This window comes from Brassica rapa, chromosome A07 (genome assembly GCF_000309985.2).
Source record: "Brassica rapa cultivar Chiifu-401-42 chromosome A07, CAAS_Brap_v3.01, whole genome shotgun sequence".
Classification (NCBI taxonomy): Eukaryota; Viridiplantae; Streptophyta; class Magnoliopsida; order Brassicales; family Brassicaceae; genus Brassica; species Brassica rapa.
In genome coordinates, this window is record NC_024801.2 from 18132187 (window position 1) to 18619735 (window position 487549).

At 34.7% G+C, this 487549-nt stretch overlaps 79 protein-coding genes, 7 long non-coding RNA genes, 6 other non-coding genes and 3 pseudogenes across 141 annotated transcripts; 45 read left to right on the forward strand and 50 right to left on the reverse strand.

Annotated features, from left to right (window-relative positions):
- Positions 1 to 397: 397 nt before the first annotated feature.
- Positions 398 to 12148, reverse strand: LOC103831385 (annotated as a pseudogene).
- A 4325-nt stretch (positions 12149 to 16473) lies between these two features.
- Positions 16474 to 18732, reverse strand: LOC103830065 (sigma factor binding protein 1, chloroplastic). Of its 2 annotated transcripts, none has more exons than XM_009105769.3 (2): positions 18026 to 18732; positions 16474 to 16608 (listed from the first exon to the last, which is right to left on the reverse strand). In XM_009105769.3, the coding sequence occupies exons 1-2, from the start codon at positions 18481 to 18483 to the stop codon at positions 16557 to 16559; spliced, it is 510 nt and encodes a 169-aa protein (XP_009104017.1). In that variant the 5' UTR covers positions 18484 to 18732; the 3' UTR covers positions 16474 to 16556. The 2 variants fall into 2 exon arrangements, with proteins under 2 accessions (XP_009104017.1, XP_009104019.1); XM_009105771.3 differs by having other exon boundaries at positions 16474 to 16602; positions 18020 to 18732.
- On the forward strand, positions 18506 to 19151 carry LOC117126770. Its single transcript, XR_004449581.1, has 2 exons — positions 18506 to 18629; positions 18684 to 19151. It is a non-coding gene; the product is annotated as an uncharacterized LOC117126770 (long non-coding RNA).
- Positions 19152 to 23137: 3986 nt separating this feature from the next.
- Positions 23138 to 25212, reverse strand: LOC103830066. Its single transcript, XM_009105772.3, has 6 exons — positions 24636 to 25212; positions 24466 to 24558; positions 24163 to 24393; positions 23976 to 24078; positions 23679 to 23908; positions 23138 to 23591 (listed from the first exon to the last, which is right to left on the reverse strand). Exons 1-6 carry the CDS (start codon positions 24956 to 24958, stop codon positions 23360 to 23362), a joined length of 1212 nt encoding a protein of 403 aa, XP_009104020.1. The 5' UTR covers positions 24959 to 25212; the 3' UTR covers positions 23138 to 23359.
- A 243-nt stretch (positions 25213 to 25455) lies between these two features.
- On the reverse strand, positions 25456 to 26872 carry LOC103830067 (calmodulin-2). The gene is made up of 2 exons (XM_009105773.3): positions 26605 to 26872; positions 25456 to 26122 (listed from the first exon to the last, which is right to left on the reverse strand). The coding sequence occupies exons 1-2, from the start codon at positions 26678 to 26680 to the stop codon at positions 25749 to 25751; spliced, it is 450 nt and encodes a 149-aa protein (XP_009104021.1). The 5' UTR covers positions 26681 to 26872; the 3' UTR covers positions 25456 to 25748.
- A 376-nt stretch (positions 26873 to 27248) lies between these two features.
- On the reverse strand, positions 27249 to 37623 carry LOC103830070 (ABSCISIC ACID-INSENSITIVE 5-like protein 2). 3 transcript variants are annotated; one of them, XM_009105775.3, is made up of 4 exons: positions 36139 to 37623; positions 35987 to 36058; positions 30560 to 35697; positions 29178 to 29808 (listed from the first exon to the last, which is right to left on the reverse strand). In XM_009105775.3, the coding sequence occupies exons 1-3, from the start codon at positions 36781 to 36783 to the stop codon at positions 35617 to 35619; spliced, it is 798 nt and encodes a 265-aa protein (XP_009104023.2). In that variant the 5' UTR covers positions 36784 to 37623; the 3' UTR covers positions 29178 to 29808; positions 30560 to 35616. The 3 variants fall into 3 exon arrangements, with proteins under 3 accessions (XP_033131720.1, XP_033131719.1, XP_009104023.2); XM_033275829.1 differs by lacking the exons at positions 35987 to 36058; positions 36139 to 37623 and having other exon boundaries at positions 27249 to 29808; positions 30560 to 32553; positions 33243 to 35621; XM_033275828.1 differs by lacking the exons at positions 35987 to 36058; positions 36139 to 37623 and having other exon boundaries at positions 27249 to 29808; positions 30560 to 35621.
- LOC117127054 lies at positions 33778 to 33973 on the reverse strand. The gene has a single exon (XR_004449812.1). It is a non-coding gene; the product is annotated as a U2 spliceosomal RNA (small nuclear RNA).
- A 248-nt stretch (positions 37624 to 37871) lies between the features above and the next one.
- On the reverse strand, positions 37872 to 39027 carry LOC103830071 (50S ribosomal protein 5, chloroplastic). 3 transcript variants are annotated; one of them, XM_033275831.1, is made up of 3 exons: positions 38754 to 39027; positions 38168 to 38508; positions 37872 to 37990 (listed from the first exon to the last, which is right to left on the reverse strand). In XM_033275831.1, exons 1-2 carry the CDS (start codon positions 38845 to 38847, stop codon positions 38171 to 38173), a joined length of 432 nt encoding a protein of 143 aa, XP_033131722.1. In that variant the 5' UTR covers positions 38848 to 39027; the 3' UTR covers positions 37872 to 37990; positions 38168 to 38170. The 3 variants fall into 3 exon arrangements, with proteins under 3 accessions (XP_033131722.1, XP_033131721.1, XP_009104024.1); XM_033275830.1 differs by having other exon boundaries at positions 37872 to 37981; positions 38159 to 38508; XM_009105776.3 differs by having other exon boundaries at positions 37904 to 38508.
- Positions 39028 to 40055: 1028 nt separating this feature from the next.
- Positions 40056 to 50068, forward strand: LOC103830074 (probable protein S-acyltransferase 4). Of its 4 annotated transcripts, none has more exons than XM_033275827.1 (6): positions 40056 to 40229; positions 40474 to 40532; positions 40679 to 40867; positions 40952 to 41260; positions 41336 to 41569; positions 41650 to 42288. In XM_033275827.1, exons 2-6 carry the CDS (start codon positions 40476 to 40478, stop codon positions 42286 to 42288), a joined length of 1428 nt encoding a protein of 475 aa, XP_033131718.1. In that variant the 5' UTR covers positions 40056 to 40229; positions 40474 to 40475. The 4 variants fall into 4 exon arrangements, with proteins under 4 accessions (XP_033131718.1, XP_018508748.1, XP_009104028.1 ...); XM_018653232.2 differs by lacking the exon at positions 40056 to 40229 and adding an exon at positions 49829 to 50068 and having other exon boundaries at positions 40476 to 40532; positions 41650 to 42073; XM_009105780.3 differs by lacking the exon at positions 40056 to 40229 and adding an exon at positions 42392 to 42637 and having other exon boundaries at positions 40476 to 40532; positions 41650 to 42290.
- LOC103830073 (fatty acyl-CoA reductase 6, chloroplastic) lies at positions 42432 to 46007 on the reverse strand. Of its 3 annotated transcripts, none has more exons than XM_033275826.1 (8): positions 45683 to 46007; positions 45223 to 45616; positions 45021 to 45121; positions 44642 to 44813; positions 44397 to 44558; positions 43843 to 44307; positions 43626 to 43765; positions 42432 to 43093 (listed from the first exon to the last, which is right to left on the reverse strand). In XM_033275826.1, the coding sequence occupies exons 1-8, from the start codon at positions 45957 to 45959 to the stop codon at positions 43086 to 43088; spliced, it is 1719 nt and encodes a 572-aa protein (XP_033131717.1). In that variant the 5' UTR covers positions 45960 to 46007; the 3' UTR covers positions 42432 to 43085. The 3 variants fall into 3 exon arrangements, with proteins under 3 accessions (XP_033131717.1, XP_009104026.2, XP_033131716.1); XM_009105778.3 differs by lacking the exon at positions 42432 to 43093 and having other exon boundaries at positions 43467 to 43765; positions 45223 to 45422; positions 45513 to 45616; positions 45683 to 46005; XM_033275825.1 differs by lacking the exon at positions 42432 to 43093 and having other exon boundaries at positions 43467 to 43765.
- Positions 50069 to 50584: 516 nt separating the features above from the next.
- Positions 50585 to 52554, forward strand: LOC103830076 (magnesium-protoporphyrin IX monomethyl ester [oxidative] cyclase, chloroplastic). Its single transcript, XM_009105784.3, has 5 exons — positions 50585 to 51111; positions 51455 to 51519; positions 51596 to 51923; positions 52010 to 52108; positions 52187 to 52554. The coding sequence occupies exons 1-5, from the start codon at positions 50638 to 50640 to the stop codon at positions 52448 to 52450; spliced, it is 1230 nt and encodes a 409-aa protein (XP_009104032.1). The 5' UTR covers positions 50585 to 50637; the 3' UTR covers positions 52451 to 52554.
- A 17-nt stretch (positions 52555 to 52571) lies between these two features.
- On the reverse strand, positions 52572 to 54253 carry LOC103830075 (probable aquaporin SIP2-1). Its single transcript, XM_009105783.3, has 3 exons — positions 53707 to 54253; positions 52950 to 53210; positions 52572 to 52871 (listed from the first exon to the last, which is right to left on the reverse strand). Exons 1-3 carry the CDS (start codon positions 53992 to 53994, stop codon positions 52704 to 52706), a joined length of 717 nt encoding a protein of 238 aa, XP_009104031.1. The 5' UTR covers positions 53995 to 54253; the 3' UTR covers positions 52572 to 52703.
- A 3064-nt stretch (positions 54254 to 57317) lies between these two features.
- On the forward strand, positions 57318 to 60594 carry LOC117126850 (phosphatidylinositol 4-phosphate 5-kinase 4-like). The gene is made up of 4 exons (XM_033276009.1): positions 57318 to 58516; positions 58881 to 59048; positions 59140 to 59305; positions 59382 to 60594. The coding sequence occupies exons 1-4, from the start codon at positions 57318 to 57320 to the stop codon at positions 59496 to 59498; spliced, it is 1650 nt and encodes a 549-aa protein (XP_033131900.1). The 3' UTR covers positions 59499 to 60594.
- Positions 60595 to 62108: 1514 nt separating this feature from the next.
- On the forward strand, positions 62109 to 68346 carry LOC103830078 (phosphatidylinositol 4-phosphate 5-kinase 4). Its single transcript, XM_033275536.1, has 6 exons — positions 62109 to 62130; positions 62201 to 62394; positions 64177 to 64307; positions 64387 to 64459; positions 64537 to 66629; positions 66717 to 68346. Exons 2-5 carry the CDS (start codon positions 62216 to 62218, stop codon positions 64817 to 64819), a joined length of 666 nt encoding a protein of 221 aa, XP_033131427.1. The 5' UTR covers positions 62109 to 62130; positions 62201 to 62215; the 3' UTR covers positions 64820 to 66629; positions 66717 to 68346.
- A 1386-nt stretch (positions 68347 to 69732) lies between these two features.
- LOC103830080 (transcription factor ORG3) lies at positions 69733 to 77667 on the reverse strand. Its single transcript, XM_009105786.3, has 2 exons — positions 75172 to 77667; positions 69733 to 75067 (listed from the first exon to the last, which is right to left on the reverse strand). The coding sequence occupies exons 1-2, from the start codon at positions 75466 to 75468 to the stop codon at positions 74615 to 74617; spliced, it is 750 nt and encodes a 249-aa protein (XP_009104034.1). The 5' UTR covers positions 75469 to 77667; the 3' UTR covers positions 69733 to 74614.
- Positions 77668 to 78075: 408 nt separating this feature from the next.
- LOC103831386 (transcription factor ORG2) lies at positions 78076 to 82046 on the reverse strand. Its single transcript, XM_033276011.1, has 3 exons — positions 82037 to 82046; positions 81352 to 81641; positions 78076 to 81200 (listed from the first exon to the last, which is right to left on the reverse strand). Exons 1-3 carry the CDS (start codon positions 82044 to 82046, stop codon positions 80751 to 80753), a joined length of 750 nt encoding a protein of 249 aa, XP_033131902.1. The 3' UTR covers positions 78076 to 80750.
- Positions 82047 to 85823: 3777 nt separating this feature from the next.
- LOC103830081 (nucleolar protein 10) lies at positions 85824 to 90173 on the reverse strand. Its single transcript, XM_009105788.3, has 16 exons — positions 89493 to 90173; positions 89271 to 89369; positions 89110 to 89201; positions 88942 to 89042; positions 88777 to 88867; positions 88640 to 88698; positions 88443 to 88563; positions 88295 to 88363; positions 88165 to 88217; positions 87974 to 88082; positions 87702 to 87890; positions 87459 to 87617; positions 87268 to 87360; positions 86984 to 87169; positions 86712 to 86902; positions 85824 to 86595 (listed from the first exon to the last, which is right to left on the reverse strand). The coding sequence occupies exons 1-16, from the start codon at positions 89620 to 89622 to the stop codon at positions 86211 to 86213; spliced, it is 2127 nt and encodes a 708-aa protein (XP_009104036.1). The 5' UTR covers positions 89623 to 90173; the 3' UTR covers positions 85824 to 86210.
- Positions 90174 to 90459: 286 nt separating this feature from the next.
- On the reverse strand, positions 90460 to 92572 carry LOC103830082 (protein STRICTOSIDINE SYNTHASE-LIKE 9). The gene is made up of 3 exons (XM_009105789.3): positions 92212 to 92572; positions 91484 to 91738; positions 90460 to 91141 (listed from the first exon to the last, which is right to left on the reverse strand). The coding sequence occupies exons 1-3, from the start codon at positions 92493 to 92495 to the stop codon at positions 90568 to 90570; spliced, it is 1113 nt and encodes a 370-aa protein (XP_009104037.1). The 5' UTR covers positions 92496 to 92572; the 3' UTR covers positions 90460 to 90567.
- A 2615-nt stretch (positions 92573 to 95187) lies between these two features.
- Positions 95188 to 97675, forward strand: LOC103830083 (two-component response regulator ARR9). The gene is made up of 5 exons (XM_009105791.3): positions 95188 to 96275; positions 96349 to 96455; positions 96603 to 96680; positions 96865 to 96935; positions 97029 to 97675. Exons 1-5 carry the CDS (start codon positions 96173 to 96175, stop codon positions 97390 to 97392), a joined length of 723 nt encoding a protein of 240 aa, XP_009104039.1. The 5' UTR covers positions 95188 to 96172; the 3' UTR covers positions 97393 to 97675.
- On the reverse strand, positions 97381 to 100387 carry LOC117126413. Its single transcript, XR_004448961.1, has 2 exons — positions 100186 to 100387; positions 97381 to 99972 (listed from the first exon to the last, which is right to left on the reverse strand). It is a non-coding gene; the product is annotated as an uncharacterized LOC117126413 (long non-coding RNA).
- On the forward strand, positions 98785 to 102423 carry LOC103830085 (origin of replication complex subunit 5). Of its 2 annotated transcripts, none has more exons than XM_033274214.1 (5): positions 98785 to 99911; positions 100230 to 101034; positions 101128 to 101541; positions 101687 to 102011; positions 102121 to 102423. In XM_033274214.1, the coding sequence occupies exons 2-5, from the start codon at positions 100238 to 100240 to the stop codon at positions 102169 to 102171; spliced, it is 1587 nt and encodes a 528-aa protein (XP_033130105.1). In that variant the 5' UTR covers positions 98785 to 99911; positions 100230 to 100237; the 3' UTR covers positions 102172 to 102423. The 2 variants fall into 2 exon arrangements, with proteins under 2 accessions (XP_033130105.1, XP_033130104.1); XM_033274213.1 differs by having other exon boundaries at positions 98788 to 99909; positions 100227 to 101034.
- Positions 102424 to 102752: 329 nt separating this feature from the next.
- On the forward strand, positions 102753 to 104901 carry LOC103830084 (annotated as a pseudogene).
- Positions 104902 to 114806: 9905 nt separating this feature from the next.
- Positions 114807 to 116252, forward strand: LOC103831387. Its single transcript, XM_009107286.2, has one exon. The coding sequence runs from the start codon at positions 114807 to 114809 to the stop codon at positions 116250 to 116252; it is 1446 nt and encodes a 481-aa protein (XP_009105534.2).
- Positions 116253 to 117893, forward strand: LOC117126851. The gene has a single exon (XM_033276012.1). It carries the CDS (start codon positions 116253 to 116255, stop codon positions 117891 to 117893), a length of 1641 nt encoding a protein of 546 aa, XP_033131903.1.
- A 7557-nt stretch (positions 117894 to 125450) lies between these two features.
- LOC103830086 (regulatory protein NPR6) lies at positions 125451 to 128762 on the forward strand. The gene is made up of 2 exons (XM_009105794.3): positions 125451 to 126672; positions 127472 to 128762. The coding sequence occupies exons 1-2, from the start codon at positions 126223 to 126225 to the stop codon at positions 128408 to 128410; spliced, it is 1389 nt and encodes a 462-aa protein (XP_009104042.1). The 5' UTR covers positions 125451 to 126222; the 3' UTR covers positions 128411 to 128762.
- Positions 128763 to 129111: 349 nt separating this feature from the next.
- Positions 129112 to 132922, reverse strand: LOC103830087 (triacylglycerol lipase SDP1L). The gene is made up of 3 exons (XM_009105797.3): positions 130976 to 132922; positions 130746 to 130889; positions 129112 to 130094 (listed from the first exon to the last, which is right to left on the reverse strand). Exons 1-3 carry the CDS (start codon positions 132386 to 132388, stop codon positions 129288 to 129290), a joined length of 2364 nt encoding a protein of 787 aa, XP_009104045.1. The 5' UTR covers positions 132389 to 132922; the 3' UTR covers positions 129112 to 129287.
- A 246-nt stretch (positions 132923 to 133168) lies between these two features.
- Positions 133169 to 135104, reverse strand: LOC103830088 (H/ACA ribonucleoprotein complex subunit 4). The gene has a single exon (XM_009105798.3). The coding sequence runs from the start codon at positions 135039 to 135041 to the stop codon at positions 133398 to 133400; it is 1644 nt and encodes a 547-aa protein (XP_009104046.1). The 5' UTR covers positions 135042 to 135104; the 3' UTR covers positions 133169 to 133397.
- A 7139-nt stretch (positions 135105 to 142243) lies between these two features.
- LOC103830089 lies at positions 142244 to 150055 on the reverse strand. The gene is made up of 4 exons (XR_625670.3): positions 146774 to 150055; positions 146481 to 146604; positions 142540 to 146128; positions 142244 to 142407 (listed from the first exon to the last, which is right to left on the reverse strand). It is a non-coding gene; the product is annotated as an uncharacterized LOC103830089 (long non-coding RNA).
- A 195-nt stretch (positions 150056 to 150250) lies between these two features.
- On the reverse strand, positions 150251 to 151719 carry LOC103830091 (probable glucan endo-1,3-beta-glucosidase BG3). The gene is made up of 2 exons (XM_009105799.3): positions 151460 to 151719; positions 150251 to 151365 (listed from the first exon to the last, which is right to left on the reverse strand). The coding sequence occupies exons 1-2, from the start codon at positions 151554 to 151556 to the stop codon at positions 150437 to 150439; spliced, it is 1026 nt and encodes a 341-aa protein (XP_009104047.1). The 5' UTR covers positions 151557 to 151719; the 3' UTR covers positions 150251 to 150436.
- A 693-nt stretch (positions 151720 to 152412) lies between these two features.
- LOC108868968 lies at positions 152413 to 154127 on the forward strand. The gene is made up of 2 exons (XM_033275354.1): positions 152413 to 153335; positions 153637 to 154127. Exons 1-2 carry the CDS (start codon positions 152600 to 152602, stop codon positions 153702 to 153704), a joined length of 804 nt encoding a protein of 267 aa, XP_033131245.1. The 5' UTR covers positions 152413 to 152599; the 3' UTR covers positions 153705 to 154127.
- Positions 154128 to 159129: 5002 nt separating this feature from the next.
- On the forward strand, positions 159130 to 162112 carry LOC103830092 (protein FATTY ACID EXPORT 1, chloroplastic). Of its 3 annotated transcripts, none has more exons than XM_033274744.1 (6): positions 160137 to 160861; positions 160992 to 161212; positions 161302 to 161469; positions 161581 to 161627; positions 161710 to 161750; positions 161848 to 162112. In XM_033274744.1, exons 1-6 carry the CDS (start codon positions 160698 to 160700, stop codon positions 161939 to 161941), a joined length of 735 nt encoding a protein of 244 aa, XP_033130635.1. In that variant the 5' UTR covers positions 160137 to 160697; the 3' UTR covers positions 161942 to 162112. The 3 variants fall into 3 exon arrangements, with proteins under 3 accessions (XP_033130637.1, XP_033130635.1, XP_009104048.1); XM_009105800.3 differs by having other exon boundaries at positions 160257 to 160861; positions 161005 to 161212; XM_033274746.1 differs by lacking the exons at positions 161581 to 161627; positions 161710 to 161750; positions 161848 to 162112 and adding an exon at positions 161508 to 161574 and having other exon boundaries at positions 159130 to 160861.
- A 422-nt stretch (positions 162113 to 162534) lies between these two features.
- LOC103830093 lies at positions 162535 to 163592 on the forward strand. Its single transcript, XM_009105803.3, has 4 exons — positions 162535 to 162766; positions 162914 to 162959; positions 163052 to 163143; positions 163224 to 163592. Exons 1-4 carry the CDS (start codon positions 162701 to 162703, stop codon positions 163326 to 163328), a joined length of 309 nt encoding a protein of 102 aa, XP_009104051.1. The 5' UTR covers positions 162535 to 162700; the 3' UTR covers positions 163329 to 163592.
- A 361-nt stretch (positions 163593 to 163953) lies between these two features.
- Positions 163954 to 169320, reverse strand: LOC103830094 (putative calcium-transporting ATPase 11, plasma membrane-type). Its single transcript, XM_009105804.3, has 6 exons — positions 169150 to 169320; positions 167333 to 167387; positions 165156 to 167236; positions 164902 to 165073; positions 164528 to 164826; positions 163954 to 164469 (listed from the first exon to the last, which is right to left on the reverse strand). Exons 1-6 carry the CDS (start codon positions 169318 to 169320, stop codon positions 164170 to 164172), a joined length of 3078 nt encoding a protein of 1025 aa, XP_009104052.1. The 3' UTR covers positions 163954 to 164169.
- A 5765-nt stretch (positions 169321 to 175085) lies between these two features.
- Positions 175086 to 177509, forward strand: LOC103830095 (agamous-like MADS-box protein AGL18). Of its 2 annotated transcripts, XM_018653006.2 has the most exons (9): positions 175086 to 175104; positions 175317 to 175526; positions 175784 to 175895; positions 175982 to 176037; positions 176124 to 176223; positions 176311 to 176352; positions 176448 to 176489; positions 176572 to 176723; positions 176811 to 177509. In XM_018653006.2, the coding sequence occupies exons 2-9, from the start codon at positions 175345 to 175347 to the stop codon at positions 176899 to 176901; spliced, it is 777 nt and encodes a 258-aa protein (XP_018508522.1). In that variant the 5' UTR covers positions 175086 to 175104; positions 175317 to 175344; the 3' UTR covers positions 176902 to 177509. The 2 variants fall into 2 exon arrangements, with proteins under 2 accessions (XP_018508522.1, XP_009104054.1); XM_009105806.3 differs by lacking the exon at positions 175086 to 175104 and having other exon boundaries at positions 175153 to 175526.
- Positions 177510 to 178982: 1473 nt separating this feature from the next.
- On the forward strand, positions 178983 to 182529 carry LOC103830097. Its single transcript, XM_033275503.1, has one exon. It carries the CDS (start codon positions 181129 to 181131, stop codon positions 182458 to 182460), a length of 1332 nt encoding a protein of 443 aa, XP_033131394.1. The 5' UTR covers positions 178983 to 181128; the 3' UTR covers positions 182461 to 182529.
- Positions 182530 to 186720: 4191 nt separating this feature from the next.
- On the reverse strand, positions 186721 to 193680 carry LOC103830098. 6 transcript variants are annotated; one of them, XR_004449428.1, is made up of 7 exons: positions 190470 to 193675; positions 189951 to 190105; positions 189817 to 189864; positions 189615 to 189727; positions 189325 to 189485; positions 188837 to 189012; positions 186721 to 188734 (listed from the first exon to the last, which is right to left on the reverse strand). It is a non-coding gene; the product is annotated as an uncharacterized LOC103830098 (long non-coding RNA). The 6 variants fall into 6 exon arrangements; XR_004449425.1 differs by having other exon boundaries at positions 189557 to 189727; positions 190470 to 193674; XR_004449424.1 differs by having other exon boundaries at positions 188821 to 189012; positions 189325 to 189727; positions 190470 to 193680.
- Positions 193681 to 193862: 182 nt separating this feature from the next.
- Positions 193863 to 198473, forward strand: LOC103830100 (glucan endo-1,3-beta-glucosidase 12). The gene is made up of 2 exons (XM_009105809.3): positions 193863 to 198174; positions 198258 to 198473. Exons 1-2 carry the CDS (start codon positions 196997 to 196999, stop codon positions 198304 to 198306), a joined length of 1227 nt encoding a protein of 408 aa, XP_009104057.1. The 5' UTR covers positions 193863 to 196996; the 3' UTR covers positions 198307 to 198473.
- Positions 198216 to 208947, reverse strand: LOC103830101 (protein CPR-5). Of its 2 annotated transcripts, XM_009105810.3 has the most exons (5): positions 204527 to 205042; positions 200076 to 204115; positions 199802 to 199858; positions 199690 to 199725; positions 198216 to 199566 (listed from the first exon to the last, which is right to left on the reverse strand). In XM_009105810.3, exons 2-5 carry the CDS (start codon positions 200238 to 200240, stop codon positions 198787 to 198789), a joined length of 1038 nt encoding a protein of 345 aa, XP_009104058.3. In that variant the 5' UTR covers positions 200241 to 204115; positions 204527 to 205042; the 3' UTR covers positions 198216 to 198786. The 2 variants fall into 2 exon arrangements, 1 of the variants encoding a protein (XP_009104058.3); XR_004449381.1 differs by lacking the exons at positions 198216 to 199566; positions 199690 to 199725; positions 199802 to 199858 and adding an exon at positions 208114 to 208947 and having other exon boundaries at positions 203709 to 204115; positions 204527 to 207942.
- On the forward strand, positions 205865 to 206428 carry LOC103830103. Its single transcript, XM_009105812.3, has one exon. The coding sequence runs from the start codon at positions 205922 to 205924 to the stop codon at positions 206201 to 206203; it is 282 nt and encodes a 93-aa protein (XP_009104060.1). The 5' UTR covers positions 205865 to 205921; the 3' UTR covers positions 206204 to 206428.
- A 1033-nt stretch (positions 208948 to 209980) lies between the features above and the next one.
- Positions 209981 to 212400, forward strand: LOC103830106. The gene has a single exon (XM_033275765.1). It carries the CDS (start codon positions 211849 to 211851, stop codon positions 212236 to 212238), a length of 390 nt encoding a protein of 129 aa, XP_033131656.1. The 5' UTR covers positions 209981 to 211848; the 3' UTR covers positions 212239 to 212400.
- Positions 212401 to 212553: 153 nt separating this feature from the next.
- On the reverse strand, positions 212554 to 215667 carry LOC103830105 (polygalacturonase ADPG1). Its single transcript, XM_009105814.2, has 9 exons — positions 214839 to 215667; positions 214571 to 214702; positions 214296 to 214469; positions 214153 to 214173; positions 213833 to 214040; positions 213635 to 213716; positions 213387 to 213495; positions 213093 to 213206; positions 212554 to 212978 (listed from the first exon to the last, which is right to left on the reverse strand). The coding sequence occupies exons 1-9, from the start codon at positions 215094 to 215096 to the stop codon at positions 212775 to 212777; spliced, it is 1302 nt and encodes a 433-aa protein (XP_009104062.1). The 5' UTR covers positions 215097 to 215667; the 3' UTR covers positions 212554 to 212774.
- Positions 215668 to 221116: 5449 nt separating this feature from the next.
- LOC103830107 (calcium-dependent protein kinase 32) lies at positions 221117 to 224338 on the reverse strand. Its single transcript, XM_009105816.3, has 8 exons — positions 223519 to 224338; positions 223164 to 223287; positions 222946 to 223089; positions 222695 to 222847; positions 222485 to 222600; positions 221971 to 222138; positions 221656 to 221883; positions 221117 to 221575 (listed from the first exon to the last, which is right to left on the reverse strand). Exons 1-8 carry the CDS (start codon positions 224044 to 224046, stop codon positions 221420 to 221422), a joined length of 1617 nt encoding a protein of 538 aa, XP_009104064.1. The 5' UTR covers positions 224047 to 224338; the 3' UTR covers positions 221117 to 221419.
- Positions 224339 to 230186: 5848 nt separating this feature from the next.
- LOC103830108 (guanylate kinase 2) lies at positions 230187 to 232925 on the forward strand. Its single transcript, XM_009105817.3, has 11 exons — positions 230187 to 230487; positions 230730 to 230774; positions 230861 to 230980; positions 231060 to 231136; positions 231219 to 231348; positions 231422 to 231784; positions 231857 to 231978; positions 232060 to 232195; positions 232273 to 232318; positions 232407 to 232500; positions 232591 to 232925. The coding sequence occupies exons 2-11, from the start codon at positions 230772 to 230774 to the stop codon at positions 232673 to 232675; spliced, it is 1176 nt and encodes a 391-aa protein (XP_009104065.1). The 5' UTR covers positions 230187 to 230487; positions 230730 to 230771; the 3' UTR covers positions 232676 to 232925.
- Positions 232926 to 235513: 2588 nt separating this feature from the next.
- LOC103830110 lies at positions 235514 to 236194 on the forward strand. The gene is made up of 2 exons (XR_625689.3): positions 235514 to 235630; positions 235852 to 236194. It is a non-coding gene; the product is annotated as an uncharacterized LOC103830110 (long non-coding RNA).
- Positions 236195 to 240237: 4043 nt separating this feature from the next.
- On the reverse strand, positions 240238 to 253339 carry LOC103830112 (adenylosuccinate synthetase, chloroplastic). The gene is made up of 4 exons (XM_033274422.1): positions 253124 to 253339; positions 241851 to 241988; positions 240773 to 241777; positions 240238 to 240685 (listed from the first exon to the last, which is right to left on the reverse strand). The coding sequence occupies exons 1-4, from the start codon at positions 253223 to 253225 to the stop codon at positions 240515 to 240517; spliced, it is 1416 nt and encodes a 471-aa protein (XP_033130313.1). The 5' UTR covers positions 253226 to 253339; the 3' UTR covers positions 240238 to 240514.
- Positions 253340 to 253571: 232 nt separating this feature from the next.
- LOC117126466 lies at positions 253572 to 255336 on the forward strand. The gene is made up of 2 exons (XR_004449047.1): positions 253572 to 254818; positions 255070 to 255336. It is a non-coding gene; the product is annotated as an uncharacterized LOC117126466 (long non-coding RNA).
- Positions 255337 to 255508: 172 nt separating this feature from the next.
- LOC103831388 lies at positions 255509 to 268260 on the reverse strand. Of its 3 annotated transcripts, XM_033274423.1 has the most exons (8): positions 266267 to 268251; positions 265779 to 265853; positions 265555 to 265641; positions 265264 to 265437; positions 262321 to 262494; positions 262156 to 262209; positions 261343 to 261489; positions 260244 to 261246 (listed from the first exon to the last, which is right to left on the reverse strand). In XM_033274423.1, exons 1-8 carry the CDS (start codon positions 266270 to 266272, stop codon positions 260803 to 260805), a joined length of 1161 nt encoding a protein of 386 aa, XP_033130314.1. In that variant the 5' UTR covers positions 266273 to 268251; the 3' UTR covers positions 260244 to 260802. The 3 variants fall into 3 exon arrangements, with proteins under 3 accessions (XP_033130316.1, XP_033130315.1, XP_033130314.1); XM_033274425.1 differs by lacking the exons at positions 260244 to 261246; positions 261343 to 261489 and adding an exon at positions 255509 to 255757 and having other exon boundaries at positions 266267 to 268049; XM_033274424.1 differs by lacking the exons at positions 262156 to 262209; positions 262321 to 262494 and having other exon boundaries at positions 260234 to 261246; positions 266267 to 268260.
- On the forward strand, positions 256160 to 258028 carry LOC103830113. Its single transcript, XR_625691.2, has 2 exons — positions 256160 to 257586; positions 257825 to 258028. It is a non-coding gene; the product is annotated as an uncharacterized LOC103830113 (long non-coding RNA).
- Positions 268261 to 270827: 2567 nt separating the features above from the next.
- LOC103830115 (1-acyl-sn-glycerol-3-phosphate acyltransferase 2) lies at positions 270828 to 274063 on the forward strand. Its single transcript, XM_009105820.2, has 11 exons — positions 270828 to 271083; positions 271302 to 271424; positions 271548 to 271587; positions 271663 to 271736; positions 272040 to 272099; positions 272269 to 272346; positions 272465 to 272623; positions 272799 to 272924; positions 273157 to 273249; positions 273363 to 273449; positions 273519 to 274063. Exons 1-11 carry the CDS (start codon positions 271006 to 271008, stop codon positions 273771 to 273773), a joined length of 1173 nt encoding a protein of 390 aa, XP_009104068.1. The 5' UTR covers positions 270828 to 271005; the 3' UTR covers positions 273774 to 274063.
- Positions 274064 to 274339: 276 nt separating this feature from the next.
- LOC103830116 (early nodulin-20-like) lies at positions 274340 to 276012 on the reverse strand. Its single transcript, XM_009105821.3, has one exon. It carries the CDS (start codon positions 275951 to 275953, stop codon positions 275108 to 275110), a length of 846 nt encoding a protein of 281 aa, XP_009104069.1. The 5' UTR covers positions 275954 to 276012; the 3' UTR covers positions 274340 to 275107.
- A 724-nt stretch (positions 276013 to 276736) lies between these two features.
- LOC103830117 (DNA-directed RNA polymerase I subunit 1) lies at positions 276737 to 285474 on the forward strand. Its single transcript, XM_033275410.1, has 20 exons — positions 276737 to 276995; positions 277096 to 277252; positions 277718 to 277975; positions 278437 to 278655; positions 278756 to 278923; positions 279009 to 279171; positions 279309 to 279499; positions 279621 to 279884; positions 280022 to 280110; positions 280181 to 280328; positions 280427 to 280645; positions 280725 to 281030; positions 281130 to 281274; positions 281384 to 281592; positions 281664 to 281866; positions 282047 to 282245; positions 282329 to 282597; positions 282703 to 282843; positions 282939 to 283857; positions 283948 to 285474. Exons 1-20 carry the CDS (start codon positions 276799 to 276801, stop codon positions 284542 to 284544), a joined length of 5061 nt encoding a protein of 1686 aa, XP_033131301.1. The 5' UTR covers positions 276737 to 276798; the 3' UTR covers positions 284545 to 285474.
- A 1890-nt stretch (positions 285475 to 287364) lies between these two features.
- On the forward strand, positions 287365 to 304742 carry LOC103830118 (zinc finger protein WIP2). Of its 2 annotated transcripts, XM_009105824.3 has the most exons (3): positions 287365 to 291936; positions 292832 to 293239; positions 293589 to 304742. In XM_009105824.3, exons 1-3 carry the CDS (start codon positions 291265 to 291267, stop codon positions 293763 to 293765), a joined length of 1257 nt encoding a protein of 418 aa, XP_009104072.1. In that variant the 5' UTR covers positions 287365 to 291264; the 3' UTR covers positions 293766 to 304742. The 2 variants fall into 2 exon arrangements, with proteins under 2 accessions (XP_009104072.1, XP_009104073.1); XM_009105825.3 differs by lacking the exon at positions 293589 to 304742 and having other exon boundaries at positions 287375 to 291936; positions 292832 to 293565.
- On the forward strand, positions 304370 to 304761 carry LOC117126610 (arabinogalactan protein 23). The gene has a single exon (XM_033275093.1). It carries the CDS (start codon positions 304452 to 304454, stop codon positions 304635 to 304637), a length of 186 nt encoding a protein of 61 aa, XP_033130984.1. The 5' UTR covers positions 304370 to 304451; the 3' UTR covers positions 304638 to 304761.
- A 230-nt stretch (positions 304762 to 304991) lies between these two features.
- On the forward strand, positions 304992 to 307447 carry LOC103830119 (non-functional pseudokinase ZED1). Its single transcript, XM_009105826.3, has one exon. The coding sequence runs from the start codon at positions 306245 to 306247 to the stop codon at positions 307262 to 307264; it is 1020 nt and encodes a 339-aa protein (XP_009104074.1). The 5' UTR covers positions 304992 to 306244; the 3' UTR covers positions 307265 to 307447.
- Positions 307448 to 308143: 696 nt separating this feature from the next.
- LOC103830120 (non-functional pseudokinase ZED1) lies at positions 308144 to 310576 on the forward strand. The gene is made up of 3 exons (XM_009105827.3): positions 308144 to 308155; positions 308311 to 308854; positions 309047 to 310576. Exon 3 carries the CDS (start codon positions 309103 to 309105, stop codon positions 310210 to 310212), a length of 1110 nt encoding a protein of 369 aa, XP_009104075.1. The 5' UTR covers positions 308144 to 308155; positions 308311 to 308854; positions 309047 to 309102; the 3' UTR covers positions 310213 to 310576.
- A 179-nt stretch (positions 310577 to 310755) lies between these two features.
- LOC117126959 lies at positions 310756 to 310943 on the reverse strand. The gene has a single exon (XR_004449720.1). It is a non-coding gene; the product is annotated as a U2 spliceosomal RNA (small nuclear RNA).
- A 1524-nt stretch (positions 310944 to 312467) lies between these two features.
- On the reverse strand, positions 312468 to 316741 carry LOC103830121 (transcription factor bHLH60). The gene is made up of 6 exons (XM_009105828.3): positions 315215 to 316741; positions 315009 to 315128; positions 314862 to 314927; positions 313855 to 313923; positions 313645 to 313716; positions 312468 to 312914 (listed from the first exon to the last, which is right to left on the reverse strand). The coding sequence occupies exons 1-6, from the start codon at positions 315671 to 315673 to the stop codon at positions 312732 to 312734; spliced, it is 969 nt and encodes a 322-aa protein (XP_009104076.3). The 5' UTR covers positions 315674 to 316741; the 3' UTR covers positions 312468 to 312731.
- A 3015-nt stretch (positions 316742 to 319756) lies between these two features.
- Positions 319757 to 321757, reverse strand: LOC103830122 (SUMO-conjugating enzyme SCE1). Its single transcript, XM_009105829.3, has 5 exons — positions 321498 to 321757; positions 321325 to 321408; positions 320359 to 320511; positions 320157 to 320270; positions 319757 to 320073 (listed from the first exon to the last, which is right to left on the reverse strand). The coding sequence occupies exons 1-5, from the start codon at positions 321564 to 321566 to the stop codon at positions 320011 to 320013; spliced, it is 483 nt and encodes a 160-aa protein (XP_009104077.1). The 5' UTR covers positions 321567 to 321757; the 3' UTR covers positions 319757 to 320010.
- A 1310-nt stretch (positions 321758 to 323067) lies between these two features.
- Positions 323068 to 326520, reverse strand: LOC103830123 (FT-interacting protein 3). Of its 2 annotated transcripts, XM_009105830.3 has the most exons (3): positions 326265 to 326520; positions 325700 to 325751; positions 323068 to 325629 (listed from the first exon to the last, which is right to left on the reverse strand). In XM_009105830.3, exon 3 carries the CDS (start codon positions 325610 to 325612, stop codon positions 323288 to 323290), a length of 2325 nt encoding a protein of 774 aa, XP_009104078.2. In that variant the 5' UTR covers positions 325613 to 325629; positions 325700 to 325751; positions 326265 to 326520; the 3' UTR covers positions 323068 to 323287. The 2 variants fall into 2 exon arrangements, with proteins under 2 accessions (XP_009104078.2, XP_009104079.2); XM_009105831.3 differs by lacking the exon at positions 325700 to 325751.
- A 5049-nt stretch (positions 326521 to 331569) lies between these two features.
- Positions 331570 to 335480, forward strand: LOC103830124 (TBCC domain-containing protein 1). Its single transcript, XM_009105833.2, has 9 exons — positions 331570 to 332110; positions 332986 to 333126; positions 333318 to 333689; positions 333782 to 333886; positions 334006 to 334146; positions 334503 to 334706; positions 334806 to 334898; positions 334980 to 335091; positions 335180 to 335480. The coding sequence occupies exons 1-9, from the start codon at positions 331628 to 331630 to the stop codon at positions 335221 to 335223; spliced, it is 1695 nt and encodes a 564-aa protein (XP_009104081.2). The 5' UTR covers positions 331570 to 331627; the 3' UTR covers positions 335224 to 335480.
- Positions 335481 to 335757: 277 nt separating this feature from the next.
- LOC103830126 (G patch domain-containing protein 11) lies at positions 335758 to 337391 on the forward strand. The gene is made up of 4 exons (XM_009105835.3): positions 335758 to 336129; positions 336261 to 336812; positions 336894 to 336959; positions 337054 to 337391. The coding sequence occupies exons 1-4, from the start codon at positions 335989 to 335991 to the stop codon at positions 337111 to 337113; spliced, it is 819 nt and encodes a 272-aa protein (XP_009104083.1). The 5' UTR covers positions 335758 to 335988; the 3' UTR covers positions 337114 to 337391.
- A 76-nt stretch (positions 337392 to 337467) lies between these two features.
- LOC103830125 (squamosa promoter-binding protein-like 15) lies at positions 337468 to 339979 on the reverse strand. The gene is made up of 3 exons (XM_009105834.3): positions 338570 to 339979; positions 338248 to 338381; positions 337468 to 338160 (listed from the first exon to the last, which is right to left on the reverse strand). Exons 1-3 carry the CDS (start codon positions 338881 to 338883, stop codon positions 337637 to 337639), a joined length of 972 nt encoding a protein of 323 aa, XP_009104082.1. The 5' UTR covers positions 338884 to 339979; the 3' UTR covers positions 337468 to 337636.
- Positions 339980 to 340232: 253 nt separating this feature from the next.
- LOC103830127 (cilia- and flagella-associated protein 251) lies at positions 340233 to 341720 on the reverse strand. Of its 3 annotated transcripts, none has more exons than XM_009105838.3 (3): positions 341613 to 341720; positions 341323 to 341429; positions 340233 to 340989 (listed from the first exon to the last, which is right to left on the reverse strand). In XM_009105838.3, the coding sequence occupies exon 3, from the start codon at positions 340885 to 340887 to the stop codon at positions 340480 to 340482; it is 408 nt and encodes a 135-aa protein (XP_009104086.1). In that variant the 5' UTR covers positions 340888 to 340989; positions 341323 to 341429; positions 341613 to 341720; the 3' UTR covers positions 340233 to 340479. The 3 variants fall into 3 exon arrangements, with proteins under 3 accessions (XP_009104086.1, XP_009104085.1, XP_009104084.1); XM_009105837.3 differs by having other exon boundaries at positions 341510 to 341683; XM_009105836.3 differs by having other exon boundaries at positions 341323 to 341668.
- Positions 341721 to 341941: 221 nt separating this feature from the next.
- Positions 341942 to 348581, forward strand: LOC103830128 (protein EMSY-LIKE 1). 2 transcript variants are annotated; one of them, XM_009105841.3, is made up of 7 exons: positions 341942 to 343152; positions 343309 to 343454; positions 343531 to 343640; positions 343706 to 343754; positions 343826 to 343984; positions 344068 to 344145; positions 344234 to 348581. In XM_009105841.3, exons 1-7 carry the CDS (start codon positions 343116 to 343118, stop codon positions 344318 to 344320), a joined length of 666 nt encoding a protein of 221 aa, XP_009104089.1. In that variant the 5' UTR covers positions 341942 to 343115; the 3' UTR covers positions 344321 to 348581. The 2 variants fall into 2 exon arrangements, with proteins under 2 accessions (XP_009104089.1, XP_033132100.1); XM_033276209.1 differs by having other exon boundaries at positions 341942 to 343454.
- Positions 348582 to 349641: 1060 nt separating this feature from the next.
- On the reverse strand, positions 349642 to 351331 carry LOC117126878 (F-box/LRR-repeat/kelch-repeat protein At1g09650). The gene is made up of 2 exons (XM_033276095.1): positions 350524 to 351331; positions 349642 to 350426 (listed from the first exon to the last, which is right to left on the reverse strand). Exons 1-2 carry the CDS (start codon positions 350972 to 350974, stop codon positions 349744 to 349746), a joined length of 1134 nt encoding a protein of 377 aa, XP_033131986.1. The 5' UTR covers positions 350975 to 351331; the 3' UTR covers positions 349642 to 349743.
- Positions 351332 to 355362: 4031 nt separating this feature from the next.
- LOC103830131 (axial regulator YABBY 1) lies at positions 355363 to 372140 on the forward strand. Of its 2 annotated transcripts, none has more exons than XM_033275088.1 (7): positions 355363 to 365098; positions 365262 to 365423; positions 365519 to 365651; positions 366276 to 366324; positions 366445 to 366520; positions 367040 to 367117; positions 371524 to 372140. In XM_033275088.1, the coding sequence occupies exons 1-7, from the start codon at positions 364985 to 364987 to the stop codon at positions 371587 to 371589; spliced, it is 678 nt and encodes a 225-aa protein (XP_033130979.1). In that variant the 5' UTR covers positions 355363 to 364984; the 3' UTR covers positions 371590 to 372140. The 2 variants fall into 2 exon arrangements, with proteins under 2 accessions (XP_033130979.1, XP_009104094.1); XM_009105846.3 differs by having other exon boundaries at positions 355366 to 365098; positions 371753 to 372070.
- Positions 372141 to 372898: 758 nt separating this feature from the next.
- LOC103830129 (autophagy-related protein 8e) lies at positions 372899 to 374388 on the reverse strand. 2 transcript variants are annotated; one of them, XM_009105843.2, is made up of 5 exons: positions 374230 to 374357; positions 374099 to 374146; positions 373959 to 374014; positions 373412 to 373464; positions 372899 to 373323 (listed from the first exon to the last, which is right to left on the reverse strand). In XM_009105843.2, exons 2-5 carry the CDS (start codon positions 374136 to 374138, stop codon positions 373104 to 373106), a joined length of 369 nt encoding a protein of 122 aa, XP_009104091.1. In that variant the 5' UTR covers positions 374139 to 374146; positions 374230 to 374357; the 3' UTR covers positions 372899 to 373103. The 2 variants fall into 2 exon arrangements, with proteins under 2 accessions (XP_009104091.1, XP_009104092.1); XM_009105844.2 differs by having other exon boundaries at positions 374099 to 374388.
- A 1636-nt stretch (positions 374389 to 376024) lies between these two features.
- On the forward strand, positions 376025 to 380273 carry LOC103830132 (scarecrow-like protein 27). Its single transcript, XM_009105848.3, has one exon. It carries the CDS (start codon positions 378302 to 378304, stop codon positions 380114 to 380116), a length of 1815 nt encoding a protein of 604 aa, XP_009104096.2. The 5' UTR covers positions 376025 to 378301; the 3' UTR covers positions 380117 to 380273.
- A 6771-nt stretch (positions 380274 to 387044) lies between these two features.
- Positions 387045 to 389625, reverse strand: LOC103830133 (vesicle-associated protein 1-2). Its single transcript, XM_009105850.3, has 8 exons — positions 389413 to 389625; positions 389225 to 389295; positions 389068 to 389149; positions 388860 to 388975; positions 388608 to 388766; positions 388439 to 388489; positions 387890 to 387967; positions 387045 to 387455 (listed from the first exon to the last, which is right to left on the reverse strand). Exons 1-8 carry the CDS (start codon positions 389459 to 389461, stop codon positions 387339 to 387341), a joined length of 723 nt encoding a protein of 240 aa, XP_009104098.1. The 5' UTR covers positions 389462 to 389625; the 3' UTR covers positions 387045 to 387338.
- Positions 389626 to 391663: 2038 nt separating this feature from the next.
- LOC103830134 lies at positions 391664 to 394388 on the forward strand. Of its 3 annotated transcripts, none has more exons than XM_009105851.3 (2): positions 391664 to 392035; positions 392782 to 394388. In XM_009105851.3, the coding sequence occupies exon 2, from the start codon at positions 392857 to 392859 to the stop codon at positions 394168 to 394170; it is 1314 nt and encodes a 437-aa protein (XP_009104099.1). In that variant the 5' UTR covers positions 391664 to 392035; positions 392782 to 392856; the 3' UTR covers positions 394171 to 394388. The 3 variants fall into 3 exon arrangements, with proteins under 3 accessions (XP_009104099.1, XP_009104100.1, XP_033131118.1); XM_009105852.2 differs by lacking the exon at positions 391664 to 392035 and adding an exon at positions 392130 to 392154; XM_033275227.1 differs by lacking the exon at positions 391664 to 392035 and adding an exon at positions 392163 to 392323.
- A 270-nt stretch (positions 394389 to 394658) lies between these two features.
- On the forward strand, positions 394659 to 394740 carry TRNAS-GCU. The gene has a single exon. It is a non-coding gene; the product is annotated as a tRNA-Ser (tRNA).
- Positions 394741 to 396222: 1482 nt separating this feature from the next.
- On the forward strand, positions 396223 to 399132 carry LOC103830135 (E3 ubiquitin-protein ligase SINAT2). 2 transcript variants are annotated; one of them, XM_033275233.1, is made up of 4 exons: positions 396223 to 396374; positions 397633 to 397937; positions 398008 to 398394; positions 398469 to 399132. In XM_033275233.1, exons 2-4 carry the CDS (start codon positions 397719 to 397721, stop codon positions 398787 to 398789), a joined length of 927 nt encoding a protein of 308 aa, XP_033131124.1. In that variant the 5' UTR covers positions 396223 to 396374; positions 397633 to 397718; the 3' UTR covers positions 398790 to 399132. The 2 variants fall into 2 exon arrangements, with proteins under 2 accessions (XP_033131124.1, XP_009104101.2); XM_009105853.3 differs by having other exon boundaries at positions 396240 to 396487.
- A 1322-nt stretch (positions 399133 to 400454) lies between these two features.
- On the reverse strand, positions 400455 to 402635 carry LOC103830136 (putative metal tolerance protein C3). 2 transcript variants are annotated; one of them, XM_009105854.2, is made up of 8 exons: positions 402556 to 402635; positions 402261 to 402461; positions 401962 to 402152; positions 401681 to 401879; positions 401420 to 401598; positions 401193 to 401343; positions 400931 to 401067; positions 400455 to 400776 (listed from the first exon to the last, which is right to left on the reverse strand). In XM_009105854.2, the coding sequence occupies exons 2-8, from the start codon at positions 402457 to 402459 to the stop codon at positions 400600 to 400602; spliced, it is 1233 nt and encodes a 410-aa protein (XP_009104102.1). In that variant the 5' UTR covers positions 402460 to 402461; positions 402556 to 402635; the 3' UTR covers positions 400455 to 400599. The 2 variants fall into 2 exon arrangements, with proteins under 2 accessions (XP_009104102.1, XP_033131119.1); XM_033275228.1 differs by having other exon boundaries at positions 402261 to 402560.
- LOC103830137 (zinc finger protein GIS-like) lies at positions 400485 to 408176 on the reverse strand. Its single transcript, XM_033275236.1, has 2 exons — positions 405241 to 408176; positions 400485 to 404578 (listed from the first exon to the last, which is right to left on the reverse strand). The coding sequence occupies exon 1, from the start codon at positions 408146 to 408148 to the stop codon at positions 407399 to 407401; it is 750 nt and encodes a 249-aa protein (XP_033131127.1). The 5' UTR covers positions 408149 to 408176; the 3' UTR covers positions 400485 to 404578; positions 405241 to 407398.
- A 3749-nt stretch (positions 408177 to 411925) lies between these two features.
- On the reverse strand, positions 411926 to 413203 carry LOC103830138 (PLASMODESMATA CALLOSE-BINDING PROTEIN 5). Its single transcript, XM_009105858.3, has 3 exons — positions 412674 to 413203; positions 412542 to 412569; positions 411926 to 412312 (listed from the first exon to the last, which is right to left on the reverse strand). The coding sequence occupies exons 1-3, from the start codon at positions 413011 to 413013 to the stop codon at positions 412168 to 412170; spliced, it is 513 nt and encodes a 170-aa protein (XP_009104106.1). The 5' UTR covers positions 413014 to 413203; the 3' UTR covers positions 411926 to 412167.
- Positions 413204 to 414201: 998 nt separating this feature from the next.
- On the forward strand, positions 414202 to 416960 carry LOC103830139. Its single transcript, XM_009105859.3, has 2 exons — positions 414202 to 416677; positions 416741 to 416960. Exon 1 carries the CDS (start codon positions 414320 to 414322, stop codon positions 416663 to 416665), a length of 2346 nt encoding a protein of 781 aa, XP_009104107.2. The 5' UTR covers positions 414202 to 414319; the 3' UTR covers positions 416666 to 416677; positions 416741 to 416960.
- Positions 416961 to 418508: 1548 nt separating this feature from the next.
- Positions 418509 to 420852, reverse strand: LOC103830140 (basic leucine zipper 61). Its single transcript, XM_009105860.3, has 4 exons — positions 420004 to 420852; positions 419737 to 419827; positions 419511 to 419637; positions 418509 to 418942 (listed from the first exon to the last, which is right to left on the reverse strand). Exons 1-4 carry the CDS (start codon positions 420579 to 420581, stop codon positions 418794 to 418796), a joined length of 945 nt encoding a protein of 314 aa, XP_009104108.1. The 5' UTR covers positions 420582 to 420852; the 3' UTR covers positions 418509 to 418793.
- A 521-nt stretch (positions 420853 to 421373) lies between these two features.
- LOC103830144 (probable N-acetylglucosaminyl-phosphatidylinositol de-N-acetylase) lies at positions 421374 to 430618 on the forward strand. Of its 4 annotated transcripts, none has more exons than XM_009105872.3 (11): positions 421374 to 423091; positions 423126 to 428569; positions 428800 to 428911; positions 428990 to 429041; positions 429153 to 429223; positions 429415 to 429479; positions 429581 to 429625; positions 429718 to 429798; positions 429877 to 429944; positions 430021 to 430224; positions 430324 to 430618. In XM_009105872.3, the coding sequence occupies exons 3-11, from the start codon at positions 428803 to 428805 to the stop codon at positions 430391 to 430393; spliced, it is 765 nt and encodes a 254-aa protein (XP_009104120.1). In that variant the 5' UTR covers positions 421374 to 423091; positions 423126 to 428569; positions 428800 to 428802; the 3' UTR covers positions 430394 to 430618. The 4 variants fall into 4 exon arrangements, with proteins under 4 accessions (XP_009104120.1, XP_009104118.1, XP_033131126.1 ...); XM_009105870.3 differs by having other exon boundaries at positions 428803 to 428911; XM_033275235.1 differs by having other exon boundaries at positions 423126 to 428564; positions 428803 to 428911.
- LOC103830143 (phenylalanine--tRNA ligase, chloroplastic/mitochondrial) lies at positions 430557 to 437617 on the reverse strand. Of its 2 annotated transcripts, none has more exons than XM_009105868.3 (10): positions 437357 to 437617; positions 432801 to 432994; positions 432346 to 432552; positions 432140 to 432257; positions 431877 to 431953; positions 431542 to 431721; positions 431394 to 431438; positions 431198 to 431302; positions 430963 to 431076; positions 430557 to 430790 (listed from the first exon to the last, which is right to left on the reverse strand). In XM_009105868.3, exons 1-10 carry the CDS (start codon positions 437556 to 437558, stop codon positions 430740 to 430742), a joined length of 1293 nt encoding a protein of 430 aa, XP_009104116.1. In that variant the 5' UTR covers positions 437559 to 437617; the 3' UTR covers positions 430557 to 430739. The 2 variants fall into 2 exon arrangements, with proteins under 2 accessions (XP_009104116.1, XP_009104117.1); XM_009105869.3 differs by lacking the exon at positions 437357 to 437617 and adding an exon at positions 433079 to 433443.
- Positions 433498 to 437596, reverse strand: LOC103830141 (probable cyclic nucleotide-gated ion channel 12). Of its 4 annotated transcripts, none has more exons than XM_033275223.1 (12): positions 437357 to 437596; positions 437214 to 437285; positions 436953 to 437102; positions 436430 to 436525; positions 436254 to 436321; positions 435753 to 436158; positions 435455 to 435664; positions 435074 to 435372; positions 434873 to 434984; positions 434584 to 434802; positions 434104 to 434510; positions 433498 to 433999 (listed from the first exon to the last, which is right to left on the reverse strand). In XM_033275223.1, exons 4-12 carry the CDS (start codon positions 436433 to 436435, stop codon positions 433720 to 433722), a joined length of 2007 nt encoding a protein of 668 aa, XP_033131114.1. In that variant the 5' UTR covers positions 436436 to 436525; positions 436953 to 437102; positions 437214 to 437285; positions 437357 to 437596; the 3' UTR covers positions 433498 to 433719. The 4 variants fall into 4 exon arrangements, with proteins under 4 accessions (XP_033131114.1, XP_009104112.1, XP_033131116.1 ...); XM_009105864.3 differs by having other exon boundaries at positions 436953 to 437143; XM_033275225.1 differs by lacking the exons at positions 436953 to 437102; positions 437214 to 437285; positions 437357 to 437596 and adding an exon at positions 436724 to 436946.
- A 50-nt stretch (positions 437618 to 437667) lies between the features above and the next one.
- On the forward strand, positions 437668 to 445657 carry LOC103830145 (myosin-16). Of its 7 annotated transcripts, none has more exons than XR_004449316.1 (26): positions 437668 to 438191; positions 438323 to 438463; positions 438999 to 439142; positions 439250 to 439395; positions 439485 to 439641; positions 439934 to 439992; positions 440109 to 440268; positions 440342 to 440491; positions 440573 to 440709; positions 440786 to 440932; positions 441029 to 441130; positions 441403 to 441460; positions 441541 to 441642; positions 442034 to 442071; positions 442167 to 442293; positions 442386 to 442553; positions 442696 to 442827; positions 442908 to 443017; positions 443124 to 443184; positions 443336 to 443513; positions 443623 to 443828; positions 443929 to 444048; positions 444152 to 444535; positions 444627 to 444766; positions 444901 to 445149; positions 445382 to 445657. XR_004449316.1 is itself a non-coding variant. In XM_009105873.3 (26 exons), the coding sequence occupies exons 2-26, from the start codon at positions 438338 to 438340 to the stop codon at positions 445423 to 445425; spliced, it is 3435 nt and encodes a 1144-aa protein (XP_009104121.1). In that variant the 5' UTR covers positions 437675 to 438191; positions 438323 to 438337; the 3' UTR covers positions 445426 to 445605. The 7 variants fall into 7 exon arrangements, 5 of the variants coding, with proteins under 5 accessions (XP_033131110.1, XP_009104121.1, XP_033131111.1 ...); XM_009105873.3 differs by having other exon boundaries at positions 437675 to 438191; positions 444911 to 445149; positions 445382 to 445605; XM_033275219.1 differs by having other exon boundaries at positions 437670 to 438191; positions 440342 to 440709; positions 444911 to 445149; positions 445382 to 445636.
- A 90-nt stretch (positions 445658 to 445747) lies between these two features.
- TRNAG-GCC lies at positions 445748 to 445818 on the forward strand. The gene has a single exon. It is a non-coding gene; the product is annotated as a tRNA-Gly (tRNA).
- Positions 445819 to 445915: 97 nt separating this feature from the next.
- Positions 445916 to 447175, reverse strand: LOC103830146 (bet1-like SNARE 1-1). Its single transcript, XM_009105878.3, has 5 exons — positions 446977 to 447175; positions 446744 to 446891; positions 446377 to 446433; positions 446231 to 446290; positions 445916 to 446158 (listed from the first exon to the last, which is right to left on the reverse strand). Exons 1-5 carry the CDS (start codon positions 446988 to 446990, stop codon positions 446069 to 446071), a joined length of 369 nt encoding a protein of 122 aa, XP_009104126.1. The 5' UTR covers positions 446991 to 447175; the 3' UTR covers positions 445916 to 446068.
- A 70-nt stretch (positions 447176 to 447245) lies between these two features.
- On the forward strand, positions 447246 to 449230 carry LOC103830147 (deoxyhypusine hydroxylase). Its single transcript, XM_033275230.1, has 7 exons — positions 447246 to 447508; positions 447654 to 447787; positions 447873 to 448096; positions 448175 to 448313; positions 448469 to 448595; positions 448675 to 448793; positions 448884 to 449230. The coding sequence occupies exons 1-7, from the start codon at positions 447334 to 447336 to the stop codon at positions 448914 to 448916; spliced, it is 951 nt and encodes a 316-aa protein (XP_033131121.1). The 5' UTR covers positions 447246 to 447333; the 3' UTR covers positions 448917 to 449230.
- Positions 449231 to 449584: 354 nt separating this feature from the next.
- On the forward strand, positions 449585 to 449673 carry LOC117127010. Its single transcript, XR_004449770.1, has one exon. It is a non-coding gene; the product is annotated as a small nucleolar RNA Z102/R77 (small nucleolar RNA).
- Positions 449674 to 449722: 49 nt separating this feature from the next.
- Positions 449723 to 449816, forward strand: LOC117127011. Its single transcript, XR_004449771.1, has one exon. It is a non-coding gene; the product is annotated as a small nucleolar RNA Z102/R77 (small nucleolar RNA).
- A 973-nt stretch (positions 449817 to 450789) lies between these two features.
- Positions 450790 to 451382, reverse strand: LOC103830148 (MATH domain and coiled-coil domain-containing protein At3g58210). The gene is made up of 2 exons (XM_009105880.2): positions 451318 to 451382; positions 450790 to 451242 (listed from the first exon to the last, which is right to left on the reverse strand). Exons 1-2 carry the CDS (start codon positions 451372 to 451374, stop codon positions 450838 to 450840), a joined length of 462 nt encoding a protein of 153 aa, XP_009104128.1. The 5' UTR covers positions 451375 to 451382; the 3' UTR covers positions 450790 to 450837.
- Positions 451383 to 451615: 233 nt separating this feature from the next.
- Positions 451616 to 455563, reverse strand: LOC103830149 (MATH domain and coiled-coil domain-containing protein At3g58270). The gene is given in 6 exon segments (XM_033275238.1): positions 451616 to 452172; positions 454292 to 454427; positions 454429 to 454579; positions 454832 to 454989; positions 455087 to 455211; positions 455481 to 455563. Coding segments are annotated over 5 exon segments (957 nt in total). The 5' UTR covers positions 455194 to 455211; positions 455481 to 455563; the 3' UTR covers positions 451616 to 451767.
- An 801-nt stretch (positions 455564 to 456364) lies between these two features.
- Positions 456365 to 460862, reverse strand: LOC103830151 (protein RESTRICTED TEV MOVEMENT 3). Its single transcript, XM_009105883.3, has 5 exons — positions 460620 to 460862; positions 458220 to 460487; positions 457871 to 458028; positions 457033 to 457259; positions 456365 to 456932 (listed from the first exon to the last, which is right to left on the reverse strand). Exons 2-5 carry the CDS (start codon positions 458324 to 458326, stop codon positions 456528 to 456530), a joined length of 897 nt encoding a protein of 298 aa, XP_009104131.1. The 5' UTR covers positions 458327 to 460487; positions 460620 to 460862; the 3' UTR covers positions 456365 to 456527.
- Positions 460863 to 461095: 233 nt separating this feature from the next.
- Positions 461096 to 462950, reverse strand: LOC103831390 (annotated as a pseudogene).
- Positions 461470 to 467637, reverse strand: LOC103830150 (MATH domain and coiled-coil domain-containing protein At3g58360-like). Its single transcript, XM_009105882.3, has 5 exons — positions 466807 to 467637; positions 466578 to 466738; positions 466210 to 466397; positions 462475 to 466069; positions 461470 to 462010 (listed from the first exon to the last, which is right to left on the reverse strand). Exons 1-4 carry the CDS (start codon positions 466911 to 466913, stop codon positions 465671 to 465673), a joined length of 855 nt encoding a protein of 284 aa, XP_009104130.1. The 5' UTR covers positions 466914 to 467637; the 3' UTR covers positions 461470 to 462010; positions 462475 to 465670.
- Positions 463780 to 464283, reverse strand: LOC103831391 (MATH domain and coiled-coil domain-containing protein At3g44790-like). The gene is made up of 2 exons (XM_009107288.3): positions 464146 to 464283; positions 463780 to 464034 (listed from the first exon to the last, which is right to left on the reverse strand). The coding sequence occupies exons 1-2, from the start codon at positions 464281 to 464283 to the stop codon at positions 463780 to 463782; spliced, it is 393 nt and encodes a 130-aa protein (XP_009105536.1).
- Positions 467638 to 467962: 325 nt separating the features above from the next.
- Positions 467963 to 470759, reverse strand: LOC103830152 (MATH domain and coiled-coil domain-containing protein At3g58270). Of its 2 annotated transcripts, XM_033275226.1 has the most exons (4): positions 469424 to 470759; positions 469043 to 469335; positions 468530 to 469006; positions 467963 to 468446 (listed from the first exon to the last, which is right to left on the reverse strand). In XM_033275226.1, the coding sequence occupies exons 1-4, from the start codon at positions 469695 to 469697 to the stop codon at positions 468039 to 468041; spliced, it is 1452 nt and encodes a 483-aa protein (XP_033131117.1). In that variant the 5' UTR covers positions 469698 to 470759; the 3' UTR covers positions 467963 to 468038. The 2 variants fall into 2 exon arrangements, with proteins under 2 accessions (XP_033131117.1, XP_009104132.1); XM_009105884.3 differs by having other exon boundaries at positions 468530 to 469335.
- Positions 470760 to 470988: 229 nt separating this feature from the next.
- On the reverse strand, positions 470989 to 479869 carry LOC103830153 (probable LRR receptor-like serine/threonine-protein kinase At1g56140). Its single transcript, XM_009105885.3, has 23 exons — positions 476453 to 479869; positions 476061 to 476247; positions 475903 to 475974; positions 475724 to 475795; positions 475581 to 475652; positions 475423 to 475494; positions 475241 to 475312; positions 475068 to 475139; positions 474857 to 474928; positions 474690 to 474761; positions 474521 to 474592; positions 474351 to 474422; positions 474201 to 474266; positions 474057 to 474122; positions 473928 to 473972; positions 473775 to 473836; positions 473296 to 473672; positions 472772 to 472970; positions 472540 to 472698; positions 472336 to 472454; positions 472052 to 472262; positions 471732 to 471963; positions 470989 to 471628 (listed from the first exon to the last, which is right to left on the reverse strand). Exons 1-23 carry the CDS (start codon positions 476559 to 476561, stop codon positions 471166 to 471168), a joined length of 3015 nt encoding a protein of 1004 aa, XP_009104133.1. The 5' UTR covers positions 476562 to 479869; the 3' UTR covers positions 470989 to 471165.
- Positions 479870 to 481150: 1281 nt separating this feature from the next.
- Positions 481151 to 482394, forward strand: LOC103830155 (nuclear transcription factor Y subunit C-2). 3 transcript variants are annotated; one of them, XM_009105887.3, is made up of 2 exons: positions 481151 to 481338; positions 481633 to 482394. In XM_009105887.3, exon 2 carries the CDS (start codon positions 481678 to 481680, stop codon positions 482230 to 482232), a length of 555 nt encoding a protein of 184 aa, XP_009104135.1. In that variant the 5' UTR covers positions 481151 to 481338; positions 481633 to 481677; the 3' UTR covers positions 482233 to 482394. The 3 variants fall into 3 exon arrangements, with proteins under 3 accessions (XP_009104135.1, XP_018508660.1, XP_033131128.1); XM_018653144.2 differs by having other exon boundaries at positions 481220 to 481408; XM_033275237.1 differs by lacking the exon at positions 481151 to 481338 and adding an exon at positions 481422 to 481560.
- Positions 482395 to 487549: the final 5155 nt, after the last annotated feature.

Below are 487549 nucleotides of genomic sequence, written 5' to 3' on the forward strand. Positions count from 1 at the left end.
CAAGTCTATAAAGTAGACTTCGTAGGAAGTCTATATATATGTAGACTTCTTTTATTACGTGTAGACTTCCAAAGGATAGAAACGTAAAATACATTTATGTTTTTTGTTTGGTCATAAGGGTGAAATAGTACTTTCACTACTCCTTTAGGTTGGTTTTGCATTTGACTGAAAGTGGGGTACACTTTTACATTTGACTTGAATATTTGGGTTGGTTTTAGCAAATGTCCCATAAAATATATACTGGATTAAAAAATCAGGACCGCTAGATCCAGAGTGAACCTTAACGCGGTGGCATTGTTCGCCCTGGCTTCTAAACTAGCCTTGAACATGTGTTCACTAAACTTTATTTGAAATTTATGTTCACTAAACGTAGTTTAACTTATTGATTCAATCTTTATTATATGATATTCCACGACTCTTTCTACAATTGCAGTATGCATATTTTGAATATCCGGCTAAGAATACCATCACTGCAAAGAGACATATATATGAAACACTTTGGTAATCTTATGTCACTTTGGATTAGATTATCTTTGGGTGTTAACCTCCTTTGTTCAAGCTTTTTTTTTTGGCCTTGGTAGAGGTGACTTTAGATTTAGCTTTTGTAAAATTTAATTTTCATTACTATGAATCAAAAAGAGATAATAACAATAACCGGCTAAGTTGTTCTTTTTTTCTTAATTTTTACAAATCGTCGCTTTATAAGTTCTATCAAAATTTAACATTTTTTCTAAAGAAAATTTGATTTGAAAATGCTATTTATCATTTGTCAAAGCTACTTTTCACACTTTCATCATCTATATATGCTTTGCTATAATCGTAATTCTTATAGTTTCCATGATCTTTTTATTTATAATACTACATTTTTTAATATCACACCACAAAGATTGAACGTTCTGATCGATACTAATTAAAATCGTGAAAAGGAGAAATATTTCGGTAATGATTTGTGTGTCTCTTAGAAGAAGATTATATAAATATTACATATGTATACAACATGAAGCATATCTATATACTTAAGTACAAAATATTGTCTAGAATAATTATCACTGATTTTAGGGAAGCAAATTGATGTGAATCCCTAAACATATGGTCACTCATGACTCAACTTACGGAAACTAATTGATTTAAATTTTTTATTAGAAAAAATATGATATTCCAACACATAAACTCAATGAAAATGGTTGGCTCACATGTGAGACAGAAAAGATATGATCTTTGAAATTTCCCTTTTGGCACTCAATCTAATAAAAAAATAGTAACCATTACAGAAACTGGTAGCTCCAAAAAAGCCGTTATTTTCTCTGCCTACCATTCACATCTCACATGATCTCTGTCGAATTTGGCTAGTCTGAAAATAGATAACATCATTCATGCAGTTCATGGAAACAAATATAGTATCTTTTTTTAGGGCTAGAATTCAATATTAGGTTATTCACATGTTGATAAGTCTTTGATTTGTAAACTATAAAACTCACTGCTTATTAGTGAACGCAGTACCCATAAATCATTGGAAGTTGAACATAAAATCGGTAGGTGATAGAAAAACTATTGAAAGTTGACAATGTAATGCTCCGAGTTGATGCCTCTGCCATCGAACCCAAACATCTTTATTGTGCTACTCAACCAATATTCCCGTTGAATATGAAAGAGTATCATGGGTAACAACTGAAACGGACAGTGCAAAACAGAGTGGGTATGAAGAGAAGACATTGGGCCAGGGATAACGTTTATATAAAGAAACCAAAGATATGTGCCAACGCTAAAACAAAGGCCCAAAATGGAAACTGCAGACGACATATGTTTTCTCTCGAATTTCAGATGCTAAGTCCATTGTATGATGGAGTTTCAGAATTTGCAGTGTCAATTTGGTGCGAACAGCTCAAGAACTGGATAAAATGGCTGAAAAAGAAAACTACTGTGGAACGATCTTAATTGATCTTTTAAAGGCCCTACTAAGCCTTGGCAAAAAAAACGGGGACCAAAGACCCGAACCGGAACGGAACAGAATATTCAAAACCAGAACCGAAGACCCGAACAGGAACCGAATCGAAACTTTCGAATACCTGAATGGTTTTTATATTTCTATATCTGGAATAACATGCTCCTGAAAGAACCGAACGGATACCCGAATATATTAAAATATTAATTATATATATATAAAACATAACTATATATATTTATAGTTTAAAAATCTTTTAAAAGTATCAGAAAATATTTGAGAAAAAACTAAATTATTATAAAGTATCGGAATTACTAGAAAGTATCCAAAAGTATGCGTATGCGGATATTTTTATCCGAAATCGTCCAAAGTAATCCGAAATATCCAAGATTTTTATCTAAACATCTTAATTACTCGATATTTTACCCAAATTACTCGAACTACTTGAAATAACAAAACAAATTGGAATCGATAAGAACTAATTTTTTTCCAGTTCCTAGTTTTACTATCTGAACTGAATCAAACTCGAAAGTACCCAAACCGAACCCGAACCGAAAATATGTTATGTAGTAAATGAATCCTCTAGCCTCCTACCCAAACTACCCAGCACCCAAACCAAACCGAATCGAACCAATATCCGAAATGCTCAGGCCTAGGCTCTTCTTCCTTCTTTAAACTGTAAGTCTTTACTGTTTTAATTGTATTTAGGAAATATGATTTCGGTTATGAAATTTTAAATGTAACATCCAACATATCTTCATTTTTTGTTCGAATAAAAATTATTTATAGGTGATTCACAAGAATCACAACCTCAAGTACAATGTCGATAAATCTTTGATTGATAGACAATAAAATTCATAAAGATATATAGGTGAAGTGATACATTTATTTATGAATACAAACCTCTTAAATAATTGAAAGTTGAGAGGTGAAAAGGAAATATAGACAAGTAATGTTATTGAAAGTTGTCTTTTAAATAATTTTCTTAAGCTGGATCTCCTCCAAAGACTACCTTTTTGATACCTTGAGGATGAAAGATGACAATGTAACTCTCCCAATCGGTGCCTTATTTTTTGTCAGCTCCCAATCAATGCCTCTCACATTAATCCAAACATCTTTCTCTATTCCATTGACAATTTCTGAAGCAGACTCCTTGTATAGGTGTCGTCAAACCTTGTATAAACTATTTTACTCGGTAATATGATTCTTATTTAACTTAATTAAAGGAACAAGTATAAGTAATGTTATTTACCGAGCTTGAAAGAACAAGGCTGATATCTTTTAGCTAGGGACTCAAAAATTATTTAGCTTCCTCTTGCCATTAATGCATAATGGGGAGTGTGTCTCCGCTTCTCCTCCTCCATTTTTTGGTCTCTCTTTCTTGTTTCGCTATAGTGTTGGATACATAGGAGGTGAAACTTTCTATGGAACCATGGAATTTTATTACGATCTAAGTCTTTCGTTGTTTCTCTCAATATTGCTGAGAGAAGAAGTCCATCAACTTGCCAAGTCGCAGGGGGTTTGGATTAGATTATGAAGTGACATTGTAAATTTTGAGTTCTGGTACATTAACACGACCGTGCTTTAACATGGCTGCTATAGTTGCGTTCACAACCAAATCAACAGGTATCAAGTCAAAGTAAGATTGATAATCTCCCGGCAAGTGAGGGATATGGTCTTTTGCATAGGCCAAGATTAAAGGAGCACTCATTATAATTTTCAGTAAAATTAAACCATTAATAAGCCTATAAACTCAATTAATTTTCTTAAGATTTTAAATTATTATTATTAAATAATAAAAAACTTTATATAAACACCATACAAATCTAGCTTTGTGAAACATGTTTTTCCCAAAACATTTTTTTCCCAAAATATATTTTTCCCAAAAACATTTATTTTCCCAAAACATGTTTTTCCCAAAAACATTTATCTTTGTGATTCAGAGGTAATAATATTATATAGGTTTTGACTGGTTAGCATTTTTAGAGTTAACAGAAGAGGTAAAAAAAATATTACTCTCACTTATTCTATAAAATTATCGATCAAAAAGAATTATATTTTTCCTTAGGTACTTTAAGTTACTGTTTAAATAGAAAAAAATGCATTAATTATTACTCTAGTCTCTAACTGTGACGAGGATAACACTTTCTCTTTTTCCCATTTTTTTTTCTTCTCATTTTCACTCTTTATATTCTCTCTTTTACTTTATAATAAAGTCATTTTCATTCTTTATATTCTCTCTTTTACTTTATAATAAAGTCATTTTCACTCTTTATATTCTATATTTTACTCAATAAATTACGAGTCACAGACATGTCTACCAGTCTTGGGAAAGGAAAATCACTAACCTTATTCTTGGAGCAACTAGCAAGCCAGGGAAAGGCTCTTTGTATGAACTTTCGGTAATACTAGGCCTTAGACTGGAGTTTCAAAGCAAAAATATATACTAAAACAATGACAAAGGAGTAAAAAACGGATCAGTTTCAGTTTTCAAAATAGAATCTTCAAGAAACCCATTTGTTACTGTTTTACCCTTTGTCTACTCTTAAATGGTTTACTTTTCTAAAAAAAAAAAATGTATAAAACTGTATATAATTAAAATATTATTATTATTAAGATCAGAACCTACCTACTTTTGAGATATTAACCGTTGCGGTTGCACTAATGATCACTACAGGACGATCTCCTCTTTGGTTGTGAATTATACTCACCCATGGCTTTTCCGAATGTGTAAGTGTTTTCCCAGCCGTAGGCCCGTAGTGTTGAGCTCTGATTTCTGATAAGATAAATTTCAGATATTGTACGTAAGAATGTATAGAAAGAAATTAATTGTTTCTAACTGATGATTCTTACCTTTCCATACCAAGTTCTTTCAACTTTTAATTTTCTTCACTGCCATGGAACATTCTTACAGCTTCTGAAGCTAGTTTCAGTTCAAGTTCGATGTTCAAGTCGAAGTTATGTTTTCTCCAATTGGGAGAGTAGTCTCACGTACTTTTCCTTCTTTCTTACCAGTCACGTAAGCTATATAAAAAAAAAACAGGTTCTGAAACTTCTCTTAACAAAAACCATTTTTGTTTGCCAAAATATAAACTCATACCAGTTGAATAACTGAGAAAAAAGTTAGTTTTCTTGCACTCCTTGGCAAAGCTCAAGATCCGACCAGGTCCAATTTCGTTGACACTTAAAGCTGAATCGTGTATCTGTTTGCGTTTGCTTGGATTAGAAGCAAGTGTTTGTTTGCAAGAAAAAACAAGAACAGACCAATAGAAAGAGTGTAAGTACGTGTCTTCAAATGTGGTGCTACCTCCACAGCTTATAGTGACATCAATCTCATCACTAATCTTGGCTGCTTTTTCAGAGACGAACCCTAGATTTTCTTGTGCAATATCTCCAATTACTAGAATTTACTGACCAATCCGATTTAGAAAGGTGGTGTAGTGAAGAACTTGGTTTGTGGGTTCAGATGTTGTTGTTGCTTGACAAAAACAATTTGATGTAATTTGTTTGTTTATTTGAACCTGTTAAGTGTAACCATTTGCAAAAACAAATTCATCAAACTGGAAACCGAACGTATGATGGAGTTTTCTGACGAGTTTCAGATGCTAAGTCCAGTGTATGATGGAGTTTCAGAATCTGTAGCATCGAGGGTGTTAATTTGGTATGAACAGCTCAAGAGAAAACATCTTATTATGTTGGGTGTTTCCTTGCGTAGGCACACGGAACTACAAGTCTTTACTGTTCTAATCGTATTAAAGAAATATAATTCAGCTGGTCCCTCTACATTATTTATCATATGTCATCGTTACAATGATTCTATCGTTTTAAATGATAACATGGCTTGAAACTAATTGTGACATGAATATTTACATTTAATACTGATTTATATTATTGGTAAGTTTCTTAAAATATAGTAATAATTCATAAATCGTCATTAATATAATAATAAATAATATAATAATAGAAATAAAAATAATAATAATAATTTATAATTCTCAAAACAATATTTAATTTTAGGGATATTTCAAATATGACATAAAATTTCAAGTCAAACACAAAAATAACTCATGTTTTTTCAAAAACTTTATTTTTTTCCTATTCATCTTACTCTTACAAGTTCGAGTTATTCACAAAAAATTTACTACTTTTTTTCTTTCTTTTTTGAAAATGAGTCATTTACCTTATCGTCCTCATCTTCACCAAGTACATTTATTGTCATTGCCATCAATACACTAGTTACCATGAACAACCAATTTGAAACTCTTAATGCACCAGAATTTTGATTTTTACTCTTATATTTCATTATTTATGCACACAAATTACATCTCTTTCACTTTCTCTTTAAATTCATCCAAAAAACCAATATTTTAATTCCAAGCTTTGTAAGGTTCATAGAGAATTTGTGGTCATTAACGACTTGAGAGCTTTTATTGTGAAGTTTTGGGTGCTTGGAAAAGCTAAGCAAGTCATCTCACAGGTTTAAAGTATGAAATCGAAAATCGTATTTTTCTCAGATCTGTTTGCAAAAGACTTTCCGAAGAGTTTGCTAGATGTGTTCTCCATCAAAAAGACTTCTAGGAAAGTCTTCAAACTTTCCTTTATTAAGAAAAAACCAAAAAATCCCAGAGAAGACTTCTCGAAAAATCTTCTCGGATAAACAAGTTAGTTTTGTAATTGACCGAAGTTTGTCAGAAAATTTAACTTTGTATAGAAGACTTCTCGGGAAAACTTCTATAGAAGTCTTCTGAAAGTTTTTCCGAAGTCTTCTCACGGTCACAGAAGTCTGTGTGGGTTACTTCCACACCCTAACCTAATCAAATAACTAACTAATAGCATAAAACAATTCATTAAATTTAAAATCAACTTATTAAAAATTTAATATACACAAAACTAAACATATGTAAGTTAATTTTTTTAAAGTTAAGATTCCAAAATCTAACTCTAAATACAAACAATATTATAACATATGTTACCAAACCCTAAAACAAACTCTTATGGAGTCTTCCAGAACCTATAATCAAATAACTAAGCAAAAAACACTTCCTTAAACTTTAAAGAAACTTAGAAAACGTTTAAATCAAATTATTAGATAGCTACTAAACACATATAGGTCAAATTAAAAAAAAGAAATTCAAAAGATAATATTTCAAAATCTAACCATAAAAACACCAACAATAAATAACATATGTTACTAAGCCCTAAGCAAAGGCTATCATGACTCGATCTACATCCACTCATCTATGTTAAAAATAATTCAATTTAGTAAAATTAGATTTTGATCATTTAAAAATGTTTATTAATACATGATTTTGATTTTTTCCCTTTCAAAATATTTTTGATAAAATTTATTTTTTACATTTAAGATCTAATACATAAGAAGACTCCATCTAGAAGACTTCCGCTATAAAACTTCTGGAAGACTTCGATTTAGGCAGGAAACTTAAATTATTCTAAAATTTAGGTGGTATATGTCAGAAGACTTCTTAGATAGTGTTTTGTGAGTCTTCCAGATCATATAATCAAATAACAAACCAAAAAACATTTTCTTAAACTTAAAAGATACTTAGAAAGTGTTAAAATCCAGTTATTAGATAGTCACTAAACACATATCGGTCAAATTAAAAAAAAAAAATAAGATTTCAAAATCTAACCCTAAAAATACGAACAATGCTACTATGTATGTTTCCAAACCCTAAACCAATGACTATCATGACTCAACATTCACTCATCTATGATGAAAATAATTCAGTTTTAGTAAAACTAAATTTACATCATTTAAAAATATTTATTATTACATGATTTTAATTTTTTCTCCATCAAAATATTTTTTATAAGAAATTTAAATTATATTTAAAATCTACCGAACGAGAGAACTTACAAAGAACTCTTCTCGAGAAAACTTTTTTGTCATAAGAAAGTTGTTGTAATTTCACTAGTTTTTTGGGTTACTGTTGCATTTAATTGAATTTGGGGTAGCTTTTTCTATTCAAAATCAAGTTTTGAATCATTTTTGGAAATTTTCCCTTAATTCTATTTCTTAATCATATAATTTTTACTACTAAAAAATTCTTCAAAATTTTATACATTTTTTTTAAATTGTAATTTTATAACTTCAATATCATTAGTTTCTTATAATATCTAAAAAAATAGAGATATTATTTGTTTTACTTTTGATAGTTATTTACCTAACAAATTTTTCTCTTAATTTTACAGAATTTTATTTAATATATTTTAACTAAAATAAATAGATTAAAACATCTTTCCAAGAATATAATTCTAAATATATACAGATATATTATTAAATTTAAATTTAAATAAAAAATATTTATTTTATCTTAATTTTACATATAATTAAATTTAAATTTAAAATTAAGCATTGTAAGCAAATAATAAAATATAAAAGTTAACAAAATTTCATTTTTAAAATATAATTTTTATTTTAAATTTTTATTTCTGCACATGGTTCAGGAAAATAACTAGTGAACTTTTAAATGTGACATCAATCTTTTTGGTACAAATGGATTATATATAGTGATTCACATCCAAAGTGTCGATAAATCTTTGATTGATACAGTTATTTATGAATACAACAGCCGTATTAGATTATTGAAAGTTGAAAAGGAAATATGGACATAATGTTATTGAAAGTTGTCTTTTAAATCATTTTCTTTAGCTGGATCTTCCACCAAAGACAACCCTTTTGATACCTTGAAGATGAACTTTGATAATGTAACTCTCCCAATCAATGTCTCTCACATCGAACCCAAACATTTTTCTCTCTTCCATTGACATCTCCTGAAGCAGACTCCTTGTATTTCTGTCGTCAAACCTGGTATAACTATTTTGGTGAGTAATATGATTCTTATCTAGCTTAATTAAACGAACAAGTAAAAGTAATGTTATTTACCGAGTTTGAAAGAACATGTAAGGCTGATATATTTTTGCTAGGGACTCAAAATACTTCAGCTTCCTCTTGCCCTTCATGCTCAATGGGGTATGTGACTCTGCTTCTCCTTCACCATTATTCGTCTCTCTTTCTTGTTTTACTATAGTGTTGAATACAGAGGAGGTGAAACTTTCTATGGAACTGTGGAATTTTATACGATCTAACTCTTTCGTTGTTTCTCTCAATGGAGAATCAAGCAAATGTTGTTGAGAGAAGTCCATTAACTCGCCAAGTGTCAAGGGGTTTGGATGAGATGTTGAGGTGACATTGTAAAGTTTGAGTTCTGGTACATTACCACAACCGTGCTTTGACATGGCTGCTATAGTTGCGTTCACAACCATATCAACAGGTATTATATCAAAGTAAGATTGATAATCTCCCAACAAGTGAGGGATGTGATCTTTTCCATAGGCCAAGATTAGAGGAGCACTCATCCTGTTGTATATTACAAAAACAAATTGTTGAAACAAAAACCTACTTAGTTCCACTAAAATAATGTTTTCATATTTTCACCCATATTGAAAATATGATTATTATAGATGTGCATCCTTTTATATGATTTTCGTTTGCAGTAGAGCTATACAGAAAAAAATCCAATTAACTGATTTTTTTTCAAAAAAAAACTTACTACATATTATTAAATAATAGAATTTACATAAAAAATTATTTTTGTGAAATATTTTTTAAGCATTTATTTTGTAGAAAATAAGTAAAATTATAAATATACTTTGACGAGTTGGCATTTTTAGAGTAAACAAAAAGGCGAAAATGATTTCTCTCACTTATCCTGTAAAATTGCTAATCAAGCATAATTATATTTATTTTTTAGTAAAAAAAAATATATTTTCTTAGTTACTTTAGTTATTGTTTAAATAGAAAAAAATACATACACTTAATCTATATTTGATAAGGGTTACATTATTTCTTTCTTTTTTTTCTCTTTCTCGTTTAATTTTTTCCGCTTTTCACTTCTTAGCCATAGTCTCTATTTGTCTTGGGAAAAGAAAATCATTAACCTTATTCCTTGGAGCCAGCTAGGGAAAGGCTCTTTGTATGAACTTTCGATAATACTAGGCCTTATGATCACTACAGGGAGATCTCCTCTTTGGTTGTGAATTATAGACTCACCCATGGCTTTTGTGAATGTGTAAGTATTTTCCCAGCCATAGTGTTGAGCTCTGTTTTCTCATCATAAGATAAAATTACAGATGTTTATGTAAGAATGTGTAGAAAGAAATAAATGTTTCTCATTGATCCTCACCTTTCCATACCAAGTTCTTTCAATTTTTTATTTTCTTCACTGCCATGGAACATTCGTACAGCTTCTGAAGCTAGTTTCAGTTCAAGTTCGATGTTCAAGTCAGAAGTTATGTTTTCTCCAATTGAGAGAGTAGTCTCTGGTACTTTCCCTTCTTTCTTACCAGTCACGAAAGCTATATAACAAAAAAAACAGGTTTTGAAACTTCTCTTAACAAAAACCTATTTTTTCCAAAATATAATTTTTTACCAGTTGAATAATGGAGAAAAAGTTTCAGTTTCTTGCAGTCCTTGGCAAAGCTCAAGAGCCGACCAGGTCCAAGTGCGTTGACACTTAATGCTGAGTCGTATCTGTTTTCATTTACTTGGGTTAGAACTTAGAAAGAAGTGTTTGTAAACACAAAAATAGAGCAAAAGAAAGAATGGCATGCAATACCTGTCATCAAATGTCGTTCGACCTCCACAGCTTATAATGACATCAATCTCATCACTAATATTGGCTGCTATTTCAGAGTCGAACCCTAGATTTTCTTGTGCAATATCTCCCAGTACTGGGATCAACTTGCTCTTCATGAAGTCTTCATAAGAGCTACCGTGGATTTGCTTCAGAAGCTTGAATAGATCCGAGCTTATGATCTGTGTGGAACAGTTGGATAGAGAATTAAAGAAGCAAAAAGAGTTTGAGTAAATCGACATGATGATATTGAAGGTTGGTCCTCGATAAAGCTTTGATGAAACATTCGTCTTGACCACAAAATTTTAAATGCTATAATATTTATCGAACCATCATTCCCAAATTGTATGTTAAGATTTCTATTAAAATAATTATGACCCCTAAATCTTAAGGCCGACCCATGATATTGAAAACAAAACCTCATCATAGAGTCTCTTGTTGGCTGATTCTTGATCGTTTGCTTTTATCAAAAGAAAGATCTTCCCAATCTCAGGACTTGCCCTCAACAATTTCTAAATCAGAACTGCAAGCAAACAAACGAAAATCAGTTTACTTGGACGAGAAAAAAAAAGGCAGTTTTAGGGTTTCTCTTACCTTTAGCAAGAAACCCTGTTGCACCGGTTACTAGATAGCTTTTCCCTTTTAGGAAACGGACGATTCCAACTCCATCACTGACACTAATTGTTTCTGTCTCATGCATCGTAACATGCGTCATAGGTTTCAACGATGTCTCACCGTAACAACAAGTTTGGACTCTACGATTCGCCAGTGGCAAACGACGAGCCAATAAGTGGTTAGGCTTGCCAGGGAAAGAGGAGAAGAAGCTGGCACCATCCACTCTGATGGCATTGCTGGTAGCTAACTGATTAGTGATAGTCATTTTTAGTAACAAATGGAATGCTTTTAATTTAGTTTTCTTTGGTGCTTTGGAGGGTTCTTGTGTGAGAATATATATAGAAAGTGGAAAACCGAGACGATGGATTTGAATATTGGATCATATTTTGTATAATTTATTGATATTTTACATATATTTCATGATGTCGCCTTGTGGAAAACAAGCTCTAGAAATATTAAACTATGTCTCTATTATTCAAATTTCAATGTATTAACAAAGAATTTCTAATATAGTCATTTTTTTATGAAGTCTTTGATCCAATCAGTTTTAGAAAAGATCATCTAGAAACCTATCAGTAATTATGCGGAAGCTAATGAATGGAATATAATATAAACATGTGGAGTGCCTGCTTAGTACTATAAATAGTTGACAAAAAATATGGACCCTCTAATTAGTTAATTTAGAAAATATTATTAGAAAATAAATTAAATGGGAAACATTTTAAACACACAAATTAATTTTACTTTATTCCCTAAAATCCCTTTTAAAAAGACCGTAATTTATAATTATAGTATCTTACAGTATATTTTATATACTTTACAATTCAAATAACCAGCTTGGTTTAAGAAAATGTTAAATATTTTAAATACTACGTTCGTCCTCACTTCTAAACCGACAGTGAGCATGTGTTCCCAATAACCACCCCCCCCCCCCCCCCCCCCCCGCCCCCCCCCCTCCTTAGAGTTATTCTCTCCACCTCTATATGTTCGTCCACCTCTATATGTTCTTAATCGTATCAGCTGGTCTCCACATTCTCTTTCTACAGGAGTTTTGAACTCTTTGAAGACTCTAAGTGCCTTTGGTTTGTTAGACAAGAAGAAAGTCCAACATTTGCGACTAAAAATCATCAAAAAATAGTAATGTATATCTTACCACTTTCAGAAATAGGTGAAATTGGCCCAAAAATGCCACTGTGTTCCAGCTCTAGTCATTTGCTTGATCTCCATACACTTTATTCTGAATGTTTTCTTTAATATGTTTTCCCTTCACGTACACTTCACACACTGTTCCATCCTTGTTGATCTTGGCAAGCCTCTCACCATTTTTTCTCAGACAAAGTTAACAGGTTGTTGTGCGAGAGATGACTAAGCCTCTTTTGCCAGGTTTCACCAACCACTTTTAGAGGACTCTACATTTGATTAGCTTGTAACTCTTATCTAGGTCCTTTAACACCAGCTGTGACCACGAACATTCTTTTTGAAGTCATCGTTGAGAGCATGATCAGTCTTCTTTGTTGCTTATGGAAAATCTCACAAGCATTATCCTCAACTATGATCCTCGATCTCTTATGTTGCAATTGTCCCACACTCAGCAGGTTGTTCTTCAGGCTAGGCACAAAATATACTGTTGAGATCACCTGAGTTGTGTCGTTGATTAAGTCTGATGTTACCTCTTCCTTCAACATGCATTCGCCTGTTATCTCCTAGCTTGACTTGCTGACGAAACTTGTCATCAAACTTAATAAACCACTCCGTGGTTCCACACATGTGGTTGCTGCAACCTGAGTTAAGGTACCAGACATACATTTCTTCTACTTCTACATGAGCCATGAGGAATACATCTTCCTCCAGTTTTTCATAGTTAGTTGTCCTCTTCTAACTTGGACATTCATTCTTAAAATGATTCAACTTGTGACATTTGTAGCATTCTATATTTCTCATGTCAAAGCTTGGACCTCCCTTGTCATGACCTCCTATGTATCCTCCTCTTCTTCGGTAATGAGAGTAACCACCTCTTGATTGTATTCAGGATAGCCATCTCAACCTCTTCCTCGTTCCATCCTCAAAACATGCTCTTCACCACCAGCTTTGTAGAGATTTTGTTTGTGTATTGGTAAAGAACTTTGTAGTTCATCCACGAACAGCTCCTTGATTTCCTTTAATTCTTTAATTTCACATACGACGTATGTGAACCTTTAAACTAGAGTTCTCGGATTTTTTCGACTATCTTATCATCCGTTTTATATGCACCCGTCAGTATCACATTCCTCTCTGATCGTGGAACTCCAACTTCAATGCTCCCACCATTCTTTTGATCGTAAAAGTTTCTCCATGAGCATTGTCCAATGCTCATAATCTCCCTTGAATTTTGGTACACTCAACAACGACTCATTATCACTCATTTCACATTTTTCCTCGACCACTTGTAGAATAAGGAACAAAGAATGACTGAATGCTTTTGTTTTTTCTTGTTAGTCGTAGAAAGCAACACATAGTTCTTAAATAGAGCTAAGATAACAATTACTCCTAAAAACTAGCTAACGACTAAAAGTCACTTTCTATAACAGAGGAAGACTCATTGGCCCAAGCCAATGAAGTCTATGCTTCTAGCTGTTTTATGTATTAAGAAATTTTCGCCACAAAATTTATAAAACATTGGCTTAGTCTAATGGTGTAAGCTCATGAAAATGGTCTTAGGTGCACATATTCTTGTTTTTTTTTAAAGAAAAAAGTGGCCACTTTTCTCTTATTGCTTCTAACCTCCTAAAACATAGGATCGGTTCTAGGAAGATTTATTCAAAAATGGAAATTGCAAACAACTTGAACTAACTACCTAACTGCAAACAACTTGAACTAACTAGCTAAAGACTCTATAACCTTTTATTCTTCAAGACATTAGAAAATTAGATTAAAAGAAATTAAAATAATCTACAAAGAAAATATTTTATGTAAAAAATCCATAAATCGTGTGCCTAAGTATAAAGTTGTGACAAGGAGAATATTCCTGTAATGATTTTCGTGGCTCTTATAAAAAGATTACACATGTAACTGAAGCATATCTAAATACTTAAATACAAAAAGTCGTCTAGAATATTTTTTAATGATAATACGGAAGCTAAATGATGTGAATCCCTAAACATATGCTCACTAAACTTACGAAGACTAATTGATTTGGTCTTTTATTATATGCATCCCAACACATAAACTCAATAAAAATGGTTGGAATTCACATGTGAGAAAAGAGAAGTCATGAGCTTCCAAATATGCCTTTTGGTACTCAATTATCATTAAAAAAACCATTATTTCTGACTACCGCTCATATCTCCCATAGTCCCATGATGTCTGTAGAATGTAGCAAAGCTTCAAAATATAAAGTTATTTTTTCTTTTGGACAACATCTTATTTTATTAAATTGTAAACGGGGAATACAGTAATCAATCAACCAACATGGTGGAATAACAAAAACAGAAGATAGATAATTCGATTCATAACTTTTCTTTGATAAAATATCTGCAAATGATCATAAATGGGGTTTAGTTGTATTAACTTTGGTTTGGGTCATTAACCAACCAAAGCCTTTTTGTTTGACGGAATTAGCCCTAGCCCAAATATATGTAAGGTTTTTTTAAGCTGCAACCGATAAAGTAAGTTATCAAAATTTCTGTGCCTAGGTCATATATTACATTCGACGTTATATGATCGTGCAATAAAGCTCCTAACCTTTTCCTAAACACTATTTAGTGTTCTATCATACGGTTGCCAACTTGTAGATGGAAATATATAATTCAGGTCAGGAATTTGAAATGTTGTTCACTTTTTGATTGGAATAGATTTTAGGTGGTTAATGTTGATAAATCTTGAAATTTTAGAAGGAGCTGATATACACAGTGAAAACAAGCGCAACAAAATTATTGAAAGTTGTAAACCTAAGTGGAGTATTTTGTTATTCTTTCATATCATTAAAATCACTATTTTCCCTGAAACAAAAATATTTGGAAATAAATTGATATTTTTCTAATTCATACACGTCGAAGTTGTGATAAAAGACAACAAACATATCAAAAGAAACTAATAAAAATATAACTGATCGAAATATCCATTAAAAAACTTTTCACAAAATGAGTTAAATCATGGAAAATTGCACTAGATAGTAAAGTTATGGGTGGTAATTGGGTATCTGGTAAAGATACTGTGCAAACTGTGGTAATACCAAAATTGTCCTCATATCCACAACAAAAAACTACACAACGACGACTGACACGTCAAAAGTGAAAGATTGACGCGACTGTTTAAACCTTATCGGAAGAACCAATAATGCAAACAACCTCGAAACTTCTGAAAATGCTAAAAACCAAAGAGGTCTGCCAATTCTCTTAATTCCAATATATTGTCTCTTCCGCCTAAACAATTATTTGTTAGTTCAGTCTGCCAAATCTCTTACATCCCTTTACGTAATGGTGTCTACAAGACTAGTAGATTTTCCAGAAGACATAAGAGATTCAACAGAGGTCGAGTTACCTCGGATGATGTTCGCGGATGGAGAAGAACCAGTCGGCGTGAGGGTCCTGACGTACCAGTCGTCCAGATCAATCAGCAACATCGTCCAATTAGTGTAGGTTTTTACGGTTGCAAAGAACGTCAAGATCCAAAAAAATTAGCACTTTACGTAGCAACACCGGGTGAACAGAACGGAAGACCCAGAACCAGATTAACGATGTAGATGAAATGGGAGGTCCGGGCAAATCATTGTGAATCCGAGATGGCAAAATAGTGTTCACGGAGAACTGTTTAGATTTTTATGGCCAATAAACTCTGCACCTTTAGCATCCGTCCTACCAATTTGATAAATTTAATTATCAAAATTCTCCTTTCTTTATTTTTGACATCTACATCCGGATGCAATATATAATATCATAGTTTTAAAAGAATGTATCCGGTTTCTCCAAGTATTATGCGTTTTCTGTATAACTTGAATTATTTGGGAGCAACCCGGGTAGCAGGTAACCACGATTGTGGGGCTGAAGGAGAGAATTGGGAACTCATATCTAAATTGTCATGGTTCGCCAATTATTTAAAATATTTGCACACTTCTGCAATTACCACCCAAAATTTTGATTTCTAGCTAAATAGACCTTAAATCATATAGGTCGTTACATAAACCCTTAGTAGTTAATATATGCAACTTTTTTTTTTTTTAATGCAACTCTGATGGACGGCGTCTTGGCCGGTGAGTTCTTTTTTTTATGCAACTCTGTTGAATTTCATATACCTATTTCATAATTTTTATATATATATATATATATACATGTACTTGATGAAACCCCTGAGAACTCGGAAGATTTTTACACAGAATCGATTCTTCTAAGGTCATTAACATTGTAAAAGCCATTAGAGCAACATTATTGCTGGGACAAAATTTTGAGTTCTTAGTTTTTTTTATTATTTTTTTTATACTAAGAGACAATGTTAAGAGACAATAGCAAAAGTGTAGATTATTGGTAGAACTTTATGTTGTCTCTTAGTAAATATTTTTCTTGATCTAAAATGCAGAGAAGTTTAGATGGCAAAAGCTCAAAGACAATGGAAGCCATGAAACAACCTAGCAAAGAAACTTTGAAAAAGATCAGAGACATTTCTGCAATTGAAGAGTTTGGTTCCCTCAAACTAGTCTTACACTTTCCAGACAACACATAAAAACTCGAAATGCATAAATCTTTCTGGATAATTCATTCTATACTAGTGAATGATAAGGCTTGAGGTATTTTGAGCTTTTGTCTTTCTGATTCACCGTAGTGGATGGCGTCTGTCAAGACCCAGAGAACTCCAAGACCATGAATCCATAGCATAGTTGTCGAAACATCACCAATTGGAGTCCATGCTCCTCCTGCATTTGCTGCTATCACCACAACAGCTCCTAGAAGTCTGCCATTGGTTATTTAACATTAAAACTAACGTCAATGTGATATAAAATACTGAAACACAAATTAAAACAGATTATCTCAGCAACGGGTAAAACATGTTTCTTTCAGAATCTTAAGGTGTATATATACAGAGCTAAAACGTTTCTCAATGTGAACAACATAACAAAGAAACTAACTAATATGAGCATAAGGAAAAAAAGTTTTTCATACTTGCGGTATTCTGATTGAGGAACCAGTTTCCTGAGTAAAGAAACCATGACAATTCGCTTCAAAGTAGCTCGAGCTAGGTTCATCAACTGAACAAATAGGGTCACATGATCCGTCCAGAAAATCCTGTGGAATCATACGTAAAGGAATAAACTTCCGATCACTTTGATTATTAGTCTCGACCCAACCTCTGAAAGCTATGTTATCTATAGTACGGTCAACAGCAACGCCACCCATCCCGGCTTTCCTCCCTGCGGCGGCGATTCTCCTTCTTTCAGATGAAGCACTCCTACACTCAAATCAAACAAAAAGCATCATCCTTTATACAAAAGGAGAAGAACCCAGATGGTAAAGTTCGGATCTTTAAGCATACCGATGGGGTGAACAGGCAGAGAAGTACGGTTCGAGAAGGTGGTGTGACGGCTGAGTAAGATGACTTCGTCAACAGCTTTTCCTGTGGCTTCTTGCCACCGTGAATCCAGATCGTCTTCCGTCGAGAGAGAAAGATATGAAGAGAAAAAAGCTAAACTCCCTTCAATGAGAGACACGTGTCTCTAAGAGACGTCTTTTTTTTGTCCTTAACTAAGAAACGTTTTTTCTAATAACATCTATTTTTGATTTATTTTTAATCCTAATTACATTAAGAACCCTAGCTAAGGACAGCGATAATCATGCTCTTAGAGAACAACCCGGAGAAACCTGCCGACATATGAGGCAAAAACATATCTTCCCCATCCAACGGCTCATAGTAGTCAGTCAACTGATCATCGAACGGCTCCTGCTGAAGAACACGTGAATCAAGATTCTCCGGCGGTGGCGGAGAAGGGCTGTGGTCGGAGACAGAGGGGGAAAACATGGGCTCCGGTTGAAGATCGACGGCGTTTTGGCCGGTGAGTTCTTGTACGAGCTCTCTGAACTTGGAAGCACAAGTTTTGACTCTCATGGGATTTGATATGTAACGCACTTTGATGTGTTTGTCGGTTGAACTCGTCTTCTTCTTTTGCTTTAGTGGTTTTCTTGAAACCGGAGATAGGTTTCTCTGATCTAAGCTTGTGGTGGTGAGAAACGTTGATGAGGATGATGACTCCATGTTGTTGAGAGAATCCAGATGAGTTTGTGTCTTTAGCTTCATATATAACATTTTTTTTTTCACTTATAAATAAAAAACATTTTTTGTTTTTTTTTTCTTTTGCTTAAATAATGAAAATGTGAAATGAAACAAGAGGGGTTGTGGAGGAAAGGAACCAAAGAATTGAATGACGGCGCGTATAGCTCACTTGCATTCTGGTAGGTTGAATGACTCGAAATATCTTCACTTGGGTATTGAATCGTGTATCACAGGCGCTTGAATGGTCGCGTGGGGAGGCGAGCAAGGAGGCGGCTCAGGGAGCTATCGTTGAAGCTCCTCCACGTAAATATCGATTCCAAATAAAAGATGACGTCTTTTCTGACATCACAGTATATCATACGAGATGACGTCATGCGACCAGTCATTGAACGGAACTTTGACAATTGTTGGTAAAAAGCACCGCGTACGTGATTGAAGCAAAAATCATTTTTGTACAGATTCGTTTGCTCTTTAGTAATCAAACAGATTCGAGAACACGAGACGAGACACCATTAGTTTTCCCCAGAGCGCTACCTCCTCTATATCATAATACAAATTATTTTAGTTAAAACACACAAAAATTAAAAATGTTATTACTCTTATTGGTTCGGTAAAAAATATAAAATTGTATAAAATGAAAATAACTTATAATTTAAAACAAATAATTCTATTAAAGCAAATTGTATTATAAAACATAAAGAGTATATAGTAAGTTTTATGTAGGTGGTAATGGGCTATAGTTGTACCTTTCGTTCTGGGTTTAAAGATGGTAAACAAGTTGTATGTCCTGTCCCGATCTGTTCCGGACCGCGAGCGGATCACGTAGGATCAAGTCCGCTCAGACAGTGGTCTCCTAAATAGCTGCCCAAACCCACCCCGTAATATGTAAAAACTTTTGTGAGTCGGCCAGCGGTACAAGTGATAGATAATACACACATCAAGACACTTCAGGTTATAATCCATATCGCTTCAGCTGCTTCAGGACGTTTCAGGACATTATTCAGGTCGTTTCAGCTGCTTCAAGACACTTCAGTACGTTTCAGGACACTCCATGACATGATTCAAGTTTGGAATTGAACTCGGCATGATTCATCAGTCATTTTTTGCGTATTTGTTGTTCATAACACTTGTTTTAGTTAGTTTTTTCACACTCCGAACATATTAACATATGTAAGTTCATAACCAATAAACCATTGCATTTTAGTTTGCTTACTCCAAAAATTATAACTCATAAGTTTATAGCCAATGCGTTAGTTTGATGGATCCAAAATTAAATAAAACCAAACAACAAATCAAAGATGTCAATCCCAAAAGTTAATAAAAAAACACCAAATTAAAACAACAAATCACACTTCTTTTTTTCAACTTGATCACTAACAATCGATTCAATGATGGGAGTGTCTCTTCTTCACCATCAACTCCATCTTCTGCAAGTAAGAATAATTGAACTTAGTTAAAGGTATATTGAAACATAAAACTTCAAAATATATGATAATGTGAACAAATTACCATTTTCATAAGCTTCATGTCCTTTTAGCTAATTCCTAATGCATATCAGAGCTTGCACATTCTTTGGAAATAGATGGTTCCTATATTTATTAAGAACTCTCAATCCAATACTAAAGGAGGACTCTGAAGCCACTGTTGTTATAGGAATACTAAGCAAATCACAAGCCATTGCAGCCAAATCACCATACCGATGAGCATTGTCTTTCCTCAATTGGAGAATGTCTAAGTTCCGTAAATTAGTAATGTCCAAAGCTGGTTCATCAAGATAAGCTTATAAACTTGTCTTTCCATTCTCAACGCCACTGAATTTGCAAAATGCAAAGAAATTTTATAAAGAATTTTAGAAAAAAAATAAGAAACACTTTAAAAAAAAGAGATGAAGTAAGAAACAATTTTATTTAAAAAACAAAATGTTACTCAAGAAACAGTCACATCGTAGTTCTGAAATGTTCCGATTGATCCTTCAGCACAAACGTTTTGTGGAACCGTCTCACGTGGCTTTGTAGAAGGTAAACTAGTCTTGGATTTTTTTGTCGTAAGACTCAAACAGAGTACTTCTTATGGTGCAAGTTCCTCAACTTTGCATCATGTGTACACATGTCAAGCTTTCTTAAATAATATCTGACAATTAGAAGCTTAAAATGTAGATCAAAGACTGCTGCTATTGCAAAAACACCACTAACTTCATCTCAATACCTATCAAACTTCTCTTTCATCGGTGGCACCATATCTTTGAAAATCCCATATTCGCTTTCCTCATTCATTTGAAATAAATCATGGATCTTCTAAACCTGATAAAAATACAAGTTCGAAGTCGGATAATTAGAACCATACATCAAACGTGAGATCTCAGCAAAAAGCCCCAAAAACAGCATATATCTTCTCAGCTTGTTCAAATGTCTCCAATTTAACAAACGCTTTACGGTACTTGATATTTCTTTCAAGCATATAGTAAGTCGAATTTCATCTTGTCTGCACATCTAATATCAGATCCGCTTTAACTTTTAAACTCGCAGCAACCGCACATTTTTTGACTCATCTAATATAATATTACATTTATCTTCAATTTATATTCTTCCCAATCAGTTTATTACAGATTTCAGACTCAGTAATAGTATTATATATTATTTTCAGAATTCAAATTGTGAGAAATAAAAAGTACATTTTCGTGTGTGAATAAAAGTGGTAATAAATGCATATTACCTACGCGGTGGACTCTGGGAGGGTAAGTGAGCACGTGTGTTGACTTCCAAGTAAACGGTTCCAAACGACTTTTGTGTTCCTTGTGGAAATAAATTGGTGTTAGCTTTCTCTCCTCAAGGTGTGTATTGTGTAAGTTGGATTATATCATAGGTTACACAACATAAATATTAATAATGTTCACATTCGACGTACAAAAAAATCTAAAAGTTGTAGAAACTGATAGAACAAAGTTGAATTTCTAAAAATCAACACCGTACTATATTAGTATTATAATTCTTTTTTTTGTCAACATATTAGTATTAGAATTCTAATCACGAAATACGCAAAAGTTATGACGAACAAATTATCTACTAAAAAAACATGTTAGCAAAAGTAAAATTTATCCACTTTATATTAAAAACATATTGACTTATTATGATTTTCAAAAGAAAAGATTGCATAACTCTTTTAAGATTCCGAAGGATAACATGCAGGACAAATGCAGATCAAATACATAGATTTATAAAAGATTTTTTTTACTATTCACGGTGGTGCGGCGCGGTGCGGCGCGGTCTTCATTTGAAGTCTTAAATTTGTTTATAATAAGAATAACATGGGCCAAAAAGAAATTCAGTTCGCAGTTGTGACTGTTGGCTCATACTTCTTTGGCAATGAGTGGACAAATGTTAATGTAGATGACATTTCATTGGTGAAAGAGTTATCATGTCCGCGGCCAATGCAATGCAAGCATGCCGAGTATTACAATGTACGAGCTTATGGGGGTTAAGGTAACGGCTACTTGGTTGCGTGATTTAGTATATAAAGATTTTTCTATATTAAAATGAATGTACGAAATTTAAAGAGGAAGGAATGTTCGTGTGGTGATGAAAAGAAGAATTTGAGGCATTCATAAAAGCGTCGGTTTTGGATTTGAATTTTGCAAAGAACTAAATTGCTACCGCTTGATCAGATGAACATAAAATCATATTTTAGACTTTATTAAAAAAAAAAATGAGAATGAGTTGAGTTTTCACCCAAATACTTTAAATCGATTTAGAAAAAAAATGAAAAGAAGCTCTCTTAGCAATTTAATCAGCACTAAGGTTTAGCTTATCCCTCCCTTCAAGTCGAAAAGATGTCTTCTATGATGATTTCTATAGATATCTTACCCATAACGTTTATAGTCTTAAGCTGAAAATGTGAAAAGAAGATTTCCTTTACAATTTCTTTATTTGATTAAGCAAAAAAAAAGAAAATATCATTATTTCATAACAATGCACTTACGTCTCAAGAAGTCTTCACGGCACTTAGCGTAGTGCATCATTGTAGGTGGGTGTGAAAGCCAACTAGTCAGGTGTAGTAAGCCAAAACATATGTTTAGATTATGTGTTTTCATGGGTGTTTTGTTTTATGCGCTTCTGCTTTGGATATTTTATACATTTTGTAAAACTTAACTTGACCATACTGGACCATACGGCCTGATATTTGCTTCATTCTTTTCCCGGCTTTCTTTGCCTACCTTCAGTAGCTCTTCTCCTCCAACACCAAGGAGCAACATCGTTGGGACTACTATATCACCCACCACAGGTCACCGAGCAGAGGCAAGAGTCCTTTCTTTTCTCAGTAACATCTGTTCTGTTAGCTAAACTCTTACTGTCATCTGAAACTGAGCCATCTGAAGAAGCCATATCTACATTGGTATCAATGGGTTTTGACAGAAACGCAGCAAGACAGGCGCTCATGCACTTTAGAAAATGATGCCAACGCAGCCACAAACATCATTCTTGAAGCACAATCTCACTAATTCAAAAAAAAAGGGGCTTGTTCCAGATCCCAAAACAACACACTAGGAGAATGTCTCTGCTGTCATTGGACCAACCTTGGAGCCAACACTGTCTCACCATACATGATCGATCTAACGACCTTGCCAACTTTCTCTGTTTCCATTTTCTAGTTTAGGATGAGTTGCTTAGGTTATGTAGCACAGATTTACAGGTTAAGAGAAACACTGAGAAGGTTCCTAATTTGAAACTTCAAAAACATTACAGATCTTATTACATCTCTTCTTGTAGGAAGAACACATTTATACAAGAACCACCTAGAAACCAAAAATACCTCAATAACTATGACTCTTTTTTTTGTATACATAACTCTAATCCAGCATTTGACTCCAAGATAGTGGGAAGTAATAAGACCTAACCTTGTGAAGGCACAAACTTTAGCTTACTGATTCTTTTCTTTCATCCTCCATGGTATACACTGGTATCTCCCAGTTCTTGTTCTTCTTGGGATCATCAGTTAAGGTCAGATCCGTTTCATACTCTTTAAATGTTTTGAAGAATGTTTTGGCTCCCATCATAACCAGTCTCTCCACCATGAATAACTGGTAATTATTCTTGATTATAGGATCCAGAATCTCGCTAAAATTCGATGAGTAAGCCAGTTTGTACCTGCATTGATTATAAGCAAATCCAAAATCATTTCACAAACGACTCTATGTATCAGTACAAGCTTGATCTGATTAAAATGTAGTTTACCTGACGGCTAGAGGAGAGAAGAATCCAGGCGTTCTCTCATTAGAACCAATGAAAAGTGTTCTCCCACGTGGGATCTTATTCTCTATCCTGCGAAGGATAAACTCTGGTCTTGTATCTCTGTCCAGATGAGGAAACTGAATTCTCTCAACACCGAACCTGTCTTTTCTTGTTTTCAGTTTGTCCCCTCGGCGAACGTGGATAGCATCATAATCACCAAGTTGTGCTTTTATCTGTACCAAAAACAAAACTTGTTCAGGCTTAAAGGCTTCACCTCAACAAGCAGAGTAAACAAACAACCTTTTCTGCGGCGTTTCTCAAACTTGGAGCTGCCATATTAGGGAGAAATGAGTAAGGAAGCATGACGTTGCTGCGGTTGCCTCTATCTTTGCACTCAACGAACCTAAACCCAAATCATCAACAATGTCAAGTAAGCTAAAACGGGACTCTAAAACAGCTTAAGAGGAGAAGCCTAAAGTGTTTTTACCATGCAAGAGGACTTGCGGTTCGGTTAATGATCAAGAGATTAGAGTAGTGACTCTCTGTTAGCCTATGACGACTGACTCCATAAACATGCGCAATCCCTCTCCCTCCCAACTTCATACTTGTTGATAGAACAAGATGCCATGTCTTGGAGTCGTCCAGTATCACAGGTATCTTCTCAGATATGAGGTCAACGTCATACAAAGAGTCCATTGCACAAGAGCTCCCTACCCAACTAAGAATAGTCCAAAAGAGACTAAAGATATCTTCCTAGAAAAACAAACAAGTATCACAGAAGAGAACTCACCCTTCCTCAGTAGCTTTGTCATCAGACCGATCAAGTATACCTTTCTTATTATGCGTTGGATTGATGCACATTCCAGAAGGCATTACAAAGGTCCTGCAACCATGAAAAGCTTCAGCCTTTTACACAGACAGTTACAAAGTCTAGAACTTTGGAGCTAAAAATCAAGTTACCTGTTGAGGAACAAGGCTTCTTCAAGTGCACACCTTAGGCTAGATTCTTGATGACCCAAGCCAGCACAAGTCTCGCAGTTCTTCCCAGGACAATCGATTCTGTTTCCCCAGTACAAGTACTTGTCCGAGAGAGTGTGTTGTCTCTTGCCGCGAGGAGATGTCGCGAAGTAATCGATTAGGGTCTGTTGATACGGTAAGCTTAATTTTCCGGTAGAGATCACGGAGGAGAGGAGGAGGATGAATGCGAAGACGGTGAGTAGCAGAACAAGACGGTGGGATCCAGGAGAGGGTTTGATCCTCTGAGATTTGCTCATTGTCGCCATTGAAGTGTGAAGAGAGGGGAGAAAGAAGAATACTGATACTCGTAAGATCGGAGCCTAAAACGGTGCCGTAGAGAGTCTACGATTCACCGGAAGCAGAAAGAGGTGACGTGGCGGATCCCAACATCCGTTGAGCTGGCTCAGAGTCTACTAGACCAATGGTTCTCCGCTTTGCCGCACAATAACGCCTGAGCTAACCGGTTAATCAAACCAAACCGGACCGAGCTAGTGTAAGAACAATTCGGTTTTCGGCATAAACTCGGTTCAGCTGATAAATCAAGATCTATCGTTTCATCATCAATAGAAGAAAATTAAAAATAGTTCCAAAATGATCCAAAAATTAAATATTTCCAAATTTCTGATAAGTCATGGAAAAATGTAATCAATGGTAAACGTAAACATTATAAAGTTAAATAAAAATTTGTGAAACATGTGTGTGTACATTGATACTTTTGTTTGAGATAAGAAATGAGTTTGTGTTTTCTTAATGGGGAGAAAGGTAACACTTTAAAGAAGAACCGCATTTAACAAAACCATGATACAATGCTTTACTAGAGAGAGACCATTAATAAGAAACCACGAAACTAGACCAAGTTACAACTTACAAAGAGCAATAAGAACACAAAGCAAGACTTCAAATGTAGAGCATAAAAGAAAACAGACCAGAGAGAGTCCCATGAATAAGAATTTAAAAACATAACAGTAATATAAGAATCACATAAAGAGTATTAGTAACAGAGAGGCAAGCAAACCAAGTTTGGGACTTTTCTTTTTGGGTCCAAAACCTTTACTATCACTTAGCCATCATGACCTTGACAAACTCCTCATAGTTAATCTGGCCATCGCCATCAACATCAGCTTCCTTGATCATCTCATCGACCTCTTCGTCAGTGAGCTTCTCACCTAAGTTTGTCATCACATGACGGAGCTCAGCGGCTGAGATGAAACCGTTCTGGTCCTTGTCAAACACCCGGAATGCCTCCTTGAGCTCTTCCTCGGAGTCGGTGTCCTTCATCTTACGGGCCATGAGGTTCAAGAACTCGGGGAAATCAATGGTGCCGTTACCATCAGCGTCAACTTCATTGATCATGTCTTGGAGCTCTGCTTCGGTTGGGTTCTGTCCTAGAGAACGCATCACAGTTCCCAGCTCCTTGGTGGTAATGCAACCTACAAAGGAATCAAAATCACGAATTGTTCATTATTCCCTTCTCCAGAAAATCAACAATTACAAAACTCAACAACAAGTTTCTCTCTTTTATCTTTTTTTTTTTCACACAAAACTCAAAGCAGAAAACAAGTTTCTCTCTTTATTATTTTTTCAGACAAAGCAGACAACAAGTTTCTCTCTTTGTCCTTTTCAGACAAAACTCAAAGCAGAAAACAAACTCAAAGCAAAACTCCGTAGAGAAGCAGACATCTTTAGTAGATCCAAATTCAAAGTTTGTCTCTTTATCTTTTTCATATCGACAGCGTTTTTGGGCAATCGAAAAGGAAACTAAAGGACAAATCTAGACTAGAGATCAGGAAACTCAGATCCGTACGATATAGAGAAATAACCAAAGAGTCAAACCAGAGTTCGAATCCAGACAAAATTACATGCATACACAAACGTGTGTGTCAACATGTGGAGGTTGAAGAAGAGAACGTACCGTCACCATCCTTGTCGAATAAGCTGAAGGCTTCCTTGAACTCAGAGATCTGATCGTCGGTGAGTTGATCCGCCATTGTTTTCTTTTTCTTCTTCTCGTTTAGACTCCTCGATTTTTTTTTTGTTTTCTCTCAAATCGAGAGGAAGGAGATGAAGAGAGAGATTAGAGAAGTGTCAGCGAGGAAACGAGAGAAACACCGTCTTTATCGGATCCTGTTAACGACTTTTACTCTGACCCGGATCCAGATCCAACCCGGACACGGATACTAGTTAGTTAATGCTATTAATAATGGTTTTCTTCAAACTCGCCAGAGTGGACGACAATGATCGCATCACACGTTTACGCGGTCTGTACGCGGAGCATTGACTCTCATGTCAGCATAACCTCCATATGTCTATTTATGATTGGCTAACTTCGTGTTTTTGTCCTTTTTGATCATTGTCAATTTTATTTTTTTGTTTACTTCACTATCACTAGTAAAATGTTTTCAATTCCTCATATTCAATTTCTTTTAAAAAATTGTTTTTCATATAACCATATATATTTGATTCATCTAATCAGTATATATCATATATATACATAACTTTGACATTCCAATAGACTTACTAATTAATGGTAGTGCATATGCAAATGTTATTTTTTTTGTTCAACTGCAAATGTTATCTATGTTCTCAAATTATATTTAGTTTTGGTTGTTTATTAGAAAAAGTCATAATTAAATATGGTTAAACGGTAATAGTGAATGATGGGTGTGTGAGATATGGAATAAAGTTACAAATTGAAAGTTGGACGAATGAATGTCTTATATATAAAGAGATATCTAATTCTAATTAGTACGAAGTATTCCGGGAAAGAAACCAAAAATAAAATTATGCGGGTTTGCCTAAAATTCAAAATAGACAATATCGTACTAATTAGACAATATAGAGCTGAACACGAAATTTCACAATCCCAACATTGTGATACATTAGAAATTGATTCACAATATGTGTGAATGAAACCAAATCATGAAAAATATATATGCTTAGTAAATAAATTTTATAAACTTTCCAAAGATTAACACATCTCCATTAATAGATTTACGGGCTGAATGAACGGGTGTAGAGATCCACTAGCGAAGACGGTGAAATCTCACGACTGAAAAAATCAATACTATTAAAACAGCAACATGACCAATTGATAAAAGGTTATGTCCAATTTATTATTTTCCTATGCAGCATATATAAAAATTAAACTATATATTTTATAACTGCTTACCTTTATTCCTATATTCTAGGATCCATAACTACCATGTTTACAAGAGTGTACAATAAATAATTGATATACGTTTGATTCAAATCTGCATAATAACTACATCACTTTTTTTTAAAACATCTACACATTTTGTTACAGACAATATATTTTATAACCACAAATAATACTTTACTTATACATTATACATTAGTTTATCCAGTGAATTAATATCTACCTTTATTCTTACTATTATGACTACTAATATTTTAAATCTAAGTTTATGCTTTATATTTACTAAATCTGCCCTTTTAATAAAATAGATAATATATTAGTATAATATTATCTACCATTGAAATAGTTAATATAAAAAGTATTTTTTATTTACGAAATATAATTAGAATTTTATTTCATTTTCATGAAATGCAAATTATTTGACTAATTTATCTATAAAATTAGGATTTCGCCTTTAAATAAACAAATTATAATTATCATGAAATTAAATTAAGTTTAAATTAAAAAAATAAAAGATCATTAGATTTATCTACGTTTTTTTCGGGTTGGGCTTTTAACCGGATTTTATGTAGTTTTAAATAGAAATTTTATAATTTAATCCAAAATCTGAGCTGGATTATATGTAGATACTCGATTTACCATTTTTATCGTCGATTCAGATCAAATATGAAAATATCGCGAAAAGATCTAAAATTATATTATAAATTAAATTTAGCAAAATTTAGCAAAATTTAGATAAATACAATAAATTAATATTTTTGAGTATATAGGTCGGATTGAATTGGATTCAAGACTCATACTTACAGGTAAATTCAACATTGGTTTTCCGAGTATGAATATTAATATTATATTAATAATTCAAAATGCTAAAAATTTCAAAATATCATGATTTTATTAAAACCTAATTACATATTTCGTCATCAAAATTATTTCTGTTAAAATGTCAAAAATATTATAATCTGCACAATTATAATACTTTCTTTGTAACATTTAAATGTAAATGATAATAAATATATAAATTTATATCAAATAAATTTGATTTGTTTTGGAAATAAATCCGCCCTTTGAAAGTGCACGGGCATACGAGCATATGATTACAAAGAAACGGACATACATGCATATGATTACAAAGAACCGAGTATATGTCGGGTCAATTTTTTAAATTGCTATTATTTTATAAAATAGTCTTTGATTAAGATTTATACACAAATATGATTATAAAGAAAAACAAAAATATGATTTAAAAAACATAAATATGAAATTAAATTTTTAAAAATATATATATATATACCCGCCCTTTTGAGGGCGGGTCAGAATCTAGTATATGATTAAACTTAACCATTTGCACCCTTGTGAAATGTTCGTCTTTGATTATTAATACAAAAAGGTTATAATAAAAGAGCTACAACATGCGTCATAGGTGAAAACTGTCGCGACTATGTTATGATCAACCACATCAAAACACTAATCTTCTTCGACATGCGTCGAGCGGGAGTGAGTTGGTACTACCACGTCGGATGTGTCGGCGTCCACTTCCTTTGTCATGACCATCAGCAGAATCAACCGCTGGTTTATGACACTTGTTGTTGTCGTAGTGGGAGAAGCAGAGCTCGCCAACGATCTCTGTGATTAAATCCCGACAGATGTGGTCATGAAGGGCCAAACCGATCTTACCAACCTCTCTTCGTTGACCAGATACCAAGTCATCACAAACCTGGTTCACGCTGTCCATCAAGCTCCGTGATCTCATCTTCCGCACCACAAGTGGCAATGTGCAACGTGTATCTATCGTTCTCTTGGAAATGACGTCATTATGATCGGGTTTAGTGACTAGATTAATGTTGTTGCCTTTGTACTCGTGATCGTTCATCATCGTCGAGAACATTGTTGTGTTCGTGTCTGTTTCGTGTATTGTCGTCTTCGTGTTATTATTTGTTTGCATCCCCACGACGACATCTCCTGCCACCATTAAGCAAATAAAATAAATTATACAACTTAAAAGTGATATTCTTGATTTGGTACCAAAAGTAAAAGTGGGCTTCATGAATAAAGGAATAAAGGCCCCTTAAAAGCTGTTTCTACTTCATCATTTGTCTAACATGCTTCTTTCTCCTCACTCTTTCTACACTTTAATTAGACATAAATGATGTTACATTAGACTAAGACTATACCTAACTATTAATTAATCCCCTACCTTTTTGACTTAATACCATTTTGAACATTATTTGCCAACAACTTTGAAGTGAACTCAAGTAATAACAAACGTCACCTCGCATCAAATAACACATTTCATGCATGCATGAAATGGTTAGAGCAATTACATTTGTTTATCTCTATTTATTATTAAATTTAAAAAAAAATGATGAGACTGTCCTCCACTAGTGGACATACTCATGGTTTCATCACCATCAAAGAGACAAAACTCTTTGCCCTTCCCAATCTATCTTCATTAATTTTCATTCTTTGTTGCTGCTTTAATATTCTACACACTGTTCTCCTAGTTTTAGTGCTTCTTCTGAACGTTAATGAATCCAATGGTTGATCCATAAAACGTGGATATTGATGACAACTAAACCACCATGACCCAGAACTATACTAAGTAACTAATAGGTTAAGTGTATATCCCACATTAGACATGTTGAGTTGTGTTTTGTGATTAATATTTAATAAATGGACCATGACTTGTTTATATGGGTTTAGAGAAACTCACCGGTACGCGCCTTTGGTGGTGAAACCTCAAGTTTCTTGTGAAGAAGGTAAGTGGTTTTGATGACGTTGATGGTTCTCCGGAGCTCCTCTAAGTCCCGGTCACATTTCTCTAACGCTCCGACAAGACTCACCCTCGCTGCATCTTCCTCCACTCCTTCGTTGCGTGGAAGCGGCGGCTCGACCTTCCCTCTACCGTCTCCATTTGTTGTGTCTTCCGGAGGAGAAGCGTAGACGACTGTTCTATGTTCTTGTTTCTTTGAGCCTAAAGTGATGGATTTGCGGCGGTTGGAGGAGAAGTTGAAGGTTGATAGAAAGAGATTGAAGAATCCCGGGAGGCAGCCAGAGGAAACGACAGAGGAGTTTGAGTTTCTCCGAGGAGGATTATGGTTTTCCCGCCATGAAGATGAAGGAGAAAGCAAGTTCTCTAGTTTATTCTTCTTCGCAGTCATTGTTTGTGTTTATGTGTTTCTTGAGCTCTTTCTTTTCTCACTATCTAAAACCTTAAAACCACTTACTCGATATTGTTATTTTATTCACACCAACGGCAATTAAAACACTAGACCTTTTTCGTGTTTTAAGTTTTGCTTTTCTTTATATTTTTTTCTTTTCCCTTTTATTTTGTGATTTTTACTTTCGTGTTTTAGCTTTTAGGTTTTGCTTTTCTTTATTTTTTTTTTCCTTTCCTTTTTATTTTGTGATTTTTACTTCAGGGTTGGTCCATTGGCACATGTCAAACACTGGGAATACTAATGCTTTTACAATTGCGATTTATCATTAGCTATAGACATCATAATGTCTTTTGCCGTTTTTATCTAAGTTTTTGTTGTTGTTACCATCTACGAATTTTTTTTTCTAACAACTCTGAATTAAACATAACCAAGACTTTGAAATGTGACACACTGATATCATATAGTAGTAGCCTATATATATATATATATATATATATATAAGCTTCTAAATTCAGACTTTTTTACTTCCATTTTAATTTTACAATATTTCTGCAATATCAAACTATTCAATGAAAATATAAATCATTTTGGAACAGTGAAAGCAATTACTTTGGATTCAGATGATAAAAATGATCCATAAATAAAATTTAGAACCCTAATCAAGAATAGACATAAGGAGTTTAGCACAACGCTCAATGAGAAACAAAAGGACATGTGATTATGAGTGTTCTTTAAGATTCATGTCCTTGTGCATGCTGGACAGAGAACACTTTTAACCTTTTTTTCCTATCTATAGGAATTAAATCTTTTTTTTTATATGGCTAAGTTATTAATTATATGGCGCACTATAGTTTGAGTGGACCATATGCCAAAGGCATATATAAAATAATCAAATATACCTCAAATGAACATTTCTCGCAAACTTCAAAAACTAACATAATCACATTTATAATTGTAGTTTCTATACCCTTTTTTGGTTAATCATAGCTTCTATATATCTTTAAAATAGAAACTACACTAAACTTTTGGTCAGAGATCGTTAAAAAAGACACTGACTATTTTCCAGAAGTACTTGCAGTGTGAATTAGACTTTGAAGAAAGAACCAACTGTCCACAAACTGATCTGCACATCTGTAAATCAAAACTGCAAGTGATGTGGTGTCATGGTGCATAGCAATGAACCATAAACATTTGAAGTTTCAAGTAACAATATGACTGACAAAAGAAACAAAATATATTAGCCCCAGACGAAGAAACCAGAGAAGCTGATTACATATGAATAAGCGAATAGGAAAGGCCAATGAAGAGGAGAAAACTAAACTAAACAACTTAAGATTATAGATCTTTCCATATTTTTGTAGTCGCTATAGCGGAGCTGTTCTGCATATATACTACTGTCTTGGCAGCCAATGAAGAAAGTAGAACGCACAGGATCAACATTCACTAGGGCATGCGCCATGCCACTAGAATTTAACCAATACTGTTGTTTCATCCTCTCCAATATCAATACCTGGGCATAACCTTTTTCGACCTTGTGGTTCTCCAGCTTCACACATTTTCATATTGATACAACCATAACATTGTCATTTGTCAGATGGATGATTTTGGTTCATTTTGACCACAGATCAGTAGAAAATGGAAAGCCTAGATGCAATCGTGACAGACAAAGACTTAGACTATGTAAGACGAGCTCACCACATCACTAAACATCTACAAATAGTAATTCGTCTTTTTCTATCTAAGATGATGATTAGTAGTTTCAGTGATCACTGAGCAATTGACTGATGATATAAGTCCAATAGCCACAACATATTCATGATAGATTCAGAAGTGATTATCTCCTTGTTTTCTAAAAAGTAAACAGTCATAGTACAAAATTAAAGACCAAGTAAGCGAACCAAAATCAAAGAAACTCTACTCTGAGGTTTCTTCTAGAGACTCTAAACACTTCCGAAACCTCAAATCAACCAGCCTGCCTTTGCATCTGATCAATTCTCTACTTTTTTGTTACAATAATTCTCTACTTATACTCATCAAAAGACCAATGTTATGTGACACACAGTTAGATACACCGGTTATGGCATGATGCAACTTCTAAACTGTCTATCTTCTTTAGCCAGACATATTTGCATACATGGATAAACAGAAATATCAGATATTCATTCCTACTAGAGGTCTCAGCAGGCAATAATTCTCCCAATATGCTCTATCAATGAGATGGATGATGATTCTTACCCTGAATTTTGTCTTGGCTCCCCATATGACCAACGTCTCATTACAGCTATGGGTGTATGTGGTTTCACCAAGCTGGTGATCACCAACATGAATGGAAAAACACTACACAATAATCTAACTTCAAGATTAGTCAGTCACTCCTAAGATCATCATTGACAAGTGAGTTTCCATAAAAAAATTTCATAACAACATATAGTAGATTGGTTCCATACTTCTTATCCATTCCTTTGTATAAACTCTCCAGTCACTTGAGGGTGAAAGCTAAAACCAACCTACATCCAAACTCGGATGAGAACTGAGAAGAGTGAGATGACAATCTCTGGTCCTCGATGGTTCGTTCGCCATGTTCGAATCTTCCTCCGTACTTCTATATCCAGTTCACTTCTGGTCAGTGATGATTAGCTTGTACAACAATCCTGTTTTAATCTAAATCTTTTATTACTTCTGGTTAGTAATTAGCTTGTAGACAACTTTGGGGGTTAATCTAAACGATGTCAGATTATTTGACTTAATAGAAAATTGAACTAAAAATTTGGTGGGTTGAGCCAGGTCCATGCAGTAGTGCAACGCTTGGACAACTCGCGAAAGCCCAGATAGCAAGCTATCTTATTGGGCTTTCACCCTTGAAAAATAGAGTTAATATCGTGTGGTCCGATGGACCACATATCAGATATTAAACTGATAAGAACAGATACTACACTTGATCTTAGCCAAAAGGCCGAGAAAGGTATGATTTGTATGGATGGACTCGGCTTCATTATATAGTGCAAGCTTATGACCACTGCCTCTCTATCTTACCGATGTGGGAAGTTTATAACAAAATCTCTTTGCTTAACTATAAGAAACGCAAGCAATACAACGCCGGTTGAGTCTCCATTGTCTTTTTTTTCGGTTTAGCCTGAAGGGTTGATTTCATCGGTTTGGTTATCCAGTTCTGGTCACAGATTTTGAAGATGATCCCAAATGCTCTGCAGTGAAGCAATAGTTTTTCAAGTCAAGATCAAATAGAAGGCTATACAGACAAGACTCGAGCACTGTTTCGGTCGTGTTGTTGCTTCCAAGGTCTGAGCTAAAACCTGTAAGGCAGCCAAGGGTTTGCATCCATTGGAATCATCACGAAAGCTTAAAGATTTGCGCAATACTGTTTGCAAAACTGATGATGATATAGCACAGCTATGGGAATGTGGTTTGCTACTAGATGAAAGTGTTTTTCTAGAGTAGTTTTACAATTTTAATCCTTTCAAACAATAACACAACTATTGTACAAAAGTGTTTTTTGTCTTGAATAAATTTAACATTCATTCAAAAAACAAAAAAACTGATGATGATTTTTTTTTTTTTAATTTATAGTTGAATGAGTCTAGGAACAGTTCAAGGGAGACTTCCAATAGTTAAACATGTTGAGTAATGGAATGCATTAAGGCTCCTATGTATTCAACTACAATTACAGCCAATGCAGCAGACAGAACGTCCCAGAGTCTCCTGTTTCTCTTATAAACGTAGAAAATGCAGCTGCAGAGTAGAATCTCACGAAGAGAAAGAGCAGTTTCATGGGTGGGGAGATCTTTCTGTTTCTCCCGACTTTTCACCAGAAGCTTATTAGTCCTGAGCGCTTGTATTAGTCTTGTACGTATGGAACTTTCATTACTTTAAGAGCAGGATGGTGAGAATCTAATCTGCACCCACAACCAAGCTTCGGCTTGTTGTCCACGACATTCTCCTGAAGAATGCAAAAGACACACTTGATTGGATAATGGAAAGATGGATTCAGCATAAAATTTTCTTAAAAGTGTGCTAAAGGGAATGCTTCCATAAGAATCTGATGCAAGGGATGGGTATAAGGACCGTACAACTACTTAGTTCACTATGGCATTTTGGTTTTTGTTGTGAAAGCATTTGTGTTCCCAAGCCTCTACTTATTTGTTAAAGTGAGAAGACTAATGAAGTTCCTGGTCTTGTGAATCTCTTTGGCACCGCATGGTTTAAAGTCAAGCTTGGCTGTTGCAGAACATATAGCAAACAGATTCTTAAGATTAAATTTAAGATAATGTTCTACATTTGAGAACAAAGCTGGCACATAAGTGTAAAGCTTGGCAAATTCAAACAGTTTCCCTTTCTGACTGATCCATTTACAGACATACTTATAAAGTATTGTTGTATTCAAAATCTACAAACTCAAGTTTTCTTCCTCTGTTCCACAACCAAATTTGATATCAAAGAAAAAGATTGATGCTGCTACTAAAACAAGAAACTTAATAGCATTGCTCCAAGCCAAGAACAGAAACTCTACGGAATGTACAAAGAAACAAAGATGTTTTCCTCTCTCTTTTTTTTTATATACGCAAACCGACAAAAGTGTAAAAAAGTTTTGAGATCAGAAAGGAGCTGAGCTTGTTCGTCTGAGCTGCCGCTTGGGATCAGGCGGTGGTGAACTTGGGAGTATCTTCTCTACCTCCTGCAAAGTAAAAAAAAAGAGTAAAATAATGTTTGTTATGTTGTGTCTTATGAGCCAAACGACTCAAACAAGAATCAAAAAAACAACACAGACATAACCTTGCAGAGGTTGTGTCTAACATTATATATCATTTCTTTTGTTCATGGTTTCATTCCTTAATCGTCTATTGTCTACCATGCTTGTCCCCAGTCCCATACCCATTCCCTCTAATTCAAATCCATAACTTTATACAAGTTCAATTTTAATACCAATCACAATCAAAAAGGGCCAAGGGTGCAAAACATTTTACCTTTTGCCTCCTGAGTCTTTCGTTTTCCTCTTCTAACCGTGAAACTTTGATCTCTAGCTCATGAGTGTAAGCCTGATCATCAACACACCCAGTGTTAGACAACCAAGACTAATAACAACACCACATTTTCAACTACAGAAAGTAGCCGTCACCTGTTTCCTAGCTCGAGAACGAGCTGCAGACTCTCTGTTCTTAATCATTCTCTTCTGCTTCCTCTCAACAATCTTCTCCACAACTTCTCCTGACGCCACCCTCTTCCTTCCTGGAGTTTGCGTATCTGACAAACCACCCATCAAAGAAGCCTGAGACACCATCACTTGCATGTCTGCAACCAGATATGGCAAGAATGACCGAGGCTGTGTCATTGACGGAAGCTGATGATACTGAACCCATGGAGCTAAACCAGCAGCACCACCAGGATCGTCATGGTTCGAACCAGGGATAGTCTCAGCCACAACACCTGCTTTCAACAACAAGTCCTCAAGCGTCATCTCCCCAAGCGCACCCTGCTTGTCTCTCCTCTCGTGAGCACTCCCACCATTCTTATTATCCTGCTGAATGTCTTTCCAGACCTCATCAACAGTCTTCTTGCTGAGATCACGCGGCAAAGCCAAACTCCCCTGACGAGAGAGACCCTCGTTGAGAAGCTCGTCAAGATTCATGCTTCCAAGTGATTTACCAGAACTACCCAAGTGGGTTTGGACCTCGTCGAGTGTTAAGGTATAGAGAGAGGAGCCTTGCTGCCTATTCAAGAACTGAGATTTAGGGTCTTCAACAATAACCCTCTGAGAATCCATTAAGCTTAGTAGCAGCAGCTAACAATCAAAAAGGAACAATCTTTTTACAGCACGCGGCAGAGAGACAATGAAACCCAATGAGAAGAAGTAGCAATCTGAAAGGGTCTTGGGAACTGCATGCAGCATCGAATGCAGTTACTAAACTTGGGAATCGCAAGAATATTGTTTTTCTTTTCTTTTCTAGCGAAGATACAGAAACGCTAGCGAGGAAGAGTAATAACAAAAAGAAAAGGAACAATCTTTTGGAAAAGGGTAAGTAAACGAATTGGAGCTTGAAAAGGATTAGATCTGTACAAGGGAGTCTTTCTCGAAGTGGTGTAGTTGTAAACCTTTTGATTCAGAAAGTGACACTCCCAAGCCTACTGTGCAACTTTTCAATCCGTCCCTTTATTTTTTTGAAGAGAATTTTGTTTTTAATAATTGTGATTACTGATTAGTGATTACTTTATAATGAAGGTGGGTATCGTGGTTTCAAACTTCTCCATGGCTTTTGAATTATCTCTTGTGAAGCTTTGTAGGCTTTGGCTGTGGTTGATAGGATCTTTTACAGCCCTGCATCAACACCTTGGTAATGGTATCACTCCCAAGCCAGACCCATACAAGAGCAGCAGCTTCAGCTCCCCAAAACTGGATAGGTTAATCAAAATGTTCAAAACTGATAGTACTGCAGGCAGAAAAATGAATAAAATTCATGAAACCGTTAGGCAGAGAGATGGAATAAAACTATTTATAAAATTCGGAAAACTTGGAATTCCATAGGCCAGGAGCCAAGGAGCATTGTGTTTTAGCTTTACAAATGAAAGTTCTAAGGGAGATGTTTCAGAAAACTGAAAGATAGAACAATGTTTTTAGGAATATCATAAAGAGAGAGTGGTTGGTGAAAACAAGATGGAAATTAAAACTCCTTGCACAATGAACTTTAAGAATAAGAACAGTTTTTCTTTGGCAATGCAAGACATGACCTTCAAATGTTTTGTGTGGCTCCTCTAAAGAAACATAGATTCTGCGTATGCTCATATTTTCTTCCTCGATAACCAAATGGTTCAATGCAAGTTCCTAACTTTTGTTCTATCTAATAGACTGGTCACTCTCTCTAACGATCTTTTTCAACAGCTTGAGATTTAATCCAAAAACAATGCTCATACAAACAACATTACAAAAATAAAGTTAAATAAAAAAAAAAGAGAGCAAAGAGTCATGATAATCAGGCCCGGCTCTGGCCCAGTGCTAGAAGTGCATTTGCACAGGGCCCATTTCTTTTTTTTTGACTTTTTCAGCTTAGCTTAGAGCCCTTTCAAAAAAAAAAAAAAATTTATATGAAGAAATGGGCCTCAAAATTTGTGTAGCACAGGGCCCATTTTTTGTTTGAGACGATTGATAATCATCTCTAAACATTCTTGAGCTTCTTCATCTTGGAAGGTGGCCATCGACCCTTCTTCCTCAACTTACGCTTACGAACTAGACGTTTCCTGTGTAGCCTAATCTTCTTGGCCAGCTTCATCTTCATCCTCTGTTCCAGCAGTTGCTTCTCTTTAGCTTCTTTTGATTCCAACGGTAGTTTGTCCACTGAGACAACAGTCTTAGGTGGTTCCTCGGGCTCAGCTCCGTCCACGCCAGAAGCAACTGCCTTCACAATTGCTGCTCTTCCATGGCTATTGCTCAAGTTGTAACCACTAAGTGAGACTCTGTTCTTTGACTCGATGATGTTGGGTTTAAGGATGAAAACTGAAACCCACATGAGGAAACCAAAAAAGATCAGAGCTTTCACACCAATTAAAAAGTCTGAGAAACATCAAAAAAGTGTTCGATGAAATGTCTCAGTGAAGAACTAATCCTATCTCTTAAGCGTAAAAAAAAAAAAGAAACTAAGAAACTGAAGTAGCCAGGAACTGGAGTTTGGTTTCTTGGGTCTGTAATGAAGATTTCATAATACGATTCATATAACTAGATAAAACAAGTGCAATGCGTACCTGATGAAGCTAATGACGAAAGTTGAAGCCTTGGAGAAGATGAAGAAGAGAGAGAAGGGAGAGGAGCGAGAGAATTGAAACAAAGAAGAGCCATCTTCTTCGAATTGAAGGATCTAGCCTTCAGACATTCATTTGAAGTTTGGTTTCTGGATAAGCCTTTCCCCTTCTCTCTGTGTCTTCTTAACCAACGGATTGGATTTGATCCGGATCAATCCGGTTTGCAGTTTGGTTTGGATTCGAATTTTGCTATTTTGTAAATGTCCATGTAAAATTGACTATGGTTTGGTTCAGTCCCCGGTTATTGTTTATTTGTTTAGTTTTGATTATGAGCTTTTAGTCTTCCACTACTACCTAATCTGCACCAACTAGGCAGGATTATCTAGCTTTTATAGCCACCTTTTATTGTTGATTCAGTGGCAAGCATGATCATGACAGCCTCAACTTTCGCGTTCAGAAGCTCGAGTAAGGTAACAACAGTGACGCAACTGTCAAGAAGATAAAGTTCAGTGAAGGCGCGGCATCGATTGGCTTGGTTTACCAAGAACTATCGAACTTAAGGAAACTTTGGAATGTGAGATTCAAGATAGGGCAAAGATCAGACGAAACAGGTGTTAAGTCTCACCTCTCTCTCTTTGTCTTTACTCGTCGTAGAGACTTTGAAACCTAGAATAGAAGTTAGGAGAGTAAGTGTATATTTACAGTTTGATGTATTTCATAGTCTCCATCTTTTATTAGGGTTTATGTAATAACTAACAACTGTTTCTTGGGTCTTACGGTAACTGTGTTACTGGAAGGATTGAAAGTTTGTGAATATAACGCAGAAGTATTGTACCACTGTGACTAAAATAACTAAACAAATGGATGTAAAGAGATAAATAAGTTTCATTGAGATGTTTGTACAGTAAATTCTCTGATTTACTAAAAATCAAAATATTTTACCAACTGAGCAAAAGCTGTATAACTAATATCTCAATAATCAAACAAAAAAAAAATCTCACTAATCACTATCGTCATCTGATTTTGTGTAATAAAAAAGAGGATTGACTTCCATTTTTGGCTATAGATGTATACAGTCTTCTTAATACAATGAGCTACATTCTTACAAGTTACAACTTCTTTTGAAAGCATTGGTAGATAGATAGAACCACTAACAAATATGTGGAAGCACGTTTAGTTGAGGGGATAGATTTGACTTGCCCTTTCACAGCTCATTGTTTGCATCATTTATTTATTATTTTTAGATTTTTAGTTGGCCGACTTTAAACAATTAATTAAAATTAATCTTAAACTAAACAAGAAACTGAGATCCCTTCTTACAGACATCCTTCTCGCATAATCAGTTTTCTTAATTACATACCATGTCCGACCATTATCTCATGATCTCAAGCAAACTAAAAAAATATTTTCTTTTTCGAAAAAAATAAATAAAGAAAGAGAAGATAGAAGAGAGAAAGGGATCGCAATTTGCAAACATCTGTAATAATTTTTCTTTGTGATTTTCGAGAGGAGAGGACAGCTCCAATCTTTCTGTCTCTCTCCCTCTCAATCAAGTGTATTGAAATTGTGAATCTTTCTTCGGAGGAAACAAGAGATTTGTCCTGTTTCTGGAATTTTTTTGTCCTGATTTGATCCCATCTCTGACACCTTTGTCTATAGATGGTTTTCTGATTCTGGGTTCTTCCAAATTTTTTAACTTTGTTGTTTGTTCCTCCTCCTTTAGTTATGGCTTGGAATGAGACCAAACTCAAGAGGCTCTATCAAGTTTGGAGAGGAAGCAATGTAAGTTCTTGTGTCTAATGTCACTTTGGTGTTTGATTCATATACTCTATAGGTTCAGTGGTTGTTAGTATCTTCGAGTCTTGATTGGTTCATATATAGAAACTTCAGGTTCTTAATTTGTGATTTTGACTTTGATTTTTCTCCAGAAATTTCTTTGTGGAGGGAGGTTAATCTTTGGTCCAGATGCATCATCTCTATACCTATCGACCATCTTGATCCTCGGCCCCTCGGTGATGTTCTTTGTAAAAATGTACTTGAAAATGGCTGATCCTCTCACCAAGAATCGAAACCTCTGTGTTCCAGTTCTCTCTGTCGCTTGGATACTCACCCTTTTGGTATGTCTTCTTCTTTCCCATCTCTGTAGATGATGACGACTTTATTGTCTTAATGAAACTAAAGTTTCAATAGTTTTCTTTCAGGACATATTTTTCCTCTTCATGACATCTGGTAGAGATCCTGGGATTGTGCCTAGAAGTCTAAGGCCTCCTGAATCAGATGATGTACCTGATTCAACTACTCCTTCCATGGAATGGGTTAGCGGTAGAACCCCAAACATAAGGTTACCAAGGGTTAAAGATGTAACTGTTAATGGCCATACCGTAAAAGTCAAGTTCTGTGATACTTGTTTGCTTTACCGTCCACCTAGAGCTTCTCATTGTTCCATCTGCAACAACTGTGTACAGAGGTTCGACCATCACTGCCCTTGGGTTGGCCAGTGCATTGGAGTGGTAAGTCAGTAAACGTATTCTCGAGTACAATGTAGTAGTCTATGTGTCTTGAAATTTGTTTTTAACTCATTGCAGCGAAACTACCGGTTCTTCTTCATGTTCATATCAACATCAACCACTCTGTGCATATATGTGTTTGTGTTCTCTTGGTTGAACTTATTTCAAAGACATATGGATGAGAAGATTAGCATCTGGAAAGCAATATCTAAAGATGTTCTGTCTGATATTCTCATAGTTTACTGCTTCATTACCGTTTGGTTTGTTGGTGGGCTCACTATATTTCATTCCTACCTCATCTGCACTAACCAGGTGATTAGAAATATAACCATCCTTTGTGTTTCTCTCTTTCTCTTTTTGTGTGTTCTAATTCTGAATCTGTTTTTGTGCAGACTACTTATGAGAACTTCCGTTACCGATATGATAAGAAGGAGAATCCATACAACAAAGGAGTTTTGGGGAACATAAGGGAAATATTTCTATCTAAGATTACTCCATCCATGAACAAGTTTAGATCATTTGTGAAGGAAGAAGATTACATGATGGTTGAAACTCCTACATCAAATCTTGGTGAAAGTCTAGTGAGCTCAAAAGAGAAGATTGATATTGAAATGGGGGGAGGAGGAAGGATTGTTGATGAGGGTGGAAAAACTTACTCACTCCCTGAGATTCTCAGGAATCTAAACTATGAAGACCTTGACGATGACTGTGAGGAAGATGACTTGAAGACCAAGGATCATCACCACCACCTCCACCATCATCATCAGAATGAAGAAATCATCCCTCCTTTTGACCCTTTCTTCACCAATGACAATGGTGTTAACAAGGATGAGAAAAATGGACAAGAATCAAGAGGATCTTCAAGTGATAATGGAGATTCAGGGAAACATGTTGGAGTCTCCACTGATGATGAAGAAAAAGCTGAAGGGTATGAACAAAAATGGAGTATGGACAGTGTCATGAACATAAACGCAGGATCTGAAGATGGAGCAAGCTCTCCTCAATCTACTTCCCCAATGCTTCGTAAATAGAGGTAATGAAAATTAAGGATTACCCCTCTCTGTTCTGTGTTGCCTTGCTTTACAAGATACCATTTTTCTGAGCCCTAACACTATCTTTGTTTAAAAAATGAAGGGCTTGAAGCTCGAGAAGTGGAGAATGTTCTTTGTCATTCTTTTAACTGTGTTTCATATAATCGTGGAGAAAAAAAAAATCCAGAGAAATAAGAAACATTGTAGGTTTTGTGCGTTTGAGGTGTATTAGTTTTTTTCTTTTTCATTTTAGTTGTATTTATATTCACATATTTTTGTTATTAAAATGATTTGGACCACGAATTGTAATGTATACGATTGTACTTGAAAATTATTTTCTTTTTATTTATTTGTTGGTTGATTGATTTTCATTTTCCATGTGTTGATTTCTCTTCTAAGCATGTGCGTTCGGGTCAGGTTTCGGGTTTACAGTCAAAGGTTTCAATTTAAATTTTTTTAGAACGGGTCGATTTTGGATAATATCACTTCGCGTTTGGTTCAAAATTGTGTTGCATTGTAAAATTTATAAAGTAATCAAATATCTATCGGTTTCAAAAATTTTGGTTTGGATCGGATTATACTAAAATAAAATACAAAATTTATAAAACAGATCATGTGAAACATAATCCTTAATCTGAAATGAAAACTACTAGGCACACATCAAATCCGAAAGAACACTCCATAGTTCAATAAAACCAAAAAACAACATTTCATAGTTCAATCACAGCCGAAACAACAATATTCGATAGTCGAATCATACCTGAAAAAACACTGAATTGACTAGAGTCCATTAATTCTTATCCACCTGAAAATTTGGATTGTTGATAAAAATGAATTATGCAAATTAATGGAAAAAGCTACAAGAAGCATTCACCATTATGCAAGTATAATCATCAAGCATGAAAATCTTCAAAAGGCAGCTCATAACAGTGTAATTAGGCATGAATCCTTAGAAAACAAGTAAAATTATCGACTGTAAAATTGTATAGTTCACAATATCATAACTAACTAGCATTGAATAAATCATATAGTATACTTCAGTTTCCATAAAATAATTTTTTATATAAATAATTTCAAATTTGAGTCATTTAGGTAAATAACCATAAAAGAGTCGGTAATTAGGTAAGTTATATTTGTACTTTATTTACGATAAAAAGTTGTTTTAGTGCAATTTGAAATTATTTCTTAAGTTATATTCAAATTTTAAATTTTTAGTTATTAAGCAGATTGTCCCTTAGAATTTACATGAAAATTTAATAGTAAATAAACAATACACTTGGTGAACTCAAGCAGTTGTACCAATCAAATCACTCTCTTTCAACTTGAGTTTTCCTTACAGATTTCTCTTTTGAGACCTGGAAGATGAACGTTCACAATGTAATGCTCCCAATCAATGCTTTTGATATCGAACTCAAATATTTTTCTCTCTTCCATTGACATCTCCTGAATAAGACTCCTTGTATTGGTGTCATCAAACCTAGGATATTGATCAATAATCAGTAATCTAATAGCTTTTTTGTTTATAAAATAAAAAAGTCCAAGCTTGTTACTTACCGAGCTTGAAAAAATGTGTAAGGCTCATATGTTCTTGCTAGGGACACAAAATAGTTTAGTATCCCTCTTCCCTTGAAGCTCAATGTGGTATGTGACTCTTCTGCTTCTCCACCTTCATTCTTAGTTCCTCTTTCCTGTTTTGCTATTATGTCGAATACAGAGGAGGTGAAGCTCTCTAAGGAACTGTGGAATTTCATTCGCGCTAAGTCTATCACTGTCAATGGAAAGTCATACAGATGTTGATAACAGAGGTCCATCAACTCGCCAACTCGTAGGGGATTCGCATGAGAAGAAGTGACGTTGTAAACTTTGAGATCGGAGTTTCCACAACCATGCTTTGCCATTGCTGCTATTGTTGCGTTCACAACCATATCAACAGGTATAATGTCCGCGAAAGATTGAGAATCTCCCCAGAGGCCAGAGATCTGGCCTTTGCCATAGGCCAAGATTATTGGATCACTCATCCTGATTTTTAGAAACCATAAAAACATGAATCAAGAAATCAGAAGGCAGAGCTGATCTAATCCCTTTGTCTAACAATGAAAATCTTTAACCTTATTCCTTGGAGCCAGCCAGGGAAAGGCTCCTTGTAAGAACTTTCTATAATACTAGGCCTTATGATCACTACAGGCGCATCTTCTCGCATGGTTTGGATTAATGTCTCACCCATTGCTTTTGTGAACGTGTAAGTGTTTTCCCAGCCGTAGTGCTGAGCTCTAAGGTAAAAAAAAAAACATATTGTTTCAGATTTTATTGACATAATAATGTGCAAAGAGTATATTTTCCCCTTCATCCTCACCTTTGGATACCAAGTTCTTTCAGCTTCTTGATTTCTCCACTGCCATGCAACTTTCTCACAGCTTCTGAAGCTAATTTCAGCTCATGTTCGATGTTCAAGTCAGAAGTTATGTTTTTTCCAATGCAGAGAGGAGTCTCTAGTACTGTTCCCTCTTTCTTGCCAGTCACATAAGCTATATAACAAAAATCAAAAGAAAATTTAAAACTATATTATATTTATATAGGTTTTGAAACTTCTTTTACGGTTATGGAATAACTTCGAATGAATGTAAAATTTATTCAGTTTAGTAAATCAATTGCATCTACTTTAGAAAATGTTTGAAGAAATGAACCAATAAACCATGTGGAATAATCTTTATAGGCAAAGCATAAACTCATACCAGTTGAGATATGGAGAAAGAGTTTCAGTTTCTTGCAGTCTTTGGCAAAGCTCAAGAGCCGACCAGGTCCAAGAGCGTTGACATTTATAGCAAGGTCGTATCTGTATGAGTTTGCTTGGGTTAGCAGCAACTTGTTTGTTTGTAAGTAAACAAGTAGAACAGAAAAAAATTAGAGAGTAAGAAGTAGAAACATAGTAAACACCTGTCGTCAAATGTCGTGCGACCTGCACAGCTGATAACGACATCAATCTCGCCACTAATATTGGCTGCTACTTCAGATCCGATCCCCAGATTTTCTTCTCCAATTTCTCCAATTATTGGAATCAACTTGCTTTTCATAAATTCTTCATAAGATCTCCCATGCATTTGCTTCAAATGACTGAACAGATCCGAGCTTATGATCTGCGTGGAACAAATGGATACAAATTTAATTTGGTGAAAGGAAAAAAAGAAAGAAAATAAAAATAGTAAGGATGAGACTGGAAACAAAACCTCATCATAGAGTCTCTTGTTGGCTGATTCTTGATCTTTGGACTTTATCAGAATGAATATCTTCCCAATACCAGGACTTGCCCTCAATAATTTCTCAATCAGCACTGCAACAGAAAAAAAAGAAAAATCAGTTTAACTGGACAAAAACTCTGTTTTAGGTTTTGTCATACCTTTACCAAGAAAACCCGTTGCACCGGTAATAAGATAGGTTTTTCCTTTCAAGAAACGGATGATTCCAACTCCATCACTGACACTACTTGGTTCTGGCTCAGGCGATTTATACGATGTTTCACGATAACAACAAGAAGTTTGGACTCTACGTGTGATCGACTGTGGCAAACGGCAAGCCAAGAAGTGGTTCGGTCTGCTGAGGAAAGAGGAGAAGAAGCGGACACCATGCAACTTGACGGCCTTGCTTGTGGCCAGCAGATTTGTTGTCATTGCCATCTTTAGAAGAAGAAAAATGTGAAACTTTTAGTTTTTCCTTTTTATGGAAGGCTTTTGTGTGGGAATGAGAATATATATAGAAAAAATTACAAAGGAAGTTAATGCGGTTAGGTCTCCAGTAAGATGTCACATAGTTGAATCCATTGGTGAACCCATAAATTTATTTACTTTTTTTTGGTAAAATAAATTTATTTACTTGGGGTCCAATGTTGACTCATAGGTAAGCAGAGGAGCATGTTTTAACGTCCTTCCACCAGCAAAGGGTCATGGACTCAAAATGTTTCACATACTGTAAGAGATAATTTCCGCTCTCGTGCATGACTAAGATTGATAGTCTGCATGCCGGACAAAAAGATTGACTTATCGGTAAGGAGTATGTTGTATATATGTTACTGCGGCACCTTTTTTGTTCTTTTACCAATTGCATTCTCTAAAACTCTGACATTACTATTTTAAATTTTTTGACGTCAATTAATTAGTACTTTTCATCTGTTCAATATTGTAAAACCATAACGTAAAAGTCGTGAAAGAGATCATACATGTATGTACGAAGCATATCTGAATATTTAAATACAAAAGATCGACTAGAATCAGTATCATTGACTACTGGTAAGCTTAAGTTGAATCTCTAAACATGTACAGTGTCCGAAAATTTGGAGTCTCAAATTATTGTGTTAAAAATATTATCTTTTAAAATAGTATTAGAAAAATATAATATATATATATATAAAACAAAGCAAGCCTTTGAGTGGCATGCGTCCCACGCTCTTCTCTCAAACAAATTCCCTCGTCTTCAGATCTCGTTTAGGGTGGAGGCTCATCCGCGCCGGCATCGATGTCGGTTGGTCGCGAGCTCTCCTACCCCCCTTCTAATCGGCGTATGTGCTTAATCGACGGCGAGGCATGATTGCTGAGCAAATGAAAATATAAAATAAGAAAACCTAATCCCTTAGTCTTTAACAATGAAAATCTTTTAACCTTATTCCTTGGATCCAGCCGGGGAAAGGCTCCTTGTAAGAGCTTTCTATAATACTAGGCCTTACTACAGGCACATCTTCTCGCATAGTTTGGATTAAACTCTCACCCAATGCTTTTGTGAACGTGTAAGTGTTTTCCCAGCCATAGTGTTAAGCTCTAAGATAAAATCATATTTGTTTCAGATCGTAGTAACATAATAATGTGCAAAGAGTAGTTTTCTCCTTCATCCTCACCTTTGCATACCAAGTTCTTTCAACTTCTTGATTTCTCTACTACCTTGTAGCTTTCTTACAGCTTCTGAAGCTAGTTTCAGCTCATTTTCGATGCTTAGGTCAGAAGTTATGTTTTCTCCAAGGCAGAGAGGAGTCTCTAGTATTGATCCCTCTTTCTTACCAGTCACATAAGCTAATAACAAAATCAAATATTTTTATTAAAATAATAAATAAATAAATAAATATGTGTAATTTTTGAAACTCTGGTTATCGAAATGAGTGTAGAACTTATTCAATCAAATCATGCGGTGCATCAAGTGCATTTATTCTAGAAAATGTTTTTAAAAGAACCAATAGACCATTTGGAATAACCTTTTTGGCCAAAACATAAACTCATACCAGTTGAGAAATGGAGAAAAAGTTTCAGTTTCTTGCAGTTCTTGGCAAAGCTCAAGAGCCGACCAGGTCCAAGAGCGTTGACATTTAAAGCAAGGTCATATCTGTAACAGTTTACTTGGGTTAGAAGCAAATTGTTTGTAACTAACACATAGAACAGAGTAATAAGTAGAAACATAGTAAACACCTGTCGACAAATGTTGTGCGACCTGCACAGCTTATAACGACATCAATCTCATCACAAGAATGTCTTCGCCAATGTCTCCATGTATTGGAATCAACTTGCTTTTCATAAATTCTTCGTAAGAGCTCCCGTGTATTTGCTTCAAATGGTTGAGCAGATCAGAGCTTATTATCTGTGAGAAACAAATGGATGCAAACTTGGAGAAATGAAAAGAAAAAAAAAAAAAAAAAGAGTAGGGATGGACTCCTCACTATACGAAGGAGTGCAGTTTAGAAATAGAGTAGGGATGGACTCCTCAAATCTATTCAAATTTGAGGGAACACTTAACAACCTCATTTTTATTATTAAAATTTTTTATTACAAATTGTTCCTTTAATTTTAATATAACTTTTTATATTTAAAAATTAAATATTTGTTTCACTATACGAAGGAGTGCAGTTTATATTTTAATGAAATTATTAATACTTTCACTAATACAATTATAAGTTCATATAAATTATTGTTTATTATATTATAAACTAAATTAATGTATATAATAAAAGTTTAGTAAAATAAAATTATAATTGGATAAAATTTATAAATTTAAAACAAAGCATTATTATAATTAATAATAAGTACTAGTAATTTATATTTGGAATGGATTTTGAAATGATAATGGGAGTAATTGGAGAAAATGTCAAATTCATTTTGAGAATAAATTTCAGAGTAACAATTGGAAAAGTTCTAAAAATCATAGATTTTAATTGTTTCGCATATTTTAAGGAATAATTTTTCCTTTTTAAGTACATGGTGATCTAGACCCATAACTTCTATGGTATTACAAACTAAAAAATCAATTTATATTTAATATTTGAAAAATAGACAAACATATTTTTCATAGTTTATTTTAATTTTATTGTTGCTGATTATTGACATAAATAAAATAATTAATAATTGTGTAAAAAAATTAAAATTTATATCATAATACTCTTAAATAAATCAGTTAATGGATTTATGCATGTTATTGATAATTCATATATTTATTATAAATTTAAGTAGATACTTTACAATTATTTAATATTTTTAGATCATGAAATATTGAACATAATTTTTATTTGTTCTTACATATATATTTTAGTACATGTCAATATTTTTATTTTGTGTTTAATTAGTTTTTATATTATTCAAGTTATCTTCACATCCAAAATAAAAAGGTGCATTTTAATAAGTGTTTTCAATCAATTATGTTTAATATTTACATAATTTTATATTAAATATTCAGTCAAATATTTTTTCTTTGAATAATGATATTCAGTCAAATATAATAATACAGTAAGTTATTTTGATAAACTATATCTATTTTTAATCTTTTACAAAAATAACTATATATATGTTTATTCTGCATGCATAATATATTTAATATTCATTTCAGATACTCATATGATCTGCATTTTCATCTGCATCACCCTTCGAAATTTAATACTAGCAAACATCTCCATCAAAAAACCCACCAAAAATTGTTTCACCACTTTATCACAAAGTAGTCCCAGCATGCATACCGACAAAAAAATATTAACTCATCGGTAAGGAATATGCTGTATTTGCTACTGCAGCATGGAACTTGGTGAAAACTTTTTTTGTTCTTTTTTACTAGTTAAGTTCTCCATAATTCTGACTTTATTATTTTAATTTGCTTGACCTCAACTAATTATAATTTTTATATTTGTTTAATATATCTTTCATTCTACAAAAAAATAAAGTTTTCATTTGTTTACACACTAAAAGTATTACATTTGAATTATAAATATATCATTTTCTGTGATTATCATTTTTCAATAAAATTTATATAAAACATAAAAGATATATTTTTTTGAATTTTTTTTAAAAAATATTTCTCTGTCGAAAGGAGATAGTATATTTTGACTAATTCATTGTGTTTAGTATTTCAAACCCATAATGTACTAAATTATGAAGAGGAGAAATAAAGATTTCTGTGAAGCATAAATATCTGAATCCTTAAATACAAAAGATCGTTTGGAATTTCGCCGGTTATTGGAAGCTAACTAATGTGAATGAGGAAATCATCCCTCCTTTTGACCCTTTCTTTACCAATGACAATGGTGTTAACAAGGATGAGAAAAATGGACAAGAATCAAGAGGATCTTCATGTGATAATGGAGATTCAGGGAAACACGTTGGAGTCTCCACTGATGATGAAGAAAAAGCTGAAGGGTATGAACAAAAATGGAGTATGAACAGTGTTATGAACATAAACGCAGGATCTTAAGATGGAGCAAGCTCTCCTCAGTCTACTTGCCCAACCCTTCGAAAATAGAGGTGATAAAAATTAAGCATTACCTCTCTCTGTTTCTGTGTTGCCTTACTTTACAAGATACCCACTTTTCTCAGCCCTAACACTATCTTTGTTAAAAAGGGCTTGAAGCTGGAGAAGTGGAGAAGTGGAGATTCTTCTTTGTCATCCTTTTAACTATATATTTGTGGAGGAAAAAAAATTCAGAAACATTGTAGGGTTTGTGAGTTTGAGTTGTATCAGATTTTTTTTTTCCATTTTAGTTGTATTTATATTCACATATTTTTGTTATTTAAAAGATTTGAACCACGAATTGAAATGTATACAATTGTATTTCGATTTATTTTATTTTATTAACTTGTTGGTTGATTGATTTTCATTGTCCATGTGTTAATTTCTCATCTATCACATATTTTTGTTAAACGAACCACAAAAAAAAAGATATTATCAAAAAGACAAGGCAATCAAGATAAACCAGTAACATTTCTCCACGTGTCAGTCGCTAACAAGAAGTTCAGATTTTCACTGGATGAGATGTTTGCCTAATAAAACTCCACACAGCCTCATCTTCATCCTCTAGCTCCTTGCTCTCTCTCTACAGCTTCTGCAACTCTCTCTATGGCTGCTGAAATGGCGTTAGTGAAACCCATCTCCAAGTTTGCATCTCCAAGACTCTCCAACCCGAGCAAATACCTCTCTGGCCAACGTTTCTCCACCGTGATCAGAATGTCAGCCACCTCCTCGCCGCCTCCTCCGGCTACTGCCACCGCGAAGTCCAAGAAGGGCACGAAGAAAGAGATTCAGGAGTCTCTTCTGACTCCGAGGTTCTACACGACGGACTTCGAGGAGATGGAACAGCTTTTCAACACGGAGATCAACAAGAACCTTAACGAGGAAGAGTTCATTGCTCTGCTTCAAGAGTTCAAGACTGATTACAATCAGACACATTTCGTTAGGAACAAGGAGTTTAAAGAAGCTGCTGACAAGTTGCAGGGGCCTCTCAGACAGATCTTTGTTGAGTTTCTTGAGCGGTCTTGTACTGCTGAGTTCTCTGGGTTCCTTCTCTACAAGGAGCTTGGTAGAAGGCTCAAGGTATTTTTTCTTTCAGATTTCAATCCAAAACTTTTAACTGTTTTAAGATAGTTTCATTTCAATGGACCTCCGATATTATATTAGTCGGTTCCTAACTTTGTTATCAGAATAGAAAACCGGAATAATCTAAATATACAAAGGAATTTTATATCTCTAAAACCGAAAAACCGAACGTAAACTAGAAATGACCATGCCTATTTTGAACTAGTAAGTTCTGTGTGTCTCAAGTGTTGCTCTTGGTTTAGTGTTTCTTGTCTACATTGTGCTTGAAGGCTTGAAAGTTGTTTCATGGATCATTTTGTCACTGGTCTGATCTTAATCTTTTGATCTGTTGGTAATGCAGAAAACAAACCCTGTTGTTGCTGAGATCTTCTCTCTTATGTCCAGAGATGAAGCAAGACATGCCGGGTAAGATCTCTCAACAACAAAAAAAAACTCTCTTCTTGAGTGTTTTTTTTAATCTGATGACAAACTTTTCTTGCAGGTTCTTGAACAAGGGTTTGTCTGATTTCAACTTGGCTCTTGACTTGGGTTTCCTGACAAAGGCAAGGAAGTACACTTTCTTCAAACCCAAGTTCATCTTCTACGCCACTTACTTATCCGAGAAAATTGGGTACTGGAGATACATCACAATCTACAGACACCTCAAGCAGAACCCTGAGTTCCAGTGTTACCCTATCTTTAAGTACTTTGAGAACTGGTGCCAAGACGAGAACCGTCATGGAGATTTCTTCTCTGCTTTGATGAAAGCTCAGCCTCAGTTCCTCAATGACTGGCAAGCCAAGCTCTGGTCTCGTTTCTTCTGCCTCTCGGTTAGTAAACATTAACTCTCTCTACTTTCAAATATGTTTTAAAACATTGTCCTGACCAATAAGAGGATTGTTTTTCTTTTTTGCAGGTTTATGTGACAATGTACCTCAATGATTGTCAAAGAACTGATTTCTACGAGGGTATTGGGTTAAACACTAAGGAGTTCGATATGCACGTCATCATTGAGGTAAAGTAACTTGAAACCAGAAGATTAATAGTAGTAAGTAAGCTGTGTGTCTGAAAATGTTGGAAACTTTTGTTTCAGACAAACCGAACCACGGCAAGAATCTTTCCGGCTGTGCTGGATGTTGAGAACCCTGAGTTCAAGAGGAAACTGGATAGAATGGTTGTGATCTATGAGAAGCTGATGGCTGTAGGAAAAACAGATGATCCTTCCTTTGTCAAGAACCTCAAGAAGGTTCCTCTCATTGCTGGTTTAGTCTCTGAGATCTTGGCTGCTTATCTCATGCCTCCTGTTGAGTCTGGCTCTGTTGACTTCGCTGAGTTTGAGCCTAATCTTGTCTATTAGTAGCTGCCATTGTCAAGTTCTTGGTTTCTTGTAACTGAATGATGGAAACTTAGAAACATCTATTTTTGTTTGCTTAAAGCAAATACTTTTACTGCATCTATCAATCACATTGCACATTGGATTATCCCAAATTCACATTTTATTGAACTGGTTGATACAACTGAGTTTGCTACATAAAAAACACACAATACTCCCTGGATACAACAATCTAAACCCTTCGTGTGTGTTTGTAGAGGAGAGCTGACCTCATTACTCATTCAGATTTAGCTTTAGGTTTCTCTTGTTGTTCTTCGGTCAGAGGCTTGAACACAACATTGAAGAACCAAACAGCGAGCAAGGTAGCCTTGACAGGTCCAAGCCAATACACAAGTAAATGCTCTTGTGTTATATGTTCACCGCGTGCATAAGCCCATCCCATCACCTGCAAAGGTTTCAACACAAGACACTTAAAACATCGGTTCAAATCACAAAGAGTCTTTTTGTAATGGGAGATACATACAGCTGCTGGGTTCATGCATCCACCGGTTAAATCAGCTCCAAGAACATGGAGAGTCAACTTAGCAATACTACCAATCCAAGTCTTCATGAAGAAACTTCCTGGGATCTTTCTTGTAAGTCCCAATGAGAGCATTACTATGAAAAAGGTTAGTATCCCTTCCGTTAAAGCGCCGTGATGTATTGCTACGTTTAGTTTTGGTCCTTTTCCTATCTCAGGGAAAACGTGAATGATATGTTTAACCGCAAGGATTGATCCTAACACCTGCAATAACAAAACAATTTTATCAACTTTATTACACAACACAATGTCAAAACATAAAGCAAAAAAAATCTCCAAGATGAAGTCTTTTATGAAGCATCTTAGATCATAAATGATCTGACATTCTGAGAAGAACCCGGTAACTACTTTGACATTCTTACAGCAACACAGAAGCTCTACTCCCAACAAGTTATCAACTTTATTACACAACACAATGTGAAGACATGCACAGCAAAACAAGATCTCCAAGATGAAGTCTTTATGGAAGAACCCAATAGCTACTTTGACATTCTAACAGCAACAACAAGTTATCAACCTTATTACACAACACAAAGTGAAAACATGCAGCAAAAGATCTCCAAGATAGAGTCTTTATGAAACATTAGAACAAAGATCAACACACAAGCCCCACTTTCATCGAGGAGGATCGTTGTCACTGAGTTAAAAACAGAGACTTTATAATTCCACATCTAGAAAAAAAAAAGTCAACGAAGCAAACCTCGACGGGGATGCGAACCACGACGGAGAAGATGAAGCTGCTGAAGCCACCGGAGACACCAGAAGCCAAAGCGGTCAAAGGGTTGTAAAGTCCACCTTTGGTGAGTTTCTGAAGGAAAGCGAAGACGAACATGGAGATGACGGAGAAGAGATAACGGACGATATCTCCGGTTGTATCTTTCCGGCTGAACCCGAGTACTCCGTGGACTAAGACGTTGACTAGAACTCCTGCCCATATCCACATGAACGACAGAACAAGATCAGAAACCACTAAACTGATTCGACCCATTTTCGACGGAACTCAATTTCTCAGGAAAGGAAGCTTTTTTATGATTGGGTCTTATGAATCTAGCATATGATTGACGCTATAGACATTTTTTTTTGTGTATTGGGTGAATGTGGTGGTGACTGGTGACGTGAGTCAGCTTCCGACAATAAAGGTTTTTGTTTTGTTTATAAAAAGATTTTTTGGTATCGGAAAGACGATGACGATGTTTGGTCAATGGCCAATAGACATGAAGTTGAGAGGATAGAGAGAGATAAGTGGCTACGGTTTTACAACTTGGTAACCCGTTAGAAAAAATAATAGTACAGCGTTGGCTGTTTTACCATTTTTTTGAATTTTCAAATCGAAATTGGGTTAAGGACTTTAGCATATAAGCCGAACAATATGATTATTAGCCCATGGATTTTAACAATGGAAATTATCAAGGCAAAACTGTAGCGTTCGAAGATAAGATGATCCAAAGACTGATTGGCTTAGACCGTCAGACTGAACGGGTTGAACAATGAAAGAAAGAGCTGGCCAAAGTTGAATGAACTGACTGTAATGGAAGGAGAAATGGATCGATATCCATTAGGATCAGATCGGATGAACCCACGGTCTGAACAAAGTTAGAATCTTATCTGTTTTTGAGCCATTCTAAGCAGGGGCGGATCCAACAAATTATAAAACATGAGGTACATAATGAAAGAAAGACAAAATGTAAGGATATATAAATATTTTACATGGGGCACATAATGTAATAACCATATAAAATAAGGGCATTTATCTAAATTTTGAACAAAAATCTTTTTAAAAAAAATGTAGAGTGAGGCACGTGCCACACCTTCACCTTACCCCTGATTCTAAGCTTGGTCAGTCGATTTTACCGCTTATATTATGGCTAAGTGTTGTTGGATTTCGGAGTGTTCGGACGTCAATTCAGGCAATGCAGAATTTTTAGACAGCAATGATCGGATTCAGATTAGTGTTGTTGGATTAAGTAAACCCACTTATTTACTGGAACCTCAGTTTATCTATCTAAATCTTATTTATTATGTTTGCTTGATTTGTCTGAAATGAACTAAAGCACACAAATAACTCTAATTCTAGAAAACTTGGAAAATGGCCAAAGTATGATCGAAGAATTTGGTTCTAACTCGTTTTGATGGTACGAAAAAATGGGTCGGGTCCCTTCACAAGCAACGGCTACAAAATGCTAAAAATCAAGGCTAGTCAAAACATGCGAGGCAAAGATGACAGGACAACCTTTTATCATGTGCTGATGTGCAACGCTACAACTAAATCTCTAGCATTACAGATTTTGTTATTCTCTGCAATTTTACACCAAACTTAATAATCTCGAACTCCGTCCATTTCTAAGCTCACGACTCCATCACTGAAACGATCACACGGTAAACTAAACTACAAGTCTTTTGGTTATCGGTTCGATTCAGTTTTTTGGATATTTTCGGTTATTACTCTCTAGTACCCATATAGGAACTGAGGACAAATCGCTTCGGATCAGTACGTTTAATCTTCGGTTGAATTGATATGAATGTTTGTTTTAAGAGGCAAATGCCAAAAAGTGAAAAAATTGTATCTAATCCGGTTGGATCTTGGTTACTTTTGTATCCAAATTATCTATATCAACCGAAAAACTTAGATAAATTGCAAAAAAATATCCAAAGTACTAAAAATGATTTACAAGGATTTTTCAATTTTTTTTGAAAATATTGTTTAATTGAAAATAAAAATAATGAGATTCTTATATTTCAATTTTTGCATATATTTGGTTTAAACATTTTTTTTTGAATTTTCAGAAAATTATAATATTTTGGTTATATTTTAAATCTAAAAATAACTAATTTTTTTATTATGTATTACGTTTTGAGTAACCAATAGGTGGTGTCCAATATATTTTAAACGTGTTATCCAATTCGGTTCGAGATCGGATAATCTCGGGTTTGGTAATGGTAAGATTTTTTTTTCTTTTTTGGTCATGAGTAAATTGCATTGAATCATTCTTGGGTTCACTCCTAGGGTGAACCTCTAGGTTCACCAACCAATAGGATTTCATTATTTCAAATTCGATATCTTTTAAAAAAGGAAACAAAATATTTTCAAATTATATTATGTTTTTAAAATAAAAAAAGATAATAGTTACAGAAAAAAGAATTAAAAAAAAATATTTTTAATGTTCTCAACAAAATACTAAACCCTAAATCCTAATCCCTAAACCCTAAATCCTAAACCCTAAACCCTTGGATAAACCCTAAACCATTGGGTAAATCCTAAACCCTTGGGTAAATCCTAAACCCTTGGGTAAACTCTAAACCCTTGGGTAAACCCTAAACCCTTGGATAAATCCTAAACTCTAAATAAAAAACACTAAAACCCTAAACGCTTGAATGTTTTAGTGTATAGTGATTTTGATTTAGAGTTTTGGATTTATCCTAGAGTTTAGGGTTTATCCAAAGGTTTAGGGTTTAGGATTAAGGGTTTAGGGATTAGAATTTAGGGTTTAGGGTTTAATGTTATGCTGACGACGTAAAATATTTTTTTTTGTAATTATTACTTTTTTTTTTACTTTTTAATTTTAAAAATATAATATAATTTGACAATATTTTGTTTCCTTTTTTAAAAGATATCGAATATAAAATAAAAGAATCCTATTGGTTAGTGAACCTAGAGGTTCACCCTAGGGGGTGGACCTAAGAATAAATCAATTGCATTGCATTGGCGTGTTAGATAAGTTACTACTACTACTGTAGTTTAATTTTCAATTTAAATTTTAAGAAAATATATTTTGTTTCTTTTAAAAAAAATTGTTTCTGAGAGAAAAACTCGGAAATGCTAAGAAAAGAAAGAAATGAGTTTGTTCAAAAAAAAAAAAGAAAGAAATGAGTATTGTTTGTTTTTCTAATCTGAAGGCTTTCAGTAGTTAACGAACGGTTTCTTCTTTGGATGGCATAATTAGTTAAAAGAGGAATTGATAAGAAAAATATGAAATGTCGGAAATAAGTTCTGTTATGAATTTTATGATCTCTTTTGGCCGCTAAGTAGTTTCATCTCTCTTTCTCTCTCTCTAGTTCTTTGCTAGGTTTGGATGATCGTTCAGAAAACCATTCACTCCAAACATGTTGCGATCTCAAAGAAAAAATAAACTCTCTATCAATATGATTCAATGACAATGGCTATAGAAATTCACAAGCCTCAAGAAAAATTATATGTTTTCTTAGGGTTTCATGTGTAATGTGTACATCTGATATGATTTGTTGTTTAGACAAGAAAAAGTATATGTATTATTAGGGTTTCTTAATTAGGTTTGTTCTATGAAGAAAAATAAAATGAGCAAGGAACAAGGCTGTGTTCTAAAAGCTTGGGAGGTGACGGTGAGAAAGACCCAACAAGCCAAGAAACGAGCAAACAACATTTTTGGAACCGTATCTGTAGCTCCACAAACAGATGATGAAGCTACTGCGACCGAGGAGAATGATGATGAGACCAGCACTAACAGAAGCAGCATAGGAGAACTCTACAATGCCGAGAGAGTACTTCCTAGTGGAGACTACTACACAGGTCAATGGTACGATAGTTTCCCCCACGGACACGGTAAGTATCTATGGACAGATGGTTGTATGTACATTGGTGAATGGTACAACGGGAAGACTATGGGGAAAGGGAAGTTTGGTTGGCCTTCTGGTGCAACGTATGAAGGTGAGTTCAAAAGTGGATACATGGATGGGATTGGCACGTACACAGGTCCTAGTGGAGATACTTATAGAGGTCAATGGGTGATGAACCTGAAACATGGACATGGGATCAAGAGTTACGCAAACGGAGATGTCTATGATGGTGAATGGAGGAGAGGTTTGCAAGAATCTCAAGGGAAGTATCGTTGGAGAGATGAGAGTTATTACATTGGGGAGTGGAAGAACGGTATGATCTGTGGCAAAGGTACTTTTATTTGGACAGATGGTTGTAGATACGATGGGTTTTGGGATGATAGTTTCCCTAGTGGAAACGGGACGTTCAAGTGGGACGATGGGAGCTTCTACGTTGGTCATTGGTCTCAAGATCCTGAAGAAATGAATGGTACTTATTATCCATCGGGGAATGAAGAGAATCTTGAATGGGATCCTAAAGATGTGTTTAACAATCTGAGTGAGTACAAGATTTGTAGTGGAGAGAGAGTTCCTGTGTTGCCTTCACAGAAGAAGCTCTCTGTGTGGAACTCTTCCAAGCGTGTAGAGAAGCCGAGGAGGATCTCTGTTGATGGGAGGGTGAGTGTTGGTTTAGATAGAGCGTTTGAGAAGATGAATATGTGGGGAAGTGAAAGTGGTGAAGGCGCTGCTGATATTGATTCCACCACAAGGAGAGACTTGGATGCTGAGATAATGAGACTTGAGGCTGAAGGATTCATTCAGAGCTTGAAACCTAGCCCTGTGCCTATGAGATTGCCAAGGGCAGGGAAGAAGCAAGGGGAGACAATATCGAAAGGACACCGGAACTACGAACTTATGCTCAATCTACAGCTTGGAATCAGGTAACCATCTCACCCAAGACTGCCTAGCGCAAGTGGAACGGTCTAACATTGTTTTTAATGTTCTGCTCGATCCTAAAAAGGTTACTACATTTATAAATTACGGTCTAAAATTTTAAATTATATTTCTAAATTTAGGACATAATTTCAGTTGCTCAAAAAGGACATAATTTTAAATTAAAATTAAACATGTATAGATGTAGTTATTAACTTTTAAAACTATATTATTACTTCTATAGATATATGTTAATATTTTTTCTGAAGATATAACCTAGAAATAATTTGAAATGGCATTGATCTCACTTTACCTCCTCACCGGTTATAACAATTGAAGCTTTGTTGACGTCTAATGATTTTGGTTAAGCAGACATGCTGTTGGAAAACAAGCTGCTGTTGTGTCTCTTGATCTTAAGCATTCAGCTTTTGATCCAAAGGAGAAAGTATGGACAAGATTTCCACCAGAAGGAACCAAATACACACCTCCTCACCAGTCTAGTGAATTCAAATGGAAAGACTATTGCCCATTAGTTTTTAGGTGAGAAACCATAACACTAACCTCTCTACGTACAATAGTTCTTATTGGTCCTTATTATTACACATTTGTTACACTAATCATCTATCTCCAGGAGCTTGAGGAAGCTATTCAAAGTAGACCCAGCTGATTACATGTTATCAATATGCGGTAATGATGCACTTAGGGAGCTATCGTCCCCTGGCAAAAGTGGAAGCTTTTTCTACCTAACAAACGATGATCGTTACATGATTAAAACAATGAAGAAGTCTGAAACTAAAGTAAGTAAAGTTACAAGGTGAAGAGTGTGTGGCCTGCTACACATACTAACTCCTTTCTGGTATTAACATGATGCAGGTGCTTCTAAGAATGCTTGCAGCGTATTACAACCATGTTAGAGCATTTGAGAACACTTTGGTGATTAGATTCTACGGTCTCCACTGCGGTAATGATCCGAGAGATAATATGCCCTGATGGAAGAACGGTTTCTAATCAAGAAGAGGTAAAGAAAGAAGCAGAAAGATTCTTTAAAGAATTCCTTACGTATGAGCCGATGGACATAGAGGAAAAGTCTGTACAGGATCTTCAGAGCATTATCCCTTTCAGATGTAGCGAAGAAGAAAGAGCAAGGCTTATAAGAATTGTTACAGAGGAGGAGATAAGAGAAGTTGTATTCAGGATGCCAAGTAGTAAATCTCCAGGACCGGATGGGTATACAAGTGAGTTTTTTAAGTCAGCATGGAGCGTAATTGGAAAAGACCTCACCATTGCAGTTCAGTCTTTCTTCAGTAAGGGATTTCTACCTAAGGGTTTAAATGCAACAATACTGGCGCTGATACCTAAGAAGGACAGAGCTCAAGAAATGCGAGATTATAGACCGATCTCATGCTGCAATGTGCTATACAAAGTGATCTCCAAAATCATCGCTAACAGACTGAAAGGTACATTACCACAGTGTATATCTTACAATCAATCTGCGTTCATAAAAGATAGGCTTTTGGTTGAAAATTTGCTGTTGGCAACGGAGATAGTCAAAGATTACCACAAAGAAGATGTTTCTCCTCGCTGCGCAATAAAGATAGATATTGCAAAAGCCTTTGATTCAGTGAATTGGCAGTTTCTATTGAATACATTGGGAGCCCTGAACATGCCTGAGGAATTCATACATTGGATCAAGTTATGCGTCTGTACGGCTTCATTCTCGGTTCAGGTTAATGGAGAGCTTGCGGGATTTTTTCAGAGTAAAAGAGGGCTCAGGCAAGGGTGTGCTTTATCACCATACTTGTTTGTCATTTGCATAAATGTGCTGTCTTGTATGCTGAACAGAGCAGTGGAAAGGAAGCAGATTGGTTATCATCCTAGATGCAAAAACATCCTCCTGTCGCATCTATGCTTTGCAGATGACCTGCTGGTATTTACTGATGGAACAAAGAGATCAATAGAAGAAGTTCTCAAGGTGTTTAAGGAGTTTGAGAGTTGCTCGGGTCTGAAAATAAGCCTGGAAAAGTCCACCTTATACACTGCAGGGATAAATGAGAGTACTAAGGCGGATATTATAGCTACCTTTCCCTTCTCATCCGGAAGCCTTCCAGTCAGATATTTGGGCCTACCCCTTCTCACCAAGCGTATGCCAGTAAGTGACTATCTTCCACTGGTTGAAAAAGTGAGAAAAAGAATGAGTTCTTGGACAGGGAGACTTCTCTCACATGCAGGTCGTTTGCAGCTCATAAAATCTGTTATAACAAGTCTTGCTAACTTCTGGATGGCAGCATTCAGGCTACCAGGAAGCTGTTTAAGAGAGGTGGAAAGGTTATGCTCTGCATTTCTTTGGTCTGGCCCGGATCTCAAAACAACAAAGGCGAAGGTTAGTTGGAAGGATATCTGTTTCCCAAAAGAAGAAGGTGGTTTGGGTCTTCGGCCTTTGAAGGAGTTAAATAAAGTTTATGGTTTGAAGCTGATATGGAGACTAATGGCAGGGAAGTCGCTGTGGGTTCGCTGGGTTCAATGCTACCTGATTCGGAAAAGCTCATTCTGGTCAGTTAAAGAAAACACAAGCTCTGGATCCTGGGTCTGGAGGAAGCTACTGAAGCTTAGAGGCCTTGCAAAGCTGTTTATTCGAAAAGAAGTGAGAAACGGAGAATGCACATCTTTTTGGTATGACAGATGGTCCAGATTTGATGATCTAAAAGAAACACTTGGAGACAGAGGACCACTCGAATTAGGTGTCCCTGATTATTACTCTGTTGCAGAGGCAAAGAGAAATAGAAGAAGGAGGAATCATAGAGTAGACTTTCTGAATCAGATAGAAGATGAGATAAGTAAGCTTGGTGATGATCGTGAGGAAGATATTGTATTATGGAAACATGCTGAAGGAAAATATAGAAACACGTTTTCGACAAGCAAGACATGGGATCAGATTCGAAGCAAGAAGCCTGTTTGTGTATGGCATAAGGCTGTCTGGTTTTCGCAATCCACTCCTAAATATGCTTTCATCATGTGGTTAACTCTGAAGGAGAGATTGCAGACTACTGACAGGATGCAGCAATGGAATGGATCTATAAATACAACCTGCACTCTATGTAATGAAGCGCCGGAGTCATATGCTCACCTCTTCTTTGGATGTCGATATTCTGGGATGGTTTGGAGAAAACTGGTGGAAGGATTGATGTCTGAGGATTTTACAGCGAATTGGAGTGAACTGATAGTTATGGTTTCGAAGTCATGGCTGACACCCATTAAGACATTCATTCTTCGTTATGCTCTGCAAGCCACAATGCATACAGTTTGGTGGGAGAGGAATGCACGCAGGCATGGGGAGAAGCCTAGAGATGAGACTACATTGATAAAGATTGTGGATAAATTCATAAGACTGAAACTTCTATCACAAAAAGGAAGGGGGGATTACTTTGAGGAAGGTCTAATCACATGGTCTGGTGCACAGCCACACACATGATTTAAATAGATAGTTATACGAAATCTATTGTCTTGTAGGGAAACAAAAGTAGCACACTTGATGTAAAAAAGTTTTTTCTGAATAAAATTTAACATTTATTCAAAAAAAAAAAAAAAAAAAAAAAAGAAGTTGACTGGAACAATCCAAAAGAAGGTAAAGAAATGAAAAAAATCCCGCTTTGTCTTCTTAGTCAAGCAACTAAACTTTTTCAAAAATATTGCAGGTTCAGTTCGTTATTATGGGAAACCTATTCTGTTCTGAGTACTCTGTCCACAGACGCTTTGATCTGAAAGGATCTTCCCTTGGACGTACAACTGATAAGCCTGAATCAGAAATCATCTCAAACACAATCTTGAAAGATCTTGATCTGAACTTCATTTTCAGACTACAGAAAGCTTGGTACCAAGAGTTCATCAGGTTAGAGAATCATCAATCAATCTCTTTCCATTGATTTGTTTTACCGCTATTTTGTTATGACCAGTGTTCTAAATCAGTCTATGCAGTAACTCGGGTTAGGGAGCTAGGAACTAATTTCATGCAAGCCCTAGTTACTGCCTAAAGAATGTTTTTTTGAACATTGACTTATGACGGGAAATCGGCTAATTCCTACATCAACAAAGGCAAACGGTCCCGATCAATACATAAACATGTTACCTGTGCGAAAACATACATCAACTAGTACAAAATTTAATTTTCATATGCGAACTTTCAAAATTTGGTCTTATCATACATTGACCTAATTTCCGTTAGTCAAACGTTGAGTTGTCGTTAACCAGTAGCAGAAAATCGGCTAATTCCTACATCAACAGGGACCAATGGTCCAAATCAATACATAAACACTTCACCTGTGCAAAAACATACATCAACTAATACAAAATTTAAATTCAATACATGAACTTTCGAAATATGGTTTAAACATACACTAAAGCTTGACATGTGCGTCCGCGCGGATATTTGTTGTTAACTTTTTTTATAAATTGTTTAATGACATTCCTAAATATATAAACTTTTGTTCATTGTTATGTTCCTACACATAAAAACCAAACTCACCCGGATCTGAAAAGACCCTATTCGAATCCCACCCGAAAATTTATAATACCCAAACAAAGAATAATTTCAAAACAAAAAAAAAAATCGATATCCGAAAGAACCAATCCATACCCAACCATATACCTGATATCCATACCTTAATGAAGTAGTTAAGAAGTACAAAAAATGTAAAAAATATAAGAAAACACTTAAATATAGGTAAGTTCTCTTTTATATTTTTATAAGACATGCTGTCAAATTATTTGGAAAAAATGTAATTAATAAAGTAGTTAAGTTGAGTGAAAATAAGGAAAGAAAATATGTAATAAATATGTTGAAAATAATGTTAGTTTTATTTTGTACTTAAATTTAATAAAATAGATTTACCTAGTTTTCACTAGTCAAATAATACCGAAAATAAATTGTCTGTCACGTGTTGATTAAGTAAAGTTTTTATTGTATTATGTGATAATTAAACCATAGTACGTAGTAATTGGCAGAGAGAAAGGATAATGTTTAGCTTATCGAAGACATTCTCTTTTCTCTTTGTTCAATTTTGTCTTCTTTCGTTTTCTCGGTGTTTTTTGTTGTCGAAAAAGTTGAAGAAAAAATTAAAGAGAAAAGCTAACTAATGAATTACACGAGAAATAAATCGTTTGACCTATATGATTTATTTCTCATTCAATTACCACGTAATACAGTTTAATTACCATATTATACAACAAAAACATTATTTAATCAATACGTGACATAAAATTTAGCTTCAATATTATTTGACTAGTGGAAATTAAGTAAATGTCAAGTTTTAGCGTATGTTAAAACCAGATTTCAAAAGTTCATGTAGTGAAGTTAAATTTTGTATTAGTTGATGTATGTTTTTGCACAGGTGAAGTGTTCATGTATTGATCCGTACCATTGGTCCTTGTTGATGTATGAATTAGCCGATTTTCTATTACCGGTTAACGACAACTCAACGTTTGACTAACGGAAATTATGTCAATGTATGATAAAACCAAATTTTAAAAGTTCATGTATGAAAATTAAATTTTGTGCTAGTTGATGTATGTTTTCGCACAGGTAACATGTTTATGTACTGATCGGGACCGTTGACCCTTGTTGATGTAGGAATTGGCCGATTTCCCAACTTATGACCATTGTGTTTGTTTTCAGACAAGTCGATAAAGACTGCGAGTTTCTAGAACAGGAGAGAATCATGGACTACAGTCTTCTTGTTGGGATACATTTCAGAGAAGCATCAGTGGCTGGAGAGTTGATACCTTCTGGAGCACGCACGCCTATTGGTTTGCACGCTCTAAAACCCTAATATTATTTCTCTTCAGTAGAATGCATTAACTAAATATGTTTCTTTGAAAACTGAAGGTGAGTTTGAAGATGAATCAGCTCCTCGTCTCTCCAGAGCAGACGTGGATCAGCTTCTATCTGATCCCACAAGGTAAAACACAAACTCATACTTAGAAACTTGTTTTTTCTCAAGATTTTGGAGTTCACGAAATGGGTTTATTATTGCAGGTGGGCTAGTATCAGACTTGGAGGAAACATGCCGGCTCGAGCAGAGAGAACAATGAGAAGGAGCGACTGTGAACTAGTTGGGGAACCAACAGGAGAGTACTACGAGGTTGTCATGATCTTCGGGATCATAGATATTCTTCAAGATTACGACATCAGCAAGAAACTTGAACACGCTTACAAGAGCATCCAGTACGATCCTACCTCAATCTCAGCTGTTGATCCGAGGCTATACTCTAGACGTTTCCGTGATTTCATCTTCAAGGTCATCACTGAGGATGATTGAAACAAGTCTCTTCTGGTGCCTTGCAGCCACTACTTTTTATTTTTTTTATTACTTGCTCCGATTTAATGATGAACTATGTAACAGCAGTTAACATCTATAGTAGTGAATGTTTTTTTTCTCTTCTATTGTTTTGTTCAATGCAAATATATATAAAAAATTGATTATTTTAGAACAAATGAACATCTTTATTCTGTTTTCTTGTTCTATTTTGATTGTAGGGTCTTGTTGATCTTCTTGAGTTTAAGCCTATTCCTGCTGGGTCTGACTCTCCTCATTCAATTGTTAGATGGTTATGTCTGCAAAATCTCTAACAATGATGAAATGACATAAAAGCAGAAGACATAGTATCCGGTGTTGGCAAGTCGATTGGTGTACTAGCTGGTCCTTAAAGGTCATGAGTTCGAATGCAAGGAAGATGGGATCCGTTCTAGTGTCAAGAAGGCTATAGGCACAAATATAAGAAAGAGCCCATAACTTCTTCTTTGCTCAAGAAACAAGACAATTCTCCATTTTTTTGTGTGCTAACAAAAAGATAAGTAAGATGCAATTTGCCTTGTGTATGATTTTGGTTGTGAGTTGTGAGTTGTGACTTCTGTGTTTGTTGCAAACAATCTTTGACTTTAGTCAAGAAACCAACTTAAATGATTTGGTCAAGAATTCTATGAGTTTTAAGAGAAAAGGATACAACTAAAAAAGAAACAAGAAAATGATAAATACACTATATGAATCAATCACCTAACAAGTTTTCACATTTGTCATACAAGTACAGCGTTTTTTCACTTAACTCTTCGAAATTCAGTCTGTAATAATCATCCATATTTTCATTGGAAGATGCAAAGTGTAGAAAAAGCTTTGCCCTTAGAGACCTTGAAGATGAAATATCTACAAGAAGAAACCCATCTGCTTCTAATCCACTTAACACATTAGTATAAAAAAGTTACGAATCTCGGACAATGTAATTTGGACCATCACTTCGTTGTCTCCAAGCCTAGTCGCGGAAATGGTGGAGACATAGCTTGCGACTACCTTTGGTTGTGGCTTAACGTAATGTTCAATGTCTCTTTGACCCGATAGTCGAACCCAGAGTTCGTTTTTCTTCTGTAATAACATCTCCACTTGCTCTTTCATCTCCTTCTTCAAGACATACTTAGCTTCTTCTGCAAGAAAGTAAAGGAAAAAATGGTTCCCATCATTCTTGTTCTAAATGATATAAGATGCAATGGCAAACTTAGTTATTACGTTTAGTTTCATGGAGTTCCAACTGAAGAATAATTGATGTGGTAAACTTGTTGCATATTAAATAGAGAAAATTACTCAAACTAACTCTTATTTATTATGTAATTACTAGATTAACTTCCTTTCATCGATGCATGTTCAGAGGGTAGTATAAAGACGAAATAACCATAATAGTTGATAATTATTACTACAATGCCATTATATTAATTTTGGTATAAAATTAAAAATACCAATTAAAATCACGATAAAAACACAGTTTTTACAACAAAAAAAACTTTAGGGTTCATGGGATTCACCGGCAATTCACGACGAATTGGGAGAATCCAAGTTAGAAAGCAGCAATTCCATAGAAAATGAAAACATGACCAGGACCAGACAGAAAAATCCCCAAACTAAACCCAGAACACTGTCAATCGTTTCCCGTTGCAGCTAAGAACCAGAGAGATGCGGAGGATCAGTTCACTGGACGGTGAATTGGACTTCTTAAGAGAGCACACGAATAAACCTTCGTAGAAATTTAATACCTTCCTGGTATCTCTCTCCTTCACTACTGACGGTGGCTATGGCGATGGCAGTGAGTTTCAGCAGAATAGCTCCAGTCAAGATATCTGATCGCAGATTTTAACAAACAAAATCTGATCTATTATGATTTTTGTCTTAGATTTGAATCCGGATTGAAGCGTGACCGAGCAGCGTGGCTGTCTCACCAAGACTCCTTTGTTGACCCCGTTGCAGACCGCGTATAGGTACACTCATTGCTTTGATATATGATCGCATTAAGACAAATAGATATATATTTGCAAAAAGGCATAGGTGTAAAGTCATGTTTCTCGTCTCTAATGACCATTGGCAGTGTATATAACCAAGTTTTAATGAATTTAGATTAGCATGTTGGCTCGACAGTGACCAAAATTTGGCTCGATAGTGAAACATAGATGTAATATATATTCACAGGCTTATGCTCCATGTACAGGATTCTAGAAATCATCTATACCCACGCCTTTTGGATGCTTCTGAAACACATGCTTTGTTGGGGTATATAACTTGATTATGGCTCTTTTTTATTATGTTTGCTTCACATTTGATGAGAAAAAAATAGAAACCTTGAGTATAACCTTCACAGGGGAGTCACTAACACCATATTTTTCTGGTGCTTTAGTTGTTTGTGGAGTCCATTATTGTGTGTTTAATACTTAGGTCGTGGTGAATTTTGACAGGGATACATTTTGTCTAGGGGAAATCACAACAAGGAAATGTAGAAGACTGTCTTGCAGTTTGAGAGTAAGGTTGACAAGGAGTCTACTTTTTAAAAGTTCAGTCTATGGGGGTAGTAAAGAAAGGCGTATCTACCGACATTCCGGTTTATATGTACTTTGATGCATTTTCAACTCTGTTTTACCATAAAAATGCAGATGACGAGTTATGTAGCCGCTGAGTGTGGTTATCGTTTGTTGTGTTCTTATAACCGCCGGGTGTGGTTTTTGTGTTCTTATACAATCAAGAACTTGAAAAGCTCTGTTGAATGATAACACTGCCTTGCTTTTAATCGATGTGTTTCGGGTTTTGGTTGTTTTTCCTCCAAAGAGCTAGAAATGTATTTTCAATGATTACTCCACTCTTGATCTTGATCTATTACGTCCTCACTCAAACAGACTGAAGCTTTGAACACTTCTTTGAATTAATCGTTGCTATTTTCTTGTCTACTAAGGAAGAACGGTAAGAACAACACATCACCTGCAAATTTAAATAGATACTTATTAATAACACCATAAGAACATACGCGCATCATGCTCATCCAATGACCACAAACCATTTTTATTTGTGCCATGAGAGAAGAAGGAAGAAAATAAACGTCAATATGAACACAACCATTAACGTCGAATAAGGCAATCACGAGAGAGATTTGTAGATTAAGGCTTTTCTCTTTGTTTTGTTTAAATTAAGTTTGGTTTGGTTTAATTAAATAATTTTGGTTTACATGCTTTTGATTCAAATTATGGTTGGTTTGAAACATTTTGGTTTAAATCAAGTTAAATTACTGGTATATGAAATAATTTCAGAATTAAATGGTTTAATCTGGTTTGCAATAACTCGGTTAAGAATAATTAATAAAAATCTGTGGCCAAATCATAAATAAATTTGTGGTTTAAGTTTAAACAAATCTGTCGAACTATAACAAATTTGTGGTCAAATAATAAATAAATCTATCAAATTCTAATAAATCTGTGGTCAAAGAATAAATAAATCTATCAAATCTTAACTAAGTCTGTCAAAATTAAATAAATTTGTGGCTAAAGAATAATATATCTATCAAATCGAAACTAAATCTGTCAAAAACAAGTAAATCTGTGGTTAAAGAAAAAATAAATCTATCAAATCTTACTAAATATATTCAAATAAAGTAAATCTGTGGACAAATAAATTAAATTTGTCAATATTTAATAAATTTATGGCCAAACGTGACAGATTTGTTATAACAAGTCTGTAGAAATTTTATTAAGTCTATAGATTTTAAGTAAATCTGTTGCTAAAGAAGAATATATTTAAGTCTGTGGCTACATAAAACGTAGACAAAATAAATCTGTGGATGGTAAAATTGTAAATATTCCGAAAATTCAGTAATGGCATTTTTGTAATTATACTTTTTTGTTAACAAAGGAAATAGGGGTAAATTGGGTATGCAAAACAAGCTAGTAATTAAAATAAAATTAGAGTTAAACTAGTAATTAATTGATAAATAAGGGTTAAACTAGTTTTTTTCCCAATTAAATATCCCTTTTATATCACTTGCGGCCTTATCTCACTTCCCATGCTCCTCCATCGCACAACATAGCTAGTTTACCTTTCGCCAAGTTTTGGTTTTGGTTTTGGAATCATTTTTTTTTACTTTATTTTGGTTTTGGTTTTGGTTTTGGAATCATTTTGCATAAGCCAATCCATGAATAACATATAGCTTAATAATTTTTTTAATCGCCAAGTTTGGATTAACTGTTTTCTTAGAATATAACATACAGCTTAATAATGTCATGGGGAAATAGAAGAAAAAAAGTTATAAGGAAGACATATCTTAGAGTTCAATCTTAAGTTATTAGTCTATAAAAACGAGATTATTACTAGTTGATGACAAATTCAAGGACTCACCTTTTTGTACAGATGGTGATTCATAAAATATGCATGCATTTGAGCTTTCTAAAGATCTGTGCCAATCAAATGAATCAGCTGTTACTTCTCCACATCTTCTTTCGGACATTATTTTCTAGATCCACCAATACTCTTTACAAAGTATATAAAACCGATTAGACCAAAAAAGTATATAAAACCGAGCCTATTAATATTTTGAACTATGTGAAGCTAGTTATTTTTTCCACATTGAAGATATAGAATGTACTATAAACACTTTTGAGCATTAATCCAAAATTGTACTACCCCATATCATTTCTTTTCCTTCATTGTCTTTGCTCAGTTATACACAGAAAACTCATGAACCTAACTCTTATGGAATTTAAAACTATTGTTCCATAATGTGAAATTCTTCCTTCTGTCAATACTATTTAGTAAATGATCTATGACTTCTATCAAAAAACCAATACAACTCGTCTATCACTAACGATTTGGTCAAGAGACAAGAATGTTAAGAGTATTAATAAGAAAAGGACATAACTGAAAAGAAACAAGAAAATAGGATAACCACACAATATGAATAAATCACCTAACGAGTTTTCGGATTTTTCATATAAGTACAACATCCTTTTCACTTAACTCTTCGCTATTCATTTTGTAATAATCATCCATATTTTCCACTTGAAGATGCAAAGTGTAGAAACGCCTTTCCCCTTGAGACCTTGAAGATGAACATCCACAAGAAACCCATCTTCTTCTAGTCATTCTGTTTAGTTTCATTGGACGATGAATGTGAACCATCATTTCGTTTTCTCCGAGCCTAGTCGCGGAAACGGTGGAGACATAACGGGGACTGCCTTTGGTTGTGGCTTAACGTAATGATTTGGTCCAATACACCAAGAGTTTTTACTTCTCCTGTCATAACTTCTTCACTTGCTCATGTGCTTCAAGCTCCGTGAAACGGTCGCAGGAATACTCAACCTTTTCTGCAAGAAAGTAAAGGAAAATGATTATCAGCATTATTCGTCGACTAAATGGTAACAGCTGCAAAGACAAACTTATTTATTCTGTTTAGTTTCATGGAGTTGCCACTTCAAATTAACTGATATGGTATATCACTAACTCCCTTATATATACACGGACAGGGTAAAAGAAATAAATCTATGTTGTTAATTCTTCTTTTTTTTTTGAGCAATCCATGTTGTTACTTATTAATAAGAAACTATATGTTTCTATCATACCATAAAAAGAAATATTTAGGTCTTTACAAAGGGCATAGGTGATAGGTGACACGAGCCAGAGCCTATGTTCCACACATGAAGTAGGCCCAATCACCAATAGCTATATTGGACAAGAATCCAAACAAGGGTTTTACATGTATAACACTATAATAAGATTTTTGCTCTTGGAGAAATTGTTGGAAGCTCGTGGGAACCAGGTGGAAGATGCTTTGGGCGTCGTCTTCTCCCCTATACATAAGCAGCTTCATTATCTTAAATAAATCCTGCCTCTTTGTTTAATGCAACAAATCCATTACAATATTCATTAATTAGACCAACTTGTTGAACATATATAATTATATATATATATCTATCTATATATCTAACCTAAAATATGTTATAGTTTAGTTATTTTTCCACGAACTGGTCAAAAATATTCCCAAACTTTAAATGTGAGTCAATGAGGTTTCATATATTCTTATAGTGACCCAAATTTCCAAACAAATATAATATATATGTTGAAAACTACAATTATCATCCTGTAAATTCAGTCTTATTTGATATCAATATGTTTTAAGTTTTTAACCAAGCGAAAGAAATCCGTCTCTCTAAACCAATATATTTTCATTGTTTATTTAACAAAAACAAAACCAAATCCAATGATTTTTTTTTCATTTTTAATATGATGATGCCCTCAGTTGATGATATTTTTGGGGGGGTTTTTTTCTATTTAACTTGGAAGTATACCTAGTTTATGGAAAAAACTAGAGTAATTATAAAGGAAAAGTGTAGTTTACAAATTGACTCTTTTCCGGGTATTTAAAGTTATTAGTATGAATTCATATCCGCGTGAACACGTGTTGGAATGTATAGAGGTGTCTTTGAATCCATATTGCTTAGTAACCCAAATCTCATAAGACCACCATCAAGTGGTTATATTAGTAGTTGTAATGCAATACAACGAGTGAACACTTGTGCCACGTTTAATTTACTGCAAATAAAAAGTTTTTTTTAAAAACGTGATGGACACCATATTTGTATGATTGATCGATTGGGAAGTCCTGAAATACGAAAAGAGATTTGCAAGAATTCTTTTTAATACGAAGTGAAGTAGATCAACAAAAAGAAAAAAACCTCCAAAAGGTTTGTCATTAGTTGTAACCGGATTTTGGTACATCGCATCAAACAACTAAGATTCTGGGAGACTGAACTGAACTAGGCTAGGCATGGGTATTTCCGATAGGTTCGATTTAGGTATTTAGTAGTTTAGGTAGGGAGCTAAAGGATCCATTTTCTACTTGACTTATTTTTGGTTCGGTTCGGATAGTTTCGAGTTCGGTTCCGATAGTAAAATTAAGAACCTGAAAATACCCAAAAAATTGTTTCTCATTTGGCTCGGTTATTTCGGGTAGTTCGGTTATTTTGGGTAGTTCAGATATTTCGAGTAAAATATCGGTATTTTAGGTAAAATATCAAATAGTTAGAATGGATAAAATCTTGGATATTTTGGTATTATTTTGGATATTTCAGATAAAAAATATACAAATACTTTTTGATATTTTTGGATAGTTCGGATACTTTGTAATAATTTAGTTTTCTTCAAATATTTTCGGATACTTTTATTAAAATTTTAAATTATAAATAAATAAATATATATATATATATATTTGTTTATGTTATATGTATATATAATTAATATTATTATATATTCGGATACCCGTTTGGTTCTTGGTTCGATTCCGGTCCAGTTCAGTTATTTAGGATATAGAAATATAAGAATCATTCTGATATTTGAGGGGTTCAGTCTGTTTCCGGTTATTTTGGTTCGGTTCTTCGGTTCCAGTTTTTTTCGCACATGCCTAGACTGAACCCATCATGTGAATTTGTTTCCATAAAAATTGATAATTATGTCCAGGATTTTGTTGAGTGGTCATGTTCGATTCACCTATACGCAAAATTAAATCATATTGTTCATGGACATTAAACTTTTACTTTCAAGTTTCAGCCCATTTAAATATCTATTCACGGATGCATTTTTTTGTGAATTAGTCTAATTTTTTTTCATAGATCTGGAATATTCTAGGTTAATATAAAATTAGACAATTATGCTTTATATATGTATATCTTCTAATTTTGATATTATTAATAATATATATCATGCAAGACTTAAAATATTTTAGAGGCGGTAATAAAATACAGAACCAATAGTAATAAAGTTTTTTTACTTTTGGAAAAGTATCTATGAGAATGATACATTTTTTTACGCTGATTTATTATGATATTACACTTATAAGAAAGATTACATAGACGATTTGACAACCGACAATACTACATCTTTATGAAGATTTAAGCCTGACCAGATTTATTTACACATTGTTGAAAATCCTTTGTAAGCTTTTTTTTTTTAGTCTGCATAATTATTTAATAAATCATTTTTTTCGGTAATTGAAACCTGGACTTTATATAATATTAAATCTCCAAAAAATTGCATAACATGGAATCGAACCTTAGACATATGAGTGTAAAACTTTTTAAACCTTAACCATTATGATACGGTACTTCCACAAGAATGATACTTTTATAGTTCATTTTTTTTGTTAGTTTTGCAATCTGGCTAATTCGTATCTCTCTACTATTATCTCTGTTTTGATTTTGAAATTTAAAATTTTTGCCCACTAATTAAAGAAATATTAATTATAACTTTATCTTTGATTATTTATTTCAGTATTTTGTCAACGAACAATTTTTAGACGTTTTTAGCAAGTCAAATGTAACAACCAATGATAATTAATCATTAAATGTCATCTCGAATTAAACATATAAAAAGTCATATTTTATTATTGTTTAGTAAAGATACACGTTTTAAAATGTTGGTAAAATAATTAATAATTTAATCAAAAGAATAGTGTAATAATGTTGTGATATTTTATGAAAGAAGAAATTAATTAATTTTTTGCCGACAAAAAAAACTATTTATCATTTTGAAATTAGAACCTTTTGACCAAAACAAGTTTTGACAACACAAAAATAAAATAATAAAGTGGTGGCGACATCACTTGTCTTACACCAAATAAACCAAAAACAAATGGAGTGGCATATCTCCAAAAATCAGTGAATAGCCAATCATATGGCTTCTCATTAATCATGTATGACCTTAACTCTTTTAAATTTTTAATAAATAGCATTATCATCTATTAACTAATAAGTGCCAATTTCACCGGCTCTTCTGAACACATCATTTTGTCTTTTCTTATTATTATGATTTTTTTTTTTTTGATAAACAAATCTTCTCTTATTTAATACACCAAAACTCAACTAATGGAACATGTCTTTCGTTACAATATATATAAACAAAGAGTAGAAGACATTGGATCCGATTGGTTACTGCTCTAGCTTTGGATATTTTGCTGTAAAATATAAGCTTTAGGTTTTTGTGCTATATCTTTAATTTTTTCCTGTAGAATATAAATTGTAGGTTTTGTGTTGTAACTTTAATGTTTTGCTCTAGATTTTTTTATGTAGAATATAAACCGTAGATTTTCTGTTGTATCTTCAGATTTTTAATATACAATAAGTTATGGAGTTGTGTAGTATAATTATAGAAATTTGGTTATTGGTTTTTAAATTATAAGTAGTTGACTAAATATTAAGTTGTGATTCAAAATTAAAAAAAAAACAAATGGATAAATTAAGAAACATAAATATAACCTATTATTGTATAATTATAAATGATTTTTGTGAAAATATATAATACATATATGATATATAATCATTAAATTTGAAATAATTGTTTTTATATTTATATGTATACATAATCTTTACTTAATAATTATAATATTATAGTCATTTATATACATATATTTTATATATTTATTATATATTTAGTAGAGAGATAGAGCACAATATTTGTCAAAAGAAAGAAAAAAACATTCTCAAAGCACTTAAACTAGTGCTCTAGAAACCTTGCAGTGCAAAATCGTATATTGCAAAGTTTATTATGGCTGTAGGTTCAAAAAATAAATTACAGAAACAAGATTGTAGTGGTATTAAACTAGACAAAAACTAAATTTTATTGCTGTAATAAGAATGTAGTGGTAATTCTATTAGTAATCGACCACTACCTTCGACAAAAAAAGGAAAAAAAAAACAGAAACAAGTCTAGACCATAACGCTTGGTCAAAATGAAGAAGAAGACATGGCTTAAAGAAATAAGAACAAATTAATATCTGAAGGAGTTTCCATGTTCCTCATACAAGTACAATATCCTTTGACTTAACTCTTCGCAAATTAGCTTGTAACTATCAGTCTTGCCCACTTGAAAATGCAAAGTGTAGAAAAGTCTTTCTCCTCGAGAACTCGAAGATGAAACATCCACAACAACAAAACCATCTTCTTCTAGTCCATTCAACACGTTATATATCGAAAACTTATGAATCTTGGACGATGAGATTTGGACCATCACTTCGTTGTCTCCATGCTTAGTCGCAAAAACGGTGGAGACATAACTAGCAACCGCTTGTGGTTGCGGCTTAATGTAACGGTCAGTGTCTCTTTGACCCGATACTCTCCCCATGAGGTCTTCCTTCTTTTGGGTTAGCTTCTTCACTTGCTCTTGTAGCTCCGGTATGTACTTCACGGTCCGCAAAACCGTCTGAGGAATACTTAGCTTCTTCTGCAAGAGCAAGGACAAAAAGAAAGGGTTAATAAAATAGTCTTCTTATCATTTGGTTTTTGATATAAAACACATTAAGATGACGTATCAGATCAGCTACTTACCAGTTGATCAGAGGCTGGAAGACATGAACGAAGAGTTGAGAACAAAGAGTTGATCTTCTTGCGACGGTTACGCTCATTAGCATTGTGACAAAGCTTCTTGATCATGACCGAATTGTTGTCAATTCCATTTACCTCGGACGAAACAGAGACCCCAAAGCTGGTCTCATGATGAGCCACTCCATGCGTATTTGGTACCGGAAAATCAAGAAACGACGCGGCGTTGGTGGAGTAGCTCTCGTGCTCTCCAGTCAATTCCATCCCAAATTTTGGAAACAATGCAGGGCCCAATTCGCACATTTTAGCTTGATCAAAGACAAGTTTTCTAGATTATGTTTTCTCTTGAAGCTGTTTTGGTTGTAAATGTCCAGCGACATATATATATATATATACGTGTGTGATTGCGGATAGTAGAGCTAGCCAATTAAACAAACAAATATATCTCTGTTGTCAAATGGAAGTTAAAGAAACTTATTATAAGTGTTTTTGAAGTGTTATACGACCTAGTAAGAGAAATCATGTTCTGAGCATATACCACGAGCATATACCCAAAAAAGCCCCATCTCGTTGGATAGGGTTATGTATAGGGAATGTGATATATGGGGCAGCTACTTATGGGGTTCATTGGATTAGAGATCTGAAAGATTTTGTTTTTCCAAATGTTCTTGTATTGAATTTAGCATGTATAATAATTATGTAAAATTGATGGTGTTATTGAATTAGTTATTTATACAACTTCGTTAAAACTTATTGGAAATTAAGAATTTCATCAATAAATTTACCAAGTTAAATTTGAAAGTATTTTAAAGTTGATTTTTAACTAAAAGTTAATGAATCCAGACTGTATTCAAAGTTCTTTTCAGTAATTTTTTACCTTTTTTTGTTTCAATAGTTAAAAAAAATGAAAATCCTTAAAATGAGAATCAACATTCATCAGAAATCAAATAGTATCATTTTCCATTTCAATAGAAAATAAAGTTTGACAAAAAAAATATTACATCCAAATAATTTGTAAAATTGAAAATCAGGTGCTCAAATTTCATACATTTACATATCTAGTCAAATTTTAAAGCTAAATTATTTTTGAAAATATTATATTTGAAAATATATATAAACCAAGTAAACTTACAGAAATTAATCACTTTCTTTAATTCATCATTATTAAATCACTCAAAATATTTTGGAACTTAAAAAAAATTCATCAATTAGAAAGTAGACTTTGATTTTTATTTTGTTTTAAAATTCCACCAAATTATACGAATATCATTAAAGTCCACGTAAATCTTACCAAATCTAAAGAATTCTAAAATAATCCCTAATTTAATAAACCTTCCTTATATAAGTTTCTTGAATCATTCCCTAAACTTAGGCTTCGAATGGTGACCAAGGAACGGAGGGGAACACTGAATTCCTTATCATTCCCAAAAAAAATCACCATTCACAAGGAATAGTTTTTCCTTTTTGTTCCTCTCCATTCCCTTTTTTGTAGAGAATTATAGAACAAAAGCATTCCTTATTAAATTTGATAAGGAACCAACATTCCTTTTCATTCCTGCAATTTTATTCCTATACGTTCCTTTCCTATTCGTTTTTATTGTTCCCGAAAAAGTCACCAGTAGGAGCCTTAGTATTTTATTATTGATAGTAAAAGAGTTCATCAACGATATGCATGGAAATCAATTAGCTTAGTGTTCAGCAATTATGTGGACATCCATGAATGTTTTAAAAACCAATTAATATGTTTGAATGAAAACAGAACTACTTTACCGATTTTCCTGTAAATCAGGAAGACAAGACTTACCTACTTGATAGAATCAACCAATTAAACATACTCTCTTCTTTGCATATTAAGTTGTCATTGTAAATAATTTTTTTCGTTATAAAATAAGTGGTGTTTTTGATTTTTAATGTAAAATTTATTTATTCTATTCAGCAAATTATTTTTTTTATTGGTTGAAATATTGTTAGGTGTATAGGTAATTGTGATTTACATAGAAAATATATAAAACTATTTATTTCTTTAATCTGTATGCACGAACCTAGAACCACATTTAAAATAAAACATATGGAGTATAACTTACTAACGAAATATTTTATTCTTTGTCAAAAAGATGAAAATTCGTACCTTTTGTTACTATAATTAGGACAGATAGAGGTGTCAACTGGGCGGGCTGACCATGGGCTAGCCCAATCCAATTCATTTTGGGCGGGCTATGGACATGCCCAATTAATAAATGGTCCAACTGGACAAAAGACCAATTGGTACACGGTCCAATTGGACGAAGACCAAATGGACAATGGGTGTCCATGGGCTTCTTAAAATATAATTTTATGAGTTTAATAAAAGAAAACATAACTTTACAATTTAACCAAAAAAAAACAGTTTTATCGTTAAAATAAAAAATTAATGATTTTGACGGAAAACGTAATTCACAGTTTTGACGGAAAAATGTATTTCATAAATTTGGCGGGAAAATTTAATTTTTCGGTTTTGGCGGAAACACACACAATTTCTCAGTTTTGGCGGAAAAACGCAATTTCTCAGATTTTGGCGGAAAAACATAATTTCTCGGTTTTAGCGGGAAAATACAAATTGGCGGTTTTAGCGAGAAAACACAATTTTTTATTTTGGCGGAAAACGCAATTTCTTGGATTTTGACGGGAAAATACAATTTTCGGTTTTGGCGGAAAAATGTAATTTCTCAGATTTTGGCGGGAAAATACAATTTCTCGGTTTTGGCGGAAAAACACAATTTCTCGGTTTTGGCGGGAAAACGCAATTTCTCGGTTTTGGCGGGAAAACGCAATTTTCCGGTTTTGGCGGGAAAACGCAATTTCTTGGTTTTGGCGAAAAAACACTATTTCTCGGTTTTGGCGGAAAAAAAACACAATTTCTCGGTTTTGGCGGGAAAATGTAATTTCTCGGGTTTGGCAGGAAAACGTAATTTTTTTTGATTTTGACAGAAAAACGTAATTTCTCGGTTTTGACGGAAAAATAAAAAAATATCGGTTTTGGCAGAAAAACGCGATTTCTCGGTTTTTGCGGAAAAATGAAACTTTTTCGATTTTGAGAGGAAAACATAGTTTTACAGTTTTGATAAGAAAAAAAGTTACTTTTATAATTTTGGAAAGTAAACATAATTTCAAAATTTTAAAAATAAAATCTAAACTAATAATTAAAAAATAATTATAAATATTATTGGGTGTCCATGGGCATGCCCATTTGGACATGGTCTCTATTGGTCTTGGACATTTGTTGGACCATTGTCCAATATGAACTACCCATTACTGCCCAAAACTGAAATGGTCCAAATGGTCATGCCCAATTGGGCCATGGACGGACCATTTGACAGCTCTAAGGACAGATGTTTAAATTATTTTCATGAGAACTAAAATTTCTAAATATCAACAAACCGTGACATATTATATTATAGAAAAAGACAAAAAATCCTAAATTTACGGATTGTTATCGGGTGGAAGAAGCTCTTCGTCCCATATTATTCCATGTTATAACTTGTCAGCAGATACGTAAACCATATGTAAGCAAATACGAGTAATATATGCTTTACAAAAACACGAGTATATATTATACTATATTATATTATAATATACACACATATATATATATATATATATACATATATAATAAGGTGGTATACCGATATCTAGGGCAGTTACTTAATTACTAGTTGAAATGTGATATATATATATTTCTAGGCATAGACTTATTTGATTTTGGTCGATTTATGTTAAAATTGTTCTTTGAATTTTTTTTAAAATAGTTGACTTATATCTTGATTGATAAATTCATCACAACGTATTGTCGATTAATACGTTTATACTTATTAATCTACATGATATTCATGTTAACTGTTTTTTTTCCTTTGTCCATTTATATAATTTCGTGTTAACGTTTTAATAAAGTTACCTTTTTGGAACCGTTGGTTTATATTTTTATTCAATCAACTTAATAAAAGATGATCTACTTATATAAAACATGTTTAAAATAAACAAATCAACGAAAATAAAAATTGACAAACATATCAATCAACATCTTATTATCACTCAGGATTAGGCATTTGGGTACTAGTTCGGATTCGGATCAGGCGATTCAGATTTTTGGATTTTTGGGTAGAGAGGTACATAATCCGTTCGGGTTATTTTATACTTCGGATCGGTTTGGAATTTTAAGGTTTAGGTTCAGATTATTTCGAATATAACCGAACTGTGTAACAAATAATAAAAAAATATAGGTATCCTTGATTTGACCCTTTGAGACTATAAACAACACTGTTGAAGTTAAAATATTGAACAACTTAATATAAGATTTATGATCTTTCTGATTTTACTTATCAAAAAAGAAAAAATCTTTCTGATTTGTTATTACCTTAATGAACACGAGCCTGTTATTTTTTCTTTGTGGAATTTATATTTGTATTATTTTAAATAGAAAATAGTAAAGAATCCATTTATTCATAAATCAAAATCAAACAGAATCAAACATTGGATAATCATGATTGTTTGAGCTCATGCATGTGTAAAGAGCAAAGAAAAAACAAAATCGCAAATCTTACTTATAATCAAACATAAATCAAAATCGCAAAATATAGTGATATAGTGATTCATGCTTGTAATCGGTCATAAAATGAGTTTAAGCATGCATTGAACATATACGGAAAAGATGGAGATGACGAGAACTCACCTGCAATTGATTCCTCACATTGAAGAAGGAAAAGACGGAAAGATGAATATGAATGGAAGATAAAAGTTTAGGTTAGCTATATATATACGAGTACTTCGGGTTATTGGTTCGAATATCGGATATAACCGATCGGGTATAGATATCAGAACTGACTAAATCGATCTATGGTCAACATCAATCGTTACCTTTTTAACACGAAGTAAGCAAATTATGTTGCTGTAATTCAGACATCAGCCTAAAAACATTTCAAGAACAGGTCAGAATATTCCAAAATTGTAAATCTTAATAAAATTTTCCAAAATTCTCTTAATTGACCCACATTTTTCCCAAACTAATATAAAATATCCTCTGAGAGCAACATTTATGATTGGTGGCGGTTCCCGGGGTAGAGGAGGAAGTGGACGTGGTGGAGGGGGACGAGGCTGCCGATGAACAGTCCAGTTTCCTCCATCTCTTCCTGATAACACGATGTCAACAAAGAAGTGTTAGTAAAAATGGTCACACGACCGGAACGATAGAAACATTTTGAATCAGATTAGTATACCGTTAGGTTTTCAAAAAGAGAACACATTTGGGGGCAGGACTAAGGTCAGGTATGAAGTAAGATGATATTAGGCTAGAGTCTACAGCCAGAAACATAAGCCCGCTTCCAGGGAACACACAAATGTCGTTTATACCTTCTCCGGTCGGTTCAATGATGGACATACCTTAATTTTGCTTTCTACTTTATCTCTAGCATGAACGCAGTAGCAATTCTATTAGTAGTCGACCACTAACTTCGGCCAAAATAGAGCAACTCGACTACAACAAATCGGCCAAGAAGATTTCTGAATAATTAAAAAGGACAACATAACTAAAAGAACCAAGCTAGCACAAAATATCATCTGAACGAGTTTCCACATTCTTCATACAAGTACAATATCTTTTGACTTAACTCCTCGCAAATTATCTTGTTACTATCAGTCTTGCCTACTTGAAGATGCAAAGTGTAGAAGAGCCTTTCTCCTCGAGAACTCGAAGATGAAACATCCACAACAACAAAACCATCTTCTTCTAATCCACTCAACACATTATATATCGAAAACTTATGAATCGTGGACGATGAGATTTGGACCATCACTTCGTTGTCTCCATTCTTAGTCGCAAAAACGGTGGAGACATAACTAGCAACCGCTTGTGGATGCTGCTTAACGTAACTTTCCATGTCTCTTTGACCCAATGCTCGCACCAATAGGTCTTCCTTCTTCTGGGTTAGCTTCTTCACTTGCTCTTGCAGATCCGGTATGTACTTCACGGTCCGCAAAACCGTCTGAGGAATGCTTAACTTATTCTGCAAGATGGTAAAGAAAAAAAAAAAAAGACGGTTAACAAAATATTCTTCTTCTAAATGGTATTAAACTGAATATGCAGACTAATTATTTCTAATTGGTTTTTGATTTGAAGCACATTCACATTACATATATATCAGATCAGCTACTTACCAGTTGATAAGAAGCAGGAAGACATGAACAAAGAGTTGAGAACAAAGAGTTCATCTGCTTGCGACGGTAACGCTCATTAGCATTGTGACTAAGCTTCTTGATCATGACCGAATTGTTGTCTATTCCATTACCCTCAGACGAAGCAGAAACCCCTAAACTGGTCTGATGATGAGCCACTCCATAAGTCTTCGGTACAGGAGAATCAAGAAACGACGTGCCATCGTTGGTGGAGTAGCTCGCGCACTTTCCCGTCAACGCCCAACCAAAAGGTTCTCCTAATTTGTGTGAAACTTTGATTCATGTTTTCTCACATCTGAATTTAGTTACTAAAAATATGATTTGAAATTATTTAACAAACTAAATTATTGGAATTTATTACTGGTTATACTTTTATAAATAACTTATAAACCTTAAATTTCACATAAATGATAAAGTTAATGCCATTATAAATATTTTATGAACAATGATATATTATTTATAAACTTTTACAAGCTAACTTCATAAACTATTATAAATAACTTATAAGCCTTTATAATTTTGACATAAAATATTAATTTATTAAGTTTTGTATATTTTTATATGGTTTTAAATTCTTATAAAGGGAGTTATAAGATATGAATATATTTATAAAATTACAAAATTATTTTATAAATATTTCGTAAGCTTTATCAGTGGTTTTAGAAACCTTTATACATGATTTATATATGTTTCTTTTATTATTATTTTTCAAACCATGATAAATATTGGGAATTTTCTTACACTACCACATTTCTTGTACCATATTTAATTTTTACTTTAACCATTTTTACCATAAAAATTAAAAGAAAAAATACCATACCCCTAATTAATTAAATCTAAAACTAATCTCTTTCTCCCATGACTTTTTCAATTCATGAGGTTCACCAAATCGGACGATATCACAAATTCTCTACAACACGCTGACGTGTTCTCCGGCGAGATTTGACAAAGCTGACTGGCGAACCTAACAAACTTTACAAGCTTAGACGATCTATCTGATGAACGCTAAGAAACACTAATGAAGGTGACATGAGAATATATGGTGATTTTCGTCTCTTTAAGATCTTTAATTTTAGCTTGAGAAATGTTCTATACGTGGAAAATGAAAACTAATAAATAGAATTCACTGAGATTTCATAATTAATGATGAATGATGATCTTCTTTTACTATCATTCATGAAAATATCATCTATAATGATTTGATTGGGGTTGTTTTAGAAGATTTTGGAATTGATAACAACAAAAAATAGTGTAAATCTTAACTATATATCAACTTCAAAATTAAACTTGGTACAAAAGAGTTTCTTCCAGTATTTATTAGGAATGATCGTCAAAAAACATAATATCTGAACAAACTTCAAGAGTATAAAGGACGTCTTCATCTATGTGTAATGATATACCATGGATTTTACCGCATTTAAACCATGGTATATGTACTTTTTAGTGTCTATTATATGTGTTTGGAGTCTATTTTAGAGTATTTTCAAGTTCATGTACGTTTTGGAGAACTTTAGTGATTCTGGAGCTTTTTGAGGTACAAAACTGCATAGACGCATCATAAGTTTTGGTATGGATGGAGACCTACCCACAATGAGATTGAACCCACATTTTAACACAACATAGAGCTTTGAGTTTATTTTCCAATGCCACCGGTTTAAAGTCCATCTCGCGGTTAGATCTAAAGTTATGCTTGTTTTACTGAAAAGTGGTACGTCTGCTTCCCGAAAGGAAGCTGTTTAGGATTAGAAGGAGTGTCGATCGACAGCACAGCTTAGGTCTCGCTCGATACTGATGCCAGAGACGGTCCGATTATATTCAAGACCGACTTAGGCCTAGAAGTCACCACAATTAATCAGAATACCCTTGGCCGACTCTAGAGCTGGAAATTTTAATCATTGTTCACGGGCCCCGCTCCATTTGACCCGCCGCGGGGCGGGTGCGGGTCGAACCATTTGAAATTTTTAAATCGCGGGTGCGGGTCGAGATTATTTTGAGCGGGGCGAGTGCGGGTCAGCCGAATTTGAGTCGCGGGTACCCGCCAACCCGCAAATTAAAAAAATAGTTTTTTTTGAAAAAAAACACTTTTCGTAAAATATATAAAAATACAATAAATATTTTAAATAATTTTAATTATAAATATATTATTTTAATAGTATTTTTTAAAAATAACTATTATATAAATAAAAAATAATTTTTTTTAATTAAAATAATTATTATATAATTAGAAAATAATCATTTCTAATAAAAATAACTATTTTTAATATAATTAATATTACCCGCGGGTTTGGCGGGTTACCCGCGAGTTTTCGCGGGACGGGTGCGGATATAAAATTTTTTGGTTGCGGGTTATGCGGGTCGAGTTTTTAAATCGAAAAAATGATTCAACCCGCGGCGGGGCGGGGCGGGTTGACCCGCAAACCCAGCACTAGCCGACTCTAAACCCTATTTATGTATTTTATTCCTTTTTATAGGGTTGAAGAGATAAATTAGAACTCCTTCAGAGTTGATATGGAACTCCTTCAGAGTTGATATGGAATTCATGTGGTTTTGTCATTAATTTCTTATTCTATTATTTATTCAGACTATGTTTTGTGTTTCTTCTATTATGTATGAGTAATCATCTTGTTAGATTTAGGGATTTCATGAGCTTAATGTCAAACTGATAATCTATTAGGATTGTTAGGGTGTGAATGTTTAAAGATCTCTACACCAGAGTAGATTGTAATAATAAGATTTAGAGTAGTTGGAATAGCTCAAGAGTGTGACTGATTATTTGAACCTAGAATCATATGACAATTAATATACACGAAAGTATAATTGATTAACGGAACCCAAACCCTGAATGAATTAGATACCTAGATGCATACGAGAGTTGGTCTAGGATTTAGTTGAACATTATCGATTGACCGTTAATACTTGGTTTATACTTGATTAGGCATAAGAACATAGGAGATAACTTATAACATAACTTTTTCGATTTATAATATAAATTTAACATCTAAAGATTTATAAGCATTTATAATCCTGTTATATGTGGGAAACCTTCAGACACAACATTCTCCATAAATGACTTACAGTACTTTTATAATATAAATTACGTGTGGGATTTTAAAAAACATTAATAGTTATTACAGTGCATTATCTACTAATACATATATATTAGTTACTTTAAATCATGTAAAATATTATTTCAATTGTTTGTCAACTAATATTAATTCATTCTAAAATTATTTTTATTTTTAAACATGATTAACATAATAAAATCTATAAAACCAGCAACCAATCAAGTTATTATAATTCTTAAAAGATTTTTATGAGCTACACTTTAACACAATTACTTAGGTCATTTCTTAATATGATATTACCAAGTAGAGCATATCTTTTAACATTGCAGTAACTTAGTATAATATTACAAACTATGAGAAATACCATAGTGAAAATGTTTTATAATTTTTTTCTCCATAAATCTGCATGATTCATTTTATGGGATTCAAAATCTAAATGTATCTATGTAACTGGTTTTAGTTTATAGGAATGTGTGGAATGAGATGAATTAAGAAAAATAGAATACAAGCAAATGGAATGATAGCAGTTAAAGAAATAAGATGAATGAAATTACAAATATTTGTGTAACATAACTCGTAGTCTTATAGGGAGAATATAGTGGGATGGAAACAAATTTAATTTAAGAGTAATTAGCGTAGATGCACCCAGAAATTCATGTAATTTGTCATATAACCTTATTTATTTTTAATATTTTTAATGACTATAATATCCTTATATCTATCTCTCTCTCTTCTCCCTTTTATGTGTTTTAATCTCTTTATCTCTCCTATAAATTCTTCAAATCATCTTATAATTCAACACAAATCTTTATTTTTTTATTCTGATTCTTTTGACACACATAATGCTAATCTTATTATCTCACCCTAATTCTAATGTTTCCAATTTCGAATCACAATCAACTTTTAGATAATATATACATTAGCAGATATTTTATTATTTACCTGCTATTATTTAGATTTTAAAGGATTCTTAATCGATACATGAAGTGTTAGCTGTTACAAATAGATTTAGAGCTATTTAATAGATAAGTAATTAATTGCTAATAGTTTCATTAACTGATATATGATTTGTTAGTCGATACATTTGTTCGATACATAGATTGTTAGATGATACTGAAATTATTAGCGGATATGTTAGTTGGTATGTAGATTGTTACCTGCTATGTAAATATTTAGCTGATAGATCTAGAGTTACTTGTTTTCGACAAAGCATAAGGGTATTTTCGTCCGCACAGTGTCAAAAGGTTACTCATTTTTGAATTATCCATAATTATAGGCATTTAGCAAATTTAGATCTTAATTAGGGATATTCCACACATTGTCTCTTAGTTTAAACTTACTAGAACTTTCTAGGTAATATAAAACTGTTATTTTATTTTTTCACTTCTCCTATTCCATCCATTTACGAGACTTTTTGTTTATGAATGATTTTTAACTTCATTCCATTCCTTTTCATGTATTCTATTAGAATTGATGGAATAAAGATTTTTTTTTCATTAACTCAAATGGTAACTTTTCTGTGGAATTTTCATGAATGGTTCATTCCACATAATTTTTTTCGAAAAAATGTATATCCAGTTGCAGCCTAAAAGGGCTTCCATATATGCACTATACACAAGCAAGCAAATAATGTTAATCTGATTAAGACATCAGACTAAAATCTTTCAAGAACAGGTCAAAAACGTTCCAAAATTGCAAAATATGAATCAAAGTTTCCTTAATTGACCAACATTTTCCCGTAAAATAGTATAAAATATCCTCGGAGAGCAACATTAATCATCGGCGGCCTCTTCCTCGGGAACCACCACGTCCACGTCCACCTCCTCGTCTACCCCGGAAACCACCGCCTCCTCTACTTCTGAAACCGCCTCTAACAACATCCTGTTTCAGTCCAAGAGACTGAACTCCTCTCCTCCTGCTTCTTTGCCCGTCCCCATCCTCATCATCTCTATCTTCTTTGTATGTGGATGAGCGTCCAGCGTTGAAAGATATCTCCCGGGAACCTCCAGGACCGAACTTAACATCTTTAGAGGCTCCAAAGTTGCCACGCTGGTCCTCCATAGCCTTAACACGCTCGCCCATCGGAAGACTGTCTTCTTTAGCCAGTGATCTCCCGTTGTGGAAAGCTTCAGCATGCCGCTCGTTTTTCACTACAAACAACCTGACACCAAACCCTTCCACATTAAGAAAGAATAAAAACCCTTCCACATTAAGAAAGAATAAAAACATATAAAATATGATGTCAAAACCCTGGAATGTACTTAAAACGGCACTAACTTCGGAGTTTTCCATTTCTTGCTTGGCCTCCCATCGTCTGAACCACGTGATACATCAGAATCGCTGTTCTCATCATCACCATCTGATACAGCTTCAAAGTGTTCATCTAACAAAGAAGGTTGCTTCTTAGAAGAAGAAGCAACAGGGTGTAGGGCACGATATTCATATGATTCTGGATCGATTTGGAAGTCCTGAAACCCACAAAGAGATTGTCAAGAAATGAGAAACAAAAAAGAAACAGACAAAAGCCTCGACAAGATTGTTGTTATTACCGGATTATGGAACATGTTGTCAAACCGACCACATGAGAAATCCTCGCCACTAAGTCCAGGTTTCTTCTTCTTCGTCGACACTTTCTTTACAGCCTCCTCAACACTCTTCTTATCCTCTTCTGCACCCTCCTCGTTGTGTATGGTGTCTGCTAGATCACGGTTTACCTTTGGCAATTTTATCTTCTTCTGCAGGAACAACAACAAGACACGCAGAGATGTATGTAAGAAGCCAACGTACCAAAACGATGAATCTGCAGATCTGCTTAGGTGTAAGAAATACTAACTGTGATTCTCTGGCTACGTTCCGTTTCTAGTTTCTTTTGCTTATTGCTTTCTTTGTAATTATCATAAGCAAAACGTTCAACCTCTGCCAAAGCCTGTTAAAAAAAAAAGAAAGAAAGAAGTTAGAAGGAAGGAAGAAACATCTTGGAGACTAATCCAAAGTTACTAGTGTATGACAATGTTAAGGACTCACATCTTTGTATAGATGGTGTTTCATAAAATATCCATGCATTTGAGCTTTCAGAAGATCTGTGCCAATCAAAGGAGTCAGCTGCAACTTCTCCAGCTCTTCCTTCGTCACAAACTTGTAATTATCGTAAATAGTTGTCTGTCCAGTTTCCTCCATCTCTTCCTGAGAAAACGATTTTAAGAAACAAGTGTTAGTTATGGTCACACCAGATTAGAAAAAAACATTTGGAATCAGAGAAGTATATACCGTTAGGTTTTCAAGAGGAGAACACCATTTAGGAGCAGGACCAAGTTCAGGTATGAAGTAAGATGGGATAAGGCTAGAGTTTAAAGCAAGAAGCATAAGACCACTTCCAGGGAACACACAAATGTCGTTTATTTCTCCTCCGCTGAGAGACATATGTGTTGTCGGTTGAATGCTCGTCATCCCTTCTCCCTAAAAAAAATGAACGGTATCAAAGGCTGTACCTAACCAAACTTTGTAGAATTTCAATACCACTGTTACTGGGAGAAGCTTACCGTATTCGGATCCCATATTCTAACAATGTGCTTGTCAGTAGTAATCAGCTTAGGTTCTTGAGTGTTAAGAGTTCTTTGCCACTTAATGCTCAAAATTGGGCTCTCGTACCTGCAAGTTATAGAAAAGTCAATGAACAAAGAGGAAACAAATCTTAAAGTTATACGATGAGGTTCAAGTTAGTAATACTAACATGTGATCCTTCATTTGTATGGGAGCTGAAGTGCGCAAGTCGTATATGAATACCTGCAAGATAACAGAACAGCACAATCAACAGATGATAGCTATACATAGCCAAATTAAAATAAAATGTAGAATCAAACCTTTCCGGCACTACTCCCGACAGCTACTTGAAGACCTTCACTGTCATCAAACTCTATAGCAGTAACCTCCTAAAAGCCAATACACAAATATGTTATTGGAAGCCACAAATGTCTAATCAGTATAGGAACCATGTGTTAGAAGAATTACTGCAGCAGCATCACCACCATGTGTAACCGCATTGATTCTAGCAGCAGATGATTTCATTCTCATATCGAAACATTCGACCGCACCATCCTCGCCACCACAAGCAATTAGTCCATGTAGATTGCTGGATGACAAACAAATACAGTACTCAACATTCTCCTAGTTCAAATCATGAGGAAATTGCCAAAGGATACACAAACCTTCTAGAAACAACATTCAGCGCTGGGGATTGAGTGCTGAGAGGAGATAGAAATCTTCCCTAAGGAGACAAGGCATATCTCTCACAAATCATTAACATGGCCACACAGAGTAAAACATCTTGTTTATCAAAACGTACCTGCTCCAAGTTGATTCTGTAGAGATCTGGTGAAGAAGCAGCGCAAAGCAGATCACAGGACTGGTTATCATATGTCAAGTCCCTCCCCATCCTACATATAAAAGTGAACTTTTAGACCAATTCCACAATACAAATCTCTCACAGACAAAACAAAAGCTAAAGTACCTTGGGATTCGTAAACTGTGGTGTTTCCCGTATTTGGCGTGTAGATTAATAGAACGATCAGCACATAAGAAGGCAAGCTTTGAGTAGTCATCGTCCAATATCTGAAGAAGAGGCGCAACATACACGTCAGAAACAAAGAAAGGGATGAAGTAGTAAATGAATGTTTACCTCGAAATCAACTATTGCAGAGTCCAAATGTCTCTCAAACTTCAAGCCAAGCTGCCCTAGCTCATAAACTTTGACCTGTGATGGATATGTACCTGATTCATTCAACAACGATTAAACAGTGAAAACTCACAAGGCAAAAAAAAAAGATGAAAACTTATTACCTGAAGCAATCAGATACTCTCCATCAGGAGTAGCTTTGATTCTAGTAGTTGCATTCCCAAACTTCAAATCCTGAATCAGCTCCACTCTTTGCATATAATCTTTAACATAACATACCCACAAAACATTGATTTTTAGAAAATTTTAAACCTAAAGTTACACTATCACATCACAAGGAACAAAAAAGTGAGTAGACTTTGAGCAGAGAGTTAACGATTACTTACGTGGGTTTTTGCGGAGAGCTCGTTGCTTCTTAGGGTTAAGCCAAGTAGCAACATTGGGGGCACAAGAAACATGGTATAACTTAACTCCGTTAATGGATGTCGACTTCACTCTATCTCCATAAGTCGTCATCTTCAAAGCAAAGTCCACAGTAAGCCTCTACCCTTTGCTTCCAACCCTTGACAGCGAGTTACAGTGAAAACGCAAAGTTGAAGAGAACACGAGTGGAAGGAACCGCCACTTGTTTATATAGGTTTCTGCTCTGGTCGTGCTCCGGCAGAACTAAAGTAGACGACGCGACCTTATGTTATATAGGTTTCTGGTCTCTATTAGTTTATTAGGCCCATTGAAGCAAAATGGGCCTTTTAACAACTTTATATTCAGTAGCTGAAACTATGTGCGGGCCGTTTGGCAATGTTTTTAAAATCGGACCGAACCAAATAATTAGATCAGAACCAAATAATTAGATCAGATTCAACTACGAACCGGTTAAGTTCGTGGTTACCTAGTAAAGATGGATAATTGATTCGATTATGAATCGGTCAAGTAGCCAGACTAGTTTTGAAATGTCTAAATATGAATATTTATATATACATTTGAGAGATTTGATTAATGTAAAAACTCTATTTATGATGTTCCCACTTACTGTAAAAATTAATATTACTTTTTAAGAAAATAACATAACAGATTTGAAGGTAAATGATAAGATCATAACAAGAGTCATGGCATCGTGGGATCATCTCCACTTTTATACCATGTTCTATATTAATTTAGTGGGCAGTTATTTAGTTGACATGTTCTTGTGTATTTAAGTTACGTATGTTTTGTTTAATGGGATATGAAAAGAAAATTGAAGTAACTTGTGTTTTGTTCTATTTAGTTTGTTCTTTCACAAACTCTCTTAGCTTTGAGGAGGGGCCTTAATTGGCATCAAAGCAAACTTGTGTTCTAAGGTATCAAAGGGGTTGATTAAGTTCACTCCTAACAGTAAACTGGATGTAAATACTCTAGAAACAAACGTTGATTTAAACACAAGAGACATTTATTAATACATGACGTTACAACAAACGGAATAACTCACTTGCGATCAAGAACCCATACAGCAGGCTTGAAAACGGACGAGAGCCATAGCTTTCCGTCATCTCTCTCATAAACCTCACTTACATACTGCATAGTCTCCCCTTCTTTGTCCTCAAGGATCTCAAGTATCTCCCCTGTCTCCCCCGAGATTTTCACGGCCACACCATGCGGCTTAAAACTGTTCATTAACCCAATCAGAAACTCCAACTTCACCGTCTTTTCAACCAGCTTCCCTAACCATTGATTATTCACGATCAACCTTCCTATCAAATTTTTCTTACAATGTATGCCAAGCCAAAAATCTCCCGTCGGTGTCAGACGGATGTTGTCAGGGTAACCCGGAACCTTGGCAAAGATGTCACGGGTCCCGGCTTTAGGACCTTTAATCCAATATCGATGGACAAGGCCTGTGGAAGACTCACATGAGATTACAAAAGACCTGTCTTTGTTTAGAGCCAAACCATTATTACAACGGAGATTGTCCATGACAACTTTGGCCTCTTTTGTCTTCTTATTGTATCTGATCACTCTTCCCGACCGCTCACCGTTGAAAACCACGTAAAATACATCCCTTGCCGACAAAAACCCCGTTAGAATTAGATTTTGTTTCAAATGCTAATTTCTTAAAAACATATTTTGAATGGTATAATATGTGTTTCATTTGAAAAAAAAAACACTATAAAACACTAAACGCGCAAACAAACTGTGGACAGAGCCAAATCTGAAATTAAGAGCATAAACATCTTTATAAGTTAATTTTAATAAATAAAATACCTACAATTGAGATAATTATTTTTTAAAAATATTTGGGAATCAAAACGGATACCCAGGACCGGATCTGATTATGGAATACTTAGTTCACAAAAGGGAAACCGTAAGTGCATAATACATCAGTTTCAAGTTTGAAACATACCTGAAATGATACTTGTCACTACTGTCATTGAAGTATAAGTCATCTTCCTCTTCATCAATATCCATCTGGTTCGCAAACATTACTTTGCGACCTTCAGCCTGGTCCACTACCAACTCAGCCAAGCCTCCCTCTGGCCCGACCTTCATGACCCCAAGGTAACCATCACAGATGTACAAATCTCCTGTTTTCTTCTCGAAAGTGAGTCCTAATGGCCTTCCACAAGTAGGCACTACTCCATGGCCTGAACAGTTCCCTCTACGAACAAAAAGTAGAGAAACATGAAAAACTTCCAATACGAGATGGTAGATAGAACACACAAAGATTTAATGTTTTAGAATTTACACATAGACATTAATATACAATTTTATTTATTATTTTAATTTAGCTTTTGATTAATTTAATTTTATTTACTTATTCGATCACTCATATTTTCACACTGTAATTTATAATTTAAAATATAATAAAATAAATTAATTAAAATATTAACAATCCAAACTCTCAAATATTTGCACACTTGAATATTAGATCGATCACTAAAATATAATTATAATAAAATCCCATCTGAATTACCCTAAAAGTCGGACAACAACAGATCCAAATTCATTGAAAGAAAATAACAAATAATTAAAGAAAAAGTGTATCCCTCAAATTAGTTGATTACTTTTAGTTAAGCTTGTGTCGGTGTGTGTTCTAATAAACGTTGTAATATTACTAAGAACATTTAAAACCTGTGTGGGGATGTGTGTGCGAACTCAACCCAACCGAGATCATCGCCGCGCCACTTGAGAATACGGCCGTCCACGACCGCAGCATAAGGACCTCCTCCTTGTGGATCCCACTCAATGCTCTCTGGTCCATCAACAGGAAGTGGTATGGTCTTACCCATCGACAATACATTTTTGGCGCCCTCTAGATTGTACGGCGTAATTAGGGTCTGATACGAAATTACGGCCAAAACGGCAAAAACAGCCGGAACGGCGGCCCAAGTTGGAACTCTCTCACTAATCGGCATTATTCACTGAAAAATATGTTGGTTGAAGAGAGACGTGTGTAACACCACAATAACACTAGCTGTTGTTAGCGTAGTTGATTACTTTAACAATAATTATATAACATCAGGAATAGGCCAGAGTCTAGATATTTCTTTCTTTGCGTGGTTGCAGATATATACACGTTTTTGCCATTTCTGTTGAAGTGCCAGCTGTTTGATATAAGTATCGTGAATGAATAACATGTGTGGAATCAATGAAAGCGACGATGATGTGTTTAGGTAAGACTGACACTTCCTTTCGTCTACTAAGGTCGTAGTTGTTTAATTCAAACGTGATAGGAAAGTTGTTACATTACGTTTGCATTTTTTCGCGCAACATTTCATGTGCTATCAATTGTCACTAGAAAGGTCGAATATATTTTAACTTTTTATTGTTGTGGTAATTGATAGCACATGAAATGTTGGAGGGGCTTTAACCCGATAGTTCGAAACGTGCCTAAAAATATATATTAAAGATAAATAACCAAGTCAATAGATTCTTCTGGGTAGAGAATTTGAATTCGACAAGTAAAGATGAAATCTCAACTCATATTTGGTTTTGACAATGGAAATACATATCATGGGCGCAACTACAACTCTACAAATAATCCTCCTTATTTCGGACAGTCCATAATTCAGACTAAACAATTTGACCTAAAAACTTAAGATTGTAATTTTAGAACTTTTAGTGTAGCATTAAAATTGTAAATTTTGAGAAAACTTATTATTTTGCTGATAAAAAAATTAAAATTAAAATGTTAATGTTGCATATATTTTATTTTTTGTAGCCAACATAAGAGAAACCTTCTGTAGTTATTAGAAAATGTATTAGAACTTAGAAGAAATGGAATGATATTAAAACATGACAATAAAAACTACAACATTTCAGTCAAATCCTAAATTTTGAATAATGCACCGAGAAAAAATAATTATAATGGAGAAAATTATAAAAAGTTTAACAAAATAAAATAAAAATATTGAATCATGCATCTACCAGTAATTTATATGGATCTGTTATTCATTTTTCATATAATATATATATATATCATCTAATCATAGAATAGTGTTATTGTCTTTTTCTTTTCAACATATAAACGCCAAAAAATGAGCCATCAAAGTTATTTTATTTTCTTGAAATTTTTATACAATGTAGGTTAAGCTGGCTATCTTGGTTTTATAGTGTGCATTGGATGTTAGTGGTGGTACATGTAACAATTTAACATTTACTAAATTTTGATTTGCGCTTCGAAAGTGTTGGTTTTTTGGATTATAAATAAAATTTGATATGAATTAGTATTTTGGGACTGTTTTGCATTGTTATACAAAGTCGTATTATATCAAAATAGAGAATTTGTTTAAAATTGTTTAATTTATTAGTTAGTTTATTTGAGATTTTGTATGTAAAATCTCTCTGAGATTTTTTATAATGTAACTTTTTGAGATTTGATATGTTTAAAATTTTATAATTTATTAATTAGTTTATTTGAGATTTATATAATGTAACTCTCTCTCTCTCTCACGTTTGGGCATTTAATCCAGAACTAAAACCGACCCAAAAATACAGATTTGGTTTGGATCCGGGTCCAAGACAAAATACCTATTAGATATTTTTGGACATACAAGTCTCAGTTCGGGTCTGGATCCTACCAAAGACCCGATCGAGTACTAAAAGTACCTGAAATGTTTTGTGTATATCAGATATATTTGGGCATCTCATATATGTTTTAGGCTAATGTCATGCTTGGGTTTTCGGTTACAGTTTTGAGTTTCGGGTAAATTTTAAATTTTAAAAAATATATTTTAGAAATGTGTTTCATCCAAAGTTTTCTTCATATCCTTGTAGTTCCTGAGATTAGTCGCGTACTCTGTAAGCAAATGATTTTCTCTGTTTTCGATTCCTTCATGAAGATTTCTTTTCGGTCTGGTTCACTTTCCTCCCTCCTTATGATCTTCTTGATGATCGCTATTGAAAGTGATATCAAATTCTTTAGAATATATCTGCATCTCTAAAACATTACCTGGAACAAAATGTGCCTTGTCGTATGCAGCTTGCTTCTCTAAAACATTATCCAGTACGGAACAGGTCTCGCCAGATGCTGCTTGCTTGTCTAAAACATTATTCGGAACAAAATATGTCTTATCAGATGCAGACTGCTTCTCTAGACTCTAGAACAATTTCAAGAACAGACTCTATCTTCTCCGATTGCATATCTGAACCAGGATCAACCTTTTCAGTATATTCCAAAACATTGCTTAAAACTTTTACTTGGGATGATGATATATTCTGCAATTGTTGTGCCTCGCGAGTATGTTTAGAGCTTTCCAATCTAATCAATTTGTTCAAAAACTCATCGACTTTCTCAGCCATCTATGTAACGGTGAGCGAAGAGTTCATACCAGTCTTGAAGTGTTCTCTAATCTTCTCCTTTACAGATTCCAACTCTTCCTTCTTCGTAGACATATCTTTTATCTTATGTTCCAACTCTGCTGTTTTTCGAACTTCATCACCATCATCTTCCGCAAAGGCACTCCCTACCCTAGAAACTGGCTTGCCATAGATCATGATCTTGATCTTGACCATATCGAGTGATTTTGATGAAGTTAGAAGAGTAGAAGAGTTGGACCCAGCCATGTCATTAGCATCAGATGGAACTCTAGTGGTTGATAGGATAACATGGAGCGTTTCTGCAATATCCCACCGAGCGGGCGGTAAATTCCAGTGGCCATTACTAACTGCTTGAGAGACAGTAGCATTCAGCGGAATCCTCAGAAATCTTGGGCCAGATGAACCGAACAGTAAGAGTAGCGGACCCAGCCATGTCATATTTGTTTTGTGAAATTGATTGTAGAAAAGACATGTGTCAAAATCAGTTCGCAAATATAGTCTAGGAAATAATTAATGGTAAAACCAAAAAAATAACAAATTAATGAATAGGTTCAACAACTTTGTTTATTTAGATTTTTCAAAATAATTTCCTTTTAATAGTATAGATTTAATTTAATAGTATAGATACCCAAAAAAAATTTATGAATGTACAGTGGCCAAAAATATTATTTTATATTTTTTACAAAACCAGAAAAAAGTATTATCTTATAAATCTACCAATTAAGTTTGTTATACCATTTGATTCAAAAAACAGAATACTATTGAAATTAAAATCTTTGAAAATTATTGAACTTATTGTTTACATTCACCAATCTTCTGGATGTACGTTTTAAATTTGATGTAAAAACAAAGCAGTTTTGGTATAAGTAGTATAGAAAGCAAAGCTCACTTCATATCTAATCCTTAAAAATCACCATAAAAAGATGTTTATTCTGATTATTGTATATATTCCGTCGTTTCTTTCTTGCCTCTGAGTTGTCTCCTACAAAACAAAACATTTTTCTATCAGAACTTGCTTTCTCCACAATTCAAAACTAATTACTTTTATTCATTATTCGCTCTCTCTTTTGCATATGATTTGGTGGAAGAAGAAAGAAAAACAAACATATAATCAGATCTTGTTTTTAGCACAAACCCGTTTTTTATTTCATCTTCCTCCTCGCATCATGTATTGAGATTAAAGTAGCAGCAATCCCGGAGTGAAAGAACAAGAAAAAGTCTGAGACTTTACATCTGGGTTCAAGGTTCAAGATTAGATCTTAAAATTTCTGCAATGGTTATGGCAGCAGAACCGCAGTTTCATGTTTTAGCTGTTGATGATAGTTTATTCGACCGTAAATTTATAGAGAGATTGCTTCAAAAGGCTTCGTGTCAAGGTAAGAAATGTCTTTGTAGCTTGTAAGAATCCAAGAAAGATCTCAGCTTTTCTATGTTCTTGGTGTTTTGTAGTGACAACTGTTGATTCAGGCTATAAGGCTTTAGAGTTTCTTGGTTTAAGAGAAGGTTTTGAGATTAACGACCCAGATGCAGTTTCTACATCTCCTGTGATTCACCAGGTTCGAAAAGTTTGCTCCTTTCTTAAAAAAGAATCATTTCAATTTTAAGTTTACAAGTTTTTTTTAGCAACAAAAAAAAAAAAAGTTTACAAGTTTTTGTCTAGTGGAAGTTTGTTTTATTCTTTTTTGATTGTGACTTTTTGACAGGAAGTTGAAGTGAATCTTATAATTACAGATTATTGTATGCCAGGCATGACTGGTTATGATTTGCTCAAGAAAGTCAAGGTATACTTGTTTTGTTTGTTTTTGTATAATCAAGAAAGTGAAAATGTCAACTAGGAATATTTTTTCTCTTTTGTGATTTGTTTATTTCATATCATTTATGCTATTTGATGTGTACAGTTGATTGATAACATATTTTGGTTTATTCAGGAATTTTAATATAAACTTCTGTTTTATAATTTTGAAGGAATCATCAGCTTGTAAGAACATACCAGTAGTAATAATGTCCTCTGAGAACGTTCCTGCAAGGATCAGCAGGTAAAGAGCCAATGAATGATTGAAACTTTAAAGCTTGAGTGTGTGTACCTCTTTAGGTAGTGCTTATGTTTAGTAGTGTTAATCATGAAACAGATGTTTAGAAGAAGGAGCTGAGGAGTTTTTCTTGAAACCAGTAAGATTAGCTGATCTCAACAAGTTGAAACCTCTTATGATGAAAACAAAGTTGAAGAACCAGAAGCTGGAAGAGATTGAAGCACCTTCAAAAGACGAAAGTGGAACCGTAGCAGCAGTAGTTGAACCAGAGGTTAAAGATTTAACAGAAATCGGAATCAAAATCTTGCCTCTTCAGTCAGAAGTAGAACCGAAACAAGTACATTTGCAAGTAGTACAACAAGAGGAGCAAACAATGAGTAACAACAAGAGGAAGTCAGTGGAAGAAGGGCTCTCAACAGATAGATCACGTCCTAGATTTGAGGGTATCACAACCGCTGTCTGATTCTATCGCCATGATGCTTCTTTTTTCGGTATCTTGATTTTAGAGTTTTGTAGGAATGCTTCTGCTGGTACAATACATGATTTCAGTAGGGAATGCAGAGGGGGATTATAGATGGATGATGATTGATGTATGGGGATGATGTTTATATGTACATCAGTAAATCTTCAATGGTGAATAACCCAGTCTCAGTTTTGTTCACTCCTCTTTTTAGTTTTGCTTTAAAGAAACTCAACTTGTCTTTCTGAAAATGGTATTATGAAGGATCTGTAGATCTGTCGCTTTATTTGGAAACTTTAGTTTTCAATTCAATTTACAGTGTTGCTTTTGTCATGTATAGACAAGTACCTGTACTAGTGAACAAATAAGTACAGATCTGGTATATTCTGGTGCAGATGTGTCATGGTTTGTTCCATGTACTTGTTCTTACCTAACCTGAAACAGAATTTAAGGACAAGTTGCTCAATGGGCCCTCTCTATTCTCTCTTCACAGAACAAGCATCTTGTTGAGAGTTGTATTTTACTTTGAAGAAAGATCAGTGCTTGCATAGTAATCATGTTTCCTCTGCTTATGTTGGCTTTGAAGTCTATTACAAGCTGGAATACAGATTTAACAACGAATCCAACAATAACAAGTTTATTTGCTTGATGTGTTCTCCTCCACCACCAAACTATGTTTTATGGTTTACTTGCATAGATTTTTCAGTTCAAGAACCTATGAAAATAAACAGTGCTTCTTTCGGACCGGGTTTTAAGGCGATATCAAGATAAGAGATCGAATCATCAGATCTTCAATGCCTGCAGATATATGAACAAGATCTTCTGTCAAGCCTCTGGCCTCGCGTACAACTGCAGGTATGCTTGCATGTGACATGAAGCATGGCATGCTTATAAGTGACTTAACACTTCCTAACAAAAGAGAAGGAAGTGGATGACATCAGAATCCAAAACTATCCCAAATACTATTTACAGCTTCTTCAAAAGAATTTTGACTCACCAAAACTGACAGCTATGCTGAAATACTTGATGGTTTCTAAAAGATGCTTGGACAGCGCGACCGATCCTGTCATAAAGCTAAGAACTGATCTTGTGCCTGCATTTTTGAGAAATTTAACTATCTATTTTCTATTAGTATATCAGTTAGATGCCTTTTTAGTACCTGATAGAAGTGAAGATGGTGGCCAGCATAATACACTTTCTTTTACTCTTGGATGAGTAGACAAGTACATTACTATTTTTCGGAGCGTTTTCCTGAATATTTTTCCCATCTAATGTAAGTAGTGAAACTAGTCTTACGGTTTCGGCTACTTAGAGCATCATTAATGCAGTAGCTTAGGGGGGGGGGTGCTTAGTGATTTTGGAATTAAAAAAAAAAAGAACCTATGAAAATAAACAGTGCTTCTTTCGGACCGGGTTTTAAGGCGATATCAAGATAAGAGATCGAATCATCAGATCTTCAATGCCTGCAGATATATGAACAAGATCTTCTGTCAAGCCTCTGGCCTCGCGTACAACTGCAGGTATGCTTGCATGTGACATGAAGCATGGCATGCTTATAAGTGACTTAACACTTCCTAACAAAAGAGAAGGAAGTGGATGACATCAGAATCCAAAACTATCCCAAATACTATTTACAGCTTCTTCAAAAGAATTTTGACTCACCAAAACTGACAGCTATGCTGAAATACTTGATGGTTTCTACAAGATGCTTGGACAGCGCGACCGATCCTGTCATAAAGCTAAGAACTGATCTTGTGCCTGCATTTTTGAGAAATTTAACTATCTATTTTCTATTAGTATATCAGTTAGATGCCTTTTTAGTACCTGATAGAAGTGAAGATGGTGGCCAGCATAATACACTTTCTTTCACTCTTGGATGAGTAGACAAGTACATTACTATTTTTCGGAGCGTTTTCCTGAATATTTTTCCCATCTAATGTAAGTAGTGAAACTAGTCTTACGGTTTCGGCTACTTAGAGCATCATTAATGCAGTAGCTTAGGGGGGGGGGTGCTTAGTGATTTTGGAATTAAAAAAAAAAAGAGAAAATAGACAAAAGATAGAAGCGCCAGTGCTTAATTAAGCTGTCCAAGCTTCGGTGCTTAATCACTTTTGCAACTTAAAATTATTAAAAAAAAAAAGAATTAAGTACCCCTAATTGAGTGTATTTGGGTTAATGGTTATGGTGCTCTTAGGTTTATCTGGTCCGGTATTTTTCGGTTTCGGTTCGTTCGTTAGACCAATAAATTAATACTCTTTGATAATCTTCCTACACGACCAATTGAACTTGCAAAAATAAAGATTCCAAAAACGACGTCGTTTCCCATTTCACTGAAAGGACACGACTTGGTAGGTTTCTCACTGTTTCTTCTTCTTCTTCTTCTTCTTCTTCGCTCAAGTCGGGGGATACTTTTCTGTTTTCTCTCGAAAAGAAACCCTAAAAGCCCTCACCTTCTTCTTCTCGTCTCTTTCTCAATTCGTCTACAGAGGACACACCCACTAATCCGCTCGTTACTAAACGGTACGAATTCGAATTCAATTTTGGGCATGGACTTTCTTTTATCTTTAGTACATTGGATTTAGACTCATATATATATATGTCGTTAACAGTTCTGAAGTTGCAACCAAGGCTGCGTTTCTAGCAGCCAAACCTTCATTTTTATGAATATCAGTTTTACAAACATTTAACTCTTGCAGACAATCTCAGCTTACTTCTTCTCTTTACTTTCTTGTTCAATAAAGCTTTAATAAGCTATCTCCATTTCTGTTTAAATAAAGCTCTTTGAGCATTTTCTACATTTGTTATCAGTTTGCTCACGTTCTGTCTTTTCGACACAGGTAAAAAACACATGACGAGAGAGGAGAGTTCGAAAGTCACTCGAAGAAGCACTAGATTCTCATCTTCTGTAACCAATGACAACCCTGAACCCAACCCCTCCCACCCACCAACCGTCGCTGACCTCACGTTCGGACAAGAATCCATCACATTGGACGCCCTTCTCTCCAGTTTCCCAGGCAGACGCTCTCAGATTCTCGACCTGATCCGTCTCATTGGCCCCTTGGACTCCCCTGCTCTTCCAGTAATGGTCTACGGCGACGCTTCCACTGGCAAAACAAGTGTTGCTCTTCAGGTGTTCAAGCATCTCAACCGCCCTTTCGTCTACTCAAGCTGCCGTACGTGTTGCACTCCCCGTCTCTTCTTCGAGTCGATTCTGAATCAGTTGCTGCTGCATAGCAAGTCTTCTTCAAATGGGTACGCTAGTGCAAAACGATGTGACAAGCCATCTGACTTTGTGAATTTACTTAAAGAAGCGCTTAGTGGTGTGGTGGAGACTCTAGGCTCTGCAAAGCTGGAGAGGAAACTTATGGGGAAGATGGTGTACTTGATAGTTGATCATGTGGATCTTATCAAAGAGTGGGACAAAGGGGCAATGATTCTGCAGTTTCTTTTCAGTTTGTATTCAGTTCTGAAGATGCCTCAGCTTGGTATTATACTCATCAGTGGATTGCCACCGGATGTGTATTACTCAAACATGGGATACACTGACCCTATGCCTGTTTATTTCCCTGAGTATTCTGAAGAGGAGCTTCGTCAGATCTTCTTGAAAAATCAAGTTAACAAGAAGTTGTACTCCGCGTTTCTCGAGTAAGGCTGATAGTAATGATGCTTTCTCTAACCTTCACTCATATGTTTTTTTTTACTAATGCAATTTCTTTCTGTGTGTGTGTGTCAATACAGTGTTGCATTGAGACCTTTCTGTAGAGTCACAAGGAGAGTTGAAGAGCTTTCCACTTCCTTGTCATCATTGTTCAGAAAGTATTGTGAACCACTTGATGATTTATCGATTTCGCCTAATGAAGATCTGAAGAGAAGGCTGTATAGCAATCTTAGACCGCATATTACTTCTTGTTTGAATGAGGTATTCAGGGTCTCAGGTCGCCCTCATGATGGTGACACCAGAGGCGAGAGAAGGCAGAAAGCCAGCTACAGTTCTGAGAAAGGTGAAGAACTTGAGATCTTGGACTTCCATATGTCTACTTCAGCAAAGTACCTTCTCATTGCGGCGTTCCTAGCTTCGAGAAACCCAGCAACGTTAGATGCCTCGATGTTTGACTCCACAGGAGGCATGGATAATCGTAAAAGAAAGCGCAAGTAAGTTCTTAGAAACAGTATCATTGTTTCTCTTTCGGTTACTGAGTTTGATAACAAGTGTAGATAATGGTAATGGTGGTGTGTTCTCATGATGTATTTGAATAGAATCTGATGTTTTTTCTCCTTTATGATGTTTCCTTCTCAGGGCATCTGAGAAATCGATGGAGAAGAAGGAAATGGCAGAGCAGGAAGCAGTGATGAAAGGGCCTGGAAGCTTTCCACTAGAGAGACTATTGGCGATATTCCAGTGCATTGCCTCTGTAGGAGACTCTTCATTAGGCGAGGAGGAAGATGAAGAAGGAGAAGAAGAAGCTACGGGTTACGACAAGGAGAGTAACAACATGATGTCTGACATTCTGCTTCAAGTGGCGAGTCTTTGTGATGCAAACTTTATGATCAAAAGCGGAAGTTGCCCGTTAGAAGGTTCTATTAGGTACCGTTCTATGGTGTCTGAAGATCTGTCTCTAAAGGTAACACACTTTGTTTGCAACTATTGTGTTAAATAGCATAGGCTGATACAATAGATAATGCTCTGATGCACCTTGTGTGTGTTCTGTTTGCCTTTTGTTTGATTTATAGGTTGCTAGAAGCCTCAGCTTTCCACTGTCCAAGTACTTGTATAGAAGATAAAATGCTGAAAAGACACTATGTAGAGGCCGTGCGTCTCTAAGCTCTGAACCCGGTTTAGGCAAGAATCGTCTTGATTTTACGGTTTGGGATTTTATTCTATAACACTTAAATCTATTAAGAATATATAAGAATGTCGTCTAAACTTTTTTTATTCAAAATGAGATAAATTATTCAATCTGTAATTCTATTTTCTAGTTTCTTATTGAAAGTGAAGGTAACACCTATCACGGATGGGCGTTACTTGATTACTAATTTGATAGAAAACCAGGACTTGCAATATGGAACTATGGATCATGAGACTTTTATAATTTACATATTTTGTATGTTTCTACATTTTTAATGAGACATTAGGTAATCTCCAAGAACCTCAATTGACATCACAATCACCGTGATCACATGAACGAGAATAACTTTTTCTCCACCGATTTGCATAAATTTCCATGAAAGGTAAAATCGTCATACACTCATGTCATCTTATACGTCACTTATTAACTGTAGATTTTTTATTATTTTTGATTATCAACATGTGGCAGCTTTTTATTCGTTATAATCTGATCGTTTTGCGTGAACTATTTCCTTTTGTTATCTCAGTGGATTCATATGGACACGAATAGATAGATCTTTGTAAAGCTAATGGAAATTTGTCACTGTGAGCTAATTGATTTGATCATTTTGTTTGTCTTCAAAACATGTGTGTGGAGTAGGCCACAGTCTACACCAGAAAAGCTCACCAACCTATAACGAATGATCAAATTGGTAAGCAGTAACAAATGCATTGCTACATCACTATAATAAACCATTAAAACAAAAATTACTCTATTTTAGTGAAAATTATAGAAAAAAAAAGGTTTGGGTTAAAGATCTTCTAATCATCATATTCTTTACCTCGAGCATCCTAGGCCAGCTCAAAAGTTTCTCATAGCTCGACCAGGACAACATATATTTTGTTAAAAGAAATATTAATTACAATTAAAAAGAACAAACGCTTTTGATAAAGAAAAAAAAAAAAAAAACAAACAAACAAATACTACAGCTATTATGCCATACAGATGGAGCTAGTATATTCCGTTAAAATTACTTTTTAACATTTTGTATATCTAGAGGAAGCAAAAGACCTCTATAAATTGCCTACTAACAAGAACCAAACACAGAAATGAAAAATAGAAAAGAAATAGAGAGATGACTACTTCCTTACCCACTATAATGCGCCTAACTCCGCGTCCACTATACTACGCCGGTCTCCGTCTTCGCCTCCCTTCGCCGTCTAATGTCTGATCTTCTACCACTCCTTCACACATTTCAAACAAGAACCTTGTCCGTATGTGCAAATCCAAAATGGGCGTCAATGCTTCAGAGCCAACTCGAACACGATCGCGAAGAAGACAAAACTCAACGAAACAGTCTCCGTCAACGAGCACAACCGATACAAGTACAACCACAACAAACACAGCAACAAGCTCGACCTCCAACCAAACCGCCGCCACCTCCTCCTCCTCATCCATCGCAAGCCGAACATCCCTCGCTAGTCTCCGACAATCCTTACCCGAAAACCCTCACATATACGACGTCTCCGAGATTCGCACCGCCACCAACAACTTCCTCGCACACCGCTTATCCTCCTCCTCATCCAAAGCCTCGTGGCGATGCACCTTACGAGGGAAAGAGGTTGTCGTCTTCCAAAGAAAGTTCCGGCGAAAAATCGCGAAAGACGAGCTCAAAGATCGCCTCTCCGATATCTGCCGGAGCCACCACGGGAGCATCATCAACCTCCTCGGGGCTTCAGTATCAAACCACATCTACTTAGTCTACGAACACGTCAACGGAGCCTCCCTGGCTAACTGCTTAAGGAACCCCAAGAACGCTAACTTCACCGTGCTATCGAACTGGACCTCGAGGATCCAGATCGCGACGGATCTAGCTCACGGTCTCGACTACATCCACAACAAGACGGGGCTAAAGATCGAGAATCTTGTCCACAACCACATCAAGAGCTCGGCGGTGATCGTGACGGAGCCTTATTTCAACGCCAAGATCTGCCACTTCGGCACCGCGCAGCTCTGCGGGGAAACAGACGGATCGAGAGAGTCCAGAGCCGTGAGGTTCGAAGGAGTGAGGGGATACATGTCGCCGGAGTTTCAGGCTTCGGGGGTTGCGACTCAGGAATCAGACGTGTTCGCCTTCGGAGTCGTGATGCTTGAGCTTCTCTCTGGGGAGGAGCCGTTGAAGTATAGGTATGAGAAATCGACCGGGGATTTTGAACGGACTTCGGTGATTGAAACGGCGAAAGCGGTGGTTGACGGCGGAGATGGTGGCGATGTAGAGGGGCGGTTGAGGAGGTGGGTGGATCGGAGGTTGGGGGATTCGTTTCCGGTGACGGTGGTGGAGAAGTTGATGCGGTTGGCGTTGGAGTGCGTGGAGGATGAGGCGGTGAATCGGCCGGAGATGGGAAGAGTCGCCGGGAAGATATCGCAATTGTATTTGGAATCGGAGAAATGGTCGGCGAATATGAAACGGCCAATGGATATCACCGTCTCCTACGCTCCCAGATGAGGAGGAATGTGACACATTCGATTTTATTTCATTTTAATTATTTTCGTATTTTTTTCATAGTTTGTATAGAAAAGTTTGGAGAGATAACAAACAGAAAATTATAGTTAAGCACGTAACAAAAAATGTTCTAATCTTGTGTATAAACTAGAATATATACCATCATATATTTTTATCTTCTTATTTAAATCTCATTTACTTTTAACTTTTGAAAACATAAGAAATTAAAAACTTGAAACTCCATTTGTTGATGATTTGGTTTTGTAATGGCGACATCTTTATGCTTTGATGATTGATTGTTCAATATAAATGGATTTGTGTAATGTCGTCTTCTATGGCTGCTCGGTTTGAAGATTAGTATCTCTTGTGGCATCTTGTTGATGAAGCAGTTTTACGTGTGGTGTTTGAGCATCTTCCTCTGGTGGTAACGCTCTTGGAGATCATCTTCCAAACTCAAATAATTAGACATGCTCGCTTTTACTTTCATCTCTTCTTCCAGTTCGGTTTAGCTTCTCCTTTCCTGCAGTTTTTCGGGTATCTCCACCATGTTTCATCTCAACCTTGACTTCTTCCTTTAATCTAGTTTATGTGTTTAGTGTATGTACCAAATTTTTTCTCCTGATGATGCCTATCACCTTACTGGCTTATGACTCCAGAAAGGTTTTGCAAACCTCGGTTGGCTATGTGTACTCTCAATTTTAAGTTAATATTAATCCACTAGACTAGATGACAAAAAAATGGATTTGTGTTTTGTGTTCGTGTGGCCTGAAACATATACTATGACCATATGGGTAACTACAGTGCCGTGCGAAGAGTTTTAGGGGCTTAAGGCAAGTTTTAAAAATAAATTTATTTACAATCGTAATGAAAACAATTTTCTAATATGATATATTATTTCCACCAAATACACAAGTCTAATACTGTAAAAAAATAAGTTTATAACGTAAATATGTTATATTATGTCATATAGAAAAAAATATATGAATTCAAAAAGTGAGTTAATTAATTTTCGCAGAAATGTTTTTTTTTTAAATAAGTCTAAACCACTATACTATAAATTATTTGAAATTTTGGGGCCCTAAAAACAGTCATATTAATCGGGGGCCTGAGGCGAATGCTTTTTTCAATACACTGTAAGCACACCTCTGAGTAACTAATCAAGAACTTGTTCCGTTTCCAAACGTTGTTTGGACAAGTATATATGATGCTTCAGTTAGGTAGAGTTAATTTCTTTAATGTAAAAGGTTATGTACTGTCGTACTGACATCAAAAGTCAAAACGATGAAGAAGAGAAAACTTAAAGGAAAAACTACTAATGGAATCTGATTTAGACTCGTGTGGATGAGGTTTTTAAAGTCAAGACACATGAGTTATGAGGGATCAATGCCACATTAATGCGTTTGTAAACAATTACGTGAGGTTGAATTCAGTTTTAGTTATATATTTAGAAGTGTGAGGTTGGAGTGAGTTCAGTGTTGTGAATTCACATTCCATTTACGTCAGAATCATGTTTAAGCTTCTTTGGTTCTCTTACAAACGGAACATTTGAGGTTTCTTTCACGAGATTTTTATTTTTTCAATTTGTCTTCACGTTGGGCTTAGATTACTTCATAGTCTAAAGGCTTTTTATTGTTTAGCTATTAGCCTCACATGAGCCCCGTCTGTGTTGGTACCTGGTAGTACCATTTCTTCATTGTAAATGATGAAAGAACAAAATTTTAGGTGAACTGAAAGATTATGAAAACAGAAAAGATGTAATGCAGATAAGTTTGATAAAAAAAATTATGATCGATGTATGATGTAAATTTGGGCCGAATCCATATTGATGTACCCATTGGGGTTTTCAGTTAATGAAAGAGGCCGACAAAAAAAATGTAATGCAAATATTGGTTTATTTCAACTCATTTTGAGATGACACTGCAGCATGGTGTTTAAAATGCTTGTGTTATTTATATTGTCTAACTTGTGTTAGTTTCTCATTTTACTAATAAATTTAGTTAAAGTTTGAGATTTACAAGTTAAAAGTTTTTTTTTATCATGTTTAGTTTTAGCATCCATATTGATTTGTCTTTATTCCTATATATCGCAGATGAATATAGGAGAAGAGAATAAGGGATAAGTCAAAATAAGTCCACATCACAAATCACTTCACACACGCAAAAGCATACCAACGTCTTGTCTTGTCAAATCATTTTACATCTAGACAAAATTTTACTCCCATCCATATGTATATACACACTCATATAAAACACATATATGACCGGTCTTAAAACACATATACGTAAACGATTTAATAAATTTTAATTTTACAAATTCGAAGATTTATATCTATGTAATTTTTATTTAAAATTTTGAAGGCTATAGAACAATGCTTCACTGGTCCATGTCAAATGTCGGTATTCAAAATTCAAATTACACAGTGTTATAGTCAATCCACTTTGTAACCTCCACTTTATAGCACTGAATATGTTTTTACGGGACCACAAAATTATCCGACAAAGCATATTAAAAAAAAAATTCTAGAATAATTGTTTTTAAGTTTTTGTCACAAAAATAACACTCGATGAAAAAAATGATTAAAATAAATTTTATTAAAATATAAAAATGTATTTTTACCTTAGAATTAACTAATCTAAACTTACGGGTGTTGTTCAGTTAATGATTTAAAACCTATTGACAAGTTTTGTAATCAATTAAAAATTTAAATTTAAACATAGTTTTTAGTTGATGAATTCTAAAATCTCTGTAATATACATTGAATTTTGGTTTCAATCATTTGTTCATAAGAATCCACCGCAAATGATTTTAAATCAATTATAAAAACAAAGAAATTTTAAATCCTTTGAAGTTGAATAATACCAAATTTTAGAAAGTGAAATTAAATCATTCATTGAATCACACTAGATTTTAAATTAGATTTATAAATACCATATCTAATAACACTAGATTTTAAAACATAATTTAGAATCATTATTCGAATAATATTGGATTTTGCTTAGATTTAAACTCTATTAAAATACATAATTGAATAACACCACTTTAGAGTTTAAAGTTAATGGGTGGAGTTTTGTGGATAGAGTTTCAAATTTAAAAAAAAATTAAAATTTTCAGAATAAAAATGGGTTATTTTGATCATTTTCTTTTTTAAAAACTATTTTGTGACAAAAACTTAAAAATTGATTTATGAGAGAATAGTTCTATTAATAATTATATTTAAGCATGAGATAACCTTCGTTGGTTGGACGGGAAAACAAAACTATATATTCGAGACGCGTTTAAAGAATAAATTGATTATTAACTACTTTACTCATATTCAGATTAAACATATGAAAAGCAATATAAATCATGGTACTAAAAAATTGTGTGGGTATTCATCTTTTTTTTTTTAATATAAGTGTGGGTATTCATCTTATACGTCTTGCAATGATAATCTTTTTTTTTTTAGTCGTGCAATGATAATCAAATACACTTTTATTGTTTTAGATATAAATCATTACTCAAAAGAGTCGAATTCGTATTTTCTTGAAGTAGTTAGTTACAGTTGAAATCATTAGAGTTGTTGAACAAAAAAAAAAAAATCATTAGAGTAACAGTTTGGTGGTTTGCAGTTCTCTGGATTAATTTAAGTTTTGTTCGGTGAATTGGTGATAAAACAATACGGCTATACATAAGTTCTATCAATATCTAAAAAAACTGTTTCGTGATAGAATTAAATGATAGATCTCTTCATAAATCAGGTATGACTTAGAATAGAGATCCATGGAATTGCAAAAATCTAAGTATAGACACATACTAATGTACTGATAGGAATATTTAGATATATAGTAAATTCAAAAATGCATGTTCACAATATTCAATATTGATTTTGCATGCAATTGATTAGAAAGCTGAGGAGCTTTGGTCTAGAAGTAGGTCCGATGGGTTGCAAATAGGGTAATAACAGTCTTTGTGGCAACACGTGACTAGTCTGGATCGCTTCTGTAAGGCTAGAATAATTCTGTATAATTAAAATAAATAATAATAATAACAGCCTCTAGAAACAAGAACATTATTATATATGACCACCACACTAGAAGATCTTGCTCCATGTTTTAACTTTCTAACGGTTAGAAATAAATCTTCTTTATCCAAACAAAAAGCAGCTGAGATTTAGTGATGAATAGCCGTATTGTTTTATCACCAATTCACCGAACAAATCTTGGAACATTACTGTTTCACTACCTGTCCTCTTGTTCTTATTCCGTCTTTCATGAAATTAAATTTATTGTATTTATCCATTTTCAATACTTAAGAAACACTTCTGTTTTTACTTAGCAGCAGAACTGAAAACTGCAGCTATTCTGGTCTCTTTCTTTTTACCCATACACTTTCCGTAAATATGAGTGTATATAGTATAATCCAATGTTCTATAAAACGGCTTAAACGTCTGCATAGAAGATATATCAATCATATCCGAAATTATTTTATTAAAATTTGATTTAAGCTCTTCAAATTAGTTTAAACAATTTTGAATCAGTTTAAATCGGTAAAAGCCGATATAAATTGATCTAAATCAGCGTAAATCAATTTAAATAAAATAATAATGTTATTGAAAGTCACAAGTTTGTCTGAGTTTTTTTGTGCATCTAATATATTATAATTTATCAAAATAATTTTATAACTAAACCTAAAACAATATATGATATAAATATAATATATAATAACAAATAATAATTCATTAACGCATATATCCCGTCTAGGTCCTGATAGTTTTCCTAGCCGGTAGATCTATACAAAGCGTATAATTACTGATTAGCAAAATTTTGAACATTGATATAATGTATATTGAATATGACTACACAAATATTTTTAAAATTTATGAGTCATATACATAGGTGAAAATGCTAGACCACCTTTGCCAATGCACTGAAGATAAAACTTGACATATATCGCACACAAATTCACAGACACACCTTAATACGACTAATTTGTGATTTGATATAATTAATAGAGCAAGATGCGTATCTTACGAAAGAACCGTTACGGAACGTCTGATTATGAAGTGAATCCCATGAAATTTATCAAACCTAAATGGAAGAATATTATATAATTTCTATCGTGATAAAGATTATATGATTTAGATTTTTGTCATAAGATTTAGATAAGTTATATTCTTAATTAAGATATAGGTCGAAATTATATATATATATATATACAACTCTTATGTAAATTACTGAGACACAAAACAATTTATATTCTATTTTCCAATTCTAGATGTTAAGAGTGCTAGCATTCGATCAAAATTAAAGCTCCTGCGTCATATTTTAATCTTTTGATATTGATTATCGGGTGGTGTTGAAGATGATGAAAATTAAAATGTGGTGACGATGATGAAGACGATGACCTCTCATTATTGAATGGGACTTCTTCATGAAAACATGAAACGTTTACCTTCACGTTCTGAAGGTTCTAAGGTTTTTATTAATTAAGTTAGTGGTTTATTCTGTTTTGATTTGCCTACTGCAAGATTTTTTAAAAATAATTACAAGGTTAAAGTTTTTGGTTTGAAACATTCTTTATGGTGTAGTTTTGGTGAGTGCAAAGATTATTTGAGTTTTAGTGCGTTTAAAGGTTTGTGGTTTTCACATGGGTTAAGTTTTGTCTGAGATTTTTTCTATAGTTTAAATTTTGTATGGTGTTTTGTTTTTCCATAGTTTGGAATATTTATAAGTTATAGTTTAACTATTATGAGAGAGTTCTAGTAGACCGCTCAAGTTTTTAATGATATAGTATTTCAGATTCAAGAGTTTCACTTGAAGATGACTTTGAGTTTGACTAGTGAGAATTATCTTGATTTAGAATTAGATTCATGTCATTTTCTTCTTCAAAGCTGTCATCGAACTGAAGAAGCCGTGACTTTTGAAATAAACAAAATCTGAGTTAGTTATAATGCAATTCAAAATTGGAGTTCGCTTCAATTATTATACTTTAACAATCGTAAGCCTAGAACTAGAAATTAAAACTTACTTTACCCGAAAAAAAGAAGCCTAGAAAGTAGGCCTGGAACTTTTATCCGAGATCCGGATTCGATCCGAGATCCGATCCGAATCCGATCCGAAAATCCGGATATCCGGAGAGGCCGAATCTACCGGATAGTACAATGTTGGATCCGTCAAAGCCAAATCTGGATCTGGATTTTTTAGTGCGGATATCCGGATTCGTAAATTTTATTAATAACTATTTCAAAAATAGTAATATCTATATATAAAAATTAATTTTATTTAATATATTTTCATTTTTATAATAGTATATATAAATTTTATGTAAATTTTGCAATATTATACATAGAAATAATTAAAAAATTATATTTTTTTATTTTAAAATTATTGTTAATATTTTATATATATTAATATTATTTTTTATTTATTTTAAGGATCCAAATCCGGATCCGGATATCCGCCGGATATTATAATTTTTAGAAGGATATCCGACACCCAGATATCCGCGAACCCTTGATCCGGATAAGGATAGTAAAATTATGGATCCACCAGATAGAGATCTGGATCCGAATATCTTAAAATTGTCCGGATATCCGATCTGTTCCATACCAAAGCATTGCTTGCCCCACACAATGCTAGGTAGGGAAATGGCAAATCCTGATCACCAAAAGGGATTGGATATCAACTCACTGGTCTTTTCTATTTTTTGTTCACAAACCAACTCAATGGTCTTAAAAATTAAAATTTAATGAATATCAATACCGACTATTTTATTTTACGGATTAGGGTGTTATACTTATACTCTTAACTTTTCCCTTGATTTTTGTATTAGGTGAAATAAAAACTAAATGTCAGAATTGGACAATTAGTTTAAGTTGGTGATAAATTTTTTTTATTGATTTTTCTAAATGATGGCAGTATCAATTCATAACAAAATACGAATCATATATACAGTCTTAGCATAACCCTAGGATCCGGTAAAGGAGGACCTTTACCGGATCTACTGAAAGTAAAACCATTATCATGATAAAAGAAAGATAAACTATATAGTATATACGGGACCTACTGATATATTCGGTTAGTATTTTAAAATTTATGCATTGAAAATATTTCTGTGCCAACGGTGGGTCGAAAAAAAAAAAAATTTCATTTACAGTGATACATAAAAAGAAAAAACCAATTTTTTTCTAGTGGATCCACAATTGAACATATAAATCTGATAAGCCGTATATAATCAGGTTTACATTTTATGAAAACTTTGTTAAATGAAAATTAAATCTAGTAACAATTCAAAACTCACCATTAATCCATGATCTGATACTGGTTGTTCCAGTAAAAATCTAGAAAACAAAATCTAATATTCTTCTTAAAAATTTTGATTAAAATTTTCGTATAATTTTTAATATTAAATAAAATGAATAAATTAATTGATTTTGTGATTTTTTACTTTAATATAAATTTTATTATGTGAGTAGAAGAAAATGAAAAATATTATAGAGAACCAAAATGATACAATAATATTAGTTTACTTTTGTTATTAAATCATCTATTATAAATTTATATTTTACATATTTTAGATCTAAAATTTAATTCTATAATATGTTTTAGTTGTTCATTATTTCAACTTTAACTAAAGTCTTAATTTAGTATTAAAAATTAGTAAAATAGTTTTCATACATGCAAAATAAATTTTGATTATTATTTTGCAAAATAAAACATAAATAATTTATATTATCTTATATTTTCATTAATTAATAATATTATATTTGTATATAACTATATATTATAATTTATATTATCTTATATTTATATTGATCTTAAATTTAACCACGTTTAATTCAGTAATTTAGTGATCAAAATAGTAATTTAATTCAGTGTCCAGATCGAATTTAAAAACATTGAAAAAACTGAAAAAACAAGACAGACGTCAAATCTGATCTTTCTCTTATCATACGACTGCCAGTTCTTTCTTGGATTGTCATTCTTTTTCACTAATATTTTCCATTTTTTCTCAACTATAACAAAATTCAAAAGCAATATGTACGCTACAAGTATAACAAGATATAGATAAGTTTGAACAAAAAAATACGGAAAATTGCTTTTTAGAGCAAAAAAATGATAACTATGTCTATTTAGACTAAACTCATATACTTTATGTCCCATTAGGCTAATTATTTTTAAAATAGTAAATGCCTTTAAAATTATAATTTTTAAATATAATAAATAACGGGTTCAATCAAGCGGGATTGATCAATCCAAAATTACAAGGTCGAACGGATCGATCAATTCTGATCACTATGCAAAAAAAAATCACGGAGCATATACTGATCGACCTGGTCCATTTTACTCGATCGGCAAAGGTAGATTTCATACAGATAGACCGATCTCGAATTATAGACCGATCGATCCGTGGAAGCATAGATATGAATCATGGTAGAAATAATGTGTAAATTTTATGAACAATCAACGGAATATAGAAGACGGCGTGAGAAGAAGGTTACCACTTTTTTTGTTTTTCTTTTGTTTTAAAAAATCGATTTTTTTAAAATGTGATAGTGAATTTTCTCAAATATTATGTTTCTATATTTTTAAAAACTGATTTCTTATCCGTAGAATACATCTAATATGTAGAAATCGGTTTCTATAGGTTTTTAGAATTATAGTAATGTGTAGATTTTGATTTCTACATGTTTTAAATTTATAGTAAATTTATAGAAGTCGTTTTCTACATGTTTTAGATTTATATTAATGTATAGATTTTGATTTCTAAAAAATTTAGATCGGTAGGTTAAACGCAGAATGTGTATTCTAAATATTTTTAGAATACTATTATTTACGTAAATCACATATTCTAAACATTGTAGATTCAATGAAAAAAAATGGATTTCGTATTTTATTTCGTAGAATGTCATTTCTACTTTATTTAGAACAAAATCTGAAAATTATGATTTAAATATTTTTAAAACTGAAAAATACCACTAAGTTCATACAAGTATTTTATCAATAGTTACTATTTTTCTAATTTTTTTTGTTTGTAAAACTATTTATTAAATTTATTTTCAAAAATAGTGAAGGGTATTATGTAAAGATAGCACAAAATAGATATTAGTTTAAAATGACATGGTTATCATTTTTTTGCTATACAAAAATAATTTTCCCAAAAACATAACAGTTTGTTTGTTTCTTTGTTTTCTCTGTCAAACAAAATATAAGCAAAAGGAAATAAAGGTCACCCGCACGTGTGTTCCTGACTGAAATCACAGTGTAGAATATATATTCCGTTAATAAATTGAGCTTCTGCCCCAGCATGGGTCTAGCTTATTAATACGTTACCGAAAACCTGATTTGAATAAATTTGGAATACATTTTATTTTTTTTTATTGACAAGTACTCGTACTCAAAAAAGTTCAATTATATTTTTTTATTTATATATTTTTTTGAGTACGCGTTCTTTGGACCTGGTGTATCTTGTCTTTACCACGAATGATTTTCCTTGGTTAACAATAATTGTTGTTTTTCCAATATCTGCCGGTTCATTAATGTTATTTCTCCCGCATAGGGGAAATAAAGTTAATAAGTGGTATACTATATGCATTTGTATCTTAGAACTTCTTCTAACGACTTATGCTTTTTGTACTATTCCAAGAATATTTCATTCAAGGAGATTTTGACCGGACGGGGACAAAACAATGTAATTAAGTTTCTTTTGGTACAAAAAAAAATATTTTAGACCAAAAAAAAAAAAATTTAATAACAAAAGTTATGTAGTTAAGTTTTTTTAGTCAAATATATAGAGTTAAGTTTCCAAAAATAAACTTTAACCAGCTTTAATTCTCTCAGCGTATTTTAGCAGATTCCCTTTTTTGGGCTTTCTTCCCTGTTTGCTAATATACACCTTCTAGCAAAGTGGGGCCTCAGCACCGATAAACACGTTTTATTATCTTAAAAGTTTCCTCTTTATTGGGTTTGTCATCGTTATCCTATCTGATCGTTAAAAATCTTAGAGTTTGTCTTTGAAGATCATCTGTGTTCTTCTCTAAATCAAAGGGGTTTTTAAAATTTGGGGATCTATCAATTTCGTTCTGGTTATCTCTCCTTGGGGTTTTCTCTATGGCTTCTCACCTGGACAACGCGCTTCTTCAACTCTCGATTGAAGAAGATGAAGAACCCTTTGTGCTTCCTGATCATCCGGAGTATTACTCAACGGGTAGGAACGCACTTAGCTTGGTGGGCAGATTATTAAACCCTCAGTGTCAGGATATGGCAGATTTGATTCTCAACATGCCTCGGAAGTGGAAGTTGTATGGTAGAGTGAGAGGAGTGGCTCTCACCCGTGAAAAGTTCCAGTTTATTTTTACTCACGAGCATGATATGCTTGACGTTCTTAACAAAGGCGTTCACACTCACAATCTGTGGCCCATCGTCTTGGAAAGATGGGTTGAGAAACCTCCTGAAGATTATCTTCAGTTTATCATGGTATGGGTTCAGATGAGGAACATCCCGATAAACCACTACACGAAGAAAGCCTTATGGTCCTTAGGAGATTTTGCGGGTCAAGTAGTGGAGGTTGCTTTTGATCCAGACAAGCCGCAAATCAAAGAGTATGTAAGGGTGCTTGTACGTTTCGATGTTTCAAAACCTCTCCGAAGAGCCAAGAAAGTAACAACGCCGGGTGGTGACACTGTGAACATCCTGTATGATTATGAAAGGATTCAGAAACGGTGTTATACGTGTCAGCGACTAACTCATGAACAACTTTCGTGCCCTATCTATAGGAGTACAAAGATGTTGAATGAGAAATCATCAGGATCATCTGCAGAGAGTATGTCTCAGGAGATCAATGAGGTTTTAGAGGAATCTGATCCGCTGTTTGGACTTATTCCAGATCATCTCTTAGGTTTTGATGCTTTGTCTGGAAAACCTAAGATTGCTAAGGAAGTTATGGAGGATATGCGACTTTACTTGCGAGCTGCTGAAGGTGCAGAGAGATTAGCAAGAGAAGAAAGAGTTAAGAAGTCTTTTGGTGATTTGGAGAATGATCCAGTTGGTCAGAAGACTTTCTTAAGATTAGAGCCTCCTCCGTCTGTCACTAAGATTCTGGATAAAGGAAAGGGTCATGTCTATGATTTCGGAGCTCAAGAGGTGAAGACTCCTAGACCTGATAAGCTGATGGCAAATGCTATTTCTGCGGGAACCAAAACTCTTCAATCTGGAAAAGTGGTATCTGCCATGCCTCTCTTGATGGTTCATTCTGATTCTAGTCTCCCTGAATTTTCTGCTCAGAGTTCAACGGGTTATAGTGCTGGTTCTTTCGTAACCAGTGCTTCCGGGACTCCGATAAAGAAACCTAAGGGTAGGCGAAGACCTGGTACTTTCATCAGAAAGGCTAATGGCAAGGGTACATTAAAGGCAGATGCGAACAGAGGTTCTAAGTTTGGAGAAGGTGTCTTCACTGATTCGAAGAGGAAAGCAAAGGAAGATGTCGAGCCATCTCAAAGCTCTGCAAGGTTTAAGAAACCATTTGTGGTCCCAATTGAGGGACCGTCCAATATCTAAATGTCTATGATCAGTTGGAATTGCCAGGGCTTGGGCCGTGCACAAGACCTAGTCATTCCAAGACTACGGGAGATGCGCAAAGATCATTTCCCGGACCTTTTGTTTTTGATGGAGACTAAACACAACAGAGATGACTTGGTGGATCTACAGACATGGCTAGGCTATGATAGGGTTATGACAGTTAATCCTATTGGGTACAGCGGAGGCTTAGCATTGATGTGGAAAAACTCTGTACAAATTGATTTCAAGTTTGTAGATAAACACTTGGTGGACTGCTATGTAAAGTTTGGGAAGGAATGTTTTTTTGTATCTTGTATATATGGTGAACCGGTTAAGAATAATAGACCGAAGCTATGGGAAAGACTATCGCGCATTGGAGCTTATCGGAAAGAACCATGGTGTATGGTTGGTGATTTTAACGAAATAAGAAACAATGACGAGAAGATCGGAGGCCCTAGACGAAGTGAGGCTTCTTTTCAAGGTTTTAATGATATGCTTCAGATTGCTGATATGTCGGAACTGCCAAGCACAGGGAATTGCTTCACGTGGGGCGGTCAGCGAGGAACCTTATCTATTCAATCTAAATTGGACAGGAGCTTCGGAAACAAGAGTTGGTTTCAGCTTTTTCCTGCCTCCAATCAGGTTTTCATGGATAAACGGGGTTCGGATCACAGGCCAGTTCTGGTCAAATTCTTCTCCTCTTCTGATCCCTACAGAGGAAGCTTTCGTTTTGATGGGAGATTTTTACATAAGCGTGGTGTGCAAGAAGAAATCAAGAAAGCTTTGTTAACAGATCATCCTCTTTTCGAAACCAAGGTATCAGACAGATTGAGGAGATGTAGAAAAGCGCTGAGTAATTGGAAGAAGAAAGAAAACATCAATTCTCGTGATAAGATCAAGCAGCTTCAATGTGCCTTGGAGTTGGAGCAATCTTCTTTGCATCCCTCAACATCGAGAATTTATTTTCTCAAATCTGAACTTGTCCAGGCTTATAGAGACGAGGAATTGTTTTGGAAGCAGAGATGCAAGGATAAATGGGCTATCAAGGGGGATCTAAACACCAAATACTATCATGCTTCAGTGAAAGCAAACAGAGCAAGGAAAAGGATCATTAAACTAATTGATGCCTATGGTCAAGAACAATTCTCTGAAGCTGCTAAAGGGGAAGTTGCTTCTGAATATTTCTCCAAATTATTCAAATCAACTTCCAATGGTGATTTCACTAGTCTATTTGAAGGTTTCACTAGACGCGTTTCTGATGGTATGAATGAGGATCTTGCCAGAGATGTCAGTAAAGAAGAGGTTAAGGATGCGGTCTTCTCTATCAATGCAAGCAGTGCCCCTGGTCCGGATGGGATGACCGGTCTTTTCTTCCAAAGATATTGGAATACGGTTGGAGACCAAGTTACAAAGGAGGTTCGTGAATTTTTCGTAACAGGCTTGTTTCCTGTTGAATGGAATTACACGCATCTCTGCCTAATTCCAAAGATTGATGATCCTGTTCTTATGTCGGATTTGAGACCTATAAGCTTGTGCTCGGTTCTATATAAGATTATCTCGAAGATTTTGGTTTCCAGACTCAAACCTCTCCTACCTGTCATTGTCTCTTCTTCCCAATCGGTCTTGTTGAAGAGAGGCTAATAACAGATAATATTCTGATTGCACATGAAGTTATTCATGCTCTGAAGACAGATAGAAGCATCTCAAAAGAATTCATGGCCATCAAATCAGATATGTCGAAGGCGTATGATCGTGTGGAGTGGGGTTATCTTCGAGCTCTTCTTTTGGCTTTGGGGTTTGAGGCTGTCTGGGTTGAAAGAGTTATGTTTTGTGTATCAACGGTTAGATACTCGACACTCATTAATGATCAGCCTTTTGGAAGCATCCAGCCAGAGAGAGGGATCAGACAAGGTGACCCTTTGTCTCCGTTCCTTTTCGTTCTGTGTACTGAAGGTCTTATCCATTTAATTGAAAAGGCGGTTCAATGTGAAGCTATTCAAGGCATTCAGTTCTCACAGGAAGGACCGATGATTCATCATATGCTTTTCGCTGATGACAGTCTTCTAATATGTAAAGCAACGAGGGAACAAGCTAAGGAGTTGATGAGGATTCTTCAGGTTTACGAAAAAGCCACAGGTCAAAAGGTTAACGAAGCTAAATCAGCTATAACTTTTGGTTCGAAGGTTGATATCTTTACTAAAACTGCTATTCAGGAGATCACAGGCATCACTAAAGAAGGTGGTTCAGGAGTTTACCTTGGCCTTCCTGAATGTTTCAGCGGATCCAAAACCGAAATTTTGGCCTACATTTATGATAGATTGAAGGATCGCTTATCTGGCTGGTTTGCGAAACTTCTTTCTTTTGGAGGCAAGGAGGTTTTAATCAAGGCGGTAGCGATGGCAATGCCCGTGTATGCAATGTCCTGCTTTAAATTGACAAAAAAGTCTTGTGAAAATCTTACCAAGGCTATGGCTGATTTTTGGTGGAATTCTCTAGAGCATAAAAAGAAGATTCACTGGTTAAGTTGGACCAAGATGTGTCTGGCAAAAGAGCAAGGGGGATTGGGGTTTAAGGACATTCAAGGCTTCAATCAAGCGCTGTTGGCAAAGCAAGCTTGGCGTATTATCAATGATCCTGATTCTCTTTTTGCTAGATTTTTCAAGAGCAGGTACTTCAATTCTTCGAATTTCTTGTCTGCAAAGAATGGTCCCCGACCATCTTATGCTTGGCGAAGCATTCAATTTGGGAAGGAACTTCTGGTTCAAGGTCTGCGTAAACAGCGAGGTAATGGAAGCTCTGTGTTTGTGTGGACTGAGAACTGGATTGATGATAATGGAAGAAGGAGACCCTTGATGAAGAATATCCTTGTTGACCTAATGCTCAGAGTTAGTGACTTGATTGATCATCAAAATAGATGCTGGAATCTAGAGAAACTTGAGGAGCTTTTTTATGAGGAGGACATAAGGAGCATTCTGGCTATGAAAATTGCTTTTGACCATGATGACTACTGGGTTTGGCTGCATAACAGGAATGGTAGTTATTCAGTTAAATCTGGATATTGGTTCATCAACAGTTTGATTAACAGGTCATTTATTCAAGAAGCTGAAGCGAGACCCTCTCTGAATGATATCAAGAAAGAGATTTCGAAGATCTCTACGACTCCAAAAATCAAGGCTTTCTTCTGGAGGGCGGTTAGTAATGCAATCCCTGTTGGAGAATTGTTGGTGAAGAGAGGAATTAGAATGGACCCAGTATGTCAAGCTTGTGGTTTTCAGGGTGAATCTATCAACCATATTATCTTTGGTTGTTCGATTGCTAGACAGGTCTGGCCATTGGCCAATGTTCCCTGTATTGAGAATGGTTTTGATAAGAGATCACATTATTCGAACTTCCATGAAGTTTTGATAATGATGAAGAATATCTCGATTCTGGAAGAGGTCAGAAATGCTATTCCATGGATTGTATGGCACTTACGGAAATACAGAAATGGGATCATCTTTGAAGGAAAACAAAGCAGTGCTGAAGAATTAGTCATCAAGATTAAGGAAGAGGCGGACTTTTGGATGTTGGCTCAGAAAAACGAAAAGCAGAGGCTTAGGGAAGATCAAGAAACTATGACGGTTGTTAAGAAGTCATGGTCTTGTCCTCCATCTGGATGGCTCAAATGCAATATCGGTGTCTATCGTGATAAGGTTCAAATGAGGAGTGGGGCAGCTTGGGTTTTGAGAAATGATTTTGGCAAGGTCTTAATTCATAGTCGCCGTGCTTTCTCGAACATACGATCAAATGATGAAGCAAAATTCCATGGTCTCAGATGGGCTATTGAGAGCATGCATGATCATCGTCTCAATAGAGTTATTTTTGCTTTGGATGATGATACTTTTACGATGGTGATCCTAAGACCCAAGGCATGGCCAAACTTTAGATGCCAGCAACTGGAGCTTATGGAAAGTTTAAGCAAATTGGAGTGGTGGAGATTGGTTAAAGAAGATAGAGAAACTAATAGAGGGGCTTTTTTCATTGCTCAGAGTGTGATCCAGTTGGGTTATGCTCAATCTTATGTGGCTGCAGGACCTCCCTTTTGGTTGGCTAGTCTCTTTGAGAGTGAAGAAACTGACCTTTCTGCTTAGTTGGCGTTTTCGATGGATGGCTTTCAAGATTTTTTGGTTTGGATCGACGATAGTTTATGTTTGATATTGGGTTTAGTCTGATGTTTGGGTTGGAAGTTTTAGTTAGCTTTGGTTGTTTTAAGCATAGTAGTACGATCTGTATTTTGTATGTCACGGTTGCTTGATCTTTTAAACTTTCAATTAATATACCAGATGACAAAAAAAAAAAATAGAGTTAAGTTTCCAACAAGCGGAAAAAAACAAGAAAATTAAGTGATGACTGATGAGACATCCGCATATGATAAACAAAAACATTAAACGTATGTCATATATTTTTTAAGAACATGTCATTTTCAACATATACTTCAATAGGTTTTTCTTTTCCTTGAAGTAAAGACGTTAATGTTTGTTTTCTCATAGAGATAAATAGCTGAATGAGTTGTTCAAAAAAAAAAAAAAAAAGCTCAATGTACGTATTTCTATGCAATTCTAATGCTTTTCCAGTAAGTTACATATATATATATATTAAATTCAATAAAATGTAATTAGCAATTGTCAATGATTAATTCATATTAAAAACTAGTAGATAACTACATATATTGCATATCATAAAAAGCTCTTTGGATGTATATTGAACTAACAAGATAATACTATTGATACAAACACAAAAAAATGCTATAATTATCACTATTTTTAATTGATTAAACTTCCAAGTTTTTCAACTGTAAATCCATATCTGCATCCGCTTACAGTAATGAGGACAGGCTTAAGTATGTTAATCATCTTTAAATTTATTTGACCTACTATTTTAATTAAAGTGGTTTATAAAATTTAGTTTAGGTTTGATATTTTGTAACTCTTGGATATTTTGTAATTCTTGATAGTGTTTCAAGAAATTAAATTAAAACAAAAAATAAGTAGGAAATATTATAGTGGCCTGACAGATGGACCCGATCAACCGGCCGACATGCATCCCTATGTCCTTCAGCCCTACACCACCAATTTTAAATTTTACATTATTTATTGTGATTAACGAATTTTTTTCCTGTCCTTAAAATACTTTTTACCTGCATTATTGTTTCTGATACAAAATAAATTGACTTGTTCAGCCTCTGGCCCTCGACCATGCCTTTAGCTGAATTAGACACACACCGCTTTGAACGAAAGTGCTCTAACTAACTAGATATGCGACAAATTTTAAATTAAGTAAATATCTACCTAGTAATTTTTATGGAACTTTTGACATACAAGTAGTTTTTGTTGGCATCTGTCATTAATTTTATAAATTCCCCTAAAAACTGAATGTTTAAAATAAAATCAAAATCTCGTTTTGAAAAATAAAGAGTTCGATCTGAAACATAAAATACTGAAATTATGAAATCTTGGGACTATAATGTAATATTGTAGACAACACAAACAAAGGTTTCGTTCGTGGTGTTAATTATACGTGTAGTTGGAACCAAGGAGAAGCCATATTGTGTGTGTGTGTTTTTTTTAGTTAGCTAGCTTCAACGAACACAACGCGTTGAGATTAAAGATAATCCAATGGTTGAAAAAATCTTACCAAAATCACCCATCTATAAATTCTCCCAAAAATCTTCAATTTCCAAACAAGATCTTCAAAGTTTTAGGGTTTAATTTGGCAGAGAGCATTAGAAGAAAAAGTAAGTGGCAGAAGCTATATGCTATATTAATAATAATTCAATTATGTGATTGGTAGAGCTGTAACATTTAAGATACCAAATGACGAAAATAGACATAATTATAACTATAAGAATTAATAAAAAAACATAATACATATTTCCCAACAACTATAAAAGTTATATAAAAAACAAGTTAACTAATAAAGTATACAAATACTAGTATATATAAGTGTATTTTTTAATAAGAAGCAACAACGAAAAATAGTTTCAGCTTCATCATGATGAACACAAACATACAAAACCTAAACTCATAATTCAAAACGGTTATATGTTGCAAAAAATTAAACACTACGTTCGCAGTTTCTTATGACAACACAAAATTTTAAGTGTATGAATAATTATATAAGATCAAGAAAACAACATTCTTTACGTTTAGATTGAAATTCTTGACGGCTGCTTTTGGTCAAACCCAAACTTTTGTCATCAAGATATTTATAACAAAATTGTGCGTCGTTAGGATTAGGGTTGGAAAATATTATGTTGTTATTTTGCTTACTTTTAATTGAATATAGAGGGTATTTTAGTAATTGTTAATCCCCTATATATTATTTGAGAAGCATTGCAACATTTTTTGTAGGCACGTGTCATCACTAGAATGATTCTTAAAATCCTTAGAGAAATAGGTTGGTCCATCTAAATATATAATAAGCTTTTTATTAAACCACAATAAATACATTATTAATGTGCTTCATTATTTCCTTAAATAAGATTACGGAATTGCCTAATATGGCTAAAGTATATATAACAATTAATGATTTTGAATAATAAAGATTTGATAAAAATAAGTGTGTATTATAATTATATTTTTTAAATTTTAAGCTATTAAAATAAATTAAACAATCATAGTAACCATATAATGAAAATTAAAAAATTTATTTATATATTATATTTTGAATTTTTGAAAATGAGTATAAATTGCTAAAACTTATAAAAGTTTCACATTCAAATTTTGTTATCGATGATTTAAAACTTTTGTTATGACATGATACAAATAATTAAAAAATAATTTAAGTTGAAAGTCTCATTTAATAAGTATCAAAAATAAAAGATATATAAATATATGTATCATTTTAAATTAAACTATATGCCATATAAAAATACATAAATATCTTAATTTTAAAATTTACTTTGAACATTTTTTTGATAAAAATTTGAAAAAATATTAACAACTTAATTTTTTTAAATATTATAAATTACTTAAACCATTAATCCCACAGTGAAATTTTTGTTATCACTAATTTAGACTTTTTTCTACAACATATACAAATGATAAAAAATATGAGCAAAAAGCATCATTTAATAAATATTAATATTAAAATATACCATATATATGTTACTATCATTTAAATTTAAATATATCATATCAAATAGAAAAATATTTTTTCGATTTATAAAATTTATTTATATGTTCGCACCAATTTAATTATATAAGTAGTAGATATTGACTTTTTAATTATTCAATATATATTTATTATTTCATAATATGTTATAAACATATAATATATATAAAATAATTTATATATATAATGTTCATCCCGCGAAAAGCGCGGATCTTAACCTAGTTAATAGGTTATAATGCTAGCTTGTTCAAAGAGCATTTAGTTATTGAGCATATAGACGCTGCTAATGCTCTCTCGAATGCTTTGATAATTATTGTGATTGGATATAGCAAGGCTTTGAACCCAACTAACTACCGTCCCAATCAAGCTCTTAATCATATCTTTTGTTATTGGTATTAATGATTTGTAATTCATTGTACAATTTTTTGTTATTCAAAAAGTTGAGTGTTTTTAGATTTTGCAATTTTATTAAACTCTTATGTTATTGAAATAATGATTCTTTACATTTTATCAATCACTGGTTTCACAATACAACAGTTATAGTCATAGATGGTATTCTTAAAGTTTGGAAGATAAAAATTACATCCCAGTACTTCCATAGCATAACCGAAATCATTTACTTTTCTCTCCATCCTAACTATTATGAATCGCGTAGAAAATAACATACTTTCCTTCTTTTTCATGTACAAGAAAAAGTGGCAAACAAGAGAAGAGATGATGTTTGACCCTAAAAGAAAAAAGAAAAAAGAAAAACGAGAAGAGACGATGGGTCAATTAATGATAAGTTTGTTGTTGTTCAAAAAAGGAAGAAGAAGAAGAGATGGTCAGAAATGGACCAACGGTCAAAACGCCAAATCATCAAATAACATTTTTACTAAGTACAGTCGAAGCTTTTAGTGGTTTTCACTTTATACGCATTATACTATTGTTCTTATCCATTACCGTCCTGTCCAATTTACCATTTTCATATTAGCAATTTACCACGCATGCATTTGGCTTCGAATAGTGATCTTGGTTGGTCTGTTTCCTGCGATAAGTGTGGTAAATGGCTAAATGCTTTGAAAATAAAAGAGTTTCATAGACATGTCGTATAAAGTGGCTTGGTGCAAATCCAGTTTTTTTTAAAAAAAATCAAGTTTCATTTGTCCAAAAAAGAAAAGAAAAAAAGATAGGCCCTTTCTCAAAAAAAAAAGAAAAGAAAAAAAAAAGAAAATCAAAGTTTCATAGACATGTCGTATTGAAAATTATTATTCTCTAATATTTTGTGATCGGCGATGTTTCAATATGTTATTTGACATTTTCTAAAACAATTTCTTCCTTGCACCGAAAACCCTCATTTTATTAGCATTAGGTAACATATCAACCCCATATTTATATGTTTCTTATATAACATCATGGTGTTGATTGTGTTGTATCACATGTCGTGAACCGAGCCAAAAAGACAGTTGCCAAAGATCTTGTCTAGGTTCTATTTTCCTTGCAACTAAACTAAAACTAATATTTGCACCAAATTTTAGCAAAAAAAAAAAAAAACTAAATTAGTATTTCCTTGTCTCGAGTGTTAGGTGACATATGGTTTAATTTGGGTTTAAGTTAGGGCCTGACTGGTTCAACCGCAGCGGTTGCGGTTGCGGTTGCGGGAGTTTGCGGATGCAGGTGGTTACGGTTTCTAGCGGTTTTAAGAGATTTGTACGACTGGTTCTGCGGTTAGAAATTGGTGCGTTTGCGGGATACTTATGACTGGTTAACTACCAAATGCAGCAGCAGTTAAATAATAAATTAACAATATTTACATTTTATACAATTATAAAAATATCAAAAATAATAATATTATAATAAATATAAAATTTATATTTAGAAAGTTATAGTTTAATTTTTTTTTTAAAATATATAAAATATTTTTATTTTAAAGTTTTATAATATTAATTAAAATTTAATTGATATATTTTAGCATTTTTATAATTTCAATTTAATTTTTTATTGAATTTTTTTATTTTTGTATTTATATTGTTTTGGAAAAAAAAAAAAAATTTTGTCCTCCCGCAAACGCCCGCAACCGCAAACGCTAGCTGGAACCAGCTTTTGAATTTATGAGGTTCAGAGCGATTTGGAGCGCTTTGGAGCGGTTTAGAGCGGTTTGAGCGATTGTTGCAAAACGCCAGCAACCGCTACCAACCGCAAAAGCTGCGTTTGCGGGTGGTAGCGGGAAAACCAGTCATACCCTTAGTCGGTAGCTAATGATATGTCTTTTTTTATGAGTCCCTCTCTCTCTCATGGTTTTTATTTGACATTTACAAATTACAAAACTAATAATACTATATGTTAAGCAAACCGTAATGTCACGTTGTTATCTTCCAATTTTATAGTAACAAAGGATATATCACTGAAATTTCTCAAAACTCCAACTGTTTCCAGCCAATAAAAGAAAGCACACATGTCGACATTAATCATTTTATCGTCTTTTAATTTATTATAAATTAACTAGAGACCCCTTGGTCCGCCTATTCAGATCTATGTCTCTTTCTCTCTCTCTATCTCTCTATACACAAAAGACCAATCTTTCAAACACTATAGACTCTCTCCCTCTTGTGACCCAAAAAAAAAAAAAAAGACTCTCTCCCTCTCTTCTTCCTTCATCTTCTCCATGTGCTTCTCAAGATAAAAGCTTGACCCAATTATACTTACATGATTTTTTCTTTCAAAAAAACAAATCATTTTCTTCATTTTCTATTGCTTATGAAATCAAAGGATAGTATTTTTTATAGTACTCTGAAACCCTAAGTTTTACACACAAAAAAAAAAAGAATAAGCAGAAGCGATGACTAGTAGTGTCGAGGAATCTCTGTCGTTAGATTACCTAAACCTTTTAATCAACGGTCAAGCTTTCTCTGACGTCACTTTCAGCGTCGAAGGCCGTCTGGTCCACGCTCACCGCTGCATCCTTGCTGCACGTAGCCTCTTCTTCCGCAAATTTTTCTACGGATCTGATCTTCCACAAACAGGAACCAGTTCAGCTTCAGGAGCCAGAGTGGCCTCAGTGGGAGGAGTCGTACCGGTTAACTCTGTAAGTTACGAAGTTTTCTTGCTTCTACTTCAGTTCTTATACAGTGGTCAAGTCTCACTCGTACCGCATAAGCACGAGTCAAGATCAAACTGTGGAGATAGAGGATGTTGGCACACGCAGTGCACTGCAGCCGTTGATCTCTCCTTAGATATCTTAGCTGCCGCTCGTTATTTTGGAGTTGAGCAGCTCGCGTTGCTTACTCAGGTTCTAATTATTAAGAAATTCTTCTTAGGTTAATTGATTCTTGATCTTTAATCTTGGTAATGAACTGTTCCGCTTTGGCTCGGTTTGGTTCAGTTCGGTTGAGTTAAATTTCGAAACCCTATTGATGATGATACACGTATATAAAAATAGATAAGAGCTGGTATTATATAGATTTCATGTGTAACTAAGGTTAAAGATTTCTTGCATTGCACGTACTGAAACTTTCTTTCAGGACTTCGACGGCGATGAACTGATGTGTTGTGTTGCACAAAGAGAAAAATTACTCAATTAATAACTTTTGGGTTTTTTGTGTGGTTTTCTTTCATCCATGATCCAAACTCATCACATAAATATATATTTTGAAAATAGTAACTTTGACTAATAAATAATAGGGATTTTATTAGTAACCCACCAATTGAGAAAAAATGATATCATTAACTTGTTTTGTTTGGGCTAAGAGGATTGACATGATCATTATGCGATTTTGCATGAATTTACTATGACATATATGATATATGTCTATAACGGCCATTTAAGTTCAGCAATTCCACAAATGCAATGAATCAAAAGATTTTATCATTCTATAGGCCACCATTAGGTCTTTTTCCTATCATGGTCTTACCTCACTTTCCTCATTTGGAGTTAGATACAATGAAAACCCTTGGTGCAAAAATAGTTCCTTTTGAGTACTCCTTTACAATGAACGAACATGCATATTGATGCAAATGGAAAATAAATAATGGATAGTGTCTACAAATTCAACACTTTGTCTTAACTTTCATTTTCTTTTTAATCACAGAAACATTTGACAAGCATGGTGGAGAAAGCCTCCATTGAAGACGTGATGAAAGTACTAATAGCTTCAAGAAAGCAAGACATGCATCAGTTATGGACCACATGCTCCTACCTAGTCTCCAAATCTGGTCTTCCAACAGAGATTCTAGCCAAACATCTCCCAATCGAACTCTTAGGCAAGGTTGAGGAGCTTCGTCTCAAATCATCCATACCTCTACGTTCTCTAATGCCTCACCAACATGACCAAAACTCGGCTCTAAACCTAGAGGACCAGAAGATCAAGAGGATGAGACGAGCATTAGACTCCTCGGATTTTGAGCTAGTAAAGCTTATGGTTATGGGAGAAGGACTCAATCTAGACGAGTCATTAGCTTTGTTTTACGCGGTGGAGAATTGTAGTAGAGAGGTTGTGAAGGCACTTCTTGAGCTTGGAGCAGCTGATGTGAACCATCCGGCAGGTCCCACCAGGAAAACCGCACTCCACATCGCAGCAGAGATGGTCTCTCCGGATATGGTGGCCGTGTTACTTGACCACCATGCTGATCCAACCGTTCAGACAGTTGATGGTATCACTCCTCTTGACATCCTTAGAACCCTAACTTCAGATTTTTTGTTTAAGGGGACAATTCATGGATTGACTCACATTGAGCCTAATAAGCTCAGACTTTGTCTCGAGCTGGTCCAGTCTGCTGCAATGGTGATTTCTCGAGAAGAAGGGAACAATAACAATAACGTTAACAACACCGTGATCTACCCTAGGATGAAAGACAAACGGGTAAAGGGGAGTAGTTTGGATTCAAGATTGGTTTATCTTAATCGTGGAGCTACAAATCCGGATTTTGGAGATGAACATGGCAATCAGACGGAAGAAACGAGCCTGCATCATCATCATTATCATGACCCGTCAACGATGTATCATCATCATCACCACCACCACTTCTAGGTTTTCTTCTAAGACGATCATTTTCTAGTTACGATAAGACATATTGAAGAACTAGTTAATTTTTGGTTGTGGTCTTTTTCTATGTGAATATATGGACATGCCACACATGCCAACAAATGTAAACGTTTATTCCATGAAAAGTGAAAGGAAATGAGAAGACAAGGAGGCCACAAACAAAAGGGCCATATACTTATGTTGAATATAAAAACAACAACAATTTATTTGTTTTTGGAATCAATGAAGCCTTTTATAAAAAAAAAGAGACACTAAAAATAGTTTTGACCATATATATACACTAGATTCGGATTTATGCATCGCGGAAGTAACTGTATAACAAAACAAAACAAAAATATATAACTATCTCAATTATCAAAGATTCTTTTTATTTAAGTCAAATACATATGATTAAAAAATATACAGGTCATTTGAATTGTCATGTATTTCAGTAAAAAAATTATTGTGTTAACTTCACGACAATGTTAACGTGTACAAATACAATAGGTTAAACCCAAGTAATTATTCGACTCTTGAAGAAATCTCGAATATTGGGTAAATATGATTTCAGTGAAACTCAAACTGACATTCTCAAAAGATTTTCATTTGCAATTCCAAGTTATACAGAGCGTCTATCTAAAACTTAAAAATATGGTAGATCAGTTAAGCTCGAGCATTAACTTATGTATAACATTATTCTCTAGAAATCGTAGTTAAATCATTAATTAATCTTTTCTTTCGTGGCAGAATAAAATAACAATCAAACAAAAAGTCTCATCACTAAAATAAATTTTTTACAAAATATTAAGGACTGTACTACAAAATTTAAAAGTAACCATAAGATTTACAACATAGTCCTTTCCAAAAAAGGAAACATCAACCATTACTCGTGGTGTTGGCTTAGATTCGTATCCACCACCGTCTCTACCTCCGCGTCTCCGTCTTCCGAAGCCGAGCTACCTCTATCGATATCCTTCTCCGGAGAATCAAGTTGCACGCACTCGGGAGCTTCATCAACGTTTTGCCTATCCTCCACATCTTGATTATTCCTCCTCAAACTCTCCCCTCTAACAAGATTCAACACGAATCCATTATGCGTCCTCCCCGTCTGCAGATAATCCCCTTCCGCCACCGTGATGCTCCTCGAAGAAGCGTCTCCGTTCAAATCAACCCCCGGATCAGCACCGTCGAGGTTCTGAACGTAGTCCATGAACATCTGAGCAGACGTGGTCCTCTCCAACGGTCCACCAGACCTAGTCCAGTCTCCAGCCTCCGGGGAATCTCCGTCGTGCGAGCTGTTGCAGTTACCGCCTCGGTGGACGACGAGTTGCTGGTAGAGCAACGCGGCTTCGGCGAGGACGTCGTCGTCGACGGATCCGGCTGAGTTCTCGCGCGCGATGCAGTTCCAGGAAGGGATTCTTCTGGAGGCGCTGAATCTGGTGGGGCCTACGGGTAGAGGATGTTGGGAGGAGGATGAGACGGAGACGGAGGCGGAGGCGGCGGCGGCTGCTCTTCGTGCGGTGCGTTTGATGCGGCGCATGTGGTTGAGGACGGCGACGCACTCGTCGAGGGCGAGTTCGATGCCGAAGTTTGCTTTGATGACGGCGAGCTTCTCCCAGGTGCATCTCCTTCCTTGGTTTGCTGCCTTTTGAATCTCTACGTTGGATGGGTTCTGTATGATCTTCAAGTACTGCATATGGAACACACATAGAGCAATAAGATAAGAAATGATTAATACATTCACATTCGGTTCATTCGGGTTTTAGATTTTGGAGGCGTAAGATTAGTAGCTCTGTTAAGATGAAATCTCTACGATTTGAATTTTCGCGGTTTGGTTCGGATACGAATATCCGTTTATGCTATCTAAAACTATTTTTCAATTCAAAACTATTAGAGAAAAAAATCTTATTAACAAAATATACAACATACAAATTTAGATGTTTATGATCAAATACCAAACTATACATTCAACTGAATATTTCAGTTATTTATTTATATGTTTTTTTTGGAACAAATTTATGGTTTAAATATTTTTTTTGGACAAACTATTTATGGTTTAAATATTTATTTTAGCACTCATTACTCATTAGGATATTTTATCATTTCACCGAATTTGTTTGTTCTGAATTCAGGTTTGGTATAGTTCTCTCTTTTTTTTTTTAATTTTTGAATTTTTAGGGATTTTTTTATACATGGATAAAATTAGAACCTAAAATATTGTAAGACCTTTTCAAAATTTACGTCGGCTCAGTTCGGTTCGGATTCATTTCTATCGGGTTTTCGATTCTCGATTCTGATTTTTTTTTGTCCACCCCTAAATTGTTACAAGAATTTTGCTTACCTGAGAAATAGTGGCGGGCATGACGATAGTGACATCCCCTTCCCACTCTTGAGCAAACAGCTTAGCTACTTCTCTCAGAGGCAACCCGAGCTCTAGTACTTGATTACATCTATGCTTCACTTCCATCTCCATAAGTTGAGCAAGCTATGATATAACAAGAGATTTACTTTTGAGAAATGAATCACAACTTTGTCTATTACTAATGGAAAAAGTGAATATATGAACCATACCTTTGCTGCAAATCTGCCTCCACAAGCTCTCACAAACTCCTTCATCCTCAAGAAAGGTGCGATGTGAGGGTTAGCTTGACTCACAATGAAATGGTTAACATTAAAAAGCTCTTTGAGTTGAATCATCGGTAAGTCCATCTCCAAACTACCGTCTCTCCATCGCCTAACCGATGCTCCTGAGGTCTCTTCAGGATTAAATATTGGGTGATAAGGAACAATCTCACCAGTTCTGTCTTTAGCCATGAGTTCCTGAGCCTCAAAAAGACCTGGAAAGGCACAAGATGCAGTCACTGCACTCCATATCACCACATGAGGAGAAGTCAGATAGTTAAGGCATCTAGGCGGCTCGTGCTTCCTCGGGGAACAAACCGTTATCCCAAGAATCCGTCCTGTCATGTCGTAAGCCTCTTGGAACGTGAGATTGTTGGTGAGGTTCCTCAGCTTCCATTGCAAATGTCTGATCTCATGAACCGCACCTTGAGTCATCACACGTTTCGCAATAGTGAAGATCCCTCCCATCTGATCAAAGAACTGCAACGCGTGCCACGAGCCTTCAAAGAAGCTTTGTAACTCAGGCCACGACCTTGTCCCCACGACCGCACACATCACCGACCCCACGCTTGAACCGGCTATAATCCTCGGCAACAGCTTGTGTTCCACAAGGGTCTTAACCACACCGAGATGGAACGCACCGAGAGAAGCTCCTCCGCTTAGAAGAAGAGCCGTTCTTCCAAACGCGTGCCTCGTCTCGTGCATGAAAGATAGTTTCTCCTCGAGAGAAAGCTCTTCAGTGTCCGTATCACAAACCATCCTAAGCTGCGTAGAGACCTCGTCTATATACTCCTTGATGAGTTTCGGAACCTGAAGCCTTCCTTTGTGAAGCTCAGGGTTACACATGTTACCGAGGTTCCTCACAAGATCAGCTCTCATGCAGAAGATAATGTCTCTCAGAGAATTCTCGTGACGTCTATGCTTAAGCTCCTCGAGCTTGTTCCTCACGAGCTCCACATCGAAAAGATCGGTCTCGTTCATCTTGGGAGTCTCTTTATCAAGCATCTTGGCGGCGTGAGACCATTCCTCATGAGTCAATGCAGCTGTCATCATGTTCCTCCAGAACTTCCTCCTGTAAGCCATCTCAGCCTTTGCTTTTAAGCTTGTGTAGCGGTTCAACATAAAGGCCATCGTTGTCACCATAGCTAATATCCCTTGTGGGTTTCTCGGGTGTAGCCAGGACACACACGGTGATAGAAAAGATCTAGCTCCTCCGTAGAAACACACGAGGAATCTGAACAGTTTGTGTCTGAGCGTAGTCGTTGATTTGCAGAGCAGGACACGAAAGGCTATTGTTCTTCCGATGATACCCGTGGGTCCTATTGAGAACGGATCCACGCTTGCCTCGTTGCTTATATCCATTGTGTCTGGGGACTCAGAGACCTATTCTAAACGCATGCAAGACAAGAATCAAAAGAGGTTAATCGAAAGAATAAAACATGATAGAAAGTGTTTTGAGAGAGATGCATTTGGATCTATGGTAAAAGGGGAAGAACAGAGGAAAATAACTTTTTTCAGATTCATTTGGTAAGAGACAAAAATGGAGACGTAAGACGCACGCTAGTCTTTTTGGACTTTCTATATTTGGGAATCCAAATTTACGTTACATGACAAATGTGAAAAAAGAAGAAAAAATAGTTCTCTTTTGCACACACAAATAGTCGATGTGTTTTGAAACGCTCGTCGGATTCAAACATCTTTCGGATCCTAGTAGATAACTTCAGTATTATCCTCGTGTTCATTATTTCTTATATAGCGGCAATAACAGGGAGACTTCTCGTGCTCGGTCCAATGGCAATAAGGAGGACTTATAAACCTGTAACCAAACAGACTTAGTCGTATCCTCATTGCCAAACAGACTTAACTAACACAAAGGACAAGGACCCAAGAAACTGGTAAAACAACAATGCTCTCTCTCTCAATCCATTAACAAGTACTAAATGCAAACAAGTCCACATTCCTTTTATCCATTCCATACATGAGTTAATGTGTTCTTGGTGTGCAGTCACATACCTGGTAAATTGCTCTATCCATATGAAGTAGTAAAGTTGAGATTAGTTATTGTTTGAGTCCTTCCACAGGTTGTCCAAGTTTCCTATAATTAAATTATTCATTGTAACTTGATCCACATGTTCAAGCAAATAACAAGAGTTATCATTATCACAAAACGAACTTTCACACTGTAGAATGTTGAAAAACATAAGAACCAAAACCATCACTCATAAAGTCTTGCAGATAAAAGGAAAAACATAAATGTAAAAAACTAAGAAAAAAAAAAACTAATCTGAAGTGAGACGTTGGATACAAGCATAAAATGCCTTTTGTCTCACTTTTATCCAGAATAGATACCATAACACAAAACTCAAACTAATTATTCCTCATCTTCGCTGTCTTTGCTTTTCTTCTTCTTGTCCTTCTTTTTCTTCTTCTCACTCTTCTCCGCTGAAGCAGCTTCATCTACCTCCTTGCTCTTCTTTTTCTTCTTCTTCTCACTCTTCTCCGCTGAAGCAGCTTCATCAGTCTCCTTGCTCTTCTTTTTCTTCTTCTCTGACTTTGGTGTCGCTACCTCTTCTTTCTCCTCCTCCTTGTCCTTCTTCTTCTTCTTCTCCTTCTTCTCAGACTTCACCTTCTCTTCACCCTCACCTCCTTCAACATCTTTGGTCTTCGCCTTCTTGGTTGACACAGGAGCGGGGCTGTCACTGCTCTCATCACGCTTGTGCTTACGCTTGCTCACTTCTCCATTCTCAGCCTCGACCTTCTCCACGACAGCTACAACCTTCTCAGGAGCCGCAGCAGCACCAGCGATCATAGCATCACCACCTGTTGGCAAAACAACGTTCCTGCTCCACTCAACAGGCGTCTTCTCATTAGGCTTCCCATGCTTATCCAACTTCCCATCAGCGATAAGCTTCTTCTTCATCGAAGCTCTAGGCCCCAAACCCCACTTCCTCGGGTAAGTATCCCTATCCATCACCACCCTCTTGATCTTCGCCACAACGCCATGATCACACGTCGCCATCACAGAGGTCGTCATCTCAGCGATACCAACAGCAATCGCCTCACCTTTAGTCGTCATCAAAACAACCTCAGTACCAACATCAATATCATTCTCGAACCTCAACAGCCCGGGAATCATCAGCTTAGCACCGTAGCAGATCGCATTAACCGCAGAGTCCTTCACAACGAGCCTCTTGTAGCTCGTCAAGATCACCTCAAGAGGCATAATAACCCTCCTGAGATAACTCTCATCCTTGTAGTTATCATACATCCACTGAGCGTCCATGACATCATGCATAGTAACCATGTTATCATTCTCACCCAAGATCCCAGACCTAACCCTCCTAAGCTCTTGCATATGCCCACCGACACCAAGAAGCAACCCCAAGTGAACACACATGGTCCTAATGTAAGTACCCGCCTCACAAGAAACCCAGAACACAACCAAATGCCTATCCGCATCGTACTCAAGCAACTTACTCTGATAGATCGTCCTAATCCTCAGCTGTCTCTTCACAGCAGAGATCAAAGGCGGTCTCTGGAACACAGCTCCGGTGAGAGACTCAAGAGCCCTCGCCACCTTCGCAACATCGGGGACAGCAGAGTGGAGACGAGCAACGCAGACGTACTCTTTCCCCGCGCCTTGCTGAGACTTCACAAGCCTCGTGGCTCTGTCGATGCAGACGATGAGGTTACCCGTGACTTTAGGGTCAAGGGTTCCACTGTGTCCTGTCTTCTCAACGCGGAGGATGCGTTTTATCCAAGCGACGACCTCGTGGGAAGAAGGGTTCGAGGGCTTGTCGAGGTTGATGACACCGTAGCGGATGTAGTCAATGAGGGGACGCTTGAGAGGGGAGTGGCCGGAGGAGATGGGAGTGTAGTGACCGGTACGGACGTTGAGGAGGTCGTAGTTCTTGAGGAGGAGGGGCCACTGGGATGTGTCGATGGCGGGGGTGAAGCTTTGGGGCTTGATCATGTAGTCTCCGGTGTCGGCTGGAACTTCTTCGACTTCTGTCATGGTGTCGGCTGTTGGGTTTAGGGTTCTTGTCGGAAAAAGGGTTTTGAGTGATGGAGGAGGAAGAGGCGCAAGTGTGGGGTTTAAAAAGGGGTTTAGAATTAGGGTTTCTTATAAATTTTATTGGGCTTTGGTATGAGTTAACGGCCCAATTAAGAATATACGATTTGCATTGCCGGGCCAATAAAAAGACCAAATAGCCAATAGGAGATGAAATGATGAATGGGAGGCCGAAATAGTTTCAAAGAAATTCATATTCACCAATTTTTTAATCAAAGAGATATTATTTCAAACAATTTTATAAGATTAAAATATTATTTTCTAAATATTGTAAAGAATTCATAAATTTTTCATAGTTGTTTTCGGTTTCAGATTATCCGGTTGTTATCGTGTATACATATACTAAACAAAACACCACCAAATAAGAATGAATTTCGAAAAAGAAACGAATCTAAATAAAGTAAAAAACAATTGAAACAAATATCAGTTTAAATTTTGTATACTGGTTATGTAAATGAAAATTTTTTAATCCACTAAATTTATATTTATCCAATTTCATTTTTCCTATAACAAAACTTTTCTTAATCCTAAATGCATTGTACCATAGGGTCTTTGATCCCCTACATCCCTCAGATGTAGATGTTGATTATGAACCTATTTTCTTTGCGCTTACTATAACCACATTCGACCGGATTTCATTCGGGCTAACTTGAAGTTTTACTGATGCATATAAATTTAAGAGAATTTGTACTCCCTACATACCACTTTTTCCCTATTTGCACTCCATACCCTATATCCCTCCAATTTTCTTCCCCCCAACATTACCATTTTCCCCCCATTCAATGATATCCCACCTTTGTTAGTATATTTAGCTAATTTACTCAATTTAATATACTTTCAGAATTAATATTTTGATAACGATTTCTTTAGTGTTTAGACATAAAATAAAAACCAATACGCAAATTTTTGCTTAACATTAAATTTATCTGGTACATGATTTTCTTTAAAAAAAACGAAAATGAGATAATTCCCGGTGTTTAATCAAAGTCTAAAACTAAAAGGACTACTCATGAATGAAAAGTCAAATAATTGTGAAATATTCGATACGAAGGCTAGGAAAAAGCAAATACGGTTTGCCAATACTGTAAGAAGTTTACATTACCATTAGCGAACAAGATAAAGTAAGAAAGCATAAGATATCAAGTCTTTCAACACCAATTCATGATCCCAATGAACAAACATATATATATATATATAATATTATCTGAGAAATTAGGTTTTTACTCACGTTAACTATAACGATGGTTGGTTACACTGATACCTTTAATGAATTAAAAATATTATATTTACAATACTATTATTTATTTCTTATTTAGTTTCCTTTTTAAAATTTTCTGAAAACATATACAAATAGCAATGAATTAAAAATATTACATTTACAATACTATTATTTAATTCTTATTTAGTTTCCTTTTTAAATTTTTTTGAAAACATATACAAATAGCAAAAATGAATTTTCTTATAAATAAAAAAAAAGAATTGAAAAATGAAAATATATATGTATGTATAATATGATTTCATAAAAAAAATAGAAAATTCACAGAATAGTAATATTAACTTTTAAAAATATTTTAAAATAAAATATCCTTTTGAAATACTAAAATATTTTCTTTATATGTATATTTTATTAGATGAAAAATATAAATTTGTATATGACTTGATTTCATTAAAAACAATTTACAAGAAATCCAAAAAGTGAAAAACACGAAATCTAAGATGATATTTGCTTGAGCCATCATATATATCCAGTTCTAGAAAACCATATTATTCTAGAATCGAATGTTTCGTGATACACTTGCAAGTTACTTTTGTTTATTGACACAGTTACTGCGAGTTACGAGCCATATTTAAATATATAGAAAACATGCGATTTAGAAAACAGGCTTTGAATCCCCTATATATTATTTGAGAAACATTGTAACATTTTTTGTAGTCACGTGTAATCACTAAAATAATTCTTAGAGCCTTTAGAAAAATAGGTTGGTCCATCTAAATATATAATAAGATTTTTATTAAATCACAATAAATACATTATTAATGTGCTTCATTATTTCCTTAAATAAGATTACGGAATTGCCTAATGTGGCTAAAGTATATATGACAATAAATGATTTTGAATAAAGATTTGATAAAAATAAGTGTATATTATAATTATATTTGTTTAATTTTAAACTATTAAAATAAATTAAACAATCATAGTAACCATATAATAAAAAATAAAAAAAATATTTATATATTATATTTTGAATTTTTAAAAACAAGGATAAATTACTAAAACTGTTAAAAGTTTCACATTCAAATTTTGTGATCTATGATTTAAAACTTTTGTTATGACATGATACAAATAATTAAAAAAATAATATAAGTTAAAATTCTCATTTAATAAGTATCAAAAATAAAAGATATATAAATATATGTATCATTTTAAATTAAACTATATGCCATATAAAAATACATAAATATCTTAATTTTGAAATTTACTTTGAACATTTTTTTTGATAAAAAATTTGAAAAAATATTGACAGCTTAATTTCTTAAAATATTATAAATTATTTAAACCACTAATCTCACAGTAAAAATTTTGTTATCATTAATTTAGACTTTTTTCTATAACAGATACAAATGATAAAAATATATGAGCAAAAAGCATCATCTAATAAATATTAATATTAAAATATACTATATATATGTTACTATCATCTAAATTTAATTATATATCATATCAAATAGAAAAATTATTTTTTCGATTTATAAAATTTATTAATACGTTCGCACCAATTTAATTATATAAGTAGTAGATAATGACTTTTTAATTATTCAATATATATTTATTATTTCATAATATATTATAAACATATAACATATAAAATAATTTATATATATAATATTCATTCCATGCAAGGCGCAGATCTTAACCTAATTGTATATTTAATTGATTTGATTCATACTATCTTCATTAAACATTAAATTGTTATAATATAACATATTCTATCGCTATTAGTTCTTTTTATTACAAATTTCTGAACATGAATTCACACAGCCCGCAGCTTTCCCCATATCTGTCCATAAAACACAACCACAAAAACATTAATGATATATATATATATATATATATAATATTAATGGAGAATCATGATATCGCATAAGAATATATAAACCAATTCATTATCAGCTAGAATAAAAGTAAGGCTAAACTTACTTTGATTTTCAGTAAGAGCACAACGATGATTAACACAACCCACTTGGCATAAATAGTCAATTTGGTTGATTGTGTCTTGTTTTACATAACCAGGCATACCACATTCCTTAGCACATTTGAGGTCACATTTTTTAGCGTTTAGAAGATTAAATGGATCAATAATACACAGTTCATTACATTTAAAAAAGCATAATGCACGCGATATTGGATCAGACGCGTAAACCGATTCAGTTAGATGGTTTCCAATCATTAACATCATCGCTACCAATACGAACATTTTTGTGTTCTCCATGTCTATGAGGATTTTTCTTATGTATAGAAAGTGATTGTTTCATTGGTAAAAATGTATTATTTATATATAAATGTGATACATATTATATTATACTAGTTAGAATTTATCCAAAAGATTCCTAATTCATAAAGAAAACGGATCTCCAATAGTTAGATAGTATATCCAATATTTGACTAAAAAATAAAAGATAATAATCTTATATAAATGACAGATTGGGTATACTATCTTTTGTTTTTTTTTCATCAAAGATTGGATATACTATCTAACTATTGGAGATATGTTACCTATATGAATTAGAAATATTTTGGATAAATAGTTTTATATAAGATCTATCATATTTAAACTTTCTTCATTTGTACATTTTCAATACTAAATTGTATACTTACAAATTAGTAATCATTTTGATAAGTTCTAAATAGTTTTAGGTAAAATTTAACATAATTAAATTTACAAACGAGAAAAATTTAAAATAAAGTGAAAAAACTCAAGCCTAATCAAACTCCACAATGAAAATGATGAAAATAAAAAAAACGGCGTATAAAGAAGAACTCAATCATGATTCACGATAAATGGTGAAATTCCTCTAAAACCCGATTGATGATGATGCATCAAAAAGCTGCCAGACTTTTATAAGGATATATATCTTATATGTGCGTATGAAAACTTATCATGTACACATTATTCAACACCCTAGTTACAGTAAAATATGACAGAAGATATGTTTGATGAAAATTCCAATGCCAAATATGTCAATGATGATGAGAATCATGAAATGGACATTTTGCCTCAAATCGTGATCGTGTAGGAACAAGATTATTGTGAGCGAATGTGAGTATTCTGCGGTAAAACCATGATCAAGGATTACTTTAAGAAGATATATTTTTACTGAGAAACATACATTGAAAAATAAGATGACTAAATTTTAAGAAGCGTTTGAGCTATAGCAGGAGAACAATAAAACCTTCATGGATTTGAACTGAATGAAACACATATTAAATTCCCATATATATATTAAACAATAGATGTGCGGCATTATACAACTTTATGGAAATTAGAATACAACTATTTAGAAAATATCAGTGTTCTAAAAACCGTTTTAGGCGTTAAGACTCTCTAAAACCATAGCGGTGTTCTTATAAAATGCATAGGTAATTATAATAAGATAATAATAAATAATTTAGTGTTTGTAAAGAGAAATTTGCCAAATATGATTCAAAACATGATTTTAAATGCAAACATATACCTAAACTTGAATCAAATGCAAAACTAACCTAAAAACCTTGTGAAATTACAGCCAGTCCCTTGTGACTAAACAAAAAAAACAGAATCCATTTTTACGAATATAGTTCCAGTAAGTCTTTTGAGTCGTCCGAGATGCTGGACTTCGTCTAGACGACTTCCAAGTAAGTTGTCTGGTGTAGTTGATCTTAAAAATATTTTTTAAATTTTTTAAAAATATTTTGACAGATGAAAAATTAAAATCTTGTAATTATAAACAATTTTAAATAATGTAAATTAAGATATAATAAAATTGAATTGTTTTCAGCATAGATGAGTGAAAGTAGTTAATCATGATATTTTTTTGGTTTTAGGGTTCGACAACATATATTGTAGTATTGTATGTATTCTTAGGGTTATATTTTGGAAAGCTTGAGTGAATGTTTTTTTTGAGAATTTTTTTTTTTACCTATAAGTGTTTATTTTTGTGTATAGTTAACACTTTTGAAATTTAATTTGATTATATGAAGTGTTTAGTTAGTTAATTAAGTTTAGGGATTATGTTTAGGGTCTAGACGACTAACTTGTAAGTCGTCTGGTGAATAATTTAAACCATACAACTTATATGTAATTCGTCTAAATATTTCCGCCTAAATTTGTTTTGAGTGATGGAGGAGGAAGAGGCGAAAGTGTGGGTTTTAAAAAGGGGTTTAGAATTAGGGTTTCTTATAAATTTTATTGGGCTTCGGTATGAGTTAACGGCCCAATTAAGAATATACGATTTGCATTGCTGGGCCAATAAAAAGACCAAATAGCCAATAGGAGATGAAATGATGAATGGAAGGCCGAAATAGTTTCAAAGAAATTCATATTCACCAATTTTTTAATCAAAGAGATACTATTTCAAACAATTTTTTGATATTAAAATATTATTTTCTAAATATCGTGTTTATTGATTTTCGTTAATACATGCAATTGTAAAAAATTCATAAATTTTTCATAGTTGTTTTCGGTTTCAGATGATCCGGTTGTTATCGTGTATATATATACTAAACAAAACACCACCAAATAAGAATGAATTTCGAAAAAGAAAAAAATTGAAAGAAAGTAAAATACAATTGAAACAAATATCAGTTTAAAGTTTGTATATTGGTTATGTAAATGAATAAATTTTAATCTAATAAATTTATATTTATATTAGTTTCAAAATCCAATTTTATTTTTCCTATAACAAAACTTCTCTTAATCCTAAATGCATATTGTACCATAGGGTATTTGATCCCCTACATCCCTCAGATGTAAATGTTGATTATGAACCTATCTTCTTTGCGCTTACTATAACCATATAAATTTAATATACTTTCAGAATTAATATTTTGATAACGATTTCTTTAGAGTGTTTAAACATAAATTAAAAACCAACACACAAATTTTGCTTAACATTAAATTTATCTGGTACATGATTTTCTTAAGAAAACGAAAAATGAGATAATTTCCGGTGTTTAATGAAAGTCTAAAACTAAAAGGACTACTCATGAATGAATAGTCAAATAATTGCGAAATATTCGAAATGAAGGCTAGGAAAAACCAAATACGGTTTGCCAATACTGTGCAACATCATGTTGGATCTCCAAGAAGTTTACATTACCATTAGCGAACAAGATAAAGTAAGAAAACATAAGATATCAAGTATTCAACACTAATTCATGACCCCGATGAACAAACATATATATATATATATATATATAATATTATCTGAGAAATCAGTTTTTTACTCACGTTAACTATCACGATGTTGGTTACATTGATATTCTTAATGAATTAAAAATAATACATTTACAATACTTATTATTTATTATTTATTTAGTTTCCTTTTTAAATTTTTCTGAAAATATATACATATAACAAAAATGATTTTTTTAATTAAAAAAACGAATTGAAAAATGAAAATATATGTATGTATAATATATTTTCTTAGATAAAAAAATATAAATTTGTATATAACCAGAGGCGAAGCCATGTTTCGAGGTGTGGTGGCACGTGCACCCCCTTATTTATTGATATTTGAAAGTTTACACCTAAAGTTACTATAGTTTCAGTTGATCAATTGGTAAAAAAAGGGATTTGCACCCATAATGTCTTCGAAACCCATAACATGCAGATTTATTTTTTATCACTAATAATGCACCCATTAAATAATTATTCTGGCTTCGCTCCTGTATATAACGTGATTTCATTGAAAACAATTTACAAGAAATCCGGAGAAGTGAAAAACACGAAATCTAAGATGATATTTGCTTGAGCCATCATATATATCCAGTTCTAGCAAACCATATTATTCTAGAATCAAGTGTTTCGTGATACACTTGCAAGTTACTTTTGTTTATTGGCACAGTTACTGCGAGTTACGAGCCATATTTAAATATATAGAAAACATGCGATTTAAAAAACGGGCTTTGAATTGTATATTAAATTGATTTGATTCATACTATCTTCATTAAACATTAAATTGTTATAATATAACATATTCTATCGCTATTAGTTCTTTTTATTACAAATTTCTGAACATGAATTCACACAGCCCGCAGCTTTCTCCATATCTGTCCATAAAACACAACCACAAAAACATTAATGATATATATATATATATAAATAAAATATAATATTAATATCGCATAAGAATATATAAACCAATTCATTATCAGCTAGAATAAAAGTAAGGCTAAACTTACTTTGATTTTCAGTGAGAGCACAACGATGATTAACACAACCCACTTGGCAGAAATAATCAATTTGGTTGATTGTGTCTTGTATTACATAACCAGGTGGCATATGACATTCCTTAACACATTTTTTGGCACATTTTTCTGAGTTTAGAAGATAACGTGGATCAATAAGACATAGTTCATTACATTTAAAATAGCATAATGCACGCGTTATTGGATTATCCGCGTACACCGATACAGTAAGATGGTTTCCAATCATTAACATCATCGCTACCAATACGAACATTTTTGTGTTCTCCATGTCTATGAGGATTTTTCTTATGTATAGAAAGTGATTGTTTCATTGGTAAAAGTGTATTATTTATATATAAATTGTCTCCAATAGTTAGATAGTATATCCAATATTTGACCAAAAAATAAAAGATAGTAATCTTATATAAATGACAGATTGGGTATACTATTTTTTGTTTTTTTTTATCAAAGATTGGATAATACTATCTAACTATTGGAGATATGTTACCTATATGAATTAGAAATATTTTGGATAAGTTCTAAATAGCTTTATATAAGATCTATCATATTTAAACTTTCTTCATTTGTAAATTTTCAATACTAAATTGTATATATGTTTAATGTAACTTACAAATTAGTAATCATTTTGATAAGTTCTAAATAGTTTTAGGTAAAATTAAACATAATTAAATCCACAAACGAGGAAAATTTAAAATAAAGTAAAAAATTTCAAGCATATTCAAACCCCACAACGAAAATGATGAAAATGCAAAACGGCGTATAAAGAAGAACTCAATCACGATTCACGATCAACGGTGAAATCCCTCTAAAACCCGATTGATGATGATGCATTAAAAAGCTGCCAGACTTTTATAAAAAAATATATCTTATATGTGTGTATGAAAACTTATCATGTACACATTATTCAACACCCTAGTTACAATAAAAGTCTTTTCAACCAGTGAGATAACTTGTTTAACACACATAAGTCTTTTCCAAGCACCCAAAATCTCAAACATAAGTGACCCACCAAGAATCGTAAGTTTCAATGGCTCTATGAACCATAAAAATTTTAGAATCAAAATCTTGGGTTTTTTTGGATGAATATGGAGAGAAAGTGAAAGAGATGTTGTTTTTAGTTCATAAGAATTAAGAAAGAAAGAGTGTAAATCGATTTTTAGGTGCATTAAGAGCTTCAAATTGGTTGTTCATGGTGGTTGGTGTATTGATAGAAATGACAATATTGTGAATACTTGAGGAAAATGAGGGTGATAGAGTAAAATATGCAATTTCAAAAGAAAAAAAAAGTGATGGTATTTTCGTGAATAATCTGAACTTTGGGGATGAAAGAGGCAAGTCAAAATTCTATAAAAAAACATGGGTTAGTTTTGTGTTTGACTTCAAGTTTTGAGTCATATTTGCAAAAACCCCGTTTATAAATTATAGTAATTACTTTATTTTAATATAAAATTTTATGAAAACAAGCAATGTGAACATTAGTATTCTTACATCATGATACTTAACTTATATTATTAGTTAGTCAGTTTACACGTTTACGGTTTACCAATTATATATATATATAGTATATTGTTATAATTGGTAAACCATAATCGTATAGGCCGACTAACTAATAACTTACGCGTCGGATAGGCGTTAGGCGTTGAATCACCGTTTTCTTAGGGCCTAATGATTTCTTGAACACTAGACTAAATTTTACACTTAACAAATGTTTATTTGAATTGATTATAAAATTTATATAGCATAATAATACATATATTTATTAAATCATTGAATACTGAAAACTATAAGTGATTAATATTGCCTTCAATCTTTTTGATCGCACATATCTGAACATGAATTCACACTGTTTATTGCCTTCTTCACATCGATCTATTTTTCTGCTCATTACCCACAACAACAAAACCACAAAGATATAAATATATGTTAGGAAAAAATTGTATATGCTGAATGAATATAAATATAAATTTATATAAAATTTACGATTATTGCCAAAACTTACTCGGATCTTAAGCAGAAATACAATGAATATTAACACATTTGATTCGCATTGTTTCCCACATTCCTTAGTACGTTTACCAAAACATTCAAATGAATCTGGTACGAATGGACCACTGATACATATGTTAAAACAAATATTGAAACGAGTTCATGCATGTACCCCAGACGCAGAATACAAGGACGAACAGTCTGGCACGCAATGTCCAAAAACAATCATTTTTCGTCGTCCACATGCGTTCAGAGTTATCAGTTTGGTTTGCAAAATCTTAGTCGAGTCTGCTTGTTTTTGACAACAAAAAAAAATCGAAACATTCTCAATAAAAATTTAGATTAGTATAGTTATTCATTTTGTGGGTATATTGAGTTACATATATTTTTTTAACTGAAGTATAATTATTTTTATTTTAATTAAACCAAATCAAATTAATATCATCTGTTGCATTAGTTTGGTTCCTTATATATAATAATATTTTCTTAAAAATGTATACATGTGGTTTTGTCAAAATTGTTTTTTTTTTTAAATAAAGAGATGATCAGTAGGAAGTTTTATAAATATACTAATCTGCTAAAATTTTAAACCTCATGAACATATATCAACAAATAAAGTAATTAAATATTTTGTAATTTCTAAGTAAGTTTATACCTTGTAGGTACAAAATATAAATATAAAATTTTATTTAAAATAATTTAAATACAATTTGGTTAGTTTTTAATGGGAAATTTGCCAAATAACCTAATTACTGATTTGAAATGCAAAAGTATACCTCATATTTTATCAAATGCAAAACTAACTTAAAGATGTGAAAAATTATTATTTTCCTTTTATGACAAATAAAAAAAATCAGATTTTTTACTCTTTAGCTAGGACAGCGAGGTCTTTCTATAGAGAGGTTTGTTTTATTGGTTGTTCTATTCCGGTCTATTTATCCGGACCACCTCAAGTTTGAATAATTGAATAGCTATTCGTTGTCGAAAAAAGACAAATAAAAAATTGGGCTAACGTGACGTTTTACTGATGCATATAAATTTAATATACTTTCAGAATTAATATTTTGATGACGATTTCTTTAGAGTGTTTAAACATAAAATAAAAACCAATACACAATTTTTTGCTTAACATTAAGTTTATCTGGTGCATGATTAAAACGAAAATAAGATAATTCCCGGCGTTTAATCAAAGTCTAAAACTAAAAGGACTATCCATGAATGAAAAGTCAAATAATTGCGAAATATTTGAAAGGAAAGCTAGGAAAAAGCAAATACGGTTTGCCAATACTTTGCAGTTTGCAACGTCATGTTGGATCCAGAAGTTTACATTCCCAATAGCGAACAAGATAAAGTAATAAAACATAAGATATCAAGTCTTCAACACTAATTCATGATCCAGATGAACAAACATATTTATATATCATATAATATATAACGAAAGAGAAATATATAATAATAAGATGTGATCAATTAAAATAAACCAACAAACAATCCAGATCCAATCTAACTTCGCAGCTTCAAGATTCCAACTCAGAAGCAAGCCTCCAAGACACAGCAACAGCACATAGCAGCTAGACTGCAAAAGCATCACAAAAGCTCATATATTCAAAAATCATCGTATACTGCTACAAGCAAGTAGAAATATGCATCTACAGAACACACAGTTTCAATTTTCTATAGACTTGCAATGTAAAATCAAATGAAATTTAAAAAAAAAAAGACAACCACTCAATCAGATTAAAAGCATTTACCATTTAATTAGATTACATTAACCCACAAAACAAACTATTAACCAGAACGAGACATGCCACATCTTTTTTATTCTTAAAATTTTTAAATCATGGTAGTATCATTCAATCAAAGTATGAATTCCACGTAGGACATACAATTGCAGATAGTATACTAGTTTGAATGGAGCAGTGACTTACCATCCTTCAATCATACCAGGACCCGACTTTCCTTGTTGTTGCTGAGGAGGAGGATATCCTTGCTGAGGATATCCCTGCGGCGGAGGATAACCTTGCTGAGGATATCCTGGAGCCGGAGGGTAACCTATTCAGATTCACATGAATATTTATGAAACAGATCCATATCAGTAGAACGAATATGAGTCAACAAGATTCAACAGTATTTTTAATCAATATTTGAAAACTACTTTGATACTCAAATCTAAACAGAAACGAAAAGAAGTAAGATTAAGAATCAAAACATGGGAAGGTACCTTGAGGAGGAGGAACACCAATTGGAGGTTGACTCATCTTCTTCTTCGTTCACTACCTTTCTCGTCGATCAAAGGTAACAGAAAAGTTGTGTCGAGAGAGAAGGGAAAGCGTGTCTTATTTGTACGCCGAGTTTGGTTACGTACTAGGTTAATATTGAAATAAGAATGTTCTAACGGTTGTCCTATCAAAGACAGCCACGTTCAAATGTTATCCTGGAAAGATTTTTAAAAGTTTTGGTAAGGGGGTATTTCTGGATATAAACAATAAAATATAATTTGTGAATTTATAGAATGCAATTTTTTTTTCTTTGACTACTCAATTTAGTGATGAACATTAATTAGGAAACTTACAAAGAATAAGAACTTTTGGGGTGAAAATCTAGAGTAAAAGGAAAAAAATCAATATTTGAAGTAATAATATATTCGACAAAATCTTCTTATTTTAGAAGAAAATATTATAGATTGTTAAAATATATATCTATCTTATTAAAACTCAAGTACAAAATAGATTTGTTTGGAAACATGTATAGCAATTTTTTTAAAAAGTTTGTTTGGAAACATAAATTACAGTTTTTTTTTTAAATATTGTTTGGAAACATGGATTGCAGTTTAAAAAAAAAAGGTTTGTTTGGAAACATAGATTATAATTAAAAAAATAAGTTTGTTTGGAAACATGAATAACAATATATTAAGAGAAATCAAAGTAATGAGCTTACATTTTTAAGAAAACTTGGAAGTCCATTATATTATGAGAAACTATCTATCTGGTACCTATTCGGGTTCGGTTTAGGTATGTTTGGGTTTCGGGTTTCCGGGGTCAAAGATTTCAGCGTCATTCTAATATTTCTAAATTTTAGTTCGGGTTCGCTTCGGATTTTTGCGGGTTCGGTTCGAGTTCGGATAACCCATTTAAATTACTTTTAAAATTTTAAAATTCATTATATATTTATATATTTTAAATTTCTCAAAAAAATATAAACAAAATAATATATTAAATATAAATTTGATTAACATATGTCATAATACCTAAACTCAACATATAATTATTTTAGTTCAAATATTTGGATAGATAATCAATAATTATTTTAAGTATTTTTGGTGTTTTAAGTATACTTTTACTATTTTATATATTTACTATTGGTTATTTGTATATATTTTCAAGTATTTAAACCAGCTTAAAAGTATCATATATATTCTATATGTTTTTATATATATTAAATCTAAAAATAATTAATATAGATAAGCAGATAAATCTATTTCAGATACATTCGGGTATTCGGAATACTTCTATTCGGATCGGATTTGGTTTCGGCTCTCCAAAAACCAAAATTTGAATAATTCGGACATTTAAACCAAAATCTTAAAACGATGAAAATGCAAAACGGCATATAAAGAAGAACTAATCACGATTCACGATCAACGGTGAAATCCCCCTAAAACCCGATCGATGATGATGCATCAAAAACTGTCAGACTTAAAAAAAAAGATTTGTCTTATATGTGTGTGTCTGAAACCTTATCATGTACACATTATTCTACAACCTAGTTACGATAAAGATGATGAAGATAAGTTTGATAAAATTCCAATGCCAAATATGTCGATGATGATGAGAATCATGAAATGGACATTTTGCCTCAAATCGTGATCATGTGGGAACAAGATTATTGTGAGCGAATGTGTGTATTCTGCAGTAAAACCATGATCACGGATTACTTTAAGAAGATATCTTTTTACTGAGAAACATACATTGAAAAATAAGATGACTAAATTTTAAGAGGCATTTGAGCTATAGCAGGAGAACAATATAACCATTAAGCATGACTTGAATTGAATGAAACACATAATAAATTTCTATATGTTAAACAACAGATGTGCGGAATTATACAATTACTATATGGAAATGAGAATACAACTATCTAGAAAATATAAGTGGTCTAAAAATTGTTTTAGGCGTTAGACTCTCTAGACTAGAACCATAGAGTTTTTTTATAAAACGCCTAGGTAATTATAATAGGGTAATAATAAATAATAAATAACTTAGTGTTTATAAATTGTAGTAATTATTACTTTATTTTAATATACAATTTGATAAAAACAAGTAATATGAACATTAGTATTCATAAATCATGATACTTAATCTATTATTAGTTAGTGAGTCTACACGTTTACGGTTTATCAATTATATATATATATATATATATATATATATATATATATATATATAGTGTATTGTTATAATTGTTAAACCGTAATCGTGTAGGCCGACTAACTAATAATTTACTCATCGGATAGGTGTTAGGCGTTGAATCACTATTCGCTTAACGCCTAATGATTTCTTGAACACTAGACTAAATTGTAGAATAAACAAATGTTTATTTGAATTTTGATTATAAAATTGATATAACAGAATAATATATATATATATATATTTATTTATTTATTAAATCATCAAATACTGCAAAATATGAGTGATTAATAGTGTCTTCAATCTTTTTGATCGAACATATCTGAACATGAATGAATTCACACAGTCTTTTGCCTTCTTCACATCTATCTATTTTCTTCTTATCGCACACAACCACAAAAATATAAATAGATGTTAGGAAAAAATGTATATGCTGAATGAATATAAATATAAATTTATATAAAATTTACAATTATTGCCAAAACTTACTCGGATCTTAAGCTGAAATACAACGAATATTAACACATTCAATTCACATTGTTTCCCACATTACTTAGAATGTTTACCAAAACATCCGAATGAATCTGGTTCGAATGGACCACTGATACGTATGTTAACAAAAATATTGAAACGAGTTCATGCATGTACCCGAGACGCAGAATATAAGGATGGACAGTCTGGCACACAATGTCCGGAAACAATTGTATACCTCATATTTAATCAAATGCAAAACTAATTTAAAAAGGTGAAAACTTATTATTTACCCTTTGTGACAAAACAAAAAAATCAGGAATTATTTTACGATTCTGACTTTCGCAAGAATATCTGGTCATCTGCAAATCCTATTGTATAATCCAAAAAGTATATACAGTATAACCTCCATAAATTATTAAAGTTGGTACTTTAAAAATTTATTAATTTATAGAGATATTAATTTAAAAAAGTTTTTTATTTAAATTTCTTATTTTAAGATATATTTATTTAAGATAAGAAAAATATTTGATTTTTGTGCATAGACATTAATTGTTATTTTTTTTAAATCTGACATTTATATTAATTTTATTATATTATTTGGTGTATATAATATATATTGTATAGAACTTAAATGTGATTTTAGATATAATATTACTAAATATAATCAAAAATATATGAAGTGTTAAGAAAAAGTAAATATAATTTCATTGTTAATATAAAACAAACAATATAGTAATAGGTTCTTACTTATATAAAATATGTATACATATGAACTATCAATACATATAAACTATTAATTTATATATTTACATAGAATTTTCTAAAAAAATTATCTTATTATTTTATTGATTTCTGTCAAATTATAAGTTTATTAATTTTCTTGTCTCATTATTTCTTATTATTGTTACATGTTTCCCACTTTTTGGAATCTTTATTAATACAAGCCCTCAAATTCCATTCAGCTCATATATATCACTATAATAAAGTGTCTTCAAGGATATTAATTAGTCGAAATTGACACCATACTTGGGCTGTTGATTGGGAAGAAACATTCCAAAGAACTTTTCAAACTCAGGACTCTTCTGATTCTCATCGAACATACCGAATATATAAGTTTCGATAGGTCTCCCTTGTCTTCTAGGAGATCCACTCTTCACAGTTTGTATCAAATTGTTCACATAAGTCCTTGCATTATCCACATTTGTCGCGGTTCCTCCAGCTGTCGGCCAACCACTCTCCGAGACCACGATCTCCACCGATCCTCCTCCTGTTTTCTCCAATGCCGCATAAACAGTGTCTACGAGTGCGTGGAAGAGGTTTCGGTATGCGTTTGACCCATCATTGACTACAGTGGACGGTGAAGTGAACAGAGCATAGTCCAAACGGATGTCTCTCATGTTGTTGATGTAGCTGAAGTAAGGGTAGACATTCACGAGTAGAGGAGATTGCTTGCTCACCAAGAAAGTTATCACGGGAGCGATAAAGTTCCTAAATTCAGGTGTGAATGTCCCACTCGAAGGCGGAAACCCACTAATGCCTCGGGTGTCTATAGCCGTGGAGACCTTGATCCCGAGGCCTGAAACCGCTCTATCGATGTTCTGCATGGCGGGGAGGACGAACCTCGAGGTTGGGTCCGAGGGTTGCACCTCGTTCCCGACCGAGATGTAACGGAACCTTACACCGTTGAAGTTGCGGACGTTGTTGCGGACCCACGTGTCAGCTTCCGCTTGGCTGGAGGCGATACGTTGGAGATCAGGGTTGGGAACATCGAGCAGAAGGTCGATGTTAGAGCCTCGCAGAGCGGAGAGAACCTCTTGGTTAGGATCGTAAAGCCGCATGCGACGGATGTTACGGTTCCGGTAAAGCGCCACCGCATCAGCCGGACGTGGCAGGTTGTTTCCTATTCTCCCGTAGCACACTCCGATTTGCGCAGCTACATATATGTATATTAAATTAATAATCATTATTAATCGAAATAAGATTTACAATGATATTATCGATCGATAGGTTAAAGAAGGTAGCTAAACCTGCCGTGTGGAAGAAGGAAGCCATTAAGAAGCTAAGAAGAAGCAATAACAATGGTAGTGAGGCTAAGAACCTCGATTGATCACTAGACATCTTCATGAAATAACAATTGAAGATGATCTTATAATGTCGAGTTTTGTATGCTTAGATGCTTCAAACCGTAGCATTTTGCGCCTAATTTATAGAGGGAATAGGTGATTTAAGTCAATGAAATGAAACAAAAAGTCATCGCGTCATATCATCACTAGCTTTGGAATGTTATAACATTAAATCACCGTTCATGCATTTCTCACTAAATTCATGCTTTGAAAAGTCTTGTAAGTATGAGTTTTCTCCACATGTAAGAGCAACCCATCGATGCGATCCTATAATTAATGCCTTTTATATATAAATTAAATAATTCAATCATATATGTGATGGTAAATTTAGGGAGATGTTTTTATACGTTTATGTAAACGTTAGAGATATGGGAACAGATCTTCATCCTTCTCCATTTTTTTTTTAAAACAATCTTGATACCCACTAAATTTAGTGGGCATAGTCTAACCTAGGACACGCTAATAACAGCATGGACCTTAGAGAAAATAGTCTTGGATCCTTTACGTTTTTTTATTGCTTTTGCTGAATAAAAACATAGACCTTTATGTGTAATTTTCTGTTGGTAGATTTTTGTTATGGAAACCAAAAGAAATATATACATATAAAAGAATTTAATGGATCTTTTTCAATCTTGCTTTTTGTTTTTTTTTCTTAATCCTCTTATTTTGTATGGATTTTCGAAATACGTAGATGTCCTTTTTGTTTTGTTAAAATGATATAGGTGACTTTAATTATTAGGACATGTGATTGAGCGGGGTGTCGCACTCCATCCAACCTAGCCGGCCCTGGATGTAGCTCTCAATAGGGCCTAACCAGCTAGACACTAAAATCTTACTGTTAAATGGAACGAATCGTCGTCCACCGCCTCAAAGTCAAAAATACTCAGTCTCAAAGACTTAAAGTTTCTATATGGATACTGCAACTTGGTTCTCTCTCAGGCACGGAGTCCAAGGCAGCCGCACAGCTTGCATCTCCGCCAGAATGAAGGTCTCTTTCCGGTGCAGCTCCTCCTGTCCTAATCACGAGCCTCTCTTCCGCTGCTGATGACGTTTCGCTCACCATCCCGAAGCTCTCCCTCTTCTCCTCCAATGGGTTCCTCTGCAACTGTCCCGTTTGGTTCTCCTCCCCTGCCGCCTGAACCACCAGATCCGGATCTTGTCGTGGTGTTTCCGATAAATCCTCCAGACCCTCCACCGGTCCTGCTGGTTTGTCCCTTTCTCCGCCAGTTCTCGCCGTCTTACACCGCTCCTCTCAATCAAAAGGAAATCGAATCTCTTATGCCATGGGATCTCTGCTTTTCAACCGGTTGTTTGCTCAAGCCTCTCTGCCCAGACGTCGATGTGCTATCCACGCAGCCTGCTCTGCTGCATCTTTCGTTGGCTGGAATTTCTCCCTCCGGAGCTCTCAACTCTGGCCTGAGTTACTCCTCCTTTCGACATTATCCCGTTTCAAAGCCGATAATTATTACCTCTTGTGTGGAACATGTTTTGTTAAAGTCAGCCTTAAGGGCATCAACGATTTATCATCAAGAGTCGTGTGTGGTTTCCTTATCTGTTGCAAGATTATTGGTATCAATAGCTGAGTGCAAGCTGACTTCCCTTCATTACTCATCTCTTCAAAGTCTTGAGGACTGGGCTTGGAAGGTTGAAATATTGGTGGTGATTTTCTCTCTGTTGGCAGCTCTTAATACCGCAATGCAGCATTTTGAAGTGGAGCTCTCTACTGCTTTATGCAGTTCTCAGTCAAGGCCTATCTTCTCTTGCTTCAAGCTCTCGCAAGGTATGGTGTTTTTAATTTGCTGGAGTGAGTCACGATTGTTCGATCCTTGCCTCCTAGTAGATCTTAGTTATCTCAATACGAACCCCATTTTAATTCGGAATGAAGAGGTAATGCTATCCTGGATTAGCTCTGTACCTCTTTTTGAGGATGTTACACTCCCTTTGAGTTTCAGGTTGAAGCTCTCTTTACCTCAGTATGAGGAAGTTACTCGTTGTGATACTACTTTGTTACCTCAGTGTGAGGATTTTATTTGGACTGCTGTCTCTGTGGACATGGTTTCACTTATCTCAGGCGTGTTTAGGCTATGGTGGTTCTCCTCACAGCTCTCAGTCTCTTCAAAGAGGTGTTTGGTCGCCTTTGAGCTTGTAGCTGGGTCTTTCCCAATTGGTTACTTTCAGATTTGCCCGGCAAAGGGAATGTGGATGCAAGGCCGTGTCCTCCATCGCTTATTGAGTAGAGTGGGCTCTGGACACGTCGTCAAAGCGGTGATGATTCACAAAGCCTCTCAACCAGCAATATCAACTGGACTCTCAAGACTTCAGATTCTTCCGGACTCAATCGTCCCCTTCTGTTCCCTGCGCTTAGGGATGGACTTGAATGAGATTACAGGTTTCTTGAGCTTCAAAAACCTTGTTCCTCTCTTCACTCCGTTATCATGTGTTTATAATCTACGCACAGCATTATGTTTAGCTGTTGCTTTTGCAAAGGGTGTTGTACCCAGACTTTGTATTTCAAGTACTCTGCTTTGAGTTGGATATGAAATAAAATTGTTGACAAAAAAAAAAAAAAAAAGGATACTGCAACTTATGTTTTTGGAAATAGGGTGTCAAATAGTTCATCCAGATAATGTATTTTTATTTTATAATCAGAAAAATTATGAATCAGTAATCTTCTAGACCAAACGCGGTAATAAATTATGCTAACCGTAAAAGTTTAGACATGGAATATCTAAAATTCTCCGAATAATGGAACCCTGCCTACACATACCCCCACTATCTACAGAAATGCGATGATGACTTGCATTTTGGAATCATGGTACAAGCCGTTAATCACACGTCGATCGAGGACCATTGAATTGTATCCTTACGTCATTAGACAAACTAGCCATCATCAATTATGGTAAGATGACTTTCATTAGTAATATTTCTTGAGATCATCAATGATACCTTATTTCTCTATATACTTGAAGGTAATTAACATCCTAACAATTAAAACTCAATGTAGATTCCTTATAGAATAGCATATTTAACATATTTTACCTTTTGATTTATAAAAAAAAAAAAAAAATTCTAAAGTTTTTTCTCAAAATTGCAAACACCATATATCAAATTGACAGTCTTTTCCTCTTTATCTGCAATCATTCTGAAACTAGTAACTGTTTTACTCTTTTTATTTTGTTTAAATACTGATTTATTTAAAATTTTAACTGGTGTTCAGAAAAAAATCATTAGGATCAATAGCACAATTTAAATATTAGTGCACATAATATAACGATCATATTATATAATTTCAACATTGATATAAATATCTTATCGCGCGCAAAGGGTATATTACTTACCTAGTTACTAATATTTCTTGAAATCATCATTGATACCTTATTTCTTTATATACTTAAGGTAATTAACATAATAACATCCTAACAATTACAACGGAGTCGCAACGGATTTTCGGTCATGTTTTTATGAAGAATTTCAAAGACATTAAAATGTATAGCTAAGTTTCATAGATGTTTAACAATTATACATCAAACTTATTTTTCGACCGGATGGATTGACGCAGTTAGCAATTTTCTTGCCCTAATTCGATTTTCCTAGAAGGTTCAAGTCCAAGTATGTGTAATTAGTTCCATACAGATTCAGTGACTTACCTGAAAATTTGTTAAGGCGTCACTAATTTGCGATACCGTTTTCCCATCGCAAATGATGTGTTTGTTTTTGTAATGGGTGAACTAGACATTTGATATTAACAAAATGTACAATATTGGATAGGGGTTAGAGGATACCCAAGACTATAAGCGAATATTCTTATACATAACCTCAGTATTAAATCGTAGCAGCCTAGAAACGCAGTACAAAAGATCATGAAGAAACAAAAATTAAAAAAAAAATAGTATAAAACTCAGACCACAAATTATGATTGAGTTCGTACTATAGATTACAATCATGAAATGACGTGTCTTGTGTTGAACAGTAGAAGCATTGTGATCATAAATAGCCAAAGAAATTTCTTCTTGGGGTCAATTTCAGTAATTTGGACGACAAAAATAGAAGCCGTGTCAATGATGGTTTTGGTTAGGCTTGTGTTAATTACAAGAGATAATTTGACCTAGTGATAATTAAAAGAGATTAGAATAAATCCTTATCATGTTGATCTTGCCCTTCTTAATACACACTCATATATATATATTGAGTAAATGCTTGCAAGAAATCCTCGGCATGACACAAGAAATACCATCAGAAATGAATTTCACAGAACGGTTCAGAATGTTGCAGTCAAACGTGAATCTTCATAAGACAAGTAAAATTGTCGGCTATAATATCGTCTATGTAATGTTTCCCATAGTTTGTAATAACATAATAACCAGACGAAAAAATACTATAGGGAAATATGCAAATATATATACCCAATGGCATATGGATTTATACCGAAAGGGCCATTAAGGAAAACTGAGTGTTTGGTATCTCCTAAATCCTAATAGTTAATACAAATGGTATCAGCTATGGTGAGAGAAACAATTGCCTCTTCATAAGTCCACTTGGTGAAACTTGCAAGTTAAGCAACAACTGGAATTTATTAGGGTTTAAGGCTGTTGAAACTGGAATTTATTTGGAAATAAGATCTCTAATTCAGAAAATGGAACTGAGACGAATAAAAGTATGCTGAAGCAGTCCAACAGAAAAAAAAATCATACTTAAATGGGTTTACTTTTTTAACATGAGAAATACGAGACCTAATCATCCTGTAACAATTGCTCAACCGATAAAAAAACATTCAAAACAGAAAACTCTGTATTAAGCAAAAACAAAACTCTAGATCTTATTTTGACATTATAGACCAAAGAAACTAAAAAGTGAATCAAACTAGAAAAGTAAAAGACTGAAATAAAACATAAATTTATTTGAATTTTTTCTGAAGATAAATGATTTATGCTGAATTTTAATTTACGTTGTCTTATAATAAAGTAAATACCATATAAAATATTTTAATCAATCTAATATATATTTTGCCATTTCGCAAATTTTAAAATTTTTTGCATCTTAATTATTTTTTTTCTGCAGTTTAATTAATTTTTCCGTGATTCTATGATTAAGCGATGTTTATCAATTGGAGCCATTGTTTTTGAGTGTGTGCATGTGAGAGTTTAACAATGATGGAACTAGAAAAGTCGAAAAGACTTGTTTTCGGTGAGGCTTGGACCGTACCGTAGTGTATTGCTGCTGTCTGTTGTTGAACATTAAAATGTGAGGAAAAGTCTTCCAGTTTTTTTTTTGCTCCGATAGTCACACCAATGACTGTGTGTTATGCTAAATTGCTCATTTATTTTAGTTTTATATCTAAGTCTATTTCATTATAACTGAAGTTCCAGATTTGAGAGCTTTTTTAAATGATTCGGAGGTCATTGGCTCGTTAACCCGTATATTTCCACGGCGAAACATATATCTCAGGAAATTGGATTGTATAATCAACAAAAATTAAATAATTTATCATCTATCTATTTTACCTAAATGGCTACACGGTGTTAATATATATAATCGCCTTTGTATCCTTAATCTTCACTGATGCAACAGACACAAATTCCCTTATATTTTCAATTATATGTTGTCTTATTGTAAATAGTACATCGTGATTTAAGCTTCATTCACATCTATAAGCGGAAGAGCCATCCAAAATGACTGAAAAATGACAACGAATAAAACTAGGAAGGCGACAAAGTCAAAGCAACCCCAAAATCATAGACCGAAGATAAAATAGACTATCGTATCAATGAAGATGAAGAGAAGACACAAGATAAGAAAGTTGTTATATTCAAATTTAGAGAGACCAACTCCGTTTGGGTGATGGGCGGTACAAAACGACGGTGCCTATGAATGTGTATCGCCGTGTCGGAAAAGAGGATATGTAAGAGATTACTCGCCGTCTATACTATATTCGACGAAAGGATGTTATAGCATGTGCTTTCTAGTATAGATATTTGTAATGGTACTATATTTTTTAAGACATAGTCGTCTATTACTCACATACATCTATAAAACAGAACAATATGTCTTACCTTCAAATTCAACACTTTCTTATTCATCGTGTTAAGCTACAATGTAATATACTATTTATCATGTTCCATTTTATTGGATGATTGAGAAATACTATTTTTCTTTTACCATTTTTATCTCTTCCGGCAGACCTATCATTTTCTTAATTTATCGATCCATTATTGGTGAATGTCAGTATCTGACTTTGTGTATTCTCTTAAACAATGGTTGCACACATCGTACTACCAAATTAAATAGTTTCCAGTAGCTTCATATTTTAATACTATTTGTTTAGAATGGAATAACCCACTTTTCTTATGCGCACATCTTATAGTTTGTAATTATGTGTACTAATCGTTATTTCATGTTTGTTAATATTTGTGATTTGTAATTAAAGAAATTTAAACATTATATTCTATGGTTTTATATTTGGATTTGAGTTTTGTAACTAGGGTTTACAGTTCAGTGTTTAGGGTTTGGGTTTAGTATTCATGGGATGCCGGGTGGGAGTGGGGGTCTATAAATAGAATATATAACAGCTTGAACCATGCTCAATTTGCAGTGGTAAATTATTATACTTTGTATATAAAAATGTAATATTAGTACTATTTTAATTTTATTAAAAAGAATAGAACAATATTTTCATATTACAAAATAAAACAACAATTGCAACAACAACATAACTTATATATAGGAATTTTTTGGGAAAGAAATGTGTGATTTGGACTTCATTACACGATTTGATAGTAAATAGTAGTGATTCATTTTTGTCCATCCCCTATATATTATTTGAGAAGCATTGCAATATTTTTTTGTAGTCACGTGTCATCATTAGAATGATTCTTAGAATCTTTAGAGAAATAAGTTGGTCCATCTAAATATATAATAAGCTTTTTATTAAATCACAATAAATACATTATTAATGTACTTCATTATTTCCTTAAATAAGATTACGGAATTTCCTAATTTGGCTAAAGTATATATGACAATTAATGATTTTTGAATAATAAAGATTTGATAAAAATAAGTGTGTATTATAACTATATTTGTTTAATTTTAAACTATTAAAATAAATTAAACAATCATAGTAACCATATAATAAAAATTAAAAAAAAATTATTTATATATTATATTTTGAATTTTTAAAAACGAGTATAAATTACTAAAACTGTTAAAAGCTTCACATTCAAATTTTGTGATCTACGATTTAAAACTTTCGTTATGACATGATACAAATAATTAAAAAATAATATAAGTTGAAAGTCTCATTTAATAAGTATCAAAAATAAAAAATATATAAATATATGTATCATTTTAAATTAAACTATATGCCATATAAAAATGCATAAATATCTTAATTTTGAAATTTACTTTGACATTTTTTTGATAAAACAATTTGCAAAAATATTGACAACTTAATTTTTTAAAATATTATAAATTACATAAACCATTAATCCCACAGTGAAAAACAAATATGAGAAAAAGCATCATCTAATAAATATTAATATTAAAATATACCATATATATGTTACTATCATTTAAATTTAATTATATATCATATCAAATAGAAAAATTATATTTCGATTTATAAAATTTATTTATATGTTCGTACCAATTTAATTATATACGTAGTAGATAATGACTTTTTAATTATTATATATATATTTATTATTTCATAATATGTTATAAACATATAATATATAAAATAATTTATATATATAATGTTCATTCTGCGTAAGGCGCGGGTCTCAACCTAGTATGTACTATTAAGAGTATATACTATTGTTTTGTACATGTAAAATAACATCATCGGTGGTGTTTCCATCATTGTTTACTCTCCTCTGTAAATGCGATTATATTTCTACCATAACTACCACAAGACCATATAATCAATGATCCAATACTCACTTATGATGTAAGTTAATTCTTTTTCTCATCCTCATGTCCTTCATCATCGATGTCATATGTTCTCTCTGTCACTGATTACCTGGAAAGGAAAATGCTATAAGCGGCTCAAATGTGTGTTAAATTTTATTTAGTTAAAACATTAAAATCAGTATAAAGTGCTTTATTTCCCTTCCAAAATTGGTTACTCAGCAAATTAACACATTTAATTATTACTTGGAGCCCTTTCCAACGCAATTTGAACATGCGGCAGTAGGTTTTGGACCTTTTGGTTTTATTATAACTTTAACCGCAAATAATACGGAGTATTATTTTCTGAAAAAAAAAGCAAAAACAATTATTTTGGAAGTTACAATTTAAACTTGTAGGTGAGTTACAACTTTTGTTTTCCTTGTGATCTACTTGAACTCATTTCTGCTTATTGAAGCATTAGTTTAATAAATTGTGTGCGTATTTTCTTAAGCTAACTTGTGATAAATTTTTGATAGATCCAAATCATCCGATACATTCTTTTTCTTTTGACATCAAATGCTTATATTAAAATTAATAGTCTAATAGACTAAGACGGTGACAATCTGAAAAATTCTCAACGATAGACTCGTAAACAAAAATAACTAAAATATGACGAATGATAGATGCGGCTAAAGAGAGAAAAGATCCATAGAAAAGTTTCACTTATAGTCATATAAAACCCACATTTGAAAGAACGTAAAAAAATCAAAATCGACGTTGAAAAACCCACCAATGAATTTTGAAAACAAAATGTCTAAGATCCTCCATAGAAAATAGCAGCTCCGATGAGAAGATCGCAAAGCCGACTCTACGAAGAACCATCAATGTTTGGACTGGATGATGTAATGCGATGAAAACACAGCGATAATAACAAGTAGATCTAGCGAGACCACACTTTTACACACTAGTTCCGGCAAACTGAGATACACACATTTGTAAAACAACCTCTAAGGGCCCTCCATTATCATCTAACACAAATGGGTTTGAAAACGGAATAAGCCGAACAAAGAGCCTAAGACAAATCCAAGCCCACCTAAAAAACAAACCGAAATCAAAGCCTAACCCAACTAAACCGAATAAAAATTCATATACGAGTAGTCATTTTGACCGGTCAGATATTCAAAACCGAACGAACGGTCGCGATTGCCCGGTCATCATCGTCTTCATTTAAGCAAGAGAAAGAGTCCTTAACGCCGGGATGAATCAAAACCAAACCACTTCCTCTCGTGCTGACCACACTCCAAGAGTCTCAGATCTCGAAAGATGGCGACGAAAATCTCTCACCTTGCTCGTCTCTCCACCACCAATCGCCAATTCCGCTTCCAGACCCGATCGTTCCCATGCCTCTGGTCTCGCCACGTGGTAAACTTCTCGAGTAACTCATAAAAAGAACGTAGCTTTCTTCATCTCGATTTGGTTACAGTGATGCCCATGTCAAAAAGTTACCAGCTTGATTGATTTTAGTCGTACCCAGATAGATAACTTGAAACAGTCTTTATGTGCAGTGTTTTGTAGTTAGAAGCGTTGATGGGAACAGCTCAGAAACACCTGCTTCCCTGAGCTACACAGCTGAGGTTTCTAAACCTTTTGTTGAGAAAACATCAAAACCGTATTCCTCAGTTGATGAAACTGCTACCAGTAAGGAACATGTTGACACGGTACAGCCAAAAAGAGCAGCGAAGATCCACGACTTCTGTTTCGGCATTCCTTATGGTATACTTTGTCACTCTCTCTCTCTCGAAACTTAGTTTCAATAGGATTGCTGAGCTTCCTGTTGAAGTTATTAGAGGACACTGTGTCAGGTGGGCTCGTTATGAGTGGAGGGTTGCTTGGATTTGTGGTTTCACGGAACCTAACAAGTTTAAGTACTGGGGTCCTCTATGGTGGTGGCCTTCTTGCTCTTAGTACATTGAGCTTGAAGATTTGGCGTCAGGGAAAATCTAGTTTCCCTTATATTCTTGGTCAAGCAGGTAATCTTCATTTACTGTCTACATGAACAATTAATCAGTGCTTTCAGCTGTCGTCTTCAGCAGGTATACTAAGAGATGCTTACTAATTCTTTCGAAATCCTAAATTTGCAGTGCTTTCAGCTGTCGTCTTCTGGAAGAACTTCACAGCTTATTCTATGGTAATTCATCATCTTTGTGATCATATTACTTGTTTAACTTTTGCTTGCTTGACTTCAACTGCTTACTGTTGTACTTATGCAGACTAAGAAGCTGTTTCCTGCTGGGATTTTTGCTGTCGTCAGGTGAGGATTCCTTTTGTGATGTATATCAGAGTCTGATGTATCTATCTTTTAGTGGCTTCATGTAACCTTGTGTTTCTGCCTTTTTTTTTCCTTGCAGTGCTGCCATGTTGTGTTTCTATTCATATGTGGTGCTCTCTGGAGGAAACCCACCCCCAAAGAAATTGAAACTATCTAGTAGCCCTTCACACTGAAGAAGCTTCACATAGGTTTAGGTTAAACAGAATAGAGATATCTCTTCTCTTTTGATGACTCTGGTGTGTTGGATTATTACTATCCCTTCTTTACAGTGATAATTTAAAGTAATAAAAGTTTTGTTAACTGGTGACATGCTATGATTTTTTCTCTTAATCAAATTTGAAATGCTCAAATGTATATCAGAAACTAATGTTGGCTTCGTCACAAGTCAGAAACCTTCAAACGATTTGATTGGAAATAATCTTTAATATTAGTCCAAACATCAAGTAGAACAACTTTAGCAAAGATGACCAAATGTGAGAGACATGTTATTGTTACCAAAGTAAAAGCAAGAAAACAATTGATTCCAGTGAAAAACAAAGCGAAGATTGTCTTAAGGGTTAAAGATAGATTCCACAGCAAAATTGTGATTTATCTAGCTGCTAGCCCCTGTGAGAGTTCTAAAAGCTGAGTCACTAACTTGTAAGTCCTTCCTGATAAGACTTTGGTGTGGTTAATCAACTGCTCATGCCTGCATTACGTGTGAAACACGAGTTTAGATTGTAGAATGTTAGCTCGGAGCTCTGTTAATGACTTCCAATATTTCTAAGACATTTCGGTTATAGAAATGTAATCAACCGCTGAACCAAGCTAAAGAAACCGAACCGAATAACCGGAACAAACCGGACACCCAGGGGAAAGAAAGTGGGGTTTAACTGTTTAAGTTTAAAAGAAAAACTGAATCCAGATTAACCGGAGGAGGTGTGTGAGAAGTTATGGCGGCGGAGGATCAGCTACCGGAGACATTGAAACCTTTCTTTCACAGAGCCACCGAAGCTCAGGTTCTCTTTCTTTTTTTCAAAAAACCTAAAACCCTTTTATCGAAATGATTCAAAGTTAGAGTCTTTATGCTTCTCCCTTGTTCGCGGATTTGATCTCATCCAATCCGATGAGATGAACAAGTTTCAAACTGTCAATTCCATGTGTAGGAACGATTAGCTAGGCTTGAAGCTGCTGTTGCCTCCACCAAGACAGGTTCTTTCTTCATACTAATCTCTTTAAAGTTCTGAAATTTCAAGTGTTTGCTTTACTTATGTCATGTGTCTGTTATTTGTTTTGTTTATCAGATGTTCCAGATGCGGAACTTGTGGAAAAGATCACTCAAATGCAGTGCAAACTCGAAGAAGCTAACAAGACGGTGAAGCAAGAAAAGGATAAGGTAAACCATCTCTCCTTCTTACAGTTCATTACCTTGGTCTTTTCTTCTTGTGAGTTTTTGACTGTTGATTCTACTACTAGGTGGAGAAACTTACTTCTGAAAACGAGAAGCAACGGTACCGTATCTTGCATCTTGTGCGTGCGCTCGAGGATGCTGATGAGAAGCTTGAGAAACTCTCTAAATGATTTGAACCTTTGTCTTTGATTGTAATGCGTTTCTTAAACATCTTTACCAAGTTACTTTTTTTTTTTATGGTATCAGAAATTATCGGTTTGGGTATATCTTTGGCGTGTGTGTGAGAGAGAGTGAGTGTCATAAGAAACTCTGCAGTTTGATCGGAAGGACGAGAACATAGTTAAACACTAGTGCGTACCACTCTGTGGAACCTGTTATGAAGTTATAGCTAAGGTTTCAGCCGGTTTGCATAGCTATTTAAGCAGATTCATCTTCTTCTTTTTTCTAACTTTTCAGTGCTTTTGCATTGGTTATTAAGTCAGTAGTTACCATATCATTGGAGTCACTGTCCTGATACCTGGCCATCATCTTGATTGATCTTAGTGTCCACTGTCTATTTTCAACATGCATGAGTGGTGTTACGTTCTGTCTTTGGTTTATGTTCATGCATAGGTTTCTCTTGCATCTTCTTAGATTTAACAAGGCTTTGCTTAGTTGCCTTTGGCTCCAGAAGCATCAGCTGCATGGTAACATAGGTTTAAGTAGTAATGATTATCATGGTGTGACTGATCCTTCAAGAAAATTGATCCCTTGGCTTAAAGCAAATAGGTGATGAAACTCTTCATGTCTTGCTTCTGATCTCGAATGATGATTTTTTAGAGCTTTACTGAATGTTACACAACAAGCTTTTCTTTTAGAAATCAAAAAGGAAAATCAATCCAAAAAAAAAAAACTTCTGGTAACGCTTGGCGTGTTAGATTTTATACATATTTGAAATCAGATCACTAAAGTAGAAAACGAATCCGATATAGAAAATGGACGTAGCAATCGTACTAAGGAAGTTGGGTCAGATCAGGCAGAGTCAGATGGACCAGAAGGAAGCAGCTCATAGCCATCATGATGACTGTTGGACTCAACAGGTATGCATTTAAGACCAACGGCTAGAATCATGCTTATGGAACCAATCACAATGCAGAGAAGCCAATGTTGCCAGCTCAAAGGAACAGTGCTTGCAAACGCACCAAGCAACTCAACAATGATCAGTTGGAACCCAATTGTTGCAGTCATCACAGCAACAAACACCCAACTGCTGAACATTCCTTCAAACACGTTTATCTTCTCAATCTCTCGGCTGTTCACCTCGTTAAACACCTGTTTTGTGTCAGAAACACTTTTATTTATGGTTGAATGTTTGTTGTATTCATGTTACCTGACAAAAGACAAAGGAGTTGAAGATGATAGTGTTGAGAACAGCTGTTGAATCCGGACCGTTGAGGTTGAGTATTTGCTTCCCATAAAAGTTGAGAATGCCGAGGACGATTAGCTGGTAAATGCTTTGACCAATGATGTTTCTCCACATGGCTCTGGTGATGAAGCTTGCGGTTCTACCGATTGGTTGACGTTTCATTAAACCTTCGTTGGGAGGCTCGGTCGCTAGAGCCAATGCACCAAGTGTGTCCATGATCATGTTCACCCAAAGCAACTGCACCGCCGTGAGTGGTGCAGATCCTGAAAACGTGCCAAAACATTCATTGGTGGAGACTCAAACAATCATCGATGTGAGTGTGTATTGATTTTACTTACCAGTGATGCAAGCAGATACAAAGTTGATGATCAGCGCAACGACATTAACAGTAAGCTGGAACTGAACAAACTTCTGGATGTTTATATACACAGCACGTCCCCATCTCGCCACGTTCACAATCGTCGCAAAGTTGTCGTCCATTATGATCACATCAGCATTCTCTTTCGCAACCTGTGTGGGAGTTTTAAACATAAAGACAACATACAAACAAGTTTTGTGGAACATCCAAAACAAACAAAGGCTAAGAACTAACCTCAGTTCCAGCTATTCCCATGGCAAGTCCAATGTCAGACTCATGCAACGCAGGAGCATCATTGGTTCCATCTCCAGTCACCGCAACCACCTCTCCGATCTTCCTCAAGTTGTTGACTAATGTATGCTTATCCAACGGCAAAGACCGAGCCATCACCTGAATTTTGGGTAAAATAGCTCTCATCTCATGTGGAGGCAAGTTACGAAACTCTGAACCTTCTATAGCCACACCACCTGCTGTAAGAATCCCACATTCCTTCGCAATAGCTTTAGCCGTGCTTATGTTATCACCAGTGACCATACGAACAGTGATTCCAGCGTTTTGACAAGTTTGTACAGCTTCTCTAACCCCGGGACGAACCGGATCCTTGATTCCAACAACCGCAACCAACGTGTAGCCACCATCAGGAAGATCACCACTAGGAGCTTCATCAAGATCTGTGTAAACCAAGCAGAGAGTCCTCAACGCCTCCGAGGCAAACCCCTCTATGACTTCAGAGACTGCTGCTATCTTCTCTTCAGATAGAGGAACAGATTCGCCGCTTGAATCCACAACCTTTTTGCACATCTTCAGGACAATCTCAGACGCACCTTTGCAGAAGGCGCGTACCTTGCCACCGGAGTGAGATGTAAGAACAGACATCTTCTTCTTGTCTGAATTGAACGGCTCAATCTTAAGTATCTTGTGCTCTCGCCGTTGCATCTCAACATCACCGCCTAAAAGCAAACCAAACTCCAGTATAGCTCTTTCAGTAGGTGATCCAAGGATCTGAGTCTTTCCTTCCTTATCCTTCACAACTTCAGAACCAGTGTTCTGAAATATAGCCTGTATAAGGATGTTCTTAACTTGTTCAGACAGGTTTAAGTGGAAGTTCTCCTCTTGTCTTTCTTTTATGTTTTCACATATCCAAACTTTGTTGACAACCATGTGGTTAGTCGTTAACGTCCCGGTCTTATCAGTGCAAATGCAGGTAGAAGAGCCCATCGTCTCACAAGCAGCCAGATGCCTCACGAGCGCCCTGTCCTTCATCAACTGCTTCATAGCAAACGCTAAACTTAACGTCACAGCCAAAGGTAAACCTTCGGGTACAGCAACGACTATAATGGTCACAGCAATAGCAAAGTAGTCGAGCAGCGTCAACGCATCTTCAGAAGACCACTCACTGATCCCACCAGCAGCAGCTTTCCCTATCACAAACCTCACGCACAACACCACAAACGTCAAAACCGCAAACCCCAAACCAATCTTACCAATGATCGTAGCAACTCCGTTTAGCTTCACCTGGAGAGGAGTCTCATCCTCCCCACCTTCACTCAAAGTCTCCATCAACTTCCCCCACTCAGTCCTCATACCAACGGTCGTCACAAGCATCTTCGCAGACCCGTTTTGAACTTTGGTTCCTGAAAGCAGAAACGGTTTCTCTTTGTTGACATGTGATGGCTCACTCTCTCCGGATAAGCTTGACTCGTCAATCTCAAGATTGTATCCGGATATGAAAACACCATCAGCTGGAACTCGATCACCAATAGATAGATGAACCACGTCACCAACAACCAAGTCATCGATGGAGACCTCTTGTCTATTCCCATCTCTAGTGACTTGAATATTGATTTTCTTCTTCTCTCTATCCAAATCTCTGAACTGGAGAGACTGTCTGTAGTCGCTGACAGCAGTAACCATGACCACCAAGATTATACTCAGCAAGATTCCTGTTCCATCATACATTCCTTTTGGGAACCCCTCTGTGGCTACTCCCACTCCTATGGATACCACAGCGCAGACCATGAGGATGATGAGAGTCACGTCTTGAAGTGCTTCCCAAACGAATGTTAAGAATGATCTGGCTGGTTTCTCAGCGTACCGATTCGCTCCGTAGATTTTTTCTCTGATGTGTAGCTCACTTGAACGGACACCTTCGGTGAGAGATACGGATAGTTTCTGAGCGATTCCTTCAGCTCCTCCGCTTTTAGTGAGGCTCCTTGTGTCGTGGTTTCGAACCATGGAAGCGAGTTCATCTGCTTCCACGTGAAATCCCGCTTGTCTGACCTCATCAGTGAGTTTATATTCACGACGTGCACCAGCTGCAAAAAAAAAATATAAAGATAGAAAAGAAAAATGTTAAATTATAAAATAAACCCACCAAATTATGCAAATGTCTGTAACTCAATAGATCATACCATCAATGAACTGAAGAGCTGCCTTTTGAACATAGAAGGCAACTCGTATCTTTTCCTGTGTTATTGACAAACAAGTAAAAGTGAGATAGTTGGTTGAAGAACACTACAACAACTAAATTGTTGATCACTACAAGAAAGAACAGAACAGACATCGAGCTTCATGGAGGACTCAATATCTGAAGGCTAAGCATCAAAACACTCAAACCACCACAAAGATTGGTTGCTTATTTCTTTTGCATTACGCTTTCTTAGACAGAGATAGGGTTATAATCTTTCAGCAACAGCATCTAAAGTCAGGATCGGTCCTAGGCAAAACCAAATGAAATTTCCGCCTCTTTCCCCAATTTTTTTTAAAGGAAAATAAAGCCACTAAATCTATTAAAAAGAAAGAATTTATTGAAATCTCAGAGCTGGCACTGTCTAAAGTGTGGTTGTGCGTAAAATTTTCAGAGATCCAACAAGATACAACCGGAGCTAACACAACTAAAAATGTCTTTGCCACTGGATGAGTCAATTTACTTTGCTTAATGGTTCAATTTGTCAGTTACAATAGTTAAACAGACTACTGTTTTGTTCAATGCTCGAGTTAAGAAAACTTAAAAAATACGTTTCCAATTTAATAGGAAACTGAAAACGACCAAGACCGAGAAGAACAAGACAAAAAGACTCGGTTTCAAAGTTATTCTTTCTTTATTTTCTCCACGCAAGTGGGACAAATAAAGATGGATGTCTGTTTCAGAACAGTATGGGATTCGCTCCTAACGAAATTTCCTACGAAACTTCCTAAAAGCTAGGGTAGGTAATTGCACATAAAGTCAAGAGAATGCAGTACCATAAAAAAGTCAAGAGCTATATGAATAATATAGACCACAGAGTCGCACAGACCATATCTTAATGCAACGTCCAGAAAGTGAGTTTTTTTAATTTAAAGAAACGCGTAACGATGGGGACGCTGCTTAAGATCAATTGGTTGATTAAATGTGAGACACAAAAGCATGACCTAAGTTTTATGTCATTCTCCAGTTGTTGGCACATTAAATAGCAGTAGTTAACTCATCCGTTACATTTTTTATTAAAATCATAATCCCCATTTTATTTTATTTTATTGAAAAAGGCTAATTCCCGTTTTATTGGGGAATGTTCATTATTATTTTTTTTGGATCAAAGTTTATTATTCCTAAACAATATCTAGTAAACGAAGGATCTATAGAAAAGATGACTTCACTATGCAGAAAAATAAAATAATCAACAATGCCAACAAAAACAAACGGATCATCAACTGCAAATAATTCATCATGTAATAGCAATAAAAAAGCATAGAACAATTTTTATTCACTTCTAAATATTTTATAAAATAAAATAAATGATAAAAAGAAAAAAACTCTCCTTGTATTTTTGAAACATTATGTTTATGCATTTTAAAAGCTCATTAAAATTTGATATTAACTATGCCTTCCGTTTTAGAAACCATATTTACTCTGCTGTCTATTTTAATGTTGGTTGAAAATTGGTTATGTGAAATGATATTCTGTTTAAGAATGTAAAACCTGTTAATAATCAATTTTAAAATTTATAATTTATTGTTAACTAATAAAATATGAATAAAATGTACAAAATATCTTTTTTAGAAATAATTTTTCACTGAAATCACTAACTACAATTTCCAAAAAAATTCCAGACTTAAAAAAAAACAAGAACTCCAAGACTTTATCCAGGAAAGCAAACATTCACCAGAAATCAAGATCAAAGGATGAAAATGACCAACTATATATATATATATATATCACGAGAACAGAGAGGAAAGAAAACAAACAGACCTGGATTTGACATCTCTTCTTCTCATTCTCAGCGAGCTTCTCGAGATTGCTGATCATACGGAAACGACGAGCTCGATTTTTGACGATGGAGACGGATGATCTCCATCGCTGGCGAGCCTCCAGCGACGGGTTCTTGGCCTCGACCTGAAAATCCTTGAGGAGATTAGACATTTCTTTTCTCTTATCTCTTTGCTTTTACTTTCTGAACAGAGAGAGAGAGAGAGAGAGCGCTGTTCCTAATTCTATACAGAGAATTCGTCAGAGGCGCGAAGGAAGGAGAAGAGTGAAGCCTCCTTTCCTATTCTTTAGCTATATCTCTCTCTCTAGCAACGTGGGAGTTTGTTGCATTTTTATAAGTCTCCCGGTCGGGCCGCCTTTTTGTGTCCACTGGTTTGGTTTTTTTTTTTTTTTGACGCGATCCAACCTTAAAGAAAAAACCTTGCGTCCTCTTTTCTTTAGTGGGCTTCGTATGTTTCTTTTGACCCAAAAAAAAAAATACATTCGCCCTTTTACAAATACATTAAGTTTTATTTATCAACTCTACTCTACTCGGGAATCCAAATTTTATACAAAATCGGTTAACCGGTAAAACGTCTACTTCTTAAGTTGCAAAATGCATAAGCTTAATCTACTACTAGATCTAAACAAATAGAAAAGGGAAACGGACATGGAAAAAACACGGGGAAGTAGTTTCCTTCTCCAGTGAACACAACAGCAACAAAGTGTCCAAAACAGCATTCGCTGTGTCGCCAGTTACCATTAGATTAGCCCGCCCACAAAATTGTCCTGTAGTCACAAACGTTGGATCTAATCGAAGACCAACACTAAAAACCTAAACATCGGGCATGCCTGGAGCATAGACAAAGGAACCGGCCGCTTAGGGCATCCTGATTTTATACAAAAATATTAGTTGTTTGTAGGGCATTATAAAAAAAATTTCTATGAAGAACGAGAGCATAAATTTGTATTTGAGTGTATTGACATCACATGTTTAAAAAAAAAGTTAGACCGGCCATGAGTCAGCGGGAACTGCTCGAGACTCCACCGCCACAGGGGTCTGAGATACCGCATGCAACGTCTCACTCAAATGACGAAGAGAAGCGATGGACCGGAGAGAAGCAAACCTCTGGAAATCGCCATCTCAAAAGGTAAACCCGGTGACACTATCACCATTTTCAACAATCGAACAAGCTTCGCTACGATGACTAACACACAATCTCCAGTGAGCTTTCATGTCGTCCTCGTAACAAAGAGCATCTCTTCGACTGACGAGCCACCAGAGCTAAAAAGGTAACCTCCACGCCAGAGGTCACGCGATCTGCAAGGAGGAGAGATGAGGCGCTTTCAATCAACATCGGACGACGACTAATCCGTCTAAGTAGCTCAGGTTCCGGGTGTGGGAGACGTAAAAGGCTTGCGACGAGCTCGCCATGGTCCACGCCTCCACCCAAGCAAGCGAAGATTCAGTTCTTTGGGAGAGGCACGTCAGATTCAATCGCCTCTCAAAGGATTATATACATTCTTTTTTATTATTATCAAGTTGATTAATGTTTTACTATATACTGTAATTGATTTTCATATCTTTAAAAATCATTTCCATATTAATATGTGTTCTCTTCATTTTCATGCAAATTTCACAAGAAACTTATAACATGTATAGAAAATGTAATAAATAAAACTATGAAGCTATTGGATATTGGTAGCTCAATCAATTTTTTTTTTCTTTTTGTTTGGCATAATGGTAGCTCAATCAATTCAACTCGAAACGTTTTGGTAGAAAGCCAAATTGTGAATTCAAAATCAAGTGGTTCAAAATAAAACTTAATATATTCTGATCTCTAATCCATGGATATTATTTTACAACCTTTTGATTAATAGTAAACACAAATACACGTAAAGTAAAGTAAATGGATTATAGCTTTGAAGGAGGTGCGTGGACATTATAGCAGATGCATCCAACTTGCTCTGCTTTTAAAAAATCGTCGTCAGTTTATGAGGCTGCGCTGCTTTGGCCTGCATCTACCACCTTTTCAGTTCCTTTTTTTTTACTGCTCCACCTTTCCAGTTCTTAAACCTTTAAAATTATTAAACCTTTCCGCACCAAAAATATTAAATACCTTTTGTTTCTTTGTACGAAGACCCATACAAATAAATTGACTACTTGCTACAATCAAACAAATACGAGGACTGAGAAGGCAACAAAATGTTATCCAGAGACTTTTAATCTATTGGTTAAGTTTTCGGATAGAGACTCGGAACAATCGAAAGCTTAGAATCTAGCATTCTGTACAAATGCGTTTAAACTCAAATTTGGCGCGTTTAAAGAATCCATATAAAACGAATAGATCTAACGTGAGACATGAATGAAAAGCGTAGGTCCAGTCTGAAAAAGGCATTAATATTAATAATGGTAGTGCTTCATATCTGACCACTAGCTCGCCACCCATGCAGCCATGCTTGACCCAGTTTCTCCAAACTAGCAAGTCTACATTTAACCCAAAATATAGTAACAATGTCTTTAAACTATACTTATTAATTATATTATATATATATATATATATATGATACAATACAAAGACTACCCCTGCTCAGAAACAAAACATCTCCCCATTATTCATATCCACCTATGCGAATCTTCATGATATGTTTTTGTTAAAGTCTTTGAGTAAATTAATAATCAGTACAGACGACATTTGACACAATCAAGAAGCACAATATTGAGAACACTATAACAATTTTATTACATTAAGAAGTAAGAATTATATTCTAATGATAGTCAGTGCTGTGCTTATAGCTTAATGAAAAAAACATTTGCGTAGACCATCTCCAATGTATTTTGCTATTTTTACCTCTAAAATAGAAGAACTCTATAATAGAAGTGAGATATGCTCCAATGTATTCCTTTAAAATAACAATCTCTAAAAGTAGAGTAAAAAATAGAGGAATGTTATTTCTTCCTCTATAAATAGAGGAAAAAATAGAGATCTCTATTATAGAGGAAGAAATAAAGGTGGGTTGGAACAATTTCACATCTAAATGCTATTATAGAGATGAAAATAGCTATGAGTTGGAGATGCTCTAAGGCCCCCAAATTTTATAAAATTTTAAGGGCCCCTAATTACAAAAATAAAAAATTTACATGGTAGTTAATGTGTTCTTTAAGTTATATATTTTTTTATTATTTGATTCTAAAGTCGACTTTTGTTTTAAAAAAAAACTAATTTATGATCAATTGTACTATATTTTATGTAAAACTATAAAGATTCTACTTTTAGTTAACTGTAAATATTTGATCCTCATTTTTCATCTTTGTATATGTTATGAGTTAAATATATTTTATATATTTATAGAATTTGATTAACAAATTAGAATATTTTGAATATATAGTTTATTGTATTTAATTTTAACGCTAAGATTTAGCTTTTTAACAGCGACCAATATTTCAATCCAAAATTTGTATTTTTGTTTTTATATTACTAATTCCTACTTATGATTATTATTTTATTTTTTAGTTTATAAAAATCTTGTGCAGAAAATTTAGAAAATGTTTAGGTAATAAATCAAAAAAATTATATGTTTTTTTCAAAAAAAAATTTATATAATTCAAATTTAAATAGAACTATTTTCAAAAAAAAAAAATATCATGTAATTTTTTTTTAATTTGCCTCGGGTCCCCAAAAATCTTTGCAGGGCACTGATGATAGTTATATATGATACCAAGAAGAACAATATCGAGCATACTCCAACGCATACCCAACGAGTCTGGAAGTCAGAGGATGCTCTCTGAACTCGTGTAGGTTGTGTAGGAGTCTTGGATCAAGACGAAGGGACTGCAGTTTTGCGGCTTCTTTCAAGGCGTTCTGATGATTGTCTAGTCTGGCCAACTTATGGATCGACGATATTGCCTCAAGCTCTCGTGTATTATTTCTTGTTCCATGATCCGATCTCTTTCCTGGAAACTGGTATATACAAGAGTGTGACACTTCTAGTGAGAATCTCCTTATTAACAACTAGTACCAAAACTAAGTTTAAGAAAAACTATATATATACCGAAACCAGTGTTTTTAAAACCGATCCAGTGGTCGGACCAAGTTCTACCATGAACCGGTCATCTAGCCGGATTGGATTTAATAACTGGTTCGACTATGAACCGGACAAATAGTCGGATTAGATCTTAAAATTATTGAACTTAATACAAATTATCAAAAATCTATAAACGAACCATTTGAACAAAAAATAGTTTATATTTATAATGTTTTATATTTGGTATTTTTTATATTTTATTTATTTATCATTATTTATTAACTTTAGTTTTAAATTTCTATATCTAAAAAATATTGAACTAGATTATTGAATCAAATTTGACCTGATTAAACCATATTGAACTGCGATCCAAATTAATATCCAGGTTCAGTTTTATTGTCTGGTTTTAAGAACATTGACCAAAACTTTTAAGGCATGTAGACTAGTATTTGTAAATGTGATGAATATTTCCTGGCTTTCTCACCAGCAATTCATACTATTACATCAAAATGGGTCTAAAGGCCCAAATATTCGCTGTTCTAGACTCAAACAGCCAAGAGCATTGCTTGCTCTTTTCATCTTTTACCTTTTTTAACGGTGCATACAAATTAAAATTACCGAGATTCGCTGCAAAAGTGCAAATAGATTTTAGACTTTTTCTTTAAAACATGCAAATACAGTTTAGATAGACATCAATCTCTGTTGACAAAAATATGTACAACAATACTTCATGTTTCTATCTATGAAAGATTTACTTCATATGTATATATTGTATTATCGTCTTATGTGTCCTTTTATGACTATCCTCGAGTTTTATTATTTTCTCAAAACATATTTTTTGTGTGTTTTAACATATTTTATCTTAAGCTTGACAAAATAAAGTAAAAGACTTTGCATGTAATTATGACAAGTGGTTGATTTTCTTATTTGATAGATTACTAAAATAGTGGATATTTTAAAGAAGCAGAAAATAGTACTTTCCATTTTATTTTGGTTATACACATGGGAGGAAAGGATGAAAATTGAGTTTTTGTACCATCAGTTTTGTAATGTCATTCTTTTTGAAGTGGTATGAGTACTTTTATTTTATTTATTAATTTTTTTGCTTGAATTTATTAAATAAACTGTTATTTCTTGTTATTATATTTAAATTTAGTTTTAAATAGTGTTATTTACAAATCTAACCAGCCAGCGATTTATTATTTGCCAATATTAGTGCTTTCCTAATATTTGGATAATTCCGAAATACAACGTACATTATTCTCTATATATATTTTCGGTTACGATAGTAAGTCATCTTAAAAGGGAAATCTTCTTTTCCTAACTATAACAAATTCTGTTTGGGTGGGGGAAGTAATTCCTCTTTCTGAGATTTTACTATCTATTAAGCCACATCTACTGAATTAAAAGTACAATAAAACAATCTTATTAGTTTTGATTACCATTTAAATTAGATAAGGGTAAAGGATGAATTATTATTACCTAATATTTCTTATTATATTTGGCATAGAAAACATATAAATCTAATATGAGTGTTGAATATAAATTAAATTTGTTGCCATAATAAATAAATAAAAAAAAATTTACTTCAATAAAAAATTATTCGTACGCTGTATTGAATTTTCAGTTGACTATATGTTTACAACAATTGATCAAATATTTTTAAAGATATACACATTATTTTGTATTAAACTATACCGTGATACACGGTCAGCTTTTTTCGAAAATAGAAATTACTTTCTTTGTAAACCTATAAATTTTTAAAGATTTAAGTTTTAAAACCGTCATTAAAGCATGAAGTAAAGCAGATCAGAAAAGAAAACCCTAGATATTAGATTTCTATATATATATAACCAAAAAGAAAGAAAAGAGAAAGCAATTTACAGTAGGAGGAGAGAAGACAAACGAAACAAAGGCGTTATAAAAGGGAAAGTAAGTTCCTTTTTTTTTAAAACAGCCACTCACACGAAAGCAAAGCAAACCAAATATGGAAAATTGCTACTTATAGTAACTCCCATCTTTTTATGCAATACCCTAATTCTAGCCTCCTCCTTTCCTAAAGAAAACCCATTCCTATATATACACAAAATCTAAATATATATATATAGATGTACAAAGCCTTACTACTTCTTCCTCTGTTTTAGATTGTTACAGAGCAGAACAGATTGAAAGATGGGGAGAGGGAGGATTGAGATTAAGAAGATTGAGAATGTGAACAGTCGTCAAGTCACTTTCTCCAAAAGACGTAACGGGTTGATGAAGAAGGCCAAAGAGCTTTCGATCCTCTGCGACGCGGAGGTTGCTCTCATCATCTTCTCCAGCACCGGCAAGGTTTACGATTTCTCCAGCGGCTGGTAAAAAAACAATGATTCTTTTTCTTCTGGGTTCATTTGAGACTAGCAAACAGAGCAAAATACTTGTTCTGTCTTTTGGTTTGAGGACTTATACGTGTTTGTCCTCGTACTGATCTATGACTCTTAAGATTAGTAGACCATAGAAGAGTCTATTTGTTTTGAGAAGTCTTATTGTGATTTTGGTGGTTATGGTGAAAGCAACTAGTGGCTTTAGCTAATGAAGTGCATGTGTTTTTTTCTTTCAAAATGTGTTGAAGTATGGAGCAAACTCTTTCTAGATATGGATGCAATGCTGAAACGGCTGATCATAAACAAAGAGAAGAACAACAGCTTTTACTTTGTTCTTCTTCACATGAAAATGGTGCTGTGGTATGTGTGTATATCTCTATAAGCAGTGGTCCTCTCTACCACAAGCTTTTGTATCCCTTTTTCTTACGTGGGTTCCGTTGTTGCAGTTTCAAAAAGATGAGTCTACGAAGAGCGAGCTTGAGAGACTACAGCTTGCAATTGAGTATGTATCTCTCTGGTTAAAAATTGTGTGTAAGTTTTTTTTATTGTTCATTTTGGTTCATATTTTGTATTTGTTCATGAGAGCAGGAGACTGAAGGGTAAGGAGCTTGAGGGTATGAGTTTCTCGGATCTTATTTCTCTTGAAAGCCAGTTGAATGATAGTTTGCATAGTGTCAAGAATCAAAAGGTGAAGACAATAAAACAAGTTTTACTCACAAGATTGAAATACATCTGTGAATCATCTCTTGACTTACAAAGTTTTGTTTTGATTTAGACACAACTCTTGCTTAACCAGGTAGAAAGATCCAGGTTACAGGTAAGAACAAGGCTTACTCAAACTGTTATCATTGATTCTTTACACAATGTTAAAACCTCACCATCTTTTTTGTTTATTTTGGTTGTTATCATTAGGAGAAAAGAGCATTGGAAGAGAACCAACTCTTGCGCAAACAGGTAAATATTTGTTATACCCTTACATTAGCTTACTATGGTCTTCACCATGTATACCACATTCAAATATAAATTTACCCCTCAGGTAGAGATGTTGGGGAGAGGTTCATCAGGACCAAAAGGGTTGAGTGAAATACCTCAATTCTCTAGCCCACAAGCAGAGCACGAGAGCTCTTCATCAGATGATGACGATAATGACAATGAGGACCACCATTCTGACACTTCCTTGCAGCTGGGGTAAGTTGCTAACAAAAGCCTTACCTTCTCTGTTTCAAGCTTTTTCTGGTTTGTTGACATAAAAACATGTGGTTTTGTCTTTATTAGGTTGTCATGGTCGGGGTATTGTAGAAAGATAAAGAAGCCTAAGATCGAATCTCCCTGCGATAACTCTGGAAGTCAAGTGGCTTCTGGTTGATGGAATGAGTGATTGTTCTCTCAAGTATGGTGTTTAGTAAAGAGGTTTTATTGTGTATTCTCCTTGTTTCTGGCTGTTCTTTTGGTTTTACCTGGTATCAAATTAGAGTTTGCTTTATGTTTTAGATGAACCATTTACCTTGAATCAAAAAGGGTTTGATTGATCAAATTTCAAATAACATTAGTTTTTAGTTCCCAACACGTACAGCACTACACACCGTACATGACATAAATTTACATTTTCTAAAATAAATTTGAGATTCCGAACACATCAACATCTCGATTTAAAGATGGACAGTTAATAAGCAGAACAACAATTCAAACAAAACACCTTAATCCAAGTCTTTGCTTCTGGCTTAAGTAATCACCAATGAAATATATGAAGAAGCCCAATCTGATGTCATATGAAGCCTTTTAGCCCGTCTTGCCTTTTCTCAAAGCCCACCCCAATATCTCTGGGCTATATTATATATGGGTTGTAATGTGTTTTTATGTTTGTAGATTCAAGGCGACGCCAATTCGGTTCCATCCAAAAATATTTTCTTAAAATCCAATTTATACGGTTCAAATCTGTTTAAACTGTTCTTAATCAGTTCAAATCAGTTTAAATCAATCCAAATTAGTTTAAATATATTAAATTAAGTAATAATATTAGTATAAATTCACAAATTTGTTTAATATCCTTTGTTTTATATATCAAATTTGATGATTCACAATAATTTTATAACTAAACTCAAAAACTAAACTATTTTATGTAAATATAAAATATGTATAAAATAAATTACTAATTCGTTAATGCCTAAACGAAGTTTAGGCCCTGAATAATCTGATTAGTCCCTAGTTTCTACAGAGCGTCTAGTTATGTTTAGTTACAACGCTGTAGATTTAAGTTTAAACTAGATTTTGATCCGCGCAGGCGCGCGGGTGTATATTTTGAAAAATATGTTGATATTTGTTTTTCATGTAATTATTAGGATTTGGAAAAATGAATCCGAGGAACATAACCGATACCGATCCAAAGATATAGTACCAAACCCAAACATAAATTGATTAAATATTCTAATTATTCAAAATTTTGTTATTTAGAGAACCGAATCTGATCCGAACCGAAGTATTTGGGTATCCGAATTTATCTAAAAATAGATTTATATACTTATATATATTAATTATTTTTAGATTTAACGTATATAAAACATCAAAAATGATTCTTTTAAATTGGTTTAAATACTTGAAAATATATATAGATAGTCAAAAGTAAATATCTGAAATAGTTAAAGTATACTCAAATCACCAAAAAAATACTTAAAATAATTATTGATTTCGTATCCAAAATTTTAAATCAAGCCAATTGATATGTTAAGCTTAAGTATTATGACATATGTTATTCAAATTTATACGTAATATATTATTTTATTTATACATTTTGAGAAATTTAAAATATATAATGATTTAAGACTTTAAAAATAATTTAAATTAGTTATCCAAACCCAAACCAAACCCGCAAAGATCCAAATCGAACTCAAACCAAAATTTAGAAACATTCTAATAAGGCTGAAATCTTTGACCCCGAAAACCCAAAATACAAACCGATCAGAACTAAACCCGTATGGGTATCCAAAAGCCCATCCCTAGTCATTATTATATATCGTATTTTATCATCATATAATTAATCATATTTTATATGTACCATCATATAAGTAATCATATAATTAATAGTATTTTATACATACCATCATATAAATAATTACATATATTATATTTTTAAAACTTAATATGAAATATGAAAACCATAATTTGAGTTGGTATTTCAAATTGGGCTTTGTATTATATTTTTCTTATATATATTGACAATATTTTTTTATAATGGTTATTGAAAAATAGTTTAGTAAAAATCCATTTTTGAATATATGTATATTTTTGAATCAATTTTTGATATAAATCAAATTTGAATTATTATTTTGATTTGAAATATGTATATAAAGTTTAAATTTTGTTTTATGGTTAGTTTAGAAAAAAAAATTTAGGGAATTAGATTGACCCATTTTGGTATATTTTAAAAGTGGCCTAGATAACTTTCAATTTAAAAAAAAAACATAAGCCCATTACTTTTTTTCTTAATACTATTATCCTTGTTTTCCAACAAAAATATTTTTTTTTAAAAGACTGCAATCCATGTTTCCAAACACTCCAAATTTTTAAAAGTCCTATTCAAGTCTCCAAACACTCCAATTTTGTACTTGAGTTTTAATAAGATAGATGTCGTGACCACCGACAAATCGAAGACGTTGCCGACGGCTGGTTTGATGGTGTAGAAACAGTTCTAGACAGGCTGCTCAATCATACACATGCAATAAATAAAATTATAGAAAATTCTGACTGATATTTTCACCAGAGAGTTTGACAAAGCGGCAAAAAGTACAAGTTGCTTTTATCCTGTCAGTAAGTACAAGTCGTGATCGCCAGTTTTTTCTGAAGACAATAAAATTTGTTTACATGAAAGCGGTAGTTCAGGATTTTCAGAAATCTTCTCAGTCACATACTTCTTACGTTCCATATAGATTAAACTTTTGTATTTTTAGTGGCTAATCTCTGTGAAAGTTATTGATAGAGACTGCTTTGACTTATTGAACTACAATTGGACTCGGAGCTATTATTACTAGAGTATTTTGTTTTGGCTCGTTTGATTGAATAATTGTTAGTTTGTTTCGTAGTGAATCCAAGATTATACAAACATTTTCGAAAATGAAATGGTAATGACTAGTCGACACAAAATCTGGTAATGAGTCCGAATGTCGAAATATATTTCCTTTATAATGAAGCATAAGTCCCTACCCAAATCGGGAAATCTGCATAAGAAGATAAGCCACGTGTGAAGGAGCTTCATCATTCAATAGAGATCCATCGTCAACATTCAACACACACACACTTGTTCTTACGGGCTCCCAAACAAAACTCATATCACATTTGAACTTTTTTTATACACTTAGCCCCAGTTATATTCATTACGACCCTTCCCTCATGTCTCTACCGTCTGATCACGGATTCTAGCTGTAATCAAGGGGGCAGGTTTAATGAACTGGGCCTTTGACTAGTGTACTAAACTGCCTTTCATCATGTAGCTGACATTTTCTTCTTGTATTTTGGCACAGTTGGCCTTTAAAAGAAAGATTATAATCCATAATAACAGTTTTACAATTCATTGGCCTAGTTTGTTTTGATCTTACGAGGAGGATGGAGATGGTAGATTGAGATTTGCGTAGAGTTCAATCGGTTTTCATTACTCACTATTCAATAGTTGCCTTCAACTAAGTTTTTGGCTTCAATTTCTAAATGCATTATAAGTTTAGAACTGTCTAATTTTCAAATTAAACAATTTTCCTTTCTCATAAAGATGTATATTTTAGAAAAATATTTCAAAAAGATACATTTTTATATTTTCAGTGAAATCAACTAATAATAATTAATTATAAACTTAAAATTTTCCATTTACTAACTTTTTATTAGTTTAGAATTATGAGAAATAAATAACCACAAAAATTAAACATTCAATATTATAATTTAATATAATTTATTAATATGTGTAAAAAATTTAAAACATGCATCATTTTGGACAGTCAAGATAAACTATCTAAGCTTCTCTAAACTTCCAGTGTTTCGCATAGAATAAGAAGGGTCAAACTTTGTGTGTGTTTATATTATGAATATTAGGCACACCCTTTAATAACGTGTTAATTAATTTGATAATACATAATCAGAGACTAGACTACCCTTCCTTTTAAAGGCTCGATACAATTCACTAAAGACATCTCTCTCTCATGATTCATGAAGATTGAGTTATTTTTAGTAAAACATGTGATCGTATTCATAGCTAATAAAAGGCTACATAAATATATAAATGTAGTCAGTGTCTAATTATTTATTACCTAAATATTAAATTTAAAATTCGGGCGCCCATATCAGGTTAATTAACATCTCCTGATTATCCTACCCACATCTTTGTTTGTTTCAGAAACAAGTATCCGACCCGGTATGACCCGACTCTACCATCCTTTTCTTTCTGCCAACAAAATCATAAATAATTTCGATGCGAAATATTAGAAGGCAAATATCGAGAAGAAAGCGAGTGCTCTTCTCAGCCTCAGCCTCTTGTCACCACTAACTCCGAGAGAGAGTGGGTTTGATATCATCAGTGAGAGAGACGAAGAACACTAATAGTAACGGAAGAGGAATGGGTTTCCTCTTAGTCTTCTTCCCAGACCAAAACGACGTCTCTCCTTCTTCTTCTTCTTCTTCGTCTCCGGCGAAGACTCTCTTCCGCTCCAGATCTTCCCGTCTTCTCCTCTCCAAAGCTCAATCTACCATCTCCATCTGCATCCTCCTCCTCTTCCTCACCTTGTTCCTCTTCACTCTCTCCACCTTCGAACCTTCCTCCGTCTTCCCCGCCGTTTCTCCCCGTTCACACCGTCGTTTTCTCCTCGCTCGCACCGTCTCCGTCGCCAAAACTCGACCTCTCGCTCTACAGAGGATGGGCACTCTGTTTCTGAGAGGAACCAAGTGCATGCACGATTTGGTCGTCGCTCATGTCGCTTCCGACACGACGGAGGAAGATCTCCGCCTCTTCATGCGCTTGCTTCACCGTTCCGGTGTCACTTCCCGTTCCGACGTCGTTTTACTCTTCAACTCCCCTTCTTCCGTCACTAGACTCACCAATATGATAGAGGAAGAGAACAACTCGTTCTTGAAACTCGTCGACGTTCACCGGACTTCAAACTCCTCTAACCAAAACGGCCCCGTTTTGGGATTCAATCTCACCCGTTTCATGAAGAAGCAATCCAAGAAGGATACGTCTGAGCCTATCTGGGGGAAGAAGAGCCACCGAGTCAACGATTCAGCACTGAACGAGACGACCGAGTCGTTGACTCACGGCTCTGTGGTGGGCTTCGACGTGGCCGAGTTGGACCCGGAGAACTCGCTGTCTGGGTTTATTGAGCACGTGCCGATTAGCTTGAGGAGATGGGCGTGTTACCCAATGCTGCTCGGACGAGTCAGACGCAACTTCAAGCACGTGATGCTCGTTGACGCAAAGACCTCACTGTTCGTCGGTGACCCGTTTACCCGGATACGTAACCGGAGCCCCGAGTCAGTCCTCTTCTTCTCCAAACACAGTAACAAGAAAGCTTCCGACATTAACCCAGCGGTTTTGATCGGTGGAGCGAAGGGTATCAGGAGGTTGTCGAGCGCAATGCACACGGAGATCGTGAGAGCGGCAATGCAGCAGCAGCAACACAAGAGAAAGAGCGTTGTGTCGGAATCTGTTGTGATGAGTCAACTCGTTGGGAATGTTCATATGACGAAGAACATCGAAGTCATTGGTCCGAGTGAGTCGATTACGGATGCGAGTTCGGTGGCTGAGTTAAGGACAAGAAACTCGGCGGCTGCGTCGATAAAGAGTCATGATATAGTACAACGTGGTAATAGTAATCATCTTGATATTATGGCGATTATTATGAAACGTATTTGTTCCTATGAGTTAGATTCTTCTGTCTATAGTTACTGTTAGCATTGTTGTTATTTTTGGAAACAAAAAGAGGAAAAATATACAAATAAAATTAGGGAATATTTTCGTTTTTTTGTTTTTAGAGAAATTGCACTGCATATACAAGCATAACCGCTTAATTTGCAGATATGGAAAAGTGCTTTTTTCATCAACACGCGCTTGATTTTATGACTATTCTGCCCCTAGGTTCGTGTAACGCTACCTACAGCCTATTCAATTTCGAAACCACCTATATTCTCTTTCTCATGCGTCACCAAAATCGATACAACACTCATCTCTCTCCTAGTATCTTTCACCGCTCATTTTTTTGGGAGTTCTTCGTCATCTCCGTCGAAAATTATTTTCAGAGGTTTCTAATACCAATCTCCGATCACCGCAAACCTAATTCTGAGTCGCAATTATTTATCACATCCTTTGACGGTAAGTCCATTATTCTACACATCTAATTGTTTTCCTCTGAAGTTTCTTCGAGTAAAACTCTTCGTATATCTTTTTAAGATATCTAAACTCTTTCATTTTCATCATATGCAATTTGGTAAATCTGTTAAATATTCCGATCCCGTGCAGATTTCATGTTCCCCACGGGAGATCAAATGGCAGACACCTTTTTCCATCTCGGTTCTTTGCCATTGGAGATGAACCCGATGGTCTGAGAGTCACTTTCTACCACCTACCACAAGCCTGGATGCATAAAGCATATATTAGAGACACTCGAGGAAGACGAACTCGAAGTCCTAAAGGCGTCGTCTTTTGGAAAATTCATAGAGTTGGCAGACCAGTCTCCATATTTCGGTCGTCTTGGACGTTTCATGATGTCGAGACAGCTTAAAGTAAACAAGAAATACGAGGCAATGGTATTAAACCAGCACATGCAAGGACGCTGGACACGGCTGAAAATGTAAGTATTCAATTGATATATCTATTTCTAGTAATAACTGATCATTTGATGTTTCTATTAACCGGTTAACAAACTCAGAAAACATGGACTTTTCTAGATTATACGGCTAACACACACAGAAAACATGAAATTTTCTAGATTATCCAGCTAACACACATATAAAACATGAATTTTATTAGATATCCGGCTAACAAGATAAAATATGTCCATACTTGTAGGTCCATGTTACGTCTATTATTCCTCAGGACCTGAAAGCACTGACCGTGGAAAGGGCAAGGTCTGTCCCTCAAAACCCCAACCACGCTCATTCTGGGGTCACATCCGTCTTGTTCATGATACTTAGCTTGGTTTGTTTGTGTTTGTTTGTAGCAAGAAGATGAAACGAAAGCTAAGAGAGCGCTTGTTACTCTTTGTGAGATTCTCAAGAAGAAGGTGTGGCTTGGTGATAAACATGATAGAGTTGCCATTGCAATTTGTTAAGCTTGCTTTCATGCTTCATCTTGGAGGTTTATCTAAAACTACGTCACTCATATTGTAACTTCAGTGTTGATTGGTTGAAGAGACGTGGTTTACATTAGGAAGCACATGTTCCAAGATGCAGAGATTCAATCTGTTAGTAGCTCTTTAGAAACCAGACCTTCAGTGTCATTACTGTATGGAATCTTGAGAAATACACTTATTGTCTAGATCGGGAAGGATAACATTTTGAATGACCGGCTATGTATGAATGGTAATGTTTTTTTCTGTTTTTTATCCGAACTTGTAATATATTAACCGGGAATGTCAATAATGGTGATTTCTTATGTTTTGCAACACAAGTCCTCCAACCTTCGGATATTTTCTAGTTGGTCCCAATATATTCAAGTGTACAAATAGCTTCACGAATCGGTCCCAGACTTTCAGATTCTACATTCCAAACCCTTTAAAAATCTCCTGAATGGTCCTTACAGTCTTAGTTGTTTTTTCATTGTTTCAATTCAAGTTACAATACTGGGATAATAGGTCATATTACCGGCTAAATGTAATTAAAAAAATCAAGTAAAATCTTAACCGCTTATTCCATTAAATTATTAATTAGTATATATAACCGACTAACTATAAAAATGTCGAGATAACTGGTGTATATTACCGGCTAACTATAACAAATAAAAGTCAAGTAAAATCTTAACCGGCTAAACAACCATTTTAATCATTTGTATTGTAATTTGTTAATGAGTTAATTTTATGTTTAGCCGAACATGTAAATCTAAACATATATTTTGTGATTTATTAGAGAGTTAATTTTTTTGTTTATCCGTGTTGATACAAAGTAACAACTATCTACTGATTAAAATAGCCGGTAAATATAAATTAAATACAAGCTAAAATGTAAAGTATCTGGATAAGTTAGAATATAACAATGCTAATATTAGGGGGACCAGTTTTGCAAAAAAAAAAAAAAAATTGGATCCTCAGTTGCCATGAGCTTGCATCGATCGAACTGAGAAGACCCAAATGCTCAGTTCATCATGTTCGAACTGCAATACTCGATCCAGCTCAAGATGTACAATTCATCGCTTACTGAAGACCGTTCTACTTGATTTAATTATCTCGGTGTAAGCCTCACCATAATCAAACAACGAGAAGAGAAGACGCGGACACGACAACGCTCTGATGCGGTGGAGATGTGGTCACAACAAAATCTTAAGAACACTGATGTCTGAATAAAATCTCCTGAACATTTTTGTCTGGACCAAATCTCCTACACACTGCTATATGAATAATTTTCCACTTATAGAACAAAGCAGTAACACAAACGAATTACAAAACAAGAAATCTGATTATCGAACGACAATAAAATAAATAGAGAAGACACTAGAATATTATTGAAGATGAGATTATGTGTTTTGTGTACATTAAATATAGAAGGGGGAATAGAAGAATCAAAGAAAACTCAGATAAGAAAGCGAATTGGAGAAATAAAACAGATAAGAAAAAGGTGAAAGAATGGAGAAAGAGCATTAATAATTGTTTCTCTCTCTTCCAAATATTTGATCATCTTACGTAGAAGAAAGAGAAGGTATAGGGGCATCCATGTATTTTCGTAACAGTTAGAGGTGGGCTTCACGTTTGGGCCATCGGTTTTTCTATATGCGCTAAATTCTTCATCTTATAGTATTTAGTATGCAAATCGCTCTTGTTTTTATCTAGTTTTTTGTACACATTTGACATTTGTTGTGTTCTTAGATTTTTTATTTTACTTTCCAGATTTATTTATGTCCACGCTCTACATTCATTATTGTTTTTTTGGTCCTCTTTAGAAAATCATAGAAACAGGAAATAAGAGTATTTTGCATTTTTATATTAAAAATGTCGTAGTGCACCATTTTTATTTCTTAAATTAGGATACTATTATGTTTAGGATATGTTCAATATTTTTTTTTTGTCGAGGATATATTCATACCTTTTGTGTATCTCTTACCCTCATTAGTGGTATGTATGAATATTACGCTCCTATAACAAAACACTTGCGACTTATGAAAGGGTATCACAGATTCACAGCTGACAAAAAAAAATGATAGGTATCACATTGGGATTTTATTAATGTTTTTCTTGCTAGTTATAAAAGACACACTTCGCATGTGTTTATTTGGTCTTTTGAGCTGGTTAAAGTCAATTTGTCCACCACTTCCCTTTATTCAATTATTGAAACTACTAGAGCTTTTCCCGGGCTACGCCCGGGTTTATTTTCATAAATTCTTACTTTATTTTAAGATATTATGTTATTTATATTTATATTTAATTATACAATATATTTTTTGACAATAAAAATTATTAAAATGGAGTTAAACTTATTAGAATGCAAAACGAAAATAATGAAAAAAATACACATTTCCATTATTTGAATATTATCATAGTAGAAAAATAGGTTATAACTCTTATCATTTAATTTTTTTTTATTTCCTAATTCTTTTGCTCATTATATATTTTCAAAATCTTTCATTTTTATGTGTATGTGAAAGTTGCATTTTATATTATATTTAATTTAAAATTTTAGTATACCTAATATGTTTTTTTGTTATTTTTCGATGTTGCTTGGATCATCTTAATTGAAAAAGCATAAATGATATCATAGATAAATGAACAGAAAGAAAATATTCCTCTAATAACACTTCAATTATTATTAAAGATTATGTCGTTAATGTGAAATCGACTTTTGAATACCAGAATAGATCTCAAACCATTTTTAATATATTTTATGGTGTAATATAAAATTTAGTAAATAAAATTTATATTTGTAACATAATATGAATTAGAAATATATAAAATATAATACTGAATTTTATTAACACAATATCTGAATCATCTTTTTTACATTTCTTTGGTTTTTTATTAATTATTTTGAAATGTTAACTTATGAGTAGTTAATTTTTGATACCGGTACCATAGTCTTTCATATAATTTGACTATTGTTAGAAAAAAACAGTGATAATTTGATTAATTGTTGTTTCTTCTTTTAAAGGTATATTAACTTCTTCTTTTTTTGAGCAAAAAGGTATATCAACTACTTCTGGATATTCTCTGTTTATTAAAATGAGAATGTTGTTTTATATATTCTTCTTCAATTGTTATGTGATCATTTTTAGTGTTCTGGTCACATGTAATACTCATTTTTCATGTTTATTTTGGTTTAAACTTTCAGTTTTTTATCTTTGCTTGTGTTTTGTTATATATATAATCTAATTAATAATATAGTTTTATTTGAACCATGAGTTTTTTTAATGTTTCGTGGTTCATATACTTTAATCTAATTGATAATAGTGTTTTGTTATATCTCTTCCTATTTTAGATGCTTGATTTGTAAGAATAGCTGAGTGGACCATATTCATTATTTTCATCCCCATTTTTAAAGAATTTAGTTGTGAAGTGCATTTCAATGTTACAGTTGAAACTTTTATGTTTGATTAAAATGATAAAAGTACGATTAGTTTAATATTATAATAGTTTCAACTAAACAAAAGAAATCAGGTGATAGATACATGTGTACGACTGATAAGTGAGACGGTGGAACATGAAAAAGTATTTTTTTGCCAAAAACATGAAAAAGCATTTAGTAAAATAGTTTCATATACACGACTGTTTTAATACAAATAATTAATTAGAAACAATTACTTAAACAAACATTTTAAGTATCATTGTTGTTATGTTTCATAAAAATGAAAACGTTAAAAGAGAAACACAATCATTCTTTTTGCTAAATACAGTTATGGAAGACTCATTCGAGATTTGAGATGATGACAAAGTAATCTAAAGTGGATTAGTTGAGAGCTATATGTCAAATCTGGACACAGACATATACTCAGAGGGGAGTGTGGTGAACTGGCCAGAGTAGATAGCATCAGGATCAAGATGACCAATGTTAAGCTAAAGGGAGCCATGGTCATTTAAGGTGATTAATTTGTTTGTGGCCGAGCTGCTAATTACAACCAGACAACAAAAGAATCAGATTAGAAAATAAGATAGCAAGCTAAAGATCAATCAAAACATTATGGGAAGAATTAAATTAGCCATATACCATTTCCTCTGAGTGTATTGCACTCTTACGACTCCTTCTTTTGCATGATTCTAGTTTTGAAAACTAATATGATCCGTAGAGCTGAAATATTCCAATTCTCAGTCTCGCTCTCATTTTCTCCACTGGTATTGGCACACCTTAGAATTCGGCCGGTGGTTAACTGGAGCTGACGTCGGCAGGACCGTTTCCTCCTGATCTATTTCTCTCTTCTATGTTCAAATGCGTCTGGTGAAAGCATACTCGACCATTCTCCTCCAACCGGTGGTTCCTGCAGTGCAATGGTGTTCTTGTTGTTCTCACTCAAGCGAATTCCTCTTCACTTTTCGAGATTTGTGTTCATTCTCCATCGAAGGCTCCATAAGGCCTTTTCAACTAAAAACGCATTTCTTACCAACTTTATTTAAGTTGTAAAGCCATTTTTTATTTATTTATAAGCAATATTTTTCTCTTTTGAGTCCTTATACGTTGATTACAAAAAACACTCTTGATAGGACAAAACATATATTTGTACACAAATGAATATTGGTAATGGCAAGTACAATAGAACAGCTTTCAAACTTTTGTCTTTGATCGTCATAACATAGTTGTACTGGGAAATTTCCTTCTCTAGCGTGTTGAGAATACATACAAAGAATTAAGATAACTACAGAACCTGTCAGATTTGTTTTTGTTTCATTAACTCCTGACATCTATTTTTAACATCATCAATCATCACTGCTTTTTGCCAGGGCACATCCAATAGTCCTCTCAGCATTAAGTAAGGCAGCTTATTTTGATTAAGTTATACGATTCAAAACCATCTTATCTTCTTGAACCTTCCCAACCTAGGCAAAAACAAAGCAGCTGATCAGTGACTTCATCAATTTTACATATTCCTATATGAAGTTAGAGAGCAAGAAATTGAACTTACAAAGAACATAAAATACCTCTTATCGCAAGCTTAAGCTCAGCTTCTAATGGAGCAAGGATGGCTTCAATTGGAGGCATAAAATCATCGTTTTGTAGAGCATGGACCCTTCTTAAGATGGCTTCCGCAGAATACTCAGCAACCATTGTCCATTGATGCTTTTTTCTCCTCATTGATTTTATTGATTTCTAGATTCTGCAACACGTTTACTAAGTGTTATTTAGCATAAAAATTAGTGTAACATTATCCAGCAAAGGAAGGATTCATCAAGCAATAATTTGTTTTAAAGATTGGATTCGGTCAAGTTGAGCTTCTATTCTATGAGCTACTGTAAGCTCACTACTTGCAACCAAGAAACAGAACTTAGTAATAAAAGGTCATGTCTACAAATGTTTGACAGTGTACGACATAAAAGTCAAAGACAAACATGATAAACGAAATGTACAAATGTTCAAATAATAAAAACTTAAGAACTTGACTTGTTGTGAAAGGAAGAGATAAACTCACTTATGAAATTTAGTGGAGGATGTTCATTGTACGAAGCTGATAAATAAACACTTCATGATTGTTTTCGTGAATGAATCATACTCCTACTTCTTAGTCTCACAGCCATCATTAAGCAGCAGAGCAGTTGATAATTATGAGATGGTTTAGTTCTTATTCCCAGTCTGCAATGTCATAATTAGAAGTCGGCGAAGAAACATCTTATTGTGGGAACATTCAAAATTTGCCAACTTACGCTATAAATTCTTCTTTGTCTACCAAAACCTTCAAAAGAGTAAGCAATGAGTAGAAACCTTTAATGTGTCCATTTTCTAGGTAAAGATTTTTTTTTTCTTTTATCCTCTCCTCTGCGCTCTCCTCCAGTCATGTAGTTTCAGTGTAGATAGGAGAAGGTCCCTCGAATGCGCTGCATCATACCATTGTGAGTTGCAAAATAAGTTAGATTTTTTGGGTAAAGTTTGTAAATGATATTTTGGATATTCTCATAGTTCTCACCATGAATTTTTCGTAAGAATCATTCAACTTTCCATAGACTCTGCCTTTCTGCACAAAGTTTAACAGTTTTAAATCATGCCATGCCACAAAGCTGACTGTGAAACTACGTTGAGGACCATGATGGAGAACATTACCTAGATATTCTGAGACTGAAGATCTCAGTGGTGTTTTCCACCTCAGACTTGAACTCCATGTGAAAAGAATAAGCTATATAGTATGAAGCATGTCTTTCCAATGTCATTAACTTCAAAAATATTGTAAATCATTTATGCATCAGCAAATCCTCCGCCTTTGAAAATTAACAAAAGTTACCATCAAACCTACTGAGTTCATAGATAGCTACTTCTTTTATCATGTGTTTAAATGTTGAGACAATGCACAATTACAGAGGGAAGCGATTTATAGAAATCTAAGCAAGCAACTAAAAAATACTTCAGAACAGAAAACACAAATAGCATGAACCAAACCACAGATTAGTTGGACTTCTTGGTTTCAAATTAAATAAATAAATTCACACTCAATACAAAAGATCTAATTATAAACAAATGAAAGGCAGCTAAAGTACGCCTCTTCTGTTCAGTTTTATGGCAGATGATAATAATCACAAAATTGATATCAATTTAAAGAAACAATTTTGGGTTAAAGACACAAACCTGTTCGTCCATGATGACCATTTCAAGTCCAATAAAGTTCCATACTTTTTCTGCGTTTTTCGGGTGAGATGTGAAATACAAAGCGAGAGGAGAGGAGATTTCCGGTTGAATAGGTGACTATCGGTTGGGTTTTGCCATGGCTTGTGCTTATTGAGATGAGCTTTTCGGGTTTTGATTCTTAGCAAGCTAAAAAAGCTAAAAAGAAAGAGTTTATAAAGAATGAGAAAGAGAGGAGGCCAAAGGAAATCATTAAGAGGGAATTAAAGCAAACGATTGATTGCATAGAGGATGTGTAACGAAGATTGGAAGAAGATGAAAGAAGATGGTTTATTCTATGACGATTTTAGAAGATTAGGGTATGTCAACTGTTTTTAACCTGGGTCGGATATGAGGTCCGAAAAGTTGATTTCGGAAGATTTAAGAGCCCAAACGCAGGAGGCCCGTATTTTTTAAAGAATTGGCTAAGTAAAGATGATGTGGCATATTTAAATCTCCTGATTGGATGATTTTTTTTAAGAACGTGGACAGGCTAGAATCTCTCCATATCTTCCTTTTAGTATAGGATAGATTGTCTTAACAAAATAATAATGCCTTCACGAGATTCATCGTTGGAATCGGATTCTCTTAATCTTGCCAATTATTATCCAAAGCCTCAAAGTGGACATAAACACAACAAGAAATGCTCATCATCTAATCACTTAATTCCGTTGAAATAAAAAGTGGGGTTATTTCAAGGAGTATCAACTTAACTCTATAGTCTACACACAGTGACTTCATTTATAAGCAAATAATCGCATTTATTTAAATAAATATGCATTGCATTGCTTTTTTTTTTGGTATCAACATATACAGACTCAGTTAAGATTTTGCAAACTAAACTGGTAATTTTGCATCTATATAATTGATGAGACAATTGTTTTCTGGCACTTTGAGCAAGACTATCCGTTCGTGGTATATAGATGATTTTTGAGTGGTTAAAACTTCATTTTAGGATTTTGATGTCTTCCATATAAGTAGCAAAGGCAGGTCATTCATCTGGTGCTAAAACTATCTTCACCAATTGAAAGCAATTCGTTGCAAATGTGACATGATACTGACGTAAGTTCTTTAATATATTTCATTGCCCATATGAGCTTTTATCTCATAGTGTAAGGGTGAGAGAGTTGGTCTCTTATTCCTTGCACCCATCAGTCCATCAAAGCTTTATAATGTAGTATATTAGCCATGTCCCGAGAAATTATCTTTACCTTTCTATGATCCATCTGTAAAACATCAACTATCCAGAGTTGAAGGTAAACTTGCCCTTTCCATCTTCCTAGATTGGTAATCCTTTGTGTGAGTGATGCATGTGCCTCGACCCAAAGTAATGATTCAATCTCTGCCAAATTTGGAGTATCTTTGGGGCCTAAATCTATATTACTAAAAACCTTGTTGTTTCGTCCTTTCAAGATATATTATAAAATTCATGCAAATTGATAGTCTTCCAGGTGCGGGGTAGGCCTCCAATACATGTAATCCACATTTTCGAATAACAACGAAGAAAGGAAAGTTTATGGGTTCGATGGGATCTTGGAGAAAGGCCAAACTTGAACTGCCGAAGAACATTAAAAAAACACGTGGTTGATTGATTCTTCATTAGCTCGACATCTTGCACACTGATTATCACCTTGTATACCTCTTGCACTCAAACTTTTCTTAACCGATATACAACCCGACACTAATTGCCATAAAAAATGTTTTATTTTCGTTAGGCATTGAATTTTCTAGGAGTAACCCTTTAAAGGATTGAACATCGGTCCATATACCGACAATACTTGTTCTCTGTCTAGATATACTCTTTCCACTTGATATCCAGGTTTCGCCGTATATTTTCCATTGTTAGTGAAATGCCAACCATCTTGATCAACCATCTGAATTCGACTCAACAGTATACTTTCTATGATCTTCGCATCCCTCGAATCCACCAAAGACTGAATTACCTGAGAATTCCATGTTCGTGCGTTGTATTGATGAGAGAATCCACTGTGAGATATGAGTAAAGGTTATGTTGATTTATGTTTGCTGGTCTCGGGCGAGTGGTTGGGAGCCAAGGATCATTCCATACTGAAATAGAAAATCTCGTTCCCACCCTTTTGATTAGTCCTTTGCTAAAAAGGAGATCTAGTAGATGCTATACTACACCATCCATATACAGAGAGTATGATCGAATCGGTTCTAAGGGTGATGCATTCCTGAAGTACCGTCCTTTAAAAACTCGAGAAAATAAGGTTTTAGGCTTCTCGATCAAGCACCAAAATTGTTTCCCTAACATAGCCGTATTGAAGTCCGTAAGATCTCTAAACCCAAGCCCTCCATCCTATTTATTGTGGCATAGTTCATCCTATGATTTCCAATCTTACATTTTTTTCCCAAACTCCATTAAAATTATGCCACTATCTTCGGTAATCGAAAACAAGAAATTAAATGATTTGGTAAAGTGGTGGCCACTAATTTAATGACCACCTCTTTTCTCCCTTTTGATGAAAAATTGTACGTCCATCCATTAACTCTGATGTTTAAACGTTTCTGAATAAAACTAAAATTTTTAGTCTTTGATCCTCCTAAGTTTTCTAGCAAATCCAAGTATGATCCCATCCCACTTATATTCTGGATTTTTAAAATATTCCAAAGCTACCGCCGAATAGATTCTTCCATCTTATATCTAAATTGAATAAAAGATTTTTGAAACTTTATCAGTTTTTTTATAAATTTTATTTCAAATAGTATCAACTTAACTCTGTAGTTTACACAGTGGCTTCGTTTATAAGCAAAGAGTTCACATTTACCCAAATAAACGTGCATTGCATTGCATTATTTTTAAGTATTTATTTATATATTTATTAGAATCCTAAATTTCACATTCTAAAATCCCTACTCCACAACCTCAACTCAAAATTCTAATTCTAGATTATTTAACCTTAGGGATATAAATGTCTTTTACCTTTCATTAAAAATAAGGGAAAAAATGGTTAAGGTAAACATGGAAAGTGGTAACATGAAAATGATATTTTTGATAATTTCTCTTAAAAAATTATATTTTTTCTTGTATGTTATATTTTAAATTTTTTAAAACGACTATAAATTACTTAAAATAGTAAAAATCCTACAGTGAAAATTTTGTGATAAATGGTTTAACTTTTTTTGTTGAAGCAAGATACAAATGATTATAAATCGTATGAATATGAAGTCTCATTAATAGATATTGATATTATATATTAATATCATTTAAATTAAATTATATACTCTATAAAAAGATACAAATATTTTGATTTCAAAATTTGCATTCAAAAATTATTGAAATCTTAATATTTTAATTTTGAATTTTGTATTGATAAATCTTACATTAAAAGTTTTGTGATTAACGGTTTAAATAATTTTTTTTACAGAAAATTTACAAATGTTAATAAAATCATATGAGTAGGAAGTGTCAATAATAAATATTTATATGAAAATATACTATATATCTATGTCAATATCACAAAAATTTAATTTTATACCATATAAAGTAAATAAAATGATTGATATGATTTATTTACCAAAAATGAATGTAAATAAACAAAAGGTTTGGTTTCGATTTATGCGCTTACTATAATTTATATACTTTTATATATACAAATTATTTTTTAAATAGATGGCTTCTAATATGTTAATTGATCCTGACAAATCCAGAAATACACTTCTTTAAACCGAAGTGATTTTTAATATTTGAAGCACTATATAAATTATTTCATTCAGATTAAATATTTTAGTCTTAATTTTTATTCCTAAAAATATTTTAATGAAATATCATGACAAGATTTCAATCACCTCCTTTTGAGTTTGTCGAAGAATGAGAGATTCTGTCATTCGTCTAATATTTGTTTCTCCTTAATATCCTATCTAGCTATTATAATTGTAAGAATGAGATATTTGAACTATTTATTATTGTAGGAATGTAAGAATGAGAGATTTTGATCTTAGATATGTATGTGGAGTGATACTAATTCTTACAGATGTACATCTTTTAAAAATTGATACTTTTGTAATTCATCGAATTCACAAGAAAAGTTAAACAAAGAAACAAACTCATATCAGTGAAATAGAAACGAGAACGAAATCACAATTTTGTAGAGGTAGAAAATGAAATCATTTATAGAGAGTCAATAGTAAACAAATCTAGAGCAGAAAACTTAATCCCCTTTTGTCATTTTACAATCGATGTATCCTATCTGATTTTTGTGATTTGTATCAGCCGTAAAACTTAATTTTTGTTTGTGCATATGAAGTCTTAAAGATAATTAAAATGAGCTGTAATATGTTAACTCTTCAACGACGATAATACATTTAAGAGACCAATATTCGTATTCGTTATTTTAGAATCGATAAAGATTGTAGTGTTGCAAAATGTTATAACCATTTAATGTACAAATATTAGTATAAAAACTCACTCCGCTCATGCACGCGGATTATCATCTAGTATATATTGAAGAAGGATTAAGTAAAATATATGTAAGAGTATGATCATAAAGTTGCATAATATTACATGCCATAAAGTTTAGATATTATTAAATGTCCTACAACTTATAATTGGTCACATTCACCAATAGCAACTGCTTCATCACACTTGGCTTAATTTCACCTTGCTCCACCACGATACGGTACTGCCATAGTTCCGGGCGAAGAATGGTTCGAAAACGACTTCGAAGCTGAGGATACAGATCGATTAACTAGACTCTGTGGATGTTGTTGAATAGTAGTTGTTTGCGTCTCTGAAGGAACATTGCTTCCCATTTCTCTCGTGCAGCAGCAGCAGATATTCCCCATGACTGAGTGATGTAAGACTCTAAAAGTGGTGTACCTGTCCGGATTTTATACTAATTGTGTTGTGTGGTTGGTGAAAAACATTTGTGTAAAGTTTGACTTTGGCGGGATTATGTATCAGTCATAGTCAAAGTTTGCTTTTTTCTTTGATATTCTAAATTTGTAATAATTTAATTTTAGTTGAACAAAAAAAAAAGAAAAAAGTATCTCACTACTTATACAACAAAATCTTTTCTTAAGAATTTTAGATACATAAGATCTTAGACTGGTACGATCCACAAGGCAAGCTACCCAAACCATTTATTAAAACATCGAGTTTAACTGGATATTTTAATTTATTTTTTCTTCTAATATATATAGATAAATAAAATTGATATAATTTTATTGTAATACTCAAGTTATAAATGAAGAAAATCAAAAGGATATAATTTTTAATCAAAACTATTGAACTTGATTTCAATAAACACAAATACAAATTAGTATTTTATATACATAAAATGGAAGGAAATAAAGTTATAAACTAATTAAGAAATCATTGTGATTATTTCATTTCAATACATTTATTTATTTTATTTATATATAATATTTTACAGCCTAATATACTATAGTTTTTTATGTTTATTTTGTTGGTTTGTAGTGAGACAAAATTTAATAGGGTCAATAATGTTTTGGGTTGGGATCACTATTGAATCTATACAATTATAATAGAAGATCCTTTTTAGGTCTCCTTCTATTTTGCAAGTATTTAAAGTGTCATGCCGTTGCTCATTTAAAATAGTGTTGTTTGGAAACAATAGTAAGTTAGGAAAAAAAAGTAATGTGCTTATGCTATTAAAAAAATTGAAAGTTTATTACATTATGTTAAAAAGTAATGATTTTATGTTACTTGATATACATATTCAAATCAAAATAATAATTTATAATTGATTTATATCAAAAATTCATTCAAAAATATACATATATTCAAAATTTGATTTTTACCAACATATTTTACAATAACCATTATAAAAATATTTTCAATATATATAAGAAAAATACAATACAAAACTCAATTTCAAACATCAACTTAAATTATGGTTCTTATATTTCACATTAAAATTTAAAAATATAATATATGTGATTGTTTATATGATTGTACGTATAAAATATTATTAATTATAAGAAAACTTATTTGATGGTACGTAAAAAATACGATTAGTTATATGATAAAATATGTAACCTACGATGACATATTTATGATATATAATAGTGTTTGTAACCTATGATGACATCTATCTAAAAAAAATGAAACCCAAACAGATTTAAACCAAATCCGAATGAATGGGTATATGAGCACACTTTTAACGATTTATTTATATTAATATAGGTGGGGAAAAGAATGAACCAAAATTCGTCAAACCCAATTAACTCGAGCGGTTGACAAAAAAAAAAAAACTCGAACGGTAAAAATAAAAATATATATTTACAGATAAACCGAATAAATGTATATTGAATGAACCCGAAATTAATTGATTCGGTTGGTTCAATACCAAACTCTAAACCGTAGACTACCCTATCGAGTATACACCATATCACAGCAGATTACTAACTACCGTAACAGAATCATCCCGCTCAATCTCGCACTTCGTCTTCTTCTTCTTGGCCACTCTCAGTTTCTGATCGTCTCCACTCTTCCACGAAAGCAAGCTATGAAGATTCTCAAGTGCGATCTCTTACTGATTGTTATCGCTGTAACGGTGGTGGTACTGATGGCGCCGCCGACGATCTCCGCCGCGAAGGTCGGAGTAACCTACTCCACTCCCGACTTCAGCTCTGGATCCGTCGAAGTTTCTCCAGAAAGAATCGTAGCAAAGATCGTTTCTATGGAGATCGAGGCGGTGAGGCTTCTCGATCCCAACCCGGAGACGATTCGCGCCTTCGCCTCCACGAACGTATCTCTCTTCCTCTCTGTTCCCAATCCACTGGTCCCGATGCTGGCTTCACATCGTTCGCATGCGTTCGAGTGGGTAAAGCTCCATGTCCTTCCCTTCCACAATCGCACCAAGATCTCCATGATCTCCGTCGGAGACGACGTGAGTTTGGCCGATGCTCCGCCGCCTCTGTTTCTCCTCCGGGCAATCCGAAACGTCCGTCGATCTCTTGTGAATCTTGGAATCGAAACGGTTTCTGTATCTACGACGTTTTCATTCTTCAGCATCATCCCATCGCCTTTCCCTCCTTCGTTGGCGCGTTTCGAGAGCCCTAACGGAGACGTGATCATCAAGCCGATTCTGGAGTTTCTGGAGAAAACTAACTCTTCCTTCGTGGTGAAACTATACCCATACTACATAGACTCCTCGGTTCACTCGGGGTTTGCCTTTTTCGAAGATCCGTTCAGCTACGTCGACGATTCTTCCATCATCCAAGTTCGCTATGGTAACCTATTCGATGTGATGGTGGACGCGGTGGTGAGGTCTCTGGCAGTCTTGGGTCACGAGAGCCTTCCGGTGGTGGTGGCGGAGACGGGTTGGCCGAGCTGGTCCTCGAACTCTAGTGAGGTTTATGCTACACCAAAGTGCAGTCAGAGATTCCTAAATGCTCTTGTTGATCATTTGAGAGCTGGAAAGGGAACTCCTTTGAGGAAAGAAGGCGTTTCAGAGGTTTATATATTTGAACTCTGCGACAAGCAACAAAGCGAAAGGACATGGGGTCTTCTCGACTATCATCTCAACACCAAAATGAACATCACTTTCTTCCTGGATGATATACCTGAGATTGAGAAGAAGAGTATACAACTCAATTACTTGGTTATTGTATGCATGCTCTTTCTTGCTGTCATTAGTACGGTTGCCACTCTGACCTGTTGCAGTAATATTGTTAGCGCTTGGTAAGTGTGGTTATTACTATTTACTCTTCTTGTTTTATAGATTTTTTTTTTTTTTATGATATTCCTGATTTGATTTTGTACAGGAAGGGGACGCCAGCTAAGCGCGAGCGTAAGCAGAAGAAGCAATACTAGACTAGTCTAGACTCGCAACAAAACTGATGTTCAGTTGTACTTGGGATATTACACTTCATTCTGTACACATTTTATCATTTTCTTCCACCTTTTGTCAATAATGGTACTATGTTTTTGATGGTATTATCACCATAAAAATGATATACAAATGGTTGTGACTTGTGAATGGAAACCTGTTCTGTGTACGCGGCGGAATTGATTGATGTTACCAATCAAGCAAAACTTAATTGCATTTCAAAAAGCAATTTTTTTTTTCATTTCATTACGAGTTATAGTGCTGCGTTTTATTTGCTTTTTCACATATTGAAATAGTTACTTTTAATAAGATGGAGGATAGAAGAAAAAATTGTCAGCCCACGGCAATCTCGGTTATAAGAGTGCAGAAGTTTCGACAACTCACACAAAAAAAAGCCCAAAAGCTCAAAAATTACAAGATAAAAAAAGTCCCAAATGCAAATGGTAAAAGAAATAAATAAATAATCAAAGATTAACTGCAGACGCGAGGATTGAGAAGTGTGATGTCCACCATTCACCAAACTGATCTCCCAATTCACCAACCGTTGCAAATGGCAAGAAACCGTTAATCAGAGGAATAACCAACATAATCGCTACAAGTAATGAACTTGCCCGTTCCCAATACGGAACCATAGTGCGTGTTTTGGTTTCTTGAGTCACATATCGTGGACCGTACACTAGACCAAACATAGCCAAAGTGATGGTATCTGCAACGTATCGAAGAAGGCAAACCGTTGCCCAAAGAAACAGCCACAGTTTGCCAATACTGTCCAATGCGTCCCCCAAGTACATATCCAATAAACCGTAAAAAATACCTCCGAGTAAAAGAAGGCTATAAGGTGCTCGCGTGCTATGTTTTGTACCTGGTGAACGATGGATTATCAAGTAGGTGACTACGAGGATCACTAAGATAGCGAAATAGATCTGCAACCAAAATGGTTGCCGGCACATCAACATGTTTTCTTTCATGCATGTTCGTGTGAAGGCACGTGAAACATATAACATCCACGCCAGAGCGTTGATGACACTTGAGACGAGCCAATTCATGATGACTGTGCTCATCTCGGCTTCCAGTTCGGTTTCATATGTTTGGTCGTCGGCGTCCAACCTCTCGGTTCTGAGTGCAGCTTCAGAAACGCCCATCTCTAGCTTGGATTTCTCGACAGAATCATTGGTCACTTTAAGGATCCTTAGGGTACTGTTAAATGATCTCTCTCCAAATGAACCAATCCTAGTACCGTATACCTGTAATCACATCATTGTAACTTTTAATAATGCAACCACCAAAATTTAGCAAAAAAAAAAAAAAAAATTGCAACCAGAGAAAAAATTAAATCCAGGATTTTTTCTTTTGTTTTTTTGGCTTACATTGGCTAAAGATTCTTTGACAGCAGAAGCATAAATCTGCAAACCAAACAAAAAAAAATTAAAAAAATAAGAAACCAAAAATAAGAGTACTTTGAAAATTCATAGTACTTACCAATGCGAGATCAGCCACATCTGTATTCTCATCGGCAGCATTCTTTTTCTCAACAACCTAAAGAAGAAGAAAACACAAGAACAAATCACTTTTAAACAATGTACTTTCGAATCATAAACCTTGACTAAAATACATATCATTGATTGTTTCCCAAGAAAACCTAATTAAAATATTTAGGTCAAACAATCATTGATATTTTAGACCTAAAGAACCAAACTTTTTAGCACAACTTTTTAACACAAAAACGCCATATAGAGAGGGGAATTGATCGAACCAGAGTGGCAAAAGCCGCAAACGACATGCCTAGAGCTAAGGCTTCGGCTTTCCGTTCCCTAACGTTTCGTCGAGCCATACCTAACCGCGTTCGCAGTCTATTAGCAACTCTCGGAACCCTTCGACTAGAATTCGGATTAGCTGTAGACGCTTCCTCCTTGTCCATTATCTGTTTCTTCCTTTCTCTTTCTCTAACGCCGATGTATCGTTAGTGTATTTAACAATAATATACATACGTTTTTGTAGGGGTTTGCCTAATTTTGTGTCTATCCTTAAATCTTTTATTTTATGATATTAATGATATGATCCTAAAAATATAGGTATGATTTGAATAAATACTATTTATGATTTATAATTTGAAAAAAATATTTCTCTTTTTTTTTCGAAAACTACACTTTCACTTTCTTACATGTGATCAGATATTTTAATCCTAGTTTTACCTTAACAAGTTTAATGTAGATGATGTTGTAGGATCAGTTTAATAAAAAAGGAGTATTCAATGTGATTTCATTTTACTATTATTCGTTGTAAATATTAAACTCTAACCAACATATTTAAAATGTGCAATATTTTAAATGGTTCGTTAATGATTTATAATTTTTTTGTTACAATCAATACCAACGATTTAAAAGTAGATAAGATTTAAATTATGTATTTTTGATTTATCAATTCAAATATATCAAATTTTAGAATGATTTACTACTGATTTGAATATATAGCAAAATATTTATAACGTATATAAAAAGGTTGAAATCTGATGGATACGTTCCTTTTCCATTGCAGGAAGAAAACTAGAGGATGAAAAATACAACTATAAGAAAATGAAAAAAAGTCAAGAAATAACAAGACTTTCAACTTATATTAGAATACAACTTCCTCTAAAAACAATCGTGAGTATTGTCATCGTGAGTGGAAGCAAATTTTTCAAAAATACAACTTCCTCTGATCTCCTGAGAATCAAAGATTTCGATTTGGAAATATAAGAATTTGGAGGTTTTTTTATGTTTTTGAAACGACGTCGTTTGGGGTTTAACAGAAATTATAACAAAGATTAATCCCGTCTAGTCGATTTGTTAATTGAACTAACGACATATTAAAATTGGTTTAATCAAAATTAATTAAAACTTTAAGTAGTTTGTCAAGATAAATTAAGGCTTTAAATGGTCCATGAAAAAATTCATTATTTTTTCAACCAAATCTGAAAGTTCGTGATTTAAATGATTATTTTCCCAATACTAAAATATTACTTTATACAAATATTCCTAAACCTACTATATGCTTAGTTCAACATAACATATTATAGGATTTTTATATGATGTCGATGGAATTATGAACAAAAATATATAGTAAAAAAAAAATTCTTAACGATTTAGTTTTGTAATTTTATTAGTTAATCTAATCCTGATCAGATTATGGTTTGGTTTTGTCAATATGCTTTTTATTGTAGGCCTATTTATTAAAACCATACAACGAAGCCTTGCGGAGCCTATGATTTTTCGAATATGCCTTGTCTGGTTCTTTTTTCTTTGTGTGGACTTTGTCTGGTTTTGTTATAATTGTAGCCCATTAAAAGATTATGGTTTAGATTAAAAATTTAGGTCAATTTTTAAGCTAGCTGACCTATATAAATCAGTTGACACAAGAAAATCAATTGACAATAGTATATTTGTTGTAACAGTTATATAAGTTCACTGTGATCGTGTCACGATGTGACATTTGTCATGTGTATGTTACGTGACTTACGTCTAAACAAAAACCCATACATTACAATTACAGATTTAAAGTCCAGAAATGTCTTAAAAGAAAGTCCTAAAAGTCGATGAAATTTGTCCATCCATCGAGATTATGCTTAAAGTAACGCTTACGTTTCAAGCTGACCTTTTTCCGGTTTTGCCGCAGTCAAAAATACGCGGCGACTGTTTGGTATGGTGTACCCCAGTCTGACGCGGTTTCATTATTTTTCCTATTAACTGTTTGAAAGGAATCTGCCAAGAAAACGCTAACCCAGATTCCTTTTAAATAAAACGATAGATTTTCTCAGAATAAGTTTATCGGTTTCTCCTAATTTCAACCCTATACTTTTATATATAGACTAGGTAGAGACCCGCGCCTTGCGCGAAACGACATTATACGGATAAAATAAAATTCAAAAGTTTAAAACAAAGAATTATGTTGTTTTTAGACCTAACTGTCTGAACTGGGATACACAACTCAATTTTTCATATATGGAGCGGAATTGGTTGAGTTCTATAGATATTAAAATGGGTTCATAGATATATGGTTAGGCCGACTCTCGTTTATAGGCAGAAGCGATGGGTAGCTTGAAGCAGAAGAAAGTCATATTTGAAGCTTCTTCGATAGAGTGAGACAGTCCCTTTTGAACCCTTATCACTATATGGACCTCTTACCCCTGATCCAACAAATCCTAGTTCTCTTGCACTGCTTTGAAGAATGGTCTATATGCTATGTCTCTGATCAGAAAAACAGTGTAGCACAAGCCATTGCAGAAAGTGTGGTCACATGGGCTCGTTCACAATCGTATGTTGGGTCTGGTAGTCCTTTGTGGCTTGATCAGCTTATTCAGCAAGAAGCAGGAGATTAAACTCCCTCCTCCTCCGTCCTCAGGGGGCTCTAAGTTGCTTCCATTCTCTATTTCTCTTCTATTAAGAGTGATGTGGTACCTAATGGTACTTGTATTTTTCAGCTTTTATTTCTTTGTTTCTCCCTCAACTTTGTCCTCTTTGGACTTTTAAATTAATAAAGAACTTCAGTGTTAAAAAAAAAATATGGTTAGGCTTGGCCCATGTTAAAATTTAAATTTATTAAGTGGGGGTATTCAATTCGGATATCGGTTTGATTTCGGTTCAATTTTTTTGGTTTTCGGTATTTCGGTTTATAAAAAATAGCTACCACAAATTTACTTTCGTTTGGCTCGGTTTACATACGCTCGGTTTACATACGCTCAGTTTTCGGTTTATTTAGTTTTATACCAAAAAAAACATAATTTATCTATCTTTTAAAATATTTTATGAATTTTACTTTATATGATTAAATATCGGCTTTTATATAACATATATTTTGGTTTTTAGATAGCCTTATTTATTTATATTTTACTATTTAAAATAATTAGTAAGCATATTAAGTTAATAATTATAATATTTTATAGGTTAGAAATAATAACAAAAATTATTAATCCATAATATTATAAATAACTAAACATTAGCACACATATTTGTCAACAAAAAGGTAAAAAAATTATGTTTTATTTAATTAGATAAAAATGAAACATAACTTTGAACTTAAAATAAAATATTAAATTACTAAAATAAACATTTTAAATATGAAAATCATACAATAAAATAAATTATGTATTTATTCCCAATTATCTTATATAGTTTACATATAATTATACTATTGAATTTGAATTGATCAGTTTATTCGGTTTGATGGGTTTATATACCAAACCATATCTATATATCACAGTTTCTTAAAAATGACATTCATTCGGTATTATTCATTCATTCGGTATTATTCAGTATTTACCAAATCCAAATAACTTTCTCTATTTCTGTTCGGTTCGATTCTAATTGGTTCGGTTTTACCAGATTGAACACTCATCCTATGAATCATGGTATACTTCGAATTATTTTGATTTAGATATTTGTTACTTGAAAATGTAATATATAGAAATAAAATGAAATTACTCAATTTTATGTAACTAATTATATAAATACTTTCATTTAACATTCCTAGCTGGTTCCCAAGAGTTCATCACAGTAGTATTAGTATCTGAAGCAGGTGGTGGCCTTTCCGCAAACGACCTCCGATGGTCCGACCATTTCTAAAACCACACGGCCTCTCAAAAGCTCTAGAAGATTTGTTGCTCATCTCCCACGTACTGCACCTCCAGTCCACATATTAAAAGGAATCTATCATCCCTGCAACTCCTGGTATATCACCAGTCTCCAAGTAATGCTGATGGTCTATAGTAGTCATTTTCAAACATCCCAGCACTGGACCGAGAAGATGTGTATTTATGACCTTCAGAAAAATTGAAGACAGAGGAAGATTAGAAGCTCTGCAATCACTATATTGGCCTAAATATAAATATAACATCTGAAACTAAAAAAGTATCTCATCTCAAAGTCTGGACTTTTAGTGCTGAACAAAAACATCAGAACTATCATAGCACATCAAGTGATTTTCCTAAGAGACAAAACAAATTCCTTAAGGCCAGTAGTCCAAACAGGTATTTCAAATCACCATAAAAATAAAAGATGTAATGAACCCACAAAAAATAAGACTAATTGTCATCCAATAATAATAATTTGCATCAGACATTTATCATCACATATACATAAGACGGTAAGTCTGCAGATACGTTTCAACAGCTTGAACATATATTGAAAAGCATGAAAGATCTTGATTCTTAGATCGAAAAAAAAGACTTACCAAGTGATTAGCAATCCCATTCCTTCCCTCTCCCCAAATCCTTCTCCAACCATTTCTCCCTTTCTACGCACCTCTCCCACTCCTCGCACCTCCATTAGACCCACATGCCACAACATGTCAAAGCCCTCGAACCTCTCAATACCGTCAAAACCCCTGCGACCACCGTCCCTCCTCCACTCCAAACCCCCACCACTGTCATAACCTGCGACGCCGGCTCCCAATTAATTCCGTCTCGTCACCTCCATCTCCTTCACCAACTGCTCCTCCGCTCTCTTTCTTCAACTGTCCTTCTCTCTGCCCACCACATCGCCTCCCTGATTCACACCACTCCTTCTCCGCGGCCGCAACGGCCTCTCAGAAACGTATTACGTTTCTTTGTTATTATATTTTTTAGACTTCGTTTATAAGTTGTTAATCATATAACAAAGTTTACGTCTAATATAATTTCCCTAGCAAATTGACATTGGACTAACTAATTTTCCAATTGATTCTGATCATGCCACCTCAGCGAAATTATGTTCTAATTAAGCGCCACATCAATAAGCTTAATTTGTAAATATTACAAAATATAAGGTTACTATTTTTTAAATGATTCTCAATTAATATATAGAAGATATAAAGTCCAAAAGGTTTTCAATAAATTGATTTTTAACTCAAGTTTTTTCTATTAAAGTTTACAGAAACTATTACAAGGCAATTGTAAAACCGAAAATTTTACATACTTACTAATATACACATCTGACTGTTCAACTTATATTACAGTAGATTATTTTATTAAAATCTACACCTAATGATTTTTCTTGCATCTTCTACTTTGTAAATATATTTTCTATTAATATGCATTAGTTAACATTTTTTTGGATTTGAAACCTACATTTCTTAATGTAAAAGGATTAATAAACTCTAAGTCAGACTACTAAAATAAAAAAAAGCTTCCACAATAAATTTAAAATATGTATCATAATGTTGTTTTTATCTGATACTCCATATTTATTAATTTATATTACAAATGAGGAAAATCTTAAATTATTATGAACATTAACTAAATAATTACTTGTTGACAAAAAAAACTAAATAATTACTTATGATGGTATAGTAAGATTATTACAATGAGGTAAAAGCAAAAGAAAAAATAAGCTTGAGGAGCAAATATGAAATAAAATAAAACACAGAGCAAGCAGGAAGAACAAAGCCACTCAAGATAAGAAAGCTGAGACTTTCTTGCACCGTATAAATACCAAGCAACTTGAAAAAGTTCATTCATCATTGTTATCGTCTCCCGTCTTTCTCTCTCTCTCTACTCTCTTTTTTTTTTTTTTTTTTTGGTCAATCTCTCTCTCTACTCTCTATAGGGAGAAAGAGAACACATAATTAAAAAAAAAATATCTTCAAAGAATGGGGAAATACGCGGAGCTGTTGGATGCAGGCGTGAGAATAGCCGCTAGGTTTCACTCTCACTGTCCTCAAACGGCGCGTCTCTATTACCATCCTCCTTCCGACAGCCACCACCATCACGGCGTCACCGACTTAATCGGAGGTGGGGTTTTCAGTGGGTCGGGTCAAGATTCGACCGGGTTGGTAGGTGGGTTAGGAACCGGAACTGCTGCTAGTTGCGGTCTCAAGTCTTCTCAAGGGTATGAAGACGCTAGAGATCTCTTGTTATTCTCTTTTGTCTGATTTATTTCTCCAAAAAATGAAAAAGAAAAATAATTATTATAACTTTTTGATGAGCCAAGTTTTTATTTTAATTTTATTTTTCTGTTTGCTTTATTGATTGAGACAGCTGTTCTTATGAGGTTACGTGATACATTTTGTTTCTTGCATGTTCTGTAATGGTACATGTCTTGTTTTGTATTAAAACTAAACGATAGAAGAAGACTCATGATTCAACTGTGTTGTTTACAACCAGATGAGTAAAGATTCATGTCTTTGTTTCGTGCATAAAGAGTTTGGGATCTCTTCACAGTTTTAGCTGACTCCATCCTTTCAACGATCCATACAAAGGTTGAGACTTTTTGAAACCCACAATGTCTTGGATCTCTATGCATGGTGATACAACTTTGGCTTTGTCAGACACCATTTCCTTCAGATGCTGGATTCCATAGACGCATACGCTCAAAGATTTCTTTTTTGGCGCGTCTACCTTTATGTATTCGTCAAAGAAACCTATCAACTCTTCCCTTTTTAGCTCTCTCAGCGCTGCCACCTAACCACAAAACAATACCCCCAAGAAGCTGTGTTAATAGCTTGAGAGCTAGCGTAAAAGTGTTACACTCATATGGTACCTCTGCGTCTCTACGGTTGAACTTGAGTTTCCCATTTTGAATCTCTCGCCAATAAAACATAGATTCCTCGTTCAAGTTTTTCAACTCTTTACTGTAACATCTTTTAACTTGTCTCAAAGAAAATATGCAATATCAAAGCAGTATACTCATCATCTTGATCACAGTATCAATATTTATGTTGTGAAGTTTTGTGCATGGTTAGAAGGGAGCTACAAGAAATGGACAACAACTCTTTCCACTTCAGCTTTCTTATAGAAATTAGGCAATTCAACTCTATGCTAAAATATTTGTGGAACTAAGGCTCATGGTTTCATCAAAGAATGATGTATGTATCCAATCTTAACATGTTCCTGCTTTCATAAACCGGTTTTCTATAATTTATGAACCATAAAACCCAAACCGACCAAACGAAAGCCGATCTCAAAGAATGTTACAACAACACAACAGCAAAAATGTTACAATCACACAAATATTTAATCAGAAAACTTCCATGCTTCTCTAAGCTATAGAAGTACCACGATGATCCTTATCAATATGCTTCAATAGCTCCCCCGGTTCCCGAAACCCTTTGCTGCATTTCGGACAAACATCAACCGTAACTTTACCATTCCTCTCCTGCGTTTTCTCTAGATTGCCATCGCCGCCACTCGAAAACTGTAACTTCTGGCTAATATCGTTACCGAGTTCTCTGATACTTGCTTCCGCGGAAGCTAAAAGACTAGACCATCTTGAAGATGATGAAGCGGGAGCTTCTTTTGTGTTTGTTGTACTCAAGAAACCCATGAATGAGAAACTAGATTCAAGCTTCTTAGGTCCAGAGCAACTATGGTCAGGCCCAAACCGATGTTTCAAACAATGCTCGATAGTACAATCTCGGCATTTTATAGTGTTGGAGAAGGTTAACAACTCTCTGCATCTTGGGACAGGACATTTCTTCTTCTTGACAGTTTTCTCGTAGTTTGATGGATCACAATCTGTGTTCACGTGTTTCTCCCAAGTAATGTTTGGATCTTCGTCAGGGTTTAACCGAACTCCTTTAGCACATAACGGACAGATAACGACCGTTACATCTCCTCTGTTTCCTTTCGGACAAGAGTGTTTCATGTAGCTACGATGATCCAAACAAAACACCTGCAATACAATTGTAAAAAACAAGATTTCTTATATATATTGATAAATAAATATTAAAAATATTTTTAGCATCAAAGTCTTCAAAATGTTAATGATCAAATTCTTTAAAAGTCACAACATTTCAAAAATCAAAACAATATCGTAGAATCAATAGGAGAAACATATAGGAACCTGGATGCAGCGATCGCATGTGAAAGGCAAGAAATCGATCTGCTTGCAATAATCAACGGAGCAGTGTTTCCCCAGATCTGGAAACTCCGGAGTCCCCATTGAGACAGATGATGTGTTGGACAATGATGTTAGAGAATACAAAATAATGGAATCATCAAGAAAACCTCAGAGATTCCGAGGATTTAGATTTAATACTAGAAGACACGCAGAACCGGGGAAGAAAGAGTTGTAAAGGAAAGTCAACGTGATTCCCATCTTCTTCATCTATTTCAGAGTCAATCATTGTCTTGTCTTCCTTTCCGTACCAAAATTAAAACTTAAACTGGGCTTTAAGGCTTCATAAACATTTTCATTATTGGGCTCTCACCTTCAGGGTGTGCGATACCCATACCAATATTTAATCAATAAATATTAAAGTTTTGGTTTCATTCAGTTAAATTATTAAGTTTCAAAATTAAAAAGAACTGAAGCAATTAGAAAATGATAAATCAGAGTAACTCAGAAAGTCTCTTGAATGAAAATCATTTCTCATATTTTTCCTGTTCTTTCTATTTTATTTTAAATATTTAGGCCCTGTTCATTTGTACATCTGGAAGATGCATCCAGATGGTCCATCTAGATGTCTCATCCAGATGCTCCATCTGGGTGTTGTTCGTTTCTTCATTTCGTCCATGCATCTAGATGAATCATCAGAATGCAACTATGTTCGTTTGCTTTTTATTTTTTAACTTCCATCTGCATCCAGGTGAACTTGTTGATAAAATGACTAAAATATAATTTTTTACGTTTCGGCAGAAAATTAGCATTTTTACGGTTTTGACCGAAAATATTTTTGCGGTTTTTTGAGGAAATGTGTTTTTCGCGAAAAAGTGCATTTTCCGGTTTTGGCGGGAAAATGCGTTTTTCCGATTTTGGCGGGAAAATACGTTTTTCCGGTTTTGGCGGAAAAATTTCATTTTTCAGTTTTGGCGGTAAAATACATTTTTCCGGTTTTGGCAGGTTTTGGCGGGAAAATGCGTTTTTCCGATTTTGGCGGAAAAAAATTTATTTTTCAGTTTTGGCGGTAAAATAAATTTTTTCGGTTTTGGCAGGTTTTGGCGGGAAAATGCGTTTTCCGGTTTTGGCGGAAAAATGCGTTTTCCGGTTTTGGCGGAAAAATGCGTTTTCCGGTTTTGGCGGAAAAATAAGTTTTCTTTGCGGTTTTGGCGGGAAAATACATTTTCCAGTTTTGGCGGGAAAATACATTTTTCCGGTTTTAGCGGGAAAATACATTTTTCCGGTTATGGCGGAAAAATACATTTTTCCTGTTTTGGCGGGAAAATATATTTTTCCGGTTTTGGCGGGAAAATATATTTTTCCGGTTTTGGCGAGAAAATGCATTTTTCGGTTTTGGCGGAAAAATGCGTTTACCGGTTTTGGCGGAAAATTTTCATTTTTCGGTTTTAGCGGTAAAATACATTTTTCCGGTTTTGGCGGGAAAATACATTTTTGCGGTTTTGGCAGGAAAATTGTGTGTTTTCAGTTTTGGCGGGAAAATGCGTTTTTCCGGTTTTGGCGGGAAAATTCCATTTTCTGGTTTTGGCGGGAAAATTATGTTTTCCGGTTTTGACGGGAAAATTGTGTTTTTCGGTTTTGGCGGGAAAATATATTTTCCCGGTTTTGGCGGGATAATGTTTTTTTGCGGTTTTGGCCGGAAAATGCTTCTCGGAGTTTTGGCGGGAATATCCGTTTTTTGGGTTTTGGTCGAAAAGTGTGGTTTTACTGGTTTAGCCGAAAAATGTGTTTTTATGAAAATATGTGTATTATGTTTTTTTGTAAAAAAACGCATCTTGCGGTTTTGGCGGGAAAGTGTGTTTTTTCGTTTTTGCGAGAAAATACATTTTTTGGTTATAGCGGAAAAATGTCAATGCAAAAAAATAGAATTTACGGTTTGAAAATAATATTTTAATTTTAAAATGTCATTTTTGTCATTTATCATTTTGGACTGAACTAGATGCATCTGCATCCAGATGCACCATCAAGACTCACCTTCATTTGAGTGAGAATTTGAGATGAGTTTTTTAAAAATTCAGCTGGGTGATCTATCTGGATGTAGCATTATAATGCACAAAACGAACATCAATTTACATCTTCACCTAGATGGATCACCTGGGTGAGCAAACGAACAGGGCCTTAATACATAAATAAACGAGAGATTCAGTTGTGGATAATCTAGATTTTTATAAGTTGTGGACAATTCTTTTTGATATTTATCCTTCTTCATTGTTTATGCCTTTTCTAGTGTAGCCAGGAATCACTAGAGTTTTTAAAGTTGTGGGAGTAAGAATTTTATAATTTTTTTTATCAGGTCACATTCCCTTCTGTCTGAGTTTCTTGATTTTCTTATGATCAATAGATATTTTGGTTTCATATCATTTTCATTATTGGACTCTCAGCCTCAGGGTATAAGCAATAGTGAAGTATCTGATCAATAAATATTAATAATATTAATTTCATTTAATTAGAATATTAGATTTTAGATTAAAAAACTGAACTAATTATAAAGTAATAATCTTTTTAAGAATATTTCAAAAAAAATGTGAGTTACTCGAAAATCATTTCTCTTTTCTCTTCTTTATTTTCCTTTTCCTTTTTATTTTTTAAAATTATTTTAATATCTAGATAATTCATGAAAACTCTCATTATGGATGTTTTCACTAAATTTTTTTATAAACCATCGATAATTATTTTGAATATTAATTATTTTCATTTTTAAAGACTTTTATAGTGTAGCCAGAATCAATAACTTTTACAAGTGGTTAGTTGTTAAAAAAATCACATTTCCTTCTGTCAATTGTTGAGAAAATTCTTGATTTTCTTATGATCATCAATAGATATATTGGGTAGTGACATTTTTCAATACTGAATAACATTATTGAGCTGACACATTGATATATAACAACATAAGAAGATGCAGAGATACGACAAGATGAACAAACCCCACCACTGATATCACGTGCCAAAACTTTACAGTACGAAAAAAGCCAATCTAGGCCACATAAATCTAGATCAGCTACTCGTGAGTTCATAGATAAAATGAATCTAGAGATATATCTCTATATTTTTTATCAACCTAGAGATATATTTATATGTGTTCATGATGGTCACATTTTATTTTGTATGAATAAATAATGTTTGAACTGAGTCAAAGGGGCTCGATGGAAAGACAACAAGCAGACGAGAAGTGTCATGTCGACAACAAAACAAACACCTCTTGGTTTGCCCATATGAATGTGATTTTGTATTTACACAATTTGATTGTAAAATTTACTTTTATATATGATTTTATTATTAGTTTTTAGTGAACTGATAATATAAATAATTATGTAACTGATTACTATATATATATATGTTGACCAAAAATAATGTATATATATTTCAAATTTTAAGTGAGTCAGTGATGTAAATATCCTTTAAATCCAATGTATATTTTTGCCTACGACCCAAGTGAGAAGAAATATATATAGGGAAAAACGTACTCATTCAATTTAAAAGAAAAAATACTCTCGTAATTACAATTCAACCGTTGGTCTTAGAAAAGTGATGGTTTTATTTTTGAAAATTTATTATTTGTTATCTTATTATAAGTCGATATAATTGGTAGTTTAACCACACATTGCACTTATTCCTTGTAACTTGGCTCCCACAAGCTCACCTGAAAGACTCTCACTCTCTCCCTCTCTTAAGCACTTTCTCATGTTCGGAATTACGGCAAGACATGATGACCAACTCGGCACCGCAACCATACCAAACACCATATACATGGACCCACCTTCCCTAGACCAGCCGTGCCACAACTCAGACCACCGTTCAATAGAAACCTTAGTCGTTATCTTAGCTGTCATCACCATTTTATCCGTCTTAGCCGGCATCTTTGCTAGGCTTTGGGGCGGACGCCATTTATCTGACAGCGGAGACCACCACATCGAAGGTTGGGTGGAGAGGACGTGCCGTAGCTGCATTGATGCTGGAGTCCCCACCGTCGCTGCCGCTCCTCTTCCACCGCCTCCAGCGACCACAGAAATAGTGGAAGAGCAAAGCAAGCCAACAGCCGCGGGAGATCAAAGCAAGAAGTTAAAAAAGTGAAGTAAAAAAGGGTGAACCTAAATTCTTCAGTTTAGCTCTTAATTAACCTCATGTAATCATCGAAAAAGTGAAAACATTATGTAATCTCAGTAATTTTGAAGACATCGTTTTACTTATTATACGGACATTGATTTCGGAATTTCCACAGATGGTTTATGATTATTATTTTTGAAAAAGAAAACATAAAAAAAGGAAAAATTCATGTCAACTTTTATCTGCAAATCCGTCGACAATTAGACCAATGGAATTGTATATAAAAAGACATCAAAACAATCAAGTTGTATATATATATATTCACCATGTTTAAAAGTAAAACAAAATATTAGACAAATGACATTATTCATTTATTCGTGGACAAGCAATCAACTTCAGTGAACCATATACAAGACAACAATTATCTCAACTATTGTATGTATATTCCCATAAATCCTTAGTTTTCTATATATATCGAGAATCAATACGTAGATAAGGATATAGATGGCATCTATAACCACATATAATACGTATTTATGTATATTACATAATCAACTTAGTAATTAAGGGCATTTAGGAGAAACGGTGCCTTTATCCTTAACATTGACATTTTTGCAAGAAGCTTTTCCTCCTTTGATGTTCACATTCTCAAGCACAATACCTTGGCATGGATATTTCACACTGCAATTAAACATTATCGCCACATCCGTTGCGCTCGTACCTTGTATGTTCCGATACACGACATTGTTCACTTGAACCGCAGATTCCTAGTCAACATATTTCACATTTCAAGCCTAGTGAGGGTACTTTTATTAAACAAAACAAACAAACAAAAATATATAAAAAATTGGGCAAATCAAATTAATCGATCGAACAGTTACTTGTTGTTCGCATTTGTCCTTGTCGCAGTAGTTCTGGTCGATTATGATCGGATTCTTGACATTATCCATACGAATGTTTTGGAATTTAATGTTCTTAGCAGTTCCTGACCCTCCCTGAAATCAATAATTGGGTTGTTATTGAGGGAGCACTGCTTTAATGTTACCAGTACGATCAGATGGAACTAGACGTACGGTCGTAATTTCCTAGTTGCTATGAACGTAAAATCAAACTACTCCTTCCGAGGGATTTCTAAAAGAGTGGGTGTTTGTTGGGAAAAAAACAACATCAATCACCTGGTAAGTCTTGATTCTTACTCCATTGTCAGTCTCAGAGAGCGTAGCACCATCCACATTAATTCCCGATACATAAGCTTTGGAATTGTCATCCCCCAAGCTTCCAATGCTTCTCATACAAAAATAAAATAAACAAAGGTCTATATGTTAAATATCTACTCTAAACTATGTGTAAAACTATTAAGGTAAGATATATAATTTTACTACACTTTGATTAATATTCGGAAATGATTAAGGTATCGTTTTACCTGATGCCATGACCGGGGCCGCAAGTTAAATCATTGATTTGAACATTTTGCGATCCATCCTCAATGGATATGCAATCATCACCTATAGAAAATGAACCATGAATGTCATAACAAAAATATACAGATTTCTAGATTTTTTTTTTTTTTTGAACAACAGATTTCTAGATTTCTAAAATTGAATAATGTATGGATTTATACCTGTCCCAATGTCTGAATTGGAGATTCGAATGTTTTTAGTAGCAACGATATGAATACCATCCGTGTTGGGACTATCGCCAGGAGCAGTGATCTTAACATTCTTAACATCAACACTGTTGCATTTCTCAATCGAAATCTGAATCTGCTGTGCATTTCTCACTCTCAGATTCTTCACATTCAAATTGTTTAGGTTGTAGAGAGTAAGAGCCTGCATAAATATATAATACATTCCAATTTTTGTAATCAAACGTTCTTAATCCTTCGAGTGTGATTTGTTTTTTTTAATAATGTATATATATGGAGCTTTTGTATTTACGTACCGTTGGCGCTTTTGTGCATGGCTGCATAAAAAAGAAGGAGACGAATTAATATTAGCATGGTGACATTTAAATAGGAGATCATAAATAAGTATATATATATTTGTGTGTGACACATAGTGATTGGTGGACTATACTATATATACCTTAGATTTGTCGATTTTGCATGAGTTTTGCCACCAGATTTTTCCGTTGCCATCAACAATCCCCGCCGAGCCGCCATCGATTGATAGATTATTAACGTCCTCCAAAATAAGCCAGTGGTTCTTGTCATTACTGTAATCCGATCGTTTTGTAGAAGCTGATAAAGTGCCTAGGATCTGCGGTTAATCGGTAATAAAATTCAACTAGTTGATTAAATTTATGAATTAAGAAAATACTAGTGATAAAAGTGACAAAAATAAAACAAAACACATATTACCTGGAAGCTACGTAATGATTTGCATGGGCCTCTGAATCTAATAGACTTAAGGAGATAAGTCTTCCCTTTAGGAATCAAGAAAGTAGTCACTCCATTTGTTGAACATGCCTTCTTCCATGCTTTCTTGAAAGCCTAATTAAGCATATAGTTTACACCCATGAATGCATGCATCATCAATATAATACCAAATAAAATATCTTTATATATTTTCAAATATAACTATTTTTTTATAAAATAATTATAATTCATAATCGTAAACATGATATACCTGAGTATCATCGGTTTTTCCATCACCTTTTGCTCCGAAGTTCGAAACACTAACAGTTGATGATTCGGTAGTGGGTCTATCGGAGCTTTTCAAGGTAAGAACGTCGTCGTCGTTGTTGAGCTTGATTAAACTATCGGTTTCGAAGCTTCCATCTTCATGACCATATCCATCATCTACGTTGCTACTCAAAGCTTGGCAGCAAGCGAGCATCAAAAGAACGCATAAGAAAATAGCAAGACTTCCATGACAACGGGCCATTTCGGGGTTTGAAACGCTAATCTTTTCAGAAAGAGTGTGTTTTATTTCTGAGAGTAAGAACTAATATGAGACTCTTTGCAGTTTTTGGGAGGCTTTTGTAATGTGAAATTGAAGAAGTGGGATATATGTGTATTTATAGGCAATTCAATGGAGAAATTTTATGTTTATTCAAGTATTAATGGCGTTGGAGGTATGGAGAGAGATTGAGATTGATACGAAAACATCACCGTAAGCTTCTAACCTTTATCTCATCTCCCCTCCATTTTAATTTATCTTTTTATTGATTTTTATTGCTTTCTTGATTGATAGAGAGTTTAATTAGTTAGTTATTTTCTACTAGAAAAGAGTTTATATTCATCATCGTATACCATTCACAGTAACATTCTATCATGTGCAATTACTGAGCTAACATTACGTTATGTATATATATCCCTACATTAAATATAAAAAGTTGAAAACATATAAGCAGAAGTGATAAACGTCGGCGTTTCCCGTCTTTCAAAGTTGGATAGTAGTTTTGGGTCCCTTTTACTGGGAAAAGTGCCAATTTCGACTCCAACTATTTCAGTCGTGCCAAATACGACCCGAACAATTGATCAGTGCCAAATACGACATCAACTCAATTATAATTCAAAAAAACTACCCGAATTTCTTAAAACGTGCCTAAATCTACATTGACTCTAACAGAAGTTAGTCAACCGTTAACAAGATAAAACGACGTCGTTTTGATATACGAGGAAAAATGTCAATTTCGACCCCAACACTCTCGGTCGTGCCAAATAAGACCCGAACAAATGGTCAGTGCCAAAAACGACCTCAACTCAATTATAATTTAAGAAAAATTACCCAATTTTTTTTAAAACGTGTCTAAATCTACATTAACTCTAACAGAAGTTAATCAACTTTTAACAAAGATAAGACGACGTTGTTTTGATATATGTATTTTTTTAAAAAATATGTTCATTTCAGGACTCAAATCTGTGATGAGATATCCTTTTAAAGGGGCACACTAACAACTAGACTAAAATAAGTTTTTGAAATATTATTACAAATTGAAATTCTCCATTATATAAACTACTATTCTTCTTCATCTTATCTAATTTAAAACTTTGGTGATTGCTTTATATATTTTAGTTATTGTTTAATTTGTCTAATATTTTGTACAACATATCTTAGTGAAAAAAAGGTAAAAGGCCTCTTAACATTTTTGAACAAAATATCAAAATATATAATATCAACTTTGAAAACTAAAAAAATTCCCACTTAATTTTAAAAATTAAAAATAATTTATATAAGAAAATTGTATAAATAAATTCAAAGTTTTAAGCATATTTAAGATCGTATAATAATAAATATTTTATTATTTATATTTTAGTAAGATATAATTTTATTAAAGATATGATAAATAAGAAAAACATGTTAATGTATTTAATAAATCAGAAAAAATTGTCACCAAAATTTTAAATTGGATAAGATGAAGAATAATAGTAGTTTATATAATTTCAAATTTGTAATAGTATTTTAAAAAGTTACTTTTATTTAGTTGTTAGTGTGCCCATTTAAAAAGGTATCACAACATGGTTTGAGTTCCGGAATGAACATATTTTTTTTTTAAAAATAGATATATATATATATATATATATATATATATATATATATATATATATATATGTTATAAACGACGTCTTCTTATCTTGTTAACAGTTGACTAACTTCTGTTAGAGTCAATGTAGATTTATGCACCTTTTAAGAAGTTCAGGTAGTTTTTTTTAAATTATACTTAAGTTGAGGCCGGTTTTGGCACTGCCCATTTGTTCGGGTCCTATTTGGCACGACTGAGAGTGTTGGGGTCGAAATTGGCACTTTTTCTCGTATATCATAACGACGTCGTTTTATCTTGTTAACGATTGACTAACTTCTGTTAGAGTCAATGTAGATTTAAGCATGTTTTAAGAAGTTCGGGTAGTTTTTTCGAATTATAATTGAGTTGAGGTCGTATTTGGCACTGATCAATTGTTCGGGTCGTATTTGGCACGACTGAAATAGTTTGGGTCGAAATTAGCACTTTTCCCCCCCCTTTTACTCTTTCGTGCTTTTTATTTTTGTGTGTGATGCTGATATTACCGTTGTAGTATATATCTTTTAGGAAGAGTTTCAGTAGAAACAAACATCACCATCTTTCTTTGTTTGGCGTATTTAATCACATACTTGTTGCAATGTTCTTAACTTTCATATTTCGCTGCTTTGCATATGTACGACTTTCAATCAAACAAGAGAAAGCCTCAGCTTAGAAACTAATATTTGTTTTGGCTTGTGTAACTCATAGTTTTATTGCTATGCATTAGAAGTTTAAGGTTTTTCTATTCTGTTTAAAATATACATATATATCATGATTATATATTAATATCTAAATTACGTACATATAGAAAGCATATAACAAAATATATAAGCGAAACAAAAAAAACATCATGTATAGTTCTTTTTCATTTTGCTTCCTTTTGATATATAAGTATAATACAAAGGTGACCTGCAATTAAACCGAGACTGGATTGTTAGGCAGCACAAGTGAGGTTAGAGTTTAGTACATTAAGTGCAAATCATTTAGTTGTGGATTCTTACTAACTAGAGACGTGATCAATAATCAACACGTATGCATTTTAACACGTTGTGAATCTGGTAATATATTCCGAATACGTTATTGTTTAAAATACTTACTTGATCGCATAAAAAATGTGGATACACTTAACTAGAACGATAAGTATCTCGTCAATGTGTATCAATATTTCAGTTAGCTAAATACGAGGATTATATATAATACTTTATTTTTACCGTAGTCATTAAAACAGAATATTTATTCCTTAACTGTAAATTTATCAACTATATATGGCTTCAAGTCCCATAACAAATCCTATCGTGATAATTATGTCGGTAAAAGAACATAAAAGAAAACGATAAGGACTAGGCCATATATATATTCTTACCGATTTATAACCACAAAAGATCACGTAATTATCGTTACATATAAATAATCACGTTTTGTGATAAGATTACCAATTGATTAATACAGATACATGTTATACGTATGGCGCGAAATTTGCGTGCGAAACCTACAGGTATGGTCGAAAGTTCTTTGGAATTTTTTTTTAAAAGTTCTGTGGAAATTTATCTTGTCGCTGTTACAACTTCGCCTTAGTTATTGCTTCCTTCTTCGAATTTGTTTTCTTGTGTTTAAACAAAAAAAAAATTAATGGTTAGGATTCAACTTGCTCAACGATTTCGTGGATGCCAAATTTTCATTTTTTTTCATTTCAGTTACGTGGTGTCGGTAAAAGATTAATGAAAGAAAAATCCTTAAAAACACAATGAAAGAATTACTCAGAAACTGAAAATAATAGAATAGTACGTTTGAAAATGAATTCTTTGGGACTTCGTGCGCTCTATCAGTTTGATGTATGTAATGAAACTGTTAGTTGATATGCATTATCATCACCAAGCTTTAAAGATCTAAGGTACAACATGTATTTTCTTATATAAAAAAATATCAAACGCAAGTAATAGAAATTTCAGCGTGATTAATATAGAATTTATCAAAAGAATAAACAACTTATATTTTCAAAATATTAACCCTCTAGGGTTTTTGATTGATTAAAATATCCTAAAAATACTACTTTTTAACACGTGAAGAAGATTTCATTTGAACATAAATTAAGGTTAGGTATAGATGGTTTGGAAATTATGTCAATTAACACCAAGTATGGATAATTGTTAACATTTTCTTAAAAAAGCATGGATCATTTGTTCGACACGCAAAAATAAAGTTATGGGCTAGTGATGCATCTGATTAGCATACGTAAGTCCACAAATCGTCATCAAAAATAAGCTGTGTTTTTTTTCTCCCGATAAACTCTATTTTACAGAAAACATTGTACTATAAATCGAACAAATATGCAAACTATTAACAAAAATTTTTTTTACCAAAAATTAACACAAGACCTTGTATTGTATTTCAGGTACAGTAATTTAGTCCAACGAAAGTGGCCGGGAAGCTAATAACGAAACTAAAATAATAGTTGATTGGGACTTTATATCGTAAAATGAGAAAAAGTTATATGCAAAACGGTGTTTGGTGCTCTAATAGTTTATTTCATTATTTTTTCAAAGATTAATTATCTCATGATATAAAAGCTTATACACATTTCTCATGAAACTCTTTTTTCTTAACTCTTATTTAGCGTTTATATGTCTTTTGATTAATGAGATTTTTAATAAGTTACGACATACTAATTGAGTTTGTCTATGATGATCTTATATGAATAAATTTGGGTAAGGTTTCTTTTTTTATTGCTCCAAGTTCGGTGGACTGATCTAGTGTGTATATATAATATATATACATGTGCATATCATTTATTGTGAATAGTTAAGTTTATCTAACATAGATGAAAAATGGATTCTTACGAGATGATGATGCATGCAATGCATGAAATTTTTGTTGTTAAAATAATGTTTCTGTTAATTTAATTGGTGCAAAAGCATGGAAATGTGTCACAAAGTTGATGATCATATAACTGACAAGTCATCATGTTCTTATTGACCCCTTAACTTACGTACTCTACCTAGAAGTTCTTCGTAACATATTTTAAATCTCTTGCCATCATCACCTTCTGATTTAAATCTCTTACATTTTATTACAAGCGAAGACACTTGTAGTTCTACTACAAAACCATTTCCTAATTTCTTAAATTCTTATATTCCCTCTGTTTATTTTTTATATGATGTAATAGAAAAAAACAAATTTGTTCCAAACTAGAAGATGTTTTCAATTTTCAATGAATTTTTTTATAATTTTTTATGTTAAATAATTATTTGCATTCAGCGGTCTGTTTTATTATTGATCAAGTTATGGTAAGATTAATAATTAATGATAATTTTACATAGAAAATATAAAAACTAAAGGTTTTTTTTTGTTTGAAACAAAAAACTAAATGTTTTATTAATCTACTTGCACAATCTAAAAGTGTCATCGAATAAAAAAGGGAGGGATTATAATACAAATACGATGACTGACAAAATGGTACAAGAATAACCACATCCACAAAGCCCACCAAAGCTTCTCTACGCTGACACCAGAATCTTAACATGCCATCAACGGCACATCTTAGCGGATGCTGAGACCACAACCTCTAACACTGAGAGATATCAAAGCTGTCGGAAAACTGAGAGCTTGAGAGGAAACGGTCCCAGACCCGGAGGAGGGGGAGACCTGTCTCTGTCAAAAAGCTCCGGTTTCTTGTCGGTCACGGTACTGATATACATAGAATCGATAGACCCACTTTAGTTGAACATGTCTAGGAGTCTTACATTATGATTCGAAATTTATCTATTAAAATATAGTTTTTAAAACCGTTTTATACTAATATAAAACTAAACGTACCTTCAAAGGAGAGATGTGGAAACGTTCATATTCAAGGACTTTGAGACTATTGAGACATCCTTTGGTAGTCTACTCTTACATTGATTTGTAATGTTCGAGCTTTTGTCAGGTCTCCTGTATATATTTCTTTTTCTTAAAACCTGATCTGTAAGCGTAGAGTCGTAGACTATTGAATCTCCACCAGGATCACCCGCACGGACCAAACCCGTGAGTGTACCAGGAGAAATATCATGAATCCGGTTTTTCTTTGTTTCCTTGCACCAACCAGCACTTTGACAGTTGAACACACGCCAACTATACCATAAATTTATTCATGTTCCATATCTTGTACAAGCTAGTTCATCTCTAGCTGGATCAGCAAAGATTCATATCTTTGAAATAATATTTACCATGAACTATTTTAAAATTATGAATACAAATCGGTTTTATTTTACAAATAATTACTAAGTTTAGGTTAAACTTCTAAATTATTTGAAAACGTCACCATTACAATTTTACATGTAAATGTAGAAGTAAAAACAAGGATAAGACAAAGAAGATTTATATATACAAAATGATAAACGGCTCTACAACTTATGGATTGTTAAAAGAGAAAACAAATCCAATCTCTCATATAATTCTTGAAATGTTATAGAAAATTACAGATTATCACAAGAAAAACTAATGAATATGTCTCTATCAACACAATAATACAAAATATCTACACACTGCCAAACTCTTTTATCTCTTGGTCCACATGCTCGCTCTCAGCCAGAAAATCAAACACACGATTCGTTATAACTTACAAGCCTAAGATGCTTACATCGTAATGTAAGAACAACAAAAAAACCACTCAAAAGGAAAAAAAATAAAGAAATGAAGAAAGATTTGCATCTCTTTGATTCAGACTCTCTCATCTTGTATCGCCATTGGCATGCAACGATGCATCTTGCATCAATTTGAGACTGATACTGGTAAACCGTTCCCTCGAGTACTGCCTAGAAGCTTTTCTCCAATCTGTTCCCGTCTTCATCATCGTCACAAACTCTTCATAACTTATTCTTCCATCCTGCAAAAAAAAAAATTGATCATGTTTAGTCATTGACTTGTTTTCCAAGCTATCTTCACCAACGATGAGGCTAAACAAACCTTATCAGTATCAACATCGCGTATAATGGCATCAACAACTTCTTCACTGGTACCAACTTCATCAGACAAAGCTTCCCTTAACTCCTCTATTTCGATATATCCGTTATTGTCTTGATCAAAGAAGGCAAACGCTTTCTTGAGATGCTCGTCATTGCCCATTTTCCTGAGATGCACTGATATGGCAATGAACTCGTCACAGTCTAAGTATCCATCTTTATCGGTATCTCCCTGCAAAATAAAAGATAGCCCTATAAGCTCAAGTGAATTGCGTTATATAACTTCAAAGATTTGGTAAATGATGAAATAAAAGCTTACAGCGTCCATCAAGATTTGTATATCATCTTGGGGAATGTTATGGCCAAGCTTCTGCAACCCTATTTTCAGCTCGTCGATGTTGATCTTCCCTCTTTGGCTTGTGTCCATTATTTGGAACCCTTCTCTTATACCAGAAGCTTCTTCATCTGATAGATGCTCAGCAATAACCTATGGAGAAAATTCGTAAAAGAACAAATTAAACTATTGTTTAGGGGTTTTAAGATCACAGGAGATGTTTTCTGTTTATAAAAAAAATAAACCCTCTCTTTCTTAATAGTTAGCTTTTTAGAGATTTGTATTTTGTTTCAAATCAGATTATGTTTTCAGTTTTCTATGTAAAATTAGTTAAGTTTTTATGTTATATGACTTTTAGTATTATGCAGATTGTTATATTATTGGTTGAATTGTGATTAACTAGATAATCAATGATGTTTTTGTTTAGAAAATGTTAAAAACTAAATACTTTCGTAATTCTTGTATATAGTCCTAAAGTGTCATGGGAGTATATGTTTACCCTGAGTGCTCGTTTCTTGAGCTTGTTCATGACAGTGAACTGCTTCAACCTTGCCCTTACTGTTTCACCTAGTGATACATTGGGAGCCGTGTTTGCATTCTGTAACCACGGATGATCTGCAAAACGAAGCAAGACACTAGTTACTACTCTGTATATGTCTAAGATTCCGTATGACAACATAACATCATTAGAAACCATAAAACTATATACCTAGCACTTGCTGAGCAGTGAGACGACGCTTTTGGTCAGGATCAAGCATTTTCCTGATAAGGTCTTTGGCGTGTTCAGAAACCTTGGGCCATGGATCCCTTCTGAAGTCCAATTGAGATCGAATAATCGCTTGTGCAACTCCTTGTTCAGTTTCTGAAAATGTTATAAACAAAACAGAAGAAAAGATTCTTTAATTCTTGTGTGCACTTCAAATATATGTCCCCCCCATAAAGTCAGAAGATAGAACTGACCTGCCCAGAAAGGTGGAACACCACAGAGCAATATGTAAAGAATCACACCAGCACTCCAGATGTCAACTTCTGGCCCATAGTTTCGTTTTAGCACCTCAGGAGCCATGTAGTACGGACTCCCAACGATCTCGTTGAACCTCTCGCCTGCAATAGAAGAAAATGGTGAGGGTTTAAGATTGTTGTCATACTGGAAAGGAGAAGAGAACAGAACACAAAACCTGGTTTGAAGAAAACAGAGAGTCCAAAATCAATAGCCTTAAGAGGTGCAGTCTCCTTCTTGTTTGCAAACAAGAAGTTCTCTGGTTTCAGATCCCTGTGCATTACCCCATGCTTATGACACACCTGCAGAGATCACATGGAAACTCATTAAGTCTCTCATCCAAAAAACCAAACATTCCCAAGAGTTAAACATTTGCATAAATCCAAAACACACAAAATGTGAAGAAAGTTTTCTTTTCTCAGTCTCTATGCATTAAACCGAGAATACCCTTCAAGCAATGCAACAATCCAATAATGTCCAAGAACCCAAAACTGAGACATACAACACTTAAAGATCAAAAACCTCTGACGAACCTGAACAACTTCAATAATGGTCTTAGTAACAGCAGCAGCAGCTCTCTCAGTATAATGCCCTCTCGCCACAATCCTATCAAACAACTCACCACCTTCACAAAGCTCCATAACCAAATGCACAGCATACTCATCCTCGTAAGTCTCCTTCAACGTAACCAAATTAGGATGCTCAGGCATATGCCTCATGATCTCAGCTTCTCTCCTCACATCCTCTATATCCACAGCCGTCCTCAGCTTCTTCTTCAAGATCGACTTACACGCCAAAACCTCCCCTGTCTCTTTGTCTGTACAAAGGTACGTGACGCCGAACTCTCCGCGACCTAGCTCACGACCTAGCGTGTACTTCTGCTCGATCTCACGACCCGTTGGATCAGATAGGACGGTGAGTTTGAGACCTCCTCCTCCTCCTCCGTTGTGGTGGAGACCGTAGTCGATCGAGAAAGGGTTTTGCTTCTTCTTTCCTTTCTTTGGTTTGTTGCTGTCGTCGTTCTGAGGGAACGATCCCGCCGTTCCGCAACAGTTTCCCATGGTTGATTCACTCACAAGTCACAACGCGAGATTTGAATAAGGATCGACTAAACTTAGGTGGAGATCGATGCAACGATATATATGTGAAAACGAAGAATAAGAGGACGACACAACGCGTGAGGTCGATGATGAAGAAGAAGAAGATGGATCGAATCAACGATAAGATATTTTCTTGAGGTGTTTGATCAAATTGTTTGATGTTTTGTAATGGAAAGAAACACAGAGAAGGAAAGTCAACAAGAATCTTCCCTCCCTCATCATCTCTCTTTTTCATCAGCCTCTATGATTGTTTGTTTTTCTGTTTTTTATTTTATTAATTTCATAACTCTAAGAGAAATGACTATAAAGCCCTCTTCTTTACGAAGGAATTACAGCACAGCCTTGTAAAGAGTAGTTTCAGACCCACCAGATCGGCAAAGGGTGTTTAAGTGATTTTCGGTGATGTCAATAGAAAATAAAATAAGCGAGTCTGTGTCACGTTCTTCTAGCTTTGAATTCTGAAAACACCATCAAGGGTAAAACTGTAAATAACATAGGAGCCACTTTTATAAGGTCAAACTCGGCGAATTTGACTCATTTATCCCTTTCGTCGGACCCTACTAACAATATTTTATTTATCGCGGCCCAGTGCCCACCATCCAGTTTTTAATATATAATCGAATTTGTCCTTTTATGGTTTTTAAATTGTGAAACATGATTCTTTTTGTGTTACACAAATTCACGAACACAATTTGTTTTCATGTATTAATAGTTAATTATCAACACATTGATATTATTTTTTTAACACTCCATACATCATTATAAAAAATCTATATTACAAATGATAATAACCGGTAAGTGTACCAAAAGCTGGGTCAATGTCAAAAATGAATCCACGAGACAAGTGTACGATCATAGAGCCCATTGACAAGACATTACACTACTCATATTTTTTTGGTCAACTCAAAATTTTATTAAGAGGAAGCTAAAAATGACAAAGTCCAACACAATAAAAAGACAAAAAGATTAAAAAAAAAATGTCAAAAATGATGACCATGAAAACAATTAACTTGAATAACCGGTATAGTATTAGGATTACTCCAGATAAAACTCATGGATATAGTATCTCGTTCATTTAACATAAGCAATTGCAAAATAGACGAAAAGTTCAAAAAGCATAAATAACTTCATAAGTTCATAACTCACAATATTTGTTGACACGGTTGATGCATAGTAATATGTATCGGTTGCAGAGCTCATGCTCTTGTGAACATGGAAAACATCAGAGTTCACTTACACTGTGAACTCTGTTAAATAATGGTCTTGTGCAACTCAATGTAGTTGTTGAAAGGACATTCAACTTGAAGGAGAAGTTTCTGATGCCTTGGACTTTGGGTGCAATACACCTAACATAGAATAATACATTATCTTCTTGATTGTCACGATCCACAACAAGCAGTTCTCCATCTTCACTACTTCGCTCTTTGAAAAAAAAACCTTCGATGATAACCAATACAAATATACATTGTTTGTCCACAATCAAACATCTTCAAATCCCCAAAGTGCACATATCTGGCGTAGGCATATAGATAACGGTAAGACCTAGTGAAGCCAAAACCGGTGATAGGGCAACTCTGAATGTGTTTCCATTTCAGTGGATGTGAAAGTTTTGGGGCAACCTAGCTCTGTGTTTTGATATAGAATCTGAAACACCCCTTTATAATACCAAAGTCAAAAGATATTGGGATAAATAACTATTAGTGAAAATCCAATTGTTAAGCAAAACCACACCTAGTTTGAGACTACAATCATTAATCAATGGCTTAAATCTATTTATCATGAGGCACAATGCCATTGTTCTACACAGTTGGGTATAGGGCTGGGCAAAAAAAAAAAAAAATATATATATATATACACATAAGATTAAAATTAAGTAAATCAAAACAAGAATACGTACGTTTCTTCACCAAAACAAGAGATCATTAAAAGCAGATTTTTAAATTAAAAAAAAAAGTCATCGGTTAGTCTTTTTATATGAAAATTAATTAAATTGTGAAGGTTTCGCAGTGCAATAGAAGTTCTAATTTTCAGAAAATATAATATTGAAAATCAAAAATAAATTATCATAGTAAAAGGACACATGTCATCTTGTAATAAAAGTTACTATGTGGCGCTAGAAGAGTGGTAACGTATACCCGCGAAAGTACACATCATTTTCATGAATATTTAAAAGCAAAAAATGTATTTAATAGTTAAAAGCAATAAAGGTATTTAAACTTCAGATATGACTAAATGACCTTTTCGAATAAATATTTTGGAGTAAATTTGTTTTACTCTCTATTCAGCTTTATTATTACCAATCAAATGAAATGCAGCAGAAATATATTTCAGCTGAACATCGCTGAAAAAAAGTGAAAAACTTCCCACTTGTCTTAACAAGAAGAAAATGTTACTTGATCTCTCGGTTTTCTCCGTTCATTTTCTTTTTATTTATTTATTTTTATTTTACTAGTTTACTTTATTTATTATTTTATTTTTCCTCTCATTCCATCTATTTTATTTACTCTAAGTTTCGCTATTCTTTACCAACACTTCCATTGATACAATGTTTGCAGAGAAAGTAAAGATTGACACAATGTTGGATTGCTATGAATGCAAAAGGCATCACTATTTTTGTTACTAAAGCAATCAGGTCGAGGTGGGCGACTAATGATTTACACTTTCAACAGGGCCCAATCAACTAACCCATACCATAGATTACGGCATGATATAAGGGTCGATGTGGCTATATATTTATTTTTCGGTTGACAATATCACAGAATGAAATTGACAGATACCAACAAAATTTCTTATCGTTAAAAACTTGTAAACGTAACAAAAATCAACTGCTTGAATACAACGTTGGAAACACGTTAGCGTTGGCAAGGAACTTAAGGAGACCAACTTTTTTTTTCTTTTGCTAAGAACGTTAACATCATTAAAAATGAAAAGATGATTTACAAATAAGTTATCCCAGAGTCAATGCATCCAAAGGCAAAAAAGATAAAAACAAGGAAGCATTAAGAGTTGCAAGTGAAAGGTGAGATCTCCAATTAGGTGAGCCACAAGGAGAGGAGGCCTCTGAAGAGCCTCATTTTCCTTCTTCCTAGGATAATGTTCCTGATGTCACGTATTGATCGGAAAATAGAGGCTGCCGTCATGAAGACATTGTTGTGCAGGAGGTTGTTTCTTTGTTATCTCATACATAGTATGCATTCATCTAATACTAGTAGTGCCACACATCATCTTCTAGTTTACAAAACCTATTGCTGACTCATTTGTCTTATGTATGTTCTTGCCAGAGATTGATGTTTTTCTAACTACTCCATCTGAATTTTGGTGCCGGAGGACTTTGACTACATGTTATCCAGACTTGACAGTTTGATTTGTTGCCGTGGCGCTATTTTCCACATGGTCCATCTTTTTTGTACGTAGAGAACTGGAGCTTTGGTTAGGTAATGATTTTGGCTATACCAGTCTGGTCCAGTTTATGATGCCTAACACAAATTAAGGAATTGTAAGTCTTATATATATAGATATGCATATATATTAATATTAGTATAAATCAAATAAAATTCGATTTAAAAGTCTATGAATTTTAGCTACATTTGTCTATTGCATCACCTAATCTGGCGCCGATTTCATCAGCTACTCTGTTTGGCAAAACCTAGGGTTTCAATTAAGCATCATGTTTGAAGTTTGGCTTCTACTACTTCACCAAGACACCAACGACATGCTCGTTAGACCTTTATATATCTTTTTGGGTTTAACCTTTGTATATTTTTGAATCTTAATATATATATATAACATTACCAAATTCTTGTCTATGAAGTTTAAATATCAGTTTGAATATAAATTTAAGAAACTTTAGTCTACTAATATTCATTTTTTTCCTTTCCAAACCCCATTGACACGTCATACGCCATATAGCCGATAGGGCTCACGCGTCTTGGCAGATATATGGACTTCATATGTGTTTAAACATTGATCATGGATAATGTTCTTTACCCAAATGGTCATAGTGGAGTCGTCTTTGTAGAAAGTGTTAGGAATATCGAAAAATAGGAATGTTAAGATAAACAAAATAAGGATGAGGACAAGCTTCGTATTCATGTCCTTATCCACTTTCCAGCATTCAACTTTGGAGGATTGATGGTTTGGTCAAAATCATGTCATGTTTTGAATGGAAGTTTGAAATTTCAGGGGACAAAATCCAATGTTTCTAACCAATCCCATCAGACCTTGTCTAACATTATTGGTCCAGTTTCCCATGTTACGAAATTATATTATAAGTTTACGTCCATTCTTTACGTTAACCCACTATGTTCATTTTTACCGCTTTTGTATCATTCGAATAAGTTGATTTTAATAATCATCTCAATAATTTTAAGTTTTTAACCTATAAAAGTTTTGAATAATGAAAATGATTACCGTCTTCATCATTTTGTGATGATGCGATAACTATCTGATTCTGACGGTCGTGTATCTAAAAGTAAAATACTTTATTTTATTTTTTTAATTGTAAATTGTAAAATACTTTTTTAAAAATTTAAGGTTGTCTTACTCTTTAAACTGCAAGATTCATGCATCGTTCTTTTTCTAATTAAACAGACCAACTAGTTATAAGAAAAATGGGATAAGTGGCGGAGTGACTAATTATTATTTATCTCGTCTTTAACAAAATCACCTACTTGAATTTTTTTTTTTTTTGAAAAAGGCTTATCCTACTTGAATATTTCTCATCAAACAATGTTTTTTTTTTCTCAACGTGTCCATCAAAATGCTAAAAAACTTTGAAATAGTTAAAAAAACAGACATTGCTTAATCAGATTTCCAAATAAAAAACTTAAATCCCTTCAACGGTTCAACCAATGAGATTGCACTACCTGTTTCTCAAAAAAAAAAAAAAAATTGCACTACCAGTTAAGAATGAAACTCTTAAGAGTTCGAAATTGGCGAGTTATACGATAAAGTTGTAAAATATATTCGGAAGTCTAAATCCATTTCGACGTATTACTTTACGTAAACCTTAATATTTTACTTCTCAAATACTCAGTTGATAAGGTCCATCATATTTATTATAATTACCATTCTGAACAATATTTTGTAGTTTAAATATCATTATCGTGATATGACAAAATTATTGATAAAAATACTTCAAAATAATTCTGTAAACTACATTTAAATTCACATTATAGTACTCCACGTGACTTAGGGACCAATCAAATAAACTATTTTAGACTATAATTATTGTAGTGCACTAAAATCATAAAAGTATTAAAAATAGAGAAAAGTGTTTGTTTTTCCGTGAAGTTAGCACCACTAAAATACCAACTTTGTTTTACCCTAGTTAACACAGTTTCTAAGATACTAACTCCATCAGTTTCATTTTAAATGTTGTTTTAGGTTTTATTCATATAGATTAAGAAAACATTAAGTTTACATATTTTCAAAATAAAAAAATTACATATACACTTAACCATATTTTAACCAATTAAAAAATAAAACAGAGTTATTATTAATAAATTTTACAATAAAATTCTAAAACGACACTTATTTTGAAATGCAAATTTTATTCTACAATGATAATTAAACTGAAATGCAAAGAGTATTAAATATTTCTTTCATATCTTTTTTTTTCTTTTAAAAGGCTTACTTATTCCATATCTTAAATATACAGATGTGTTAAAAAATACAATTTACTCTTGTTATTTCTACTATATTTTTGCAATAGTATTTCATACCAGTCTCCTATTAGTTAGAGTTAAAACAAATAATATTATTTAAAATTATTTTTTATTTCTAAAATACATTCTAAGATTATAGATTAAGTAGGAATAACTAAGCTCATCGAAAAATAATGTTAGGTTAGTATTGAATCAGTGATGAGTAATCTAACTGGTTTCAGGGAGTTGTGATATTTAATTGAGTTAAATTAAAATAAAAATAATGGGAGAACTTTTTATTTATTTATTTATTTGTTAATAGCATCTGAACAAAACAATCATATAGTAATAAATAAAATTTCACACCACCAAATTTCTTTAATATATATTTGTCTTCACTATAAAAAATAAAATTTAATGAAATCATCATTATTTTTAAATACAGAAAAGGACTTTTCTTCCTCACATCTTCACGCCGCTTGTCTCCAAGTTGTCTTGGACTCGTCGACGATGCACACATATACACATATCTATATATATTATTTCTTCATAGCCGAACTAGAAAACTCCAGAGAGAGATATTCATTGTCAAACAAAATTAAAAAAACTGAAAACTTGTTTCTCAATTCTCTCGTCTGATCCTTTTTCTTACAATATGTCGATATAAATAATACACATCCTCTCGCCTGCTGAGTAAGCCAATTCAATCCAAAAGCTTTCGTCTTTCCTCAGCCCCGTCCTCTGTTCATATTAAAAGGTAGTTTTTTTCTTTCTTAAGATCGTTTTGTTTCGGTGATTTTCATTGGTTTATGCTGAGATCTATGGTTATGTTTCCAAAGTTTTGGTTTTTATTTATTTTGTTTTTTTGATGAATCTGCCTGCATTTGGGAGGGTTTGAATGTTGATGCAAAAAGGTCTTAACCTTTATGATTTGAGATTGGGGTTTTATGTGTATGTTTTGATCTCTTTTATGTTGTGATTGTGACATATTGCTCTCAGGCTGAGTTTGTGTCTTTCTTGGAAGCTATAGAAAAAGCCTCTATGGTGAGCCTCTTTTGGCGCGAGATTCACTTCGTTGCTCTTCTCTGCTCATTTGATGTCTCACATTCTTTGTTTCTTCTTATTCATAGGGAGAAGCGCCAGCTTTCTTTGTTGATCATCTAGAGAATGGACAACAACACACTAATGGCTTTGGTGTTAAAACCGAACCTGAACACAGAGATACATCTGTCCAAATTGGAGATCGATCCGTAAGCCTCTTCATTTGAAACTGTTCTTGATCCTCCTTGTACCTTGGTTTTGATCTTGAGGGTCTTTTTGTTTTTGCAGTATGTGATTGGTGGGAATCATGAAGGGAACCCATTGTTCCTTGGAGTTCAGATTCATGACAAAAACACTAACAAGTGGTGTGTGTTCTTATCTTGGTAGATTAGTTTCTTCTTCCATTAAATATGGAATTTGAAGTCAATATTGGTGTGTGTGTTTCAGGTCTACTCCTACTGTTCTTGGAACAGGACCTAAACCCTGCAAGGCTTACTCTGCCATTGTTCTTAAACAAGGCCGGATCTTGGTTATTAAGAAAGGCTCAGCATCTGATGACTCTATATGGTTCCTCGAGGTTAGTAACAACGTTGTTAGCACATAAATTTTTAGGGGTTCTTGTGTTCTCTTATGTTTTAACATTCATGTAGGTTGATAGTCCTTTTGTCCGGGAACAAAGGAAACTCTTGGGAAAAGAAGTTGTTGCTTGGAGTAAAGGAGTGAGAGGCAATGCAGAGAAGCCTATTGTCATTAGCGGTCCATCTGGAGTTGGTAAAGGAACGTTGATAGCTATGCTTATGAAGGAGTTCCCTTCAATGTTTGGGTTCTCTGTGAGCCACACAACTCGTTCTCCGAGGTGTATGGAGGAGAACGGTGTTCATTACCATTTCACTGATAAAACTGTGATGGAGAAAGAGATTAATGACGGGAAGTTTCTTGAGTATGCTTCTGTTCATGGTAATCTTTATGGAACCAGCATTGAGTCTGTTGAGGTTGTAACAGATTCAGGAAAGGTAATAAATAAAGAGATCATCTTTTGTGTCTTTGCTTTCTTTAAAATGATCTAATTCTTTGTTTGTTTGTAGAGATGCATACTTGACATTGATGTTCAGGGAGCGAGGTCTGTGAAGGCTAGTTCTCTTGATGCGGTATTCATATTCGTATGTCCTCCTTCAATGAAGGAGCTTGAAGATCGGCTCCGTGCTCGGTAACAATCATGACTTTTACCAAATGAGTAGTTGTGTCTTCAGATCTTTCATTGTAAAGCTCAAATGAAAAAAAAAAACAGAGGAACCGAGACAGAGGAGCAGATTCAAAAGAGGCTTAGAAACGCTGAAGCAGAGATCAAAGCTGGGGAATCCTCAGGCATTTTTGAACATATACTGTATAATGACAACCTCGAGGAATGCTACAAGAACCTTAAGGTGACTTATCCCACCTTATGTTTTGAAAAGCCCGATTAAAGAACTTGAATGGTAAGCAACACTGGCTCTCTTTTCAGAATGTTTTAAGGATAATCGATGATGCTCCTGTGAATGGTGTACAAGGTAACAAAACCAAAACCAAAGAGTAGACAGTGTAATACTAATTAGGTAGGAAGCTAAGCGTAATGTGTGATTTGTTTGATGAAAGCAGTAGAAGGGATCAATCTTCCCAAGGAGCACACAGTAACAAAGAATGGAGACAAAATTTTGATTCAAGAAACAGGAGAAGCAACCAAGAACAACATGTAAGTTCTTGTTTTTTTTTTTTTTTTGAATCCAGATTTGATGTTTTAATATAGTTTATGTTAATGAACCGTGTTTTGGTGAGTGAGCAGGATCGTGTTGGATTTATCTTCGATTAACGGGGGAGCACCGGGAAGAACAAGAGGGATCGTTCTCGACACGGTGAAGTCCAGTTAACAAAGAATCCGCTGAAAGCTAAACATTTAGATGATGATGATGATGATGATGATGATAATGATGAACATTGCTCGTTGTTTTTGTTTCTTATTACTGAAAGACTGAGCCTTATGATTGGCGGTTGAAAGGTTCGCTAGATAGGCACTGATGATGATGATTATTATGGTTATGTATGAATTTATGATTATGATATTCAAGAGAAGACATGATGAAATCAGATATTTTGTTCCTTTTAGTGATCTAAAATCTTGAAAGAATCTTCTCTTGGTTTCATTAGGACATTATAAATATCAAAATGGTTGAAACCGCTGCAATGTTTTTCTTGAGATTCCCCAAACTCAGATAGGACAGATCCCACACATTGCAACTTGTGGGACTCTGAAGGTAGATGGGTCCTTGAAACATTGCAACTTGAATAGATTCGTGGGTCCAAAACGAAGGTTCGATATAGCCTACAAGAGTGTTACTTTACTTGAAGAAAAAGCCAACGATGGGGTTTCTTTCTCAACTCTTTCTCCACCACCCACACTTTGTCTGTAAGACCATATAAACACACACATAGTTAAGTATCTTTCTGCGAGCAAACCAAATCCTACCACTTCTCTTTTAGTTTTATTTTCTCTGTCTACTGAATAGAGATGAAGTGAATGCTTCTTTGTTCTTATGCAAATCTCTTGCAAGCATTAGTATGTGGCCCAACCCAAGTGATACTCTATTGAAAAAGAAGATTTCAAAAGGAAATTTATCTTTACATTTGACTTCACTTGATCAGTTGTAGTCTTCTAGTCATTTTCATTATGTTATTTGTCATTATTTATTTTCAGTTGTATTGTATAGAGAAAAAGTATGTATTATTTTTTAACAGTCTAATTAATAAAGTTAAGTTGATAAAAAAATAAAATGAAAGGAAAAATTTATCAGCCTGAAAGGTGTTGTTAGATGTTGGGCCCAGTAATAACCAACTGTGAGAGGCCCAAGCCTCGAAGATATCGTTGGTTGGCTATAAATACAGAGAAAAGAAGGGCTTGGAATGGATTAGAACAAAGATTCACTTTTTTTTCTCAGGTTGTTTTTAGTCATCCAATCTCTATTTCTATCGTCGGACCCTATTAACAATATTTTATTTATTGCGGCCCAGTGCCCACCATTCAGTTTTTAATATATTATCGAATTTGTCTTTTTATGATTTTTAAATTGTGAAACATGACTTCTTGTGTTACACAAATTCACGAACACAATTTGTTTTCATGTATTGATAGTTAATTATTAACACATTGATATTATTTTTTTTAACACTTCACACATCATTATAAAAAATCTATATTACAAATGATAATAACCGGTAAGTGTATCAAAAGCTGGGTCAATGTCAAAAATGATGACCATGAAAACAATTAACTTGAATAACCGGTATAGTATTAGGATTACTCCAGATAAAACTCATGGGATATAATGTCTCTTTCATTTTTTTTTTTACAACAAAAGGCTTTCATTTAACATAAGTAATTGCAAAATAGACGAAAAGTTCAAAAAGCATAAACGACTTCATAACTCACAATATTTATTGACACGGTTGATCCATAGTAATATGCGTCTGATGCAGAGCCCATGCTCTTGTGAACATAGAAAACATCAGAGTTCACTTACACTGTGAACTCTGTTGAATAATGGTCTTGTGCAACTCAATGTAGTTGTTGAAAGGACATTCAACTTGAAGGAGAAGTTTCTGATGCCTTGGACTTTGGGTGCAAGTTAATGAACCATGTTTTGGTGATTTGTTTCATGAAAGCAGTAGAAGGGATCAACCTTCCCAAGGAGCACACAGTAACAAAGAATGGAGACAAAATTTTGATTCAAGAAACAGGAGAAGCAACCAAGAACAACATGTAAGTTCTTGTTTTTTGTTTTTTTTTTAATCCAGATTGATGTTTTAATATAGTTTATGTTAATGAACTATATCATTTTCATACTTTTTTCTTGTAGAACAAGAGTATCATTTTTTCAAATAAAAAACCACTCAACCCACTGGGTTGTGGGTCAAAGCAGAGTAGGTTTAACCCCCCAAGCCATCACTACCAAAAACGATATGTCTATCTTATTGCAGATACAATAGAACCTCTTTAAATTAATAATGTTGGAGCTTTGAAATTTTATTAATTTATAGAGACATTAATTTACAAAAGTTTTTTTTATTTAAAATTCTTATTTTAAGATATATTTATTCTAAGATAAAAATATATTTGATTTTAGTGTATAGATACTAATTGTTATTTTTTGAAATTGGACATTTATATTAATTTTATTATATAATTTTGTGTATATAATATATATTGCATAGAACTTAAATGTGGTTTTAGATATAATATTACTAGATCTCATCAAAAATATATTAAGTTTTAAAAAAATATAATGATAATTCCATTGTGAATATATAACAAACAATATCATGATATGTTCTTACTTATATAAAATATGTATTACATATAAGTTATTAATTTATAATTTTAATGGAATAATATATTTACATATAATTTTCAAAAAAAAACATTATCTTATTATTTTATCTGTGTTAAATTTTGAACTGGTCCAAGTTGAGAACAAATTTATTAATTTATAGAGATTATTAATTTATCGAATATTAATTTAGAAAGATTCTATTGTATTAAATAGATCTTGTGTTTTTTTTTCCTGGTCAAACAAAGAGAACAAAATGTTATAGAAACTGAATGATTTTAAATGTCCAATAAATTAACCGACCCTGTAAACCGAAAGCTGAAAAATCGGTTTGGAAAATTTGGTTCTGAGTTTAATCGCATTGACTAAAATGTGGGTGTTGGGCCCAGAAATAACCGAACATGAGAGGTCCAAGCCACAAACCGGTTGTTGGGTATATATTAAGAAACGAGGGGACAGGGATCTGGAATAAGTTCTGGAACTGCTTTTAAGTCTTGTCAGGTTCTTCTTCTTATCTCTCTCTTTCTCTCCCTTCGTGTTAAAAATAGGATAGGGATGATTATATTTCCAATCCAATTAGCGATTTAGATGTGTAGATTCTTCCTTTTCTTTTTGTACTTTGATATGTCTGATTAGATCTAATAGGTTTCTATCTTAGCATATTAGCATCCAATTTAGGGATTAACTGTGTGTTGTGTTTTTCTTTGGTTTGCTCTAAGTAGATCCATCAGATCCAGATCCAGTAATGGCGGGTGCAGTAGCTAGAATTTTGAAGAGGGTGGGTCTCCCTCCATTGGGTGTTCTGGATGTAATCTCGATAGGTTCATTACCGGTCCTAGCCTATATATACTTCCGGCTGGAAAAACAATTTGCTTGGCTTGATGAGCAAGAGAAACGTGTGAATGCAACGGTTGCTGACATGAGGGCTAGAGGAATAATCAGAGATCGTTGATGATGATGATTTATCAAGCATGTGGTTTCTTTTTTTTTCTTTCTATATTATATATGTTAGTTTTCCATCTATAATATTCCTATTAAATAAAATAAGTCTTTTCTCTGCATAAATAGATGATCTTGTATGATATAGGCTAACATAGTTTTACAATTTGGCACTAGTTTAGCGTAGGATTTGCGTACGTGTTGAGAGATAACATAACCATGACAGTTTCTAACTTAAAAAAAAAAAATTGTATGCATCGCAAACAAAATCTGTTTATTTGATTTTAACCAGATAGGTTGACAACTATCAGACATAATCTCATGAAAGCAGAGACCCTTTGAACGTTATGTTATCTCCATAACCTTAGCTTTCTGTGGATATATATTTTCATGTGATACAAACTTTAATATTCTTATAACCTAAGAAACAAAAGAGTAGAGATGCCGCTCAAGTTCACTGTGCTTTTATGTGTATTCTCTTTCATGCTGTTTGTAGAGATGCACATTGATGTTAAAGGAAAGAGATCTGTGAAGCCTAGTTCTCGCCTTTTGTTTTGTAAACAAAATTCGATGATAAACAACGCTATGCTTACCAGAGTTATAAAGAGGGAGCTTACAGATGAACTCAAGAACAAGTGCTGGTGCTCCACCTCCTCCGTTGCATATTACATGAACTCAAGAACAATTTCCCGATCCAGAGGCAGAAGAAGTTGCATATTAATAAACTGAACTAGAGTACAATAAAAATAAGCGGTCCGATGCTATTGGTGAAGTTTACCTTCTCACAGCAGTTGCAATCTTCGCTTTGATTTTCCGAATCAGTGAGACCCCAAAATCATATTCTGCGTTCTTTGATTTTCTTTTTTTCTTACGGGGAGCGCTGCTTTCTAATCTTTTTCCCTCGTTTTGAATTAGGAGACATTTGTGGTCCTCTCTTCATGCAACTCTTCTTTATAAGCTTTCAGTGGACTTTTAGGACCACTATGTGAGAACTTGAAAGGACCATGGCCAGAAGATGATCTCCGGTGTTTAGGGACTGAAACTACCAATGTTGCATCACCAGCACTCCTTTTGTTAGCCTTCTGATAACATGTGTCTTCTCTCTTGCCAGGGGAATCTGTGCGTCCAATTATTGGATTCAAATTTATCCAACATTCCCCAGGTTGATCTCCCTCACGATTTTCAAAACGTCCGACATCAGTTTTACCAAATTTAGTATTTGTTCCCTTTCTCCTCTTGGTTCCATGAGCTCTCAAACGTTCAACAATTTCCTTCCCATCAAGTTTGAAAGAAAGAAAGATATCATCAATAAATACACAAAATCACTAGATACTGCAACTCAGATTCTAAAGTTGGATAGCATACCGATGAATCAACATGACTCTCCAACTTGAGAGAACTCAAGTGTGCCAAGACAGTTTCATCAGCTAGCCACAATTGCTCAAATCAATACTTGACGTCTCCACCAGAACTGGTCAAATCTGTAAATCCAGATGAGCTATTCTGAACAGGGTTGAAGAAGCTCAAATAAAATACAAATAAACCGTTGGAATCTCAGGTCAGTAGTACCATGAAGTTCCTAACCAAATTTTAGCACGATCGAATTACTTTTGGATCACGAAACACTGCCTTGAACTTATTTCTGCAACAGTCCTTGAGTACACAACCCAAAGGTAGAAATCACAGAAAACCGTGGGACGTTACTGAACCATATTTCCTCAGACTCTGTGTCTGTCTCAGTGTATCTTCTCAATGGTAAATGCAAATGACAGAGAGCACTTGTTATATGCAGCCTTCTATAGCTTTGATCTTTGAAAATTAGTGAGTCACTACATCAGTTTATATACACAAAACAGTTCCTAGATATTTGGGATTGATACCACGAATATAGGAATAAGATATACACAATATGGATTATTCTAACAAAATTCATGTTGTCCATGTTTTTTTGATGAATATTAATGAAATTTAATGTCACATTTTATGAAAATTTTAATTGTTTTTTCTAAAAAAAAAAGTTAAAATTTAAGATCTTGATAACTGATGAATAAAAAAATATAATGTATAAAGTGAGTGTATAAAGAGATTTTCCAAAAAAAAAAATATTACGCTTGTGTTTCTATTTGTTTTCTAAATTCAATAAAAATCATATATATTTTGATAAACAACTTTGTCATGTATAAGAATCTGATGTTCAATTTAATCATTTTTTATGATCTTTGAATTAATATTATTTATGTATTAATAAATATCCGTAAGATAAATGTGCGGTCCTTTTTTGGAATTTGATATATCTTTCTAAATCTATCTCTATCTTAGCATATTATCATTCAATTTAGGAATTGACTATGTTTATGTTTTTTTTTTCATGACTATGTTTGTGTTTTAGAGATAACTGAGGAAACAAAATATATAACATGCTTACCATTAATATAAACTGAATTATGTGAATTTTGTTAAACCTAAATCGATAATATTTTATAAATCATATTTATTATAATAAGGATTAGTTGATTTAGATATATTCTACGATTCAGATACTTTTTATTTCTAGTTGAAATAGGTTTAAATCTTGTATATATTTATACAGCTCTGTATAATTTAATAAAACGCGACAATACAACCCAATAATATTCCTAACTCTACAAGATCCATATCAAGCAGATACAGTTATGGCGGGTGCAGTGGCGAGTTTATTCAAGAGGATGGGTTTCTGGGGTGTTGTGAATGTAGTCTCGATAGGTTCATTACCAGTCCTAGCTTATCTATGCGGGCAGCAGGAAAAACAACTTGCTTGGCTCGATGAACAAGAGAAACGTGTGATTGCGAGCATGATAGATAGAGGAATTGTCAGAGAGCGTTGAGGGTTGCAGATTTTCCACATATATGTGCTTTTTTGAAAAAATTAAATATGTTAGTTCTCCATGTCTCCGTCTATTATGTTTCCATTAAATTAAATAACTCTTTTCGTTGCATAAATAAGTTTTTAAAAGATTATCCCCCATCAACTTCTATGATTTATCTGTTTGGCAAGTACCAAAGTTTAGCATACCAAAGGTGACAACAAACACAGCGAATATCATTCGACGATTGCATGGCTTCTATTTTTCTTTGTTTGTACTGGATGAAACAATTTTATTTGGATTGCATCACTTAAAATTACCAAAGCATGGCGGATCTAACCAAAAAATAATTATTGGATGTATTAGTCTGACCAAGAATGTATCTATCTATCAACATCTATCAACACCCTTAGCTGAACCGAACATAGGTTGACAAAAGTAGCAACGGTAAAAGTAGTAAGAAAAAGAGATAAGAGCATGATAGGCAACTTTCATGAGTTACAGATTTGACATCTTAATCATACTAGCATTTGGCATAAGAACCTGAACTATATCATTCTTGGCGATCATTCACCTATTACGGCAAAAATTTCATACACTAATTATAGTTCATGCTCCTTCATTAGAAACAATCTCATGAAGCAGATAATGTTGTCTTCTTCCATCAATAATACTCCTGTCCTAGCTCCTTTAGCAACCGACCTTAGACAACACTTGACCTTTGAAATCATCCGATCATCTTCTTTACTCATTTTATATCAATCTCCTTCACTAAGCTTCCCTGATCATCTTTATCCTCCAAGATTCCCGCCGCATCAGTCAGCAGAATCAGTGTCTGATAAAGACAAAAATAAGACACTTGATGAGTGAAAAGCTACTTGATGTATCTCAGATTCAGAAGCACTCGTGTGGTTTAAGATTAGTCTAATGTTTTTGAGTGTAACATGATTGGAAAGTGATATGCTCTCAGTTCAGTCTGTGCAGCAATAAAAATGTGTCAGTGTACTTCTGATGATGAACGAGTTGTTCTTTTTTTTTTGTCAATCCTTCAACTCAAAAGTTGGTAAAAACTAGTGAATGTCACATTCCTACAAGAAAGTTATATGTCTTGTGCAAGTAACCATGCAAAAGGCTTACCTACCATGGTGGCATGAACAGACTAACCTGTAAAACAAGACGTGCCATCATATAGACAACAACAAAACAGAATAACATAAAGACACATCACATGATCCATTAGCACCGTACAAAAAGCTCACCTGCATGCACTGATCTAAATCTGAACAAAACTTAAGAGGGATATAGGCATTACCCATGTGACCCGTAAACGTAGAAACTGTCCTTTTCGTTGCAGCCTGATGTCTTTTAAACTAGGTCTAAACAATATCTACAGATCTTTACATGATGGGAAATAGAGTAAGATCAAAACATAAAAGATGTAAACTTCAAGAATTCAGCAAACTCACTGCTTAACGCACGAGTTTCATCTTTATTCCAATACAAGAAACAATGCAACAGATACAAAGCGAGTAATAACTTGATGCTCCATCAAGTTTGTAGGTCTGAGGAAGAGCCAAAAAAAAAAAAAAGCCTAACCTAACAATCATTTATATATAAGGGCATCACGACCGGGTCCAATACCAATGTAATGAATGGGCACACCCACGAGTTCTTCAATCCTCTCAACATATTGTTGCGCAGCATTTGGAAGATCAGCATAGTTTCTGATTGAAGAAATGTCAGACTTCCATCCAGGTAAGACTTCATACTCAACCTACATGTTCACAAATAAACAGAGTTATAACAAGTGAAGTTACACTATCCACTAAAGGAGTCAGTCAAACATATGTACAAAACTTACTTGCAGTTCTTCAAAAAGACGAAGATCACCAGGGAAAGAGTCAACACGAGTGCCATCACTCTTCTTATAAGCCACACCAAGCTGGATTTCGTCAAGGTCGGAAAGTACATCAAGCTTAGTGAGATTAAGCGACGCAAAACCATTGATTTGGCAAGAGAATCTCAATGCAACAAGGTCAAGCCAGCCACACCGACGAGGACGACCAGTGGTAGTCCCAAACTCCTGTCCAGCCAACCTTAGAAGATCACCACCTGGCCCCAAATTTTCCGTAGGGAACGGACCTGAACCAACTCTTGTAGTGTATGCTTTCACAACTCCAATTAGATCACCAACGGCTCTCGGAGCGATACCAAGACCTGTGCAGATCCCACCAGCTGATGGACTAGAGGAAGTAACAAAAGGGTAAGTACCAAAGTCAATGTCCAACATTGTAGCTTGACCACCTTCAACCAAAACCTTCTTCTTCTTCGAAATAGCATCATTCATAAAATGCACAGTGTCAGTTATGTAAGGCTCCAACCTCTCAGCATATCTCTTGTACACTTCAACTTCTTCCCTAAGCATCTCTGGAGTATACTTAAACCCTGAGAACCTAGCAGCTGCATCCGCTAGCAAAACGTCAAGCTTCTGAGGCAAAGTATCCATGTGCCTGAGATCACCAACTCTAATCCCATTCCTTATCACTTTACTAGAGTAGCAAGGACCAATCCCTCTCTTAGTCGTCCCAATGAAAGACTTAGCAAGCTCAGATTCTCTAAGCCCATCAACCTCTTGATGGAAGTCAAACAAGAGATGAGCACGGTCAGAGACCAAGATCCTTCCTTTACAGGAGACACCATGAGACTCAAGACCATCAATCTCCTTGAAGAGACCTGGTAAATGAACCACAACTCCGTTGCCAATCACACAAGTTGTATCCTCGTTGAGTATACCTGAAGGCACGAGGTGAAGAGCGAACTTCTTCCCTTCAGAGTTGTATATCGTGTGTCCAGCGTTAGCTCCACCCTATGATTCAATCAAAAAGACTTTAACCTTTAACGATGCTAATGCCTTGAGGTTAACTTTCTTTTTTTTTTACCTGACAGCGAGCGACGATGTCGAAGTGTTGTGCTAAGATGTCAACGAGCTTGCCTTTGCCTTCGTCTCCCCACTGGCAACCGAGGACGCCTGAGACTTGACTCAGTGATTCGATTCGTTCGAGTGACTTAGTGGCGGCAAAGAGCATTACATTGGTATTCCACCGTAGCAAAGCGAGAGTTGATTGGTGCCCTGGATGGTCGGAGAAGCGCGGGGTTGGATTGAATCAGGATCTGGAACTGTTGACGACTCTCCTCGTATCTTGGTCCTTTTGGGAGAAACTCGTCTCGTTGTTCCTCTTGAGTATCGTCAGAGGCGGCTTCTTCAAGAGATCCGTCGGAATCGTTATCATCTGTGTTATCCTCAGAGAGAGATTCAACCTCAGGTTCCGGGAGTGGCGGAGTAGCCGGCGTGGGGCGGCGGAGACGCTTGCGTGAGGATTTCCGCTGACACGATGATGAACCTGGGTTGATCGGGGATATCAGAGAGCTTTGAGTCTCCAGTGATTGTCTCAATCGCGAGCTTCTCCGAGGTTGCATGTTGCTCGTTGGGATGAGAGAGAGCTGTGGGGTTTCTCGGTTTGGAGTGTGGCAACTGAACTGAAAACCCTTAGCGTTTAAGTAGCGTTTTAGCTTGTTTAGGCCCATCTCACTGACCCATAAGCTTCTTTCACAAATGACATTTGGGCCCAATATTCACCTTTATACCAAGAAATCCTAATGCATTTTTAAGCAAGACACATATGTAGAGAGTAATAGGACTGGTTTCTGTGATCATCGTGACATGATTTTCGAGAATTTATCTGGTGCAAAATATATACAACTATTCAACGTCCCATGGGAAAAGATACGGCTAGCTCAGACAGATTCAGATAAACTCAAGTCAAAAATAAGCGAATGAAAAGCAATGATTCAACTCCACTCTGTAGCTTGCTCAGCCGAGTAGCTGACACAGAATAGTTCACTAGAAGTTTTGCTGGAAACTCGATCAGTCGCTTAGCTTGGTCACACTTTAGAAACACTTCAAGTCACAGCATTGTGCTCCCATCTCTGCCTCTACAATGGGAACCTATAAGGCCCTTTTTTTTTTTTTTTTTTTTTTTTTTTCAAAATCAACGTCTTAGTAGGGCAAAGAGCATTACAGATGCAGAGTGTTGTGGCACCCTGATCCATGATGAATGTCACACTAATATCTGATTTTGCCTAATCCGAACAGTGATCGTCTTAGATACAGAGTGTTGTGACACCCTGTTCCAGGACGAGTGTTCTTCCTTTTAGGCCTTTCACACGGTTATTCTAGAATGTGACACTTTGTCTGACGTTTCTGTGTTTCTTGACTCAATCCAGACAGTGATCAGTGCTCAGCTCAGAATGTTTTAGCATCCTGATCCAAGATGAGTGTCCTTCACAGTAGAGTCTCGTGACCAAGATAGCTAAGATCAGCTCAGATTATGACTTCCAACAAATTGTTGATACAAGGTTTTGAGAGGGGTGACTTGAGGTGAGCTTACTACTACCTGAGCTTATCTACCCCCTAGGACATTATGGGTGAGGTGATTATAGGTCGACAATTCCCAACGCCTTTCTGAGTCCCAGAAAGGTGTTGAAGTCGAGAGGTTTAGTGAAGATATCTGCTAATTGATTTTCAGATGAGACATGTTCAATGATCACAAGTTTCAGTTCTACCAATTCTCTCACAAAGTGGTGTCTAAGGTCAACATGCTTAGTGCGAGAGTGTTGCACAGGATTCTTAGTTAAGTTAATGGCACTCATGTTGTCACAGTGAACTAACATAGGGTCAGAGACATACCCATAGTCAACAAGCATTTGTCGCATCCACAGGAGTTGAGTGTAGCAGCTTCCTAACGCTATGTATTCAGCCTCAGCTGTTGATAGGGAGACGCAATTCTGTTTCTTGCTGTGCCATGAGACCATGTTGTTACCTAGAAAGAAGCAGCCTCCTGATGTGCTTCTTCTGTCATCTACACACCCTGCCCAGTCTGCATCACAATACCCTGCAAGATTAAGGTTAGTTTCAAAGGTATAGTGCAGGCCAAAATTCAGGGTTCCTTTCACATATTTGATCACTCGTTTTACAGCATTCATGTGTGATTCCTTCGGAGAGGCTTGATAGCGAGCACAGATCCCTACGCTCAGGCATAAGTCAGGGCGACTTGCAGTGAGGTAAAGAAGACTACCGATCATGGCTCTGTACAGTTTCTCATCCACCTTTCTGCCGTCCTCGTCACGTGAGAGCTTGGTGGTCGTGCTCATAGGTGTTCTTGCAGTCTTGCAGGTTACCATGCCGAATCGTTTAATCAGATTTTTCGCGTAGGTGCTTTGAGTCACGAATATTCCATCGTCCATTTGCTTGATTTGTAGACCAAGGAAGTATGTTAACTCACCTACCATGCTCATCTCAAATTCTTTAGTCATGGTTTTCACAAACTCCTTGACAAGGTACTTGGATGTGCTCCCAAATATGATGTCATCGACGTAGACTTGGATGACCAGAATGTGTGAGTCTATTTCCTGAATGAACAGTGTCTTGTCAACCCCTCCTCTCTTAAAACCTGTCTCGGTCAGGAATTGAGTTAGTCGCTCATACCATGCCCTCGGAGCTTGCTTCAGGCCATAAAGTGCTTTTTTCAGCTTGTACACATGATTCGGGAAGTGAGGATCCTCAAATCCTTTAGGCTGTGTTACATACACTTCTTCCTGGAGTACCCCATTTAGAAACGCGCTTTTAACGTCCATTTGGTACAGCTTGATTCTCAGTTTGCAGGCAATGCCGAACAGTAGACGTATGGCCTCGAGTCGTGCCACAGGAGCGAAAGTCTCATCAAAGTCAATGCCTTCAATCTGGGAGTAGCCCTGTGCTACTAGTCTTGACTTGTTTCTGACGACATTCCCATTCTCATCAGTTTTGTTCTTGTGCAGCCATTTAGTACCAATCACATTCGCATCTGTTGGCCTTGGTACTAAGTCCCAGACTTGAAGTCTGATGAACTGGTCCATTTCCTCATGCATTGATGCAGTCCAGAATTCATCATCCAATGCTTCTTGAATGTTCCTTGGTTCAATTTGTGAGATGAAGCAGTCTGTTCTCGCCATCTCTACCAGAAAGCATGCGAGTTTGACCATCCCCTTGAAGTCAATTTGTTTCTTGCGAGTCACTCTATCATCGAGTACTCCTCCAATGACATCATCTGGGGAGTGATTTTTGTGAACCGTGACTGAGGAAGGTAGGATCTGGTCGTCAATCTCAGGGGTTACGTCAGGTGTTGGTGTAGTGATGGGGTTAATGTCAATCGCTGCATCAGGTGTGACACATACATTTCTTTGAGCTGCATCAGTCTGATAAAATCCCATTCGATCATCAAACACCACGTTGACTTTGTCATCAATTAGCTTGGTCCTTGAATTGTAAACTCGAAAGGCTGAACTGTTTGTAGAGTAACCGAGAAACATCCCCACGTCACTCTTGGCATCGAACTTGCCTAGGTTGTCTTTGTCATTCAAGATGTAACATAGGCATCCAAAGACATGACAGAAACTCAGGTTAGGAGTCTTTCCTTTGAAGATTTCATATGGCGTTGTCTTCGTCTTTGGTTTTACATACACTCTATTGATGATATAGCATGCTGTGTTAACAGCTTCAGCCCAGAATCCAGATGGAACGTTGTTTCCAGCGAGCATGGCTCTTGCCATTTCTTGAAGGGTTCGATTTTTCCGTTCTACAATCCCATTTTGTTGAGGAGTCCTTGGTGCAGCATACTGGTGTTGAATGCCTTGACTCTGGCAGAAAGTGTCAAAGTCCTTGTTCTGAAACTCACCTCCATGATCACTTCGAATTTGAACTATGCCACCCTTCTCTTGTTTGAGTTGTAGCGCCAGAATTCGAAAGCTATCAACTGTGTCTGACTTGTGTTTCAGGAACCTAACCCAAGTGAACCTGGAAAAATCATCAACAAGCACAAAGATGTATTGCTTTCCAGCAACACTGTTAGGAGTTATCGGACCCATAAGATCCATATGAATAAGCTCACAAACTTGTTTCGAGTTAATCTGAGATACCTGCTTGTGTTGAACCTTGATTTGTTTACCTTTGCAACACGCTCCACATACGTTGTCTAAGATATCCTCGAGCATTGGCACTCCTCTTACTACCTCTGCGCGTACCTATCTGGATAGGCCATTAGTGTTCATGTGTCCTAGTTTCTTATGCCAGAGGTCACTTTGAGATTCTTTAGCTGACATGCATTGGTTTGAGGGTTTCCACATGTAGCCGTTGTTTTCTGATCGAAAACCCACCAAGACTATGGTTCCTTTTTCGTTAACTGCACGACACTCCTTCTTATCAAAGATGACTTGAAGTCCTTCATCGCAGAGCTGGCTCACACTAATAAGATTGGCTTTCAGTCCATCCACAAAGTACACGTTTATGAGGTTAGGTAAGTCTGCTCTGTTAGTGTTTCCTACACCTCGGATTTTTCCATAGCCACCATCACCAAATGTGACCTTTCCTCCTTTGATGTATTCCACTTTATCCAAGCAACTCAGTGTTCCGGTCATGTGTCTTGAGCAACCACTATCAAAGTACCATGGAACTTCAGTGGTTACAGAGTTGTCAGTGGAGGTATAAGCGACTCCAGCTACTATGGGTCTTGAGTTGACCGTGTATGACAGTTCTTCGCTACTGTCTTCATCATCGGAGAGTGTCATATCGCAGTCTGAATGTGACACTGAATCCTCTTCAGTTGAGGCCCAGTCTTGCATGAACGCTGAGTTGCACATGATGGCTTTGCCTTCCCTTTGAGTACTGACTGGCGATTTGGCACCCTCTTCTACAGAGTTGAGTTTAAGAGGAACTCTGTTTCCATAGTTTGGATAAAGATCTGTCTTGGCTATCCACACACATCCTACTCTGGTTGGTTCAAGAAAACATTTGTTCAGAGACCATGCCCGTTGATGTTGGCGTCTGCGAAAAAAGCAGTTTGAAACCTTGTGTCCTGGTTTGCAACAGAACAGACATACATTCTGTCGAGGAATTACTTTTCTCTGAATTTGATCTCTTTTATCAGCTTTGGATGGTGCAACTACCTGATGATCAGTTGGTAAAGACTGCTGTGAGCTCTTCACAAATTTGATGCCTTTTGTGTGATCATCAGTCTGAGACGTTGTTCCTTGATATCCGAGTCCTCGGTTGATTGCAGGGGACTGCCCTTGATTCAGAATGTGGTCCAGAGTGCTGGAGCCTGTATTGAGCATTCTCAACTTCTTGTAGTTGTCACTGAGTTCTCGTTGCAGTAACCGACTCTTCTCCATTTCTTCACTCAGTAAGTGTTGAGTTTGATCGTATCTGATTTTCAGATTCTTCAGATTGTACGCTTGATTGGAGATAGTTTTCTCAAGGGCAGACAGGTCGTTCTTCTTCTCTTCGACTAATTCAGTCGAGTTCTGACTGACTTTTGTTTCAGGTTGTTCCAGCTCCAGAATGTTTACTTGAGCCTTTAACATCGCTCTATCCTTGATCAGTTGTAGATTCTCTAAACTCAGTTCAGTGAATTTGTCAAATAGAATTCTATATTCTGTTTTGATGTCTGTAGATACCTCGTCTGCGTCTTGTTCAGTATCTGACTCCGAATCTGAACTTGAGATGATTTCAGGTTTGTCGTCTTTGCTGACTAATGCTACAAAGTTTAGGAGCAGTTCATCGTTATCCTCATCACTTTCTGACTCAGTGTCGCTGAAGCAGATAAGGGACTTGTCCTTTTTGAGGTTGTTGGGGCATTCACTTCTGGTGTGACCATATCCTTTGCACTCAATGCATTTTAACTCCTTTCTCTTTGTCAGAGGACATTCGTTGCGATAGTGACCATAACCTTCACATTCATGGCATTGTAGGTCCTTTCTGCGATTTCCTCGACCTGAATCGTTCCTTGAATTCTGGTTGGAGGTTCGTTCACTGTCTCTGTTCTGGAATCTGTTGTTCGAGCGGCTCTGTCCTTTTTCAACTCTCTTAATCATCTTGTTGAAATTCTTAGCCATGAGGACCATGTTGTCCTCAATTCGCTTGACTCGATCGACTTCTTGTGTATCAGCTGAGAATGCAATCCCCTTCTGACTTTTAGGACTTTCTTCCACTCGCTCAAGGTCATGTACCTTCAGAATCCCTGCTAGTTGATCGAACTTCATCTCGTCAGTGTTGACAGCAATTTTCAGAACAGCTTTATAGGCTTCAAATCGAGCTGGAAGACATCTCAGAAGCTTCTTCACAAGTTTCTTTTCATTGTACTTCTTGCCAAGCACAGATGCTTCATTAGATATAGAGCTGATCTTTGAAATGAAACTTCCAATTGATTCATCATCCTCCATGCGTAGGTTTTCAAATTTTGAGGCTAGATGATCAATCCTGGTACGTCTAACGCTAGTGTTCCCTTCAAAATGATTGATCAGAGTGTCCCATGCTTCCTTGGCAGACTCACAACCTTGAATTATCTTGAACTGATCAAGATCTACAGCGGAGAAGATTGTGGTGAGGGCTTTAGAGTTAAATTTTGAAGCAGCTTTATCAGAGTCTGTCCATCTCTCCTTGGGTAAGGGTTCTTTAGACTTATCATCCATGATCATGGTGGGTGCTGACCATCCTTGCTCAACTGCAGTCCAAGCATCTTCGTCAATGCCTCTGATGATGTGTCGCATCCTGGCTTTCCAGTGTCCAAAGTTTCCCTCATCTAGCATGATTGGTTTTTGCAGTGCAACCAGTTCTTTCATGGTTTCCATGATGATCGCAGGATCTCAACCTGTGAGTAGACTACTTGAGTCCACAGAGGAGACCTGCTCTGATACCAAATGAAAGATCAAACGGATACCAAAGTATAAGAACTGGACCACGATTCCACAACACAACTTGTTTTATTAAGAATTTCTTAGACAATCTTACAAGACCTGTCTAATCCGATTTATACAACGTCAATACTGACTTGTGACGGACCAATCCTTAATCTATCCAACTAACCAACTGGTGTTCGAACTACACCAATTGTACCCACGCGAGCCAGTGTAGAACAGCCTCTTACACTTGCTCTTTTCAATCTCTAAAACCGTGACCTAAATCTCCTATCTAGTCACAGTTATATACTCTGTTACATAATATTCTCATCTCCTAATATTAAGCTAACAGCAAATCTTCTCAAGCTTATCACCACAGCAAAGATCTTCTAAGCCGATGTCTCCACGTCATCAGCTCATAACCACTTTGAACCGGTATCTCACATACCAAGTGAGTCATGTAACACATGCTCTGTTTTTGCATTGAACCAGCTCCTTTCCTGGAGCTAACAACGCTTAGTGACGCTGAGATGGTGTGACGCTTAGCAGAGCAGGGGATGAAGCTACGGGGGTGGTGGAGCGGTGGATAACGGTGGTGACGTGGAGCTCCGACGGCGAATCGTGGCTTGGAGTCTAGAGAGAGAGACATTTTTGGAGAGAGATAGGAGGAAAAGTCTTTAGGGTTCGCCGGCACACTTGAGTGCTGTGTCAAGACAAGACCTGTTTCAAACTGAGCTCAGGTGAAGCTACAATGACTGTTTTGTCCTTTACTTGAAAGATGTTCTGAAGAGATATGTCGAACCGGGTATGCTTTTTTGGTCAAACCGGGTGTTACAAAATTTGGTTTCACATCTGGTACGATTGTTTCTCGACAAACACAAAAGCATTAAACCGAAATCTAACTGAACCATTTCATAATTTCTACTTCGAGTCATCAACTGAACGAAAGTATGGTATGAGTTTTATCTCGTTAAACCGATAGTATAACCAGATTAAAGTTTTAAAACACAAGAACCCAATTACTAACATGTTACCCCTTCGAATAATTGATGTTGAATTTGTGAGGTTTGGTTTGGTGTGTGATCTTTGCGCTTGCCAGCTTATAGAATACCCAAATAATAAAACTTTGACTCTCAAATATATTTATTTAGTGAACTCCAAAAATGCAAATATATATTTACAAATATATTTTAATACTTCTCTTAGGGAATAAAAATATTTTAAACCAAATATGGAAGATTTTATTACTATAAATTAAATGGAGGGTTGACAAATTGAGACTTTCCTTGAGAAAAGAGTTTTATAAATACAGTACGGATGACTAGAAAACAATAGAACAGAACATTTTCTTCGTAGTACAACTAATACTAAAAGTCTAAAACTATACATAATTGTAGTACCGGCTCTGGGTATAAGCCGAGGAAGCATTGGCTTTCAGCCTTTTTTTGAATATCTAATATTTTAGCCTTCAATTTTACAAAGTCTTCAGTAGGGTAGTTAGTTTGAGACTGTAATTTGCGTGTCTGAGATTAGATGTTCGCAGTTGACCAACCACATTCTCCACATTTTACTATGTAATAGGTCCTAATAATTTTTTCGGCTTCCAGCCTATAAGTATTACGGGCAGGGTCTGCATAATGGGTGTCACTAGAATCTTTCTATCTCTCTCTCTCTCTTCTAATACTAGCAATTTCGGTGTTTTACTCCAATGTTTCGGCCGTTTTGGGTATGTTTTCCGCAGTACCGCTCCTGAGATATTCAGAGTCCCATACGAATTACAAAAATGAGGACTTTAACACTACGTAAAAATTATCGATAAAAACTCAAGTTTACAATATAAAATGACAATATTCTCAAAACTAATAAAAATGATCTGTTTTTAAATATATATATTTTTTTACATTTTTTCATGCAAAATCATCCATCAAATTTTCATAATCAAAGTTTTTGATCATATTTTTTTTCTATCGATAACATAGCCAAACTATTTAATTTTTTTTGTGTGACATAGCTGACCGTAAGTAAGTTTTTATCAACCTCAACTTTGAGAAACTTCTTTCGGTTGAGGCAAATGAAACTGGTATTGTAAACACACTTTCTTAACTTTTATTCTAATCTGGTATTATTCGATTCAATTTGGTCACAAAATTGAAAAACCTATCAGACATGAACTACGAGATTTTTTAGGGATACATAATTTAGGCGATATAGGATCTTATTTGGGAATCCCTCAAAGTTTGGGAGAACCAAAAATACAGGTTTTTGGTTTTGTTCAAGATCGCTTGAATAATAGAGCTGTCCGGTATTCGGTTGTCGTGTTCAGATTGTGTATACACACAAACAAATTACAAGATAGATTGTGTTCAAACATCATCAGATTGTGTTCATGATTACTAATAGATTATACCAATGTTTCGATATATATATCAATTGTTCTGTCTTTTATTTTCAAACTATTTCATCAAATATTATTTTGCATTTACAGAACATCTGATCGATGACAATGGATTGATAAAAATAAGTGAAAACAAAGAAATATAAAATCAAAAGTTAAGAAAAAAAATTAGCAAAATATAAGAAAATAATAAGTTATATTCAGTTTGCTTGTTGTATTTATTTATATTATAATTATTACCAGCCAAGATTAAAACAAAAAGAGATTTCAAGATTAAATAATAAACAATTTAACGTACATAATTTATACACATGAAGGTTAACCATGTCAACATATATACTCTCTATATGAATTATTAAATTAGCGATTTAACAGCCTAAAAATGTTTCCTTGGAAGGTTCTGTTTTCTACTCAAAATAATCAAATATTGTAGCAAATATGTTTGACTCAAATCACTCAATCAACTCATTTAAGGTAAAGAGAATGTCAAGATTAAATTATATTTTAGTATAAACCCTAAACGGCTAAACCATTCATTGCTTAATCATTTTAAACGTCATGCGCACTAAACTTTGAACCAGTAGTACCACGCCCACAGTCTAAAGAGAACGTTAGCATTGAAGCTATTATCTACATGATTCCTTAAGATTTAACTGTATCTCTGTAAGAACATACCTGCAGATTCTCATAACTCATTAGGATTCCTAAACCCATGCAGAGAATTTTCAAAAAACAAATGCTGTGTTTATTAATGACCGAACTGCTACTAAATCATAGAATGATAACCCCCTTCTTTATGGCTAAACATATAGTTACAGACAGTTTTTACAGCTTAAAAATCTCAACCAAACAAATACAAATATGAAAAGAGGCTATACATAAAAAATACTAAATGATGAAAAAGAAACAAAAACAAATAAACTCCCCACTCGTCGTCTCTGTGTACAATCTTAGTTTCCGAGGGACAAATGCGTATAACTAAATCCAGGTCCTCCGTAAAAGAAATGAACTCCCCACGCGTCGTCTGTGTCCAAATAATTGACATCATAATAGTTACTGTCCACATTTGTCTTTAAACTTTGAACCGGTTGGAAGTTGTTGCTACCCACAATTTCAAGATTCCGAAAATAACAAGCTTTTCCGAAACCTTCCACAGGGAAGTGGCCTGAGCCCATTTCCGTCTCCCTGTCTCTGCCAAAACTATGAGAGTCTACTATCTCACCTACCCATTGCACATTTTCTGTATATTCTAGATTTGTGAAAAGCTCCCCTGGCCAATATCTTACTATCAAGTTTTCTGGGCCTAAACTTAACCACCAGTTTCCTTGTTTTTGATCCTACAATTTTTTTTTATGTTGTTAATTGTAACATACTAATAAAATGAATGTATATCATATTTTACATATATAGTAGATACATATTGAAATCTTACCTTCAATACGTGGACGGTGATTTCATATTGTCTATCTCCAAAGACAGAAACATGACTAATGGCACCTCCCATAACAATACTTCTACTCGTTTGAACAAACCCCGGACATCTGAGGTTATAGCATCATGTTGTATGGTATGCGTGACTCTATAAAATATTTAGAAATATTGTTATTAACATGAAAAAATCATAAAACCATGTTATTATAAAAGTTGAATGTAAGGTTCACCAGAATTTCAAAACCCTCGAATCCCTTTTTGTCATTTTTTTGTTTCAGCGTAATTGTGATAACGCAAAGGCCTTCCGGTAAGAATCAGTAAGATCTCCTTTTTGCGTTATGTATACTCCATTTAAATATTACCTTCAGTATATTATTTTTCCTATCAATATTTCATTCGAGTATTAGTGCATTTTTGTATAAAAAGAGTATATATATATCAATTGTCATTCGCTCCTTTATCTTCAACTTATTTCATTAAATATTTTTTTTTACATGACATACTGATAACAATCAACTGATAAAATAAGTAAGAACAATGAAATACATAATCAAAAGCTAAAACAAACAAGCAAGATATATAAGAAAAATATAAGCAAAATAATAAGTTTTATTATGATTCAGCGGTGACGCTTAGTGACGCTGAGATGGTGTGACGCTTAGGAGAGCAGGGGATGAAGGTACGGGGGTGGTGAAGCGTGGATAATGGTGGTAACATGGAGCTCCCACGGCGAATCGTGGCTTAGAGTCTAGAGAGAGAGAGGAGAGAGACATTTTTGGAGAGAGATAGGAGGAAAAGTCTTTAGGGCAGGGCCGATTTAGATTGGGGGGCGAGTGACTGCTCCGGGCCCAATCCGTTGTCTCCATATTTCTTAATAGATAAGACTAAACTTATATTTTTTAGATTAACATTATCAAGTAAATAGTTAAATATTTAGTATTAGTTTTTGCTATTTTTAAAAATGAGCTATCAAATTTTAAACATATAACATTGACATACATTTAAATATATTACATATGAAGGTATATTATTAAAAAATAAATTTATATGTACTTTAATTTAAACATTACAAATTAAAGTTACTTTACATAAATTTACAATCCTATGTTTTTGTCAACTTTTACAAATCATATCTAGTAAATATATTTTTTTTTAAATAATAGTTTATACATTTTTAAATTGGGAAAATGTACTACAATATAGCAATATATTATCTATCTATAAATCCAATGGGCCGTTAACATTTAAATTCAATGATCCTAAACACAATATTGATTGTAATGTAATCTTATACGAATAGCTTTGATTGATATATATACCTTTAGAATATCCAATTAGTAAACCCTCACGTCATATTTAATGATTTGTGAATATACCTTTGAAAATATATACGATTACGGAATATTTTCAAAAATAAATATTGCATGGATTAGTTATGGTCGATGAGACCTTTATGGAAATACATAATAAATTATATGAATATTATGGAATATAGGTAATATTTTCAGGCCTGAATATTGTTGAGATTTATATTGTAACTGAATGGTGGTTTTGAATATCTATGGTAAGTATGGTAAGTATTGTTGATCACTTGAGGTCGGGTTAAGTACGATGTGTGATGTTGTTTATCAACTGTGTAAAACGAACAGGTTGAATAGTCAATCAAATTATATATTAGTATTGTTTGACAAAACCGGTTGAATCCGATTTTATTTGTTTATTTACTGTATAACGCGAACCGGTAAAAAAATTGAATTTTATTAACAAAAATTTAGATTCGATATAGGAATACTTTTGAAAATAGATATACCAAGGTCGTATGTAATTAATTGATGATGCCAATATATGTTGGTTACACAAACCGATATTATAGGCGTATATATGAGGTGATATAGTAAGTCACAAAGCATTAATAAAAATGGAGGGTCCATTTTAAAAAAAAATCACACATGAAAATAAGTCATGATTTCTGTTTTAATATAATAGATAGATATGCAAATATACTTCTTTAGTCAACTCCATAAATGTGTATATACTTCTATTTCCAAAAATAAAAGAATATTAGCAAAAGTGGAAGATTTTATGACTGTAAACTACATGTGGAATTCGAAAACTGAGACTTTCGTTGATAAAAGAGTTCTATAAATACAATTCTTCATGGATGACTAGTAAATACTACAGAACAAATTTTCTTCTTAGTACAACTAATATTATAACAATACAAAATGGGTATCACTAGAATTTTTCTAACTACTTCTCTTCTAATAGTATTCGCAATTTCGATTCCTTACAACGTTTCGGCAGTGTCGGGTATGTTGTTTCTTTCAAAACATCTCTGATGTTTTAGTTTTAGCTATATTTATTCTTTTTTTAAAAGAGTATTTATTCATTTTAAGATCAATATTTACGTTAGTATAATTTTTATAAAGTATAGAATTAGTAATAACAAATTGTATAGTGTTTGTTTCAGTGTATATGTATATTTTTCTAACTCTGAGAAGAAAACCCCATTGTTTGGACCTAATAGATTATAATGTTAATGATGAGTTGTATATGTGCAGGGATCGAGCCAGCAAAAAAAACTACTCTTTGTTTTCACCAATGTGGTGGAATATATGATGATCATGCATGCTTCACTGACTGCATACATAAAAAATACGATCATGGATTATGTATGAATAATCAATGCTGTTGCTTCAATGATAATTGAACGTAACTCTCGATATTTGGCGAATTGAATTTGGTATTTTAAGTATTATGAAAAAATCGTTGTTGCTTTTCATTGTTTTCAACTTCTTGAAAATGAAATAAAATTATGATTTATTTTATTAGCGCATTTGCAACCTAAATATAGTCAATGTTGTAATAATTAGAGTTGACTCAAATAACTCGTAAATAATTTTTATTCAGGATAATCTCAATATTGTAAAATTTCTTTTAATGTTCCCAAAGGCCAAAACCAACATTGCTTGAAGTCACTTTAAATGCCATGCCGAAACTGGCGCAATAAAGTTTGAACCAATAATACCACGCAAATGTCAGTAGGTACTCTTCACCGCCAAAATCCGACGGATGAATCTTCTGTGAGACAGTTCGTTTGTTTCACAGAATGTCTGCGAACATATATGATGATCATTCCAAATTTTGGCGAACTTCTTGGAAATGAAACAGAATATCTTCTCTCTTTTCTCTCCACCGTATCTCCTATTGTCCTCTCCACAGTCTCTTAGATCATCTCCCAAAAAAACTCTATTTTAAAGTTTCCAAAATTTTATATTTAAAGTTTAAAGGTGTTCTTCTCCAAAATCAAAACTTCAAATTCCATTTCAAAACTTTTTATATTTTATAATATGATCTTTATATTTGTCATAACTAATTTGAATTCATAAAATTTTTGTAAATAACTAGCACATATATAAACATAATACAACAATGTTAATTAATAAAATATTTTATTAAATTAAAAATTTAAATAAAAATAACTTAATTAGTATTAAACTTCAAACAAATAGCATACTATTTCATAAAATGATTTTTGTAATGCATATATGATATAGTAGTGCATTTCGAAGTAAAAATGGCTCTTCTCATTTTTACTTTGTAGATTACGAGCTAAAAATTGTTGAAATCGGGTAATATTGATACTTGTAAATACATTAGATCGGAACAAGAAAGTAAAAGAGAAACATAAAATATTGCTAAAAGACTAATTTTTTCTGATGATATTAATACTCGTGAATATATTCAATATGAACAAGAAAGAATTGTACAAAAAAAACATCAAAAACAACAACAACAACCATCTTCAGTTACACAAAAAAAAGGGACAATATTTGAAAATTTTGAAAGTTCCGGATCAAACTTACATGACTATTAGTAGTGTTGTAATATTTAAATTTGTGTAATAGTTATGTCTTCATGTAATTTTAAAAAATCTTTTTGTTAAGTTTTTTCTTGTATATTATTGTTGTCTAAATCTAGCTTAAAACATTTTAAATCTTATTTTAAATTTTTATTTAACTTTATGTGTAAAATTTAAAAACTGTAAACAAAATTTAAAATATTTATGAGATATAATTTAAAACAATAAACAAGAAAATATTTATGAATCATAAAGAGGTAATGTGTGATATATTAAAAACAAACTAAATCGCAAATACTAAAAATTCCAGGGTCAAATATCTGTTCCGCTCCTTTTTATATCTATAATTAAATAGAGAGTTGTAAATGTATAATTTTATATAATTATTACTTTTGAACATATAATTTTAAATATTTTAATTATTGAATTACTTACAAATTATTAAATTAATAAAATATAAAATCTTTATTAAAACTAAAATTTTATGTTTTATGAAATAATAATTAATTTTTAAAATTTATAGAACATATAGTTTCACTATTATTTTCTTTTTTTCTTATGATATGTAAACGGTATTTTTATGAAAGCAAACTTGTATAGGTTTTTTTTATAGATTTATTTGTATTAAATAATATGGACGAAATATTTGTAAATATCTATAATTTTTTGCATATTTGTATTTTTCGAAACAAAGCAAATAAAAAAACAAATATCTGTAAACTATAAAATAAATCATAAATACTAAAAATTATGGTATTATCCGGAGCTCCGTGCCCACCCCTAGTCCAGCCAACTGTACAGTATTCTGCCAGCTAATATATATAATACCCTAAATAGCAAATACTAACAAAAGAAACTTTGACTGTCATGCAAAAACAACATATTTAGTCAACTCCATAAATGTGAATATATATACATACAATATATTTTAATACTTCTCTTACCCAATATAAAAATATTTTACCAAATATGGAAGATTTTATTACTGTAAATTAAGTGCAGGGTTGAAAATTGAGACTTTCCTTGCGAAAAGAGTTCTATAAAAAAAGAACAATTCTTCACGGTTGACCAGAAACAATAGAACAGAACAAATTTTATTCGTAGTACAATACTCTAAAACTACACATAATGGGTATCACTAGAATCTCTCTAACTCTGTCTCTGCTAATAGTATTAGCAATTTCAATGTCTTACAACAACGTTTCGGCCGTGTCAGGTATGTTGTATCTTACGAATGATGCTTTTGTGTTTCATTTATCCTTATTCATTTTTAAGAACAACATTAACGTTAATGTAGTTGATTAGTTTCCTATAAATTTTACTCATAGAAAATTATATACTATGTGCATAAATGGCAATGCATATGTATATTGTTTAAGGAACTTCGAGAGAAAAACATTATTTTGACATGTAAATATAGATTATAATATTAACGTAGAGTTGTATATGTGCAGTGATCGAACCAGCCAAATTACCTACCCGTTGTTTTCACCAATGTGGTGGAATCTATGATGATCATGCATGCTTCACTGACTGCATACCCAAAGGGTACGATCATGGAATGTGTAGGAATGGTCGTTGCTGTTGCTTCAATGATAATTGATCATACTCTCGATATTTGGCGAGTTGGATTTAAGATTTTAAAATATTTACTATTTTATCGTAGTTGTTTTCCAACTTCTGGGTTATGAAATAAAAACATGATTTATTAAATTAGCGCTTTTGTAGCCTAAATATTTTCTTGGAAGGTCTCTGTTTTCCTATGTTACATGGAAACGGAAGCGGGTACGTGGAAGCGGAAGCGTAAGGAAGCGCAGAAGCGAGATTTTTTAAAATATTAGGAAGCGGGTACGTATTGGAAGCGTATATCCATATTTAAATATATATATATATGCAAAAAAATTAAAAAATTAGGACTAAAAATTATATGATTTAAATTTGAAATAAAAAATTTATTCATTTATAATAATTTTGAAATGATTTTATATTAAAACTGTAAAAATACACATAAATTATGTTTACAAAAATATTATATTAATTATTTTTAATACTTCATAAATAATTGACACAATATGTTTCAATATGTGCTATATCTTTAATAAAAAATCTCAATGCATAAAGATAATTTACAGTATTATTTTTGATATTTGTATATTTATAACTCAATATTCATTACTATTAATTTTTTTATTTTATATAGATTAAAACTATGGTTTTATATTTTATTGATATACATTGTATTTTTTTTTTAAAAACGGAAGCGTGATTCCAAAACGGAATCATAAGCTTCCAACAGGTTTTTAAAGAGAATATTTTAGAAACGTTTTGGAAGCGAGATTCCGCAAGCTTCCACGAGGTTCCGATTCTGATTCCGGTTCCGAAGCGGGAAGCGGACGTCCGATGAAGCTTCCGTGCAACGTAGCTGTTTTCTACTTAAAATAGTCGATATTGTAGTAAATAGAATTAACTCCAGTCAGTCAATAAGATAGTTTAAACTAAAGAGAATATTTAAGTCTTAAGCTAATTGAAGAGAATACCACGCCACGTCAGTTAAGCATGGGCACTGAGCGTATATCCAAAAGTTTTTGGATTATCCGTAATCAGCTCAATCACAAACAAATATTTATATGTGAATCGTTTCGATCCAAAAAATTTCAGATATTCGGAAATCAGTTTGTCCGGATATGCGGAAGTCGCAATATCTGAATTTATTTTCAATATTCCATCCATTATATTAAAAATAATAAAATAATATATAACATTAAAATTAAATAAGCAAACCTTCATAATATCAATTTAAATAAAAATAATAATATCATACTAACAAACTAACATCTTTGATAGAAATTGTAAAGCAAAAAAATCAATATTAACAAACCTAATATGAAAACTCATATGTTAACATTCGACTCAACATAAAAATTAAATTGGGTATGCAATAAGCCGAAACAAAAATTTGAAAAAAACAACTTCAAATAAAAAGTTAACCAAATTATATCATAAACTATGTATAGATATAATGGTTTGTATATACAGTTTTATTACATGCCTATAAATATACAGATCAGAGCTCTAGCTTTCTAAAAAAAAAATTGTGATTTGTTTCATTTTCTAAGGATACCACATTTTGCGATTTGCTTTGATTTGAACCCTTACAAACATATCTAACTTTTTTTCTGATAGAATCAGAACGAATAACTAACGGATATAATCAAATTAGGATAATATGCCCAGCCCTAATGTCAGTGCTCTCTTTAACTAACTAAAATCCCGTTGACAAAGATGTTATCTCTTTTGCATCAGTAACTTTTGTCTTGTAGGGTTATAACTTATAAGAATGGGTGATAGTCGATAGATCATTCTTATTTTTATTTTTATCTTGTAAATTTAATAGATCATTTGTTATTTAAGATGAAAATTTGTACTTACTATATGTACAAACATTGTTGCTTGTAATAGTTATTCTCATGCAGAACAAGTTTGGGCAATTGTCAATAATAGCACATTTTGAAGTTTATGTCTCAAAAATAGCACTAGAAGGAGAAAGTCATAAAAATAACATTCATTAAAGGATAAAATATCTCTAATACCCTTGGTTTAAAATTAAATAAACAAACAAAAATAAATAAAAATAAATAAAATAAAAATAAAAAAATAAAAATAAAAATAAAATAAAATAAAAAATAATAATTTTTTTTATAGTTTCAGATTACATGTTTTCAGATTCGAAATTTTTATAATTTTTTTTTAAATTTTTTTTTTTTTCAAATTTTCTTTTTATAATTTAAAAATACTTTTTGAAACTGTTTTTTAAATTTTTATTTTTTATTTTAGTATTTATTTTTTATAAAATTTTGAACCCTAATTCCAAAACCCCACCCCTTAACTCTAAACCCTAAGGTTTGGATTAATTAACCCAAGGGGTATAAGTGTATATTTACCTCTTTAATGAAACCTATTTTTGTGACTTTGAGCCTTGAGTGCTACTTTGGGAACAAAAATTTGGTTTAGTGCTATTCTAGTCTTTTTCTCAACAAGTTTTTCCCTTCTCTTTGTTTTGAGTTGTTATCCAGGCTGGTTCGGTCTAAAGGAAAAGTTAATAGTAAAAAAATTGTTTCTGTAAGAACACATACCTACAGATTCTCATAACTCACAAGATTCCCAAATGCATTTAACAGAGAAATTGGAAATGGTTATTTTGCTATCAGTGGCCAAACTGCTACTCGATCACAGAATCATAAGCCCATTATTTAGGGGGAAACTTAACTTTATTGACAGAGTTTTCACAACTAAACCGAACAAAGTTTTAAACAAATTTACTGAAGAAATAAAAATATTAAAAGAGAAATGATAAATAGTACTGTTTTTTACAATGACTTATTCAATTAAAATTTTAAATTATTACAAGACGAATCTACAATTTTAAAATAAACTAAATAATAATAAAGAAATTCAAACTAAAACAAATAAAAATCAACCTTACTGTTAGAGGTACGACTCCAGAATGTGTATGAGTACTGAAACCTGGTCCTCCATAGAAAAAATGGGTCCCCCATTCTTCATCTATATCCAAATTCTTGATATCATAATATTCTTTTTCTGCATTTGTCTTTAATCTTTGGATCGGCTGGAAATTGTTACTATCCACAATCTCCAGATTCCGGAAATAGCTAGCTTTTCCGAAACCTTCGAAAGGGAATCGACCGGAGCCCATTTGGGTCTTCGTGTGTCTACCAAAACTGTGAGAGTCTACTACTTCACCGCCCCAATGCACTTCATTTGCGTAATCTAGATTCGTGAAAAGCTCCGATGGCCAATATCCTATTATCAAATTATCTGCTCCTAAACTCAACCACCAGTTTCCCTGTTTTTGATCCTATCATTTATTTAATTATGTTTGTTAATTAGAACGTACAAATAAACTGAATGTACATATGTATATAACTTTAAAAGACATATATTGAAAATTTACCTTCCAAACGTGGACGGTAATCTCATATTGTTTACTTCCAAAGATAGAAACAGGACTAATGGCACCTCCCAGTACAACACTTCTACTCGTTTGTACGAAACCGGGACACCTGAGGTTATAGCATCCTGTTGTTTGGTATGCGTCACTCTATAAAATGAATATATTAATGTTATCAACATGAAAAAATCATAAACCATGTTATTGTAATATTTGAGTGAAGGTTCACCAGAATTTCAAAACTTATATTCCCTTTTCTATCCTTTCTTGTTTCAACATAAATGTGTTACCGAAACGCAATATGAACCAGTAAGCTTATAGATATAAGCTTGTGCTTTAAGAATTCAACTAACTATATAAAAGTCGCCATGAGAGAGTAAGGTAACATCAACAAACCAAAAAAAGTGTATACATTATTTTGATTTTTTGCTTTAATTGATTGACTTTATTGTGAACGGTATTATAGATTATGAATCAACTTGAGTTTGGTATTGTTCATGTTTCGAAATTTTATTATCTTTTCATATAATTTATTTCTGTTTAATTTATTTTTATTTCAAATAAAAATTCCGATACACTTTAAAATGTTAAAAATACAGTAATTAGTTTCTAGTAACTGTACACTTATAAATTAATAATATTAATCTCTTTTTCTATAAGTTTTACTCCATTTAACGTAAGGTATATTGTTACTCTAGAGTCTAGATTATTTTCAGATTGATGATGATTAAGAGTATAATATATAATAACGTATGTTTGGTAATGTAGCATAAATAATATAAATTGCTGATAAAATAGATCATGATTCATACGTACCGTCCAATAAATAAATAGTCTTGGCTTGTTGTCGGTATACAACTGCGGATACACCTAATAATTGAGTAATTAAAAATATATAATATATTAATCACATGTATATAATTAAAATAAAAATGGTTAAAAATATTTAAATATTGTATAATTCAAAAAATTATAACAAACCTGCCACCCAACTTCGATTGTGTTAAGATTGTTCGTCTCATATCCTCCTGAGCTGATCCAGATTTGTGAGATACTTAGCTCAATTTCTTTGTTTTCTACTTTTGGATCCCATATGTTTATCGTAGCTTTAGCTCCATATAATTTTGATGAGACATCCGTAGATTTCTCTGCATACTGTATATATATCATTTTAAACCAAAAAATATTTTAAATAATTATTTTAATTTTGAAAATAAACTTTTAATTTATCACGATACTATAGAATATAATCTTACACTTGTTGACTATTTTTATATCCTTAAAAACCTTATAAAGGATAAAAAAAAGTCTTACTATGTTTTTGAAAATATAAGTGAATTATTTGGTCAAAGTAACTCTTAATAATTATAATTGGATATTATATCTATAAATATTCCTTACAAAAGTGGTTATTTACTTTTAAGATATCAAATATTATGTTTACAAAAGATTCTCAGAGAAAAATGAATAATGAATTAGTGTTGAGTTCATTTTCAGAATTATTAAATGACGGCATGGAAAAATGAATTGTTCCCAGGCCCAACCAAGTATAAATATCTAAGCTTAGGGCCGAGTAGCGTTTGTAAGAAATATTTAAATGATTTTTCTTAGCAAGACCTAGACAGAAAAAATTGTTATTTGTCCCGGCCACCTACATATGTTGGCCTGTTCTGATAGTCCCATGAAAAGATTATACATAACAAAATATTAAGTTAAAGATGATAATAGTATATCTCTAAAACCATTATCGAATAAGTATAATTTTATAATAAAATTATTATAATATTGGCAAGTTTTAATCGATTTTTTGTTGAATCATATCAAAACAAAACCATCCATACTCAGGAAGCTAGCTACTCAATCTCTTCTCTACACATATGGAGGCAGCAAAACTCAGCCGTCCATCTCACAGGATTCACCCCAACACAAACAACTTTCAACAACATCGACATGACATCCGCAACAGAATCAGTGCGAGAAAATTCAATCCTTTCTCTAATCTAATTCTTTGTGTATACTTTGTTTTTATTTATTTTTTGCCAAAGTATCACCTAGTAGGATTCTGTAATCCTAAACTTTGCATCTATCTTATTAAAACTGAAGTACAAAATGAGATTGTTTGAAAACATGTATATGAGTTTAAAAAATAAGAGTGTTTGGTAATATGGATTGTAGTCTTTTAAAAAAATATTACTTTTGTTTGGAAATAAAGGTAGTAGTATTTAGCAAAAAAAGTAATGGGCTTATGTTATTAAGAAAAATTGAAAGTCCATCATATTATAAGAAATTATCTATTTGGGTCAGTTTTAAAATGAGTCAAATCATTTAAACTTTTTTTTCAAAACTAATCATAAAACAAAATTTAAACTTTATATACATATTTCAAATCAAAATAATAATTCAAAATTGATTTACATCATAAATTAATTGAAAAATATACATATATTCAAAAATGAATTTTTACTAAACTCTTTTTCAATAACCATTACTTTTGTTTGAAAACAAGGATAGTATTATTAAGCAAAAAAGTAATGGGCTTATGTTATTAAGAAAAATTGAAAGTCCATCATATTATAAAAAACTATCTATTTGAGCCAGTTTTAAAATGAGTCAATCTAATTGCCTAAAACTTTTTTTTCTAAACTAACCATAAAACAAAATTTAAACTTTATATACATATTTCAAATCAAAATAATAATTCAAAATTGATTTATATCATAAATTGATTGAAAAATATACATATATTCAAAAATGGATTTTTACTAAACTATTTTTCAATAACCATTATAAAAAATGTTGCCAACATATATATAAGAAAAATACAATACGAAGCCCAATTTGAAATACCAACTCAAATTATGGTTTTTATATTTCATATTAAGTTTTAAAAATATAATATATGTAATTATTTATATGATGGTACATATAAAATACGATTAATTATATGATGATAATATACGATACATAATAATGACTAGGGATGGACTTTCGGTTACCCATACGAGTTTGGTTCTGATCGATTTGCATTTCAGATTTCCGGGGTCAAAGATTTCAGCCCTATTAGGATGTTTCTAAATTTTGGTTTGAGTGTGATTCAGACCTTTGCGGGTTTGGTTCGAGTTTGGATCCATTTAAATTATTTTTAAAGGTTTAAATCATTATATATTTTAAATTTCTCAAAATCTATAAATAAAATAATATATTTCCTATAAATTTAAATAAGATATGTCAGAATACCTAAGCTTAACATATCAATTGGCATTTAAAATTTTTGGATACAAAATCAATAAATATTTTAAGTATTTTTGGTGATTTGAGTATACCTTAACTATTTCAGATATTTACTTTTGACTATCTATATATATTTTCAAGTATTTAAACCAATTTAAAAGTATAATTCTTGATGTTTTATATACGTTAAATCTAAATATAATTACATATATAAGTATCCGAATACTTCGGTTTGGATCAGATTTGGATCTCTAAATAACAAAACTTTGAATAATTTGAATATTTAATCAATTTATGTTCGGGTTTGGTACTATATTTTCGGATCGGTATCGGGTCTGTTCCTCGGATTCATTTTGCCAAACCCTAATAATTACATGAAAAACAAATATCAACATATTTTTCAAAATATACATCCGCGCAGGCACGCAGATTAAATATTAACATATTTTTCAAAATATTTTGCTATCAATTTTGGTTCGGGTTTGGTATTACACTTTCAGATCAAGATCGGTTTCGTTCTTCAGATTTTGATTTTTTTCAAGCACTAATATTAACATAAAAAACAAGTAGCAAAATATTTTTGAAAAATACACCCGCGCGGGTGCGTGGGTTAAAATCTAGTTATTATTAATATTCACAGTTTAGCAAAAAAAAAAATAGTGATTTAAAAAAAAATATAGATTAACTATTCACCTCATGTGTAGTCTGTGTAGATGTGTTGTTGCCAGGATATTCACTAGCGTCGTCCTGTCGCATGGGTACGGTCCCTCTGGGGCATTTTGCAATACTAACATGCGCTTCTGTCGTTCGCCATTTGCTGTTTGTATTTGATTTGGTCGTTGTTGTAGGAATTTTTGACGGGGATTCCTATAAATATTTAAAAATTAGAAATGTTATTTGTTTTACTTCTTAAAATATGGGAAAATTGATTATCTAGATAAAGATAAACTGAAATAATTTTTAGAAGTTATAAATCAAGCACACCTGAAACTTGTGATTTCTTAATAAACTATTATCAAATGCTGGTTGCTCCTTTCTGTCGACGCATTTAACAAGACCGCCATCTGAGCTCTGTACAAAAATAAATGTTTAAAAGGTGTAAAAAGTAAATAGACAATTATTATTTTTCATCACTTATTCAGTAATCTTAACAGTACGAATGAAAACCTAAAGATTGATCAAGCAAAAGGTAAACCCTAAAATAGTACCTCAATGTAGTAGTCTGAATGAGCAAATGCGATGAGCGTAAGAAGATGGGCGACCCGTAGAATAATCAGCGTGATCTGTGAAAATTAGAGCAAATAATACACACGAAAGGCTGTTAACTCCTTTACCGTCTTAAACTTCAAAGATGCTTCTCAAAATATTATAATATAATTGAGCTAATTTCCAAGATTAATCTAGATCACTACTAAGCCACAGAAACAACGGTTCTTGGAAATGTGAAAATGAATCAAGATTGTCTTTCTCAGAGCAAACTCAAAAGAAATGAGAAGCATGACGAAGATCCGTTTACTATTCAAGCAATCCATCATTTGGTTCGGTTCGAGTAGGCAAAAACAATTTGAGAACCTTTGTTTAAAACAGTTGTAGATAGAATTAAGCTCGTAACCTAATAGATCTACACGTCTAAAAATCAAACCCTACTGAAAACGAATTAAACCTAAAATCAATAAACAGAAACAGGAGAATGTACCTTCATGGTAATCTAAACAGGAAACTCTCTCTTAGTGTAGACCTTGAAGGAGATTAAGAACTACTCTTACACGAGAAAGATCTTCTTGTTTTCTTAGTGTAGTTAGGAATCTTTTTTTGTTTGTTTGATTCCAAGAGCCGAAAATCTCAGAAAAGAACTTTGATTTATTGAGATGATTCAGCTTCTCTCTCTCACTGGTTTATAAATCAGTGGTAGTCTGTGCCTAGCTCTCACATTCTCTGTATCTCTTTTCTTTCCGGATTAAGAATCAAGATTTGTCGCATAGGTTGGGCAGTTTCGAGCCATTTAGGGCAAAAAGTTATGGGTATATGTTGTTTTCCAGTATAAAGTATTAGTAGTAGTATTTCAATTTTCAATGCATAAAAACATTTTGACAAAGAGAATAAAAGAAAACATAATGACAAGAACACATTTACGGAATAAGAAAAAGATGGAAAGTACATATAAATTTTCTTACGTATAAATTTTACTGCATCAACTCAGCAATGGTAGTTTGATGGGAAAAAATAGAACTTGGAGTAAAACGTAAACCCATCAGTTTTAGATTCAAATCCTTCCAGAAATTTAATTGTCATTTGATTTGTTTGGCAAACAGAATAAAACCATGTTTTAAGCTTTATTTCAGAAATCTGGAATTGGACTAGTCGTCGATACATGAATCCCCTTGAGAATATTTGGGTTTCCAGTCTCACACTCAAAAAATAAAAATTATACTTGCATAGTTGCATCAACGATCTTTATGATAATTAACATTTTGGTGAGTTTTAGTTTTTTCTGAGGTGATTAGAAAAAAGAAACCCATGCGAATATATACACCAGCCCGCGCGTGTCTACTTCAACGACAAAACAAGAACGATTTTGGAAAACTATGACGTTTACAAATTATTATACACGGGCTATAAACAGATACATTTTTAATGGATCTTGGAACATTCGAAAATAGAAACCTGCATGCGGAGTGAGTCTCTCTCTTCAATTATTTTATTCGGTTGGTGGAACGAGCTTTTATATCTGCGGGAACCACATTTCCTTTCTTTAAACTGAACAGATTAATATAGTACTTTGTAACAACATGTGAAATGGATTTTTTTTTTAATAAGTGAATAGATCCAGACAAGTTAACTAGAATATATGTGAAATTAGGTCTATCATCACAACGGAAACGCAGAGCTGGCAAAATTGTTTTGGTTCTGAGTTTTTTCTTTGGAGGAGAAAGAAAATACAGAAATTAGAACAATGAAGTTTAAGTGTATTAATGAGGAAGACTATTTTTGTGTAAAAATTTAACAATTGAGCTGTTGCATTGAAGTCCCACATGCACCCATTCGATAAATCATTAATTTCGAATTAAATCAATCCAACTAATGCCTGATTGTTATTGATTTATATCATTATAACTTAAGTTGCGCAAGAATATAATTATACACTAGATTTTCCAAGCGCGGGTTTTTGGATTATATTATAATACAAAGTCTTATTATATCGAAAATATAAATTTTAACAGTTATATAATCTATGAATTAGTTTATTTGATATTTTATATGTTCACTTTTACGTAAATTTTTTTAGACATGATAATTATACCTGGATCAAAAAAACAAACCGAACTGACACGAAAATATAACTTTAGTTCAGGTCCAGAGAAGATAACCTATTGAGTTTTTTTTGGACCTGCATGTCTTTGTTTGAGTCTGGATCCTACCCTAAACCCGATCATAAATATGTTGTGTTTATTTGGTATATTTGGATATTTTGAATATGTTTCCGGCATTATGAATATTTTTTTTTAGGTTTTTGGTTTACGATTATAGTTTTTGATTTCATGTAAAATTTTTAAATTAAATTTTTTTTTTGAGTATTTGGATAAAATTTTGGGTATTTTCAATCCAGTGTCAGATTCTGAATAAGATTTTGAATTTTTAGGTATTTGAATTTTTTGGGTATTTGTTTGGAGTTTCAAGTACTTTCCGTGTTTCAGATATTTTTCAGATTTTTTAGATATTTCGAATCTTTTTAGGATCCTAAATACCCGAACAGATGTGGACCCATTACGTCCATATCGGGTCCAACAACCTTTTGATATAGATTTTTAACGTTATTGTACAAAAACATGGTTAATGAAATATTTTTTAAAAAACTCATTTTTAAATATGAAAATATCTATCAAACTATAGACGGTTAAAAATTTAGTATATAATATGATATTTTAATGGGAAAATTTATATATGATATGATTACGTTATTATAAAGGAAAGATAAAGTTAAAATGTACACATATATGTCGTGTAACTTCTCTTACTTTAAATTATATATTATATGATAAATGATAATATAAAACATTAGTTTCAATGCTTTTATGATTAAAAGTCAAAATGGTAAACATAATAATAGTAAATTAGTAATGATTAAGATTTAGGAGTGGTATTTGAATAAATAAAAGAATTGAATAAAGTATTGTTAGAGAAATATATGGTAACATATTGTTAGTCTAAGTTTAAGGTAAGACCAAAAAATAATGAGTTAAATAAAAGGATCCAAACAACTTTGTTAGTTAGATTTTTTAAGACTCCTCCCCTTTTAATAGTAGAGTAAATTAGCTAAATATACTAACAAAGGTGGGATATCATTGAATGGGGGGGGAAATGGTAATGTTGGGCGGAAAAATTGGAGAGATATAGGGTATGGAGTGTAAATAGAGGAAAAATGGTGCGTAGGGAGTACAATTTCTCTTAATAGTATTGATTTTGTAACTACATTTCCTTTTTGTTATTTGGTCGTCAATAATCTGAATTATTGGCCTTGTTTAATTGAGCTCAATGCGAGTTATGGACTAACACCGAAGAAAGAAGAGTTTTAAGTATCAAAAACATAATAAAATTTTAAAGACATCAAAATTTGTATTATGTTCTTGTAGTATAGTGATTTTGAATTCACATTTTCTCTGAGGAACATGGTTAAAATCATTCATCATGCAAGGGAGATTTTTCTGCTTCGGGCTACAAAAATATGGGTCTCAGGCTTGATTGAGCCTAGCAAACAAATCGGTAAGATATCCGATCGTGAAAACTGCATTTGATTGGCCTTGCTTCCATTTGATTGGCCTTGCCTAACAAATCAATTTAGGCCATATGATATTCGTTGTAATCTTTAGTATATATAGCACAAATATTTACTTGTTTAATAACTTGTATTTTGAGTGTCATGACTGATGTCTATTAATTAACTTTGTAGTTTCAGTGAAATTAGGCTCAATCTTGGCGCCTTTACATTTCATGCTCAACATTATATTCCGTACTGCAAACAAAAACAATAGTAGTATTTATGACTGCGAATGTATATAAGAATGCGTTAAGCAGATAGATATACGCCTCTAGTAGATTTGCCGATAATATGTGGAAAAACATATTGAGAACAGCATGTGACTCTGCTACATGTATCAAGACAAATGATCTTACACAAGAAAGTTGTAATTAAACTCAACAACCAATCTTTGTTCTTTTGTGATCTTTTTCCCTTTCAAGCAAAACATTTTGGAGAATATTAATAAAGTAGAGAACAAAATGCATCTAGAAATAATAAATAATACGAAGATTAAATTTTTTTCTTTAGTTTTTTTTTTTGCTTACCAAAAAGCACAGGTTACTGATCTTTAGTTTTGTTTATATATAAAAAGAAAATTTGGTTACATAGATCAACCACTTTAACATTATTCTTTTGATTTTGAAAGAATGTTTGAACTTTACTTTAATACAAACCACGAAAGATATTCTCACACTTTACACCGCACTAAAAAATCTGAACCATGTCGATCATGTAAATGACAATTACATTAGTAAATGAAATCCACAAAGAAGTTAACAAAAGAAAATGATATCATACGGAAGAAATTTGGAAGACTTAACAGTTAACATCCACGATAGTGTACAACGCATTGCGAAAATGTTTGCGACAATATTGTTTCAAGGAAGAATTCACAAATAGTACTTCTTAACATTCAATTATTTATATCAATTTACTTAGAAAAAACATCTTGCTTTTGATAACATCGTGCATGATTTTAAAAACTAAGGTTCAAAAAAAAAACTGGTTTACGTGGCTAAACCTATAGAAAACGCCTAAGGATTTGTTGAACATTACTAAAAACTATTAGAATCATGGTTAAAAGTTACAAGTTTGGTTAAATCAAGTAACGGCAGTGTAGTGGAGAAATGCTTTGCATATGTAGAGTAGAGATCAATTCTTAGCTAATACGCATATACTTTTCTTGGCCACTTCAGAAACTCAAATATATTGGGATGACATTTCCCTTTTAACTACTAAAGTCAGTGTTAAACTTCCCAAACCTATAATTTGTATTACAAATCCACCCACAACTATATAATTTCTAAAGTAATTCCACATCTCGAATTGAAATCACAGATCAACTGGGTATATATTGTTAAATATAAGAGATAAGGGGGACGTTTTAAAGAAAGAAAAGAAATAGAGGAGCTAGACTGAAATAAAAGAGGGAGTATCCTCGTGATCATCATCTCCGTATAATATATAAAATCAAATCCAATCGGTCTCAGTTTTTATCTGTAAAGTTTAATTTCGCGATTTCCTTTTTTTTTTGGTTGGGTTTATTTTTATTTTGGTCCTTTTAAAATTAATCAGCAAGTTGTGTTTGGTTAATGTGAATCTGGGAAACGAGGACTGTGTTGTGTTGGTTGGGTTCCATGGCGATGGCAGCAGCAGTGATTGTGCCTTTGGGGATTCTCTTCTTCATTTCTGGCCTCGTTGTCAATCTCCTTCAGGTGGCTTTCCTCAAACTCTTCGATTCTGTTGCTGTTCTGATGCGGCTTTTGAGAGAGAGAGAGAGTGTGTGTGTGTGTGTGAGAACATCCTTGAGAGATGCTAAACATCCTTATAGTCTGAGAATGTTTTGTCTAGGCCGATAGTTTCTAAGGATTTAGGGCTGCAGGAAGAGCGAGCCTTGTCTTGTCTCTGAACTTAGTTTCTTTTTATAATTCAGGCAGTTTGCTATGTCCTCGTTCGACCTCTGTCTAAGAACACATACAGAAAGATCAACCGGGTGGTTGCAGAAACCTTGTGGTTGGAGCTTGTCTGGATCGTTGACTGGTGGGCTGGAGTCAAGGTTTTTATATTAGTCAAAATAACAGATTTGGACCTTATGTAGATTAGTGTGCAACATGACCATATATGTAGATTTACTTTTTAAAGTTTTATCACTTACTCTGAAACTTCCTTATTGCCCTAGATCCAAGTCTTTGCTGATGATGAGACCTTTAATCGAATGGGTAAGTTCCTGCTTGTTGAGTACTGAAATATACAAGTGTTCTATTATCTGTAACTTCAGTGACTGTTCCTTCTAGGCAAAGAACATGCTCTTGTCGTTTGTAATCACCGAAGTGATATTGATTGGCTCGTGGGATGGATTCTCGCTCAGGTACTATGATTTAATCTCACAGTTTCTAGATAATCCGTTTTTGCTTCACTGCATAAATGGGGGATCAACATAGACTTCTTGGTCAGCAAGCTTGTATATGTTGTACAATGGGACCATGTGTTGCCTTATCTAGTTTCTAGTGAATATAGATTCTCTTTGGTAGAAGGCGTTACAGTCCCGAATGTTCCCACTGATGAGATAAGAAAGAATATTGCATCATAATAATTTCTCTAACTGGCTCAATGTTATGCTTCTTGCATCTATTAATATATTGTTCTCGTCTTTTCTTTCCTTTCCTAGCAGAGGTCAGGTTGCCTAGGAAGCGCATTAGCTGTGATGAAGAAGTCTTCCAAATTTCTCCCAGTATGTGAATCTATTAGTTTACTGATGTGCTTTATAGATTTTAAAGAACGTAGTAATCTTGAATTGTATTTCTGAATACCTGCTATAAGTTACAAACTTGATAACTGCCTTTTTATTTTGTTACTTACACTAAAGTATTCATAAACATAGAACTGTTGCACACATACAGGTCATAGGCTGGTCAATGTGGTTCTCCGAGTATCTGTTTCTTGAAAGAAATTGGGCAAAGGATGAAAGCACTTTAAAGGTACGGGTTTGCTCATGTGCAAAATGCTTATTAGCACGTTATACCTCATTGATTAGCCTGAAAATGCAGAATCTTCATTTCAAGATCATGAGTTATGTGTGTTTATCTAAATTTACAGTCAGGTCTTCAACGCTTGAACGACTTCCCACGGCCTTTCTGGCTAGCTCTTTTTGTGGAGGGAACCCGCTTCACAGAGGCAAAACTTAAAGCAGCACAAGAGTACGCAGCCTCCTCTGAGTTGCCTGTCCCTCGAAATGTGTTGATTCCTCGCACCAAAGTAAGTTTTGTTGTTTTCCTTTTTGCCCATTCCTTGGTGGGCAACTTGATCTCCTCACTGAAGCCTTTAACGAGCAAAATGACTACTACTATGATTGATCCAAATCTCAATCCGTGGTATGGATATTGTGTTTTCTGTTCTAATTACTAGACTTTGGTTTGTATTTCTATTTCAGGGATTTGTGTCAGCTGTTAGTAACATGCGTTCATTTGTGCCAGCCATATATGATATGACCGTGGCTATTCCAAAAACTTCTCCACCCCCAACGATGCTAAGACTATTCAAAGGACAACCTTCTGTGGTAAGCAAGTATAGAAAATATGAAGAGCTCTTCGTTAAGTAACATATAGTTGTTACACAGCATTCACTTCACTAATCACTATACCATTTTCTTTTCACTGCAACTGAAAGGAATATACTCCTTTTATCTTGTGGATGTCACGTTTGATTCCATAATATGTTAGAAATCATAGTCCCAGAGCGAGCTTTCTGTGACTTTCGAAATTTCCCAAAACCATTGTTGCTGGTTTCAGGTGCATGTTCACATCAAGTGTCACTCGATGAAAGACTTGCCTGAATCAGAAGACGAAATTGCACAGTGGTGCAGAGATCAGTTTGTGACTAAGGTAAATATTATGTATTTTACTGATTTTTCCACTTGAGTCGAGATTCAGTAGAGAGAAGAAGCTAAGAGAAAAGGTTCATTTTGACACAATCTAATCTCGGCTCTGTGATACAGGATGCACTGTTAGACAAACACATAGCTGCAGACACTTTCGCCGGTCAGAAAGAACAGAACATTGGCCGTCCCATAAAGTCTCTTGCAGTGAGTCTCCTCAAAACATTCCCTTGGCTCCATCCATAACAACTCACAAATCTCTTCGTCCTTTTCCAGGTGGTTCTGTCATGGGCATGTCTACTAACTCTTGGAGCAATGAAGTTCTTACACTGGTCAAATCTCTTTTCCTCGTGGAAAGGCATCGCATTATCAGCGCTTGGTCTAGGCATCATCACTCTCTGTATGCAGATCTTGATCCGCTCCTCTCAGTCGGAGCGTTCAACACCTGCCAAAGTCGCTCCAGCCAAGCCAAAGGACAATCACCAGTCAGGACCATCCTCCCAAACAGAAGTGGAGGAGAAGCAGAAGTAAAAAGAAGGATCGAACGGATCAAACACCACAACAAGAAGCGTGTCAGTTTTGTTATAAGAAACAAACCCCAAGTGAATCCCTCCTTGATATCATCACTCCCGTTTTGTTCAGCTACTTCAACTACTACTATTACTCGGCCAATGTCTCTTAGTCGATTGATGTAAAGGGTCGTGATCCCTATAGACCTTGTGATTTTTATTTTTCTCAAGTGCATAGGACTTGTATAACTTTCTATTATTAGATTGTAATTTGGGATGATTTTCCTTTTCTAGAAAACATTTGGTCCAAAACCGAAGTAAACCGAACTGACCGAAATGATAATTTTTTGTTTTCAGTTTCACATCTCGTTTAACTAAGAAGAACTGATTGGCGTGATTGAACTGAAAATTTTGGTGTTTGGTTTCACATCTGGTTTAGCTAAGAACTGACCGGCGAACCTTAAAAATTCAATCGGTTTAGCAGAAATTGATCGATTCGACAACATTCAACCGAATAAACGAACCAAATATCGGCAAAAATTGAAATTGATCGAATTTTATCCGATTTTGATTCACCGAGTTAACTTAATAAACCAAAATTTGAAACAAATTCGGTTCAGTTCGAAACACATAATGATGATACACAAAACCGAACCGAACTATTCAAATTTCAAACCGAACTGAAATATAGTTTGGCTTCAGTGACATTTTTTCAAAACTGAAAATAACCAAAGCAGAAATGTAACAAACGTTAGAAGAAAAAAACTTATTGCAACCTTTCAACTAATGTAGCATCAAAAATAACAATAGAACCAGAAGCAACAACATAATCTGATGCAGGTTCAAAAAGAAACTACAGAACTAGATGCAGCATAACCACACTCTTAAAGTGTAACCAAAAGATGCTCAGTAAAAGTAGTCACCAACTATGGAAGAAGCTGATCTTTTATCCATTATAATAAAGCTTGCGTTGCAATAGATTCTCCTGCTGCGTCTTTATCTTGTTGTTCTGATGCTGCTACGCGTGTACAAATAGTCTAACTTAAAACGTTACTAGCGTGTCAGAGTTGTACGACATAGGTTTCATTATCACACTTCTACAGTCCCAAGAGTTCAAGATATTAGATACGATTCAAAAGGAATGTTATGCTCTGAGTGTGATGGTCAGTCATACCAACTAGAGGCTGGTTTTATTTTTCTTTTGAATTTTATTGAATATTCTGCTCTTATCAAATATACTCTACAACGATGGTGGTAATAGAAAATTACTCTCAAAACAAAGTACTAAAGACAAGAGAGACAAACAATAACTCTACACTGGAAAAAAATCTTAAACCAGACAAGAAAAAGAATGGGTTAGTGTTTGAACGTCTTCAACCAGTTGTTGAGGCGCCCCATAGCTGACAAGTCCACCTTCTTCGGAAAACTAGAGAAAGCAACAGCTTCGGGTAGTGGTCCAACTATCACTCGAAGTTTAAGCCCAGCCTCGCAATAACCCGAGTGTGAGGTTACAAAATAATGAGCTCCTGGTTTTGTAAGCCTAACAAGATCTTGTCCTGTCTTGTGCACGGCTACCGGAGACGTTGGGTCGCAGGTAATGAATTCTAGTTCACCGCTGATTTCATAGACGTTGTTGACTTCGTTGTCGTATTCGAAAAGCAAAGTATCTCCAACATGAAACTGTTTCTCCTCACTCCACTTGTTGTAGAAGTCAATGTCGTCATAGACTTTCCATCCTTGTGAGTTTCCGACCTTGTAAGTCTTTCCGTCAGGAAGGATCTTGCTCGGTGGTGGTGGAGGAACCGGACGTGACGGGTCATGGATGACAAGAACTTCGAGTTTCTGTCCCAATACGCATTGAGCTTGGTTTGAGGTGATGAAGTAGTGAAAACCTGGTTCCGTGAGGGTCACGACATCGTGTCCTGTGTTGTAGACGGCTTTAGGAGACGAATAGTCGCAAAACTCGTATTCCAAAGAGCCAGAAACATGAGTCAGGTCGTTGATGTTGGGATCGTATTCAAAGACGAGAGAATCTCCCACGTGGAACTCTTTATGGTCGGCTTCAGCCCAAGCGTAGTAGACGTCGTCCTTGGCAGTCCATCCCTCGGAGTCTCCGACTTTGTAGATCCTCGCCGAGCAGAATACCGTGAAGCTCATCATCATCGCGAACACGAAGCCGAAGATTATTGTTCTAGTCGCCATTATCTACTGAAGATGAACAAGAAAGATTACAAGTATGATCGAAGAGAGAAAGTTTTTGAAGCAAATATTGAACTCAAGCGTTGATGAATGTGTGAATGTAACAAAATAGAATACCTTAACCCTCCTTATATAAGGTTTCACAGATCTTATCTTTCCTTTTCAAATATTTTTCTTTCTACTTTATTTCCTTTTTAATGATCTAAACCGTTTCAAAAATACACCTATTTAATCTAGAAAAGGAAATAATCACGTTCAAAAAATCTCTAATACTTTTCTGATTAGGTTCGTTTATGATTTCTAGTTTACCTAATATCATCAAAAATCTTATTCTTCGTTCACAAGGAACAATTTGATATCTGTTTTATTTTAGAACTAATAAAAACACCGATAGTTAATATATTGTTGTTTCCAATTAATTAATTTTCTTAGAGAATAACGGGCCAAGTTTCATGCGAAAAGTATTGTGGGCTTTTCTATATTTTTAATGTGTTGGATTTGGTTCGAATCACTGTATATTCAAGTTAATACTTTAATCAAAAGACTTTTTTTTGTCAGGTTAATACAGTTAATGTAACTAATTAAAACTATAAACCGACAGTTCTATTTTTTTTTCTACCCTAAAACTAAAACCTTGACGGCTTTCTCAGGGTTTATATCACCTCTCTCACTTTCAAACTCCGAGTAAACTCCGGCGATAAGCAAATAATTGTTAAAACCCTTATTTTATCCGTGCTTGCAGAACTCAGCAGCAATGGCTCAAACTCAAACCACAGAGGTTTTGTTACGTTTCACTTCCATGGCGTGCAAGTTCTGTTTTTGTATTTCTTCCTTAATGGTTATAACTTATGTTCTCGAGTTTTTGGTTTCTCCAGGGAGCTTCCCAAGTCGTTAAGTCTGTTAGATTTAGCTTCATGACAGAACAAGATGTCCGAAACCATAGTGTTTTGAAAGTTACTAATCCCGTCTTACTCGATACCGTTGAGAGACCTGTCCCTGGTGGTCTCTATGATCCTCTTATGGGTCCGCTGGATGATAAAACACCGTAAGACTTCTTCTTTTAAAGTAATTTTTGTATAAAGACTTGATTTTATATCCTTATTTGACTGTTAATGCTGTCTCTCCATGAATCTCTCGTAATGCAGTTGTAAAACCTGTAGCCGGATCAGTCTATTTTGCCCAGGACATTGTGGGCATATCGAGCTTGTCTATCCTATTTACCACCCTTTGCTCTTCAATCTTCTTTACACCTTTTTGCAAAGGACTTGTTTCTTTTGTCATCACTTTATGAAATGGAGTGAGGTAAGCTACTATATATATATAATAAGTTTGATCAGTGTTTAAGAAATATCTAGGCAGTGATTATGAGCTTTATGAGGAATTATTGCTTAGATGGATGCCTAAACCGGTTTTTTTAACGTATATACCAATCTTTTAAAAGTTGTTTTCTTAGAGCATGATTAATAGGGAAGAACTTAATAAGTTTCTTAGAGCATGATTTGACATTTTTTTACTAAGAGACGTATTTTATATTTCTTATTTATAATATGTTTTTTAGTGTTTTTTAGTTAAAAGCTATATATTTTTTTTTAATTCCTAATTACACTAAGATACCCTCCCTAAGAGATGGTCTTAAGGCCCAATTTGCCACCTAGACAGATACCTAGTTGTCTTCTATATTGATTTTTAGAACACTGAGTTTGATAATAGTTGTCTGCGTTTGCTAATTTGATTCATGTTACTTTCTCTTTGTTGTTGCTTTTTAAGGTTGACGGATGTGTTTCTCAGTTGAAAGTCATCATTAAAGGAGATATAGTTGCTGCTAAAAAGTTTGGTTCTGAAGCCACGGAATCATCAGAAGAGTGTGAAGATTCTGACATTAGAAAGCAGAGGTGGACATCTTTTCAGTTTGCTGAAGTCACTGACCTCTTGAAAAAAACTCTGGGGTTGAAATCATGGAAGTGTGGATATTGCGGTAAAAAAGCTGTTATACTAGAGAAGCCTATGTTCGGATGGGTTCGCAAGGTACGTCCTCTTGAAAGTTGTTACTCCTGTGAAGCCTATGTTAGGAAGCATGCTTAGTCTAATGCCATCAATGTTTGTATACTCCTGTTTTTTTTTCTCTTAAGGAATAATATAACTTTCACAACCGGTTTTGGCATTTGACAATAAAATGCCTTTGCAATGCCTTTATGTAACACTTGCCATTTCTGTTGTATTATTTCCTTGACATTTTATTTGGTTTGAAGACTCTACTCAGCCTTTTAAGCCAGCCACATATTATGTCTTATTTTAATAGATTCTGTGTACTCTAGAGGATATACTGTTTACCTTGTACTTCTGTTGTTTGTTCCTTAAACATCTTATTAGTGAATCTAGGTCCAGCATGCGTCTGATTTTTATTTGCTTTCCAGTTCTCTACATTATGCTCCTCATTGATATCAGAAAGCTGCGATATTCCTATCTATAACATTATTTCTAATCAGGAGGTGGAGAAAGCGACCGACAATGGAGATAATGTAATTCGAGAGATTAAGGTAAAGAATTCCGAAAACATTGTAGAAAGTGATGATGACAGTGCTATCGATGAACAATCAGAAGTTGAAGATGAAGGTGCTAAAAAGAAAAGAGGAAAATCTTCGAAAGCAGCTAAAGAGTTTAAAGAACACAAGAAAAAGACTAAAATAAACGTTTTGCCTAGTGAGGTTTGTTTTTTTTTTAATTATGTTCGACTTTATATTTAGGCACGACCAGAATTTTAAAAGGTTTATAATGTCTTTGGCGCTATTATTACACTTGTTTCAGGTCAGGGAAATCTTAAAAGATTTGTGGAGAAATCACCCTGAGTTTTGCTCCTTTATTGGTGATCTTTGGCAGAGTGGATCTGAAAAAAATGACTACTCTATGTTCTTTTTGGAGAGTATTCTTGTGCCTCCTACTAAATTTAGACCTCCAACAAAAGGAGGCGATAGCGTAAGTAGTTCTTTACTTTCATTGTTCTATTAAATTTCATTTTCCATTACAGTTAACTCATGTGATACCATTTTGTTTCTTACAGGTTATGGAACATCCTCAAACCGCAGGGCTAAATAAGGTCTTAGAATCCAATATAGCCCTTGGGAATGCCCGTACTAACCAATTAGAGAAATCGAAAATAGTTTCTAGATGGATGGATCTCCAAGAATCAGTCAATGTCTTGTTTGATAGCAAAACTTCATCAGGTTAGCTTCTAGCTTATTCACTTAATTGTTTTAGGTGCCTCTGTTACAAAGAGTTTCCTTATTCTTTTCTAGCTATGTCTAGCAACTGGCTTCCCCACTTGACGACTGACTAGTAAAATGGATTGTTTCCTTCACAGTTAAAAGTCAGAGAGAGCAGGGAACTGGAATATGTCAAGTGCTGGAGAAGAAAGAGGGTCTATTTCGGCAAAATATAATGGGAAAAAGAGTGAATCATGCATGCAGATCTGTCATATCTCCAGATCCTTATATCGCTGTCAATGACATTGGGATTCCTCCTTGTTTTGCTTTGAAATTGACTTATCCTGAGGTATGATCTATTATCTTCCAGTTTTGCTTGCTTCACTATGTGGAGATGACTAGTGGCAACGCTTAGATGTACAATATGTCCGACCTGTAGTGTAACTTTATGTTTGTTTTTCCTGGTGCAGAGGGTGACTCCTTGGAATGTTGAAAAGTTAAGGAAGGCTATCATTAATGGTCCAGACATTCATCCGGGAGCAACACAATACTCTGACAAAGTATCTACAATGAAGCTGCCTTCTAGCAGAAAAGCACGAATAGCAATTGCAAACAAGTTATTTTCCTCACGAGGAGTCACTACAAAACTTGGGAAAACATGTGATATCAACCTTGAATGTAAAACTGTCTATCGACATATGCATGATGGTGACGTCGTCCTTGTGAATCGTCAGGTGTGTGCACAACCTGTTCTATTTCATTTATTTTGCTTATCTATATTATATTATTTCTCAAGTTTTGTTAGGTCTTTTACTAAGCGATTTTGGAAATGTTTGTTTACTTTAACAACTTTTATTTGGTGTCATGGCAGCCAACATTACATAAACCTAGTATAATGGCTCACATAGTCCGTGTTCTTAAGGGGGAGAAGACACTTCGTCTCCACTATGCAAATTGCAGGTAGTCTCCATTTCCACATGCTTTTTCTTGTATCCCAAGGCTGACTTTAAAAAACTACTTTGGTTTCCAGTACATATAATGCAGATTTTGATGGAGATGAGATGAATGTGCATTTTCCACAAGATGAGATATCACGATCTGAGGCCTACAATATTGTCAATGCCAACAACCAATATGCAAGGCCTTCTAATGGTGATCCACTTCGAGCTTTAATCCAGGTTCCACATCAAATTTTTCAAAACCTTGTATCCATTAATTTCACGAATTGGCTTGGTTGATCGTATTCATATGCATCACCTTGCATTTTACTTTACAGGATCATATTGTCAGTTCGGTTTTGCTCACAAAAGGGGACACTTTTATGGACAGAGATGAATTCAATCAGCTTCTTTTCAGTTCTGGCGTGACTGACATGGTGCTGAGTTCTTTTTCTGGACGATCTGGCAAGAAAGTCACACAGTCTGCTTCTAATACAGAGCTGTTGACTGTCACGCCTGCTATTTTAAAACCAGTACCTCTTTGGACTGGAAAACAGGTTATCATAATAATCCAGCTATATTTTATTTTTAGTTTATAGTTTTGTTTAGTTTATGGTTTTTCTGGTTATGTTCTAGGTCATCACTTCAGTGTTGAATGAGATAACCAAAGGTCATCCCCCATTCAGCGTAGAGAAATCTACCAAACTTCCTGTTGACTTCTTCAAATGTAGAACAAGAGAATCCAACAAAAATAAGTCATGGAAACATGATTTTGATGAAGATAAACTGCTCATCAGGAAGAATGAATTTGTCCGCGGTGTGATTGACAAGGCGCAGTTTGCGGACTACGGGTTGGTTCATACAGTGCATGAGCTCTATGGTTCAAATGCTGCAGGAAACTTGCTTTCTGTTTTTAGTCGTCTCTTCACGGTTTTCCTTCAGGTTTTATAATTTGCTCTCATGAAGATGATAGTTTATTTTTTTTTAATTTTGTTACAGAGTTTTGTATCGTGAAAAACCTTCTGTTTCATCATCTTTCAGATTCACGGTTTCACCTGTGGAGTTGATGATCTTATTATTTTGAAAGATGTGGATGAAGAGAGGACCAAGCAACTTCAAGAATGTGAAGGTGTTGGTGAAAAAGTCCTACGTAAGACCTTTGGCATTGATGTTAATGCTCAGATAGGTATGTGTATATGTACTTCATTAATGTGTGCATGCCTGTCAACATGCATGGGAATTGTAGTTTGCTAGATGAACTACTCACATGTTACTACGTACTTTCTTTGGGGCAGATCCTCAGGACATGAAATCTAGCATTGAGCGAATTCTTTACGAGGACGGGGAACCTGCTTTGGCATCTTTGGACAGGAGAATCGTCAGTGAGCTCAACAAGTGTTCAGGAAAGGGGGTGATGAACGATTTGCTCTCTGATGGGTTGCTGAAAACACCTGGAAGGAATTGTATATCTCTGATGACAATATCTGGAGCTAAGGGCAGTAAGGTGAGTCTTTCTTCAGTATGCAAGAAATTTTCACTATTTTTTTTTCTTCTCATGTTGCCGACTCTGTGCAGGTTAACTTCCAACAAATCTCTTCTCACCTTGGCCAGCAAGATTTAGAAGGAAAAAGAGTTCCCAGAATGGTTTCTGGGAAGACATTACCGTGTTTCCATCCATGGGACTGGTCACCTAGAGCTGGAGGTTTTATTAGTGACAGATTCCTTAGTGGTCTCAAGCCACAAGAGTATTACTTCCATTGTATGGCTGGACGAGAAGGGTTAGTAACTCTTCCTCTTTTTAAAGTTTTACTTTGTTCCTGTAACATAAATCTTTTGAAAATGGTTCGTGTAAATTTTTTTCTTAATTTTAAGTCTTGTGTTGTATTTGTGTTAAGAGTCTTTGTCATCTTTGTTATGGTGCATTAATTGTAAACATTTTAGAACATTCTGTTTTATAGGTTAGTTGATACTGCAGTGAAGACATCACGTAGTGGGTATCTGCAGAGATGCTTGATGAAAAATCTCGAGAGCCTGAAAGTCAACTATGATTGCACTGTCCGGGATGCTGATGGGTCCATCATTCAATTCCAATATGGTGAAGATGGCGTGGATGTTCATCGGTCTAGCTTCATTGAAAAATTCAAAGAACTTACACTAGTAAGCATTCCATTTTCAAACAATTTAGCCTTTTCCTTTTGGAAACTTATGTGTTGTTATTCATTTAACTTGCTTTGATTCAGAATCAAGATATGATCCTTGAAACATGCAGTGAAGACATGCTATCTGGATCCAATAGTTACATAACTGATCTGCCTATTACTCTTAAGAAGAGAGCTGAGAAGTTTGTAGAGTCAATGCCTATGGATGAGCGTATTGCTTCCAAAATGGTGAGACAAGAGGATCTACTGAAGCTGGTGAAATCAAAATACTTTGCAAGTCTTGCCCAGCCAGGGGAGCCTGTAGGTGTACTTGCTGCACAATCTGTAGGAGAGCCATCAACACAGATGACGTTAGTTATATTCCTTTCTTATGTTTTTCTTTTCCTTATATTCTTTTCTTATGTTTTGGTCTTAGTATTTTGCTTATAACGTTATGTTGCTCTGTCAATATACAGTTTGAATACTTTCCATCTTGCTGGACGTGGAGAGATGAATGTGACACTTGGAATCCCACGTTTACAAGAGATCTTGATGACTGCTTCTGCAAACATTAAGACACCCATCATGACTTGCCCTTTGCTCAAGGGTAAAACAAAGTATGTTGGATAATTATGCTATTTACAAAATATGAGAAATATTATAGATGTTTTATGTTTAAATATTCTCTACTTATCTATCATTCATTCTGCAGGGATGATGCAAGTCATATTACTGATAAATTAAGGAAGATAACAGTAGCAGATATTATAAAGAGTATGGAAGTATCCGTTATACCATTCGCAGTTTATAAAGGCAGAGTTTCTAGCTTTGACCCCAAAAAAAAAAAACAAAAAGGTAGAGTTTGTAGTATTCACAAGCTTAAGATAAATCTATATAAGCCAGAGCATTATCCGAAGCACACTGATATTACTGATGAGGATTGGCAAGAGACAATGACGGTTAGGTATTTGAGGAAGCTGGAAGATGCTATACAGAAACACATGACAATGCTCTGTAGAATCCGGGGCATAAAGGTTAAGAAAGTCACCTGTCCAAAAGCTGGAAATGATACGAGGAATGATGATTCTGCAAGTGGAAAGCAGACTCAAGATGATGATGATGATTCTGCTAGTGGAAAGCAGACTCAAGATGATGACGATGATGATGATGATGATGATGATGATGATGATGATGATGATGATGATGATGATGATGATGATGATGATGATGATGATTCTGCTAGTGGAAAGCAGAATCAAGATGATGATGATTCTGCTAATGGAAAGCAGACTCAAGATGATGATGATGATGATGATGATGATGATGATGATGAGGGTCTTGGTGCAGAGAAACGGAAGAAGCAAGCAGCAGATGAGGATTATGAGGAAAGTTCTGAAGATGAGAATAAGGAACCATTGTCAACTAGTGGAGTAGATGATGACACTGAGATGGACAGTGAGGATGAGAATGAAGAAGTTAGCAAGGAAGGGACTCAGCAACCCAAAAAAAAGAAGAGAGAGAGATTTGTTGGACATAAGAAAGACAGACATATCTTTGTGGAATGCAAAGGAGAGACATTTGAGGTCCATTTCAAGTTTCTTTCAAAGCAGCCTCATATGTTACTTGCTCCGGTACCTTGTTCTTGAAGCTATTATCTTTATGACTCTATTGTTTTATGCTAAGCCCTAGGTGTTTTATACTTCTTCTTTTTTGACACGCAGGTTGCTCAGAAAACAGCACAGAAGGTTTACATCCAGAACTATGGGAGAATCGAACGGTGCACATTAGCTAACTGTGGTGATCCTCAAATGATATACTACGGAGACAAACCAAAGGAGAGAGAAGACATCTCCAACGAGGAAAAGAAAGCCTGGCCAGCTCTCCACGCATCAGGAGTTGATTTCTCTGATATCTGGGAGTTTCAAGATAAGCTTGACGTTAGGTACTTGTACAGCAACAGCATTCACGACATGCTCAACACATTTGGGGTTGAAGCGGCAAGAGAGACCATAATCAGGGAAATAAACCACGTTTTCAAATCATACGGTATATCAGTAAGTTTCAGACACCTGAACCTCATCGCAGATTACATGACCTTTTCTGGTGGATACCGTCCAATGAGCCGTTTTGGAGGAATTGCAGAATCAACTTCTCCATTCTGTAGAATGACATTTGAGACAGCCACTAAGTTTATTGTCCAAGCAGCTACCTATGGAGAAGTTGACAGGCTAGAAACTCCCTCTGCTAGAATATGTCTTGGTTTGCCTGCGCTTTCAGGAACGGGTGGCTTTGACCTGTTACAGAGAATAGAGGTCTGATTTGTGTGTTAAACCCTAGCGTGGAGCACAATTTTGTCTAATTTAAAATATTTGTCGTATTAAAAGTTTTGTTTTAGACATTTTGTTGTCCAATAAATGGATAGATGTACCTGCCGACAAATTGAGAAAACGCTTGTGGATGGCAAGAGCTGCATTTTAGTGAGTTTTTTTTTGTTGTAAACTGCATTTTAGTGAGTTTTCGATCAAAGCAAAAGAAAAAATGAAATGGTTGTAGCAACCTCGTTTTTATTGGGTTAATTTGCTGAGTAACCAATTTTGAAAGAAGAATTAAAAATATATCACCGATTTTGACGTTATTAATTCAATAACATTTAACACATATTTGAGTTATACATTTGCCTTTCCAGGTAATCAATGACATAAAAAGAACAAATGACGTCGATGATGAAGAACATGTGAACGAGAAAATGAGATTATGTCGTTGATGATGAAGTGAGTATTGAGTCATTGATTAATTACATGGTCTTGTGGTAGTTATGGTGGCAGACGGCGTACAAGAAGGATGAGAAGTAATCAAAGTTATATCATTATAATTTATGTTGTCGTCACTTTATTTTGTAATAGGAAAACATTGTTCTATTCTATTTAATAAAATTAAAATAATACTAGCATTAATTTCTTATATACAAAGTAAAATGTTTTGCCACTGCAAATTGAGCATTGTTCAAGCTGCTATTTCATTCTAGACTCCAACCACACCCTAACATCCCCCAAATACTACAAATTTATTTGATTAATATTTAATTATATAATTTATGTTTTTAACTTTTTACTAAAATATTATTTTAGATAACAATACAATCAATATATATAAAGAAAATACACTTTTTAATTATATTTTTAAATTTTAGATAATTCAATATTCTATTTTTAATTATATAATTAAGAATTTTATTTGATTAATATTTAGTTATATAATTCATGTTTTTAACTTTTTTAGTAAAAGACTTTTTCAGATAAGAATACAATATATATACAAAAATTATCTCTTTTTTAAATTATATTTTCAGATTTTGGATAATTCTTACTATTATTAATTTTAATCAATTATCTAATATTTGATTAATATTTAGTTATATAATTCATGTTCTTAACTTTTTACTAAAAGACTTTTTCAGATAACAATACAATATATATACAGAAATTATCTCTTTTTTAAATTACATTTTCAGATTTTGGATAATTCTTACTATTATTAATTTTAATCAATTATCTAATTAAATAAATTAAAATTTCGTTTTTATTTTTTTAATTTAGTTATATATTTTATTCATTATTCATTAAGGGTATAAACGATATTAACCATTCTAACTTTTAACGTGAGAGCTCGATTCCAAAAATTTACTTCGAAATTATCTCTTTTTTAAATTATATTTTCAGATTTTGGATAATTCTTACTATTATTAATTTTAATCAATTATCTAATTAAATAAATTAAAATTTCATTTTTATTTTTATTTTTTTAATTTAGTTATACATTTTATTCATTAAGGGTATAAACGATATTAATCATTCTAACTTTTAACGTGAGAACTCGATTCCAAAAATTTACTTCGTAAATAATAGTATAGATGTTTGTTCCCATATTTTATATAAATGTAATTCTTTTTTCTAGGTATAGTAAATAAATTAAAATTATTCCAATTTATTAAGTTCGAGCATCTTTTTGTTTTGTCATATTGGTTAACGATTACTGTCTTTGGTGCATGTTTGTTTGTTGGTTTTTGTTTGTTTGTTTGTTTTGGTTTGTCATATATACTCTTCAACCTAGCCTAGCCCTAGTACTGTGGCTATCCATGTTATATGTACTTACGTTTTAAGTATATATTAGATTTTGACCCGCACGATGCTATTTGATTTTATGTCACTATTTAGGGTTTGGCAAAAAACTCGAATTCAAAAAATTGAACCGATTCAATCCGAATAAGTAGTACTCAATCCGAACCGGAATTGATTAAATATCCGAATTATTCAAAATTTTGGTATTTGAAAAACTGAAATCTAATCCGATCTGAACCTAAGTATTTTGGGTATCCAAAATAGATTTATATACTTATATATATATCAACTATTTCTAGATTTAATATATATAAAAACATCCAGAATATATATTATACTTTTAAGTTAGCTTAAATGCTTAAAAATAGATACAAATAATCAAACGTAAATATCTTAAATAGTTAAAATATAATCAAAACTCCAAAAATAGTTAAATAATTATTAATTCTCTATCCAAATATTTAAACCAAACCTATTTAAATTGGTTATCCAAATTCGAACCAAATCCTCGAAGATCTGAAATGAACACGGAATCCCAAAAAGACCCGAAAACGAACCCGAATGCCCACCCCTAATCACTATATATATATATATATATATATATATCCTATATGTGTCATCATAGGTTCTAAAATATTTGTTATCATATAATTAATTTTATTTAATACGTACCATCAAATAGTTTTCTTATAATTAATAGTATTTTATATGTACAATCATATAAATAATCACATAAATTATATTTTAAAATTTAATGTGAAATTAAAAATCATAATTTAAGTTGATGTTTGAAATTGGGCTTTATATTGTATTTTTCTTATAAATATTGAAAATACTTTTATAATAGTTATTGGAAAATATGTTAGTAAAAATCAAATTTTGAGTATATGTATATTTTTGAATGAATTTTTGATATAAATCAATTTTAAATTATTATTTTGATTTAAATATATATTAAGTAATATAGACCCATTACTTTTTAATATAATGTAATGGACTTCTAATTTTTTAGTAGCATAAGCTCATTATTATTTTTTCTAACTTATTGTTATTCATGTTTCCAAACAGTACTATTTTTTAAACTACTATCAATATTGCCAAACAATCTCAATGTGTACTTCAACTTTAATAATATAGATAATATACGGAGTATATATATATATATATATATATATATATATATATATATATATATGATACTTTCGTACGTGTGTGCCTTTGATATGATTAAAGCGAAATTCAAATATCATATTTTGTGATCCAAGGTTCACTTGATGTTTCAAAAAAAAAAAAAAATTTGTTAAACATGATCACATTAAAGAACGTGAATTTAGTGAATATGGCATAGGAACCAAAAAAAATTGTTAAATGATAGTTCATCCCGTCATGACCAAAGAATTAGACATACACAAACCGAATTAAGGATCAACCGTTTTTCATCTCTCTCTTCTCTCTTCTCTCTTTCCTTTCTTCCGTGAAGTCATAACCCTAAATCTACTTTAGGCAACCGGCGGTTTTGCTTTGCCGTTGGCTCCGCCTCCGTTTCTCTGCTCTCTTCTTCTCTTCGCCTCAAGCTTCTCTGTCTATCTCTCTGCTGATATGCTCGCCGTTCCGAGGCTTGACCATTACTGCAGATCTGTTGGTTCTGTTCTTGGAAGTGCGGCGAGGCTTGGATACTCGCGGGAATAAGCTTTTCTCGGTCGGGTGTAATGGCATGGGGTCCAAATCTTTGCGTCGATTGTGAGGCTCTCTCTCTTCTACGCCATCCATCCTCTTTCTCGCTTGGGGTGTGAGCAGATCGTGGGCCTGTTCCGGTGTGACGCTTCGAAGTTCTGGTCTGAGGGAGCGTTTCTTCGACCGTGCCTCTTGTTTCTCGCTTGGTTCTTTTAGGTCCGTCGGTGGCTCCACGGTGGTCTGTCTGGTGAAAACATCATCTCCAACAGAGCAGTACGTCCGCTTCTCCTGCGTCAAGGCACATGGGACTAAGGATCTGTGGCTTTGTCATCCTGGGTCTTCCGTTCTGTGGCGGCGAGTGCGGTTCTGGCCTGCTTCAGGAGCCTGATCCAAGGCATGCTTCTGACTGCTCTTTCGTGGAGTGATGCAGACTATGTCCGTTTGTTTAGTTTCCGGTGCGGTGGTGTGGCACTTCTCAACGGTTCCTCTTTCATGAATGATGGCTCTGCCTTGTCTTGTGGGTGTGCTTGACCTCGGGTTTTACCATATGTCTGGGTTGCTGCAGATTAGGAGGTCGTCTACAAGTTGTTCTGGTTCAACCGTATCCTTAAGAGCGGATCATCGGGCATGCCAAATTCTACTGGGTTTTGTCTCTCGTATTCACTGGGTTCCTCCTTTTGCGGCAAGTAGGTTGTTCCAATTAGTCGAGGCGTCCGGTTAGCGGTATTCTTGTTGCGACAGTACCTATTTTGCCTCGGCTGAGTTTTTGTTTAGATTGCATTTAAAATCCATATGCCGCTTGTTTTCTATGTACTTCTGTCACAAATTTAAAATTTGGTAATAATATCTTAATATGTTTACCAAAAACAAAGTTTGAATTCCTACTGTTATTGAGCGAGTTCGCCCTAGAGAAAATATAACTACGCTGCCACCACTCTCACCGCTCGACGCCTCACCTCACCGGCGTCGGGCCCTCCGTTTTGCCTGCTTCTCACTAACGTTTTCACTCTTCGGCTTCGTCATCCTCAACGCCTAGACTCATTCTCTCACCGTCTCTTATGTAGCGGTTTCATCGGGTATATTCGCCGTCATCTTCTCCCCTCCTCTTCGGGTCGCCGTCGCCTCCCCTGTTCCTCTCCTCGTCACCACTCATTCTCTCCGAACGAGCAGAAGCGACGAAACTCGCACCAGATCTGCTCATCGTCTCATACCCATTGAGCCTCTGTCTCGCCTCTTCCCCTACCCTGACTTCTACGATGAACGCAGCCCCTCAACGCCTCCAACGTGTGAGGCTTCGTGTCTTGCAGGCAGTGGTTCCTCCATCTCTGACGACTCTTCTAGTCATGTTTTCATCCTCTTCGAGCTATGCTCTGTTGCATAGCCAAAGCTTCTCGCTAGACTGAGGTCGTCCTTCTCTATGAACCATATCGTTGTGAGTTCCCAGAAGATGAATTTCAGATCTGTGAACATTGATGAATTTTAGCATCATTTCCAAACCAGTTCGACAAGGAACACTCAACTTGATCTTGAAGTGTCAAATCCAGCCTTAAGGGCTTTATTTTCTCTGCAGTTGGTGATTGATGAGACTAGGGTTTTGTTTAGGGAGAGAATCATCTTCAATTTGGTCACTTTCTGATTCGCAACAAATGGAAGCTTTGAGGACAGGTTTTTGGATGTTAAAGTATTTGTGGTGACAGATTTTGGGGATGTTCAGCTCTCACAACCACACAAATCGATGATTCGTCTCTCAAGCCGTCAACCTCTCAGCCTTCCTCCGCACAACATCATCACACCAGCATGTCTCGCCTTAGAGCTTATCTATCCACCATCTCCACCGCAAGCCACCCTAGCACCGGCTGCTCCATTCCTGCGTCTACTTCTTGTTGTCTTTGATTGTTTGAGGAAACTGATGCCCACCATCATTTTCAGAGAGCCCAAAACTGTCACGATGACTCTCTTTTGTTCGGCAATTGCATCATTTGATCACCAACGAGTACTTTAGAACTGGAGTTTATGGCTCAACTCTCCTTGACCAAGCTTTATTTATGGAGTATATGCCCCTTCTCTCCGACCAAGCCTGCAGGCGTACCTCAACATTCCGTACTTGTCCCAAGTATGCACCTTGGTCTCGAGGTCTCCAACATCGGTTGGCATCCTCTGCTCATATGTTGTCCACATTGTCATCAAGCGGAAGCCTCTTATCACCAATGTTAGTTTCTACCAACCGTTTCCAAACTTCTCGATAGGGCCTCTCATCGTCGGTTCATATTTCGACTTCAGTATGTTCTTCGGAACATCAGTTTCAGGGTCTCAAGTGAAGCATCTCTATGGCTATCTTCAATCTTCTAACACTTCTACCATTCGTATTGTTGTACTAGTTTTCGTTTATTGTCTAGCCATCGAATTTACTTCCGGTTGTAACCATGTAACCCTTTTGGATGTTTAAGTTTAATATAAGAATTCCGTGACAAAAAAAAATCATATGTTATGTGCAATTGTCACACGTTGAGTTAAGGGTTGAAAAGTGCATAACATATATATATATATATATACTTAGTTAATTATGTAATAACATTAGTACAAATCTATTAATTTTTCTAATTAATTTTTGTATATCTAGTCTTAAATATTATTAAAATAATTTTATAATTAAACAAAAAAGCTAAAATATATGTCCGAAAGTGGAGAACGCATAGCATTCTCTAGACACATAATATAAATTATAAAATATATAAAAATATATATCAATATTCGTTGACGCTTAATCATTTGTCTAGTCGTTAGACCTCTTATCAATTTTGAGCATTAGTTTTTACTTCGGATTGCACCAAAAAAGTAAAGCTAATACATATGTACAACTAGATTGTTAATTTTTAGAATGTAATATTTGAGAATCCTCTATTCCATTCATTTCACAATTTTTTAACAATTTATTAAGAATGAAATAGAATGCTCATTTCATTAGTTCCACAAAAAATAAATATAATTCAAAAAATCATTCCGCTAAATTTTGTTCATAAATAAATAGAATAAATTTCATTCCATTTTCCTCATGTTTCATTCTTTTTTATTTCATCAATTCCATTTTATTTTTACTAGTTACAATCTATTTTTCTCTCTTTCATCCCAATAAGATCTCTCTCTCTCTCTCCCTCTCCACATCCCATCACAATTTCCATTGTCTTCTTGTATAAAGAATCCCACAAGAGTAAAAACTATTCTCTTCTCTCTCTTTCTCTCTTCACCATGACTGATCCTCATTCCAATTTCTTCACAGATTGGTTCAAGTCTAATCCTGTTCACCATTACCCTAATTTCTCCACTAACCCACCAGCTCTTCCTCCTCCCTCTTCCTTCTTCTTCTTCCCTCACTCCGGTGACCTTTGCCGTCCACCACCACCCCCAACCCCTCCCTCTTCCCCTCCTCTCCGTGAAGCCCTCCCTCTCCTCAGTCTCAGCCCCGCCAACAAACAACAAGACCACCATGGTCATCTAATCCAAGAACCAACTTCAACCTCCATCGATGTTGATGACTACTATCATCATCACCATCAAGATGATCAAAATAACGATGACCATGACATCACCGTTGCTCTTCACATAGGCCTTCCAAGCCCTAGTACTCAAGAGATGGCTTCTTTTCTCACGCTGTCCTCTTCCTCCTCTTCCTCAAGGACTACTCATCATCATGAGAACATGAACAACCAGAAAGATCTCGACAACGACTACCATCACGAAGGCACCGGCGGAGGAGAAGATGACGATGAAGATTCAGTTGGCGGAGACGGCGCATGTAGAATCAGCAGACTCAACAAGGGTCAATATTGGATCCCTACACCTTCTCAGATTCTTATTGGCCCTACTCAGTTCTCTTGTCCTGTTTGCTTCAAGACCTTCAACAGATACAACAACATGCAGGTTCTTAATTTTTATAATTCTCTCTAATTTATATCTTTGTAGACTTATGTATGCATATGCTTTGAAGAATTCTTTTTTTTCTTCCATGTGTTAATCAACATGCTCACTTAGTTTCCTCGAAATAAAAAAAGCTTCCACCTTTAGTCGGTAAATTTTTATGTGGATACATATAAATACTGTTTTCAAATCAATCAAATAACGTGTCTTGGCTCTCTGATGCATGAATAAATCATTGCATTATAAAGAACCGAGAGACATGAGATTGTGAAGAATGAGGCTGAGATTTAACAAGACAGTAAATGTTCTCTATGTCTTTAGTACTTTCAGAAGTTATGTGGCTTTGCTGATTTTTTACAAAATTGGCAAGGGTATCATCCATTTTTCTTATGAGGGTCTTTTAATGTCCAACGTGTAAAATAACAATATTCATATAGATATATGTATAGATTCATAAGCTCTACATATGACCTTGCTAAGATCTTGTATTGAATATGAGCTAGGCATCATGCATTTTAGTAAACCCTTGATTATTTTGTTTACCTAAGCATACATTTATATATCTTATTTTTGGTTAATCTTTTTTAGTTTATGAAATCTATTTCTATTTCACTACTTACATTTCAGCATTTGTGTAGCATCCTTGTTGGATGCAATCTTCTTGTATTTTTACATATGCTTCAAGGTTGATATGCGAATTAATCAATGTAGGCTGGTTAGAGTAACCATAACATCTTATATATAGTAGACAAGAAAATAGCTATTAAACACATTCATCAATTAAGGCTCATACATTACAATACAGAAAAGGACCTGAATCTCTAAGGGTTTACTATGACATGCTATGAGTTATTCAAACCCTATATGATAATATAAATATACACGATTTTGTTTACAGATGCATATGTGGGGACATGGATCAGAATACAGAAAAGGACCCGAATCTTTAAGAGGAACGCAACCAACTGGAATGCTGAGGCTTCCGTGCTACTGCTGCGCACCGGGCTGTCGTAACAACATTGACCATCCAAGGGCAAAGCCTCTAAAAGATTTCAGAACACTTCAAACACATTACAAGAGGAAGCATGGAATCAAACCCTTCATGTGTAGGAAATGTGGAAAGGCTTTCGCAGTCCGAGGGGACTGGAGAACACATGAGAAGAATTGTGGTAAGCTTTGGTATTGCATATGTGGATCTGATTTCAAGCACAAGCGATCTCTGAAAGATCACATCAAGGCGTTTGGAAATGGCCATGGAGCTTACGGAATTGATGGATTTGATGATGAAGATGAGACTGCCTCTGAGGTAGAACAATTAGACAATGATCATGAGTCAAGGCGGTCCAAATAGCGTATATAAATTAGTTAATACTTCGTAATTCAGTATATATATTAATTCTAAGAATACCTATATCTATGGAACAAGTTTTGATGGAAGTAGGGCTTTTCTGAGTAAGAGCTATATCATCTAATTGATCATAGATAAAAAGAATGAATCACTGATCACTTGAATTTCTTTTTAAAAAATTGTATCTCTAGTTTCTACTTAAGTTATTAAAAGGCAATGTATAACTTCTTCTTTTTTTTGAATGAATGTAAGATTGTATTCATCAAAAAAAGTTACATCTAGTACTTATACTTTTGAGTTTGTGTAGGATCTTTACAACTTAAAATCGTGTGGAAAACAAAGTACTGGAACATCTTCATGTCTTTTCTCCCCTGTTTTCCTGGCAATGTATAACAATGAAGTTCCCCTTCTCCACGGTATATATTTGCTAACTTATATTATTTTGTCATTTATTTACGTTTCCTTTCGAAGAAATAGATCATAAGCGTTTGACTTATATTTACTAGTAGATAGTATACATACATTCATTCATGCATTTTTCTCTAGATATACTGTACTAAAAATTATAAATAATATTTCTAAGAATTATTTCGAGTAATAGTAGATTAGATCTTTTTCTTTCTGAAAAATAGTTGTTTTCTGGTGGAGTTATCTTTAACATTATTTTATAATAGTGGTTAAATAGTGCTACATGATTGTCTGATGACATCATGGAGAATAATGAGAGAATGGACATTCGATAATATTACTACTCAAAAGCTGAACTTTCTTAGGATGATCACGTATCAAGATATACATTAATTATCATGCTTCTTTTATTTGTTTTAAATGATGAGATGATGGTAGACGTATGTCACATGGTTGAAAATATTACAATACATATATTTATGTAAATCTATAATTTGAAGTATTTTGCTAGGTTGCTCTAATAATCAACAGTTAAAGTACTTTAATACTTTTCCAAATACCTTGTGTTGGTTATAAACTTATAATATTTGACAGATTGGCTGTCATATACCCTATACACCAATTCGAAGAAATTTATTCATTGATCAGGGTGGAAAAACTTGTGTGTTTAAAATGGTTCCTTGAAAAAATGAAATATTTTGGATGATTATGTTTCAAGATTTTAATACTAAGAAATTAAATATATAACACCTAATTTTTTTTATTGAACCAACTATAACACCTAATTAATTGAAATATATATTGTACTGACTACTGACGTTATTCAGTAATTGAATTCTATTTGCCAATTAACACCTAATTTTTTTATTTTCTTTTCGATAAAATTGTCTTATGTAGTGATGTTCAGATTAATGTTGAACAAATCATCACCATAAGAATTTTGCATTTGTTAACATAAATGCAGCCTATTGTTTGTTTAATTTTGCTAAACTAAATCTAAATGCATCAAGCCGATATTTGACCTTACTAAGAACACAAACTATACTACCGGACTGCAAGTGATTTTCTTGTTATCGTAGTCATAGTTTTTGTTGTGTGTCGGTTTGTTGGTCATGTTAGAATTCAAGATCCAATCTGGATCTAATTGTGTAACTAGGATTGCAGATAAAGAGAGTCTTTTCTTCCTCCAAAGAGCTTTTGTAATATGCTCTCTTTTTCTGCTTTTTGTTAGTGGAGAGACATATTTGCTCCTTGAAGGAACATTACACCTCTTTATCTATGCATAATTTACTTTTATGTTTTATCTTAAAATTCGAAACCAAATTATTATCTCTCGATTGATGCATATACGTACAAACACATAGATATTGACCTAATTTCCTTTTACGGTAAACAGTGAATATTCCTTTAGTTATGTGTATGCATACGGATGCATGCAGTCATCTATATACACATATATGAATGTGCTTAGAGATTGTGATAAATGGGCGAAGAAGGGGCAAAAAGTAATGTGAAGGAAGGGTGGTAAAAAAACAAAAGAGAAGAGAGTGGAGCCCTAAGGGTGTGATGGGTTGGGCAGATTTGGTAGCAAAGGTTGATTCTTTTTCCTCTCTCTCTCTCTCTCTCTCTCTCTCTCTCTCTCTCTCTCTCTCTCTCTCTCTCTCTCTCTCTCTCTCTCTCTACTGTTATTTGATTTGACATCACATTTTTCTTTGACCATCTTTCTCTATCTACTCACACTCTCTCTCACAAATGACATAAATTTCATAACTCATCCAATTAAAAACCCACATGCTTGCTTCTTTTGTATTACTTTCATATTCAAGGGTTACACATCTTTTTGTTTTTTCTTAACGTATTTGAACCAATTCTAAGATGTTATACTAATTGAGTCACTTTACCTCAATTTAATAGACACATAATATGAATTCTCATAGTACGTCTAATATAAATTTTTACCAAAAAATGTCTAATGTGACTTATAATTATATATGGTTATTCTCTTCTAAAGCAGTTCTTTTACATTTTTAATATCTCAGGAGTTATATTTAATCTTATAACCAACATATATGTAAAAGTCAAGACTGTAAAATATCTTTTACATTCTACAACATTGGCTTGCCATCCAATAACACGAAAACATGTTTTTAGACTATATAGTAAATGCGAAGTTTTTTTAAGATTGCAATTTTTAGCATCAGTTTCATGAAAATAAGCCTGGAGAAAGAATATACATAATACACGGTGAACTATATATGCACAAAGCCCACTTTTTGTAGTAAGCAATGTATACAAATATGAAATAAATATAGTGTTGGAATGTTGTTACATTGGTCCATAATTAAACAGTAGAAAAACTGAACAAGTTATAAACGCACATCTTTAAATTATGTAGGATTCAGACAACATTTATTACCAATCAGTTTCCTACCCCTTTGTTGGGATATGCAGACCATCCTACCTATCTTCCTTTGACCGCTCTCATCTTCTCAACACTTCTCCATATTTCTCTAGTCACTTACCATAAATCAAGTTAGAAGAAAACGTGAACTTAACATTTTTATATACAGTATAACCTTTTTAAATTAATAATCTATAAATTAATATACACTATAAATCTCTATAAAATAATATAATTTTATAGTTCTAAATTGAGTTTTTGGTTCAATTAGTATGTCGATAAATTAATATCTTTATAAATTAATAAAAAATTATAGTTTTGGTATAATCGCAAAATTATTAATTTATAGAGGTTTTACTATACGTAGAAACCCTCTAGTTTAATTTTATCACTTTATATTTTTTTTTATATTTTTTTGGGGAGGGGGAGGGGAGGGCGTGGGGGAGGGGTCATAGTCTTACAGTGAAGTATTTAAACGAGTAAAACCATTTCCTTAAAAATAAAATTGAAAATGTGACATAATTGAAACACATGATTTAATATCATTATATAAATTTATCATATAACTAGCTAGTTTTAAGACTTTGAATATTAAATTTACAACTAAGAAGTTATGACATTTTTTTTCAACCAATTATTTATGACATTACTTTTTCTAATTCTATTTTCTTTAGAAACGTGTATCCAGTTAATTCTATATGCATATGTTGTACATTAAAAGATACACAAATCACAAACAGAAACATAAAATAAAATATAAATGGAAATTAGCGGTATACATACTTTAGTGAAAAGGTTTTCGAATCTCGAAACTGAAAGATATCTAATAAAAGACATTTTCAAATCCGAGCAATATAATACTAGTATGAACATTGGACTCACTTTGTTCGGTAGTTATGCTGTTGCATTAATTAACTAATAGTAGTACAATATTTATAAAACCTAGTTTATACATATTGGTTGTTTTAACGTAGACAATTTTTCTTGTCCGAAAAGAACTTCTGTAAACGCCTTAAATCCTGCTTTTTAAAATCCCGAAGCTATATTCTACTAGTATAAATTCATTAGACGAATTTTTAATTTACATTCCTGTGATCACGTCGACACATGCAAATGTTTAAATTAAAAACTCAAGACTGTCATACTGATCTGAAGAAGACAGCTTTGTCTGCCGTGGCTCAAATCTCAATCTCGCGCATTTATTTTAATTTTAAAAAATGGTAAACATTTATTTAATTTACGTACGTAAACACATACGTACGTAACATTTTTGTATTTTTGTTATGTAAAATAGTTTTTTTTTAAAGAAATGTTGTTTAAACTATTTCTGAAATGTAGTAGTTTTTGGAGAACAGATACGTAAATATCTTAACCAATCGTACATGAAAGGAAAAATATAATTAAGTAGCACATAAAAATTATTACTGTAGCTATGCATGATTTTCGACAACTTTGTTTCATGGAGGCCCCCGACATGCAAAAGAAAAGGGGAGAAAGAGACCAAAAATTTGAGCTTGACTCATGATTAATCACGGGTACCTCAAAAAAGCAAAAAAGGAATAAATAAATTTCATAATATTTTATTAACTTTTAAAGTATGTTACGTTCAGCTTAGTATAATACAACATATTCTTTTTTGTCACTGGACATATACATAAATAAAATATTAAAAACAATATATTTCTATGTTTTTTTGACAAAAAGCTTTCAAATTTAAAATAAAACGATTATATGATTAGATTCAAAAATCTTATAATTGGAAAAAGTTTTCACGAAACAAGTTTTATGAGCAAATTTAATTCCAAACCAGTGAAAACAAAGGTATGAAAAAAAATAAGATAGACCATCGATGGTATGAAATACAATATCTAATGAGAGGCGCCTCCGACGTGATGACCATGCTTGCCTTTCCCATGAACCGTCTTCCATTTCATACTTTGGTATTTGATAGGAGGTTTTGATTTTCTCCCATCTCTTGTGAAGTTAAACAAGTTTGAAGGCTCAATTCCAACTTCACCCACATCTCATAGAATTGTAAAACGAGAAAGACTCTCAAATGCACAATTGATAGGTGTTGTGTTTAAGGAACCAACCTCCGAAGTTATTGTAACCTCGTTGTTGATAATAGTTGATGGAAAGGATCCTGTAATATGTGTATCAATGGGAGTAAATTGTGAATCTACTAATGGAGAGAAAGTGTTTACCGACATAGGCAGAGGAGTAGGCTTCTCATGCTGAGAGTGAGATGGAGTAGCATGTTTCACTTTTTGAGAGTGAGAAGTGGAAGGTGATAAAATCTCCGAGGATGTATCTTCTGATGTGATCTGAGAGAACCAAAGTATTGTCTTGGAAAGTTGTCACATTTGGTTGCTGGCTATGGACAAGTGACGATTCCTTGTCCAAGTTGTTGCTTAGATTCTGAGCCACACGAGTATCAGTTCCTGAATTAGAGATTAAGAGATTAGCATTAACCTGCGGGTGAACAGGTGCTGATGGCGTTGTTGTTTCCATCCCATTTTGTAGGATAACATCAATATCCACAACAGAAATATCATTCATGTCTTATGTTGTTTCCGTCTTTTATGTAGTATCATTTGTCAGCTTAGAAGTCAAGAGGCACAGCTTGGCTTTGTGGCCAAGATTTCCACACCTCTCACACATAGAAAGAATCTATGTGTATTCAACATTGACAAGAAATATGCTACCTTGTTTATCACCAAGTGCAATAATCTTAGGGAAATCTCTATCCAGCTCCATTTCAACTAAGACATTTTCTTCACCCATAGTGGTAGGATCGGTCGCGGTTTATGAGTAAGGATTGGTTTCCCAAGGTTATGATGCTATATGACTGATCCCTAAACGAGAGTAGCAACAGTTCGATATGTTCTTCAACGTTTCCCAAACCGAAAGGGTAGAGAGTTCGGTAAATTTGAAAGAATCTTTTGGAGTCTACGGCAATAGAAAGAGCAAGCTCTCATCAATATGCCAAACACCTCGCTGAATTACCCAATGGCGAGCCGGTTAGTGCGGAATGTGGAACATGTAGGTTGACTCACCAATCTTCTTGCAGCTAATTTTACAGCTTCTTCCCCAAATTTTATTTGCCACTGCATGAACCAAACCACAAAGGGGGAGTGAACATCTATGGAACTTTCCTATGATATACGTCCTTATTTTCAGGGCCGAACTTTAGCACCATTGAAGAAATAGATATTTGAGGCGTCCATCAAGTCTGTAAGTCGGAGTGGCTGCACAATATAGATTCCGGGATTGAGGACTTAATCTTGGCACCCACGGAAATCGATGTTTACCATCAGCTTTTAGCTCAGGAGGTGAAAGCGTCTCAATGGGAGGTTGAAAAGTTCAGGCTGGAAGGTTGCTTTTAGGTTTTTTGTTCAAGAGCTCATCGTTTAGAGATGGCCATAATGCAGCTAACTGATTCCCAACAATTGCAGGATCATAATCCTTTGGGGTACTTGATTTTGGAGGTGTGGCAGGTGGTTTACAATGTAGTGCTTTTGCCCAAGCACCCAAGGTAGGGACAAATTTAGCTGGTGCTTCCATAGAAGTCTCTGATGGCATTGTTTATAAAGTGTTCAGATCGCTGCAGTCCTCTGGACCCTGATTAGAAGTAAAGGCGTGGGCTTGAGCACTTGTTGATGTCGTGTTCGTCAAATCCGGAGATTGAGACAACACGGTTGATGAGTTCGTGAATGAAGCTAACACCGGAGAAGATTTTGACAATATAGGAGACGAAGTAAGAGGCTATACGGAGGCAGATGATTTAGTATTGTCCATTGGACAAGGTAGAGTTAGCTTTTCGGGCAAGCCCTTCCGACCGATTTACTTATCAATATCTTTCAGTCACAAATTTGTTAAACACTCATTTAGTTTAGTGGTATAAGGTCAACAAAATAGTTTCAGTTTGGACAATCCAGTTTTGAAACTGCTTCAAAATATATTGTTTTCTCTTTTTTTGTCTGAAAAAAATGTTCATATTTTTGTTTCTACCCTTGTAAAATTTAGGACCGACTCGAATTAGTTTTCTCGAACTACATAGTCGCCTCCATTTATTAGTCGAGCAGTATTGAATATCTGATGCTATTGGCAACAGTAAAATCAATTTGGCGGAGACATGATATAGATAATCCTTATTACACATATAAAATATAAGGGTTAATTTGATGAATGGTTATATTAGAAAAATAAAATAATTTTTTGTTGTAAAAAAAAAAGGTAAAGAAAGATAAAAAGAGAAAGAAGAAGAGCTTATGTGGTATGGTTTATTGGTGAAATGTAATCCAATTATATAATCGTTAGAGATGTGGTTTCGTTGGCTCGTGATCATTGTCCGAGCGTGTTCATTTGTCAATATTATGTATTTGATCAACTTTTTTCTACTCCCGTTAAAGCTAAATTGATCATCATGCCTGTAGATTCTCCAAGTTGTATGTAGTATTGATTTTTTTTCACCAGCGAATATATATCGGTGAAATAATAAAAAATTCAAAAGACGGAATTATCAATTTGGTTTCCAGAATATATATAAATCTGTTTAAGTTGAATTCAAGAAAACAGTTTTACTAACACTTTATTCAATCAATTGTTTTAGCAATATTATACCTTTATACACGAACAAACAATAAAATAATATTGAAATTATAATCTTGTTAGGAGGAGCTTCCAAAACTACAAGTTGTCATACATACTAAGCTGAAAACCTAATTGCGGTGAAATTATACCGACCCACACAAAAAACAAACGAGACTAGATCAACTTTTTTTTTTTGAAACTTAGATTAACGCTTTTGCAACATGGGTTTATTTCCAATTTTTTTTTTTGGGTCAAAAGGTTTATTTCCTATTTATCATCATATATTTTATCTATAGAGATGAATATATAAAATAAGTAAATGATATTTTCTATGTTTAATCTCAGCTGTGGCACTTATTTCGAATAGTAAAATAGAGGTTTCAAATTATCATCTATACAAAAGCTGACAAGCACACACAACCACAGTATAAGTTAAACACAGAACGGAGGGGCAGATGATACCAGGGAAAAGAAATTAAAAATCATCTCTGATTTTGTTGGATGTTTTGATCAAAATACCATCACGAGAAACGTAACAAAAAAAAAATTGTTCAAAAACAAATATATTATACTTTAGTTTTTTAGATGCGCGATTGGATGACTGAGTATCAGTTACATCAAGTGGAGGATTTCTGGTCAACTTCTAACTACACATTTTCTAACAGTAGTGTGTGTTTATTTGGACAATAGCAAGAAATTGGACCACATAACGTAAGTAAATTGTCAGTGAAGGTCCCTATTTACATTCAGGTACCCCTTCTTTTATGAACAGTGGACTTTGATAAGCAGGTCTGTTATCCTCTCTGCCTTAATTATTTTTTCCCTGTTTTTCAGCTACTTGTTTATTTTTCATCTTTTTGTCTTTTATTTTCAACCTCTCTTTGTTTTTCTGCAACAACATGCTTTAAGTGAAACGTGTCTTTATCTGCTTTCCCATATACCTCTTTTGTTTTTCTTTTTGTTCAATTACTTTTTAGATACCAACCAAAAGTAAGGATGAATTTCTAATTCTTACGTAGAAAGAACCAATTGTTCAAATTTTATTTTCGTATGTTGTATTCGGTTACGTTATATTATTTTCAGTTTTATAAGGACTACTATTTTTGTTGTTGTTGATATTTACATAATTAATTACAGTTTGAAAAAGATGTGAGATATAAATATATTTAATTAATGGATATTTTCAAAACAACATTTTTCGAATATATGACAGGAATTTTACTAGAAAGTAATCAAGTGGTTATAATAGTTTCGTTTTATTAATTTACATACACAATTCGTTCCACCATGCACTTCTCACACGCCTGACTATCATGATAATTTCCATATCCGATTTAGTTATAAGATGTACGTCCACTGCATCTAGACATGTGCGGTGATAACTATTAGTATTTTCGATTATAATTAAAGATCATTTAATTAAGAATTTTTATCGCTGAACTCATATTAAAAGGGTACATTCATGATGAGGAACACCATACTTACAATTACAAGGACTACCTTCCAAAAGGGAAGCAATCAATTCGGAGGTGAGGTGAAGTGTAAGTCATAACCCTAAATTTCAGCTCCAAAACTAATCGTGTTTTTACCCCATGCATGCACATGCAACACTTTTAATTACATTCACGTGTGTCAGGCTGGGGACATCTATATATGTATAGCAAGTGATTCATTGTGTATACTCGTTTATAGAAAGTTGTCTTGAGTACATGATGTCGCTATAACTTGTAACGTATTTGTGACGAATGTTAATCATTAATTGTTTACGAGATATATAAGTAGCCATGACAATGAAAATTTTGACCGAATCTATTGGATGTGGATTCCGATCAAAATTTGATCACCAACGTTTTTGTTTATGGGGATTTCAAATGTATATCAAAGGTACTGAAATACATCTTTATCGCTTTGAAGAGAATCCAAGTTTTTTTTTCTTATTTATTTCAAAAGCAAATTAGTTTACAGGTTCAAAGGCCTTAGCATACGTATATCAAAATTTACTATTCTTAGATTTGAAATATCGTTTAGCAAACTATATTTGAAATAATTGTTTAGCAAAATATATATTAAACTATGTTTTGTTAATTGAAGCCGAAACAAGTCCATTATGCAAAAGAAACGAGTCCCCATAACTTTTCATACGGCATGAGATTATCGGAGAGTTCCCGTATCCGGCCCAAACAGAAACTAAAACGGGCCTGAAGACCTTTTCAAGTAAAATAGCTTTTGACTCTCTGGTCAATCCATAGATTCTCTGACAGCACTGACGTAACATAAGCACACGTACACGTGTACTTGTTGATTTCTGTTCTCACTACGCAGCAGCAAAATCTCTAATCTATAATCATTAGATTTTGCCAGTCTGGTGATTATTTTATTTTTGTCAACTCAACTCAAATTTTCATCAAATCTAATCTATTAAAAAGAGGAGAATACAAAATTAAATTACCCCTTAATTTTACAACTTATTTAAAATGTTAATGCCATTGAAATATTTATTGAACCTATATTTAAATATGTTTGTCTTTTTCTAATTTAAATTACAATTTTTCTTAATCCAATCTTAACCAAAATATATTTCTTAATTTATTTCGAATTAACGCATTAAATGTTTTCTAATATATATCAGTAATAAATAATAAATTAAAAACCACATATCATAATCAAGTTATATAATATCTATATTATTAAAATAGAAGTACAAATGTAAATTAACCTTTAATTTTTTAAATTATTTACAATCATATGCCACTAAAGTAATAAATTTACATACTTTTTAATATTTTTGTCTTTTACAGTTTAGTTAATACATTTTCTTAAAATAAAATACGACAAATTATGTATTAGTTATTTAAGAAATACTTCGTATAAACTAGCTAAACAATAAATTATACTTAATCAATACCAAAAATGTATCCTTACGGGTTAGTTATTTTCTATTTTGGAATATTAACTATGTCTAAAAGACATAAAAGTATTATAAAAATACATGATATAAAACACAAAATTGTAAATAATATATTGAATTATTTGATTGTATAAATCAAATATAACAATAAATAAAATTTTCATTTTACATTAAAATTTTAATCCATAAAAAATACATTTGTACGGAAACACGAATTATATTTTAAAAATATGGATATAATAGTTGACGGATCAAAAATAAAATAAAATAATTCTTAATAAATTATAAAACTATTTTGTTTAGAAATATATTAAATAAGTATTTAATATATATATATATATAATTTAAAAATATATATTACCATTTATATAAGATAACTATTTTTTTTTTTTTTTTGCAAAGTAAAAATGAATATTCGTGCGGGTGCACGGGTCAACCTCTAGTTAAGCCATTAATAACGTATCAAAAAAAATTGTTGATGACAAAACAAAAAAAATAATGTATCAAAAATTAAGTTAATTAAATTAATTTATGGATACGTGAAAGATCTGAAGTTTATTTTTCTGTACCAAATTTGAAAAATTGTAAGTCATTTTCATTTAACGAAAAAATACAAACGGAAAATGCTAACATAGATCTTAGCCACATATTGCAACTCTTCTTGCCGTGATTATAGTCATATTCACCGGTGACTGGTTAAGTTTGACATTATAAAAATAAATATTACTAAAAATAACACAAGTTCCACACATATAAATCCCTCATCAAAGCCATCCATTTTCCTCAGACCTGCAAGAACTTCTAAACACACACACACAAAAACTAAGTAAAAAGAAGAAAAAGCCTTTCAGGTCTCAACAATGGAGATGAAGAAGATCGCTTGCGGTGTGCTTTTTGTTGCTGCCTCCATGACTGCTGTCATGGCTATTGAGGAAGCTGGAGCTCCGGCACCAGGACCCGCATCCGCCGCCTCGGTTGCATTGCCGGCTCTTGGCTCGTTGGTTGGTGCTTCGCTTGTGTCCCTATTCAGCTACTACTTGCACTAAGCTATGTCTTCATTATGTAATAATACTATTTCTGTGATCTTTTTCATTTCCTACCTATTTCCATTTCACTTGTTTATTAATAAAACTGATAAAATATTTCAAGAATAAACTTTCTTCTTAGTTTTTTAAAATCTTGGATTTGTGGATGGTGCATTGATATCACTTGTTTTTTTTAAGCATCGACATCACTTGTTTCTGAATCTGGTTTCCCTTCTGATAGAGTTAACATTATGTTTAATAGGTTCTTTGCTGAAATTTCTACACAGTAATTATTAGTCAAGTGAAGAATGCTAGCTCCAATCTTGTAACTGAAAAAATTGTGCAATGACCTCAGGGTCTGCTTGGATAGTAGGCCTGTAAGTGTGCGCCGTCCCTGGGTCTAATGATAGTAGGGATACAAAATTTTAACTATTTTTATTTTTTTAATAATAATTTAATATTTTTTCATAAACAAATAAAATTTAGATATAAATATATTTTAGCTAAATTTAGTTATATATATATTAAAAACTTTAAAAATCTCATACAGAGTAGTTTAAATAATCACATTAAAATTTTAATTTTCAACTATTATTTTATTGAAATTGCTAATATAGAAAACCTTTCTCTGTTTCTGGTTCTTGATCTTAACTTTAATGTTTAGAAGTATGCTGTTAAATGGCTAACATCTAACGCCTCAGAACTAGAAACCACTTTCGTCTAGTAAACTGCTACAACTGGACTTGTCGTCTTGTTTCTGTGTCTATCTCCTTATTTCATCGCTTTGTTTCAATATAAAGCTTACTGAAAAAAAAAGAAAACCATCTCACATGTTCTGCTGGTTTCAGAACGAAAAATAGATTTATTTACATTCTTTTGCTACCGAGATCATCGTTGGCCTATCTTCATTCCTCTTCTCGCAGCATCTCAGTGCCAGGTCGAGAAACATTTTCATCTGACCAGGCCTCATCTCGTTCAAATCACCTCCAAACTCAACAGGTTCTCTTCTCTCCTGCATATCCTTAACACTATCAAGAATATTACCAAGATCCCACCTGGCAACTGATTCAACCAAAAATGCTGGTCTTCCCAAACGAAGAACCAACATAAAGATTCCAAAACTGAACACATCTAAATACTCTGTCACTATCCCCGTTGAGCGATAAATATGATCTATGTATCCTAAAGTTCCAGTCACCGGCTTCCTCGCAACCAACACTGCCTCGTTTGTTCAAAAACCTGTAGCCTAGGTCGTCAAACACCGCCACTGGAAGAGGGAATTGGAGACAACATCCAATGACTCTGAGGAAGCCACTGTAATTACTTCCCCGAGCAGACAAGACAATATCGTTGTAAGCTGTCTCTTCTCCACGCCATGGATTTGTGAATCTCTTGATCACGTAAGATCTGTCTTCGATGACGCCCTTGTACCATGTGGAGGCTCGTGACTTACCAGGAAGAGAACACTTGGGGTCGAAGAAAGTAGAAACTTTATCGGTCAAATTTTTAAGTAGTAACAATTAAAAAGTCAAAAGTAAAATATCTTCAGAGTTCTGAAGATTTAAAATCAGGACGGATCTTTATTTTCTCTATCTCAGCCTTCTCAGCTTCAACTCTTTATCAATCTAATGGGCAAGAACACGAAGAAGAAGACGAAAAAGATCAGATCCGATCTGAAGAACGGAGGGCTTCTACTAGCAGAGCTAATCGCTTCCTTCAACGGCAAAACCAACCCGATCCGGTGCTTCTCCTCCGATCAGATCCTCAAAGCGACCAACAACTTCTCCGAATCCCTAATAATCTCCAGCTGGGGATACTTCACCTGGTACAAAGGCCTAATCGAAGACAGACCAGTCTCCATCAAGAAATGGTCCAACCAAAACCTCTCGACCTTCACCGAAGCCTACCGCGACATCTCCGTATCCTCCCAGATGAGCAACCACAAGAACTCACTCAAGCTTCTCGGCTGCTGCTTGGACTTCGACCTCCCGTCCCTCGTCTGCGAGTTCACGGCACACGGTCCTCTCAACAGAGACGGAGGCCTCCTCTCGAGCGGCGGTGCGCCTTTGCCGTGGAGAGCGAGGGTGAAGATCGCGAAGGAGATCGCCAGCTCAGTGGCGTATCTCCACACGGCGTTTCCGGAGACTATAATCCACCGGAATATAAACCCGACGAACATCTTCGTGGACGAGGATTGGACGGCGAAGCTTTGTGATTTCTGGTTCTGTGTGGCGATACCTGAAGGGGAGCTTTATGTGGAGGACGATGTGAAGGGTGTGATTGGGTTTGTTGATCCGGACTATTACTGGACGATGAAAGTTACGGAGAAGGTTGATGTTTACAGCTTTGGAGTTGTGATGTTGGTGTTGTTGTCTGGGAGAGCTGCTGTGTTTAACGGGCCAGGGGAGGCGCCTATGTCGCTTAATGATCATGTGTCTGAGGTTATGGGGAGAGGTGGGTTTGAGGAGGTTGTTGATAAAGAGGTGTGGAGTGTTTCGGGTGGTGATGATGAGTTGGTTGTGAGGAGGTTGCAGGTTGAAGCGTTTCTTAGGTTGGCGTTGAGGTGTGTGAGGTATAAGAAAGAGGATCCGGTGAGTGGAATGATTGAAGTTGCTAAAGAGCTCAAGTTGATTGAGAAGCTCTCGTAATTAGTCCTTATTAGTTTATATGTTCTTGAAGATTGTTAACCTCTTGGAGTCTAGAGATGTGTCAATGTGTTTTAAGTTTTTGTTGTTACTTGTCTTTGTCAAGAACAAAGATGCCATACTTGTTATTATGTGGGCAACCGAAAGATAGTAACTTTTAATCCAATGTGAACACGTTTCGACTCATTGTTAGAGATGGCAATTGGGTTGTACCGACCCGCTTTGTCCCGCCCCGCCGCGGTACACTGTCAATGCGGGTCTTGGCGGTACATGCCAGCGCGGGATGCGGTTCCTAGAAGTGCTTGCCAATCCCGACCCGCGACTTGCACAAGCCTTGGCGGTACAGGCCCGCGGGACTCCTATCTTTGGCTTACCCGAGCCAAGAGAAGGATTCAACACCGATTTGGTTAATGCCTTCTTCTTCTTCCTAGAGTTCCAGAGAAGCTTCTGTTAACCCTTTTGAGAGGTGAAACTGTAGTAGGCTTGTCTTTAGGTTCATGTTTGCATGTCAGTTCACGTGAACATTGCATGCCAAACTGTAGTAGTTTGTTGGAACAAGAAATGCTCTGATACCACTTTCTTATGATTGTGTACTCTGTTCTTGTAAACAATTAATTCAGAAAAGAGATATATTGTATTTATTGATAAAACCACACTTAGAGAATCAACATGATTCTCTCTCTCACGTGAACATGATTGACCCTCTGTTCTCACGATCATGTATCTGTCATGTGATCATTAACTTAAAACAATCAACAGAACTAATTCAAACAGTTACAAAATCAGAAGTTACCTCTTCAGGCGCAGAGTATCTAAACAAGTTATCTGAAATATCAGTGCTGTTACTCTGAGCAATAGCTCGATGACCAGCTGTTGCTCCGATTGTTCCATGAGGTACCGAAGCTGTTTCAGCAGAAGGTGGTGCGGCAAGGCTTCCTTCTGATTGTCCAGCCTGCGATGGGTCAGAAGAATATCCAAGTGTTGCTTGTTGCTCTAGTGTTCGCTTGTAGAACTTGATGGTTAAATGACTCCCGTCCAAGCCACGACAGTGACACCCACTCTTCTCCTTCTGTTTTTTGTTATCAGAATGCCTCCAAGAATAGCTCTCTTAAACTAGCTTCCATGAACAACAAAAGGTGGACGAAGAAGTCAAAAAGCTGGCTGAATATCAGAGAAGATGAGAAGCAGAGACGAGAAACCGTCATTGTTGGTGTCACCGAAGAAACGAAACGAGAAAAGTCAACCGGGCCACCCAATTATCCCGCATCCCGCGTAGGCCCAACCCGCTTCGTCCCAATACCGTCGCGGTCATGCCCGCGAGGCCCGCCAACAAACGGGCCGTAAAATCTGTGCCCAATCCCACCCCGCAATAGGCCCTTTCGGGCCAGGCCCGCGGGCAAGCCTCCACTTTGCCATCTCTACTCATTGTGGTGGTCCTGAAAGTCAACTATTTTCTTTAGCAGACTCACGTGTGAACACGATTTTGTCTACCAGACCCACTTTATTCGGTGATAAACTTAAGCCTAATGTGCTGTTTTTATATGGCGTCGTTCTCTTATTCTGCAGCGTTCATGGCGCTTTCCCTTGTGAGAGGTCTGATTTTGATTCTGAATTTCCACTTCGTAGATATTATACTGGTTCAGATTCCAATTCTTGTGTTCATGTTTCTCTTTAATCTTTGGTGTTCATTAGCTCCACTAGTTGCAATAAAACTTATCAACTCGTATAGAACATTTTTTAGAACCCAATCAAATGACTTGAACCATTCTCTCTTTGTATTTTCAGCTGTTTGAGAATGGATTAACGGAGCCACAAAATTAGCTGTGTAGAGAGTCTATAAGATGAATTGGTTGAGAACAAACCGAACTGGAGGCAAGGCAAGGCAGAGAAACGTCAAAGAGAATGGGGAGGTGATTCTGAAGGAGCTCATTGAGTGCTGTGATGGAAAATATAATCCTATCAAGAACTTCTCTTCTGATCAAATCATCAAAGCAACAGATAACTTCTCCCAAAGTAACCGTGCTTCCCGGATTGACATCTATTACCGTTGCTATAAAGGTATCCTCGATGACCGTCCTGTTCTCATCAAGAAAGGGAAATACACACTTGATACGAAAGAGATTTGTCGAGACATAGCGATATCATCGATGGTGAGTGGTCATAAGAACTTCCTTAAGTTGTTGGGATGCTGTCTCGAGTTCACACCTCCTGTCTTAGTTTTTGAGTATGCGGAGATTATAACTCTCGGTCCACTAATTACATCTAACCCCAGAAACATGAGGAGGATAAAGATAGCAAGAGAGGTCGCAAACGCTTTGACTTACCTTCACACTGCTTTCTCAAGGGCTTTCATCCACTCAAATCTAGACCATTTCACCATCTTCTTAGATGGTAATGGAATCGCAAAGCTTGGGAATTTCTGTAACTGTGTCTCTATCCCCGAAGGAGAGGTCTTCGTTCATGATGATGCATTGAAGAAATACCATGACTTTAGGACCAATACCTTAAAGCAAACGCATGGACTTGGTGTGTGTTACTTACCGGTCATCGATCCTGAATACAAGTCAACCGGTAAGGTCACGACAAAGACGGATATGCATAGCTTTGGAGCGTTCATGCTAGCTCTTGTGCAGGTAAAGGAAGTTGATGATGAGCTATCTATGTCTTCGGATATGTTGAGAGCATTAGCTGAGTTATTCATCAAACCTCATGATGATGCTCTTTTACCGCTTCACCATCATGTTTCCAAGATACTGAGGAAGTTTGGGTATGCAGAGGTTATGGATTCAGATATGGGCAATGTGGCTGCTTCGCCGGTAAAGGAGTTTTTTAGATTAGCGTTGAGATGCATAGGATGCAAGTTAGGAGACCCGTTGATTAGCATGATTCAGGTGGCTAAAGAGCTCAGAGCGATTGAGAAATCTACATATGGAATCACAGATGAACTATAATTCAAATTCAGGAATACGCATTTTGGATTCTGACTGAAACAGCAGAGTTCTGGCTTTTTCCTTAAGAGACAAGCAAGTTCACAGGTTTACTTCATAAAAATAGAGAATCACAGATGTGTGTACCTGATAAATCTCACGAAAGGTTGCTGACAAAAATAAAATCTCACGAAAGGTTATGTTTATGGATGATAGAGAATCAGATGTTTCATACCATCATGGGCTAACCATTTCATTAGCCCTTATTCTGATGTTCATATTCACAGTTGACATATACAATAAGTTTGTATGATATTATGTCCTATATTTTGATTTTCCTGCAATGACTTGTTTTACTTTTTAAAAACTAATCTGTTAGTTACCCATACTTGCTACGTTGCGAAAAACATAAACATGGTTAAAGATAGATGGAACATACAAAGATTAGCATTAATGGGCAAAGATTAAAGAGAGTTGGAACATACAAAGATTAGTGTTAAGCCAATCTAATATTAACCAACATTTAATACTGGGCCGGAATATTGTCAAAATTTAACTAAAGATTTGGTGGGTTGAGCCAGGCCATGCTATAGTGCGACGCATGGATGACTCGCGAAAACCCAGATAGCAAGCTATCTTATTAGACTTTCACCCTAAAAAAAATAGAGTTAATATCGTGTGGTCCATATATCAGATATTAAACTGATAAGAACAGATACTACACTTGATCTTAGCCAAAAGGCCGAGAAAGGTATGATTTGCCATTAAGGCTCAGCTTCTTATTTATAGTCCAAGTTATGATCACTGCCTCTTTATCTTACCGATGTGGGACTTAAGAATAGCCTTCTTTCTATAAACAAAGATAAAACGATGACGTTCTGGGCTACTATCTGTTTTACTTTTATCTCAGTCAGTTCCTTTGTCACATTGATCACCAAAAACACAAAGACTTGGTGTGTTGTTAGTCGTAACAAGAGCTTCACTAAGAATCTCAACATGTTTGGCTCATATCTTACATTCACTACCAGTGCAGTCTTCACTAAGAATATCAACATGTTTGGCTCATATCTTACATTCACTACCACTGCAGTCTTCACCTATTTGCTCATTTTGCTGCTTCACATTGTGTCTCGAAACTGGTGATACCAATACCTTGCCGATAACAAATGTACGAGGAGATTCCAGTTCGTCAAGCTGCTCATCGCTCGTGTATCCTCTTAGTTGTATCACATGAGTTCCTCGGTATTCTAGAGACGTCTCCTCCTACCTCTACAATTCTCTCTTCTACATTGATTGATGATGGTGGAACGTATGAAACAGGTGCTGCATTAAGGGAAGCTAACTCATCATAACTTCTGCTGCGAAATACTCTGACGAGGACGAGAAAAAAAAAAAACTCTGACGAGAAACAAATAAACAAAAGGGTATAGTGAGTGCAAAGAAGATCACAGAGTTAAAGAAAAAGGATTTGAATCTTGTTACCTCGGCGTTAAGCTTTTATAGGACACTTCCAAGGGACATGATCAGGACAAAACTCATCAGGTGTGAAGTTTAAGAGTACCCTTTTGCCGATCTACAAGTGAGAGATTGTAACATTCAATAAACTTTAGTATCCTCTCATGTGAAGTGAATATACATAACGATCTAAAACATGTTTATTGATGTTGTACCGTGTTTTAAAGCTGTCTCCCGGATCCAAAACTTAAGTCTCCAATAGGGATAGGCAAAACTTTGTAATCTATAATAGGATCGGAGACAGGACCGTTGTTCAGAAAAAAAAAAAAAAAAGTATCGGAGACAGGACCCAAAGTATAGCGTTCGAAATTGTTTTGATACAGAGGTCTGTTCTGAGATAGAGCGAGATCTCTAGAGAAGCAACTTCTCCAACCTTATTCAATGCATACATCTACTGACATTCAGAAACTGGAACGTCAATTTTTTTTTTAAACTTTAGGGAAAAAAAAAACAATTTTCCGCTGCCGGGCTTCGAACCCGGAAAATCTGTCAACGAGACAAGTTTTAACCAGTGTGCTACAGCGGATCTTATGACTAGTAGGTATTCTTGAATATATATAAATTAAAACGTTCCGTAGAGAATAGTTCAAGTTATTGGTTATGCAGTGGAGACAAGTTTTATTAGATGTCCACCAAGCCATTCTAGGTCTCTATACAAATTCCAAAGTATGAAAGCATAAGAACCATAAACCACCAAACACTAGTTCATTGATTGTCTTCAAATCTTTAAATTGCAAATTTTTACATATTTCTTTTGGGTCTCAGACTTCAATCACATGTGCAATTAGATGAAAAAGTAAATACTACACTGGGAAAATCTGGTAAAAGTACGAAATAATCATATACCACCAGTTTTGTCTCTCTGAATGAAATGATTGATACCTTCTTAACAGATATCTATTTGTATACAAAGCTTACACGATATATATACACATTCATAATCTATTATCGTTTTTCCCCAAACTTACAACTCCATTTTAACCTGACTTGGGTGCAAATTAGCAGAACCCACCATCAAACTGTTGTGGTCATTGGCCATGATCTTGATCCTCTTCTTTTCCCCAAGCCCGCTGGTTCAAGCCATCAAAAGGCCATTGTTGCGGTTGTTGCAGTTGCCGGTGATGATAGGACTGTTCGGTCTCAGTCACTTGATGCGGCCAAGCAACCTGCATTGCTGTACCGTTGAAGCTCCCATCCATTAAGGAACCGTTCTAAAAAAGAAGCCAAACCCGGAAAAGATATCAGCTCAGGGATCATTCATTCATAGACATCTTAATCTAGTCAAGGAAGTCAACTCTAGTTGCTGTGTTATTATAATGGTAAAAGAACAAGGCTTAATGAGAGGGACCCCTAGCTATTTATTGGTATGTAATGTACAAGCTGTAAGCAGAAAGAGAGAGCATTTATTAACGTTAGATAGAATCCACAGGTGACTATGAGATTATATAGGTGAAAAAAGAAAAACTATGAAACAAACAGATCGTTGGAAGAGACCCACAGACATTACTGAGGGATAATTAAAATAAAATAAAAATCTATCAAATCTCATCAATATACACATCTGACATGAATCACAGACGACACAGAAAGGTTTACTGAACAATGGTGGTCCGAGTTCTGGCCCACTAAGGTGTTTGTGTGCTGTAATTTTGCAGAGTGTGCGTGGGTGTGTGTTGTGTATTTATTTTCCTGAGTTTTCTTCATAAGACTAGACGTTGAACTTCCTATGCCATGCTCTAAAATGGTCTGAGTTTAATGTTTGTATCAATAAATAACCTAGAAGCTACTAAAAGAGGTATAAGAAGGATGTAAGTATTGTGTGAGAAACAAATGCTTATGCATAAGAAGGTCTGAGTTTCCTATGGTTTACTCAAATGAGAAACAAATGCTTATGTATAAGAAGGATGTAAGTAGTATTGTGTGAGATTAGAAGATACTTACTTCTGAAGCCAATATAGTGTCTAGATTAAAGTCGACTCTGGGGTTTACTGAGGCAAGTCTCATTGATAGCATCTGTGGAAAAATACAAGTTACAATTTGATGAGATTGTGCCACACATTTCCAAACTGTTTTGAGTTGACCTTTTGGCTGTGTCTTTAAAGGCTATTGTACAATATATAAAGAACAAAACTGGACCACGGAAAGTCTCACCTCTACTTGACGTTGTAAAGACTGGACATGGTTAATGATTTCATCCAGCACCAAAGCTGTACCTTGAATCTGCAAGCCAAAGACTTTCTGGTAAGCTTAGGATTCATATTAGGTTCACACTTGCTTTCACACAACCAACACCTTCCTAAGCAGCTACCTATTTGTTAAAGAGTATTCAATATTTCAAAGAGAAGAATACTCCAAAAAACATGCAAGAGGATGACCCTATAATCTAAGTTAAAAATTTACCAAGTTTCAAAAGTAACTCTAGTGGTGGTTCATGGAACAATCAATCAAAGTCCTCACAGCTCACCAATAAATACAAAACAAAACTAACAAACACTGATGTTTGCATAACATCATCTCAATCCATCTCACCAATAATTGCTGCTAACTTCTAACACCAGTTGATTAAATTAGCTGTCTAGGGGGAGTGTCACATCCATGTTTCCAACTAATTAGGTATGTGTGGGGACTCAAAGCAATATCATTTTTTGTAAAGGATCTCCGAAGAGTCATTGTCTTAGATACCTAACGTGTTAGAGACGATACTACCCCTTCCTCACCTTCCACACCAAGCTTGCAACTTTCTTTTCCCACTTATCAACCAAAAGATGGACCCCAAAACACACTTTGATCCACCAAAACCTGTCCCCTAAACCCAAAACCTTAATGGCACATTACAGCTAGCATCCCCATTTCTAAAGGTCACATTCTCTTCATTAGTATAATACTAATCCATCAAGCTCAATGAACACACTTTGTGAGAAGAGGAAAAAGAATTCGATAAAAGCCATCTCCAATCATCTCCCTGTGACTATTTTTAACCTTAAATAATAAAGTTGAGATATTTGGTACACTAGAAAACCACTTTTCTTCATAAAAATATATATAATAGTATATTCTAACTTTTTAAGGTGAATCTATTAAGGAAATATTATGTGGTTAAGCACCAAATGATTAAGTAGCATGTATGTTGATTACACGCTAATATCTAAGAGACAAACCTTATCACAGCCTGGGACAAGTTCTTGTAACAACTTCATTCGTGCATTAATCTTCTCTCTTCTTGCCTATAATACAAATGTTTAGTGATGAATTAGCGATTAATCAGCTGATTAAGATCAAAACTTTGTGAAAGATGCAAAAGTTACTCGTTCTGCTAAGCTATGGCTATCGGTTGCTTGACCACGGCGAGCTCTAACATGAACATAAGGCAGCTTCTCGTTCTCTTCAGAGCTTTTGTTCTTCTTCTTCTTCGTCGAGCTTTTAGCCTAGACATGTTATTATTGGACATGAATCACTCACTGTTCTGGAAACAAATGTAAAAGAAAACCAAAAGTGTGTCTGACTCTCTCACCTTCTTGTCGGAATCTTTCCTCTTGCCAGATCGACTGTTCACGGCTTGAGATGAATCGGTCTCAGCAGGCTCGGTTTTGACGCTGGAGTTTGAAGGTACCGAGCTCGTACCGGAAACGTTACCGTTTTGCTGATGCTCAGTGGAGAAACGAGCTGCTCGCTCCATGAGGAGTGAGTTAGAAGGAAAAGTCAATGTCCCGTAAGAGTGAAGCGGCGGTGTTGGAGCGATTCCGGTGACGGCCGCCGCTTGAGAAGAAGAAGACGGCGAATCAGTGAAACGGAGAAGGTTTACGGCTTGTGTAGGCGGAAGCTCAAGCAACGCCGTGAACCCGCCGGTGTTCTCCGGAGGTAGCGCTAATTGTCGAAATTCATCTCCGAGATGAAGCGATTCAAGCCCTGTAACTTCCCGGCACCGTTCACCTCTGTCGGATCTAGCTCCAAATTCTCCGGTCAGATCCATAAACGGAAGCTCACCGCCTCAATCTCAGAAGAAGGAGAGAGAGGGTTGAGTAGATAAAGGTTTGAAATTTGTCAGTAAGCGAGCATATATCGCCGGCGAGGAAGGTGCGTCAACGGCGGCCAAAGAGTCTGAGAAGTTCAGTCTTTCTTTCTTACAGAGCTTTCCCCAAGAAGGTATTGTTGTTTTTAAGAGAGACTCTGTTTCTCTCTCTCTGTCTCTGTCTCTGTCTCTGTCTTGTCTGAGAGATAAAAAAAAAACTCCGTAGCTAATTTGAGTAGGGACGAAAGCAACGTTAGCTAGTGGAGAAGAAGACACTGTTCGATAGAGATAGAGATAGAGAGAGAGAGGTGTAAACCAGTTTTTGTTATCGTACCGGTACCGTACGGTACGGTTTTTAACCCAAGAAAAATTTACTTTTTTTTTTGTTGGATCCTGATGGATAATTAGTTGGCCATTTTGGGCTTCACCATGATTACAATTTTTAATACAGAGATTGAACAGCATGCCTATGCCTATGCGGGTGCTATTTTTTTCCTTTTGTATAAATTGATTAAAAAAAATATCATATACTTATATTTTATATGTGTCGTAATATAATTAATTGTAAAAGTTTTTAAATATTTTTTAGGTTTTTATATATTAGAACGGAGCAAGAATCAAATAGAGTAATATGATTACTTTGGTTATTTGATTATTTTTAGATTATTTTTAGTTTAAACTTAAAATACCCGAACTGAATCGGTTAAAATTGTTACTTTTATTACAAATGTCCAAATCGGTCTCAAATACATTAGTTTTTGGATATTTGGAGATTTCTATATATCAAAGCTAAACTCATTTTGACTTGGAAAGACCCGATTCAAAATCCACATGAAAATTTTTAATATCCGAATGAAACCTAGTTTCAAACAAGTATGAAAGCTTTTTGAAATTTTTTTTTTTAATGGCAAAGCCTTATGTATTTTGATTTGAACACTCTTAAATTTAAAAGATTACGAAACTTAGTTTAAGTGTTAAGAAAAATTCTCCGATTGATAGTTAAATTTGCAGCACATGAAATAAACAACGATTCAAACATTCAAGCTGATAACAAATAAAAAGTTAAGAACACAAATATTAGAAAATTGGAAAATGGTTTATGATTTTAAATCGCTTTCATCACTTCTTGGTGCATAAGGTCGGTGTAGCAGTAGTAAAGTCTCAATCAATTTGGCATTTCAAATTTGGCAACGTTACTTACTCTCAGAACGTCCATTGCTTCTTTAGAGTTGAGAGATCGATGTGTAGACTTCGTAGCCAATTATTTTACCAACCATGACATACGTGATACGTACAATACAGAATGTTATACGCATTCATATATTTACATTATGGTCGAATATATATATATAAGATATGTTGAAGTATACACGACACTTTTTCTGTTTTTATTTGAATTCTAGAGGTCAAACCGAATCTGAAATATGCTAAAGTCTTTATCAATGTGCAGAATAGACAAAGACTGATCATAAAAGTTTAAAGTACTTATAAAATGCAGTTTTCTCGAAACATAATAGTACACTAGGTATTTTGCCCGCGATGCGGGCTTAAACATTTTCATAAATTTTTGAAAAGTTCTTTGTACACTATATTCATTACTAAAATAAATGTTAAAATAACTCAATATTATATTTTTAATTATATAATTAAAAAAATTATTTGATTAAGATTTAATTATATAATTTATGTTTTTAGCGTTTACTAAAATATTTTTTTCAGATAACAATACAATATATATATATATAGAAATTATCTTTTTTATTATATTTTTAGATTTTGGATAATTCAATATTCTATTTTTAATTATATAATTAAGAATTTTATTTAATTAATATTTAGTTATATAATTTATGTTTTTAACTTTTTACTTATAGACTTTTTCAGATAACAATACAATATATATACAGAAGTTATCTCTTTTTTAAATTATATTTTAATTATATAATTTATGTTTTTAAAGTTTTACTAAAATATTTTTTTAGATAACAATACAATATATATATATATATATATAAATTATCTTTTTTTTAATTATATTTTTAGATTTTGGATAATTCAAGATCTCTTGTAATCAAAATTATGCTGTTGGGCAAAATGGGATTGCAAGATCTCTTGTAATCAAACTTTCATTGCATTATTGCTAACGATATTTACATTTTTGTCAAAAAAACAAATATTAGATTCTTGGTTTGTAAGAGTATCAGTATTATGTAATATCTTCTCAAAGTATCTAATAGGTATATTATTAATAATTTAATATAATTTAGTTAATAACTAAAAAATGAATATAGAGTAACATATATGAGAAAATGACTAAAATAGCACTAAACCAAGTTTTTGTTCCCAAAGTAGCACTCAAGGCTCAAAGTCACAAAAATAGGTTTCATTAAAGAGGTAAATATACACTTATACCCCTTGGGTTAATTAATCCAAACCTTATGGTTTAGAGTTAAGGAGTGGGGTTTTGGAATTAGGGTTTAAAATTTTATAAAAAATAAATACTAAAATAAAAAATAAAAATTTTAAAAACAGTTTCAAAAAGTATTTTTAAATTATAAAAAGAAAATTTGAAAAAAAAAATAAAAAAAATTTCAAAAAAAAAATTTCAAAAAAAATTTATAAAAATTTCGAATCTGAAAACATGTAATCTGAAACTATAAAAAAAATTTCTTTTTTTTTTTATTTTTTTATTTTTATTTTATTTATTTTTGTTTGTTTATTTAATTTTAAACCAAGGGTATTATGAATATTTTACCCTTTAATGAATGTCATTTTTGTGACTTTCTCCTTCTAGTGCTATTTTTGAGACATAAACTTAAAAATGTGCTATTATTGACAATTGCCCTAACATATATGGAGAGAATATTTCACAACTGTTTTGAGGTTTTTTAAAAGAGCTTCCGTTTCAGAACATATATCTCCGCTTTGCGTATGAGTGGCTCAGTAACATCTATGGCCGTTCCGGTAAAGAGGGTTTTGGTTGCTTCGAAGGGAACTAACGGCTTCGACAGCGCAATGACATGATGTAGCGAGGGTGAATTGAGAAGTTCGGTTTCAACTGTGCATCATGTCTTTTGTGGTTCTAGTTAAGCTTTTAGTTGGTTTGATCCTTTATGCTTAGGCTTAGCTTTCTAGCATTGAATCGTTGTTGTGTTGTTTGTTCTTGTTGTTTTGACTTGCTTCCCATGTGTGGGCTTTAGATTCTGCGGACTTTCATATCGTCCACCGACTTAAGTTTCGCGGGGTTTGTATACCACCATCTTTGTAATTGTGTTCAGCTTGTGGGCTTGTACATTGTCAAATCGTTATAATATAAAATTCTCAATGCTTGTGGGCTCTCTTAAGAGAATTTGTTCAGTGTGATACAAAATTGTTGTTGGTCAGGCCTATTTGGATGAACTAAAATGACTAAACTTTTGAATAAAGAATTAGAATTTTAAATTTGTTATCAGTTTAATGAGATTGAAAATCATTTTGAATAATTTTTTTTTGTTTGACATAGTTTCTTTAAAAAATGAACATACTTGTGTAGGCATATAAACCCACAAACTGTTGTTTGCATAGCATGTTTTTATTGATAATAGAATAATTATATAAAATTTTCAGAAGAATTAATAATAACAACAACAAATATTTCCAGTGCCTTTAGTTTTCGTTATTTCAAGTTGAATTTTTGATAAAGCCATCTGGTTGCATAAAGCCATGGTTCATAACTGTGCTTGCAAGTTGAATTTTTGATAAAGCCATTTTCCAGTGCACGGCTTATCAAAAATTCAACTTGCATATTGGTATAAGTCTTTTGATATTAATTCGCCTCCTGTATTTCCATATATTGATTTTCGATATCAACCATGATTTTTGCTAATTATCTAAGAGTTTCAGAGAACAATTAAAAACACTAGTAAGCACAGTTAAGAACACTTGCAAGCACGTAATTTACGTCAGACAACTATGCAAGTGTGAGAAGTAGTTTTCATTTCCCAAATTAAAAGATTCGCTAGTCTTGAGAAAAATAAGACATCAGGTTGAGCTTGGTTAGAAATGGACCAGACAACATAATTAATGTATAATATACTGAAGCAAACACCAACTGAATCAGTACCAAGAATATTAACAGTTAACAGAGAGAGAAAAAAAAAGATGATTGTTTTTTTCCGAAAATAATAGAGATTCTAGTAGTGTCTCAAAGGTGGCAAAATGAGGAGTTTTCATTCACCCAACAACATTTAAACACAATCACAAAAACCACAAAAGATTCAGAGGTTTGTCATCAGATTTGGTGTTCCCTTCGAAGGTTTCTAGACAATGGGAGGATACTGCTTGGACTGCAGCTTAACCCTCTTCTTGTACTCAACTGCATCCTGCATATTTTTTCATCAAAATTGAATCCCATCAGAATAAAGTTCGCAATCTCTTGGTTCCTATGTTTCATGAGAGACTGTACCTGAATGAAGAGATGGTAACCATCAGTCTGTGCAGGGTCAGCAGGATTAGGCGTGTCAAGTAAATCCTGAATACCGACAAGAATCTGCTTCACAGTGATGGCTGGTCTCCACCCCTATCAACATAACCATATCAACAAAGAACTTGAGGATGGTGATTTGGTCATGGAGAAATGTAAAAGAAAAAAGAAAAAGAGTACTCACGGAATCTTCGTTAAGGATTGAGAGACAGACGGTTCCAGATGGATAAACATTAGGGTGGAAAAAGCCTGGTGGGAATTTGCATTTGGGAGGCTTGCTCGGATAGTCCTCGCTGAAGTGCATCGTTAATGGAAAGAATCCACCTTCCCAATCAGTCTGCAGTGTCAAGTAAATTCTCTATATGAGTAAAATATAGTTCAAAATCAAGAACGTAAGGTTCAGATTATGTCCAGAGTGAAGATAAACAATGTGGTTACAGCAGCTACTAACATTCACAAAGAATTCACCTTCACAATCAGTCTGCAGTGTATTGTTAACTTAGCTATGTACAATACCAAAAAGAATGATTAACGATAAACCAGGTCGAAAAGCTAAGCAAGATACACATCAGAGTTAAAATTCTACGACACCTTCAAGAACACATTTTTACACACCAGTTTAGAACATCAATTGCAAAGAAAAAAAAAACATTTTTTCTCCTGATAAGCATTTACAAAAAAACATAAACGTCCATTCTTATATGTTTAAGCAAAAGAATAAACCATATAAGAGAAACAAACATGAATCACAGAGAAAAAGGGAAGAACTTAACTATACATAATACTAAAAGAACGATTAGCGCTGAACCAGGTCCAACAGCTAAGACATCTTCAAGAACACATTTTTATAACACCAGTTCAGAACATCAAAAGCAACTAAAAAATAACTCTTTTTCTCCTAACCATATACAAACAAAAAAAACAATCTTTCAATTGTTCCATGTTCAAACAAAGGAATAAACCCAAATAGGAGAAACAAACAGCAAATACAAAGAAGAAAGGGAAGAACTTTAAAGACGTAAAGCATCAGAACACGAACAGCACAGACTTAACAGAACAAAACCAGAGATATTAACTACCCTAACTTCACCATTTGCTTCTCTACTAGTAATTAGAAGCTGACACACACATAAGCTGTTTAAACACTTACACCGGCTTTACCAGGGATAGTGCAATGCCAGACCATTAGATTCACAGACCCATCAGGCCCAGTCTCAGGCTTCGCCACAAAACCCTAATTTCACAATCAAAAAGTTCAATCAGATAACCATAAACACATGCCCAAGGATCAAAATTTGAAATTGGAGAAGAAAAAACACGAACGTGAGGATGATTCTTCCTCCACGATTTCCTCTCCTCCGCCAAACGACCACGAGCGATTCCACTAGCCATCTCTCTCTCTCTGCTTCTCTCTCAACAACTCTCTTTACAATCACTGCTTCTCTCTCTCTGAAGCTCGCCAATCAATCTCGCTCTCTATCGCTCTATATAAATCGAAGAAGACGAAGAAGCGAAGTTACGGATTTGCCCCTTAGGTAGTCGGAGAATCGTACGGTCCAGATTTCGCGGCGAGTTAATGTCCTTTCGTCCTACTTCCTTTGCTCCTTTAATTTAATTGACCGGTCAATTATTCTTTTAAATAATAAATAAAAGAAAAAAAGAAAAAAAAGCTTAAAGAAGAAGTCAATGGATAGCGTGAAACCTACGCGAGGATAACCCAATAAAGCTACCAAAAGATTCTCTCCCTACCATAACCTATTAACCTATCCCATTTTTCACGTGGCCCATAAAAGCAACTTAGGGCCCATTTACTTCTTCACCTCCCTTCAATTATTCTCCCTAGTATTGATTCGTGGTGGTGGGTGCAGCATCTCAAAATCAATTTGGTTGGTTATAAATGGTATATGATCAAAACTGATTTGTGAAATGAAATAGTTAGGTAGAAATATAATTTAAGCTAATTTTCTGAACCATCATCAAACCGTTTTGTATAAAAATGATTCTAGCTTATCTTATGTCATGTACCAATTTGCTGCAGTAACATACCAAACTTGTTGTACACTTGTACTTGTATAGTGACCCCCATAACATATCTTTTTGCTATTCGATGTGGTTATTTTTATCATTTGTTAGTATACATAGCTAGAATAGTAATTTATATTTTCCTTCTCACTGGTCTAGCTGGTGCATGTTGAATCCAATAACACTTACAACTGTTTTTTTATGAACAGTATTACATAAGTTTGTTCTACTTGAAAGTTCTTGTAATCACTTTGTGTTCTTAATCTAAAAAGTTTCTTGCGTTCTTAATCTCCTGGCGGTAGGTGCAGAATAAGCATCTCAAAACAATTTGGTTGGTTAAAAAGCAAAATAAATGGTATACGATCAATACTGATTTGTGATGTGAAAGAGTAGTTTTTTGGTCAAGATGTGAAAGAGTAGTTAGAAAAATAATTTAAGCTACTTTTCTTAACTAAAACGTTCAAAACAAACTTTTTTGTATAAAATGATTCTAGGTAAAAAGAAATATGTATCAATTGCTGCAGCAACATACCAAACTTGTTGGACAGTGACCCATAACATAACATACTATATCACTATTGGTTGTGGTTGTTTCCAATTTGTTTTGTTATACATAGCTAGATTATCATGTATTCACCATCTCACTCTTCTATTTGATGTACTGTATATTGTTTTCAACTAAACCAGTGTTTTAATGTATTAACATAACTTATTCTACTTAAGGTTTTTTTTTTTGTCAACCTGCTTAAGGGTTTAAGTTTCACTTGTAATTACTCTGTTTCCAATTTCTAAGACAAGTGTGAGTAAATAAAAACCAGAGGCAGTCTTTTTTTTTGTCAAACAGAGGCATAGTCTAACTAACCAAAACAAAGAACATCAAAATCACACAGATATTGATTTACTACAATCAAACAAAAGTCTTGATAATGTTATAAACGAAATGAAACATGATAATAACCACCAAGATAAAGATTCATGACACTTCAACAAAAAACAAATTAACAATTCTAGAGGAAGTTTCTTCAAGATGAGAAGGAAGATCCAAGGGAGAGAGAGAGAGAGAGAGAGGTGGCAGTTTATCTTTGAGCTCATCAGAGCATGCAATCAGTTCTTGCAGGAAGCCTCCTGAAGAAATTGAGAGGAACTGACGGTAGCCTGTACCTAAACCTTGGATGTCTCAGCACATAGATCCCAACCAAAAGAGCCACAACCTGAAACGGAGTCACATAGAGAACAACTGCAGCAATCAAACAGAACAGAACAAACAGCGCAGTTGCACGCGGATCACGCCAGCTCAGCAGAGACTGAAGCCTTTCTCCTTGAGTTGCAAGATCACCAACCACAGTCTGAATCCTCCCAGCGATACTCCTCAGCCTATCATACCTCATCCTGACAATATCAGAGGGTCTCGAAGTAGGGAAAGTATCAAACTCTTCGTCCAGCTCGTCAGGGTGAGCTGAGTCAGCGTGAGAGAGACGCGTGTCCATGTGCGGAGGATGCCTCGGTCTCCAACGGTAGTACCAAACACCGATAAGGAAGAGGTAGAGGAAGATGGTCGGCAAGATGAGCTCAGGGTAGAGGACAAGGATGATGAACAGGAGATGGATCAACACCGTTGTGATTGGATTCTTCCAGTTGCAGATCTGTTCAAACCACTTCCCCACTGCTATCAACCCGCTCAACACCCCCATGATCCTGAAGAAGTTCGCTTTGCTTCTCCTCATGCTCCACATGTGAGAGCCAACATCAAGCATGTACTCAACCACTTCTTTCCTTAGAGGCGGCTCTGCTCTTGTAAGCCTCATTGACACAATCTGAGTCGCTTGGTGCCTCAGGTTATCAAGCTGGCTAACCGTCAATGGATGGATGTAATGCATCTTAGGTAAGAGAGGGAGTGAGTACATATGCATCATGTTGAGTAATGAAGAGCAAGTGAACCTCACAGCTAAGTGGATCTCTCCCATCTTCTTGACTCCGTTAGGATGAAGCACCAAGAGAGGGTATGAGTGCGTGTAGACACGATCAGTTTCCAGAGTAGAGAGCCGGATTCTCACCTTACCAACTCTTGAATCCTTTCCTCCACCGTTCTTCTCACCTCCATGGAGATGGCAGTTATCAAAGACCCCAACGGTAACAACTGTGCACGGATCAAAAACCTCCCAAGTGTATTGCTCATTCCACCTCGGTGTAAAGCTGTCGATGATAGTCCTTGTTCGAATCCACTTCTGTCCATACTTCGCCACACAGTACGCATCTGTAGTTCCACGACCGTCTTTAGCCTTCATAGGCATCAGACCAGTCGCGTTAAGTATCCCCAGCTCCAACACACCGATGTTAGGCTTCCAGAGCTGCTTAGCCGTCGGTCTAAGATCACTGCTGTAATGCGTAGACTCATCAAGAACGTGGTATCCTCCTTCCAAACATATCCTCATGTGAATCTTGCTAGCGAACTTGATCTCTTTCTTCTCTCCATCGACCATGATATGCTTCTCGAGGTTATACCACTTGGTGTTCACAGGCCTGTGGTCAAACCTCCTGTCTAGATACTGCAACGGGATCGCGCATCTCCCCAAGACTTCGTCTTTGTTCGGAGCAACTCTGTCTTCAACACTTAAAATCAAAGGCTCCTCGAAGGGCTCAGCTGCTACAAACATCAAGTCTTCATTCCACATGGGGTTAATAGTCCTGCTTTGTGACACTCTCGTCCTCTGCGCTTGGTTCCCCACTATAGCTTTGACGTAAACCTCAGGGTATCTCCCTTTGTCACTCGGTATCAGATCTTGAGCTTCGATTACGTTAACCCTTAGGTACCAAAGTTTGGGAGAGAGGTAAACCTTGGAGCGGATGTTGGCAAGAGCGTCGGTTCCACTAACCGTCGCAGCGTCTGAATGCCAAGCTTCAGGGAAAGCTTCATCAGCTTGTGTACCGAACCAAACAGCAAGCATCAGCTCTCCCTTGACTTTCTCTCCTTTCCTGTCTTCAAGCCTGTACCACTGAGGCGCCAAGGGACTGTCGGGAGGAACTCTCTTAGGCACCTCGTTCAGATCAAACACCACCCGACCAATCAAATCGTCTTTCACAACGTCCTTGTCTTTAACAGTAGCTTCAAGGAAAGAAGCTTGGATCCTGTCTTTGGAGAAAGCGAAGACTTGGTTCCACTCAGGGTTTGACTTCTTCTCGAAATGCCGCGTGGTTCCTTTGTAGTTTCCTAGCTTAACCTCCACGTAAGGGTCGCAGCTACCGGTTAAGTCTTTACCGGGTAACTCCTTGGCTTTGACCACGCGGACGTAGAGATACTGCATCTGCTCAACGAGGTCATAAGTGCTGGTGAGCTTGTCCCCAGTTACTTTCCCACCGCCGAGATGTGGTCTCGTCTCCTTCAAGGAGAAATCTTCAGGAGGTGGTCTCTGCATCATGCTTGCTCCAGAACACACTACATGAAATGCAAAAACTTTTTATTATAACGTTCACATTCACTAGGTAACAAAGATCACTACACTTACAGAGATTAAGTGTTTCAGCTACTACTACTACTCCACTTCAAAAACACTAGATCTGAGAAAAAAACAACACCATTTGAAGAAGAGTTAAAAAAAAAAAAGCTAAGAGAAAGAGTAAAGTGGGAGATAAATGCAGAAAAATAAATATAAAGTGAATAAAAAAAAAGGATCTCGAATAAAGCATCGCATTTTCTAGATCATAAACAACCTCGTTAGCATCTCCGAGACAGAATCTAACGGCACAAAATCGTGAATCTCTTTATTCATCGAAAGAACACAACTTTTGTTATTTAAACATCGGAAACTACAAACCATAAACCATTACACAGAACAGGAGTTACGCTGTCTGATGAATTTTTACTTCAAAAAATAAAAAAAACTTTGAAACTCACAAATCTCTTCTTTCAATTTTTTTTTCCTGTCCTCGAGATACTTAAAACACTAAACGACAAAGTGCAGAAAAATAGAAAATAAATCAACAACCACTAAACAAAGATCTAGAATGCTGAAACTAAATCCATGGAAAAAAAAATGTAGTAAAAAAATTGAAATCTAACTATACACATACCTTAGATCTTCGGAGAAAGATCTCTGGGATGAGAAGAAGAGTTAACTATAAACGATTTTACGCAGGCGATGAAATCTCCATCTTGAATAAGCAAAAGACTAGAGAGAGACGACTAGTAAAGGCAGAGGATAGGCACCACCAGGAAAGGGCAACTTCTTCTAGAGAGAGAGAGAGACATTGAAGAGGAGTGAGAGAGAAAAAGAGGAAGCTTTTGTGCTCACTTGTTTGTTGTCTTCTTCTCTCTTTGCTTTTTCTACAGTTTTCACTTTTTTCTTTTTTTCTTACTGAAATCTCCAAATAATATTAATACAGTAAAGGACGGGGTCCACGTAAAATCACGCAAGACATACCTCTCTGTTTTGAATCTCACACGTGTGGAGACGACGGTTTCGCGTAATCTTTCAACGACGGTCGTATTCTCTCCGTAATAAAATATTAGTTGAACTGATATAGTCCTCGTTATTATTATTTCTGCAGATTATTATTTTGTGTGTATTTGTATAATTGCAGGTTTATCTGATTAAATTATGACACACGAATTAGATAGAAAAATAAAACTTGTTGTGTAGATGAAGCAGAAGTCATTGGATTCCTCTGTGTTCTGCATGCAAAAAGCCGTATGGCTGGACCTTGACTTGTTTTTTCTTTGCTAAATAAAAATGTATTTAGGGCCCAATATTTATCAATGTGTAATTTGTTTGTGAACTCGAATTTATATTGGTTCTTCGATATTTGGTGGTAATTGACGTATTTACATTGTAGTGTCCTAGTTTTAATTTAGGTAAATTAGATGTTTTACTTTATACATTGTTTAGTTTCCTATTATAATTCATTTTTGTTTTGCTTTGTTGAACTGATTAAACTGTAGCAATTATAAAACTAAATACTGTTGTGCTTTACAACTATATTGTGTGCAAAGGATTAATGATAGAAGAAATTTCTATAAGTTTCATTATTACTTCTTTACCAACAAACAAGGTCGCAAGATTACAAATTGTATGATTGGACTAAACCGTGAATCTTAAACATATCTAGATTGGATGGATAAAAGTTGGGATTTTTATAATTTGTTAGCAAAAATTAATTTTATCAATTATTTTTTGTCATTTAAATCATACAAATAATTTTTTTTATTATATATTCATTTTTAAAATCATAATTCATGGTGATAAATATTTAGTCAAAAAATTGATTTTATGTTTAAAGTCAAAATATTAATTTTATAATTTATTTTTATTTATTTTGTATTTAAATTTTATTTCATAATAATTTCAATTGAAAATTAATAAATATTTTAATTTTATTTATAACATTTATCAATATAATTAATAAATATCTAGATTAATTTTGTTTTATTCTATAATTAAACTCAACAGAATCTTGTCAAACTGATTGACTCCGGTCGAACCATATTGACCAACCATCCAACAAATTTGGATTTAGTAACTGGTCCAGTTTTTAGCCAAGTTGTCTTAATTTAGTGATAGACGAGTTTCAACTGAAATTTCTACAAATAGTTCGATTTTCATTGGCCACTTAATCGTGTCGTTTAGATGCATTTGTGTACTTAGATGCAAAGTCTTGTAATTTTTTTTGATATACGAAGTTTTTGGGATCACACAATTATAAAAAAAATATTGATCCTAAAAAACAGTCACGATCAAATGTTTTGTTATCTTTGTGATTCTTGTTTTCACAATTTACCTTAAATGTCTACAATCATAATTACCACATATATATGTATTTATGTAGGACATGCATGTTCTTATCATCTCTAGTGAAAAGGATTTCTCTTTGTCATGTGCTTTGCTGGTCACTACTTTTACTTCTTTACAAAATGTGTTCTCTGTTTATATAAATTAAAGAGACTATTTTACAAAAGAAAAAACATCAAGATTCCTTTAGGTGAACAACTAGAAAAAACGAGGAGTTTTAATTGCATTAGTTTAGTCCAAAACATTAAAAACATTCGGTTCTTTTTTTTTTTTTTTTTTTTTGTCGTCTATCCATTTAAGCTAGATCAAGTGGAGAGCAGACGAGTTGAAAAACATTCGGTTCTGAGACACTGTATTATTGACCAAAAAATACAAAAACAAAGTGATGGATTAAAGATAGACTATAAGTTTTAAAACACGCAAGCGAACTCTTCTAGTAAGGTATTTACTTGATTAGGTATAACTTGAAAATATAAATCATCACACACTTTCGGACTTGTTATTTTAACTACAAGACTATCTTTTTCCAACAACTAAACTGCAATAAAAATAGGTAGTTTACAAAACCAACCAAGCTATATATATCCAAATTGGTACACGGACAAAATGTCTATATCTATGTCTATTTGCATTCGTTCGATATATTATTATTTTTTACTGAACATTTGTTCGATTTTTTTCTATTATCTTACGAAACATGGATTGGGCATCGATAGTAGCTATATGTGTGTTTCTAACCGTTGCCTGTTCCGAATATTCGGTTTGTACTTGTTGTTTTAATTGCTATATTAATACTCCTCGAGTCCTTGGCTCCTTGCTCATGTAAACACCTAAGTCTTTAATGCTTAATGCGTGGAACCTTTAATTGCGAAGAGGCCGTCTTTTCCTCCTCGTTCTATCTTTATGATGTGCGGACCGGTAAGTGAATGCTTCTTCTCCAAGTATTTGAAACAAGTATTTGAAATAGTATTTTCAGTTACAAAAAAAAGTATTTGAAATAAGTTACTAATGAAAAAGTATCTGGTAGTAGTTTACACTAGAAAATAGTATATAGAAAGGTGAAAAGAAAGAACCTAATAATCCACTTTTACAAAAAAAGGAAAAGAACCTAATAGTCCATGCAAAGGACACGTCTGGCTCATGCTGCCCTTGGATTGGTTAAACTTCGTCTTGAAGATTTCCGATCTACCGTTTACCACCAACTATATGGTTATAATCAAAAGTAGGCATGAACATAAAATCCTAAAATTCGAACTAAACCGAACCAAACAATCCGATTCATATCTGGTTCGAAATGTAAAAAAATACCTGAATGGATCGTATAGAATATTAGAAAACATATTTGAACCCGAAGTGCTATTAACCAAACCCGAACAGATAACCTGAAAATCTCAAAATTTTTAAAAACGATAAATAATATTTGAAGAAACCGATTTTAATGTCCAAATTAGTATGCTAACATGTATTTCATATAGTGAGTTCCATATTTATTTTGATATAATATCTAAAATAAGTATTTAAAATCTAAATAAGTACTTTAAATACCCAATTCAACATAAGTAAATATTTTTTTTATGTCATGTTTTAAAATTTTAGATTTTACCTCGGGTTATTCGAACCGATCCAATATAACCCGAATCCGAATGATATATGGTTATTTTATGGGTTTTATGATGTGATACAAATTATAACCGAAACCGATGTGTTTTATCCGAACCCAATCTATACTTATAAATTTACTAGAATAGGATCTAGTGGGTGATATAAATTAGAACCGAAATCCGATATATTCGACGGAACGTCAACGGATGCCCGAACGCCCATACCTAATCAAAAGTAATAATAACTTGAGAAGTGTAATAAGAGGACAAATTTGCTAAAATAAAACCTTTTCTAGATTGGTTGCTAAAACTTTTATAACCAGTTTTCAAAATACTATGCTACTATAACGAGCCATATAACCATTCACATTTGGACAACAACCCATGATTTGCTAAACGGGTTCTGAGTAGTCAAAATACTATTGTAACGAGTCATGTCTCACCATTAATTCACATTTGCTAAATGGGTACTAATGTACTGTTCGTGCGCTCATCGACTAACTCAGTCTAGTTAGAGTTGGACATCGTTACTCGGTATTCACCTTAAATTCGCTACTTGATTCGTACCTGTCTTAAAAATTCAAGTATTTCGCATTGTCAAGACAAATAATAAGTCGAAAATTTTCATTACCTGCAAGACCAAGTCAAATATCAAGTATCATTATTATTTTTACTACTTGATTCGTTACTTTCATGTTACTTGCTCTTTATTACATAATCTATTAAATATTTGTTATTTTCTAAGAATATTTATTTTTTCTTTTGCTTGCATTCAAGATTGGACACAAATACCATATTCATATTATTACTTGTTTAGTATTCGTCTTGATATTTTAAATACTCGTCGTCAGCTAGTCAAGGACTAAATAGTAAAAAATATTAAAAAAATTAGCTATATGGCTTATTAATAGTTGTTACTTTCTTAAAAAAGTTATTTTGAGAATTATATAATGCTTATATATCGAAATATTCTTATATTCTTTATTTGTCTTCTTTATAATATGCACAAATATTCCGTTTAAAGTAATTCATATGTTATTTTTAGTAGAACAAACAAACCAACTGTTTATGTCCATTTCTGATAGAATATTATTTAGTAAGTAGTTATTAAGTACTGAAATAATCCATTTGTACTCGTAAATAACAAGTAGCAGAACAAATCAAGTAACTTGCAAGTAATTTATTTTTGATCAAATACTCGAAATAGCAAATACTCGTTTTTATCAAGTCAAGTGTAGGTTAAAAAAGTTTATTACTCGTGAAAAGTAAGTCGAGCATCAAGTACATGCAAAATAGTGAATACTCGTTTTTATCAAGTCAAGTTCAAATTAAAAAAAATATTACTAGTGCAAGGTAAGTCAAGCATTAAGTACACGCAAAATAGTGAGTATTTGCTTTGTGTCCGCCCTAAGTCTAAGCTGATTAAGTATGGTAACCTATAATCTTAAAGTTGATTATGTCCACCAATACGTCTTATAAACATTTTTCTTAGTTTAACAAGTGGAAATATTATTGATTGCAATGCCAGTTATTTTCCTTTTTGATCCGGTCTGCTGGAATTTTTTCTTTTTCTTTCCCATAAACCTCCATAGACCTTAAGAGAAGAAATGTTTGACAACAAAAAAAAACAAAGAGAAGAAATATAAACATGATTTTAGGTAATAAAGTATTCACTGTCTCTTTATTAAACTGCTAGCTATAAGTTTATGAACAATGATCACCTTTTACTTTTTGTAACAATCTTTATCACCAACCAGTTCTCAAATAAATAAAAAACAATCTTTATCACCAAACTAATTTGCAATAATAGTTGCCTAACAAAGAAACTAATAAAAATTAAATGCGGAATGCATTCATCGCTCGTCTGACGTGGCATTCCTCGGATCCAAGGTTAATGTACACGTAAATCCAACGACCAGAAAAGAAGGCGTAGATTAATACCATACACGTGCGCGCAGTATATCACACACTCTCTCTCCTCAACCTCCTTGAATGCCATTATTCATCACCCAAAAGAAAGAAAGATCTGCAAACTCCACGACGAACCATGACTGACGAATCACCACCGCCTTCGACCCCCGACCCGGAACCCAACCCGAATCCGAGCCCACTAATCCATCCACGACGCGTCTCTTTCGAGCACGGACTCCTCCCGATCCAAAAACTCGTCTTCGCCGACCCGATCCAAACCCTAGCTCCCGTCAAGCAGAAGCTAACCGAATCCGCCTCGAACAACCGCGTCGGATCGGCCGCAATCGCCGACGTTCTCCAGATCTCCGGCGACCATGCGCGTCTCGTTCTCGAGACGCTCGGTTCGGTGCTTCATTCGGAGTCTGATCCTCTGGTTGGGGCTAAACCGGAGGAAGTTGATTCCGTCGGAGCTGATTTGAGGGATCTGGTTTTGTTTCTGTACATTCAATCGTATAAGAAGTTGCTGCCTAGGACGCATAAGGACTCTGCAGCGGTGGCTGATGTGTGGCCGTCGACTTCAGCTTTTGATGGGTACTTGTCCGCGTTATCACCGATTCAGGCAAAGTTTCTTACTTTTTGTTGCCCTTCTCTAATCGTACAATGTGGAGAAAGTCATATTTAATGATCTATTTGGTTCGTGGTAGCTCTAGTAACAGGATTAGAGAATCATTTTGTTTCATTTTGCATTGAATTCAGTTATGATTTTGCAAGGCAAGTTAAAAAATTTTGGTTTGATGAAACTTAAGAGTTATGCAAAGTTGGAAGCTTGGGTGGTTGTGTCATGAATAAATGTAATGTTTAGATAGAAGTTCGTAATAATTTTCAATGTAGAAGATGTTTGCATTCTAAATGGATATGTACTTTTTTTTTGGTCGACAAAATGGATATGTAATTATTGCTTCAAATACATGTTAGTTACACCATTGTATTCGAAGCCACATCAAGTAGGCATTGCTAATGTTAGTGTTGCTGAATAGCTCTATCAAGCTCTTATTGTTTGAAAGACACCCTCATGAAATGATTTTTGTAATATTTACCTGTACATTTGGGTAACCTGATTATTATCATCATCTCGTAAATGACAGTCCCTTTTCTTTGATGACTCTGGTGCAATTTTTAGTGTGCAAGCTGAAATCAAACAGTGCCAGCTTGCTGCGTTATGTGGTTTCAGTTCTGTTTCTTTTTGCTGTATTTTATTATGGTTGGTCCCATCCACGTGGTTTATTTGGTGATGATCCGACATGGTTTCTCGTAATTTGATTTTCAGTATCCGCTCCTGTGGTGTTCTCACTCTTGTTTGTTGTAGGGCTGGTATATTTTGTCTTTTAGTCATCTAGTTTTAGTCTTGTCAGTGTTTAATCATTGAATTATTGCTCTTCGATTCCATAACATGGGTCTAAAGTGTTAGTTATATTTCCTTTTCATCCTTTGCAGCTTGTTCGCAGCAACAGCCGCAGGTTTATGCCATCGCAAGCAGATGATGAAGCTCATCAGCTGTCATATCTGCAAAAACATTTGGCAAACATCGTCTCTCTCCTTGCAGAGCCCGTGGAAGGAGAAGGAGAAGAATCATTGGTATGTGCTAGTCTTTCAATATATTTTGTCGAGAAGAGTGTTTTGTACAGAGCATGAAAGTAACATCTGGCGTTGGGAAGCTTGGGATAATATTTTTTGAGGAAATGAGAGAAAACACAAGTCCTAAGCTAGATCTTTTTTTCATGATGGTTCAAACTAGTAATCGTTTTGCTTGTTTAACATCCTGTCAGGTTCTCTCTATGGAGGCTTTTGAGCACCTGGGGTTTCTTGTTCAGTTTGGTGATAAGGGATCTGATGTATCTCCACTGAGCCAAGCTACGCCTTTTTTTGCAAATTCTGATCCGGATATGCCCGCTGTTCCAGTCCCTGCTTCCCAAGTGCATGAATGGCTTCTGCAAAACATAGCTTCCGCTTTAGAAAGCATTACTGAGAGAATTTCTGGGAAAGAGAACGGGCCCTCTGATCAAGATGATACGATGTCAGATGCTAGCACTGCTCCGAACAAGGTTGCACCGAGTGGTAGAGGCCCGTGTTTAATCGAAGGTGTCTCCAAGACTTCACTTGTTAAGCAGGCCTCTGATCTTAGGGGTAGATCTGTGAAGGTTCGCTATGAACAAATGACTTTTTTTAATATTGCTGGACAAATAGTCTAACTGGGCACTAATGTCAACTAAAAGGCCTGTGTATTTTGCAGGTTGTCAATTGCCATGATTCTGTCATTTATCTTTTAGCGCCATTGAGGTATGCAACTGTGCATGGATGTTCTGATACGACTATAGTTCTCGGAGCTGTTGGCAAGGTACGGGCACAATACTCCTTTTCTCTTTATCTAGTTATTTAAGGCAACATTTAACTGGTTATAATATCTTCCGACTTTTACTAAAGCAGCAAATCTTATTTTATGATATCTTTTTGCAGGCATTAAGAGTTGAGCACTGTGAGAGAGTTCATGTGATTGCAGCTTCCAAACGAGTGTGCATCGCCAATTGCCGTGAATGTGTATTCTTCTTGGGAGTCAATCAGCGACCACTAATTGTTGGTGATAACCACAAACTGCAGGTGAAGCCTCTCTTTATAAGATTGAGGGTTGATTTACAAGTTTGATATCATGAACAGCAGTGCATACGCAACTACTTTAATGCTGTAACTCTAACATCAGTGAAGAGGATAGACTTGTTATAGCTTAGTTAGGTTAATATGCTCTTCGGACATGTGAACTGAGTTTAATGGAAACATGTTCTAGGTGTTATCTATCTCCCTAATTTATGCTGTTGATAAGTATATTGGTTAAGAAATGTTTCTCTAGTCTGATGTTTGCTTTATAGGGTGTCACAGGTTTCCTTTTACTGTCTGATCAATATCTATTGGTTATAGTAATTAGAGGCTTCTAAAAAATCTGTTTAATTTTGCTCCAGGTCGCTCCATATAATACATATTACTCTCATCTGGAGGAGCACATGAGTGAGGTGGGTGTTGAGCCAACTATCAACAAATGGGACAAACCATTGGCACTGGGAGCAGTGGATCCACATGACTCACTGTCCCATCCTGCCGGCGTTGCTGATGCACAGGCTGAATCAGCTGCTTGTGTAGACCCTGACCAGTTCATTAACTTTTTGGTACTCTTTTTTTTCTTTCTCATCCGACTCTGATAACAGTCGAGTTTTATTCATGAAACATCTAATCACATGTTTACCTGTGGTATTTACATGGTGAAGATCCCAAACTGGTTCAGCGGCGAGGAGATTGGTTCGACTAAAGACAATCCATTTCCATTGCCAGAAGCTTATATGGCAGCTCAGCAGAGAAACGTATGTTTTTACTTTTCTTTTAGTAAGAAATGAAGCACTTGTTTGCATCTCCTTAACTCCCATAATTTTTGATTTCATTAGCTAAAGAACTTAGAAGAAACAAGACAATCGCTAAGAGAAACGCCCCTGGAAGAAAACCGGAAAAAGGAGCTATCGAGCGCGCTCCATGTGTATTTCAAAGACTGGCTCTATGGTAATCAATCCCCACTCAAAGTTTATGTGCATCATGTATAACTAGGTTGTGACAGTCTCTATATTGTTTCTGGTGTGAATTTTGACAGCAAGTGGGAATATAAGGCAACTCTACTGCCTACAAGGTGATTAATAATGAAGAGATCAACCCAAGTGGAAGATGTCTCATTCCTGTAGAGAGCTCTATCGATCATTTTGGCATATTGCTAGTGAAGAAAAGTGAAAAAAACCGTTCTGATTTGTAGTTTGGAACCTATACGCACCACGTAACTTATCTGCACAGAACACTCCCTAAAGCTTTTCCTTTTAGAGTATTATTTCGTTGTTTCTACTTTGGTCTTGTTTAATCTTCGTTCCTTTTGACATTTCAATCCCTCGTTTTTGTCCTCTTTTGAAAATCTCGTCTTCTAGACGGAGCATGATGGCTTCCTTGAACTGTCATAACATATAAAACAAAACTTTTTTTGGATGTTCTTGTCCTGGGAGTAACCAGTCACAGCACCTTTGATTGTCTTCATCATCGCTCCATCCTGTTCTTCTAGTTATCTCATTTAAGAAGGATCCATGATTTCTTCTTCTACGGATGAAGCTTAATCCTATGCAACAAGATGAGTGTGCAGATGAAATGTGCAGAAACAATCAATTACAATGAGGGAAAGAGGAGTGGAGATTTGTTAGTAACTTACCTTTGGGAACTTGAAGAAGTCGAGAGATGCAGACAGTGAGACAGATCCTCTGTTTCAGATGTTCATGTTCATAAGCAACAAAACAACAGAGCCAGAGAAAGCCCAAATTAGATACATATCGTCCTTATTGGGCTTATCGTAAAGCCCATTAATAAATACTCTCTTCTCTTTCTTCGCCTGTCCCGTCCTCTCTCTGTCCGGCTCCGTCGGCAATGGCAGATTCGACGAGAAACCTGACTGGCCTCGGAGGAGAAGCATCAAAACACGAAGAAGAAGAGGAAGAGAACGATGATTACATGGGAGACCTATCTCAGTTCATTCCACCTGAGCTTACCCAGAAATCCAAAAGAAAGGTACTTTCAAAATATTCAACTTTACCCTATACGAAGATGTGTGATTTTGAATTTTAGTTGAAAGTTTTCGACTTTACATTAGACCTATCGCATCCTCTTTCAAAATTTTCAACTTTATCATCTAACTGCAGGAATCTGAAAAGAAAACTGTAGCCGTTGAACCATCTCGTAAGAAGCTAAAGAATCTCCCTTGGCACGAACGGCGAAGATTGGAGAAAGAGAGGAAGCAAATAGAAGAAGATGCACAGACATTGGCTCGTATCGAAGACACTCCCATTGGAGAGTCTAACGTTGGGTTTAAGCTGTTGAAGCAAATGGGTTACAAGCCAGGCTCTGCTCTTGGTAAACAAGGGTCAGGTAGAGCTGAACCAGTGACCATGGATATTCGAAGGTCCAGGGCCGGTGTGGGGAGAGAGGATCCACATAAGGAGAAGAAGAAGAGAGAAGAGGTTGAGGCGGAGAACGAGAAGAGAAAAGTTGAGGAAATGTTGGAGGATTTTGGGGATAGGCAGAAGTCTCAGTGGCGTAATAAAAGAGTTGTGATTAACTTTAAGAAGGCTAAGGCGGCTCTTGATCAGCTTGAGAATGTTGAAGTTGTTGTTCCGGAGAAGAAAAAGGAGGAAGATGAAGATGGTAAGGTTGGTGAAGAAGAGGAAGAAGAAGAGGAGGTGATCACTGAAGAGGTATGTTGTTCTCTAGTTCTCAACATTGTTCTTTATGTTCTTGTAGGGGACAACTGACAAGTTTAGCTTTACTGGTTGCAGGATTTGGAGGAGATATTAATGAGACTGAGGGATGAACATCGGTATTGCCCTTTTTGCGGGTTCCAGGTGATTGAATGCGTTCATAAGCCTTTCTCTCACATGTGCTTAGTTTCGAGTTCGTTTAAGTATACTGACAAAGTTTTCTCCATATGTGAATCAGTATGAAACGAGTGAAGCTCTTCTTTCCAATTGCCCTGGCGTTAATGAGGATGATCACTAGATAAGTCACATGTCGGCATAAGCTTTGAATCAGGTTGAAAATTCACTCGTTATGTGGCTGCAGAGGAAGCAAGAATCAGAAGAAAAACACTGTTTTACAGTTGCATAAGCAGGTTGGTGAAGAGATGCACTCTAAAGGAATTGCTAATCGCCATATTACTCATATGCTTTCATAGATAGTAGGGTGATAAAAAGGATGTGGAACTCTGATTTGATTAACAATATATGTTAGTGATGATGCTGCTGATGTTTTAATGTGATTCTTAAGCTAAGTAAAAATTTGCTTCTGTTTAGATGTGAACAAAACAAAGAGATCACTAAAAACAAACGGCTTAAAGATCAAGAGCCAAAAGCATTAAAGTAATACCCAAAACAAAAGGCCATTTTCTGCCATCATTGTCTGATTTTAAGTAGCATAGATAGAACAGATAAGTCTTAGTAGCAATCTTCCACAGATACGGCTCTTGGTGCAGATAAACAAGTTAAGAAAAAAGTGTTTTAGAGGGTGAAAGAGAAAAAAAGACTCAAAGAGACCAGTTGAAATGCTGAGGGGAAGAGTCATAAGCTCTTGTGTTGTCAGGTTCCATATATTGCCGCAGAACCTGCTGATGAAGAGACAACTCGAATCCACCCATCGTGGCGCCATTGCTTATCTGGAAATCAACAACTGGCTCAGAGATTTGGCTCAGTCCCAAAACAGGAGTTGTATACTGCGCATTGCTTTTTTCCCCTGACATGAACTCCAATGTTTGGTTCAAGTATTGATTCTGGACTGAAACGGGTGGTGTCTGAGCCATTGTTACCCTATCAGCAGCAATAGAAGATGGTCGCCATGTATTGGTTGGTGTCTGAAGTTGTTGTTGTTCCTGCTGGTTTGGGTTTGTGTAGTTTGACAGAAGAGAGAGAGCACAGCTGGAGTCTGTGCTATTAGTAAAGCCTGAGCTTCCATATGAGAAAACATTCATCAGCTGATGGCTTTGCCATGGTGCAGAACCTCTTGTGGTTGACCACCTAGTAGGATCTCCCAAAACGCTTCTAATGGCATTCCCTGTCTCACGAAAAAAAACCAAGAATCAAGAACTTGTTTTCAAGACACATTGAGCTGAAAAGAGTAAATAAGTTATAGAAACCTAACCATATAGAGATGGAGAGTAATGAGAAGTCAAGAGAGTTGTTGTTGCTTGTGGCTTTCTTCTTCGTTCATTATGGCAAGCGAGCCGTCTTCTACAACTTCGTTTCTCTAAGTCAAACTCAGAAAGCTGGTGAAACCTGTGAATGATATAAAGAAGCAACATAATAATTCATAACTATTATCTTCAGATACAAGAAGAGACAAAATCACATAATAACTAGCTGTAAAGTTAGATTCATAAGACTCTTCAAAGACATTAAGAGCCAAAGCTCAAAAAGCAGACAAGACTAGATAAAGTGTTAAAAGCTTTGGTAAGAAAAGAAACCTGCTACATTGCTGGCAAAACCTTTGGTGAAGACCAGAGACAATGACTTTAGATGACTTTGAGTGAATGCAACACACTTTGTGTCTTGAGTAATAAGTTTTAGCATTGCTTAGATCCATTCTACAACCTTCCACTTGGCACCTAGCTGTCATCAACTTACGACTAGTACTTTTAACACGGTTCTTGCTTGACCCGGCTCCGGATCCATCCTCAAAGTAGATCTTCTGACCAAACCTGAGTCCACCACTTAGTGTAGTAGACGAGGAACCAGCCGACTCGGGCTGGTTCTGACCAGAACCCGTTAGTAACTCCATGGTGAGTGTTTTTGGTTTCCTTTTACTCAGACAGAGAAAGAGATGTAATCTCTCTCTCTCTCTATGTATGAACTGAAGAGAGCCTGGAAATAGAAAGGACAAATGAGAAAGAAAGGAAAGAAAATGTGGTTCTGCTGGTTTCACTTGTTGCTATCTTTTAAAAAGATAGAAATAAGAGAGAGAGAGAAGCTGACAAAAGAAGAGACACTCAGGAGTGATTGATACTAGGCCACGACAGCTAAGGAATATTAGCGTTTGCGTTTTGGGGATGTTTGGTGCGTTTTGGTACGTTTTCTGTAGTGAACATCTATTATTATATAACACACAAAAGAGATGTGAGAAAACATCTTTATTCTCTTCTTTAACGTACATAATGATATATCCTTAAATGCGACAAGGGAACATAAACTCCCATATAAAATCTAAGCTATGCACTCTATAACTAAATAAATAAATTATAATACTACTATTAGGTTTTTTAAAACTACGAAGATGAATAGCCTAATGATGCTAAAACCTTTATTGTAGTTTGTATGCTAAAACCTTTATTGTAGTTTGTATGTACAAACTGACCAGAGACACCTATAAATGGATGGTTAGACTGTAGTTTGTTGCATCCCCAAATATGCTAGTTAACTATACTGTTACTAATTAAAGAGCAGGAACAACAATAATAATAGTTTATTAGTAGTATCTCACATTTACTAAAGTAGAATGAACAGAGAGTTATGGGCAGAGAGACAGAGAGAGTGTTGGAACTCAACTAAGGATGTGACTCTTCCTTCAAAGGGAACTAGTAGGTTCTTGAGTACTTTCAGATTTCACTTCTGTTTTTTTTTTTCCTAAATATATTTGAAAGGGAACTAGAAGGTTCCTGGGCACTTTCAGACTTTCACTTCTACCTTTTTTTTCTAAATATAGCTGCTGTTCTCCTTTAATTTTCTATCTTCTGGAAATATAGATTTGGCGTTCTTTTTCACAATATCCAATGTACTATTTCTTGATAAATTAAACAAAAAAAAATTATTTTCAAAAGAGAGCATGGGATGTTTGATTTGTGGTGTCAAGTATCCAGTATCCATCACAATCTGTGTACTTGAACTTTCATTGGGTTGTGTGTATCGCTTTCTTGATTATATTCCTTTTGTGTTTTGCTTTATCTAGACTAGTACACAATCTCGTTCCTTTCTTTTGTTTTGCAAACTGATTATAAAAAAAACAGAAAAAGCCTAAAGCCCCTAATCACGCCAATTTCACAAATCTTCTTGATATTTTGTATGCATCTCACTTCACTTATTCTGCTTCATACTCTGAAACTTTGTTTAATGTGTTTTCCTCACTTTATAGAAGACATAAACAAACGTTTCATTTTCATGGGAATTAAAGAGTATTATAGGCTCTACTCAACAACAAGAGATAAGAGCTTCAAAACTCCATGACAATTCAGACAAAGGGAAGTGTTCTGAATAATCAAAAATTCTGATTCCATGTATGAAACTTAAACGCACCCGCATCAAACTCGGGTCCTAGCAACAAAAGTGGTCATCAAGAGACAAAAAAAAAGCGGTTTCAAAAGCGTTATAAGAACCTCTTTTTTCAAAACCCATGACATTCAACAACAGCTTCTGCAGCTCGTCTTGGTTTGTTCTTCCTTCTGCTCCCAATTTGTCTAAACCCCGTAGACAATGATGACTTAACTGAATCATCTGTGCTTGATTTTGAACCTAACCCATTCTCCTCTTCGGTTACATTACTCTCTTTAGACTCTACTGCTTTCTTCCTCTTCCTCCCATTCTCTGTCACTTCTTCTTTACTTGTTACTGAACCATTTATATCATCATCCTTCTCCACCATCTCTTCTTCTCCATCGGTTTCATCTTTCACGGGCTTCTGTGGCCTCCCTCTTCTCCTGTAAGCTGGAATCTTTTCTTCTTCTTCACCGCTTCCATGATCTTCTCTAGCAGTAGCATTCTGCCTCTTCCCCTTCCCTCTACCTCTTCTCATAACTCTAATCCAATTTTTTCTACCAAACCAAAAAGCCTCAAGCAACTAGACAAGAAACTTGCAGGTGAAAAATGTTGTTTCTTCTCAGTCCTTCTTAACAATCTGCAGTATCCCAACACCAAAAACAGACAATGAAGGCCAGTTAAACTTGTCTGAAGAAAGGCATTGAAAAACTTATTTGACAACACCTAAAATTTACGAGTTTCTTTCCATTAAAAAGGTTTATAAACAACAACACTTCAGTCGCTAGAAACCTATAATCATTCAACTCAGTAGTAAGCTACAAGCAAGCTCAATCCATGGAAACTACTTGCATGAAAAGTCCAAAGAGAATAAACACGCTCTATCTCTCCTTACAATCTCTACAAACTTCAGAACACTCAACACATGATTCATTACCACAAAGAACAAATAAAGAGGAACATAGACTCTCACCTGTGAACCCATTTCTCAGAATGAGACAAAACCCCAATAAAACCTATAAAAGGGTTTCTCTTTTCTTATCTTTATTGGGGTTTCAACTGATCTACACTCACGAGTTTCTGCAACCAAACAGGTAAAGTTAACAAAGAGAGGAAAAACCAGATAAGAAAGACTAAGATTCTAAAGAAAGTGATAAAACCAAGCAGAAGATATCGAATCAGAATCCAAAGAGATCTAAAGGGAAGAGGAGAGAGAAGCAATGAAAACAAAACAGAGAGAAACAGAACAAGAATAAAACCAACACTTGTTGGTTGAAAGTGTCGTTGAAATATTAGAAAAAAGCAAGATGATTGCTTTCCTCTCACTTCCACCACTTTCACTGACTCAAATGGATCTTAAGCCCGTTGAACATGGATACGGATTTATCCCACTCGCTACTTTAGGCGCGTGCTTTAAACGTTCCACTCGTTTTGGTTGGATAAGAGTGTCATTAAAGACAGCTAATAGCCGCGTGAACCGCGTCGTCCAAAGGATTTGAATCAGATATTTTCCTAATGGGCCTTCTTATTAGACCCAATTAGACTTATGTACAACTATAATGTAAATTGGTGAGGTATCTTGACTTAGGTCATGCAGATTTTTTTTTTTTTTTTTTTTTCTAAAAAGGTCATGCAGATATGCAAAGTGAAATCATGCAGACCTGGTTCCCAGTTAAATTCTCGAGCTTATAAGTTCGATCTTGACCATCAATTTTAGTTACTATTTTCTGTTGCATATGAGCTTCTAACGTTATATCTTCATGTGGATTCATTTCCGTATGGTCTTTACTAGATTATGCATACTATAAAAAATATGATTAGCTATCTTGCTGCATGTAATTTTGGATGCAGAAAGGTTATAAAAATGCAATACACCAAAAAATCTACCCAATTTCATTTTAATTAAATTTAGGTAATTCTAATATTTTATTTTCTCACTTGTAATTAATTATCTTGTTTGTTCACCAAAAGAAAATCAACTCTCCTGAAAATAGTGACTCATTTAAGGTAACCGCCTTAAAAGTTAGTTACATCAATTTTAGTTACCATTTTCTGTTGCATATGAGCTTTTAACGTTCTTATGTTCATGTGGATTGATTTCCTTATGGTCTTTTACTAGATTATGCATACTATAAATATTTATGATTAGCTATCTTGCTTCATGTAACTTTTTGATGCAAAAAGGTTACAAAAATGCAACACACCAAAAATCTACCCAATCAAAATTCAATGAAAATTAAATTATTTCTAATATTTTATTTCTTGTGGAAACCCCTTAGTATTTTAGTTTGACTAAAATTTTATTAATGCTTTTATATCAAGAGTTTTGTGGTTCAAACCCAAAAAAATGTAAATTATGTAGATTATGAAGAAAAAAATTACAAAAGATCTGCATGTCGTATCATCGAACATGGATTTTATAGGACGTCTCTGAGTGATGTAGTCAGACATATATTCTCGTATAGTAGTAGAATTGTTGGCTTTATAATATTTATGTAATATTTTAATATCATAATTAATCAACCGTTTAAAAAAATATTTTATCCCTTTCAATTTTAATTAATTATCTTGTTTATTCACCAAAAGTAAATTAACTCTCCTAAAAATAGTGACTCATTTAAGGTAACCGCCGTAAAAGTTAGTTACACAAACTTCTTCCACAAGTCGTCCGCTTCTTCACCAAAATCTTCACACTCTTTTTCACCTCTACACACATCATTTCGCCAGAGATTGTACGACGCTTCCTCTGTTTCTAACGATTGTTTAATGGCGGCGGATGAGAAAGATCAACTCTCAGGACCTGGTACGTCTCTTCTCAAACTCATTACGATCACAATCTCCAGAACATAGAGATTTTGAGTTAGGTTAAGCTATGTTTCTGCATTCCTCTGCTTTTATTTTATCTCTCTGCCGTTGATGGAAACGACTGATCTTGTTTCTGTTACACTTCTTGACGCAGAAGATCCAAAGTCAGAGTCTAACGATCTCAGTGATGATGATAAGTTCAAAGAAGAGTTGAAGAAAAAGAAACTCGAAGATCTCAAAAGAAAAGCCTTTTACTCTGTTCTCCTTGCTTTCAGAGCTGAAACCTTGACTATAGGAAACGTACGTAAGACTCAATCTTTATCCTCTCTTCTCTGTTTTTTTTTTCAATCGGTTCTTAAACGTTTGTGCTTTTCAGAAGAGGACTCTTCTCATGGAGAAACTGATGAAAGAGTTGAACATTTCTCAAGAAACCCGCATCTCTTTTGACGTTAACATTCAAGAGAATCTTATTGCCCATCAACAAAGGTATACACTTGGATCCAAAAGGCTTCGACTTTCGAATGGGTTTGATCTCTTCTTTGTTTCTTTAGGGTTATTTCAAATTTCAAGGAAGCAGAACCAAAGCCATTTCCCATATCTGTAAGGCAAAACTCTGCTTTGGTCCTTACTGCAGAGCTTCAAACTTACATTCTCTGTTTTAATTTAAGCAGGACAAGAAACCACCTCTGGTTCCGACTTATGTTGCTACACTTGGCTCAAGCTGGGGCAAAGTTAATCCCGAGGCTCTGGTTGGAAGACGGATCAGTATCAGAATGTGTTTTGAAGAGGAGTTCGAAGACTTTGTGATCAAAGAGTATAACGCAAAAGATGTAATTAAACTCTTCTCATGTTTCTCTCTTTATGTCTTTGTTCCATAGGGCTTGAGCTAGTTCTAAAAAATCTACTTGTCCAGGAAATGCATCACCTAAAGAGCGTAGACCCGGATGCGATGGAGATGGACGAAGTGTCAAGCTGGATAGATTTCAGAGAAGTACTACACAACACTGTTATCGCATCTCCTATAATATAAGTCTAACTCTAAGCTGCAAAATCTGATCTTAAACTCTAATTAATCGCAGGTTCCTACTGATGATATTATATGGAGAGATGGAGAAGCGCCAATCTTTAAAACGCCTAATACATTGGGTGCAGGAGCAGGACAATGATGAGTAGCACCAAAACACTCTATGCACTTGTTTGATAGACTTGTTTAGTACTTGTACAGTCACTGGGAAGAGACTTTGAAGAAACGGGTCAGTCTCTAAAGTGTTAAACATGATGATTCCAGTAACTTCTTTTGTAAAATGGTTCCCTTACTTGTCTTGTTAGCTATCTCCAACCCAATTCCAAAACACTATTTTAATGTGATTTTGACACTAAAACTTTCTTTAACCCAATACTAAAAATCACACTATTTTAGTGCAACAGTATAATTTCACACTAAATTTAGTGTGACACTATTCACCACACTAAAACACTATTCTCCCCACTAAAACACTATTCATTTAATTTATTAATAAGATGGATAATTAAATAAATGACAAATAAAACTATAAATACATATAATATTATAAAATATCTTTTAGTGTGAAATTTGGTGTTATAGTTGGAAAAAAGTTTTTTTTTTAGTGTTGAAATTACACTAAAATAGTGTGGTTTTGACACTATAATAGTGTTATGGATTGGAGATGCTCTTAGCAACTACTTGATTCTGTAGAAGATAGGATTGGTTGGAAAAAGCTCATCTCCTCCTTCTTGAAACCTTCTCTATTTGCCAGAGGGTTTCTATCCTGACCAGCAGATACTTTTCTTCCTCAGCTTTTTGATGCGTACTGTTACTTAAGTATCGCAGCGCTAGGAGCCAGCGTCCAAAATATAGGTTACTTTTTTCCCGAAGTATGTGGAGAGCAAGTCAACAAAACCGGAAAACTAAACGCAGCGACCGTAAAAACAAAACAATCGCAACAACCAATTCAGTTAAAGTTGTTTTCAGCGATCGGATCAACACCGGCAACACTCATAAAAGTAGTCGCTGCGTTAATACTGTATTTTCCACTGGTTATATTTTCTCTTCATCAACGTTTGTTTGTTGGTCGCTGAATACGGACGCATCTACTCCTTGCCGAACAGGGCTTAAATAGCGTTATCCCTCTTCCATATAGATTCAAACTCGATCGAGTTGATTATAATTTATAATTCTAGCTAGTTTCTTTTCACGATAACCTACTCGTCATTTCTTCTAAATTCTCATTTATTCTGTTCACTCACAACTTAAAGTTTTTTTTTAAATTGAGTTTGAGAAATTTTGTTAATTTATGATTTTTCAAAGAAATGGATCTTAATGACAAGAAAACTATAGTAATTTATCATCAAAGATTTGTTCACGATAAAATACATAAGTAAGAAAAGCTTTGATATGAGCACAGATGATCACATATTAGAAGAATAGAAAATCAAAGGAATTTTTTTAAACAAGGAAGATATCACATATTGGAAGTAAAAAGCTTTGATTGTTATATGCCATAGATATAAAACCGGGAGAATATGCTATTACTCACATAAACTGATCTAACCTAATAATATAATCATTAAAATATATTTTTATAATTACAAATATATTTACAATGTTAACATAAATAATATAGATCTTCTAGATGTTTTTAGAATTACATTCAATATGAATATTATAATTTGTAAAATTAGTTCGGTATATAAGAAATAGGGTTTTTTTGCAAATATAACTCAAAACTTAAAGTCAAACACAAAACTAAACTTTTTTTTTTGAAACTTTGACTTGCCTCTTTCACCTCAGTGTTTAGATTATTCACAAAAATGCTATCACTTTTTTTTCAAAAATGCAAATTTTACTCTATCACCCCCATCTTCCTCAAGTATTCACAATATTGTCATTGCCATCAATACATCAACCACAATGAACAACCAATTTGAAACTTTTAATGCACCTAAAAATCGATTTACACTTTTTCTTTCTCAATTCTTATGAACTAAAAATAACATCTCTTTCACTTTATCTCCATATTCATCCAAAAAACCCCAAGATTTTGATTCTAAATTTTTAGGTTCATAGAGCCATTGAAACTTACGATTCTTGGTGGGTCACTTTTGTTTGAGATTCTGGGTGCTTAGAGAAGACTTATGTGTGCTAAACAAGTTATCTCACTGGTTTAAACTATGAAATTAGTTTTTTTTTTCTCAGATCTGTTCGTCGAGACGACTTACAGGTAAGTCGCCTGGCTGTAGACGACTTACATGGAAGTCTTCTGGTCAATGCAGAGCTTAGTTTTGCAATTGACTTTTAAATGTGTTTTTATAGATGACTTATATGGAAGTTGTATATCTTTGTTTGTTAAAAAAAAAATTGAGACGACTTCCATATAAGTCGTCTAGGGTAAACGGGCTAGTTTTGCATTTGACCGAATTGTGTCAAACTTTTGACTTTTTTAGACGACTTACATGTAAGTCGTCCAGTAAAAAATTAAAAAAAAATCAATATTTTGTTATACCTAGAAGACTTATGGAAGTCGTCTGAGGTGAGTTTTGCAATTGGAAAAAAAGAAAAAAATTCTAGACGACTTACACGGAAGTAGTCCGTCCGACGACTTACATTGTAGTCGTCCATGGTTTTATTCCGAGATTCTTGTCAAACCTTGCTTATCTTGGACGACTTCCATGTAAGTCGTCGGACGGACGACTTCCACGGAAGTCTTCTAGAAAAAAATATTTTTTTTGTTTTATTTTTCAATTGCAAAACTAACCTGAGACGATTTACATGAAAGTCGTCTTCGTATAACAAAATATTGATTTTTTTAATTTTCTATTGGACGACTTACACGTAAGTCGTCCAGGAAAAGTCAAATTTTTGACACAATCCGGTCAAATGCAAAACTAACTCGTTTTTCCTAGGCGACTTACATGTAAGTCGTCTCGAGTTCTTTTTTAACAAACAAATATGGACGACTTCCATGTAAGTTGTCTAGGTTATAAATAAATTACAAAACTAACCGAAATGGATGACTTCCTAGAAGTCTGCCAGACGACCTCCGTAGAAGTCGTATGCGTCAATGTTTAATAAACTTTCATTTCTGTAAAACTATAAAGAATTTTTAACATTTTTTTTGTTAATTCATGTCTATTAATTAATATTTTAGCTACTGAATGAAATTTATAACTTAATTCGTGATATTTATGAGGTTACCAACATTCATGTTTATTAAAGTTTCTAGCTGATCCGTCCAATCTTCTACGCTAGTTTTTGAATAACTTGTATTTTTAAGAGTATTAAGTAATTTCAAGATATGTAAAATTTATATTTTAAAAATATGTTTTCTACCTTAATTTTACTAAATTTGACTAAATTTTTCAACACAAACTTGTAAAAATTGTGATAATTTTGACTAGTTACTATTGTTTGTTTCCATTTCTTAAGTATGCACCAATGATGATTATTCCTATGAGTGGGTAAGATACTTGTTTCTTAAAATGTTATATCAATGACTTAAGTATCATTATTGTTATATGCATCAATGATGTTTTTTGTTATGAGTGAGTAGAATAGTTAAAATGATTTTTAATATGTTGTATCAATGACTTAAGTATCATTATTTTTATATGCATCAATGATGTTTTTTGCTACTTAATATGTTGGAGTCCACTTGATATGGAAGAAGACTCCGTCAGAAGACTTCTAGGAAGTTTTCTAGCACATTATATTTTAGAAAACTTTGGAAGACTTATGGGAAGTCTTACCGGAAGTATTCTAAAATATAATGCACTAGAAGACTTCCTCGAAGTCTTCTAGAGCATTATATCTTAAAAAACTTCCCATAAATCTTCCAAAGTCTGCTCCGGATATGAAAAACATGCTTATAAAAAAATGTTCAAATGACTTAAAAATAGAGAAAATAAGTGGAAGATTCTATAGATATACTTTTATAGAACACACAAAGTATATATCCAAGTGGAAGATGAGAACCATCTGGTTAAAAACCTACAACAAAAAGATAGATTAGTGAGAAAGACAAGAGACGAAAATAAAAAATTCATATAAAGTTTGGTGTTATCAAATCAAAGAGATTAGAATGGGTTTGAGAGTTTTAGTTTGGGAAAAAAGTAAGAACTTTATACAACATGAAGTTACCAAATGAAGAAAAATCAGATATACAAACTTACACAAATTATGAAAGAGAGATATGTGAGAAGACTTCGTCAGAAGACTTCCAGGTAAGTCGTCCTGGAAGTCTTCTAGCGCATTATATTTTAGACGACTAACAGGTAAGTCGTCCCAAAAGTCTTTCAGATCTGAAAAACTTGCATATCCAAATCCAAATATGAAAAACCTGCATATCAAAAAAACTTTCAAATGGCTTAAAACAGAAAAAAATGAGTGGAATATTAGATAGATCTATCTTTATAGAACACACAAAAATACATATCTAAAATTAATAGATCTACCTTTAAATGAGTGGAAGATGAAGACCATGTGATGAAAAATCTGCAAAATAAGATAAACTATTGAGAAAGACATGAGACAAAAATAATAAATTGATATAAAGTTTGGTGTTTATAAGTTTTAAGAGATTAGAGAGAGGTTTGAGAGTTTTAGAATGAGGAACATATCATTTTGTTGCAGCCATTTGAGAGGAGAAGAAAGAATGTGTAAATTTTTCTTTATATATGGAAAATTCCAGTAAGATTAAATATTTTCGGTTCAGAAGACTTTCAAGTATGTCTTCTAATAAAAGACTTACTAGACGACTTTTATTTGAAGACTTACTAATTAAATATGTAAGTCGCCCTGAAGACTTCAATATTTTTAACGGGAAACTAAAATATTTTTAGCGGGAGTTTGAAGACTTTCAGAGAAGTCTTTTAATCGCCAGACGACTTACCTGTTAGTCGTCTAGACCCTAAACGCAACCTCTAAACTAAATTAACTAACTAAACACTTCATAAAATCAAATTAAACTTAAAAACTGTTTACTATACACATTAATAATCACATGTAGGTAAAAATTTAATTTTTCAAAAAAACCTTTAACTTTCCAAAATCTAACCTAAAAATACATACAATACTACAACATATGTTGCCAAACCCTACACCAAAAAATATCATGATTCACTACTTTCACTCATCTATCTTAAAAACAATTCAATTTTATTATATCTTAATTTATATCACTTAGAACTGTTTATAATTACATGATTTTAATTTTTCGCTTATCAAAATATTTTTACAAAAATTTATAAATTATTTTTAAGATCAACTATACCGGACGACTTCTGTGGACGTCGTCCAGAAGACTTAACAAAATCTCAGAAGACTCAGAAGACTTAACGGGTCTATAGTCGTAAAAATAAATTCTGTTTTTTTGTTTGGTCACAATAGGCTGGCTGTAATTTCACAAGGCTTTTGGGTTACTTTTGCATTTGATTCAAGTTTGAGTATAGTTTTGCTATCAAAGTCAAGTTTTGAGTCATATTTAGCAAATCTTTTAAGAAATAATATAAATTACATTAGAGTAAGATGTTTAAATCGCTGGAACCAAAAAAAAAACGTTACAGTACTTAACTAAATAGAGATCAAGCTTGGAACAAAAGTAATCACATGGTTGAAATAATCCAGTCCGGAGAACGCAAAACGATCCGACTCTTGTATAGTATCTTGTATCAGTAAAGAAGGTTGTGTGATAATCGGGTGAAGATATAGTAACCTTGTTTTGTCAAAAACTGTGACCGGTGATATTGGAAAACCATTGTATTCGCCATATAACCGAACAATCAGTGTTAGATTTATACTGTAAGTCTTCTCCCATACCTTAAGTGAATTCAGTAACCATATATCCTGAATGTTGTTGCGTTTCATCTCGGATACGCAGAGACGATTATGCAGACTGCACATGATACTTCGATGAGGATCTGCATGAGCAATCGGAATTTCTGACATCACTTGAAAAACCTCAGTGTGAAGATCAAAACATACTATCTTTGTTGTCCCATTAAGATAAGCAGTAAGCCAGTTAATTGATCCATCTAAATGTACCGGGTGAGATTTGAAATCATCACATATCAGGTGTGGAGAGCCAATCACATGTCTCCATGTATAAGTGGTGAAATCAAAAACCTCGCAAGTAGTGGTTTGACCATCTAGATCTGGTTCTAAAGGATTGTATAACCACACAATCTTGTACTTGCTTGTCACAGCGTCTTTACCAAACCCTAGAAAAGGTCGTCTGGAAATACCTACTTGAGAAACTAAAAACAAAACAAAACCAAAAGATATAGCAAAAGGGATTAATCAAAGCAATAATGTTAATAACATAAAAGAAAATAATTAAAACTGAGACTTTACTACTAAGATTGTTGATTTGTTGAATCATAGCCGGAGGAAGAAATCGACACCATCTAGTCGCTGGATTGAAGACATACACCACTTGTTCAAAATCGTAGATGCAAACAAGACCATCACAGCTTTGAGTGAATTGAGGACTTGTTCGATTTGGTTTGGGGATATAATTGACCATAATAAATGGATCAAGTAATTCTAAAGTCCTTAGCCAAGGGTAAGGATTTGATTCACAGCGAAGTTGATCACCCCCTACGAGTATATGGGGATCTCGTGACTGCGCTCTGATCAGATGTCTCAATGCAAAGGATCTCGATTTGATCATCGAGCTCCACTGCTTGGAAACAGATGTAAATCTTACCAGCGATTTTACGTCAAGTCTCTCTAAGATCTCTTCCACAAGAACCTGTGGTACTTGTCCCATATCGCTTCTGTTTCTCTTTCCTTTTTGTTTCATAGGTTAGACTTAAGGTTTTGCTTCTTCTTTTCCTTGATAACACACTTTTTTGCATTTATTTACCTATAAATGTCCGTTTTTTTTTGTGGCTTGCGGCAATTTCGGTATTTGTGTTTCCTAAACCATATCGACTTTGCTTTTCTTCAAAAAAAAAATAAATATATATATATACTTCCTCCGTTTTTTAATTTAAATCGTTTTAGAAAAATTTTTATGTTCCAAATTATATGATGTTTTCGATTTTCTGTGTATAATTTATTAACACTTAATGTTATATGACCAATGATAATATAATTTCTATTTTATTATTGGTTGATTTGTGGTTAGGTAAATAATTAATGATGTTTTTGTTTAAAAATATAAAAACTAGGTTTTTTGCCCGCGATGCGGGCTTAAATATTTTCATAAATTTTTGAAAAGTTCTTTGTACACTATATTCATTATACTAAACTAAATCTTAAAATAACTCAATATTCTATTTTCAATTATACAATTTATTTATTTTTAACCTCTTACTAAAAGATATTTTTATATAACAATACAATATATATATATAGAAATTATCCTTTTTAATTATATTTTTAGATTTTGGATAATACAATATTCTATTTTTAACTATATAATTAAGAATTTTATTTGATTAATATTTAGTTATATAATTATGTTTTTAACTTTTCACTAAAACGCTTTTTCAGATAACAATACAATATGGATGACAAAAAAAAAAAAAAAAAAAAAAGATAACAATACAATATATATATATATATATAGAAATTATCTCTTTTTAAGTTATATTTTCAGATTTTGGATAATTCTTACTATTATTAATTTTAATCAATTATCTAATCAAATGAATTAAAATTTCGTTTTTATTTTTTAATTTTTTTATACATTTTATTCATTAAGGGTGTCTTGCCCGCACATGCGGACATAATCTTCTTATAGATATTTATTATTTTATATTTTGTTAATTCAAAAACAATATGTTAAATTCTTATTTATATTCTTAACAAGTTTATTACAAACATAAAATAATTTATATATGACAGAAAATTTCATCAAAATATATATACTAATTATTTTGTTGAATTTTTCAAAACACTCATATATTAGAAATGTTTTAGACTATATTTTTATACAAATGTTTTTTATTCATTAATATTTAATTATATATTGTTTTATATCTTAATTTTTATAATAAAATAGTATTTAAAGATAACAACACAATATATAAGTATTATCTAATTTTCTAGAAATATAAAATATTATTTCAAGATAACAACAAAATATATGAGAATTATCTTCTTAGAAATTTAATATTATTAATATAAAATTAGTTTTTAATAAATTATTATATATAAAAATTTATTTAGGGTAACAGCGGACATTAACCAGTCTAATTTTTAACGTGAGAGCTCGATTCCGAAAATTTACAAATTAATATTATTAATATGAAATTCGTTTTAAATTAAATTATTATATATAAAAATTTATTAAGGTTAACAACGATATTAATCAGTCTCCGAAAATTTACTTCGCAAATAATATTATAGATTTTAAATTAAATAATTATATAAAAAAATTATTAAGGGTAACAATGACACTTTTGTTGTTACCCTTCTTTTCTTGATCACTTTTGTTCTGCTCAGAGCTCTCGTTTGAAGACCAGCGCTTACTAGGGAGACCGGCATCCAAACTAGTCCTACCTTTTTTAGCTGCTGAGATTGTTCTCCCTCTATGCATCTTCTTGGAATCAATAAGGGTTCCTCATCTGATGTTTTAGTCTTTTTTCTTGAACGGTTCAGTGGCTGACCAGATGATCATCCAACAGAAAAGGAGATACGTTTCCGACAAGGTATAATAGACACTGACATTTTAGGCTTTATAGACAAGACTGTGACTTCCTCCTTAGATGTCACCAAGAATTCCTCTTTTGCTGGCAAGGTTTTTTAGACATCTTAAGAGTCATATGTTTCTTGTTTCAGTAAGTCTCGACAATACTTGCTCTTGGAGCTTTCATTGTTAACTTTTGTCCACACGTCGTCTCAAAATTTATGTTTCCAAAACATTGTCCACATTCAAAACACTTCTTCATGATTATAAATGCGACTTTTCTCGGTAACTTGAGTGGGACGGCAAATTGGTAGTTTCGCTTTGAGGACTCTGTTTATGTTTAATTCCAGAATAGGGGTCAGGATACTCCAACTCCGGGTCTCATCACGTTAACTTGGGTTTCGGATCCTTCCTTTTGGCTAAGAGGCTTTGAGGTCACATGGCTCTTCTTTGCTTGGCTCGCAAGTTATCTGAGAACGAAAGAGGTTTCTTTCGGTTGTTTTTATGTGACGTCTCGGTACGATTCTTGTTAAAGCTTTCAGCTTTCCAGAATCACATTCTTGTATCAAATTCTTTTTACGAACCGTTAAAGAAAGTCTTGAAAATGCAATGTTTTGTTTACTTTCTTTACAAGGTTCATTATATAGATTGGCCCCCAGGATAGGTTGACGTTGGTTCTCCAACCGTTTGAGTCTGGAAGATCATTGAAGTCCATGGAGATTCAGTCGTCAGTTTGAGAAGTTGCTGGACATTCATGATTCCATGAGCAGGTGTGCTGCATCTGCTGCACCCACATCATCTGCTACTCAAAAGCTTGCAAGATAGATGTACTTCATGAATTTACCTAGGTTTTGTATCAGTGTGGGGTTTTTAGTGATACTTATTGATATCTCATGATTTTAATAGGTTTTAGATTCATATTTTAGCTCATTATGATCATTCTAGGTTGCATTTAAGTATTAATATTGCATTTACATGCATAATTGCATAAATAGGGGCTAAATGTGCACACTTGAGAAGTTTGGGGCGAAATCGTAAGGCTGTTCTTGCAAGTCATGGAGTTTGTGGCCGATTTGAACGAAATCCAAAACCAAGGGACCATCTTGCAATTACACGAGGGCTAAATCGCACGGATGAAAGATTGGGGTTGGTTTGAAAGTATATCATTGCACGTTCAGAAGTCTTGGGGCCAACGTGAAAAGAACTAAAACGTTGAGGACCTGTTGTGTAAATATGGGAGAAGTCGCCATTGGAGCTCACGAGCTTCACGATCTGAGGATGGCCGCAACGATGGAGCTCGGCGAGGCTCGATCCCGACACGGCTTGAATCTGAGAGCACGGTGGAGGAGCTGAGACGGCCTGGAAGAGAGAATCCTGTGGTGGATGGCCTCGACTCAATCTCGGGCTTGAACCACGAGGAAGAAGAATGCGACATTGGTGGAGAAGCTTGGCCGCGACGGTTAACGCGAGGTGTTGACGATGGATGAACGACGGATTGAGCTTGGCTGTGGCTCGGTGGTTCCGGTTCAGTGGAGAGCTTAGTGACGACGAAGCTTGAAGCGACGATCTCCGCGAGTTGTAGCCATGGCGGAGGAGAGACGTCAGCTCAGGCGTGGTCAAGGCGAAGAAGAAGAAGTGGAGCTCGATTCCAAGAATCAAAGCGGGTTTGATGCAGCAGTCGAAGGTCACTGCTGGGAATTGATACGGACATTGACGCGGCTTGTGGTAACGGGTAAGAGACACCGCTCGTCAACATGTCGAGCTTGATGGCAGCGGCTTAGTGAAACGGGATTATGAACCCTCTGGGAAAAGGCCCGTGTCCCTGTCCAATATCGACTTGGTGGAGCGGGATGCGATGGCCGCTGTGGATGCGATTTTGAGACGTTGACCGGTTTACTCGGGTTTGACCCGGTTTAATTTAATTAAACCAGTTTGAGTTTTGCCTTCTTATAAATAGTTTTAGCCTCCAAAAATCCTAATTTATCTCATTTTCTCTCAAGACTTTGTCTAAACTTGTAAAAGCTTGAATCTTTTTTATAATCTAAGGAAGTACTTCATCTTATATTGGTATTTCTCTTGCTCATTAACATGATTAGCCTTGATCCTTACATGGGTTTTAGGTTTCTTATGGAGATTAGTGAGTAGTAACCTTGTGATTCATGGGTTAGATAGATTAGGGTGATTAGGTAGAGATTTAGGATGTTTATGGCTTGATTAACATTGTTCTATGCTTGCTAAGTGTACTTAATGCTAGATTAGACTTGATCACTCTCATCTAGACCTTAAGCTATTTTAAGCCCGAAAGGTGTTTGTTAAAATGCTTGAATGAGCTTAGTATTGTCTTTTACATGCTTCGCCAACGACAGTTGATGTCCAAGGTGTTTAAGTGGTTAGTAGACTTGTGATTCATGCATGCTTGATTACGATAACCAACGATAGTTGATGTTTAATTCATGATTAGCATAGGGGTTTTTGCCACGAGAGTGGATTAATCTATATTGAATGAGATCTAGACCTATAGACTTGTTGATTGTTTTGTTTGAACTTTCTAGATTGAACCTTGATCACCTTATATCAATTATCATTGCCCATGGATCAATCCTTAGCATTTGAAAGTTCTTGCACTTATTTCTTGATTGGATTTGAGATCACCTTGTTTATATTTCTAGGATATTAGCTTGTTACAAATCATCCATCTTCTTGTTTGCTTAGATTAGGAAAGTTTGTGTATTCTTGGTGTTATAGATCACTAGTTCCTTGTAGATTCGATCCTAAAATGCTATAATGACATACCATTCGATCGTGGTATTGTTGGCACATTAGGTTAATTGGTGTGTGCTTAAACGCGTAATCACTTATGCATCTGCAGCAATATGAAGTTATATGCGTGTTACAGGACCTATCTTCTCGCCTATAATGTATATTTCCGATGTAAATTTATAGGAGTTTCGAAGGATAAAAGGAATTATAAACTCGATGTTGGAACATGCTGAGCTCTTCACTTCTGACAGGGATGACATTAGTGAATATAAGGTAAGGATCATGTAGCCTCCTAGTTTAGAAAATGAGTCATCTTAAAATGGGAAATACACGTACTTCTATGCTTCTGGTAGTATGTCACCAGGTGTGCAAGTGTTAAGGGAGAAAGCTTTATGCAATGTAGATGACGTTTTGGAGAATATACTAATCGTTCTTGAATCAATTCAGCTGCAGACTGATGAAGCCATTGTTCAACCTCTATACGATATTTTTTTTCGAAAGAATGTTAAATTAATTCAAACAAAAAATATTGTTTACAACCAAAGTTGCTTGTTTTAAGCTCAAAAGAAATTGAAACTTTGCTTTACATTAGAAAATAGGATCATATGAAGGAGAACCAAGTTCCCATCCCTCCCTGATAAGCTGAGTTGTGGTGATATCTGATGCTTGAGATACGATTTCGAACTTGTTTGTTAATGATTTTTGTAAGCCCTGACGCAGCTTTGGGATCCTCTCCAAATCTCCTCCCATTCCGTTCTGCCCAAACTGCACATAGAGTGGCCTGGAAGACATATCGAAACAAAAACAGCTCCAGCTTGCTTCGCCTTCTAGTGAGAAGGGATATAATGTCATCCCACACATTGGTATAATCCATCCTCAAAAGCTTTCTGGTGAGACTCGACCACACCTCTCCCGAGTATTTGCACTGAAAAAACAGATGGTTTCTTGTCTCAGGACAGTCCTTGCAAAGCGGACACATAACCGCAATGCCACCATTCCATAGCGATATACGATCTCCAGTAGGCAATCTGTCCAGGATAGCGACCCATGTGTGGAAAGAGAACCTTGGTGTGCTGTAGCGAAACCACACACCTTCGAACCAGTCAACCCGTGCCTGCATCCCTCGCAAGAGCATCCAAGTTTCTTTGGTAGTAAAGCTCGGTTTATAATTATTCTCAACTAGTCTTATTAGTTATCTTTAAGTAAGTTTGTCTTCTCCATTTATTAGAAGGAAACGTGCTCAGGACACAATTATCCTCCTGATGTCATTGCTGCTTGTACCTTGTTTATAACCATCTACTGGCTCTCTAAACTGTGTCCATAGACAAACTATAAAAACGAGTTAACCTCTGCATCCCAGGATCTATTTTTCATGTTTTTCCTTGCTTTTTGTATTTTTCCATTTAGTTGTGTGTTTGTAGGATATAATGTTACACTCCCAATCCAAAACAGACTAGAATTAAAAACATACATATTTCACAACATCACATATCATTATTTTTGTGACATCAGCTAGGTATACTACGTACAATGTGGTCCAATAAACACTATGCTCTGTATTTTGTTAGTTATTCCCTTTACTTTGGTCCTCTCTAGTACAAAAATGTAACCCTTCCCATAAATTGATCTTTCAGATTACATTTACATTCGCTCAGGTTACAAAAGATAAATGGCTCTCTTAAATTTTAGGTGGGGACACTCATCACTGATGATGATGATCCAGACATTATATTTATTTTACTACCCATGTCCTACATATAGTTTCAATAAGTGTTAATTAGTAAATTGGTTCATACTGGTTTAGACATATTGTAATGGTCCAAAACCTTCATATCGACTTAGCTTTGTCAGAGCCAAGCCGGCCTGGTTTTTCTATGTTTTCCGACAACAACAAAAACTAAATATTAGGTAGATTCGACTATGCTAGGATTAGATTGGCTTTCAACTCTAGAAAAATGATCACATGTGTAACTATCAGAAGCAATTTTGATTATATTGAGTTAGTAGATTGTAACATCTCTAATCCGATAAAACATTAACTCCCCAAATTTTTAGTCGTTAATATGTATGGATCATTCGACCTCCATTTTGAATAAAATATTATGTATAGATCATTTAGTAATTGTAGTAAACTCTATAAATCTAGAGTTTGAAACGAGGAAAGTAACCAGAGTTGCTCCCACATACGATTCGTTTACTTGTATAGATCATTTAGTAATTGTAGTAAACTCTATAAATCTAGAGTTTGAAACGAGGAAAGTAACCAGAGTTGCTCCCACATACGATTCGTTTACTAATAGTACTAGTTTGCATATTGTTTTTTTGGGGGAAATTGTAATTTAGTGTTTGGCTGGACGTAGGACTAGGAATCAGAAGCTTTTTAGAAATAAAAGTTTGTTAGATTCTACGCTTCCCGATGGGAGACCGTTTCTTACTAACTTTAAGACAATAAAACACAAGTACGGATCAGAAGAGGTTCAGTTTCTCTTTTTGGTTAAAAGTGAAAACAAAATCATTATAATTTATGCGAAGACAGATGATGATTATATGCTGTGGATAGTATCTAGTACTGATAAAAATTGAACCATCATCTATATTTGATAACTCACTGGATCAGGGATTCAAACGAACAAATCAAACTCATAGACCTCATGTTCTTCTTATATGTTTAATTGTTAAGACTTATTAATTTGTTAATTATGTCATCAACTAGTATGATTGTTTAAAATACTAAATAGTCTTGTTTGCAGTTGCATGTTATATATATATATGTGTGCGCGCGCACTATATTGTAATTTATAACTTTTGATTTACTTGATATAATTGTGATTTTAGATTGTAACTGCAAACGCAAAACCTAAGTGGTGTTTGTTATTCGTTTACATTTCGCATCTACGTTCCACAATTTTGCAAATTTCAATAGATTTCTTAAAAAAGTATTGTGCGTTTAATGGACTTAACCACAATATTTAAACATGTAACATATAGTTAATGGCAAATTTAAATATGAAATTTTAATCAGTGACGATGTTTATTCAGAAATCATCATTTATCCAACATAAAAATGAGGGTGGCGTATTAGTTTGTATATATATGTTCACCGCCTGAGTCTAATGAGAGATGAATTCGGGAGTTGACTCATCCAGGCATGCTTCGCTAAAATATAGGATGAACCGATGTGACTAATTAAGCATCAAAAAATGGTTTAGGTCCTTTAGGAAGATGTCTGCTTCAATGATTAAGCAATAACTAAAGTGTTCATAATATTATTATACTATCAATTAGTGAATAAGAACCAAGAATATATATATAGAGAGAAGGTTTTAGATTTGTCCAGTTCTCGCATGTCGCTGTGCCCTAAATAAAGAAACGTGAGAGAAAAGATTGCACGTGGCAGAGAGAAGCCTGCTACATAAAGACAAAGAAGCGGACCATAGGTCGGAGCTGAGGAGCCTGGACAGTCCATAAACATGCTATGTTTATTAGCCTACATGACTCTGCCCTGTGGCCCTCCCTACCTATTCTCTATCTAGCTCTTCACTCCGTACTTTTCTTTAAATTAACTTTTCTAACTCCATGCAGTAAAATTATTGTGTGCAATTAACAGATTAGGTATTAAAAGGGCACGCACAAGATTAACCTTCTTGTTCATCTAAATATTGAATATCTAAATAATTTATCTTTTAAAAAACTTCATATTTCTAGACAATGGAATTTGTATTCTAATCGTTTCGATGAATCTTTTTTTACGATATCTACCTAAGTTATATCAATACTTTTTCAGTAGTCGAAAATGAATGTGGTTTGGAAAACGGATTAAGAGCATCTCCAATGTAAAACTTCATTTTTTCCTTCAAAATGGAGTAAAAGTGAAAATGGAGTAAAATTGCTCCAATCCTACTCTATTTCCTACTCCATAATGGAGTGATGAACAAACAAAAAAAAGATTACTCCATTTATGGAGTAAATTTTATTATGGAGTGAGATATGGAGTTGGGTTGGAGCATTCATTACTCCATATTCACTTTTACTCTATTTTAGAGGAAAAAATGGAGTAGGGATGGAGATGCCCTAAGAATGTCAGAATAAATTATAAATGGGTTTAGCTTCTCTAATTATTTATAAGAAAAGAACATTGATTCTAATTTCATAATTAATACGGATCAACCATATATTATCGAGTCATGAATTGTAGAAGCCATATATTATAGTTTATATATATACGATCCGATAATATATGCATAAATGTGGCATTCAACAGAAATCATCGTTATATTTTAGTACTATTTACTTTATAATTTGAATCCATTCATATTTTTTTTGTTTTACCCACACTGTCGCTCTCCTTGATATCCGAGAATATAAAATTTACTCAGACCAATTATATAAGATTGAAAGAGAAAGTGGAATCTTACAAAAGCATATTGTTTTCTGAAATGATATCTAATGTAGATTTTCAGATTCGTAGTTGTGTATGAAAAGACGATAGAAAATAGAACTGGAGAAACCCTATAGTCTTCATATCTGATACCTTTCTGAAGCACAGAATAAGTAAATGCTTTATTCACACACATTTATGTATGTCTATAGGAATGTGCGTATATATAAATATTTACAACTAATTTGAATACTATACTTTAATGGACACCTATGATCTCAGTACATGCATGCATGTTATAATGGACATATTGCATTTCATTTATGAATTCCAATATACATAAACATGCATGCCATGTGTGTACTATCTCAGAGCATCAGCATTAGTGAACCCCTTGGAAGGGGTTCACAAAGCATTTTTTTATTATTATTTTTTTTCTGTTTATTTTTGTTTTCAAAAAAAAAAAAAAAAAAAATTTATAACCGGACCAACCGCGGGCCGCCACGTGTCGTGGGGCCCGCGCTACAGTGATGATCCGGGTTCAGTGCAGTGAACTTCTAAGAGGGAGGTTCATTGCTTTTGTTTATTTTAATATTTTTTTTTTTCGAAAACTGTGTGAACTCTCCATGGAGTTCACTAATGCAGATGCTCTCAGTATTCTCATCGCCCAAATTGCGACAAAAGTGTGGGGTAACCCTAACATTATAGGATTCTAGGAAAGTATGATCAGACCAACTTTTCCTTCTTTATTTTACCAAAAAAAAAAAAAAAAATTCCTTCATTACACGCCTTAATTACTCAAAACTTCCGCCTTTATATTTTCGTCTTTGGTCGACCTTACCTAATACATATATTCATGTTCAGTTTAGGCAACCAGATATTAGCAACAATATTTTGGGGTTTGATTCTTTATATCATTATATGTAATGCTTAAGTTATGCTGAGTAAACAAAATCATGTGCTTTTGGTAACCGAACTTTTTGGCCGGGTTGGAAGCCAAAATAATTTCGAGATTGTAATCCATCATATGAAGATTTGTAGTGGTCATATAATTCGTACTGTATTATGTATACATCTAATCAGAATAAAGTAATAGCCGGCCGTAACCAATAAGACCTATTAAGTAACAATCATCAAGTGGATCAATTTTTCACATGTTTAATTCGCTGATAAAAATCTTAATATCGTAAAACAAGGAAGCTTGTCTTTTCAATATAGACCTATTAAATAACAATCATCAAGTGGAAGCTTCCATGATTTATACATGGCCAGTTGCAGCTGAGAGCTATAATATAGTATATATGTAATACGGATTCATGATTATGCATGATTGGGATAATATCTTTCCAGTTATTTACACAATCTAACACGAACTACATTACATAATATAATTCCATAACGATTTGAACCACTAGTAAATAGTATAATATCATTATCATTGACATGCGCGGAATTGGTAAGTTAGTCGGACAAACAAAAAAAGTATAGGTAGTAACTAGGTGCATAGATATTTTTTTAGACAAATATTCTTGAAATGAGAATGAAATACATGAAAATACATATGTAGGTTTGAAATTAATTACGCGTGGATTTTTGCTTGTGGCTTTCACCAATATGGTGCTTCTATAAAAACGTACATATACATGCCACTTTAAAAAGATCATAAGAAATGATACAAAAGATTTGTTGTTTCTCTTTTAAAATCCTTGATTGAGTTGTGATCTGGTTGACATGATGTGTCATAAAAAAGAATTCAAATTTGATGTCTAAATATGTGTATAAATTGTAAAGAGAACAAGTAAAAACTTGATACATGTAAATACTATAATTAAACATTGATAACCGGTCTGTTTATTTGAAAATTTTAACTACATTTGTATAACTATTTTACTCTCCCTTTCACGGAAAGTCTACACTTGGATGATTCCCAATATTCAAATGAGCAAAAATAATAATTGACTAAAAGACACAATAATATGAAATTAGTAATTTCATAAAATGGAATTAGAAATGGAATAAAAAGGAATTGTATAGAGAAACGAGAAAAAAAAAGTAATCGCAGTGGTAATTAAGGAATGACAACAACAGATGAATGACGCGACGCTTAATCACTTCCATGCACACGTCCCTTTCTTTCCCCCACCTCTGCCGCCTTCATTGGGAACTGCGAATTCTATTGTAAACTGTTATTATTAACTTCTCTCTTTAATCCCTTTTACTTAAAATTACTCATTCCATTTTCACGAAGATATACTCCCTCCGTTTTATATTGTCAGTAGTTTTATTTTTTTTTTCTCAAAATATAAGTAGTTTTTTGATAAAAAAATGTAAGTAATTTTCATATTTATAGGTAACTTTTACATTTATTGAATATAGTATGACCAATCAAATTAAATAGATTTATTTTTGATTGGTTAAGTTATATCTAATCTATTTATTATACAATACCTTTTAAAACATAATAATTTTCTTAATCTTTGTGTTTTTAGCCAAAACTACTTACATTATAAAACATAAGAAGTGGAGTATTTTTTAGTGTTTTCACACATAATTAAAAAACACATTAAATCACTATAATAAATGTATCATTTTTTATAATTTTAAATTTTCAATAATTTTTAACCAATAGTTCAATAAAGTTAATTAATTTTTTTTTAAGATCATAATTTTTCCATAAAAAATACAAAAAGTCTATCTTCCTGAAATAATTTTTTTTCTAAAACATCAAGCTTGATGAAACAGAGAGATTCATTTCTTCGCTTACAAACACACCACATTACATTACAAGTGTACATATACATGTGTGTTCACGTGCAAACCCAACCCAAAGACCCTAAGCTCGATATGTTAAAAAAAAAAAGACCCTAAGCTCGTGGATCGTCTACTATATATGCCTGAATCGTCCCTTGTTCATACTATACACCGTACTAGATCTAAGTTGTGAATACTGATGAAGTGGTTGGTAGTTTAGCGATCATAGCTATATTAATATTGATCAAAGTCAAATTAAAATGTGGAAAAGGTGCTCACGTATTTCAGACATTCGTCCTTTTCTAGAGGAAGGAATGTGCACAATATTTTGTGTGGTCACTGTAAAAGAAAATACATATAAATGTCCGTCAGAAGCTTACCAATTTTTTTTTGTTTGTTTGAAAAAGAGCTTACCAAATTTTTACTGCAAGTTTAGTTTCGTTTTCACTTACTACTTTTATATAACTAAAGTTTTAAACAGTAGCTACAGATGTTAAGTTTTAGTTAGCATATGTTGTTTGACGTTAACAAAAAGTTTGTTTAACAAAAAAAAATTAGCATATCAATATGAACTTTTCTCGTGAGTCTTTTTTGTCACCGTTAAACAAAGTTGTGGATTTCTTTCATACAGATATATAAATGGAAATTTTATACTAAGCCATAATTTAATGAGTTTTTCTTTTAATTGTAAAGCCCAAAATTTGATTGAAACATTAAGGTTGAAAGTGATCCAGATGGTGGAATAATGCCCGTCTTTAAGCGATCCCATCATTAAACGGTTTTGCCATCAATTTCTTGACTTCTTGTGACCACAAAGTCACATAAATTAAAGGTACGAGGAATTAATTAGTATGATGTGATTTTCAGACACGTTTTCTGCTAAGCTCGTATGGGTCAACCAAATAAGATGTAGACAATCTGGATTTAATAATAACTCCAGCACATAATAAGTGCTTGTATACAATGGTTGAATAAGAAGTGATGTCAAGATCCGCTGATCAAATATCACACTTTGATTATAAGGTACGAAAACAAAAAAGTTACCGAGTTCATCAAGGTATAAAATACTGACAAAGTAAAACGCTATGCAATGTAATTTTAACTGCGGTTTATCACACCATTTACAAAACATTGTATTTATTGAGGTGCCGATCGATAAAAATTTAGTTGTGTAAAAGTGATGAGTTCCCTTTAAATCAAGGGTGGGCATGGATCGAATAATATCATAATTTTTAGTACTTGTGATTTGCTTTATAGTTTATAAATATCTAATTTTTTTATTTATTTTGCTTCGAAAAAATACAGATATCTGGATATTCCAAAAATTTATTTATAGATATTTAGGAATATTTACAAATATCTCATCTATTATATTCAATACAAGTAAATTTAGGAAAAAGAGTATATGGTTTTTTCTCAAAAAATATCTTTGACATAATATAAAATAAAAATTTAGTGAAACTATATGTTCCATAAATTTTAAAATTAATTATTATTTTTTTTAAATACAAAATTTTAGAAAATTGAAGTTTTTATAAATATTGTATACTTCTTTCTTAATTTAATACTTTTATAAGTAATTTTATAAAAAAATTAATAAAACTAAATTTTAAAATAATAATTATATAAAATTGTATATTTAAAATCTAATATTCAATTGTAGATATATACCTAGTTGTATAAAAGCAAAGGAGAGCGGATATCCGTCTTTAAATTTTTTTTATATTTGTAATTTATTTCGTTTTAAACGGATATTGAGTTTTAATATTAGTTTTACTCTGAAGACTTATAGATATCCAAATTTTTTGGATCGAATCATAACGAATAACGAATCAAATCAAATTTAACGGATAAAATGCCCAGCCTAGTTTGAACCAATTTATAGTGTTTAATTGGTGTGTAATTATCATTATCATTATATATATTATGCTTTACTATTTAAAAATATTTAGAATATGTTAAACCAAAACCTTATTAGAAGACAACCTAGAGGCTAGAGTAAGAAGGTTTTGTTTTTGTTTTTACTCTCTCACAGTAATATCTTCTTTTTCTTTCACCCTTCTCTTACCTTGCTCACACCTTTTCTCTCCTTATATCTCCTTTGTGTTATATAATACACAGCAACCCAACAATCAAGAAGATCAGATAATGGTGGGGTTTTTTATTTTCACCTTATCAAGAATCCTCTGATCAGTCAAAATACACATCAATCAATCACATCCCCAAACACTCCAAAAAGGAAGCAGATCTGCTTCCAACTTCAAATCCCTTTTTCTTCTTACAAAAAAATGTCTATGTCGTCTATGTCATCTCCTTCCTCAGCTGTTTTTTCACCAGAGCACCTCTCTCCCTCTGAACATCTTTGCTATGTCCAATGCAACTTTTGCGAAACTATTCTTGCGGTATATAAATAACCACTCTTCTTTACTTTCTTATTTTCTGTTCTTGAACTCCTCCTTTTCCTGATCTATTTGGGGCTTCTATTTTTCACTGTTTCTGTCTTGTGTCTTTATAGGTTTGCGTTCCTTACACAAGCTTGTTCCATTCTGTCTTGTGTCTTTATAGGTTAGCGTTCCTTACACAAGCTTGTTCAAGACCGTAACCGTCCGATGTGGCTGCTGTACCAATCTTCTTTCGGTGAACATGAGATCGCTTGTCCTCCCAGCGTCTAACCAGCTCCAGCTCCAGCTTGGTCCTCAATCTTACTTCACACCCCAAAATATTCTGGTATTTGACAATGTTTAAATAATTATTCTTATGAATAGTCTCTTTAGTAGTAGTATATATCAAGCCTCAAGGATATATATTAAATGTTATTGAAGGAGGAGCTGAGAGAAGCACCATCAAACATGAATATGATGATGATAAATCAACATCCTAATATGAATGACATACCATCTCTCATGGATCTTCATCAAAAACATGAGATTCCTAAAGCACCACCCACTAACCGCCGTAAGAGACTATTTCGTTAGAAAAAAATGATTTGCATATTTATAATTTGGTAGTAATTATATGAAAAAAAATGATTTGCATATTTCTCTTTCGTTTGAAAAAATGATTTGCATATTTATAATTTGGTAGTAGTTATATGAATCGCCATTAAGACATACATAGATTTTCTTTGGATCTTGTTTCAAACCCAAGCAACGTTGAATATGCATAGAAAAGAGACTATAAATAGATGTTTTTGCATATTTAACATATTCATTGATTAATGCCCTTTTGTATGTGTTGATTGAATGATTGTCTATATACATCTTGGATGTCTTCAGCGCTTGTAAGAGTAAAATAACTATTATAACTTAAAAGGGGAGATAGATTCCTGCATCCCCCGGAAATCTAGCTAGAGAGAAAGAATCTATATAAGATGTTAAAAGATGGGCTTGTATTAAAAAAAAATGATGAAGTGATGATGGGTTAGAGAGAGAAAGAGAAACTGTTTGCGAGAGAGCGAAAAAAAGACAATGTAATTGTAAAGTAGAGTTTTAATGAATATTTGTCTCTTCTCTCTTTCTGTCTGAGTTTTTGTTTTTTCGCTTTGTCTTTGCCGTTGAATTTTGCCTTTGCCATTGCCAGCTCCAGAGAAAAGACAGAGAGTCCCATCCGCATATAACCGATTCATCAAGTGAGTTTTTTTTTTTACTATTAATTATATATGCATCATTCATTTATATTCGAATCCGAATTGTATATAACATTAGTATTAAAAACATTAATATAATTCCTTGTCACGTCTTTCTCGTAGGGAGGAGATCCAACGTATCAAAGCCGGTAATCCTGATATAAGCCACAGAGAAGCCTTTAGTGCTGCTGCCAAGAATGTAAGAACCTTAATTTTCTTATCCCAAACACTCATAAACATACATATTTGCTATATCCATTGGTTAATTAAATTATAACCAAAAGTGTCCAATATCTATTTGTAAATCCATATACAAACACAAGATATAAGTGTATATATATATTTTAATATACAACAAACACTAGCTTGACAGTAAATTCAACGTCTATAATGTTATCATTTAAGGCATACTGGTGGTATACCTCTCAAGGGGTTTGTTGCTTTTTTCTAGAGAAATGCAGTCATTGGCAATAAACATTTTTTTAGGAAGTCATTGACATTAAACTTCAAACTTAATTTGGCTTAGATTGCAGGCGGAAACTAGGGTTTAATTTTCAATGCCCATACACTCTTGCATGTCTATATTATATATATATATGTGTGTGTGTGTGTCAGGTTCTAGAAAAATATATATAGCTGAGATTAGTAGTAAAGAGTTTTGTCCGGTTAACACAAGTTGATATGTGTCTTGTACGTATGTTGTTTATGTGTAATGCAGTGGGCCCACTTCCCCCACATACACTTCGGGCTCATGCCAGACAATCAACCCGTGAAGAAAACCAACATGCCCCAGCAGGTAAACCCTAATCTGTTCTGACGACATACCTTACATCTTAAAAATAATGTTACAACTTACAAATATCATAAGCCCTTTCTCAACAAAAAATAAACTTACAAATATCTTAAGAGATCGTATTTTTGTTTTAATGCATACAGTTTCTCTGTCCGTCACACGATAAACATAATGTTTGAATTTATTAGAGCAACTCCATTGGTGAACCTCTAAGTATGGTTCTTACCATTTTGTTTTAATTATTTTAATTAATTTTGAAAAGTTAAGGACTTTCACTTTTTTTGGGTGTCCATTGGTGAACTCCAAAGTGAGGTTCTTAAAAATAAAATAATATTACTAAATTTATGGAAAATAAAATTTTATTTATTGAAAAACAAATATTATACATACAATAATTATGATTGTTGATGACCAAATTTTGCAAATATATTCTCAATTAAATCGTTCTTCAATCGTTCATGTATCCTTTGGTCGCGAAGTTCACTCCGAATGGCAAGCATATTACCGAGATTCGTAGGCATGTTTGTAGAGAACGAGAAATCCACCTCTGAACTTCTGCTTGTTTCTCCTTCTACGAATATAGATGTATCAAATTGACTGTATCCGTCTCGTTCATCTTCCACTATCATATTGTGTAGGATGATACATGTTCTGATAATGTTGCTGATTTTTTCCTTATCCCAAAGAAGAGTCGGGTTTCTAACAATTGCAAAACGAGCTTGCAAGACTCCGAAAGCCCGCTCGACATCTTTTCTGGCGGCTTCTTGACATTGTGCAAATAACTCCGCCTTAGGACCTTGAGGAATAGAGATGGATTGGATAAAGGTAGGCCACTTTGGATATATACCGTCGGTGAGGTAGTAGGCCCTATGGTATTTGTGACCGTTGACGATGAACTCAACTCTTGGAGCTCGACCTTGTAAAATGTCATCAAAAACCGGAGACCGATCAAGGACATTAATATCGTTCAAAGTACCTGGTGGTCCAAAAAACGCGTGCCATATCCACAGATCTTGCGATGCTACAGCCTCTAGGACAATTGTCGGCTTGCCAGAACCACGACAGTACTGTCCTTTCCAAGAGTGTGGACAATTTTTCCATTCCCAATGCATACAGTCAATGCTTCCTATCATCCCCGGAAAACCGCGTACCTCTCCGATATCGAGTAGTCGTTGAAGATCCTCTGGTGTAGGTCTTCGTAGATACTCCTCTCCATATAAATTTATGATTCCTTCAATAAATTTTTCCAAACACAATAAGGCAGTGGTCTCACCCATACGGAGATATTCGTCAACCATGTCACCCGCACAACCATAAGCCAACATACGAATCGCAGCAGTACATTTCTGTAGCGGAGATAGCCCGTACCGTCCTACTGCATCTCTTCTATGTTGAAAATACGGAACTTCATTGGAAAGGCGATTAACAATCCCCGTGAATAATGGTCGGTTCATTCGGAAGCGGCGCCTAAAATAGTTAGGTGGATATGTCGGCTCCGCACTAAAATAGTCTTTCCATAAACGGTTGTGTCCTTCCTCGCGGTTTCTTTCAATGTATGCTCGTCTCCTCGGACGACTAGGTTGATACTCGACTATGTTGTTGTACATCACTTCGATTTGTTCTTCAAAATATTCTTCAAATAAATTTTCTACATTATCTTCTGGGTCGTTGTTGGATGAAGATGCCATGTTTGGCAAATGAAATGAAATAAATGATTATTTTGGAAGAGTGCTTTGTTTAAAGAAAAGGAAGAGCAAAAGGAAGAGCAAAAGGAAGAGTGGATGATAAAATTCTCGAATGACATAGGTTTATATAGAGATTGATAAGTTCACATGACAACATAAAGGAAAAAAAAATAAGTTCACATGACATAAAACATAAAGAAAACAAGATAGGTTCACATGAGTTAAGAAACAAGTTCAGATAGGTTCACGTGAGAACAAAAACACGTTCAGATAGGTTCACATGACATAAAACAACAAAAGATAGCAGTCTCCCCTCTGCTCCCGTACTCTTCTATTCCACCTGTGACAAGAAAAAATCAAAAACGTTAGCCAACGCGATAAACAAATCGACAAAGTACAACTAACTCAAACCTAATTCCTCACTGGAAAGACAACTAACTCATACTTATCCTAATTACAACATTTCTGACATCAGTTTCAGTTTTAGAGTCATTTCCATCTCAGAAAGAGGCTCAGGCTTCTCAAGCAACTTCTCCAGCAACTTCTGCTTGTTTAGTTTGTCTTTCATCTCCAACACGGTTTTTAACTCTGTGAAAGACTCCTCTTGACCACCTTTCATTTTTTTAGCCGATTTAGCAGCCTTGACACCCGGAGGCCTAGCACCAGTCACCGCCTCTTGGCCTTCAACAGCACCACCAACAGTCTTCCGCTTCTCTTTACCACCATCCTTAGCTTGATACATAGAGCACCATTTCTGGTCATGCCTAAGCTCTCTCCAAGCATGCTCTAAATTGAACTTACTACCATAGTCATTGAAGAACATGTCTAGTGCTTTCTTCATCACATCATTGTCATTCTCACCGCTTGATTGAACCCTCAAAACCGCATCATAAGAACCACAGAATTTGCAGACTAGGTCATTAAGCCTTCCCCACCTTTGCTTGCACTGACCTAGCTCCCTAGGCTCCAACCCAACATGCTGAACACTTGAGTTGTAGTAATCCCGGATCCTTTTCCAAAAAGTTCCACACTTTTGCTCATTCCCTATTATGGGATCTTTGCTGGTGTTGAGCCAAGAGCTTATGAGAATAACATCCTCCTTCGGAGACCATTTCTTCCTCTCCTTGACAGTAGATGCTTCTGCAGACTGGCTGCTAAAAGCTGGAAGATCAGGTGAATCCACGTCTACGGATTGAGAACCAGAGAGGTTCACAAACTCTGGAGTGCTAGATTCTCCGGTTTGGCTTGTTAGTAGGTTAACAAACCCTGGATAGTACGATGCCATTTTCTAAGTTTGTGGGTTTTGGGTAGTTTCTGTGTTTGGTTAGTCTGTGTGTTTAGGTCAATTTAAGTAGTGTTCTTGCTTAAATAATGTATGTACTATCTAACCTAATCCTAACCACCACCCTAGGAAAGTTTACATAGACCTTTAAAGACCTATCAACTCAATGCAGTTAGGAAGATTTTCATTAAACCACTGAAGTTTAAAACCAGTCAAATCTGCATTAATAAGACTCAGCTAAGACTCAGAAACAATTAAAACCACTGGATTTAAACAAGTTCAAACTAGAAAGTTTGAAATGCAATAAAAAGTTAATGTTTAAAAACTTGAAAGTTAGAAATGAAGTCGCAATAGAGAGAGTTCTGAAACTGAAGTTACTGATGCGAGAACTTTAGAAATAGAGAACGTTCAAAAACTCTTAAAAGATTTATGAACTCACCTTATGCGGCATACTCAAGCTCGGACACTCGGGCTATGAGCTTCTCCATCTCTGCCTGCAAAATTTAAAACATTTGTTAACATCTTCAAGTATAACCAGACACATAACCTAAATCTTAAACGAAAGATAGAAGGCAACTCACCTTCAGCTCCTGATTCTCGACTTCCAGCTTTACCACCAGGGATTTATGCTCTTCACATTTTTCCAGCCGCGTTTTCATCATCTGTAGCTCCTCCTCCACTGCACAGACCCACGGCTGCCTGTAATGCATGCCATCATCCTACAGAATATAACAAGTTTGATTAGATTTTGTAAGAAACATAGACAGACAGAAATAGAACAGGAAGTTCACTTACTTTGTACTCCTTACACGTGAAGAACCTCTTCCCGGGTAGGTAGTCAAAGACTTCTGCTGGAGCTCTCTCGCGCACTAAGCGTTTCCCACATACACACCGTTCTTGAATTCCTTGCATCGAGTCAGTTACAAAATGTAGGCTATCGAAGAGGGCCTTTTGCGCCTTCATAGATCTCCTCTCTTCATTAGGATCCATGATCTTCAAAATGTAATTAATTCAGTCAATTAATCGAACAACTAGGAGGAAACTCATTTTTAGTTCCTCGATTGAAAAACATAAGCAAACAAGTTGACATAATCAAACAAGAACACAACGACAATCAGAAACAACAATCAATCCCTAACTTGATTTTAAACCGGAAATTGATCTCTAAAACACCCATATCGAAAACACAAATCCTATCCCAATTCCTCTTCGAATCCTAACGAAAACCCTAATTTCAAATCGATCCCCAAATCGATTTTAAACCCAAAATCGACCACAAAAGTGAGAGAAAAACAACATGAAACAAGTAGAAATCCATAAATCGAACCCTAAACAACTCGGATTAAGCATGTGGAAATCGATTTACCTTAGAGCAATGATACAGAATCGCACAAAATCTCCCTCTGAAGTTTTTTTTTTCTTTCTCTCGCGTAAAATGATAGGATTTTTTGTTGCCAAACGAGACTAGAGCAAAGGGAGAACCAGTTACAGCTTGCCACGTCGTTTAGGACTAACCTCTAAAAATCTTTAAATAAGAGGTGTCTCTACCGAAAACGCAACATTATATTAATATTCTAATCAAAACCGCATAAGAGGCTGGGTTATGAACTTCTTAAAAGCCAGCGATGGAGCTGGTCTTATGATCATCATATCTTTAAAATTGGTGAATAGGAGGGTGAGGAGAACATGGGGATGAAAGAAGGGCTCTACGCTCCTTATTAAAGATAAATATAAGCTACAAGTAATTGAGGGTTTTTACCAAAAAAAAAAAGTATCTGAGAATTTGAAATCCAGTTTGTAGGGTTTATGTTTACCCAAAAGTTGGGTTTATTTTTATTTCTTGAACTTATATATATTATATATGCATGCATGCGTCTTCTTCCGTTGTTGTAATCAAATTCTTGCTAATTAATGAGGTTTGTTATGTTAGTTTCGATTTGTACTTGTATGATTAATTAATAAACTTTGCACAATGTATTTACACTCCAAGCAGAATTTTAAAACTAAGTAGTACTAGTTGTTATTAGTCTTTGATTTAATTAACATCATTGCTACATTTCAAAAAAAACTTTAAATAACTTATGCTTAATTGTCAATTAATCGAGAGTTTAGTAACCCACAGCGAAGAAAAGTACGTATAATTTGACAAGAAAGCAAATGGTAGACTAATGTGTATGGTTTAGTTGTGTTGGTCCAACTGTTTACATTTTGAAATTGCTATTCGTCTTGTACTCTACTTTCAAGAATTCAAGTTTTGATTCAAGCCTTTTTCGAGATGTAGGAGAGATATTAAACAATTACATCAAACAATCATTTCATTAACAAGTTCGAGCCTTACAATCAAACCCCATTCAATACGAAATAACAAAGGTTGGAGATTTGCCTTTATCCAGCCAAAAACAACAGAAACTAACAGAACAAAGCACACCAAAGAGAGAAGAGCACAGCAAGGAGTCTTTGGTAGAGAGCCAAGACCAACGTTAACTAAGCCCAATAGTCTGCGCAAACACAAAGCTTAAGTGTCATTAGGACAAGTGGGTTTAACCGCCGAGTCCTTCTTCGGGGGTCTAGGAGTAGTTGGTGGACATTTTGTGGAAGTTAGAAAAGTGAAGAAAAGAAGATTAAGTGTGAGAAGAAGAGCTGTAACTGCGAGAGTCTTAGGAGCCATAGAGTTTTTGAGGAATGTTATGGGATACATGTGAAGGAGATGATAGGGTATGGTTTATATAGTAGAATTTTTAAAATATACTAAAACATGACAAGCACACAAAATTAGTTTATTCAGAAGATAATTATTTAAAATATACTTGAAGATAATAATGCAAATAAAGATAATATTTCAATATTAGTCTATATACATTTTAACAAAGTGCAAGAACATAGTGTAGAATGAATATATTAGAATAGATGTACAAAGGTTTATATAGTTGTAGACTGTATATATACAGTCTACACATAGAAACCATAAATTATTATTAGAACTAAATACACAAATTGAGAGAGGGGAACATCACACTGAGGTTCAGATTGAGGAAGCACCAAATGTGTTCTCGCCACTGTAAGTGATGTAGAGGAAGCCATCTTGGTCTTTCTTGTCCTCGTAGACGCTTGACATAATCTCTCCTGTAGGAGGAAGGACATTGTCTACGAATATGAAGATTGCTTTCTCTGCACTTAGTTTGATTCTCTTGCGAATCACATACACAAATTGTCCAACTGTTAGGTCTGATGGCACAAGGTATCTGCAATATATTAAAATATAAACCATTCAGAAACTCTAAACTACAAAATCTTGAAACATAAGAGAATGTTGGTAATAAAAGTCATTACTTCTTCTTGTCAATGTCTGGGATATCACTTTTCTCAGCCTTTTCCACAATCACCTGTAATATAACACACATGATCTCATTCATTGAGTGATCAATACAATGTAATATAGTAAAGAAACTCTTGAAGCAGAAACAAAGGTTTGAAACAAGTATTGGATTCTCAGACAAAAATAATGATGTTGTCTGAATGTAATCTAGTTCTAATTATTGTTTTTATCTATCAGCTGACGAGAAGAGAAACTTGTAATCAGCAACATACATTAACATGAATGCCACAAAGTCAGAAACTTACCATCAGCAATATACAAAAACATGATCCCATTACTTGAGTGATCTTTATAACGTAACAAAATCGTCAAGCAGAAGAAACAAAGGGTTGAAGCAGTATAGGATTATCAGACAAATCTAACGTTCATTAACAATTCTTGTCTGAAAGTAATGATCTAGTTCTAATACTTTTTTATCTATAAGCAGACGAAAAGAACAACCACAAAGTCAGAACAGAGATATATAAAAGCATAAGAAACCCTTAAAAGAAGAGACCATACCGGGATTCTGTCAGGGTACTTCTCTAAGATCCTTCCAGCTTCAGCTTTCCTCTTTTCTGCACATAAACATATATATATGAACACCAACTCCTCATGTATGTGCTCATAACCTAAGATCGAATAAGGAAAGAAAGACTAACCGAAATCGTTGTCCAGCTTAAAGCTGCTGCCTTTATTCATCTTTACTTCTGATAATATATACGAACAGAAAGATAGATTCTAGAGAAATCGAACAGAGTATGTAACAGGTCAAATCAATTGGAAAACTTACAGAGAGAGGATTGATGGAAGAAGAAGAAGAAGATGTTTGATTCTTGCGGAGAAAGTCAGAAACGCAACCTGTTTCTTGTTACTTCTATGATTGGATAATGATTAACTACCGTGGACTCTTACCTATATGCATATATATATTCGCTGACGTGTCGAGTAACTAGACACGTAAGTTTAGCTTGTTCCCCAAACTAAATCCTTCGCTTTTAATCAACTTTCATCTTTTTAATTTAAGTATTTTATAATGTTATTACAACTACGTATTTGGTATGATTCAATAGTACCAGATTTGTTTAATTAAATCATACCAAATTAAATTTTATTGTTGTTTTTCTATACGAAATTGTATTGTTGTTCTTCCTCAGACTTTTCTTTTTGTAGTGGATTGCACGTCTTCATTAGCCTTTTCTCATTCTTTTTCTTGCCTCTGCGTCACAATATGTGGTGTGGCTTAATGACCTCGGATAATACGGATTACTGAGCTTTTATGGACCAGATCAAGTTGTAAATGGGCCTGTGGTTAGTTTACTATAAGCATACTACAATAGGCCATGATCAATATACTATGTACGTACATATACTACATAATATAACTCCCTCACGAATATATTCTTTGGAATTTTTGACGTTTGTAACGCATGTGGATGAATTGATACAAAATCATAAAATCCTTTTGCGCTTTCGTTTATATTCGTGGCTATTCATTCATTTGGATGATTTAGAAATAAACAAGTTTGGAAAACAGCATCTAGTTGTCTTGTCTACCGATAGAGATATTAATAGACGTGATTAGTTTATTCGACAAATGAGAAATGGACTTGAGATTAAGGAGTGTATTATAGGAACTCTTCGTCATTACCAAATGATTAGAGGGAGAATGTGTGTAATAATGCATCCTACAATTTTATATGTCAACTAACCCTAGATTTTAGCAATAATAATTAAGTTTTTCGTTACGTATTAATCGATGATCATCTTGTGCTGTTGTTGTTGGTCGCTGCTTAACAAAAGAGACCATTATTGTAGCTCTGTTTCTTTTTCGGGGTGAAATTGTAGCTCTGTATTTGTTATATTTTCTGTCATAAACACATAGATACAAGGGAACATAATAACATCGATATGAATACGTATGCCTTGTACTCTTATTGATTTACCAATCATATTTCATTTCGAAAATTATAAAAAAATTAAGAAAATTGTATAATTAATTTCCATTATTAAAATGCAAAAGTGATGTATAATAATGACTCACCGCATATATATAAATTTATAAGGTTGCAAAAATAAAAATTTAAAAGAAGAAAAAAGATATTATCTATATATATATATATATATCTGAAAATCTACACAAGTGGCACGTTAGTGGTGTCCCTTCTCTAGCTAGTCATCACCCCTAAATATTGAATGAGCAAGTTGGTAATTTGTATCCTAAAACTAACAAAAAGACACGAACAAATATTTTAATGCGATTCACATTTTGTATTAACAGGGAGTTACAATAGTGGTGGAAACTCACATGGAGGTTTGTGGCTTGTCTTGGGAAATAAACCATGTCTCTCATAATGACAATGCTCAATAATAAGGCCCTTTCTTAAAAAAAAAAAGAAGAAGACAATGCTCAAAAATAAATTTTCTGTTTTTTTTTCTGGTTCGAGATATAAATGTACGGTTAATTCAAAACTGGCACACAAAAATAACATAATAACCATGTATACTTTACATTCACGATACACAAGCAACCAGAAATTCAGTATTGTCTTGGAAATCCAGCTGCAGATCTCCTTATTTGATTTTCATTTACCCCACTTGTTTTTAATCATTCATGTATATATGATCACTTCATACTTATTAATAGTAATGTTATATTGTTATTTATATTTCAAGTTACAAAATAAAATGTTATTTATATTTTGTTGTGTGCTATGGTTGTATAATGTTTTTTTTCCTTGTTATGGAATAAACAAAGGTTAGCGTGATCGATGATATATCATCGAGGTGCTTCACTACCACGAACTTTCTTAGAAATTGTGAACAACATATCGGGACCGTGCGATTGAATTGATTTATGTTGGCAAGAACATATAATTGTTTTATAATTAAAAACAAGTTTGGTTTCTAGTATGTTGTTTAGTGTCCCTTAATAATACCTTATGCCTAATGTAAGAAGTTTATTACGTTTATGTTTGTACGTTCATCGATTATATAATATTCTATTAACGATCGGCAATATAGACATAATAATTAACGACTAACTATTTAAATATAGATTTAAGTTTTTGAGCATAGCATTCTCATTTTCAAAACATGCATTCGTCATAAGTGAAACGAGTGGGCATAAAGTCCCAATGAAAATACGCAAGTTCTTTAACTAACACATGTTATCATTAACAGCTTTGAGTTCTTTATAAATAAAGATTTCGAGTTTTTAAAATCACGAGTTAAAGTAATCCACCACCATCTTAGATTTTTGTAGTCAAGAATTATAAATGACATTTTATTAAATGTTAAAAAAATACAAAAAAAGTGAAGAATACACAATCTAGAGCCGCTGGATCTATATCTAGACAAAGAATCAACCGTTGATAGATTATGTCTCGATGTTTTCAAGAAAATCTTCAAAAAGCCACACACAGAGAGACACTCAAATAGAGCACCGGTCCGTCAGAGTCGCCTGCCAGAGTTGTTTCTCTTTAAATTACCAATATAGCCCTCTCTCGTTTGAACTTCACGAGTCTAAGAGGGTAAATTTGGGAATTCTGGTAATGAACCATCTGCGTCAGTTTCGTCTTTTTGCTCTGCTTCCTCGGCATATGTATTTTTTTTAAATACTGTTCAAGTCTTTTTGATCAATGATTTTTTACGCGCCTTTTTCATAGTTTTTAAAGGTACTCAAATAAAAGTATAAAGTACGTGAAAATGGGAAAACATTTGAATTTTTTTAAAGGAAAAAACTTAAGGGAAACTTAATTGTATACTACTAATATTTTCTTAACTCCGGTTGAGGTGAGCCGGCTAGAGTATCTATAGAATACTACTAATATCTATTCAAAAATACTGTTAAAGTCTTTTTGGTCATCATATCTATTTCATACTTATAATTAATTAGTTTAGTTATAATATAATCAGTTTAATTTATGGAAAACAAATTAATGATAGAATGCTACAGCCTATAGGTGAAATAAATTTGTCATTATTTCTCTCTATTAAAATATTATTTACAGCATATATTATCACTGGTTTTTATAAAGAATCATTATGTTTACCAAGTTTAAAATCCCTACAAATGCTTATCAACTACTATTACTTTGCTGCTTTGAAATTTACAAGTAGATAGAATTAGAGCCTATATAAACCTCAGAGCTTATATTTTACAGAGCAACTAGATTTATAATACCCTTTTATGTTTGCGGTCGAGCCCACATAAGAACCATTTAACCCACTAGAAAGTGGCAGGGGTGATTTATTAATACTATAGAAGGCAACATTCTAAAACAAATTCTGAGATTCAATTCCATTAATAAGTTTCAAAAAAAAAACATTCTCAAAACAAAGCATTTGAATGAAAGCTTGTGTCCAAACCTCAAAGAGTAAGACAAATGTGGTGTTGTTAAAAAAAAAAGGACAAAAGTGGTGACAACCAAAAAAAAAGAGAGTAGAGTGACGCGCTCCATATGCGAAGAGACTAGACAAAGATGTCACAGGAACACGGTACATATGTAGATAACTACATCTACAGACACAAGCCACACATAGAAGAAGGAGAGAGAGAGAAAGCTTAGCAAGCATTGATGAAGAGCACTTTTTAAATATTGCACGCATCCACATAAACAGCATCAGAGAAAAAAAGAAAGAAAAGTGATTTTAAGGGAAAAAAAAGTAGAGGCGCCAATTACAAGTTTTGAGCTTTGCATGTGTTTCTTTCTATCTTCCGTACATTTAACCTCTGAACATAACCTCTCTCTTCTTCTTTTGTTGTCTTCCGGTTCTTGAGATCTCTCTCTCTCTCTCTCTCTCTCTCTCTCTCTCTCTCTCTCTCTCTGTAGGTCTTGTTCTTTTTACTGTGTGTTGAGGCGATGCCCTTATCCTTTGAAAGATTTCAAGGGGAGGGGGTGTTCGGTGTTGTTTCTTCTCTCTATTCAGATCCTCAGAAAACCTGGTTTAATCAAGACAAAACCGGAGCAGAACAAGATCTTGGTTATGTTGTCGGTGGTGTTTTACCGGAGCCGACGTCCGTTCTCGACGCTTTAAGGAGTCCTAGCCCTCTCGCTTCTCACTCTTCAACCACCACCACCATGACTCTCTCTTCCTCTCACGGCGGTGGTACCGTCACCGCCGCCACAACCGCCGGTGATGATAAATGTAGTCAAATGGGTCTAAACGATCTCGACGACGGAGGTCAAGAACAGAGCATCTTAAGGCTTATCATGGACCCGGGTTCAGGCTTCGGTGTTTTCGACCCGGGTTTCGGATTCGGATCCGGGTCTGTCCCGGTGAATCCTCTGTTATCTAGTAGCTTCCCTTATCAAGAAGAGTTGACGTTCTCTAACCCACCGTCATCTCCCCCGGCGAAACGGTTCAATTCAGGATCTCATCAACCCGTTTTCCCATTTCCGGATCCGGATCCGGGTCACGACCCGTTTCTCGTTCGCCGTCAACAGCAATTCCAGTTCCCGTTTCAGTTTCACCAGCAACAACAACTCCCGTCTTCTTCCTCGTCTTTACCTCCGGTTCCGCCGCCGGGAACGGCCGGCGATGACCAAACGGTCATCATCGAGCAGCTGTTCAACGCGGCGGAGCTTATCGGGAACAATAACAACAACGGCGACCACACCGCTCTCGCGCAAGGGATATTGGCGCGGCTCAATCACCATCTCAGCTACAGCAACAATAACAATAACAATAACAAGAACCCTCCGTTTCAAAGAGCGGCTTCTCACATAACCGAATCTCTCCTCTCACTCATCAACAACGCATCCCCACCGTTAATCTCACCAGAGAATCTGATCCTTCGAATCGCCGCGTACAGAACCTTCTCCGAAACGTCGCCGTTTCTTCAATTCGTCAACTTCACAGCGAACCAGTCGATTCTCGAGTCATGCAACGACGAGCTGGGGTTTGATCGGATCCACATTATCGACTTCGACGTTGGATACGGAGGACAATGGTCGTCTTTAATGCAAGAGCTTGCTTCAAGGAGAAGAAACAGAGCATCGTCTTTGAAAATAACGGTTTTTGCTCCTCCTCCGTCGACGGTTTCCGACGAGTTCGAGCTCAGATTCACGGAGGAGAATCTCAGAAGCTTCGCCGGGGAAGTCAAGATTCCGTTTGAGATCGAGCTGTTGAGCCTCGAGCTTCTTCTGAACCCAGCTTATTGGCCTGTCTCTCTCCGTTCGTCGGAGAAAGAAGCTGTCGCGGTGAATCTTCCCGTTAACTCCGTCGTGTCCGGTTACCTTCCGTTAATACTCCGTTTTCTCAAACAGATCTCTCCAAACGTCGTCGTTTGTTCGGACAGAGGATGTGACCGTAACGACGCGCCGTTTCCTAACGCTGTGATCCACGCGCTTCAGTACCACACCACTCTGCTTGAGTCTCTTGATGCTAATCAAGGCCACGAGGATGAGAGTGTTGAGAGGTTTTGGGTGCAGCCTTCGATTGAGAAGCTGTTGATGAAACGACACCGTTGGATTGAAAGATCACCGCCGTGGAGAAGCTTGTTTGCACAATGTGGGTTTTCTCCGGCGAGTTTGAGTCAGACGGCGGAGGCTCAGGCGGAATGTTTGTTGCAGAGGAGTCTGGTCAGAGGGTTTTATGTTGAGAAAAGACAGGGTTCACTTGTTATGTGTTGGCAAAGGAAAGAACTCGTTACTGTCTCTGCTTGGAAGTGTTAGAATAAACCAAATGCATCTAATGTTTTTCTTTTTATGATTTAATTCTCTTTGAATGTTTGTTATGTTGTTCAGTGATGTTCTTAGTTTCAACTTTGATGTTAACATTTTAAGGAAGTAAGGATATATATAATCAAAAATCTCCTTTTGTTAGATTTTATTTTGCTCTTTTGAGGTTATACTTATTATCTCTTATCCAAAAATAGAAAAATCTCAAAAGAGATATAGTTATTCCAGTGTTTTTAAAATGTTCAATGACGTTTTAGAGAATGGTTGGTGTTTGTTTTTACATCTCTTAGTTGATTTTAATCTTTTAGAAATTAGTTTAACTAATTATATTTTCACAACTTTATATAACTGATTGAATTTTTTTTTCTCATAATAGTTGTGTTTCAATCAAAATATCAAACAAATGAAATATTTGTTTTTAAAATCCTCAGGAGTATATACATTTGAATTTGAGTATAAACAGACTAACTTGGACTACTTAATCTTGGTCTGGTTCTAATTTTTTACTTGAAATGTACTTGTGAAAAACTCTGTTTAAGAGCCTAATCTAGTGTTTAGGTTATACATACATCATTACATGTATTTTGAAAAAGTTATATACACATAATGTATCAATAAAAACAATATATTAGGCCTTTAGAATGTACTCTAATTCAGAATTAGTGAAATACTCACGCTACATGCAAGGTACTGTTGTAACACACTAACACATTCCTACGGAGAGTAAAGATTATAACCAAAAGTAGATTAGCTAATTGGTTTTATCATTAGGTTTTGGAGCTTCCAATGTTGAATGTTTGTTTAATCGTCTCGGGTACCTAACAGATTTCTTTTAATGTTTGGCCATGATAAAGTTTTTTTTTTTCTGTCATAGAAAAGATTAGGACTTTAATTTGCGTACAGATTGTATATACTAATGTAACGATTAAATGTAGTCCTTAAATGTATTCATAAGCTTTTTAGCTTTCGGATATAGTATACCAGTTCATTATTGTAATACGACTTTTGTTTGTGAAGTCACATGGTCCTAAAGTCATTTGTGCTTAATATTATACAGTCTCCGTTTTTATATGCTAACTAAATTGGACGGTATTGATTTGCGACCAACTGCGTCATTAAACTAATATCGATCTAGTTTTATGACGCCGGTGTAGAAAATTAATATTTCTTAATCATGACCATAGTCCATATAGTCGCTAGAAACGTGTAATTTTGTAGGTTGGCTGGATTAGAAAAACAAACGATGGATTTATTAACCCTGTACTATATATATATTCATATCAATTATTATCGTCTTTGTTTACTACTGTGATTTATATCTAATCCACTAGCATTGTACCTAACTACTAGAACACTTTTAAATGTTTTTTTTTTGAAACTTTCACTTTTAAATGTTTGTTTACCAAAGCAATGCTAAACTTTGTTCTCTTACTTAGTTGTTTTTTAAATATTAAAAGTTTGGTTGTGACACCTCTAGGTTCTAGTAGCGGATCGAGGTTTGCATGTTACTTCGTATGAAATATTTTTGTTTTGGTTGCCTAATTTCGAAATTATCAGCTTTTGACAATATGAAAAGCATCAGCTTTACGTACAGCTTTAAAACTAAAAAGACATATACGTCATCTATAAGATATGAGAACTTGAAATAGAAATATAATAACGTAAATTAACATGGAGCCAAACCGACAACATACACTTTTGTCTCCATGACTGCCAAAGAAAGCTTCAATTCTTTTTCTTTGAGAATTAATTGAGAAGCACCGGTTCATGCATACCTACGTCTTCGTGCTTACAAACATTACATCTACTGTTTATTGTTAAAAATAAATTAATTTATTTGATTTATTAAGTCTGTAGTAGTAACAATCTTAAGTTGGATTCAATAATCAGCTCTCCTCTCACCCCTTCCTCCCCCCGACTCTCTTCTCCAAAGTTCACCACCATTTTGCTTGCTTTTTCCGGCGGCCGCTCCGCCGTTCGCGGTCGTCGGATCCCCTCCTTTCTCCTGTGTGTTTTCTTCTGTCTTTATCTTCTTTGTGCTCTCTTATCTCTGCGGCAGGGAGAGCTCTGCGTAAGCTCAGATCCAGAATTTCAAGTTTCAGATCTGTGGCTTCCGGTGGCGAGTTTAGGCGCGTGAGGACGGTGTCTGTCTTTCCTATGGTTGTGGCCTTCAGTCTCGTGCTTGGAGTTCCGGCGTTTTTGTTTTGCTTGGTGTGGGCTCTCGGGTGAGCAGTGGCGCGTTGACGCCGGTTGGGTCTTCTTCACGGCGGTTCTCTCGGTCTTTGGTCGGGGTGTCTGTCCGTGGTTGGCTCTGGCTAGGAGCTTTGTGGCAGGCTTCTTGTTTCTGTTCAGTCTCGGGTTATCGGTTGTCCTTCCGGTAACGGCGCGTGAGAGTCAGTCCGGAGCTATAGTCGGTAAGCTTGGTCTCTGGTCTCTCTAGTGGTCACACGTTTGGTAAGAACTTTGTTTCTTGCTCTGTTCGATCTACGGATCTGGGGTGTTGCAGAAGTTTTTGCCTCCGTTTGTGTGCAGGTCTGATGTTGTGGCCCTCGGGTTACTCTCGCCTTTCCTAATAAAGATGTGGGGTTTGGCGGTCGCGGTCGTCGTTTCTCCATCCTCTCGGGTTTTTGGTGATGGTTTAGCTGTGGAGTTGTTTGGGTTAGCAGGAATTGGATAGGCTTTAGTTTGGCTCCGGATTTCTAGCGTGCTTGGTGGTATTTCTTCGGAAGAGGTGTTTCTGGCCGGTCCCACTGCTCTATATGAGCCTTGGATTCAACGGGTGTACACGGTCACGGGTTGGTGAGTTGGAGGCAGCAATCTTCAGCACCCTTCTCCGAACGACGGCATCGTCGGTTGTGAGATTCTCTTCGTGCTGCCGGTTAAGTATCTCTCGGGTTAGCTAGCGAGTTTGGGTTGTGATTCTTTGGGCTGTTTATGACGTTTGAGTTCTCCAGAAGCTGCAGGAGCCGTGTGTTTCAAGGTTTGAGGGCGCCTTTCTTTCCGGTAGCTCGTGGCGACTGGTAGCTCTCTCTGTTGTCGATTCGCTTTCTGGTCCTTCGCGCTAAAGTTGAAGTTTTGTTCATTGTCAGCTTCTTCTTTGCTTCATTAGTTTTTCGTTGCTTAGATCCCTTTTGTTTAATTTATTTATGTTCTTCTGCTACTAGTTCGCTGTGTATCGTCTGTAAAAAATTGAAAAGTTGGTATAATAATTTAACATTTTACCAAAAAAAAAAAAAAAAAAAAAACAATCTTAAGTTTGGATTTACTTACTTAAAACATGATGAAAGCTCTGAGTCTGATGTGTTACTGCTTGATTGTAAAGTAATAATATACTTCTGAAATTTTATATGTCTTTGTTGTAATAGTTTTTAACTTTTTTTATCTCTAAGTTAAAACTTCAACAATTAACCGTGAAACTTATTAATTTTATAGTAATAATAATAATGTTAAAATTAAACTAAACAAAAACAACGAAACCATACCTAAATATTTGATTGTAAATAGGTATGCTTATCAAATATATATGATTTAGATCAAATGAGATTATGGATTAAACATATAGTTGTATAAAATGGTAAAACTAAAAAGTTTTTAAAAACATTAGAAATAACCAAAATGTTGTGGCATGCTTCGGTTTAATTTTTCTAAAATCTACTAGAGCCAAAATTCTTGGTAATTTTTTTTCTGGCTGTAAGAGCATTTCGAATTCCACTTCATTTTCTATTTTAAAATAGAGTACGAAGTAAAAAATGATTCAATCATATTTTATTTCTTGATGAGTTTACTCCTTAAATAGAGTAATCTATTTTTATTTGTTCATTACTTTATCATGAAGTAAGACATATGATAGAGTTAAAGTACTTTTACTCCATATTATATTTTACTCTATTTAAAAAAAAAATTAAATTGAAATCAAGCTTTAAGCTATTTACAGAACCAAAACAATAAAACAGGAAAGGTGGACTATTCGCCGCTCTCTCTCAAAAACTCAAAGAAGAAGAACCCTAACTTCGACACCGGCGTTCCTCTCCTCCTTAACTCATTTTCCTTTTGTCTTTCTCTGTTTTCGTTTCAATCCCAGCCGATACGCAAACTTCTTTTGTGTCATCGACAATGTTCTCTATCGAGATAAGGGAACAACAGCCGGTGGATTTATGGAGAAGCGGTGAGGCTCGTGGAAAGGCGGAGGCGGGAAAGGTCGGCTTTTAGGGTTGGAGTTGAACGTCAGATCTAGTTTTGCATTTTTCAGATCTTCGGCGGAAGCTTCATGGCGACGGCGCGTGGCTCAGTGGGAACCCTCCTCCACCTCGGATCTACTACCCTTTGCGGCGGTGTGATGACTGGAGGAGTGAATCAACGGACGGCGGATAATGGTCATGCTCTTCGGTTTCTGGAGACGTCACCGCGCAAGGCTCCACACCGACGGAGTGGTCATGGGCTTTGGTTGGGGTCGTGGTAAAACAATATATCCCAGCTCCGGCGGCGATTTCAACTGTGAAGTCCAGTGGTACTACTCCACACCTTTGGATGCAACTATTACTACTGCGGGCATGTTGCCGTAGTCAAGATCCAATTTTTCAGTCCAGATGTGTTCTGGTTTTTGGCTTAGGATCGAGACCTTGACCTCGGTAGTGATAGGTCAATACTTGAGATGCGCCTTACAGTGAAAAAATTCTAGTCCAAGTGCAACATTCGGATCATTGGTGATTAGTGACTCGTACAAATATGTACTCAAGTTTAGATTTCGTTGTTATTGGATAATTAAGGTTTTTGTATCTTGGGTCTAATTTAGAATTTTAAGAAGTGGTTTATTTCGAATAGTGGAGTGAGCTCGTTCTCATCGGATGAAATTCCAATGAAGTATCGATTCGGGTAGCGTATGATTCATCTATGTGTTCATAGGTGATACTCACTTCATTGTAAATGTGGTTTAATCTTTGTAAAAGTTAAAATCATGTAATCCTAATTGGTTAATAAAAATTGTTGTTGAGCCCAAAAAAAAGCTATTTACAGAACCAGGTTGCATCTTAGGTCTGATGCCTTGCTCCACGGCTCCACCAATGTCTTCCTTTCCCAATTATTTATGGGCAATTGTCAATAATAGCACATTTTGAAGTTTATGTCTCAAAAATAGCACTAGAAGGAGAAAGTCACAAAAATGACATTCATTAAAGGGTAAAATATCTCTAATACCCTTGGTTTAAAATTAAATAAACAAACAAAAATAAATAAAAATAAATAAAATAAAAATAAAAAAATAAAAAAATAAAAAAAGAAATTTTTTTATAGTTTCAGATTATATGTTTTCAGATTCGAAATTTTTATAATTTTTTTTTTGAATTTTTTTTAATTTTTTTTCAAATTTTCTTTTTATAATTTAAAAATACTTTTTGAAACTGTTTTTAAAATTTTTATTTTTTATTTTAGTATTTATTTTTTATAAAATTTTAAATCCTAATTCCAAAACTCCACCTCTTAACTCTAAACCCTAAGGTTTGGATTAATTAACCCAAGGGGTATAAGTGTATATTTACCTCTTTAATGAAACCTATTTTTGAGACTTTGAGCCTTGAGTGCTACTTTGGGAACAAAAACTTGCTTTGGTGTTATCCTAGTTTTTTTCTCGTTATTTATTCTTTAAAAAAAAAAATCTTTAACACTGTTTTGTGGTTCTTTAAAATAAATTAAGCTACATTTTCTGTTTTTTTTTTTCACTCGACTTGAAGTCTCTGCTTGGGAATAAAGCATTCGATCGCTATCAACCCCACATAATATTAGCTTTCTTTTCCCAAGACCTCTTTTTAGTGCTGTCAAAAAAAAAAAGACCTCTTTTTAGTTTTTTCTTTTGTAGACCTCTTTCTGGTTTCTATCCATTTTATTGCAAATGGGACAATTACTAACTAAAAACTGAAACACAAAACGAAAAAGAAAATCAAACTTGTTTGTTTTTGCAAAAGCCAGTTATTGCATGCGTACAAATAAAATAAAAACGTGTGTGCAATTGGGCTGATCAGCGTCAATGGAGTGGTGGTAGACCTATCACCATCAAAATAATTGCAATTCGGCGTCAATTATGTAATCATTTCAGGGTAATAGTATATAATAAGGTCAAACTCTTAGTAATAGATTATTATCAAATATTTCTTAATGTAAACAAAAGGAGTCTTTATAATTTATCTAGAATAGTTATCATATTAATATATGGAGTACTAACTTCGAACGAATACCAAATTATACATATATACAAGCCACACCCACAGCCCTTTTGTGGCAACTCCAAATGTCAAACATAAACCAAACGCAAACCGGTGATTACATCGAACCAAGAAGCAACGTACAGGTCTTAGTCAAATAATGACCGAGGCTTCGTTTCCTGCATCTCTCAAATTGGCAACACTGAACACCGCACCATTTCATTCTCACAGCAACATTGCGGGGGAGAACTTGCATGTATTAAGCGCACGAACAGCTAAACCACAACGATGCTTAACCAAGAAACAAGGTAGATAACCACAGTAAAACAAGCCTTACATTGTACTACTCAGCTGAGATAAAAAACGCAGGTTTCTTCTGCGTACTAACAATGCCATTGCAGAGACAAATGCTGCGCATAATCACCGATATATCAACATTACCAAAAGTACCTAAGAAGATGTTGCGTAAAATCGGTCTTAAAAGAGAAGTCAAAAAGGATTAACAAGAAAAGCTTCGACATTTGTATGTCCTAACGGAACTCGCAATGTAAGTCGGGGCACAAGGGCACATATAACCGAGCGCACACAATCTCTGAATCACATACTAGGTAGACGTACGAGGTAGAAACAGCATTAGAGGTTGGGTTAAACCTTCCAACTCAGCTAGAGTCTTGTTCGATGGAAATTTTTTTTTTTTTTGTATTAAACGCAAACAAAGACGAGAAGAGTTAGCGGAGGGGATAACACACTGAAAAAATGTCTTTTGGATTCCAAAGGGATGAAAATTCTAAGTCTGGTGGTAAACTGTAATTAACAATTCTCTAACGCAACTAAGTTCAAGATTCAATCAAAGGACGACGACAAGACAAGAGAGAAGACTGAATGTCCTTCCGACACAATTTGATTTTTCTTTCCATGTATTTTTGGTTTGTCCGAGCTACTTTTGAGACTTTGTGGGGGTGGGTTGTGGAACACTGTTTTCTTTCTTTCTTTCTTTCTTTCTTTCTTTCAATTCAACGTGATCATGTCCTCGTCATGATGTATCCCAAGATTAGACCGATTAATCCCACCAGCAGAACGTACATGAACGGAATTCCACCACCACTCTGACTCCTCTTGCTTTCACGCTTCAACTGCTCCTGCAAAATTATACATATATGTCTTTCTTATCAGAGAAGTTAACACACGTTGAACAAACAAAGCTTGTCTGACATATATAGAGATGACTGGGTATTGCAAAAGTGAAGAAACTTTAAACCAAACTTGATACTCATTTCTTCAATTCGTAGAGATATCCTAGGAGCAATTCTAAAGCGATTTCATATCTTAAATGATGGAATAAGAAGTAAAAGGAGGCAACAGACAAATACACAAAACTGGTCGGATGAAAGCTATACAAGGATTAAGTGAAGGCCAACGCAAGTGATGATAAGCTATAGATTCTTACTACTAAAATGCACAAAAAAAAAACAGCTGCTTCTCTAAAACCAGTGAAACTAGCTATGAAACTGCTCGTAAAGATTGCGGGGATTAATAGTTAAGAAAATACAAGGATCAGGTGAAAGTTCCTTACCAATTCTTGTTGAAGTTTCTTGTTTAGTTGAAGCGCAGACTTCTTTTCCTCGGTGAGCCTTGTGATGAGAGCTCTCGCCTGTTATCACACAAGGCAATAGACGTCAAATCTTGCATGTAACAGAAATGATCATATCACCTAACTCCAACGGTCCGTATTTGCCAATTAGTCTCTAGTAAGTTCGTTGCAGATTCATAAACTGAATGGTAAAAAGCTAAAACTACAGCAGAAGAAACCATATTCCTCTAGACCGCAGCTAAAACATTGGTCAAAACTACAAACAAGGTAAAGATTCTTTACCGTGATAAAGAGAACGACTATGGTTCTTGGTCTAATAAGTTAAAGAAATAAAGTGTACAACACGCGAACCATTAAAGAAAAAACATCCCTAAAAAGACCTGATAGAAAAGATAATTCCGTAATTTAGATGTTAAATCAATATAGGTCACGTAATAGTATAATACTCATACACTCGTTCTGATGCAAAGGCAGCCCAGCTTCATGAAAGCAGTATTATACAAAAAGAAAAAGAAAGTTTATAAAAAATACCTCAGATGAGTTTTCCTGAGGTTCAAGCCTGTCCACTCTAAATCTTGGAGCCTAAATGCAAACAAGAAAATCAACACGATTACCAAAGGAAACGCCTACCGTACAACCCCCATTTCCACTTGAAGGTTCTATCTTCTAGGCTATTCAATCAGAGCAGGTCTACACTTACAGTAGTAAAATCAGAAACGTTCGCACTGTCTGAGACAGAAGCTCTCGGTGAAGAGCCCTCTTCGGATCCTTCACGAACCGGTGATGGTGGCTGTGGTGGATCAACATAGACAACTCTCAATTTAGTCTCCTCAACTCGATGCCCTGCCTCTTTGCTAAACTGCAACGTTCATCACAAAACAAAACATTGTGTTAACTTAGCAAGACATAGAATGCTCAGAAATGATAAGAACCGATGTTTAAATCCCTATACCATCTCAGGAGTAACATCCTTGGCAGTGGCACCAGGACTAGCCACAACACACTGAAGCAAGAACTTGTCCTTGCACTGCATATCAGCAGGAGCTTCCTTTTGCGCTTGCATGGTCACTAGTTTCCAAAGACAACAACCAAATCAAACTCATAATCTCAAAATAAGGTGAGTTCTTCATCTCGTAGCAACAGAGAAAACGATATCTAACCTAGAACTTCGGAAGAGGATCTCGGAAGAACAACACCAGTGTTAGGCCTCACACAATACTTCTTCGGATTCGTCGTTTTAACCTAACAATTAACCATCGGAAACCCTAAGAAACACGGAATCTCTGAGAGAATATTCGGATTGTGATTGTATTATACCTTGAAGGCGACATAATCGTCCGTCTTGTTAGCCAAATAGAGAGACGAAGAGATCTGCTTCTTCAATTCAACTGCACGGAAGATCACAAATCATTCGATCAAACACATGAGAGTAATCGGAAGAAGGCAGATCTATAAGATGGAGGACATGCGAAGATCGTTGAGAGAAATTGGATAAGTGAGCTCACAAGGGAATTGAAGGTCGATAGGATCGATGTCGAGAAGCTCGTTACTCATCCTGATAAGATCTGCGACGGAATTTGGTTTTCCGGTGAAGTTAGAGCGGTGCTCGTCGTTATCGATCGAGGACAGAGATTCACGAAAGAGAGAGTTTTGGCGTCTGTTTTGAAGACTGGAGACGATATATGCCCTTTCTTAGTCTCAAGGTGCGTTGCTATCTAGGGGGTATAATTGTCATTTTGGAGCAATGACCAAACTCGTTTAAAAAAAAAAAAGTTTGACCAGCGAAAACGAGGTGGGAAACCACGAGGTCCACGACCTTCTCTAGTCTCTTTTTCGCTACCTAATTACTAAACATGGTGTGTATTTTTCTTGATAATTATCTAATTAGTAATTACTAAACATGGTGTATTTTTTCTTTGATAATTCATAAAATATTACTTTCGGACAGGGAAATTAAGATGTGCCTAGTGTGTATTACATACTACCGTCTACAAACGTATTGCAACCAGGGGCGAAGCCAGAATTATATATGCCTATGGGAGTGTCGAACTCGCAACATCATAGATGCACAAGAGCACAAAATGATAACTGTAGTAAACATCGTTTCTCAAAAGTGATCATAAAAATGATAACTGTAGTAAACATCCTTTATATACTAAAGCACAAGTCACTTGACTAATCAGATTTTGACATGTGGCAAATTTAATAAATAATTAACATTAAACAAAATTCTTTTTTTCAAAAAATATTTTCGATCTGTTTTAAAAAAAAAAATACAAATAACTACATTCCTAAATTTTCTCTCATTATCATACCACGTTCAATGAGATGTTCACAATTTAAACTGTTTTTTTTGTTGAAGTATTTAAACTGCATTTTATCTCTTCTACATTCCGATCTTTCTTCTTCTCCCATGCTTCATATTTTTTTCTCTTTGTTCAGAACTTCTATTGATGCAAAAAGACTTCATACAAGTGATAATCTTTTAATTATTTATTTCTGGTCGAATACGGCATGTGAGTGTATCATGTTTTGAAGCCCGGACAACAACCAAGGTAACATTGATATTTACATAAATATTCTCTCTATGGCTTATCTTTAGGAAACTACTTACCTTGCTTTTCCATCCACCAAAACAGAAACATAGAAGGATGAAGATATATAAAAAGACTAAGCTTTAACAAGAACGAAGCATTATCTAGCTAACAAAACAAAATGAAATAGTTTCTCTGCACAAACGTAGTGAACAAATGTTCAAAATGAAAAAAAACAAACGTGGTGAACAATATATAATCTGAAAACAGGTGTATCCTTATTTCTTTTCTGATTGATTACTTCTTTTATGTTAGTTTTAAATTTTTTATTTATTTTGTTTTGTAGGCTTGGAGAAATTTTATCGTGTGGCTAACAAATAATAATGTGATGCTGTTTTCAAAGATGTGGATAGAAAAAAAAAACTTAACACTCTACTGCAGAAAAAGGTATCAACAACTATGATAATACAAATTGGATGGTGATACAAATGATGTGATGCTGCTTTCAAAGACAAATAAACTAACACCGTAATGATGAAAAACAACTATAATGATACAAATTGTGTATTTGCAAATTTGTTTTTTTTTTCTTTTTTATTTGTTTGTTATGGTTTGGCAATTTCACAAATCTGTTTTTTTTTTATAATAAAAGAGCATATTCCACTATCTTAAGAACTTTTTCGTAAGTTATCTGAAATTGACTATTTTACATACATGTTTATTATTGTTTTATTATATTAACCCTAGAATATTATAGAAATGACTTATTAGAATATAGATAAAACTGAATAGATCAATTATGCTAATTTAAATGTAAGAATATATATTGACAAAAAAGAAAATAGTCTAAAACTGATAATTTAAATGCAAACAAAATTGACCCGTGCTTAGCACGAGACAGTAATACTAGTAAAATATAAGTGAAAACGTTAGTTTAGAGACATTGCAAGATCTTACTTTGTGAACCTGATAATTTAACAGAGTTGGTGGCCTTGTGAACTAAGCTGAGCCGAAAGAATTGTCAATTATTATTTTTTACAAAAACCCACTTTAGATTAAAACATAAAAGTTAGCAGCAGCATCTAAACAAGGGTTTTCACACCAGAAAAATGAAGGACACCTAATGAGATTTGGTATATACTACATTTATAGAAATCAATTCAGTATCTTTCGATTTTCGTCCTCTTCTAGTTATAAATTATAGTAATTATTACTTTTCAAAGATTTATGTAGAGAAGAGGTGTACATAATAGCTCGTCTTACAAATGATTCTCAAAATTCCCTAGCCGTCCGATCACAAGAGAACGTGATCATCGCGTGGGAACTTATAGACCGGTCTTTTGCCTAAACCGGAGCGTACCAGATTCCTCTCCTCTTTGTCTCTTTCTTTCTTTCTTTCTCTCTCTCCGCTTCGAGGTTTCGGTTTCGTTCGTAATCGAAAGGTGAAAAAGGGAGAGTTTCCATGGCGCCATCAGCTGAAGCTTTGAGCTTGGCCTTCTAGCTGATTGATCAACCATGGTCTCATAATTTTCACCGAATTAATCAAGCTCCAGGGCGTTGATTGTTCTCTCTCCCAGCTCCAGATTTTGCTAGGGTAAGCTTTTGTATCGGTTTCGGGTTTTTCTGAGCTGATTGTTGCTGGATCGAGAATTGAGAGCTTGGGGTTTCTTCAATCTGGGTTCTTTTGTTGTTAGAAGGTTGCTGATTTCTCAGGTGAGGATTTGAGAATTAGGGTTTTCAGATTAGGGGTTGGCTTAGTAATGGAATAATGTCTGGGCTCTTGTCATCTCTACCTGTAATTAGCAACTTGTTTATACAGTGACTCTGTTATCATTTTGAATCTGAGAATACAAACTCCTCGCGCCTGTTAATTGCTTTCACGGTACATATCTCTTCATCTGATTCTGTGGTTGTTTGGATTTTGAATTGAGGATTGAATCAGCTCTTCCTCTCTTGTAAAAGCTCGAAACTTTTGCTACACCTTTACTCCTATATTTGTTAATTCGCTTGGCCTTAGCTTTCAAAAGTCTAGACTTTGTGTTCTTCTTCAGATCTTTACTTCTATATTTGCTAATTCACTTGGCCTTAGCTTTTCTGATGCACGACCTCTTAGCTTCCAAATGTCTGGACTTTGTGTTCTTGTTCCTGAACGTTGTGTTTGCTTATTTACTTCAAATTTGGTGTTTCTTGTACGTCTTGTTTAGATTGATAACTATGTTGCCTGAAAAGAAAGCTAGATTGATTGTTCTATGAGATGTTGCTTTCTTTGTTCACCCTTATCTAAGCAACTTGTGAACCGGATAAGCTTAATATTGGTTCATTTGTTTCTCTTCCATGCAGAGTAATAAAGATCCCACGGAGTAGTCTTTGTTTTACCACAAGTGAAAGGAAGAGCCTTTTTGTTTTTTTTTATTGATGGGTGAGGAGTTAGCTGACACAATGAACCTAGATTTGAATCTAGGGCCTGATCCTGAGTCAGATCTCCAGCCGACCCTAAACGAAACTGTCAATCTGGCTGATTGGACTAATGACCCTTCTCAGAGATCCTCGGAAGCTGTGACGAGGATCAGAACTCGGCATAGGACGCGGTTCAGACAACTTAATCTCCCCATACCAATTCTATCCGAAACCCATATGTCTATAGAACTGAACCAGTTGATGGGAAGTCCTGTAACTGGAGCTGCTTTGCAGACTGGCGAGGGTAGTGAAAGAGGCAATGAGGATCTGAAAATGTGTGAGAACGGAGATGGAGCCATTGGAGACGGCGTGTCAGAGAAGAAAGCGGATGTTGAGAAAAGCAGTGGCAGCGATGGTAACTTCTTCGATTGTAATATATGTTTGGATTTGTCAAAGGAGCCGGTTCTCACCTGTTGTGGCCATCTTTACTGTTGGCCTTGTCTGTTCCAATGGTTACAAATCTCGGAAGCAAAGGAGTGTCCGGTCTGCAAAGGAGAGGTGACTCCCAAGACAGTGACACCGATATATGGTCGAGGCAACCATAAAAGAGAAGTTGAAGAGAGTTTAGATACCAAGATCCCTATGAGACCCCATGCAAGACGCATCGAGAGTTTGAGGAATACAATTCAAAGGTCGCCTTTTACAATACCAATGGAAGAGATGATTAGACGTATACAGAATAGGTTCGAGAGGGATTCAACCCCTGTGCCTGATTTTAGTAACCGCGAGGCCTCAGAAAGAGGGAATGATCGAGCCAACTCGATCCTTAACCGGCTGATGACTTCAAGGGGAGTTAGATCAGAGCAGAACCAGGCTAGTGCTGCAGCAGCCGCCATTGCTGCAGCATCAGAGGATATTAATCTAAACCCGGACATTGCTACTCCTGATCTTGAAGGAGAGACCACCACAAGGTTCCATCCTATGTTGATCAGGAGACAGTTACAGTCCCACAGAGTCGCAAGGATCTCGAACTTCACATCTGCATTGAGTTCCGCTGAGCGGCTTGTGGACGCATATTTTAGAACTCATACATTGGGGAGGAGCCACCAAGAGCTAAACCATCATTCTCCTGTTGTGGTTGATGATAGAGACTCATTCTCGAGCATTGCAGCTGTGATAAACTCTGAGAGTCAAGTGGATACTGCAGTTGAGATTGATTCCATGGTCACTCTTTCAACATCTTCTTCGAGGAGAAGGAATGAGAATGGGTCGAGGGTTTCTGATGTAGACAGTGCAGATTCTCGCCCGCCTAGGAGAAGGAGATTTACTTAAAACAAAAGCTTTTCAATCCGTGGAAGATGATGATGATGAGGAAGAAGAAGAAGAAGATTGTAACTGTATTTTTATTTTCTTGCTTGTTGGTTTGTTGTATTTTTATTTGTAATTTCGCAATAGGGATGGTATTTTTCAATAAAAGTTTTCTTTATCTTTTCAGGAGTTCTATTCTGTTTGAACCTGGATATTCTCAGTCCATTGAAATGTGTTTCTTATGACTCGATTATACATGCTCAAAATGCCAACATTTTGAGTGTTTTTAATACTTTAACCTCAAGATACTAGTCAAATCTATGATACTAAAATCATAGTTACAAAATTACAAAAATATTTGAATAAAGTTGACAAGAAAGATGTATAATAAATCAATAACCTCAGAGCAAAACATGTGGTTATATAATTTTACTTATTGTGGTAGTCTTTGGTCAACAAGTAGTTCATGTGGTTATATAGATTTACTTATTATGGTAGTCTTTGGTCAACAAGTCGCTTTGGCCGAGTGGTTAAGGCGTGTGCCTGCTAAGTACATGGGGTTTCCCCGCGAGAGTTCGAATCTCTCAGGCGACGTTATTTTTATAATTAATTTTTAAAATGTTGCTTTTCCTTCACGTCCGTAACTCCTAACTTTTTGTCCTCGAACAAACATCCAAAATACTATGAGCAGTGTACATGTCACATGCGCGCAGCAACATCCGACACTTCAATTGTTCTTTTGAATTATCTGATTTTATATATTTTCCTGTCGATTGTTTCAGTTCTGGTTAGAACCGAAACCTTATTTTAAATGTACGATATTCCATCTCTTGGTAATTTAAAAGATGATGTAATTAAATAAAATGATGTATGCAGGAAACGAGTGTCGCCTCTTTATTCGATGCACGAATTGGAGCCAATAAGATAGTAGTTAAGTTTAAAAATGGTTATTACTCTTTTCGTAATTGGTCATTACTTCTCGTTATTTCCTCGATAGAAGTTGACTTTTGTAGACTCCCGTTTCAAAGTCTTTTACCTGCTTTTTTTTGTGTGTGCACTTTACCTGCTATTTTACTGCTTCTTTTGTTTTTACTCACAAGTCACAATTCATATGGCACACACTAGTCCTGCGCATTCTGGTTTTCAAGTCGGTTCGGGCCGGTTTTTTCGGATCGTAAATATTTAGATCTAATAAATACTTAGAAATTTTCGGTACGGGTTCGGGTCGATTCTTCTCGGATCCGGATCAGTTCGGGCCGATAATTAAAATATCCAGAAAATACCCATAATTTTTCGGGTCCATATCGGGTCCGAATCGGGTTCAGGTATTTAGCATCTAAAAAATACATGATATACCCAATTTCATCAACTTTAGTTTAATATTTATCATATATATCTAAAATTTTACAAAACAACTTAAATAAAACTATTAATAATTAAAATAAAACATTTTAAAACTTTAAATTTTATATTTTAAAGCTTTATATTACTTAAAAATGTTAATAAAATAATAACAAATGTTGTTCACAAAAGATATTTCAACTAAATCATAAAATAATATATATAAAATAGAACACAAAAACATCATATACATGTTCTTAAGTTGGGTACAAATCGGTTCTTATCAGGTCGGATCTATTCGGGTCGGTTCTTTTCGGATCCGGATCTATTCGGATCGGTTTTTTTTTGGTTCCGTTCTTTCGGGTAAAAAAAATTTAGACCCAAAAGGTACTTGTAAATTTTCGATCCGGTTCCAGGTCGAATATTTTTGGATAGGTTTCGGTTCAGGTCTTCGGGTCCAGGTTAAAATACCCAGGTCTAGCACACACGTATAAGTGAATGTAATAAAAATTTAAAATATTTGTTCTTTTCTTTTGTGTTGTTAAGAAACTGAAAACATGAAAGAGATGGAATATAGAAAATAAGAAACTGAGCGTTGAAATTTGTAACCGAAAAATAAATAAATCAAATTAGTAATAATAATTATGAATATAGTCTGTCAAAAAAGTATGAATATAGTACAAAATCATTAAATATAAATAATGTAATTAAGGGATGATCAATGTATTTCTAAAAAAAAAAAAGAAACACCACCTTCGTGAATTGTGATTCGGTGTTTTAAAAAGTGGAATAAAGCCAAAAAGACAAGAGAACACCATTAATAGCTTTCAAGAAGACATGACACATCCCTCTTCCTCCGCCTCCTCCCGTCCCTTTTCATTTTCTGGGTAATTCTCAAAATATTTCGTTTCCTTCAAAAATCCATCAATTTCTTGTCTTAGATTTGAATCTGAATCAGACAAAACACCAATAAACACAAAGTCTAGAGTTTTGTTTCCAGGTAACAAACTTTTTCTTCTCCTCTTTTTTTTTTTTTTGAATTTTGGGTTTGTATTTTTTTTTTGAAATTAGGGATAAAAATCGAGAATCACCTAATTTCGAAATTGGGTTTACGGGCAGGATTCACGGGTCGATGGTTTATGTTGATATATTGCATCGTGTGTGGGGGAAAATATATATATCTCGAAATGTAAAAAGATCGAATTTTTGGGAATACCATTTCTCTATTTTTGTTGTTGTCTTTGAATTGGGGGCAAAGATAATGTTGAGATTTATGATATTGAGGTTTGCATTTTTGAACATCCTTCTCTTCTCTATAGACTTCTGCTTAAACCTGGTTTGAATCAAAGACATTTCTTTTTGTTAATTGCGAAAATTGAAACCTTGCTTGCACGTTCTTTGTTAGCTGCCGTAGGTTAGATTTGGCAGTTCTTGTTCTAGTTAGATCCATTCTTATTATGTTTCTCTGTCCGGTTGGATTGAAAAGAATGTTCTGCAAAGAGAAAATGTTTTTTGTTTTGTTTTCTCAACTGATGTTTGATGGTTCTGCAATTGATTACTGTTAACAGTTGAAGTCATTTGAATGTTGCAATGGTCTAGCTTTTAGCATTGTTGATAGCTTGAAACCTATTCTTTTAGTATCTATCTAAAAGTGCATTTAATGTTTTGGTCCAATTATTTGTTTTCTTTTGAATTGTTTTTTTTGTTCCTCAAACTTGATTAAGTGAACTAAGTATCTGCTCTTTAGTTTACTTTTTTTTTCTTGTTCTAGTTAGATCCATTATTATGTTGCTACTATTCAAAAGAGTGGTAAGTATTGATGTTTGATAGTTGTGCAATTGATTACTTTTAACATTTGACGTCATTGGAATTGTCTCTAGCTAGTTCTAGCATTGTTCATTGCTTGAGGTTTATTGCTTTGGGACCTATCTGAAAGTGCATTTAATGTTTTGCTCCAATTGTTTGTTTACTTTTGAACTTTGTTTTATTTTATTCTTTTGTTATATAAGAAGCTAACAGATCCAGAAACAAAGTAAAAAGACTTGATCAAGTGAACTAAGTATCTGCCCTTGATATGATTGCTAAGTTTGACATTGTGAATCATATAAGCTAACATTGGTCATGATACCTTCTTTCTTCCTGCAGGGTAACAAATAGATCTTAAAGGAGCAAATAATTTGACTACAACAAGGGCATTTTCACGTTTTTGAATTAAGGGAATTGGACTCACCATGGCTCCTGGAGGCAGTGCTTTGAAAGAAGTCCTTGAATCTACTTCAACAGGAATGGACTACGAAGTTAAAATGGCGAAAGCCGAAGTTAATAACAACAAACCTACAAAGTCAGGGAGCGCAGGAGTTGGAAAATATGGGATGCATTCAAACAATGGTGTCTACGAGCTTCTCGAATGTCCAGTGTGTACAAACCTAATGTACCCTCCAATTCATCAGGTTTGTCCCTCTTTCTCAAAGATTGGTAATTGCAAAATTCATTTTTATTAACGTTTGTTTGATTCTACAGTGTCCAAATGGCCACACATTATGCTCAAACTGCAAAGCGAGAGTGCAGAACACTTGCCCTACATGTCGCTACGAGCTTGGTAACATAAGATGCTTAGCTCTCGAGAAAGTTGCAGAGTCCCTGGAAGTTCCATGCCGGTACCAAAGTTTGGGGTGTCATGACATTTTCCCTTACTACAGCAAGCTTAAGCACGAGCAGCACTGCAGGTTTAGGCCTTACGCTTGCCCTTATGCTGGCTCTGAGTGTTCTGTTACTGGTGATATCCCCACGCTTGTTGTTCATCTGAAAGATGATCATAAAGTGGATATGCATGACGGTTGCACATTCAACCACCGTTATGTTAAATCAAATCCACATGAAGTTGAGAATGCTACATGGATGCTTACGGTAATAACATAAGTAGTTGTCTATCACTATTGATTCATGTTACGCTCTTTAAGTTACTTTAAATATGTTTCCAGGTGTTCAACTGTTTTGGGAGACAGTTCTGTTTACACTTTGAGGCGTTCCAGCTAGGGATGGCTCCAGTTTACATGGCGTTTCTTCGTTTCATGGGAGATGAAAACGAGGCAAAGAAGTTCAGTTACAGCTTGGAAGTGGGAGCTCATGGACGTAAACTAACATGGCAAGGGATCCCTAGAAGCATCCGTGACAGTCACAGGAAAGTCAGGGACAGTCAAGACGGTCTCATCATCCCTAGAAACCTCGCACTCTACTTCTCTGGAGGTGATAGGCAAGAACTCAAGTTGAGAGTGACCGGTAGAATCTGGAAAGAAGAGTAAGCCGAAACGAAGCAAACAAAGAATTGATGTACATAAGAAGCCTCATGGAGAGGTATAATGGATTCTTCTCCAATGGAGATGAAGATGAGATGATGGTGTGATATTCTTCTACGATGAATCAGTCTGAGAGAGCCATTGTTACTATTTTGTGGCTGCAAGATTCATATTATCTCTGTACTTTTTTGGTTTGTTTCTGTTGGGTTTTTGAGGTTTCAGACAAGGAATGTAGGGAAGTAAGACCTGATTATGGCAATGTACTTGTTGGAAAACCATGTCAGAAACAGTGTGGTGCATCTTTTTGTTGGTTTAAAATGGTGATTTTGATGCAAGAGCATCAATGGAACATTGTAGATTCTACATATATGCCAGTTTACGCAGAAAGTCGACATGAACTCAATATTGCTGAGATGCATTTTGATGATTTGAATTAAACAAGAATAAGCCAAACTTACAAATACATACTAAATAGGCTTCAGTGAATTTCAGGAGTTGAAGATTTCTTCACGGAGGTGAGAAATGTTATGCAGGAGACAACAAATATAAAAACATGAAAGAACGAAAGGATTTGTCAGTCTTTGATTAGTTCTTGATCTAAATCTACGAACATTTATCATCTGTCTATGTGTGGATCAAAGACGTTCTTGAAATCATATCCTATCTTGGACATCTTTATGTATCTTGCTATTTTTTTTTCTTTCAAAAACTGAAAAATTCTATAATAGAGATATATTTTTTTAATGCATTTATCTAAAATATCAATTTTTAAATATAGAATATAAGATAGACGAATGTTATTTTTTCTTCTTCTATATACAAAGAAAATTAAAATAAAAATGAGTTGAAATAATTTTACCTTTAAATATTACTATAAAAGCAAATATTAAAAATAAGTTGGAATATTCTTATTACTAGGAGTGTGTTATCATTGCGAAGCGCATACGTCTTCCTTAAATTTTCAGCGGTAAGAAAGAAATAAGACTTCAAGTAAATTTTACTATCCTCTTATAAATTTTTTTAAAAAGTTTTATTAAAAGATTTTTTTTCTATCACGTATCATTTAGTAATGACTTGGTAATCAACTGAGTTTATATCTCTACCAAGAACTGGATCACAGAGAAGTTTACCTTAATAGGTTCAAGATCGAAATGTACCCGCAATCAAAGAAAATTAACCTCACTTAAAATAAACATTTAGAAGTTGATGAGTAATGTATTTTCAAACTTTGTACATTTTTTTATCCATTACAAATGTTAGACATAAGCAAATAATATAAACCATCCTTTTGCGATATTTCTTTTAGTATTATATCCATACATGATGTTAGATTAATAAATAACCGAATAAATTTGAAAATGTTATAAGTATTATTCAGTTCTGAGATATTGATATTGCATCTAGTCTTCTTTTTCTCTAGACTAAGATTCGTTACTTTGATCAAAGGTGATTAGAGTATTGGCTTAACTGTCTATGGCACCCCAACATCTTTATTCTTGTTGGATCAAAGTCTCTCATATTGGAATCAAAGAAATGTGGTTCCAATTTCCAAATCACTTTCTTTTGTAAGTGTTTGGTCTTGATGACATATTATCATGTTAAGCCAACTAAATAAAATGTCAATTTATATATAATTTTTTTACAAGTTGAAAAAAACGTAAAATGTTAGTATCCAATGAACCAAAAGTTTATTAATGCAAAAACTCAACAATAAATAACTCAAAGTGCAATATATCAAGTTACAGATATCAGATAGTACTAAGACATAAAAAAACACATATATATAAATAAATATTTCTTATATAAATAAATATTATTACAAATCATTTGGAATTGTAGAGAAAACAGAGTGTTCAGGCTTGTGACGACTCTCGAAATCGAGATGAACAAAAGCTCTTTCCACTTCTGGAAGTTCTTCGAGTTTTATTTGCAATGATTCACCAATTGCATGAGCTTCCTTTAGTTGCAAATTTTCTGGGAGTTCTACATCCACCTGCATATAAAACAATACACAAAGTTAATTATGATTATTAACCAAATATTATTATGATGCAATGATGAACTCTGTTATGGTCAAGTGCAATCAGAAGGTGGTATCTAACTTATAAATATATATAATTACAACACTAAGCTATATATCAGCAAACCTCGACAAAGTAAAGAACACCAAATGTATAGGCGCGGATAGTATCAACACATTTAATATTATCTGCGCCTTGTCGCAACACTAAGTATGTCAACTTCTGTAAAACTTCTGGAGGAGCTGTCTGTCCGATCAATGAGACTAAATATATACAAGAAAAAGATAGTGAAAAACTCAAATGGTATTTATTAGATTAAAAAATACAACTAACAACATTGAATAAGAAATGTTACCTTTTTAGCAAAAAGGAAAGAATGAAATGTTACCTGCATTTTCCATAACGGTCCCAGACCAATTGATAATAGTGTAGATGGCTAAGAGAATAGCACCAGCAGGATCAATCCACCAATAGAAAGCATTCCCAAGAACGGCCGAGATTAGTCCAAGAACGTTTGTCACCACATCAAAGTGGTGATCCTATATCAAAACTCATCAATTAATCTACATGAAATAGTAAAACTACATGCACATGTATGTATATAACTATATGTACCTTTGCATATGCACGGACGATATGGTTTCTCGAACTTTTGCAGTAGATCCACAAAACAAGTTTAATAGCTGTTGCACTTAGCATGATTGAATATAACCAAACTAATTGGTCATCACTCATTTTTTCTGGAGGTTCATTTGCAATCAATTGTTCAGCTGCCACAAGCAGAACTTGAAACCCTACACAAATACATATAGTTAATTAATTTATATTACATTTTAATCAAATATATAGTTTTGATGTGAGTACAAATAAATATACCAAGAGTGGCCATAACCGCAGCGAAAATGATGATTCCAACAGGTTGCACCCTAAGTTTTCCAATGGGATATTTGTAAATATTTATGTTTTTCATTGATAAATGTGTGAACCAAAGTATTCCTCCTGCCATTAGATCAAGCAAAGAGTCGAGTGTTGATGCTGCAATTGCTATTGATCCACTCTTTAACGTAGCATATATCTACAAATTTTAAAACATTTGATGAACATATAGACATCGAATTAATATCACTCAAGTCAATGTATAAAATAAAGTCATATACCTTGAGAGCAAGTAAGAATATGTTAGCCCAGTTGGAGATTTGCATGGCCATCTCTTGTGCAGCTCTCTCAGCTCGATCTTCTTCTTCTCTTTTTTCACCGATTACATGGTCTTCAGATCGAGCTATGAAACTTTCTACTTCCTCAAAAGATTTTAGTGTTGCCAATTGTCGTTTGTAGTATTTCTTCTCGTCTTTTAAAGGTCAAAATATTGTTTTAGAGAGGAGTTTTCCTTATAATATTTGTGAGAATATTATCATCTAACTTATAAAGTAAAACACTTTGATGTGTATATAGTTACCTCTAGTAAGACCGACGACGTTGGAGAAATCAATGTGAAAAGGGTCTTCCGGATCGATTTTAGACCGAAGTTTTCGAGGCAAACCCGTGAAGAAATTCGATTTCATTGTAGAAACCGAACAGGTTAACTTCGGTTTGTAAACTTCAGCTTCGTGATCGTTTGACGAAAGCAATGGTGTTTCAGTAGAGTTGACTTCCATTTCTGAAAAAGTATTAATAAATCGATCGTCAAATAAAAGCATAGCATAAAGACATGAATAGTTAAGTGGTTGAACTTGAAGGTGAAAAAAGAAAACCTCTAAGAATGCAAAAAACAAGAACAGAAAGGTTATAGAGATGATTTGCAGTAGAAATGATTATGCTTGTAGATGATGAACAAAGAAGAGGACAGATGATGGTACACAAAGATTGGTTTTTAATTTTTATAGATAGAATATAAGAATTTCTATTGAATTTCGTTTGGATCAATTAATAAAATATGGTAATGGAATAAAGAAAATGTTGTTGATGATAGAGACAGACCCTGGTACTTGCCCCATGCCTAAGCATCAACAACGCTGGTCTGATCCACGCCACAATCAGGAGTTCTCGCTGACGATTTTGTCTTCTTGGTAAATTACACGTGCCAATTTATTATTGGCTAGGACACACGTGCAAGCTACATGGTTGTAATTGCAAAATACAGAATAAATTTAAGTTTCCAAATCCTAGATTATGCTCACATGTGTGTCTCAACAGAAATATAAATTAGAATCTTAGTAGTTAGATGCAAAAAAAACCCTGAAAACCTTTGAATCGATCAACCTGTGTATGGGGCCAGACAAGTGGGGATTTACAGGCCTGCATAGATTTCTATTGTTATTCTAGATTGTTGAACCGGATGAGAACCAGATTGTTATTTTCCGGTTAGTATTTGTGTATTTCCTAAGTAGGTAGACAGACACCAAATAAGAAAGCAGGATACCATAATTGGGCTTTCATGGGCCTTTGTGAGAATTCTATTTTTTAGCCGGCTAGTACGTCTTCAGACTTTTTATACGGTTCGACCGGTCCAATTGTTAAACTGGTTTAAAATTCATGAACCGTGCCTTTTAATTTAACCGTTCGGTTCGTTGGTCAACTTTAGGGATAATGCAAACCTGTATATATAATAGGCATCTAGTTTGTTGAAGGGTGTCCTTTGTATCGAGTTTCTTTTTTTTTGTAAACTAAAAGGGTTAAACCCGGATCTATTAAAGACACAGCCCCGGGTGGAACCCACGGATAAACTCTCTCCTGGGTATTCAAATGAGCCGAAAGCAATAGCTCATATCTGTGTATCGAGTTTCTTTGCTTCTCATCTCTTTCTTTTGATTATAGGTGTCCTTGGAACTGAACGGCAAGGGGAACTGTTTGAGATAAAAGATGATCATCTTAAACTCATCCACGTTTCTTGTGTAAGAAACATTTACAGTGAAAAAAAAAACATTTTACAATGGGTATTATCATTCTTTGATAATTATAAAACGTCGGGAAGCTTCAAATTTATGATTATCTGTCATGTTCTAGTAGATATTAAGGCTTCTGACTCCTACTATGTTACATAAAAGTCATAGGTGAAGTTACTCGCAACAAACTCACATTCCCCACCGTGTTCGTTAATTTTGTATCTCTGTCAGTGCTAATACACAGGGCCGGCTCAACATTCTTAGGGGTTCTAGGGCAAAAAAAAAAATTTTACCCTCTAAATTTTATATACATATAATGTTTAAAATATTTAAAATTTAATATATAATATTTTGTATATATTTGTAATGAAAATAAAAACTATATACATATCAAATAATTTTGGATCCTTTTTATTTTGATTTATTATATTTATAAATTTTTTATATATAAAAATATAGATTTATAAAAAAAATTGGGCCCCTTAATTATTATTATACGGGGGACACGGGCTTGGGCCCGGGGCGATCGCACCGCTTGTCCTCCCAACTGAGCCGGCCCTGCTAATACATATGCAATATCTTCCATTTGATAGCGGTGGCTTGATATTAGCTGCTACCGTTATATTTTTGTTTTCTCGTTTTCTGTAGACATCAGTAACTTTTCGGAAAGCACCTGAATTATATAACTTTCTCTGAATACTGACATGTGTTGGTTAGGCACTTCAAAAGCTTGTCCACTAACAATCACCTCACATTAAAACCTCCTCAAGTGCTTCACAGTAGGGGACTTTCGCTGTTGTATATAGTCATGACATCAAAGAGAAACACACCCTGTGCTTGAACTCAGAAAGTGTAGCTAAACTAAAGTCATGCATAATTGCCAAGTAAGAAACTATCGGGATGATTGGTTGAGTTTTATCTCTCTACTTCAACTTTATTTATTTTTAAATCACTAAATTTTACCAATCATGTTGTAGCTTTACTTTTAAAAATTAAAGCATACATCAAGTTTTTATTTAGTTTTACCAATCATGTTTTAGCTTTATTTTTAAAGCTACAACAAAAAAAATAAAGCAAAACTTTTTCTTATGTATTTTAGGCAAAAATGCTACATCATCTTTTTATAGGCTGTAGAATCTGTAAAATGAAAAAATATATCTATAATATCAAATAAATTATATAATCATAATAAAAACTTTTATAAATATTTTAATTTTTAATTTGAGTGTTTTTTAATTATTAAGATATTTAAATAATATAAATATTATTTACATATCACATTTTAAATTACAATAAATTTTGATAATTTATAAAAAAATATTAATATAAATTATTTTAATTCATATAGAATAATAATTTTATATATACAACACATATTTCATATATTTTATTTTAAAATATCTACAGCCTATAACTTACAGCTACAACAAATTTAACTACAGCAAAAGTCTCTGCAAAAAAGTCTACAATAACAACTTTACAGGTACAACCAATTTATCTAAAGCTAAACATCTACAACTAAATTTTTAAAACCACAGTCGAACCAATCATCACCTATATGTACCTGCTGGAGCATAACTGTGATACTAATATCCAGCTTGCAAATATTTCAAGATCTTGACCTCTCTTCTTCTAGTTGTTATTTGTAACTTGCATTATTTAGAACCAGGTCCATAAAACAAATATTTACTGTATCTAGTACTGTTTCTTTGCCTTCATGTTGTTTGATTGCCTACAGTATCTTACTGAGCCCAGGTTAAAAATAGTTATAGAACTACATGAGCCTTGGTAGCTAACTTGACCTGTGGGTTTTTCAGCTTTGGCTATTAAGGTTGCTAAATTATCCTACAGTCCGATATAACTTTCTTAGGAGTGATGCAATATCACCAAAAGAAGAGCATAGAAAGAAAAGATACAAAAGCATGGGGATGTTTAAATTTAGGACTCAAAGGGAAACAATCATCTCAATTATCCAACCACATGGTCTTGCTTTACACCTTTAACTTTACCCAAAACCATCAGTTAGTGCTCTGAGATTTGTACTGTTCGAACTATCATCCTCAGCTTTGCAACTTTTCTCATAGGGGTATGGGTCACTGTTCCTTAGATTCTACCAAGTTCTTTCCACATCTTACAAAAACAACTGAACACAAAAGTGGTCCCATAAGATTTCTACAATGTCTTTACTTGTGTACAGTTATCACATGCTTCCTTCTCAATTGGAGTAACTGGTAGGTCCACTTGTAGCTGCTACTGATGTTAACTCTTTTGACAGTATTCTCCTAGTAGGTAGTTTCCTAAAACTTCAACTCTCAACTAGTACTGTTTGTAGCTGAGGGACTGTTCCAGGAGGGCAGGTGTGTCTTTCCAATCTTTCTGTATCTTTTGTGTTGATACTACTATTGGTGACAACTGAAACATCCTTATTGCAAAAGTTATGTTCAAACTTGTCCATAAAAAAATGTTTTAAAAACCTGATCACTTCCTTTTTGATCTACAGGCTGAGGTTGCAGCATCTGGTCCCTTCCCTGTTATAAAACTGATGACTAAGTCTTTGGGTTCTTAGCGGAATATAAGAAACCGTCTCTTAATTTTTAACTAAAAAAGTTAAGAGAAGAACCCTCCAATAAACATGCTTTTACATAATAAAACTACATAGTTAATTAGGTATATAAGGTCATTGTCGTAGAAACCATTTTTTTGTCGTAGAAACCATTTTAGGTCATTGCCATTGTCTGATATCTTGTAGTGCATATACAGATATGCCTTAAATCAAAATATGTCCTTTTGAATGCAACAAGACGAACCCTTCAGGTTGGCATCTGTTAAGTGAATCACAAATTCACAACTTCTCGAGTTCCTTTTGTTTGCCAAAAAGAAGATTAAGAGAAGAAAAGCAAAACACAAAAGTAGAAAGCTTGAGGCATTTTTCTTTGCTTTAGCTTCTTGTTTATGTTTTTTTACTCGAAATTGCAAAGGTAAGAGAATAGTAACATAGTGTTTCAAAAAAAGAAGAGAATAGTAACATATATCAGGGACAGATGAGAAAGCTCTATCACAAACTATACATTTGTACATGTTTTGTGATGGACCACTTCACTCTCTTTGTCTCTCTCTACACTTTTGTCTTGTCCATTGTCTTCACGTACCCATACGCAATTAATCATCAGTTACCCATCTTGAGTGTTTTTTTTTTTTTTGTTAAAATCTTGAGTTTCCATTTTTTTTACTAGGGCATGGAGATGAGTCCATTGTACATAAAGAACTTTGTGTTCATTAACATTCTATGATCCTATTGTTGAAAGTTTATGTTTGCTGAGTGATATATTAGTTGAATATTTATTAGTATGACTGACCATTTCTCTGAATTTCACCCGAAACAATAATGTTTGATGCTGAAACTTCAAAGCCAATAATTGTTGTGGACACGTGAAACGATAATTTCTTCTCTCATTTACGCACGTTTGGAAAAACATATAATTGTTTTTTTATTTAATATTATCGATGAAGTTAAGAACATTATATTATCAACTCTTAGCCAGATTAATTACGTAAACATGAGATCTACACATCGTGCCTTTTCTCATTCACAAATCTAAACACCATGTTGTTTTTTATTTCCCTAAGTTACACGACAATCTTAAATCTTACTATAATGGAACTAGTTAAAAGATGAGTAAAAGGGACATTTAGTTTGTCTTCCTTCGTAACGTTAAAGATGAAGATCGAGACTCACATTATCTTTTAAACTGGGGCTCAAACCGTGCCCGTATGAGGACATGCGGTTCTGAGCTGAAGAGCCACCCACATGTAACGGTGGATGCGGTTGAGAACCGACCAAAAACGGTGAAGTCGAGTTATTATAAGAGTCATGATGACTAGTAAACCCTGCGTCTGTGTTATAACTGCCTTTAACACTGGACGACGAGGGCGGTACACGCCATAGTCCAAATGGACTCCCATTCGGTCGTGTGCCATACGAGGATGACGTGCCTAAAGTGTGTCCAGCACCATAGAACCTAGCGGCCGGTAATGACCCGCTGCTCCAGGATGGGTAGTGATGGTAACCGTAGAGGTTAGCGTCGGGATGATGAAAGTAAGAGGAAGCATTGCGTTTGGCGAGTTGGCGTTCTCGTTTGTGAGCGTTTTGGTGACCACCTAGGGCTTGTGAAGTAGGGAAGTTTCTAAAACAATAGTGACACTCGAATCTTCTGTTGTTGTTTATGCTATTGTCCTTACCGTCATCTTCGGTTTGGTCTTCTTCTTTTTCTTTATCTTTTTTGTTGTTGATCTCGGAGTGGTCTTCACCGAAGTAATCTCCGCCGGTGAAATATTTTCCGAATAGACGAATGGGTTTAGAGCTCTTATCTTTGGAGGGAGGACGACGGAAGAATGGAAGTTGAGAGAAAGATTCAACGTTCATGAAATCTTTTGTTTCTCTTTCTCCATCTAGTTCGTCCATAAAGAGAGCTAGAAGAGAGAGGGATGATGCGTGAATATTTAGTTGTGAGGCTGACTGTCCCAGAGAGTTTATATATATATATACATGAACTTGATATGGTGTTAACACACATATTACTTTATAAAAAGGATTTGATATAAGAATAGTTTGGTAATAAGTTGGATAAGAAATTAAGAATGGATTCGATCATGTAATTTTCATAATAGTAGTTACTTATGGTTAGAAACCATTATTATTTCTAAAATAAAAAAAAAGTATTAGTATTATAATTATTTATTTATGTTTTATTTTTTTTAAACTAGTTAATCATCTATTCGAATGACATGTGTTCTTTTAGTTTTCTACAATTTCTTAAAAACTCGTAATTAGAACACTTCCAATAATAGTATTAGGAGAAGTTCTTAGTATTTAAAGAAAAAAAAAAGAAATGAAATTAGAAAAAAAAATGAACTTAGTTATGAAATCTTAAGAAACTATGAGATAATAAAAGGACACATGTCATTCAAATAGATAATTAACTAATTTAAAGAAAATAAAAAATAAATAAATAATTATAATACTAATATTTTTCTTTTGTTTTAGAAACTTTCATGGTTTCTAACCATTGAAGGTGCTTTTAGAGCATCATTATCAAGAGTTTTTTAAAGTAGTATTTTAAGTTTCTTAAATTTTTAGTTAAAAATTAAGAAACAATTTTTATATTTCTCTAAGAACCCCAGCCTAAGAAACTCGGGATAATGATGATTTTAGAGTTTTTCCAACGGTAAGTCCTAGACAAGTATATAACCAAATAAAAAAAATAAAAATATAGAAAATGAGGAAAGAGAAATGGCTAAGCATGATTATTGGAGGGTTTTTAGGGTGGGGTTATTAGTGGAATATAAGAAACTGTCTCTTAACTTTTAACTAAAAAAGGTAAGAGCCGGCTCTTAGGCATGATTATTAAGGGTTCTTAGGGTGAGGTTCTATATGGATTCAACTTTTTGATCAATTGTTTCTTTAGATAGTTTAGTCATATTTATGCTTAGTTTAGGTCTGTTTTTACAACCACCTTTGACCTAGATAAAATTATTTTGGTCTTCAAATCAGTTTTTCTTTCTAGATATAAGCCATTCAGTTTTTTTTTCCATACTTTACATCGATCCTTAATTAATTCAACTAACAACATATAAACATTCAAATTAATATTGGGAGAAACAATATTATATAGCACGATCAAGAATTAATAAATTACCAACGTAAGTTAGGTGAATACTCTTTGATCACATATAATGCTCATGTACGTACACGGGATGTTACTATTAATAGATCTAAGAGGGAAATAATTAGTTTTCCCTCAAGGACCAGCTTTTACTTCTTTCACCTATCTATCGCTCTCACGCAAAAGATGTTCTGTAGAGAGTACTTAAAGACATAAAGAGAAGTGGTCCATACATGCTGATCATTCAACGTTGCTAATCAACTTGTCGACGTTTATTAGCGGTGGATCCAAAAGCTAACTCAAGAGTGGAGGATTGTCCATACACATATATATTGTCAAAGATTATATATGTGTCTGATGTGGGACATTTTAATAGTCCTTCTCGAGATGTGAGTGGGAAACGGTCCAACGGAAACAGCACAAACCCAACATCTCGGACATACCACAGAAATATGGGCTAGTTGTACAGACTACATAGGTAGGAAATTTTATGTGGAAAATCATATGATGCGCTTTCACCATGAACTCTGATACCACCTTAATGATGAGTTCAACTCACACCCAAAAGCTAGCTCAAGATTGGATGATTGCCCATACACATATATATTGCCCAAAGATCACATATGTGTCTGATGTGGGACCTATTAATAGCAGTCCCCACAAAAAGCAGTACAAGAGCTTCCTTGGAAAATTCATGGACTCTACCACCCCAGATTTCAATGCATCAATGTACATACCAAAGTTAAAACTGTGGAGTTTATGATTTGCTCCAGATCGATTAATGGGCATGAAGTGTTCAGGAAACGACTGTTGTCTCCACCAGTACCACTTCGTGCACATAAGTAATTTGTTAAGTTACATCCAGATATCTTTGCACACGCTTCATGCCAACATGTGTCTTTCTTTTCATTTGCACTCAAGTACTAGAGAGCCCCAATAACCTGCCCAACAAATCGATCATATATGGTTCTAGCAATGTGCGAATGAGGGAGAAAGAAGCTTTTGCTGCTTACATGACTCGGCAGCAAGTAAAGGAAAAGGTTTAAAGCAGTTCCAACCCACTTCGTTTGAGATATTGTACCAGAAGCTCTGGTCACTTCTTTGAAAATTGGATAGATATGGATGCTTCTCGGTATATATTGACAAAACATAACCCATTTTAGTATCACCTTCGACACCACTGATGTCATTTGCTTCCTTGAAACGAGAGTTAGAACCACCACCTGCGAGATCTCTAATCAATCAGAGTCTGATGTTGTTGAGAACTAGAGCTAGTAACAAACTGATGAAGAGAGATATTTGTATATATTCCAAATATTTTGATTATTTAGTTTATAGGTATTTTAGTATTTATCTTAATTAGTTAAAATTATCTTAAGGATTTTAATAGTTTTATTGTTATTTAGTTTTCATATAAATAGGTGTCTTATGCCTAGAATTGTATTCAGTTTATGATTTGATTAATAAAATTGAGAGTTTTTTCTTTGTTCCTTGTTTTCGGTAGATCATTGGAGATCTCAACGAATTTAAGAAAACATTGATCTTAGACATTTTTAAACTAAATAAAATTTTTGTTTTGTTCTAGTTTTCCGGATATTTTCAGAATCAACGGATTTCTAGTCATATCCTATAAAACTTCCATACATCACAAACACAACTGGGTAATGGGGAGAACAGAAACAATGTCAAAAGTAGAAAAAGAAAAGTCTCTTCCTTATAGCCTTAGAATGCACAACTAACTCGCCTCTTAATGACGCTCGAGAACGAGGAGCAACGAGCTCAGTTATACAATGAAAAATGAAGTGAATCACATAGAATACGTCAATAAGAGTACGAAGGACACAAACAGCTACACCAAGCTTCTTGTCCAAAGTGAAGCAGAACTTATGAGAATCAATCACAGGGATAAAGAAAAACAAAGGATCAACGGCTAAAGCAAGCACGCAAACGAACAGGACAGTCTTCCTCCAGTTTTTAAGACTAGTCATCTTCCTGAACGTTTTCTCCAACCATCCTCTAATAACACTCTTGATAGATAGTGTTGAAGGTCTCATGACCACATTGCCCCTATCAAACCTGCATCAACAAGAGAGCTCATTACGAAAACAACAACTCCTCGCACTTAATAAAATTCGAAGAAGCTACCTCACGTATTTACTCTTCCGATGATTCATGTATGGATAGTAGTTTCTTCCTCAATCTGTAACCTTTTTTCCGCTGAGAGAAGATGTAAAACAAAATGAAGTCCACTCAGTCGTCTCTCTTTCAATGCTTACTAGTCCACCTTCAAGGTATCCACTGTTGACTGACTTTTCACCAACCGTGATGCACTCCAGAGTCTCTTGTTGGGCTGTGCAAGGGACAGGCAGTTGATACTGTTGCAGAAAGACTACAAGCCCGTTATAATTCAACCGTAGATTAGATCGATCTCGGTTGAACACAAGGAAAAAACCATTCAAGTTTCTTTGCTTTTTTCAAGTGTCTATTGGGGGAATGTCGGTGCTATCTTTCTTTCTTCTTTGCATGATTGATAGATCCTCCATGTCTATTAATCTTTGTATTTCAGGAATTTCAGATCAAAATGTATCAGCTATTGGTTGATAGCATTATATATTCGTTGACAGAGAGAAATATCAATACACATTACAACTCAAAAACATGTTGAACACACAGAGTCCAAGTGGGATTGAATAGGGAGGACAACAAAACCAAAAGATGGCAGAAAATTAGATATTAGGACCTATCTTCATATAGGTAATATTGGAAGAGATCAAAATAGCACCTTCCTCATCATCAAGGAGTACAATGTGCGTGTGGCCTAAAGATGAATTATCCATGTCACCATCAATATGCTAAAGACCAACAAGATCCAAGTGGTGGAAACCCGTCTGCCACGGCTCATATCTGCTTGTCCTGAACCCATTGAAGTGTCATCAGCCACTCGACCATTGCTCACTCTCTTACTGCACATCCATGATATTTACATAAGTATACAGAACAAATGAAACAAGATATAGATGTGTATCACACCAGAGAAACAAAGCAGCACAAAAAAAATGTTCTTTATAAGGAAACTGCTGAGCATAAAAAAGGAAACTTTAAGAATTCGAACACCAAACAATCACTCAAAACTCCATATCGAATCATAATCTAATCAAAAGCAGTATGAAAACATCACTCAAAACGCCATACCTCGAAGGGTATCTGCAAGTTCCTTGACCTGAAAACACACACACACACATTGACACAAATAAGAAACGAATTCAACAAGCTCGAAGAAAGGTAACAACTTTGAATAAATGTAAAAAAAAATGGAGACTTTACTGGGATTGATGGAAGTGAGAGCAGCGTTGTTGTTGAAATTGCAAGCATCGTCGGCGAGTCCGTTCTTCAAGTAGTAGTTGTTGAACACATACGACGCCATCTTCTGGATATCCGTCGGGTCGTTGCAAGCTCTACCCTGCTGGATCGGGCCGCAGTCCGCGCCTCCTTGTCCACAAGCCCAATCGATCGCCGTCTGTAGCGACGAATCTTCCGCGTTGTTCTTCGCGACGCACCAAAGCTCCGCCTGCAGCACTTGACCCCCGGCCTGCGCATCCGCAATCGCCACTAACATAATCGCCGTCGCGGCGAGGAGAGAGAAATGGAGGTGAGGGAGAGTCATAATCGTTTCAGCAGAGAGAGAGAAGATGAAGCTAAAAAAGCGTTACGAAGAAGGTGAAGAGAGGTTTATAGTCGCTGATTCGTTAAAAAGTTACCGTTAAAGGTTTCAGGAAGCTGGAAGATCTAACAGTGACGACGCAATGAGTGAGAGAGTGCGAGAGAGAGAGAGTGAGAGAGTGACTATTTTGGACTTTTTCTTGAAAGAGAGAAAATACCAAGGTCTATTATGCAGTTTTTTTGGATTCTAGCGATTAATGATTTGGGCTACTTTCAGAACTTTCGGCCCATTAAAAAGATGTAAAGGAATCCCGACCCGACCCGACCTGGCTTCACAGTCGTCCAAAACGAATTTTTTTTTGTGATGTAGCTTTTCCTAAGAAAAAAACAGCAATGGCTTCACTGTCGAGACTCGAGAGTAGGACTGGGCGTTCGGTTTCGGTCCGGGTGGTTCAGATTTTTGGATTTTCGGTGTTATGCTCAGAAGTACTATTCGGGTTTTACTAATTATTGGATCAAGTTCGGTTTGGTTCTTTCTGGATTCGGTTCGGATCAGATGTACAATGTTTAAAATTGTCCAAAAAAATATTTTTTAAACCTTAAAAATTGACAAATTTTTTTTTTCAAAATATATAGATTGTTTACAAATCTAATTAAAAATTAATTAAACTATCTAAATTAACTAAAAAGTATTCAAAATAACAACTAAAACAAACTAAAAAAATATTTTGAATATTCTAAAATATCTAAATCATCTTAAAAAATATAAAAACATTAACATATTTAACTAATTTCGGATATCTATGGATCCTAGTTCGGATTTCGGTTCGGTTCGATTATAACTAAACACCAAAGTACTAAGCTCATAAGTCATATTCGGATATTTTTGTATAACAGTTCGGATTCGGTTTCAGTTTTTCTGATTTAGGTTTAGATAGGTATTTCGGGTTGAGGTAAAAAAGTCCACGCCTAGTAGAGAGTAACTAAGAGACCATTTTGGATTTTGGATTTTGGATTTTAGATTTTATCGTGAAAAATAAAAAAGTATGGGTGTATTATGTAATCTTTTTGGATTTTAGATTTGGGCTTCTCTTACGAACCTTCGGCCCATTAAAAGAGGTAAAGGAATGTAATGGGCCCCACATAAGGAGCTGGACTCTCCGACTTCCAATAATGCAAGTTCGCTCGGATTGATGACGTGTCATTTCCTGATTGGTTAGGTTCATCGTGAAAGACTTTGAAGCTTAATCGTCGCGACCGAGAAAGAGAGAACTCATTTCTATCTTCCCCGGAGAAAAAAAAACTCAGCCATGGCTTCACCGTCAGATCCCACCGATTCCTCTCGAGATCCAGCTACAGACCCAGATACTCTTCCCACGAACCCTAACCCACCGCAGAAACCCACCGTAGAGCAAGGAGGCGAAACCCTAAACCTAGAATCAACCCAGAGAGATCTCGAGGCCGTAGATCAGCAGCCAGATCCATCGATCGAAGAAAGCAAGAACGAAGACGACGAAACTGACGCAGCACAAGCCGTAACCTCTTCTAATTACCGCCGCGGAGGTGGGCCGAAGAAGAAGAAAGGGTTTCTCAAGAAACGTAAGCAGCAAGAGAAGTCAAGGGAGAAGCTTGAGGTACTCTTGAAAACCCTAAAGCCCATTCCTTTCGTCCCAGCTAAAGCCCTAGACTTTTCTCGCCACGAGAAGCTGCTGAAGACGTTGGGGATCTGGGAGTTTCTTCACTTGGAGTTCGACCAAAACATCCGACAGGATCTTGTTGCGAACCTTGTTGCTTATTACAGTCCTGAGAGTAGGTGTAGCTATGTGAATGGGTCTAGGGTTAATGTTACTCGTGCTGATTTGGCTCGAGCTTTGAAGCTGCCTAAGAAGAAAGACATTGTGGTTGCTGAGGAGGAGAGGGAGGTTTTGGAGAGGGATGAGTCGGCTAAGTTTGTGGATGAGATTTTGGAGACTTGGGTGCTGCTTCATACTGATGATATGTGGATTATGCCTGTGGAGGTGGTTGAATGGGGGAGGGATGTAAAGGAGAAGAAGTTGGAGAAGCTTGATTGGGCTGCACTGCTATGGTTCATGGTTGAGAAAGAGCTGAAAGCTGGTCCTGAGCTCGGTGATTGTTTCTTTGCTTCGCATCTGCAGCTGTTGATCAGAAGCCAGAAAGAAGATTTACTTAGGGAAGAATCTAATGATGATGAGGAGGATGATGTTAAGGAGGTTGAGGTTTTGGTAAAGTCTCCAAAGGAAGATTGTTTGGAGGTTAAGGAGGAGGATGATGATGTTAAGGAGGTTGGTGTTGTGGTGAAGTCTCCAAAGGAAGATAGTTTGGAGGTTAAGGAGGAGGAAGATGTTGGTGCTGCAGATTCAGGAAGAGATAATTGTGCCACTGATGCCACTGAATTAAAGGAAGAAGAGACTTATGTGGAAGAACATATGATTGAACTGAATCTCGGGCAAGAGACTGTGTCTGAAATGGTCGCTGAGGAGGAGCAGCAAGGTCCTGTTGAGGAACAGCCAATGGATGTTGAGGAAGATAAGAAGGAAGAGGTTGAAAAGTGGTCGTGGAATGACGACACTCATGCTGGTTCTACTTCCCATTTTCTTCGCCACTGTGATCTTAGTATCGCTACAGAAGGAGACGAAGAGAACAACATAGAAGGGCCCATGGAAATGGGAGAAGACGAACAGATTGAAGATCTTGAGGAAGAGGAAACTGAGGAAGATAAAGAAAGGCATGAAGGAGGGTTTCCCTTTTTCCCAAATGGAGACTCACTTCATGGAGATGGCATGTTAGGAGATGTATCTCCCTTACGTTTTGCCTCTGGGTTACAGATGCACGGCAACTCAACTGGTGGTCATTTCCTTGCTTCTAGGGTTGACATGCATATGGCTATGGGCTCAGGTAGTAACACCAACAACAAGAGGCAGATTGATCATGAGAATGATATGTCTTATCACAACCCTGACGGTAAGAGGATGAGGACTGAAGAGCCGTCTTGGGATGAAAAGCCGCAACCAGTTGAGGTATGCGTGGATCAGATTGTGCTGTGGGCTGAGAAAGCTAGGATGTCATGTGCTCAAAAGGATCGAGAGCGTGCACAGTCTGCGATGAACCAGGAGTATCTGATGAGCGAGCTGCAAAGAAAAGATGAAATGATTCATGATCTTGAAAGAAGCAAGTACGAGGAGCAACAGAGGAAAGATCTAATGATCTATAGGCTTGAGAGTGAGCTTAGGATGATGACAAGTGTGTTAGAAGGATACAGGAAGGCTTTGAAAGAAACCAAAAAGGCGTCAAACGAGCACAGGAAGCGTTGCCCTTTGCGTGATGATAAACCTGTCTACAAGGATGTTAAGGGCTCTGGAGGTTTAGTTCTGAGCGTTGCTGAAATTGAGAAGCTGAGATTGAAGCGAGAAGGGGAAGACAAGATGACACGAGCTCGAATAGAGAGACAGATCGAGGAGTTTGGAAGTGAATGGTTTAAAGTGTTTCAAGAGCAAATGGATGCTGTGGAGTCGCTAAACGAGAGATTGATCGTGGTTGAAAATGAAGTGAAGATATGTAGAGAAGCACTTTCGGAAAGCAAGAATGATGAGCCTTTCGAAGCTGTTACTGCTGATGCTGCTACAGAAGAGACATGAGATGCTGTTAAGGTACTTTACTACTCTCTTTTACTCAAATGTCCAGTTTAACTTTATATTGTTTTTTCCTTGCAGGTTTCTGCAAATCAGTGAAGCTTTTGAAGAACAGATATTATTTTAGCTTCGTTTTGTATGATGTAGACGATGTTGATTTAATCTCTTTAATCTCGTTCTAGGAAATGTAATCAACGGTTGTGATCAATTCCAGTCTTAATTAGCACTACATTGTATCAACATTTAGTCATCTTTGAGACTTGTTAAGCTAGTGCTAAACAACTTCAAATCTGTTGTCAGATTCCTGGTATTTCGGAATGCGTGTATGGTCTGTCCGGTCGGTAGTATACGTATCAGTTCTAACTGATTCATTCTTGGATAAGTTCTTTTATTTTTTCTATATAATCGAGGAAGAAGTACCTTCAGTGGATTCCCCTTAATATATATGAATTGCATTTTCTATTCTAAATAAAGAAGATAATATAACAATATTTATTTTAGAGTGGGAAATAGAAGTAGTGGAATGTTAACATCTAAATGTTGATACAATGTAAAAAGCTCCAATTATATTTTACTTTTCTCTTAACAAATTAACAGTGAAAAGAAGATAACCGAAAAGTGTTAGTTTACTTCTCTTTGTAATATAAAGATTAAACACACATAAAAGTATAAATATTAATTTTAGACTACATTGAGAGGATTGACTTGAGTAAAATAATTACGAAGACCCAATGAGAGGGAGACCTTGGTATTGGCACTGACATATAAGTTCAAACATTGAAAACTGACAATATCTCATACATATCCCAACACAACACCACCAAGTCACTAGCCTCTGTCTTTTTAAACTTATCCTCTTCAATTTTTCTTATTATATCCTAAGACGCTTTTATCTCATTTCTATCACTAGCCTAATGTGAATTAAGGCTCCTGGTTGTTGTAATCTTTTTTGTGCTTAGCAAATTTATTAATTGTTAAACCATATCTGTTACATTTAAATTTAGTGCATCAAAATAGTCCAAAAAAAAATTCTTATTATAACACTATTAAATTAATCTTCATATCTTTGGAGCTCTCTCTGTAACTTTATTTTTTCCTCCGTTTTAACTTTGACTATCTCATTCTATATTGGAAATTACTTGAAAGATAAATTACTTCAAACATTATTTATCATTGTTAACAAACAACAGTGGGAAACAAAGCCAATCAAGTAGCGAGACCATCGTGGTCCAGCCCAAGGAACATAGCACGTGAACTTACAGCTTAGCCTCAGATGTCTCCATGTTCTTCCTTTTTTTTTTCCTTTTTTCACCCCACATTTTTAGATTTGAGCCCTTTGACCTAATTCCTCTAAAAGGTTTTGATTGAAACAAAAAAGGTTTACCAATATCCTTTTTCTCTGTAATTTTCGCCATTAATACTATTCCCTATGTGTTTGTAAACTGTTTTTTTGGGCAACATGTGTTGTAAATTGTATATGAGATATACTCCTCCAAGCCGTAAGGAATTCTTATATGACATCATCTATACACCTCCAAGCCGTAAGGAATTCTTACTTGTTTTTCTTTGTTGTCAACATCATTATAGTTATTACTTGAATGTTTTTCTTTTTATGAATAATGAAATAATTTTGTATGTGAGTTTAAGGAATGTGAAATTGCTTTCAGTCACTTCATATAAATATTAAAACTATGGGTGCTTTCTGTCGATAGAACCAAGTATATATTAATATCTTGTATTATATGGATTCTTGGCACACATCAAAATTTTATCCATGCATGTGACACAAAAGAAAAAGAATCTTAACTATTCGATTACCCCAAGTTTGGCAAGAAACTGATAAAAAAAATATTCGAAACAATATCAATTAGCACACAATGCTTAATTAGACACTCGACAAAACATTGAATTAATAAACAACAAATCAGCTAAGTTCTTTTTACATATCATTCCCAATTCCCCCTCCCAATCCATAAGAAAAAAAAATCAGATACATCAAAGCAAATTCATCACAACTTAAAAAATGTGATTGGATTAAATAAAAATGTATTCTTCTTTGATAAAATAACTTCTTGACACAAAGAGAGTCAAGAATTATTTCACCATAAAGATATAAGATCTTAATGAACCAGCTTTAGGCATTGAGGAGCTGCTCTTTCTCAACGGACGGTTTGATATCGGCTGGAGATTGGTCGGAGACATTATTCTCCATCTTCTTGAGGCTCTGTTGATGATACACTTGTCGAAGTCTCTCTATTTCTCTCTTCAATGCTTCTTGGTGAGCTGAAAATTATTAAATTTACAATCATTGTTATGATTATCAATAAACCTACATGTTTAATGAGTACTCACATGTTTTTGTTAACTTGTGTCATATGGCACACATGGACAGTTGTTCTAGCTTATTAATCAGGCTATTATTTATCAACCATGTGATCTTAATCTTGGTAGCTAAACCCATATTATATAAGTAATAATTAGTAAGGAGTATACAAACCCGCAGAAGTAAGAAATGAAACAACATCTACTAAAGTTATTCATGATGTGAACATATATTATATTTCATGTAATTTTGTAAATTATGAAGCATGCATTGCCGCAAGTACTTATTTGTATAGTCGTATTGCTAACGAATAATGATTTGGTCGAGCCTATATATTGTCAGTGATAATTAAATACATGGAGTGAAAATAATGGCAAAAATAGTAGTAAGATACACATATTCTGTAATTTGATTATTTCCCTGACATTTTCTCTATATTAAATTTTTATTTTGTTTGTTTAAATTCATGTAATTATAGAAAATTGGAAGTTAAAATAGTAAAAAAAAATTTTAAAAAAGTAAAATTACCGTCTTTGAAAATTTTGTCTTGTGCTAAAGCGGCGATACGTTGCTTGATAGCGCTATTGTCAACGTTGAGAAGCAGTCGCTGGTGATCCAAAAACGCAACTCGTGGCGATAACACTGAAACTTCCGTCTTCATTCCACAAATTTTAATTCGAAGTTAATTAGTATTGTATTTTCTTTTATTCGATTATTATACATTAACAAATGTAAAGGTGGTGTAAATTTTTACCTGCAATGAAGTAACGCTCCGTTCAAGCTCTGATATGTATTGCAGTTTCCTCACCCTTGATCTCTGTGCTGATTGCCTATTTGCTAAAATTCTGTAGAAAATTTCAGTAAAAACAAAACAAATTTATTGTTATCGATGTGATAATATTTTTATTATAAGAAAATGATATATTGAACTAGTTAGATATTATAATTCTACGTGCATGCATGACTTTGGTTAAATTTTGTTTCTTGAAATAGTAATTTAACCCGAAAGTGATTAACTTACCTTTTTACCCTTTTGGGATCGTGAATCCGATTACCGGAGCTTCCACCGCTGTCTTGATTTAACGACGGGCCATCTTGTGGCTCCGTCTTGCACTGGCTTTGAACCTCATCTGTTTCGTTATTATCGTTACCGGCGACGTTGCTGGGAATAGGTGTGGTGTCCATGTGATTATGATCGGTCGATAGTGGTTCTTTGTTGTCATCGTCGCTGGACGGCGTGGAGGTATTGGAAGAAGAACGCGTGGGACCCACATTGTTGCTGTGTTGGTTATTGTGGTTTTGGTGTACGTCGTCGTTGAACATGGACATGAACTGCTCATCGTCGAACCTGTCGAAGTGGTGGCTTCCGACGCCTGAGGAAGGAGTTTCTAGGAACGCGATGGAGTCGCTTATTGAACGACGGTGTGTCCCACGACGAGTCGTTGAGAAGTCGAGAAACTCGTCCATCCACGAAGGATTCTGTTGTCCCGCGGTTGCGGCGGCTGTTGCGGCGATGGAAGGTAATTTTTGGGAGGAAAAGTCAGGCCAATGCGGCGTCGTAGTCGTCATGGTTGGGATCTTTGGAGGGAGTTGTGCCATTAATGAGATTTAATGGCACACACGAAAAAAAAACTTTTTATTTATGGTATTTCAAGAATGAGAGAAGAGAGGAGGAATGAGAAACGAACAAGAGTAACTAAAATGGCTATGTATAACAAAGAGTAGTTATACAAAACAGAAGTAAGAGATATAGAGAGAGAGGTATGAATGAGATAAGATAAATTTTATAATAGAAAAAAACTAAAAACTAAAATTAATTTATATATGGACTCGATCTCTCAATGGGGTCACATGGGGAGAGAGTGAGATCAGACAGCTATGAAACAGCTGTTTGGTAAGAAAAAAGCTTTGAGGTCTTAAGAGAAAATGGAGAAGCAAGCAGCACGCAGCACGTGCTCTTAGTGAACCCCTCCTCTCTTAATTTATTTGCTTAATTATTTGAAAGTCTTGATTACATCTATAAAAACGTATAATATAATAATCACCCTTTGGAAACATTCTTATGTTTCTCTCTTCCATATGCTCCCGCTTTTCTCTCCTCCTTCCTCCGTCTTGAACTCTTGATTCCTGGCCGTCCTTGGAGCTTGAAACTTGGCCAAATGCTACATGGTGCTCGCATTTACTCTCTTTAGATATGTAAGATCTGGACGAGAACCAAAATGATCAAGTGGTACATGCAAAGTCTTTACATACAGTAATCGAACTTAGAGCCAAGGTTGTCTTGAGGTGAAGTTACGAAGCACCCGCTTTAGTCACCAAAATTTGTATATAAGTCTTAGGACATCAATTTTTTTGAGTGTAACAGTTTATGGATAATAATACTTTTCGTGCTTTAGGTGTCTAAGTACATAGAACCAGGCATGCTTGGAGCTGACACCCATTTGCCTTACGCATGGTTTCAAGTCGGCACTTTATCAGTTTTATGTTACGTATGATTTAAATATTATCGCAATTACATTTTTCACCATCTGTACTTCGGTAGAATCATATCTATCAGTAAATGCTACCATATCACGTATCTAGTAGACACCAGTTTAAGGAGTGACCACATTTTAAAAGGACAAATAAGAATAGTTATAACACAGTGTATGGACATTAATGAGTTGATAGCATAAGAGTGGCACACTTTATCAGATGAGAAAGAATAGTCCAATACAATTAATACAGTTCTCTTTATGTCCTTCACATGTACCACTTAGTTTGTATATAGAGAAGCATGAATATATGTGTAAAATTAGCTCTCTCTTGATACTAAGAATCAAAATAACATGGAAAATCAATCATCAGTATTGATTTATGGCAGTGCAATGATAAATTAAGGGAGAAAGAGTTATAATAAATTACATAGGAGATAGAAAGAATGAATTAAGTGGGAGGGAGACTGAGAGTAGTGGAAGAGTGGGAGATAGAGAGAGATGAGCTGTTGAAAGAGCAAAAGAAAGAGCAAAAGAAAAGAATTGAAGAAGGGAACCATGTTCATGTGTCAGCACATGTGCTTTGCTTTTTTTATTTTGCTATAATATTTTGTGACTTGTGAGGCCTCTCCCTCTCTAATTTGCTTTGTGTCCCCAAACCAATGCCCCATGTAGGCCAATCCTTGTATTATTTGTTCTTAGAAACAGAAGATAATTTATTTGATTGAAGCTACTATGTAGGTTATAATTGTACTGATAATAAATATATAAACGGTAAAAATACATATTTGTATCAAATAAATTGTTAATGATATAACGAAAATTATGTAAGAATGTTCGATATATATCTGAGTTTTAAGTCCAAGCTTCGTTTCAGTTCAATCTCTCCTCTTTTATTGGTTGCATTGTTTTGCAATGGGTTAATTTGATGAATGACCATATTGGGAAAAATATTAGATCTGAAATGGTTAGAAAAGTAGAGAGAGATAGGAAGAGAAAGGAGAAGATAGAAATGGTTAGTTGGTCAAATATAGTTTTTTTGGTCCTAAGATCAAATTTAATAAGATTTTATGGTACAGTATATAACTATGTATTCATTTTTTTTTGGCATCAACTATGTATTCTGTAAATATTTCTTTTTATTACATATAAGTGTTACTTTGTTCTAAATTTTTAGTGGCGCAAACGATCTATTGTCTTACTGTTTCAATATTGTTATGTACGTCAGATTCATTTTTTTATCGTTAGTCTTTACTCAAAACAACCCAAACAGTAGTGGTTGTCTTCTAACAAAGTATTCTAGGAATATTCTCTTTTTTTTTGTCACAGTTCTAGGAATATTCTCTTAAATTTTATACATAAGACCGATCTTCAAATTTCTACAACAAGCCCGGCAGCAACAACAACAACATTGAACGAGAAGTTACAGAAATTGAAATATCATTCTAACCAAAACACTGCACGAGGAATGGCTTATAGGCAAATTTGACCATGAATTTAAAGCTTTTTTTGTTTAGGAAAATATTTCGCTAACCAATTAGTGGAAAAGTTCAGTATCTACGATATTTGCTGATCATATGACTAGTTTAGAAAGAGGTATAAATGTGCTGATCGTATGAAATATAAGTTTAAAAGGTAAAAGAATAATATTTTTTTTGATCAAAAAAAGGTAAAAGAATAATATATAAGTCAAGATTGTGGGTAATTTAACCATATAGAAAATTGTTATATATTGTTATTTTTTGCAAGTATACTCTTATTCAGATTCTACTTATAAAACCCTTCTTTTGTTTCGAAAAGTTTACATATATAAATTTATAAATTTCGGTATAACAAAAGTAAAATATGCTACAGTAAAAGAAATAATGTAGGGGTAGAGTGATGTTTGTAACTTCTGATTAATGTATAAAATTGAAAGTGGCTTGCCTGTGAATACAAACATTTTCATGCAAGTGTGCTTCCATGTGCATCTCCCCCTCGTTCTTATAATCCATCCAATTCTGCTTCACATGTGCATACTGCATATATATATATATATATATATATATATATTATTTTTTTTGATAAAAGGAAAAATGTCAGCTGCTCCCGGCGGACTGCGAACCCGCGACATTCAGTTTCGTGTGTATATACATGCACATATACATGCACATAAATAAAACAAATAAAATGAGTAAAATATGCCAAGACTTAAACTACTAGTTACTCTTGACAGAAACTTATGTTTTAAAACGAAATATTAACATCCTACGTAAAACAAATACGAATCGATGTTTTAGAAATATAATGGGTTGATATGTAATAATATGAAGCTTATTTCCGAGTATTATGAAGAAAATGGAAATAAAATTGCACAATTTTCAAAACTGGATTTAACTTAATAATATCTTGAAACCAGCCAAATGATTGAGCATTGAGAATCGGAATATCTGACAAGACAAAATCAAATGTGACAGAGTCTTAGTTAAAGTATAATTAACATACGCTTAATGCTTCATGACACCAAACTGTTTTTTCTTCGTTATAGAGAAGCTAACATCACTTTTAGTAAAGGATAACTATTATTCTGTTAATTTTTATTGTTATTGAATATTCTTAGGGTAGCTACCAGACCAATTTTAATATATGTTTTTAGTAGGAAAAAATCTAGCGGGGTCTTTCAACTAAAATGATCAGAAGTAAATCAAGAACAAGAAAATAAATTAATTTATGTGATAAAACTATTTCCAGCCCATAACATTGGGAGAAAAACATACTGAATCTTCCGTAACGATTCGTACATGTTTTCACTGACATATACACACATCATAATACTGCAAGTCTGCAACCCTGATCCAAATTATTCTTAACAACTTTCAAATCACAATTTTTTATTCGGTTTCTCAAAAAATCACATTTGTAATATATTGTGGGTATTAATCACTTGTTTTTTTTTGGGTCTAAATGTTAAATATTAATCACTTGTTTATTTTAAGATAAATGTTTATTGATCTACAGTTTATTTGTTCGTACCAATTTATTGTGATATCAACATATATATATATTAAAGTTATACAAATATAATAAAAATCTATAAATTAATAATAATTTTTTAATTAATTATTAATAATAATAATTTTAAAGTTATTCAAACACAATAATTTTTTATATAAATTAATAATTTTAGGATTATAATAGTTTAAATTTCTATAATTATTAATTAAAATATTTTTAAAGAGCATTAGACATATTTTAATCGATAAAATTATCATAAACACACAGTTAACTTTAATAGAGTAATTTATAATCTGTAATAAGTTAAAATAGAAAAATATCAATTTATGTATTTATTAATTTATAAAATTATATTATATAGTTATTCCTCAACTGGCAAATAATTTATGAGGAACCTCACAGCCAATGGAATATATAGAAAAGAGAAGAAAATCATCGAACTTTAGTATAGTTCAACTTGTGACTAATGATCATGCATGTTACCACTGATAAAAGGCAGTTTGTATACGATAGATATATAATAAGGTAGGGAGCATAAGTAACGTGAACGCGGTTTTATCTGTCGAGAACATTTTACACTTTGCGATCCTAATGATCCAATTATATATATTAAACTATATAATAGTTTTAAGTTAAACTAAATTTAGATTTTGATCCGTATTCTCAAAAGCAGTAATATTTTATGCTGTAAGAGTTGAAGAAAATGTAGCAAATTTTTATTAGAGATGTTAAAATAGCAAAATTGCTTCATTTAAACATGTCTCATCTAAAACACTTATCTATGCAAACTCCAATCCCATTTAGATTCATTTAATTTTAAGATTTAATATGGTTATCTATTTAGACCTGCAAGCTAATTTAGATATGTTCAAACAGTTCTATAATATTTAAATAATTTCAAAATCACTTAAAAAAATATATTTGAAATGTTTCTTATAAAAATTATTTTAATTTTTGAAAAATTAATTTTTTTTTGGACAAATTACTTTTATAATTTATTTATAATATGTTAATGGCTCTTAATAAAATTATCTATTAAAAACCTGTTAAGCAAAATGAATCAAAATATGTTATAGCTATTTCAATCTTTATCCTATTAAAACCCCATTAAACTAAATGAGTCAAAATATGTTATTGCTATTTCAATCTTTATCCTCTAAACCTGCTAGTAAGGTTTTATAGAATTTGAGTCATGTTATACACAAATTCACGATAGAATATTAAAATATAATTATATAACAAAATTCAGATGCATATACGATTGAATATTAATAATTTTTAGGCGTATAAAATAAAGAGTTATAGAAAAAGTTATTAGACATTAATATCGGATGAAAATGTTAAGCAAAAATCATGGTAATATTAACAGCATAAATTTGGCCGATGACATTGAGTTTTGCTTTACTCTAATTTTTGCCAGTAACATTAATTTTGGCAGAATTAATACGCGTCTTCCATAATTATTATACGAAATCTATAAAGTAAAATGATTGATGTTTATACTAATCGACAAATAAAAAATCTATCTAAAGTAACATAATCTAAAAGTATAGAAGGATATATTTGGTTGATTGACATGCAGATTTGTTTGTTAGAATCCTGCCATAAATATGCTAAATTTTAGAGTGTTTATTTACTTATAATTAATCTTTAGGCTTAAAATTAATATGGTAGACAAAATTATTATAGTGTATAATTTTTTAAAAAATATTTTATCTAGAATCAAGCTGGGTCCAAAGTTGTGTTTTATTTTAATAGTATAGACTAGCTTAAAAATTTACATAATGTATTTTAATTAAATTAAAAGTTACATAATTTATTTTAATTTTACGTAATTTATATTTGTGTAAATCATCCATTTGAATAATTTTTGTAGGTAAGTTATTTTATATATTTTGAAAATTTTAAACATATTATATAAAATATAGTTATAATTATGTTAGATTTTGACCCGTATCATAATGCAATATTATTATTTTAAAATAATTTTGTTACAGTTTCTAATGTTTGTTACAATTTTTGTTTACATATAGAAATCACATGAGTATCCATTTTGTTCTAACCGGTAATGTTGATCTCTTTTAAAATTTTAGTATATAATAAAATTATATTTAGAGTAGTTAGGTAATTAAAAATTTAGTATGTAATAAAATTATAAGATTTATGTATTGTTTTTTCTTATAAAATTTGATGATGCTATTCGAGATATAAAATATAGTTATAATTATGTTAGATTTTGACCCATATCATAATGTAATATTATTATTTTAAAATAATTTTAAAATAAGCTTGTTACAGTTTCTATGTTTGTTACAATTTTTGTTTACATATAGAAATCACATGGGTATTCATTTTGTTCTAACCGGTAATGTTGATCTCTTTTAAAATTTTAGTATTTAATAAAATTATATTTATAGTAGTTAGGTAATTAAAAAATTAAGATTTATGTATTGTTTTTTCTTATAAAATTTGATGATGCTAATCGAGATATAATTATAGTTATAATTATGTTTGATTTTAACCTGTATCATAATGCAATATTATTATTTTAAAATAATTTTAAAATAAACTTGTTACAGTTTCTATGTTTGTTACAACTTTTGTTTACATATAGAAATCACATAAGTATCCATTTTGTTCTAATCGTTATGATATCTTTTAAAATTTTAGTATGTAATAAAATTATAATATTTATGTAATGTTTTTTATTATAAAAGTTTATGATGCTAATCGAGATATAAGGTGTAATAAAAAATTCTAATGTTTCAGTCACTAATTTTACTTCTAATGAAATATGTTTTGAATAGGTCCAAAAAGTGTAACCATTATAAGCATAATAGTGTATTGATTAGTATCATAATCATTTAATTTTGTATTGTTATTCTATTAATAGATAACCGATGGTATGTTTAATATAAAATTTGTTTAGTTATATTAGCCAACGTTGGTTTAGTTTAAATAGTTAGGTTGCATTTTTTACTGTAACATATATGAAAAAATCTAAAATTTAAATGATAACTTTAAACAATAGATAAAAATATGACCTTAAAATTAATAGATTAGATTCTTGAACTCATTATTTCTATAAATATTCAGTTTATAAATGCATCTACTCGGAGGAAATATGGAAAAATCTAACTCATAAGCTGTTGAGTCCTCAGTTTACCAGTGAGTGAGATGAAATTATTGGCTGTGTCACAAATCGAAATAAAGGAAAAGTGTAACATTTCCTTCTGAGATACGCTTTTCAGGTTTTCTTATTTGCTATATGCTCTAAAAGAAACCAAAGAAGAAATGGGGAAGACTCTCATTCCTTGACCAAGTTGATTGACAAACATGCCAGGAACCGGCTGCACTTAGGGGCATTGTCTTTTTTTCTTTGAATGAATGCTAAATTTATTCATCAAAAAACTTTTTTACATCAAGTGGTTCTTTGTTTAAATAACTTCTACTCCTATTCTTTTACCTTTCCCTTTACAACTTTCCACTTCCCACTTAGGGCATTGTCGTATGTGAAGGCGATGAAAACATTGTGCAGATGGTTTGAAGCTCACTCCCACCAGTTGTGATCTACGGTTTAGGGCTCTTGCGGAGGCACTATAAATTTTTTCATAAATGCCCTAATTTGTTGTTTTTTTCAATAAGGCTCAGTTAAGATATTCCTTATAGATGTACATAAACTCTTATTTCCAAGATGATCAATAAATTTAACATTTCATCAAAAAAAAAAGAAAACATGGTTCTCGTACTGATGAGCTTTCATATGTAATTATGATTTTTCAACAAAAACCACAAAATACAAATAACACGATGTAAAAACATTTTTTGGTTTGATAATTCATTAAAGAAAAAAATATTAGAAGAAAAAAACCAATATTCCAGTGGTTTTTAAAACTAAAAACAATAAAATTTGCTGAAATTCACATCTTAAGGCCGTAAATAGGCCCATATTTGGGCCGTAACGGGCCCAAGAATCCCAATATCGAACGATTTCGTAATAATTTCGTCGGGTTACAATTTTATTCTTCATCCTTCTCGCCGTCGACCAGCCTCGGACGCCGCCGCATTCGCCGTCGAACAACCGCCGACGCCGCCTCGTCTCAGTCCAACCTTCGTGAGGTTTTCTTCGTTCGTTTTACTGTTCCAGTCTTTGATTCTCACTCGATAGGTCCGTTTGAATATGAGAATGTTCCTGATCTACTCATCTGAGATGAGCCAAATCAACTTATACAAAAGCTCTAACTTCTACAAATCCACATTTATTTATTAGCATTACTATATTGCCTCTTTGTTGGTTCTACAGATCACTAGAATCATTTGTATTGATTGATTATCATTCATGTTGTTAGCAGATGGCATGGCTTGTGGCTACTCTTTCACTGATTGTTATCTGGGTAGCTTCTATATTCAAAGTTTTCTTTGGAGCAACGTCTAGCTCCAAAGCTGCAGTTCTTGATGATGGCAAGTAGATTACTTTATTCCTTTTAATGCTTACTTTTATGCAGAAACTTGATGATATCTCATTGTCTTGGACTTCAGGTAACAAGAAGAATGTGTTGTTTGTCATCGCACATCCTGATGATGAGTCAATGTAAGTTTTGAGAATGTATTTGGCTGTTGTTGGAATCAATGAAATGTTTTAAAGATTGTTTTTTTTTTTTGTGTGTTGGACTGAGAGGTTACGTTTTTACGTTGTCGACAGGTTCTTTTCTCCAACAATAAACTACTTAGCTTCCAATGGCTACAACCTTCACATGTTATGCTTCTCCACTGGTACTTTCTACATTGGTGCATTACTTTCGTTTTCAGAGTTGTAGATTTTGTAAAAAGAGTATCCAAATTGCAAGATAACAACATAGTTGCAAAGTTATCCATAGAATTCCATTGATGGGAAGTGAGGGATGCTACTGAAAGTGCGGTTTGGATTTCATTTTGGTCATGAAGAATGAGTTTGTTTGTTTCAGGAAACGCTGATGGCACGGGGAGCATTAGGAAAGATGAGCTGCATCAGGCTTGTGCTGTGCTCAGGGTATTATCGAAATTGTCAAAGAAGGGGTCTATGATAATTTTACTTGTTATTGAAGTAAAGAAGGTGTTTGCTAATATATATTTATATCGAATGTGATGCAGGTTCCTCTTCAACAGTTAAAAGTTCTGGACCATCCAGATTTACAGGTTAGTGCTATTATATCTCATCAGCACATGTGTATCTTTTCACTCACCATTTTCGTTTGACACGGCACTGAGTTTGTAATATTCTCTCTCAGGATGGTTTTGGGCAAGTATGGAGCCATGATTTGTTAGCAAAGGTCATCGGTGAAGAAGTCAGTAATCACGATATTCACACGGTATGACTTGGGTCCTGAATCGTAGGTTAAAGACACTTGAGTATTTTTTCACCTGATTCTCCATTTACTTACTTTCAGATCGTAACATTTGATAACTATGGTGTTTCTGGTCATTGCAATCACCGTGATGTGCACCATGGAGTATTGTACGTTAAGATCTTGTTGTAATCCATGATTCTTGAAACCGCAAAATCCTTCCTCATGACTGTGTTGTACATGCAGAAAGTTCTTGCAGACTAATTCCGAAAGAAATATCAAAGCTTGGGAACTCGCAAGTCTTAATATCTTTCGCAAGTACTCTGGACCTATCGACATTTGGCTGTCGATTTTCTCCTCCAAAAGAAATCCGAGCAAGGCCATCATCATAAACGAGCAGCCTTGGAAAAGCTATAAAGCAATGGCACAACATTTAAGCCAATGGGTTTGGTATGTCTCCTTCCCCAAATATGATCAGTGTTCTTATCTCGTACCATAATGATTGTGAAAGATGATAAGAACTGTAACACGAATGTTATGATTGTGCAGGTTCCGGAAGCTTTTTGTTTCTTTTTCAAGCTATACATACGCAAATACACTTGATAGGATCAACCCTTAACCGGTTAACACTTGATGACTCCCGTATTCATACAGCTCTTGTCGAGGCAAAGGCGAAACGAGTTTTGAACAAAAGATGTAGCTTGTAATGTTGCTTTGCCTTCTTTTTTTTTGCATCAATATTATAAAGGGAGAAAATTACATTTCTGAAAATTACTCTCGTATGTAAACACAACCACAACCTTATTTTTCTTTCCTTTAGAATTTTAAACAATGTACATATATATTTTATTTGAGGGTAATATAGTTTTCGCAGAAGAAAACAAATTCAAATAGGAGTTACAATGCAAAAAGAACCTGAAATGTAGTTCATCATCATCTCCAACAACTCTAGTATTCAACAAAAATCATCTTAGCTCAACATTCAGCTTCCTCTGCACCTCATCACGCACCTTACTCTGCATTTGGAAAAACACGCCACTTTTAAACACTAACAAGCAATTAACCAAATGCAACCTTCCTATCTTCTTATGGTTATATGGAGAGTGTCATTCAGCTACAAAAGGTTTTGAATTATTAACAAGTAAATGTCGTTTCTGGATCAATGACAAAAGAAGTAACAGTGATTACCTGCAGATCATTGACCTTCTCGTCTGTAAGAGAGCGCTCCATGGAACGGAACACAATTCTGTAACAGTGACTCGTCATCCCTTTCTTATTGGTGAAACTGTCTATCAACTTCACCTGTGAATCAAATTGTAAACAATCACTCCGAAGAACATGATTATGATACAAGTAAAGCTGAGATATAGAGAGTTAGCATTCTTTCTCAACCAAATACCAGTCAAAAAGATAAGTTATGTACCTCTTCAACGAGATCCCCAGCGATTCCTCTCACAACTTCACAAAAGTTATTCTCTGTGAATGATTCACTGATCCAGAAACTGATGTCCTTATAACAAGGAGGATACTGCAAAACAATGTTTTGTTTAGCACCGTCAAAACTAACAGGACTAATGAATCTTTGACTGATAGACATGAAGAGTGAAAAATTGTATAACCTTTGAGAATGGCTTGAATTTGACCCCAAGCTCTCCTTTTCCAAACTGCACATAACATCAAGATACATTGACATGAGAAAAGAACTCAAAACGTTTGAGAGAATAAACTTCATCATCCAATTTTGTAAGTTGTCAATCAAGTAATCACCTGGGAAGTAAACCGTTCATCGTCTGACCAAAAAAGTCTTATATCAGGGATGTCAAACAAAACCATAGCAAGCCGTTCCAATCCTAGTCCGAAGGCCCAAGCAACATTGTTTTCTAATCCACTCTGCTTCAAAATTCTTTGCTCCGTCACCCCACAGCCCAAAACCTCTAACCAGTCTTCCTGAATCAATAACCATATAAAGCTTGTTAGCTTGCTACGATTGGTAGCCAAAACACAACTCCAGTATATGTATGCGACTACACAAAAACAAAAGTATGTTTCTCTAAGCAAAGCAAGTGTGCGTATGCAAAATATATGAGATGGGAAAAGACTACCTTAAAATAAATCTCAAGCTCGAAAGACGGCTCAGTAAATGGAAAATACGTATCAACCCATCTCATCTCCACAGCACCTGGCAGCCAAAGAAAGCTTAAATCAAAGAGTAACAGATTCACAAGTTTGTTCTATGTTAAATCGCTTCATCTAAATATCTGCATCTTCACTCTAAAGTTAATGCTATAATCATCCTATATAAAAATCACAAAGAATTACTGCCAGCTATCTGAAGATTACTTCTGTTGAATAGATCTTAGCTTACCAAACAAGTGACGTGCCAACCCCTCTAAACATTTCTTCAAATCTTCAGCAGCATACAACGTGGAATCCTTGCCAGACTCGTTCCAGTCCTCAGGAGAAAAGACACAAAAGCCTTCCATCTGTATTAGATTCAAGAGAAAACATAAACGACTAGTATAAGAAACACATGATGTCGACCAAAACAGCCAAAGTGAAAGAAAAGAACACCTGATGGAAAACAGGATAATGAGTAGAATCAATAGAATCTCTACGGTAAACATCTCCAGTAACAAGGAAACGTCTATGACCTTTCCTCAACAGCTCGGCTTGGTGAGCACTTGTATGGCATCTCAAAACAGTTTGGGAATCCACATAGTAGGTGTCGTTAAGGCTTCTGCTTACATGATCAGCAGGGACTAGCACATCATCAAAGTTCTGTGTCACCAAAGGAGACACTGTTATTACAATTGTAACTATCTAACTCTTTTATTGATAGGACTAGAGCAAATACAAACGAAAACTCAAGCTAAGATCTCATCATGTCTCACACAATATTCAGCATGTTCCTCTAACAACTCTCAGTCTCTAACCGAAAACACTTTACGTGAAACAGAGACTCTCCTATCTTCATGATGTTTCCAGTTAAAAAATGCAAGCTTTGAGTAAGGGGAAGGCACACTCACTTGCTTGGTGGTAACAATAGGTGAAAGATCTTCGAAAGTCTCAAACTTTTTAGCGTAATTGGACTCGAAGTAGTCGTAGATAGCATTCTTTATGATCCCAATAGGATGCTTGTCTCTTCTGTGTAGCTGCATTCCAAGTTTAGAGAAGATAGAGTCTGGTACATTGTTTGTAGGATCATCATCTCTCACCACATCTGCAAACAAAAAAAAAAGTTGACCATTTCAAGCTAACGAGCTTCCCCTAAGTCAAACTCAATCTGTAAATCAGAAGCACGAACCGTTTCTAGCGATTGTGACGCCGCCGATATCAACGGCCGAGACGATTGGGAAGCGGCGCTTCTTGGTTTTGGGGAGAGGTGGCGAGTATAGAGCGGCGGAGGAGAAAGAAAAGCGTTTGAGTCCGTTGCTGGAGAGAAGAGCGACGGAAGCTCGGGTGAAGAGAGTGGACTGAACTGAGAATATGGTCATGGCGTATTTGAGCTCGGAGATGAGTAAACCCGAGATTTATCGTGAAACACCGTTGATGAAGAGGGGGGGGGGAGACAAAGTCTCCGACGACGAGAATCGCGGTGGCGAGTGGCGGCTGCGGAAGAGAAGAAGAAAATCGTCGATTGGTGGGGGGGGGAGAGAGGACGTGTAAATGGATTGAATTCCGTAAATTACTGTTATACCCCCTTCTCTAGATTACATTTAGTGATAATTTAAAAAATACCTTTATTTATGAATCGATAGTTTACATTTCGTAGTTTGCTGACAAGTTTTGTTTCTTACTAAATTACACACATAGTAGGCTGTAAGCAATAACAATTATTACGGAAGGGTAAAGCACGTTTGGGTTGACCAGTTTTAAGTTTATAGGAGCAATAAAGAGCGTTGATACGTCTTCGTGATGAAGTAGGCCATTTTATTCAATGATACGTTATGCTTCCTTCTTTGAGAACTCGGGATCGGCTGGTTTGTCAGGTAACATCTCTGGAAAGCTGGAACATTCCGCTGAATCGACATGTCGATTTCGCAAAGCTTTAGAGACAAACCTCGACGCATAGAGTGTTGCTCCCAGATTGCGTTGTGTGTCTTGTAGAATTTGTTGTTCGTCCTTTATGGCAGGTAATATCTTAGAAGCCTTCCTTCGGCAATGTGCTTTCCATGCTGCCTGTATGTAGAATGCTGCCCATGATCGCCAAGACTTTGAATGGCATCTGCAAATTGTATGGCGGTAACATTACCAAGAAGGGAAACTGTGAGACCTCTGGTTCACTTATTTTGGTATTTCTTTTAAAAAAGTTAGGGTTTGAAGCCTTGCCTGAAACTGTGTTTGATGTGTTGGAGTTTGACGCTGTGATAGCGTCTCAAATGGTAGGCTAGAAACTTGAGATCATCAGCCGAGAGAGTTAAGCCCTCAACATAGGTAAGCGTCGTTACGGTTCCGTTTGAGATGGGAAGGCTAGGAGAAGTATGGGGATCAAGAGCCCAAAAGAGAAGATCTTCCCATACATCACCTTTCATGAGTCGAATTTGGATATCGCTGTAGCTAGATGTTTCAAAAGATTCTGTCATGCTTTCCAATTCGCCGTACGTTACAATAAGCATTTCCTTAACCGGGTCACCTTCTCCCAGTATGTAGCTTTTTTGGGAGTAGAACACAGGCTTCACCCGATCGTAAATTTCATTTAGTAGCCAATCATCATCAATGAAGGAGATCCAAGGAACCTGAAAACTCGAAAAGCTACATGTTAAAAAAACTATGTGAAACACCAAGTGATTTCGCAATATATATGCTTACATTCTCCAATGAATACAAGTATAAATTGCGTTTGGCTTCGACCCTTAGGTCTTTTGGAAGACTACGAAGATGAGCTTCCCTTTCTATGCTACTGTTTTTTTCCCATTCAATGCATTTCTCTAGATCGTCTGGTAGGTCCTCAGAAGGCATCCATTGTTCTGTGTCTCTTTTCTTCGCCTCCCATTCATCTACTCTTATACTAGTTGATTGCAAGTACTTCTGTGATCACCACCAAAAGAATCAGATGTACAAGATCAAAATCTATAATGATGAGGTGTGAGTTTATTACCTGAACATTTCCAATGAGCCCAGCAAACAAGAGTACACCAGAGACACAAATGATGATAGCAAAAAAGACCTCCCCTGCAGAGTTGCTTGTCTTTAGGTTTTGGCCCAAGGCACTGTAATTGTTCAAGAAAATCTTGTTGTAACCGTGAAACTTAAAATAAATAATGATTGAAGAAGCTATGATAGTTTATATGTAACAAACCTAATATTTCGGAGTCCCCACCAAAAGCAGTACAAGAGCTTCCTTGGAAAATCCCTTGTCTCTACCACCCCAGATTTCAATGCATCAGTGTAGATGCCAAAGTTCAAAACTGTGGAATTTGTGATTTGCTCAGGGTCAATCAATGGGCATGAAGTGTTTAGGAAACGACTGTTGTCTCCACCAGCACCTCGTGCACATAAGAGATTTGTTAGGTCACATTCGTCTATCTTTGCACACGCTTCACGCCAACATGTCTCTTTCTTTTCAACTGCACTCAAGTACCAGATAGCCCCAATCACCTGGCCATCCATCGATCATATATGGTTATAACAAAAAGCAAATGCAGTGTGAATAAGGGAGAAATAAGCTCTTGCTGCTTACATGGCTCGGCAGCAAGTAAAAGAAAAGGTTTAAAGCAGCTCCAACCCACTTCGTTACAGCAACCCTACCATATAGTTTTGTCCCATTTTTGTAAATCGGATAGATACGGATGCTTCTAGGTATAGATTGACAAAACATAGCCCATTTTAGTATCTCCTTGGACACCAGTGACGTCTTTTGCTTTCTTGAGAGGAGAGTAAGAACCATCACCTGCGAGATCTTTAATCAGTCAGTCTGATGTCGTTGAAGACTAGAGCTAGTGATGTCATAAGGAAGATAACACATAACACAAACACACCTGGGGAATGGGGAGAACAGAGACAATGTCAACACTGAAGTAGAAAAAGAAAAGTCTCTTCCTTATAGGCTTAGAATTGCCTCTTAATGACGCTTGAGAACGAGGAGCAACGAGCTCAGTTATAAAATGAAAAATGAAGTGAATCACATAGAATACGTCAATAAGAGTACGAAGGACACAAACAGCTACACCAAGCTTCTTGTCCAAAGTGAAGCAGAACTTATGAGAATCAATCACAGGGATAAAGAAAAACAAAGGATCAACGGCTAAAGCAAGCACGCAAACGAAAAGGACAGTCTTCCACCAGTTTATAATACGTGTCATCTTCCAGAACATTTTCTCCAACCATCCTCTAACACTCTTGATAGATAGAGTTGAAAGTCTCACCACATTGCCAGTATTAAACCTGCATCAACAAGAGCTCACTACAAAAACAACAACTCCTAGCACAAATAATATATAAAATAACTAACTACTTCAACTAAAATTCGAAGAAAGTACCTCGCGTAACTACTACTCCGGTGATTCATGTAGGATTGTAGTTTCTTCCTAATCTGTATTTTCTTCCCCTGAGAATCCACTTAGTCGTCTCTCTTATCCATGCTCACTCATTTCCAAGTTAAACAATACAATACTGATTACCAAAAAATAAAAACAATACAATACTCACCACTCACCTTCATGCTATGCAATGTTGGCTGACTTTTTCACAAACGGTAAGATACCCTGGAGTCTCTTGTTGGGTACAATTTTGGTTTGTACTCCTTTGACATCTATCTAGTCAACGGTATGTAGATTAGAACTATTTCGGTTGAACACAAGGAAACCATTCTCTTAAAACAAAAAAAAAACATTTTTTGTCATCTATTGGATATTTGGATTATATTAATAACTTGAAATTTTACACATAAACCAACAAAAAATATATTTTTTTCTGGAGCCAAACAAGATTATGCATAATTGAAGATTACTTCTGTTGAATAAATCTTAGTTCACCAAACAAGTGACGTGCCAACCCCTCTCGACATTTTTTCCTTACCAGACCCGTTCCAGTCCTCAGGAGAAAAGACACAAAAGCCTTCCATTAGTAGTATTATATTTTAAGAAAAAAATATAAACATATAATACAAGAAACAGAGGATGTCGACCAAAACAGCCAAAGTCAAATAAAAACACACAGGGATGTAGAGAATAGAACACCTGATAGAAAACCGGATAATGAGTAGAATCAATAGAATCTCTACGGTAAACGTCTATGACCTTTCCTCAACAGCTCGGCTTGGTGAGCACTTGTATGACATCTCAAAACAGTTCAGGAATCTACATAGTACGTGTGTGTCGTTAAGGCTCCTGTTTACATGATCACCAGGGACTTGCACATGATCAAAGTTCTGACACCAAACGAGAGATACACGCATGATGATGGTTCCAGTTAAAGATGCAAGGGGGAAGTACACTTACTTGCTTGGTGGTAACAATTAGCGTAATTGGACTCGAAGATGGAGTCTGGTACATTGTTTGTAGGATCATCATCTGCAAAAAAAGTTGAACATTTCAAGATAACGAGCTTCCACTAAGTCAAACTGTAAATCAGAAGCACGAACCGTTTCTAGCGACTGTGACGCCGCCGATATCAACGGCCGAGACGATAGGGAAGCGGCGCTTCTTCGTTTTGGGGAGAGGTGGAGAGTATAGAGCGGCGGAGGAGAACGAGGAAGCGAAAGAAAAGCGTTTGAGTCCGTTGCTGGAGAGAAGAGCGACGGAAGCTCGGGTGAAGAGAGTGGACTGGACTGAGAATATGGTCATGGCGTATTCGAGCTCGGAGATGAGTAAATCCGAGATTTATCGAGAAACACTGTTGATGAAGAGGGAGGGGGAGACAAAGCCACCGCGAGTAAATTACTATTATACCCCTTGTCTAGATTACATTTAGTAAATTGCAAATTGAACCCTTATGTTTTTCTGTAAATCACGTTTTGAACCGTAAGGTTTATTTAAGACCCTGATTTTTGAAAATCAACAGACAAAACCACAATCAAAGAATTTTCCCGGCAATACATTTTGGATTTAAGTTTCTCGGAAAAGTATATATTTCCCAGATTCGAATCCTGGTTCGGGTTTTTGGGTAGGGTCGGGTCAAATTTCGGGTCTGTCAGGTAACCAGGATGCTGATGATTTTGCAAGTGAAAGTCTCTTCCGCTAAAAATGGGAGGGAAAGAGAGAGAGAAGAAGAAGAGAATGGCGTCCACAAGAATGGCGAAATCGAAGGGGAGTTTCTGTATCACTCTCTCTTCAGAAATCTATCATACGCCACCAGAAAGAGAAAAAACAAAATATTCATTTTTTTTGAAACTTTGCGTTTGAATCCAGAAGAACAATCGATTATTCGTCTAATAGCTCCGTTGATCGAAATTGCTCAAGAGGGAGCTATATCTACAGGTACTCTTCTCATGGGCTTTTAGCTTCCCTTAGATACAATGCGAGAATGGTTTTCGACCCTTCCCAAGTATGATCTTTGTATATGTGCTTGGCATCGGCTGATAACTTGTGGTGTTTACTGGAAATGGTAGGAGGGTTCTTACGGGATGGCTGAAAACATAATGGTGGATTCTCATGTATGGGTGGAAGACCCAGATGTGGCATGGATTGATGGGGTTGTTGTTGATATTAAGGGTGACCAAGCTACTGTTAAAACCAATGATGACCGAGAGGTACAAAATAGAAAGACACTTTCTTTTTCATTTCTTAGTTTATAATTCATCACTCGCTGATCCTCAAGGAAAGTTGTTATGCAGTCCTTTGTCATGTTAAAGAAATGGTCATGGGGTTGTAGTGGCAAATATTACTCTGCTTTGTAAATCTTAGTTTCTTTTTTTCTCGAGACTTAAAGACAATGGATGTAATGCACTTCTCTTAGTGATCTTCAAGGAAAGTTTTTTTTGCATGGGAGAATATTACTCGGCTTTGTAAATCTTAGTTTCTTTTCTGGAGATTTGAAGAAAAGGATGTGATGCACTGAACATCTATCTTCATGAATACATTCTTTAAAATGGTTTCTTCTTTGTTTCTTGTTTTATTATTTGTTTTCACAAATATGCTCAAAGTGCTGGTATTGCTTTTAGTCTACAAAAACCACTAACCGGATCTTCACACACAATTATATGCTTTAGTTCATTTTAATGCCATTTCTGGCTCTTGCTGGTGCTGTTTTGCTTTTCACATTTCTGATTCCTTTTACTGTTTCAGGTTATAGCTAATTTATTAAAACTCTATATAAAAGACGATGAAGCTCCTTCAGAGGGAGTGGAGGACATGACACGATTATCTTACCTGCATGAGCCTGCAGTGCTCGAAAACTTGGCTACCAGATATGGGCTCAATGAAATTTATGTAAGAAAATATTTCATTTCTGGTTGCAAACCAAATATTTTCATCCTGTTCCTTGCAAAAAACGCAGTAGGAGGCGAGTCTGTTATAATATCTTGACATCATGACAGACTTATACAGGAAACATTCTTATTGCTGTCAATCCCTTTCAAGGACTCCCACATCTTTACGATGCTGAGGTTATGGAAAAGTACAAGGAAGCCTCCTTCAAAGAGTTGAGTCCTCATGTTTTTGCAATTGGTGGCATTGCATATAGGTGAGTATGAGTCTTTACCTATTCATTTCTGTCATTATTTTCTTTTGTCAGAAGTTTTTTATTTATTAGTTTAAGAAAATTTGCAACAGGGAAATGATCAATGAGGGCAGGAACAAATGTATATTGGTCAGTGGTGAAAGTGGGTCTGGAAAGACAGAAACGACTAAGGTGCTCATGCGTTACCTTGCATACTTTGGAGGGCATACTGCAGGTGAAGGAAGGACTGTTGAAAACCAAGTTTTAGAAGTAAGTTGTGATGAATTTATCAAAGATTACAGTCTCTTACACTTGGAGGATGAGCTTTTTACCTTGCTGCGTACATCGAAGAAATTTTAAGGCCATGTGGAAGACTTTTTCCTCTTTACCTGCTTTAGAAAAAAATACATTTTTGTTTGCTCGGCTTTCTTGATTATACAGTCTTGAGATATATCCCTGCATTGACATCCTTAGATTGGACATTTCTCATTATGTGATACCACTTGGGTCTGTTCTCTTGGTTCTGGATCTAATTCGTTATGCCAATTGGATCATGTTACAGTCAAATCCAGTTCTGGAGGCATTTGGAAATGCGAAGACTGTTAAGAACAATAATTCCAGGTAAAAGTTAAAGCTTTTATTATTTAGTGCCTCCATTTTCTCCTTCGTCCACTTTGCTTGTCCTCCTCGCTCTTTTACCTGCTGTTAGTGGATGCTAATGCCTTTTCTTGTTGCAGTCGTTTTGGGAAGTTTGTGGAGATTCAATTTGATGACATTGGTCGAATATCTGGGGCAGCCATCAGAACCTACCTCTTGGAGAGGTCTCGTGTTTGCCAAGTTTCAGATCCTGAACGTAACTATCACTGCTTTTACCTCCTGTGTGCTGCACCTCCAGAGGTGAGCTATCTAAGTTGGCCTTACCTATAATCGGATGAATCTTTGAAGTGATAAATGATATCAAATTTTGCAGGATGTTGAGAGATTTAAATTGGGGGATCCTAAGTCATTTCGCTATCTTAACCAATCTAGCTGCTTCGAACTTGATGGTGTAAATGATGCAGAGGAGTATCTTGCTACTAGAAAAGCTATGGATGTAGTTGGAATAAGTGAACAAGAACAGGTTTGCAAACTCTTTTTTGCAATTTACCTATCACCTGTTGATTGCTATAGAGCAACAACTTATCTTCTTTTGTCTCCTCAGGATGCAATTTTCAGAGTTGTGGCTGCCATTCTCCATCTTGGAAATATTGAATTTTGCAAAGGAGAAGATGCTGATTCATCATCTCTAAAAGATGAGCAGTCAAAGTTTCATCTCCAGATGACGTCAGAATTGCTCATGTATTATATGACTCTTCTACTTCTCCAACTAAATTCTGATTCTTGTCCTGCACGTAATTACAACTTGTTATTTTAGGTGTGATTCCCATTCCTTAGAAGATGCTTTGTGTAAGCGTATTATGGTGACCCCAGAAGAAGTTATCAAAAGAAGTCTTGATCCTCTTGGCGCTGCCGTTAGTAGGGATGGTTTAGCAAAGACAATATACTCTAGACTCTTTGATTGGTAATTTTCTTTGTCAATGTTTAAATATCTATTATTTTTCTTCACAATGCCACTGAGGTGACATCTGCTAAGTCAGTACTCATTATGATTTTCCAGGTTGGTGAACAAAATAAATATCTCTATCGGCCAAGATTCTAACTCTAGGCGCTTGATCGGAGTCCTTGACATTTATGGTTTTGAGAGCTTTAAAGCCAACAGGTGATAGCCGAGAGTATACATGGCTCACTCTACAGGGGTGATTATCTTAATTGTCAAAATACACCAAATATCCTCGAATCTAATAGATGAATTTTCAATTCATTTACTGTGAGCTGAGATATGATAAAAACACGTTACTTCCTCTAGAACTGTGATCTTAGGAAATGATGTCTTTGTATAAGTTTCCAGGACTTAAAGAGATATCTGTACATCACCTAATATTCTAACCTCTACTTCAGTTGTTCACTGACTTGTTTATATTATCCATGCAGTTTTGAACAATTCTGTATTAATTACACGAATGAAAAGCTGCAACAGCATTTCAACCAGGTATAAGGCCAGTTATAGGTTACGACTGCTGATTTGGCTCAAGATTGTGTTATTAATCTTAACTCGTTAATATTGTACAGCATGTATTCAAAATGGAACAAGGTGAGTATGAGAAAGAAGAGATAGATTGGAGCTATGTGGAGTTTGTTGATAATCAAGAAGTCGTGGATCTTATTGAAAAGGTTTGTTTTATCCTTTTATCTGTTTTGTAAGGCTCATGTCTTGATGTGTGAGACCAATGTGGGTAACTCAAACATTGGACAGTATAAATCCACTTTAGAGAGCAATCTGGCATCATCTAGAGTACATTATCCTACGGCTCAACCTATGTGATTATCGAACATGCTTTCACTTGTAGCCTCAAATCCATGTTGAATATCTATCCTTGCTAAACCTGAAAGATTCATGAAAGCATTCAAGAGTTATATCTGTTTTCATATATGCTCACGTGTCTTAAATCACTATGCATTGTTCTGCCTTGAAAACACAAGAAGTAGCGTTACTTCTTGCTCTTCTATTACTTCGTGCTGCGTTTTTTCTTCTTTTCTGAAACTCTGACTCAGTCTTTTGCAGAAGCCCGGTGGTATTATTGCTCTTCTAGATGAAGCATGGTATAGTAAAATTTTCTCTCTGCAACTGCTCTTTAGTGTTTCGTCTCCAACCACTATAATTATGCGTTATAAATTAACGTTTATTATCTCTGCAGCATGCTACCCAAATCAACTCCTGAAACATTTTCTGAGAAGCTGTATCAAACATTCAGGGATCATAAGCGTTTCATAAAACCAAAATTGACGCGATCAGATTTTACATTAGTTCATTATGCAGGGGATGTAAGCTGCATTTCACACTCTACTGCTTGCAGAATTAAATATAGATATTATTATGATCTTTAAGGTGTCTTTCCATGTTCTCTTTTTTTCAGGTTCGATACCAGTCCGATCAGTTTTTAGACAAAAACAAAGACTATGTTGTTGCCGAGCATCAAGACATGTTAAATGCTTCCAAATGTTCTTTTGTGTCAGGCCTTTTTCCTCCTCTTCCTAAAGAGAGTAGCAAATCAAAGTTTTCATCCATTGGCGCTCGTTTCAAGGTGAAATTTCTGCGAATCCATTGAGACTTTGTTTTAACTAATAAGTAGGACTGGATAATTGGGGCACACATATGAATTTGTTGAACTTCTAATTCCATACTCATCATTTGTATTGGCTGACATGTTCAAGTAATTGGTACAGCTACAATTGCAACAGCTGATGGAGACACTGAACCATACGGAACCACACTACATCAGATGTGTGAAGCCAAATAATTTGTTGCAGCCAACAGTGTTTGACAATGCCAATGTCTTGCATCAGTTACGCTCTGGGGTCAGTGTTTCATTTTAATTTTTCATGCTAACGTGTTTTGTTGATGTCTTGAGGTGTTATATGACATTTGTCTTGTGCAGGGTGTTCTTGAGGCCATCAGAGTGAAATGCGCTGGATATCCAACAAATAGGACTTTCATCGAGTTCTTGAATAGATTTATCATTCTTGCACCGGAGATTCTGAAAGGAGAGTATGTATCAGTTCTACCCATCAAGCTTGAACTTTCTTCTGCTCTTGTCTGCCTTATTGCTTCTGGAGTTTGTTATCCCAGTTTCCTTACCTTACATTGTAAGCAGGTACGAAGCAGATGTTGCATGCAAGTGGATTTTAGAGAAAAAGGGGCTCACAGGTTACCAGGTAAGGGCTCCTAGGAAGTTGACTAAATGTAAAAGGAATCCTAGTTATGTATGAGTTGAATACATCTCGAACTTTCAGCATACTATGAAATTTGAGTTTCTCAGATAGCCTATTCCCATTGGTGGGTGTTGATATGATATCTAATTTGCAGATTGGAAAAAGTAAAGTTTTCCTGAGAGCTGGTCAGATGGCTGAGCTAGATGCACACAGAACAAGAGTGCTCGGCGAAGCAGCGAGGATGATTCAAGGACAAGTTAGAACCCGTCTGACAAGAGAACGATATGTTCTCATGCGGAGGGCTTCAGTTCAAATACAGGCTAATTGGAGAAGTGAGTTATGGCGTGATGGTTTCATTTAGCCTTTTCTTTTTACGTTATGTTTTCACTGATATGCCCAGGATATTAGTAATGCTGATACAGTCTCTCTTTCGTATTTTAGGAAATATTGCAGGAAACATATGCAAGCACATGAGAAGGGAGGAAGCTGCCATCAAAATACAGAAAAACTTACGCAGACAGGTAGCAAAGAAAGAGTATGGACAGACCAAATCTTCGGCAGTCACCTTGCAAAGTGGAGTCCGGACAATGGTTGCACGGCATGAATTTCGTTTTAAATTGAAGTCTAAGGCAGCAACTGTGATCCAGGTCCTTTTCTCATTACTCTGTCTCCATACTTAACAAGTTCTTATGGAATCATTCTATCTCAAGAAATAGAAATGACTTAATAACTCTAACAAACTTGCAGGCGTACTGGCGTGGTTACAGTGCTATATCTGACTACAAGAAACTGAAAAAAGCTTCTCTGGTTTATCAAAATAGACTCAGAGGAAGAATTGCCAGAAAACAGTTGGGACAGTCAAATCAGGTATTCTAGATCTATGCAGTATCTATAGAGATGAATAGAACATGGTTCTTCTCATTAAAGGAAAAAGTATTTGGCTTGAATTGATATAATATCATGGGTGTAGGCTGACAAAAAGAAAGAGACAGTACATGAAAGAGAGGTGGAACTTTCCAATCAAGTGGAAGAGGCAGTTGATATGTCCTGTGTACTGCATTCAGAGCCAAGTGATGATGCGGAGACTGGAGACGAACATTATCCAAAAATCTTCATCCGAGCAGATAGTGGACTCGATAAGTCATTTGTAATGCCATCAGAGCAAAGTGGTGATGAAGAGATAGAACATGAAAGACAGACAAAACATTCCATCCTAACAGAAGATGGAACTGAAAAGTCCATAGTTCTCGAATCAGAGAAGCCTTACAACAATTTTTCTGTTGTAAGCCACATAACGAATCCTATTCGTGATACAGAAGTTGAGTCCCTCACTGCCGAAGTTGAGATGTTGAAGGTAATGTTCGTAACATTTTGAAACAGCATCTAGACATGGCATTCCAGTTATCTCCAGATTATCATGCTGTTCTATTTATTGTACTCTTCAGGCCTTGTTGGTAGTTGAGAAACAAAGAGCTGACATTTCCGAAAGAAAATGTGCTGAAGCCAGAGAACTTGGTGAGAGAAGACGCAAAAGATTAGAAGAAACAGAAAGAAGAGTTTACCAACTACAAGACTCTTTGAACAGGTATTATTGATTAGTAATTTTAACAGAGATAGTCTTAGATATAACTTCCATTAAAAAATAATAGTTGACTGTCTTAGTGAAAAACTTAGCATGTGGTTTTAGGTGTACATTTCCTGATGCTAAGTCTTGTTTAGTGTATTCCAGGTTGTTATATTCTATGTCGGATCAATTCTCGCAACTAAAGTCCATCTTAAGATCTCCATCTATGTCTTCACCGATGGCTACAGTGCCAGTTGTACGTGATGACCTTGCTGACAGCTCTGAGAACTCTGAAGCTTCATCAAGTGATTCTGATTTCACTTTTCCAGCTCCATCTACTTCTTCTGCAGATAATTCAAATCTTCAAGTCATTGTTCAAGATCTATCAACCACAGAAGCCAAAGGTCAGTGGTAATAGCACCGTAAACCCATATTTCTCTATGAAACGAAATAGGTACATTCTAGAGTACACAACAAAATGAATTGTTTTCTAAAGTCGAAACACTTAGTTTCTTCATCCGTTTTTTATGGTTACACTAGCCTCCAAATCCACCTTAATATAATAAACATTTTGCGCAAGATATACATTTGTTCATGGAATCATCCTTCTCATCTTGTAGAACAATAATATTGCAGGAACAGAGAATGATAAGGAAAGGGGCTTTGAAGATTACTTTTGATGATGAAGCACCTATTTGATCTCTTCATTTGTTGTGTCAGATGGAAATTGTTTAGTGTTTACAAGTAGTTCAAACTCCAACTGTAGTTTTTTTATGAGTAGATGCTGCAATGACATTGTAGAGTCGTCAAGATATGTCAGGTCTATGGGTTTAAATGCATACAACAGCTATGTTTGTTTCTTCAGCTAATACAACTGCTACTTATTTCTATGATTCATTTTCTTTCTTTTCAGTTCAATCTACGAGTTCTAATGGTACATGAATGAAATTATGGTCAGATAGTGTAAGGTCAAATTGGAATCTAATTTAATAAGTTCAACAAGCACCAGTGGTCTAGTGGTAGAATAGTACCCTGCCACGGTACAGACCCGGGTTCGATTCCCGGCTGGTGCAATAATTTTTGTTATTTTCCCTGCCTATTTGCAATACTTTGCATTGCCTCGTCGCTCCAATTTTTAAAACGTTGCTATTACACAATGGAGTAAAAAACAGTAATAATCTATCACATGAAAATACAATAAGATGCACTGGATCATACTATAACACTAAGAAGGCATATCACACATGCAGGAGGCAACATAGATAATGAAAATATCATAGGATCAACGGATGGATGTTCAGAAAATACTTCGGTTAGCCAGTTTTAACGGGTAAGATAGTAAATGACTAGAAATAAACCCACAAACGATGCCACGAGTGTCAGCATTCTTCGGCTTGATTTTGTCTCAAACACCTGCAAGGATTCAGTTCAACGTTAGAGACTCTTTTGCAACACAGAGTGAAGCTAGTGTAAGGGAGATTTAACCGTTTTAAACCGGTCCATGGTTCCTGAGAGAATTCCCCTTGATGAATCCATATCATTGCCCTACAAGTTATTACAACATATTGCAAAATGTTGAGTAACAATGGCATCTCTCTGGGCCAAAAGTAGCAGAAAAGGTTGAGAAGTACCATTCTGTCAAGCATGCGGTTATGAGTATCAACCTCTTCGTTTATATCTCCAGAAAGCTGGTCATGAAGAAGAGACAAATCAGAGTCCAACATAGATGTAACAATGTTGACCAGCAAATGTTAAGATTTATTACAATTTGCATTCTACAACTATGGGAACTCGTCTAAATTGTGTTGTAATAGTATGTCATCACTACGTTTATCATGCTTTGTTCCATCTACAAAGCTTGTTGTTGATCATTCATACTTGATGTGAGATTATGCTCACAAATTTCATTCACACAGACAGAACCTATGATAGGGTTTCTATACTACAACTATATGGTGCCTTGTCTAGAATGTATCGGAAGAAATGAGAGAGGCTTACTCGTTTCAAGAGAATGACTCTGTCTTGTAAACCTTCCAAGGCACGCTCATTCTCATGCTCATTGATTTCATGAGAGGCGTAAGAAGAAGCTCTGATTCCTCCCTCTTCAATGCCATCAAAGAGCGCACTTCTCCCACCCCGAGGCTCCCTGCAAAACAGAACATATACAATCACCAGATCATTTCTATTTCCAAAATCGAATAGAAACAAAAACATTCGAGCTTGGATCTAACCTTCTAGGATTCATCGATCAATCGAATTCTCGAGATGATTCTTCCCCCAGATACCAATCACCTTCAGGATCTGCGAAATTGAGGAATAAAACGGTTGAAATGTCGCTGTGGTTAATCTCTTACACTCAACAGACGCACAGACGACAAATGTTAAAACTTCGCGGGGGGGAAATTGAAACTATGGGGTCGATTTACAATTATAAGATTATTATTGGAGCAAACAATAAATTTGGTTATTACCGGAATAGGTCCCGCGTCTTTTCCTCTTTTTCAAGAATCGGATTCTCTCTCCTCTTGTATACAAAAACCTAGACGTCGTCGGCTCTGTTTTCAACCGCCGAGCAAACAGATTTTGTGATGGCAGCTAATGGATCAGCTTCACCGACGGAAGACGGCGGAGGAGTAAGTAACATGGAGAAGTTTCTCTGCGAGCGATTGTTAGACCAGTCGCAGCCTATCTCAGAGCGATTCAGAGCTCTCTTCTCTCTCCGCAACTTGAAAGGCCCTGCACCTCGCAACGCTCTAATCCTCGGTTAGTTCAGTCTCTCCTGCTCTCGAACCAAAAAAGTTTGTTACTTTGAGTAGAACGTTTGAGATCGTCTTTGAGTAGTATGAAATCAAAATAAAGGATTGATTTTTAAGTAAGGATTGTGTTTTGATTTTCCCTTCTCGTGCAGCGGCCAGAGACTCATCAAACTTGTTGGCGCATGAAGCTGCGTTTGCGTTGGGACAGATGCAAGACGCTGAAGCGGTTCCTGCTCTAGAGTCGGTTCTTACTGATATGTCTTTGCATCCTATAGTGCGCCATGAGTTGAGTATAGCTGATGATCCTTGTGCTAGAGTCAATTGTTTCTTCTGTGTCAGTATATGTTGCTGATGCGATGTTGTGTTAACAGGCAGCAGAAGCTCTTGGAGCCATTGGTTTAGCTGGTAACGCTGATATATTGAAGAGAAGCTTGGTCTTTGATCCTGCTCAGGAGGTTCGGGAGACATGTGAGTTAGCTCTCAAAAGGATTGAAGAGCTGAGTAGTGTTGTTGATGCAGAGACAAAGAGATCGCCTTTCATGTCTGTTGACCCTGCGGCTCCTGCCGCTGCATTCTCTTCTGTTCACCAATTGAGGTTCTTCTGAACTTGACCAACTCAGAACACTTCTAGAAAATGATTTTTCAGTTTGTGACAGATCATTGAATTACACAGGCAGATTCTTATGGATGAAACAAAAGGCATGTATGAGAGATATGCTGCTCTTTTCGCTCTGAGGAATCATGGTGGAGAGGACGCTGTTTCTGCTATTGTTGATTCTTTGAGTGCTAATAGTGCCCTTCTACGTCATGAGGTTTGTCAAGTTTTGGTCATTGTTTGCTAAATTGCTAGTGAGGACTTGCTTTCCAAAGGTGTTCATGGACTTGCATATGTCTGTGTCTGTTAAGATCTGTTATCTTGGATCTTTGCTTCATTGTTCTCCAAAATGATTGATATAATTTTGTGTAGGTTGCTTATGTCTTGGGGCAATTACAAAACAAAGCTGCTTTAGATACTCTAAGCAAAATACTGAGAGATGTGAATGAGCACCCAATGGTTAGACACGAGGCTGCAGAAGCGCTTGGTTCTATTGCAGGTATCTTTCCTCCATCCCATGAACTATCACAACTTGACTTGTCTTTACTTACACTCTTGCATTGTTTGGCTATTTTCAGATGAGCAGAGCATCGCATTGCTACAGGAATTCTCAAGAGACACTGAGCCGCTTGTTTCGCAAAGCTGTGAAGTTGCACTGAGCATGTTGGAATTTGAAAATTCTGGCAAATCATTCGAGGTAAAATACTTTGATCTCAAAACTCTTGCCCCTGACCTTGAATACTCTAGGTGAATCTGTAATGACACATATGGAAACCTGTTTTTGCAGTTCTTTTTCACTCAAGACCCGCTTGTTCGCTAAGAATCTTATCATTCTTCTTCAATCATTTACCAACAAAGGAACACAAACTTTAGTAGCAAGCAAGAAATGAGAAACTGCCACTTATCATCTCATTTATGTAACGATTATCATAAGTCTCTGTATTGAGTTTAAGGTTAAGATACATTGTCTTGATCGGTATGAAAACTTTCCATTGTTAAAGAAATGGAATGAGTGATTACTAGATGATACTTGACTTATTTGCCAAAGCATCTCTATCAATGTTTATATGTAGACGTTTAATCGAATTATTAAAAAGCAGAAGATTCAGAATTGAATGTACAAAGTTTATGCAAGCACCTAACCTTAAATACTCGACTTTCTTTGACTACTAGCTAACGATGGTTTCAGACAGAGATCCGAATTGCATTTTGAATCACCAAAAGAGAAAAGGAATCAAGAGAATATTGCAAACATGCATAAGGAAAAAAGTCACGGTGACTAACGCTGGGGTTAGTTGAGCTCACTATCAATAGAAAGATATAACAGGGGGTATTTACGTCTTTTGAGGATGTAGCCCTAAGTTCACAGATGTATATATAAGTTCCATCGCCACTGACATTCTCGACGGCTCAACTTCATTACTTATTGAGTTTATAGAATTCAAGTTTAGATTTTTATGTGTTCTGTTTAGTTGTTAAAATTCAAAAGAAGGATATGATGATTGAACTTTTTTGTTCCCTATTGGTTTGATACGCCGATATGATGGCATCTATGTATTAGCTCTATCTGATCCTTCTCCTCTAAATTTCTAATCTTTTTCAAGTTAATAGTATGGGAGAGAAAGAGAATGGAATGATGAATGTTGAACTTTATTGTTCCCTATTGGTTTGATCGCCGGAATGATGGCATCTTACGTATTAGCTCTATCTGATCCCATTCTCTTCTACTCTCTGCTTTTGAATTCGTTTCTGTTTACAATTTGTTCCCCTAAGGTTTGATGTTAGACGACCATGATGTTAGCCCAATGTTTCGTAATTTTGGCCCCATGTACATCAATATTCTACGCTCTGAGATTGAAACAGAGTTTCTAAGTTATTATTAGATGACATAGACGCAGTTCTGACAACAGAATCGGTGGACCAATGAATAACACTTGACAACCTTAGACACCAAATTAGCAGAACAGCAAGAGGACGAATTGAAACCTTATTATATGTTCGAAGGTGGTAGTGAATAGAATTAAGAGAATGGCTAATCAGAACTAGTTTATCTGAGGAGTTCCAAAAAAAAACAAGTATAAGTCCCTAAATATTTAACAGTTCTCCAATTGGGTCTGTCCTAGTGTAGGAGGAGCAAGCTCAGCACGTTAACAACTAACCAAGCCTAGATTCTCTGTTCCTAATTGATATGGAAAAACCTAGTCAAATTCCAAAAGTCCATCTGCAGGTCCCTATCAGGAAATGGTTTAGTCAGCTGCTTTTTCAATGCCCTTGTGCAAAAGACTTGTATGAGCCACGTCTCTGTTCCAGCTTCTCTGGTTGGGAACTGTCAAGAGTCTTTGTATATAACCTCTACTACAGAGTTTTCTCCACTGCCTAGGATCACCCAAGTTTAGTAATTAGTACAATGGATATTATGGAAGGCGTATGCGTTCATGAGAGGGAATGGACCACGAGGCACAAGAGACTGATGAAAGGCTAGCGCACATGAACTAGCTAAAATGAAAATGTTGATGGAGCCTGGCCGAGGGAAGATAACAAGTGCAGAGTTAGATGTACCTTGAAGGCAGACTACTTTAGATTTGAGCTATAGAGTAATACCAAATAAAAGTACAAAAGATCATATTGACCATTTGGTCCTTTTATTCAATCATTCTTGTAATGAGTTAAAAGCCACATATACTTGAAGCACGTGAGGGAAACCAAAAACATTTAGGCTTCTTCACTAGTGAGTTTCTTTTTCAAACAACATCCTCGAAACCGAGTCGAGCACTGTCGGAAACAGCCTCGTTCTCTTCATTCTTCAGCTCCACTTCAAGAGCAAGCAACACTTGTCTCTGTTCCACGATCATTCTATCGAGTTCTCTCATGCGTGCACCGCGTGCTTCCATTTTCTTCTTCTTCACGCAAAGCTCTTCAAGTTTCCTCTTCAACCAATCCAACTCAAAACCTACACCAACCAGATCCAAAAGCGTGTTCTCAGCATCTCTTAGCTCCTCCTCCGTGAGCTCCTGAGGAGCTAAGCAAGTTATGTCGATGAGGTCGAGGAGGGTGTTCATGTAAGCATTCTTCACCAACTGGTTCTTTGGAAGAAGATTCATTGCGGTTTCTGGGTGTCTTTCAAAGATTCTTCTTACATAGTCTACCTGATAACAAGTTTGATGTGAAAAAAAAAAACACAACCACAGTTGATCATTGTTAAGTGAAATAATTGTTATTACCTCTGAATAGAGAACTCGGAAGCCATTAAACTCCACTGTTCCATCACCATTCCACATGATAAGGAGCTAAGTTTTTCTTGATACAAAGAAGGTTTACTTGCAGATTCAACTGGAGTTTTGTGTGTTTGTCTTTTGTAACTGAACCATATATATAAAAAACAAAATACATGCATCTCAAATAAACGTGAGCTAATAAGAGTAACTTAATACATCACCTAGTCACTGTTATTTAACATATGGATATTAATTGCGTCACACGTCAATCTACTTTTTTTTTTTGGGAAATGACTATATGCTCTGTTCAGACATCCAAAGATAGTTACTTTTCCGTCAAGAAACACATTGCAATTAAGGAAACCTATAGAGTCATAAGGCTAAGATCATTGCAGAAACTAGAAAACCAAACATAACTAAAAATCCAAGCGACTTAGAACACAAACTTAAACCCTATCAAACAACATCATCAAATGATAGAGGAGCTCTGGCCACAGACACATCTGCTTTCTCCTTCTCCAGCTCAGCTTCCAGGTTTGAGAACTTCTGCTTCAAATCCTTCAACTCTTCCTCTATCTCTTTCATCCTTTCCTCACCAGCTTTTTGCTTATCCTTCTTTTCTGACATTTCTTCCAATTTCTCTTCTAACCAATCTAAATTCAAGCCTGCGTTTGTCAAGTACGCAAGAGAAGCATATGCGTCATTCAGATCATCCTTGGAGAGCTCCTGAGTCGGCTGGCATAGCGTCTTGATCAGGCTGAGGAGGACGTTGATATAAGCTGTCCTCAGATGCTGATTCTTTGGACGGAACTTTGATGCAATGTCAGGGTGTCTCTCAAATATAAGGCTCAGGGATTCGGCCTGCAAGTTAAAAAAAAAGGATGAATAGCATAAAACTTAAACAAAACACAACATACTCCAATGTTACAGTTTCCGTCATATTCTGCAACTCCCATATGTCAATAAACTTCCTTTGATTTTCTTTCTTTCTTTCTTATTTTCACTGAATCTATATGTGCTCTTGTAATACCTCATCAACGATTTACAAAACAGAAAACCACATCTTCTTCCCGTGAGTAACAAAACTACTCAAGGAAATGAATTATCTACAACAAATGATAAATGTCTCTTGTGTTGTGATTGGAATTTCTATGAAACAACCAAAACGTTGGCACAAATATCTAACATATGAATATTAATGGCATCATACGTCAAGCTACTTCTTTGAAAATGACTCGATGCTCTGTTCAGACACCCAAAGATAGTTACTTCCCCATTTCCCCATCAAGAAACACGTTGCAATAAGGAAACTATAGAGCCCTAAGGCTAAGATCATTGGTTCACAATTTACCACTTGAGTCATGTGAAATGAGACATTGGTTACCAGTGGCGGATCCATAAGTAAATTTTATTGGGGTATGTTTATATACAAATATCGATAAAAAAATATGCATATAAGATGAAAAAAACGTAACAATATTTGTGCATATATTTTAAATTTTTATTTTCTCATAATATTATGATTTTTAATACAGTTTTAAGAACATTGAAGACAAAACGTTAATATAGTAAATGCATGCATTAATGCGACAACTAATATCTTAAAAGATAGAAATAAAAATTGGACTTGTTTAAATATTTGTTTTCGTTGAAAGTAAGAAAAAATATCATTTTAAGAAATGTGAAATCGAATGTGGAAAGGGGTCTAAGGGTCAAAGACATGATTAATAGGGGGTCAATGAGTGAATTTTATGTAGTTGAGGAAGAAATAAAAAAAAAATTAAAAAATCTAGTGGGGGCATTTGACCCCCTAACTTGTTAATAGATCCGGTTACTATTTACACACAAGGAATGTAAATTGCTTAGGCTTTTAAGCTCATTCTAACATGTCAATGATTCAAAGGAAGCTATATTAGGACCGTATTTGAACAACCATATTTAAAAAGCTAAAAAAAAACTGAAAATTTCGAAGATGAACATCTACCTGATAGAATTTAAATGTAGGTCAAAATCTTAAAGGACTATAGAAAACGATTAAAAACCTGTAAGACCGACTCTTCCGTGTGCCACTCTGTTTCTCAGGCACCAATGACTTTACTTATCCATCAAGAAACATATGTGCATTAAAGTAACCTAACGAGTCCTCCACCACAAAATACTTCTTTACAAGATGCGGATGTTTCCAACCCATCATTTATCTTCCAGAGTTTGAAGAAACTACCAAATCAAAACCAAGACACAAACGAGCATAGACTAGACAACGAAACAGAACCCAAACGTAACCACATCAAACAACATCATCGAATGATAGGGGAGATCTGGCTACAGACACATCTGCTTTCTCCTTCTCCAGTTCAGCTTCCAGGTTTGAGCACTTCTGCTTCAAATCCTTCAACTCCTCCTCTATCTCTTTCATCCTTCTCTCGCTAGCTTCATGTTTCTCCTTCTTTTCTGACCTTTCTTCCAATTTCTTTTTCAACCAATCTAAATTCAGACCTGCGTTTGTCAAGTACACGAGAGAAGCATATGCGTCTGTCAGATCATCCTTGGAGAGTTCATGAGTCGACTGGCACAGCGTCTTAATCAGGCTGAGGAGGACGTTGATGTAAGCTGTCCTAAGATGCTCATTCTTTGGACGGAACTTTGATGCAATATCAGGGTGTCTTTCAAATATACGGCTCATGGTTTCTACCTGCAAGTTAAAAAATATGAATAATGTAAAACCTAACATTCATGGGGGCAGTTATCAGAGACTTGAAAGCACTCAAAGAAGACCACAAAATACTCCAATATTCCAGTTTCCCTCATATTTTGCAACTCACACAAACATATATCAAAAAACTTTTTTCTTCTTCTTATGTTCACTGAATTTATGTGTGATCTTCTAATACTTGAGCAGCTATTTACAAAACAGAAAACAACATTTCTTCCTCTGAGTAACAAAGCAACAGAAACGTTGGCACCATTATTGATTTAATACCTGTGAAGGAAGGACTTGAAAGCCATTGACGTCTGTGCTTTCATTTACTGAAACCTCAAGTAAATCATTAGACTCCGCACCATCATCCCCCTCTAACATGTTCACTGATTCGGATTCCCCTCCACCTTCATCTAGTTTTTCCAATAACTTCAAGAACATATACCTCAGCAACAATTTTGAGCTCTCCGTTTACCAGGAACCCACCATTTTTATCATGAATTTTGTCAAGTGGAAGCATTGTCGTAAATCCCCAGTCGAAGTCCTTCGCGTCAAAGCAGTGGTATGTAACTGTTAAAAAAAAAAACCTTACATCTTATCATTGACTTCCCATCAAATCAAGCCATCCATGAGCTATACTCCAAAATAGTGAGCATCTCTGTTAACAATGAACTAAGAGCATAAACTATGAAACAAAAATCTGAATCAACCAAGCTCAAACACAGTTTAGAAATATAAAACTCCAGTTCAATAGCATTGTTACTGTCTAAATGGTTATTTTGGGTATATATCAAACTGTCAGTTGTCACTAGAAACAATCACCTTTAGTTTGGGAGAGTTCTTCAGAAACTTGATTCACTACACTTAAGCACAGTTCTGCTCGTCTTCTCCATCCATAGGGCAATGATTGACTACCAGAAACGGCCAGATACAGAGACAAACACTTAACACCATTTCCTTTAGGAAAGGCAAGAAGACGCCTTCAAGAAAAATAAAACAGAGACAAAATGAAAAAAACCCAGTAAAATAAATACATAAATGGACGAAATTAACAGAAAAGTAGTAATCTTTCCCTACCATTTACAGCCACTGACAGTAAAAACATCAGAATAAACTTTCTCGGACTGCAGAGAGGAGAAGTTCCTAATCACCCAAGTGAACTGGCTAACAACTTCCTTCCCCATTGATATTGATATAGACTCCTACGAATTTGTAAATCGAACAATCAAGCAACTGTTTTGAGCAGAAAAAAAGAAAACCCTAATTTCGAGATTCTATAAGCTCGTAACACACACTTCTCTTCAAATTCAAAATTTTAACAGATTATCAGAATCTACATAGCGAGAAGAGTGTAAGAAATTGATGCAGATAAGTATTTGAAATATTTTCAAATATCTTGTTATTTATTTTATTAGTTATATTAATTCCAAATACTTATCTGCATCAGAAATCAATGAGTAGAAGGATCTACCTCTGAGAGAAACGCGGGGAGATGAGATTCGTTATGGTTACGTTCGCGAAGGCGAAGTTTATAGTAATAATAAGAAACTGAGATGGTCGCATGCGCCAGAAGGAAAGACGTATGATTGGCACTGATGTTTTAGTGATATTTTCTTGGGCCGAAAAGACCGGCCCACTAGAGAGAAAAAAGAGTTGTTTAGCACGCGGAAAACTAAAGCTGAACCAAATTTCATAGATTTTTTTTTCTTTTTTTGTAACTTAAATTTCATAGATGTTCAAACGGTTTTATATCTACATTCGAAAAACTGAAAACTGAAAGAAGAAAAAAACGAACATCTAGGACTAGGACTAGACTATTAGACTAATGGCATTGTTTAAGTGAGATTGACTTGGGCTCAAATACTAAACAAAATATTGAGAATCGTAGTTATGTTTTGTTAAACCGACACACTGACTAGCAAGCGCAGAAAGAAACGTCATACAGTGCACTGTTGTCTTTCATAAATTTTAAATCCTCTGGCTTTTTCTCTTCCTACACTGGAGTTTGAAAGCTGACTGTTTTTCAATAATATAAATGTCAAAGAAAGCAAATAGCCGTGGACAGAAACAAGGCAAAACTTGATGTTTAATACTTGATGATTAACCTTCTTAACAACATACACAAAATTAAGATATTACAGCTATCCTTAATATTAATAGCATGAGCGAATATGAACAAAATGGCATCACATTTCTTCTTCATGAAGGCATTGAGTAAAAGAATAGAAGACACAAGGCAAAATCCTAAAACTCAAACATTCCCATAACAGGAAATATTCCAAAACTTATTTGTAACTTGGTTCACACGTCATCACTTTCATATGCAAGTCATCCTGATGAATGCGATATGATAAATATTGAAACTTTTTGACAGAAATTGTATATTCTATGATCAACATAATTAAAAAGAGCTATATTTGCAACCATTGTGAAAATTTCAAATCATGCGTCTCTTTTAAGAGTTCTCTCGGGAACAAACCAGAACCAAACTCCCAAGTGCTTTAAGATCTCAACAACATTAAACAACATCATCAAATGAGAGAGGAGCTTTTGCAGCCGACATCTTCACCTTCTCTTTCTGCACTACAGCTTCCATGTCTGAATACTTCCGCTTCAAGTCCCTCAATTCTTCCTCCATTTCTTGTAGCCCAGCCTCAAAAGATTTCTCATTCTTCTTTTTCTCTGACACCTCATCAAGCTTCTTCTCCAACCAATCCAGCTTAAATCCAGCATCTCTCATGAATCCAATTGCACCATAAGCATCACTCAGATCATCCTGGGAGAGCTCCTGCGGAGACTGGCACATAGTCTCAATTAGACTGAGTAGAAAACTTATGTAAGCTGTCCTCAGATTTGGGTTCTTTGGACGGAACTCAGATGCAAGCTCCGAGTGTCTTTCAAACATACGGCTCACAGATTCTGCCTGTGACATATATAATCATATCAGATAATAGTTATGGGAGACCATTAAGGCATCAACATTATGTTCTTTCTCGTGGCTTAAAACTCTACACAGCACTTACATGTGAAGGAAGAATCTGAAACCCATTAACATCCATTGTTTCTATTATTGTTGAAGTTTCCTCTGTCACATCTAATCTGCCAACAACTTCAAGAACATCTATCTCAACAACAATTTTGAGATCCCCGTTTACAAGAAATCCGGCATCTTTGGCGTGGAGCTCGTTAAGGGGCATTATGGATAGACGACCCCAGCCTGGACTCTTCTGCTCAAACCACTGTTGTGATTCTGTAAAATCACAAAACATAATTCATATAATCAGTTCATTTACATCGGATAAAGGATACTAGCCCAAAAATAATTAAAACACTAATTCTAAACTACCAACACAAGCCTTAAGAATGCATAGAACTCAAGTTGCCCAAAACTAGCCTTGCACAATGTCAAATAATTTTTCCAATCTTAACATTTTATACCTCAAAAAAAAAAAGATCCCCCAACAAGATACTGAAAATTGATGACCATATTGAAAGGGAAAAATTATGCTGAATTATTTGTTCTTCGTATTTTATACCAGTTAAGTTGAATTTTTTGGTCAAATTATTGACAGGTGGATCCTACTATTTCTTCTAAATTTTTCATGGGTGAATGAATTTATAAAGAAAAGTTTTTCTCTTCAATTTTGATATAGAATAAAATGAAAATAAAACTCCTATTTTATTTTTTTTTTCAATTCCTCAATAATTTTTTTTGTTCATTTTTTTCATTCATATAGTGATCACCAATTTAATTCATGAAATGTGCTTCTGTCAAAATTATGAGAAAGATGGATGAAACCGGTTATCTAGCAATGTTCTCAGATTACCTAACTATTGTTTTGTTTTTGTCCAAATACTTACGATGTTTTCTGGAGAGTTTTTCTGAACGTTGGTTTGATATGGTAAATGAATATTTTGCGTGTCTTCTCCATCCAATAGGCAATGATTCATAATTGCCGACTTCCAGAAACAGGGACAAGTGATCGTTATCTTTTCCCTTGGGATAGGCATAAATATACCTACATGCATGTACAACAACAATACGAACTAATAGAAAAAGAACCGACATAAATAAAATTACAAGAGTGAGGAGGGAATGGAAAGGAGAAACTATTCATCATAAATGGTGTGATTTATCAGAAATGTTACTGAATTTAATTTTCTTCTTCGTTCTTTTAGTTACCCCTCAAAGTCTTAATTATTCTCTTACCATTTACAGCCATCGACCACGAATATATCAGAATAGAATTGATCAGATTTCAAAGAGGAGAAATTCTTGATCACCCAAGTTATCTTCTTATTAAATGGCTTCCCCATGGATTCTACACAACCGAACTATCAAGAAAATGAAGAGAAATGTGGCCTTGCCCTTGCAACTTGAAGAGAAGAGAAAAAACTATCGAAACTGAAACTAAGATTCCGATATGGATCGAAGCCTTTATGAATTTGACTGCTGCTGTGAAAAGTATTCTTTACAGAATGCATATCCTTTGGATTACGTACACTGGGATGCAAAGCTCCCTCCTCCTAGGGTTACTTGGAGAATACGCATTCTAGATTCTAACTTTTGATCCCAAGGTTAACTCAAGCCAACGGCAACTCCTATAGTTTTTTTTACCATGGAGTTATCAGATTAAATATATATATTTTTTGAATTGAATGTTAAATTTAATTCAAAGAAAAAAAAAACTGTTTTACATCATGTGTGACCAAAGCTGAAAATTATAAATTCTCCTCCCTTTTTAATCTATGGACTCAAGAGTATCTCAAGGCTATCTAGAGCCAAACCAAAATGTCATTCCTCCAGCCAACTCCTTGTCTCCTCTTCTTTGCAAAATGGTGAATCTGTTTCTCATGTTCTTGTCCAATCTCTTAATCAAGACCACACTTGGGGATGGAAGCTCATTGTGTTTCCTTTGGTTTCTTTCCATCCATATAGCATGGCGACAAAGAATGGTGGTGGTGGTCCCCTTTGTCCGCTAGTGACACTTCATTAACCTACGGGTTTCTTTCTCCTGTGATATACATGTTTGTGTTTGGGTGTGTCGACTGGCCTTCAATCAGTTCTTGTTTCGACCTCTCTACCACTCTTTCGTGTAAGGTTTTTAAGGGTCATCTTAGCTCCTTTTACTCTGTTAATCTAGAATATTCTAGACAGTTATTTGTGTGGGTGACATTGGAATTGAGGTTTAGGACTTTAGTTGGTGATATACCGATGGATGTAGTTTCATTAGGTTCTACCTTTGCGACCTCTAGGAGCATTTATATCGCCTTGGCGCGATCGTCTGCAGTATGCAGTTCTTGTACGGGTTCCATGACGGATGTTGGTGTTGGGCTTGTGTATCTCTCTTCTCTGTGGCAGGTGGAAGAGAAGTTCATTGTCATCTTCAAGCCGTGAAATATGGATGTGGCGGGTTATGGTTTCCTGCTTGTTCTTCAGTTAAATCAGTCTTCTTTCCTAATATTTCTTCCTATATAGAGTGAATTGGATGAACATGTTTCGTTGGTATTGCAAGGATCTTCCTCCCATCGAATGCTCTCTGCGTATGATGCAGTGTGTGTGGTCCTACGGGTTACACTAGATGCGATCTTTGAAGAAGCTTATGACTTTGTTGTGATACGATTTCATATGATTCTCTTTTATGATTTGTATCGTCATTTTATCCCTTATGTTATTGTTGTTGTTTGATTGGCTGTTAATAGCCTCCTTGTATCATCCTCCTTTGTTGGAGCGTAAACATATTTAAGATTAATGCAAGTATGGTTTGATAAAAAAAAAGGTAGAATTTAAAAATAAACTTTTTATTGAACAGTTTTAAAACAAAAGAAAAGAAAGAGCATCGTAAAAAAATATATACTTTTTAATTGTTTAAGTAATTAAAAAAAAATAAAACATAAAATAGGAATGAAAAGTGAAAGTTGTTTGACTAATTATAATCTTGAGTCAGTACTACTATATATTGTCGTAATATTAACTCGAACTGATTCTTTTTCTCTTTTTTAACAACTAAAATTTATTTATTAATTAGATTGTAAACAAATTATATAAATATATATACAATATTGAAAAATACCAAATAAAATAACTAAAACAATGAGAGAGCTTTTTGCAAACTTAAATTCTTTGTCGCAATTGAAATATCAGTTCTCTTTGTTATATTACATTGGTCTCATTTCAATTTAGATCTATTAATATTCTTCGGTTCAGAATCCAGTGTATTGATTCAACCGTAAGAAATAATAATTGGAATGAACAATTTTCTAATGATCGTAAGGATATCGCCATACACAAAGAAACTGCCTGCTTCTTGGTTGATGTATTTCATGATTTCAAACAAATACTATGATACCAAATATATTGCATCAAAATATAAGTTTTGAAAAAAATTTGGTTGGCCGACATCATAATCCTTCCTCTTGTCTCTGGATCTTCTTCTTCATGTTGTATCCATGATGGTTTCATTGGCGGGCGGTGTTTCTGTAACAAATCCGTAAAGATTTGTTTCAAACATCGAATAGTTGTCACACTTTCATGAAAACCATCGGAATCTAACACAAAACTAACTATACATGTTAAAATTGACAAGAAAACAGCATTGCTGGAAAATACCCGATAGAACTATGGGAAGTGATATTTGGATAAACATAGATCCATAGAACCATAATTCTGTTTTGGTGTTGCACTCACGTTCGCGTATGAAACAAATTCTTTTGTGATTTTCTTAAGAAAAAGATGAAGAGAATTGATTAGGTGGTGAAAACCATGCAATAAAGAGAAAAATTAAACAAAGAAGGAGTCTGGTAAATGATTAAAATTGGAGAAGAAAATTGGTAGAGACGATCGCCTTCACAATCGCCTTCAACCGCTCTTCCGCATAGAGGTTTTTGATTCTCTTTCTTTTATCTCAAAAAAAGCATAAATATGAAATTTCCTTTTTAAAGATGAGTTACTAAGAAGACACATGAAATGATTGTATTGCTCAAGGACCATGATCCCGCTCTCCTCCTGATGACTTGCATGGTTCATGAATGCAAACAGCGTTGGCTAAAGACAAGTCAAGATAAAGATTAATTCATCCGAACAAAGAAGTCAATTTAGAACTAAATAATAATGCAACCTGAAACATACTTGTTACTTGGTTCGCGAGTATGCACACAAGAAGAGCTAAAAAAAAGAGAGTCTCAGTTACTTTCATGAAGTGAGACAAGTATTCAAAGAACATTGCATAATAACCAAATAAGAACAAACTTCTAAATTCTAATGACTCCAGATCATTCAATAATATTATCGAATGAGATAGGAGTTTTTGCAGCCAACGCCTTTGACTTCTCCTTCTCCAGTTGAGCCTCCACGTCTGAGCACTTCTGCTTCAAATTTTTCAACTCTGTCTCAATCTCTTGCCTACGAATCTCACCATCTTTGGCTTTCTCCTTTATGTCTGATACTTGAGAAATTTTCTTCTCCAACCAATCCAACTTAAATCCAGCATCAGTCAAGGATTCCAGTGCATAATGCGCCTCTTCCTTGGGGAGCTCTTGAGGCGATGGCGCAAAGTATCAATCAGGCTAAGTAGCAAATTCATGTAACCTGTCCTAATATTAGGGTTCCTTAGATGGACTTCAGAAGCAGTCTCTGGGTGTTTTTCAAACATACGGCTCACAGATTCCACCTGAGAGTGAAAACATAAATATAAAGTCGAATCTATATTCCCGCGACACCACAAAAGCACCTTGTTATACAAGTTAACACAATAGGTTTTCACTCGGTGGTGAAATTTCTACACAATTTTTAAAAAATTTCTTAAATTCTTACCTGTGAAGAAAGAAGGTGAAACCCATTAACCTCTACTTTGCCAATAATTTCAAGAAGTTCTATCTCGACAACAATCTTGAGCTCCCCATTCACAAGGAACCCACTATCTTTGGCATTAATTTCATCAAGAGAAAGCATGGATGGAAAACCCCAGCCGTTAGCCTTCCCTTCAAACCAGTTTTGTCCTTCTGTAAAAACACAAACCGTTCATATAATAAAGAACTACATGAAAATGCTTACAAGTTTAATAACCTTGTGCAAAATAGAATTATAGTAAAACAAGAGACTTTTTTTTTTTGAGAAAACAAGAGACTTTCTTTTTACTGGAATTCTATGAAGGTTCCAATCGTTCGAAGATGTGATGAAAGCAGGGCCTTCCCTGACATTTATGGGGTCATAGTTATTTTTAAGGTGAATTCATAATAAAATTTTCCATATTTTTAGGCACCATAAAACACATATTACACCTCTTAAAAATTTGAGAACCAAGAGAATGTTTCATCAAGTTTTGTCTAGAACCAGTCGTGGATGAAACATGTTATACGGGATTGTTACCGTTCAACTCGTTATATTGTGTTTATGATACTGCCATTGAAAATAATTTGAAGGCAGGAATACTTTCAAACGGACCAGTACGAGGAAAAAAACATACCAAGTTGCCGGGAGAGTGTCTCAGAACGTTGATTTACAACAATAAGGCGAAATCGTGCGTGTCTTCTCCATCCAGATGGCAATGATCCACAACCGGCGACTTCCAGAAACAAAGACACAAAGTTCTGACCCTTGTTTCCTTTGGGATATGCATTAAGTTGCCTGCAAGAAAAACGAATATAAGATTTAAGCAAAACTGTGGAGGATATATCACCTTATGACCTTAATCTATATGGATGAAAACCTTACCATTTGCAGCCACGGACGACGAAAGTATCTGACAGTATATTCACTGATTGCAAAGAAGAGAAATCTTTGATCACCCAAGTGAACTTCTTATCGAACTTCTTCTCCATTGATCTCGGTGAAGAAACGGAAAACCCTAGAACCTGAGGGCCTCTCAACACTATTTTTTGTACTTAGATAATCAAATAGTATATAAGCGATGTGTATATTAAGATTCCAATATTCCTAAACTCTTCTTCATCAATGATTTACGCAAACTACATATATTCTCCAATGTAAACTTTATGAGTTTGAAAGCCACCTTAACCCATTGAATTGTAATCGTTGAGATTAAGTTACGTACCAGGGTTACTTGGAGCATGTGCATCCTTGATTCCATATACTAGTTTACGTATACAAATGCAAAGTTATTTATAAACGTTCACATACCAAAACATAAAATAAATTAGGGAAACGATATTGTAAGAATTAGTGTCAAAGAGTGGGATAATTGTAGAGGTAGGTAGAAAGCTCTGTATTTAGAGAATTTATTTGACACAGATAAAAAAAGTAAACAGTCGAATATTAATGCTAACTCATCGATTGGATATTTATAGCTTGGACGTCAAGCCACATGTTTGGACGTGAATCTTCCAATTCATGACCTAAGCAGTTTGAAGAGAAGCAGAGAGGTTATAGAAACTTCCGCTGTAATTCATCTATATATGTAACAACTAAAGAACGAGCAAACCAGAACATCAAGTAAGAAACTCTCAGATGAATACCTTGGAAGTCACGACATAAGATCATCAAACGACAGAGAAAACCTTGAAACCGAGCACAACAGAATCTATTCCAGTTTCTACATCATGGGTTATCTTTCAAAACCAATATTGCTGCAACTTAATTATATTCTCCAAAACTGAAGGGAGATGAATCAAATTAAATTAAACCAAACTGAATTCAAACATATTAAACCGAATCAAACAAGCTTTAAACCAATTCATATATGAAATTTGGTTTTCAAATTATGAGTTGAAACTTGCATAAGTAACTCAGCCTCTTATTGTTGTTCCTTTACTTAACCAGACTGCTCTTGCTTCTTTGCCTTCACTTCATTAAGCTTCTTCACCAACCACTCAACCTCCAAGCCAGAATCTTTCATGTAAGCAAGTGTTTTCCCTGCTTCGACCAGATCGTCAACAGAAAGTTCCTGAGGTGTTTGGCACAGAGTCTGAGTAAGGCTGAGCAAGACATTTGTGCATGCAGTCTTCAGATGTTGGTTCCTTGCACGGAATTCCACTACACTGTCTTGGATCGAGCTCACAGATTCTACCTGCTAATTGAGACATACACAGGATTAATGGTATTGATAAAGACCTGAAAACTAAAGTCATTAAAGAAACTAAAACGTAAAACCAACTGAAATCAGTTATGTTACATATACCTGGTTCAGAGGATTTGTCTCTTCAGGTTTCTCTGAGGTGACAACAACTTGAAGAACATCTACCTCGGCAACTATCATGAGTTGGTCGTTTACAAGGAAACCTTCATTTTTGTCATGGATTTTGGCTAAGGGAATCATATATGGAAACCCCCACTTAGAATTATTTTGATCAAACCAGCGATGTGATTCTGTAGAATTTCATGACAATAAATCAAAATTGAATTATAGTACTGCATGAACACCCTGTTACATCCAATCAATATCACAACTGAACTCATATAGACAATTCATATCATAAAATAGTAACTTGCAGAATAACAAGACCCATGAGTAAAAAAAATGCATAAAATACACGAAGTTTCCTTTGCCATGAATGTATGAAATGAAATTAAGAAAACACAGTAGAGTGAAGTAAGAATCACTTTTGAGTACTGAGGGCCCTTGTTCAAAAAGAGAGAGTAGTGGTGAGGGCACTTCCGAAACTTCTTTTGCTATTGTTAGCCGAAATTTCACCAATCTTTTCCATCCAAAAGGCAATGATTTAACATCAGCAACTTCCAGAAACAGAGATAAGTCCTGCTTTCTATTAAATAGTCCCTTGGGATAGATAGATAGACGCCTGAAGAACATGAGAAGAAACGAATCACTAAGCAAAACCATAGAGCAGTTAGAAGTATTGTTTTTACCATTTGCAATCACCAATCTGGACTGGAGGAGAATAACACTTCTCACGCAAAGAGGAAAAGTCTTTGATTACCCAGGCGAACTTGTTACCAACTTGCTTTGCCATTGGAGTGAGAAAGAATACTTAAAGTTTGAAATTCTAATATGAATAATGGCCACACTAAAACAAGGCTTTAAAGGCAGCTTAAACAAACGAGTAGGAATGCGAACAGTCTTGACCTAATTAGTTAGGTGTGAGTTCATTGATATTTTTGTCATAACTACGAACTAATAATTGGCTAAAAGAGTTCTCGATCCTCTCTATTGACCGCGACTCTTCAAATGCAGTCTATGTTCGTAGGAAGAGAGATTCGCTTTTACTTATTTAACAAAGTTTCATAATCGAAATACTTTTTTCAAAAAAATGTGATATGACAACTATGAAATAAAAAAGCAAAACCAAGTCAGTGAGCTCTAAAAGCACAACCACATTCTGTTCAGACACAAAAGCAATTACTTTCGAACCAAGTAACCTAGCTTAAAGCATTCTGTTCATTGAAACCAAGGGTGGACTCTACCGTTGCAAGAGAATAGACATCTTAGAATTTCTTTATTAGGTTCACTCAATTCTTCACCATATATAAGGATTGGGCACACAGAGGATATCCGGGAAAAAAAAGAAGCATTTCCGAAATAAATAATAATGTAAACTGAAACATATTTGTTACTTGAGTCGCAAGTAAGCGCATATGAAAAGATAAAATAAAAGACTTTTTCAAGTGAGACAAGTACAACGCAGCATATGCTAAGAAGCAGAGCTTCGCCTAAAATCAAATAAGAGCAAACGTCTAGTGACTCCAGATCATTCAATAATATTATCGAATGAGATAGGAGTTTTTGCAGCCAACGCCTTTGACTTCTCCTTCTCCAGTTGAGCCTCCACGTCTGAGCACTTCTGCTTCAAATTTTTCAACTCTGTCTCAATCTCTTGCCTACGAATCTCACCATCTTTCGCTTTCTCCTTTATGTCTGATACTTGAGAAATTTTCTTCTCCAACCAATCCAACTTAAATCCAGCATCAGTCAAGGATTCCAGTGCATAATGCGCCTCTTCCTCGGGGAGCTCTTGAGGCGACTGGCGCAAAGTATCAATCAGGCTAAGTAGCAAATTCATGTAACCTGTCCTAATATTAGGGTTCCTTAGATGGACTTCAGAAGCAGTCTCTGGGTGTTTTTCAAACATACGGCTCACGTATTCCACCTGAGAGTGAAAACAGAAATACAAAATAGAATATCTTATATATATTGAAGGTAGTACCGAGACAAAAAAAACACCTTGTTAAGTACATCCTCGCTGCTGAAATTTCAACACACAAATTTACAACATCATTAAATTATTACCTGTGAAGAAAGAAGATGAAACCCATTAACCTCTACTTTGCCAATAATTTCAAGAAGTTCTATCTCGATAGCAATCTTGAGCTCCCCATTTACCAGAAACCCGCCATCTTTGGAATTAATTTCATCGAGGGAAAGCATGGATGGAAAGCCCCAGCTGCTAGACTTCACATCAAACCAGTGTTGTACTTCTGTTAAACCACAAACAATTATTCATCTAATATAAAATTAAAATGAATATGCTTATGTGGATTGAACAACAATATTGTTCAACCTTAAGAAATATAGAATTATAGTAACCAAAATAATAACCCTTTTTACACCAAAAAAATAATAACTCTTTTAGACCGACTAGCACGAGGAAATATTACCAAGTTGCCGGGAGAGTTTCTCAGAACGCTGATTTACAACAATGAGGCGATATCGTGCGTGTCTTCTCCAGTCAGATGGTAATGATCCATAATCGGGGACTTCCAGATACAATGACAGAAAGTTATCAACCTTGTATCCTTTGGGATATGCACTAATATACCTGCAGGAAAAAAACAAATTAAGCAAATTTGTCAAGGGTTTTAATGAAAACACTTGAAAACCTTATACCATTTGCAGCCACTGACGACAAATTTATCTGAAAATATTTTCTCAGATTGCAAAGAAGAGAAATCCTTTATCACCCAAGTGAACTTCTTATCAACTTTCTTTTCCATTGATCTCGGTGGAGAGAAAGACAAAACTGGAACCTGAGTGACTAAACACAACTTTTTTGGACTCAGATACAGCAATCTCACAACTGAATGCTAACCAATAGGAGTTGTAAAGACTCTCCAATGTAAAGATAACCAATTAATGATTTTTTATAAATTTTTAAAATTAACTTGTCAGACAAACTTTGGAGCTTGTGCATTAGTATATGGAAATCAAAGACTTTATGAGTTCCAAAGCCACATTAACTAACTGAATGCTAATAGTCATGATTACGTATCCAACAGGAATGAGAATCGCTTTCATTTCCCTTCCAGTGTTACTTGGAGTATGTGCATTCTGGATTCCATAGTTAGTACTATATACGTCTATTACAAATTAAAAATTAAACACATCCCTTACTTGTGCATGTTAATTAAAAATTGTAATCACAATGCATAAAGTACTGTAAATTTTAATTAGTTGCCAAGTAATACTGTAAATTTTAATTAGTGGCAAAGGGTGGGATAATTAACATTTTGAATTTCAATAAAGAAGAGACATATTGCAGATACACTCCAAATATTCTTTTAAGTGATGAAAAATACATTATTTAATGCCGGAGCACAGAAGGTTTCAGAGACCGAAACAAGAACCACAACATACAAATCAAGTTCCTGAAAAAACATTTCCAATTTGGTTACTCAACTTATTTTCTTACCTTTGATTGAAGAAAGGACGAGAAACTCATTAACATGACAACATCCACAAACTCTGCTGGAGTTTCTTTAAGGAAAACACTAGATCTCTATTCTCTAACCATTATCATTCAACTTTATATTGAGAAAATAAAAGCACAACTAGATTGATAAAGCCTTCACTCAAGCACACTCTGGAGCAAATCACTCTATAAAACGAACAGAGCCCAAGAGGTTGAAGAGTAGAGGATGACTGGTTAGATTGCCTCCTGATTCTGCATTCAATCATCAATACTTTCACAGATACTCTGTTTTTCCTTGCCATTAAAATTCCTTGCTAGTATAAACAAACCTTAGATGGTACTGCTAGGTTGGTAGAGAAAATTTTACTGCTACGAAACAAAGAAGGCAAGGAGTAATATAGTTTAAACACAATCAAACGCAGTCTCAAAATCAATACACAACATCGTTGAACGAGAATGGAGCTCTTGCAGCCAAAGCCTCTTCCTTTTCCTTCTGCAGCTGAGTTTCAAGATCCAAGAACATCAGCTTCAGCTTCAGCAACTGTTCTTCCATTGTTCTTAGCCGAGCGTCACTACCCTTTTCCTTCTTCTTCTTCTCTGAAACCTCATTCAGCTTTATCTTCAGCCAATCCAATTTAAAACCGACATCAATCAGATCAGCCAGTGTGTCATCAGCATTGCTCAGATCATCCTCGGAGAGTTTGTGTGGTGACTGGCACATCATCTCGATGAGGCTAAGGAGTTCATTCATGTAAGCTTTTCTGATCGCTTGGTTCTTTGGACGGAAGCCTAATGCTATGTCAGGGTGTCTTCTGAATATATGGCTCACTGATTCTACCTGCAAAAGTGAGAACAATGTAAACTGTATTGGAACATGATTGTGTAGACTGAAACCTGAAAACAAAACCACACCATTCTTACCTGTGAAGATAAAACCTGAAAACCATTAACATCTTTGGTTTCCTCTACTGGTTGAACCTCCTCCGGAAGATCATTGGAAGCCTCAGTAACAGATGCTACTTTATTACACTTCATATCACCATCATCTTCCCTCTGAGAGGCGTCATCAAATTTGTTTAGAGAGCCTACATCTCTCTCACTGACACCGGAAGCAAGAGATGACGCATTATCATCACCCTGATCATTTTCAATTACATCATCATCACCTGGATCCTCTATAGGCGCATCATCATAATCCACATTGGAAACCTCAGTCTCAGATGCCACATTGTTACGCTTCACACCACAGTTTCCTACTGTAAGAGCTCCGTCCTTCAAAGAACCTTTCTCACTACTTCCATCTTCAGAAACAAGAGATGAAGCATCATCATCACCAGAGCCCTCTTCCGATGCACCATCATCATCTGAGCCCTCTTGAGATGGCCCATCATCATCATCATCATCAACATTCTCTTCAGATGCCCCATCATCATCCAAACCCTCTTTAGATGCATCGACATCCTGAGAGACATCAAAGTCTACTACTTTCTCTTGAGATGCATCAGCATTCTGAGATTTTCCAGCAGCAACTTGGCTTCCTTCATTGCAGCTCAGAGGTTGAATAATCTTCACAGTTTCCACAACAAGTGGAAAAAGGTGTAGTTCAGCGACAATAACAATCTTGTCACCAACCAGAAATTTATTATCTCTGTAACGAATCGTTGAAAGGGGCATGAACTCTTTAAACCCCCAAACGCTACTACTTGCATCGAACCACCGTTGCCCTTCTGCCATTTACACAACAACACACAACAATATACATATCTTATCAAATGGTGAAAACAGTATATTGTCTTTAAATGGAAAAAAACTCACCTAATACTTTGGTATCACAGCTCCAGACCTTATTAACAAGAGTGAGGCGAAACTTCAATTCTCTTCTCCATCCTGATGGTAAAGATTCAGGATTTACAATACCCAGATACAGAGATAAGTGTCTGCACTTGTCATACCCCTTGGGGTAAGCAATTATATGCCAATTGCAACCAGCGAAGAGGAATGGGCGAGAGTAGCTAGGCTCGTCTTGCAAGTCTGAGAAGTTTTTCAAAACCCATGTGAATCTCTTCTCAACTTGCTCACCCATTGACATAGAGGATGATAGGGAATCGAATTGGATTACAAAGTTTGTGAAAAGTGTCTCAAGTGGACTCGAAGACTGTGATAGAAATTTAGGGTTGAAATGAAAGGAAATGGCTTTTTAAGCTGTACAAATTCAAACCAAACCAAACCAAACCAAACCAAACCACGGTCGGTTTAGAAACATTACTCAACAGTCCCGATAATTTCCTCTCTTGTTCTGAGCCAACGTTTCTTCTTCTTTGGAGGGTTTTTTTTTAACAGAACTTTCAACCTGCAAGGATGTAGATTAAACATCAATCTTTGGAGCCCTCAAGACAGTAAATCTGTTTTCCAGTTCTGTCCGTGAAAACAAACATCTCTTCTCAACTTTTTAATTTAATTTTCGTACACCTGTTTTGTTCCATTGGCATTGTTCACAGGTGAGGTTTTCTTGAGTGAATCATTAGACTCGGCAGCATTATCATCAAATGTGCCAATTACTTCGAAAACATCCAAATCTGCAACAATCATCACTTGTCCATTCACGAGACATCCACCATCATTCTCTTCAAGTTTGAAAAGAGGAAGCATTCCTGAAAAGCCATAAGTTGTAGACTTTCCATCAAAACAGTGTTCTGTTTCTGCAACATTTCATAAAAATAAGTTTAAAGTAATATATAATAGAAACATGCATGAATAACATAAAAATTTCAAGGCTGATCATCCCAAACAAACACTTGATAAAATAAAACAAGAACAACACGTGAGCAACAAGAAAAGTTCAAGGCTGATCCCAAAACAACACATACTTGATCAAAATAGAAAAAGAACTATGCGTGAACAACAAGAAAATGGGTAGAACCCCCATTGGAGGTAGAACCTCCAATCTCATCAAGACCGTGCGCCTCGAAGAGGCCATAGCCAGAAGAAGACTCGTAGAGAAGGTACATAGCCATTCTTTTGAGGAGGAGGAGGAGAAGCTTGATGGTGGCAACTATGCACGATCTAATACTTTTCTTTTCTCTCAACATATTTTTTCTTTTTTGAATCCAGACTAGTCACTTGTTGCCACGTATCGGTCTTCTGTCCCTGACGATACCGAACTGTTAATTCCCCAGTGGCCGAGATTCGAACCCAGGTGGCGGTACTTACAGCTGCAAGCCCTTTACCACTAGAGATAGAAGCCCCGGTTTCTCTCAACATATTGATTAAAGAAAGATTGAAATAGCTTAAATATTTTGCTTAAAAACCAACTGAAATCCAATTAATGGTGGCAACCATCACCACCTTTTGGATTAGCGTTGGTGGTTTAGGGTTTAGGAATACTTAAAATGTTAAAAAATGGGGCCAAAAGCATTCAGGAGAAGACAAATAATTAGTCAAAGGGACGTTTTTGTAGTTTGGTCAGACAAGTACTTTCGTACAAACCACGCTTCTTGAATTTATACAATAAGAACCCCTCAAAACGTGTTTCATTCAAGTTTGTTCAAGTCCATCTTCTACTTGGAAGGATTCTTTGGAGTGTCAGGGGGCAATACCAAGCTCGAGCTCGTTGAACCACCACTCATGAAGCTCATTGCGTTCTCGAATGTTCTCTCAGAGACGTACCCTGGCTTCGCATTGGCTTCCGTTATCTCCACATTCCCCGTCAACATGCCTACCACTCGGGACATTGCTGGCCGTACTGTGTGATCTGTCTGTGTGCACAAGAAGGCTACCCCTATTACACGTTTCACTTCTTCCTCGTCATATCCTGTTAGACCCGCATCTACCACTTCCATATCACGATTCTCTTGGTGTAGGCTCCATGCCCATTCGAGAAGGTATTGTTTCTCCTCATCCATTTCTGGAGAGGAGTTGGGCCTTCCGCTTACAATTTCCAGAGCCACTATACCAAAGGCAAACACATCCGTCTTCTCCGTAAGATGTCCAAGCATCACGTATTCCGGTGACAGATACCCTCTGCAGCATTGTATGTAATGAACAATCAACAATCGTTATGAGAGGATATTTAACAAAACATAAAATCTTTTTTTCTATGTGAATGGGTTTCCAGGATATTTACATGGTCCCTGCAACTCGGGTACTTATGTGCGTCTTCTTATCATCATATAGTTTGGCCAATCCAAAGTCAGAGAGTTTTGGTATCAGGTCCGAGTCCAGCAGAATATTGCTTGCCTTCACATCCCTGTGCACTATACGAGGACTTGACTCCTCATGCATATATGCCAAACCTTTTGCTACTCCTAAGCATATCTCGAAACGGTCTGACCAACCAAGTTGCAAGCTATTTTCCTCTACGAAAATCACAGCAACGTGTAAGCCAACAGCCCTACTTCCTTTTTAAACAAAAACTATAAAAACTGTTTTAACCTTATTGCATACCAAACAGAGCTTGATCTAGACTGTGGTTTGAGAGGTATTCATACACAAGCATACGCTGGTTCCCCTCGATGCAGCATCCGTACAGTTTTACAAGGTTGCGATGCTGAACAGCTGATATAGTGGCAATCTCCGCAACAAATTGACCCTTGCCTTGCCTCGATGCAACTGACAACTGCTTCACGGCTATCTCTCTTCCATCGTTCAGTTTCCCCTGTACCACTGGATATCTTTAGAATATATAGTCAAATGGAGAAATTACATCCATTATCTGCTAATGGTGCTACCTTAAAAACAGGTCCAAATCCTCCCTCACCAAGCTTGTTGGAAGAATTAAAATCTTGAGTTGCACCTCTGAGTTCTGAGTAACTAAAGGTGTAGGGTCTTATGTCCAAGCTGTGTAGCACTGCATAAAATTAAATGCAGTTGAAAGTTACAGTTGTTGGCAATTCGACTATAATAATAATGCCAAAGGTTAAGACTATACTTACCTTCTTCATCAGCCGCCCTTTTTCTTTTCCGACGGATGATTAAGATGATGGCAATCACCAAGATACTTATCATTCCTGCTCCTACAATGGCCCCTGCAATTATACCAATTTTTTTCTTGGATTCCGGGGGCAACTTATTAGCTACAGTAGGTATGAAATCTGCAGTGAAGAAAAGCCGGTTGTGAGAAGAGACATTGAACTCCAGAAAGATGATGAAATTCTTTGTTGTTACCTGGCGTTGCACTGATAGCAGAGACTAACGGCCCATATGTCCCTTGAGCAGGAATACAACATGTCCCTTTTCCAGCCCAGAAAAGATGAATTTCAACGTAATTTTCAGATACATTTGCTTTATAAACTCTTTGAATCACCCGGGAAGTAGAACCGTTAGCTGTTCTATGCACATCAAAATCCTTTTCAACAAGTTTTCCCTACAAAAAAAAAAGGAAATCAGACTGAAACCGTTTCAGAGAGAAGAGACGTTCATGAAAAGTTGAGCCTTATAGTGCTGCATCTTATACCCTGCTTAACCGAAACATATACCACACAATGCACCAGACATTCAATACAAACGAATAACTTATATGCCAGAGTTATCAACGATTTTAATATGCAGATTTTCATGTTCATTTACATTAGATGACAATATGATGATCATTTCATTTACAAAAGAAAATTAAAAAGGCAATTCACTGTCAAGAAGAATAAGCTAACGTTTGAGAGAATATGAGAGGAAGCTCAGTGTAGAGTAGAGACCTGGACATATATATCGAAAAGTCGCCTTCCAAGACTTGTCCAGGTACCAGAACCTTGTATTTGTATTTCACCAAACTGAAGTGTTACACTATAGCCTCCATTTTCTAGCCCCAGACCGTAATACCTTAGAGAAGATGCAGAGAGCCTCGCTGATTGGAAAAGCTCTGAGTCAGAAGTGTTTGCAAATGGTGTGTCTGAAAGAGCTCGGTATTGATTGCTGTTACTTCCAGTAAATAGTCCTACATTGCTGACTGCCCATCTCTGTTTTTTACTTACGAAAGATGAAGCTGGTCCAAGCTCCCCCTCGTCTTTCTCATACAAAGCTCCAATACTGGACCTGATATCCGGGCCTCCACAGTTGACAGAAAAGTTGAAATCTGGACACCCAAGAGAGAAACATCTTTACCAACATATATGCATCCTAACACTGTCAATGCCAAAACTGAAATAAGTTTGGAACACCATTTTAATGCACTTACATACGCCTTTTCCTCGATTGCAGGGGAAACTCTTCTGGAGGCAGTCCAGTCCGGGGAAAACCCTTTTCGAAAGAAAGAAAAAAGGTACTAAGATGAGAAATATAGCATGTAGAACTTTAGGCTCCAAGCAAAGCACAAGATTGACAAAGTCACCTTCTGTCAGACCGTCCTACTGTAAAGTGGTTCGCAATCAGGTTACTGCAGAGTAAAAAAAAATGTTTCCTTTCAGCACAATAATGTACTATGCGCCATGAAAATTAAGCATCTAATTCCTGAACATACAGTTGCAAGTTTGGTAGGCGAACCCAAGAAGGAAGATTTCCTGTCAAATCATTGTATGAAACATCTCTGCACATAAAAAGCTTTGAATTTTCAGTAGATGGTCCCAGAGAGAAGATACGTTCCTCTACAGATATTGTTACTCACAGATTACTAAGAGAGGAACTCTTTTGAATGGGTAAGGAACCGCTCAACTTGTTATTTCCCAGAAACCTAAATAAAGGTAACAAAGTTTATTCTCAGTTTGTCAGCGAATTCGACTGAAGAGCATGTGATGGGAAAAGTGAATGTTCTTACAAGTGAGTAAGTTGGCTTGAGTTGAAAAGCGAAGGTGGAATCTGCCCAGTTAGGTTGTTGAAACTCAAATCACTGGAGAAAAATGTATACGTATGCTTTACGTAAGAATGTGTATCATCTCAGTTTAGTAACAAAGAAAACATGGGAACAACATTTTGTGTCAGACTTACAGTTGTCGCAGTTGCAAGTAATCTGCAATATTGGAAGGTATCGTGCCTGTAAGATTATTGTTCCGTAATACTCTGCATAATATTTAACAAAAATGTCAAAAATACAGAGGAAAGGGAAGAGCTAAAGAAATCCATCAAGATTAGGCCAAAGCTGAATGGTAGTCCTTACAGGACACTTAGAGATTTCATGTTGCGGATGAAATGAAGAGAAGAACGGCTGTTGGATATTTCACCTAGTCTCCTGAAATTTGGAATTCCATCAGTATGGAGAGAAAAAAAAAAAAAAAAAAAAAAAAAAGCAAGGCTGAAAGGTGAAGGAGAAAAGAGCATATATACAGTTCTGTCAACGAAACTAAGTTGGCAAATGTAGATGGAATTGGACCACTCAAATTAGTCCCCAGAATTCTCCTGCAGGCAGCAAAGCATGTGTATCAAAATGTTGAGTACTGCGAGCGGTAAGCCATCAAGTGTTTGATAGTTAAAAAAAGTAACTCTATCAGTTGATAGAGAAGCCTAAAACAAAGAAATAAGATTGAAAAATGCTCACAGAGTAGTAAGACTGGTCCAATTTCCTATGAAGGCAGGTATGGGACCTGTAAGTTGGATATCATTAATCCAACTGAAACGACATGAAGAAAGAAAGTCAATCCAAAAGTTTCTAAATGAGCTGCCAGATACAATAACAACCCGCAAGAGTAAGAGATAAAAAAATAATCTTACGCTTCTTCCAAGTTGACAAGATTAACAAATGATGAAGGAAGTTCACCAGTAAGTCCTGAACTTCCAATGTATCTGTCATAAAAACAAGTATATATATCCCCAAGACAATGAGAAGCTAGTTTACGAAGCTAGATATATACTAAAAAAGGAAGAAGTAAACATGATGGATGAGCAAAGCATACATTTTGACAAGCCTGGTGCAATTTCCAATCTCAGGTGGTAGAGAACCGGAGAAATTATTCATATCAACAGCGCTGCTCAAAAGAAAGAAGGAAGAATGGTTAAGAATCTATCTGAGGTTGAAAATGAATGTGATGATATAGAAGGTAAGGTTCCTTACAGAGATCTTAAATCAGTGAGCAATCCTATCTCCTTGGGGAGTGGACCGGACAAAGCATTGGCCCCAAAAGTCCTGCACGACCGACCAATAAGAAGAAGAAGAAGAAGAAGAATCAAAAGGGGGTGAGTGAGTGAGTGCCTTACATCCACTGCATGCGAGTCAGATTACCAATGCCAGGAGACAAGGAGCCACTCAAGAAATTCTGATTAAGGTTCCTTCATACATTAGATTAGAATACAAAGTGCGTGAGAGAGTGAACGAACGAACTACTTCCAATGCAAAAGCAAAAGCAAAAGCAAAAGGAATGGGTTGCGCGGCGTACAGATTAGAGATGTAAACGAGACTCCAAAGCTCTTGAGGAATAGGTCCGGTAACATTCATCCCACGTGCCCTCCTGTATAATTTAATTTCAGAGAGGCAATGCGTCGAACAGGTGGAAGGCATATTAGTAGTTGAAAGAAAAAAAATAGAAACACGTACAGAGCGATGATGCGGCAGATGGTGGAGCCGACAAAGGAACAGTCGCATTTTATGAGAGGGTTGTAGAACAAGTTGTCGATGCTGATGCTGTCGTCGATGGCTGCTCCGCTGCAGAGTTCGCCGCTTTTGTTCCATGCTTCCGTCGCCGTTATCTTCCACGTCTCGAAGATCTTGTTCAGAGCCCGAGCTGGGATTTAATTTCATGTCAATATAAATTAAATAAATATATAAGAATAAGAAGAAGCGTTTATCATCATCATCATCATCATATTTATTATTATAAGAAAAGATGAATCAAAAAACGTAGATCATGATTCTGATATTTGAAAACTTTATTATATCAAAAAAAGTAGATATGTCTAATCAAATTAGACAAAAGCAATTAGTAATACCTTCGTCGGGATCAGTAGTAGCTCTGGTTCCGTTCTGTGCTCGAACCGCATTAAATAGACAAGTCATGGACACCAACCAAACTGCGACTGCGATATACAGCCTCCCCATCTTCGCTTCACAGATATGCGATGTGTACGAGAGAAGAGACACAGAGGGATGGATGGATCCTTAGCAGACCATCTTGACTCAAATTCCACATCTCTTTCTCCCTTATTATACGATTATAAGGAGTATATTATTATACTCTAGTTTTGACTTTTTATAAAAACTAACAGCCCCGTTTGTGTGTTTTTTTCCCTATAATAATCAAAATAATGGAGTAAATTATCATGACCATGCTTTTCTGTATTTGGTCTTTACCTACTCATCCAAACTTTTTGTATAAATAATTAGAGAAAAGCTGTCTGAACGTTTGGATCCATTCATTTCACTAGTCGTTAATCATTATTCATTAAACTAATGCATGGAACATTAATTAATTAGTAGGTGTATGTCAAAAGTTCAAAAATTCCTAGTTTGTAACGGAACCGGGTTCAAACCGATTTATATAATGTTAAATTTACTTGAACCGTTTACTAATTTCATGGGTCACACTCACCCATGTTTGGCGTGTACTACGTATTAGCAAGCTGCTTCTTTTTGAAACCTGTCTTGTCTGTACGTGTTTATTCCAACGTTGAATTCGTTTAGTAGATAGGGTATATATCCACATAATGATGCAATCAAATCGCTTATATTATAGGGAAATTGGACTTTAACGACGGGTGTTCAAAAAGGAAAAAAAACAAACTTTAACGACCATCATAAACGATATAGAATTACAATTGGGGATTAGGATGTCAAATCCAAATCAATGCCTCTTTGGTTGTTTATTTCCACGAAAGCAATCTATACTTATATACAGTATCTATCTGCATGACTGATATACCATGGAATTTTACTCAATTTCAGCTATGGTATATAAGTATTTTAAGATATAATTATTATGTTTTGGAGTCTTTTACATTATTTACAGATTCATGTACGTTTTAGAGAAATATAGTGATTTTGGAATCTTTTGAAGTGCATAACTACATAGACACATCAGATGTTTAGCTATAGATGGAGACCTTCCCAGCGTTAAATTGAGCTCATATTTTGATACAAGATAGAGCTTTGAGTTAGCTTTCCAATGCCACCGGTTCTAGGTCAATCAGCATTTTGTAGCAGAGGTTATGCCCGTTTTACTGAGGAATGGTCGTTCTATCTCACAGAGAAAGCTGTCGACAGAACGAATGAAATGCCGATCGACGGTGCACCCTTACCATCGATCAACGGTGATGCCAGAATATGGGCTGAGCATATTTTATGACCGACTGAAGCTCAGAAGCAGCCACAAATTACCAGAATGCCCTTGGACGACCTAAACCCTTATTTATGTTATTTCTAAGCCATTGTTCACGGTTACGCTTTCTATTATTCATTATTCTTGTTTTAGGGTTGGAGAGAACATCAATTCTCCTCCAGAGATTGATTGGAACTCCATTGATTTTACCATTGATTTATCTATCTATTATTCAGACTATGATTTGTGTTACTGCTTGCATGTCTGGTAATTCATCTCGTTAGATTTAGGGATTTCATGAGCTTATTGTCATATTGATAATCGGTTAGATATGCAATGTAGTCACACTTAGCCCACTTAAACATGATCGCCCATAAAAGTCCTTCCATCTCAGCATGAAGAGCCGACCTTATTGTTCGACACCCATTTGGTCCTTATTTAAGTGTGTTAATTATTAGTTATTTATTCTTATACATATATTAGCACATTTTTATATTAATTTATATTTAAATATAAATTATTAAATTAGAAACAGTTTTTAAATTATTATTATATATTATCTAAGTTCAATATTTATATTGGCTATTTAACGTATTGATTTTTTTGTTTACTTTTTATTTGTGTGGTGTAAGTTTTGGATTAAAATCTTCTATATAGTAATAGTTAAATTATCATTTAGCAACTTTGATTTATAATAAACAATTGTAGTTGTGGCTTGAAAGAATCTTACTTGCATTAAATGTTTTAGAAGCAGTCACAACTCATATAATAATAACAAAAAATAATTGTCAATAAACATCATATATTAACAGCCATTTAGATTTTAGAAACTGTGATACGAAAAAAAAAGGTACAGAACATGTATTCTCTTAGATTAAACTTATATTATATTTACTACTTGTCAATTTATTTTTATGTTATTTAATGCTTTGTCTTATATAAGTATACAGTTTATATTTTACGACAAATCTATTTTCTATGATCCTTTAACTAATTTATCACTTATTACATTAAACAGAATATAAAATTAAACGCTCAATAAAATCTACTTTACACTAAAAGTTGATTCTAATTTAGTTGAAGATATTTCTTTTGCAATGAGATTTTCTAAAGGTCCAAGATTTACAACTTGACCAATAACGTTTAAAACACAAAACATTAGAATAAAGAACTGATGAACGAAGTAAACATAATTACGATACACTAATGAAAAACACTATATGATCTAGAAACTCACTAACTATAACTTTTTTATACTGATGTAAAAAAAATTTAAGTAACTATTTCCCAACTCTTTCAAAAAATTATCACAATAAGTGATTTTAACTGTTCTATAAGTGTTTATCTTAAAAGGTAGAGAAGTCATAACAAATAGTGAAATTTTCACAATGATTGAATTTTATTGTTTGAAAGTTACCCAAAACAAACAAAAAATCTCTTTAAGACAACTTAGATAAAAAGTTAGAAGAAAATATTTATCATTAGAGACATAAATCATGAAAAATAAATTAAAAGAACGGTTGATTAACATCCAATTGTATTAAAAATGCAAATCAATAAAGAAAGATGAAATAATATATTTACAACGGTATCTACCAACATCAAAACAATTTTTTTGTATTTTTCATGTATTTTAAATTTTCAACCCTTTAACTTTAGTATGTAATAATCTTTAACTGGATCAATAACTCCAATAAAACAAGAAAAAACTAACTATACTATAAGCCATTAAAATGATAAATCAAATATAAGATAAATATAATCATGATATTATTGGTAAAATATTCCAAATATAATGAAAATATGCATATTAAGATCTTTGGAACACCTTACTTTCGACAAGCAATTGATCTCAAGATATGGACATCGACAAAAAATCTATACTATTAAGATAGGTGTCAAGTTTTTTGTAGTTGGGCCATTCTTTTTATAAAATTACTTAAATAAAATTTTGTATAAATATTTGAATTATTTTATAACAAACAAATCAAATAGATATTTCCCTATTTTCCCTTAAATTGTATCTAAATAAAATCATTTCATACCTTTTTTTTCAAAATATTAACATATATTTCAATTTTCATTAAAATAAACCTTTTAAAATATTTAATAATTTCATATTTATTTAAAATTTAGATGTATATTTTATTTTCACTTAAACAAACCTTTTAAATATTTAATTTGATATTTATTTAATAAAAATGTATATTTCACTTTTCACTAAAACAAATATTTTAAATATCTCATTAATTTTATAATTATATTAAACTCATTTACAATTTTTTATTAAATTTGTGATATTAATTTAAGATTATATTTTCAATTTAATCTTTAATCCTTAACCGATAAAATTTGTTAATTTAGAATTTCTGACCACATGATTAAAAATATGCTATCAATATGAACAATTGGTCTACAAATTCTATTTTGAAAGTGGAATTGGTTTGTGTTATTAAATATATTAGTCGATATAATTTTATATTTCAATAATAGGAGTATATAACTACTTTATTAATAAAAATATAATCAAGCTTATTTCATATATTCTATTTCAACATTTAAAATTCATCGTAAATGATCCAAGAGTTTTGGGGTAGTACAATCAAAAAGTAAAAATCTAAATCACCAGTAGACAACAGAATAAACCTCAATAAAAACATATAATGAAAAGAAAATGCAAGTTTAAAACGAAAAAAAAAGATACGATGTACCACAATTTTTGGTTTAGTATTAAATGAAGTGGGTGTTTGATGAATTATACATAGTATAGATTAATTAGTCAGAGAGTTTAATCATTCAACTAATTTGATTAACATATATGTATGATTAAAACATAAAATAAAAGTATACCTTTAATAAAATATTTAATTTAATGTTAAATTGAGTGATATTTTTGTAAATGTCACATAAGGTAAAAGTTTTAATTGATGTTCATATTTTATTAAGAAAAATCCACTGAAAAATTGAAACTATAAATTAAATTATTGCATGCGAAGTATAAAATTTTTATGTTGAAATTGTTATATTAAACAGTTAGTAATTTGATAAATATTAAAATTATATACCACTAATCATGTAAACCAAATATATATATATGTATAAATATGAAAATAATCACCGGCACGGTTGTGCGGATGAAGTTCTAGTGTATAATAATCTTATTAAATTTTAGTGTATAAATAATATTATTAAAATTAATGGATCATAGAACATGATAAATCAGTAAATTTAATTTTTTAAACAATTTTATAAATAGATAAGATTTTTTTTTAAATAGTTTTTTTTATATATGTAAAATAACGTGACCTCTCTCTCACCGGCCATCTTTTGATGGAAAGAAATATAAAAATAAGAAATATGTGGAACAATCCAATAAAAAGCATACGTTTGTCATAAAAAAAACATACAAATAGATAGTTGGGCGGGAGGTCAGAAGTCCCGCATAGTGGACACGTGTCTAGTGGCCGGATTCCACCAGAAACGCTTCTTCTTCTTCTTCATAAAAGAAATTAAGAAGGAAGCTAGCTACCTTTCATCTTCTCTCAGGTGGTGTTGTGTGTGGTATGTCTTTCTTCTGTCACTTTCTCCATCACCCTGTTTTCGCAATATCAGCAGACTGCTTCTTATCTGAGTTAAGTTGATTTCGGGCATGCATTTGCTAAATTCTCTGCAAGTCTAAGAATCGTTTCTTTCTTACACGCTTTTTGCATGCTTATCATCTCCAACTTGATAGTAGAAAATTAGTTACTATTAAATATCATCATCAAGTGTGTGTTTATAGAGGTAAAAGCTCTGAGATTCTTCAGACATGCGGTTGTGCTCCCATTCCCATCGCACTTGTTTTTTCTGTTGCAGTTTAGAAGAGAGAGAGAGGGAGATTGAGTTTTAAAAGAGTTAGCAATGGAGCATTCAGAAGAGGGCCAGCCGCAACAGGGGGTCATGGATTATGTTCCTCCTCGTGCTTATCAGAGTGGAATGCCCTCTTCTATGGCGTTCCATCACCAGCAGCTCCAACTTTTCTGGGCAACCCAAATGCAAGAGATCGAGCAGACCACAGACTTCAAGAACCACACCCTTCCGCTGGCGCGCATTAAGAAGATCATGAAAGCCGATGAAGATGTGCGCATGATCTCAGCGGAGGCCCCAGTGATCTTTGCCAAGGCATGTGAGATGTTCATACTGGAGCTGACGCTGCGCTCTTGGATCCACACGGAGGAGAACAAGAGGAGGACCTTGCAGAAGAACGACATAGCCGCTGCCATATCAAGGACTGACGTCTTTGATTTCCTGGTGGACATTATCCCCAAGGACGACCTGAAAGAAGAAGGGTTAGGGGTAACCAAACTGACCATGCCAACGGTGGTCGATTCTCCCCCATACTATTACTTGCAGCAGCAGCAAGGGGTGATGCCCTGGGCACAGGGGAATCTAGAGCAACACCATGATGATCAGTAGCCCTCCAAATAGTTTTCTCTCTGATTTTATTTTTCTTTCTAAGTTAAATAAAATTGGGCTGCTCTTTTCATCCATCACTGCTGTATGCTTTTTCCATTTCTACTGTCATGGTTCATAATAGTCAGTATATTCCCATCAAATGCAACTTTATTTTCTCATCAATGCCGAGGAAATTGTTCTTCCCACCCAGCCAACTCGTAGTCAACAAAACAAGTTTCTTCTTCCCACTGAAACTGTAAGTGTTATAGTTGTTGTGCAGAGTAACGTGTATGGTGTCACCATTCTCAAAGTCAGTCTCTATCTTTCCGTAAAGTTTCCTAAATGTTGGCAATGCTGCAGTCCTCATCCAAACGATGAGATCTTCTTGTTCGCTAAGCTGAAAAGAGGAAGAAAGATGCCAGTCAAGTTGCTAAGCATCCTCCATGTCGATATGTACTAAGGTTTCTACCGGTGTATATGGATTTAGAGTGGCACCACCAGTGAGATTCCCCTTTTGAAAATTCTTGGGGAAGACTCTGTTCCCAAACTTGTGCTCCTTGTCGCTCTTCCACGCAATGCCTTTTTTGTTTACAGCTAGGGGTGTATTATTTCTTGATAAAGTGTAGGTACCATTAAACAGACTCCAAGCAATGAGACCACATGGCACAATCGGCTTCCCACCACTAGCATCATCTTCAGGCTTGAGCCTTTATTTACTTGTAAATCAAATGCTATCATTTAATTTCATCATACATTTTTAACTATTTTTAAGTAAATGGCTCGGATGTTAGATGAGAATGATGACGAAGGTAGAAACAATTTCGTGAATCCGAGTGATAGTGTGATTTGGAAAGCTCCACTTGTGAATTGCCTTAACTGCAACATAGGTATGGTTTGGTCCAAGAAGAAAAATGTAGCTGGTGCTGCATGCAGTGGGTGTTACGAGATTCAAATGGCGTGGTGTTGCTTCATAGTAGACGTTTGTTTCGATCAGTGTGGTCTAAGGATGAAGGATTCTTCTTAAGCATGGTTTGAGCTCTGGAGAGCATGACTATTCACTTTGCTTTTGAAGGATGGATTCTTGTTAATGCTATTAATAGACTGAAGCTTGGCCATTCTTCAAGTCTAAAGTGAATGATATTAGATTATTGCTTAGAAATTTTTGGAGTAGCATGTATCTTTTGAATCTTATGCTGCTAATAGGGATTGCTCGTTTAATAGCTCGAAGTGTAGTGGTTCAAGATAGATTTCAATCCTATGTTCCTTTGGGTCAGCCTCGCTGGTTGTCTAATATTTTTGGTCAGGATGTTACAAATTGATGTCTTCGTCCCAGCAACTCTGCCCTATAGCCTATAGGTCCCCCAACTCAAGAAGCGCAAAAGATGATGGTTGCAGACCTCATCCTACCAAATGCAGCAGGCTGAAATGTAGAGAAAATAAAACTCTACTTACCTCAGTATGAGGTTACATAACAAAGATAGTCCCAAGTGAGCACTCAATGCAAGACGAAATGGTGTGGCTATTGGAAAAATCGGGTACTTACTCGACCAAAACAGGTTACGTTGTGGCTTGACTAAATGTGGAGGGCAAGCACAATGGCTTTGAATGGAGAAGATATGTCTGGAATGTTACTTGTTCTCCAAAAATCAAACAGTTCCTTTGGAAACTAAAACATAAAGTCTTGGCGGTGGGTGAATCTCTCGTCAAGAGAGGTGGACGGGAAATGTAAACGTTGTGGAGCTCGCGAATCAGTGATCCACGTCATTTTGCAATGCTTCTTCTCAAGGAAAGTTTGGGATTCCAGCCCGGTCTTATTCGGGACAAATGATACCTCAGGTCAGACAATAGAGGAACTGTTAAAAGCTTGCTCTGGAATGGTTAACCTTCCACCTACATAACTGAGTGTTCCTCATTACCCTTGGATCCTGTGAGTGCTTTGGACGAGTAGAAACAAATTGTATTTTTAAGACAAGTCTTTCTCGGAAACAAAGGTTCTGGTCAAAGCCATTAAGAACGCTAAGGAATGACAAGATTCGATGGCTGCTGCCAAATCGTCCTCTGCTTCGCCTAAAGACTGTCCAAACAAGAAAACTCACGGCCAAACGATGGTAAAGGACAACTCAGTCGCTTGCTATTCTGATGCAGCGTGGAACAGTGTCACTTGTGCAGGAGGCTTGGACTGGACATGCTCGAAACCTAATGGCTCCTTGTTGTTCCAAGGCTCGGCTTCACAAGAAATTGTGGCCTCAGCACTGATGGCAGAAGTGCTAGCTCTCAAAACTGCGATTGCACATGGTGTTAAGGACTTGATGTGTCTTTCCAACTTCAAAAATATGATTATTCTAATCACAAGAAACTCGTCTGTGATCTCACTGCAAGTGATCCTCTATGACTTTGGCGTGTTGAACCGATCCCTATCTTCTATCTCTTTTAAATTTGTGAATCAAAACTGTAATATGGTTGCGGATACTCTAGCTAAAGCAGCCATGTTTTCTGCTTCAAACTCTTCCAATGGGAATGTAAACTCTGGTTCTGATTATGTTAGTAAGAAAAATGGTTTGACCAAAAAAAAGTACATGTTTCTCCGTGTTTCTGGTGTGTTTTCAATATTAATTTTTTTAGCAAACATGTTTCTAATGTTTTCTGTTTGAGATATCTAATTAGTTCAATGCAGAGGCGGACCTACATGAAGAAAAGGGGGTCAATTGACACATGTTAAATATAATTAAATGATTTTTAGGCTGTATGACCACTACAAGAAAACACAAGTTTTACGAGGGCAGTTTTCCTCGTGACTTCGTCGTAAAAGCAGTGTTACGAGGAATTAGCGAGGAAACCCGTTTCGTCGTTATACGTTTGTCGTAACGCATATATCCTCGCTAATTCGTCGTAACATAGCGAGAAAATAATTTCGTCGTAAAAGCGAAGAGGAATATTTCGTCGTAAAGACCACGTAAAGCTTCCACGTAAGGACGTCGCTAAATTTCCTCGTAAATACCACGAAAGACGTTCCTCGTAAAACCCACGTAAATAACTCGAAAGTAAATACTCGTAAAGTAAACGTAAATACCTTGATAGCTTTTCTCGTAAAGACCACGTGAACTTTCCACGTCATTTCCTTGTAAACAATTCCTCGTAAAAACCTCGTTAAGCTTCCACGTAAAGAAGTCGCAAAATTAGCTACGAATTTACTTCGTTTCGTTATTTTACAGAAATATAAAAAATTATAATTAAAAAATAATTTAAATTATTTAAATTATTAATAAAATTAAAATTCTAAAAAAATCAAAACCAAAATATTTTATATATAAATAAGTTTTGAATTCATAATACAAGAACCGAAATTAAAAAGAACTAAGGGTCGTGAATCGCCCGATAAAATTCATCACTCCTCGCCGTTACATCCGCCTCGGCATGTGTGTCGGATGTTGACTCGCCTGGAATAGGATTTCGTTGTCGCATGGTCATCGGGGGAGGAGGAACCGATGGTCCTCTAGAAGAAGGAGACCCAAAGACTCTCTGAGTGTACTGAGTCTCGGGGACAGTCTCTTGTCCCGAAGAACCGGGAGCTGATGAAGACGACGGGTCTAAACGATTATCCGGCTCACCGAACATCTCTCTGTAATGGGCAGTAAGTCTACCTTTTCGAACCTGAGAAAAAAATTTAATTTTTTAAATTTTCGTCAACAGTATATTTTCCAACATTATCCACCTAATCAACACTAAATAACATAAGATCCGTAAACTTATCTAAATTCCCTATACTAACCACCTAATCTACCTAAACTAACCAAATTAGAGAGGAATTAGAGAGGCTTACCATTGCAACGAAACAGGGAGGAAGTGGAGAGGAAGTAGAGAGGAAAGAAAGAGTGAGCGCTCGGGGTGTATATATAAGATTACATTCCGTCGCAAATTCCTCGTAATTTTACGACGAATTACAGAGGCCCGTGTTTTTTTTTACGACGAAACAGCGAGAGATTACAAAGGCCCGCGTTTTATTATACGAGGAATTACAAAGGCCCGTGTTTTTTAGGTACGAGGACGTTACGACGATTTTGTTTACGTGGAATTACCGAGGAAAGCTTCCCTATAAATATACCCGTAACTCTCCTTCTCAACCCACACCCAAACTCCCAAATCACACCCTATCTCACATCATACTCTCAAATCCAATCCTGTTCAAATTATAAAAATTTGAGAAAAAAGGAAGAGAAGATGATATTGGAATTTATGTTGGTGAGACTTAAGTAATATAATTGCTGGAAGTCTTGCCACATGTAAATCCAGTATATTTCTTCTTTTTCTTTTTTTTTCTAGTTTTTACAGTACGAGGTGTTTACGACGATTTTGGTTACGTGGTAATTACGACGAATTTGTCCTACGTGGTATTTACGACGAATCTCTCCTACATGGAATAAACGAGGAATTTGTCCTACGTGGTATTTACGACGAATTTGTCCTACGTGGTATTTACGACGAATCTCTCCTACATGGAATAAACGAGGAATTCGTCGTAAGTTCGACGTCAACATACGAGGAATTAACGAGTATTCCGTTTAAATCCCTAAAATCCGAAACCCCAAACCCCAAACCCCATATTCCTTATCTTCTACTTCATATATTCCAAACCCTATCTTTATTTTCATTCCAAACCACAATTCCCTATCTTCTAATTCATATATTCCAAACCACAATTCTCACTTTTACTTATTCATAAAACAAACTCCCACATTTTCTTATTCACAAAACAAACTCCCACATTACCTTATTCATAAAACAAACTCTCACATTACCTTATTCATAAAACAAACTACACAAAATCGAGTATATTTCTTCTTTTTCTTTTTTTTTCTAGTTTTTACAGTACGAGGTGTTTATGACGATTTTGGTTACGTGGTTTTTACGACGATTCCGTCCTACGTGGAATTAAAGTGGACCGCGTTCATCATTTATTTTACGTGGTATTTACGATGAATCTCTCCTACGTGGTATTTACGACGAATTTGTCCTACGTGGTATTTACGACGAATCTCTCCTACGTGGAATAAACGAGGAATTTGTCCTACGTGGTATTTACGACGAATTTGTCCTACGTGGTATTTACGACGAATCTCTCCTACGTGGAATAAACGAGGAATTCGTCGTAAGTTCGACGTCAACATACGAGGAATTAACGAGTATTCCGTTTAAATCCCTAAAATCCGAAACCCCAAACCCCAAACCCCATATTCCTTATCTTCTACTTCATATATTCCAAACCCTATCTTTATTTTCATTCCAAACCACAATTCCCTATCTTCTAATTCATATATTCCAAACCACAATTCTCACTTTT

What these genes read in the sequence shown, in the direction of transcription:
- LOC117126851 (XM_033276012.1), top strand. Translation starts at nt 116,253, where the DNA reads ATGTCTATGATCAGTTGGAATTGCCAGGGCTTGGGCCGTGCACAAGAC.
- LOC103830131 (XM_033275088.1), top strand. Translation starts at nt 364,985, where the DNA reads ATGTCTATGTCGTCTATGTCATCTCCTTCCTCAGCTGTTTTTTCACCA. An exon ending in AGCACCACCCACTAACCGCC is followed by an intron (nt 365,652 to 366,275) that starts GTAAGAGACTAT and finishes TGCCATTGCCAG; the next exon opens with CTCCAGAGAAAAGACAGAGA. An exon ending in TTAGTGCTGCTGCCAAGAAT is followed by an intron (nt 366,521 to 367,039) that starts GTAAGAACCTTA and finishes TGTGTAATGCAG; the next exon opens with TGGGCCCACTTCCCCCACAT.
- LOC103830066 (XM_009105772.3), bottom strand. Translation starts at nt 24,958, where the DNA reads ATGGCGACAATGAGCAAATCTCAGAGGATCAAACCCTCTCCTGGATCC. An exon ending in ACCGCAAGTCCTCTTGCATG is followed by an intron (nt 24,079 to 24,162) that starts GTAAAAACACTT and finishes ATTTGGGTTTAG; the next exon opens with GTTCGTTGAGTGCAAAGATA. An exon ending in TGAGAAACGCCGCAGAAAAG is followed by an intron (nt 23,909 to 23,975) that starts GTTGTTTGTTTA and finishes TTTTTGGTACAG; the next exon opens with ATAAAAGCACAACTTGGTGA.
- LOC103830140 (XM_009105860.3), bottom strand. Translation starts at nt 420,581, where the DNA reads ATGGCACAACTCCCTCCAAAGATCCCAACCATGACGACTACGACGCCG. An exon ending in GATCCCAAAAGGGTAAAAAG is followed by an intron (nt 419,828 to 420,003) that starts GTAAGTTAATCA and finishes AATTTTCTACAG; the next exon opens with AATTTTAGCAAATAGGCAAT. An exon ending in GGAGCGTTACTTCATTGCAG is followed by an intron (nt 419,638 to 419,736) that starts GTAAAAATTTAC and finishes TGTGGAATGAAG; the next exon opens with ACGGAAGTTTCAGTGTTATC.
- LOC103830151 (XM_009105883.3), bottom strand. Translation starts at nt 458,326, where the DNA reads ATGGGGAAGCCATTTAATAAGAAGATAACTTGGGTGATCAAGAATTTC. An exon ending in GTGGTCGATGGCTGTAAATG is followed by an intron (nt 458,029 to 458,219) that starts GTAAGAGAATAA and finishes ACATGCATGTAG; the next exon opens with GTATATTTATGCCTATCCCA. An exon ending in AAAACTCTCCAGAAAACATC is followed by an intron (nt 457,260 to 457,870) that starts GTAAGTATTTGG and finishes GTGATTTTACAG; the next exon opens with AATCACAACAGTGGTTTGAG.
- LOC103830067 (XM_009105773.3), bottom strand. Translation starts at nt 26,680, where the DNA reads ATGGCGGATCAACTCACCGACGATCAGATCTCTGAGTTCAAGGAAGCC. An exon ending in ATTCGACAAGGATGGTGACG is followed by an intron (nt 26,123 to 26,604) that starts GTACGTTCTCTT and finishes ATTCCTTTGTAG; the next exon opens with GTTGCATTACCACCAAGGAG.
- LOC103830120 (XM_009105827.3), top strand. Translation starts at nt 309,103, where the DNA reads ATGAATTGGTTGAGAACAAACCGAACTGGAGGCAAGGCAAGGCAGAGA.
- LOC103830078 (XM_033275536.1), top strand. Translation starts at nt 62,216, where the DNA reads ATGGGAAACCTATTCTGTTCTGAGTACTCTGTCCACAGACGCTTTGAT. An exon ending in TGGTACCAAGAGTTCATCAG is followed by an intron (nt 62,395 to 64,176) that starts GTTAGAGAATCA and finishes GTTTGTTTTCAG; the next exon opens with ACAAGTCGATAAAGACTGCG. An exon ending in CTTCTATCTGATCCCACAAG is followed by an intron (nt 64,460 to 64,536) that starts GTAAAACACAAA and finishes TTATTATTGCAG; the next exon opens with GTGGGCTAGTATCAGACTTG.
- LOC103830144 (XM_009105872.3), top strand. Translation starts at nt 428,803, where the DNA reads ATGGCATGGCTTGTGGCTACTCTTTCACTGATTGTTATCTGGGTAGCT. An exon ending in AGGCTTGTGCTGTGCTCAGG is followed by an intron (nt 429,480 to 429,580) that starts GTATTATCGAAA and finishes AATGTGATGCAG; the next exon opens with GTTCCTCTTCAACAGTTAAA. An exon ending in GATGTGCACCATGGAGTATT is followed by an intron (nt 429,945 to 430,020) that starts GTACGTTAAGAT and finishes TTGTACATGCAG; the next exon opens with AAAGTTCTTGCAGACTAATT.
- LOC103830082 (XM_009105789.3), bottom strand. Translation starts at nt 92,495, where the DNA reads ATGCCGATTAGTGAGAGAGTTCCAACTTGGGCCGCCGTTCCGGCTGTT. An exon ending in GCACACACATCCCCACACAG is followed by an intron (nt 91,739 to 92,211) that starts GTTTTAAATGTT and finishes TTTTGTTCGTAG; the next exon opens with AGGGAACTGTTCAGGCCATG. An exon ending in AGTGACAAGTATCATTTCAG is followed by an intron (nt 91,142 to 91,483) that starts GTATGTTTCAAA and finishes TTTGTCGGCAAG; the next exon opens with GGATGTATTTTACGTGGTTT.
- LOC103830095 (XM_018653006.2), top strand. Translation starts at nt 175,345, where the DNA reads ATGGGGAGAGGGAGGATTGAGATTAAGAAGATTGAGAATGTGAACAGT. An exon ending in TACGATTTCTCCAGCGGCTG is followed by an intron (nt 175,527 to 175,783) that starts GTAAAAAAACAA and finishes AATGTGTTGAAG; the next exon opens with TATGGAGCAAACTCTTTCTA. An exon ending in ACCAACTCTTGCGCAAACAG is followed by an intron (nt 176,490 to 176,571) that starts GTAAATATTTGT and finishes TTTACCCCTCAG; the next exon opens with GTAGAGATGTTGGGGAGAGG.
- LOC103831388 (XM_033274423.1), bottom strand. An exon ending in TAAGAAATCACAAGTTTCAG is followed by an intron (nt 265,438 to 265,554) that starts GTGTGCTTGATT and finishes AAATATTTATAG; the next exon opens with GAATCCCCGTCAAAAATTCC. An exon ending in CAATCGAAGTTGGGTGGCAG is followed by an intron (nt 262,210 to 262,320) that starts GTTTGTTATAAT and finishes CTCAATTATTAG; the next exon opens with GTGTATCCGCAGTTGTATAC.
- LOC103830100 (XM_009105809.3), top strand. Translation starts at nt 196,997, where the DNA reads ATGAAGATTCTCAAGTGCGATCTCTTACTGATTGTTATCGCTGTAACG. An exon ending in AGTAATATTGTTAGCGCTTG is followed by an intron (nt 198,175 to 198,257) that starts GTAAGTGTGGTT and finishes GATTTTGTACAG; the next exon opens with GAAGGGGACGCCAGCTAAGC.
- LOC103830086 (XM_009105794.3), top strand. Translation starts at nt 126,223, where the DNA reads ATGACTAGTAGTGTCGAGGAATCTCTGTCGTTAGATTACCTAAACCTT. An exon ending in AGCTCGCGTTGCTTACTCAG is followed by an intron (nt 126,673 to 127,471) that starts GTTCTAATTATT and finishes TTTTAATCACAG; the next exon opens with AAACATTTGACAAGCATGGT.
- LOC103830074 (XM_033275827.1), top strand. Translation starts at nt 40,476, where the DNA reads ATGGCTTGGAATGAGACCAAACTCAAGAGGCTCTATCAAGTTTGGAGA. An exon ending in CTTGGATACTCACCCTTTTG is followed by an intron (nt 40,868 to 40,951) that starts GTATGTCTTCTT and finishes GTTTTCTTTCAG; the next exon opens with GACATATTTTTCCTCTTCAT. An exon ending in TTGGCCAGTGCATTGGAGTG is followed by an intron (nt 41,261 to 41,335) that starts GTAAGTCAGTAA and finishes AACTCATTGCAG; the next exon opens with CGAAACTACCGGTTCTTCTT.
- LOC103830070 (XM_033275829.1), bottom strand. Translation starts at nt 31,007, where the DNA reads ATGACTGCGAAGAAGAATAAACTAGAGAACTTGCTTTCTCCTTCATCT. An exon ending in ACCACCAAAGGCGCGTACCG is followed by an intron (nt 29,809 to 30,559) that starts GTGAGTTTCTCT and finishes TAATGGTGGCAG; the next exon opens with GAGATGTCGTCGTGGGGATG.
- LOC103830075 (XM_009105783.3), bottom strand. Translation starts at nt 53,994, where the DNA reads ATGGGTCGAATCAGTTTAGTGGTTTCTGATCTTGTTCTGTCGTTCATG. An exon ending in TGGTTCGCATCCCCGTCGAG is followed by an intron (nt 53,211 to 53,706) that starts GTTTGCTTCGTT and finishes TTGTTATTGCAG; the next exon opens with GTGTTAGGATCAATCCTTGC. An exon ending in GATGCATGAACCCAGCAGCT is followed by an intron (nt 52,872 to 52,949) that starts GTATGTATCTCC and finishes AAACCTTTGCAG; the next exon opens with GTGATGGGATGGGCTTATGC.
- LOC117126610 (XM_033275093.1), top strand. Translation starts at nt 304,452, where the DNA reads ATGGAGATGAAGAAGATCGCTTGCGGTGTGCTTTTTGTTGCTGCCTCC.
- LOC103830087 (XM_009105797.3), bottom strand. Translation starts at nt 132,388, where the DNA reads ATGGATATAAGCAACGAGGCAAGCGTGGATCCGTTCTCAATAGGACCC. An exon ending in GAGGCAGATTTGCAGCAAAG is followed by an intron (nt 130,890 to 130,975) that starts GTATGGTTCATA and finishes GTTATATCATAG; the next exon opens with CTTGCTCAACTTATGGAGAT. An exon ending in TGCCCGCCACTATTTCTCAG is followed by an intron (nt 130,095 to 130,745) that starts GTAAGCAAAATT and finishes TTCCATATGCAG; the next exon opens with TACTTGAAGATCATACAGAA.
- LOC103830116 (XM_009105821.3), bottom strand. Translation starts at nt 275,953, where the DNA reads ATGGCGACTAGAACAATAATCTTCGGCTTCGTGTTCGCGATGATGATG.
- LOC103830073 (XM_033275825.1), bottom strand. Translation starts at nt 45,959, where the DNA reads ATGGCAATGACAACAAATCTGCTGGCCACAAGCAAGGCCGTCAAGTTG. An exon ending in AAAGAACTTGGTATCCAAAG is followed by an intron (nt 44,559 to 44,641) that starts GTGAGGATGAAG and finishes TTTTTACCTTAG; the next exon opens with AGCTCAGCACTACGGCTGGG. An exon ending in TACACATTTTTTCAAGCTCG is followed by an intron (nt 43,766 to 43,842) that starts GTAAGTAACAAG and finishes TCAATATCCTAG; the next exon opens with GTTTGATGACACCAATACAA.
- LOC103830122 (XM_009105829.3), bottom strand. Translation starts at nt 321,566, where the DNA reads ATGGCTAGTGGAATCGCTCGTGGTCGTTTGGCGGAGGAGAGGAAATCG. An exon ending in CTATCCCTGGTAAAGCCGGT is followed by an intron (nt 320,512 to 321,324) that starts GTAAGTGTTTAA and finishes TTGACACTGCAG; the next exon opens with ACTGATTGGGAAGGTGGATT. An exon ending in GTTACCATCTCTTCATTCAG is followed by an intron (nt 320,074 to 320,156) that starts GTACAGTCTCTC and finishes AAAAATATGCAG; the next exon opens with GATGCAGTTGAGTACAAGAA.
- LOC103830117 (XM_033275410.1), top strand. Translation starts at nt 276,799, where the DNA reads ATGTTCTCGAGTTTTTGGTTTCTCCAGGGAGCTTCCCAAGTCGTTAAG. An exon ending in CTGGAGCTAAGGGCAGTAAG is followed by an intron (nt 281,593 to 281,663) that starts GTGAGTCTTTCT and finishes GACTCTGTGCAG; the next exon opens with GTTAACTTCCAACAAATCTC. An exon ending in GAGCCATCAACACAGATGAC is followed by an intron (nt 282,598 to 282,702) that starts GTTAGTTATATT and finishes GTCAATATACAG; the next exon opens with TTTGAATACTTTCCATCTTG.
- LOC103830093 (XM_009105803.3), top strand. Translation starts at nt 162,701, where the DNA reads ATGGCGGCGGAGGATCAGCTACCGGAGACATTGAAACCTTTCTTTCAC. An exon ending in TGTTGCCTCCACCAAGACAG is followed by an intron (nt 162,960 to 163,051) that starts GTTCTTTCTTCA and finishes TTTGTTTATCAG; the next exon opens with ATGTTCCAGATGCGGAACTT. An exon ending in TGAAGCAAGAAAAGGATAAG is followed by an intron (nt 163,144 to 163,223) that starts GTAAACCATCTC and finishes TTCTACTACTAG; the next exon opens with GTGGAGAAACTTACTTCTGA.
- LOC103830118 (XM_009105824.3), top strand. Translation starts at nt 291,265, where the DNA reads ATGACTGATCCTCATTCCAATTTCTTCACAGATTGGTTCAAGTCTAAT. An exon ending in ACAGATACAACAACATGCAG is followed by an intron (nt 291,937 to 292,831) that starts GTTCTTAATTTT and finishes TTTTGTTTACAG; the next exon opens with ATGCATATGTGGGGACATGG. An exon ending in AAGATGAGACTGCCTCTGAG is followed by an intron (nt 293,240 to 293,588) that starts GTAGAACAATTA and finishes GAGTTTGTGTAG; the next exon opens with GATCTTTACAACTTAAAATC.
- LOC103830108 (XM_009105817.3), top strand. An exon ending in TTGTAACAGATTCAGGAAAG is followed by an intron (nt 231,785 to 231,856) that starts GTAATAAATAAA and finishes GTTTGTTTGTAG; the next exon opens with AGATGCATACTTGACATTGA. An exon ending in TCCTGTGAATGGTGTACAAG is followed by an intron (nt 232,319 to 232,406) that starts GTAACAAAACCA and finishes TGATGAAAGCAG; the next exon opens with TAGAAGGGATCAATCTTCCC.
- LOC103830126 (XM_009105835.3), top strand. Translation starts at nt 335,989, where the DNA reads ATGGCAGATTCGACGAGAAACCTGACTGGCCTCGGAGGAGAAGCATCA. An exon ending in CCCAGAAATCCAAAAGAAAG is followed by an intron (nt 336,130 to 336,260) that starts GTACTTTCAAAA and finishes ATCTAACTGCAG; the next exon opens with GAATCTGAAAAGAAAACTGT. An exon ending in GCCCTTTTTGCGGGTTCCAG is followed by an intron (nt 336,960 to 337,053) that starts GTGATTGAATGC and finishes TATGTGAATCAG; the next exon opens with TATGAAACGAGTGAAGCTCT.
- LOC103830081 (XM_009105788.3), bottom strand. Translation starts at nt 89,622, where the DNA reads ATGACGACTTATGGAGATAGAGTGAAGTCGACATCCATTAACGGAGTT. An exon ending in CTCCTCTTGAAAACCTAACG is followed by an intron (nt 87,618 to 87,701) that starts GTATATACTTCT and finishes TCGTTTTCTCAG; the next exon opens with GAAGAGATGGAGGAAACTGG. An exon ending in AACACCATCTATACAAAGAT is followed by an intron (nt 87,361 to 87,458) that starts GTGAGTCCTTAA and finishes TTTTTTTAACAG; the next exon opens with GCTTTGGCAGAGGTTGAACG.
- LOC103830123 (XM_009105831.3), bottom strand. Translation starts at nt 325,612, where the DNA reads ATGATGCAGAGACCACCTCCTGAAGATTTCTCCTTGAAGGAGACGAGA.
- LOC103830146 (XM_009105878.3), bottom strand. An exon ending in GAGTCATTCTCTTGAAACGA is followed by an intron (nt 446,434 to 446,743) that starts GTAAGCCTCTCT and finishes CTTCATGACCAG; the next exon opens with CTTTCTGGAGATATAAACGA. An exon ending in CCATGGACCGGTTTAAAACG is followed by an intron (nt 446,159 to 446,230) that starts GTTAAATCTCCC and finishes GAATCCTTGCAG; the next exon opens with GTGTTTGAGACAAAATCAAG.
- LOC103830148 (XM_009105880.2), bottom strand. Translation starts at nt 451,374, where the DNA reads ATGTGGAATGGTGATGGAACAGTGGAGTTTAATGGCTTCCGAGTTCTC. An exon ending in TCCGAGTTCTCTATTCAGAG is followed by an intron (nt 451,243 to 451,317) that starts GTAATAACAATT and finishes ACTTGTTATCAG; the next exon opens with GTAGACTATGTAAGAAGAAT.
- LOC103830141 (XM_033275223.1), bottom strand. An exon ending in TTTACTTGCTGCCGAGCCAT is followed by an intron (nt 435,373 to 435,454) that starts GTAAGCAGCAAG and finishes ATGGATGGCCAG; the next exon opens with GTGATTGGGGCTATCTGGTA. An exon ending in ACTTGTATTCATTGGAGAAT is followed by an intron (nt 434,511 to 434,583) that starts GTAAGCATATAT and finishes TCGAGTTTTCAG; the next exon opens with GTTCCTTGGATCTCCTTCAT.
- LOC103830143 (XM_009105868.3), bottom strand. Translation starts at nt 437,558, where the DNA reads ATGACCATATTCTCAGTCCAGTCCACTCTCTTCACCCGAGCTTCCGTC. An exon ending in ATTATCCTGTTTTCCATCAG is followed by an intron (nt 432,258 to 432,345) that starts GTGTTCTTTTCT and finishes AATCTAATACAG; the next exon opens with ATGGAAGGCTTTTGTGTCTT. An exon ending in AGCTTGAGATTTATTTTAAG is followed by an intron (nt 431,722 to 431,876) that starts GTAGTCTTTTCC and finishes TTATTGATTCAG; the next exon opens with GAAGACTGGTTAGAGGTTTT.
- LOC103831387 (XM_009107286.2), top strand. Translation starts at nt 114,807, where the DNA reads ATGGCTTCTCACCTGGACAACGCGCTTCTTCAACTCTCGATTGAAGAA.
- LOC103830138 (XM_009105858.3), bottom strand. Translation starts at nt 413,013, where the DNA reads ATGACTCTCCCTCACCTCCATTTCTCTCTCCTCGCCGCGACGGCGATT. An exon ending in TCTCACTTCCATCAATCCCA is followed by an intron (nt 412,570 to 412,673) that starts GTAAAGTCTCCA and finishes GTGTGTTTTCAG; the next exon opens with GTCAAGGAACTTGCAGATAC. An exon ending in ACTTGCAGATACCCTTCGAG is followed by an intron (nt 412,313 to 412,541) that starts GTATGGCGTTTT and finishes ATGGATGTGCAG; the next exon opens with TAAGAGAGTGAGCAATGGTC.
- LOC103830132 (XM_009105848.3), top strand. Translation starts at nt 378,302, where the DNA reads ATGCCCTTATCCTTTGAAAGATTTCAAGGGGAGGGGGTGTTCGGTGTT.
- LOC103830083 (XM_009105791.3), top strand. Translation starts at nt 96,173, where the DNA reads ATGGTTATGGCAGCAGAACCGCAGTTTCATGTTTTAGCTGTTGATGAT. An exon ending in CATCTCCTGTGATTCACCAG is followed by an intron (nt 96,456 to 96,602) that starts GTTCGAAAAGTT and finishes ACTTTTTGACAG; the next exon opens with GAAGTTGAAGTGAATCTTAT. An exon ending in ATTTGCTCAAGAAAGTCAAG is followed by an intron (nt 96,681 to 96,864) that starts GTATACTTGTTT and finishes ATAATTTTGAAG; the next exon opens with GAATCATCAGCTTGTAAGAA.
- LOC103830080 (XM_009105786.3), bottom strand. Translation starts at nt 75,468, where the DNA reads ATGTGCGAATTGGGCCCTGCATTGTTTCCAAAATTTGGGATGGAATTG. An exon ending in TTCCAGCCTCTGATCAACTG is followed by an intron (nt 75,068 to 75,171) that starts GTAAGTAGCTGA and finishes TTGCTCTTGCAG; the next exon opens with AAGAAGCTAAGTATTCCTCA.
- LOC103830088 (XM_009105798.3), bottom strand. Translation starts at nt 135,041, where the DNA reads ATGACAGAAGTCGAAGAAGTTCCAGCCGACACCGGAGACTACATGATC.
- LOC103830115 (XM_009105820.2), top strand. Translation starts at nt 271,006, where the DNA reads ATGGCGATGGCAGCAGCAGTGATTGTGCCTTTGGGGATTCTCTTCTTC. An exon ending in TCGTTGTCAATCTCCTTCAG is followed by an intron (nt 271,084 to 271,301) that starts GTGGCTTTCCTC and finishes TTTATAATTCAG; the next exon opens with GCAGTTTGCTATGTCCTCGT. An exon ending in GTCCCATAAAGTCTCTTGCA is followed by an intron (nt 273,450 to 273,518) that starts GTGAGTCTCCTC and finishes GTCCTTTTCCAG; the next exon opens with GTGGTTCTGTCATGGGCATG.
- LOC103830150 (XM_009105882.3), bottom strand. Translation starts at nt 466,913, where the DNA reads ATGGAAAAGAAAGTTGATAAGAAGTTCACTTGGGTGATAAAGGATTTC. An exon ending in GTCGTCAGTGGCTGCAAATG is followed by an intron (nt 466,739 to 466,806) that starts GTATAAGGTTTT and finishes TTTTTCCTGCAG; the next exon opens with GTATATTAGTGCATATCCCA. An exon ending in TTCATCTTCTTTCTTCACAG is followed by an intron (nt 466,070 to 466,209) that starts GTAATAATTTAA and finishes TTTCACTCTCAG; the next exon opens with GTGGAATACGTGAGCCGTAT.
- LOC103830155 (XM_009105887.3), top strand. Translation starts at nt 481,678, where the DNA reads ATGGAGCATTCAGAAGAGGGCCAGCCGCAACAGGGGGTCATGGATTAT.
- LOC103830133 (XM_009105850.3), bottom strand. Translation starts at nt 389,461, where the DNA reads ATGAGTAACGAGCTTCTCGACATCGATCCTATCGACCTTCAATTCCCT. An exon ending in ATCCTCTTCCGAAGTTCTAG is followed by an intron (nt 388,976 to 389,067) that starts GTTAGATATCGT and finishes TTTGGAAACTAG; the next exon opens with TGACCATGCAAGCGCAAAAG. An exon ending in CTCAGGAAAACTCATCTGAG is followed by an intron (nt 387,968 to 388,438) that starts GTATTTTTTATA and finishes GTGTGATAACAG; the next exon opens with GCGAGAGCTCTCATCACAAG.
- LOC103830129 (XM_009105844.2), bottom strand. Translation starts at nt 374,138, where the DNA reads ATGAATAAAGGCAGCAGCTTTAAGCTGGACAACGATTTCG. An exon ending in AGTACCCTGACAGAATCCCG is followed by an intron (nt 373,465 to 373,958) that starts GTATGGTCTCTT and finishes GTTATATTACAG; the next exon opens with GTGATTGTGGAAAAGGCTGA. An exon ending in CCAGACATTGACAAGAAGAA is followed by an intron (nt 373,324 to 373,411) that starts GTAATGACTTTT and finishes AATATATTGCAG; the next exon opens with ATACCTTGTGCCATCAGACC.
- LOC103830145 (XM_033275219.1), top strand. Translation starts at nt 438,338, where the DNA reads ATGGCTGAAAACATAATGGTGGATTCTCATGTATGGGTGGAAGACCCA. An exon ending in GCTCTTCTAGATGAAGCATG is followed by an intron (nt 442,072 to 442,166) that starts GTATAGTAAAAT and finishes TTATCTCTGCAG; the next exon opens with CATGCTACCCAAATCAACTC. An exon ending in CCATTGGCGCTCGTTTCAAG is followed by an intron (nt 442,554 to 442,695) that starts GTGAAATTTCTG and finishes TAATTGGTACAG; the next exon opens with CTACAATTGCAACAGCTGAT.
- LOC117126850 (XM_033276009.1), top strand. Translation starts at nt 57,318, where the DNA reads ATGAGCAAGGAACAAGGCTGTGTTCTAAAAGCTTGGGAGGTGACGGTG. An exon ending in AATCTACAGCTTGGAATCAG is followed by an intron (nt 58,517 to 58,880) that starts GTAACCATCTCA and finishes TTGGTTAAGCAG; the next exon opens with ACATGCTGTTGGAAAACAAG. An exon ending in TATTGCCCATTAGTTTTTAG is followed by an intron (nt 59,049 to 59,139) that starts GTGAGAAACCAT and finishes ATCTATCTCCAG; the next exon opens with GAGCTTGAGGAAGCTATTCA.
- LOC103830136 (XM_033275228.1), bottom strand. Translation starts at nt 402,501, where the DNA reads ATGCTTTTATTTGACGATCGATTTATTAATACTTTTTCAGAAATGGAA. An exon ending in TGCGGTTATGGCCACTCTTG is followed by an intron (nt 401,599 to 401,680) that starts GTATATTTATTT and finishes GTATTTGTGTAG; the next exon opens with GGTTTCAAGTTCTGCTTGTG. An exon ending in GACCGTTATGGAAAATGCAG is followed by an intron (nt 401,068 to 401,192) that starts GTAACATTTCAT and finishes GTATATATTTAG; the next exon opens with TCTCATTGATCGGACAGACA.
- LOC103830091 (XM_009105799.3), bottom strand. Translation starts at nt 151,556, where the DNA reads ATGAAGATGTCTAGTGATCAATCGAGGTTCTTAGCCTCACTACCATTG. An exon ending in TTCCTTCTTCCACACGGCAG is followed by an intron (nt 151,366 to 151,459) that starts GTTTAGCTACCT and finishes ACATATATGTAG; the next exon opens with CTGCGCAAATCGGAGTGTGC.
- LOC103830076 (XM_009105784.3), top strand. Translation starts at nt 50,638, where the DNA reads ATGGCTGCTGAAATGGCGTTAGTGAAACCCATCTCCAAGTTTGCATCT. An exon ending in GATGAAGCAAGACATGCCGG is followed by an intron (nt 51,520 to 51,595) that starts GTAAGATCTCTC and finishes CTTTTCTTGCAG; the next exon opens with GTTCTTGAACAAGGGTTTGT. An exon ending in ATATGCACGTCATCATTGAG is followed by an intron (nt 52,109 to 52,186) that starts GTAAAGTAACTT and finishes CTTTTGTTTCAG; the next exon opens with ACAAACCGAACCACGGCAAG.
- LOC103830153 (XM_009105885.3), bottom strand. Translation starts at nt 476,561, where the DNA reads ATGGGGAGGCTGTATATCGCAGTCGCAGTTTGGTTGGTGTCCATGACT. An exon ending in CAATCGAGGAAAAGGCGTAT is followed by an intron (nt 473,673 to 473,774) that starts GTAAGTGCATTA and finishes TTGGGTGTCCAG; the next exon opens with ATTTCAACTTTTCTGTCAAC. An exon ending in TTTTCGATATATATGTCCAG is followed by an intron (nt 472,971 to 473,295) that starts GTCTCTACTCTA and finishes TTTTTTTTGTAG; the next exon opens with GGAAAACTTGTTGAAAAGGA.
- LOC103830121 (XM_009105828.3), bottom strand. Translation starts at nt 315,673, where the DNA reads ATGGATCTGACCGGAGAATTTGGAGCTAGATCCGACAGAGGTGAACGG. An exon ending in TTGTCCCAGGCTGTGATAAG is followed by an intron (nt 313,924 to 314,861) that starts GTTTGTCTCTTA and finishes TTTGGCTTGCAG; the next exon opens with ATTCAAGGTACAGCTTTGGT. An exon ending in ACACTATATTGGCTTCAGAA is followed by an intron (nt 312,915 to 313,644) that starts GTAAGTATCTTC and finishes CTTCTTTTTTAG; the next exon opens with AACGGTTCCTTAATGGATGG.
- LOC103830107 (XM_009105816.3), bottom strand. Translation starts at nt 224,046, where the DNA reads ATGGGAAACTGTTGCGGAACGGCGGGATCGTTCCCTCAGAACGACGAC. An exon ending in CACTGCTCAGCAAGTGCTAG is followed by an intron (nt 222,601 to 222,694) that starts GTATATAGTTTT and finishes TTCGTTTTGCAG; the next exon opens with ATCATCCGTGGTTACAGAAT. An exon ending in TCAAGAAACGAGCACTCAGG is followed by an intron (nt 222,139 to 222,484) that starts GTAAACATATAC and finishes TTTTCTCCATAG; the next exon opens with GTTATTGCTGAGCATCTATC.
- LOC103830124 (XM_009105833.2), top strand. Translation starts at nt 331,628, where the DNA reads ATGACTGACGAATCACCACCGCCTTCGACCCCCGACCCGGAACCCAAC. An exon ending in TTCTCGGAGCTGTTGGCAAG is followed by an intron (nt 333,887 to 334,005) that starts GTACGGGCACAA and finishes ATCTTTTTGCAG; the next exon opens with GCATTAAGAGTTGAGCACTG. An exon ending in TGGCAGCTCAGCAGAGAAAC is followed by an intron (nt 334,899 to 334,979) that starts GTATGTTTTTAC and finishes TGATTTCATTAG; the next exon opens with CTAAAGAACTTAGAAGAAAC.
- LOC103830137 (XM_033275236.1), bottom strand. Translation starts at nt 408,148, where the DNA reads ATGGACGAACTAGATGGAGAAAGAGAAACAAAAGATTTCATGAACGTT.
- LOC103830125 (XM_009105834.3), bottom strand. Translation starts at nt 338,883, where the DNA reads ATGGAGTTACTAACGGGTTCTGGTCAGAACCAGCCCGAGTCGGCTGGT. An exon ending in TTTTGCCAGCAATGTAGCAG is followed by an intron (nt 338,382 to 338,569) that starts GTTTCTTTTCTT and finishes TATCATTCACAG; the next exon opens with GTTTCACCAGCTTTCTGAGT. An exon ending in TTACTCTCCATCTCTATATG is followed by an intron (nt 338,161 to 338,247) that starts GTTAGGTTTCTA and finishes TTCGTGAGACAG; the next exon opens with GGAATGCCATTAGAAGCGTT.
- LOC103830134 (XM_009105851.3), top strand. Translation starts at nt 392,857, where the DNA reads ATGGGTGAGGAGTTAGCTGACACAATGAACCTAGATTTGAATCTAGGG.
- LOC103830071 (XM_033275831.1), bottom strand. Translation starts at nt 38,847, where the DNA reads ATGGCTCTTCTTTGTTTCAATTCTCTCGCTCCTCTCCCTTCTCTCTCT. An exon ending in TTCGTCATTAGCTTCATCAG is followed by an intron (nt 38,509 to 38,753) that starts GTACGCATTGCA and finishes TGTGGGTTTCAG; the next exon opens with TTTTCATCCTTAAACCCAAC.
- LOC103830101 (XM_009105810.3), bottom strand. Translation starts at nt 200,240, where the DNA reads ATGGACAAGGAGGAAGCGTCTACAGCTAATCCGAATTCTAGTCGAAGG. An exon ending in ATGTGGCTGATCTCGCATTG is followed by an intron (nt 199,726 to 199,801) that starts GTAAGTACTATG and finishes TTTGGTTTGCAG; the next exon opens with ATTTATGCTTCTGCTGTCAA. An exon ending in TCAAAGAATCTTTAGCCAAT is followed by an intron (nt 199,567 to 199,689) that starts GTAAGCCAAAAA and finishes ATGTGATTACAG; the next exon opens with GTATACGGTACTAGGATTGG.
- LOC103830103 (XM_009105812.3), top strand. Translation starts at nt 205,922, where the DNA reads ATGGGGAAATACGCGGAGCTGTTGGATGCAGGCGTGAGAATAGCCGCT.
- LOC117126878 (XM_033276095.1), bottom strand. Translation starts at nt 350,974, where the DNA reads ATGAAACAAAAAGGAAAGAGAAACAGAAGCGATATGGGACAAGTACCA. An exon ending in ACAAATCAACAATCTTAGTA is followed by an intron (nt 350,427 to 350,523) that starts GTAAAGTCTCAG and finishes TTTTGTTTTTAG; the next exon opens with TTTCTCAAGTAGGTATTTCC.
- LOC103830105 (XM_009105814.2), bottom strand. Translation starts at nt 215,096, where the DNA reads ATGGCCCGTTGTCATGGAAGTCTTGCTATTTTCTTATGCGTTCTTTTG. An exon ending in GGCCCCGGTCATGGCATCAG is followed by an intron (nt 213,496 to 213,634) that starts GTAAAACGATAC and finishes TTGTATGAGAAG; the next exon opens with CATTGGAAGCTTGGGGGATG. An exon ending in TAAGAATCAAGACTTACCAG is followed by an intron (nt 213,207 to 213,386) that starts GTGATTGATGTT and finishes TATTGATTTCAG; the next exon opens with GGAGGGTCAGGAACTGCTAA.
- LOC103830112 (XM_033274422.1), bottom strand. Translation starts at nt 253,225, where the DNA reads ATGTTACCACCATTATCCACGCTTCACCACCCCCGTACCTTCATCCCC. An exon ending in TAAGCGTCACCGCTGAATCA is followed by an intron (nt 241,989 to 253,123) that starts TAATAAAACTTA and finishes GTAATGCTCTTT; the next exon opens with GCCGCCACTAAGTCACTCGA. An exon ending in ACATCGTCGCTCGCTGTCAG is followed by an intron (nt 241,778 to 241,850) that starts GTAAAAAAAAAA and finishes ATTGAATCATAG; the next exon opens with GGTGGAGCTAACGCTGGACA.
- LOC103830097 (XM_033275503.1), top strand. Translation starts at nt 181,129, where the DNA reads ATGGGTTTCCTCTTAGTCTTCTTCCCAGACCAAAACGACGTCTCTCCT.
- LOC103830128 (XM_033276209.1), top strand. Translation starts at nt 343,266, where the DNA reads ATGGAAACGACTGATCTTGTTTCTGTTACACTTCTTGACGCAGAAGAT. An exon ending in AAACCTTGACTATAGGAAAC is followed by an intron (nt 343,455 to 343,530) that starts GTACGTAAGACT and finishes TGTGCTTTTCAG; the next exon opens with AAGAGGACTCTTCTCATGGA. An exon ending in CTTATTGCCCATCAACAAAG is followed by an intron (nt 343,641 to 343,705) that starts GTATACACTTGG and finishes TTGTTTCTTTAG; the next exon opens with GGTTATTTCAAATTTCAAGG.
- LOC103830106 (XM_033275765.1), top strand. Translation starts at nt 211,849, where the DNA reads ATGTTCGGAATTACGGCAAGACATGATGACCAACTCGGCACCGCAACC.
- LOC103830127 (XM_009105838.3), bottom strand. Translation starts at nt 340,887, where the DNA reads ATGAGAAGAGGTAGAGGGAAGGGGAAGAGGCAGAATGCTACTGCTAGA.
- LOC103830152 (XM_009105884.3), bottom strand. Translation starts at nt 469,697, where the DNA reads ATGTCAATGGGTGAGCAAGTTGAGAAGAGATTCACATGGGTTTTGAAA. An exon ending in CTGTGATACCAAAGTATTAG is followed by an intron (nt 469,336 to 469,423) that starts GTGAGTTTTTTT and finishes TGTAAATGGCAG; the next exon opens with AAGGGCAACGGTGGTTCGAT. An exon ending in TTCAGGTTTTATCTTCACAG is followed by an intron (nt 468,447 to 468,529) that starts GTAAGAATGGTG and finishes TCACTTTTGCAG; the next exon opens with GTAGAATCAGTGAGCCATAT.
- LOC103830139 (XM_009105859.3), top strand. Translation starts at nt 414,320, where the DNA reads ATGGCTTCACCGTCAGATCCCACCGATTCCTCTCGAGATCCAGCTACA.
- LOC108868968 (XM_033275354.1), top strand. Translation starts at nt 152,600, where the DNA reads ATGACGTTTCGCTCACCATCCCGAAGCTCTCCCTCTTCTCCTCCAATG. An exon ending in TTGCTTCAAGCTCTCGCAAG is followed by an intron (nt 153,336 to 153,636) that starts GTATGGTGTTTT and finishes AGGCGTGTTTAG; the next exon opens with GCTATGGTGGTTCTCCTCAC.
- LOC103830135 (XM_033275233.1), top strand. Translation starts at nt 397,719, where the DNA reads ATGGCTCCTGGAGGCAGTGCTTTGAAAGAAGTCCTTGAATCTACTTCA. An exon ending in TGTACCCTCCAATTCATCAG is followed by an intron (nt 397,938 to 398,007) that starts GTTTGTCCCTCT and finishes TTGATTCTACAG; the next exon opens with TGTCCAAATGGCCACACATT. An exon ending in ATGCTACATGGATGCTTACG is followed by an intron (nt 398,395 to 398,468) that starts GTAATAACATAA and finishes ATATGTTTCCAG; the next exon opens with GTGTTCAACTGTTTTGGGAG.
- LOC103831391 (XM_009107288.3), bottom strand. Translation starts at nt 464,283, where the DNA reads ATGATTCCCTTAGCCAAAATCCATGACAAAAATGAAGGTTTCCTTGTA. An exon ending in AGACAAATCCTCTGAACCAG is followed by an intron (nt 464,035 to 464,145) that starts GTATATGTAACA and finishes CTCAATTAGCAG; the next exon opens with GTAGAATCTGTGAGCTCGAT.
- LOC103830119 (XM_009105826.3), top strand. Translation starts at nt 306,245, where the DNA reads ATGGGCAAGAACACGAAGAAGAAGACGAAAAAGATCAGATCCGATCTG.
- LOC103830085 (XM_033274214.1), top strand. Translation starts at nt 100,238, where the DNA reads ATGACGAGAGAGGAGAGTTCGAAAGTCACTCGAAGAAGCACTAGATTC. An exon ending in AATCGTAAAAGAAAGCGCAA is followed by an intron (nt 101,542 to 101,686) that starts GTAAGTTCTTAG and finishes TTTCCTTCTCAG; the next exon opens with GGCATCTGAGAAATCGATGG. An exon ending in CTGAAGATCTGTCTCTAAAG is followed by an intron (nt 102,012 to 102,120) that starts GTAACACACTTT and finishes TTTGATTTATAG; the next exon opens with GTTGCTAGAAGCCTCAGCTT.
- LOC103830147 (XM_033275230.1), top strand. Translation starts at nt 447,334, where the DNA reads ATGGCAGCTAATGGATCAGCTTCACCGACGGAAGACGGCGGAGGAGTA. An exon ending in TCGCAACGCTCTAATCCTCG is followed by an intron (nt 447,509 to 447,653) that starts GTTAGTTCAGTC and finishes CTTCTCGTGCAG; the next exon opens with CGGCCAGAGACTCATCAAAC. An exon ending in TCTTCTGTTCACCAATTGAG is followed by an intron (nt 448,097 to 448,174) that starts GTTCTTCTGAAC and finishes TGAATTACACAG; the next exon opens with GCAGATTCTTATGGATGAAA.
- LOC103831386 (XM_033276011.1), bottom strand. An exon ending in TTCCTGCTTCTTATCAACTG is followed by an intron (nt 81,201 to 81,351) that starts GTAAGTAGCTGA and finishes ACCATCTTGCAG; the next exon opens with AATAAGTTAAGCATTCCTCA.
- LOC103830092 (XM_033274744.1), top strand. Translation starts at nt 160,698, where the DNA reads ATGAATCAAAACCAAACCACTTCCTCTCGTGCTGACCACACTCCAAGA. An exon ending in GCCTCTGGTCTCGCCACGTG is followed by an intron (nt 160,862 to 160,991) that starts GTAAACTTCTCG and finishes AACTTGAAACAG; the next exon opens with TCTTTATGTGCAGTGTTTTG. An exon ending in GGGATTTTTGCTGTCGTCAG is followed by an intron (nt 161,751 to 161,847) that starts GTGAGGATTCCT and finishes TTTTCCTTGCAG; the next exon opens with TGCTGCCATGTTGTGTTTCT.
- LOC103830094 (XM_009105804.3), bottom strand. Translation starts at nt 169,320, where the DNA reads ATGTCTAATCTCCTCAAGGATTTTCAGGTCGAGGCCAAGAACCCGTCG. An exon ending in AGAAGAGATGTCAAATCCAG is followed by an intron (nt 167,388 to 169,149) that starts GTCTGTTTGTTT and finishes TCAATAACACAG; the next exon opens with GAAAAGATACGAGTTGCCTT. An exon ending in AGCTCTTCAGTTCATTGATG is followed by an intron (nt 167,237 to 167,332) that starts GTATGATCTATT and finishes TTTTTTTTGCAG; the next exon opens with CTGGTGCACGTCGTGAATAT.
- LOC103830065 (XM_009105769.3), bottom strand. Translation starts at nt 18,483, where the DNA reads ATGTTATATATGAAGCTAAAGACACAAACTCATCTGGATTCTCTCAAC. An exon ending in GCAGGTTTCTCCGGGTTGTT is followed by an intron (nt 16,609 to 18,025) that starts CTCTAAGAGCAT and finishes GCAATAATGTTG; the next exon opens with CTCTAATGGCTTTTACAATG.